The 576,716-nt window shown below is 41.8% G+C and overlaps 1 protein-coding gene, 2 non-coding genes and 1 pseudogene across 9 annotated transcripts; 3 read left to right on the forward strand and 1 right to left on the reverse strand.

Annotated features, from left to right (window-relative positions):
* Positions 1-24,394: 24,394 nt before the first annotated feature.
* LOC148773230 (protein cornichon homolog 1 pseudogene) lies at positions 24,395-164,102 on the reverse strand (annotated as a pseudogene).
* On the forward strand, positions 76,379-76,486 carry LOC129535298 (U6 spliceosomal RNA). The gene has a single exon (XR_008681574.1). It is a non-coding gene; the product is annotated as a U6 spliceosomal RNA (small nuclear RNA).
* LOC129535293 (U6 spliceosomal RNA) lies at positions 116,014-116,121 on the forward strand. Its single transcript, XR_008681571.1, has one exon. It is a non-coding gene; the product is annotated as a U6 spliceosomal RNA (small nuclear RNA).
* A 433-nt stretch (positions 164,103-164,535) lies between the features above and the next one.
* REPS2 (RALBP1 associated Eps domain containing 2) lies at positions 164,536-421,589 on the forward strand. 7 transcript variants are annotated; one of them, XM_055393986.1, is made up of 18 exons: positions 164,536-164,909; positions 232,069-232,192; positions 250,931-251,079; positions 253,604-253,730; positions 262,368-262,465; positions 278,454-278,592; positions 287,184-287,247; positions 289,226-289,368; positions 306,394-306,488; positions 314,323-314,392; positions 316,167-316,220; positions 321,157-321,202; positions 324,371-324,507; positions 359,076-359,137; positions 392,418-392,501; positions 393,533-393,678; positions 404,256-404,361; positions 416,090-421,589. In XM_055393986.1, the coding sequence occupies exons 1-18, from the start codon at positions 164,673-164,675 to the stop codon at positions 416,156-416,158; spliced, it is 1,950 nt and encodes a 649-aa protein (XP_055249961.1). In that variant the 5' UTR covers positions 164,536-164,672; the 3' UTR covers positions 416,159-421,589. The 7 variants fall into 7 exon arrangements, with proteins under 7 accessions (XP_055249961.1, XP_088690358.1, XP_055249962.1 ...); XM_088834232.1 differs by having other exon boundaries at positions 314,326-314,392; XM_055393987.1 differs by having other exon boundaries at positions 253,607-253,730.
* Positions 421,590-576,716: the final 155,127 nt, after the last annotated feature.

Genomic DNA, 576,716 nt, shown 5'->3' on the forward strand with positions numbered 1-576,716 from the left:
GGAGGGCATGACAACCCACTTCAGTATTCTTGCCTGGAGAATCCCCATGGACAAGAGGAGCCTGGCGGGCTACAGTCCATGGGGTCGCAAAGAGTTGGACACAACTGAATAACTAAACACAGCATACCTGTTAAACAGTAGAAAAATAACCCCCTAGAAGATAACATAGGTTATCTAGGTGACTTTGGATTTTGTGATGACTTCTGGGGCTTCCCTCATAGCTCAGCTGGTAAAGAATCCACCTGCAATGCAGGAGACCCCAGTTCAATTCCTGGGTTGGGAAGATCCCCTGGAGAAGGGATAGGCTACCCACTCCAGTATTCTTGGGCTTCCCTTATGGCTCAGCTGGTAAAGAATCCGCTGCAATGTGGGAGACCTGGGTTCGATCCCTGGGTTGGGAAGATCCCATGGAGAAGGGAAAGGCTGCCCACTCCAGTATTCTGGCCTGGAGAATTCCATGGACTGTATAGTCCATGGGGTCACAAAGAGTCGGACATGACTGAGCGACGTTCACTTTCACTTTCTTAGATATAGCACCAAAAGCAGGATAAGTTGGACTTCATTAAGATTTAAAACTTCTGGATTCCCTGGCAGTGGTTAAGAATCCGAGCTTCCAATGCAGGTTGATCCCTGGTTGGTTAATTAGTATGCCACACGCCTCGAGGCACAGCCAAAAAAAAAAAATTTAAAATAATAAATAAATTTTTTAAAAATTAAAAACTTTTGCTTTGAATTAGGATTCCTGCCATGTCCTTCCTGCTGTCTGCCGTACACTGTGAGGTGTCACTCCAGGACCTTATACTGAGATCTTCAACACCCTCAGAGGCACAATCATGTACAGAACTATCTCAGGGCGCAAAAAGGGACACATCCCAAGACTACTGACGTCCTTGTGCTCTGTAAAACAAGCAAGCAAACAAACAAACAAAAAAACTACTTCTGTTAAGAAAATTAAAAGACAAGCCACAGACTAGAAGAAAATAAAGAACTCTTAAAATGCAACAATAAGAAAATGACCCAATTTAAAAGTGGGCAAATGTTCTGAATAGACATCTCACCAAAAAGATATACCAATGACAAATAAGCACATGGAAATATGCTCAATATCATATGTCATTACAGAATTGCGAGTTAAAATAACAATGAGATACTACTACACACTTATTAGAATGGCTAAAATCTATGGAGACAGTAAAAAGTGTGCCAAGGGGTCAAGAGGTAGGAGAAAGGGATGAATAGATTTTTAGGGCAGTGAAACTATTTTGTATGATTCCATAGTGGTGGATACTTGTTATTATGTGTTTGTCAAAGCCATAAAATGTAGAACCCAAAGAGTGAACCCTGATGTAAACTATGAGCTTTAATGACAGTAATATACCTATATTGGCTCATAAATTGTAACGAACGTACCACACGATGTACAATTAACATGTGTAAAATTAAATTAATAAAGATTAACATGTCTGAATGAACATGGGAAATGGGATTGGTGGGATGAGGAGCTATATGGGAACTCTCTGTACTTTCTAGTCAATTGTTCTGTCAACCTAAAGCTGCTCAAAAAAAGTCTATTAATTAAAGAAAATCTTATCTTCTCCAAGCCTCTGTTTCCTCATCTTGGAAATGAAGAGGTCGACTAGATGTCAGAATGAAATTCTGTCCTTAGAGGTGAATGTTTACCCCTTACATTTCACCAGATGTTTACTTTGCGATTTGTATCTACCTCTGCCACATGGCTTTTAATGATTGCATTGATAGATCAGCTGAGCTGACATCACTTGGCTGTGGGTATTCTGGCAAAGAACAGACTCACACAGAAGATTCAAAAGTTTTTTCATCAAGTCTTCTTGGTGATCTTTTAAAGAAAACTTTAGGAAAAACGGTTTCCATGTCTCTCAAATGTTTCCTGTCCGTGCTATTTTGAAAGCCATTTTGTGCATTCACCTACAGTTTTGACTTCAGTTCAGTCTCTCAGTCGTGTCTGACTCTGTGACCCCATGAACCACAGCACGCCAGGCCTCCCTGTCCATCACCAACTCCCGGAGTTTACCCAAACTCATGTGCATTGAGTCGGTGATGCCATCTAACCATCTCATCCTCTGTCATCCACTTCTCCTCCTGCCTTCAATCTTTCCCAACATCAGGGTCTTTACAGATGAGTCAGCTCTTTGCATCAGGTGGCCAAAATATTGGAGTTTCATTTTCAACATCAGTCCTTCCAATGAACACCCAGGGCTGATCTCCTTTAGGATGGACTGGTTGGATCTCCTTGCAGTCCAAGGGACTCTCAAGAGTCTTCTACAACACCACAGTTCAAAAGCATCAATTCTTCAGCACTCAGCTTTCTTTATAGTCCAACTCTCACATCCATACATGACTACTAGAAAAACCATAGCCTTGACTAGATGGACCTTTGTTGACAAAGTAGTGTCTCTGCTTTTTAATATGCTGTCTAGGTTGGTCATAACTTTCCTTCCAAGGAGTAAGCGTCTTTTAATTTCATGGCTGCACTCACCGTCTGCAGTGATTTTGGAGCCCCCCAAAATAAAGTCAGCCACAGTTTCCACTCTTTCCCTACCACTTCACTCCCATTATAAAAAGGAATGTTTTATATATGTTTATATATATATAATATATAAAGGGATGATATATAAAGGAATGTTTTATATGTATGTATGTGTGTGTGTATATGTATATATATATATTGCTTAAAGCAATGGCTTTAAATTTTTTCTTGGCTGCAATCCACAGCAACATCTACATTTTACATTATCTATCATCTTTCAATCTATCATCTATCTTTCTATGATACTGAAACAAAATTCTTACAAAGTAGTACCTCTCCTCACTGTGTGTAATATACTCTGATCTGGTCTATTTTGTTCTCTTTCATTTTTAAAAATGTTAATCATGATCCTTTAAGTTGGTTTCACGTATGGGCCAAGACCTGTATTTTATAAACTGTAGCTTGGAGAGCTCCAGATGAAATTTGTAGTCAATAGACCAGAGTATCCCATGTGATGATAAAAATGCCTTAAAAGAAGGCTTTTGTCACTTCACTTCTGAATACATATAAAAATTTTAAATTGACATACCATAGACTGTATTTCTGGAGAGTGAGATTGAGGAAGGCTTTTAATTTTACTTTTTCAAACTGTTTGAAAGACTAATGTTTAAAATTTGTTTTTTAATTGAAGGATAATTGATTTACAGAATTTTATTGTTTTCTGTCAAACCTCAGCATGAATCAGCCATAGGTATACATTTATCCCATCCCTTTTGAAACTCCCTCCCATCTCCCTCCCCATCCCACCCCTCTAGGTTGATACAGAGCCCCTGTTTGAGTTCCCTGAGTCATACAGCAAATTCCCATTGGCTATCTATTTTACATATGGTAATGTCAGTTTCCATGTTACTCTCTCCATACATCTCACCCTCTCCTCCCCTCTCCCCATGTCCATAAGTCTGTTCTCCATGTCTGTTTCTCCATTGCTGCCCTGCAAATAAATTCTTTGGTACCATCTTTCTAGATTCCATATATATGCATCAGTATACAATATTTATCTTTCTCTTTCTGACTTACTTCACTCTGTATAATAGGTTTTAGGTTCATCCACCTCATTAGAACTGACCCAAATGTGTTCCTTTTTATGACTGAGTAATATTCCATTGTATATGTGTACCACAGCTTCTTTATCCATTCATCTGTCAGTGGACATCTAGGTTGTTTCCATGTTCTTGCTGTTGTAAGTAGTGCTGCAATGAACATTGGGGTACATCTGTCTTTTTCAATTTTGGTTTCCTCAGGGTATATGCCTAGAAGTGGGATTGCTGGGTCATATGGTGGTTTTATTTCTAGTTTTTTTTAAAGAAATCTCCATACCATCTTCCATAGTTGCTATATCAATTTACATTCCCAACAACAGTGCAAGGGCATTCCCTTTTCTCCACACCTTTTCCAGCATTTATTGTTTGTAGACTTTTTGATGAGGGCCATTCTGACCGGTGTGAGGTGATACTTCATTGTAGTTTTGATTTGCATTTCTCTAATAATGAGCGATGTTGAGCATCTTTTCATGTCTTTCTTAGCCATCTGTATGTCTTCTTTGGAGAAATGTCTGTTTAGGTCTTTCCCCCACTTTTTGATTGGGATGTTTGTTTTTCTTGTATTGACTTGTATGAGCTGCTTGTATATTTTGAAAATTAATCCTTTGTCAGTTGTTTTATTTGCTATTATTTTTTCCCATTCTGAGGGTTGCCTTAGAAAGACGAATTTTAACATGTGTAACTTTTATAGTGAAAAAGAAATCTAGCATGATGTTAGCTACTTACCCTAAGGAGCCAATGTCATATCATACTTTTAAAAGTGATGTTTTAAGAAAAAATAAAATAAAAAATAAAAGTTATGGTTTTGCAGCACTGAAGAGATTATAGAAAGTAAATAAGCTAGATCAGACCTGTTTTATGTAGTAATTTTATAGTTTATTTTAATTATTTCAGTTGTAAAATATTGTTATACTGTTAATTAGTTCTGATTGTTCATATTAAACTATTGTAATGCAAAAAAATAAATAAATAAATAAAATTAAAAAAAAAATAAAATAAAAAAAAAAGAAAAAAAAAAGAAAAAATAAAAGTTATGTTTTATAAAACATAGTGGAAGAACTTCTCTGGTGGTCCAGTGGTTTAGACTCCACACTCCCAATGCAGGGGGCATGGGTTCAATCCCTGGTCGAGGAACTAAGATATCCCATGCAGCATGTGTGTGCGTGCTGAGTTGCTTTGTGGTGTCTGACTCTTTGCAGCCTCATGGACTATAGCCCCCCAGGCTTCTTTGTCCGTGGGATTTTCCAATCAAAAATACTGGAGTGGGTTGCCATGCCCTCCACCAGGGGATCTTCCACAACCAGGGACCGAGCCCATGTCTCTTACCTCTCCTGCATTGGCAGGTGGGTTCTTTACACACGCAGCACAGCATAGCAATAAATAAATAATATAACATGTATGTGTATGCTCAGTCATGTCTGGCTCTTTACAGCCCCATGGACTGTAGCCCACCATAGTCCTCTGTCCATGGAATTCTCTAGGCAAGAATGCTGGAGTGGATCACCATTTCCTACTCCAAGGAATCTTCCCAACTCAGGGATTGAACCCAAGTCTCTTGTGTCTCCTGCATTGGCAGGTAGATTCTTTACCACTAGCACCACCTGGGAAGCCCAAAGTAACATAATATAAAATAAAAGTACTACTGAAAAGAAAAAAAATAGTGGAAAATTAGGCACCACAGGAATGTGCGATTACAGAGTCTTAGTTCCATAACTTGTAGATCATCTGTGCAGTGTACTACACAGCCATTAACAATGATGATTTAAGTTCTAGCTCAGTGGTTCTCAATCAGGGGTGATTTTGCCTCTCAGGGGATATTTGGCAATGCCAGAGACATTTTAGGTTGTCACACTGGGGGAGGGGAGTGCTCTTTGTGTCTAGTGGGTAGAGCCCAAGGATGCTGCTAAACATCCCATGGTGCACAGTACAGCCTCCACAGCAAAGAATGATCCCCAAATAGCAATAGTGTTAAGGGTAAGAAACCCTAGTTTTAGGTAAATGTCTATATCTTCATGGAAGCTTTACCTTTTTCCTCATATCTGTAAATAATCTTTTTCTTTTGGGTAGCATTTAATCTAGCTCTTTCTCATACTTGGAATACAGTTATTTATTATTGTTGTTGTTTAGTCACTAAGTTGTGTCCAACTCTTTTGCGACCCCATGGACTGTAGCCCACCAGGCTCCCTTGTCCATGGGATGTCCCAGGCAAGAATACTGGAGTGGGTTGCCATTTCCTTCTCCAGGGGATCTTCCCGACCCAGGATAAAACCCATGTCTCCTGCATTGGCAGGTGGATTCTTTACCACTGAGCTACCAGGGAAGCCCAGTTATTTTTGTTCATGTCTTATTTCCCTCCCTAGGTAGAAAGCTCCTTTTTCAGAAAAGATATGTGCCTGATTCATCTTGATATAACCATCAACCAGACCACTTTGTGTCTTTGTTTAATAAGTGTCTATTGAGTTATTACATAAGAATAAAAAATCATGGCACTGGAAGTATTGAAATGGAAAGATGTCCACAGTATACTTAATTGGAGTAAAAAAGCAGGTTACAAAACAGTGTGAGTGATCTATAGATTCAGTGCAATCCTTATCATAATCCTAGCTAACTTTTCAGAAATTGATAAGCTGGCCCTCAAGTGCATATGGAAGATCAGGGGGCCTAGAAAAGCCAAAATAGTTTTGAACAAACTTGAAGGACTCATACTGTAGAACTCTCAGAAGAAAAGATAAGAGTTAATCTTTGAGAGGGCTTTCCTGGTGGCTCAGTGGTAAAGAATCCACCTACCAATGCAGAAGACATGGGTTTGATCTCTGAATTGGGAAAATCCCCTGGAGAAGGGCATGGTGACCCACTCCAATATTCTTGCCTTGGAAATCCCATGGGCAGGGGAGCCTGGTGGGCTTCAGTCCATGGGGTTACAAAAGATTCAGACAGGATTTAGTGACTAAACAACAACAATCTTGAGACCATGAGTTAGGCAATGATTTCTGAAATATAACATCAAAAGAACAAATGACTCCCCCCAAGAAAAGATAAACTGGATTTCATCAAAATTTAAAACTTCTATGCTGCTAATCAAATTGCCAACATCCATTGGATCATCGAAAAAGCAAGAGAGTTTCAGGAAAACATCTATTTCTGCTTTATTGACTATGCCAAAGCCTTTGACTGTGTGTATCACAATGAACTGGAAAATTCTGAAAGAGATGGGAATACCAGACCACCTGACCTGCCTCTTGAGAAACCTGTAAGCAGGTCAGGAAGCAACAGTTAGAACTGGACATGGAACAACAGACTGGTTCCAAATAGGAAAAGGAGTACCTCAAGGCTATATATTGTCACCCTGCTTATTTAACTTATATGCAGAGTACATCATGAGACATGCTGGGCTGGATGAAGCACAAGCTGGAATCAAGATTGCCAGGAGAAATATCAATAACCTCAGATATGCAGATGACACCACCCTTATGGCAGAAAGTGAAGAGGAACTAAAGAGCCTCTTGATGAAAGTGAAAGAGGAGAGTGAAAAAGTTGGCTTAAAGCTCAACATTCAGAAAACTAAGATCATGGCATCTGGTCCCATCACTTCATGGGAAATAGATGGGGCAACAGTGGAAACAATGGCTGACTTTATTTTTCTGGGCTCCAAAATCACTGCAGGTGGTGATTGTAGCCATGAAATTAAAAGACGCTTACTCCTTGGAAGGAAAGTTATGACCAACCTAGACAGCATATTAAAAAGCAGAGACATTACTTTGTCAACCAAGGTCCGTCTAGTCAAGGCTATGGTTTTTCCAGTGGTCATGTATAGATGTGAGACTTGGATTATAAAGAAAGCTGAGTGCCAACGAATTGATGCTTTTGAACTGTGGTGTTGTAGAAGACTCTTGAGAGTCCCTTGGACTGCAAGGAGATCCAACCAGTCCATCCTAAAGGAGATCAGCCCTGGGTGTTCATTGGAAGGACTGATGTTGAAAATGAAACTCCAATATTTTGGCCACCTGATGCAAAGAGCTGACTCATCTGTAAAGACCCTGATTTGGGAAAGATTGAAGGCAGGAGGAGAAGTGGATGACAGAGGATGAGATGGTTGGATGGCATCACCGACTCAATGGACATGAGTTTGGGTAAACTCCGGGTGTTGGTGATGGACAGGGAGGCCTGGCATGCTGTGGTTCATGGGATCACAAAGAGTCAGACACGACTGAGCAACTGAACCAAACTGAACTGATGGTGCTAATAATACATCAAGAAAGTAAAAAGACAACCCATAGAATGGGAGAAAAATTTTGGAACCCATGTATCTGGTAAGAGAATGTATCCAAAATGCATAAAGAACTCTTACAACTCAATAATAAAAGATAGCCCAGTTTTAAAATGGGCAAAGAATCTGAATAGATATTTTTTCCAATGAAGATGTACAAATAGCCAAGATAGAGGAGGGGAGAGAAAGAGAAATTTTCTTCTACCCTTCCAAGTTCTCAGCTGGGGCCCCTATAACAAAAGATGGATTAACAAGAAAAAAGCTTACAAATTTATTTAATACAAGTTTTATGTGACACAGGAGCTTTCATAGGGAAATGAAGAGCTGAAGAAGTGGTTAAATATGAATGTGTTTATGCTAAGTTTGATGAAGAGCAGAGATTTGTGGGAAAATGTAATAAGAAGGATATGAGCTAAGAATAATAAACTGGGGTAGTGCATGTCCTAAACTCTGTCACCAATAAGCACTCATAGATATGTACCCAAGAGAAATGTAAACACAGATGTACACAAAAAGTTGTACATGGATGTTCATCACAGCATTATTCATAGTAGTCAAAAAGTAGAAACAACCCAAATGTCCATCAACTGATGAATGACTATATAAAATGTGATATATCTATTAAAATGGAATATTATTTGGCAGTAAAAAGAAATGAAGTACAGATATATCCTACACCATGGATAGGCATTGAAAATATAGTAAGTGAAAGAAACCAGGCATAAAATGCCATATGTTGTATGAGTCCGTTTAAATGAAATGTATGAATAGAGACACAAGGTAGGTTAGTGATTGCTTAGGGCTGGGAGGTTTGGGGGGAAATGGGGAGTGACTGCTAATGAATTCAGGTTTCTTTTAGGGAGAATGAAAATGTTTTAAAATTAGATTGTGGCAATAGTTGCACAAATCTATAAATGCACTAAAACCTAGTCATTTGTATGCCTCAAATGGGTGAATTTTACAGTGTGTGAATTATATCTTAATAAAGATATATATATTTTAAATAAAAGCAACACTATATGTATTTGCTCCCTTGAATGTAGTTTACTAAGATAAATGTGGAATGTTAGTGGGTCAGCTTGTACCTGCTTTTCAAAAGCATGCATTGTGAAACCCCTGATTGATGAGTTGCAGCTGCACTAGGAGGGATTGATTTGGCACTTAATCTCAGAGACAAAGCACCCAGCATACTGTACACATAGGTGTTAAACTGAAAGGGTTGTTGCCCGGAGTTGTACTCAGCACTGGGTTCAATCCAGTGGTTGCAACTGAGCATGCTCCGTGTGGTGGAGGGACCCAGAAACTATGCCTGATCCCCTGGAGGCAGCTGCTTTTTGGCCATGTACATTGCTTATTTCATGTCGTTTAAAGCTGTGTAAACTACTGTGGGAAGGAGCATTACCACAATGTGTAGTGTAGTGCAATCTTCTAGTTAGCTCTATTAGCTAGTGATTCTCTTTGGGTGACAAAATTCTGGGTAATCTTTATTTTCTTTATACTTATCTATATTTTCTAATTTTTTAATCTGCAAGATTTTATTTATTTTTTAATAAAATAATGTGAAAAACAGAAGTCTTTGCATTCACGCACTAAATCCTTTTTGGTCATGGTGAATGATTCTGTTAACCTACCATTGAATTGTTTGCTATTATTCTATTTATGGCTTCCCTGGTGGCTCAGAGGTTAAAGCGTCTGCCTCCAGTGCGGGAGACCCAGGTTCGATCCCTGGGTTGGGAAGATCCCTGGAGAAGGAAATGGCAACCCACTCCAGTACTCTTACCTGGAGAATCCCACGGACGGAGGAACCTGGTAGGCAACAGTCCACGGGGTCCCAAAGAGTTGGACACGACTGAGAGACTTCACTTTCACTTTCTTTTCACTTTCATTCTAGTTATAGATTTTCAGCTAGTGCTTTGGTCTTCTGTTTGGGTTTTTCTTCCCCCAAACTATAAACATACCTCATTTTATTGACAGAGAAGGCAATGGCACTCCACTCCAGTGGAAAATCCCATGGACGGAGGAGCCTGGTGGGCTGCAGTCCATGGGGTCGCTAAGAGTCAGACACAACCGAGCGACTTCACTTTCACTTTCCACTTTTCACACATTGGAGAAGGGACTGGCAACCCACTCCGGTGTTCTTGCCTGGAGAATCCCAGGGACAGAGGAGCCTGGTGGGCTGCCGTCTATGGGGTCACACAGAGTTGGACACGACTGAAGCGATTTCTCTGCAGCAGCAGCAGCATTTTATTGAACTTCACTTTATTGTGCTTCACAGGTGTCGCCTTTTTTTTTTTTTTTTTTAACAAATGGAAGGCTTTGGGCAACCTTGCCTCAAGTAAATCTATTGACATCATTTTTCCAACAACATTCGCTCACTTTGTGTGTCACATTTTGGTAATTCTGACAATATTTTAAACCTTTTTGTTATTATATTTGTTATGGTGATCTGTGATTAGTGGTTTTTGATGTTACTATTACAAAAAGTTTATGAGTCAGTGAAGGCTTAGATAATGGTTAGCATTTTTTTTTTTTGGTTAGCATTTTTTATCAATAACTTTTTTTTTGATTGCACCATGCAGCTTGGGGGACTTTAATTCCCCGACCAAGGATTGAACCCAGCCTCTGGCAATAGAAGCACCGAGTCCTAACCACTGGACTGCCAGTTCAGTTCAATTCAGTTACTCAGTCGTGTCTGACTCTTTGCAACCCCATGAACTGCAGCACGCCAGGCCTCCCTGTCCATCACCAACTCCCGGAGTCCACCGAAACCTATGTCCACCCATGAGTCGGTGATGCCATCCAACCATCTCATCCTCTGTTGTCCCCTTCTCCTCCTGCCTTCAATCTTTCCCAGCATCAGGGTCTTTTCAAATGAGTTAGCTCTTCAAATCAGGTGGCCAAAGTATTGGCGTTTCAGCTTCAGCATCAGTCCTTCCAATGAATATTCAGTACTGATTTCCTTTAGGATGGACTGGTTGGATCTCCGGACTGCCAGGGAATTCCCAATAACAAATTTTTAAATTAAGGTATGTACTTTTTTTAAAAGACCTCATGCCATTGCACACTTAACAGACTACAGTATAGTGTAAACATAACTTTTATATGCACTAGGAAACCAAAAAGTCACCTGACTCTCTTCACTGTGATATTCCCTTTATTGTGGTTTGGAACTGAACCCACAATATCTCCGAGATATGCCTGTAAACTTTTCAAGATTTGATTTCAGGGTTATAATGTCTTCATAAAATGAATTAGAGTGTGCATGCTTTTGGAACTTGGTTGAGTAGTATAGGGATAATCTGTTATAGAGTGCTGATGTATTATAAAGGGATCTAACTCACAAACAGCCAGATGGAAGAGATGCAGAGGGCAAAGTATGGGAGGGGCACAGAGCTTCCATGCCCTCTCCAGGTGCCACTGTCTCAGCACCTCCACCCAGAAGCTCTCTGATTTCTTGTTTTTGTTGGGAATTACATATTAATGCTGTCTTAAGAAAAAAATAAAGCTTTACAAAGACTTTAGCTTTTTCATTTTTTCCATACCAGGAGTGTCAGTGGTAAGGCTGGACTCCGGGCAGAAGATTCAGTAGTTGCCCGGATGCCCCCATTCTGTGTGCAGTTAGTGGAGAGTGAGCTTGGTTTAGGGCTGCTAAATTATGGCACCAACTGCAGCAGGAGAAGCTTCAACCTTCCACTCCTGATCTCTGTTTTTATTGCACAGGCACATTGAACAGCCTGCCATAGCAAGTGGAAAGCTGGAGAAAAAATTCTGGGGATCAGACACCAAGGAAGCTGTTTAGGTGCCAGCTGTGTAGGGGAATGTTAGGAAGTGCCACGTGCCTGGCACGCAGAAACAGGAATCCCCTTCATCCAGTGGAAAGCTGGGTCTCAGTTTAGCCTCCCCACCCCCGAGACCACACTGGAGGAGCCACGGGTTCCAGCTTCTTTGTTGCCAGCTACCACTGAGAGAATTCCTGGGATCATTCATCGAATAATCCTGGCTGTCTCTCCTCATTTTTAAGCAGTTATATAATATATATAGTTTAAACAGGGAGTTCTATCTCACAAGCTGAGGCTCAGACCTTCTCAAATGTAGATTTTCCTTAGTCTCTAGTGAATTCAAAATGTATATACCGTTTTATGTAACATTTCTTGCTAGTGCTCAGATTACTAGAGACTTCTTTATATTTTTTAAAAAATTATAGTTGATTTAAAATATTGTGTTGTGCTCAGATTGACTCTTTGCGGCCCCATGGACTGTATGTAGTCAGCCAGGCTTCTTTGCCCATGGAGTTTTCCAGGCAAGAATGTCAGAATGGGGTGTTATATTCTCCTCCAAAGGATCTTCCTGAGCCAATGATCAAACCCGAGTCTCCCGTGTCTCCTGCATTGCCAGGTGAAGTCTTTATCACTGGCACCACCTGGGAAGCCCCAGTATTGTGTTAGAGATTACTAAAGATTTCCAAACTATCGCTTTTATAAATATGCAGCTTCACCTCAGTTACAGCAGACTAGCTTCCATCTCAAGCCACTCCAGTACTCTTGCCTAGAAAATCCCATGGATGGAGCCGCCTGGTAGGCTGCAGTCCGTGGGGTCGCTAAGGGTCGGACACGACTGAGCGACTTCACTTTCACACATTGGAGAAGGAAATGGCAACCCACTCCAGTGTTCTTGCCTGGAGAATCCCAGGGATGGGGGAGCCTGGTGGGCTTCCGTCTATGGGGTCACACAGAGTCGGACACGACTGAAGTGACTTAGCAGCAGCAGCAGCAGCAGCAGCTTCCATCTCTAGCCACAGGAGGGCGCACAAATACATTAATCAAGTTAAGTTTGGTAAAACGTTTTGGGAAGAGCCTTACTTGGGTTGAGAAAAAAAAAAAGCTCTCAAACCAAAAAAACATGAACAATATAGTACTCTTGTTATGAGTGTAGACCATCACTGTCCCATAGAATTTTCTCCTGTGATGTTAGTGTCCCGTGGCTGTGGTGTCCAGTGGATCAGCCACTAGCCCCCTGTGGATATTGAACACTTCAAATGTGGCTACTGTGACTGAGGAAATGAATTTTTAATTTTACTTTATTTAGTTTAATTATAAATTTAAATAACCACATGTGGCTAGTGGCTGCCATGTTGGACCATACAAGTCTAGAAGACTAGACTCTATAGGAATATTGGTTTTTCTGAATGGCTTTATTATGTTGGCATTTAAACAACTTTGAATCTAAGAATAATAAGAGGTAAAGGACACTAACAGTGATGTTCCTGCCATTGACCAACTACTGTGCCCGGCATTTTCTGATTTATCTGAGGATGATTCATACATTTTTGCACATCATGTTCCTAGAGTTGGAAGACTAAACCTTAGTGTTGTCTCTGATGTATGAAATTATCACTGCGAGCTTTGATCTAGGCAGGAGGTAACTGGATTCCATTTCCAATTTTGTCAGTAACTAAGCCTGGTGGGCTGCCGTCTGTGGGGTTGCACAGAGTTGGTCACGACTGAAGCGACTTAGCAGCAGCAGCAGCAAGCCTATGACCTTACGTAGATGGTTTTCCCTTCCAGAGCTAGAATGTCTTCATTTCTGTTATTATTTATTTATTAAGTTGAAGTATAGTTGATTTACAATATTGTGTTAATTTCTGCTGTACAGCAAAATGACTCATATATGTATATACACATCTTCTTTTTTATATTCTTTTCCATTATTGGTTTATCTTAGGATATTTAATGTAGTTCCCTGTGCTGTACAGTAGGGCCTTATTTAAATTTCCTCATTTCTTAAACAATGCTTTTAGCCTAGAAAATCTCCAATGGCTATTTCATATTTCATGGATTCTGAGACTCACACTTATTCACATTTTAACAATTGACTGACAGTGGCACTTCACAGTTGGCAGCATTCTTCCTTAGTTATACATATAAAATGTCTTAAATTCATGATACTTTAAACTAGATGAAATATAGTCTGTGTAATTTTAGACTATCAGTGAAAATATTTATCTTTATATTTATTTTAATATACACTTTGAAATCCCCCCAGAAGTAAAAGCAACGACCTTCTATGTGATTCTAAATCCAGTTTAAAATATTAAATAGCATTTGTCATAATCAGTGCTTGGCTGAGACATAACTGAGGCATGCAACACACAAACTCAAAAATCTCCACTTTAGTGAACCCCAACCCTTCTCCCACAGAACTGAAGATCAGCAGAGTTAAGCAAGGTTTAAGGTGGATGGGTAGGTACAGTTTTGTTTGTCTTGAGAGAGTTTCCCATCCTTTTCCTTTATTACTCTTCATCTAATCTGTATCTCAGCTACACTGAGAGTAGATTCATTATGGTCATATTTTTCATGAGGATTTATGGCCAAGAAATCACTTGATACCAGCAGTATAAGTTTTAAAATCGGGTTCCTGGGGGTGGGGATAGAGGAAGGCCTGCTTTGTAGCATTTGCCAATTTGTGTAGTTAGGTCCATGAATCAAGGCAAATTGGAAGTGGTCAAAGAGGAGATGGCAAGAGTGAACATAGACATTCTAGGAATCAGTGAACTAAAATGGACTGGAATGGGTGGATTTAACTCAGATGACCATTATATCTACTACTGTGGGCAGGAATCCCTTAGAAGAAATGGAGTAGCCATCATGGTCAACAAAAGAGTCTAAAATGCAGTACTTGGATACAATCTCTAAAACAACAGAATGGTCTCTGTTCATTTCCAAGGCAAACCATTCAATATGACAGTAATCCAAGCCTATGCCCCATCCAGTAATGCTGAAGAAGCCGAAGTTGAACGGTTCTATGAATACCTACAAGACCTTTTAGAACTAACACCCAAAAAAAGATGTCCTTTTCATTATAGGGGACTGGAATGCAAAAGTAGGAAGTCAAGAAACACCTGGAGTAACAGGCAAATTTGGCCTTGGAGCACGAAATGAAGCAGGGCAAAGGCTAATAGAGTTTTGCCAAGAGAACGCACTGGTCATAGCAAACACCCTCTTCCAACAACACAAGAGAAGACTCTACACATGGACATCACCAGATGGTCAACACCGAAATCAGATTGATTATATTCTTTGCAGCCAAAGATGGAGACGCTCTATACAGTTAGCAAAAACAAGACCAGGAGCTGACTGGGTCAGATCATGAACTCCTTATTGCTAAATTCAGACTTAAATTGAAGAAAGTAGGGAAAACCACTAGACCATTCAGGTATGACCTAAATCAAATCCCTTATGATTATACAGTGGAAGTGAGAAATAGATTTAAGGGACTAGATCTGATAGATAGAGTGCCTGATGAACTCTGGACGGAGGTTTGTGACATTGTACAGGAGACAGGGACCAAGATCATCCTCATGGAAAAGAAATGCAAAAAAGCAAAATGGCTGTCTGAGGAGGCCTTACAAATAGCTGTGAAAAGAAGAGAAGCAAAAAGCAAAGGAGAAAAGGAAAGATATAAGCATCTGAATGCAGAGTTCCAAAGAATAGCAAGGAGAGATAAGAAAGCATTCCTCAGTGATCAATGCAAAGAAATAGAGGAAAACACCAGAATAGGAAAAACAAGAGATCTTTTCAAGAAAATTAGAGATTCCAAGGGAACATTTCATGCAAAGATGGGCTCGATAAAGGACAGAAATGGTATGGACCTAACAGAAGCAGAAGATATTAAGAAGAGGTGGCAAGAATACACAGAAGAACTGTACAAAAAAGATCTTCATGACCAAGATAGTCACGATAACGTGATCACTGACCTAGAACCAGACATCTTGGAATGTGACGTCAAGTGGGCCTTAGAGAGCATCACTACGAACAAAGCTAGTGGAGGTGATGGAATTCCAGTTGAGCTACTTCAAATCTTGAAAGATGATGCTGTGAAAGTGCTGCACTCAATATGCCAGCAAATGTGGAAAACTCAGCAGTGGCCACAGGACTGGAAAAGGTCAGTCTTCATTCCAATCCCAAAGAAAGGCAATGCCAAAGAATGCTCAAACTACCGCACAATTGCACTCATCTCACACGCTGGTAAAGTCATGCTCAAAATTCTCCAAGCCAGGCTTCAGCAATATGTGAACCGTGAACTCCCAGATGTTCAAGCAGGTTTTAGAAAAGGCAGAGGCACCAGAGATCAAATTGCCAACATCCGCTGGATCATGGAGAAAGCAAGAGAGTTCCAGAAGAGCATCTATTTCTGCTTCATTGACTATGCCAAAGCCTTTGATTGTGTGGATCCCAATAAACTGTGGAACATTCTAAAAGAGATGGGAATACCAGACCACCTGACCTGCCTGTTGAGAAACCTGTATGCAGGTCAGGAAGCAACAGTCAGAACTGGACATGGAACAACAGACTGGTTCCAAATAGGAAAAGGAGTACGTCAAGGTTGTATATTGTCACCTTGCTTATTTAACTTATATGCAGAGTCCATCATGAGGAACGCTGGGCTGGAAGAAGCACAAGCTGGAATCAAGATTGCTGGGAGAAATATCAATAACCTCAGATATGCAGATGACACCACCCTTATGGCAGAAAGTGAAGAGGAACTCAGAAGCCTCTTGATGAAAGTGAAAGAGGAGAGTGAAAAGGTTGGCTTGAAGCTCAACATTCAGAAAACAAAGACCATGGCAGCTGGTCCCATCACTTCATGGGAAATAGATGGAAAAACAGTGAAAACAGTGTCAGACTATTTTTTGGGGGCTCCAAAATCACTGCAGATGCTGATTGCAGCCATCAAATTAAAAGACGCTTACTCCTTGGAAGGAAGGTTATGACCAATCTAGATAGTATATTAAAAAGCAGAGCCATTACTTTGCCAACCAAGGTCCGTCTAGTCAAGGCTATGGTTTTTCCAGTGGTCATGTATGGATGTGAGAGTTGGACTGTGAAGAAGGCTGACCGCCGAAGAATTGATGCTTTTGAATTGTGGTGCTGGAGAAGACTCTTGAGAGTCCCTTGGACTGCAAGAAGGTCCAACCAGTCCATTCTAAAGGAGATCCAACCAGTCCATTCTAAGGGAGATCAATCCTGGGTGTTCATTGGAAGGACTGATGCTGAAGCTGAAATTCCAATACTTTGGCCACCTCATGCGACGAGTTGACTCACTGGAAAAGACTCTGATGCTGGGAAAGGTTGGGGGTGGGAGGATAAGGGGACGACAGAGAATGAGATGGCTGGATGGCATCACCGACTCTATGGACGTGAGTTTGAGTGAACTCCGGGAGTTGGTGATGGACAGGGAGGCCTGGCGTGCTCTGATTCATGGGGTCGCAGAGAGTTGGACACGACTGAGCGACTGAAGTGAACTGAAATACTACCACAGTGGATGATTTTAAGCTGCCATTATGATTTCAACCACTTTGTGAAATTTCTGAAAATTTAAGTTCGCTCTCACAAGCCAATGTGACCCTGCTCCAAGTGCACCACCACTTGGTACAGGTCTGATTATTGGTACAGGTCCTCTACCACAGTCCTGTGATGGTTCCTGATTGTTTCAGGATAAAAGCCAATTTCATCAGCTTCATATTTAGAAGCAGGGGATGGTCCAGGTCTCATGGGTCCTGAAGCCTGTGCAGTTTGGAGTCCCGCTTTAAGAACAACAGAACAAACTTTTCTTTTTACTGAAGTATAGTTGATTTACATTGTCATGTTAGTTTCAGGTGTGCGGCAAAGTGATTCAGTTATACATATATATATATATACATACATACACACACACATATATATACACACACATTCTTTTTATAAGCATTTTCCATTATGGTTTATCATAGGATACTGAATATAGTTCTTTGTGCTATAGTGTAGAACCTGGTTGTTTATCCATTCCGTATATAATAGCTTACATGTGCTAACCCTAGCCTCTCAGTCTATCCATCCCCAAACTCCTTCCTCCTTGGTAACCACAGTCTGTTTTCTATATCTGTGAGTCTGTTTCTGTTTCATAAGTAAGTTCATTTGTGTCATATTTTAGATTCCAAGTATAAATGATGTCATATGGTATTTGTCTTTGTCTTTCTGACTTAGTATGATACTCACTAGTTGCATCTGTGTTGCTGCAAATGGCATTATTTCATTCTTTTTTATGGCTGAGTAGTATTCCATTGTATATATATATACACCATGTCTTCTTTATCTGTTCTTCTGTCAATGGATATTTAGGTTGTTTCCATATCTTGGCTACTGTGAATAGTTCTGCTATGAATATAGGTGAGCATATATTAGGTTGATGAAAAGGTAATTGAGGTTTTGGACCATGAATTTTAAATCATTATAACTAGGCTCAAACACATCTTTATGAATCAAAATAAGAACCATTGCAATCAACAAATTTTTGCAAGTGAGAAATAAGTTTGTTTATTCCTATAGTGTAAAAATCTGTGCCTTGGGATTCAAGGAACTCTTGGAAAGCCGTTTTATGCCTCCTACTGATTGTGGAAGCACTTTCCCTGCAAAAAAATTGTTGAGATGCTTGAAGAAATGGTAGTCGTTTGGTGAAAGGTCAGGTGAATATGGTGGATGAGACAAAACTTTGTACCCCAATTCGTTCAATTTTTGAAGTGTAGATTGTGCCATGTGTGGTTAGGTGGTGTTGTGGAGAAGAATTGGGCCCATTCTGTTGACCAGTGCTAGCTGCAGGCATTGCAGTTTTCAGTGCGTCTCTTTGATTTGCTGAATATTCTTTTCAGATGTAATGGTTTCTCCTGGATTCAGAAGGCTGTAGTTGATCAGATGGGCAGCAGACTACCAAACAATGACCATGATCTTTTTTGGTGCAAGTTTGGCCTTGGAAAGTGCTTTGGAGCTTCTTCTTGGTCCAACCACTGAGCTGGTCATCGCCAGTTGTTGTATATAGTCCACTTTTCGTTGCACGTCACAATCCGATCGAGAAATGGTTCTTTGTTGTTGCAAAGAATAAGAGAAGATGACACTTCAAAACAATGACTTTTTTTTATTTGTGTCAGCTCATGAGGCACCCACTTATGGAGCTTTTTCACCTTTCCAATTTGCTTCAAATGCCGAATGACCATAGAATGGTTGACTTTGAGTTCTTTGGCAACTTCTTGTGTGTTAATAATTATAAGAGGATCAGATTTGATAGTCCTCTCAATTGGTCGTTGTCAACTTCCAATGGCCAGCCATGGTGCTCTTCATCTTCAAGGCTCTTGTTTCCTTCGCAAAACTTCTTGAACCACCGCTGCACTGTATGTTCATTAGCAGTTCCTGGGTCAAATGCTTTGTTGATGTTGCAAGTTGTCTCTGCTGCTTTACGACCCATTTTGAACTTGGCTAAGAAAATTGCTTGAATTTGCATTTTGTCTATAAATATAGAATAAACAGCAAATAAAATGTCATTGGGCTTACCTGGTGGCTCAGTGGTAAAGAATCCGTCTGCCAATGCAGGAAACACAGGTTCAATCCCTGGGTCAGGAAGATCCCTAGGAGAAGGAAATGGCAACCCACTCCAGTATTCTTGCCTGGAAAAATCCTATGAACTGAGGAGCCTGGCGAGCTACAGTCCATGGGGTTGCAAAGAGTTGGACATGACTGAGCAACTAAAAAAACAACAATAAGTCATTAGCAAAAACATAGAGTGAGAAATGTGCATTAAAATAATATATAACTAACCATATTTATTTGAGAATGCATTCCAATATCAAACAGCAAAGCTCCACAATGGAAAACCGCAATTAGTTTGAAGTGAAGTGAAGTGAAGTCGCTCAGTAGTGTCCGACTCTTTGCGACCCCATGGACTGTAGCCTACAGTTCCTCGGTCCATGGGATTTTCCAGGCAAGAGTACTGGAGTGGGTTGCCATTTCCTTCTCCAGTGGATCTTTCCAACCCAGGGATTGAACCCAGGTCTCCTGCATTGCAGGCAGACGCTTTTACCTTCTGAGCTACCAGGGAAGCCCCGCAATTAGTTTGCACCAACCTAATATCTTTTTGTATTATAGTTTTGTCTGGATATATGCCCAAGAATGGTATTGCTGGATTATATGGTAATTCTATTTTTAGTTTTCTTAGGAACCTCCACAATATTTTCCACAGTGGCTGTACCAACCTACATTCCTACCAGTGGTGAAAGGTTCCCTTTTCTCCATATCCTCTCCAACATTTGTTATTTGTAGAGTTTTTAAAAATTTTTATTTATTTATTTTAATTTTTATTTAATAAATGGTACAAAGAACAATGCCAATTTATTTTTAATTGAAGGATACACAACCTAAAAGGGTAGGAAAGGGTGAGAAGTGGGAGTGAGGTTCAAAAAGGTGGGGACATATGATATCCCAGGTAAGAATACTGGAGTGGGTTGCTATTTCTTTCTCCAGGGGATCTTCCCAACCCGGGATCAGACTCAGGTCTCCTGCATTGCAGGCAGATTCTTTACCATCTGAGCCACCAGGGAAGCATTGACATATGTACATCTATGGCTAATTCATGTTGATGTTATTTGTAGAATTTTTAATGATGACCATTCAGAACAGTGTGAGGTGGTACCTCATTGTAGTTTTGATTTGCATTTCTCTAATAATTTGTGATGTTGACATCTTTTCATGTGTCTATTGGCCATTTGTATTTATTTAGAGAAATATCTATTTAGGTCTTCTTCCCATTTTTCATTACGTTGTTTGTTTGTTCTGTTATTGAGTTATATGAACTATTTGTATATTTTGAAAATTAAGCCCTTGTCTGTCATATCATTTGCAAATATTTTCTCCCATTCTGCAGGTTGTATTTTCGTTTTTAAATGGTTTTTTTTGCTGTGCAAAAGCTTGTAAGTTTGATTAGGTTCCATGTGTTTATTTTTGTTTTTATTTCTATTGCCTTAGGAGGCTGACCTAAGAAAACATTGGTATGATTTATATTAGAGAATGCTTTACCTATGATCTATTCTAGGAGTTTTATGGTGTCTTATGTTTAAGTCTTTAACTTAACCATTTGTGTTTCTTTTTGTGTATAGTGAGAGGATGTGTCCTAATTTCTTCAATTTATTGGGTTAGCCAAAAAGTTCATTTGGGTTTTTCCATAAAACTTGAACAAATTTTTTTTGGCTAATCCAATACATGCAACTGTAATACAAACTTAATTATACAACATTGGGTACAAAAGTGAACAATTCTGTGGAATGAGAAAAGAAATGATAACAAAGTAAGATTGTTAAAAAGCTCACAAATGCCAGAAATATCACAAAATCTGAAAAAAAATTGCATAATATGAGTGAAAGAATTTTCCACAGATTTGCTTCTGGCTTTATACATTTAAAACCTCATTTCTTGTCCACAGCCCACATACTTCTGATGCCAGGTGCCCTAAGACATGATCATATTGCCATATGCCTTCTGGCAACAGACAATCGGTGTGTTTCAACCATTCAAGGAAGTGATTGTAAACCATTGTGAGTATAATTCTCTGAATCCCAGTGAAATATGTGCCCAACTCAATTTTCCTTTAGCTGGCCCCCACTGGAGTTCCTTTGACCACTCCAGTGTTACTGAGCCCCATGGGAAGTGTAATAGTCAGGGGTCATCAAAGAAGCAGAACTGCCATGAGTGACATAGAGTGAGGGATTCATAACAGGGTCTGATTATCGTGTGGACTGCTGTCCCTGTGTCTGCTGTTGAGCCCGAAGTTGCCGTAGGTCAGTGGTACTGGCCATGTGGAAGAAGGTTTAGTGGCAGAGTGTTACCTAGTGCCATCTAAGTGGAGATCTGATCAGTGACTTGAGTGCAAGCTGTCACAGTGCCTGGCACCCTGAACTAACCTTTGGAACTTCAAAAATCTGATTTCTGGTTCATATCTGCCTCCCACAAAATCTCTCTATGCCTAACCTGGAAGCATATGGGGAAGAGAATGTGGTTCCAGCTTAGCTAAGCTGATGCAAGACAAAACCACTACAGAAAGTGTGAGAGTGGGGGTGCCACAGTGGAGAGAGATGCTATTTTGAACTAACTGAAGTTTAAGCATTTACTTTTACAAATTTAAGCATATGGCTGTGTAAATGTGTTAGGACTTTTCCTTAAGCTTTATTAGCTTCACGATAAACCCATCCTATTAGAGGCAAGAGCATCAGTTCCAACTTACCTCTCAATGTTATCTGTGGACCTTTCCCTTTCTTTGTTTCTCTGTTCCTATCTCTGACACACACACAGACACACTCACACACACACAGACACACTCACACATTTGGTGAGCTCTTATGTACTAGGCATGTTCCAGACACTGGGGATCCAGAAGTGAGCAAAACTCACAAAAATGCCTATCCTGCCTAAACTCTCTATTCCAGCAGTGGTGAAATAGATAAAATAAAGAAACATGTTTGCAAGTATGTGGTCCTAACTTCTCTGAAGAAATGTGAAGCAGAGCAGGGAGGTAGGGAGTAGGGGTGAGTGGGCAGTAACGTTGGTGGTTCTCAGAGAAGGCCTCACTGACCAGGTTGAGCAGAAATCTGCAGGAGGCATATGGAGATCTGGAACATAATGTCCTGTGCCAGGAAACTAGCACAAAGTCCTGAGGCCAGATGACTTTGTTCTAGCAGAGCTGCTGAGCTGTGGCGGGAGGTGGGAGATGAGGTCAGAGGGATGAGTGGGGGCAGCTCCTACCCAGCCTGCTGAGCAATTAACCTTTCACTCCCAGAGCAGAGGATCCACATGATGGTCCTTGAAATTTTGAAGGCACAACAGGTATTTGTGTTAGGATGGACTCAAGGGTCCAGCCCGGGGACAGGTGCAGTAAACGGGATCCTTGTGCTCTGCTCCTAGCACCAGTGATTTTTCTCAACTTTCTGTTTCCCACTTGCTTTGCTTTTGCTGTTTTAACCCCTATTCACCTGGATTCCTTTTCTCATTGAGAGTAAATTTGATGGCAGAATTTTTTTTCAGTTTTATTTTTCAAATTTGATATCATAACTTAAGTTTGCAGAGTTGCCTCCTGAACCCCCCAAGAGATGGCAGAGGAATTGCTTATGTAACAAGGTATTTTTTAAAAGGGACAGTCAGGAAATTCCCTGTCAATCTAGTGCTTAGGACTCCCTGCTTTCACTGCAGAAAAGGGATAATAGATCTTCCTGTCAGGGACTAGACCTGCACTTGCACTCCCTCTTGAGATTGAGTTTCTCAACATTTTGTGCTCTAAGTGCCTTGCTCACCTCATCTTAATACCTGCCCTGTAGGTCTTTCAAAATGACATTGCAAGGGGGAAATTAGTAATTTGACAGTGGACGAAACTGGCAGACACCAAGTGATCAAAGTTAGCCTCACCAGTGATGAAATAAGCCGACTTCATGATGCTCTTTCTGTGGTACCCTGAGGGTGATACAGGAGCTCTTATTTGGTATCCTCCTCTAAAACTTTGGAACTCAGGGAGTTTTCTAATGATCTGGTAGTTAGGATTCTGGGCTTTCACTGCATGACCTGAATTCAACCCCTGGTCCAGGAACTGAGATCCCACAAGCCAAGCACCATGGCCAACACACAAGCAAACAAACAAAAGCACAAGACTCAATCTAATCCTGAGAAAACTGGACACAAACCCAGACTGAGGGACCTTCTATAATACAAGTGGCCTATACTCTTCACAACTGTCAATGGCAAGAAAAGGAAAGAAGGCTATGGAACTATTTCAGATGAAAGGAGATGGGAGAACATGAAACTAAAGGTCATGCATAATACTCTTGAATTGGGTCCTGGATCAGAAAAGGGTGCTAGAAGGGACATTATTGTCCCTTTGTTTACAGAACTTACACAAGACCAGGGAAACAGACTCTTGGAGGGCACAAACAAAACCTTGTGCACACCAGGACCCAGGAGAAAGGAGCAGTGACCCGACAAGAGACTGACCCAGACTTGCCTGTGAGTGTCCAGGAGTCTCCAGTGGAGGCGTGGGTTGGCAGTGTATTGCTGCAGGGTCAGGGCACCGAGTGCAGCAGTGCATGCATGCAAAGGACATTTTGAAGGAGGTCACCACTATCTTCATTACCTCCACCATAGTTTGGTCTCAGGTCAGACAAAAAGGAGGGAACACAGCCCCGCCCATCAACAGAAAATTGGATTCAAGATTTGCAAGGCCCCTCTATTTCTTTGCATTGATCACTCAGGAAGGCTTTCTTTTTTTTTTTTTTTTTCTTAATTTCAGAGTTTTATTGTATTGCACTAAAGGAACAGCAGGATGGTTATACAATGTTCTCTCTCATTCGGTTTTGAAAACCTAAAGTACTTGCAAATTCTTAAGAATACCTTTACCACCAGATTAGAACATTTAGTAACTAATTTCTTAATAAGTAAAGTCTCACAAATTAAAACACATTTAAAATAGCTTTAAATGCATTCTTCACAAGTAAGTCAGTGTATATTTTTGTATCATGTTCACTTATGCTTAAGAATTAAAGCAAGTATATTACTCTGGTGGAAATACGGGGAAATCTCTCATTCATGCAATATACAGGGATAGTATTTCAAGTCCAAGGGGAAAAAAATCCCACTCTTATTTTTTTAATGCATCCATATATAATCACCTACATGATAGATAAGGAAACCCATGAAGTTTCCCACAGGTCAGATACATATTTTCAGTTCATCAGAAGCACCTGATATCTACAGCTAATTTATAATTAAATGGCATTTCAATAAAACCAAAATGAGCCCTACAAGTTCCTATAAACGAAAGCTTCCAATGGACTAAGGACAGTCAATAATTAATGCAATCATTCAAGGGATTATGGCTGTTCCTTAAGGAGTGCAAGTTCAAACCTGTCAACACCAGAGGTATCATTTTATATTAATTTATACGTAATTCCATTTAAATTCTTAATCCGAGTATAACATATGAAAACAGTCTTTCCACAAGCAAAAAATGTGGAAACATTTAAAAAATAAGGAGTCATTTTTAAAGTAACTGATCAGATTCCATAGGCTACTCTTGGAAACAGGATCTTGCTGGATAGAATCCCTTCGTTGGTGGCTTTTTGCATGCATGTAATTGGACCAATTCTTCTAAGCGTTGTTCTAAGAGCTCACCAAAACATAGATCATGCCATATAGGTAGTAAAAAAATGCTAGAAGATAAAAAGCTAATTTGCACCATCCTTCTTTCTGACAATATGCTAGAATATCTGCATTCATGATGGTTGTAGGATCATAGAGTCCTGGTCCACTCATCACTGGTCTACTCATATACCTCCAAATATGATATGCCAAGAGGGGCATATTGAGACCCAGTGTAAGCCACTCTGCTGCACAAAGAAACATGACACAGAAGAAAGCATGGATGAGGTACTCTGGAAGGACAAGAGGATTCAGGGTATTACACTGGTCTATAGGATTCTTGTAATCAGTCTTCAGCTCATCGAATGCTATAATGTGCCAAATGGCAAAGAAGATGAGCGTGGTGGTGAGCAGCAGCGCCAACATATAGCAGAAGGCCGCAAACGTGAACAGGAAGGCTTTCTTATCTCTCCTTGCTATTCTTTGGAATTCTGCATTCAATTCTGCATTCTGGGTGTATCTTTCTTTTTCTCCTTTGCTTTTCACGTCTTTTCTTTTTTCAGCTATTTGTAAGGCCTCCTCAGACAACCATTTTGCCTTTTTGCATTTCTTTTTCTTGGGGATGGTCTTGATCACTGACTCCTGTAAAATGTCATGAACCTCCATCCATAGTTCTTCAGGCTCTCTTTCTATCAGATCTAATCCCTTGAATCTATTTGTCACTTCCACTGTATAATCGTAAGGGATTTGACTTAGGTCATTCCTGAATGGTCTAGTGGTTTTCCCTACTTTCTTCAATTTAAGTCCGAATTTGACAATAAGGAGTTCATGATCTAAGCCACAGTCAGCTCCCGGTCTTGTTTTTGCTTACTGTATAGAGCTTCTCCAAATGAGGTTGGAAAAAATATAATCAGTATGATTTTGGTATTGACCATCTGGTGATGTCCACGTGTAGAGGGGTCTCTTGTGTTGTTGGAAGAGGGTGTTTGCTATGACCAGTGCATTCTCTTGGCAAAACTCTGTTAGCCTTGATCTGATTCATTTTGTACTCCAAGGCCAAATTTGCCTGTTACTCGAGGTGTTTCTTGACTCGAGGTGTTTCTTGACTTGACTTTTGCATTCCAGTCCCTACACGCTAGTAAAGTCATGCTCAAAATTCACCAAGCCAGGCTTCAGCAATATGTGAACCGTGAACTTCCAGATGTTCAGGCAGGTTTTAGAAAAGGCAGAGGAACCAGAGATCAAATTGCCAACATCTGCTGGATCATGGAGAAAGCAAGAGAGTTCCAGAAAAGCATCTATTTCTGCTTCATTGACTATGCCAAAGCTTTTGACTGTGTGGATCACAATAAACTGTGGAAAATTCTGAAAGAGATGGGAATACCAGACCACCTGACCTGCCTCTTGAGAAACCTGTATGCAGGTCAGGAAGAAACAGTTAGAACTGGACATGGAACAGACTGGTTCCAAATAGGAAAAGGAGTACGTCAAGGCTGTATATTGTCACCTTGCTTATTTAACTTATATGCAGAGTACATCATGAGGAACGCTGGGCTGGAAGAAGCACAAGCTGGAATCAAGATTGCCGGGAGAAATATCAATAACCTCAGATATGCAGATGACACCACCCTTATGGCAGAAAGTGAAGAGGAACTCAAAAGCCTCTTGATGAAAGTGAAAGAGGAGAGTGAAAAGGTTGGCTTGAAGCTCAACGTTCAGAAAACTAAGATCATGGCATCTGGTCCCATCACTTCATGGGAAATAGATGGGGAAACAGTGGAAGCAGTGTCAGACTTTATTTTTTTGGGCTCCAAAATCACTGCAGATGCTGATTGCAGCCATGAAATTAAAAGACACTTACTCCTTGGAAGGAAAGTTATGACCAACCTAGATAGCATATTAAAAAGCAGAGACATTACTTTGCCAACAACGGTCCATCTAGTCAAAGCTATGGTTTTTCCAGTAATTATGTAGAGATGTGAGAGTTGGACCATAAAGGAAGCTGAGCGTTGAAGAATTGATGCTTTTGGACTGTGATGTTGGCAAAGACTCTTGAGAGTCCCTTGGACAGCAAGGAGATCCAACCAGTCCATCCTAAAGGAAATCAGTCCTGAATATTCATTGGAAGGACTGATGCTGAAACTCCAATACTTTGGCCACGTGATGCGAAGAACTGATTCATTGGAGAAGACCCTGATGCTGGGAAAGACTGAAGGCAGGAGGAGAAGGAGATGACAGAGAGTGAGATGGTTGGATGGCATCACCAACTCGGTGGACATGAGTTTGAACTAGCTCAGGGAGGTGGTGATAGATAGGGAAGCCTGGCATGCTGCAGTCCTTGGGGTGGAAATAGTTAGACACAACTGAGCTACTGAACTGAGGGACATTATTGAGACAGTGGGGAAATTTTGATTATAAACTCTAGATTCCCTGATTCTTGTGACTGATCTGTGGTTTGTAAGAGAATGTTTTTATTCTAAGGAGAATTACACTCTAAATATTCAGGGGATTAAGGAACATGATAATGTTATGCTTACTCTTGTAAGCATAAAATCTATCCATCTATATCTCTGTACATATCTATCTATTAACTATCCATCCATCGTATGATAAAGCCAAGGTGGTAGAATGTTAACAATTGATGAAATTGCATGAAGGGCATATATGAGGGGTTTCTTTATACTGTTTTTGCAACTTTTGGGTAAGTTTAAAATTATTTCACAATAAAAAATTTTAAAGGCAATTGCAGACATAAAAAATAATGAAATATTACCATTTGCAGCACCATGAATGGAACTAAATATTATCAAACTAAGGGAAAGACAGACATTACTTGATACCTCTTATATGGGGAATCTAAAAAAAAAATGATACAAAGGATCTTATTTACAAAACAGAAGAAGACTCAGACATAGAAAACAAACTTATGGTTACCAAAGGGGGAGGGGGAGGGATAAAGTAGGAGTTTGGGATTCACAGATATACATTATATAGAATATATACTCTATATAGAATAAATAACAAGGACCTACTGTATAGCACAGGAAACCTTATTTAATATCCTATAATATCATATAATGGAAAATTATATGAAAAAATATAACTGAATTACTTTGCTGTACATTTGAAAGTAACACAATATTGTAAGTCAACTATACTTCAATTTTAAAAGAAGGCAGCTACAATTCTAGACTTCTAGATTAAGTCTAGAATGGAAATTGGGGTCACTCTTTACAGTAGGCATCTCCTTTGCTTCCAGAATAAACATGAGGGTTATCAAATACTCATCTTTCTGCAACAACAGAGAGGAGGATGAATCATTAACTTTTTCATGACTTTGAACTTGCAATTCTGATTTGCATCTTAAGTTCACTAGTTTTGTTAGAGTGGGCAATTAATACGGTACAATTAGTTATGAGTTCAAATGGCTAACCCCTTTATCTTTAATTGCTTGAATGGACACATATGTATAAGGCAAATGACTTGACGTAAGAACAGCATGTTGTAAAAAAGTGAAATGCTTCCATATACATACATATATTTAATGGATTTTATAGTACTGCATAGAATTTGGCATAGAGTTTTGAATACAGTAGTCATTTGGCAATTTTCAACCTTCACTGCATGTTGGAATTCTCTGGGGAATTTTTTAAAAAAGCTGATACTTGAGTCTCTCCTCCCAAATTTGGACATGATTGGTCTGTGGTGCAGCCTGAGATCTTTAAAAGTACCCCCAGATGATTCTAACGTGTGGCCAAGAAGAACTGATTTAGAGTTCCTTCTTTTTGTTTTTAGATAGTCATAGTAACATATTAAGAGAAGCCACAGAGCAATACCCTAGGAAGGCAAGAGGATCAGTAGAAATCATCTCTTCCATAGAATTTTCCTTTCATACCACTTAATATTTTTACCTCAAGTTATAGTTATTTATATTTGTACTTTCTGCTTGTTAGACTGTAGACTCCTAGAATTCATGGGAAAATTACTGTGTCACGTTAAGATATCTTAACCGTCAAGTTAAGAGAACAGGACCACTACATTGAGCTCTCAGAAGGCCAGAGATTGCTTTTAGCTCTTTCCCTACTGCTCACTAGTAATGTCAGTGTTCACACTTGTGCTGAAGAAATGCTGAGGTATTTGGAATCTAGTACATTCTTATCCGATAAAACTATATGCATAGAAATAAGGCCAGAAGGAAACAAACCAAAATGTCAACAGAGGTTCATACAGTTATGAATGACTCTGACACACACATACATGCATATAGAGGCAAATGATTGGGATGACTTTTTTCTTCTGTATTTTACATGAATAGGTATCAATTTGAAAATATTAAGAATAGAAGCTAAACATATCAGATATTCATCAGTCAATAAGCTCATTACAATTACTTGAAAAAAAACTGACAAAACTTCATTGGTCATCTTTGGTAAATGTTAGAAAATCAAATAATATTTTTTAAGGCTGGTAAATAAAGGGAAAGAACCAATCATTTATCCAGCTTTCTTCAGTGACCTGTACCCCAGAAGACTGCATTTTGTCTCTCCATTCATCAGTTGGTGGATGTTTTCAGTTCAGTTTAGTTGTTCAGTTGTGTCTGACTATTTGCCACCCCATGGACTGCAGCACGCCCCACTTCCCTGTCCATCACCAACTCCTGTAACTTGCTCAAACTCATGTACATCAAGGCAGTGATACCATACAACCATCTCATCCTCTGTCGTCCCCTTCTCCTCCTGCCTTCAATCTTTCCCAGCATCAGGGTCTTCTCCAAAAGTCAGTTCTTCGCATCAGGTGGCCAAAGTATTGGAGTTTCAGCTTCAGCATCAGTCCTTCCAATGAATATTTGGGACTGATTTCCTTTAGGATGGACTGGTTTGATCTCCTTGCTGTCCAAGGGACTCTCAAGAGTCTTCGCCAACACCACAGTACAAAAGCATCAATTCTTCAACGCTCAGCTTCCTTTATGGTCCAACTCTCACATCCCTACATGACTACTGCAAAAACCATAGCTTTAACTATACCAATATTTGTCGGCAAAGTAATGCCTCTGCTTTTTAATACACTGTCTAGGTTGGCTATAGTTTTTCTTCCAAGGGGCAAGTGTCTTTTAATTTCATAGCTGCAGTCACTATCTGCAGTGATTTTGGAGCCCAAGGAAATAAAGTCTCTCACTGTTTCCCTTGCCATATCTATTTGCCAGAAGTGATGAGACCAGATGCCATGATCTTAGTTTTTTGAATGTTGTTTTAAGCTAGCTTTTTCACTCTCCTGTTTCACCTTCAGCAAGAGGCTCTTTCAGTTCAGTTCAGTTCAGTCGCTCAGTCGTGTCCGACTCTGCGACCCCATGAATCACAGCACGCCAGGCCTCCCTGTCCATCACCAACTCCCGGAGTTCACTCAAACTCATGTCCATCGAGTCGGTGATGCCATTCAACCATCTCATTCTCTGTCGTCCCCGTCTCCTCCCACCCCCAATCCCTCCTAGCATCAGAGTTTTCCAGTGAGTCAACTCTTTGCATGAGGTGGCCAAAGTATTGTAGTTTCAGCTTTAGCAGCTCTTTAGTTCTTCGGTTTCTGTCATTAGGGCAGTGTCATTTGCATATCTTAGCTTGTTGATATTTTTCCTGGCAATCTTGATCCCAGCTTGTGCTTCATCCAGCCTGGCATTTCTCATGATGTACTCTGCATTCAAGTTAAATTAGCAGGGAAACAATAAATAGCTTTGACGTACTCCTTTCCCAATTTGAAACTAGTCCATTGTTTCATGTCAAGTTCTAACTGTTGTTTCTTGACCTGCATACAGGTTTCTCAGCAGGCAAGTAAGGTGGTCTGGTATTCCCATCGCTCTAATAATTTTCCACAGTTTGTTGTGATCCACACAGTCAAAGGCTTTAGTGTAGTCAATGAATCATAAGTAGATGTTTTTCTGAAATTCCCTTGCTTTTTCTATGATCCAGTGGATGTTGGCAATTTGATATCTGATTCCTCTGCCTTTTCTAAACCCAGCTTGTACATCTGGAAGTTCTCAGTTCACATACTGTTGAATCCTAGCTTGAAGAATTTTGTTCTTTGCTAGCATGTGAAATGAGTCCAATTGTGCAGTAGTTTGAACATTCTTTGGCAGGCATTGCCCTTCTTTGGAACTGGAATTAAAACTGAGCTTTTCCATTCCTGTGGCCACTGCTGAGTTTTCCAAATTTGCTAGCATATTGAGTGCAGCACATTAACAGCATCATCCCTCAGGATTTGAAATAACTCAGCTGGAATTCCATCACCTCCATTAGCTTTGTTCGTAGTGATGCTTCCTAAGGCCCACTTGACTTCACACGCTAGGATATCTGGCTCTAGGTGAGTGATCACACCATTGTGTTTATTTGGATCATTAAGACCTTTTTTTGTACAGTTGTTCTGTGTATTGTCGCCACCTCTTCTTAATCTCTTTTACTTCTGTTAGGTTCACGCTGTTTCTGTCCTTTATTGTGCCTATCTTTGCATGAAATATTTACTTGGTATCTCTAATCTTCTTGAAGTGATCTTTAGTCTTTCCCATTCTGTTGTTTTCCTCTATTTTTTTTTTTTTGCATTGTTCACTTAAGAAGGCTTTCTTATATCTCCTTGCTATTATTCCTGGTGGCTCAGATGGTGAAGAATCTGCCTGCAATGTGGGAGACCCAGGTTCGACCCCTGGGTTGGGGAGATCCCCTGGAGAAGGAAATGGCAACCCACTACAGTACTCTTGCCTGAAGAATCCCATGGCCAGAGGAACCTAACGTGCTACAGTCCGTAGGGTCGCGAAGAGGCAGACACTGCTAAGCGACTAACGCTTTCTGCATTTAGATGGGTATATCTTTCCTTTTCTCCTTTGCCTTTCGCTTTTCTTCTTTTCTCAGCTATTTGTAAGTCCTCCTCAGACAACCATTTTGCCTTCTTGCATTTCTTTTTCTTGGGGATGATTTTGGTCACTGTCTCCTGAACAAGGTAATGAACCTCTGTCCATAGTTCTTCAGGCACCTTGTCTATCAGATCTGATCCCTTCACTGTATTTGTCACTTCCATTGTATAATCGTAAGGGATTTAGGCCATACCTGAATGGCCTAGTGGTTTTCCATATGTTCTTCAGTTTCAGTCTGAATTCCCTAATGATGTTTAGTATCTTTTCATGTGCCTATTGGCCATTCATTTATCTCCTTTGGTGAGGTCTATTCAGATCTTCTGCCCATTTTAAATTGGTTTATTTGGCTTCTTATTATTGAGCTGTGTTATTTATGTGTTCTAGATACAAATTCCTTATCTGATATCTGATTTGCAAATGTCTTCTTCTGGTCTTGGGGCCTGTTCCTGACTGAATCTTGCATGTATAGGCTGTGCTCCATGAGAATATAGTATTAAATGAATGGTTTAGTTATTAGACCTGCTTCTCTTTGCTGATCCGTTCTGTGGCTGCAGGCTATGTCTCTAACCATTTTGTTTCTAAGTTTACTAAAATATTATTTAGGATTTAATATCTGTGATTCATAAGTGACATTGACTGGTAATATTTATCTTTCAGTCTTGTATCAACTGGGGGCAGTTAGGAGACAAAAAGCCACAGTAGTTATTAAAACATAAGAGAGATATTTCATGATTTCAATCATATGTGGGATGTGGAATAGTCAAAAACATAGAAGCAAAGAGTAAAATGGTGGTTACCAGGGGCAAAGGGAGGGGAAAATGGGAAGTGTTGGTCGAAGGATACAAAGTTGTTATGCAAAATAAATAAGTTCTGGAGGGAAAAGAAAAGTTCACCTGGAAGACGGCTCTCTCTGTGTATGAAATCCAAATTGAGTTGTATGATATCAATTGAAGAAATCTCTAGTCTTTCTTCTAGGCAAAGGACAGTTTGTATACAAAGAATATTCTTGAAAAATTGTAATTATTTCTTTAGCTTTAAACAAGCCTAGGAAAGTCACTGTTAAAAGGACATCCTGTAACTCTGTATTCACTGCAAAAATAAAAGGTTATAATAGATTATGAGTTTTTAAAAGAATGTCGTATAAAGAATTGTTAACTATGAAAGGATAAAAAGAGAACTCTGAGGTGATGTGGCTGAACAAAATAAAGAGGTTAAAATTACTTAAACTTAGAAACTGAGAGGAGGGAACTGGGACCCAGACCTCAGGAAAGAGGGGCATCTCCAACTGAGGCTGCCGTTTCGGGGGTTGAGATGCAGTGACGATGAAACTGGTTCTTCTGCAGATGGAAAAACTGCCAGCTGGGTTCAGATGCTGCAGTGTAAAGGAGCTGCTGCTACCAAGGTGTAGAGAACAGATAGGGAGAGGGAGTTTCTTCCTCCTTGTTCATTTACAGTGTCGCTAGCTCCCCCTACTGGTAGAGAAGTGGTTTGCAGAGTTGCAATTCTCTGACATCATCAGCCAGAATACGTATAGGTCAGGTTTGGAGCTGGGGAAAAATACTCTCTGACATAAGGTCATAGAATGATAAGGTCGTCTTCTCCTATCTTTATCATACGTTACTACAATTTATACCATAATAACTCCTACCCTTATTAGCTGTATAGTTTGGATGAGTTAAGTTTCCATTCCTTTTGTTTACCCATCTATAAGAGTGCAGTAATCGTGTACCTACATCATAGTGCCATGAGTTGCAAGTTTTAGATAAATAAAATCTCTAAGAAACACAGCCATCCTGGATGCTTTAATTTTTGCAAAGTCTTATACAAATTTCCCTTTGTTATTAATTTGTTGTGTCAGTTTAAGACACATTTGTCTTCATCAAGACCATTTTGGGTTTACCTTATCCAGAGTCAAGAAGACTAAGCCCATCTCCAACTTAACATGTCCAGAACTGACCTTTTCACCCTTTTGTACAACTCTACCTCATACCTTGTTCACTTGTCCTTATCTCATTCAAAGCCAATACCAACTTTCCTGGCAGTCCAGTGGTTAAGACTTCACCTTCCAATGTAGGGAGTGTAGGTTCGATCCCTGGTCACAGAGCTAAGATTCCACATACCCGTGGCAAAAAAAAATCCCCCCAAAAGCATAAAATTGAAGCAATATTGTAAGAAATTCAATTAAGGCTTTAAAAATGGTCTGAATCAAAAACAAAAACAAAACACTCTTGATATGGGTCATGGAGGGAGTATTTACACCAGGGAGATTGATAAATACTACAAATCAGAGCTTGTTCTATTGATGTTCAGACTTTAGAAAATGATGAACAATATGTTAATAAAGCAGATTATATTAAAAAAAAAAAAAACTAAAGAAACAGTCAATGCCAACCAACTGATTGTTCAACCAGAAACTTTGGCACCATTCTTGATTCTACCTTCTCCATCCACTCCATCAGCAATTTCTTTTTCAAAATGTTTTTAAATGATTAAGTAATTTGTGACTCATCAGTCATCCACTTTTAAGTGCCAGAATATAACTTGTTTTTTCTATTTCAGGTGAATTAAAACGACGTTTTCCAAATCTGGTGGCACTTATACATACACAGGTTCAAATGTTTTTTAAATATCATATTTCATCTAAGTACCTTCAGAAAAAAATCACAAATGGCAAATATAACTTTTCTTTCTAAAAGGTGCATGCTTAGTTGCTCAGTCATGTCCAACTCTTTGTGACACTTTGAACTGTCGCTCGTCAGCCTCCTCTGTCCATGGGGTTTTTAGTCAAGAATACTGCAGTGGGTTGCCATTTCCTTCTCCAGGGGATCTTCCTGACCCAGGGATCGAACCCACGTCTCCTGTGTCTCCTGCATTGCAGGTGGATTCTTTATCTGTCTAGAATACTCTCACTTGTTTATTTTTCGCTGTACTGGACTTTGGTTTCTTTGCACAGGCTTTCTCTAGTTGCTGTGAGCAGAGACTACTTTTCATTGCCGTGCACAGACTTCTCATTGCCGTGGCTTCACTTGTTGTGGAGCACAGACTCTAGGCATGTGGGCTTCAGTAGTAGCAGCATACAAGCTCAATAGTTGTGACTTGAGGGCTCTAAAACAAGGGCTCAGTAGTTGTGTTGCATGGACTTAGTTGCTCTGAGGCATGTGGCATGAGGCATGTCTTCCCTGATCAGGGATCAGACCCATGTCCCCTGCACTGGCAGGCAGTTTCTTATCCACTGCACCACCAGGAAGTCCTAGAATGCTCTATTTTTATTTTTAAAAGCTTTATTTTATATTGGAGTAGAGCTGGTTAACAATGTTGTGAGTTTCAGGTGAACAATGAAGGGACTCAGCCATACATATACATACATGTATCCATTCTCCCCCAAACTCCCCTCCCATTCAGGCTGCTGCATAACATTGAGCAGAGTTCCCTGTGATAGACAGTAGGTCCCTGTTGATTGTCATTTTAAATATAGCAGTGTGTACATGTCCATCCCAAGGTCCCTAACTGTCTCTTACCCACCCGCAACCATAAGTTCATTGTCTAAGTCTGTAAGTCTCTTTCTGTTTTTTTAAAATCCTAGAATACTCTTTGTTTATATATATATTGCCATTTGTATCTAAGAATATTTAATTTTTATTAACAAAATAAATGAGTCTATTGCTATTTGAAAAAAGTGGATTTTTTAAAACAGCAATTTTATTTGATTCTTCCTCCACATTATATCTTTGGATCTCTCTAGTTCTTTGCTTCTTCACTGCCACTAGCCCAGTCCCAGCCAGCATTCTCTCTCACCTGACCAGAGCCACAGCCTCCTACCTGGTCTTCCACTGTTACCCTTAACCATTCAAATCCATTTCCCACAAACTATTAAGAAATATTTGATTATTTCTCTTCCCTACTTAACTCTTCAGTACCTTCCCATTATATTAATACCTGGAATAAAATCCAGACTCCTTACCATAGTCTGTAAAGTGTGTTAGTCACTCAGTCGTGTCTGACTCTTTGAAACCCCATGGACTGCAGACTCCTTTGTCCATGGAATTTTCCAGGCAGGAATACTGGAGTGGGTTACCATTCCCTTCTCCAGGGAATCTTCCCAACCCAGGGATCGAACCCACATCTCTTGCATTGCAGGCGGATTCTTTACAGTCTGAGCCACCTGGGAAGCCACCTCATTGTCTCTAAGGCCTTATCTAATTGGACTCAGGATTATCTCTCAAGCAATTTCATGCTCACTGTGCAGCAAGACCATTCTGGCCTTTTTCAGTTTACTGAACTTGCCAATTGTTTGTTCAGTCTCAGAGCCTTTGAACTTATTGTTCTCTTTCTGCCTCTTTACACCCCCAACCTCACCTTCCTTTCGGTCTTATTTTAAATGTCATTTTCCCAGAGAGACTTTTGCCAACCACTAATCTAAGTTGGCTCCCTCCCTACTGTTCTCTAATCTAATAACCCACGTTCTTCCTAGTGCTTATCAGGCTGGTGAACTTTCTTGTCAGTATCCCTGCTTAGAATGTAAGCTCCAAAATACTGGGACCATGTGTCTAGTTCACTATCCTGTCCCTGGGAAATAGCATGGCACCTCTTCCGTAGCAGATTCTCAAGATGGGATGAAAACTGAAATAAAGGTTTTTTTCTCCTCCAAGTGGCAGACTCGGAATTGAACAAGGAGAGTGAAGAAGACTATCTAAGGTGGCTGAGACAATGTCAGGCTGCCTTGCCCATCCAGGCATAGGCAAGACCCAGAGTCTACAGGAGGGAAACAGGTCAGCTCGGGTACTTTCAGTTCTTTCCCTTGTGTGCTGGGGGGTGGGGGGGGCAGTGGACCTGGACTAAAGGGTTATGAGAGGAGGCTGACCAAAATTATTTTCTTGTCTACCAAATGAATCAAAGGAGCATGAAGACTGCTAAAATATTTGGGAGACCTGTGGAACATGGACCGTGGAGGAGCTTGGGTGAGGTCGAGGGACTGTGGTCTTTGTGCTGAGTTGCACTGTGGTTTGGACTAGGATGGCAGTGGTAGAGATGTGAGAAGTGGTTATATCTGAGATTTACAAGAAAGCTCCTGTAATGACTAATGACGTAGTATCCTTCTTGCTACTTCTTTTGATTTTTATTCCGTGAACTGAGGAACCCCATTCACTGGGCCCTGATATTTCTGTTTTCAGTCTCTGACATTTGTATATCCATGAGACTCTGGAGCAAGTTACTTAAAATCTCCAAGGCTCTGAATAATTATCTTTGAATTGGAACAATATTATGTGAATTCCTGTTGATGGTGGTGAGCATTCTTTGCTTGACCAAACTGATGTCAAGCTCCTGAACCTTCTCCTAGGCCCATCTGTGTACTTCCTGGAAAATCCAGTTTTAGCAGAAACCCTGCTTTGTTAATTTAACCAGAACCCTACAGCCTCTGGGCTTCCTTCATGGCTTAGATGGTTAAGAATCTGCCTGCAATGCGGGACACTGGGGTTCGATCCCTGGGTGGGGAAGATCCCCTAGAGAAGGGAATGGTAACCCACTCCAGTGTTCTTGCCTGGAGAATTCCATGGACAGAGGATCCTTGTGGCTACAGTCCATGGGATCACAAAGAGCTGGACATGACTGATTGACTAACACTTCACTTTCCTCATCCTCCATATCTGGTCCACTTTGATGTCTGACTGGTTCTGCATCCTCTTCTGTCCCTCAGGTAATGTCTGATTACCCAGGCTTGCCTTCAGCAAAGAAGCCTGTTAGGTGAGTTTAGCTACAGTTTCCCTAACCCCCCTGCTGTTTGCTTTTAGTCATTTTCTATCGACTGGCCCCCAGAATGCTCCTTGGCTATAGATTCCCATTTGCCCATACTGTATTCAGAATTAACCTCATTCTATACTGAGGTCTCTTTTCTCTATTGTAGTAGCCTTGAATAAAATCCTTTTCCTTTTTTCTTTTTCTTCTCTTCCTCCTTCTTCTTTTTAATCTCTTTACTGTCCAGCTCTGGTTTTTCTTTGATAATCCTAAAGAGTAGTTTGGGGGATGTTTAGGCCTCCAGCCAGCAATCTTCATGTGAACAGACAAATTCTTTGTTGTTGTTTAGTCACTAAGTCCTGCGCACTCTATGTGACCCCACAGACTGCAGCATGCCAGGCTTCCCTGTCCTTTACTCTCTTCCGGAGTTTACTCAAATTCATGTCCATTGAGTCAATGAAGCACAAGCTGGAATCAAGATTGCTGGGAGAAATATCAGTAACCTCAGATATGCAGATGACACCACCCTCATGGCAGAAAGTGAAGAAGCACTAAAGAGCCCGTTGATGAAAGTGAAAGAGGAGAATGAAAAAGTTCGCTTAAAGCTCAACATTCAGAAAACAAAGATCATGGCATCTGGTCCCATCACTTCATGGGAAATAGATGGATAAATAGTGGAAACAGTGGCAGACTTTATTTTTCTGGGCTCCAAAATCACTGCAGATGGTGACTGCAGCCATGAAATTAAAAGACACTTACTCCTTAGAAGAAAAGTTATGACCAACCTAGACAGCATATTAAAAAGCAGAGACATTACTCTGCCAACAAAGGTCCATCTAGTCAAGGCTATGGTTTTTCCAGTAGTAATGTGTGGATGTGAGAATTGGACTATAAAGAAAGTTGAGCGCCAAAGAATTGATGCTTTTGAACTGTGGTGTTGGAGAAGACTCTTGAGAGTCCCTTGGACTGCAAGGAGATCCAACCAGTCCATTCTAAAGGAGATCAATGCTGGGTGTTCATTGGAAGGACTGATGGTAAAGCTGAAACTCCAATACTTTGGCCACCTCATGTGACGAGTTGACTCACTGGAAAAGACTCTGATTCTGGGAGGGATTGGGGGGCGGGAGGAGATGGGGACTACAGAGAATGAGATGGCTGGATGGCATCACTGACTTGATGGACATGAATTTGAGTGAACTCCGGGAGTTGGTGCTGGACAGGGAGGCCTGGCGTGCTGTGATTCGTGCGGTCTCAAAGAGTCGGACACGACTGAGCGACTGAACTGAACTGAACTAGTTTGGTCTCAGGTCAAACAACAGGGCAGGAAGACAGCCCCGCCCATCAACAGAAAATTGATTAAACATTTACTGAGCATAGTCCCGCCCATCAGAACAAGACCCAGTTTCCCCACAGTCAGTCTCTCCCAGCAGGAAGCTTCCATAAGCCTCTTATCCTTATCTCTCAGAGGGTGGACAGAATGAAAACCAGTGTCACAGAAAGCTTATCAAACTGATCACATGGACCCCAGCCTTGTCTAACTCAATGAAACCATGAGCCATGCTGTGTTCAGTTCAGTTCAGTCCAGTTGCTGAGTCGTGTCTGACTTTTTGCGACCCCATGGACTGTAGCACGCCAGGGTCCCTGTTCATCACCAACTCCTGGAACTTGCTCGGAGTCATATACATCGAGGCGGTGATGCCATCCAACCTTCTCATTCTGTGCTGTCCCCTTCTCCTCAAGCCTTCAATCTTTCCCAGCATCAGGGTCTTCTCCACTGAGTCAGTTCTTGGATCAGGTGGCCAAAGCAGGTAGGCAAATGTTGAGTTTTAAGCCAATATTTTGGCTCTCCTCTTTGACTTTCATCAGGAGGCTCTTTCGTTCTTTGCTTTCTGCCATAAGGGTGGTGTCATCTGCATATCTGAGGTTATTGATGTTTCTCCCGGTCATCTTGATCGCAGCCTGTGCTTCTTCCAGCATGGCATTTCGCATGACGTACTCTGCATAAAAGTTAAACGAGCAGGGTGACAATATGCAGCCTTGACGTTCTCCTTTCCCGCTTTGGAACCAGTCTGTTGTTCCATGTCCAGTTCTAACCATTGATTCTTGACCTGCATACAGATTTCTCTGGGGGTGGGTCAGGTTGATTGGTCAGTAAGATTTTTGGTCTTTGGTCAGTAAGGTTCTCATAATCGTGAATAGATTTTCCAGGAGATGTTTCTGTTGCCGCGAAAGATCCAGGACAGGAGGAGAAAGGGACTACTTTGGGTAAGATGATTAGATAGCATCACCGTCTTGGTAGACATGAGTTTGAGCATGACCCGGGAGTCAGTGACGGATAGGAAAGCCGGTCAGACAGAACAGAGCAAATGAACTGGACAATTTTCCAGACTCGGGGTAGGAACCAGGCCCACCTATTTTGGCAGTCAGTTTTTTTTTCTTTTTTTTTTTTTGTAAACAGTGATTAGAGTCACCCCAATGGCCTAGACTGTAAAGAGTCCGTTTACAAAGCGGGAAACCCAGGTTCGATCCTGGGGAAGCATCTCCTGGAGAAGGGAAAGGCTACCCACTGCAGTATTCTTCCCTGGAGAATTCCATGGACAGAGGTGCCTAGAGGGCTGTAGTCCACGCGGTCGCAAATAGTCTGAGCACGACTGAGTAGGTTTGGTGCTCTATTTCATTCGACATGATAGTGAACCCTCTCTGTGTCAAATGCAGCGCCCATACGTCATTATCTTAAGCCGTCAAGAAAAATCTTATTCAAAAGAAATCAGACCCAGAGTGTCGAGGAGGAGAAAACTTGGAGCCAGGGTCCTGGGAAAACAGACTGGAATCGGGCTTCGCGGGAGCCGGTGCGGGGAGAGGCGAGAATCTCGGGGGCGGGGACTCAGTGTTCATTTGCATAACCAGCATGCACTGCACGCAGTGTGTTCAACGTATTATTTGAATTTATCGTAGATTTCTTTTAAACATAGGATTTCGAAGAATGAGACTTCGTCCACTAACGTGAAAAGATCTGCCACATCCTTTTCACCGTGTCTTACTGATGTTTTAATTCTCATCCTCAGTGTGTTAGGAGTGCGCTTCCTCCCCACGGTCCGTGCCCCCCCACGGTCCGGTATCCTTATTCCCCAGCTTGCTTCTGCTTGATCTTAGCCTCGGGTGTTTCCGTGCAGGCTAAGTCAACCAGAACCGAGAATAAGAACTTCACCAAAATTTTTGGAGGTCTTGTGAGTCTGAACAAGACCAATAACTTTGTGTTGAAAAATAGAACTTGGGAAATAACTGATTTTGAGTGATTTTTTTTAGGCTTTTGAAGCTTTCTGTGTTTACCATATCAGATTTCGAGTTTAGTCTTTGGTAGGTTGAAAGCGAAAGTCAGTTAGTCGTGCCTGACTTTTTGCGCCCCCATGTACTATGCAGTCCATGGAGTTTTCCAGGCCAGAATACTGGAGTTGGTTAGCTTTCTTTTTTGCTTGGATTTTCCCAACCCAGGGATGGAAGCTAGGTCTCCCCCATTGTAGGCGAATTGTTTTCCAGCTGCGACACAAGGGAAGTCCAATATCGGTAACCACAGTGGGTTTTTTCAAGCGAAGACAGGATGGCCGATTGGACGCTTTGAGCAAATAAACCAGCCAGATTTTCGCTCCCCACGATGGAACCCAGGCCTCGGATATCGGCAGACGGGTTTTTTTTTTCTTTTGCTGATTAGAATTACCCTGATGACATAGAGAGCAAGCTTTCAATGTGGCAGACCCAGGCTCAGTTCCTGGGGAAGGGTCTCCTGGAGAAGGGAATGGTTACCCACTGCAGTATTCTTGCCTGGGGAATCCCATGGACAGAGGAGCCAGCCAGGCTCTGGTCAGACACGACTGAGCGACTTTCAGAGAGAGACCACCTGGGAAAAGGAGAACTCTTTTTTAGTGATCCCACGTTTCTGTCTTGGGTGTAATTGTCTTTTGGGCTGTGCTTTGTTTTCTTAGTATCAGTCTCTCAGTCCCCTGGAACAGTTAGCCACCCTATGGACTGTGGAACCTGCCAGGCTCGTCTATCCGTGAAATTCTCCAGGCCAGAATACTGGAGTGAGTTTCCATTCCCTTCTCCAGGGACTCTTCCCGACCCAGAGGTCAAACCCGAGTCTGCTGCATTGCAGGCGAATTGAGCCTGCAATTTACCATGTGAGCCACCTTTTTTGTCTAATCCACAGTTATTACTACTGGATGTAGTGGTAGTCCACTTTCATAGTTGCATTGTTCATATAGGTTCGTTTTCTTGGTTCATAAACTTATGGAGGTAGTTAGTAAACCTATGTAGGCAGATGTGTTCCTTCTGTTCTCCCCCTTCCCACCCCAGGATGTGATATTTGTAAAAATCCATAGAAGGTCTCATGCTTCCCTGGTAGCTCAGCTGGTAAAGATTCCACCTTCCATGCAGGAGACCTGGGTTCGATTCCTGGGTCACGAAGATCCCCTGGAGAAGAGAACAGCTACCTACTCCAGTATTCTGGCCTGGAGAATTCCATGCAGTGTATAGTTCATGGGATCATTTTAGACTCCCTATGAGAATTGCTGATCAACGTGTATATTTAACTTTTCATATATGTGACGCCAATTTTTGCTTTCTCTCCAAAGACTGTACCAGTGCACACTCAACAGCACTATATCAACATTTCGCGGTTTCACATGCCCAGCACTCTTGTTGTTTTCAAGCTTTCAGAATTTTTGACCGTCTGGGACGTGTGCAATGCATCATTTAAAGTATTTGCATACAATTTCACTGTTGGAAGGAGCCATCACTAGTTCAAATCAAAATTCTAGTGTAGGGAGTGTAGTTTCCAATTTTTCTGTTTTATTCTCAAAGCAGGGGTTGTCCAATTACTTCCTCAACACAAATTCCAAGAGTGAAAATGCTGGATTAAATGTTCCACACATTGAGATTTTTGATCCGTATTACCCACCTTTCACACGGAAAGATTTTACGATTTTACATTCTTATCGACAGTATTTCCATACCTTTACTCCAAACGCGTTTCAAAAGCAAGTTTAAAAGAAGAATCGATGTTTTGTATATACTTAATATTTTCATTTGTTTTTGTTTTAAAAAAAATAAATCTGTTTTAAGAATTTATGTTTTAATTGAAGGATAATTGTTTACAGAATTTAATTTTAAAGGCCAATTGACACAAGGCTCTCAGAAGAGCAAAACCCAGCAATGCTTTTTCCCATCCCACTTCACACTTCCCACTTCCCGGAAACAACCATTTTAAATCCTTAGCAGTTTCATCCGTTTGCTTCTATAACTCATACTATGCTTACACGGCTCTTTCTTTGTTTTGTGCTGAACTGTAGCAGACAGGCTAGATGCCCACTCTGATATCAATTTTTCTTCAGCTTTCAGAGATAGCTTAGAATTTCTGAGCCTTTCCAGCGTTCTGAAGCATTAAAGTGTCCTTGTCCCTACTTGGCTTGCTGTACCTACCTGTTCTCCTGTTTTGTCAATAAGAACATACCTTTTCTTTTTATGTTGAATGTTGAGTTTTAAGCCAGCTTTTTCACTCTCCTCTTTCACCTTCATCAGGAGGCTCTTTAGTTCCCCTTCACTCTGCCATTAGAGTGGTGTCATCTGCATATCTGAGGTTGTTGCTGTTTCTCCTGGCAATCTTGACCCATTCTTAGATTTGGACAGCCGACATCTCAGTATTTGTAAATTGCTGTGCGAACACAGATTAAAACAGATAACTACTTCTAGATACTTTCCTATATAGAATTTGGAAGCAGCTATTGTGTGTATTATTTGAAGAAAGTTACTTTAAGAAATCATCTAGCCCTGGGATTTCCCTAGTGGTCCAGTGGCTAGAACTCTGCACTCCCAATGCAAGGGGTCTGGGTTCAACCCTTGGGCAGGGAACTAAGATCTCACAAGCCATGCAGAACCCCCCCCCCCGCCAAAAGTTGATAATATGTATTGAGCAAGATATTCTTGCTCTTTAATCCAATTTTTTTTTTAAGATGGAAAATCAGGAGATAGTGTTGCTGGCCAAAATCTTGGCTTTCTCTGCCCACTTAGCTGAATAAAAAAATATGGAGACAGAGTTTGGAAGAAACAGAAAGTTGGCTTTAATTCTCAGCCAGTGGATAGGGGAACACTGTACGGTCATGCCTCAAGAACTGTGACCTCCTCCTCAAGGAGTCTAGGGGCTTATTTAAGATGAAGGCTCACAGTCAGGAGTTGGTGATGAGAAACAAAGGTGTTAGGATCTTGATTTCTTCCTCTTGCATTATTTCAAAGACAGTCTTAGGCTGGCATCAGTAACTCAGTAATCAAGTCTGGTAAGTTCACTGGACTTTTTAACATCTTTCAAGACAACGAGGTGTACTGTCTTAGAGAAGGCCACCCCACGAATAGAACTGAACAGTCCCTCTTCTGGAACCTGTTTCCCTTTTTGTAGACTCTTAAGATACTCAAATATGGAGACTATGTCTTTCTTTTCTATTTTTTTTTTTTTTTGTATTGGGGTATGAAAGTGAAGTCACCCAGTCGTGTCCAACTCTTTGTGACCCCATGGACTGTAGCCTACCAGGCTCCTCTGTCCATGGAATTCTCCAGGCAAGAGTATTGGAGTGGGTTGCCATTTCCTTCCCCAGAGGATCTTCCTGACCCAGGGATCGAACTCAGGTCTCCTGCATTGCAGGCAGACACTTTACCATCTGAGCCACCGTATAGTTGATTTATAATGTTGGGTTAGTTTCACGTATACAGCATGGTGATTCAGTTATACATATAATGTTTGTGTGTGTTTATATATATGTATATATGTTTTCTGTATGTGAAGAATCTGAGAAAGTATATATATATATATATATATATATATATATATATATATATAACTCTTATAGATTAGTACAAAATATTGAGTACAGTTCCCTGTGCTATACAGTAGCTCCTTGTTGGTTATCTATTTATAGAGACTGTATCTTTCTTTTTTTAAAATTTAATTAGAGGCTAATTACTTTACAATATTGTAGTGGGTTTTCCCATACATTGACATGAATCAGCCATGATTCATGGGTGTACATGTGTTCCCCATCCTGAACCCCCCTCCCACCTCGCTCCACATCCCATCCCTCAGGGTCCTCCAAGTGCACCAGCCCTGAGCACCCTGTCTCATCCATTGAACCTGGGCTGGCGATCTATTTCACATATGATAACATACATGTTTCAGTGCTATTCTCTCAAATCATCCCACCCTCGCCTTCTCCCACAGAGTCCAAAAGTCTGTTCTTTACATCTGAGTCTCTTTTGCTGTCTCACATATAGGGTCATCATTACCATCTTTCTAAATTCCATATATATGCTTTAGTATACTGTATTGGTGTTTTTCTTTCTGACTTACTTCACTCTGTACAATAGGTTCCAGTTTCATCCACCTCATTAGAATTGATTCAAATGCATTCTTTTTAATAGCTGAGTAATATTCCATTGTGTATATGTACCACTGCTTTCTTATCCATTCATCTGCCAGTGGACATCTAGGTTGCTTCCATGTCCTGGCTATTGTCAATAGTGCTGCGATGAACATTGGGGTACATGCATCTATTTCAATTCTGGTTTCCTCGGTGTGTACGCCCAGCAGTGGGATTGCTGGGTCATATGGCAGTTCTATTTCCAGTCTTTTAAGGAATCTCCACCCTGTTCTCCATAGTGGCTGTACTACTTTGCATTCCCACCAACAGTGTAAGAAGGTTCCTTTTTCTCCGCACCCTCTCCAGCATTTATTGTTTGTAGACTTTTTGATGGCAGCCATTCTGACTGGCGTGAGATGGTACCTCATTGTGGTTTTGAGTTGCATTTCTCTGATAATGAGTGATGTTGAGCATCTTTTCATGTGTTTGTTAGCCATCTGTATGTCTTCTTTGGAGAAATGTCTGTTTAGTTCTTTGGCCCATTTTTTGATTGGGTCGCTTATTTTTCCGGAATTGAGCTGCAGGAGTTGCTTGTATATTTTTTAGATTAATTCTTTGTCAGTTGCTTCATTTGCTATTATTTTCTCCCATTCTGAAGGCTGTCTTTTCACCTTGCTTATAGTTTCCCTCGTTGTGCAAAAGCTTTTAAGTTTTATTAGGTCCCATTTGTTTAGTTTTACTGTATCTTTCTTATGTTTATCTCTAGTCTCTTAGCTGACAGTTATTGGATGGTGAATGTTTAAATTATTTTAATGTACATTTTTTAGAAGACATATAGGTAGATGGAAAGGTGCCCAGCATCATTAATCTTCAGGGTAATGCAAACCAAAACCACCATGAGATGTCACCTCGCATCTGTCAGAATGGTTATCAAAAAAAAAAAAAAAAAGAAACAAAACCCAAGAGAACAAGTGCTGGTGAAGATGTGAAGAAAAGGGAATCCTCATACACTGTAAATGGGAATGTAAATAGGTGCAACTGCTATGGAAAACAATATGGTGGTTCCTCATGAGATTTAAAATAGGCACTTCTCAGTGGTTAAATCTCTGAGCTTCCAATGTATGGGGCCCAGCATCAGCACCTGATTGAGGAGCTAGATCCCACATACCACAACTAAGAGTCCACATACTGCAACTAAAGATCTGTTGGGCCACAAATAAGACCAAACACAGCCAAATCAATAAATATTTTTAAAAAAAGAAATAAAAAGTAGAACTACCATTTGTTCCAGCAATCCCACTCCTGGGTGTATATCCAAAGAAACTGAATACAAGTCATCAAAGAGATATCTACACTCCCATGTTCATTACCGCATTTTTCACAGTAGCCAAGATACGGATACAACCTAAATTTCTGACAATGAGTGAACGAATAAAGAAGACGTGGTATGTATACACAATGGAATAGTATTCAGTCATGAGAAAGAAGAAATTCTGTTATTCGTGACTAAATGGATGAATATTGAGAGTGCTATGTTAATGAAATAAGCAGGACATGGATACACAAATACTGCACAGCATTACTGTGGATCTAAAAAAAAGTCAAACTCATAGAAACAGAGAGTAGACAAGTGGTTGTCAGGGGCAAGAGGGTGGGAGAAATAGAGGTTGGTAAAAAGGTGCAAAAGAAAAAAAATTAATATCTCCTAAAATCGGGCCTTTTTTACATATATATTTACTACTTGCCCATTTTTCTCATGTAATGATTAATTACTAGTAAAATTTAGCATTTTTCATATATATGTATCTGCATTTTTCTCATGGGATAGAAGTTTTATTTCAGTGAGTTATTTAAAAATTCTGAAAGTTTTATAGCAAACTTTGTGGGGAAAAAATCTGCTATTACTTATATTTAAAGCAGAAATATACATCTTTGTAGCCCTAATAAAATTCAGCTTGGTGTGGCATATTAAATGTAAGAATAATCACTTTGGTGGAAAAATTAAAACTTTGTCAATTTCCTTTAGATTGGGTACCCACTAAGAGTTACAACACTTAAATTCAGAAAATCAATCATCTCAAAAGATTTTAACAGCCTATAATATTTTTTGTATTCGTGTCCCTGAAAGAATGGAAATGAAAATCCCAAGAAACAGGATGATACTATTACTACTTATAATTTTTATTTTTAACATTCTAAATTGCTTTGTTCTCATTTCTTTTTACATTTCAGCTTGCAGTTGGCTTTGTAAGGCTAACATTTTCATTGGTGACAGTCTTTAAAATAAACTAGAAGATTCAGTAACTAACTTCCCTATCCCAAAGAACACTGAAGAACTTTAAAAAAAAAAGTCATTTAAATTGAACTAAGGAGATAAAGTAATGCAATCTTCTGGTAGGAAGTTGTGTTTTGTTATGTTGTTTCTTGGTTTATTTTTAACTTCTAGAACTACCCTAATGTTTTCCATGATCCCACGACACCACAATGAGAAGCCTGCGCACTGCAACCAGAGGGTAACCCCGTTAAAGAAAGCCTGCGCAGGGCACTCTCCGACATAAATCCCAGCAAGATCCTCTATGATCCACCTCCCAGAGTAATGGAAATAAAGACAAAGGTGAACAGATGGGAACCGGCTGAACTTGAAAGCTTTTTGCACAACGAAGGAAACTAAGCAAGTGAGAGGACAGCCCTCAGAATGGGAGGAAATAATAGCAAACGAAACAACTGACATTTACTCTCCAAAATATACAAGCAGTTCATGCAGCTCAATACCAGAACAATGAGCAACCCAATCAAACAGTGGGCAGAAGACCTAAACAGACATTTCTCCAAGGGAAGACCTACAGATGGCTAAAAAACACATGAAAAGATGCTCAACATTGCTCATTATTAGAGAAATGCAAATCAAAACCACCATGAGGTATCATCTCACACCAGTCAGAATGGCCATCATCAAAAAGTCTACTAACAATGAATGCTGGATAGGGTGTGAAGAAGGGGGAACCCTCTTGCACTGTTGGAGGGAATGCAAACCGATACAACCAGTATGGAGAACAGTATGGAGATTCCTTAGAAAGCTAGGAGTAAAACTACCATACAACTCAGGACCAGGTGCCATGATCTTAGTTTTCTGAATGTTGAGCTTTAAGCCAACTTCTTCACTCCTCCTTCACTTTCATCAAGAGGCTTTTTAGTTCCTCTTCACTTTCTCCCATAAGGGTCGTGTGGTCTGCATATCTGAGGTTATTGATATTTCTCCTGGCGATCTTGATTCCAGTTTGTGCTTCTGGTCCCATCACTTCATGGGAAATAGATGGGGAAACAATGGAAACAGTGTCAGACTTTGTTTTTTGGGGCTCCAAAATCATTGCAGATGGTGATTGCAGCCATGAGATTAAAAGGCGCTTGCTCCTGGGAAGGAAAGTTATGACCAACCTAGACAGCATATTGAAAAGCAGAGACATTACTTTGCCAACAAAGGTCCATCTAGTCAAGGCCATGGTTTTTCCAGTGGTCAAGTATGGATGTGAGAGTTGTACTGTGAAGAAAGCTGAGCATTGAAGAATTGATGCTTTTGAGCTGTGGTGTTGGAGAAGACTCTTGAGAATCCCTTGGACTGCAAGGAGATCCGACCAGTCCATTCTAAGGGAGATCGATCCTGGGTGTTCATTGGAAGGACTGATGCTAAAGTTGAAACTGGAATACTTTGGCCACCTCATGAGATGAGTTGACTCACTGGAACAGAGTCTGATGCTGGGGAAGGTCGGGGGCGGGAGGAGAAGGGGACGACCAAGAATGAGATGGCTGGATGGCATCACCGACTCTGTGGACATGAGTTTGAGTGAACTCCGGGAGTTAGTGCTGGACAGGGAAGCCTGTCGTGCTGTGATTCATGGGGTCGAGGAGAGTCGGACACGACTGAGCGACTGAACTGAACTGATACAGTCAAAGGCTTTGGCATAGCCAATGAAGCAGAAATAGATGTTTTTCTGGAACTCTCTTGCTTTCTCCATGATCCAGCAGGTGTTGGCAATTTGATCTCTGGTGCCTCTGCCTTTTCGAAAACCTGCGTGAACGTCTGGAAGTTCATGGTTCACGTATTGCTGAATCCTCCTTGGAGAATTTTGAGCATGACTTTCCTAGCGTGTGTGATGAGTGCAATTGTGTGGTAGTTTCAGCATTTTTTGGCATTCCCTTTCTTTGGGATTGGAATGAAGACTGACCTTTTCCAGTCCTGTGGCCATTGCTGAGTTTTCCAAATTTGCTGGCATCTTGAGTGCAGCACTTTCACAGCATCATCTTTCAGGATTTGAAATAGCTCAATTGGAATTCCATCACTTCCACTAGCTTTGTTCGTAGTGTTGCTCCCTAAGGCCCACTTGACGTCACATTCCAAGATGTCTGGTTCCAGGTGATCGATCATGCCATCGTGATTATCTTGGTCGTGAAGATCTTTTCTGTACAGTTCTTCTGTGTATCCTTGCCACCTCTTCTTAATATCTTCTGCTTCTATTAGGTCCATACCATTTCTGTCCTTCATCGAGCCCTTCTTTGCATGAAATGTTCCCTTGATATCTCTAATTTTCTTGAAAATTACTCTTGTTTTTCCTATATTGTTTTTTTCCTCTATTTCTTTGCACTTATGGCAGAAAGTGAAGAGGAACTCAAAGGCCTTTTGATGAAAGTGAAAGAGGAGAGTGAAAAGTTTGGCTTAAAGCTCAACATTGAGAAAACGAAGATCATGGCATCTGGTCCCATCACTTCATGGGAAATAGATGGGGAAACAGTGGAAACAGTGTCAGACTTTATTTTTTTGGGCTCCAAAATCACTGCAGATGCTGATTGCAGCCATGAAATTAAAACGCTTACAACTTGGAAAGAAAGTTATGACCAACCTAGACAGCATATTAAAAAGCAGAGACATTACTTTGCCAACCAAGGTCTGTCTAGTCATGGCTATGGTTTTTCCCGTGGTCATGTATGGATGTGAGAGTTGGACTGTGAAGAAAGCTGATCGCTGAAGAATTGATGCTTTTGAACTGTGGTGCTGGAGAAGACTCTTGAGAGTCCCTTGGACTGCAAGGAGATCCAACCAGTCCATTCTAAAGGAGATCAATGCTGGGTGTTCATTGGAAGGACTGATGCTAAAGTGGAAACTCCAATACTTTGGCCACTTCATGCGACAAGTTGACCTACTGAAAAAGACTCTGATGCTGGGAGGGATTGGGGGCGGAAGGAGATGGGGACGACAGAGAATGAGATGGCTGGATCACATCACCGACTCGATGGACATGAGTTTGAGGGAACTCCGGGAGTGGTGCTGGACAGGGAGGCCTGGCGTGCTGTGATTCGTGCGGTCGCAAAGAGTCGGACACGACTGAGCGACTGAACTAGTTTGGTCTCAGGTCAAACAACAGGGCGGGAAGACAGCCCCGCCCATCAACAGAAAATTGATTAAACATTTACTGAGCATGGTCCCGCCCATCAGAACAAGACCCAGTTTCCCCACAGTCAGTCTCTCCCAACAGGAAGCTTCCATAAGTCTCTTATCCTTATCTCTCAGAAGGCGGACAGAATGAAAACCAGTGTCACAGAAAGCTTGTCAAACTGATCACATGGACCCCAGCCTTGTCTAACTCAATGAAACCATGAGCCATGCTGTGTTCAGTTCAGTTCAGTCCAGTTGCTGAGTCGTGTCTGACTTTTTGCGACCCCATGGACTGTAGCACGCCAGGGTCCCTGTTCATCACCAACTCCTGGAACTTGCTCGGAGTCATGTACATCGAGGCGGTGATGCCATCAAACGTTCTCGTTCTCTGCTGTTGCCTTCTCCTCAAGCCTTCAATCTTTCCCAGCATCAGGGTCTTCTCCACTGAGTCAGTTCTTGGCATCAGGTGGCCAAAGCAGGTAGGCAAATGTTGAGTTTTAAGCCAATATTTTGGCTCTCCTCTTTGACTTTCATCAGGAGGCTCTCTCGTTCTTTGCTTTCTGCCACAAGGGTGGTGTCGTCTGCATATCTGAGGTTATTGATGTTTCTCCTGGTCATCTTGATCGCAGCCTGTGCTTCTTCCAGCATGGCATTTCGCATGACGTACTCTGCATAAAAGTTAAACGAGCAGGGTGACAATATGCAGCCTTGACGTTACCCTTTCCCGCTTTGGAACCAGTCTGTTGTTCCATGTCCAGTTCTAACCATTGATTCTTGACCTGCATACAGATTTCTCTGGGGGTGGGTCAGGTTGATTGGTCAGTAAGATTTTTGGTCTTTGGTCAGTAAGGTTCTCATAATCGTGAATAGATTTTCCAGGAGATGTTTCTGTTGCCGCGAAAGATCCAGGACAGGAGGAGAAAGGGACTACTTTGGGTAAGATGATTAGATAGCATCACCGTCTTGGTAGACATGAGTTTGAGCATGCCCCGGGAGTCAGTGACGGATAGGAAAGCCGGTCAGACAGAACAGAGCAAATGAACTGGACAATTTTCCAGACTCAGGGTAGGAACCAGGCCCACCTATTTTGGCAGTCAGTTTTTTTTTTTTTTTTGTAAACAGTGATTAGAGTCACCCCAATGGCCTAGACTGTAAAGAGTCCGTTTACAAAGCGGGAGACCCAGGTTCGATCCTGGGGAAGCATCTCCTGGAGAAGGGAATGGCTACCCACTGCAGTATTCCTCCCTGGAGAATTCCATGGACAGAGGTGCCTAGAGGGCTGTAGTCCACGGAGTCGCAAATGGTCTGAGCACGACTGAGTAGGTTTGGTGCTCTATTTCATTCGACATGATAGTGAACCCTCTCTGTGTCAAATGCAGCACCCATACGTCATTATCTTAAGCCGTCAAGAAAAATCTTATTCAAAAGAAATCAGACCCAGAGTGTCGAGGAGGAGAAAACATGGAGCCAGGGTCCTGGGAAAACAGACTGGAATCGGGCTTCGCGGGAGCCGGTGCGGGGAGAGGCGAGAATCTCGGGGGCGGGAACTCAGTGTTCATTTGCATAACCAGCATGCACTGCGCGCAGTGTGTTCAACGTATTATTTGAATTTATCGTAGATTTCTTTTAAACATAGCATTTCGAAGAATGAGACTTTGTCCACTAACGTGAAAAGATCTGCCACATCCTTTTCACCGTGTCTTACTGATGTTTTAATTCTCATCCTCAGTGTGTTAGGAGTGCGCTTCCTCCCCACGGTCCGTGCCCCCCCACGGTCCGGTATCCTTGTTCCCCAGCTTGCTTCTGCTTGATCTTAGCCTCGGGTGTTTCCGTGCAGGCTAAGTCAACCAGAACCGAGAATAAGAACTTCACCAAAATTTTTGGAGGTCTTGTGAGTCTGAACAAGACCAATAACTTTGTGTTGAAAAATAGAACTTGGGAAATAACTGATATTGAGTGATTTTTTTTAGGCTTTTGAAGCTTTCTGTGTTCACCATATCAGATTTCGAGTTTAGTCTTTGGTAGGTTGAAAGCGAAAGTCAGTTAGTCGTGTCTGACTTTTTGCGCCCCCATGTACTATGCAGTCCATGGAGATTTCCAGGCCAGAATACTGGAGTTGGTTAGCATTCTTTTTTGCTTGGATTTTCCCAACCCAGGGATGGAAGCTAGGTCTCCCCCATTGTAGGCGAATTGTTTTCCAGCTGCGACACAAGGGAAGTCCAATATCGGTAACCACAGTGGGTTTTTTCAAGCGAAGACAGGATGGCCGATTGGACGCTTTGAGCAAATAAACCAGCCAGATTTTTCGCTCCCCACGACGGAACCCAGGCCTCGGATATCAGCTGACAGGGTTTTTTTTTTTTTCTTTTGCTGATTAGAATTACCCTGATGACATAGAGAGCAAGCTTTCAATGTGGCAGACCCAGGCTCAGTGCCTGGGGAAGGGTCTCCTGGAGAAGGGAATGGTTACCCACTGCAGTATTCTTGCCTGGGGAATCCCATGGACAGAGGAGCCAGACAGGCTCTGGTCAGACACGACTGAGCGACTTTCAGAGAGAGACCACCTGGGAAAAGGAGAACTCTTTTTTAGTGATCCCACGTTTCTGTCGCGGGTGAAATTGTCTTTGGGCTGTGCTTTGTTTTCTGTAGCATCAGTCACTCAGTCCCCTGGAACGGTTAGCCACCCTATGGACTGTGGAACCTGCCAGGCTCGTCTATCCGTGAAATTCTCCAGGCCAGAATACTGGAGTGAGTTTCCATTCCCTTCTCCAGGGACTCTTCCCGACCCAGAGGTCAAACCCGAGTCTGCTGCATTGCAGGCGAATTGAGCCTGCAATTTACCATGTGAGCCACCTTTTTTGTCTAATCCACAGTCATTACTATTGGATGTAGTGGTAGTCCACTTTCATAGTTGCATTGTTCATATAGGTTCGTTTTCTTGGTTCATAAACTTATGGAGGTAGTTAGTAAACCTATGTAGGTAGATGTGTTCCTTCTGTTCTCCCCCTTCCCACCCCAGGATGTGATATTTGTAAAAATCCATAGAAGGTCTCAGGCTTCCCTGGTAGCTCAGCTGGTAAAGATTCCACCTTCCACGCAGGAGACCTGGGTTCGATTCCTGGGTCGCGAAGATCCCCTGGAGAAGAGAACAGCTACCTACTCCAGTATTCTGGCCTGGAGAATTCCATGCAGTGTATAGTTCATGGGATCATTTTAGACTCCGTATAACAGTTGCTGATCAACATGTATATTTAACTTTTCATATATGTGACGCCAATTTTTGCTTTCTCTCCAAAGACTGTACCAGTGCACACTCAACAGCACTATATCAACATTTCGCGGTTTCACATGCCCAGCACTCTTGTTGTTTTCAAGCTTTTAGAATTTTTGACCGTCTGGGATGTGTGCAATGCATCATTTAAAGTATTAGAATACAATTTCACTGTTGGAAGGAGCCATCACTAGTTCAAATCAAAATTCTAGTGTAGGGAGTGTAGTTTCCAATTTTTCTGTTTTATTCTCAAAGCAGGGGTTGTCCAATTACTTCCTCAACACAAATTCCAAGAGTGAAAATGCTGGATTAAATGTTCCACACATTGAGATTTTTGATCCGTATTACCCACCTTTCACACGGAAAGATTTTACGATTTTACATTCTTATCGACAGTATTTCCATACCTTTACTCCAAACGCGTTTCAAAAGGAAGTTTAAAAAAAGAATCGATGTTTTGTATATACTTAATGTTTTCATTTGTTTTTGTTTTAAAAAAATAAATCTGTTTTAAGAATTTATGTTTTAATTGAAGGATAATTGTTTACAGAATTTAATTTGAAAGGCCAAGTGACACAAGGCTCTCAGAAGAGCAAAACCCAGCAATGCTTTTTCCCATCCCACTTCACACTTCCCACTTCCCGGAAACAACCATTTTAAATCCTTAGCAGTTTCATCCGTTTGCTTCTATAACTCATACTATGCTTACACGGCTCTTTCTTTGTTTTGTGCTAAACTGTAGCAGACAGGCTAGATGCCCACTCTGATATCAATTTTTCTTCAGCTTTCAGAGATAGCTTAGAATTTCTGAGCCTTTCCAGGGTTCTGAAGCATTAAAGTGTCCTTGTGCCTACTTGGCTTGCTGTTACCTGTTCTCCTGCTTTTTCCATAAGAACATGCCTTTTCTTTTTATTCTTTTACTGCCATTTAGGAGGGGCGAAATGTTATTTGAAATCAAATCCCATAATGACCAGTGACCCTTGGAGGGCTCAAACAAAACCTTGTGCACACCAGGGCTCAGAGACCCCACAGTGACTGAACCAGAACTGTGTTTCTGTGTATCCTGTGGAGGGACTGGGTTCAGCAGTTGCCTGCCCAGGGGCAGGGACTCTGGGTGTGGAACCCCTGGTCACGCACCCTGTGGCAGAAGCCCTCTTGGAGGAGGTTGCCATTAACCCCAACTGTAGAGCTCTGAGCAGACGAACCACAAACTGCAGAACAATCATACCAAAGAAATTCTCACACTGGACCCATAACAGATTTACCAACCTGTGGATCTGGCAAGGGAAATGAGAGCCCCCAAGGAATTTGACTGTGGAGGCCAGTGGGATTTGATTACAGAACTTACACAGGACTGGGGAAACAGACTCTTGGAGGGCACAAACAAAACCTTTGTGCACCAGGACCCGGGAGAAAGGAGCAGGGACCCCACAAGGGACTGATCCAGACTTGCCTGTGAGTGTCCAGGAGTCCCTGGCAGAGGCGTGTGTTGGCAGTGTACTGCTGCAGGGTCGAGGGCACTGAGTGCAGCAGTGCCTGCCTGGGACCTTTGGAAGGAGGTGGCCATTATCTTCATTACCTCCACCTTAGTTTGGTCTCAGGTCAAACAACAGGGAGGTAAAACAGCCCCACCCATCAACAGAAAATTGATTAAACATTTACTGATCATGGTCCCGCCCATCAGAACAAGACCCAGTTTCCCCACAGTCAGTCTCTCCCAACAGGAAGTTTCCATAAGCCTCTTATCCTTATCTCTCAGAGGGCAGACAGAATGAAAACCAGTGTCACAGAAAGCTTGTCAAACTGATCACATGGACCCCAGCCTTGTCTAACTCAATGAAACTATGAGCCATGCCGTGTTCAGTTCAGTTCAGTCACTAAGTCGTGTCCGACTCTCTGCGACCCCATGGACTGCAGCACGCCAGGGTCCCTGTTCAACACCATGTCCTGGAACTTGCTCAGAGTCATGTACATCAAGGTGGTGATGCCATCCAACCATCTCATTCTCTGCTGTCCCCTTCTCCTCAAGCCTTCAATCTTTCCCAGTACCAGGGTCTTTTCCAATGAGTCAGTTCTTTGCATCACGTGTCCAAAATATTGGATTTACAGCTTCAGCATCGGTTCTTCCAATGGATATGTAGGACTGATTTCTTTTAGGATTGACTGATTGGATCTCCTTGCAGTCCAAGGGACTCTCAGGAGTCTTTTTCAACACCACAGTTCAAAAGCATTAATTCTTTGGCTCTCAGGTTTCTTTACAGTCCAAGTCTCACATCCATACATGACTACTGGAAAGACCGTAGCTTTGACTAGATGGGCCTTTGCTGGCAAAGTAATGTCTCTGCTTTTTAGTATGCTGTCTAGGTTGGTCAAAGCTTTTTTTCCACGGACCAAGGGTCTTTTAATTTCATGGCTGCAATCAGCATCTGCAGTAATTTTGGAGCCCCAAAATATAAAGTCAGCCACTGTTTCCGCTGTTTCCCCATTACTTCCCATGAGGTGATGGGACCGGATGCCATGATCTTAGTTTTGTGAATGTTGAGCTTTAAACCAACTTTTTCACTCTCTTCTTTTACTTTCATGAAGAGGCGCTTTAGTTCTTCTTCACTTTCTGCCATAAGTGTGGTGTCATCTGCATATCTTAGGTTATTGATATTTTCACGGCAGTCTTGATCCCAGCTTGTGCTTCATTCAGCCTGGCATTTTGCATGATGTACTCTGCTTTCAAGTTAAATAAGCAGGGTAACTATATACAGCCTTGCCGTACTCCTTTCCCTATTTGGAACCAGTCCATTGTTCATGTCCGGTTCTAACTGTTGCTTCTTGACCTGCATATAGGTTCCTCAGGTGGAAGGCAAGGTGGTCTGGTATTCTCATCTCTTTAAGAATTTTCCACTGTTTGCCGTGATCGACACAGTCAAAGACTTTGGTGTAGTAAATAAATCAGAAGTAGATGTTTTTCTGGAACTCTCTTGCTTTTTCAGTGATCCAATGAAGGTTGATAATTTGATCTCTGGTTCCTCTGCCTTTTCTAAATCCAGCTTGAACATCTGGAAGTTCACAGTTCGTGTTCTATTGAAGCCTGGCTTGGAGAATTTCGAGCATTACTTTAGTAGTGTGTGAGATGAGTGCAATTGTGCAGTAGTCTGAGCATTCTTTGGCATTGCCTTTCTTTGGGATTGGAATGAAAGCTGATTTCCAGTCCTGTGGCCACTGCTGAGTTTTCCAGATTTGCTGGCATATTGAGTGCAGCACTTTCACAGCATCATCTTTCAGGATTTGAAATAGCTCAACTGGAATTCCATCACCTCCACTAGCTTTGTTTGTAGTGATGTTTCCTAAGGCCCACTTTGCATTCCAGGACGTCTGGCTCTAGGTGAGTGACCACACCCTTGTGATTGTCTGGGTTGTGAAGATCTTTTTTGTATAGTTCTTCTGTGTATTCTTGCCACCTCTTCTTAATATCTTGTGCTTCTGTTAGGTCCATATGGTTTCTGTCCTTTATTGTGCCCATCTTTTCATGAAATATTCCCCTGGTATATCTAATTTTCTTGAAGAGATCTCTAGTTTTTCCCATTTATTTTTTCCTCTGTTTGTTTGCATTGATCATTGAGGTAGTCTTTCTTGTCTCTCTTTGCTATTTTTTGGAATTCTGCATTCAAATGGGTATATCTTTCCTTTTCTCTTTGACTTTCGCTTCTCTTGTTTTCTCAGCTATTGTAAGGCCTCCTGAGACAACCATTTTCCCTTTTTACGTTTCTTTTGCTTGGGGATGGTCTCGATCACTGCCTGTTGTAAAATGTCATGAACCTCCATCTATAGTTCTTTAGGTAGTCTATCAGATCTAGTTCCTGAATCTACTTGTCACTTCCACTGTATAATCGTAAGGGATGTGATTTACATAATTCCTGAATGGTCTAGTGGGTTTCCCTCAGTTCAGTTCTGTCGCTCAGTCATGTCTGACTCTTTGCGACCCCATGAATCACAGCACGCCAGGCCTCCCTGTCCATCACCAAATCCCAGAGTTCACTCAAACTCATGTCCATCGAGTCGGTGATGCCATCTAGCCATCTCATTCTCTGTCATCCCCTTCTCCTCCCGCCCCCAATCCTTCCCAGCATCAGAGTCTTTTCCAGTGATTCAGCTCGTCGCATGAAGTGGCCAAAGTATTGGAGTTTCAGCTTTCGCATCAGTCCTTCCAATGAACACCCAGGATTGATCTCCTTTAGAATAGACTGGTTGGATCTCCTTGCAGTCCAAGGGACTCTCAAGCGTCTTCTCCAGCACCACAGTTCAAAAGCATCAATTCTTCGGCGATCAGCTTTCTTCACAGTCTAACTCTCACATCCATACATGACCACTTGAAAAACCATAGCCTTGACTAGATGGACCTTGGTTGGCAAAGCAATGTCTCTGCTTTTTAATATACTATCTAGGTTGGTCATAACTTTCCTTCCAAGGAGTAAGCGTCTTTTAATTTCATGGCTGCAATCAGCATCTGCAGTGATTTTGGAGTCCAAAAAAAATAAAGTCTGACACTGTTTCCACTGTTTCCCCATCTATTTCCCATGAAGTGATGGGACCAGATGCCATGATCTTTGTTTTCTGAATGTTGAGCTTCAAGCCAACTTTTTCACTCTCCTCTTTCACTTTCATCAAGAGGCTTTTGAGTTCCTCTTCACTTTCTGCCATAAGGGTGGTGTCATCTGCATATCTGAGGTTATTGATATTTCTCCAAGCAATCTTGATTCCAGCTCGTGCTTCTTCTAGCCCAGCGTTCCTCATGATGTACTCTGCATGGAAGTTAAATAAGCAGGGTGACAATATACAACCTTGACGTACTCCTTTTCCTATTTGGAACCAGTGTGTTGTTCCATGTACAGTACTGACTGTTGCTTCCTGACCTGCATACAGGTTTCTCAAGAGGCAGGTCAGGTGGTCTGATATTCCCATTTCTTTCAGAATTTTCCATTTTATTGCGATCCACACAGTCAAAGGCTTTGGCATAGTCAATGAAGCAGAAACTTTCTTCAATTTAAGTCTGAATTTTGCAATAAGGAGTTCATGATCTGAGCCACAGTCAACTCCCCGTCTTGTTTTTGATGACTGTATATAGCTTCTCCATCTTTTGCTGCAAAGAATATAATCATTCTATTTTCGGTATTGACCATCTGGTGATGTCCTTGTGTAGTGTCTTCTCTTGTGATTTTGGAAGAGGATGTTGTTTGCCGTGAGCAGTGTGTCCTCTTGGTAAAAGTCCGTTAGCCTTTTCCTTGCTTCATTTTGTACTCCAAGGCCAAATTTGCCTGTTGCTCCAGGTATCTTTTGACTTCTTCCTTTTGCATTCCAGTCGCCTATGATGAAAAGGGCATCTTTCTTGAGTGTTAGTTCTAGAAGGTCTTGTAGTCTTCATTGAACCATTCGGCTTCTTCAGCATTACTGGCTGGGGCATAGTCTTGAATTACTGTGAAACTGAATGGTTTGCCTTGGAAACAAACAGGCATCATTCTATTGTTTCTGAGATTGCACCATGTACTGCATTTTGGACTCTTTTGTTGACTGTAAGGAATACTCCATTTCTTCTAAGGGATTCTTGCCAAAAATAGTAGATATAATGGTCATCTGAATTAAATTTGCCCATTCCAATCCGTTTTAGTTCACTAATTCCTAAAATGTTGATGTTTACTTTTGCCATCTCCTGTTTGACCACTTCCAATTTACTGTGATTCATGGACCTAACAATCCAGGTTCCTATGCAAGATTCTTCTTACATTACAGCATCGGACTTTACTTCCATCACCAGTCACATCCACAACTGGGCGTTGTTTTCACTTTGGCTCCATCTCTTCATTCTTTTTGGAGTTATTTCTCCGCTCCTCTCCAGTAGCATATTGGACACCTACCGACCTGGGGAGTTCACCTTTCAGTGTCCCAATTTTTTGCCTCTTCATATTGTTCATGTGGTTCTCAAGGCAACTATTCTGAAGTGATTTGCCATTCCCTTCTCTAGTGGACCACGTTTTGTCAGAACTCTCCACCCTGACCGATCGGTCTTGGGTGGCCCTACAGGGCATGTTACATAGTTTCATTGAGTTAGACAAGGCTGTGGTCCATGAGATCAGTTTGATTAGTTTTCTGTGATTGTGGTTTTCATTCTGTCTTCCCTCTGAGGGATAAGGATAAGAGGCTTATAGATGTTTCCTGATGGGAGAGACTGACTGTGGGGGAAAGGCTCTTATTCTGATGGCTGGAGCCTTGCTCAGTAACTTTTTAATCCGATTTCCTGTTGATGGGTGGGCCTGTGTTCCCTCCCTGTTGTTTGACCTGAGACCAAACTATGGTGGAGTTACTGAAGATAATGGAGACCTCCTTCATAAGGTTTTCTATTGTCTCTCTGACAATAGAGATCAAATTTGCATAAGAAAAGTCTAGTGGGAGTCTTCTAGGAAATCTGATGGAGAGGGACACAGAGGGGGATGAAGGGCTAGGGAGGCAACAGAAGGACACATGCAGCATGAGCCCCTCAAATCCAGATTCTGACTGAGGGCCATGAAGGAGTGAACGTAAGGAAACTCTGAGTCCTTTCCTTGCCTCTGGCAAAAGTTAGTGTGACATTCAGAGGCCTTTTATTAGGGAGGTCCCTCAGTTTGTATTGGGACCAGGCCTTTTTCAGGGTCAAATGTTTCCATTTCCTGAGAATGTAGCCAGGGGGTGAATCTGAGAGGGGCTCCCAGGACATACCAGAACTTTCTCTTAGCCTACATGCTGTAGAATGGGGGTTCTGAGAGTCACCAGCCAACAGAAAGGCAACCCTTTTGTCCTAGTGATCTCTCCATGCGGTTAATGGCACAAAATGGTCAACCATCCCAACAGTTGCATCCAAAGTGAGAGGTGACCCCTGAGAACCAGGCAGCTAATGCACCATGTGACCCGGGCAGAGAAAGATAGAGATTCCCAGGAGAAACAGGGTGGCTCAGAGTCTGGGGCCACAATCCATGCCAACACAGTGATGCTTCATGTCCTTCTGGCTTGAAGGCATCTGTCTGGCAGAAACCAAAGCACATCTGTACTTCTAGCTTCAGATGAATCTAGAAAATGTAATTTTTAGCTTTCCAGTTTCTACAGACCATTCTAATTCTACAGAATCCTAAAAGAATGTTGTAATAGTTCATAGGATTTTTTTTTTCTTTAAGACCCCAGGCATGGTGTCAAAATCTTTCTCAACCCAGCATTGTGTTGCCAATGGCACTAACTTGGATAGCTCTACAGTTGTCATCCATGTACCATATCATGTTACTCCCAGACCTCTAATGCAAAGCTCTTACTTTTATTAAGAAAAAAATATGCAAAACTTTGGAATAGGCAAAACAATGGCTGCATTCCCTTTTAATATATTGGAACACTGTTTATAGCATGATTTCCTATAATGGATAACATAACTGTGTCCCAGAAAAGCAAACCACAAACTTGCAACAAACCCTGCTTAAACTCAAATTGTTTTAACATCAGCCCATTCAGATCCATGTGTTCCAAGGTTCAGCAACTTGTGTGGTTTACAAATTCTGACACATGTTCATTCCCTGCCTAGACCAGCCTTAGACCCATCTGAGCCCAGCCCCAAAGCTCTACACTGTATATGTTTGTAGCTTCTCTAACTTCCTTCATTTAAGTCACTACTGAGATTTTGTGAACTTAGGGCTCTTGCTTACTCATCAAGTTTGATAAACCTGCTTTATCTGATCAAGGGGTGGCTCTAGCAGTCTTTGTGGGAGCTTTGACAAATTCTATACACGTCATATTCCTGTACAGTGTCAGTGACAAAAATAATGACAAGTTTGATGTCCTTTATTTAAGGGAAAACAACCCATGGATTGGGGGAGTACAGCACCTCCTAAGCAGTGGAGCACACTTCCCAAGGGATTTGGGCAGGAGCAAATTTTCAATAGCAGCAGAGGCAGCAATGCGGGCTTCCCTGGTGGCTCAGACGGTAAAGCATCTGCAATGCTGGAGACCAGGGTTCGATCCCTGGGTCAGGAAGATCCCCTGGAGAAGGAAATGGCAACTCACTCCAGTACTCTTGCCTGGAAAATCTCATGGACAGAGGAGCCTGGTAGGCTACCATGGGGTCGCAAAAAGTCGGGCATGACTGAGCAACTTTACTTTACTTTACTTTAGAGGCAGCAATGCAGAAACAGGGCATGGTTGGCTAGGCACTCAGGGATTTCCTAGTAAGGTTACCACATCCTGCTTTCTAAGGTAACATGAACTAACTAAATCTAAGCTGGAGGATTGTGATTAGTGTATATTAGGTTTCCTAGGCAGTGAAGTGCTTTCCTCAAGTGCAGGCTGACTTAGGTTGAGATTTGTGATGTGAGTTGGGCCATTGGAGCAGCCTCCATTGAGGGAGGAAAGGAACAGGCCAAGCTGACTCCATCTTGAAAAAGAAGGAAACTCCATCTTGCACTTTCAGTGAGCTTTGGACTATGTGCCTGGTAGCCATGGGGATGACATACATACGGCCGAACTGGCCTCCCGGACTGATAAACACCAGATTCCATACCCAGATTTCCTGTCACCAAAAAGAATGTAATAATCCCCTATGTAGTCAATCACCTTTGTAATCTTTATGGCACCCATTGGTATAGGCTACAGTGTATAACCAGCTGACCTTCTGATTATGAATCATGGCTATAACCTGGTTGTATCTCCCTTTAACACTTTCCAGGCTAGGTTCAAGGAATCTGGGGATGTGGGCTTGAGCAGTACACTTAAGGTATATAAGGTTTTCACAAAAGTTGTTCGGGGTCCTTGGCTAAGAGGAGACTCTGCCTTGGGCCCGCCGGTATAATAAACTGCACTCCACTATCTGCATTGTCCTTCTGAGTGAGTTTGTTTCCCGGAACGCATGGCTACAACACAATTACGTGGGTCCCAATTCAAATTTCCTTTATCAATAGAAAGCGAAGAGTGGGAGAAAAAGACAAAACAAGAACATCCCTCAAATACAGCTTGAAGGTTCCAATTAGCATAGACTTTGTGAAAATTAAGCAGAAACCTCAGTTAAATGGAGTCAGGAGGCCAGAAGAGGGAACTCTCATGCACGTATCAGTCAATATCAATACAGATCCCAACAGGAAGAGACATATTTTGCATCTCCAGCAAGAAATGACAGTCCTACCAAGTGCAGGGGGAAGAAAGATTTTCTTCTTGCCTGGCAACATCTCAGCCAAAGAGAGACTGTCACAGCTCAGCCAATGAAAATCCAGTATGCTTCAAACTCTCAGTTTCCTTTATTGGACTTTTACTATTATTTTTTTAATAACAGCTCCTCCCAATTTCCCCTTCTCCTTATAAAAGAGTTTTTTCTCCTTTGCTTTACCAGACTTGCATGTGGTTTACCATGTTTATATATCCCAGACAGCAGTTCTTTCCTGTTCCCCAATAAACCTATCTTGCTAGTAAAATAACTGGCTGTTTTATTGTTTTAAGTTAACAACTTCTTGCATTTAGTAATAAATCAACAGGAGTAGCCACCGTCCTTAATTTGAGAATAGTCATCTGCTTACATTGGCAGTAGATCCAAATCATGGTTGATTGGTAGAAACTGATACAGAAGGAAAACACTGGGCAAGTATTGAAGGAAGTTTCTCTCCAAACAAACTACCCTGTACCTGCCAGAAAGCATGGGATGAGTTTTCTGGTCCTATTTCTCTGCAATATTTGACAGGGTTGATCATGTCCTCCTTAAAATTCCTCTGTAGACTTCCATGACTCTCTGCTTTCCTGATCATCTTTCATCCTTTCTGATAATTCTTTCTCATTTCTAGAGGAGCAGGAAGATCAAGCAAGATAAAGACTAAGAAGTGACCACTGAGTAGTGTAAGGTATAGTTCGGGCAAGGCAGAAAAAGGAAAGATGACCTCAACAGAAGTAGGTTACCTTTATTCAGGCAAGGAGGGGACTACAGTCAGCCTAACGACCAGGCTGAGCGCTGAGAGGGATCAGGGAAGCTCTATATTTATAGGGAGGTTTGTGGAAGTGATAAGGAAAACATTAATCAGGCGGGAAGGTTTGGGTATTCTTTAGTTGAGATGGCATTTGTAGTTGGGCAGCAGATGATAAGTTTTTTGGGCAGGTGTAGGGAGTGGAAAGTTTTTGGGCAGGGAGTGATAAGTCTTCAGGGCAGGTGTAGGGGATGGAAGGTTTCTGGACAGGGAGTGATAAGTCCCAGATAGATGCAACCGGCCTGGAGCATCAGGACGGGACCTAAAGTTCTGTTTTGTTTTCTCCGAAGTTAGGTGATTCAGCAAGGGCCTTTGAGACTGTTGTTTACTTTTCTAGGCCCAAAAGACTCCTTCAAGTAGTAGTTATTATGTCATCCAAAATTTTAGGAAAAGCAGTGGAGTGGAGGAGACAGGACAGATAGCCAAGAGCAAAGGAAACAGATTCTGGGCCTCTGTTTCAAAAAGGGTGAAAGTTTACTGCCTTTGTTTGCTTGCTTGCTTTTTCCTCTTCCTTGTCTACTTTATTAATGCAGTTCTCCAAGCAGTTGGTATACATTTGCCGTAAGTGAAGTCACTCAGTCATATCCAAATATTTGCGACCCCATGGACAGTAGCCTGCACCAGGCTCCTCCATCCATGGGATTTTCTAGGCAAGAGCACTGGAGTGCGTTGCCATTTCCTTCTCCAGGGAATCTTCTTGACCCAGGGATTGAACCCAGGTCTCCCTCATTGTCGACAGATGCTTTGCCATCTGAGCCACCAGGGAAGTATACATTTGCCACGCACAGGTGCTATTCCCAGAGCTGCTGAAATGCAGTGATGTCAAGAACCCTCCCAGTCGGCTAGGAGGAGGCATCTAAGATGAAATGCCAAGCACAGTGGGATTCACAGAAACTGTTGAATGCCCCAGGCATCCCCAGGTTACCTGGAGAGATTTGTTTATAAAATTGCAGAGACTTGAACATATTTATGTAGGAAGACAAAAGCTAGAGATATGTACTTTCAAGCTGGTACTTTATAAAATTGAACCTTACCACATTAAGCCAGAGGCATCTATTGTCTCAGTTCAGTGCAGTTCAGTCGCTCAGTCGTGTCCGACTCTTTGTGACCCCATGAATCACAGCACACCAGGCCTCCCTGTCCATCACCAACTCCCGGAGTTCACTCAAACTCATGTCCATGGAGTCGGTGATGCCATCCAGCCACCTCATTCTCTGTCGTCCCCATCTCCTCCCACCCCCAATCCCTCCCAGCATCAGAGTCTTTTCCAGTGAGTCAACTCGTCGCATGAGGTGGCCAAAGTATTGGAGTTTCAGCTTTAGCATCAGTCCTTCCAATGAACACCCAGGATGGATCTCCTCAAGAATGGACTGGTTGGATCTCCTTGCAGTCCAAGGGACTCTCAAGAGTCTTCTCCAGCACCACAGTTCAAAAGCATCAATTCTTCGGTGATCAGCTTTCTTCACAGTCCAACTCTCACATCCATACATGACCATGGGAAAAACCATAGCCTTGACTAGACGGACCTTGGTTGGCAAAGTAACGTCTCTGCTTTTTAATATACTATCTAGGTTGGTCATAACTTTCCTTCCAAGGAGTAAGCGTCTTTTAATTTCATGGCTGCAATCAGCATCCGCACTGATTTTTGAGCCCCCCAAAATAAAGTCTGACACTGTTTCCACTGTTTCCCCATCTATTTCCCATGAAGTGATGGGACCAGATGCCATGATCTTTGTTTTCTGAATGTTGAGCTTCAAGCCAACCTTTTCACTCTCCTCTTTCACCTTCATCAAGAGGCTTTTGAGTTTCTCTTCACTTTCTGCCATAAGGGTGGTGTCATCTGCATATCTGAGGTTATTGATATTTCTCCCGGCAATCTTGATTCCAGCTTGTGCTTCTTCCAGCCCAGCGTTCCTCTTGACGTACTCTGCATATAAGTTAAATAAGTAAAATAAGTTACATATAAGTTGATGTACTCCTTTTCCTATTTGGAACCAGTTGGTTGTTCCATGTACAGTTCTGACTGTTCCTTCCTGACCTGCATACAGGTTTCTCAAGAGGCAGGTCAAGTGGTCTGGTATTCCCATCTCTTTCAGAAGTTTCCACAGTTTACTGTGATTCACACAGTCAAAGGCTTTGGTATAGTCAATGAAGCAGAAATAGATGCTTTTCTGGAACTCTCTTGCTTTCTCCATGATCCAGCGGATGTTGGCAATTTGATCTCTGGTGCCTCTGCCTTTTCTAAAACCTGCTTGAACATCTGGGAGTTCACGGTTCACATATTGCTGAAGCCTGGCTTGGAGAATTTTGAGCATGACTTTCCTAGCATGTGAGATAAGTGCAATTGTGCGGTAGTTTGAGCATTCTTTGGCATTGCCTTTCTTTGGGATTGGAATGAAGACTGACCTTTTCCAGTCCTGTGGCCACTGCTGAGTTTTCCACATTTGCTGGCATATTGAGTGCAGCACTTTCACAGCATCATCTTTCAAGATTTGAAATAGCTCAACTGGAATTCCATCACCTCCACTAGCTTTGTTCGTAGTGATGCTTTCTAAGGCCCACTTGACTTCACATTCCAAGATGTCTGGCTCTAGGTCAGTGATCACGTTATCATGATTATCTTGGTCATGAAGATCTTTTTTGTACAGTTCTTCTGTGTATTCTTGCCACCTCTTCTTAATATCTTCTGCTTCTATTAGGTCCATACCATTTCTGTCCTTTATCAAGCCCATCTTTGCATGAAATGTTCCCTTGGAATCTCTAATTTTCTTGAAGTGATCTCTTGTTTTTCCTATTCTGTTGTTTTCCTCTATTTCTTTTCATTGATCTCTGAGGAATGCTTTCTTATCTCTCCTTGCTATTCTTTGGAACTCTGCATTCAGATACTTATATGTTTCCTTTTCTCCTTTGCTTTTCGCTTCTCTTCTTTTCACAGCTATTTGTAAGGCCTCCTCAGACAGCCATTTTGCTTTTTTGCATTTCTTTTCCATGGGAATGGTCTTGGTCCCTGTCTCCTGTACAATGTCACGAACCTCCATCCAGAGTTCATCAGGCACTCTATCTATCAGCTCTAGTCCCTTAAATCTAATTTTCACTTCCACTGTATAATCATAAGGGATTTGATTTAGGTCATATCTGAATGGTCTAGTGGTTTTCCCTACTTTCTTCAATTTAAGTCTGAATTTGGCAATAAGGAGTTCATGATCTGAGCCACAGTCAGCTCCTGGTCTTGTTTTCGCTAACTGTATACAGCTTCTCCATCTTTGGCTGCAAAGAATATAATCAATCTTATTTCGGTGTTGACCATCTAGTGATGTCCTGATTTTGGTGTTGACCATCTAGTGATGTCCATGTGTAGAGTCTTCTCCTATTCAGTTTACTACCTATATTAACATGCCTTTACTATTCGGATGTCTTTATCAGAATGACTTAACTCTCCCAGGAACTCTTGCCTAGAAAGATAAAAATGTAAATACCTTTATTGTTCTGTTCAGTCAGACTAACCAACATGTGGATAGATAGCATCAAACAACTCTTTGTTTTCTAAGACTTGATTGAAACGCTTCATTGTGTCCATCTAGCCTAAACTACACTTACCATATCACAACAAGTTCTGATCCTTAATCCTCATCAAGCCCCCAGAACAAAAGACCAGCCTTAAACCAGAACTGTCAAAACATCTCATAAATATCCCCAATTTCTCTATGCCCTGTTGACTTAAAAAAATAGAAGAGAGTTGTGAGTTAAGTTTTGAGGTAAAATGAGGACTGCGAGTTAAGTTTTATTTGAGGCAGCGCAGGAGACAGCACCTTAAGTTTTTGTTCAGTTGCTCTGTTGTGTCCTGACTCTTTGCAAGCCAATAGACTACAGCACATCAGGCTTTCCTGTCCTTCACTGTCTCCTGGAGTTTGCTCAAACCCATGTCCACTCGACTAAACATATAGTCACAACCTAAAATAGACTTATTTTATTTGGTGGGAATGTTTAGCACTCTCAGCCCAGGAGACAGCATCTCAGTAGCTCTGAGAAAACTGCTTTAAGGAGGCAGGCTATTATACAAGTTAGCAACAAGGGGAGCAAGCAGTCTGAACGTCAAAGGTCAGGTATCAAGTTAAAGAACTTAGCATTGTGTGTATGGGAAGATGCAAGCCTCTGGGCTCACTGAATTCATTCCTTTCATATGCACCTCAGCTATCGGGGCCAATCCTGTTTCCTTGTTCACCTTGCTTCTTGCATTCTCCCAGCTCCTCAGCAAGCACTATGGGAAGTGGCAGCATCCACTGGATCGATGGATGGCTGTTTTGGGAGCCCTCATTCACATTGGGATGCCAGAAATTGCTGATGGCTGTGACATTTCTTGTTTGTTAATATGGCAGGAGATATTTTCATTTCACACAATGATGCCATCCAACCATCTCATCCTCTGTTGTCCCCTTCTCCTCATGCCCTCAATCTTTTCTGTCATGGTCTGTGCGCAGGTTGCAAAAGAGTTTCCAGACATGAGGCAGCATGAGGGGAGAATAAAGTTTATTACAGTGGGAGACACTATTAGAACAGTGGGCTGGCCCAAGAGAGAACCGATGTTGGACAGGGATCCTTGGTCCATTTTTATACTCCGGGTACATGGAGCAGGATGTACCCGGGTCTTGTGGGTCTTGTGGGTCATTTGCTGATTGGATGAGGCACATATACTGGGTGGGGGAAGAGTAAGGCAAATACCTCCTCCCTATGGGGTAAGAGGAGAGACAGGTTATACTGCTCAGGAAGACCTGAAATCCATTAATAGCTCCAACATGGAGGGGGAGCGGGAAGGACAAGGGTCTGGTTTTTAACGTTCCTGCATTTCAAGGCCCTCCTTGGTTTTTTGCTTTTCCCCTATTCTTTCATCCCTGGGACACCACATTCCTCCCTCTATTTTTTAGGGCTGTTGGGAAGATCCCCTGGAGAAGGTAAAGGATACCCACTCCAGTATTCTGGCCTGGAGAATTCCATGGGACTGTATACTCCATGGGGTTGCAAAGAGTTGGACACGACTGAGCAACTTTCACTTTCACTGTTCTTTGGCCCTTTTTGATACCCTGCTCAAGTCTGACTATCTACCTATTTCCCTTCTCAGGTACTTGGGAACCCAGTCTCAAGGGAAAAGGGGCAATGACCGATCTGACTTCTTCAGGCTGTACGGGGGCATTGCTGGACTCTGGGTTTCTTTTGTCTGCTGTCTGTCAGGGTGCATTTATGGAGGAAGATAAGAGTCCATGGAATGATAAGGCAGCTTGTTTCAGCATTCTCTGGCTGTTGGCCAGGGGATATTCTTATCATACTACCACTTGGAGATTTGTTGTATTCTAGAAAAAGCAAACTTAACAAGAAAGTTAAAGGTACACAGCCCAAAGATTAATAGTAGAAAAGCTGCTGAGGGGCTAGGAGAATCAGGACCAGACATTAGTTCATGATGTTAGTGTTTCTCTAAGGATGAGAAGATGTAAGAATTTGGGCTCATAAAAATCTTTACCTGAAAACATCTGACTATCTGAATGCCTGTTCTTCTGGGATTTTCCCAGAGCACAGCGTACCTTATTTCTGATCTCCACCCTTGAACTCCTTTCAGGGGATGTTGAAGTTCAGCAGCTCTCAGTGGTCATTATTTAATCTTTGTAAAGGCAGCTGACAAATGCCAATTTCCACTTGGCAGGGCCCCTTCTTAGCCACATATTTGACCATACTTTGGGAGCATTTCATGGCCATTGTGACCTGCGGTGCTGGGAAGGCTTATTCCCACATCTAGCAAAGATTCCATTGATCAGCCGCTCAATGTGCTGTTACTAGACCAGGCCTTGCGAGTAGCAAAAGTCTCTGGACCATACCTGTCTTACTAGCCTCTTGCTCCAGGAAAATATTCCCTCTTGTTGCTTCTTCCCGTATCTAGAGTTACATTATTACAATCATTGATCTCATATGGAATTGCATATCAGCATTTTATCACAGGCTCAGTCACACATTTGGTAACATAAGAAATAATCTTCTGAAACAAGTGACATAGAAAACAATATAGCTGCCAATTATTAGTAAAATCATAAGTAAGAATTTAAGTTAAGGACTCTCATTAGGTATAGCCCTGTATACCCCAGGTCATCTGACTTACTTAACCAATTATCAGTTCAGTTCAGTTCAGTCGTTCAGTCGAGTCTGATACTTTGCGACCCCATGGACTGCAACAGGCCAGGCATCCCTGTCCATCACCAATTCCCAGAGTCTACTCAGACACATGTCTACTGAGTCAGTGATGCCACCCAATCATCTCATCCTCTGTCATCCCCATCTCCTCCCACCTTCGATCTGTCCCAGCATCAGGGTTTTTTCAAATGAGTCAGTTCTTTTTCAGGTGGTCAAAGCATTGGCACTTCACTTTCAGCATCAGTCCTTCCAATGAATATTCAGGACCCTTTTCCTTTAGGATGGACTGGTTGGACCTCCTTGCTGTCCAAGAGACTCTCAAGAGTCTTCTCCAGCACCACAGTTCAAAAGCATCAATTCTTCGGCGATCAGCTTTCTTTATAGTCCAACTCTCACATCCATACATGACTACTGGAAAAACCGTAGCTTTGACTAGATGGACCTTTGTTGGCAAAGTAATATCTCTGCGTTTTAATATGTGCCTTGGTTGGTCATAGCTTTTCTTCCAAGGAGCAAGTGTCTTTTAATTTCATGGCTGAAGTCACCATCCTCAGTGATTTTGGAGTCCAAGAAAGTAAAGTCTGTCACTGTTTCCATTGTTTCCTGATCTATTTGCCATGAAGTGATGGGACTGAATGCAATGATCTTTGTTTTCCAAATTTTGAGTTTTAAGCCAACTTTTCAAGCTAGTTTTAAGAAAAGACAAAGGAACCAGAGATCAAACTGCCAACGTCCGGTGGATCATCGAGAAAGCAAGAGAGTTCCAGAAAAGCATCTATTTCTGCTTTATTGACTATGCCAAAGCCTTTGACTGTGTGGACCACAATAAACTGGAAAATGCTGAAAGAGATGGGAATACCAGACCACCTGACCTGCCTCTTGAGAAGTCTGTATGCAGGTCAGGAAGCACCAGTTAGAACCAGACATAGAACAACAGACTGGCTCCAAATAGGAAAAGGAGTACCTCAAAGCTGTATATTGTCCCCATGCTTATTTAACTTATATGCAGAGTACATCATGAGAAACACTGGACTGGATGAAGCACAAGCTGGAATCAAGATTGCCAGGAGAAATATCAATAACCTCAGATATGCAGATGACACCACCCTCATGCAGAAAGTGAAGAAGAACTACAGAGCCTCTTGATGAAAATGAAAGAGGAGAGTGAAAAAGCTGGCTTAAAGTGCTGCTACTGCTAAGTTACTTCAGTCGTGTCCGACTCTGTGCAACCCCATAGACGCCAGCCCGCCAGGCTCCCCCGTACCTGGGATTCTCCAAGCAAGAACACTGGAGTGGGTTGCCATTTCCTTCTGCAATGTGTGAAAGTGAAGTTGCTCAGTCATGTCTGACTTGTAGCGACCCCATGGACTGCAGCCTACCAGGCTCCTCTGTCCATGGGATTTTCTAGGCAAGAGTACTGGACTGGCTTGCCATTGCCTTCTCCGTGCAACATTCAGAAAATAAAGATCATGGCATCCAGTCTATAAAAATTATAGTCTATAGTCCTCTGGCAGATAAAGTCAAGGAGAATTAGGTGTTTAGGTTTGTAGTTTGGGATATTCTCCTGCAAAGAAGCCAGGCTTCCTCAGCTAGAATCACTTGGGTTGTATTCGATGAAACCACTGACACCATTATCAGGAGACTTCCACTTGTGGGTCTGTAATTGCTGATTACTCAGAGGTGGTGTCTGGCTACTTTAGAGGCGATCCTGTTGAAAGGAAAATTTTTAAGAATTTAGAGTTTGCTGTAGGGAAACAAATGTTAAATGTTTTCAAGTGGTTAAAAATCCTAGATATAAGCAGCTCAGAATATGACAGTAGTTGGCTCTTAGTATACGCACTAAAATTCTTATTGACGAATGTTGAATAAACATAAAAAAAGAAAGGTTTCGAGAAAGTTAAAAACTGGGGCTTCCGTGGTGGCTCAATGGTAAAGACTCCACCTGCCAATGCAGGAGATGGGTTCGATCCCTGAGCCCGGAAAACCCCACATGCTCCAGACCAACTAAGCCCCTGTGCCAGAGCTACTGAGCCCATGTCCTAGACCATGCTCTGCAGCAAGAGGAGACACCACAATGAGAAGCCTGCGCACTGCAACCAGAGGGTAACCCCGCTCATCGCACTTAAAGAAAGCCTGCGCAGGGCACTCTCCAACATAAATCCCAGCAAGATCCTCTATGATCCACCTCCCAGAGTAATGGAAATAAAGACAAAGGTGAACAGATGGGAACCGGCTGAACTTGAAAGCTTTTTGCACAACGAAGGAAACTAAGCAAGTGAGAGGACAGCCCTCAGAATGGGAGGAAATAATAGCAAACGAAACAACTGACATTTACTCTCCAAAATATACAAGCAGTTCATGCAGCTCAATACCAGAACAATGAGCAACCCAATCAAACAGTGGGCAGAAGACCTAAACAGACATTTCTCCAAGAGAAGACCTACAGATGGCTAAAAAACACATGAAAAGATGCTCAACATTGCTCATTATTAGAGAAATGCAAATCAAAACCACCATGAGGTATCATCTCACACCAGTCAGAATGGCCATCATCAAAAAGTCTACTAACAATGAGTGCTGGATAGGGTGTGAAGAAGGGGGAACCCTCTTGCACTGTTGGAGGGAATGCAAACCGATACAACCAGTATGGAGAACAGTATGGAGATTCCTTAGAAAGCTAGGAGTAAAACTACCATACAACTCAGGACCAGGTGCCATGATCTTAGTTTTCTGAATGTTGAGCTTTAAGCCAACTTCTTCACTCCTCCTTCACTTTCATCAAGAGGCTTTTTAGTTCCTCTTCACTTTCTCCCATAAGGGTCGTGTGGTCTGCATATCTGAAGTTATTGATATTTCTCCTGGCAATCTTGATTCCAGCTTATGCTTCAGGTCCCATCACTTCATGGGAAATAGATGGGGAAACAGTGGAAACAGTGTCAGACTTTGTTTTCTGGGGCTCCAAAATCACTGCAGATGGTGATTGCAGCCATGAGATTAAAAGACGCTTGCTCCTGGGAAGGAAAGTTATGACCAACCTAGACAGCATATTGAAAAGCAGAGACATTACTTTGCCAACAAAGGTCCATCTAGTCAAGGCTATGGTTTTTCCAGTGGTCATGTATGGATGTGAGAGTTGTACTGTGAAGAAAGCTGAGCATTGAAGAATTGATGCTTTTGAGCTGTGGTGTTGGAGAAGACTCTTGAGAGTCCCTTGGACTGCAAGGAGATCCAACCAGTCCACCCTAAAGGAGATCAGTCCTGGGTGTTCATTAGAAGGACTGATGTTGAAGCTGAAACTCCAATACTTTGGCCACCTCATGCGAAGAGCTGACTCATTGAAATAGGCCCTGATGCTGCTCCCAGCATCAGGGAGAAGGGGCTGACAGAGGATGAGATGGCTGGATGGCATCACCAACTCGATGGACATGAGTCTGAGTAAACTCCGGGAGTTGGTGATGAACAGGGAGGCCTGGCATGCTGTGATTCATGGGGTTGCAAAGAGTCGGACATGACTGAGCAACTGAACTGAACTGAACTGATGGACTCTAGAAAGATGGTACCTACGATCCTATGTGCAGGGCAGCAAAGGAGCACGCACGCTAAGTAGCTTCAGTCGTATCCGACTCTGTGTGACCCTAGGGACTGTAGCTTACCAGGCTTCTCTGTCCATGGGACTCTCCAGGCAAGAATACTGTAGTGGATTGCCATTCCCTCCTCCAGGGGAGCTTCCTGACCCAGAGATCATACCTGTATCTCTTATGTCTCCTGCCTTGGCAGGCACATTCTTTACCACTAGCGCCACCTGGATCCTATGTACAGGGCAGCAAACGAGGCACAGAAGTCAAGAACAGACTTTTGGACTCAGTGGGAGGAGAGGGTGGAATGACTTGAAAGATCAGCTCTGAGGCAGATACATTACCATATGTAAAATAGATAGCCTGTGGGAGTCAGATGTATGAAGAAGGACATCCAAAGCAGGTGCTCTGGGACAACCTAGAGGGATAGGGTAGGGATGGGGTAGGAAGGGGGGTTAGGGATGGGGTAGGGAGGATGGGGGGGACACATGTATACCTATGGCCCATTTATGTTCATGTATGGCAGAAACCATCACAATATTGTAGAGTAATTATCCTACAATTAAATAAATTTTAAAAAAACTGTGCAGGAACAAAGATCCAGTGCCGTCATAAAAAAATAGATAAATCATATCTTAAAAACTTAAAAACCTAAAATGAAAATAGAAATGTTGCAGTTGTTGCTATTAGTTTTACATGAGAGTCTTCATGCTTAATTGTATGTTACATGCTAAAATCAAAGGATAAAATAAGATTTTATACACAGCATATAAGTACCCTAACCAATTGCACCACTGGAGCTCCTATACACAGCATAAAAATACAGATAGGCTACAGTTTTATGGATCCATTCGTGGGTGAAATGTTCTGCTTTTGTAAACTACACAGGTAACTGAAGTGCTATTCCTTTTTTTTTTCTTTTCTCTTTTTGGCTGCACTGTGGGGCTTGCAGGATCTCACTTCCCTGACCAGCGACTGAACTTGGGGCCACAGCAGTGAAAGCCCAGAATCGTAACCACTAGGTCATCAGGGAATTCCCTGAAGTTTTTTTCTTTGAAAGGGCAAAATAAGTTTAACCTGTTTGATGGAAAATTTTTCAGTATTTATTATATGCTTGGGGGTCAGCCGACAAGTGATACTGTGCATCAACATACATGAGCTTCACGAAAGGGAGCTTCATAAAAGGAAACAGAATTAAGGGGTTGGATATGCAGGGTCTCAGCCCCCACCCCCAGACCTGCTGGCTCAGGGTCTTGCATGGTACCGAGACCCCCGGGATTTAGAATGGACCTCACGAGCTGAGAGAAGGAACTGGCAACCCACTCCAGTGTTCTTGCCTAGGAAATCGCAGGGACAGAGGAGCCTGGTGGGCTACAGTCCATGGGGTCGCAGAGTCGGACACGACTGAGCGAGCACGCGGGGGTTGACGGCGCTGCACCAATGCACCGATGCGCTCAGGGCAACAGAACTTTCTGGTGCCTTTTACTCTTCCTGTAGCATCCTCAGCTGACACTGACTCTCTAGTTGCAAGTGCCTCTGGTTGTCACCCGTTGCCCACTCCCCTTTCCACAGGCCCAAATTAAGAGGAACCAAGTTCCCAGGGGGACAATGAATAATCCTGCTAAATCAGGTATTCTCACAGCACTTTTCAGAAGGTGCGCTCCACCAAGCACAGAGGGAAGACCTTCTGAGAACCACATTACAAGTTCACGAGCTTTCTCTGAGGTCCTCCGGTGGCATCTAAGGGCTGATGTGCCCACCCTGAAGGCTGTGAGGGCTGGGTGGATGAAGATGTGTTTATGCACATAAACCTAGATAAAAATAATTTATGAAGAGTACATCATGAGGAACGCTGGGCTGGAAGAAGCACAAGCTGGAATCAAGATTGCTGGGAGAAATATCAATAACCTCAGATATGCAGATGACACCACCCTTATGGCAGAAAGAGGAACTCAAAAGCCTCTTGATGAAAGTCAAAGAGGAGAGTGAAAAGGTTGGCTTGAAGCTCAACATTCAGCAAAAGATCATGGCATCTGGTCCCATCACTTCATGGGAAATAGATGGAAAAACAGTGGAAACAGTTTCAGACTATTTTTTTGGGCTCCAAAATCACTGCGGATGCTGATTGCAGCCATGAAATTAAAAGACGCTTACTCCTTGGAAGGAAAGTTATGACCAACCTAGACAGCATATTAAAAAGCAGAGACGTTACTTTGCCAACCAAGGTCCATCTAGTGAAGGCAATGGTTTTTCCTGTGGTCATGTATGGATGTGAGAGTTGGACTGTAAAGAAAGCTGATCGCCGAAGAATCGATGCTTTTGAACTGTGGTGCTGGAGAAGACTCTTGAGAGTCCCTTGGACTGCAAGGAGATCCAACCAGCCTATTCTAAAGGAGATCGATCCTGGGTGTTCATTGGAAGGACTGATGCTAAAGCTGAAACTCCAATACTTTGGCCACCTCATGCGACGAGTTGACTCACTGGAAAAGACTCTGATGCTGCGAAGGATTGAGTGCGGGAGGAGAAGGGGACGACAGAGAATGAGATGGCTGGATGGCATCACCGACTCTATGGACATGGGTTTGAGTGAGCTCCAGCAGTTGGTGATGGACAGGGAGGCCTGGCGTGCTGTGATTCATGGGGTCGCAAAGAGTCGGACACGACTGAGCGACTGAACTGAAAAGGTAAATAGAGCATCGAACCATACTAAATCTTTAAAGCCTATTTTAGGTGCATGGAGTCAATATTACCCCAAAATTAACAATATCCATCTAGTTTGCGTTTCAGCAGTTGATGGCAAGTAAGTCAAATCCTCAGCTGACCTTGCCAGTCTCAGGAGATTGTGTGCCGCTACCATGCACTCGTCACAGTGGCAGAATCTCCTATACGCAGAAGTGCTAACTTACACAAAGTGACAAGCCTCAATGTGTCATATCTGAAAATTAAAAAATCTTATCTTTTAGGAGATAAAGCAGGTATTTGTACTCATTGTGCATTCAGATGCCCCATTATAACCAAGATGGTTTTGCACAATCAAAATAATGTTACAGTGCTAGAAGCTTCAATAGCACATAGACTAAAACTCGAATGATACAGAGATTAGCACGGCCCCTGTGCAAGGATGACACACAAATTCAGAGAAGCATTCCATATTTTAAAAAATTTTGAGCATTAAAAAAATAACAATATTATGAATAGGATTCACGGAATATTTTTAAAGTTTACCAAGTAAAACAAGATTACATCCAACTTGCAATTTTTTATTTGCCTTCTTGACTGCTTTAGGTATTAAAAACTATGTCTCTGCATGTGCTTCTATACTGTGAATTATTTGGTAGGTTGCTCTTTCTGGTAGACTTTCCTACCATTTCAAAGTAAAGGTACACAGCTTTCAACCCTGAAATCAGGTGGATTCAATTTTAACAAATTATTTTTGAGTTTTAAAAAGTATGTGGTAGAAATTTGGATATAGTTATATAATCAATTATTTTCATTTGAAGAAGGCAATCTTAATGAATGATTAGTTCATGAAAGTATCCAACTATGTTGATAAGAAGAAAATAAAATTACAAAATGCATGCTACAGTGCCCCTAAAGATGCCTGGAAGACTAGTAAGTCGTGGCAGAGGACATGTATATTCATGAAGCTTTAACTTCATGCAGTTATGCATTTCTCACAAATCACTTTGGTTATGTGATCTTCACGCTGAGGGATTTGTTTAGATAAAGCCATTTATGATTTCAGTTGTGAAACTACAATATTTTATAGCATTTATTCAGTGCATCCTGATTTCTTTAAGGTTTAAATGTCACCGTTTTTCCTGAAAACTAAAAATTCTCTCCTGGTATAGAGTACCTCTCAGCTCCTGTTGTTAGAATTGAAACGGCCCTGAGATAGTCTTGAGTTTTAAGAACACATTTTACTTTCACCGTAGACTTCTCAAATTCAGTAACCTGTCCTTCATTATAAAAGATCACCTTAAACCATTCACCATCTTTTTGGGGGGTCGGGGGTGCTTCACTCAGCTTGTAGGATCTTAGTTCCCCCAACAGGGACTGAACCCGCTCTCTTGGCAATGAAAGCAGGAACCCTAACCACCAGAGAATTCCCACCACACGGTCCTTTACTCTAAATGTGTTGTAGGATTTTCCCCTCCTCCAGTCGTGATGATATATATTGTCCCATCTTGTTCTTTTCTGATAACCATGATGAGCAATGACTATATTTTTGCAGGCTAAAGCTAAAACTCAGCAAGACTAAGCAGTCCATCTAAGAATTAAGCCTGTTCTCAATAACGTTTTGCGGGGGAAGGGGTGGGTGGGGGGCGCTATATAGTTCATCTGTGTGTGCTCAGTCGTGTCTGACTCCTTGCGACCCCATATAGACATTGGATCAATTCATAATAATGGAGGGTTTTGGTGACTACGACTCAAGTATCCACGTTATAATCACAATAATAGCCATTCAGTTCAGTTCACTTCAGTTCAGTCGCTCAGTCGTGTCCGACTCTTTGTGACCCCATGAATCACAGCACGCCAGGCCTCCCTGTCCATCACCAACTCCCGGAGTTCACTCAAACTCAGGTCCATCGAGTCGGTGATGCCATCCAGCCATCTCATTCTCTGTCGTCCCCTTCTCCTCCTGCCCCCAATCCCTCCCAGCATCAGAGTCTTTTCCAGTGAGTCAACTCTTTGCATGTGGTGGCCAAAGTATTGGAGTTTCAGCTTTAGCATCAGTCCTTCCAGTGAACACCCAGGACTGATCTCCTTTAGAATGGACTGGTTGGATCTCCTTGCAGTCCAAGGGACTCTCAAGAGTCTTCTCCAACACCACAGTTCAAAAGCATCAATTCTTCGGCGATCAGCAAGACCAGAATATTCTCCACCATTACTGCACTCCAGCAATGCAAAAATCCAGATACAGGAAATGGCCACATCACTGGACAGTGTTCACTCTGTTATGGAGACTTCCGGCAGAGTATAAATGTGATGTGAGGACTGAGCTAAATCCTATGCCTCTGCCAAATGCGTGTGGCACGAAAATACTATGTTAATGCCGCTGTGTGCTTCATTACTCACGTTAACAGAAGACATGCTTATGAAATTAAAGCATGAAAATAGACACTCTCCAGAATCAGGACAACGCACAAAAGTAACCGCATAACAAGAACACGGGATGGATTCCGGTCCAAATATTGCCATGCTGTTATAAACGGGCTAAACCAGTGAGCTGCTTAGCCGAGAACAGTGACTCTGCACTCGAGACCCACTGAAGAGCTTTAAAAATGCTGATGCCCAATCCCCACACACAGAGAGAAAAATTTAATTGGCCCAGGGTGGGGTTCTGGGCATAGGATTTTTAGACTCTCCCCGACTCCTTTGGTGGACCGCCACGATTGTGAAGCACAGGGCCCTGAACAAAGAGGCCCCAGGGAAAGTCAGACTTCTTTGGGCAAGATATTCCAGTAGGTAGCGCTCAGCTGAATCCAGGTTTCTTAACGTCCATCCGTGTTCCAAGCGTTAACCGATTTTCAGGGAGGCCTTTCTAACATAGATACTACTCTAATTGTTTTCAAAGTTTTTAAAAATTGTCTAAAAGTAACGGGAATTCCTTGACGGTCCAGTGGTTGGGACTCCACTGCAGGGGCAGAGGCTCAATGCCTGAATGGGGAACTAAGGTCTCCCAAACCCTATAGTGTGGCCAAAAAATAAAAATTATAATGATAATAAAATCTTACAGTATCTTCGGAATTCAGGTTGAATATGGCAGATTAAATATATCCATTTATCTCTACTCTGTCCACACAACCCCACTAAACGACAGGAAAGGAATCAAAAGACAAGCTATGTTCTTATTGACAAAGCAGGAGAGCAGGTAACGGCAGCCAAGTGGGGACAAGGACATTTTAATGCTTCAGGACCCTGGAAAGCTCAGGAATTCTAAGTCGTCTCTGAAGGTTGAGGAAAAATGGATATCAGAGAGGGCATCTAGCCTCTCTGCTACAGTTTAAAACAAAACGAAGAAAGAGCAGTATAAGCATCTTATGAGTTATAGAAGCAAACAGATGAAACTGCTAATGATTTAAAATGGTTGTTTCTGGGAAGTGGGAACCGGGATCGGAAAAAGCATTTCTGGGTTTTGGTCTTCTGAGGGCCTTGTGTCATTTGGCCTTGAAAATTAAATTCTGAAGGCAATTATCCTTCAATTAAAAAATAAATTAAAGCAAACAAAGAAAGAAAATATTAGCTATATACAAAACTTAGAATTTTTTTAAAAGGTTGCTTTTGAAACGCGTTTGGGAGTAAAGGTATGCAAATACTGTCAATAAGAATGTAAAATCGTAAAATCTTTCCATGTGAAAGGTGGGTAATATGGATCAAAAATTTCAATGTGTGGAACATTTATTCCATCATTTTCACTCCTGGAATTTGTCTTGAGGAAGTAATTGGAAAACCCCTGCTTTGAGAATAAAATAGAAAAATTGAAAACTATCTACACTCCCTACACTAGAATTTTGATTTGAACAAGTGATGCCTCTTCCAAACAGTGAAACTGTATGCAAATACTTTAAATGATGGATTGCACACGTCCCAGACGGTCAAAAATTCTAAAAGCTTAAAAACAACAAGAGTGCTGGGCATGTGAAACAGCGAAATGTTGATATAGTGCTGTTGAGTGTGCACTGGTACAGTCTTTGGAGAGAAAGCAAAAATTGGCATCACATATATGAAAAGTTAAATATACACGTTGATCAGCAACTCTCATAGGGAGTCTAAAATGATCCCATGAACTATACACTGCATGGAATTCTCCAGGCCAGAATACTGGAGTAGGTAGCTGTTCTCTTCTCCAGGGGATCTTCGCGACCCAGGAATCAAACCCAGGTCTCCTGCATGGAAGGTGGAATCTTTACCAGCTGAGCTACCAGGGAAGCATGAGACCTTCTATGGATTTTTACAAATATCACATCCTGGGGTGGGAAGGGGGAGAACAGAAGGAACACATCTACCTACATAGGTTTACTAACTACCTCCATAAGTTTATGAACCAAGAAAACGAACCTATATGAACAATGCAACTATGAAAGTGGACTACCACTACATCCAGTAGTAATGACTGTGGATTAGACAAAAAAGGTGGCTCACATGGTAAACAATTCGCCTGCAATGCAGGAGACTCGGGTTTGACCTCTGGGTCGGGAAGAGTCCCTGGAGAAGGGAATGGAAACTCACTCCAGTATTCTGGCCTGGAGAATTTCACGGATAGACGAGCCTGGCAGGTTCCACAGTCCATAGGGTGGCTAACCGTTCCAGGGGACTGAGTGACTGATGCTACAAAGCACAGCCCAAAAGACAATTTCACCCGCGACAGAAATGTGGGATCACTAAAAAAGAGTTCTCCTTTTCCCAGATGGCTCTCTCTCTGAAAGTCGCTCAGTCGTGTCTGACCAGAGCCTGGCTGGCTCCTCTGTCCATGGGATTCCCCAGGCAAGAATACTGCAGTGGGTAACCATTCCCTTCTCCAGGAGACCCTTCCCCAGGCACTGAGCCTGGGTCTGCCACATTGAAAGCAGGTTCTCTAAGTCATCAGTTCAGTCGCTTAGTCGTGTCTGACCCCATGGACCACAGCATGCCAGGCCTCCCTGTCCATCACCAACTCATGTGTATCGAGTCTGTGATGTCATCCAGCCGTCTCATCCTCTGTCATACCCTTTTCCTCCTGCCTCCATCCCTCCCAGCATAAGAAGGAAAAAAAAAAACTCCTGTCTGCCAATATCCGAGACCCGGGTTCCGTCACAGGGAGCGAAAATTCTGGCTGATTTATTTGTTCAGCCGTGTCCAATCGGCCAACCTGTCTTCGCTTGGAAAACCCTACTGTGATTTTATGAATATTGGGCTTCCCTTGTATCTCAGCGGGAAAAGAATTCGCCTACAATGCGTGAAATCTGCGTCTGATCCTTGGGTGGGGAAGATTCTAGCAAAACGGGAATGCTAACCAATCAAGAATTATGGTTTGGGAAACCCCGTGGACTGCATAGTACATGGGGTCGGAAAGAGTCAGACTCGACTGACTTTCACTAACAACTCACCAAAGACCAAACCCGAAATCTGATATGGTAAACACAGAAAGCTTCAGAAATTAAAATAAAAAAAATCACCTGAAGTCAGTCATTTTCCACGTTCTACTTTTCAACACAAAATTACTGGTCTTGTTTAGTCTCACAAGACCTCCAAAAATTAGTGGGTTAAGTCTTTTGTTGGTTCTGTTTGACTCAGCCTGCACGGAAATACCGGAGACTAAGGTCCAGCAGAACCAAGCTGGAGAGCAAGGAGGCCTGACGATAGCTGGGCACAGACCGTTAAGAGGACGGGCACTCCTAATACACTGAGGACGAGAGAAAAAAAAAACAGTAAGACACGGTGAAAAGGTTGTGGCCGATCTTTTCACATCAGTGGACAAAGTCTCATTCATCGAAATACTATGTTTAAAGGAAATCTACGATAAATTCAAATAATACATTGAACACACTGCCCGCAGTGCATGCTGGTTATGCAAATGAACGCTGAGTCCCCGCCCCTGAGATTCTCGCCTCTCCCCACCCCGGCTCCCGCAAAGCCCGCTTCCAGTCTGTTGTCCCCAGGACCCTGGCTCCATGTTTTCTCCCCCTCGACACTCTGGGTCTGATTTCTTTTGAATAAGGCTTTTCTTGACGCCTTAAGATAATGATGTATGGGCTATGCATTTGACACTGAGAAGGTTCACTATAATGTCAAGTGAAATACAGTGCCGAACCTATGCAGTGTTGCCCAGACTATTTGTGACCCCATGGTCTGTAGCCCTCCAGGCTCCTCTGTCCATGGAATTCTCCAGGCAAGAATACTGCAGTGGGTAGACATTCCCTTCTCCAGGAGAAGCTTCCCCAAGATTGAACCTGGGTCTCCTTCATTGTAAGCAGACTGGATGGCTTTATCTAAAAAAAAAAAAACAACTGTATGTCAATATAGGAAGACTTGTTTCCACCCATGGGTTGTGATAATTGTGCAGATCATTTGCTGAGTCTCATCCGACCAGCCTTCCTGTCACCGACACCCGTGCTTGCTCATTCTCACGTCCATTCAGTTGGTGATGCCATCTAATTGCTTTTTCAATGTCGTCCCTTTGTCCCCCTGCTTTCAATCTTTCCAGCACCAAAAAAAAAAAAAACCTTGGAAAAATCCCATTCAGTGTTATGGGAAGCTGACCAAAGATTCCCATACAAGATGATGGAGTAGAAGGACATGCCCTCATTTTCTCCTGGGAGAAGTCCAAAATTACAACTCAGTGCAGAACAACCAAGGAGAATGTTAGATCCCACCACAAAAAGATACCCCACGTCCAAGGGCAAAGGAGAAGCCCCAGCAAGATGGTAGGAGGGGCGAAATTTCGTTTCAAATCAAATCCCATACCCGCCCATGACACTTGGAGGGCTCAAACAAAACCTTGTGCACACCAGGGCTCAGAGATCCCACAGAGACTGATCCTGAACTGTGTTTCTGTGTCTCCTGTGGAGGGACGGTGGGTCAGCTGTGGCCTGCCGCAGGGGCAGGGGCTCTGGGTGCAGGAGCCCTAGTCACACACCTGTGGCATAAGCCATCTTGGAGGAGGTCGCCATTAACCCCAACCATAGAGCTCTGAGCAGACGACCCACAAACTGCAGAATAATCATACCAAAGAAATTCTCCCACTGTTAAGGAAGTTCTGGGACCCACAACGGATTTACCAACCTGGGGATCTGGCAAGGGAACTGAGAACCCCCAAGGAATTTGACTGTGGAGGCCAGTGGGATTTGATTACAGAACTTACACAGGACTGGGGAAACAGACTCTTGGAGGGCACAAACAAAACCGTGTGTGCACCAGGACCCAGGAGAAAGGAGCAGGGACCCCACAAGGGACTGACCCAGACTTGCCCGTGAGTGTCCAGGAGTCCCTGGCAGAGGCGTGTGTTGGCAGTGTACTGCTGCAGGGTCGGGGGCACTGAGTGCAGCAGTGCCTGCCTGGGACCTTTGAAGGAGGTGGCCATTATCTTCATTACCTCCAGCTTAGTTTGGTCTCTGCATATCTGAGGTTATTGATATTTCTCCCGGCAATCTTGATTCTAGCCTGTGCTTCTTCCAGCGCAGCGTTCCTCATGATGTACTCTGCATAGAAGTTAAATAAGCAGGGTGACATATACAACCTTGACGTACACCTTTTCCTCTTTGGAACCCTCTGTTGTTCCATGTCCAGTTCTAACTGTTGCTTCCTGACCTGCATACAGGTTTCTCAACAGGAAGGTCAGGTGGTCTGGTATTCCCATCTCTTTCAGAATGTTCCACAGTTTATTGTGATCTACACAGTCAAAGGCTTTGGCATAGTCAATGAAGCAGAAATAGATGTTTTTCTGGAACTCTCTTGCTTTCTCCATGATCCAGCGGATGTTGGCAATTTGATCTCTGGTGCCTCTGCCTTTTCGAAAACCTGCTTGAACATCTGGAAGTTCACGGTTCACATATTGCTGAAGCCTGGCTTGGAGAATTTTGAGCATGACTTTCCTAGCGTGTGTGATGAGTGCAATTGTGTGGTAGTTTCAGCATTTTTTGGCATTGCCTTTCTTTGGGATTGGAATGAAGACTGACCTTTTCCAGTCCTGTGGCCATTGCTGAGTTTTCCAAATTTGCTGACATATTGAGTGCAGCACTTTCACAGCATCATCTTTCAGGATTTGAAATAGCTCAATTGGAATTCCATCACTTCCACTAGCTTTGTTCATAGTGATGCTCTCTAAGGCCCACTTGACTTCACATTCCAAGATGTCTGGTTCCAGGTGAGTGATCATGCCATCGTGATTATCTTGGTTGTGAAGATCTTTTCTGTACAGTTCTTCTGTGTATCCTTGCCACCTCTTCTTATATCTTCTGCTTCTGTTAGGTCCATGCCATTTCTGTTCTTTATCGAGCCCATCTTTGCATGAAATGTTCCCTTGATATCTCTAATTTTCTTGAAAAGATCTCTTGTTTTTCCTATATTGTTTTCCTCTATTTATTTGCACTTATGGCAGAAAGTGAAGAGGAACACAAAGGCCTCTTGATGAAAGTGAAAGAGGAGAGTGAAAAGGTTGGATTGAAGCTCAACATTCAGAAAACGAAGATCATGGCATCTGGTCCCATCACTTCATGGGAAATAGGTGGGGAAACAGTGGAAACAGTGTCAGACTTTATTTTTTTGGGCTCCAAAATCACTGCAGATGCTGATTGCAGCCATGAAATTAAAAGACGCTTACTCCTTGGAAGGAAAGTTATGACAAACTTAGACAGCATATTAAAAAGCAGAGATATTACTTTGCCAACCAAGGTCCGTCTAGTCATGGCTATGGTTTTTCCCGTGGTCATGTATGGATGTGAGAGTTGGACTGTGAAGAAAGCTGATCACCGAAGAATTGATGCTTTTGAACTGTGGTGTTGGAGAAGACTCTTGAGAGTCCCTTGGACTGCAAGGAGATCCAACCAGTCCATTCTAAAGGAGATCAATGATGGGTGTTCATTGGAAGGACTGATGCTAAAGCTGAAACTCCAATACTTTGGCCACCTCATGCGATGAGTTGACTCACTGGAAAAGACTCTGATGCTGGGAGGGATTGGGGGCGGGAGGAGAAGGGGACGACAGAGAATGAGATGGCTGGATGGCATCACTGACTTGATGGACATGAATTTGAGTGAACTCCGGGAGTTGGTGCTGGACAGGGAGGCCTGGCGTGCTGTGATTCGTGCAGTCGCAAAGAGTCGGACACGACTGAGCGACTGAACTGAACTGAACAAGTTTGGTCTCAGGTCAAACAACAGGGCGGGAAGACAGCCCTGCCCATCAACAGAAAATTGATTAAACATTTACTGAGCATGGTCCCGCCCATCAGAACAAGACCCAGTTTCCCCACAGTCAGTCTCTCCCAGCAGGAAGCTTCCATAAGTCTCTTATCCTTATCTCTCAGAGGGCGGACAGAATGAAAACCAGTGTCACAGAAAGCTTGTCAAACTGATCACATGGACCCCAGCCTTGTCTAACTCAATGAAACCATGAGCCATGCTGTGTTCAGTTCAGTTCAGTCCAGTTGCTGAGTCGTGTCTGACTTTTTGCGACCCCATGGACTGTAGCACGCCAGGGTCCCTGTTCATCACCAACTCCTGGAACTTGCTTGAAGTCACGTACATCGAGGCGGTGATGCCATCCAACCTTCTCGTTCTCTGCTGTTGCCTTCTCCTCAAGCCTTCAATCTTTCCCAGCATCAGGGTCTTCTCCACTGAGTCAGTTCTTGGCATCAGGTGGCCAAAGCAGGTAGGCAAATGTTGAGTTTTAAGCCAATATTTTGGCTCTCCTCTTTGACTTTCATCAGGAGGCTCTTTCGTTCTTTGCTTTCTGCCATAAGGGTGGTGTCATCTGCATATCTGAGGTTATTGATGTTTCTCCCGGTCATCTTGATCGCAGCCTGTGCTTCTTCCAGCATGGCATTTCGCATGACGTACTCTGCATAAAAGTTAAACGAGCAGGGTGACAATATGCAGCCTTGACGTTCTCCTTTTTCCGCTTTGGAACCAGTCTGTTGTTCCATGTCCAGTTCTAACCATTGATTCTTGACCTGCATACAGATTTCTCTGGGGGTGGGTCAGGTTGATTGGTCAGTAAGATTTTTGGTCTTTGGTCAGTAAGGTTCTCATAATCGTGAATAGATTTTCCAGGAGATGTTTCTGTTGCCGCGAAAGATCCAGGACAGGAGGAGAAAGGGACTACTTTGGGTAAGATGATTAGATAGCATCACCGTCTTGGTAGACATGAGTTTGAGCATGCCCCGGGAGTCAGTGACGGATAGGAAAGCCGGTCAGACAGAACAGAGCAAATGAACTGGACAATTTTCCAGACTCGGGGTAGGAACCAGGCCCACCTATTTTGGCAGTCAGTATTTTTTTCTTTTTTTTTTTTTTTGTAAACAGTGATTAGAGTCACCCCAATGGCCTAGACTGTAAAGAGTCCGTTTACAAAGCGGGAGACCCAGGTTCGATCCTGGGGAAGCATCTCCTGGAGAAGGGAAAGGCTACCCACTGCAGTATTCTTCCCTGGAGAATTCCATGGACAGAGGTGCCTAGAGGGCTGTAGTCCACGCGGTCGCAAATAGTCTGAGCACGACTGAGTAGGTTTGGTGCTCTATTTCATTCGACATGATAGTGAACCCTCTCTGTGTCAAATGCAGCGCCCATACGTCATTATCTTAAGTCGTCAAGAAAAATCTTATTCAAAAGAAATCAGACCCAGAGTGTCGAGGAGGAGAAAACATGGAGCCAGGGTCCTGGGAAAACAGACTGGAATCGGGCTTCGCGGGAGCGGGTGCGGGGAGAGGCGAGAATCTCGGGGGCGGGAACTCAGTGTTCATTTGCATAACCAGCATGCACTGCGCGCAGTGTGTTCAACGTATTATTTGAATTTATCGTAGATTTCTTTTAAACATAGCATTTCGAAGAATGAGACTTCGTCCGCTAACGTGAAAAGATCTGCCACATCCTTTTCACCGTGTCTTACTGATGTTTTAATTCTCATCCTCAGTGTGTTAGGAGTGCGCTTCCTCCCCACGGTCCGTGCCCCCCCACGGTCCGGTATCCTTGTTCCCCAGCTTGCTTCTGCTTGATCTTAGCCTCAGGGTGTTTCCGTGCAGGCTAAGTCAACCAGAACCGAGAATAAGAACTTCACCAAAATTTTTGGAGGTCTTGTGAGTCTGGACAAGACCAATAACTTTGTGTTGAAAAATAGAACTTGGGAAATAACTGATTTTGAGTGATTTTTTTTAGACTTTTGAAGCTTTCTGTGTTTACCATATCAGATTTCGAGTTTAGTCTTTGGTAGGTTGAAAGCGAAAGTCAGTTAGTCGTGTCTGACTTTTTGCGCCCCCATGTACTATGCAGTCCATGGAGATTTCCAGGCCAGAATACTGGAGTTGGTTAGCATTCTTTTTTGCTTGGATTTTCCCAACCCAGGGATGGAAGCTAGGTCTCCCCCATTGTAGGCGAATTGTTTTCCAGCTGTGACACAAGGGAAGTCCAATATCGGTAACCACAGTGGGTTTTTTCAAGCGAAGACAGGATGGCCGATTGGACGCTTTGAGCAAATAAACCAGCCAGATTTTTCGCTCCCCACGGACGGAATCCAGGCCTTGGATATCGGCAGACGGATTTTTTTTTTTTTTTCTTTTGCTGATTAGAATTACCCTGATGACATAGAGAGCAAGCTTTCACTGTGGCAAACCCAGGCTCAGTTCCTGGGGAAGGGTCTCCTGGAGAAGGGAATGGTTACCCACTGCAGTATTCTTGCCTGGGGAATCCCATGGACAGAGGAGCCAGCCAGGCTCTGGTCAGACACGACTGAGCGACTTTCAGAGAGAGAGCCACCTGGGAAAAGAACTCTTTTTTAGTGATCCCACGTTTCTGTCGCGGGTGAAATTGTCTTTTGGGCTGTGCTTTGTTTTCTGTAGTATCAGTCACTCAGTCCCCTGGAACGGTTAGCCACCCTATGGACTGTGGAACCTGCCAGGCTCGTCTATCCGTGAAATTCTCCAGGCCAGAATACTGGAGTGAGTTTCCATTCCCTTCTCCAGGGATTCTTCCCGACCCAGAGGTCAAACCCGAGTCTCCTGCATTGCAGGCGAATTGTTTACCATGTGAGCCACCTTTTTTGTCTAATCCACAGTCATTACTACTGGATGTAGTGGTAGTCCACTTTCATAGTTGCATTGTTCATATAGGTTCGTTTTCTTGGTTCATAAACTTATGGAGGTAGTTAGTAAACCTATATAGGTAGATGTGTTCCTTCTGTTCTCCCCCCTCCCACCCCAGGATGTGATATTTCTAAAAATCCATAGAAGGTCTCATGCTTCCCTGCTAACTCAGCTGGTAAAGATTCCACCTTCCATGCAGGAGACCTGGGTTTGATTCCTGGGTCACGAAGATCCCCTGGAGAAGAGAACAGCTACCTACTCCAGTATTCTGGCCTGGAGAATTCCATGCAGTGTATAGTTCATGGGATCATTTTAGACTCCGTATGACAGTTGCTGATCAACGTGTATATTTAACTTTTCATATATGTGACGCCAATTTTTGCTTTCTCTCCAAAGACTGTACCAGTGCACACTCAACAGCACTATATCAACATTTTGCTGTTTCACATGCCCAGCACTCTTGTTGTTTTCAAGCTTTTAGAATTTTTGACCGTCTGGGACGTGTGCAATGCATCATTTAAAGTATTAGAATACAATTTCACTGTTGGAAGGAGCCATCACTAGTTCAAATCAAAATTCTAGTGTAGGAAGTGTAGTTTCCAATTTTTCTGTTTTAGTCTCAAAGCAGTGGTTGTCCAATTACTTCCTCAACACAAATTCCAAGAGTGAAAATGCTGGGTTAAATGTTCCACACAATGAGATTTTGATCCATATTACCCACCTTTCACACGGAAAGATTTTACGATTTTACATTCTTATCGACAGTATTTCCATACCTTTACTCCAAACGCGTTTCAAAAGGAAGTTTAAAAAAAGAATTGATGTTTTGTATATACTTAATGTTTTCATTTGTTTTTGTTTTAAAAAAATAAATCTGTTTTAAGAATTTATGTTTTAATTGAAGGCTAATTGTTTACAGAATTTAATTTGAAAGGCCAAGTGACACAAGGCTCTCAGAAGAGCAAAACCCAGCAATGCTTTTTCCCATCCCACTTCACACTTCCCACTTCCCGGAAACAACCATTTTAAATCCTTAGCAGTTTCATCCGTTTGCTTCTATAACTCATACTATGCTTACACGGCTCTTTCTTTGTTTTGTGCTAAACTGTAGCAGACAGGCTAGATGCCCACTCTGATATCAATTTTTCTTCAGCTTTCAGAGATAGCTTAGAATTTCTGAGCCTTTCCAGGGTTCTGAAGCATTAAAGTGTCCTTGTGCCTACTTGGCTTGCTTTTACCTGTTCTCCTGCTTTTTCCATAAGAACATGCCTTTTCTTTTTATTCTTTTACTGCCATTTAGGAGGGGCGAAATGTTATTTGAAATCAAATCCCATAATGACCAGTGACCCTTGGAGGGCTCAAACAAAACCTTGTGCACACCAGGGCTCAGAGACCCCACAGTGACTGAACCAGAACTGTGTTTCTGTGTATCCTGTGGAGGGACTGGGTTCAGCAGTTGCCTGCCACAGGGGCAGGGACTCTGGGTGTGGAACCCCTGGTCACGCACCCTGTGGCAGAAGCCCTCTTGGAGGAGGTTGCCATTAACCCCAACTGTAGAGCTCTGAGCAGACGAACCACAAACTGCAGAACAATCATACCAAAGAAATTCTCACACTGGACCCATAACAGATTTACCAACCTGTGGATCTGGCAAGGGAAATGAGAGCCCCCAAGGAATTTGACTGTGGAGGCCAGTGGGATTTGATTACAGAACTTACACAGGACTGGGGAAACAGACTCTTGGAGGGCACAAACAAAACCTTTGTGCACCAGGACCCGGGAGAAAGGAGCAGGGACCCCACAAGGGACTGATCCAGACTTGCCTGTGAGTGTCCAGGAGTCCCTGGCAGAGGCATGTGTCGGCAGTGTACTGCTGCAGGGTCGAGGGCACTGAGTGCAGCAGTGCCTGCCTGGGACCTTTGGAAGGAGGTGGCCATTATCTTCATTACCTCCACCTTAGTTTGGTCTCAGGTCAAACAACAGGGAGGTAAAACAGCCCCACCCATCAACAGAAAATTGATTAAACATTTACTGATCATGGTCCCGCCCATCAGAACAAGACCCAGTTTCCCCACAGTCAGTCTCTCCCAACAGGAAGTTTCCATAAGCCTCTTATCCTTATCTCTCAGAGGGCAGACAGAATGAAAACCAGTGTCACAGAAAGCTTGTCAAACTGATCACATGGACCCCAGCCTTGTCTAAATCAATGAAACTATGAGCCATGCCGTGTTCAGTTCAGTTCAGTCACTAAGTCGTGTCCGACTCTCTGCGACCCCATGGACTGCAGCACGCCAGGGTCCCTGTTCAACACCATGTCCTGGAACTTGCTCAGAGTCATGTACATCAAGGTGGTGATGCCATCCAACCATCTCATTCTCTGCTGTCCCCTTCTCCTCAAGCCTTCAATCTTTCCCAGTACCAGGGTCTTTTCCAATGAGTCAGTTCTTTGCATCACGTGTCCAAAATATTGGATTTACAGCTTCAGCATCGGTTCTTCCAATGGATATGTAGGACTGATTTCTTTTAGGATTGACTGATTGGATCTCCTTGCAGTCCAAGGGACTCTCAGGAGTCTTTTTCAACACCACAGTTCAAAAGCATTAATTCTTTGGCTCTCAGGTTTCTTTACAGTCCAAGTCTCACATCCATACATGACTACTGGAAAGACCGTAGCTTTGACTAGATGGGCCTTTGCTGGCAAAGTAATGTCTCTGCTTTTTAGTATGCTGTCTAGGTTGGTCAAAGCTTTTTTTCCACGGACCAAGGGTCTTTTAATTTCATGGCTGCAATCAGCATCTGCAGTAATTTTGGAGCCCCAAAATATAAAGTCAGCCACTGTTTCCGCTGTTTCCCCATTACTTCCTATGAGGTGATGGGACCGGATGCCATGATCTTAGTTTTGTGAATGTTGAGCTTTAAACCAACTTTTTCACTCTCTTCTTTTACTTTCATGAAGAGGCGCTTTAGTTCTTCTTCACTTTCTGCCATAAGTGTGGTGTCATCTGCATATCTTAGGTTATTGATATTTTCACGGCAGTCTTGATCCCAGCTTGTGCTTCATTCAGCCTGGCATTTTGCATGATGTACTCTGCTTTCAAGTTAAATAAGCAGGGTAACTATATACAGCCTTGCCGTACTCCTTTCCCTATTTGGAACCAGTCCATTGTTCATGTCCGGTTCTAACTGTTGCTTCTTGACCTGCATATAGGTTCCTCAGGTGGAAGGCAAGGTCGTCTGGTATTCTCATCTCTTTAAGAATTTTCCACTGTTTGCCGTGATCGACACAGTCAAAGACTTTGGTGTAGTAAATAAATCAGAAGTAGATGTTTTTCTGGAACTCTCTTGCTTTTTCAGTGATCCAATGAAGGTTGATAATTTGATCTCTGGTTCCTCTGCCTTTTCTAAATCCAGCTTGAACATCTGGAAGTTCACAGTTCGTGTTCTATTGAAGCCTGGCTTGGAGAATTTCAAGCATTACTTTAGTAGTGTGTGAGATGAGTGCAATTGTGCAATAGTCTGAGCATTCTTTGGCATTGCCTTTCTTTGGGATTGGAATGAAAGCTGATTTCCAGTCCTGTGGCCACTGCTGAGTTTTCCAGATTTGCTGGCATATTGAGTGCAGCACTTTCACAGCATCATCTTTCAGGATTTGAAATAGCTCAACTGGAATTCCATCACCTCCACTAGCTTTGTTTGTAGTGATGTTTCCTAAGGCCCACTTTGCATTCCAGGACATCTGGCTCTAGGTGAGTGACCACACCCTTGTGATTGTCTGGGTTGTGAAGATCTTTTTTGTATAGTTCTTCTGTGTATTCTTGCCACCTCTTCTTAATATCTTGTGCTTCTGTTAGGTCCATATGGTTTCTGTCCTTTATTGTGCCCATCTTTTCATGAAATATTCCCCTGGTATATCTAATTTTCTTGAAGAGATCTCTAGTTTTTCCCATTTATTTTTTCCTCTGTTTGTTTGCATTGATCATTGAGGTAGTCTTTCTTGTCTCTCTTTGCTATTTTTTGGAATTCTGCATTCAAATGGGTATATCTTTCCTTTTCTCTTTGACTTTCGCTTCTCTTGTTTTCTCAGCTATTGTAAGGCCTCCTGAGACAACCATTTTCCCTTTTTGCGTTTCTTTTGCTTGGGGATGGTCTCGATCACTGCCTGTTGTAAAATGTCATGAACCTCCATCTATAGTTCTTTAGGTAGTCTATCAGATCTAGTTCCTGAATCTACTTGTCACTTCCACTGTATAATCGTAAGGGATGTGATTTACATAATTCCTGAATGGTCTAGTGGGTTTCCCTCAGTTCAGTTCTGTCGCTCAGTCATGTCTGACTCTTTGCGACCCCATGAATCACAGCACGCCAGGCCTCCCTGTCCATCACCAAATCCCAGAGTTCACTCAAACTCATGTCCATCGAGTCAGTGATGCCATCTAGCCATCTCATTCTCTGTCATCCCCTTCTCCTCCCGCCCCCAATCCTTCCCAGCATCAGAGTCTTTTCCAGTGATTCAGCTCGTCGCATGAAGTGGCCAAAGTATTGGAGTTTCAGCTTTCGCATCAGTCCTTCCAATGAACACCCAGGATTGATCTCCTTTAGAATAGACTGGTTGGATCTCCTTGCAGTCCAAGGGACTCTCAAGCGTCTTCTCCAGCACCACAGTTCAAAAGCATCAATTCTTCGGCGATCAGCTTTCTTCACAGTCCAACTCTCACATCCATACATGACCACTTGAAAAACCATAGCCTTGACTAGATGGACCTTGGTTGGCAAAGCAATGTCTCTGCTTTTTAATATACTATCTAGGTTGGTCATAACTTTCCTTCCAAGGAGTAAGCGTCTTTTAATTTCATGGCTGCAATCAGCATCTGCAGTGATTTTGGAGTCCAAAAAAATAAAGTCTGACACTGTTTCCACTGTTTCCCCATCTATTTCCCATGAAGTGATGGGACCAGATGCCATGATCTTTGTTTTCTGAATGTTGAGCTTCAAGCCAACTTTTTCACTCTCCTCTTTCACTTTCATCAAGAGGCTTTTGAGTTCCTCTTCACTTTCTGCCATAAGGGTGGTGTCATCTGCATATCTGAGGTTATTGATATTTCTCCAAGCAATCTTGATTCCAGCTCGTGCTTCTTCTCGCCCAGCGTTCCTCATGATGTACTCTGCATGGAAGTTAAATAAGCAGGGTGACAATATACAACCTTGACGTACTCCTTTTCCTATTTGGAACCAGTGTGTTGTTCCATGTACAGTACTGACTGTTGCTTCCTGACCTGCATACAGGTTTCTCAAGAGGCAGGTCAGGTGGTCTGATATTCCCATTTCTTTCAGAATTTTCCATTTTATTGTGATCCACACAGTCAAAGGCTTTGGCATAGTCAATGAAGCAGAAACTTTCTTCAATTTAAGTCTGAATTTTGCAATAAGGAGTTCATGATCTGAGCCACAGTCAGCTCCCCGTCTTGTTTTTGATGACTGTATATAGCTTCTCCATCTTTTGCTGCAAAGAATATAATCAATCTATTTTCGGTATTGACCATCTGGTGATGTCCTTGTGTAGTGTCTTCTCTTGTGTTTTTGGAAGAGGATGTTGTTTGCCGTGACCAGTGTGTCCTCTTGGTAAAACTCTGTTAGCCTTTTCCTTGCTTCATTTTGTACTCCAAGGCCAAATTTGCCTGTTGCTCCAGGTATCTTTTGACTTCCTCCTTTTGCATTCCAGTCGCCTATGATGAAAAGGGCATCTTTCTCGAGTGTTAGTTCTAGAAGGTCTTGTAGTCTTCATTGAACCATTCGGCTTCTTCAGCGTTACTGGCTGGGGCATAGTCTTGAATTACTGTGAAACTGAATGGTTTGCCTTGGAAACAAACAGGCATCATTCTATTGTTTCTGAGATTGCACCATGTACTGCATTTTGGACTCTTTTGTTGACTGTAAGGAATACTCCATTTCTTCTAAGGGATTCTTGCCAAAAATAGTAGATATAATGGTCATCTGAATTAAATTTGCCCATTCCAATCCGTTTTAGTTCACTAATTCCTAAAATGTTGATGTTTACTTTTGCCATCTCCTGTTTGACCACTTCCAATTTACTGTGATTCATGGACCTAACAATCCAGGTTCCTATGCAAGATTCTTCTTACATTACAGCATCGGACTTTACTTCCATTACCAGTCACATCCACAACTGGGCGTTGTTTTCACTTTGGCTCCATCTCTTCATTCTTTTTGGAGTTATTTCTCCGCTCCTCTCCAGTAGCATATTGGACACCTACCGACCTGGGGAGTTCACCTTTCAGTGTCCCAATTTTTTGCCTCTTCATATTGTTCATGTGGTTCTCAAGGCAACTATTCTGAAGTGATTTGCCATTCCCTTCTCTAGTGAACCACGTTTTGTCAGAACTCTCCACCCTGACCCATCGGTCTTGGGTGGCCCTACAGGGCATGTTACATAGTTTCATTGAGTTAGACAAGGCTGTGGTCCATGAGATCAGTTTGATTAGTTTTCTGTGATTGTGGTTTTCATTCTGTCTTCCCTCTGAGGGATAAGGATAAGAGGCTTATAGATGTTTCCTGATGGGAGAGACTGACTGTGGGGGAAAGGCTCTTATTCTGATGGCTGGAGCCTTGCTCAGTAACTTTTTAATCCGATTTCCTGTTGATGGGTGGGCCTGTGTTCCCTCCCTGTTGTTTGACCTGAGACCAAACTATGGTGGAGTTACTGAAGATAATGGAGACCTCCTTCATAAGGTTTTCTATTGTCTCTCTGACAATAGAGATCAAATTTGCATAAGAAAAGTCTAGTGGGAGTCTTCTAGGAAATCTGATGGAGAGGGACACAGAGGGGGATGAAGGGCTAGGGAGGCAACAGAAGGACACATGCAGCATGAGCCCCTCAAATCCAGATTCTGACTGAGGGCCATGAAGGAGTGAACGTAAGGAAACTCTGAGTCCTTTCCTTGCCTCTGGCAAAAGTTAGTGTGCCATTCAGAGGCCTTTTATTAGGGAGGTCCCTCAGTTTGTATTGGGACCAGGCCTTTTTCAGGGTCAAATGTTTCCATTTCCTGAGAATGTAGCCAGGGGGTGAATCTGAGAGGGGCTCCCAGGACATACCAGAACTTTCTCTTAGCCTACATGCTGTAGAATGGGGGTTCTGAGAGTCACCAGCCAACAGAAAGGCAACCCTTTTGTCCTAGTGATCTCTCCATGCGGTTAATGGCACAAAATGGTCAACCATCCCAACAGTTGCATCCAAAGTGAGAGGTGACCCCTGAGAACCAGGCAGCTAATGCACCATGTGACCCGGGCAGAGAAAGATAGAGATTCCCAGGAGAAACAGGGTGGCTCACCCTTTAGTAACTCCCTGTAATGTGAAAGGCACTCTTGGGATGGCTCAGAGGAGTAAGATTAGGCTCCTGTAAATCAATCTGGACCAAAAGTGAAAGAAGTGAAAGTGACAGGGAAGATAGTTTGAGGAATCCTCCTTACAGTCCTATCAGGGAGGCGGTGGCCAGGGGACAGTGGACTCTATGTTTTGCTTCAACCATTATGTGCCTGACACGATGCATGAATGTTGTCTTGCTGGGGGCAGATGTCCTTGTGGCCTGATCCATTCCATGTTCCCCTAATCCTCACATGGGAATCTTCATGTGACAGGCTCCCTAATGGCTTTTAAACGCCTGGCCTATGCCCTCAGAATATTTGTTGACCTAGTCCTCAGTTGGAAAGAAGAAAAAGGAGAGACCCCCTACCTGTTCTGGTGGCAGCTACTGGGTGAGCACTGAGGAGTGGGGCCTTTGGAACACACCAGAGGGTAACCTTGGCCAGAGTTCCTCAGTTGCTTCCACAGCACTTGCCTGTTTGTAGAGGGTCCTGAGGAGAAAGGAGAAGCAAGAAGGTGGGGGAAGAAAGACCAACTCCCCATACGGGCCACCAAAAATATCATGGTCCATGCACGGTTTAGAAAAGAATTTCCAGACATGAGGCAGTATGAGAGGAGAATAAAATTTATTAGAGTGGGAGACGCTGTTAGAACAGCGGGCTGGCTCAAGGGAGAACCAGTATTGAGTAGGTGTCCTTCATCCATTTTTTACCCAGGGTACACGATGCAGGATAGGGATCTTGTGGGTCATTTGCTGATTGGATGAGGCACGACTGGGTTGGGGGAGAGAAAGGCAAATACTTTCTCCCTATGGGGTAGGAGGAGAGACAGGTTATACTGCTCAGGAAGACTTGAAATTCATTAATAGTTACAGCATGGGGGAGGGAAGGACAATAAGGGTCTTGTATTTTCCATTCCTACTTCCAAGGCCTTCCTTGGGTTTTTTTTATTTTCCTGTTCTTTTGTCCTTGCAGGTCAGGAAGCGACAGTCAGAACTGTACATGGAACAACAGACTGGTTCCAAATAGGAAAAGGAGTATGTCAAGGCTGTATATTGTCACCCTGCTTATTTAACTTATATGCAGAGTACATCATGAGGAACGCTGGGCTGGAAGAAGCACAAGCTGGAATCAAGATTTCTGGGAGAAATATCAATAACCTCAGATATGCAGATGACACCACCCTTATGGCAGAAAGTTAAGAGGAACTCAAAAGCCTCTTGATGAAAGTGAAAGAGGAGAGTGAAAAGTTTGGCTTGAAGCTCAACATTCAGAAAACAAAGATCATGGCATCTGGTCCCATCACTTCATGGGAAATAGATGGAAAAACAGTGGAAACAGTGTCAGACTTTATTTTTCTGGGCTCCAAAATCACTGCAGATGCTGATTGCAGCCAGGAAATTAAAAGACGCTTACTCCTTGGAAGGAAAGTTATAACCAACCTTGATAGTATATTAAAAAGCAGAGACATTACTTTGCCAACCAAGGTCCGTCTAGTCAAGGCTATGGTTTTTCCCGTGGTCATGTAAGGATGTGAGAGTTGGACTGTGAAGAAAGCTGATCGCCGAAGAATTGATGCTTTTGAACTGTGGTGTTGGAAAAAACTCTTGAGAGTCCCGTAGACTGCAAGATGATCCAACCAGTCGATTCTAAAGGAGATCGATCCTGGGTGTTCATTGGAAGGACTGATGCTAAAGCTGAAACTGCAATACTTTGGCCACCTCATGCGACGAGTTGACACCCTGGAAAAGACTCTGATGCTAGGAAAGGTTGGGGGCGGGAGGAGAAGGGGACAACTGAGAATGAGATGGCTGGATGGCATCACCGACTCTGTGGACATGAGTTTGAGTGCACTCCGGGAGTTGGTGATGGACAGGGAGGCCTGGCGTGCTGTGATTCATGGGGTCGCGGAGAGTCGGACACGACTGAGTGACTGAACTGCACTGAACTGTCCTTGGGACACCACATTTCCCAACATCAGAATCTTTTCCAATGAGTCTGCTCTTCACATCAGGTGCCCAAAGTATTGGAGCTTCAGCATCAGCATCAGTCCTTCCAATGAATACTCAGCATTAATTTAAGAGACTGCTCCAAAAAGCAGGGCAAAAGGTCACTATATATGTGATTATGGTGAAAGTGGAATACATGTAGTTAAGTACATATTTTTCCAGAAGGTTTCTTCTAATCTCATGAAGCTTTCTGTTAGTCTTGAGAAACAGTCATCACCATGAAGGATTTTAGTGCTTTTCTAGATATGAGGGTGTCAACTTAAAAAAATACACAATGTGAGAGTTGTGAGTTAAGTTTTATTTTGGGCAATATGAGGACTGTAGCCTGGGAGACAGCACCTAAGATAGCTCTGAGAATTTGTTTGAAAGAGGCAATGGGAAGGACAGTATATACGTGGTTTTTACTGAAGTGGGAATCAAGGACGTGTTTTTCCAGAAGGTTTCTACTAGTCTTGTGAAGCCTTTGCTCATCACAAGGAACAGTGCCACCATGAAGGATTTTAGTGCTTTTCTAGATATCAGTTCAGTTCAGTCACTCAGTCGTGTCTGACTCTTTGCGACCCCATGAATCACAGCATGCCTAGCCTCCCTGTCCATCACCAACTCCCGGAGTTCACCCAAACTCATATGCATCGAGTTGGTGATACCATCCAGCCATCTCATTCTCTGTCGTCCCCTTCTCCTCCTGCCCCCAATCCCTCCCAGCATCAGGGTCTTTTCTAGTGAGTCAACTCGTCGCATGAGGTGGCCAAAGTATTGCAGTTTCAGCTTTAGCATCAGTCCTTCCAATGAACACCCAGGATTGATCTCCTTTAGGATGGACTGGTTGGATCATCTTGCAGTCCAAGGGACTCTCAAGAGTCTTCTCCAACACCACAGTTCAAAAGCATCAATTCTTCGGCGATCAGCTTTCTTCACAGTCCAACTCTCACATCCATACATGACCACAGGAAAAACCATAGCCTTGACTAGACGGACCTTGGTTGGCAAAGTAATGTCTCTGCTTTTTAATATGCTGTCTAGGTTGCTCATAACTTTCCTTCCAAGGAGTAAGCGTCTTTTAATTTCCTGGCTGCAATCACCATCTGCAGTGACTTTGGAGCCCCCAAAAATAAAGTCTGACACTGTTTCCACTTTTTCCCCATCTATTTCCCATGAAGTGATGGGACCAGATGCCATGATCTTTGTTTACTGAATGTTGAGCTTCAAGCCAACTTTTTCACTCTCCTCTTTCACTTTCATCAAGAGGCCTTTGAGTTCCTCTTCACTTTCTGCCATAAGGGTGGTGTCATCTGCATATCTGAGGTTATTGATATTTCTCCAAGCAATCTTGATTCCAGCTCGTGCTTCTTCTCGCCCAGCGTTCCTCATGATGTACTCTGCATGGAAGTTAAATAAGCAGGGTGACAATATACAACCTTGACGTACTCCTTTTCCTATTTGGAACCAGTGTGTTGTTCCATGTACAGTACTGACTGTTGCTTCCTGACCTGCATACAGGTTTCTCAAGAGGCAGGTCAGGTGGTCTGATATTCCCATTTCTTTCAGAATTTTCCATTTTATTGTGATCCACACAGTCAAAGGCTTTGGCATAGTCAATGAAGCAGAAACTTTCTTCAATTTAAGTCTGAATTTTGCAATAAGGAGTTCATGATCTGAGCCACAGTCAGCTCCCCGTCTTGTTTTTGATGACTGTATATAGCTTCTCCATCTTTTGCTGCAAAGAATATAATCAATCTATTTTCGGTATTGACCATCTGGTGATGTCCTTGTGTAGTGTCTTCTCTTGTGTTTTTGGAAGAGGATGTTGTTTGCCGTGACCAGTGTGTCCTCTTGGTAAAACTCTGTTAGCCTTTTCCTTGCTTCATTTTGTACTCCAAGGCCAAATTTGCCTGTTGCTCCAGGTATCTTTTGACTTCCTCCTTTTGCATTCCAGTCGCCTATGATGAAAAGGGCATCTTTCTCGAGTGTTAGTTCTAGAAGGTCTTGTAGTCTTCATTGAACCATTCGGCTTCTTCAGCGTTACTGGCTGGGGCATAGTCTTGAATTACTGTGAAACTGAATGGTTTGCCTTGGAAACAAACAGGCATCATTCTATTGTTTCTGAGATTGCACCATGTACTGCATTTTGGACTCTTTTGTTGACTGTAAGGAATACTCCATTTCTTCTAAGGGATTCTTGCCAAAAATAGTAGATATAATGGTCATCTGAATTAAATTTGCCCATTCCAATCCGTTTTAGTTCACTAATTCCTAAAATGTTGATATTTACTTTTGCCATCTCCTGTTTGACCACTTCCAATTTACTGTGATTCATGGACCTAACAATCCAGGTTCCTATGCAAGATTCTTCTTACATTACAGCATCGGACTTTACTTCCATTACCAGTCACATCCACAACTGGGCGTTGTTTTCACTTTGGCTCCATCTCTTCATTCTTTTTGGAGTTATTTCTCCGCTCCTCTCCAGTAGCATATTGGACACCTACCGACCTGGGGAGTTCACCTTTCAGTGTCCCAATTTTTTGCCTCTTCATATTGTTCATGTGGTTCTCAAGGCAACTATTCTGAAGTGATTTGCCATTCCCTTCTCTAGTGAACCACGTTTTGTCAGAACTCTCCACCCTGACCCATCGGTCTTGGGTGGCCCTACAGGGCATGTTACATAGTTTCATTGAGTTAGACAAGGCTGTGGTCCATGAGATCAGTTTGATTAGTTTTCTGTGATTGTGGTTTTCATTCTGTCTTCCCTCTGAGGGATAAGGATAAGAGGCTTATAGATGTTTCCTGATGGGAGAGACTGACTGTGGGGGAAAGGCTCTTATTCTGATGGCTGGAGCCTTGCTCAGTAACTTTTTAATCCGATTTCCTGTTGATGGGTGGGCCTGTGTTCCCTCCCTGTTGTTTGACCTGAGACCAAACTATGGTGGAGTTACTGAAGATAATGGAGACCTCCTTCATAAGGTTTTCTATTGTCTCTCTGACAATAGAGATCAAATTTGCATAAGAAAAGTCTAGTGGGAGTCTTCTAGGAAATCTGATGGAGAGGGACACAGAGGGGGATGAAGGGCTAGGGAGGCAACAGAAGGACACATGCAGCATGAGCCCCTCAAATCCAGATTCTGACTGAGGGCCATGAAGGAGTGAACGTAAGGAAACTCTGAGTCCTTTCCTTGCCTCTGGCAAAAGTTAGTGTGCCATTCAGAGGCCTTTTATTAGGGAGGTCCCTCAGTTTGTATTGGGACCAGGCCTTTTTCAGGGTCAAATGTTTCCATTTCCTGAGAATGTAGCCAGGGGGTGAATCTGAGAGGGGCTCCCAGGACATACCAGAACTTTCTCTTAGCCTACATGCTGTAGAATGGGGGTTCTGAGAGTCACCAGCCAACAGAAAGGCAACCCTTTTGTCCTAGTGATCTCTCCATGCGGTTAATGGCACAAAATGGTCAACCATCCCAACAGTTGCATCCAAAGTGAGAGGTGACCCCTGAGAACCAGGCAGCTAATGCACCATGTGACCCGGGCAGAGAAAGATAGAGATTCCCAGGAGAAACAGGGTGGCTCAGAGTCTGGGGCCACAATCCATGCCAACACAGTGATGCTTCATGTCCTTCTGGCTTGAAGGCATCTGTCTGGCAGAAACCAAAGCACATCTGTACTTCTAGCTTCAGATGAATCTAGAAAATGTAATTTTTAGCTTTCCAGTTTCTACAGACCATTCTAATTCTACAGAATCCTAAAAGAATGTTGTAATAGTTCATAGGATTTTTTTTTTTCTTTAAGACCCCAGGCATGGTGTCAAAATCTTTCTCAACCCAGCATTGTGTTGCCAATGGCACTAACTTGGATAGCTCTACAGTTGTCATCCATGTACCATATCATGTTACTCCCAGACCTCTAATGCAAAGCTCTTACTTTTATTAAGAAAAAAATATGCAAAACTTTGGAATAGGCAAAACAATGGCTGCATTCCCTTTTAATATATTGGAACACTGTTTATAGCATGATTTCCTATAATGGATAACATAACTGTGTTCCAGAAAAGCAAACCACAAACTTGCAACAAACCCTGCTTAAACTCAAATTGTTTTAACATCAGCCCATTCAGATCCATGTGTTCCAAGGTTCAGCAACTTGTGTGGTTTACAAATTCTGACACATGTTCATTCCCTGCCTACACCAGCCTTAGACCCATCTGAGCCCAGCCCCAAAGCTCTACACTGTATATGTTTGTAGCTTCTCTAACTTCCTTCATTTAAGTCACTACTGAGATTTTGTGAACTTAGGACTCTTGCTTACTCATCAAGTTTGATAAACCTGCTTTATCTGATCAAGGGGTGGCTCTAGCAGTCTTTGTGGGAGCTTTGACAAATTCTATACACGTCATATTCCTGTACAGTGTCAGTGACAAAAATAATGACAAGTTTGATGTCCTTTATTTAAGGGAAAACAACCCATGGATTGGGGGAGTACAGCACCTCCTAAGCAGTGGAGCACACTTCCCAAGGGATTTGGGCAGGAGCAAATTTTCAATAGCAGCAGAGGCAGCAATGCGGGCTTCCCTGGTGGCTCAGACGGTAAAGCATCTGCAATGCTGGAGACCAGGGTTCGATCCCTGGGTCAGGAAGATCCCCTGGAGAAGGAAATGGCAACTCACTCCAGTACTCTTGCCTGGAAAATCTCATGGACAGAGGAGCCTGGTAGGCTACCATGGGGTCACAAAAAGTCGGGCATGACTGAGCAACTTTACTTTACTTTACTTTAGAGGCAGCAATGCAGAAACAGGGCATGGTTGGCTAGGCACTCAGGGATTTCCTAGTAAGGTTACCACATCCTGCTTTCTAAGGTAACATGAACTAACTAAATCTAAGCTGGAGGATTGTGATTAGTGTATATTAGGTTTCCTAGGCAGTGAAGTGCTTTCCTCAAGTGCAGGCTGACTTAGGTTGAGATTTGTGATGTGAGTTGGGCCATTGGAGCAGCCTCCATTGAGGGAGGAAAGGAACAGGCCAAGCTGACTCCATCTTGAAAAAGAAGGAAACTCCATCTTGCACTTTCAGTGAGCTTTGGACTATGTGCCTGGTAGCCATGGGGATGACATACATACGGCCGAACTGGCCTCCCGGACTGATAAACACCAGATTCCATACCCAGATTTCCTGTCACCAAAAAGAATGTAATAATCCCCTATGTAGTCAATCACCTTTGTAATCTTTATGGCACCCATTGGTATAGGCTACAGTGTATAACCAGCTGACCTTCTGATTATGAATCATGGCTATAACCTGGTTGTATCTCCCTTTAACACTTTCCAGGCTAGGTTCAAGGAATCTGGGGATGTGGGCTTGAGCAGTACACTTAAGGTATATAAGGTTTTCACAAAAGTTGTTCGGGGTCCTTGGCTAAGAGGAGACTCTGCCTTGGGCCCGCCAGTATAATAAACTGCACTCCACTATCTGCATTGTCCTTCTGAGTGAGTTTGTTTCCCGGAACGCATGGCTACAACACAATTACGTGGGTCCCAATTCAAATTTCCTTTATCAATAGAAAGCGAAGAGTGGGAGAAAAAGACAAAACAAGAACATCCCTCAAATACAGCTTGAAGGTTCCAATTAGCATAGACTTTGTGAAAATTAAGCAGAAACCTCAGTTAAATGGAGTCAGGAGGCCAGAAGAGGGAACTCTCATGCACGTATCAGTCAATATCAATACAGATCCCAACAGGAAGAGACATATTTTGCATCTCCAGCAAGAAATGACAGTCCTACCAAGTGCAGGGGGAAGAAAGATTTTCTTCTTGCCTGGCAACATCTCAGCCAAAGAGAGACTGTCACAGCTCAGCCAATGAAAATCCAGTATGCTTCAAACTCTCAGTTTCCTTTATTGGACTTTTACTATTATTTTTTTAATAACAGCTCCTCCCAATTTCCCCTTCTCCTTATAAAAGAGTTTTTTCTCCTTTGCTTTACCAGACTTGCATGTGGTTTACCATGTTTATATATCCCAGACAGCAGTTCTTTCCTGTTCCCCAATAAACCTATCTTGCTAGTAAAATAACTGGCTGTTTTATTGTTTTAAGTTAACAACTTCTTGCATTTAGTAATAAATCAACAGGAGTAGCCACCGTCCTTAATTTGAGAATAGTCATCTGCTTACATTGGCAGTAGATCCAAATCGTGGTTGATTGGTAGAAACTGATACAGAAGGAAAACACTGGGCAAGTATTGAAGGAAGTTTCTCTCCAAACAAACTACCCTGTACCTGCCAGAAAGCATGGGATGAGTTTTCTGGTCCTATTTCTCTGCAATATTTGACAGGGTTGATCATGTCCTCCTTAAAATTCCTCTGTAGACTTCCATGACTCTCTGCTTTCCTGATCATCTTTCATCCTTTCTGATAATTCTTTCTCATTTCTAGAGGAGCAGGAAGATCAAGCAAGATAAAGACTAAGAAGTGACCACTGAGTAGTGTAAGGTATAGTTCGGGCAAGGCAGAAAAAGGAAAGATGACCTCAACAGAAGTAGGTTACCTTTATTCAGGCAAGGAGGGGACTACAGTCAGCCTAACGACCAGGCTGAGCGCTGAGAGGGATCAGGGAAGCTCTATATTTATAGGGAGGTTTGTGGAAGTGATAAGGAAAACATTAATCAGGCGGGAAGGTTTGGGTATTCTTTAGTTGAGATGGCATTTGTAGTTGGGCAGCGGATGATAAGTTTTTTGGGCAGGTGTAGGGAGTGGAAAGTTTTTGGGCAGGGAGTGATAAGTCTTCAGGGCAGGTGTAGGGGATGGAAGGTTTCTGGACAGGGAGTGATAAGTCCCAGATAGATGCAACCGGCCTGGAGCATCAGGACGGGATCTAAAGTTCTGTTTTGTTTTCTCCGAAGTTAGGTGATTCAGCAAGGGCCTTTGAGACTGTTGTTTACTTTTCTAGGCCCAAAAGACTCCTTCAAGTAGTAGTTATTATGTCATCCAAAATTTTAGGAAAAGCAGTGGAGTGGAGGAGACAGGACAGATAGCCAAGAGCAAAGGAAACAGATTCTGGGCCTCTGTTTCAAAAAGGGTGAAAGTTTACTGCCTTTGTTTGCTTGCTTGCTTTTTCCTCTTCCTTGTCTACTTTATTAATGCAGTTCTCCAAGCAGTTGGTATACATTTGCCGTAAGTGAAGTCACTCAGTCATATCCAAATATTTGCGACCCCATGGACAGTAGCCTGCACCAGGCTCCTCCATCCATGGGATTTTCTAGGCAAGAGCACTGGAGTGCGTTGCCATTTCCTTCTCCAGGGAATCTTCTTGACCCAGGGATTGAACCCAGGTCTCCCTCATTGTCGACAGATGCTTTGCCATCTGAGCCACCAGGGAAGTATACATTTGCCACGCACAGGTGCTATTCCCAGAGCTGCTGAAATGCAGTGATGTCAAGAACCCTCCCAGTCGGCTAGGAGGAGGCATCTAAGATGAAATGCCAAGCACAGTGGGATTCACAGAAACTGTTGAATGCCCCAGGCATCCCCAGGTTACCTGGAGAGATTTGTTTATAAAATTGCAGAGACTTGAACATATTTATGTAGGAAGACAAAAGCTAGAGATATGTACTTTCAAGCTGGTACTTTATAAAACTGAACCTTACCACATTAAGCCAGAGGCATCTATTGTCTCAGTTCAGTGCAGTTCAGTCGCTCAGTCGTGTCCGACTCTTTGTGACCCCATGAATCACAGCACACCAGGCCTCCCTGTCCATCACCAACTCCCGGAGTTCACTCAAACTCATGTCCATGGAGTCGGTGATGCCATCCAGCCACCTCATTCTCTGTCGTCCCCATCTCCTCCCACCCCCAATCCCTCCCAGCATCAGAGTCTTTTCCAGTGAGTCAACTCGTCGCATGAGGTGGCCAAAGTATTGGAGTTTCAGCTTTAGCATCAGTCCTTCCAATGAACACCCAGGATGGATCTCCTCAAGAATGGACTGGTTGGATCTCCTTGCAGTCCAAGGGACTCTCAAGAGTCTTCTCCAGCACCACAGTTCAAAAGCATCAATTCTTCGGCGATCAGCTTTCTTCACAGTCCAACTCTCACATCCATACATGACCATGGGAAAAACCATAGCCTTGACTAGACGGACCTTGGTTGGCAAAGTAACGTCTCTGCTTTTTAATATACTATCTAGGTTGGTCATAACTTTCCTTCCAAGGAGTAAGCGTCTTTTAATTTCATGGCTGCAATCAGCATCCGCACTGATTTTTGAGCCCCCCAAAATAAAGTCTGACACTGTTTCCACTGTTTCCCCATCTATTTCCCATGAAGTGATGGGACCAGATGCCATGATCTTTGTTTTCTGAATGTTGAGCTTCAAGCCAACCTTTTCACTCTCCTCTTTCACCTTCATCAAGAGGCTTTTGAGTTTCTCTTCACTTTCTGCCATAAGGGTGGTGTCATCTGCATATCTGAGGTTATTGATATTTCTCCCGGCAATCTTGATTCCAGCTTGTGCTTCTTCCAGCCCAGCGTTCCTCTTGACGTACTCTGCATATAAGTTAAATAAGTAAAATAAGTTACATATAAGTTGATGTACTCCTTTTCCTATTTGGAACCAGTTGGTTGTTCCATGTACAGTTCTGACTGTTGCTTCCTGACCTGCATACAGGTTTCTCAAGAGGCAGGTCAAGTGGTCTGGTATTCCCATCTCTTTCAGAAGTTTCCACAGTTTACTGTGATTCACACAGTCAAAGGCTTTGGTATAGTCAATGAAGCAGAAATAGATGCTTTTCTGGAACTCTCTTGCTTTCTCCATGATCCAGCGGATGTTGGCAATTTGATCTCTGGTGCCTCTGCCTTTTCTAAAACCTGCTTGAACATCTGGGAGTTCACGGTTCACATATTGCTGAAGCCTGGCTTGGAGAATTTTGAGCATGACTTTCCTAGCATGTGAGATAAGTGCAATTGTGCGGTAGTTTGAGCATTCTTTGGCATTGCCTTTCTTTGGGATTGGAATGAAGACTGACCTTTTCCAGTCCTGTGGCCACTGCTGAGTTTTCCACATTTGCTGGCATATTGAGTGCAGCACTTTCACAGCATCATCTTTCAAGATTTGAAATAGCTCAACTGGAATTCCATCACCTCCACTAGCTTTGTTCGTAGTGATGCTTTCTAAGGCCCACTTGACTTCACATTCCAAGATGTCTGGCTCTAGGTCAGTGATCACGTTATCATGATTATCTTGGTCATGAAGATCTTTTTTGTACAGTTCTTCTGTGTATTCTTGCCACCTCTTCTTAATATCTTCTGCTTCTATTAGGTCCATACCATTTCTGTCCTTTATCAAGCCCATCTTTGCATGAAATGTTCCCTTGGAATCTCTAATTTTCTTGAAGTGATCTCTTGTTTTTCCTATTCTGTTGTTTTCCTCTATTTCTTTTCATTGATCTCTGAGGAATGCTTTCTTATCTCTCCTTGCTATTCTTTGGAACTCTGCATTCAGATACTTATATGTTTCCTTTTCTCCTTTGCTTTTCGCTTCTCTTCTTTTCACAGCTATTTGTAAGGCCTCCTCAGACAGCCATTTTGCTTTTTTGCATTTCTTTTCCATGGGAATGGTCTTGGTCCCTGTCTCCTGTACAATGTCACGAACCTCCATCCAGAGTTCATCAGGCACTCTATCTATCAGCTCTAGTCCCTTAAATCTAATTTTCACTTCCACTGTATAATCATAAGGGATTTGATTTAGGTCATATCTGAATGGTCTAGTGGTTTTCCCTACTTTCTTCAATTTAAGTCTGAATTTGGCAATAAGGAGTTCATGATCTGAGCCACAGTCAGCTCCTGGTCTTGTTTTCGCTAACTGTATACAGCTTCTCCATCTTTGGCTGCAAAGAATATAATCAATCTTATTTCGGTGTTGACCATCTAGTGATGTCCTGATTTCGGTGTTGACCATCTAGTGATGTCCATGTGTAGAGTCTTCTCCTATTCAGTTTACTACCTATATTAACATGCCTTTACTATTCGGATGTCTTTATCAGAATGACTTAACTCTCCCAGGAACTCTTGCCTAGAAAGATAAAAATGTAAATACCTTTATTGTTCTGTTCAGTCAGACTAACCAACATGTGGATAGATAGCATCAAACAACTCTTTGTTTTCTAAGACTTGATTGAAACGCTTCATTGTGTCCATCTAGCCTAAACTACACTTACCATATCACAACAAGTTCTGATCCTTAATCCTCATCAAGCCCCCAGAACAAAAGACCAGCCTTAAACCAGAACTGTCAAAACATCTCATAAATATCCCCAATTTCTCTATGCCCTGTTGACTTAAAAAAATAGAAGAGAGTTGTGAGTTAAGTTTTGAGGTAAAATGAGGACTGCGAGTTAAGTTTTATTTGAGGCAGCGCAGGAGACAGCACCTTAAGTTTTTGTTCAGTTGCTCTGTTGTGTCCTGACTCTTTGCAAGCCAATAGACTACAGCACATCAGGCTTTCCTGTCCTTCACTGTCTCCTGGAGTTTGCTCAAACCCATGTCCACTCGACTAAACATATAGTCACAACCTAAAATAGACTTATTTTATTTGGTGGGAATGTTTAGCACTCTCAGCCCAGGAGACAGCATCTCAGTAGCTCTGAGAAAACTGCTTTAAGGAGGCAGGCTATTATACAAGTTAGCAACAAGGGGAGCAAGCAGTCTGAACGTCAAAGGTCAGGTATCAAGTTAAAGAACTTAGCATTGTGTGTATGGGAAGATGCAAGCCTCTGGGCTCACTGAATTCATTCCTTTCATATGCACCTCAGCTATCGGGGCCAATCCTGTTTCCTTGTTCACCTTGCTTCTTGCATTCTCCCAGCTCCTCAGCAAGCACTATGGGAAGTGGCAGCATCCACTGGATCGATGGATGGCTGTTTTGGGAGCCCTCATTCACATTGGGATGCCAGAAATTGCTGATGGCTGTGACATTTCTTGTTTGTTAATATGGCAGGAGATATTTTCATTTCACACAATGATGCCATCCAACCATCTCATCCTCTGTTGTCCCCTTCTCCTCATGCCCTCAATCTTTTCTGTCATGGTCTGTGCGCAGGTTGCAAAAGAGTTTCCAGACATGAGGCAGCATGAGGGGAGAATAAAGTTTATTACAGTGGGAGACACTATTAGAACAGTGGGCTGGCCCAAGAGAGAACCGATGTTGGACAGGGATCCTTGGTCCATTTTTATACTCCGGGTACATGGAGCAGGATGTACCCGGGTCTTGTGGGTCTTGTGGGTCATTTGCTGATTGGATGAGGCACATATACTGGGTGGGGGAAGAGTAAGGCAAATACCTCCTCCCTATGGGGTAAGAGGAGAGACAGGTTATACTGCTCAGGAAGACCTGAAATCCATTAATAGCTCCAACATGGAGGGGGAGCGGGAAGGACAAGGGTCTGGTTTTTAACGTTCCTGCATTTCAAGGCCCTCCTTGGTTTTTTGCTTTTCCCCTATTCTTTCATCCCTGGGACACCACATTCCTCCCTCTATTTTTTAGGGCTGTTGGGAAGATCCCCTGGAGAAGGTAAAGGATACCCACTCCAGTATTCTGGCCTGGAGAATTCCATGGGACTGTATACTCCATGGGGTTGCAAAGAGTTGGACACGACTGAGCAACTTTCACTTTCACTGTTCTTTGGCCCTTTTTGATACCCTGCTCATGTCTGACTATCTACCTATTTCCCTTCTCAGGTACTTGGGAACCCAGTCTCAAGGGAAAAGGGGCGATGACCGATCTGACTTCTTCAGGCTGTACGGGGGCATTGCTGGACTCTGGGTTTCTTTTGTCTGCTGTCTGTCAGGGTGCATTTATGGAGGAAGATAAGAGTCCATGGAATGATAAGGCAGCTTGTTTCAGCATTCTCTGGCTGTTGGCCAGGGGATATTCTTATCATACTACCACTTGGAGATTTGTTGTATTCTAGAAAAAGCAAACTTAACAAGAAAGTTAAAGGTACACAGCCCAAAGATTAATAGTAGAAAAGCTGCTGAGGGGCTAGGAGAATCAGGACCAGACATTAGTTCATGATGTTAGTGTTTCTCTAAGGATGAGAAGATGTAAGAATTTGGGCTCATAAAAATCTTTACCTGAAAACATCTGACTATCTGAATGCCTGTTCTTCTGGGATTTTCCCAGAGCACAGCGTACCTTATTTCTGATCTCCACCCTTGAACTCCTTTCAGGGGATGTTGAAGTTCAGCAGCTCTCAGTGGTCATTATTTAATCTTTGTAAAGGCAGCTGACAAATGCCAATTTCCACTTGGCAGGGCCCCTTCTTAGCCACATATTTGACCATACTTTGGGAGCATTTCATGGCCATTGTGACCTGCGGTGCTGGGAAGGCTTATTCCCACATCTAGCAAAGATTCCATTGATCAGCCGCTCAATGTGCTGTTACTAGACCAGGCCTTGCGAGTAGCAAAAGTCTCTGGACCATACCTGTCTTACTAGCCTCTTGCTCCAGGAAAATATTCCCTCTTGTTGCTTCTTCCCGTATCTAGAGTTACATTATTACAATCATTGATCTCATATGGAATTGCATATCAGCATTTTATCACAGGCTCAGTCACACATTTGGTAACATAAGAAATAATCTTCTGAAACAAGTGACATAGAAAACAATATAGCTGGCAATTATTAGTAAAATCATAAGTAAGAATTTAAGTTAAGGACTCTCATTAGGTATAGCCCTGTATACCCCAGGTCATCTGACTTACTTAACCAATTATCAGTTCAGTTCAGTTCAGTCGTTCAGTCGAGTCTGATACTTTGCGACCCCATGGACTGCAACAGGCCAGGCATCCCTGTCCATCACCAATTCCCAGAGTCTACTCAGACACATGTCTACTGAGTCAGTGATGCCACCCAATCATCTCATCCTCTGTCATCCCCATCTCCTCCCACCTTCGATCTGTCCCAGCATCAGGGTTTTTTCAAATGAGTCAGTTCTTTTTCAGGTGGTCAAAGCATTGGCACTTCACTTTCAGCATCAGTCCTTCCAATGAATATTCAGGACCCTTTTCCTTTAGGATGGACTGGTTGGACCTCCTTGCTGTCCAAGGGACTCTCAAGAGTCTTCTCCAGCACCACAGTTCAAAAGCATCAATTCTTCGGCGATCAGCTTTCTTTATAGTCCAACTCTCACATCCATACACGACTACTGGAAAAACCGTAGCTTTGACTAGATGGACCTTTGTTGGCAAAGTAATATCTCTGCGTTTTAATATGTGCCTTGGTTGGTCATAGCTTTTCTTCCAAGGAGCAAGTGTCTTTTAATTTCATGGCTGAAGTCACCATCCTCAGTGATTTTGGAGTCCAAGAAAGTAAAGTCTGTCACTGTTTCCATTGTTTCCTGATCTATTTGCCATGAAGTGATGGGACTGAATGCAATGATCTTTGTTTTCCAAATTTTGAGTTTTAAGCCAACTTTTCAAGCTAGTTTTAAGAAAAGACAAAGGAACCAGAGATCAAACTGCCAACGTCTGGTGGATCATCGAGAAAGCAAGAGAGTTCCAGAAAAGCATCTATTTCTGCTTTATTGACTATGCCAAAGCCTTTGACTGTGTGGACCACAATAAACTGGAAAATGCTGAAAGAGATGGGAATACCAGACCACCTGACCTGCCTCTTGAGAAGTCTGTATGCAGGTCAGGAAGCACCAGTTAGAACCATACATAGAACAACAGACTGGCTCCAAATAGGAAAAGGAGTACCTCAAAGCTGTATATTGTCCCCATGCTTATTTAACTTATATGCAGAGTACATCATGAGAAACACTGGACTGGATGAAGCACAAGCTGGAATCAAGATTGCCAGGAGAAATATCAATAACCTCAGATATGCAGATGACACCACCCTCATGCAGAAAGTGAAGAAGAACTACAGAGCCTCTTGATGAAAATGAAAGAGGAGAGTGAAAAAGCTGGCTTAAAGTGCTGCTACTGCTAAGTTACTTCAGTCGTGTCCGACTCTGTGCAACCCCATAGACGCCAGCCCGCCAGGCTCCCCCGTACCTGGGATTCTCCAAGCAAGAACACTGGAGTGGGTTGCCATTTCCTTCTCCAATGTGTGAAAGTGAAGTTGCTCAGTCATGTCTGACTTGTAGCGACCCCATGGACTGCAGCCTACCAGGCTCCTCTGTCCATGGGATTTTCTAGGCAAGAGTACTGGACTGGCTTGCCATTGCCTTCTCCGTGCAACATTCAGAAAATAAAGATCATGGCATCCAGTCTATAAAAATTATAGTCTATAGTCCTCTGGCAGATAAAGTCAAGGAGAATTAGGTGTTTAGGTTTGTAGTTTGGGATATTCTCCTGCAAAGAAGCCAGGCTTCCTCAGCTAGAATCACTTGGGTTGTATTCGATGAAACCACTGACACCATTATCAGGAGACTTCCACTTGTGGGTCTGTAATTGCTGATTACTCAGAGGTGGTGTCTGGCTACTTTAGAGGCGATCCTGTTGAAAGGAAAATTTTTAAGAATTTAGAGTTTGCTGTAGGGAAACAAATGTTAAATGTTTTCAAGTGGTTAAAAATCCTAGATATAAGCAGCTCAGAATATGACAGTAGTTGGCTCTTAGTATACGCACTAAAATTCTTATTGACGAATGTTGAATAAACATAAAATAAGAAAGGTTTCGAGAAAGTTAAAAACTGGGGCTTCCGTAGTGGCTCAATGGTAAAGACTCCACCTGCCAATGCAGGAGATGGGTTCGATCCCTGAGCCCGGAAAACCCCACATGCTCCAGACCAACTAAGCCCCTGTGCCAGAGCTACTGAGCCCATGTCCTAGACCATGCTCTGCAGCAAGAGGAGACACCACAATGAGAAGCCTGCGCACTGCAACCAGAGGGTAACCCCGCTCATCGCACTTAAAGAAAGCCTGCGCAGGGCACTCTCCAACATAAATCCCAGCAAGATCCTCTATGATCCACCTCCCAGAGTAATGGAAATAAAGACAAAGGTGAACAGATGGGAACCGGCTGAACTTGAAAGCTTTTTGCACAACGAAGGAAACTAAGCAAGTGAGAGGGCAGCCCTCAGAATGGGAGGAAATAATAGCAAACGAAACAACTGACATTTACTCTCCAAAATATACAAGCAGTTCATGCAGCTCAATACCAGAACAATGAGCAACCCAATCAAACAGTGGGCAGAAGACCTAAACAGACATTTCTCCAAGAGAAGACCTACAGATGGCTAAAAAACACATGAAAAGATGCTCAACATTGCTCATTATTAGAGAAATGCAAATCAAAACCACCATGAGGTATCATCTCACACCAGTCAGAATGGCCATCATCAAAAAGTCTACTAACAATGAATGCTGGATAGGGTGTGAAGAAGGGGGAACCCTCTTGCACTGTTGGAGGGAATGCAAACCGATACAACCAGTATGGAGAACAGTATGGAGATTCCTTAGAAAGCTAGGAGTAAAACTACCATACAACTCAGGACCAGATGCCATGATCTTAGTTTTCTGAATGTTGAGCTTTAAGCCAACTTCTTCACTCCTCCTTCACTTTCATCAAGAGGCTTTTTAGTTCCTCTTCACTTTCTCCCATAAGGGTCGTGTGGTCTGCATATCTGAAGTTATTGATATTTCTCCTGGCAATCTTGATTCCAGCTTATGCTTCAGGTCCCATCACTTCATGGGAAATAGATGGGGAAACAGTGGAAACAGTGTCAGACTTTGTTTTCTGGGGCTCCAAAATCACTGCAGATGGTGATTGCAGCCATGAGATTAAAAGACGCTTGCTCCTGGGAAGGAAAGTTATGACCAACCTAGACAGCATATTAAAAAGCAGAGACATTACTTTGCCAACAAAGGTCCATCTAGTCAAGGCTATGGTTTTTCCAGTGGTCATGTATGGATGTGAGAGTTGGACTGTGAAGAAAGCTGAGCATTGAAGAATTGATGCTTTTGAGCTGTGGTGTTGGAGAAGACTCTTGAGAGTCCCTTGGACTGCAAGGAGATCCAACCAGTCCATCCTAAAGGAGATCAGTCCTGGGTGTTCATTAGAAGGACTGATGTTGAAGCTGAAACTCCAATACTTTGGCCACCTCATGCGAAGAGCTGACTCATTGAAATAGGCCCTGATGCTGCTCCCAGCATCAGGGAGAAGGGGCTGACAGAGGATGAGATGGCTGGATGGCATCACCAACTCGATGGACATGAGTCTGAGTAAACTCCGGGAGTTGGTGATGAACAGGGAGGCCTGGCATGCTGTGATTCATGGGGTTGCAAAGAGTCGGACATGACTGAGCAACTGAACTGAACTGAACTGATGGACTCTAGAAAGATGGTACCTACGATCCTATGTGCAGGGCAGCAAAGGAGCACGCACGCTAAGTAGCTTCAGTCGTATCCGACTCTGTGTGACCCTAGGGACTGTAGCTTACCAGGCTTCTCTGTCCATGGGACTCTCCAGGCAAGAATACTGTAGTGGATTGCCATTCCCTCCTCCAGGGGAGCTTCCTGACCCAGGGATCATACCTGTATCTCTTATGTCTCCTGCCTTGGCAGGCACATTCTTTACCACTAGCGCCACCTGGATCCTATGTACAGGGCAGCAAACGAGGCACAGAAGTCAAGAACAGACTTTTGGACTCAGTGGGAGGAGAGGGTGGAATGACTTGAAAGATCAGCTCTGAGGCAGATACATTACCATATGTAAAATAGATAGCCTGTGGGAGTCAGATGTATGAAGAAGGACATCCAAAGCAGGTGCTCTGGGACAACCTAGAGGGATAGGGTAGGGATGGGGTAGGGATGGGGTAGGGAGGATGGGGGGGACACATGTATACCTATGGCCCATTTATGTTCATGTATGGCAGAAACCATCACAATATTGTAGAGTAATTATCCTACAATAAAATAAATTAAAAAAAAAACTGTGCAGGAACAAAGATCCAGTGCCGTCATAAAAAAATAGATAAATCATATCTTAAAAACTTAAAAACCTAAAATGAAAATAGAAATGTTGCAGTTGTTGCTATTAGTTTTACATGAGAGTCTTCATGCTTAATTGTATGTTACATGCTAAAATCAAAGGATAAAATAAGATTTTATACACAGCGTATAAGTACCCTAACCGATTGCACCACTGGAGCTCCTATACACAGCATAAAAATACAGATAGGCTACAGTTTTATGGATCCATCCGTGGGTGAAATGTTCTGCCTTTGTAAACTACACAGGTAACTGAAGTGCTATTCCTTTTTTTTTCTTTTCTCTTTTTGGCTGCACTGTGGGGCTTGCAGGATCTCACTTCCCTGACCAGCGATTGAACTTGGGGCCACAGCAGTGAAAGCCCAGAATCGTAACCACTAGGTCATCAGGGAATTCCCTGAAGTTTTTTTCTTTGAAAGGGCAAAATAAGTTTAACCTGTTTGATGGAAAATTTTTCAGTATTTATTATATGCTTGGGGGTCAGCCGACAAGTGATACTGTGCATCAACATACATGAGCTTCACGAAAGGGAGCTTCATAAAAGGAAACAGAATTAAGGGGTTGGATATGCAGGGTCTCAGCCCCCACCCCCAGACCTGCTGGCTCAGGGTCTTGCATGGTACCGAGACCCCCGGGATTTAGAATGGACCTCACGAGCTGAGAGAAGGAACTGGCAACCCACTCCAGTGTTCTTGCCTAGGAAATCGCAGGGACAGAGGAGCCTGGTGGGCTACAGTCCATGGGGTCGCAGAGTCGGACACGACTGAGCGAGCACGCGGGGGTTGACGGCGCTGCACCAATGCACCGATGCGCTCAGGGCAACAGAACTTTCTGGTGCCTTTTACTCTTCCTGTAGCATCCTCAGCTGACACTGACTCTCTAGTTGCAAGTGCCTCTGGTTGTCACCCGTTGCCCACTCCCCTTTCCACAGGCCCAAATTAAGAGGATCCAAGTTCCCAGGGGGACAATGAATAATCCTGCTAAATCAGGTATTCTCACAGCACTTTTCAGAATGTGCGCTCCACCAAGCACAGAGGGAAGGCCTTCTGAGAACCACGTTACATGTTCACGAGCTTTCTCTGAGGTTCTCCGGCGGCATCTAAGGGCTGATGTGCCCACCCTGAAGGCTGTGAGGGCTGGGTGGATGAAGATGTGTTTATGCACATAAACCTAAATAAAAATAATTTAAAAGGTAAATAGAGCATCGAACCATACTAAATCTTTAAAGCCTATTTTAGCTGCATGGAGTCAATATTACACCAAAATTAACAATATCCATCTAGTTTGCGTTACAGCAGTTGATGGCAATAAGTCAATCCTCAGCTACCTTGCCAGTCTCAGGAGGTTGTGTGCCGCTACCATGCACTCGTCACAGTGGCAGAGTCTCCTACACGCAGAAGTGCTAACTTACACAAAGTGACAAGCCTCAATGTGTCATATCTGAAAATTAAAAAAGCTTATCTTTTAGGAAATAAGGCAGGTATTTGTACTCATTGTGCATTCAGATGCCCCATTATAACCAAGTTGGTTTTGCACAATCAAAATAATGTTACAGTGCTAGAAGCTTCAATAGCACGTAGACTAAAACTCGAATGATACAGAGATTAGCACGGCCCCTGCACAAGGATGACACACAAATTCAGAGAGGTGTTCCGTATTTTTTACAATTTTGAGAATTAAAAAATAACAATATTATGAGTAGGATTCACGGAATATTTTTAAAGTTTACCAGAAAAAACAAGATTACATCCAACTTGCAATTTTTTATTTGCCTTCTTGACTGCTTTAGGTATTAAAAAATAGGTCTCTGCATGTGCTTCTATACTGTGAATTATTTGGTAGGTTGCTCTTTCTGGTAGATTTTCCTACCATTTCAAAGTAAAGGTACACAGCTTTCAACCCTGAAATCAGGTGGATTCAATTTTAACAAATTATTTTTGAGTTTTAAAAAGTATGTGGTAGAAATTTGGATATAGTTATATAATCAATTATTTTCATTTGAAGAAGACAATCTTAATGAATGATTAGTTCATGAAAGTATCCAACTATGTTGATAAGAAGATAATAAAATTACAAAATGCATGCTACAGTGCCCCCAAAGATGCCTGGAAGACTAGTAAGTCGTGGCAGAGGACATGTATATTCATGAAGCTTTAACTTCATGCAGTTATGCATTTCTCACAAATCACTTTGATTATGTGATCTTCACACTGAGGGATTTGTTTAGATAAAGCCATTTATGATTTCAGTTGTGAAACTACAATATTTTATAGCATTTATTCAGTGCATCCTGATTTCTTTAAGGTTTAAATGTTACCATTTTTCCTGAAAACTAAAAATTCTCTTCTGGTATAGAGGACCTCTCAGCTCCTGTTGTTAGAATTGAAACGGCCCTGAGATAGTCTTGAGTTTTAAGAACACATCTTACTTTCACTGTCGATTTCTCAAATTCAGTAACCTGCCCTTCATTATAAAAGATCACCTTAAACCATTCACCACCATTTTGGCGGGTCGGGGGGTGCTTCACTCAGCTTGTAGGATCTTAGTTCCCCCAGCAGGGCTTGAACCCACTCTCTCAGCAGTGAAAGCACAGAACCCTAACCACCAGAGAAGTCCCTCCACACTGTCTTTTACTCTAAATATGTTGTAGGATTTTCCCCTCCTCCAGTCGTGATGATATATATTGTCCCATCTTGTTCTTTTCTGATAACCATGATGAGCAATGACTATGTTTTTGAAGGCTAAAGCTAAAACTCAGCAAGACTAAGCAGCCCATGTAAGAATTAAGCCTGTTCTCAATACCGCTTTGAGGGGGAAGGTGTGGGTGGGGGGCGCTATATAGTGCATCCGTGTGTGCTCAGTTGTGTCCGACTCCTTGCCACCCCATATAGACATTGGACCAATTCATAATAATGGAGGGCCTTGGTGACTACGACTCAAATATCCACGTTATAATCACAATAATAGTCATTCAGTTCAGTTCACTTCAGTTCAGTCGCTCAGTCGTGTCCGACTCTTTGCGACCCCATGAATCACAGCACGCCAGGCCTCCCTGTCCATCACCAACTCCCGGAGTTCACTCAAACTCACATCCATTGAGTCGGTGATGCCATCCAGCCATCTCATTCTCTGTCGTCCCCTTCTCCTCCTGCCCTCAATCCCTCCCAGCATCAGAGTCTTTTCCAGTGAGTCAACTCGTCGCATGAGGTGGCCAAAGTATTGGAGCTTCAACTTTAGCATCAGTCTTTCCAATGAACACCCAGGACTGAGCTCCTTTAGAATAGACTGGTTGGATCTCCTTGCAGTCCAAGGGACTCTCAAGAGTCTTCTCCAACACCACAGTTCAAAAGCATCAATTCTTTGGCGATCAGGAAAACCAGAATATTCTCCACCATTACTGCACTCCAGCAATGCAAAAATCCAGATACAGCAAAATGGCCAGTTTTGCTGGACAGTTTTCACTCTGTCATGGCGACTTCCTGCAGAGTATAAATGTGATGTGAGGACTGAGCTAAATCCTATGCCTCTGCCAAATGAATGTGCCACGAAAATACTATGTTAATGCCGCTGTGTGCTTCTTTACTCACATTAACAGAAGACATGCTTATGAAATTAAAGCATGAAAATAGACACTCTCCAGAATCAGGACAACGCACAAAAGTAACTGCATAACAAGAACACGGGATGGATTCCGGTCCAAATATTGCCATGCTGTTATAAACGGGCTAAACCAGTGAGCTGCTTAGCCGAGAACGGTGACTCTGCACTCGAGACCCACTGAAGAGCTTTAAAAATGCTGATGCCCAATCCCCACACACAGAGAGAAAAATTTAATTGGCCCAGGGTGGGGTCCTGGGCATAGGATTTTTAGACTCTCCCCGACTCCTTTGGTGGACCGCCACGATTGTGAAGCACTGGGCCCTGAACAAAGAGGCCCCAGGGAAAGTCAGACTTCTTTGGGCAAGATATTCCAGTAGGGGGCGCTCAGCTGAGTCCAGGTTTCTTAACGTCCATCCGTGTCCCATGCGTTAACCGATTTTCAGAGAGGCCTTTCTAACATAGATACTACTCTAATTGTTTTCAAAGTTTTTAAAAATTGTCTAAAAGTAACAGGAATTCCCTGACGGTCCAGTGGTTGGGACTCCACTGCAGGGGCAGAGGCTCAGTCCCTGAATGGGGAACTAAGGTCTCCCAAACCCTATAGTGTGGCCAAAAAATAAAAATTATAATGATAATAAAATCTTACAGTATCTTCGGATTTCAGGTTGAATATGGCAGATTAAATATATCCACTTATCTCTACTCTATCCACAAAACCCCACTAAATGACAGGAAAGGAATCAAAAGACAAGCTATGTTCTTATTGACAAAGCAGGAGAGCAGGTAACGGCAGCCAAGTGGGGACAAGGACATTTTAATGCTTCAGGACCCTGGAAAGCTCAGGAGTTCTAAGCTGTCTCTGAAGGTTGAGGAAAAATGGATATCAGAGAGGGCATGTAGCCTCTCTGCTACAGTTTAAAACAAAACGAAGAAAGCAGTATAAGCATCTTATGAGTTATAGAAGCAAACAGATGAAACTGCTAACGATTTAAAATGGTTGTTTCTGGGAAGTGGGAACTGGGATCAGAAAAAGCATTTCTGGGTTTTGGTCTTCTGAGGGCCTTGTGTCCTTTGGCCTTGAAAATTAAATTCTGAAAGCAATTATCCTTCAATTAAAAAATAAATTTAAAAAAACAAAGAAAATATTAACTATATACAAATAGAATTTTTTTAAAAAGTTGCTTTTGAAACGTGTTTGTGAGTAAAGGTATGTAAATACTGTAGATAAGAATGAAAAATCGTAAAATCTTTCCGTGTGAAAGGTGGGTAATATGGATCAAAAATTTCAATGTGTGGAACATTGAGTCCATCATTTTCACTCCTGGAATTTGTCTTGAGGAAGTAATTGGGCAACCCCTGCTTTGAGAATAAAATAGAAAAATTGAAAACTATCTACACTCCCTACACTAGAATTTTGATTTGAACTAGTGATGCCTCTTCCAAACAGTGAAACTGTATGCAAATATTTTAAATGATGGATTGCACACGTCCCAGACGGTCAAAAATTCTAAAAGCTTGAAAACAACAAGAGTGCTGGGCATGTGAAACAGCGAAATGTTGATATAGTGCTGTTGAGTGTGCACTGGTACAGTCTTTGGAGAGAAAGCAAAAATTGGCATCACATATATGAAAAGTTAAATATACACGTTGATCAGCAATTCTCATAGGGAGTCTAAAATGATCCCATGAAGTATACACTGTATGGAATTCTCCAGGCCAGAATTCTGGAGTAGGTAGCTGTTCTCTTCTCCAGGGGATCTTCGCGACCCAGGAATCGAACCCAGGTCTCCTGCATGGAAGGTGGAATCTTTACCAGCTGAGCTACCAGGGAAGCATGAGACCTTCTATGGATTTTTACAAATATCACATCCTGGGGTGGGAAGGGGGAGAACAGAAGGAACACATCTACCTACATAGGTTTACTAACTACCTCCATAAGTTTATGAACCAAGAAAACGAACCTATATGAACAATGCAACTATGAAAGTGGACTACCACTACATCCAGTAGTAATGACTGTGGATTAGACAAAAAAGGTGGCTCACATGGTAAACAATTCGCCTGCAATGCAGGAGACTCGGGTTTGACCTCTGGGTCGGGAAGAGTCCCTGGAGAAGGGAATGGAAACTCACTCCAGTATTCTGGCCTGGAGAATTTCACGGATAGACGAGCCTGGCGGGTTACACAGTCCATAGGATGGCTAACCGTTCCAGGGGACTGAGTGACTGATATTACAAAGCACAGCCCAAAAGACAATTACACCCGCGACAGAAACGTGGGATCACCCAAAAAGAGTTCTTTTCCCAGGTGGCTCTCTCTGAAAGTCACTCAGTCGTGTCTGACCAGAGTCTGTCTGGCTCCTCTGTCCATGGGATTCCCCAGGCAAGAATACTGCAGTGGGTAACCATTCCCTTCTCCAGGAGACCCTTGCCCAGGCACTGAGCCTGGGTCTGCCACATTGAAAGCAGGTTCTCTGTGTCATCAGTTCAGTCGCTTAGTCGTGTCCGACCCCATGGACCACAGCATGCCAGGCCTCCCTGTCCATCACCAACTCATGTGTGTCGAGTCTGTGATGTCATCCAGCCGTCTCATCCTCTGTCATACCCTTTTCCTCCTGCCTCCATCCCTCCCAGCATAAGGAGGGAAAAAAAAATTCCTGTCTGCCAATATCCGAGACCCGGGTTCCGTCACAGGGAGTGAAAATTCTGGCTGATTTGTTTGTTCAGCCGTGTCCAATCGGCCAACCTGTCTTCGCTTGGAAAACCCCACTGTGATTTTATGAATATTGGGCTTCCCTTGTGTCTCAGCGGGAAAAGAATTCGCCTATAATGCGTGAAATCTGCGTCTGATCCTTGGGTGGGGAAGATTCTAGCAAAACGGGAATGCTAACCAATCCAGTATTCTGGTCTGGAAAACCCCGTGGACTGCATAGTACATGGGGTCTGAAAGAGTCAGACTCGACTGACTTTCACTAACAACTCACCAAAGACCAAACTCGAAATCTGATGGGGTAAACACAGAAAGCTTCAGAAATTTAAAAAAAAAAGATCACATGAAGTCAGTCATTTTCCAAGTTCTACTTTTCAACACAAAATTATTGGCCTTGTTTAGCTCCACAAGACCTCCAAAAATTAGTGGGTTAAGTCTTTTGTTGGTTCTGGTTGACTCAGCCTGCACGGAAATACCGGAGACTAAGGTCCAGCAGAACCAAGCTGGAGAGCAAGGAGGCCTGACGATAGCTGGGCACAGACCGTTAAGAGGACGGGCACTCCTAATACACTGAGGATGAGAGAAAAAAAAAAACAGTAAGACACGGTGAAAAGGTTGTGGCCGATCTTTTCACATCAGTGGACAAAGTCTCATTCATCGAAATGCTATGTTTAAAGGAAATCTACGATAAATTCAAATAATACATTGAACACACTGCCCGCAGTGCATGCTGGTTATGCAAATGAACGCTGAGTCCCCGCCCCTGAGATTCTCGCCTCTCCCCACCCCGGCTCCCGCAAAGCCCGCTTCCAGTCTGTTGTCCCCAGGACCCTGGCTCCATGTTTTCTCCCCCTCGACACTCTGGGTCTGATTTCTTTTGAATAAGGCTTTTCTTGACGCCTTAAGATAATGATGTATGGGCTATGCATTTGACACTGAGAAGGTTCACTATAATGTCAAGTGAAATACAGTGCCGAACCTATGCAGTGTTGCCCAGACTATTTGTGACCCCATGGATTGTAGCCCTCCAGGCTCCACTGTCCATGGAATTCTCCAGGCAAGAATACTGCAGTGGGTAGACATTCCCTTCTCAAGCTTACCCAGGGTTGAAACTGAGTCTCCCTCATTGTAAGCACACTGGATTCCCTTATCAGTAAAAAAAAAAAAAAAAAGAAAAAAGCTGTATGCCAATATAGGAAGACTTTTTTCCACCCATGGGTTGTGATAATTGTGCAGATCATTTGCTGAGTCTTATCCGACCCACCATCCTGTCACCGAAACCTGTGCTTGCTCAAACTCACGTCCGTTCAGTTGGTGATGCCATCTAATTGCTTTTTCAATGTCGTCCCTTTGTCCCCCTGCTTTCAATCTTTCCAGCACCAAAAAAAAAAAAAAAAACAACCCAAAAAAAACCCTTGGAAAAATCCCATTCAGTGTTATGGGAAGCTGACCAAAGATTCCCATACAAGATGGTGGAGTAGAAGAACATGCCCTCATTTTCTCCTGGGAGAAGTCCAAAATTACAACTCAGTGCGGAACAACCAAGGAGAATGTTAGATCCCACCACAAAAAGATACCCCACGTCCAAGGGCAAAGGAGAAGCCCCAGAAAGATGGTAGGAGGGGCGAAATTTCTTTTCAAGTCAAATCCCATACCCGCCCATGACGCTTGGAGGGCTCAAAGAAAACCTGTGCACACCAGGGCTCAGAGATCCCACAGAGACTGATCCAGAACTGTGTTTCAGTGTCTCCTGTGGAGGGACGGTGGGTCAGCAGTGGCCTGCCACAGGAGCAGGGGCTCTGGGTGTGGGAGCCCTAGTCACACACCCTGTGGCATAAGCCATCTTGGAGGAGGTCACTATTAACCCCAACCGTAGAGCTCTGAGCAGACGACCCACAAATTGCAGAATGATCATACCAAAGAAATTCTCCCACTGTTAAGGAAGTTCTGGGACCCGCAACAGATTTACCAACCTGGGAATCTGGCAAGGGAACTGAGAACCCCCAAGGAATTTGACTGTGGAGGCCAGTGGGATTTGATTACAGAACTTACACAGGACTGGGGAAACAGACTCTTGGAGGGCACAAACAAAACCTTGTGTGCACCAGGATCCGGGAGAAAGGAGCAGGGACTCCACAGGTGACTGACCCAGACTTGCCTGTGAGTGTCCAGGAGTCCCTGGCAGAGGCGTGTGTTGGCAGTGTACTGCTGCAGGGTCGGGGGCACTGAGTGCAGCAGTGCCTGCCTGGGACCTTTGAAGGAGGTGGCCATTATCTTCATTACCTCCACCTCCACCTTAGTTTGGTCTCAGGTCAAACAACAGGGAGGGAAGACAGCCCCGCCCATCAACAGAAAATTGGTTTAAACATTTTTGAGCATGATCCCGCCCATCAAAACAAGACCCAGTTTCCCCACAGTCTCTCCCAACAGGATGCTTCCATAAGCTTCTTATCCTTATCTGTCAGAGGGCAGTTCAGTTCAGTCGCTCATTCGTGTCCGACTCTCCGCGACCCCAAGAATCACAGCATGCCAGGCCTCCCTGTCCATCACCAACTCCTGGAGTTCACTGAAACTCATGTCCATTGAGTCGGTGATGCCATCCAGCCATCTCATTCTCCGTTGTCCCCTTCTCCTCCCGCCCCCAACCCTTTGCAGCATCAGAGTCTTTTCCAGTGAGTCAACTCGTCGCATGAGGTGGCCAAAGTATTGCAGTTTCAGCTTTAGCATCAGTCCTTCCAATGAACACCCAGGATCGATCTCCCTTAGAATGGACTGGTTGGATCTCCTGCGGTACAAGGGACTCTCAAGAGTCTTCTCCAACACCACAGTTCAAAAGCATCAATTTTTCGGCGATCAGCTTTCTTCACAGTCCAACTCTCACATCCATACATGACCACGGGAAAAACCATAGCCTTGACTAGACGGACCTTTGTTGGCAAAGTAATGTCTCTGCTTTTTAATATATTATCAAGATTGAGCATAACTTTCCTTCCGAGGAGTAAGCGTCTTTTAATTTCCTGGCTGCAATCAGCATCTGCAGTGATTTTGGAGCCCCAAAAAATAAAGTCTGACACTGTTTCCACTGTTTTTCCATCTATTTCCCATGAAGTGATGGGACCAGATGCCATGATCTTTGTTTTCTGAATGTTGAGCTTCAAGCCAACCTTTTCACTCTCCTCTTTTACTTTCATCAAGAGGCTTTTGAGTTCCTCTTCACTTTCTGCCATAAGGGTAGTGTCATCTGCATATCTGAGGTTATTGATATTTCTCCCAGCAATCTTGATTCCAGCTTGTGCTTCTTCCAGCCCAGCGTTCCTCATGATGTACTCTGCATGTAAGTTAAATAAGCAAGGTGACAATATACAGTCTTGACGCACTCCCTTTCCTATTTGGAACCAGTCTGTTGTTCCATGTACAGTTCTGACTGTTGCTTCCTGACCTGCATACAGGTTTATCAAGAGGCAGGTCAGGTGGTCTGGTATTCCCATCTCTTTCAGAATTTTCCACAGTTTATTGTGATCCACAGTCAAAGACTTTGACTCAGATGACCATTATATCTACTACTGTGGGCAGGAATCCCTTAGAAGAAATTGAGTACCCATCATGGTCAACAAAAGAGTCTGAAATGCAGTACTTGGATGCAATCTTAAAAATGACAGAGTGATTTCTGTTCGTTTCCAAGGCAAACCATTCAATATTAGAGTAATCCAAGTCTATGCCCCAACCAGTAACGCTGAAGAAGCCGATGTTGAACAGTTCTATGAAGACCTACAAGACCTTTTAGAACTAACATCCAAAAAAGATGTCCTTTTCATTATAGGGGACTGGAATGCAAAAGTAGGAAGTCAAGAGACACCTGAAGTAACAGGCAAATTTGGCTTTGGAGCACGGAATGAAGCAGGGCAAAGGCTAATAGAGTTTTGCCAGGAGAACACACTGGTCATAGCAAACACCCTCTTCCAACAACACACAAGAAGACTCTATACATGGACATCACCAGATGGTCAACACCGAAATCAGACTGATTATATTCTTTGCAGCCAAAGATGGAGAAGCTGTATACAGTTAGCAAAAATGAGACCAGTAGCTAACTGTGGCTCAGATCATGAACTCTTTATTGCCAAATTCAGACTTAAATTGAAGAAAGTAGGGAAAACCACTAGACCATTCAGGTATGACCTAAATCAAATCCCTTATGATTATGCAGTAGAAGTGAGAAATAGATTTAAGGGACTAATCTGATAGAGTGCCTGATGAACTCTGGACGGAGGTTCGTGACATTGTACAGGAGACAGGGACCAAGACCATCCCTGTGGAAAGGAAATGCAAAAGAGCAAAATGGCTGTCTGAAGAGGCCTTACAAATAGCTGTGAAAAGAAGAGAAGTGAAAAGCAAAGGAGAAAAGGAAAGATATAAGCATCTGAATGCAGAGTTCTAATGAATAGCAAGAAGAGATAATAAAACCTTCCTCAGCGATCAATGCAAAGAAATAGAGGAAAACAACAGAATAGGAAAAACAAGAGATCTCTTAGACATACGAAGGGAACATTTCATGCAAAGATGGGCTCGATGCAGGACAGAAATGGTATGGACCTAACAGAAGCAGAAGATATTAAGAAGAGGTGGCAAGAATACACAGAAGAACTGTACAAAAAAGATCTTCACGACCAAGATAATCACGATGACATGATCACTCACCTGAAGCCAGACATCTTGGAATGTGAAGTCAAGTGGGCCTTAGAAAGCATCACTATGAACAAAGCTCATGGAGGTGATGGAACGCCAGGTGAGTTATTTCAAATCCTGAAAGATGATGCTGTGAAAGTGCTGCACTCAATATGCTAGCAAATTTGGAAAACTCAGCAGTGGACACAGGACTGGAAAAGGTCAGTTTTCATTCCAATTCCAAAGAAAGGCAATGCCAAAGAATGCTCAAACTACCGCACAATTGCACTCATTTCACACGCTAGTAAAGTCATGCTCAAAATTCTCCAAGGCATGCTTCAGCAATATGTGAACCGTAAACTTCTAGAGGTTCAAGCTGGTTTTAGAAAAGGCAGAGGAATCAGAGATCAAATTGCCAACATCTGCTGGATCACGGGAAAAGCAAGAGAGTTCCAGAAAAACATCCATTTCTGCTTCATTGACTATGCCAAAGCCTTTGACTGTGTGGATCACAATAAACTGTGGAACATTCTGAAAGAAATGGGAATACCAGACCACCTGACCTGCCTCCTGAGAAACTTGTATGAGGGTCAGGAAGCAACAGTTAGAACTGGACATGGAACAACCGACTGGTTCCAAATAGGAAAAGGAGTACGTCAAGGTTGTATATTGTCACCCTACTTATTTAACTTATATGCAGAGTACATCATGAGGAACGCTGGGCTGGATAAAACACAAGCTGGAATCAAGATTGCCGGGAGAAATATCAATAACCTCAGATATGCAGATGACACCACCCTTATGGCAGAAAGTGAAGAGGAACTCAAAAGCCTCTTGATGAAAGTGAAAGAGGAGAGTGAAAAGGTTGGCTTGAAGCTCAACATTGAAAAAAAAAAAAGATCATGGCATCTGGTCCCATCACTTCATGGGAAATAGATGGGGAAAAAGTGGAAACAGTGTCAGATTTTATTTTTTTGGGCTCAAAAGTCACTGCAGATGGTGATTGCAGCCAGGAAATTAAAAGACGCTTACTCCTTGGAAGGAAAGTTATGAGCAACCTAGACAGCATATTAAAAAGCAGAGACATTACTTTGCCAACTAAGGTCTGTCTAGTCAAGACTATGGTTTTTTCCGTGGTCATGTATGGATGTGAGAGTTGGACTGTGAAGAAAGCTGATCGCCGAAGAATTGATGCTTTTGAACTGTGGTGCTGGAGAAGACTCTTGAGAGTCCCTTGGCCTGCAAGATGATCCAACCAGTCCATTCTAAAGGAGATCAATCCTGGGTGTTCATTGGAAGGATTGATGCTAAAGCTGAAACTGCAATACTTTGGCCACCTCATGCGACGAGTTGACTCACTGGAAAACTCTGATGCTGGGAGGGATTGGGGGCTGGAGGAGAAGGGGACGACAGAGAATGAGATGGCTGGATGGCATCATCGACTCGATGGACATGAGTTTGAGTGAACTCCGGGACTTTGCGTTTGGACAGGGAGGCCTGGTATACTGTGATTCATGGGGTTGCAAAGAGTCAGACACGACTGAACGGCTGAACTGAAGTGAAGTGAACTGAGATAGCATATTAAGAAGTAGAGACATTACTTTGGCAACATAGGTACGTCTAGTCAAGGATACGGTTTTTCCAGTGGTCCTGTGTGGATGTGAGAGTTGGACTGTGAAGAAACCTGATCACCGAAGAATTGATGCTTTTGAACTCTGGTGTTGGAGAAGACTCTTGAGAGTCCCTTGGACTGCAAGGAGATCCAACCAGTCCATCCTAAAGGAGATCAGTCCTGGGTGTTCATTGGAAGGACTGATGCTAAAGCTGAAACTCCAATACTTTGGCCACCTCATGCGAAGAGTTGACTCACTGGAAAAGACTCTGATGCTGGGAGAGATTGGGGGCAGGAGGAGAAGGGGACGACAGAGAATGAGATGGCTGGATGGCATCACCGACTAGAAGGACCACAGCCTTGTCTAACTCAATGAAACTATGAGCCATGCCGTGTTCAGTTCAGTTCAGTTCAGTCCAGTTGCTGAGTCGTGTCTGACTTTTTGCAACCCCATGGTCTGCAGCACGCCTGGGTCCCTGTTCATCACCAACTCCTGGAACTTGCTCAGAGTCATGTACATCGAGGCGGTGATCAGGGTCTTCTCCACTGAGTCAGTTCTTGGCATTAGGTGGCCAAAGTAGGTAGGCAAATGTTGAGTTTTAACCCAATTTTTGGCTCTCCTCTTTCACTTTCATCAGGAGTCTCTTTCGTTCTTTGCTTTCTGCCATAAGGGTGGTGTCATCTGCATATCTGAGGTTATTGATGTTTCTCCCGGTCATCTTGATCACAGCCTGTGCTTCATCCAGCATGGCATTTTGCATGTCGTACTCTGCATAAAAGTTAAACAAGCAGGGTGACAATATGCATCCTTGACGTTCTCCTTTCCTGCTTTGGAACCAGTCTGTTGTTCCATACCCGGTTCTAACCATTGATTCTTGACCTTCATACAGATTTCTCTGGGGGTGGGTCAGGTTGATTGGTCAGTAAGATTTTTGGTCTTTGGTCAGTAAGGGTCTCATAATCGTGAATAGATTTTCCAGGAGATGTTTCTGTTGCCGCGAAATCCAAGACAGGAGGAGAAAGGGACTACTTTGGGTAAGATGATTAGATAGCATCACCATCTTGGTAGGCATGAGTTTGAGCATGCCCCGGGAGTTAGTGATGGACAGGAAAGCCGGTCAGACAGAACAGAGCAAATGAACTGGACAATTTTCCAGACTCGGGGTAGGAACCAGGCCCACCTATTTTGGCAGTCAGTTTTTTTTTCTTTTTTTTTTTTTTTAAACAGTGATTAGAGTCACTCCAATGGCCTAGACAGTAAAGAGTCCATTTACAAAGCGGGAGACCCAGGTTCAATCCTGGGGAAGCATCTCCTGGAGAAAGGAATGGCTACCCACTGCGGTATTCTTGCCTGGAGAATTCCATGGATAGAGGAGCCTGGAGGGCTGTAGTCTCAGCATGACTGAGTGGGTTCGGCACTCTGTTTCATGTGACATTATAGTGAACCTTCTCTGTGTCAAATGAAGCACTCCTATATAATTTTCTTAAGCCATCAAGAAAATCCTTTATTCGAAATAAATCAGACGCAGACTGTCGAGAAGACCTGGAGTCAGGGGCCTGGGATCAAAGAACTGGAAGCGGGCTTGGCAGGAGCTGGGACGGGCAAGGTGCGAATCTTGGGGGCAAGGACTCAGCGTTCATTTGCATAACCAGAATGCACTGCGTGCAGTTTGTTCAATATATTATTTGAATTTATCATAGATTTCCTTTAAACATAGTATTTCGAAGAATCAGACTTCGTCCACTAACATTATAAGATCTGCCACAACCTTTTCACCGTGTCTTACTGTTTTTTTAAATTCTCATCCTCAGTGTGTTAGGAGTGCGCTTCCTCCCAACGGTCCGTGCCCCCCCACGGTCCGGTACCCATGCTCCTTAGCTTGGTTCTGTTTGATCTTAGCCTCCGGTGTTTCCGTGCAGGCTAAGTCAACCAGAACCGAGAAGAGACTCCACCGACTAATTTTTGGAGGTCTTGTGAGGCTGAACAAGACCAATAACTTTGTGTTGAAAAGTAGAACTTGGAAAATAACTGATTTTGAGTGATTTTTTTTAGACTTTTGAAGCTTTCTGTGTTTACCATATCAGATTTCGAGTTTAGTCTCTGGTAGGTTGAAAGTGAAAGTCAGTTAGTCGTGTCTGACTTTTTGCGCCCCCATGTACTATGCAGTCCATGGAGTTTTCCAGACCAGAATACTGGAGTTGGTTAGCTTTCTTTCTGCTGGGATTTTCCCAACCCAGGGATGGAAGCTAGGTCTCCCCCATTGTAGGCGAATTGTTTTCCAGCTGCGACACAAGGGAAGTCCAATATCGGTAACCACAGTGGGTTTTTTCAAGCGAAGACAGGATGGCTGATTGGACGCTTTGAGCAAATAAACCAGCCAGATTTTTCGCTCCCCGCGGACGGAACCTGCAAGGCTCGTCTATCCATGAAATTCTCCAGGCCAGAATAGTGGAGTGAGTTTCCATTCCCTTCTCCAGGGACTCTTTCCGACCTAGAGGTCAAACCCGAGCCTTCTGCATTGCAGGCGAAATGTTTACCATGTGAGCCACCTTTTTTGTCTAATCCACAGTCATTACTACTGGATTTAGTGGTAGTCCACTTTCATAGTTGCATTGTTCATATAGGTTCGTTTTCCTGATTCATAAACTTATGGAGGTAGTTAGTACACCCATGTAGGTAGATGTGTTCCTTCTGTTCTCTCCCTTCCCACCCCAGGATATAATATTTGTAAAAATCCATAGAAGGTCTCATGCTTCCCTGGTAGCTCAGCTGGTAAAGATTCCACCTTCCATGCAGGAGACCTGGGTTCGATTCCTGGGTCACGAAGATCCCCTGGAGAAGAGAACAGCTACCTACTCCAGTATTCTGGCCTGGAGAATTCCATGCAGTGTATAGTTCATGGGATCATTTTAGACTCCGTATGACAGTTGCTGATCAACGTGTATATTTAACTTTTCATATATGTGATGCCAATTTTTGCTTTTTCTCCAAAGACTGTACCAGTGCACACTCAACAGCACTATATCAACATTTCGCTGTTTCACATGCCCAGCACTCTTGTTGTTTTCAAGCTTTTAGAATTTTTGACCGTCTGGGACATCTGCAATCTATCATTTAAAGTATTTGCATACAATTTCACTGTTTGGAGGAGCCATCACTTGTTCAAATCAAAATTCTAGTGTAGGGAGTGTAGTTTCCAATTTTTCTGTTTTAGTCTCAAAGCAGTGGTTGTCCAATTACTTCCTCAACACAAATTCCAAGAGTGAAAATTTTGGATTAAATGTTCCACATATTGAGATTTTTGATCGATATTACCCACCTTTCACCTGGAAAGATTTTACGATTTTACATTCTTATCTACAGTATTTGCATACCTCTACTCCCAAACTCGTTTCAAAAGCAAGTTTAAAAAAAGAATAGATGTTTTGTATATACTTAATATTTTCATTTGTTTTTGTTTAAAAAATAGAAATTTATTTTAAGAATTTATCTTTTAATTGAAGGATAATTGTTTACAGAATTTAATTTTAAAGGCCAAGTGACAAAGGCTCTCAGAAGAGCAAAACCCAGCAATGCTTTTTCCCATCCCACTTCTCACACCCCGGAAACAACCATTTTAAATCCTTAGCAGTTTCATCTGTTTCCTTCTATAACTCATACTATGCTTACACGGTTCTTTCTTTGTTTTGTGCTAAACTGTAGCAGATAGGCTAGATGCCCACTCTGATATCAATTTTTCTTCAACTTTCAGAGATAGCTTAGAATTTCTGAGCCTTTCCAGGGTTCTGAAGCATTAAAGTGTCCTTGTCCCTACTTGCATCCAAGTACTGCATTTTGGACTCTTTTGTTGACCATGATGGCTACTCCATTTCTTCTAAGGGATTCCTGCCCACAGTAGTAGATATTATGGTCATCTGAGTTAAATTCACCCATTCCAGTCCATTTTAATTCACTGATTCCTAGAATGTCTACGTTCACTCTTGCCATCTCCTGTTTGACCACTTCCAATTTGCCTTGATTCATGGACCTAACATTCCAGGTTCCTATGCAATACTGCTCTTTACAGCACCGGACCTTGCTTCTATCATCGGTCACATCCACAACTGGGTATTGGTTTTGCTTTTGCTTTTGCTCCATCCCTTTATTCCTTCTAGAGTTACTTCTCCACTGATCTCCAGTAGCATACTGGGCACCTACCGACCTGGGGAATTCCTCATTCAGTATCCTATCATTTTGCCCTTTGTTACTGTTCATGGGGTTCTCAAGGCAAGTATACTGAAGTGGTTTGCCATTCCCTTCTCCAGTGGACCACGTTTGGCTGTGGTCCATGTGATCAGATCAACTAGTTTCCTGTGATTATGATTTCAGTGTGTCTGCCCTCTGATGCCCCCTCGCAATACCTACCATCTTATTTGGATTTCTCTTACCTTGGTGGTGGAATATCTCTTCACAGCCGCTCCAGCAAAGTGCAGCCGCTGTACCTTACCTTGGATGAGGGGTATCTCCTCGAGGCCAAGGCAAACCATTCAATATTACAGTAATCCAGGCCTATGCACCAACCAGTAACGCTGAAGAAGCCGAAGTTGAACGGTTCTATGAAGACCTACAAGACCTTCTAGAACTAACACCCCAAAAAGATGTCCTTTTCATTATAGGGGACTGGAATGCAAAAGTAGGAAGTCAAGAAACACCTGGAGTAACAGGCAAATTTGGCCTTGGAGCACGGAATGAAGCAGGGCAAAGGCTAATAGAGTTTTGTCAAGAGAACGCACTGGTCATAGCAAACACCCTCTTCCAACAACACAAGAGAAGACTCTACACATGGACATCACCAGATGGTCAACACTGAAATCAGATTGATTATATTCTTTGCAGCCAAAGATGGAGAAGCTGTATACAGTTAGCAAAAACAAGACCAGGAGCTGACTGTGGCTTGATCATGAACTCCTTATTGCCAAATTCAAACTTAAATTGAAGAAAGTAGGGAAAACCACTAGACCATTCAGGTATGACCTAAATCAAATCCCTTATGATTATACAGTGGAAGTGAGAAATAGATTTAAGGGACTAGATCTGATTGATAGAGTGCCTGATGAACTCTGGACGGAGGTTCGTGACATTGTACAGGAGACAGGAACCAAGACCATTCCCATGGTAAAGAAATGCAAAAAAGCAAAATGGCTGTCTGAGGAGGCCTTACAAATAGCTGTGAAAAGAAGAGAAGCGAAAAGCAAAGGAGAAAAGGAAAGATATAAGCATCTGAATGCAGAGTTCCAAAGAATAGCAAGGAGAGATAAGAAAGCCTTCCTCAGTGATCAATGCAAAGAAATAGAGGAAAACAACAGAATAGGAAAAACAAGAGATCTCTTCAAGAAAATTAGAGATTCCAAGGGAACATTTCATGCAAAGATGGGCTCGATAAAGACAGAAATGGTATGGACCTAACAGAAGCAGAAGATATTAAGAAGAGGTGGCAAGAATACACAGAAGAACTGTACAAAAAAGATCTTCACGACCAAGATAGTCACGATAACGTGATCACTGACCTAGAACCAGACATCTTGGATTGTGAAGTCAAGTGGGCCTTAGAAAGCATCACTACGAACAAAGCTAGTGGTGATGATGGAATTCCAGTTGAGCTGTTTCAAATCTTGAAAGATGATGCTGTGAAAGTGCTGCACTCAATATGCCAGCAAATGTGGAAAACTCAGCAGTGGCCACAGGACTGGAAAAGGTCAGTCTTCATTCCAATCCCAAAGAAAGGCAATGCCAAAGAATGCTCAAACTACCGCACAATTGCACTCATCTCACATGCTAGTAAAGTCATGCTCAAAATGCTCCAAGCCAGGCTTCAGCAATATGTGAACCATGAACTCCCAGATGTTCAAGCAGGTTTTAGAAAAGGCAGAGGCACCAGAGATCAAATTGCCAACATCCGCTGGATCATGGAGAAAGCAAGAGAGTTCCAGAAAAACATCTATTTCTGCTTCATTGACTATGCCAAAGCTTTTGACCGTGTGGATCACAATAAACTGTGGAAAATTCTGAAAGAGATGGGAATACCAGACCACCTGACCTGCCTCTTGAGAAAGCTGTATGCAGGTCAGGAAGCAACAGTCAGAACTGTACATGGAACAACAGACTGGTTCCAAATAGGAAAAGGAGTGTGTCAAGGCTGTATATTGTCACCTTGCTTATTTCTTATATGCAGAGTACATCATGAGGAATGCTGGGCTGGAAGAAGCACAAGCTTGAATCAAGATTGCTGGGAGAAATATCAATAATCTCAGATATGCAGATGACACTACCCTTATGGCAGAAAGTGAAGAGGAACTCAAAAGCCTCTTGATGAAAGTAAAAGAGAAGAGTGAAAAGGTTGGCTTGAAGCTCAACATTCAGAAAACAAAGATCATGGCATCTGGTCCCATCACTTCATGGGAAATAAATGGAAAAACAGTGGAAACAGTGTCAGACTTTATTTTTTTGGGCTCCAAAATCACTGCAGATGCTGATTGCAGCCATGAACTGTACCTACTTGGCTTGCTGTTACCTGTTCTCCTGTTTTGTCAATAAGAACATAGCTTTTCTTTTTATTCCTTTACTGTCATTTCAGTTCGGTTCAGTTCAGTCGCTCAGTCATGTCCGACTCTCCGCGACCCCATAATCACAGCACGCAAGGCCTCCCTGTCCATCACCAACTCCCAGAGTTCACTCAAACTCATGTCCGCAGAGTTGGTGATGCCATCCAGCCATCTCATTCTTTGTCGTCCCTTTCTCCTCCCAACCCCAACCTTTCCCAGCATCAGTCTTTTCCAGTGAGTCAACTCGTCGCATGAGGTGGCCAAAGTATTGCAGTTTCAGTTTTAGCATCAGTCCTTCCAATGAACATCCAGGATTGATCTCCTTTAGAATGGACTGGTTGGATCTCCTGCAGTCCAAGGGACTCTCAGGAGTCTTTTTCAACACCACAGTTCAAAAGCATCAATTCTTCGGCTCCCAGGTTTCTTTACAGTCCAACTCTCACATCCATACATGACTACTGGAAAGACCGTAGCTTTGACTAGATGGGCCTTTGCTGGCAAAGTAATGTCTCTGCTTTTTAGTATGCTGTCTAAGTTGGTCAAAGCTTTTTTTCCACGGAACAAGGGTCTCTTAATTTCATGGCTGCAATCAGCATCTGCAGTAATTTTGGAGCCCCAAAATATAAAGTCAGCCACTGTTTCCGCTGTTTCCCCATTACTTCCCATGAGGTGATGGGACTGGATGCCATGATCTTAGTTTTGTGAATGTTGAGCTTTAAGCCAACTTTTTCACTCTCCTCTTTCACTTTCATGAAGAGGCGCTTTAGTTCTTCTTCACTTTCTGCCATAAGTGTGGTGTCATCTGCATATCTTAGGTTATTGATATTTTCCCGGCAATCTTGATCCCAGCTGTGCTTCATTCAACCTGGCATTTTGCATGATGTACTCTGCTTTCAAGTTAAATAAGCAGGGTAACTATATACAGCCTTGCCGTACTCCTTTCCCTATTTGGAACCAGTCCATTGTTCATGTCCGGTTCTAACTGTTGCTTCTTGACCTGCATATAGGTTCCTCAGGTGGAAGGCAAGGTCGTCTGGTATTCTCATCTCTTTAAGAATTTTCCACTGTTTGCCGTGATTGACACAGTCAAAGACTTTGGTGTAGTAAATAAATCAGAAGTAGATGTTTTTCTGGAACTCTCTTGCTTTTTCAGTGATCCAATGAAGGTTGATAATTTGATCTCTGGTTCCTCTGCCTTTTCTAAATCCAGCTTGAACATCTGGAAGTTCACAGTTCGTGTTCTGTTGAAGCCTGGCTTGGAGAATTTCGAGCATTACTTTAGTAGTGTGTGAGATGAGTGCAATTGTGCAATAGTCTGAGCATTCTTTGGCATTGCCTTTCTTTGGGATTGGAATGAAAGCTGATTTTCCAGTCCTGTGGCCACTGCTGAGTTTTCCAGATTTGCTGGCATATTGAGTGCAGCACTTTCACAGCATCATCTTTCAGGATTTGAAATAGCTCAACTGGAATTCCATCACCTCCACTAGCTTTGTTTGTAGTGATGTTTCCTAAGGCCCACTTTGCATTCCAGGACGTCTGGCTCTAGGTGAGTGACCACACCCTTGTGATTGTCTGGGTTGTGAAGATCTTTTTTGTATTGTTCTTCTGTGTATTCTTGCCACCTCTTCTTAATATCTTGTGCTTCTGTTAGGTCCATATGGTTTCTGTCCTTTATTGTGCCCATCTTTTCATGAAATATTCCCCTGGTATATCTAATTTTCTTGAAGAGATCTCTAGTTTTTCCCATTTATTTTTTCCTCTGTTTGTTTGCATTGATCATTGAGGTAGTCTTCCTTGTCTCTCTTTGCTATTCTTTGGAATTCTGCATTCAAATGGGTATATCTTTCCTTTTCTCCTTTGACTTTCGCTTCTCTTCTTTTCTCAGCTATTGTAAGGCCTCCTGAGACAACCATTTCCCCTTTTGCATTTCTTTTTCTTGGGGATGGTCTTGATCACTGCCTGTTGTAAAATGTCATGAACCCCCATCTATAGTTCTTTAGGTACTCTATCAGATCTAGTTCCTGAATCTACTTGTCACTTCCACTGTATTATCGTAAGGGATATGATTTACATCATTCCTGAATGGTCTAGTGGGTTTCCCTACTTTCTTCAATTTAAGTCTGAATTTTGCAATAAGGAGTTTGTGATCTGAGCCACAGTCAGCTCCCCGTCTTGTTTTTGATGACTGTATATAGCTTCTCCATCTTTTGCTGCAAAGAATATAATCAATCTATTTTTGGTATTGACCATCTGGTGATGTCCTTGTGTAGTGTCTTCTCTTGTGATTTTGGAAGAGGATGTTGTTTGCCGTGAGCAGTGTGTCCTCTTGGTAAAACTCTGTTAGCCTTTTCCTTGCTTCATTTTGTACTCCAAGGCCAAATTTGCCTGTTGCTCCAGGTATCTTTTGACTTCCTCCTTTTGCATTCCAGTCGCCTATGATGAAAAGGGCATCTTTCTCGAGTGTTAGTTCTAGAAGGTCTTGTAGTCTTCATTGAACCATTCGGCTTCTTCAGCGTTACTGGCTGGGGCATAGTCTTGAATTACTGTGAAACTGAATGGTTTGCCTTGGAAACAAACAGGCATCATTCTATTGTTTCTGAGATTGCACCATGTACTGCATTTTGGACTCTTTTGTTGACTGTAAGGAATACTCCATTTCTTCTAAGGGATTCTTGCCAAAAATAGTAGATATAATGGTCATCTGAATTAAATTTGCCCATTCCAATCCGTTTTAGTTCACTAATTCCTAAAATGTTGATGTTTACTTTTGCCATCTCCTGTTTGACCACTTCCAATTTACTGTGATTCATGGACCTAACAATCCAGGTTCCTATGCAAGATTCTTCTTACATTACAGCATCGGACTTTACTTCCATCACCAGTCACATCCACAACTGGGCGTTGTTTTCACTTTGGCTCCATCTCTTCATTCTTTTTGGAGTTATTTCTCCGCTCCTCTCCAGTAGCATATTGGACACCTACCGACCTGGGGAGTTCACCTTTCAGTGTCCCAATTTTTTGCCTCTTCATATTGTTCATGTGGTTCTCAAGGCAACTATTCTGAAGTGATTTGCCATTCCCTTCTCTAGTGGACCACGTTTTGTCAGAACTCTCCACCCTGACCCATCGGTCTTGGGTGGCCCTACAGGGCATGTTACATAGTTTCATTGAGTTAGACAAGGCTGTGGTCCATGAGATCAGTTTGATTAGTTTTCTGTGATTGTGGTTTTCATTCTGTCTTCCCTCTGAGGGATAAGGATAAGAGGCTTATAGATGTTTCCTGATGGGAGAGACTGACTGTGGGGGAAAGGCTCTTATTCTGATGGCTGGAGCCTTGCTCAGTAACTTTTTAATCCGATTTCCTGTTGATGGGTGGGCCTGTGTTCCCTCCCTGTTGTTTGACCTGAGACCAAACTATGGTGGAGTTACTGAAGATAATGGAGACCGCCTTCATAAGGTTTTCTATTGTCTCTCTGACAATAGAGATCAAATTTGCATAAGAAAAGTCTAGTGGGAGTCTTCTAGGAAATCTGATGGAGAGGGACACAGAGGGGGATGAAGGGCTAGGGAGGCAACAGAAGGACACATGCAGCATGAGCCCCTCAAATCCAGATTCTGACTGAGGGCCATGAAGGAGTGAACGTAAGGAAACTCTGAGTCCTTTCCTTGCCTCTGGCAAAAGTTAGTGTGCCATTCAGAGGCCTTTTATTAGGGAGGTCCCTCAGTTTGTATTGGGACCAGGCCTTTTTCAGGGTCAAATGTTTCCATTTCCTGAGAATGTAGCCAGGGGGTGAATCTGAGAGGGGCTCCCAGGACATACCAGAACTTTCTCTTAGCCTACATGCTGTAGAATGGGGGTTCTGAGAGTCACCAGCCAACAGAAAGGCAACCCTTTTGTCCTAGTGATCTCTCCATGCGGTTAATGGCACAAAATGGTCAACCATCCCAACAGTTGCATCCAAAGTGAGAGGTGACCCCTGAGAACCAGGCAACTAATGCACCATGTGACCCGGGCAGAGAAAGATAGAGATTCCCAGGAGAAACAGGGTGGCTCACCCTTTAGTAACTCCCTGTAATGTGAAAGGCACTCTTGGGATGGCTCAGAGGAGTAAGATTAGGCTCCTGTAAATCAATCTGGACCAAAAGTGAAAGAAGTGAAAGTGACAGGGAAGATAGTTTGAGGAATCCTCCTTACAGTCCTATCAGGGAGGCGGTGGCCAGGGGACAGTGGACTCTATGTTTTGCTTCAACCATTATGTGCCTGACACGATGCATGAATGTTGTCTTGCTGGGGGCAGATGTCCTTGTGGCCTGATCCATTCCATGTTCCCCTAATCCTCACATGGGAATCTTCATGTGACAGGCTCCCTAATGGCTTTTAAACGCCTGGCCCATGCCCTCAGAATATTTGTTGACCTAGTCCTCAGTTGGAAAGAAGAAAAAGGAGAGACCCCCTACCTGTTCTGGTGGCAGCTACTGGGTGAGCACTGAGGAGTGGGGCCTTTGGAACACACCAGAGGGTAACCTTGGACAGAGTTCCTCAGTTGCTTCCACAGCACTTGCCTGTTTGTAGAGGGTCCTGAGGAGAAAGGAGAAGCAAGAAGGTGGGGGAAGAAAGACCAACTCCCCATACGGGCCACCAAAAATATCATGGTCCATGCACGGTTTAGAAAAGAATTTCCAGACATGAGGCAGTATGAGAGGAGAATAAAATTTATTAGAGTGGGAGACGCTGTTAGAACAGCGGGCTGGCTCAAGGGAGAACCAGTATTGAGTAGGTGTCCTTCATCCATTTTTTACCCAGGGTACACGATGCAGGATAGGGATCTTGTGGGTCATTTGCTGATTGGATGAGGCACGACTGGGTTGGGGGAGAGAAAGGCAAATACTTTCTCCCTATGGGGTAGGAGGAGAGACAGGTTATACTGCTCAGGAAGACTTGAAATTCATTAATAGTTACAGCATGGGGGAGGGAAGGACAATAAGGGTCTTGTATTTTCCATTCCTACTTCCAAGGCCTTCCTTGGGTTTTTTTTATTTTCCTGTTCTTTTGTCCTTGCAGGTCAGGAAGCGACAGTCAGAACTGTACATGGAACAACAGACTGGTTCCAAATAGGAAAAGGAGTATGTCAAGGCTGTATATTGTCACCCTGCTTATTTAACTTATATGCAGAATACATCATGAGGAACGCTGGGCTGGAAGAAGCACAAGCTGGAATCAAGATTTCTGGGAGAAATATCAATAACCTCAGATATGCAGATGACACCACCCTTATGGCAGAAAGTGAAGAGGAACTCAAAAGCCTCTTGATGAAAGTGAAAGAGGAGAGTGAAAAGTTTGGCTTGAAGCTCAACATTCAGAAAACAAAGATCATGGCATCTGGTCCCATCACTTCATGGGAAATAGATGGAAAAACAGTGGAAACAGTGTCAGACTTTATTTTTCTGGGCTCCAAAATCACTGCAGATGCTGATTGCAGCCAGGAAATTAAAAGACGCTTACTCCTTGGAAGGAAAGTTATAACCAACCTTGATAGTATATTAAAAAGCAGAGACATTACTTTGCCAACCAAGGTCCGTCTAGTCAAGGCTATGGTTTTTCCCGTGGTCATGTAAGGATGTGAGAGTTGGACTGTGAAGAAAGCTGATCGCTGAAGAATTGATGCTTTTGAACTGTGGTGTTGGAAAAAACTCTTGAGAGTCCCGTAGACTGCAAGATGATCCAACCAGTCGATTCTAAAGGAGATCGATCCTGGGTGTTCATTGGAAGGACTGATGCTAAAGCTGAAACTGCAATACTTTGGCCACCTCATGCGACGAGTTGACACCCTGGAAAAGACTCTGATGCTAGGAAAGGTTAGGGGCGGGAGGAGAAGGGGACAACTGAGAATGAGATGGCTGGATGGCATCACCGACTCTGTGGACATGAGTTTGAGTGCACTCCGGGAGTTGGTGATGGACAGGGAGGCCTGGCGTGCTGTGATTCATGGGGTCGCGGAGAGTCGGACACGACTGAGTGACTGAACTGCACTGAACTGTCCTTGGGACACCACATTTCCCAACATCAGAATCTTTTCCAATGAGTCTGCTCTTCACATCAGGTGCCCAAAGTATTGGAGCTTCAGCATTAGCATCAGTCCTTCCAATGAATACTCAGCATTAATTTAAGAGACTGCTCCAAAAAGCAGGGCAAAAGGTCACTATATATGTGATTATGGTGAAAGTGGAATACATGTAGTTAAGTACATATTTTTCCAGAAGGTTTCTTCTAATCTCATGAAGCTTTCTGTTAGTCTTGAGAAACAGTCATCACCATGAAGGATTTTAGTGCTTTTCTAGATATGAGGGTGTCAACTTAAAAAAATACATAATGTGAGAGTTGTGAGTTAAGTTTTATTTTGGGCAATATGAGGACTGTAGCCTGGGAGACAGCACCTAAGATAGCTCTGAGAATTTGTTTGAAAGAGGCAATGGGAAGGACAGTATATACGTGGTTTTTACTGAAGTGGGAATCAAGGACGTGTTTTTCCAGAAGGTTTCTACTAGTCTTGTGAAGCCTTTGCTCATCACAAGGAACAGTGCCACCATGAAGGATTTTAGTGCTTTTCTAGATATCAGTTCAGTTCAGTCACTCAGTCGTGTCTGACTCTTTGCGACCCCATGAATCACAGCATGCCTAGCCTCCCTGTCCATCACCAACTCCCGGAGTTCACCCAAACTCATATGCATCGAGTTGGTGATACCATCCAGCCATCTCATTCTCTGTCGTCCCCTTCTCCTCCTGCCCCCAATCCCTCCCAGCATCAGGGTCTTTTCTAGTGAGTCAACTCGTCGCATGAGGTGGCCAAAGTATTGCAGTTTCAGCTTTAGCATCAGTCCTTCCAATGAACACCCAGGATTGATCTCCTTTAGGATGGACTGGTTGGATCATCTTGCAGTCCAAGGGACTCTCAAGAGTCTTCTCCAACACCACAGTTCAAAAGCATCAATTCTTCGGCGATCAGCTTTCTTCACAGTCCAACTCTCACATCCATACATGACCACGGGAAAAACCATAGCCTTGACTAGACGGACCTTGGTTGGCAAAGTAATGTCTCTGCTTTTTAATATGCTGTCTAGGTTGCTCATAACTTTCCTTCCAAGGAGTAAGCGTCTTTTAATTTCCTGGCTGCAATCAGCATCTGCAGTGATTTTGGAGCCCAGAAAAATAAAGTCTGACACTGTTTCCACTTTTTCCCCATCTATTTCCCATGAAGTGATGGGACCAGATGCCATGATCTTTGTTTACTGAATGTTGAGCTTCAAGCCAACTTTTTCACTCTCCTCTTTCACTTTCATCAAGAGGCCTTTGAGTTCCTCTTCACTTTCTGTCATAAGGGTGGTGTCATCTGCATATCTGAGGTTGTTGATATTTCTCCCAGAAATCTTGATTCCAGCTTGTGCTTCTTCCAGCCCAGCGTTCCTCATGATGTACTCTGCATATAAGTTAAATAAGTAGGGTGACAATATACAGCCTTAGTGTACTCCTTTTCCTATTTGGAACCAGTCTGTTGTTCCATGTCCAGTTCTAACTGTTGCTTCCTGACCTGCATACAGGTTTCTCAAGAGGGAGGTCAGGTGGTCTGATATTCCCATCTGTTTCAAAATGTTCCACAGTTTATTGTGATCCACACAGTCAAAGGCTTTGGCATAGTCAATGAAGCAGGAATAGATGTTTTTCTGGAACTCTTTTGTTTTCTCCATGATCCAGCAGATGTTGGCAATTTGATCTCTGGTGCCTCTGCCTTTTCTAAAACCTGCTTGAACATCTGGAAGTTCCCCGTTCACATATTGCTGAAGCCTGGCTTGGAGAATTTTGAGCATGACTTTATTCGCGTGTGAGATGAGTGCAATTGTGCGGTAGTTTGAGCATTCTTTGGCATTGCCTTTCTTTGGGATTGGAATGAAGACTGACCTTTTCCAGTCCTATGGCCACTGTTAAGTTTTCCACATTTGCTGGCATATTGAGTGCAGCACTTTCACAGCATCATCTTTCAGGATTTGAGATAGCTCAATTGGAATTCCATCACCTCCACTAGCTTTGTTTGTAGTGATGCTCTCTAAGGCCCACTTGACTTCACATTAGATATTAAATGTTTCCCAGTTCATGCAAAATTGAAATTCAATTAGCTTAATTAGCTTAATTTCAATTAGCTAAGTGCTTTGGAAGCACTTAGCTTTCTCTGCTTCATTGTTGAAACTGGTTGGTTGGTGTTTCAGGCGGCTCTGAAGAGCTCCTGGTTTTTTACATCTCAGCACAGAAAGAATTCAGCGAGAGGCAAAGTGATAGTTGCATGAGTGTGTGCTCATTCACTCAGTTGCTCACTGGTGTTTGACTCTTGTGACCACATGGACTGTAGCCATCCAGGCTACTCTGTTATGAGATTTTCCAGGCAAGAATACGGAAGTGGGTTGCCATTTCCTCCTCCAGGTGATCTTACCGACCCAGGAATCAAACCTGAGTCTCCTGTATCTCTTGCATTGGCATGTGGATTCTTTACCACTGTGCCACCTGGGAAGCCCTCAAAAGTGATAGATAAGTGATTTATTAGAGTACAGTGCTTGTGAGGCTTACAAGTGGGCAGGAAAGGGGGTGCTGTGCCCCCAAAACTTACAGTTTTATAATCGAAGTAGTAGAGAGAGGGAGAAGACCGTCTTTCTTGAGTAGACGTCATGCTTCCATCATGAGCTCTTCCTCCAGGTTGCGCAGAGTTTTCTTATCGCTACATGGTTAAGCTAGGTCCACAAATTGATTTTTATGTGTGCAGAGAGCTCAATTCATTGAGCTCATTGGGCTGGATGTGGGTCTCATGTCATCATTGTTTTATTGTTTTGGGACATATCTTGGGCTTCTGTTACATGGTTTTGTTGTTAAGCAAGCTTACCCGGTTTTGTGGTTAAACAAACCTGCTTTCTTGAGTAATCATTAACTTACAGGGATCTCCTGTATTTTTTTCTACTTTACAATCTCCTTGTGAGATTAACTATTTAATCACCTAACTTGTCCCTTTATTCTGTCCCTATCATTATGTCATATGCCACTTGGCCACCCACTTTCTAGCTCTCAAAATTTTGTTGTCATATCTTGTCTGCTGTCAAATTCTATAGGGCTATCTGTTTCTTTTCGAGTTTGTGCCTTCAAAAATTTCCTTTCATTGTTTCTGGAGGGGTTTCAAGAGAGACCCGAGATATATGTATGAGGTCAATTTGCCTTGTTTAACTGGAAATGTATGTGATTCTTTTTATTTATTTATTTTTGGCTGTGCTGGGTGCTCCTTGCTGTGTGCAGGCTTTCTCTAGTTGCAGCAGGTGGGGGCTACTCTGTATCGTTGTGTGTGGGCTTCTCGTTTCAGTGGCTTCTCTTGTTGTAGAGTAGGGGTTCTAGGCATGCAGGCTCAGTAGTTGTGGTGCTCAGACTTAGTTGCTCCTCGGTATGTGGAATCTTCCCAGGCCAGGGATTGAACCTGTGTCCTCTACATTGGCAGGCAGGTTCTTAACCACCGGACCACCAGGGAAGTCCCGTGCGATTCTAAAATATACTCCAAAATACAGCAATGATTTCTCCATCAAATGAAGAAACTCATCAAAGTTGGAGAGGGGGGAAAGTCCTGGTGATTCAGCTATTTGTTTCTTAGTCTGATCTTTAAAAAGTCCAGTATTTTATGCTGCACGTTAGAAATCACAGTGGTTTGGATCTTGAGTGATAAGTTCAGACTATTGACTGTATTAAATGCATCAGTGAATTGTGCTTTGGAAAGCAGCAAGCACTGGGATATGCAGAAATGTTATTTACTGACATTATCCATTTCATGCTTATATGAGCATCTTTTTCTGGTTAGTTAATGCATCCCTGTATGGAAAAGTCATCTCATACATGCCATTTATCACTTTTCAGAGCACACTGAAAAAACAGTTTAATCAGATTACTTCCACACTGAGTCAAGAGGCACATTGCTGATATCTGACTGTCCTGAGTGAATAAAGGGGCATGAAAAAACAGTCATTTTATTCACACACTATAATTGGCGTGTATTATTACCTCCCTCCCCATCATCTATTCAACTTTTTTGTGGTATAATTCCCTGATTTTCCTTTGGAAGACCAGCCTTTCTGGATCTCAGACTCTGTGCTTTGGAGCCTAATTCATCCCTAGTTCCAGGGATGGATAGTCATTCATTGTGGCCAATACAAGCATTGCATTCCCTTGGCCAAAGAAACTGGTTCATGGATGGGACTGTAACTCAGACTTAGTGAAATTCAAGTTGATGTTAGTTGGGGCTATTGGCAGAGTAACGACTTGAAACACTCTGTGGAGTCTGAGAATAAAGCTAACAGAGCAGAGTGAAGAGATGGAGACGAAACAGCTTGTGACGATACCACTTTAGTGCCTGAATTAAGTTATGTGAGCCATTAAATGCTCTCTGGCCTAAGGCCCCCTTTTCTTTTTTCCCCATTTTTGGCTGTGTCACATAGCTTGTGGGATCTTAGTTCCTGACCAGGGATGGAACCTGCACTCTTGGCAGTGAAAGCACTGAGTCCCAACCACTGGACTGCCAGGAATTCCCTTCAGGCACTTTCAATTATTTTTCTGTCCCTTGCCACCAATCTGACACACCTAGCAAAGCCCTGCATTGCTGATTGCTTTCTGGTGCTACCCTAGCACTAGCTCTCACAGTAAATTTTACCTAAATGAAAAATAGCTTTTGTAACATGGACATTCAGAGATAAACAAAAGAAAACACTGAGCACTTTTCACTCTTCTATATTAGACAGGCCAAGAGAAAGTTTATTGCAGCTGTAATGAGAAATATCTATTCACATAAACATCATCATAAGTGCTTGTTGATACAGAATGCCATTGATATTAGGGGATACACAACACCATCATTTGAAGAGAGAATTTTGCCAACAGGCCATTCCTTTTTGCTTCCTAGCATAACATTTCCATTAATATTGTTGAGTGGTTTTACAAACTTATTGGCAGTAATACAACTTGAACCTTTAGCATCCTGGAAAGCACAATTTTTAGCTTATTCTGGAAAATCTCAGTTAGTTTACCAGAGAGGTCATTGTGCACTGTTTATTAAAAATATTCAAGGCTCCTCTGCCACTATTTGACAGTTTTAAAACAGGTAAAGTACAGGGATCTAGAAACAAAACCTAATTTTCATGTAATTGTTCTATTTCTCACTCCTGTTCTTCTTTTTATGCTCATAACATTTACAAATACTCTTACCCCAGCAATACAGAGTCAGCTCTATATTGACAATTTCTTATGTACTATTTGCATTTACTAAGTGATTCTGCACTTCAGTATTTAGATAACTTTTTCTTAACTGCTTTTATGTTTCAGTGGATTGCTGGTCCATTTTTCCAAATTGGGAATAAGGTGAGGCACTACCATTACAAGGAGACGTGCAAATTGGACAAATAAAAGTAAGAATATGCAAGTGACATAAAAATCATGACAAAAATCAGATGCACCCTTAGCAAATGGATGTTAGCTGATCGATATCAGTTGCATGAATTTTAGGATTGTAATGATAATTGAAACTTCTTTGAAAATCATATTTTACTTAAATTCAGATTTATTAAATGTATGTAAACAGAATTGTTTTATTTTTCCTCTGACTCTTGAACTGTGTGTAGATCTCTTTTGTGGACTCCAGGCACCACCAGTGATGTGAGACTCTGCTCAACCGACACTTCTCAGAGGATGCTTGTTAGAGGGTGACCAAAGAGGTTGTTGGGGACAAGAATGCCTTGGAAATAGGAGGGAAAACTATTAGTATCAACAGTATGATTTACCAAACCATCAGCAGTCCACTGGTTGGGACTTTTAAGATGTACTCTCTTAGCAACTTCCAAATATACAATACAGTATTGGGTTTTTGTTTGTTTGTTTTTTGTTTGTTTTGGTGTTTTTTTTTTTTTTTTGTTTGGCTGTACCATGTGGCAAGTAGGATCTTAGTTCCCCAATCAGGGATTGAACTAGTACCTCCTGCATTGGGAGAGAAAAGTCTTAACCACTGGACAACCAGGGAAGTACCCTTTTTTGTGTTTTATTGTTTTGCTCTTTTCATATCTCTGTGTAACATTTTGGTAATTCTGGAAATATTTAAAATTTTTTCATTATTATTATTATATTTTTTATGGTGATTTGTGATGAGTGATCTTTGATGTTACTATGACTCAATGAAGGCTCAGATGATGGTTAACATTTTTTAGCAATACAGTTTTGTTTTTGTTTTTTGGTCACAAAGCTTGCAGGATCCCAGCTTCCTGATCAGGGATCAAGCCCAGGGCCATGGCAGTGAAAGCACCAAGTCCCAACCACTGGACAACCAGGGAACTGCCAGCAATGCAGTTTCTAAAATTAAGGTATGTACAGTTATTACACAATTAATAGACTATAGTATAGTTTAAACATAACATTTGTATGTACTAAAAAACCAAATAATTCATGTGACTTGCTTTTGCAATATTTTTTTGTAACATTTGCTTTATTATGGTGGCCTGGAACCAAATTTACAATATCTTGATAGTATGCCTGTACTATTTTTAAAAATTTAGTTATTATTTTAAATATTTAAACTATCTCATTCTTATATAAATTAATCTGAGAAAGAATTTTTATTTAGTTAAAACAACAAAAAACACAAAACCCACCTTACGAAGTACGTTTTGGATGTGTGGTTTTGAAAGTTGACAACATGAAAGTTTTAAATTGTTTACTACTTAACATATGTACTTAGCCATTTTCTGGGTTCAGGAAGCTCTTCTCTAATGAATTAGAGCTATAAAAAATCACTTATGTATAAATGTGTCTATAACACAGAAGCTTTATGTCTCCTGCACTTTAAATAAACTGGATATATGAAAATCAAGGATGACTCAACAAAGAAATAGAGGTAATTTACTGAGACTACTCATAATAAGATTTATTTATTTGTTTGGCCATGCTGCGTGGCATGACAGACTTCATGGCATGAGGAACTGCTCCCACCAGGGATTGAACCTGTGCTCCCTGTTTGGAAGCGTGGAGTTTCAACCACTGGACTTCCAGGGAAGTCCAATAAGAGTTATTTTAAAGCCTGTTCTAAATTTGTTCAAATTTCACTTATCCTTATGAAAATCTGGTCTGTATAGTTTTAGAAACATATCCAAAACATACCCACTGTGTCACGTGACACATGACTGAGTTATTAAACTGCTTTTCTCCACTGAAGACTTCTATTGGGGACTCTAAGCCAGGGTAAGAGGCAGGGGTCCGTCTAGTCAAGGCTATGGTTTTTCCAGTGGTCATCTATGGATGTGAGAGTTGGACTGTGAAGAAAGCTGATCGCCGAAGAATTGATGCTTTTGAACTGTGGTGCTGGAGAAGACTCTTGAGAGTCCCTTGGACTGCAAGATGATCCAACCAGTACATTCTAAAGGAGATCAATGCTGGGTGTTCATTGGAAGGACTGATGCTAAAGCTGAAACTCCAATACTTTGGCCACCTCATGCGACGAGTTGACTCACTGGAAAAGACTCTGATGCTAGGAAAGGTTGGGGGCGGGAGGAGAAGGGGATGACAGAGAATGAGATGGCTGGATGGCATCACCGACTCTGTGGACATGAGTTTGAGTGAACTCCGGGAGTTGGTGATGGACAGGGAGGCCTGGCATGCTGTGATTCATGGGGTCGCAGAGAGTCGTACACGACTGAGCGACTGAACTGAACTGAACTGAAGAGGCAGGGAGAGGCAAGATTTAGAAAGGGCACCATTTGAGACAGTTCAATTCCACTGTTTTCACTGCTGATTCTGTATGTTTGCTTTTAATCAACATAGTCCACAATGATCCTGGCATTTATACAATGTAATGAAGTGGTGGAAAAGTGGCAACACCCAGTGTAAAGTGTCGCCTGTTTGGGTCAGCATGGATGGGAAGAGGCTGGGGGTTACATTCCAAGCATGACTTGTTCAGAGGCGAGGATACTTTGTTATCTTACCCGCTACACACTGTTCTTCATTTGCCTCTGCAAGGAAATAATAGGCAGGTGGAAGTAACATGCTATGTACTTAAATACATAGCATGCTTCTTTTTATTGAGACATAATTCATATGCCATAGAACTCACCCTTTTAAAGTGTATAATTCAGTGGTTTTAACTACATTCACAAGGTTGTGCAGACATCACCACTAATTCCAGAACATTTTTATCACCTCAAAAAGGAGCCTGTAGTCACTCCCCATTTCTCTTCAGTTTCTCCCTACCTAGCCCTAGGCAACCACTCCTGTCTCTCCAGATTTGCTATTCTAGACATTTTATGTAAATAGAATCATATAGCATGTGGCTTTTGTGTCTGGCTTCTACCCTGGTGTCTCAGACAGTAAAGAATCTGCTTGCAATACTGGAGACCTGGGTTTGACCCCTGAGTCGGGAAGATCCCCTGGAGAATGGAATGGCTGCCTACTCCAGTATTCTTGCCTGGAGAATTCTGTGGACAGAGGAGCCTGGTGGGCTACAGTCCGTGGAGTCTCAAATAGTCCAACACAACTGAGCGACTAACGCTTTCACTTTTTTTTTCATTTAGCATAATGCTTTCCAGGTTCATCCATGTTGTAGCGTGTGTCAGTACACTTTGTGTCTTCGTTTCTGCATGCATCAGTTGGTAAATATTTGGGCTGTTTCTACTTTATGGATTGAATGAATCATGCTCTTATGAACATTTGTGTACAAGTTTGATATGGATGTGTGTCTTTCTTTCTGTTGGGTCTGTACCCAGGAGTAGAATTTCTGGGTCATTTCCTGACTCTAAGTTTAATTTTTTTGAGGAACTGCCAGACTGCTTTCAAAACTTGCTGCCTTATTTTACATTCCCACCAGCAATGTATGAGGAGTGTTCCAATTTCTTTGCACCCTCACCAACACTTGCTCTTGTCTCTCTTTTTGATTATAGCCACCCTAGTGGGTCATGCTATGTCTTTGATGAACTCTCATACACATATATTTTAAGCCAATTGATAAGAATAATCCTTAGGGTTGTAACAAAAGTGAAAAGTGAAAGTGTTAGTCACTCAGTCATGTTCAGCTGTTTATGACCCCATGGACCCATGGACCCACCAGGCTCCTCTGTCCATGAAATTCTTCAGGCAAGAATACTGGAGTAGGTAGCCATTTCCTTCTCCAGGGTTGTAATAGTGCTTTCCTGAAAGTGCTGCACTCAATATGCCAGCAAATTTGGAAAACTCAGCAGTGGCCACAGGACTGGAAAAGGTCAGCTTTCATCCCAATCCCAAAGAAAGGCAATGCCAAAGAATGCTCAAACTACTACACAATTGCACTCATCTCACACACTAGTAAAGTCATGCTCAAAATTCTCCAAGCCAGGCTTCAGCAATACGTGAACCATGAACTTCCAGATGTTCAAGCTGGTTTTAGAAAAGACAGAGGAACCAGATATCAAATTGCCAGCATCGGCTGGATCACAGAAAAAGCAAGAGAGTTTCAGAGAAACATCTACTTCTGCTTTATTGACTATGCCAAAGCCTTTGACTGTGTGGATCACAATAAACTGTGGAACATTCTGAAAGAGATGGGAATACCAGACCACCTGACCTTCCTGTTGAGAAACCTGTATGCAGGTCAGGAAGCAACAGTTAGAACCAGACATGGACCAACAGACTGGTTCCAAATTGGGAAAGGAGTACATCAAGGCTGTATATTGTCACCCTGCTTATTTAACTTATATGCAGAGTACATCATGAGGAACGCTGGGCTGGATAAAACACAAGCTGGAATCAAGATTGCCAGGAGAAATATCAATAACCTCAGATATGCAGATGACACCACCCTTATGGCAGAAAGTGAAGAAGAACTAAAAATCCTCTTGATGAAAGTGAAAAAGGAGAGTGAAAAAGTTGGCTTGAAGCTCAACATTCAGAAAACGAAGATCATGGCATCTGGTCCCATCACTTCATGGGAAATAGATGGGGAAACAGTGGAAACAGTGTCAGACTTTATTTTTTTGGGCTCCAAAATCACTGCAGATGGTGACTGCAGCCATGAAATTAAAAGATGCTTACTCCTTGGAAGGAAAGTTATGACCAACCTAGACAGCATATTAAAAAGCAGAGACATTATTTTGCCAACAAACGTCTGTCTAGTAAAGGCTATGGTTTTTCCCGTGGTCATGTATGGATGTGAGAGTTGGACTGTGAAGAAAGCTGAATGCCGAAGAACTGATATTTTTGAGCTGTGGTGTTGGAGAAGACTCTTGAGAGTCCCTTGGACTGCAAGGAGATCCAACCAGTGCATTCTAAAGGAGATCAGTCCTGGGTGTTCATTGGAAGGACTGATGCTAAAGCTGAAACTGCAATACTTTGGCCACTTCATGTGACGAGTTGACTCACTGGAAAAGACTCTGGTGCTGGGAGGGATTGGGGGTGGGAGGAAAAGGGGATGACAGAGAATGAGATGGCTGGATGGCATCACCGACTTGATGGACATAAGTTTGAGTGAACTCCGGGAATTGGTGATGGACAGGGAGGCCTGGCATGCTGTGATTCATGGGGTCGCAAAGAGTAGGACACGACTGAGCGACTGAACTGAACTGAACTGAACTAAAAGAATCACACGTCTGTTGAGGCTTTGCTGGGGAAGATCTGGCTCCAGAAAGAATAGCTTTGTTGTTGTTATTGTTGTTGTCTTATTTTGTTTTATTAAATCCATTGGCAGGTCTTTCCTGGTGGTCCAGTGGTTAAGACTCTGTGCTTTCAATGCAGGGGGCATAGGTTCAATTCCTGGTCAGGGAATTAAAATCCCACATGCTGCACGGCATGGCCAAAAAATTAAATAAAAATTTAAAAAATCCATTGGCTTAAGATGAAACAGCTGGTTCAGGTCAAAATTGAGAATGAGTTTCATGAACTCAAAAAAAGTTTCCAATTTTTCTTCTGCACAAGGCTTCAGATGAAAGCATCATCGTGCATTAAAGCCTTTTTCTATCAATGCAAGGACAGTACTCTGGTTCCATAATGGAAATTATTACAGAGGTGATAAACACTTCTAGCTGCTTTAACTCATTCTTGTTATTTTCTTCGTTACTGAGTTGGCATGTGTAATAATATGGAAACTGTTTGCAAACACATATTCCCCCAAGAGGTTCTGAAGCTAAAAAAGAAAAAAATCCAGTTTATTAATGGGTGCTCCTGTTCCTGGCTCCCATTTCAGTGAAAGGGTAGAATCTTGTGAAGATAATATACCACATTTGGAATAAACATCGATTTCAAAATCAACATACCCTTTTATTTCTTTCAGTGCAAAAGGAAGGCAGGTATTGTTGGCCATATGTGCTGAACTGTCTCATGCAGTCACATTCTAAAATAAACAACAAAAACAATCTGAGCAGTTACCAGATATTTCACAATTTTCATAGAGAAATCCATTTGCTAATATTATTATTTTGTTTACATGTCTTCGATGTTAAGATTCAAAACCACTTAAATACAGGAGTCCAGGTGAGAGCTTACATATTGGAATGAAAGCTGGGACTGCTAAGGGGTACCGATAAGGGTTAATATATTTTTTAAAAATATTTTATTTTGGAACATTTCAAACGTAAAAAAATAGAGAGATTGGGGACTTCCCTGGCAGTTCAGTGGTTAGGACTCTGGGTTTCCACTGCAGGGGGCACGGGTTCCATCCCTGGTCAGGGAACTTAAGATCCCACATGCTCTGAGGCATGGCCAAAAAACAAATTAGATTGATATAATCTCCCCAGCTCCCCCACCCATCACTCAGCTTAAACAGTTGCCAAGAATCCCCCTAGAGCATTTAAAATTACAGGACTTCCCAGGTGGTTTCTAGAACTTTCCAGGTAATTCTGATTCCTCTCTTGATTTAAATTGGGCACAAGATGATTAAGTTGTATTCCTAGTTTTCAAAACACCACTTTGAAACATCCTTGACTGTGAAAAAGGGTGTTTCAGGTTCACTGTCCTTATTTAATTCTCTTGTTCCTATGGCTCTATATTTGAGAAGCAGTTTTGTTTTGTTTTTTAAATTTACTTATCTTCAGAGAGCACTTGTGCACCTGGAACATGGTTCACAGATGAGATATCACTATGGACATAAATCAGTTAACTGTAATCATGATTTATGTGCCTGCATTCTCCTGTGGGCTGTGATACCTCCAAATATGTGATAAACACATTTGTGTCCTTGCAAAACTGAGACTCAGATCCTAGATGCCCCAGTGGCCACATCGACTTGGTTAAAGTAGAAAGGGCAGGAAACAAAAATGAAGAATGAGGCCACAATCAATATTTACCATAAAAAGATTCTGTTTGTAGTGCCGGGCAAGCAGTCTTTGTTTATTGAGAATGTTATTGTTGTTTAGTCACTAAGTCATGTCTGACTCTTTTGTGACCCCATGGATTGTAGCCCGCCAGGCTCCTCTGTCCATGGAATTCTCCAGGCAAGAATACTTGAGTGTGTTGCCATTTCCTTCTCCAGTGGATCTTCCTGACCTAGGGATTGAATCAGTGTCTTCTGCTTGGCAGGCAGATTGTTTGCCACTGAACCACCTGGGAAGCTGTTATGGAGTATAGGACTATGTATACTCTACTGATAGCACCTAGATAGTTACAGATGTACTTGCACATGCTTTTTCTATGAGATGTGGGTAGTATTTTGAGATAGAAATGGCAACCCATTCCAGTATTCTTGCCTTGAGAATCCCACGGACAGAGGAGCCTGGTGGGCTATGATCCATGGAGTCGCAAAGAGTTGGACATGACTGAAGCAACTTAGGATGGACGGATGTGAGTAGTATTACTCTCTGATGTAAAATTCTGACTCAGGTTGGGTTCTCTGGGAACAGAGACTGAGATGAGGATTCTTGTATAAATGCTTCACAGAGGCAGAAGGGAAGGAAGGTATCAAAATAGGGCTAGAGAAGACACTAAGCAAGAAAGCAATCTCAGTTGGAGACTTACCTGATCCCACAGGGCTCTTTGGAGTATGATTTGTACCACCAAGTTGGTCTCCCCCTGAGGCAAGGGGCTGACCTTTTCTACTTCCTGTCAGTCAGCCATTGGTGGTGGGCTGCTCGGTAAGGGGTGTGTAGGTGTAACTGCCCTGAAGCATCTCTAGGTTGGTTGAGGACAAGTCTCCAAAGAAGGGAGCAGCTGTGAGCCATCAGAAGACAACATTCACTGGTGCACTGCCTGGTGGGAGGAATCTTAGCAGTAAAGCAACTGTTTCTACAATAGATCTGAAATTTTTACATGATTGAGTCTGCCTAAATGTTATCCAAACCCTTTCATCTTCCTAGGTACACTGCTTGACTACATTTCCCAGACTCCCTTGCAGCTTAGCATAGCCATGTGACTTAGCTCTAACCAGTAGAAAGCAGGGAGAAGGGATTTGTGCCACCTCTGGCCCTGGCCTTTAAAGCCCCCTTGACAAGCAGCCTTCCATGTTCTCTCTCTTGCTCCAGCTCTGCTGAGCCCCTCTTCTCTTTCTTTTTATTTCTCCCAGATGCAGAGCATCTAGTGACCGACTTTGAGGTCCCAGGGGATGGAGGAGTTACTGATAGTGTCCCTGATGAACATGAAGAGAATCACCTCGCCTTCACTGACTCTTGTTGGACTGTGACATGAGCAAGAAACAAAACGTGATTATGTTAACCCACTGAGATTTTCCAGGTTGTTTCAGTAGTTAGCCTACCCTGACTCATTTAGTGAACCCTCCATTTTTAAGAAACACAAATAGCTTCTCAAAATTTGATTTCCAGAATTCGATCAATTTATTATCAATAAGAACCCTTGCTCAAATCTGTGATGACTGAAGTACTGAATAACTGAAGTAAGATTTTTTTCTTATTCCTTTAAACATAGAAAAAAGCTACAACAGTCTATTTGTGTATTATGGGTGATTTTAAAAAACACCATGAAAATATATGGCTAGGATAATTATCCAAAATCCTGTTCAGGAGAACAAAGCAGCAAGCTGCTTTCCCAAGGTTAGACAGCTTGCTATTGTTAATGAGGAGTGCTAACTGTTGGGTCCAGTTTGTGTGACAAAGCTGTTGGACTTTACCAGTGCACAGTTTTGTTTTGTTTTGTTTTTGTTTTTGTTTTTTTTTAGCATTTCTGCTCAGCTACTCGGCCATTCCCAGGGCTCCCAAAAGCTTCATCCATCGAGAGAGGTGAACTGTTTGACACCTTACATGAGAAGCTAGCATGGCTGCTGAGAACAATCTGTTGGTTGCTTGAGAAGAGCCACCTTGTCAGTGTGTCAAGTTTTTCTTTCACAGGATGGAGTTGATATAGGAAGAAAGAGGGCACAGTACTCATATACACACACATGTACACACGCACACACACAGATGAGTGCATGCAGGATATTTCACCGATATTCAAAACTGGTTTTATGGGATATAGTAACTTGTAAGATTTCATCATCATTAGTGCTTTGTAGGGCATATAGGGGTCCAAGTACTCCAACCCTGTCTTTTTCTGGGAGTGTAGAAAGGATTAGCTGAGGTCCACATGGCCCACATCAGCTTCATTGTTGTGAGTTGGATTGGAGATTCAGATTGTGTTTGTGGCCACAATCAGGCTTCTTCTTCCTCTCCCTACCTGCTTCCTTCCCTACCGCAGAGTGTCTATAAAACAGACCCTCACCTGGCAAGCTGCAAGGAAACTGCTATCTTTTCCCATCAAGTCTTACTTTCTTTTTTAAATGGAAGTATAGTTGACTTACAATGTTGTGTTAATTTCTGCTGTACAGAAAAGTGACTCAGTTACACACACACACACATATATATATATACACATTATTTTTCATATTCTTTTCCATTATGGTTTATCATGGGATATTGAATATAGTTTCCTGTGCTGTACAGTAGGACCTAGTTGTTTATCTCCCATCAAATCTTTCAAGTGAGAACAGCAGGTGGCTCCAAACTAGGTGTGCTTGCCATGTGGAATCAGGGTAGAGTGGCATCTGCTCCAAGGGCAGCACTGTTAAGAGGTGGTGGTGGTGGAGAGAGCTTGAGCCAGAGTGACAGCAGTAGCAAGAAAGAGAGAGAGAGAGATACACACAGAGACAGAAAAAGACAGAAATGGGCACACTGTTGGAACTGGGAATGATCCATTTCTTCTCCCTTCTACCACTTCTTTCTTGGTAAAAGTAAATGAGAGGAGGTGGAAGAAGCACCAATGTTACTTCATCAATATTCCATCCTGGGGAGTAAGTAGAGAGGAAATTTTCTCATGATAAAATGTGGCCAGGGGAATAGGATTCTCTCTCACACTGTTAAAGATATACCTTTCTTTACTTCTAGAAAAAAAGAAGTTAAACAAATCAGCCAAACAAGTGACTACTTAGTGTTTACATCGGTCAATCCCCCAGTAAGTATTTATTAAAGTTCATCCATCTTTGAGATATAATCTAAAGTATCTCAATATAACTCAAGAAGAGTCTGAAGCTCAGAGAAGCCAAATAGGATATTCCCTACCACCTCTTCCCAGGTGACCCGTAAATTGACTGTGCTTGTGTGCTAAGTCACTTCAGTCATGTTCAACTCTTTGCAACCCCACGGACTGTAGCCCACCAGGCTCTTCTGTCCATGGGATTCTCCAGACAAGAATACCTTCCTCCAGGGGATCTTACCAACCGAGGGACTCAACCCACGTCTCTTATGTCTCCTGCATTGGCAGGCAGGTTCTTTACCACTTGTGCCACCTGTGAAAGTGAAAGTCGCTCAATTGTGTCTGACTCTCTGTGACCCCATGGTCTATACAGTCCATGGAATTCTCCAGGCCAGAATACTAGAGTGGGTAGGCTTTCCCTTCTCCAGGGGATCTTCCCAACCCAGGGATTGAACCCAGGTGTCCCACATTGCAGGCAGATTCTTTACCAGCTGAGCCACAAAGGAAGCGCGTCACCTGTCCAGTTCAGTTCAGTTTAGTTGCTCAGTCATGTCCCACTCTTTGAGACCCCATGAATCACAGCATGCCAGGCCTCCCTGTCCATCACCAATTCCTGGAGTCCACTCAAACTCACGTCCATCGAGTCGGTGATGCCATCTAGCTGTCTCATCCTCTGTCATCCCCTTCTCCTTGCCTTAAATCCCTCCCAGCAACAGGGTCTTTTCCAATGAGTCAACTCTTCGCATGAGGTGGCCAAAGCATTGGAGTTTCAGCTTTAGTATCAGTCCTTCCAATGAACACCCAGGACAGATCTCTTTAGAATGGACTGGTTGGACCTCCTTGCAGTCAAAGGGACCCTCAAGAGTCTTCTCCAACACCACAGTTCAAAAGCATCAATTCTTCGGCACTCAGCTTTCTTCACAGTCCAACTCTCACATCCATACATGACCACGGGAAAAACCATAGCCATGACTAGACGGACCTTGGTTGGCAAAGTAATGTCTCTGCTTTTTAATATGCTGTCTAGGTTGGTCATAACTTTCCTTCCAAGGAGTAAGTGTCTTTTAATTTCATGGCTGCAATCAGCATCTGCAGTGATTTTGGAGCCCAAAAAAATAAAGTCTGACACTGTTTCCATTGTTTCCCCATCTATTTCCCATGAAGTGATGGGACCAGATGCCCTGATCTTAGTTTTCTGAATGTTGAGCTTTAAGTCAACTTTTCACTCTCCTCTTTCGCTTTCATCAAGAAGCTTTTTAGTTCCTCTTCACTTTCTGCCATAAGGTGGTGTCAACTTCATATCTGAGGTTATTGATATTTCTCCCAGCAATCTTGATTCCAGCTTGTGCTTCTTCCAGCCCAGCGTTCCTCATGATGTACTCTGCATATAAGTTAAATAAGCAGGGTGACAATATACAGCCTTGACATACTCCTTTCCCAATTTGGAACCAGTCTGTTGTTCCATGTCCAGTTCTCACTGTTGCTTCCTGACCTGCATATAGGTTTCTCAAGAGGCAGGTCAGGTGGTCTGGGATTCCCATCTCTTTCAGAATTTTCCACAGTTTATCGTGATCCACACAGTCAAAGGCTTTGGCATAGTCAATGAAGCAGAAATAGATGTTTTTCTGGAACTCTCTTGCTTTTCCCATGATCCAGTGGATGTTGGCAATTTGATCTCTGGTTCCTCTGCCTTTTCTAAAACCAGCTTGAACATCTGGAAGTTCATGGTTCACGTACTGTTGAAGCCTGGCTTGGAGAATTTTGAGCATGACTTTACTAGCGTGTGAGATGAGTGCAATTGTGCAGTAGCCTGAGCATTCTTTGGCATTGCTTTTCTTTGGGATTGGGATGAAAACTGACCTTTTCCAGTCCTATGGCCACTGCTGAGTTTTCCAGATTTGCTGGCATATTGAGTGCAACACTTTCACAGCATCATCTTTCAGGATTTGAAATAGCTCAATTGGAATTCCATCACCTCCACTAGCTTTGTTTGTAGTGATGCTTTCTAAGGCCACTTGACTTCACATTCCAGGATGTCTGGCTCTAGCTGAGTGATCACACCATTGTGATTATGTGGGTCATGAAGATCTTTTTTGTACAGTTCTGTGTATTCTTGCCACCTCTTCTTAATATCTTGTGCTTCTGTTAGGCCCATATGGTTTCTGTCCTTTATCGAGCCCATCTTTGCATGAAAGTTTCCCTTGGTATCTCTAATTTTCTTGAAGAGATCTCCAGTCTTTCCCATTCTATTGTTTTCCTCTATTTCTTTGCATTGTTCACTGAGGAAGGCTTTCTTATCTCTCCTTGCTAGTCTTTGGAACTCTACATTGTAGGTATAAGTAAATATTGATCTTCCATTGTGGCTCAGCAGTATAGTATCTGCCTTCAATGCAGGAGATACAGGTTCGATCCTTGGGTTGAGAAGTTCTCCTGAAGAAGGAAATGGCAACCCACTCTATTATTCTTTGTGTGTGTGTGTGTGTCCTGTCACTCCAGTATTCTTGCCTGGGAAATCTCATGGACAGAGGACTTGGTGGACTATAGTCCATGGGGTCGCAAAGAGTCGGATACGACTGAACAACTATAGCAACAACAACAGGGACTAAACAACAACAGTAAGTAAATATTAGGTCTTCATAAACTTAATAGAAGTCAGCAAATGTTTTTCTGTAAAGGGCCAGAGAGTAAATATTTTAGGTGACACCACAACTCTGCCATTGTAGTGCAAAAACAATCAGTTCAGTTCAGTTCAGTTCAGTCGCTCAGTCGTGTCCGACTCTCCGCGACCCCATGAATCACAGCACGCCAGGCCTCCCTGTGCATCACCAACTCCCGGAGTACACTCAAACTCATGTCCACAGAGTCGGTGATGCCATCCAGCCATCTCATTCTCCGTCGTCCCCTTCTCCTCCCGCCCCCAACCTTTCCCAGCATCAGAGTCTTTTCCAGTGAGTCAACTCGTCTCATGAGGTGGCCAAAGTATTGGAGTTTCAGCTTTAGCATCAGTCCCTCCAATGAACATCCAGGATTGATCTCCTTTAGAATGGACTGGCTGGATCTCCTTGCAGTATAAGGGACTCTCAAGAGTCTTCTCCAACACCACAGTTCAAAAGCATCGATTCTTCGGCGATCAGCTTTCTTCACAGTCCAACTCTCACATCCATACATGACCACGGGAAAAACCATTGCCTTGACTAGACGGACCTTGGTCGGCAAAGTAATGTCTCTGCTTTTTAATATACTATCAAGGTTGGTCATAACTTTCCTGCCAAGGAGCAAGCGTCTTTTAATTTCATGGCTGCAATCAGCATCTGCAGTGATTTTGGAGCCCAAAAAAAACAAAGTCTGACACTGTTTCCACTGTTTTTCCATCTATTTCCCATGAAGTGATGGGACCAGATGCCATGATCTTTGTTTTCTGAATGTTGAGCTTCAAGCCAACCTTTTCACTCATAAACACAAAAATGAATGGGCATAGCTGTGTTCCAATCAAACTTTCCTTACAGACACTAAAATGTGGATTTCATATAATTTTCATGTCCTGAAATGTTAGTCAGTGCCCAGAAAGCACTGATTTTTTTCAAGCATCAAAACAAAAGTAAAATCCATTTTTAGCTTATGAGCCATACCAAACCAGGTAACTGGTTCTACCTTTCCAACTCCTGCTTTAGAAAACCCTTCCTTAGAAAACCCTTTCCCTTGTGGCTCAGCTGGGAAACAATCTGCCTGCAATGCAGGAGATCTGGGTTCGATCCCTAGGTTGGGAAGATCCCTTGGAGAAGGGAAAGGCTCCCTAATCCAGTATTCTGGCCTAGAGAATTCCATGGACTATATAGTCCATGGGGTCGCAAAGGGGACATGATTGAGTAACTTTAGCTTTTCACACTTTCCCTGTAGGTAACCAGAGCGTTGTTCTGAGTTTAAGCTGTCATCTTCATGCAAGGCACTGATGCTGGAATGAAAGGAAAAGAAAACATAACTTAAAGACTATCTCTTGGCTATTCACGAATAGATTATCATTCTGACTTTTCTGGCCATTGATGGAGCCAAAACCAGTGTGTAAGTTTAGAACTTCCAAAAGGATAAAGAAGTTCTCTTCTAAAATATTCTTGTTTACCATCAGCCTTACAGGGATATGAGTTTCTAGTTTCTACATTGTCTGTGTTCATTTGAAGTTTGGTAACTATTTCTTCTATTCAAAAAACTGTTGTAGAAATAAAGAACAGTACTTGGCATTCCTTAGATATTAAAACATTTTTAAAAATGCCATTTTTTTCTTCCTCTGTGCTGGGTTAAAACGTTGCTGCTGTTAGGTCACTTGTGGCTATGCCTCTCATCCTTCATGGAGTCTGGTTGCAGCGAATAAGAGGCTGCCCATACCTCCTGCCCCAGGCTATGTCCCTCACTGCTCACTTCCTTGGCACCAGTCTCTAGGGCTCCTCCCTCTCTTGTGATCCTCCCTCCCAGTCCTGACCTTTCACCTACCCAGCCCCATCCATTAATCAACAACCATCCCAAGCCCCCTTCTCAAGACTTCCTGGCTGAGCTCTGGTTCATAGATGTTTCTGTCTTGTCTAAACTCCCGCAGCACTTAGCACAAGGGTACACAGTTTAGCAAAAGATATTAAGAAGAGGTGGCAAGAATACATAGAACTATACAAAAAAGATCTTCATGACCCAGATAACCATGATGGTGTGATCACTTGCCTAGAACCAGACATCCTGGAATGCGAAGTCAAGTGGGTCTTAGGAAGCATCACTACGAACAAAGCTAGTGGAGGTGATGGAATTCCAGTTGAGCTATTTTAAATCCTGAAAGATGATGCCGTGAAAGTGCTGCACTCAATATGCCAGCAAATCTGGAAAACCCAGCAATGGCCACAGGACTGGACAAAGTCAGTTTTCATTCCAATCCCTAAGAAAGGCAAAGCCAAAGAATGCTCAAACTACCACACACATCTCACATGCTAGCAGAGTAATGCTCAAAATTCTCCAAGGCAGGCTTCAGCAATATGTGAACCATGAACTTCCAGAGGTTCAAGCTGGTTTTAGAAAAGGCAGAGGAACCAGAGATCAAATTGCCAACATCTGCTGGATCATGGAAAAAGCAAGAGAGTTCCAGCAAACATCTATTTCTGCTTTATTGACTATGCCAAAGCCTTTGACTGTGTGGATCACAATAAACTGGAAAATTCTGAAAGAGATGGGAATCCCAGACCACCTGACCTGCCTCTTGAGAAACCTGTATGCAGGTCAGGAAGCAACAGTGAGAACTAGGCATGGAACAACAGACGGTTCCAAATTGGGAAAGGAGTACGTCACGGCTGTATATTGTCACCCTGCTTATTTAACTTATATGCAGAATATATCATGAGAAATGCTGGACTGGATGAAGCACAAGCTGGAATCAAGATTGCTGGGAGAAATATCAATAACCTCAGATATGAAGATGACACCACTCTTATGGCAGAAAGCAAAGAAAAGAAAGTGAAGAACTAAAGAGCTTCTCGATGAAAGTGAAAGAGGAGAGTGAAAATGTTGGCTTAAAGCTCAACATTCAGAAAACTAAGATCATGGCATCTGGTCCCATCACTTCATAGCAAATAGATGCAGAAACAATGAAAACAGTGACAGACTTTATTTTTCTTGCTTAAAAAAATCACTACAGATGATAAGTGCACCCATGAAATTAAAAGACTCTTGCTGCATGGAAGAAAAGTTATGACCAACCTGCTGCTAAGCTGCTAAGTCACTTCAGTCGTGTCCGACTCTGTGTGACCCCATAGACAGCAGCCCACCAGGCTCCCCCGTCCCTGGGATTCTCCAGGCAAGAGTACTGGACTGGCTTGCCATTGCCTTCTCCGGATGATACCGCAGATACGTTCAATTATCGGTGTGACCAACCTAGAATGCCTATTAAAAAGCAGAGACGTTACTTTGCCAACAAAGGTCCGTCTAATCAAAGCTATGGTTTTTCCAGTAGTCATGTATGTATGTGAGAGTGGACTCTAAAGAAAGCTGAGCTCCAAAGAATTGATGCTTTGAACTGTGGTGCTGGAGAAGACTCTTGAGAATCCCTTGGACAGCAAGGAGATCCAACCAGTCAATCGTAAAGGGAATCAGTCCTGAATATTCATTGGAAGGACTGATGCTGAAGCTGAAACTCCAATATTTTGGCCACCTGATGTGAAGACTGACTCATTGGAAAATACCCTGATGGTGGGAAAGATTGAAGGCGGGAAAAGGGGACGACAGGGAGTTGATGATGGACAGGCAAGCCTGGTGTGCTGCAGTTCATGGGGGTCGCAGAGTTGGACATGACTGAGCAACTGAACTGAAATGAACAGAGTTTAGAACTTAATTATATATTGTCTTTTATTGTTTGTTTTTATTTGTTGTGTTAGTTTTATCTTTTTCAGTGAGGCGGCAGACTCCTTGAAAGCAACAGGTCTTGTATATCTTTTGTAAATCTCTCAAAGTACTCTAGTTGGAACACAGTCAATACTTCTTATTCTACCCATAAGTGTTGATTGATTGATTGATAGGTACAGATATGAGATCTCCTCCCCATCTCTGCAGTGCTTAATAGTTTAGTCTGTCAGTTCAGTCGCTCAGTTGTGTCCAACTCTTTGCGACCCCATGGACTGCAGCCTGCCAGGCTACCATGTCCTTCACCATCTCCCATAACTTGCTCAAACTCATGTCCATTGAGTCAGTGATGCCATCCAACCATCTCATACTCTGGTGTCCCCTTCTCCTCCCGCCTTCATTCTTTCCCAGCATCACGGTCTTTTCCAGTGAGTCAGTTTTTCACATCAGGTGGCCACAGTTTTGGAGCTTCAGCTTCAGCATCGAGCCGTCCAGTGAATATTCAGAACTGATTTCCTTTAGGATTTACTGGTTTGATCTCCTTGCAGCCCAAGGGACTCTCAAGAGTCTTCTCCAATACCACAGTTCAAAAGCATCAATTCTCCCATTCTCCAAAGAGATCTTTGAACCTCCATCAAATGGAAGCTTCAAAGCTTCCATTAAACTTTCTTTCTTTTTTTTTAATGGTCCAAATCTCACATCCATACGTGACTACTGGAAAAAACCATAGCAGTGCTTAATAAATATCTGTCAAATTTATTAAACTGAGTTGAGTAACAAAGATCAGCTGGAAATCTAGTATTCAGTTGGGCAAATCATACCATCTCTGCATCCATTTTCTCATCTGGAAAATGGGGATAAAAATGGGAAAGCAGTCTACCTCAGAGAGGTACTTTCAGGCTTAAATAGATAATGTCGCTTGAGGTATATTAATGTTGCTGCTGCTGCTGCTGCTGCTAAGTCACTTCAGTCGTGTCCGACTCTGTGCGACCCCATGGACGGCAGCCCACCAGGCTCCGCCATCCCTGGGATTCTCCAGGCAAGAACACTGGAGTGGGTTGCCATTTCCTTCTCCAACGTGTGAAAGTGAAAAGTGAAAGTGAAGTTGCTCAGTCTTGTCCGACTAGTAGCGACCCCATGGACTGTAGCCCACCAGGCTCCTCTGTCCATGGGATTTTCTAGGCAAGAGTACTGGAGTGGCTTGCCATTGCCTTCTCCGATATTAATGTTAGGGATTATTATATCTCACATTTATTTTTGCAGGAGTTACAGGGAAAAGTGGGGTTTGATGTTTATCATGGAGAATACATCCCTTTCTCACCTTTGTTAGAATGGTGGGCCATTCTCAGGGAAGCCTGAGCATAAAGGGAAAAATGAGAAAAGAATAAACATGATCTCTTGGCTTCCAGTTTTCTTGAGAAGGTTTTACAGTTGTGGAAAATACAATGGTGGTGAGGTTTTTGAAGAGAAAATTCCTGAAGTCAGTCTTTGTTGCTCCTAAATTACCTAGCCTTTTGGTACTCTTTTCTCCAAACCTACCTCTGTCTTAACTCAGTCCTGGCAAGCCTGAAGCAAAAGATGGTATAAGGAAATCTGAGTAATTTGGGGGATCCTCATTTCTATTTCATTTTTTTTCAGGTTCCAAAAAGGAAATATTACTCTGGGAATCATTTATGAATTAACATAATTGTTTTTTCTTCTTGTGTTTCTCTTTTCATCTTTCCCCTTTCCCCTGACTTTACATTTTTTTCTTTTCCTCTCTTCCTGTGCTTGGTCGTTATTTAAGTTGAATAAACTACCAAAGTTTTTTTTTTTTTTTAATTTGGCTATGCTGGGTCTTAGTTGTGGCATGTGAGATCCAGTTCTCAGACCAGGGATGAAACCCAGGTCTTTGACCCACTGCATTGAGAGCTTGGAATCTTTTTTTTTTTTTTTTTGAGAGCTTGCAATCTTAACCACTGGACCACCAGGGAAGTCCCCGTTTTGTTTTTAATATTTTTTTTTAAAAGCACTATTTGGGGTGGCAGGTATATATGTAAACCATGGACTGATTTTTTTCCTTTGGGTTAGTGTTTCCCCGGAGAAGGCAATGGCAAGCCACTCTAGTACTCTTGCCTAGAAAATCCCATGGATGGAGGAGCCTGGTAGGCTGCAGTCCGTGGGGTCGCTAAGGGTCGGACACGACTGAGCGACTTCACTTTCACTTTTCACTTTCCACTTTCACACATTGGAGAAGGAAATGGCAACCCACTCCAGTGTTCTTGCCTGGAGAATCCCAGGGACGGGGGAGCCTGGTGGGCTTCCGTCTATGGGGTCACACAGAGTCGGACACGACTGAAGTGACTTAGCAGCAGCAGCAGCAGCAGTGTTTCCCAGCCAGGCTTAATGCATATACATGTGCAAATTCTTCCCAGGGCCTTTTTCACTCCTATTACTCTAGCATTTAACACTAACAGATTTTATTCCTTTTTAAGGCTCAACCCCAGGTTTGAGCCTTGCCTGAGAAAGTGACTTAACCCTGTCGCCACCTTGAACAACACCTTGAACTTTACAGGAGTCACTGGGACCCTGTTCCTATGGAGATCTCTCCCTTCCAGCTTTTCAGGACTGACATGGAAAAAGCGAAGCCTAATTACCCATGCCTCGTCCATATCCCGTGCCTAGTCCATTTCTGGGAAGGGCACAGCGTGATGTGAGCACTACACTTGCTCCAGCGTCCTAGGGAGAAATCACCACAACCTTTTCCACCCCCTGAAAAGCGCCATTCTCCAGGTGGGTCTAGATGTTTCCCTTCCTAGGTAGGAGAAGAACCAAAGATGCCTCTCTCGCGGAGTGGACGCGGAATGACTGTGGCTCTGGCCCTTTGGATTCTGCAGCGCGGGCGGAGCAGGTGACCATTCGCGGAACAGGCTGCGCGCCGAGTTAGTTACCTGGCCCAGCGCGGTGAGGCGGGGGCGGGGCCATGGTGCGATCCTAGGCCGCGATTGGTTCGTGCCGCGCCTGTCTCCATGTGCCGTGCGGCGGAGGCACAACATTCAAGTCCGGGGGCGGGGCTGGCGCGCGCCGGGAGGAAGCGGTCGCGCGGCAGCTGCGGGGCGTGGGGGCGGTGGTGGCGGCGGCCAAGGCCGAGGCCGGAGCCGCGAAGGCTGCGGTGAAGGCGGCGGCGCCTTAGCCGGGGACGGTTCTCCGCCTGGCCTCTTTTCAGGCTCCATGGAGGCGGCGGCGGGCGGGCTCTGCGGCTCTGGACCGCCGCTGCTGCTGAGCGAGGGCGAGCAGCAGTGCTACTCTGAGCTCTTCGCGCGCTGCGCCGGCGCCTCAGGCGGGGGCCCGGGTCCCGGGCCCCCGCCTGAGGCCGCCAGGGCTGCCCCCGGCGCGGCCACCGCAGCCGCCGGCCCGGTCGCCGACCTGTTCCGGGCGTCGCAGCTGCCCGCCGAGACGCTGCACCAGGTAGGTCCCCGCACCCCTGCCCTTGTGAGTCAGTGGGGACCATTTCTGCAGGGACAAGGGGGCGGGGTGGGGCGACGGGGCCGCCGACAGGCACCCGGAGGCCTCGGCCAGGTCGCGGAGAGTGGCTTCGCAGCCTGGAATGGCGGCGACGCCCTTGTTCCCCAGGGGCCACCAGCCTCCTCCACAGCTCAGCGGTGCTGGGTGCGCTCCCATCTTCCTCCGCTGAGACAGACGGACCCTCCCTCCTCTCCCCGGCCGTTTCTGGGGTCTCTGCAGCCTCCCAGACCCAAAGTTTGCCTTGTTCTGTAACTAGTGTTTGTTTTGGCTGGTGTCTGGAGTAACCTCTGCTTGCCGCTCCTGCCCTTCCCTCTCCTGGGTGAGTGGGCGCTTGGGTGCCTTGCAGGATTTGAACTTGAAGGGTGTGTGCGTGTGTGTGTGTGTGGCCGGCGGCCGACGACTGAATGTTGTCCGCTTTATATACTACTTGTAATATACACGAATTTACCGTACATTTACATACTAACGTATTTCTGCATATTAGCGTTAAACTGAACAGCTTAATGACAAATTGCAGAACCGGAACACAAGGCTGCAAGAGGACATCTGTCAAGGCAGAGCTAAGCTTCCTATTTAGGACTCGACGTGGTTCCCAGACATTCACGGTTCGGGACAGTTGTAGTTTCCCATCTTACCATTATTTGGACTTGAAATCGAATTGCCAAGTAATGTGTGTCATAGCTACCTCTTTTTGGCTGCTCCATACCTGGAAAAGGAGGAGGGGGATGATACACAGTAGATGCAGTTTTCCTTTTGTGCTTTCCATGGAGCGATAAGCATCTTTGTCTGTGTTTTGCTGTTACTAGCACTTCGTTGTGATAAGATTGTTAATACCAGGCCCCAGATCTGAAATGAAGTTTTTCTTAAAAACTAGAGTCAGGTTTGACAGAAAACAACAAAATTCTGTAAAGCAATTATCCTTCAATAAAAATATAAATTAAAAAGAAAATAAAAAAGCTGGAGGCAGTTTGAAAGTTAACATCAGTTGTATATTTAGAGTGGGGAGTGATATTTTAAAATCCAGTTCCAAAGGAGTACTGAGGGTTTTATGGTTCACTTGCAACATCATTGTTTGTAGATTAAAAAAAAAATCATTTAAGACTGCATTTTATACTGCTGGAGCATGTGTATGTCTGTCTGTTTTAGCATAATTTTAGCCACTCCGTAAACTCTCACTTTTCAGATTTCAAGATTTCTGAAAATATAATTAGTATCCACAGACCTTAACATGGCTGTTTGTCTCTTAAGTCTTTGCTTTGGAGACAGTTTGGCTTCTGCTCTTGAGCAGTTGAACTTGACCAGGTAGAGGAAAAGTCAATATTTTAAAACATGAACCATGGCTGTTACATGAGGCCCTCAGAATACTCCCAAGCATAATTTATTAAATGCTGTTTCTACTTCTCAACTGAAAGAGGAATAAGTGACAGGCCACACGGCAAGTGACAGTTGGGCATCTGTTAAAAGGCTTATTTTGTTGTCAGTAATGCATAGAGTGTGATAAGAGATGGTAGGCATATTAAATCTGAATTATGTTGATTGACTTCTTCTAAGGAGTTGGGGAGGGATCTTTCCTGGTGTTAGAACCCAGGGTGTTTAAGATTTAAAAAGAACTCAAGGCACAGTGCCTTTGTATGAATGAGATTATATTTTTGATGTCTAGTTGAAACCTTCTTGCAAAAGATGCTGGCAAGAGGGGACATCCCTAGAAAACTGCTTGTAATAAATCTCTATGAGCTTTAGAGCTCCCTTATGCAGCCCAGAAAAACAGAAGACTTCCATTAACCTGTGTGCTCAGTCGTGTCTGACTCTTTGTGACCCCATAGACTGTAGCCCGCCAGGCTCCTCTGTCTCCAGTGTCTCCAGTATTGGCAGGCAGGTTCTTTACCACTGAGCCATCTGGGAAGCCCAACCTAACACAATGCAGTAATCCAGTATTCTTTGTACAGGTGAAAATGAACATCAAAGGCATCCTGGACAGAGTAATGTAATCAGAAGAGATTCAAACAAAGCCAGCAGCCATCTAATTTTTACTAACCACGTTGGTTGTGTGTGGTGTGGTGTATCTGGGTGTGTATGTGCATGAGCACTCAATTTATTTTGACTTTCACTACCCCATAAGTGTATCAGTCTTTAAAACAGATGTAGATGTTTTTAGCCTTTCCCTGTTAAACAGGAACTTGTAAGTTTAATTAAGTGGTCCAACAGGTATAACTGCCCCATTTGTGGAGGCACTAACCAGCCCTGGTAGTTTCTATGGTAACGGATTTTTTTTCTTTTTAATAGGCATACAACTAAGATTACCATAATGTTCCAGGAAGATTGAAAATCTTACCTGAAGTACATGTTCTATAAAAATACCTTATTTTGTCTCCTTTTTGATATAAAAATAAATCACTGCACCTGTTACTTTGTTATGTACGTGAGTTATCTCAGGGATTTTTTTCCAGTTGAAATACGTGTGTGTGTGTATATATATATTTTAACAGACTTTATCTTTTCAGAACAGTTTCACAGGTTCACAGCAAAATTGAGGTTAAGGTACACAGAGTTCCCATATAGACTCTGGCTCCACACATACCCAGCCCCCCCATTATCAATACCCTCACCAGAGGGATACATTTTTTATAATTGATGAACCTGCATTGGCATATCATGATCACCCAGAGTCTGTAGTTTACATTATGTTTCATTCTTGGTGATGTACATTCTTTGGTTTCAGACAAATGTGTAATGACACGTATCCACCATTGTAGTATCATACTGAGTAGTATGAGTAGTATCATACTGAGTAGTTTCACTGCCCTAAAAATCCTTTGTGCCCTACTTATTCATCCCTTGCTATTACACCCAACCCATGGCAATGACTGATCTTCTTACTGTCTCCGTAGTTTTGCCTTTTTCCAGAATGTCATGCAGTTCGAATCACACAGTATGTAATCTTTTCAGATTGGCTTGTTTCACTTAGTAATATGCATTTAAGATTCCTCTGTGTCTTTTCATAGCTTGTTGGCTCATTTCTTATTTGTGTTGAATAATATTCTGTTGTTTGGATGTACCTCAGTTTATCCATTCACATACTGGAGGACATCTTGGTTACTTTCAAGCTTTGGCAGTTATAGATAAAGCATCTGTGTGCACTTAAGTTTTCAACCCCTTAGGGTAAATACCAACGAGCGTGATTGTTGGCTCATATGGTAGGAGTGTTAGTTTTGTGAGAGACTGTCCAACTCTCTTCCAAAGTGGCTGTACCATTTGCAGTTCTGCCAGGAATGAATGAGAGGTCCTCTTGCTCTACATCATCAGCATGTGGTGAGTTTCACCATTCTAGAAGGTATTTAGTGGTATCTTGTTGATGTAATTTCCAATTCCCTAATGGCTGGATGGCATCACCGACTTGATGGACATGAGTTTGAGTGAACTCCGGGAGTTGGTGATGGACAGGGAGGCCTGGCGTGGGGTTGCAAAGAGTCAGACATGACTGAGCGACTGAACTGAACTGAACTGAATGACATATGATGCTTAGTATCTTTCCATATGTTCATTTTCCATCTTGAATTGTATTTTAATGCGTCATGATGTTATTGTTCAGTTGCTAAGTTGTGTCCGACTCTTTGTGACTCCGTGGACTGCACCACACCAGGCCTCCCTGTTCCTCACCATCTCCCAGAGTTTGCCCAAGTTCATGTCTATTGCATTAGTGATGCCATCTAACCATTTCATCCTCTGCCACCCTCTTCTCCTTTTGCCTTCAGTCTTTCCCAGCATCAGGGTCTTTTCCAATGAGTCAGTTGTTTGAGTCAGGTGGCCAAAATATTTGAGCTTCAGCATCAGTCCTTCCATTGAGTATTCAGGGTTGATTTGCCTTAGGATTGACTAGTTTGATCTCCTTCCTGTCCAAGGGACTCTCTAGAGTCTTCTCCAGCACCACAATTTGAAAGCATCAGTTCTCTGGTGTTCAGCTTTCTTTATGGTCCACCTCTCACATCTGTACATGACTACTTGAAAAGACCATAGCTTTGACTATATGAACCTTTGTCGGCAAAGTGAAGAACAGAAAAACTCATTTTCTGTTTTGAATTATATTTTAATGTGTCATATTAGCCCACTTTAAAAGGCCTTTTGGTCTTTTTATAAGAGGTGCTGATTTAGTTTAAAACAGGTTTCTAGTGCGGGGTAAAAAAATGTTAGAATAAAATTTTTAAATTACAAAAAGTAAGTATGAATGAGAAACAGGTAAATAGTTTTAAATATTTCAGGACAAAGAACTACAAGTGTTAGAGTGATTGGTTTTTCAGGTTATGAAGTATTTCATTTGTATTGAAAGGCCAGCATTTTACTAGAATGCATATAGACTTGGATTGGATGTGTATTTGAGGTATTTTAGTTTCTTTTGAACATCAGGCACTATTCAGGGTGCTGAGGTTTCAGCTGTGAATCAAACACAAACCCCTGTCCTCATGGAGCTTACATTCCAATGCAGGTGGTTTATATTATTTATTTTGGCCAAGAGGCTTGTGGGATATTAGTTCCCTGGGCCCTTGGCAGTGAAAGCCTGGAGTCCTAACCAGTGGACCATCAGGGAATCCCTGCAGTGCAAATGTTTTTAGTTTTCAGAATTTGAGTAAGAAAATATAACAGCTGGAACATAAGTATCCACCTGAAACTGGCAAGTTTTCTGTTTGATGTAATGAATTAACAAACTGTATACATATATTCTGAGAGCAGAAGGAGAAGAGGGTGTCAGAGGATGAGTTGGCTGGATGGCATCACTGATTCACTGGACATAAACTTGGGCAGACTTTGGGAGATGAGGGGCGTGGAAGAGAGGCCTGGTGTGCTGCAGTCCATGGGGTCGCAAAGAGTCAGACACGTCTGGGCGACTGGACAACAACATAGACTCCTTTATAATATTTATCCTTTAGGATGATGTTTTAGTCTTTAGGAATGTTGTGCATATTTCAGGTAGTCATCATAATGAGTTTTCATTTTTATGATGGTTAATTCCTTGCTTTGAGAGAATGTATTTTTTATTGAGATATAATTGAAATATGATATACTAGTTTCAGGTATATAAGATAATGATTCAATATTTGTATGTTTTATTGAATGATCACTGATATCCATCAGCGCACAGTTACAAAAATTTTTTTCTTATGATGAGAACTTTTGTAATTTATACTCAACACCTTTCAAATATACTATACATTATCAAATATAGTCACCGTGCTGTACCTGACATCCCCAGGACTTACTTATTATATAACTGGAAGTTTGTGCCTTTTGACCACCTTTACCCATTTCACCCACTGCCATCTCTGGCAACCACCAAACTGTTCTCTTTATCTATGAGTTCCAGTTTTTTGTTTTTATATTCCACATAAATTTGAGATCATGGATATGGTATTTGTCTTTTATTGACTTACCAGTTAACTCTTAGGCTTTAAAGGAAATAGTTATAAAATACAATTGATTCTGTATTATCAGGGGAAATCATTGAATGGGAAAAAAGCTTGTAAGTAATGTCTGATTGTTTGAGTGGCTTTGATTGAAGTAAAGAAGTAAAAGAAAACTATGAGAAATAGAGGATATTTTAAAAATTCCTGTACATAGACTCACCTTTGGGAAGAAGTCATATTTAAAGGTTTTCTTGAAATTCTTTGAAGCAACTGTTTAATCATTAAAAAAAATAGGCAAAAAACAAAATTCCTGTGAACTTTTTCCAGTTGCTAGATTATTAGTTAGAGCTATTTTTTAATGCAAATAAAACAATTTTCCATTTTTACATCTTTATATCCCTTTGTAACATAAGCTTTAGGGAGATAGAGGCCAGCAAGCTAAAACAGTAATCTAGAATATGTTCTGTTTCAGATAAAGTGTTCTTTTTTTGTAAAAGAGAATGAATGCCCGCAGGTTAAGGAAGTTTCAGAGCCAAACCGTTGTTTGGTTAAAAGGAGGATATTTGCGTAATAATAACTTGTTAACTCTTATAAAAAACTTTCCAGGTGTGTAAAACTGAGCATTACCCAGCAATAACTGTGTATCCCCTACTCAGCATAAAATGTAAAACAGCCTAATTAATGTGAAAGTTTCCTGTGACCCCTTCTCTGGTCCCATTCTCCTTCCTCCTCACCCCAGAGGTTACTACTGTCCTGAATATGGTGTGCATGATTAGAAAAGTTTTTGTACTTTTATTACATGTTTATGTGTGTATATATATATATAATGTGTACATACATACATGTGTGTGTATACACACACATACATATATACACATACGTGTCACTAAAATGATAAATTGTTTTGTATGGCTTTTTAACTTAAAAGGAATATAGTACTCTGTGTAACCTTCCAAAACTTGCTTTTCCTCTCATTGTTGTTTCTGAGGTTTGTCCTTGTTGACGCATGTAGCTGCAGTTCATTTATGCTTCCTTTTAAAAAATCTTCATTTCTTTCTCGTACAATGACTCATTATTTTATGAGGCCTTTATGCCAATGGAAAGTAGGTGGCATTTTTATTTGTTTATATAGAGTGTCTCATGATTAGGGGACTGTTCTAAACATGTACAAACATTAAAATGCCTTCATAGATATCAAAAAGCACACTTATATTCTTGAGAGTGTTAGAGGACCTTTGAGTTAATGGATTAGAGTTTCATAGGCTTGCTTTTCTCTCATTTTTTAAAAAATAGAAACTCTCAGGCAAACAGACTAATACATTAAACTCCTCTGCACTTGCCACCCCTGCTCAGCAACCATCAATACATGGTCAATTCCATTCCATCTGCATTCCTACTTTTGTTCTTTGCCCCCTCTTTTAACCTGAAGCACGTCTCAGATATATGATTCATAGGATTTATCTTTGAGGGCACCTGGGAGTAGTCAGAGAATAAGGAAACATATATGGCTTTAATACTGATGACTATGGTTAAATGGCAAGAGTGAATGATGGTTTCATATCATCAAGCTAGTCTTTAACATAATTTGAGGAAACCAATAAGGAGATTGAAGAAAACAAAGTGAAGGCTAGAAATACAAGATGGGTTTGAACATTGTCCTACTGTCACACTCATAACAGCCTTACTTTAAGAATATAGAAAATTGGTTTTGAGGAAGTCTTGAATCTTTTATTTTTTAGGCTGTGCCATTTGGCTTTAGGGATCTTAGTTAACCAACTAAGGATCAAACCTGGGCCCCTGGCAGTGGAAGCTTTGAGGCCTAACCACTGGATAACCAGGGAATTCCCTATAGTTGTTTTGGCAATTATTGGTAACTTTTTAAAGAGGGTTTGGTTCCTTTGCAGGTGTTTTCAAACTTTCTGTTTCCTGAAGGCAAAGTGTGTAGTATTTTATATCATTCTTTGCTTTGGTACATGTCTGGGGCCTTTGAAAAGTGCTTAGGCCATCATGAATGGGATTAGGGCTGTATAAAAAAGGCTCCAGAGAGATCCCTAACCTTTCCCACCGTGTGAGGACACACACAAGAAGGGGACCCTAACCATAAGGTAGTCATGCTGGGTTGCTCAGAACTGAGCTGTTTCCTAGGGTGTGGGAGTTCCCTCTTAGATATGCTTTTGCTGTGTCCCATAAGTTTTGAACTGTTGTGCTTTCATTTTCATTTGTCTCTAGGAATTTTTTGAATTGTCTCTTTGATAGAAATAGAATTTTTAAAATCATATTATAATTGTTTCAGGTATTTTAGTGATGATAAGCAATCAGCTGGCTGATCTTATCATTGTGTTAAAAAACACATGTACTTCCACCACAAACTTGGTTTTTTAATATTTTGGTAGCTGTAGTTCAGTGTATTTTGTCTATAATCCTGTGTATTTTGTTTTGGCCACGCCCCTCAGCTTGTGGGGTCTTAATTCCTCAACCAAAGATCAAATCCAGGCCCTGTTAGTGAGAGTGCCAAGTCCTAATCACTGAACTATCAGGGGTTTCCCAATGATCATGTGTATTTTAAGTGTTTACTTTTATGCATTTAAGTTTATTCTGAGAAGAGTCCATGCAGGCTGCCCACAGGGGTCGAAGCACAAAAACTGTTAAGAAGCCCTGTGCAAAAGAATTATGAGGTGTCTAGAAATTCCAGTTCTTCATTGCTCATTGTTTCCAAAGTCAGAATGGTAGCAACACTGCTGCCATTTCTAGGTCAGGAATGAGATTCCATCAGGCTCTTGTGGTCCACCCTCACCTCTAGTGCGCCATCTGTCCTGCTTCCTCGGGGACCTCACTCTCAAGTCACTGCTTCAGTCCCGGCTTTGAACCTTCTCTGCTCTTGACCTGTCTATCTGGTCCTCTCAGTCTTCCTTCACTCCAGAGAACCCCTCTGGAGCATGGCTGTTTGGCCTGTTTTATTTACCACTTATTATGTTTAATTCAGAGGCTGGCTGGAACATGGACTTGTAGAAAAAAGTGATTTTTACAGACTGGAGAAACTCAACTATCCTAATAATCTAATTCAGGACCAAGAGAGGCCATTAATATTAGGCTAGTAGTAAATGTTTGCTTTGACTTAATTCACTTGTAACACTTTGCCCTTGGTTTACAGAAAAATATCTTTGTTCAGCCTCCTGGGGATAATTAAGTGTTTTACCTGTGTTAATTTCCTGACTAATTGAAGTAAATCCCATAAATGCCAGCAATTAAGAATTGTTTTTGTTTTTTTAAAAGCAGGTTTTCTTAAACGTGTAATGTTTGCCCCTGATGCTTTCGAAAGAACAAATTTAATACAGTGATCTCTTTGTTTCTTGCTTAGTTCAGGATCAGCCTTGTGAAAAACAGATGATTATACATGAACAGCTTTTTGCCCCTGAAGATGTTTGGTGTACTAGCCTTTTGAGTTTGTTTTTTCTTTAGGATCTCTTTAAAATTATTTTAAATTGTTTGGACTTCTATCCTTTGCATACACTCTGCAGTCTGGTAATTTTATCATCCTGTTACTGAGAGATGGCAGTGGAAGTGAAGTGAATGAAATTTAGCACATGGATTTTTAGCTTCTTTTAATTTATTGTTTGTTCTAAATCAGAGTTTCTCCATCTCAGCACCACTGATGGGGCCAGGTCATCCTTTGCAGTGACACTGTCCTATGTATTGTAGGATGTCTAGCAGCATTCCTGGGTTCTGCTCACTAGATGCTAGTATCTATCCCTTCCCCAGTTGTTACAACCAAAAATGTTTGCAGACATTGCCAGGGGGCAGAATCTACTCTGGTTGTAGATACATGGTGTCTGCATATATACAATCATGGTAGCAACTCCCATTTATTGACTGATCACCATGTATTTTACCTTGTCCTATAACTTGTAGAGGACTTCCCAGGTGACACAGTAGTAAAGAATCCTCCTGCCAATGCAGGAGACGTGGGTTCTATCCCTGGGTCAGGAAGATCTCCTGGGGAAGGAAATGGCAACCCACTCTAGTATTCTTGCCTCGGAAGTCCTGTGGACAGAGAAGCCTGGTGGGCTACAGTCCATGGGGTCACAAAGAGTTGGACACGACTGAGCACACACACACATAACTTGTAGAGGCTCCTGTCATTTAACTCCAAACCATAAGATTGATATTACCATCCCCAGTTTAAAGAAAACAAAACAGAGGTGCAGAGGTTTAGTAACTTGCCCAAGGTCATGCAAATAAATGACTTCTTATTAATTTATTTGAGTTGGAATTCAGTCTTTGTTTTATTTATTTATTTATTTGCCATGCTGTGCATCTTGTGGAATCTTAGTTCCTTGACCAGGGATTGAACCCAGGCCTTTGGCAGTGAGATCATGAAGTCCTGACCACTGGACCACCAGGGAATTACCAGTCTTTGTTTTTATTTTTAAATGATTAAAACATTTTATTTTATTGAAATATAGTTGATTTACAGTGTCATGTTATGGAATTGTTTTTGTTAGAGACAAACTAAAAAGGAAAGGGTGTTTCCTGATGACCTCTCAGTGGCTATTGTTTCCATGACAGTTCTGTGTAAGTGTGGGAGTTATTGCTTGAAGAGGTGATTCTCTGGGTGCATGTCTGAGGATGGTTTGGACCATTTCTGAGGTATTTCTGTGGTAGGGTGAAGCAGAACATGGGACTGTCTAAGGGCCAAGCCAGTTCAACTTTGAGGCCAAGGAAGCTGTCAGAAATTGGGGTCATCAGCAGCCTTCAGGCACGGCATGCCCAGAGGGTTTACTGAGAGCAGGAACGCTGAGGCATGGAGCAGCCGCCGTGGCAGTTGGCCTCTGTTGCTGCTGGAGCTGTGAAGAGTGCTTTGCCTACATTAATAGTAGTCTGGAAGGCCATGAATGTCCTTGGCAGTGAGGGGGTGGGCGCTGATGGATAAATGTGGCTGGCTCTGTCCCCTGCTGGCTGCTGTTCTGGAGGCTGGAAGCATGGGAACCTGCATGTAGAAGCTCACAGAGGCCCGCCTCTTGGATAGAGTGTGGGCCAATGGGCTGGGGGTGACTCTGGGTGACAGATGGAGGGCCAGCTCAGGGTGCAATCTGGGCTGGAACCCAGCACTCTGGATCCTTAGAAGAAAGGGACATGGCTGGTTTGAGGTGAGAGAGGCCGCCTGTGTTCGTTGGGCCTGTGGTCCTGCAGCCCTGCCCTCTAGGAGGGCTGAGAGGGCCTCTTGCCACTTTTCACGGGAGGCCTTGAGGCTATAGGGGGTGTGCATATGGGAGCTTTTTGATCGGAGTGGGGCAGTCATTTCCACGGATTGCAGTGTTTTTTCTTGTTCAGGGCACTGGGAAACATAGCCATGGAGTGACCCTCTGGGAGTTTCTGTGAGCACTGGCTGTACATGGTGGGAAAGGGCACCCTGGGATTGGAGTTGAGTTAATTCAGGGGAGTAGAAAGTGTATTATAACGTTTAGGCATATGACCTTATGTTACATTAGCTTTTTTCTCTTTTCTAAAGGATAGGATTCCTGTAGGGATTCTTCTTCATCCCCAAATAGCTCTGTGTGTGTGTGTGTGTGTACATTGCTCAAACTTAACAAGGCCCTGTTGAGCAAACCAGGGCTCATAAAAACCTAGAATCCTCCTCATACTGCATGAAAGAAAGTGAAAGTGAAGTCGCTCAGTCGTGTCCGACTCTTTGCGACCCCATGGGCTGTAGCCCACCAGGCTCCTCCGTCCATGGGATTCTCCGGGCAAGAGTACTGGAGTGGGTTGCCATTGCCTTCTCCACATATACTGTATAGTAAACTCAAATGCAAAGAAATAGCTTCATTCTCATTTGCATTCTTTGTGGGCTAGCATATCTTCTGGAAAACTTGTTGCCATGGCAATGGGATATTATCTATCTCAGTAGTGTACTACATTAAAATAGCCCTTTGTGTTCAAGGGTGATGTTGGTGACAGGTGGCTTGGTGAATGTTTAGCAGGGTGCTTTGTCAGTGTTCCATTGTTTACGATTGTGAAATAGAAATGAGCGTTGATTTGTTTTACTGTCTCAAAATGTGATTTTATCTGTAAAGGGCAGGTGGTGGTGCTCTGTTTAATTGTGAGTTATAAGTCTTCCCTTGCAGGTCAGATAAATATGATGATTGAAGCCACCTCTCATGGTGATAAGGAAGTGGCTTCTCTTTCTGTTGGTGCTAGAGGGTGTGCAACACAGGAATGAGTCTGGAGCAAGTAGTATAATTCTCTCATTCTTTAACAAATGGTTCTTCCTAAGTGCCATGTTCTTATAACCCCAGAAGTAGCAAGTGGTCAGGTGGGCTAGATGAGCTCTGAGCTGTTGATCAAAAACTCATTTCTTGCAGGTTTGTAAATGGAACAGATTTTTGATGAACATGAGTTTCCCCTGCTCATTTTAGCATTGATCTCATGTGTAGCCAAGGAAGAATTCTTGACCCTACATTGGATTTTTATTTTAAAAAATATCCTTTGGGCAATTTAGTAGAGTGGTAACTCTCAAACATTTGTCATCCTCTCACCTTATTTCTAGAAATTTGTCTTGCATGTCAATAGCAGGTTTCTATTGCTGAAGAATTGATGCTTTTGAACTGTGGTGCTGGAGAAGACTCTTGAGAGTCCCTTGTACTGCAAGGAGATCCAACCAGTCCTTTCTAAAGGAGCTCAATCCTGGGTGTTCATTGGAAGGACTGATGCTAAAGCTGAAACTCCAATACTTTGACCACCTTACACGATGAGTTGACTCACTGGAAAAGACTCTGATGCTGGGAAGGTTTGGGGGCGGGAGGAGAAGGGGACGACAGAGAATGAGATGTCTGGATGGCATCACCGACTCTATGGACATGAGTTTGAGTGAACTCCAGGAGTTGGTGATGGACAGGGAGGCCTGGTGTGCTGTGATTCATGGGGTCGCAAAGAGTCAGACGCGACTGAGCGACTGAACTGAACTGAGTGCTGAAATAAACTTTACTCTAGTTTTGAAAATTTTAGACTCTCTTAAGAAATACTGTGGCTTGGAGTTTTACACTTGAAAGTTAATGCTAAAATTCTGATATACATTGTACTACTGCAGAAATGGAATCATTATCCCCTTGTGTTGAATATTTTCTCTTGGAGTCAGTATGAATATCTTTTTGCTGATAATATCAGAAATAGTTGTTAAGTGGCTTGCTGGGTACCCAGTACTACTCTTAGAACTTTTTTGTGTGTGTTAACTCACTTAATTCCCATAAACATTCTGAAAGGTTTTTGTCACTGTTTTCTAGATGCAGCATACTTATTAGTATGCTTTTTGGTTTCTGGTGAGTATGTACTTGCCATGCAAGACTTAATTGCTCCTTGTTGCTTACCAGTGTGTGTTGATATGTTTCTGATAACTGAAAGCATTTTTCTGCTAGGGGATGGCCAAACAGCCTGTGGGCCAAATCCGTCCTATCACCTATATTTTTTTTTGTATGACTTATGAGCTAAGAATGGTTTGTAACTTTTTAAAGGGTTGGGGAAAAGTAAAAAAGAATATTTCATGACACTTGCAAATTGTATGAAGATCAAATTTCAGTTTCTGTAAACAGAGTTTCCTTAGCACACAGCCACACTTCAATGTTTACGTATTGTCCATGGCTTATCTACGCTAGACTGGAGGGCTGAGTAAGTTGTAACAGAGACTGTATAGCCCATAGGGCCTAGGGTATTTACTGAAGTTTGCAACACCTATTGTATATTCTTCTATATCTAGAATGGGAGATTGTACTGAATACTAAAAGCAGATTGGATTTATGTATAGGTTCTCTTTTGGCATGTATTATACGTTCTTCTCTTACACTTTTTACTGTTTTTACAAGCTGACTTTCATGTGCTATGGCACATCTCAAATATACTCAGTTTCAGCTCTCTTTCTATACCCATATTGGTTTTTATCATAACAGATATTCATAACCCTTCCCAAATCTGGGAGCCTCATGAATTTTATCGTTTTATTAGTTACTATGTTTTCCTCATTAGGTCAGTAATTGTAACTCCCCCTGCTCTATTTACTTCCAACTATTTTGCTTTCTAATTTTGGGCTTTCAGACAACATATAAACATTTGATACTTTAATAATCTTAAGTAAATCACCTGTGCTAATTGTGCTATTTTAGTTTAGTAAATCCTCTATATGATCAAGATTACATCTTCTACATTCATCCTGTTGAATTTAATATACTCAACATAATCAACTTTGGAACATTTGTGCAATTATTTAAAAACTGTGTTTTCTCCTTTTTCTGTTGTTTCCCCACTTTTTAAATAACAGCTTTCAGTCAGTCAGTCAGTTCAGTGGCTCAGTCGTGTCTGACTCTTTGCGACCCCATGAATCACAGCACGCCAGGCCTCCCTGTCCATCACCAACTCCCGGAGTTCACTCAAACTCATGTCCATCGAGTCGGTGATGCCATCCAGCCATCTCATTCTCTGCCGTCCCTGTCTCCTCCTGCCCCCAATCCCTCCCAGCATCAGACTCTTCTCCAGTGAGTCAACTCAATCGCATGAGGTGGCCAAAGTATTGGAGTTTCAGCTTTAGCATCAGTCCTTCCAATGAACACCCAGGATTGATCTCCTTTAGAATGGACTGGTTGGAACTCCTTGCAGTCCAAGGGACTCTCAAGAGTCTTCTCCAGCACCACAGTTCAAAAGCATCAATTCTTCGGTGATCAGCTTTCTTCACAGTCCAACTCTCACATCCCTACATGACCACGGGAAAAACCATAGCCTTGACTAGGCGGACCTTGGTTGGCAAAGTAATGTCTCTGCTTTTTAATATGCTGTCTAGGTTGCTCATAACTTTCCTTCCAAGGAGTAAGCGTCTTTTAATTTCCTGGCTGCAATCAGCATCTGCAGTGATTTTGGAGCCCCAAAAAATAAAGTCTGACACTGTTTCCACTGTTTCCCCATCTATTTCCCATGAAGTGATGGGACCAGATGCCATGATCTTTGTTTTCTGAATGTTGAGCTTCAAGCCAACCTTTTCACTCTCCTCTTTCACTTTCATCGAGAGGCTTTTGAGTTCCTCTTCACTTTCTGCCATAAGGGTGGTGTCATCTGCATGTCTGAGATTATTGATATTTCTCCTGGAAATCTTGATTCCAGCTTGTGCTTCTTCCAGCCCAGCGTTCCTCATGATGGACTCTGCATATAAGTTAAATAAGTAGGGTGACAATATACAACCTTGACGTACTCCTTTTCCTATTTGGAACCAGTCTGTTCCATGTCCAGTTCTAACTGTTGCTTCCTGACCTGCATACAGGTTTCTCAAGAGGCAGGTCAGGTGGTCTGGTATTCCCATCTGTTTCAGAATGTTCCACAGTTTATTGTGATCCACACAGTCAAAAGCTTTGGCATAGTCAATGAAGCAGATGTTTTTCGGGAACTCTTTTGCTTTCTCCACGATCCAGTGGATGTTGGCAATTTGATCTCTGGTGCCTCTGCCTTTTCTAAAACCTGCTTGAACCTCTGGAAGTTCACGGTTCACATATTGCTGAAGCCACAGCTTTACTGAGATATAATTCGCATACCATACAACTTACCCATTTAAAGTATACAATTCAATTTTTAGTATATTCACTATCTAGTTCGAGAATTTTTTCTTTGTTTCTGAAGAATAGTTGATTTGAAATATTGTGTTTCAGGTATATAGCAAATTAATTCAGTTATTATATATATATATGTGTGTGTGTGTACCTGTGTGTATATATATGTACTTTTTCAAATTTTTTTCCGTTATAGGTTATTACATGTTTCTGAATATAGTTTCCTGTGTTATACAGTAAATACTTATTATTTATCTATGTATTTTATATTTTTGGTCTCACTGCACGGCTTGTGGGATCTTAGTTCCTCAACCAGAGATTAAACCCATGCCCTCAACAGTGAAGCATGGAGTCCTAACCACTGGACTGCCAAGGAATTCCCTATCTATTTTATATATAGTAGTGTATATCTGTTAACTCCTAAGTTCTTATTTATCTTTCCCTATCCCCTTTCCCCTTTGGTAGCCATAAGTTTGTTTTCTATGTCTTTGAGCCTGCTTCTATTTTGTAAATAAGTTCATATGTATTATTTTTTTAGATTCCACTATAAGTGATGTCATGTGATATTTGTCTGACGTCATTTAGTATGACAATCTCTAGGTCCATCCACGTTGCTGCAAATGCCATTATTTCATTCTTTTTATGACTAATACTCCATTGTATATATGTACCACATCTTCTTTATTCATTCCTCTTTCGATAGACATTTAATTTGCTTTCTTGTGTTGGCTATTGTAAATAGTGCTGCAGTGAGCATTGGGGTGCATGTATCTTTTCAAATAAAGTTTTCACCTTTTCTGGATGAATGCATAGGAGTAGGTTTGTTGGATCATATGGTAACTCTGTTTTTAGTTTTTCAAGGAGACCTCCATACTGTTCTCCATAGTGGCTACACCAATTTACATTCCCACCAACAGTGTAGGAGGGTTCCCTTTTCTTCACACTCTGTTTCCAAAATATTTTTACCACCCCCAAAAGAAACCCTGTAACCACTAGCAGTCACCCCCAGCCCCAGTATACCTAGGCCACCACTGTTTTCAGTGTTCATCCATGTTGTAGTATGTACTAGTACTTTTTATGGCCCAGTAATATTCTTTTGTATGGACATGCCACATTTTATTTATCCATTCATCAGTTGATGGACATTTAGGTTATTTCTACTGTTTGACTATTATGAATAATACTGTTATGAGCATTTTGGTACACGTTTTTGTGTAGATCTATGTTTTCATTTCTCTCGGTTAATTACCTAGGATGGGAATTGCTAGGTCACACAGTAACTGTGTTCAATCTTTTGAGAAACTGCTAAACTCTTTCCCAAAGTGCTATGCCATTTTACATTCCCACCAGCAATATATGAGGATTTCAGTTTCTCTACATTCTTGCTAATCTTTGTTATTGTCTGCCTTTTTTATTATAACCATCCTAGTAGATAAGAAATGGGATTTTGTTGTAGTTTTAATTTGTATTCTGCTAATGACTGATGATGTTGATGATATCATGAGCTTATTGGCCATCTATATATCTTCTTTAGAGAAATGTCTATTTAAGTCCTTTTCCCATTTTTAAATTGGATCATTTGTTTTTATAAGATACTGAGTTCTTTATATATTCTAGATACAAGTCTCCTATCAGGTAGGAGACTTCCTAAACATTTCTCACATTCTGTGGGTTGTCTTTTTACTTTCTTGATGTTATTCTTTGAGGCATACGATTTAAAATTTTTGATGAGTTTATTTACTTTTTGCTTTTGTGACTTCTGTTTTTGGTATTTTAGTTAAGAAACCATTGCCCAAACCAAGGTCATAAAGATTTATCTCTATGTTTTATTCTAAAAACTTTGAAGTTTTAACTCTTTTATTTAGATCTTTGATCCCTTTTGAGTTAATTTATATATATATAGTGAGGTAGAGGTTCAGTGCCACTGTTTCGTATATGGCTCTCCAGTTGTCCTAGTATCATTTGTTGTAAAGTTGTCCTTGGATCATTCTTTTCCCATGGAATGGTTTTGGAATCCTTGTCCAGAATCGATTGACCATAAAGATAAGCACTTTTGTTTGGATTGTCCATTCTATTCCATTGATCTGTATTTCTGTCATTATACCAGTAGCACACTTTGTTGATTTGTTTTATTTATTTTTGAGGCACATGTTCCCCTTTCCCCCATCAGTTAAACTTAGGACATTTCACAGTTGGTGGCATCTTAAATTGCATCAAAGCTTGCAGACTGGGCATTAGTGGCTTGGGAAAGGATACTGGAGTCCGGAGTGGAGCACTCTTAACTCTTAGGAACTGAATGGTTAGGAGCTAGTGATGAGGATGGTGAGAAAGGTGCTAAGTTGGCTGCTTCCTTAGTGTTTAGCAGCAAACTTGAAGCAGGAGTGAAAAATAGTCTCACTTTACATAATTTCAGAGCTGAGTACTAATGGTTCCAGTTTCTTTTTCTGGATTCTTTTAAGAAATACTGCATCATTGAGTGCTATTGAAAGCACAGAGGACAGCACTGTGGAAAAATAGGACATTGACCATTCTTAGTCAGAAAGATTGACAGAAGTCCTATTCTGAATGCGAGGAAGTTTTAGGGAAACCTTGAACAAATATAATTTTGCTTATTTTTTCTTTTTATGAATATGTGAGTGATAAATAAAAAATCTAAATCTAAAAGAGCTCCTTTAATAAGTCTAAGATAAATGCTAAGTGGTAAAGTTTTATATCTTATTTGGCTGTGTTTTATTAGTCCTACCTGAAATATTGGCGTCTTAGGTTGGAAATAGTGTTATATTCTGCTTTGAGCTCTACCACCTCAGAGGGAGTTGGGTCCTTTCCCAGAGTTTGTTCCATGAATTGACCTTTTTGGTTTCCACTTCCTGCAGTCGCTGTATGTCCATCTGTTTTCTAGCCACTATGATTTTATTCTTCTTTCCCTTTCTCTTGGGCTTGTAAGTTTAATCCTTTTTTATTTTTACAGACGCCTTTTATTATTATTGTAGTGGCATTTTGAGTGAGAGTAGAGGTTAACATGTATGTTCAATCCGGTAGGAATATTCAGTCACCCAAGAGATGTGTTTACAGAAAATGACTTTTAGAAAAGTTGCAAAAAATAGTACAGAGTTCTGTTTATCTCCCTGCTTGTTTAACGTTAACATTTTATATAACCATAGTACATTATCAAGAGAAGGAAATTAACATTGCTACAGTATTATTAACCAAACTACAGACCTTAATTCAAATTCCATCAGTTTTTCCACTGGTGATCTGTTTCTATTCCAGGATACTATCCAGGGTCCCATGTTGAATTTACTTGTTATTTCTCCTTAGTCTCATCTAGTCTGTAACAGTTTCTTATTATTAACTTTCATGACACTTTTGAAGAGTACTGATCAGTTTTTTGCAGAATGTCCTTTTATCTTTTTGAATAAGATCATACATTTCTGGCAGGGTTACTAAAAAAATGATAATGCATCCTTTCCATGATGATGCATTGTATCATGAATTTCCTAATGTTAATATGTCTTATTACATGTGGCTCAGATCATGAACTCCTTATTGCAAAATTCAGACTTATATTGAAGTTGGGAAAACCACTAGGGCATTCAGGTATGACCTAAATCAAATCCCCTATGTTTATACAGTGGAGGTGACAAAAAGATTCAAAGGATTAGATCTGGTAGACAGAGTACCTAAAGAACTATGGATGGAGGTTCACAACATTTTGTAGGAGGCGGTGACCAAAACCATCCCCAAGAAAAAGAAATGCAATAAGACAAGATGGTTATCTGAGGAGGAATTACATATATTGAGAAAAGAAGAGATGCAAAAGGCAAAGGAAGAAGGGAAAGATAAACGCAATTGAATGCAGAGTTCTGGAGAACAGCGAGGAGAGATAAGTTAATCATATTTAGGAAATTTAATTCTGATACAGTACTGTGTCTCAAGCCTATATTCCAGTTTCATCACTTGTCCCCAAAATGTTATTTGTAGGAATCTTTTTGTTCTTTCCTGATACAGAATCCAACCCAGGATCACAAATTGAATTTATCATGGCTCCTTAGTCTTCTTTGATCTGAAATAGTTCCTGTAAGCTTTGTCTTTTGTGACATTGACATTCTGAGCAATGACATTTCATGACTCTGTCTTGTAGAATGTACCACATTTGGGTTTGGTTGGTGGCTTCTCTTGTTTAGATGAAGATTGTGCATTTTTGTCTACTTACTGGGTCAGTGACATGCTCTTCTCAGGTAATGAATGCATGGGGGCATAAGATGTCTCATTGCCCTTCATTGGTGATTTAAATTTTAATCATTTAAGTATCATCTTAAGTCTGAAGTGTTTTTAGGTATAAAGTATTAGAGTGATCAATACAATGAAGCCTCTTACAGTGGCTAAATCCAGTGTTTAGATTGAAAAATTATGATAGAAAAGGCTTTCAAAATCAATCAGATTGACACAAGTGTGCATGCATGCTCAGTTGCTTCAGTCACGTCTGACTCTTTGTGACACTATGGACTGTAGCCTGCCAGGCTCATCTGCCCTCCAAACTGTTTTAACTTTTTTGCTTGCGTCATTTTCTACCTTTGAAATGTAATTTAACCATTCACAACTGTTGAAGTTCCTCATGCAAGCATTTTTTCCCTTAAAATTTTTGTATGGCAGTAAAGTATACACAAAATATATTGTTTTAACCATTTTAAGCGTACATGAAGTACATTTTCAAAGTTGTGTATCTGTCACCTCTGTCCATTTCCAGAACTTTTTCTTCATCCCAAATAGAAACTGAGTACTCACTAAGCAATAACTCTCCATTGCCCCTCTACCCCCAGCTCCTGGTAACCTCATTTTATATGCCATAATAATGGTGTTTTAGAATAAACACCAACTTCCTGTGTTATCTGGGAGAAGATCACTTGACTTTTGCTCCTGTGTCAGAGCTATGATAAAAATTTACTTGCCATATAATGTAGGGCAATTTCTGAATTTTGCCCTGAGTTGCTATAAGCTGAAACTGCAATACTTTGGCCACCTCATGCGACGAGTTGACTCACTGGAAAAGACTCTGATGCTGGGAAAGGTTGGGGGCGGGAGGAGAAGGGGACGACCAAATGAGATGGCTGGATGGCATCACCGACTCTGTGGACATGAGTTTGAGTGAACTCCGGGAGTTGGTGATGGACAGGGAGGCCTGGCGTGCTGTGATTCATGGGGTCACGGAGAGTCGGACACGACTGAGCGACTGAACTGAACTGAACTGAACTGAGCTCTAAAACCTGGTAAGGGAAGCAATTCTGTTGTGAAAGTTAACAGAAATAGTCATTAGTTTGGTAATCTGTACCTCTGGGGTTGGGTATTTTAGATGGGGTAAAGGCACGATGAGGTGAAATTACTCCTCTAAGGTGGTAGACCAGAGTTTATATTTTCTCCTTTGTTTTCCATCTTGGCTATTTACCAGTTGAATGTAGTCCTTCTCATCATCCATGCTTTTGTACATGCCTTGATAGATATTTCAATTTGAATATAAATTCTAACAGTGTTAGAGACCCAGGGTTCATAAAAACTTTTTACCACTGTGGTCTTTGTGTGTCCCTATTCCCTTGTCTGTAAAGTGAACATAACAAAATTAGCTTCTTTCCACAAGGTCTTTGGAGACAAAACTGTGAAACACTTTGCAGAGTAGAAAGGACCCCTCATTTTTAGTAGGGAGTCATCAGTGTTTTTTGAGGGTTCACCCACTCCCAATCATTCTTCTAACCTTATTAGGAATATTTATAGAACCACTTTTAATAGCAGCATAGGATATAGGTAGAACAGCCAAATGGCCTGGCTTGCTGGAGCTGACAAGAGTATAGATTTGAAAATATTCAAACAATAAAATTGCCCAGGTGAGCCACCTAGTCCTTTGCTGTATGGTGTTGGGTGTCTGTTTCATTTCTTTGGCAAATTTGACAACAACTTGAGACTTAGCAGATTCCTTACTTCAGTTGGGCTGTAGATGGACAAGAGACTCCAGGGCTAGCCTATGAGTGTCCTGCTCTTGAGAGATTGGCAACTTGATAGGCTGCATAACCCATAATTAGTTAGGTGCCTTTCAAACCATGGATAGGATTTCTCTGGAGGTTCATACACAGAAGATTCCTAGAGGTGAGAGGTCATTCATCTGAAGAGTCAGCAGTTACTCTAGGGTGCTACTCCAGGTTTCCTGCTCCTGAGAGACCTTCACTTAAATGGGGTTGTTCCTCACTGTTGAGGTGAATTGGCCAGAAGTCAGGTGACCCATTTCCTGCTGAAATGAACTTTTGCCTAAGGGTTGAAGGTAAGTGACTCTGGGCTCCCGAGCCAGCTACAAGGACTCTTGTTCACTTTCTACTAATCTGGAAGAATGGTCAGGTAACGTCACTGTTAGTTCTCTGAAGGTACCAGAACTCATGCAAGAAATAAAGAGTGTCTGTTTTGGTTCTGTATTGCCACCTAAAATCCCACCCCAGGACTTCATGGTTTGTAGTGATAACCATTCTCACAGTTTTGTTGGTGGTTGGGGATTTTGGAAGGTGTCAGCTGGCCAGATCATTTCTGATCTTAAATTGTATTGGTTGGGCAGTTGGAACTGGAAGGTCTGCTCTCAAAATGGCCTCTTTACTCTTCAGTTCAGTTCAGTCGCTCAGTTGTGTCCGACTCTTTGCGACCCCATGAACTGCAGCACGCCAGGCTTCCCTGTCCATCACCAGCTCCCGGAGTTTACCCAAACTCATGTCCATTGAGTCGGTGATGCCATCCAACCATCTCATCCTCTGTCGTCCCCTTCTCCTCCTGCCTTCAGTCTTTCCTAACATCAGGGTCTTTTCAAATGAGTCAGCTCTTCGCATCAGGTGGCCAAAATATTGGAGTTTCAGCTTCAACATCAGTCCTTCCAATGAACACCCAGGACTTATTTCCTTTAGGATGGACTGGTTGGATCTCCTTGCAGTCCAAGAGACTCTCAAGAGTCTTCTCCAACACCACAGTTCAAAAGCATCAATTCTTCTGCGCTCAGCTTTCTTTATAGTCCAACTCTCACATCCATACATGACCACGGGAAAAACCATAGCCTTGACTAGACGAAACTTTGTTGACAAAGTAATGTCTCTGCTTTTTAATATGCTGTCTAGGTTGGTTGGTCATAGCTTTGCTTCCAAGGAGTAAGTGTCTTTTAATTTCATGGCTGCAATCAACATCTACAGTGATTTTGAAGCCCTCAAAATAAAGTCAGCCACTGTTTCCCCATCTATTTGCCATGAAGTGATGGGACCGGATGCCATGATCTTAGTTTTCTGAATGTTGAGCTTTAAGTCAACTTTTTCACTCTCCTCTTTCACTTTTATCAAGAGGCTCTTTAGTTCTTTTTCACTTTCTGCCATAAGGGTGGTGTCATCTGCATATCTGAGATTATTTATATTTCTCCTGGCAATCTTGATTCCAGCTTGTGCTTCCTCTGGCCCAGTGTTTCTCATGATGTACTCTGCATATAAGTTAAATAAGCAGGGTGACAATATACAGCCTTGACGTACTCCTTTCCCTATTTGGAACCAGTCTGTTGTTCCATGTCCAGTTCTAACTGTTGCTTCCTGACCTGCATATAGGTTTCTCAAGAGGCAGGTCAGGTGGTCTGGGATTCCCATCTCTTTCAGAATTTTCCACAGTTTATTGTGATCCACACAGTCAAAGGCTTTGGCATAATCAATGAAGCAGAAATAGATGCTTTTCTGGAACTCTCTTGCTTTTTCCATGATCCAGCCGATGTTGGCAATTTGATCTCTGGTTCCTCTGCCTTTTCTAAATCCAGCTTGAACATCTGGAAGTTCATGGTTCACATACTGTTGAAGCCTGTCTTGGGGAATTTTGAGCATTACATTACTAGCGTGTGAGATGAGTGCAATTGTGCAGTAGCCTGAGCATTCTTTGGCATTGCCTTTCTTTGGGATTGGAATGAAAACTGACCTTTTCCAGTCCTGTGGCCACTGCTGAGTTTTCCAAATTTGCTGGCATATTGAGTGCAGCACTTTCACAGCATCATCTTTCAGGATTTGAAATAGCTCAACTGGAATTCCATCACCTCCACCAGCTTTGTTTGTAGTGATGCTTTCTAAGGCCCACTTGACGTCACATTCCAGGATGTCTGGCTCTAGATGAGTGATCACAACATCGTGATTATCTGGGTTGTGAAGATCTCTTTTGTATAGTTCTTCTGTGTATTCTTGCCACCTCTTCTTAATATCTTCTGCTTTTTACTCTTAGGAATGTCTTATTGGTGTCTGTGCCCTATCTCTTTTGCTGTGGTATTTCATTATCTGAGGATGAAATACAACATGACTTAGGCACATCATAGTGGACCCTGGATACTTTTGTTTCTTTTCTTTGAGGATTTATGTATCCATTTATTTATTTATTTATGTCTGCACTGGATCTTTGTTGCTGCACGTGGGCTTTCTCTATTTGCAACGCATAGACTTCTCATTGTGATGGCTTCTCTTATGCAGCACGAGCTCTAGGGTGCATAGGCTCAGTAGTTGTGGCACATGGGTTTAGTTGCCCCGTGACATGTGGAATCTTCTCAGACCAGGAATTGATCCCATTGATAGGTGGATTCTTAAGCAGTCAACCACCAGGGAAGACCTACTTGTGCCTCTTATAGGTGTTGATTAAATGAAAGCCTTGATTTTTCAATTCAGTTAAATATTGGCAAACAGATTTGGTACTGGGGTTGTGATGGTTATCCTTTTATTTTGTCAGAACGCAATCAGGGTAGAAACCTGAAGGAAAGAAGAAACGCTTCATTGCCTCTGCTCTTTCCATGGATGATGGGTTACCCAAATAGGAGATTCTGCTTTTGGCTTGTTTTGGATTACTGAGCACTGTCCTTGAGAAAAAATTTCCTGATGTTCTCCTGGCCATCTGGCATGAGCACAGAACCTTTTACTCAATAAAAGTAAGCTGATAATAATGACAAGTTGAACCATCTTGATAATAAATATATTTGTATAGCTTTTCTAATCCCAGGTTATTGAAACTCTGTCAGCCTTGGCTGGTATCCATGCTCTCTCTGTGCCCTCGTGCTTCCTTTTTTCCTTGAGTCACTCCTGCTGAGTGAGCACTGGAGCATGAGCAGAAGGAGCAGCAACACCGCTGGGGCACACGGTGGGTGAGGATAAGGCCTGGGCTCAGTCGCGGTTATCTCAGTTTGGGGGCAGACATGGCCACTGCATCCTCACCACCATTTTACACATAAAGAAGATGAGGTATATCTATAAAAAAAAGATGAGGTGTATAAAAAGATAAAGTGCCTTTTCTTACTGGCTGCGTCTGATTTTCTACCCTCTTCACACTAGTACCGATTGATAACACAAAACAGATGTGCCTTAGACAAGAGAAAAATAGGCGAACTGGATTTTTTTATGATGCTGTGTTTATTATTTGTAGCCCTGGATCTTTAAAGCAGGAAAAGCAGTGTTGATGCTAACTAGAAATTTTGTACCATTTAATAAGTAACATGTGAGGCAAAATTATGAGGAAAGGTGAGAAAGCCAGGGGGCTCCCAGTTTCTGACTTCTTACTTTCTATGGCATAAATTAATACATGGTCCTTTTATAATGCAGTGAAAAGGAAATTGTTGATAAGCTTCAGAGTGCTGTTTATATTGCAGACAAAATGCTAAATTTACCAAGTGTTGCAAGCACATCATAGTCAGGGTTTTGAGTGTCCATAAGCCATTCTCTAGAATTATTTTGGATGCACCGATTACAGGTTTCCCCCCCATATCATATATGTACTTAGCACTGCCAGACTCTTTATAGGGTGTCAAATATGTGGGAGGATTTAAATGAATTCTCTTAAATGCTCCATGGGATAAGATGATCCAATGGGAACTGAATGTTTTCAATTAGGACGTTTCCATGGATACTATTAAGACTGCCAAAATTCATAGCCACAGGAGATTTTACTTGTTTCAATATTGATTAAGAAATCTGAGAACAATCTCAGGGAGTGTAGAAGGTAGGTGGAGGATAAATTCTGGGGGTAGTATAAAATTTGCCTTTTCTCCTATGGTTAAGCATTAGTCCAGATAAAATTCTAGGCAGTCAGCCAAGTCTAACAATAGGATATATGTTAAGAGAATGTCCAGAATAAAAGTGAACTTGGCTAGCTTCTTTTATCCCAGATGATACTATTTATTTATTTATTAATGTTCACTTTCTTGTGTGCTGGGTACAAGGCATTGGCAGTATTTAAAAAAAAAGACAAAAACCACAACCTGTGTTTCTGTGTCTTTTATAAGGAAAACATTCTAAATGATGTTTGCAGACATCTTAAAATTTGCACCTGTATGGGAAGAATTCACATCTTAGGTTATTAGGCTCATTTTAAAGCATGCATTCTTTGTGCAGGTTCTCAGATCTCAAGGAATCTGCAGGTAGAATTCAAGGGGACACTGACCTTGAATGGATAAAAAAGTAACTTTTCATTTTGATTAACAATGGATATTTAGTATTTTAATTAATTAATTAATGCAGGCAACAAATTACCTGTGACTTTGTACAGGTACAAATTACCTGTAACTTTGTACAAATTACCTGTACCTGACCACCTGTAACTTTGTCATCAATAAATCAGTTTCATATTGCATTATAGTTGTTGCAGATACCTTGAAATATCATTATTGCTGGTCATGACTTCAAAATTTTGGCAGGTTTTAGAGTTTTCAGTATTTCATGATACTTAATGCCATAATAAAAGAGTATATATATATTACTATATTACTCATTTCTATAGTATTTTAATAAATATCTTAATATAATTGGCTTCCATTGTAATCCTGTGTTTTATTTTTGTATTTGCATCACTTCTAAAATAGATCCATAAAGTTTCACCAGCCTGCCAAAGGGTCCATGGCACAAAAATTGAAGAACTTATTTTCTAATAGAGTGCAGATTACTGGAGTTATCATATTTATCTTCTGACCAAAATTTAAGAAAGCCACTTCTTAAGTGCTTTACATCAAACATCTTTTCAAACAAATGAAAGGTTAAAAGGGAATTGTTTTCTGTTGGCTCATGTGCAGGCCCTGCAAAGTTTTGCAGTCACCTTTGACTTCCATTTGAGAATTTGTCTTCAGGGAATAAGTTATTATCTTGGACAGAAGTTTAAGAAGAAAAGGTTTTCTGGTCTTTGATGGGCTGCATTACAGTAGAACACTGTTAAATCCATGGGAGGGGAGAAAAGTTTACAGTTCAGTTTCTTGTGGATTTTGTGACAGGGACTGCTTTATAAAAGAAAAAAAATTTTGTGAGTGAAATTTCAAATTCATTTTTATTCTCCATCAGGTTTGTGAATCTGAGTTGTCCACCATTTGTTTCCAGATTACATTTTCTCCTTCTCCCTGCGGGGAAGCAGGTTTTCAAAGTGTGGCCAAGCCCTGTACCTGGGAACTATGATTATCTCCATCTGTTGGCAAAAATTGTAATCATGTTTATTTTATAGGGATCTGGAGAAAAGAGATAACAACAATGAAAACAAAGCAAAAAGTCAAACATATTCTATTCTGGCAAACTTTTAAATGAAGTTCATAGTCTGATTAACTCTTAAAATTTTTATTTATTTTTTATTTTTGGCTGCACTGGGTCTTTGTTGATGCTTGCAGGCTTTCTCTAGTTGTGGTGAACAGGGGCTACTCTCTAGTTGCAGTGTGCAGGCTTCTCTTTGTGTCATCTGTATATCTGAGGTTGTTGATATTTCTCCTGGCAATCTTGATTCCAGCCTGTGATTCATTCAGCCTGGCATTGTGGTGGCTTCTCTTGTTGTGGAGCACAGGCTCCAGACGCAAGAGCTTCAGTAGTTGTGGCACGGGAGCTTAGTTGCCTCTCAGCATGTGGAATCTTGCTGGACCAGAAATCGAATCCGTGTCCCCTGCATTGGCAGGCAGACTCTCAACCACTGGACCACTAGGGAAGTCCTCTGGCAGACTTTTTTTGGGTAATAATTTTATTACATATGAGTCACATACCATACACTAATTTGAAGTGTACACTTCAGTGGTTTTTACTGTATGCACAGGATTGTGCTACCCGGACCACAATAAAATTTAGATCATTTTCATTACTCTCAGTTAAAAACCCCATCCCTTCTAGCAGTCTTCCATCCTAGCCCTGGGCACCCGGTAATCTACTTTCTGTCCCTATAGATTTGTCCACTGTAGACATTTCATATAAATGGGATCATACAATATGTGGTTTTTTGTGTCTGGCTTCTTTGACTTCACTGAATGTTTTTAAGGTTCATTCACTGAATGTTTTTAAGGCTACAGCATGTATCAGTATTTCATTCATTGTTTGGCGAAATAATATTCCACCTTATTGATATATACCACATTTTGTTCTATTGAATATTTGAATTGTTTCCACTTTTTGGCTTTTATGTATAATGCTGCTATGAACATTCATGTATAGGTTTTTATATGGGCATTTGTTTTAAATTCTCTTGGTTATATACTTAGAAGTAGTATCAAATATATTTTTAAAAAATAAAAAATGAATTAAGTGTTACAGAATATCTGAAGCACTTTTAGAAATTGTTCACTTCTATAGAGCACAGTTTGAAAACCAGTGTCAAAGTGGAGAGAATGTTGATTTTTTTTTGTGCATGTTGGGTAGATTTGGGTTGACTCTTGGTAGACTGTGGTGAGTTTTGTCAAGTTAGCTGTGAATACCTTTCTTCTTGTATAAGATGTTAGTACCTCAGGTTGTTTTAGGGATTGATAGACTGCATAATTGCTTACAGATGTTCAGTGTCCCTTTCTTTATATCATCTTTTGCCATGGGTTTGCTTTGGCCAGTAGCCTGTGAAGGGCTGTTGGATCATAGAAAAAGCAAGAGAGTTCCAGGAAAACATCTACTTCTGCTTCATTGACTACGCTGAAGCCTTTGATGGTGTTCAGTTCAGTTCAGTCGCTCAGTCGTGTCCGACTCTTTGCGACCCCATGAATCACAGCACGCCAGGCCTCCCTGTCTATCACCAACTCCCGGAGTTCACTAAAACTCATGTCCATCGAGTCGGTGATGCCATCCAGCCATCTCATTCTCTGTCGTCCCCTTCTCCTCCCGCCCCCAATCCCTCCCAGCATCAGAGTCTTTTCCAGTGAGTCAGCTCGTCGCATGAGGTGGCCAAAGTATTGGAGTTTCAGCTTTAGCATCAGTCCTTCCAATGAACACCCATTACAACAAACTGTGGAAAATTCTTCAAGAGATGGGAATACCAGATCCCTTTACTTGCCTCCTGAGAAATCTGTATGCAGGTCAAGAAGCAAGTTAGAACTGGAAATGGAACAACAGCCTGGTTCCAAATCAGGAAAGAAGTACATCAAGGTTGTATATTGTCACCCTGCTTATTTAACTTATATGCAGAGTACATCATGCAAAATGCCAGACTGGATGAAGCACAAGCTGGAATCAAGATTGCTGGGAGAAATAGCAATAACCTCAGATACACAGATGACACCACCCTTACGGCAGAAGGTGAAGAAGAACTAAAGATCCTCTTGATGAAAGTGAAAGAAGAGAGTGAAAAATTTGGCTTAAAACTCAACATTCAGAAAACTAAGATCATGGCATCTGGTCCCATCACGTCACGGCAAATAGATGGGGAAACAATGGAAACAGTGACAGACTTTATTTTTTTTTTGGCTCCAAAGTCACTGTAGATGGTGACTGGAGCCATGTAATTAAAGACACTTGCTCCTTGGAAGAAAAGCTATGACCAACCTAGATAGTGTATTAAAAAGCAGAGACATTACTTTGCCAACAAAGGTTGGTATAGTAAGAGCTATGGTTTTTCCAGTAGTCATGTATGGATGTGAGAGTTGGACTATAAAGAAAGCTGAGCACCGAAGAATGAATGCTTTTGAACTGTGGTGCTGGAGAAGACTCTGAGAGTCCCCTGGGCAGCAAGGAGATCCAACCAGTCCGTTCTAATGGAAATCAATTCTGAATATTCATTGAAAGGACTGATGCTGAAAGTGAAACTCCAATACTTTGGCCACCTGATGCAAAGAGCTTATGCATTGGAAAAGCCCCTGATGCTGGGAAAGATTAAAGGCAGGAGGAGAAGGGGATGACAGAGGATGAGATGGTTGGATGGCATCACCGAGTCGATAGACATGAATTTGTGCAAACTCTGGGAGATAGTAAAGGACAAGGAAGCCTGGTATGCTGCAGTCCATGGGGTCACAAAGAGTCAGACACGACTTAGCGACTGAACAACAACTATGAGGGGCGGTGATGTGTGCCTTTTTCCAGGCAGAAGCATGTAGTTTGCCATGTCTCTTTTACCTTCTGCCATGATAACTGGCGCGGTTCTATACAAACACAAGATGACAGTACTGTTGGGCAGAGAGAGCCCCGGTACTGAATAGACTTTGTAGCATGAGCAAGGAAAAAAAAAGTCAGTTTAAACCTTTAAGATTTGGTGATTATTTGATACTTTAGCACACTGGTCCTCAGATAAGATGTGTTTTTATACTCCCCACACTGAGACATGTGGCAGTGTCTGCAGACAGTGGTTTGTTGTCACAACTGGGGAAGGTGCTACTGGCATGTAGTGGGTAGATGCTGCTGCTGCTGCTGCTAAGTCGCTTCAGTCGTGTCTGACTCTGTGCGACCCCATAGACGGCAGCCCACAGGCTCCCCCTTCTCTGGGTTTCTCCAGGCAAGAACACTGGAGTGGGTTGCCATTGCCTTCTCCCCAAGATGCTGCTGCTGCTGCTGCTAAGTCACTTCAGTTGTGTCCGACTCTGTGCGACCCCATAGACGGAAGCCCATGAGGCTTCCCCGTCCCTGGGATTCTCCAGACAAGAACACTGGAGTGGGTTGCCATTTCCTTCTCCAATGTGTGAAAGTAAAAAGTGAAAGTGAAGTTGCTCAGTCGTGTCTGACTTGAAGCGGCCCCATGAACTGCAGCCTACCAGACCCCTCCATCCATGGGACTTTCCAGGCAGCCCACTAGACATCCTTGAATGCACAGGATAGCTCCCACAACAAAGAATGATCTGGTCCCATTATGTCAGTGGTGCTGAAGTTGAGAAACCCTGCTTTTGTGTAACCTAGTTTACCTGGATTAATGCAGGGGTGTTGAGAAAATATTAAATGTATTAAATTCTATAGAACACGTAGCAGATAGGGTGGCCCCCTTGTTTTTGCAATTATGTGGCAGGCCCTGGGGATGGCTTTAAAGTCTTGCCTTGCATCCATGGGAAAGGGAGTCTTTTTCCAACTTTCCTAGGGTTCAGTAGTTCAATTTAATTGGTTTTGTTCATCAGTTGTCTCAGTTTTAGTAGAATCATTTGCCCCTTAAAATAGCAAGGGAACTAGCATTAAATGCTTGTTTTGTCCATGCTTTTTATATAGACAGTTGACCCTTGAATAACATTGGTGTTCAGGGTGTTGACCCTCTACATCATGGATAATCACATATGAAATCCTCCAATCTGTAGTTCCTTTGTATTAATATACACAGTTCCACATCCACGGATTTAACCAGCCATGGATCATGCAGTACTTTAGTATTTAATATTGAACAAAAGTCCATGCATAAATGGACCTGCACAGTTGAAACCCATGTTGTTAAAGGAGCAACTGTATTTAGATTTTTTACAAATAATCTGTGAAGTTGATATACTCATCTCTTTGCTTTAGATGAAGAAATTGAGGCACTGGAATTATGTAATTTGATGAAGAATATACAGGGTTGTAGGTGCTGGGGCTAGGATTTGACCCAAATATGTTTGCCTATAGAATCCTGTTCTTTCTACACTACCATACTACCTATTTAGCCTTGATTTAAACATAAAGAAAGGCAAGGGAAACCTAAGTGATAACAGTTATGTGTTGTATTAGTTATCTATTGCTGTGTAACAAGTTGTCTCAAATCTTAGTCCTTTGAAACAGCAGACATTTATTATCTCATACAGTTTCTGATAATAAGTAATCCAAGAGAAGCTAAGCTGAGTGGTTCTTGTTCAGGATCTCTCTTGAGGTTTTAGTCAAGTTGTCATCCAGGGCTGCTGTCATCTGAAGGCTTGATTAGATGGAGCATCTGCTTCTATGATGATTCACTCACATGGCTGTTGGCACGAGGCCTCATTTCCTCATCACATGGCCTCTCCTTAGGGCTGCTTGAGGGTCTTCAGGACATGTCAGCTAGCCTCCCCCAGTGTGAGGAATCTGAGAGAGACAGCAAGAGAGAAGTTACTGTATCTTTTATGTCCTTGTCTCAGAAGTCACATATCATCACTTCACTTGGTCACACAGACAACTCCGATACAATGTGGAAAAAGGTGTTACAAGGGCATTATGACTACCAGTAGGTGGAGATCATTGATACCATCTTGGAGGCTGATTGCCACATAGGATCCTTATATCCCATAGTTGCAAAATTATAAATTGTATTTCCTTTTCATATTCCAAATGTCCAAATCAGAGTTTCATATTTTAAAATAACCAAACCATTCACAATGTAAATGAAAATATAAATTTGCTTTTATAAACATTTGTGAATGGACAAAATCAAATACTTAATATAAAAGCTGTGTTGCAAATATTTCATTTGCGGGACTTGTATTTTAGTAGGCTGAAATAGCAGAGGTCTCGAGTCCTGAGAAGTTTGGACTGCTAGTGCTTTCTTTTCTTTCCTGGAAAATCACCCTTTACTAAACTGGTAATTCTTCATCTTCCAAAGCCCTTCTAACATCCTGATGTTCTTATTGCTGATTTGATGTGCTGAAATTGACAGCCCAAGTATAAGATAAATGATAGATACAAAGACTGGGTGGTTTCATGAAGTTTTCTTAGAGGAGCCCTTCCTTTCTTCATCCAGCTACTCCTGGGAAGCATCCCCTTCCAGTTAATATATATATGCGACTGAGTAGTCACTTCAGACCTGGCCGACTCTTTGTGACTCCATGGACTGTGGCCCACCAGGCTCCTCTGTCCATGGGATTCTCCAGGCAAGAATACTAAAATGGGTAGCCATTCCCTTCTCCAGGGGAATCTTCCCGACCCAGGGATCCCTCAGTTAATACATGGTGCCCATCAATTCAGGTGGCTCCTGGAAAGAAGATTTGTTTAAACAGACTCAGAACTGAGTTTTTCTAGATGTCTTAAAGGTTAAAATATGTTTCCCTGAAACTTGAGGATGTTAATGGGTACTCTTCCTGAACCAGTTATCTGTACTTTTATTATACTTGGTTTGAGCTTTGAAAATTAAGAAAGGGCCTTGCTGGGTACAGAGCTACATGGATTTACTGTATTTAATTGTATGACCATGAAATCAAAAACATTTCCACCTCAGGAATCAACCCATTACTTTTAACCACTGTTAATTGCATTGGCTTAGAGCTTCTTGCTTCCTTTAAGTGTTTTCCTTTTTCTTTCAAAATTGAGTTCAGTTGAATGTGACCAATTCTACATGGAGGCTGGCTCCCTTACTTTAGTTCTTGACTCCTGCTGTCCCAATATCATGCTTCATTTATACAGGTATAGCTTTTCTTTACTTTATCTGTTGATACCCTATGCAATATAGGAGCATTGAAAAAAAAGATCTGTATTTGAAGAACACTTGAAAAAGTGAAGAGTGTTGTGAGAAGCAGCTTTAATTTTAATTTTCACTGTAGCCAGAACAGGTGGCCACCTGATGGGCATACCTGCGTTTTCATTGCACACTGCTCAGTGTGGGTACCCAGGTCAGTCAAGGTTAGACTGGTCCCTGATAACTCTACTGGCTCTAAGTGTAGTTCTGGGAACCTTACCATAATTATTAGAGGTTATAAGAAAAAAAATTATCTCCTTAAGTGGTAGCAGAGGAGTGAAGTAGTCTAATATATGAAAGTTGGAAAGCTGGAAGTTTCAATAATTTTAAGATATTCCTTATTAATTTTAAGAATTTTCTGATCGTTATAAATGCATGGCAGATGCTATTTTCTGATCCTGAGGTTTTGTGGGGAGTCATTTTGAAAAGGGGTCAGAATGAGAGTAAAAATTAATTATGAAAATCTATTTGAAAAACTGATTATGCTGTGATTCATTATAAATATTTTATGTAGCTTATATGTTATGTTTTTACCTTTGGGACTAGCATTCCTGTGAGCTGATTTTTACTTTAGACTTTCTAGTGTGTGTCAGCTATGTCATCTCATGAGCATGTTTTCTTCTGTGCATCATGTTATATTGGGATTTGGATGGAATGTAAATCTTTTATTGGCCTAAATCTGAGTCTAATCCTCTGCATGGCTTTGGTAGAAAATCAATTTCCTCTGCTCTGTCAAGATTTTTCAGGTCAGTGCTTTTTGGAAGTTTCCCAGTTCTCTTAGATTAAAATAGATTTTTGTTTCTGTACTACATATTGGTATCCTTTAGAAGGATGGTGGTATTAAGAACGTGAGAAGACAGAGCTTGAGAAGATATCCACGAGTTCTTCTCTTTCAGTTAACTTTTTGACACACTGCACCTTTAAGGAGCCAAGGAGTTTGTGTTCTCTCAGGCATCATTTGGGAAGCAATTGTGACACCGGTAGGGGAGGTGGTATGTACTTGGTTACCTGCTCACTAGGATGCTAGAAGTGAATGGAAAAGAGAAGGACTGGTTCTGCCATGCTCAGTCCATTTCACTTGTGTGGACCATTGGAGCTGGAAGTAGGGTTACCAAATTGGACTTTCAGTTTTAGCACTGAAAATCCTACATCCTGGGAACCCCTCAGTTCAGTCCAGTCACTCAGTCGTGTCTGACTCTTTGCGACCCCATGAATTGCAGCACGCCAGGCCTCCCTGTCGATCACCAACTCTCAGAGTCCACCCAAACCCATGTCCATTGAGTCGGTGATGCCATCCAACCATCTCATCCTCTGTCATCCCCTTCTCCTCCTGCCTTCAATCATTCTCAGCATCAGGGTCTTTTCAGATGAGTCAGCTCTTCACATCAGGTGGCCATAGTTTGGGAGTTTTAGCTTCAGCATCAGTCCTTCCAATGAATATTCAGGACTGATTTCCTTTAGGAAGAACTGGTTGGATCTCCTTGCAGTCCAAGGGACCTTCAAGAGTCTTCTCCAGCACCACAGTTCAAAAGCATCAATTCTTCTGTGCTCAGCTTTCTTTATAGTCCAACTCTCACATCCATACATGACTTTTGGAAAAACCATGACTAGATGGCTTTGACTAGATGAACTTTGTTGGCAAAATAACTCTTCTTTTTAATATGTTGTCTAGGTCGGCCGTTGCTTTTCTTCCAGGGAGCAAGTGTCTTTTAATTTCATGGCTGCACTTACTATCTGCAGTGATTTGGAGCCCAAGAAAATAAAGTCTGTCACTGTTTCCATTGTTTCCCCATCTACTTGCCATGGAGTGATGGGACTGGATGCCATGATCTTAGGTTTTTTAAATGTTGAGCTTTAAGCCACCTTTTTCACTCTCCTCTTTCACTTTTATCAAGAGGCTCTTTAGTTCCTCTTCACTTTCTGCCATAAGGGTGGTGTCATCTCTGTATCTGAGATTATTGATATTTCTCCCCGCACTCTTGATTCCAGCTTGTGATTCATCCAGCCTGGCATTTCATATGGTGTATTCTGCATATAAGTTAAATAAGTAGGGTGACACTATACAGCTTTGATGTACTCCTTTCCCAATTTGGAACCCCTCAGTCTCAGGCAAACCAGGATGGTTGGTCTAGTCATCCTAGCAGTGAATATCATGGGGATGGATGGTTAGACACTAGTGAATCCCCCTTGTGGATATTTTAAAGAGGGATTTATTACAGACACATAATATCTTGCTATTCAGTGATGTTAGCAAGTAGGTGATTCTGCTTTAATTTTCCTGAAAAACAATAAAATGAGACTCCATGGAGGTTTTTCTACCTTTTGAACCTAAGAGGATGTGTTTGTGTGCTCAGTTGCTCAGTTGTTTCTGACTCTTTGCAACCCTTGGACTGTAGCCTGCCAAGCTCCTCTTGCCATAGGATTTTCCAGGCAAAAATACTAGAGTGGGTTGCCATTTTCTCCTCCAGGGGATCTTCCTGACCCAGGGATCAAACCCACATCTCTTGCATTGCAGGTAGATTCTTTATCATTGAGCAGTGGAGAAAGCCCCCTAAGAGGATGTGTTTACGGGATGTTATTAATATTGTCTTTATCTTCTTCCTGGACAATTCAAGGCTCTTTAACTCCACTTATCCTATCTCCCAACTTATTTTTACCTTATATTTTAGTATTATATGTGCTGTGCTGTGCTTATTTGCTCAGTCGTGTCCAACTCTTTGTGACTGCATGCACTGTAGCCCACCAGGGTCCTCTGTCCATGGGGATTCTCCAGGCAATAATACTGGAGTGGGTTACCATACCAGGGGATACCTTACCCTCCTCCAGGGGATCTTCCCAACCCAGGGATCGAACCCAAGTCTCTCGCATTGCTGGAGGATTCTTTACCATCTGAGCCACCAGGGAAGTCCAAGAATACTGGAGTGGGTAGCCTATCCCTTCTCCAGGGGATCTTCCCAACTCTGGAATAGAACCGGGTTCTCCTGCATTGCAGGTGAATTCTTTACCAGCTGAGCTACCATATGTATATTAAAATTTTTTAAATTTATTTAGTTTTGCTTGTGCTGGGTCTTGGTTGCTGCACACAGGTTTTCTCTAGTTGCAGTGAGTGGGAACTACTTTCTAGTTGTGGTGTGAAGGCTTCTTATTCCTGTGGCTTCTCTTGTTGCAGAGCACAGGCTCTAGGGGCATGGGCTCCAGTAGTTAGGGCGCATGGGCTCAGTAGTTGCGGATGTCTCAGGCTCAGTCATTGTGGTGCACAGGCGTAGTTGCTCTGTGAGGCATGTGGGATCTTCCTGGAACAGGGATTGAACCCATGTCTCCTGCATTGCAAGTAAAAGTCACTCAGTCGTGTCCAACTGTTTGTGACCCCATGGACTATACAGTCCATGGAATTCTCCAGGCCAGAATACTGAAGTGGGTAGCCTTTCTCTTCTTCAGGGGATCTTCCCAACCCAGGGATTGAACCCAGGTCTCCTGCATTGCAGGAGATTCCTTACCAGCTGAGCCACAAGGGAAGCCCACCCCCCCCCCCGGATTCTTAACCACTGGATCACCAGGGAAGCGCTATATATATGTGTATGTATATGTATATATATATTTATTTATTTAAATGGAGATAACTGTGGTTTGTAACATAAAAGGTTCATGTGTACAGTATTATATTTCTAATGATATACACACTATAGCACTGCTCACACCAAAAGCTTAGTTACCATCCATCACGATATAGTTGATCCCTTTTACTCATTTAATCCCCCCTTCGCCTCTGATAACCACTACTCTGTTCTCTGTATTTGTGTATTTATTTTTATTTGGTTTGTTCATTTATGTATTTCTTTATTAAAATCTATTTTCACATGTGAGTGAAATCATCTGGTATTTGTCTTTCTCATCTGACTTATTTCACTTGGCATAATACTCTCAATGTCTGTCCATGTTATTGCAAATGGCAAGATGTCATCATTTTTTATGGCTGAGTAGTATTCTATTTGCATATATATATATATACACACACACACGCACACACGCACACCACATGTTTATCTCTTCATCTATTGATGAACACTTAGGTTGTTTCCATATCCTGGCTAGTGTAAATAATGCTGTTTTGACCACATAGGGGTGCATATATTTATATATATTGAATATTAACCCCTTATCTGATATGATATATCTTCTCCCATTCAGTAACTTGTCTTTTCATTTTGTGGATGATTTCCTTTGCTGTGCAGAAGCTTTTTAGTTTTATGTACCCGTTTGTCTATTTTTGCTTTTGTTTCTGTTGCCTGAGGAGACATATCCAGAAAGATATTGCTAATACTCAAGTCACAGAGCGTACTGCCTATGTTTTATTCTAGGAGTTTTATGGTTTCAGGTCTTACATTCTTTAGTGTTATATATTAAACTCTACAAGGGATTATTTTATGGAGGCATTGTTTATTTAGATCACAGTTCAGCAATTTTTTTTTCTGTAGAGAGTCAGATGGCAATATTTTAGCCTCTGTGGGCCATATAGTCTGTTAAAAGTACTCAACCCCACTGTTGTAGTGCCAAAGCAGTCATAGGTAATGTGTAAATGATTGTGCACGTCTGTGTTCCAATAAAATTTATTTACAAAAGCAGAGTTGACCAGATTTGGCTTCTAGATCTTTGTTTGCCAGCTACTAATTTAGATGCATCTGTATATTTACTAGTTTATTTTTCTTCATTTTTTGTTATATCTCTGAGGTTATTTTGGGTACATTTTCAAAACAAGGATGTCTCTTCCCATCTCTGTTTTTCAACATTGCCCTAGAAGTTTTAGTCAGTGCAATTAGGCAAGAGAAAGAAATAAAAAGCATATGATCAGAAAGGAAGAAATAAAACTGCCCCTAATTGAAGATGATGTTATTGTCTATGTATAAGTCCGAAGGAATCTACAAAATAAATTCTAGACCTAGTAAGTGGATTCAGCAAGGTTCCACAATAAACATATAAAAATCAATTATATTTCTATATACTAGCATTAAAATTACAATAACAGTTACAGTTAAAAAAAAGTGTAAATCTAATAAAGCATACACAGAACTTGTATCCTGAAAAATAAACAGTACTGATGATAGAAATCAGAGATCTAGATAAATGGAGAGACATGCCATGTTCATGGATTAGAAGACTCAATATAATAAAGATGTCAGTTCTCCCCAAATTGATTTATATAATTCCTATAAAAATCCCACCAGGTTTTTTGTAGCTATAGATATAGGTATTCTAAAATGTACATGGAATGGCAAAGGAGCTAGGATAGCTAAAACAATTTTGAAAAAGAAGAATAAAGTAGAAAGAATCAGTCTGCCTGATTTCAAGACTTATATAACCATAGTAATCAAGACTGTGTGGTGTTGGTGGTGAGATAGATACATAGATCAGTGAACAGAATAAAGAACCTAAAAATAGACCCACATGAATATGCCCACTTGACTTTATTTACGTTTGGATGTGCTAGGTCTTCATTGCTGCGTGGGCTTTTCTCTAGTCATGGCAAGCAGGGGCTACTTTCTAGTTGTGGTATGTGGGCTTTTCATTGCTGTGACTTCCCTTGTTGTGGAGCAGGGGCTGTAGGCCCTGGGGCTTCAGTAGTTGCAGCATGTGGGCTCAATAGTTGTGGCTCCATGGGTTCCAGAGCACAGGCTCAGTAGTTGTGGCACATGGAGTTAGTTGCTCTGTGGCATGTGGGATCTCCCCAGATCAGGGATTGAACCTTTGTCTCCTGCATTGGCAGGCAGATTCTATATCACTGAACCACCAGGGAAGCCCTGGCCAATTGATTTTTGACAAAAAGTGTGAAAGCAAATGGTGCTGGATCAGTTGAACATAAATAGGCAAAACCGAAAACCAGAAACAAAAATACCATGATCTAAATATCATACCTTATACAAAAATCAAATTGACCACAAAGTTAAATGTAGAATTTAAAGCTATAATTTTTTCAGAATACTAGAAAATCTTCAGGACCTAGGAGTAGGCAAAGAATTCTTAGACTTGACACTGACAGTATGATTCATAAAAGGGAAAAAAATGATAACATTGTTGCATTTCATTAAAATGAATTTCACACATCAAATTCATTTTACATTGATAAAGATCTTGTTAAGAGACAGGCTGCACAATGGGATAAAATATTTACAAAGCACGTATATATCAAAAGACTATCTGCAATATATAAAAAATTCTCAAAACTCAACATTAAAAGAACCAAACAATCCAACTGAAAATGGGAAAAAAATGGGCAAAAGACATAAAGAGATATTTCATTGGATAGGATATATAACATGATAGATAAGCACAGGAAAATATGTTCAATGTTATGAACCACTGGAAAAATGCAAATTAAAGCCAAATGGGATATTACCTCTACATACCTGAGTAGATAGAATACAAAATGGTGACATCACCAAATGCTGCAGAGAAATGGGGTCACTCATACCTTGCTGATGGGAGTGTACAATGATATAGCCCCTCTGGAAAATAGTTTGATAGTTTCTTAAAAACACTAAATATGCAACTACTATATGTAACCCAATAATTATACTCCTGGGCATTTATCCCAGATAAATGAAGATTTATGTTCAGACAAAAACATGTACACAAATGTTTATAGCAGATTTATTTCTAATAGCTCTTAACTGGAAATGATACAGATTCCCTTCATTGGGTGAATGGCTAAACAAACTGATACATTCATACTGTGGAATACTACTCAGCAGTATAAAGGAATGAATTACTGATGTACACAAATCTCAGATGGATCTCCAGAGACTTAGCCTAAGTGAACAAAGCCAGTCCTTAATGGTACATACTGTGTGATTCCATTTCTATAACTTATTTTAAATGACAAAATTATAGACACGAACAACAGATTAGTGGTTCTCAGGGATCGAGGGGGCAGGAGTGCGAAGGAAATGATTGGCTGTAAAAGAGTAGCATGAAGGTCTTCATGATGATGGTAATGTTCTCTATCTTGCTTGTGTCAAAATCAGTATCCTGGCCGTGTTCTTTCACTATAGTTTTGTAAGACGTTACTATTGTGGGGAACTAGGTACAACTGCATGTGAATCTATAATTACCTCAAAATACAAAGTTTAATTTTAAAAAAAGCAAGGAAAAAAAGAATCAGAGTCATATAGCCAATGGCAAGTTGCTGTATAACACAGGGAGCTCAATGTAGTACTCTGTGACAACCGAGTGGAGTGAGATAGGATGGGGGGAGGTTCAAGAGGGAGGGGACATATGTATACTTACGGTGGATACATGTTGTATGGTAGAAGCCAACACAACATTGTAAAGCAATTATCCTCCAAAATATGCCAGCAAATTTGGAAAACTCAGCAGTGGCCACAGGACTGGAAAAGGTCAGTCTTCATTCCAATCCCAAAGAAAGGCAATGCCAGAGAATGCTCAAACTACCGCACAATTGCATTCATCTCACATGCTAGTAAAATAATGCTCAAAATTCTCCAAGCCAGGCTTCGGCATTATGTGAACCGTGAACTTCCAGATGTTCAAGCTGGTTTTAGAAAAGGCAGAGGAATCAGGTATCAAATTGCCAACATCCGCTGGATCATGGAGAAAGCAAGAGAGTTCCAGAAGAGCATCTATATCTGCTTCATTGATTATGCCAAAGCCTTTGAATGTGTGGATCACAATAAACTGTGGAAAATTCTGAAAGAGATGGGAATACCAGACCACCTGACCTGCCTCTGAGAAACCTGTATACAGGTCCGGAAGCAACAGTGAGAACTGGACATGGAACAACAGACTGGTTCCAAATAGGAAAAGGAGTACATCAAGGCTGTATATTGTCACCCTGCTTATTTAACTTATATGCAGAGTACATCATGAGGAATGCTGGGCTGGAAGAAGCACAAGCTGGAATCAAGATTGCTCGGAGAAATATCAACAACCTCAGATATGCATATGACACCACCCTTAGGGCAGAAAGTGAAGAGGAACTCAAAAGCCTCTTGATGAAAGTGAAAGAGGAGAGTGAAAAGTTGGCTTGAAGCTCAACATTCAGAGAACTAAGATCATAGCATCTGGTCCCATCACTTCATGGGAAATAGATGGGGAAACAGTGGAAACAGTGTCAGACTTTATTTTTTTGGGCTCCAAAATCACTGCAGATGCTGATTGCAGCCATGAAATTAAAAGACGCTTACTCCTTGGAAGGAAAGTTATGACCAACCTAGATAGCATATTAAAAAGCAGAGACATTAGTTTGCCAACCAAGGTCCGTCTAGTCAAGGCTATAGTTTTTCCCGTGGTCATGTATGGATGTGAGAGTTGGACTGTGAAGAAAGCTGATTGCCGAAGAATTGATACTTTTGAACTGTGGTGCTGGAGAAGACTCTTGAGAGTCCCTTGGACTGCAAGGAGATCCAACCAGTCCATTCTAGGGGAGATCAAACCTGGGTGTTCATTGGAAGGACTGATGCTAAAGCTGAAACGCCAATACTTTGGTCATCTCATGCGAAGAGTTGACTCATTGGAAAAGACTCTGATGCTGGGAGGGATTGGGGGCAGGAGGAGAAGGGGACGACAGAAGATGAGATGGCTAGATGGCATCACCGACTTGATGCATATGAGTTTGGGTGAACTCCGGGATTTGGTGATGGACAGGGAGGCCTGGCATGCTGTGATTCATGGGGTCGCAAAGAGTTGGACACGACTGAGCGACTGAACTGAACTGAAAGTGAAAGTCGCTCAGTCGTGTCCGACTCTTTGCGACCCCATGGATGAATTCTTGAGGCCAGAATACTGAAATGGGTAGCCTTTCCCTTCTCCAGGGGATCTTCCCAACCCAGGGATCGAATCCAGGTCCCCTGCATTGCAGGCGGATTCTTTACCAGCTCAGCCATAAGGGAAGTCCAAGAATACTGGAGTGGGTAGCCTATCCCTTCTCCAGCAGATCTTCCTGCCCCAGGAATCGAACTTGGGGTCTCTTGCACTGCAGGCGGATTTTTTTACCAACTGAGCTATTAGGGAAGCCTCCAATTAAAAATAAATTTTAAAAAAGTATGTCAGAAGAATCATAATACTAAATAATGTATTAATAGTACCTTTATATTTGGTGGTGTTCTAAGGCCCTGGTCTAGTTTTGTTCTGAAGTGGAGCAATGGAGAGATCCATATGAGTCTCTGTACATAGGTCTATGGTTGACTTTTTTCCTCAAGTGCTACTAATTTGAAATTCTATTCAGTGTTTGCCCTTTGAGTGCCTTTTGCCTCTGGTTTTCTGTTTGACACAAACTAGTTTTTTCATTTCAGTTCCAAGGTCATTTCCAAGCACCATTAAGTTTTATGATCTTGTTCCTGCAGTAGGTTCTCACCTAAGAACCAGAGTGTCTAGGCACTGACTTGTTTTCCTGAGTGATTTTTCTCTTTGCGTATGTGATAGAGATTTCTTATTGTTCCCTGATTCCTATCTTTTTCTCTTTTTTAGTAGAAACTCCATTTTTGAGCTGGGCACATGGCTGCCCAGAGTAAAGGTTGCACTGCTCATATTTCATTGTAGCTAAGTGTGGCTATGTGACCAAGTACAAACCTTCTGTTTTGATTAAGCTATACATTAAATGGAGCTCTCAGTTTGCCTTAACAAACAGTGAATAGATAAAATAAAACATATAAGAGCTGTGTTTTATGGGATGAAATGTATCCCCATAAAAAGATATGTTGAAGTCCTAACCTCCGGTACCTTGGCATGTGTGTGACCTTATTTGGAAGTAGCTCTTTGCAGATGCAATCAAATTAAGATGAGATTTTCCTGGAGAAGGGTGGACTCCTGACTCATCCAGGAAAAATGCCATGTGAAGATGAAGATTGGAGTCATGTTTACAAACCAAGGAACTCCTGGAGTTGCAGAGGTTAGAAGAGAGGCATGGAACAGATATTTCCTCAGAACCCTTGGAAGAAATGAACCCTGCTAATGCCTTGATTTTGTACTTACAGGCTCCAGAACTGTAAGGGAATATGTTTCTGTTGTTTTAAGCCTCCTGGTTTGTGGTACTTTGTCATAGCAACAGTAGGGAAACCAGACACTATTGTTTCTAAGCTTCTTTTGGGATATTTAAAAATGGGACTCATTTGAAAAGACCCTGATTCTGGGAAGATTGAAGGTGGGAGGAGAAGGGGACGACAGAGAATGAGATGGTTGGATGGCATCACTGACTCAATGGACATGAGTTTGAGTAAACTCTGGGAGATTACTGGCGTGCTACAGGGAGGCCTGGCATGCTGCAGTCCATGGGATCACAAAGAGTTGAACATGACTGAGCAACTGAACTGAACTGAAAAATGGATTGGGGACTTCCCTGGTGGTCCAGTGGTTAGGACTCTGTGCTTTCACTGCTGAGGGCTCAGGTTTGATTCCTGGTTGGGGAGATAAGATCCTGCAAGCTCTGTGGTCAGTCAGTCAGTCAGTTCAGTCAGTCAGTCAGTTCAGTCGCTCAGTCGTGTCCGACTCTCCGCGACCCCATGAACCACAGCACGCCAGGCCTCCCTGTCCATCACCAACTCCCGGAGTTCATTCAAACTCATGTCCACAGAGTCAGTGATGCCATCCAGCCATCTCATTCTCGGTCGTCCCCTTCTCCTCCCGCCCCCAACCTTTCCCAGCATCAGAGTCTTTTCCAGTGAGTCAACTCGTCGCATGAGGTGGCCAAAGTATTGCAGTTTCAGCTTTAGCATCAGTCCCTCCAATGAACACCCAGGATCGATCTCCCTTAGAATGGACTGGTTGGATCTCCTTGCGGTACAAGGGACTCTCAAGAGTCTTCTCCAACACCACAGTTCAAAAGCATCAATTCTTCGGCAGTCAGCTTTCTTCACAGTCCAACTCTCACATCCATACATAACCACGGGAAATACCATAGCCTTGACTAGACGGACCTTTGTTGGCAAAGTAATGTCTCTGCTTTTTAATAAATTATCAAGGTTGGTCATAACTTTCTTTTGTGAGGAACGCTGGGCTGGAAGAAGCACAAGCTGGAATCCAGATTGCTGGGAGAAATATCAATAACCTCAGATATGCAGATGACACCACCCTTATGGCGGAAAGTGAAGAGGAACTCAAAAGCCTCTTGATGAAAGTGAAAGAGGAGAGTGAAAAGGTTGGCTTGAAGCTCAACATTCAGAAAACAAAGATCATGGCATCTGGTCCCATCACTTCATGGGAAATAGATGGAAAAACAGTGGAAACAGTGTCAGACTTTATTTTTTTGGGCTTCAAAATCACTACAGATGCTGATTGCAGCCATGAAGTTAAAAGATGCTTACTCCTTGGAAAGAAAGCTCTGTGGTATGGCCAAAAAAAAGCGGCGGGGCGGGGGATTGGGTATGCATAGTCTTCTTAATCTGAGTCCTGAGATGTTTGGACTGATTATGCCTTCTTTTTTCTTGGATAATCTCACTGTACCAAGCATTGATATTTTTTATTACTCCAAAGCCCTTCCATCTTCCTTACATATTTATTGCTGATTTGATGTGCTTGAATGCCAAGCCAAAGTCTAAGGTAAATGGTAGATGCAAGGACTGGGTGGTTTCCGTGGAAACTTCTTGCAGGAGCCCTCTCTTTCTCATTTCAGCAATTGTCAGGGAAATATCTAATTTCAGTTTGTGGGGTCTGCCAATTTGAGTGACTCTTGGAAGAGGATATAGTTAAATCCCTTCAAGATCCTAATAAATTCAGAGCAGAGCTTTTTGAGATTCTCTGCAAGTTATGATAAGTTTTTCTGTAAGTTAGGCATATTAACTAGCCCTCTGCCTGAAGTGCTCAAACTCCCCATTTGTCCATGTGCAGAAAATGTTGATGTTGAGTTTTGCCTAAGAGGAAGGCTGAAGTTAAAAAAAATGCCCAGAGCCAGAGATCTGGTTGTCTGATGCCACATTCAGTTCAGTTAAGTTCAGTTCAGTCGCTCAGTCGTGTCCGACTCTCCGCGACCCCATGAATCACAGCACGCCAGGCCTCCCTGTCCATCACCAACTCCCGGAGTTCACTCAAACTCATGTCCACAGAGTCGGTGATGCCATCCAGCCATCTCATTCTCCGTCGTCCCCTTCTCCTCCCTCCCCCAATCTTTCCCAGCATCAGAGTCTTTTCCAGTGAGTCAACTCGTCGCATGAGGTGGCCAAAGTATTGCAGTTTCATTATTCAGTCTATAATCTTCGGCATGCCCTGTAGTAAAAGAGATCCAAGGGGCCTGCCCTGTACAAAACTGTTCACAGGCTGCATAGTTGGCAGGCTCAGCACTGTGTGTTTATTGCTTCTAGTTAGGTGTTGTTGAATCAGTGGCTGACATTGGTGGTGGTTAAAGGAGATAGTTGTGGGCACAGATTCTAGATATAAGCAGTTCTCATAAATAGGAATCCCTAGGGTTATCTGTACTGTGACAGCTTCCCCATGGTGCTGTTCTTGAAACAGGTATGGTAGATTGCAAAATTCCCCCCATACTTAGCAACTGTGTAGCTAAGTACAGGATGTGGAGCCTATGTCTCCATCCTTAGGGTCTTGGCCAGTTTTGTGACCCAACCTTGATAGTATATTAAAAAGCAGAGACATTACTTTGCCGACCAAGGTCCGTCTAGTCAAGGCAATGGTTTTTCCCGTGGTCATGTATGGATGTGAGAGTTGGACTGTGAAGAAAGCTGATCGCCGAAGAATCGATGCTTTTGAACTGTGGTGTTGGAGAAGACTCTTGAGAGTCCCTTATACTGCAAGGAGATCCAACCAGTCCATTCTAAAGGAGATCAATCCTGGATGTTCATTGGAGGGACTGATGCTAAAGCTGAAACTCCAATACTTTGGCCACCTCATGCGACGAGTTGACTCACTGGAAAAGACTCTGATGCTGGGAAAGGTTGGGGGCAGGAGGAGAAGGGGACGACGGAGAATGAGATGGCTGGATGGCATCACCGACTCTGTGGACATGAGTTTGAGTGTACTCCGGGAGTTGGTGATGGACAGGGAGGCCTGGCGTGCTGTGATTCATGGGGTCGCGGAGAGTCGGACACGACTGAGCGACTGAACTGAACTGAACTGAACTGAACTTGACCATCATATGCAGTGGAAGAGACTTGGGTAGGTTTTGAACCTAGAACTGAAGAAGCATTTCAGCTTCAAGGCTTGCTCCTTTGGGAATTCTGTCATCATGTAAAAAGGCCCAGGCTCACCTGCTGGAGGATGAGAGGCTCTATGGAGGAGAATGAAGGTGCCCAGTCAACCCAAGGCTGACTGTGGAAGCATAAGTGAGTACCCCCCTGAGTTCAGCAGAGTCTGGCCTAGATCAGTAGTATTATTGCTCAGCTTAGCTCAGCCCACATTGCTGACTCACACAATTATGAACTAAATAAATATTGTTTTAAGGCACTAAAGTTTTGGGTAGTTTGTTATGCAGCAGTAAATCATTGATATAGTCAATGCTCTGGACCAATCAAAGCTTGCCTTTGTCCTGTCCTCTGTAACACCCAGGATTCTTAGTAACACTATCCCATTAGTAACAGAAATTGGTGGTTTAGTCACAAGTCATGTCTGACTCTTGCAACCTCATGGACTGTAGCCCATCAGACCCTTCTGTCCATGGGATTTCCCAACCAAGCATACTGGAGTGGGATGTAATTTCCTTCTCAAGGGGATCTTCCTGACCAAGGAATTGAACCTTCACCTCCTGCATTGCAGGTGGACTCTTTACCTACTGAACTATCAGGGGATAATTTAGACAGAAAAGGAGTTTATTGGCAGGATGTTGGATAACTCAGTCTTCCTTCTTGAAAAGCTGGATAAAAGTCTTAATGCACAGCTAAGGGGCAACACTGCCAGAACTAGAGGCGTATCTCAGCATAGAATTGGTCTGGTTAGGGTGCTGGAACCGTAGCTACTAAATATTGCATGCCTCCAGCAATAAAACACATTGCCTGCACACGTTGGGTGTGGTGCTAGGCACCTTGATGCCATTGGGGTCACTGGGGTTACTATTGCTTCCAGAAAACAATGATCTACTCTTCCTGCTACTTCACATCACTCATTACTGGTTAAAATGCCTGTGTGTTGTGTCTGGCCAAGCTTAGGTGCTATGCCCATACCCTGATTGAGAAGAAATCATGAAAATGGATATCTGACATTTTTAGCCTGTTTGACTGAAGACAGGTGAAAAGTTTCATAAACACTGGTAAGGGTTTCTGATGCCGGGCAGCCAAAAGAGAAGTGGCAAATGTTGATCAGTTTCTGTTCTATACTCTGGTTGTCTCAGCTGGTTACAACATAGTTAGGATGGAGCCAGTTTGTAGTTTGTTTCTTGGGTCTATTGAGAGAATATACTCAGTTTTGAGGCTGAACACTTTATACTTGCTCCTTCTCTTAAAAATGTGTGTCCATTATTAATTGCAAGGCCAGGGGATTGTGGGGCCCAATTTGTATTATCTGTGGCTGCCAAGGTACAGATAGTGTGTATCTTTGAGTTGGTGTGCCCAAAGAGATGCCATTCACTGCCATGTAGTGCCGCCTAAGAGGACTGAATGGGTGGTATCTTAGTGAACATAGTTCAGTTCAGTTCAGTTCAGTCGCTCAGTCGTGTCCGACTCTCCGCGACCCCATGAATCACAGCACGCCAGGCCTCCCTGTCCATCACCAACTCCCGGAGTTCACTCAAACTCATGTCCACAGAATCGGTGATGCCATCCAGCCATCTCATTCTCCATCGTCCCCTTCTCCTCCCGCCCCCAACCTTTCCCAGCATCAGAGTCTTTTCCAGTGAGTCAACTCGTCGCATGAGGTGGCCAAAGTATTGCAGTTTCAGCTTTAGCATCAGTCCCTCCAATGAACATCCAGGATTGATCTCCTCTAGAATGGACTGGTTGGATCTCCTTGCAATATAAGGGACTCTCAAGAGTCTTCTCCAACACCACAGTTCAAAAGCATTGATTCTTCGGCGGTCAGCCTTCTTCACAGTCCAACTCTCACATCCATACATGACCACGGGAAAAACCATTGCCTTGACTAGACAGACCTTGGTTGGCAAAGTAATGTCTCTGCTTTTTAATATACTATCAGGGTTGGTCATAACTTTCCTTCCAAGGAGCAAGCGTCTTTTAATTTCCTGGCTGCAGTCAGCATCTGCAGTGATTTTGGAGCCCCAAAAAACAAAGTCTGACACTGTTTCCACTGTTTTTCCATCTATTTCCCATGAAGTGATGGGACCAGATGCCATGATCTTTGTTTTCTGAATGTTGAGCTTCAAGCCAACCTTTTCACTCTCCTCTTTCACTTTCATCAAGAGGCTTTTGAGTTCCTCTTCACTTTCTGCCATAAGGGTAGTGTCATCTGCATATCTGAGGTTATTGATATTTCTCCCAGCAATCTTGATTCCAGCTTGTGCTTCTTCCAGCCCAGCGTTCCTCATGATGTACTCTGCATATAAGTTAAATAAGCAAGGTGACAATATACAACCTTGACGTACACCTTTTCCTATTTGGAACCAGTCTGTTGTTCCATGTCCAGTTCTAACAGTTGCTTCCTGACCTGCATACAGGTTTCTCAAGAGGCAGGTCAGGTGGTCTGGGATTCCCATCTCTTTCAGAATGTTCCACAGTTTATTGTGATCGACACAGTCAAAGGCTTTGGCATAGTCAATGAAGCAGAAATAGATGTTTTTCTGAAACTCTCTTGCTTTCTCCATGATCCAGCGGATGTTGGCAATTTGGTCTCTGGTGCCTCTGCCTTTTCTAAAACCTGCTTGAACATCTGGGAGTTCACGGTTTATATACTGCTGAAGCCTGGCTTGGAGAATTTTGAGCATGACTTTACTAGCGTGTGAGATGAGTGCAATTGTGCGGTAGTTTGAGCATTCTTTGGCATTGCCTTTCTTTGGGATTGGAATGAAGACTGACCTCTTCCAGTCCTGTGGCCACTGCTGAGTTTTCCAAATCTGCTGGCATATTGAGTGCAGCACTTTCACAGCATCATCTTTCAAGACTTGAAATAGCTCAACTGGAATTCCATCACCTCCACTAGCTTTGTTCATAGTGATGCTTTCTAAGGCCCACTTGACTTCACATTCCAAGATGTCTGGCTCTAGGTCAGTGATCACGTTATCGTGACTATCTTGGTCATGAAGATCTTTTTTGTACAGTTCTTCTGTGTATTCCTGCCACCTCTTCTTAATATCTTCTGCTTCTGTTAGGTCCATACCATTTCTGTCCTTTATCGAGCCCATCTTTGCATGAAATGTTCCCTTGGAATCTCTAATTTTCTTGAAGAGCTCTCTTGTTTTTCCTATTCTGTTGTTTTCCTCTATTTCTTTGCATTGATCACTAAGGGATTAACTATTTGCTCAATGAATTTCGTTCATGTGACATCTGTAATAGAAATTGTTGAGAGGCAAGATCTTTTAATTCAGATGGTTTCTTATTTTCCAGAATTTCTCTAATAACGTTTCTAAACTCTGAAGTATCTATCTGCAAAACCATTCATGTAGGATTAGTTTCAGTGTTAGAAGTGAAACATAAAAGAGAAAAGGATTCTGCCTGGAAGGTGGGTAGTAGCTGTTTGAGAAATGTTCATCCTTTTTCCTCAAACTTCTTGGATACACCTGAATCACTTTATGTCTTAGCTCAGGCTGCTGTAACAAAATAACACAAAATGAGTGGCTTATAAACAACAGAAATTTACTTCTCACATTTCTAAGGGCTGGAAGTCTGAGATCAGGGTGCTAACGTGACTGTGTTCTGGTGATGGCCCTCTTCTGGGTTGCAGACTGCCAACTTCTGTCTGTGTCTTCACATCGTGGAGGAAGCAAGCTCTCTTCTGATTGTATAAGAGTACAGATTCCATTCATGAGAGCTTTACCTTCTGAACCTCCTCACATTCTAATCACCTTTCAAAGGCCCCATCTCCTAATACTATCACACTGGGAAGGTAGGGTTTTAGCATGAACTTGAGGGGATCACAGACATTCAATCTATAACAGATCATAAACCCTTTGAGGGCAGGGACTCTTCTTTCTGTGTCGAGTATCTCTAAGTTGTTAAATCTCTAAGCATGGCTTGTGATGGATAGAATGTCTTGGGAGAAATAAGTACCTAGGTCTCAGCTCTTCCATTGTAGTGGGGGCGTCAGTTAAGTGGGGATGGGTGGATGTATCAGGTCAGGCAATGCAGAGTGTATCTGGGCTGATGCATTAGTGTCTATAGGTGATTCAGGGGAGGAGCTGGGATATCCACCTGGGTCCTAGGGATGTCCTTTCAGGCAAACACAGCTCAGTGGCAGGTGATCTAAGAGCAAGGAAGGTTTAGGAACCAGGGAAGTGTCAGCGGGCATCTGGGGATGAGTTGCAGGACGAAGACAGGTGAAAGCAAGGCCGAGCTTTCAGTGATGGATGTCTGTCAAGCTAGAGAGGGAAGAGAATGGATGTGTGTAGCTGAGGCATAGAAAGGGGATTTATTTGGTTATGAAAGGAGGTGAGTTTGGCCAATAGAATGTAGCCACTAGGTTATAATAGGAACAGTAGCACGATGGGCTTGGAGCTAGGTTACCCCTAATTGGGCTGAAGCCCCTTAAGGCCACCTGCACTTTCCATGATGTTGCAGGGGACTGAGTGTGCTGGTTGTCCCAAGGCTCTGCTTGGGGGAAGAGAACTGACTTGAACAGGGAGGGGCTGTCTCCAGCTTCAGTGCCCTGCACTAGCCTGCTTTGGTTGGGGGGTCAGCCTCCTCAGAGGGAGGCTACCAGTGTGGCAGGGGAGGTGAGCGGGTCATTTGCTCTTTTAACAGCTGGATAGGGTCTTCACTAGGAACTTGACACCGAAACCCAGTTAATGAAGTCAGGTTGCCTACCCTACCAAAAGCTGCTGTTCCTGGTATGTTTCACTCTGCTGGAGGGTTCCAGTTCATCCAGGTTCATCCTGGAGACTGAAAACTCTGGTGTGATCTGAGATGGAACTTGCATTCATTCATTCTCTGAAGCATTTCAAGGATCTGTGTATAAAGAACAGATGCTCCACTTAGAAGAGATGTCCTGGTATGCTCTGTTCTCTAGCTGCTGTGCTGCTGCTAAGTTGCTTCAGTCGTGTCCGACTCTCTGCGACCCCAGAGACGGCAGCCCACCAGGCTCCCCCATCCCTGGGATTCTCCAGGCAAGAACACTGGAGTGCATTGCCATTTCCTTCTCCAGTGCAAGAAAGTGAAAAGTGAAAGTGAAGTCGCTCAGTCATGTCTGACTCTTTGTGACCCCATGGACTGCAGCCTACCAGGCTCCTCCATCCATGGGATTCTCCAGGCAAGAGTACTGGAGTGGGGTGCCGTTGCCTTCTCCAGTTCCTCTAGCTAAGGCATTAGTTTCTTCCTTTGTCTCTCTCTTTCTCTTTGGCACTGCTGCTGCTGCTGCTGCTGCTAAGTCACTTCAGTCGTGTCCGACCCTGTGCGACTCCACAGACGGCAGCCCACCAGGCTTCCCCATCCATGGGATTCTCCAGGCAAGAGTACTGGAGTGGGGTGCCATTGCCTTCTCCAGTTCCTCTAGCTAAGGTACTAGTTTCTTCCTTTGTCTCTCTCTCTCTTTGGCACTAGTTTCTTTAAAAAAAGCAATGTGTGTGTATGTGCACAAGTGTGTGTAAAATGAAAGATATAAAATATAGAATGGACTGAAATCAGCAAACTTATAAAAATACCAAATAAGCTCAACCTGTAACTTTATTTATGAAAAGCACTAAAAATGTCAATAAACAAGTTGAAAAGTGAATCCTTTGGCTTCTGAGGTGAGTCTGAGTTGCCAGAACCAGTAAAAGCTTTGTATAATCCTGGCAGCACATGAGTTCACCTGAGATTTTGCTGCTTCCAGCTGTATGAAATATTGTGATATACAGAGCCTAGAAACCTGGGCCAGAATCCTCAGACAAATTTTCTTTTATAATCTGACCTGTAATTGCCTTTTAATTCAGTTCTAGTGTTAAGACTGCTTTTGTGTATGTGTAAGTTCATCATGAGGAACGCTGGGCTGGAAGAAGCAAAAGCTGGAATCAAGATTGCCGGGAGAAATATCAATAACCTCAGATATGCAGATGATACTACCCTTATGGAGAAAGTGAAGAGGAACTCAAAAGCCTCTTGATGAAAGTGAAAGAGGAGAGTGAAAAGGTTGGCTTGAAGCTCAACATTCAGAAAACAAAGATCATGGCATCTGGTCCCATCACTTCATGGGAAATAGATGGAAAAACAGTGGAAACAGTGTCAGACTTTATTTTTTTGGGCTCCAAAATCATTGCAGATGCTGATTGCAGCCATGAAGTTAAAAGACGCTTACTCCTTGGAAGGAAAGTTATGACCAACCTTGATAGTATATTAAAAAGCAGAGCCATTACTTTGCCAAACAAGGTCCGTCTAGTCAAGGCTATGGTTTTTCCCGTGGTCATGTACGGATGTGAGAGTTGGACTGTGAAGAAAGTTGATCACCGAAGAATTGATGCTTTTGAACTGTGGTGTTGGAGAAGACTCTTGAGAGTCCCTTGGACTACAAGGAGATCCAACCAGTCCATTCTAAAGGAGATCAATCCTGGGTATTCATTGGAAGGACTGATGCTAAAGCTGAAACTCCAATACTTTGGCCACCTCATGCGATGAGTTGACTCACTGGAAAAGACTCTGATGCTAGGAAAGGTTGGGGGCAGGAGGAGAAGGGGACGACAGAGAATGAGATGGCTGGATGGCATCACCGACTCTGTGGATATGAGTTTGAGTGAACTCCAGGAGTTGGTGATGGACAGGGAGGCCTGGCGTGCTGTGATTCATGGGGTCGCAGAGAGTCGGACACGACTGAGCAACTGAACTGAACTGAAGTTTCCTTCATCTCATCAATTCCTGGCATTTGAGAGAGTGCCTGGCACACAGTCAACCATCAGTGAATTTAGTTCTTATTGGAGATTGTCCTTTTCTCCTCCATCACAGTGACTGTCTTCTTGTGGTCGGGGGAATGCTGCTTCTGTACCTTGGTGGTTCACCCCTGGCACACTGTTCCCCTCTCCTCTGCCTTGAGGTGTTAGATCCTGGTTTTCTTCCTGGGCAGGTGCCAACCTCCAGAAACTCCTGACTCTGAAGTGCGTGCCTGCATGTGTGCAGCTGGCTTGGGCAGCTTCTAGAGCTGTGGCACTGGCTTGCCAAAGAAGGCTTAGAGAATAAAAGTCATAGTAAGAGGTCATTATCATCAAATGCCATCACTACCTATAATCCTTCTCATTTTAAAAGATAATCTAGATGCATGATAAAAAATATCTGTAGAATTACTCTGTCAAACCTGTATATGTCAATCCATTGTTCAAAAACCAAAGTAACTAGTCCAAGATTTGAATTTATTTGAATTATTGTCTTTAAGAACCATATTAATATTATATTTGACTCCTTAGCATATTTTTGTCTTTTAATACAAAAATATTCCTTCTCCTGCCACCCCAACCCCTGCCAAAGGGAGTAAATTCAAAGTTCTGGGAGGATATGTTGTGTAGTTCATCCTTGAAAAGCACGGGGGTTTAGGGGTGCTGATCCTCCAGAGTTGAAAATTCATGTGTAACTTGGAGTCTGCCCTCCATATATACGATTCCTCCACATCTGCAGATTCAGCCAATTGCAGCTCATGTACTATTTGCTATTGAAAAAAAAATCTGCATTATAAGTGGACCTGTGCAGTTAAAAACAGTGTTTAAGGGTCAACTGTATTTCTCTTTGCCTTTGCTTGCTTGAAATTAGCTGATTATAAAATGACTTATCTGAGCTCACCTCAGGTTCTTGCTATCCTTTAAAATGTAAAAACAAAACAAACTTTCTTTGGGGAATAGGTTGATATATTCACATATGTCACAATTCAGAGATGCAAAGCAACATGCATAGTGGTTCTATTAGTGAGTGAAGAGTTAAGTCAAAGTCGGTATACTTAATTCATTCCATGAATCTTCCTGATGTGAAAGCGATGGGATGTGTGCTTTGGGGAATGCAGGGATTGTTTTTAAAATCCAGGACTTGCCCTCAAGAGATTTACAGCCTTGTTTTAGGGAGATGTAGCAGGTATACTCGGAGAAGGCAATGGCAAGCCACTCCAGTACTCTTGCCTAGAAAATTGCATGGACAGAGGAGCCTGGTGGGCTGCAGTCCATGGGGTCGCTACTAGTCGGACACGACTGAGCGACTTCACTTCCACTTTTCACTTTCACACATTGGAGAAGGAAATGGCAACCCACTCCAGTGTTCTTCCCTGGAGAATTCCAGGGACGGTGGAGCCTGGTTGGCTGCCATCTATGGGGTCGCACAGAGTCGGACACGACTGACGTGACTTAGCAGCAGCAGCAGGTATACTGAGAACCATAATATAAGTAGAAGTGGTAAGTGCCAGAGGGGGAGGTTCAAACCATAGTTTTAGCTTTTACCCATACAATTCCTTTTCATAGAATTTTTGGATCTAGCAAAAGGTTTGTGATCTGTGTAGTCTTGACTCCTTCATTCCAATAGATGAAACTAAAGAGGTCAGGTGCCTTCTGCATGGTCTCCCAGCTAGATAGTCACTACCTTTGACAAAGATAGCTCGTTCTTATAAAGCAAGTTGCTATTAAAAAATACCTTGACACAAATGACAATGAAAACACAACTGTACAAAATCTGTGGGATACAGCAAAAGCAGTCCTGTGGGGAACTTCATAACTATATAGATCTTCCTCAAAAAAAGCAAGAAAAATCTCAAACAATCTAACCTTACCACTGAAAAGAATTAGAAAAGGAAGAGGAGGCAAAACCTGAAGTCAGAAGGAAGGGAATAATAAAGATCAGAGAGGAAATAACAGAGATCGAAAAAATGATAAAGCGAGCTGCTGTCTTGTTCTGTGCTTGGCAACTTAGAGGAAAGAGCACTTTGTGTGTGTGAAATCTGGACTTGGCGAGAAAGGACTGTTGCAGCTTTGTTCAGCTGGGCACTTTGTTTTGAAATTGCCCTTAGAGCAGGTGGCAAGGGAATGGTTTTGGGGGTACATCTATAATAGTTCTTGCTGACATGGGGTTAGGCTTTGTCTCTTACTCTTTACAACTTTTCTAAATTCATTTTTAAAAAGTAGACCATACTTTCACATGATTCAAAATTCAAAAGGTATAAAATGAAATCCAATTAACTCTTCCCTACCCCTGTGCCTTAGCTGACCATTCCCTTCTCTGGAAACAGCTGCAGCTAAACTTGTTAGCTTCCATTTCCAGAATAGCATATGAATATAGAAGTCGATGCATCTAGATTCAACCCCTTTAAAAAAAATGGTACTTGCTATGCCCTTTTGTACGTCTTGGTTTTTTCTTTTCAGCAGTTTAACCTGATGATCTTTCCATGTCATTACACATAGAGCTTCCTCATTCTTTTTAGTTGGTGGTTTTTGTGGCTAACAACTGAATCCACTCTAGATGATTAAGCCAAAAAGGGATTAGAATTTTTAGGTAACTCATGGAATTGTTTGGAGGATTACAAGGCAGGGGGCATCTAACTTCCCAGAAACAACAACCACGCCATATATAGTTCTAGTATTAGGTGGGAGCCACCTGTGCTCCTGCCTGTATTGAGTAGCAAGTACAGGATCTGACTGAACTGCAGTTGCTTCCACCGTCATCCTGAGCCAAGAAGGCAGCTTCCTCTGCAAAAGTAGAAGCTCTGAGCAGAGTCTCTTCCCTTACATTTCTCACTTCTCAAGCAAAGTCTTGTGTGGATATTTCCATCATTTGAGACCTGGTCACACATTCGCAGTTTAGCTGCAACGGACGCAGCAATTTGATTCTCAGCTTTCAAGCTGGGGGATGAGATTTGTAATATGAGAAAGTTCTCAGTAGAGAAAGGCTTTCTGAGAGATTATGGGGTAATCGCAGATATGACAGATGTCTACCAGAGCTGCCTAGAATTTCACTGTGTGGATGAACCGTGATTGATTAAGCTAATCTTTCAAATGATGGACCTCTGGGTGTTTTCAAATCTGTGTCTTAGATGATACATATTTAATGACCTTGTACATACGTCATTTTGCTTGTGTAAAGTGCAGTGTGAACTCCTAAAATTCCTAGAGGTAGAATTGCTATATCCAAGGTTTGATTATAATTTTTTAATTGTAATTTTTATGGATGTTGCTAAATGGTCTCTGGATATTACACTGTTTTCTTCCATTGACAGTATACAGGTTCCTGTTTTTTTGCCTAGTCTTCCCTGTTCACATCCCATCTGAGTCAGGGTCACAGGTTGGGTTTTCCCCACTACTGGGGTGAGTTTTGGCCTTGGGCCAAGAATGCTGACAAACCAGATCTGGGGTCATAACCTCTGTCATTCATTCATTCATCTATCAATTAATTATCTTGACTGGATTTGGTCTATAATTTATTGTAGGCTCTTTGGTCCTAAATTAAATGACATCTTGGGGGATCTAAAAGATAATCTAACTTCCAAAAATGATTTGCAACTTGGGAGTAGCTTATATGTTGGGAGATCTTAGATCATTATGTGCTCACAAATGCATAAGGATGTTTTCAAAGAATGGTTATGAAGATTTATAACACCTTTTCTTTTTAAAACTAAAACGCAAATAAGTGAAATAAGACAGATAAATACTGCATGATATCACTTATATATGGAATCTGAAAACAGAAGAAAAATGTTGAACTTATAGAAACAGAAAATGGAATGATGGTTGCCAAGGATGGTAGGGTGGGGGAAATAGTGGGATTTGTTATTGAAAGGGTATAAACTTTCAGCTCTAAGATGAATGAGATCTGAGGATCTGCTGTATAGTATATAATATGGTGAAAAGTGAAAATCACTCAGTCATGTCCAGCTCTTTGTGACCCCATGTACTACACAGTCCGTGGAATTCTCTAGGCCAGAATACTGGAGTGGGTAGCTTTTCCCTTCTCCAGGGGATCTTCCCAACCCAGGGATCGAACCCAGGTCTCACGCATTGCAGGCGGATTCTTTACCAGCTGAGCCACAAGGGGAAGCCCAGGAATACTGGAGTGGGAACCCTATCCCATCTCCAGGGGATCTTCCCAACCCAGGAATTGAACTGGAGTGTCCTGCATTGCAGGCAGATTCTTTACCAACTGCGCTATCAGGGAAGCCCTATAATATGGTGACTGTAGTTGATAATGGTATTGTATAATTGAAACTTGTTTAGAGAGTAGAACTTAAGTGTTCTCACACATACACAAAAGGTAAATATGAGAGGTGATGAATGTATAAATTAACTCGATAGTGGAAATCCTTTCACAGTCTATATGTACATCAAATCATCACATTGGTCATTTTACGTATATGACAATTTTATTTGTCAATTATACTATCTCAGTAAGGCAGGCAAAAGCAAAATCCTATTTTTAGTATGTGAATTATTGCATAGATTTTGCTTGTATCTAAAATATGGCTCCAGTTGGTTGCTGTGGAAGTTTATAGTAATGTAGGAAGCCCTAGTTCAAAAGCTCCTGAAAATTTTGAACAAATGTATATAAATGGGTGGGAAATGGGGGGATACAGGTGTGTTCTTTTCCTCTAGTGGAAGTGTTCACTCTTTAAGTTGGTATTTACTTAGTGCAGATAATTATTTTAGGAAAATACCTTTCTGCATGTCTTTGAGTGTATCCACAGGATGTCATGTATAACTCCAGGAGGCAGTGTCTCATCAGGGACTGGTAACCCTTTCTCTGAAGGGCCTGGTGGTAAATATTAGGCTTTGAGAGTCAAGAGACAAAATTGAGGATACTGTATAGGTACTCATATAACAAGAGAGAAAACAAATTTCCTCAGAGCTTTTATTGACAAAATTCAAACTATAATAATTGAATACAGGTTTTTTTTTTTCCAGGAGAGTAATACAGATCTACTAGTAAGAAGCATGGAATTCTTATTTTGGAGATAACATTTTATCTCATAGGATTCAAAGTTAGTGTTCCCTACCATCAAATTGACTGCAAGTGTTCATCTGTAAAAACCATATAAGACTAGGCAGTGGGCCAGATTTGGCCTATGAACATCAATTTTCCAGCCCCTGATGTAATGGAAAAGCCTTTACATTTGGACCTAGGCACATAGAGGTTTGCGTGCTGGCTCTGAACTTGTGACCCTGAACACTTCAGTTAACTTTCTGAGTTGTGGCATTTATTTGTGCATAAACTGGAGGTAATGACAGCCATGGAATAAATATCATCCTATCTTTGTTATGGCTTTTGTGTTAAGATTCCAGTTCTGTAGATGCTGATGTCATTTAGCTAGACTTACTTGGAATTAATATTGAGCAGAGTCAAAAGTCAGTTTGTCAGGGAATAGAATTTTCAAAAGTTCTCAATGTATTATGTGAAAATATGTTTTTGCGGTGGAGAGAGCTAGCAGTCACCATCTTAACCAAGTGGCCAAGCTAAGCAATTAGTGGTGGGATGTTCTGAAATTATGTACCCCTCACTGATGTGTACCTCTTACTATACCATGACGTCACTGTGTGATGTCCTTGCCAGAAATGTTTGACTTGAATGTTATCCCAAGGAGGCAGAAACTCAAAATGTGGGACATTCTGCAGGATAACTGGCCTGAACTCTTGAAAAGATTCAGTGTCATCAAGAACAGAGGTGAGATTGTTCTCGATCGGGGAAAGACCATGGAAACATAAGAAACAGATGTAATGCATGAACATTAAGTCCTGGATGGGAGAAAGGAAATTCAGTTCTGTGGACCATTTTTAAGACAGTTGAGAACATGAGAGTATGGACCATATGTTGTGTGATAATACTGTTGACTTCCTCAGATGGTGATGGTATAGGAGATAGTCCTGTTTTGGGAGGTGGCTCAGTGGTAAAGAATCCGCCTGCCAACACAGGAGACACAGGAGACATGGGTTCAATCCCTGGGTTGGGAAGATCCCCTGGAGGAGGAAATGGCAACCCACTCCAGTTTTCTTGCCTGGAAAGTCCCATGGACAGAGGAGCCTGGCAGGCTACAGTTCATGAGATCTCAAAGAGTTGGACATGACTTAGTGACTAAGCACGCAATAAACTATTTAGAGGTCTGAGAGGGAGGAAAAGGAGGAAGGGAGGAAAAGTAAGTTGGGGGAGTATAAGAGAGAGAAAAGAGTAAGTTGTTTTGTTCAGCGCAGCTCACTTCCTGACTTGGCTTTGAGTGCAGCGTTTTCAGTGGGACAGCGCCCAGGACACTTTAATAAGTACTTTTAGGTATTAGTAGGCTTCTGTGTCGGAGAAGGCAATGGCACCCCACTCCAGTACTCTTGCCTGGAAAATCCCATGGACGGAGGAGGCTGGTAGGCTGCAGTCCATGGGGTCGCAAAGAGTCAGACACGACTGAGCACCTTCACTTTCACGCATTGGAGAAGGAAATGGCAACCCACTCCAGTGTTCTGGCCTGGAGAATCCCAGGGACGGGGGAGCCTGGTGGGCTTCTATCTCTGGGGTCGCACAGAGTCGGACACGACTGAAGCAATGCAGCAGCAGCAGCAGCAGGCTTCCGTGTTTGAAGTCACACCTGAACATTGAATGTCTGTCCTCTCTTTAATGGGGTGAGGGTTTGGCTTAGGCATGTGCTGTGGCACCTCATGTTGGGTGATCAGACATGGGGATTCATATTTTCTTGGGTGGCTCACCCAGGTCCCTCTGGATTGAAAGTCCCTTTTGATATTTAGAACATATACATGAGTAGGAAAGGAAAATCCAGGATAGTGAACCTGACTCTTCAGCTATTTCCTGAGAGGCTGAGGTACAACTTACAAGCTTGTGCTTTCAATTCTCTTTATGTCTGTTTTTGAGGGTGCCAGTGTGTGGGCTGTCATCTTCTGGAGGTATGGTAAGCAGAAGGAGGCTTGAGGTAGAAGCTGACAGTGTATCTTGAGGGCTCTGAATGGCTGGAGCACCGCTGAGGTGTTCTTGGCTGTGAGATTGAGGACAAGGGGTAGAAATCAAAGACCAGGGCAGAGTGCAGTGCAGGCCACTTCTCACGCTCTGATCCTGACCAGTCTGTTCTAGCTGTGCAGGAAGGGACCGAGCAGCTAATATGCTGTTATATTCCTGCAGGAGCTCTTCAGGCTCTCTAATGTGAGATGACTAAAGCTCATTTAGCAGCCACTTGTACAAGTAATTACACGATGAGAGAAAGCAGAGCATTCTGCTGCTATGTGCTACGAGAACTAATTAATTCAACAAACATTTGTTGAGCAGCTGAATATGTAGTAGGAACCCTAAAGTATGAGTCCTGGGTGATACCTGTGATAAAGGATATACTTTTTACCTTGTGCTGGCCACTTGTGCGGTATGGGAAAGAGATGGAGAAAAGTAGTGAGGACAGTGATAATGCAGAAAACATGCCATATGGAATTGAGTATGGTTTCAAAGATAAGGTTGGTCTTGAGATGATTTGAAGAAAGAGTCTGGTGGGTAAAGAAGTGGGGAGGCATCCAGCTTCCAGGTGGGAGACATGGCAGGTGCCCAGAGGCCTGCATGGCTGTCCTGTGTTGAGAGACCTGTTGGCATCTGGGGTGGCTGAAGTTTTGGATGCAGAGTGGGGAGGAAACAGACATGGGTGGGCTTGTTGGAAAGGTAGTTTGGGCCAGATGGTTGGGCCTCAAAACTGTGCTCTGGGTTTTATAGGAAAGGGCATGAGGAGCCCCGGAAGCCTGCTTGAGTTGGGAGTAGTCTTGTTTCCATAAGATATCATGGAGGGAATGTGGAGGATGGTATGTGAGGTTGCAGAAGTCTGGGGTCATGACTTGAAGTAGTAGCTGTGTGAGCAGAGACCCTGAACTTGGCCAGCTGCGGTGGAGAGAGAATAGAAAATAGGGGTCCACTAGTGTTCTTGGAGCATTCTTTCAACCCCTCCCACCAGGACTTTGGATTTTTAAATCTCTCTAAGGAAGTCTTTAAAAATACTTGAAAGACATGGAGGGAGGATATGGGGAAGAGGGAGGTGGGAGGGGGGTTCAAGAAAGAGAACCCATGTACACCCCGGGCGGATTCATGTCAGTGTATGGCAAAACCAACCAATATATTAATGTAAGGTAATTTGCCTCCAATAAAATAAATTAAAAAAAAACAAAAAAAAAAAAGGAAAAAAAATAAAATGGGAGAAAATATTTGCTAAAAAATAAAAAAAAATAATAGTTCACCTTCCAATGCAGGGAGCATGGGTTCGATCCCTAGTGAGGGAGCTAAGATCCCACCTGCCTCATGTCCAAAAATCCAGAACATAAACAACAGCAGCAATATTGTAACAAATTCAACAAAGACTTTTAAAATGGTCCACATAAAAAATGTAAAAAAATAAATAAATAAAAATACTTGAAAGAGAGAAGCTTATTCAAACCTTTGAACAGTTTTGAAAACTTATTACATTTCAGCTTGGAAAGAAAGTATTATTTCAGGCAAACTGGTGTGGACTGATTACTCAGCATAGCCACTTAATCTTTCAGAATTGAGTAGGAGGGAAGCTATTTTAGTGGCCTTCCATCTTCTTCCAGAACTTTGTCCAGGTTCCTCCCAAATGGTCGATGAGTTTTTCTGATGCGTATCCAGCACTCCAACAGTTGAATGTGCATAAGTATGCTGTGAGGAAGTTGATTTCATCCATTTCTTTTTTTTTTTCATCTCTTGCCTTCCACCTGAGAAAACAAACATGAGTCCATAGATTCTTGTTCTGCATTAGAAATGTCCTCAATGTGTAACTTAAGATGGGTCCAGCTGAGAGGGTTGCAGTTTTGCAATTTAAACTAAAGAAGGGGAGTGGAATCTTTCCATTTTTTCTTTATTTTGAGAAAATTTTGGCAACTTGGACTGTTTGAGGGAACAGTTATATAAAATATTCCCTGTTGATTGAGTATCTGGGGTAAGGTACCGCCATTTTTTTCCTTAAATTACATTAAAACATTTCTACCCACAATTTAGAGCTTTTCCGTGGAGAATTTAGAATTAGAACATTTTGAACCTCAATAAAGAAAAAAGAACTTACAGAATTAACCTACTTTTTGGAATGAGAAATCTCAGGTTTATGAGGCTCCATATGTAAGTTCCAAAGGCAGAGTAAAATTTATCTTCTTTGCTGCTTGAATATTTCAGAAAGTTCTTGGCATGTCTCTTAGACAAAGAGAAGGAAAGGTGACCTATGGGCTTACCTCACTTATGTGTGTATCTTCTACGATGGCTACAAAGTAGTGCTTCTACTGGTATATGGCAGCAAAGGACAGATTCCAAGGTAAATGAGGCAGTTTACTAATATGAGATTTGGGTGTTAGTCTGAAAGTACCATAGTGAATGTTTTAGCAGAAATTTCAATTACCTTTAGTTAAGAACTTTTCTAGTTCCATGTGGTAGATATGGTAAAGGAGTAACTGCAGGTTACCTTGATGATACTGACTGAACTATGGTTGTTAAATTGTTTCCATAGCAAGGATCATAATTTATTAATATTAGGAATTATTTTACAAGACAACTGTATTGATGATGTTCGTTTTTTCCATGTATAGGCAAGCTTGTATCTGAAGATGTGTAATTTACTTATTCACAATAAGGAATGTATTGTAAAACTCAGTTACATTTTATTTGTGAGCATTGCTTCATTCACTTGATTGAGAAGTTTTGGACTGTATCCTGGGTGTCTATCCTTGTACTAGAAGGTTGATAGAAGTTACCCTCTTGCCCTCGGAGAGAAAAATTTTAATGGGAGGCAAAGATAAACAGATAATTATAATATGTGATAAGTGTTGAAATAGACATTAAAAAGCTTGAAAATGGAGAATTTCAAATGTATACAAAATATGCCATAGGAGTGACTTCCCTGGTGATCCAGTGGTTAAGAATCCACCTGCCAATGCAGGGGGCACAGGTTAAATCCCTGGTCTGGGAAGATCCCGTGCCACACAACTACTGAGCTCACGTGCCAAAACTACTGGGCTCATGTGCTTCAGCTACTGAAGCCCACACTCCTAGAGCCTGAGCTCTGCAACAAGAAAAGCCATCTCAATAAGAAACCCATGTACCACAACTGGAGAGTAGCCCCCATTCACTGCAACTATAGAAAGCCCGTGTGCATCAGTGAAGATCAAGCACAGCCAAAAATAATAAAATAAGTAAACTTAAAAAAATACACAGTAGGAGAATGAATCTTCACCAACCTATCAGCCAACTTCAGTCATTTGCAGCTCTTGATAATGCTTGTTTCACCCATAGTCTTCACTTACTCCTTTCCCCCCTTCTGTTTTGGAACATATCCAAGATAATATATCATGTAATAGACATTTATAGATATTTGAATAATCGGAGTGTACACTGGGAAAATAGACTATACCTGGGGACTTGGGAAGAAGCTATAGAGCCTGTAACATTTGAGTTTAATCTAGTAGGGAGGGAGAACGTTCCAGGTCCAGGTGAACAGGATGGAACTCAACAATTATTGAACACTGCTAAGGATTGGGGGCGGGAGGAGAAGGGGACGACAGAGAATGAGATGGCTGGATGGCATCACTGACTCGATGGACATGGGTTTGAGTGAACTGCGGGAGTTGGTGATGGACAGGGAGGCCTGGCATGCTGTGTTTCATGGGGTCGCAAAGAGTCGGACACGACTGAGCGACTGAACTGAACTGAACTGAAGCATTATATTGGGCTTCCCCAGTGGCTCAGTGGTAAAGAACCCACCTGCCATTCAAGAGAGGTGGGTTTGATCCTTGGTTTGGGAAGATCCCCTGGAGAAGCAAATGGCAACCCACTCCAATATTCTTGCCTGGGAAATCCCATGGATTGAGGAGCCTGGTGGGCTGCAGTCTATGGGATCCCAAGAGAGTTGGACATGACCTAGCGACTAAACAACAATGAAGCATTATAGCAGGTTCATTTAGTACAGTATTTATTTTTTTCCCTCATACTCTATGGGAGTGACAATCTATTTTATATTTGAAGAAACTAGATTTCAGCCTGACCAACCTTGACTTCAAGGCTATTTAGTTTCCCATCTTGTGCGGCGTGTGCACTAGGCACAGAAATGTAAAAGGGCAAGATGTTTTTGGGAAAGCAAGAGAAGATGAATGCAGCTATTGAATTGTGACCACGTGTGTGTGTGTCAAGAGGTGAAACTAGAGAAGCTGCTCAGGGTCAGGTTGTGAAGGAACTTTAATGCTATGCTACGAAGATTGAATTTTATCCTGAGGGTGGTGAGGATCCAGGCTGAGATGTCTTTCAGCCTGAGAACAGTATTGTCAGCTTTTAAAAGGCAGCTATGTAGGCACTATGGAGGATGAACTGGAATTGAAAAATCTGCTGAGGGGAGACTGCGTCAAGCAAACTGTTCAACCACTGTTTATTAAGCATAAAGAATGCGGTGGGCAAAGAAACGAATGAGCAAGACACGTCTCCCTATTTCATAGAGCTTAGCCTAGTAGAGAAGTTAATCACATGCAGATAGATGGCTTATTGTGATGTTGTGATTTATTTTTTTACTTTTTATAAATATTTTTTGGCTGCACCACTTGGCCTGTGGGATCCTAGTGCCTGACCTTTTTGTTGAGAGGAGAACACCAACAATTGGAATAAAGTTAAAGAAAAAAGAAAAAAAAAGTTAAAGAAACCTGTCCCTGCTTTATGCTAATTTGTGTGAATTTTACTAAAAAATAAAATCTGTCATAATGGCCAAGTGAGATATTAGGAAGGGATTAAGGTGTTACAAATGAGAAGATAGGCTTGATTTGGTAGATGGTTCTGTGATAGAATCAACTGGATGTGATTAGCATTGAAAATAAGTTTCTGATTCGAGGTATGGTATGGTTGATGCCAATAGCTGAGGCGAGAGTTGCTGGAAGATCAGCAGGTTCAAAGATATGTGAGGAGGGGCAAATGAGTAGGGCTTATTTATATTATGTCTGAGATGGCTTAGGGTATCCACATAGAGATGTCCAGTAGGGTTTTGGAAAACTGCATGAAGTATCTGAGTTGTTAGGTTTGGAGAGCGTGATTTGGTGATCACTCCAGTGTTCTTGCCTGGAGAATCCCAGGGACGGGGGGGCCTGGTGGGCTGCCGTCTATGAGGTCGCACAGAGTCGGACACGACTGAAGTGACTTAGCAGCAGCAGCAGCAGCATTTATGTATGGTCATTGAAGCCTGGGAAAGAATGAGATTACCAAAGAGCAGTGATTCTCAGCTTTGGCTGCACTTTAGAATTACCTTGAGAGCGTTACAAAGATACCCATGCCTGGGCTTCACTACTGATTAATTAAAGCAGAATCTTTGGGAGTGCAGACTAGGTCTCTTTATATTTTCAAAATCTACTTAGGTTATTCTAATATGCAGCTAGAATGGCAACAAACAAGTGGACCAAAAATTAGACGATCGCATGTTTATTGAATGGACACTATTGTTGGCACTGTTTCTTTAACTTACATGAGGTTAAGTACCTGTTTATACTTAAGGGGAGACTGAGGCACAAAAGGTAAGTAACTTGCCTTAGGTTATACAGGCAGCCGATTGATGCTAAGGCAGGGATTCACACCTAAGTCATTTACTCCAAGAACTGTTCTTTATACCATAATGTTCTATTGCTTCTCCACTCAAGAATCAATCTGGGAGGGTTGAGAGTTTTGGAATGGCAGTGTGAAAAACTCAGCAGATCTTCTTCCCAGTGAAATAACCTCTTAACTGTAAAAATTATAACGGACAATCATTTAAAGTCTCTGGAAAGTGGCCTGAAGACATACAGCAAACGTAGAAACATTTATTCAAGAAAATCTACTAAATCTTAGTAAGAATAGTGAGCCAGCAGCCTTTGGGCCATGACCTCATCCTCTCCCCACCCCCATCAGTTCCATGCAATGGAGGACTCTTCTTGGTGAGTGTAGCTGAGAAGATAGGACTTACCCCCCTAACTGTAGCTCCTAGTCTAGGACTAGGAGCAGTAGACAGTAGACTGCTGGAAGTACCAGAAGGAGAAAGAGAGAGGGACAGAAAAATGTTTGAGGAAGTAATGGCCACAAGATAACCCAGTTTGATGACAAACAGTAGTCTTCACAACCAAGAAGCCCAGCTCTGTCCTTTCAGTGGCTGCCAGTCTTACTATGACTGCAGGCTAGGGATGTCTGCAATACAGTGAAAATAGCCAGAGTAGGAGTGAAAGAGAATGGAAGTAAGGCCAGTTAAAATGCCACAAAACTCACCATTCTTCCTCAGATTAGGCTGTTTTTCTTGAATAATACCAATGTGCCCTCCCCCAATTGCTGCAAACTTTTGGTCAATTTCCAGAGTTCTGTCCATTTTAGTTAGTTTCTCATTGTTCTGAGGAGGAGAGCGTTTTTGGTGACCCTTATGCTGCTATTTTTTGCTTACATCCTAGTTGAATTTTTTTTGTAATTTTCTTAAGATTACTTAGTGGCTGCTTATAGTTTCTTCTGGAAGCATTTGTGGTATTTTGGAAAGTATTGGAATAATTATTTTTCCAATAATTATTGGAAATCTAAATCTAAAAGTGATTATTGGAAATCTAAAATTCCATCCATAAGGAACCAACTAATAATAATAATAATCAATTCATAGTATATCTATATAGCAGAATATTATGCAGTTGTTAAAGCAACGTGGTAATTTTAATTGTGCTGATAGAGAAGAATAGTCAAGGGATAATGCTAAATGAAAAACAAGTCCCAAAATAGTATGTGATAGTCTATTTGTATAAAGTTTGAATAAACAACAGGAAAAACACAGGTGTGTACTACATATATGCAGAGAACATTTCTAGAAGAAATATGTAATATTTTCCTCTGGGACATAGGAAGTGAGGGTGCTTCTTAGTTCTTCACCCCCACTTAGTATTATTTGAACTTTTGAGTATCTATTACTTAGAAATAACTTTAAGGAAGTCATTGTATATTTAATTTGTTATTTTAAACTACCAATAGGACATATCATGTTAGTTTAAGGTCTACAAGTGATAAAGATTGCAATATTTTGATAATAATATTTGTATATATAGTACTTCTTTTTTGTTTCCTTGAAATGTGCACTCAAAATGTAATTTTGATGCTTAGGAAATCATTTTGCTTGAGAACTTTAAAAAAATAATGAACTCATGTTTAATTTCGATCAACTGGGATAATCCACAAATAATGGTGATGACTAAACTGTTCTCTTTTCACCTTCGTGACTTTCTAGACTTTGTACATTACAGTCCACCCCCTGAAAAAGTCACTCTTTTGTAAGAAGATTAACAGCCATCCTCTGTCACCTTTATTTTTATCTTTGAAAGAGGAGGAATAATCACCCAGTTCTGAAACATGATGCGTGGTTAGAATTGAATTACCCAAATTGAAAACCTCCCTGCAAACTAGAAGATAAAGAATCCCACCAGTGTGTACACATAGGCTCTCCAGGGACTTTTTGATTATTTACCCCGTGAAATCCTTGAGATGTCATAATCTATCTTGTCTCATTTTCCCATTATGAAGTGGAATTTTCAGCATCCCTTCTCTTGTCTGTTTTCAGATCACAGAATTGTGTGGTGCCAAGCGGGTTGGTTATTTTGGTCCGACACAGTTTTACATTGCCCTGAAATTAATTGCTGCGGCACAGTCTGGCCTCCCTGTGCGGATAGAGAGTATTAAATGTGGTAAGTATCTCCCATTTATACATTCTGTTATCCATGACAGTTTTTTTTTTTTTTAAATGAGAACCATTTTTGTCATAAAAAAGAGACCTGGGTTTAAGGCCTGTTCTGTAAGCATTTGTGGAATTTTTTGTTTCTTCTTCCAACTCTTCTATAAAATAGGACTTACCAGGTGTCTTAGTTTGTTTTTCTTTTTTTTAATGAGAAAAAATTCAGAGAGTGACCTAAGGTTAGTTTCTTTTATCTGACTTGCCGTTAAAATTAGATTTTGTTCTTTAGCTGAGAAAGATTGGGACAAGGATTCTAGAACCTGTGGCAAAATAGTAAGACTCAGTTTAATTTTCCACTTGAGGAATCTATGTTGTTTAAGGTTTTATGAGGGACAAGGAACTGAGTAACAGGGAGAGTTTGAGTGCAGCTGCCCCTTCTCTCTCTCCTGTTCTTGCCAGGCATGTCAAGTATGATTATCTTTTAATCTCTCAATTCCCAAAGCCCTATTAAGTACTTGGGTGCTGCTAAATATTTTTTGTAATGAATTTATCTTCTCAGAGTTTTGATTTATCATTTTCTTATCTTGCTACTCCTGCCCCAAACCCACCACATACTTGAGCACTTTTCACGACTTAAACCAAAGGCAAAGCCCCAAACTCTTAGCATCATTTGCCCTGCTTCAGTACTGGTTTTACCAAGCTGTTTAAAGAATGTGATTATTCAGTGGATGTGCTGAGGTCTTTTGTTAGTTCACTGTGATATGAATTACTTTCCTGTGTCTACATAGCTATGCAGGAACTTTGCCTTTTTCCTCATTTTGAGATAAAAATCACCCAACTGTTCCTACCTGTTCTGTGAAGTCCCTGGTGGATCTTTATGTGGGCTCAGGATTTATGGTGAGTCCATGGTAACCTTGTAGCTCCAAATAGCAGAGAAGATTCTGATAGATTGACTATAGAAAATGAAGCTTTTTTACACTAACCATCAGGAAGCTGCAATCATCCTGCTAATCTTTATTAAAGGCTTAGTGTGTGCCAGACACTATATCATTTAGTCCTCATGACATTTACCTAAACTAGATAATTGTGTCGATTTGCATTGCCTAGAATAAGCTGTGATAACAGGTACCACTGAAATGTCAGTGCCTTAATGGAACAAAGACTTGCTTACTGCTTTGCTTTGGATCAGGGTGACCCTCCAGGGCAGCTGCCCTCCATGTGTTGGCTCTGTGATCCTGGCAGCTTTATCCTGTGACATCTCCAACACAGCACCTGTTCCTATAATTGCCACAACAGAGAAATAGTTTCTCAGCCTAGCAGTTAAATGCTTTGGCCTGGATGTAACTCAGGTTATTGCTGCTCACAGTGCATTGGCCAGAACTTGGCACATGGATCTACTGACATGCCGAGTGGGCTTTGGGGGATGTAGTTCTCTCATGTGCCTGCAAGTAGAGGAGACTGGATGTAGGTGAACTCTGAAAGTCTCTATCCTGGTGCTGTTATTATCCCCATTTTACAGATGTGAAAATGGAAGTTTAGGGTAATTAAGCAACTTGCCTAAGGATGTTAGGTTCTAACCAGCTCCAACCAGGATCTTAGCCTCAATTTCCCAGGCTTTTTATTGTTATGCAGAGTAGCTTCTTCTGGATGATTTTTTCTGTTTAGTAAGGTCCTGATTCTAATCTGTAAATCTGGAATGTTTCCTGAACAGGAAAAAAGAACAACTGACCCCCAAAGCATCCCTCGGTATTATATAATTTGGTTCCTTGAAATAGGTTTCTTGATAGAGTGTAATTTCAGTGGCTGGTTTGGTGTCTGTTGGTCAGTGTTTGCTGTGATTTTTTCAGAGTTATAGCTCACTGAATTTCAATTTGTGGTAGGCACTGAAAGTTTCCATTCCATTGTAAATGATCGTTAATCTTTATTATAGTATCTCCCATCTTCATCTTCTGGAAGAGTTCAGAGCTTCTTTGTTATATAAAAGAATAAACTTCTGACACCTTTGTTGCTTATATTTGGTTAGACTGAAATCTTTTACCTGATCTGTGCTCAGATCTATAGCTTAATTTCCTGGGGATGGGGGAGGAGGTGGAAGGGGTGGATTGTCTAAGTTATCACTTGTATAAGGGCTTAACCCATTTTCCAGATATGAGGCTTTCTCCATTTTATAAATCCTGATGCTGCCTTTTACCACTGAGGGTTTAAGTATTACTCAGAGTTAATTCTGAGTAATTAACTCATTTAAAGGTTTTTTAAATAAGTTACTTGCAGTCAGCATATGTTGAGTAAGGATGAGTACAAGACTGAGCCAAACTTTGAGCTGCTACTTAGCATTTTCCAATTTTTTGCTTGAAATCCATTAGCTTAATGTTTGATGACACAAACCTTGAAGGTGAAAGAGAATGCTCTCTGAAGCCTAATCCGAAAGACCTGTCACACAGGGAGTTGTGAGTCCTTTCAGTCCTTCTTCTATAAGAGTCATACCCTTACTTCATGAGTGACATGCACCTGTGTGTATGTGTGTGTTAACCTTTAACCCCTAGTCTTTCCCATTTTGCTAAATACCCCTACCATATGCAATTGCTTAAGCTAGGAACTTAGAAAACATTCTTGATTTCCTCCTTTCCCTCCCTCATGATATAATCTATCAGAAGTCCTGCCAATATGGGTTAATTCTATGAAAAATTTAGAGAAGAGCTAACACCTATCCTATTCAAACTCTTCCAGAAAATTGCAGAGGAAGGCAAACTCCCAAACTCATTCTATGAGGAGACCATCACCCTGATACCAAAACCAGACAAAGGTGCCACAAAAAAAGAAAACTACAGGCCAATATCACTGATGAACATAGATGCAAAAATCCTCAACAAAATTCTAGCAAACAGAATCCGACAACATATTAAAAGGATCATACATCATGACGAAGTGGGCTTTATTCCAGGGATGCAAGGATTCTTCAGTATTCACAAATCAATCAATGTGATACACCATATTAACAAATTGAAAGATAAAAACCATATGATTATCTCATTAGATACAGAGAAAGCCTTTGACAAAATTCAACACCCGTTTATGATAATAACTCTGCAGAAAGCAGGCATAGAAGGAACATACCTCAACATAAGAAAAGCCATATCTGACAAACACATAGCAAACATTATCCTTAATAGCGAAAAATTGAAAGTATTTCCACTAAAATCAGGAATAAGACAAGGGTTGCCTACTCACCACGACTATTCAACATAGTTTTGGAAGTCCTAGCCACAGCAATCAGAGAAGAAAAAGAAATAAAAGGAATGCATATTAAAACTCTCACTGTAGATGACATGATCTTCTATATAGACAACCCTAAAGATACCACCAGAAAATTACTAGAGCTAATCAATGAATATAGTAAAGTTTCAGGATAAAAAATTAATACACCGAAATCCCTTGCATTCCTATACACTAACAATGAAGAAACAGAAAGAGAAATTAAGGAAACAATCCCATTCACCATTGCAGCGAAAAGAATAAAATACTTATAAATAAATTTACCTAAAGAAACAAAAGACCTAATATATAGAAAACTATAAAACACTGATGAAAGAAATCAAAGATGACACAAATAGATGGAGAAATATACCATATTTGTGGATTGGAAGAATCAATAAAGTGAAAATGAGTATACTACCCAAAGCAATCTGTAGATTCGTTGCAAACCCTATCAAGCTACCAATGGTATTCTTCACAGAACTAGAACAAATAATTTCACAGTTTGTATGGAAACACAAAAAACCTCGAATAGCCAAATCAAGCTTGAGACAGAAGAATGGAATTGGAGGAATCAACCTTCCTGACTTCAGACTATACTACAAAGCTACAGTCATCAAGACAGTATGGTACTGTCACAAAGACAGAAATGTAGATCAATGAAAGAAAATAGAAAGCCCAGAGATAAATCCACGCACCTATGGACACCTTATCTTTGACAAAGAAGGCAAAAATATACAATGGAGAAAAGACGTCTCTGTAACAAGTAGTGCCGGGGAAAACTGGTTAGCCACGTGTAAAAGAATGAAACTAGAACATTTTCTAACACCATACACAAAAATAAACTCAAAATGGATTACAGATCTAAATGTAAGAGCAGAAACTATAAAGCTCTTAGAGGAAAACTTAGGCAGAATACTCTCTGACATAAATCAAAGCAAGATCCTCTATGACCCACCTCCCAGAGTAATGGAAGTAAAAACAAACAAATGGGACCTAATTAAGCTTAAAAGCTTTTGCACAACTATAAGCAAGGTGAAAAGACAGCCTTCAGAATGGGAGAAAATAATAGTAGACAAAACAACTGACAAAGAATTAATCTCTAAAATATATAAGTAGCTCATGTAGCTCAATACCAAAAAACCCCAAACAACCCAATCAAAAATGGGCCAAAGAACTAAACAGACATTTCTCCAAAGAAGACATACAGATGGCTAATAAATACATGAAAAGATGCTCAACATCATTCATTATTAGAGAAATGCAAATCAAAACTACAATAAGGTATCTTCTCATACTGGTCAGAATGGCCGTCATCAAAAAGTCTACAAACAATAAATGCTGGAGAGGGTGTGGAGAAAAGGGAACCCTTTTACACTGTTGGTGGGAATGCAAACTGGCACAGCCACTATGGAGAACAGCGTGGAGATTCCTTAAAAACTGGAAATAGAACTGCCATACAACCTAGCAATCCCACTGCTGGACATACACCCTGAGGAAACCAGAACTGAAAGAGACACATGTACCGCAGTGTTCATTGTGGCACTATTTACAATAGCTAGGACATGGAAGCAACCTAAATGTCCAGTGGGAGACAAATGGATCAGGAAGTTGTGGTACATATACACAGTGGAATGTTACTCATCTATAAAAAGGAGTGCATTTGAGTCAGTTCTAATGATGTGGATGGAACTGGAGATTATTATACAGAGTGAAATAAGTCAGAAAGAGAAATACAAATACTGTATATTAATGCATATAAATGGAATTTAGAAAGATGGTAATGGTGATCTTATATGGAAGGCAGCAGAAGAGACACAGAAGTAAAGAACAGACTTTTGGACTATGTGGGAGAAGGCGAGGGTGGGATGATTGAGAGAATAGCACTGAAACGTGTATTACCATATGTAAAATAGGTGACCAGTGCAAGTTTGATGAGTGAAGCAGGACATCCAAAGCCTGTGCTCTGGGACAACCTGGAGGGATGTAGTGGGGAGGGAGGTGGGAGGAGGGTTCAGGATGGGGGCACACATGTGCACCTGTGGTTGTTTCATGTCAATGTATGGCAAAAACCATCACAATATGTAAAGTAATTATCCTCCAATTAAAATAATTTAAAAAGTTCTGCCAATATTGCTCTAGTCTCACTGCTTGCTTCCTGCATCTTTCTACCTTTGCTAAATGAAGCCACCTGCAGCCACTTTCCTGAGTGCCACAATGGTTTTGTCATTAGTTTCTTGGCCTTCTCTCTTTGTACTCCAGTCTCTTTCCCCACATAGCACTAAGAGTAGCTTTTTCAAAATAGATTATTTTATATAGCTCCTTGAAACTCTCCCTGTGGTTGCTTATTGTACATAGCGCAAAGTTCAAAGTCCATACAGTTATCTGTAAGGCCTTGCATAATCTAGTCTCTGCCTACTACCCCTACTCATTCAAATCTCTTTTCTTTCTTGTAATCTGTCCCCCAGCCTTACTGGCTGTGTATCCATTTCTGGGCCACCTCTTTCCTACTGTAGGAAAGAGCATGTTATGTCAAGATCTTGGGTTGTTAGTGGTCTGTTCTCCCTCCTCTCCTTCTAGTGCTGGCGTCTCCTCCTCATCCTTTAGGTTTCCAAGGCTGTCCTTGACATCCTATCTAAAGTATGTCCTGTCAAATTAATTCATTAACAAAGGAACCAGCATATAGTAGAGCTGGTTCAAGAAAGTGTAGGAAAGTCAGAAGTATTTATAGTCATGGTAAGAAAGAATGCTGGAATAAGATTGCTAAATTACGTATAAAATTGATTAATGCCCTACAGGACAATAAAACTGTAACTGGGTTATTATATTCTTTTGTAAGATAAAATTCATTTGCACTGCTATCAGAAAAGAAGTGTTTGTTATCTAACAGATTTTCCACAAGTTAATATCTACCCTTTCAGAATTGTAAAATGCTTCATCAAGAGTAAATAGTAACTTAAAAGCAAAAAGCATTGCATCCCTAGGGAATTAGGTAATCCTTGGATGGGCCTGTTAGTGCTAGATAATGTGACAGTCTCCTCCTTACTTAATTCTCTCACTGCCTGCTCCTTCATAGCTCTTTTGTTAGGGTTTGTAAGTACTCCTTTACAGGTTTGAGTAATTTTTTGTCTGTATTCCTCAGCAGTCTGCATATCTAAGGGGAAGGGAGGAGCATCTGGTAACCCCTGTACCGAGGGGCCTTGTGGGTACTCAGGGCATGTTTGTTGAATGAATACACGAAGACACAAATGCCTGGGCATGGGTAGTGAGTCTTAATCATCTGTCACTCTTTTTAACACAAACATTTGGAATTCACGTTCAGCAGGAACTTCTGAGGGATGCTTACAGAAGTCATCTCTCTTAGGCATTGGTTCCCAACCTTGTGTGCACTTGAGAATCATCTGGATAACTTTAAATGAAAAATAAAACTACAGGAACCTGGGGCTACCTGCAGACATGTGGCTTTAGCACAGGGTTTTTCAGAGCACCCCAGGTGATTCTTCTGTGGAGCCAGGGTTGAGAGTGACTTCTAAAGACAGTCAAGTGGAGTATTTTCAAGAGCTTTGCTTAAGCTCTGAGTACAGATTTGGTCACATTAGGGCCCAAACTAGAGGGAGGCAAGAGGCACCCGGGATGTATAACAGTAGGGGACGTATAACTGTAGGGGATGCTAGCTCCCTGGACCCTGCAAGTGCTGACTCTGAAAGTCAGAGGGCCCTGAGAGGGAGTACCTCAAGTGCTAGCCCTAGGCTTTTCTCTGGCCTCACCCTAGTGGGAGCTGGGGTAATGCTGTTGGGAAAGCTAACACAGGAGGGCAGAAGGTGGTGTTGGGGTGAAATTCAGGGTTGGCAGAGAGTTCTTGCAGAGGAAACCATGTGTGAACATTTGTCCTGGGAACGAGCCTTCCTGCTTTCCAAAGACAGGCCAAGAGGAAGTGTGAGGACTGAGGGAAGGTGTAGCAGGGTCTAGAGTAGAATTTTGAAACTTTATCATGCCATGGCCCCTTTGACAGTGTGAAACCTGTGAACCCCTTCTTGGAGCAATTTAAAAAAATTATTGGAATATAGTTGCTTTATAATGTTGTGTTAGTTTTTGCTGTGCAGCAAAGTGAATTAGCATATGTATACGTATATCCTGGTGGCTCAGATGGTGAAGAATCTGCCTGCAATGCGGGAGACCTGGCTTTGATCTCTGGTTTGGGACAATCCCCTGGAGAAGGGAATGGCAACCCACTCCGGTATTTGTGCCTGGAGAATCCCCATGAACAGAGAAGCTTGGCGGACTGCAGTCCATGGGTCGCAAAGAGTTGGATACAACGAGCAACTAAGCACACATACATATATCCAGTTATTTAGATTTCCTTTCCATTTAGGTCACTACAGAACACTGAGGAGAGTTCCCTGTGCTATACAGTAGGCTCTCAGTTATCTATTTTAACATAGTCAGTTCAGTTCGGTTGAGTTCAGTCGCTCGGTTGTGTCTGACTCTGTGACCCCATGGACTGCAGCACGCCAGGCCTCCCTGTCCATCACCAACTCCCAGAGTTTACTTAAACTCATGTCCATTGAGTCGGTGATGCCATCCAACCATCTCAACCTCTGTCGTCCCCTTCTCCTCCTGCTTTCGATCTTTCCCAGCATCAGGGTCTTTTCCAGTGGGTCAGCTATTTGCATCAGGTGCCCGAAGTATTGGAGTTTCAGCTTCAGCATCAGTCCTTCCAATGAATATTCAGGACTGATTTCCTTTAGGATGGACTGGTTGGATCTCCTTGCAGTCCAAGGGACTCTCAAATCTTCTCCAACACCACAGTTCAAAAGCATCAATTCTTCAGTGCTCAGCTTTCCTTATAATCCAACTCTCCCATCCATACATGATTACTGGAAAAACCATAGCTTTGACTAGATGGACCTTTGTTGGCAAAGTAATATTATCATATGTGAAATGAATCACCAGTCCAGGTTCGATGCATGATACAGGATGCTTGGGGCTGGTGCACGGGGATGACCTGGAGGGAGGATATGGGGAAGAGGGAGGTGGGAGGGAGGTTCAAGAAAGGGAACACATGTACACCGGGGGCGGATTCATGTCAATGTATGGCAAAACCAACCAATATATTAATGTAAGGTAATTTGCCTCCAATAAAATTTTAAAAAGTAATATTTCTGCTTTTTAATATGCTGTCTAGGTTAGTCATAACTTTTCGTCCAAGGAGCAAGCGTCTTTTAATTTCATGGCTGCAGTCACCATCTGCAGTGATTTTGGAACCCCCCCATAAAAGTCTGTCACTGTTTCCATTGTTTCCCCATCTATTTACCATGAAGTTATGGGACCAGATGCCATGATCTTAGTTTTCTTAATGTTGAATTTTAAGCCAAATTTTTCATTCTTCTGTTTCACTTTCATCAAGAGGTTCTTTAGTTCTTTGCTTTCTGCCATAAGGGTGGTGTCATCTGCATATCTGAGGTTATTGATATTTCTCCCAGCAATCTTGATTCCAGCTTGTGCTTCATCCAGTCCAGCGTTCCTCATGATGTACTCTGCATATAAGTTAAATAAGCAGGGTGACAGTATACAGCCTTGATGTACTCCTTTCCCTATTTGGAGCCAGTCTGTTGTTCCATGTCCAGTTCTAACTGTTGCTTCCTGACCTGTGTACAGATTTCACAAGAGGCAGGTCAGGTGGTCTGGTATTCCCATCTCTTTCAGAATTTTCCACAGGTTATTGTGATCTACACAGTCAAAGGCTTTGGCATAGTCAATAAAGCAGAAGTAGATGTTTTTCTGGAACTGTCTTGCTTTTTTTGATGATCCAGCAGATATTGGCAATTTGATCTCTGGTTCCTCTGCCTTTTCTAAATCCAGCTTGAACATCTGGAAGTTCATGGTCACGTTAAAGCCTGGCTTGGAGAATTTTGAGCATTACTTTACTAGTGTGTGAGATGAGTGCAGTTATGCAGTAGTTTGTGCATTTTTGGCATTGCCTTTTTTGGGCATTGGAATGAAGACTGACCTTTTCCAGTCCTGTGGCCACTGCTGAGTTTTCCAAATTTGCTGGCATATTGAGTGCAGCACTTTCACAGCATCATCTTTCAAGATTTGAAATAGCTCAACTGGAATTCCATCACCTCCACTAGGTTTGTTTGTAGTGATGCTTCCTAAGGCCCACTTCACTTCGCATTCCAGGATGTCTGGCTCTAGGTTGGTGATTACACTATCGTGATTATCTGGGTCATGAAGATCTTTTTTGTACAGTTCTTCTGTGTATTCTTGCCACCTCTTAATGTCTTATGCTTCTTTTAGGTCCATATCATTGTTGTTCTTTATCGAGCCCATCTTTCCATGAAATGTTCCCTTGGAATCTCTAATTTTCTTGAAGAGATATCTTGTCTTTCCTATTCTATTGTTTTCCTCTATTTCTTTGCATTGATCACTGAGGAAGGCTTTCTTATCTCTCCTTGCTATTCTTTGGAACTCTGCATTCAAATGGGTATATCTTTCCTTTTCTCCTTTGCCTTTGGCTGCTCTTCTGTTCACAGCTCTTTGTAAGGCCTCCTCAAACAACCATTTTGCCTTTTTGCATTTCTTTTCCTTGGGGATGATCTTGGTCCCTGCCTCTTGTACAGTGTCACAGATCTCCATCCATAGTTCTTCAGGTACTCTATCAGATCTAATCCCTTGAATCTATATGTCACTTCCATTATATAATCATAAGAGATTTGATTTAGGTCATACCTGAATGGTCTAGTGGTTTTCCCTACTTTCTTCAATTTAAGTCTGAATTTGGCGATAAGGAGATCCAACCAGTCCATTCTAAAGGAGATCAATCCTGGGTGTTCATTGGAAGGACTGATGCTAAAGCTGAAACTGCAATACTTTGGCCACCTCATGCGACGAGTTGACTCACTGGAAAAGACTCTGATGCTGGGAAAGGCTGGGGGCGGGAGGAGAAGGGGACGACAGAGAATGAGATGGCTGGATGGCATCACCGACTCTGTGGACATGAGTTTGAGTGAACTCCGGGAGTTGGTGATGGACAGGGAGGCCTGGCATGCTGTGATTCATGGGGTCGCGGAGAGTCGGACACGACTGAGCAACTGAACTGAACTGAGTTCATGGTCTGTGCCACAGTCAGCTCCTGGTCTTGTTTTTGCTGACTGTATAGAGTTTCTCCATCTTTGGCTGCAAAGAATATAATCAATCTGATATTTGCTGTTTACCATCTGGTGATGTCCATGTGTAGGGCCTTCTCTTTTGCTGTTGAAAGAGGGCATTTGCTATGACCAGTGTGCAAAACTCTATTAGCCTTTGCCCTGCTTCATTCTGTACTCCAAAGCCAAATTTGCCTGTTACTCCAGGTATTTTTTGACTTCCTACTCTTGCATTCCAGTCCCCTATAATGAAAAGGACATCTTTTTTGAGTGTTAGTTCTAGAAGGTCTTGTAGGTCTTCATAGAACTGTTCAACTTAGCTTCTTCATCATTACTGGTCGGGGCACATACATTATACATAGTAGGATATGTATGTCAATACCAATCTCCCATTTTATCCCATCCTCTTTTCCCCCTTGGTATCCATATGTTTGTTCTGTAAATCTGTGTCTCTACTTTGGAGTAATGTTTTAAATGTGTACAAAGATGTAGGATTATAAAGGATAACAATTACAACTGACCCTTGAAATACTCGAGAGTTTGTTCAGTCACTAGAGCACGGCAGGCTCCCCTGTCCTTCATTATCTCCTGTAGTTTGCTCAAATTCATGTCCATTGAGTCAGTGATGCTATCTAACCATCTCATCCTCTGCTGCCCACTTGTCCTCCTGCCCTCAGTGTTTCCCAGCATCAAAGTCTTTTTCCAGTGAGTTGGCTCTTTGCATCAGGTGACCAAAGTATTGGAGCTCCAGCTTCAGCCTCAGTCCTTCCAGCGAATATTCAGGGTTGATTTCCTTTAGGACAGACTAGTTTGATCTCCTTGCAGTACAAGGGACTCTCGAGAATCTTCTCTAACACCACAATTCGAAAGCATCAGTTCTTTGATGCTCAGCCTTCTTTATGGTCCAATTCTCACATCCATACATGGCTATTGGAAAAACCATAACTTTGACTATACGAACCTTTGTCAGCAAAGTTATGTCTCTGCTTTTTAATACACTTTCTATATTTTTCATACTGGAGCAGGTGTCCAGTAGTAGCTGGTTTGTAGTGTTTTTGTGAGCATAAAATTGGGTAATCCTTTGGCCAGGCATTTAAACTGTGCTATCTCATATGGTAGTCACTAGTCCTGTGAAACTGGCTATAGAGCATTTAAAATGTGTCTAGTGCCAGTGAGAAATTGAATTTTAATTAAATCAACAATCTAAATTACTTAAAATTTAAATTAAAAGCTCACGTAACATAAACTATTTTTCCATTAAATGAAACTTTATTGGTTTAGTAAGACTGTGTTTTACTTTAAGCACTGTATTGTATAGGATAGGCGTCAGCAAACTTTTCCTATAAAGGGCTAGGTATTGGATATTTTAGGCTTTGTGAGCTCTATGGCTTTTATTGCAAATATCCAACTCTGTTCTTAAACTGGGAAAGCAGAATGTGTAAACAAAAGAACATGGCTGTGTTCCAGTAAAACTTTATTTATGGATATTGAAATTTGTGTTTCATAATTTTCATATCATGAATTATTTTTCTTTTGATGTTTTCCAAGCATTCAAAAATGTAAAACCTATTGTTTTTTAATGAAAATACTATTTTTTAAAACTGAAGTATACTTTGATGTATAGTATTATATAAGTTACAGGTGTATGATATAGTGATTCACACACAGGTTTTAAAGATTATACTCCATTTATACTTACAAAATATTGGCTATGTTCCCTGTGTTGTATAATACATGCTTGTAGCTTATTTTGTACATAATAGTTTATACTTATACTACTACTATATAGTACTCATGAGCTATATGGAAATAGACAGCAGGTTGAATGTGGCTCATAGATATATCCCAAAATTGATGAATTCATGTCTGTCAAAAGTAATTTATGAGACTGTGCACAGCAGCTATATTCATAATGACTCCAAATTGAAAACAACCCAAATGTTCATCACAGAGACTGGATTTAAAAAATTTTAGTATATTCATAAAATTGGATTACTCCATAGTAGTGAAAAAGAATGAAATGTCTTTAGATGATTATGTTGTACATTGGATGATTATCAAAAAGTGTTATCAGAAAAGCTAGTCACAAAGATTAATATTGTATGATTCCATTATGTGAAGTTCTATAGTGGCAAAGGCAATCTGTGGATTTAGAAATTAGAATATATTGCTCAGTGGGACAAGGGGAGGTGATTAACTAGAAAGGGATATGAAAGCAATTTGGGTATTTGTTATGAGGTTATATATACATTTGTTAAAAGTCTTCAAATGAGGCTTCCTGGTAGCTCAGTGGTAAAGAATCTGCCTGCCAACGCAGGAGACACAGAATTGATCCCTGGTCTGGGAAGATCCCACATGCTGTGGAGCAGCTAAGCCTGTGCACCACAACTACTGAGCCTGTGCTCTAGAGTCTGTGAGCCGCAACAGCTGAAGCCTGTGCCCCTAGAATCTGTGCTCTGCCACATGAGAATCCACTGCAGTGAGAAACCCTGCCTCAACTAGAGAAAAGCCTGCAGCAATGAAGATCCAGCACGGCCAAAAATAAATAAATTTTTATAAATTTATTTTTAGACATTTTATTTTATTTTTTCATTATTGTATTGGTTTTGCCATACATTGACATGAATCTGCCCTGGGTGTACATGTGTCCCCCATCTTGAACCTCCCTCCCCATGCCATCCGTCTGATTCATCCCAGTACACCAGCCCCGAGCATCTTGTATCATGCATCAAACCTGGACTGGCAATTTGTTTCACATATGATAATATACATGTTTCAATGCCATTCTCCCAAATAGTTCCACCTTCGCCCTCTCCCACAGAGTCCAAAAGACTGTCCTATACATCTGTGTCTCTTTTGCTATCTCGTATACAGGGTTATTGTCATCATCTTTCTAAATTCCATATATATGCGTTAGTATACTGTATTGATATTTTTCTTTCTGGCTTACTTCACTCTGTGTAATAGGCTCCAGTTTCATCCACCCCATTAGAACTGATTCAAATGTATTCTTTTTCATTGCTGAGTAATACTCCATTGTGTATATGTACCACAGCTTTCTTATCCATTTGTCTGCAGATGGACATCTAGGTTGCTTCCATGTCCTGGCTATTATAAACAGTGCTGCGATGAACATTGGAGTACATGTGTCTCTTTCAATTCTGGTTTCCTCGGTGTGTATGCCCAGGAGTGGGATTGCTGGGTTGTATGGCAGTTATATTTGCAGTTTTTTAAGGAATTTCCACACTGTTCTAATTTTTAAAAGTCTTCAAATACTTAAGCTCTGTGTCCATCATCATCATCCCTCCATACAAAATACTCCTTACATAATTTAAGAAGAAATCAATTATTTGTTGACTTTTAACATTATAGTATTTCTTAGTAAAATCTAGATCTCTGGCCATAGTGGTCCATATTACTTCCTAGCAACCATCAGCCAAACTGTGCTTTTCCAGTAGGGCAGCCAGTAGCCATACTATGCAGCTCCTGAGTGCCTGAAACGTGGTGTATCTGAATTGAGGTCTATGGTACAGATAAGCGCACATGAGGTTTAAAGCATTAGTCTGAAAAGAGAATGTAAACTGTTATATTAATTTTTATCTTGTTTACATGCTGTCATTGATAATATTGGGTTCAGTTCAGTTCAGTCGCTCAGCCGTGTCTGACTCTTTGCGACCCCATGAATCACAGCACGCCAGGCCTCCCTGTCCATCACCAACTCCCGGACTTCACTCAAACTCATGTCCATCGAGTCAGTGATGCCATCCAGCCATCTCATTCTCTGTCGTCCCCATCTCCTCCCACCCCCAATCCCTCCCAGCATCAGAGTCTTTTCCAATGAGTCAACTCGTCGCATGAGGTGGCCAAAGTATTGCAGTTTCAGCTTTAGCATCAGTCCTTCCAATGAACACCCAGGACTGATCTCCTTTAGAATGGACTGGTTGGATCTCCTTGCAGTCCAAGGGACTCTCAAGAGTCTTCTCCAGCACCACAGTTCAAAAGCATCAATTCTTCGGTGATCAGCTTTCTTCACAGTCCAACTCTCACATCCCTACATGACCACGGGAAAAACCATAGCCTTGGCTAGACGGACCTTTGTTGGCAAAGTAATGTCTCTGCTTTTTAATATGCTGTCTAGGTTGGTCATAACTTTCCTTCCAAGGAGTAAGCGTCTTTTAATTTCATGGCTGCAGTCAGCATCCGCAGTGATTTTAGAGCCCCAAAAAATAAAGTCTGACACTGTTTCCACTGTTTTCCCATCTCCAGATGCCATGATCTTTGTTTTCTGAATGTTGAGCTTCAAGCCAACCTTTTCACTCTCCTCTTTCACTTTCATCAAGAGGCTTTTCAGTTCCTCTTCACTTTCTGCCATAAGGGTGGTGTCATCTGCATATCTGAGGTTATTGATATTTCTCCCGGCAATCTTGATTCCAGCTTGTGCTTCTTCCAGCCCAGCATTCCTCATGATGTACTCTGCATGTAAGTTAAATAAGCAAGGTGACAATATACAGCCTTGACGTACTCCTTTTCCTATTTGGAACCAGTCTGTTGTTCCATGTACAGTTCTGACTGTTGCTTCCTGACCTGCATACAGGTTTCTCAAGAGGCAGGTCAGGTGGTCTGGGATTCCCATCTCTTTCAGAATGTTCCACAGTTTATTGTGATCCGCACAGTCAAAGGCTTTGGCATAGTCAATGAAGCAGAAATAGATGTTTTTCTGGAACTCTCTTGCTTTCTCCATGATCCAGCGGATGTTGGCAATTTGATCTCTGGTGCCTCTGCCTTTTCTAAAACCTGCTTGAACATCTGGAAGTTCACGGTTCACATGTTGCTGAAGCCTGGCTTGGAGAATTTTGAGCATGACTTTACTAGCGTGTGAGATGAGTGCAATTGTGCAGTAGTTTGAGCATTCTTTGGTATTGCTTTTCTTTGGGATTGGAATGAAGACTGACCTTTTCCAGTCCTGTGGCCACTGCTGAGTTTTCCAAATTTGCTGGCATAAAATTTACTAAATTAATTTCACCTCTGTTTTTTTAAATTTTTTTAAGTTGAAACATTTTAGTTGTGACAAAATATACGTAATATAAAATCATCTTAACCATTTTTAAGTATACAGTTCAGTAGTGTTAAGTGTATCCACATTGTTGTGCAACCAATCTGCCTACATTGCAAGGTGGAAACTTCATCCCCATTAAACAACTCCCCAGTCCCCTTCCCTCTAGCCTCTGGCATCCACCATTCTACCTTCTGTTTCCATGAGTTTGACGATTGATCCATCATGTAAGTGAAACCATGCAGTATTTGTATTTTTTCACTGGCTTCTTCACTTAACATTTTTTTTTTGTTAATGTAGCTACTATACAATTTACAATGATACACATGGCTGTGATTATATTTCTCAGTTCAGTTCAGTTGCTCAGTCGTGTCCAACTCTGCGACCCCATGGACTGCAGCACGCCAGGCCTCCTTCTCCATCACCAACTCCCGGAGTTCACTCAAACTCATGTCCATTGAGTCGGTGATGCCATCCAGCCATCTCAACCTCTGTCGTCCCCTTCTCCTCCCGCCCCCAATCTTTCCCAGCATCAGGGTCTTTTGAGGACAGTGCACAGCAGCTGCCTCTTTGTAATTAATCTTTTATTACTGCATTTATGCTGCTTATGTTTTTTCTAATGAATTGAGATTGATGTATTTTTAGTATTCATGACTCCATCAAACATGGAAAAACATGCATTGAACCTGGACTGGTGATTCATTTCACATGTGATACAGGATGCTTGGGGCTGGTGCACTGGGATGAACCAGAGGGATGGGATAGGGAGCGAGGTGTGAGGGGGGTTCAAGATGGGGAACACATGTACACCCGGGGAAGATTCATGTCAATGTATGGCAAAACCAATACAATAATGTAAAGTAATTAGCCTCCAATTAAATAAATATTAAAAAAAAGAAATAAACTTAATATGACATCAAAAAAAAACATGGAGAAACAAAGGATTTTTCCCTTAGAAGGTCACATGTTTAAAAAAGCAGAGACATAATTTTCTTTGTGGAAGGGAAAATAATCATTTCTATTTAATATATAAAGCATTTCTGTGTTCAAAGAATACAACCTAAGATACCATTATGAGACAAATGATTGCTGTGCTCATTGTGTCCTTGGCCTCTGTCAGTATTTTATTTGAACTCTTAATTTGCTTCTTGTGTGCTAATTTAATTCAGTTTAGGAGAAAAGATTCTAAACAATTACTGCAGATAGATCTTCTCCTGTGATTACTTGACATATATCACTGGATAGTAGGTACTTTCTTGATTAATTTTCTAATAAAGTTTTGCTATTAAATTTGCTGTACGTATGACTATGAAACAACATTTAGAGTGAATGTTGACAAACTATAGTTTTGCTTTTCACTTTTAAAAAGCTCGTAGCATAAGAAAAAGCTTGCACCACCTTAAGAAAAATAGCACCTTCATTAGTTTTCAATAAAATTCTGTTAAGTAAAAGTTGTTTAAAGCCTTGTAAACAAAGAAAGTATGAGAGAAATTCAGCTGTATTTTGTCTTTTGCTATCTGAGGGAGGGAGATTTTTTTCCCAGGTGAACAATTCTGGAGAAATGCCATAGCCAGGGAAGGAGAATTTGTGATATGACAGTGTCCTAAAGGACAGCTGGCGGCCCTAGTGTAATAGTTGATATTCACCAACCAGGTTTGTGTTCCATTGTTCCTGGAGTTATCTGTTAAATACCAGTGAAACACTGGTCAGGGAGCTTACAAATGCTGAACATTTCCTTTCTTTTTCTTCTCTTTTCAGATAGGGCTTGTAAGTAGCGTCATCCTCTTGTGGGCAGATTAGAGTACAAGTTATTTTATGTGATCTTGTTCAATTTTTTAAGATCCTTTTTGCAGACTGAGCTGTAATAAATACCTTTCTGAGAAGAGAACCATAGGATTAGCTCATATTTGATTTACTGAGAATCTAGACTTTCTTTTCTCTTGCCTTCTTTCTTTTGAAGTCCAGTCCTGCCTTGAGTGCTGAAGAGCTGCCAGGTTTAGGAAATAATAAAATATTAAAAATGGTGACCATTCTCTCTTTAGGGGAAAGTCATGGTTTAATTTTCCAGATTGGTTATTCTATTCATGTCTCTTGGGCTCTTGGCTGATTGATCACGCAGGGATTTGTCATATTTCTACTTCTTTGAATTGAATGTGGACATAGCAACTAAAAATAAACATGATGTGGATATTAGAGAACCAGGGGCCTTCTTTGCCTGGGGAACTGAGATACTGCTTGCTGTTGCTAAGATGTTTTCTGGCTGTAACACAGCAGCAATCATTGGAAGTGCAGCTGTGTTTTTGGAAGAGCAAGCTAAGGGAAGGCAAAGGCACACTGATGAATATTATCCTAAACAATGAATCCAGATGCAAACCATTATGCCTAATCCAGAATATTATACCCATTTTTGGTGTTCTTTGTGCTGTGTTATTGTGTGTGATTTGCTGTGCTGAGAACTTGAAGTGTGCCAAAGTGTCATTTCTGTTTTCAGAATAGTTTTGTCAGAAATTTGAAAGGTAAGTAAATACACCAGACTGTTGCATTTAAGCTCTTTGTGGTATTGAGTATGGCTAATGGTTTTGACAGTAGAATTTGACTGAACGTTGGATTGATTGCTCTAACTTGATGCCATTTTCCTTATTCCGTTACAAAAAGACAGCTGGAGATTGTGTGTGAAAATTCCTTGAGCAATAACATAGGATGAGAATGTATTGTATCCAGTAAGTTTGCCTTGGGAATGAGGGGCCTTTCTATAGGGCAGCAGCACTGACTTGTGAAGAGCCAGCTCTGCTACAGATACACTGTGTCATCTTAGCTCCTTCTGGTCTGTTTCCACATCTGTAAAAGAAGGGTAGTGATCATCTTACTGTAGTGAGTTGTGAGGATTAGATGAGTTAATATTTGCAGATCTCAATATAATATCTGGCATATAATAAACACAATATAAGTTTTGCCTGCTACTGTTGTCGTTTGATACTGATTTCTACAATGTCACATCCCATTTCTTGGTGCCAAACTAAAGGCTAAAATAAATGGGAGATCTGTCCAAAACCTGAATTTGTTCTAGAATGATTGGACAGCATTTAAAAATGTTGAGCCAAGATACCTTGCTAAACTGTAGCATTTTTCTATCATGACATTATTATAGGAGTCTTTATTGTGTTGAAATCAGATTTAATCTATATTTAGTGCTTTGGAATTTTTCCTTAAAAGTGACTCATCTTTTGGTCATTGAGTTCCTCTTTTTGCAGTTTTCAAATAAAGTCTCACTTGAGCTTCTTTGATTCTGCTCCTAAAGAACTGCCGCTGCCTCGCTTTATGATGTCAAAGACTGATGCTGAAATCCGGTTTGGGAACACGGCTGAGCTGCATGGAACTAAAGTTCAGATTCCATATGTAATCACAGAAAAAAATACCTTCAAAAGAATCGACGATGAGGATAAACAGGTATATAGTCTGCTCAGGCATGTCTGTTTGCTTCTGACCATGAACCCTCACAGAGCAGTGCCTCATAGCTGCTGTCAAACTTCCAGTTCCTTGAATTGCACCATCTGGGATACAATTATAGGCTTGGAGTGTGCCTATAAAGTTTCCTTGTAGCAAGAAGAAGAGGCTGATGCATAGCAATTACCATGAGCCATCTATGGGCCATTTAGAGCCTACTTTAATGTAGAATTGTGTCTCAAGTAAGGCTACTGCTTTAACACACTTATTTGATTTATCTAACCACCATTTCCGAATGGGTTCTTTGAAATGTAACTTCTAGGAGTTTTTAATAAGTGCTTTCTTCCAAAAAATCTGATTTCTCTGGTTAAATGTGGTTGGAGAACGCGTTTCATGCCTTATTCTTGGGGGAAAGGCTAAATACTCGGTCTTAGACATTCATGGTGCACATTAGCACAATAAAGGCTCTGACAAGTCCTGCAATAAAGAGAGCTGAAGATTGGCATGTTCTAAACTTCTTTCACCTGGGAATCCCTTCTTGGGGAGCATGTTTGGAGGGCCATCTTGGGAAATGCTGCCTTTACATATACAACTCAGGAACAAGAATATGGTGAACAGGCTTTTAAAATTAGACCACTAATTGCAATAGTCAGATAGTGATGAGTAGAAAGAAAAGTGTAAAATTCCAGATGAGTGAGTCTATCAATAAGAGGTAAAATATACTTACACGTTAATAAGCACTCAGGGCATCAAGGTACTGGCAATGAAGATACTGAATTATACAGAAAAGTCAAATCGTATTCAACGTAGTACCTTCTATATGGAAAAGAAATTTGTCATGTTTTAGAAAGACCAATAAAAATGTTTTTCAAATGCAATGACTATTAAAGGATTAAGTTGGAAAACTAATGTATATGGTTCACCCTAATAATGCTGGATATTTGAAGTATTGTTGCAGAAATTTCGTATTTAAGTGACATGTAGCATGTTCTGTTGTATAATGTCCTAATTCTCATACATTTTAAACTAATTCTTCAGGGATTTATATAAAAAGGAGTATAGGCATACCTTGGAGACAGTGCAGGTTCAGTTTCAGACCACTGCAGTAGTCACACGAGTTTTTGGTTTTCTTTCTAGTGCTTACAAAAGTTAGATTTATACTATACTGTAGTCTATTAAGTATGCAATAGCATTGTGGCTAAAAAGCCATAATGTATATATCTTATTTTAAAAAATGCTTTATTGCTAAAAACTGATAGCTTACCATCTTAGCAAGTACTAGTAACATCAAACCTCACTGGTTACATATTGCCATAAAAAATGATAATAATGAAAGTGTTTGAAATATTGTTAAGAATTGTCAAAATGTGACACAGAGACATGAAGTGAGCAAATGCTATTGGAAAAGCGGTGCTGGTAGACTTGCTTGATGCAGAGTTGCCATAAATTTTGTTTTTTAAAGAAGTAATAGCTGTGAAGTACAATGAAATGAGGTATGCCTGTATCAGAATCTTCAGCCAGTACTCTTTGGCATGTTTTCCCACCAGTGTTTGGAGAGGAATGAGGGCCCACTATCCCAGGATGATTGATGCTCAGGGAACTTTTCAGGCCCATCCCCTGACTGTGTCACTGAGGACACATCCTTTCACTTCAGTCTGGATTTATGCTAGGCCCACCCAGTCTGTGGTTGTGAACTTATAATTCAAAGCAAATATTCTTCTTTTACTTGAAAAAGAGTACTTGATTGGTATCGCAGATTAAATTACTATTATTATTTTTGACTAAGAACACCTATATAGTCTCTATGCTGATAAAAAGTATGGTTTCCTTGTTACCAGTCTATTAGTAGCATTAAAAAAAAGAGGAAACCCAGTAGCCGAGTAATAGTAAAAAACCAAGTAATAATAGCTTGTCTCGCCTACGGTCCTACATAAAGTTCACATTTGAATTGATATTTGTACTTTATTAAGGTGCCATCCTACTGTTTAGGAGTAGGCTAGTTGGAGTTTACCCATAATGAATTGTTTTGGAGTTTCTCAGTATAGAAAAAGTTGACATTTTACTTTGGCTAGTCAGCTCCAAGAATATTTAGCATTTCCATTTAAAATATTTTAAAAATATCCACATTGTTGGAAGACTTGATAAATGTAGATCCAGGAAATAAGAGCCTTTATTAATGAATGAAAATTGAATTTATTCACAAAGAGATCAAAATTATGGAGTATGAATGTTATTTCATGTGATCAGTTGTTTTTTGTTTTCCCAAGGAAAATATTATTGGGGTAACTGGAAGTGTGTCAGGCTTGTTTTAGTAATTTAGGTAACTGAGTTCTGGCGAGACTGTTCTCTGGGAGACTTTTGAATCCTCAGACAGTGCTTTTTAACCAAGCTGCGTTTTTGAGAAAACATCTTCATTTGTTAAAGCAGTTGACTTACTGGCAGTAGAGTTGCATTACTTCATAACTGCAGCTCAGAGCACCAGGCTCCTTGAGTGATTCCCTCTGAACTCTGCTCTGGTTCTTTGAAGCAGGAAACACAGTCTCCCTCGATGTCACCTCTTGCCTCCCCTCCTTCTTCCCCGCCTCATTACCAGAGGGTGCCCTTGAGCCATGGCTACAGCAAACTGCGGAGCAGCACAGAGCAGATGCATTCAGGTAAGAGGCCAGATGTCCCAGGCAGTATCTTAGAGACACTTTCCTCTATCAGTCAGCAATGCGACCAGTTTCTGAGTCTCCTGACTTATCTCTGGCTCTGTAAACTGGACTCAATTTAATTTTATACTCTCAAGCAAGGTTTAAAAAAATATGAAATCTATATTAGTAATGCCTTGTTTTCTGTCCTACAAACTAGTTCATCTTTAGACTTGTAGATAATGATTTAGATGATTTAATCTTTCATTTACAAATTTCATTACACAAAAACATCACACATGAAGAATTTGTATTGTTTTGGAATTCTTATTCCTTTCTGCAAACATACCAAACATATTTATATGATACCTGCTCTCATGAAACTACTTAAAAAATAGAATTCTGCAGAAGAGTTGATTCAGCCTTTCAAGACTGAGCACATAAGTGAAAATATTTAGCTCTTGTGCTTGAGAATAAAAATAATAAGAGAAATGCCAGGGGAAGCATTGTGTTGAGGTGTGTGAAGTACCCAATTGTGGCCTTGCTTGCTTGCTCACATTTGTATTACGTTGGCTATGTTAGTGGTAAAATACGTTAGTTGGTTCTGAGAATGACTTGTACAGTTGGCTGCCTAGGCTGCAGTGCTTAAAGCTCCACAAATTCACAGCAGCATCTTGTCCTTGTGGAGTTCAGGCTCTTAGCTGAAGATATGACCTTTATAGGTATTCTAGAATTGGATATCTGTAACCCCCACCCTTTTTATTCTGTGAGCTGTAACTGAGAATGACCCAATTTCTGCAGGTTTTTGCTGCATTGAAAATAGTGATGACTTCTAGAGGGACACAGATAAAAGTGTGCTAAACTGAACTAAAGAGAGGCTATAATCTTGCTGAAAGAAGCAGGTATGGCATGATGGGAAAATCTTTTTTTCTTTCATTTTTCTTTATTTATTTTTGGCTGTGCTGGGTCTTTGTTGCTTTGCACAGACTTTCTCTAGTTGCAGCAAGCGGAGACTACTCTTTGTTGTGGTACCGGGCTTCGCATTGTGGTGGCTTCTCTTGTTGTAGAGTACAGGGTCTAGGCACATGAGCTTCAGTAGTTGCAGCTCTCAGGCTCAGTAGTTGTGGCTCATGGGCTTAGTTGCCCTGTGGCATGTGGAATCTTCCTGGACCAGGGATCAAACACATATCCCTTGCATTAGCAGGCAGATTCCTATCCACTGCATCACCAGGGAAGTCCTGGGAAAATCTTTTGATTGGAATCAGAAGATGAGGGTTTATGTGACTAGTTATGTGACTTTGGGCAAGCTACTTATTACTCTGAACCATGATTTTCCTCTCTTCTTTTGTAACAGAGTAATAGTATCCTATAGGGCTGTGTGAGGATAAGCAAGAACATGAGCGTAAGGGAATGGGAATGAAAAATCACTCCCCTGGAACTTGAGTGTGCCATTGGTGTCTGAAATGAAATGGGATTGAGAATTCTTCATTTTCCTCTTATAGTCTCTCCTGCCGCATTTCCCTGTTTTTAGAAGTGGATTTTTTTCTTAATTTCATCTAGTTTTGGAAGTTGGAGTCCAGTGCCTAGCATGGTGCCTAGTTTTTGCTTTTTAATTCAAAGGTGAGTCATTTTTGTTCTACTGAGTCACCAGGTTCTACCCTGTCTTTTTTTGGTTGTTATTCCTTAAAAAACCTGTCTGTACCAGCTTTCTCTCCTTCATACTCCATTTTCTCCTCATTCCATTCAAATTGGGCTTTCATTCCCCTAGTGTCAAGGAAACAACCTGCTTCTCTTCTTTGTTGTTTGTTGACTTTTAGCAGCTTGTGTCAAAGTTGTCCATGCTTTCATTCTTTCTTAGCCTTTTTAAAAATACTGAGGTAAAATTTATATGTGATAAAATGCACACATTTAAAATCTTCAGTTTGAGTTTTAACAAATGGATATACCCATGTATCTATCACTTTTATCATGGATAAAATATTTTCTTACCATGTGATCCAGCAGTTCTACTGCTGGAAAAAATAAAGACACACATTTTTAAAACTGCATGCACCCCAGTGTACTGAGCAGTATTATTTACAATAGCCAACATACAGAAGCAACCTAAGTGTCTATCAACAGATGAATGAAGAAAGAAGATACACGTACATACATATACACAATGGAATATTGAGTCATAAAAAAGAATGAAATTTTACCATTTGTAACAACGTGGATGGATCTAAAGGGTATTATCCTTAGTGAAATAAGGCCGAGAAAGAGAAATGCTATCACTTATATGTAAAATCCAAAAAATAAAATAGGTGAATAAATTTAATAAAGCAGAAACCTACTCACAGATACAGAAAACAAACCTAGTGGCTGAAAGTGGAGGGAGTAGGCGATTAATAGGTACAAACTACTTGGATTTCCCTGGTGGCACAGTAGATAAGAATCTACTGCCAATGCAGGGAACGTGAGTTTGATCCTTGGTCCAGGAAGATTCCATATGCCATGGAGGAACTAAACCCAGGTACCACAATTACTGAGCCTGAGCACTGCAATGAAGAGAGTAGCCCATGCAAAAGCAATGAAGACCCAGTTCAGCCAAAAGAAAAAATGGTTCATTTAAGAGGTACAAACTACTATGTATAAAATACATAAGCTGCAAGGATACATTAGGCAGCACAGGGAGATATAGTAATTATTTTAAAATAACTTTAAATGGAATATAATCTATAAAAATAGTGTAATCACTATGCTAGAAGTATATTGTAAATCAACTGTATACTTCAATAAAAAGTCTGCCTGACATTAAAACCAATATTTCTGCCACCTCAGAGATGCCCCTTTCCAGTCACTTTCTCTCTGCTCCCTGCCTCCCCCATGCAAACATAGTGCTGATTTTTATCACTGTAGATTAGTTTTGCTTCTTCTAGAAACTCATATAAATGGAATCATAGTGAATGACCGTACTCTCGGGTGTCTTTTCCTCAGCACAGTGGTTGAGATTCTTCATGTTATGTGTCTCAGCAGTTTGTTCCTGTTAATATATTACTCATTGTTGTTCCACTGTATGAATTTATCATGAAGTGATGATCCATTCTTCTGTTGATGAATATTTAGGTTATTTCCAGCATTTGGCTGTTATGAATAAGGATGCTGTGAACACTTGTTTATGAGTCTTTTTGTGATATATGTCATTTCTCTGGCACCTGGGAGTGGAACTGATGCATCTTAGGGTAGGTATAAGAAACTGCTGAAGAGTTTCACCAAGTGACTGCATACTCCCATAGGCAGTGTGTAAGAGTTCAGTGTTCCTTGCCAGCAGTTGGTACTCTGGTTTCTTTCTTCAGTGTTTTTAATCTTAGCTATTCTGTTACATGTGAAGTGACATTTTCTTGTGGGCACTCTTTTATTCTTGAAACATTGTTTTCTAAGTTTCTGTTACCCCTTCCTGGTTTTTCTCCTACATCATGATCCCTAAACTTGAATTTATGCATTTTCAGAAATGAGTTTTGCTGCTCGGACAATTTTCTAGGAATACATTTTTCTAGGGTTGTTTTTCTGACCAAGATTCTGCCATGATTTCTGGCTAATTGGGCATATGTGTACATTTTGAATCAGTCTCAGCATCTTTGGACAGTCTGTGATTCAGAGCCCTTCTTCTGCCTCTCTCCTGGTTGCCTGCTCATCTCCTTTGCTGGATGTAGTAGATATAGCTGATGCTCACTGGATAAGACTTAAGTGCCATGCATTGTTCTGAGTTCTTTGTGTGCACTGTTTTCTACTTACCACAACCCTCAGAGGCAGAAGTTGCTATCTATATTTTTAAAAATAATGTTTGCTGCTGCTACTGCTAAGTCACTTCAGTTGTGTCCAACTCTGTGTGACCCCTTAGATGGAAGCCCACCAGGCTCCCCCGTCCCTGGGATTCTCCAGGCAAGAACACTGGAGTGGGTTGCCATTTCCTTCTCCAATGTGTGAAAGTGAAGTCGCTCAGTCATGTCCGATCCTTAGCAATCCCACAGACTGCAGCCTACCAGGCTCCTCCATCCATGGGATTTTCTAGGCAAGAGTACTGGAGTGGCTTGCCATTGCCTTCTCCGAATATCCACCCTGGTATTATTTTATTACCTTTTTAACCCTGGTGGCCAGGTCCTGAACAAAGAGCTTCCACAGGTTGTGTAAAGTCTGAAGTTCCTTTGCCACTGTCTCTTCAGTAATACTTCTCCTTCCCACTCAACCTGTTTCTGGTTTCTAGAGGCAACTACCTTTCTTTCTTTCTTTTTTTAATTTAATTTTTAAAGTACAGTTGATTTTCAATGTTTCAGTGTTCAGCAAAGTGATACGTATATATGTGTGTGTGTGTGTCCTTTTTCAGATTCTTTTCCATTATAGGTTATCACAAGATATTGAATATAGTTCCCTGTGCTATACAGTAGGTCCTTGTTTATCTATTTTGTATTTAGTAGTATGTATATGTTATTGTTTCATTCGTTGTATAAAAACTTCTGAGTTTAATTAGGTCCCATTTTAAAAAATAAGGCCTTTAAAAAAAATTGTTTCTTGTCTTGATTGGGTCTTAATTGCAGCATGCATGTGGAACCTAGTTCCGTGACCAGGGATTGAACCTGGCTCCCCTGCACTGGGAGCACAGAGTCCTAGCCACTGGACCTCCAGGGAAGTCCCAGGTCTTATTTAAAAATTTTTCTTTTTGTTTCCACTACTGTAGGAGATGGATCCAAAAAAATATTGTTGTGATTTATGTCAGAGTGTCCTGCCTATATTTTCCCCTGAAAGTTTTACAGTATCTGGTCTTAAATTTTGGCCTGGAATCCATTTTGAGTTCTTTTGTATATGGTATTAGAGAATATTGTAATTTCATTCTTTTACATGTAGCTGTCTACTTTCCCCAGGATCGCTTATTGAAGAGACGGTCTTTTCTTCATTGTATACTCTTGCCTCCTTTGTTGTAGATTAATTGACCATAAGTGCATGGGTTTATTTCTGAGTTTTCTATCCTGTTCCATTGATCTGTGTGTCTGTCTTTGTGCCAGTACCATACTGTTTTGATGACTGTAGCTTTGTAGTATAGTCTGAAGTGAGGAAGTGTGATTCTACCAGCTCCATTCTAATTTTCTCATTATTGTTTTTGGCTGTTTGGGATCTTTTTTTGTTTTTATACAAATTTAATTTTTTTGTTCTGGTTCTGTGAAAAATCCATTGGTAATTTGATAGGGATTGCATTCAATTTCTAGATTGCCTTGGGTAGTATGGTCATTTTAACAGCATTGATTTTTCCAGTATAAGAACATGGTATATATTTCCATTTGTATCATCTTCAGTTTCTTTCATTAGTGTCTTATAATTTTCTGAGTACAGGTCTTTTGCTTCCATATAGCTAGGTTTATTCCTAGGTATTTTATTGTTTTCTGATGTGATGGCGAGTGGGGTTGTTTCCTTAATTTCTCTTTCTGATACTTCATTGTTAGTGTATAGACATACAGCAGATTTCTGCATATTAGTGTTGAATCCTGCTACTTTACCAAATTAATTGATGTGTTCTAATAGTTTTCTGGTGCCATCTTTAGAATTTTCTGTGTGTAGTAGCACATCATCTGCAAACAGTGGCAGTTCTTCTTCCTTTCCAATTTGGATTCTTTTTATTTCTTTTTATTACCTGATTGCTATGGCCAGGACTTCCAAAAGTACATTGAATGAAAGTGGTGAGAGTGGACATCCTTGTCTTGTTCCTGATGTTAGAGGAAATGCTTCCAACTTTTTACCATTAAGTTTGATGTTAGCTGTGTGTTTGTCATATATGGGCTTTGCTATGCTGAGGTATATTTTTTCTATGCAGAGGTAACTACTTTTGACTCTTTAAACCTGCTTCTTCTGCTGTCTAAAGTCTTATTTTAAAATCACTGTCTGTTCTACTTTTTCTTATGCATCTTATTCTTATGTATCAGTTCTAGGTATCTTCTCACTTAAGAGCATGGGCTATGATGTCAGTCTCCTGGGCCTAAAGGTAGACTTGGTAGGCCTACATTTATCATTTCTTTCCATTTCCAGCCTGTATGACTATGGGTATTTTGCTTTTCTGAGCCTCAATTTCCCTTATCTGTGAAATGAAATAAAGTCTGCCTTAGAATTTTGCTCTGTGGATGAAATGAGTAATATTATATAAACGTCTATTCCTAGCACAATTCCTGGCACATTGTAGGTTCTAAGATGTTCCCTTGTATTTTCTTTTGTGTTTCTAGAATATGTTACTCATTATGTTTTTGAAGCACAAGTATTCTTGAAAGTCACCTTCTAGATATCATTCATTGGGTGACTGCAGATGGAGAGTCTTTATTGGGCAGTTAGTTGTGATCTCTGTTCAAGTTTGACACTGAATCTCAGAGTGATGAAATCTTTTAAGGTTCATTTTATAATCTTCCCCTTGGAGAAAGATGGTGCTTCTAGTTCCTTGTTCAGCCTCTTATAAGGGGATCTAAGAATTATTTGTTTTGTATTGAGTTGCATGTTTCAGGTTTTATTTGGGAGGGAAAGAGTAGAGACAATGAGTAGTACCTATCTTTTACCTCCTGAGTTCAGTTTCAGTTGAGGAATGAGATAGGAGTCAGACCGATAGTGACCTGAATATCAGCCCTGGTACCAACTGATAGGAGCATGTGTCTAAGATTTGTGATCAGAAGGCTTTAGACACTCATCTTTCCAGTCACAGGCAGCTGTGACCAACCCATGCTTCCCACAGGAGTATGAAGAGAAAATCTGCCATTTAGGCCAGGCCTCTCAAAAAATGACCCACCATGTGGCTCAGTGTTCATTTAAGCCTTATTGATAAGATACATCTGTCTCTTTAAAGGGAAGGAAGGCCATTGTTGGTGAGGGATTGGAGCCCTGGGGCCAGCCAGCCTCCCCCTACATGTGTTCTTCCTGAGCAGTAGAAGTTCCCTCCCTCTAAGGGGGGGCAGAGACATATGGTATCAGCTTCCCAGGGAAAGCTTATGACCATTGGTATCCCAGCCATGGTACAGTTTGCTGTGGTTCAGACCTTTCAGTAGGAGTTAAATTTGATGATCCTTCAAAATGGAATAATCTTAAAAATCCTTTGAGGACAACACCTGCCTACCATCTGAGACTTACTTTTTAAGATTTGGACTATGAGTTCTATATGTATGTTTCTTTTGCAGGTTTTATGTTTTTCATCTATTCTTAGCAGCATCAGAAAATCCACTTCATGTTTTTCCAGGCAGTGATTTTGATGTTTTAATGTAATTTAATGTTATAATATTGTGTTAATAATAATTGTATAATAATGTATTCCATTTCCTTGGAGGAAATACAAAGAGCAGATGTGAGCTCAAGAGTGGCTTGTTGTTCTTGATGTGCTGTTGTTATACCTTCTTTATTTTAAAAAGTTCAAACTCTGCTAAAGGTGATGCCACAACAGGCTGCTCTTCTGTCTCTACCTAATTTGATGTATAAGGAAGCTATAGAAAGAAAGCCTTTTACTTATTTATATACTTCCAAAAACCTGAACTGTTAACCTACAGAGATCAGAAATGGTTTCATCTTGAGTGATAATTTCCCTTTCTGTTGGAGCCAAATACTGCCTAGTTACGTTTAACTGTTTTTGTATCATATTGGCAAGGTTGTTATTAAGTGTTCTGGAAATAAAAGGAATGAAAAATATGCATTCATTTTTGTGACTTAAAAACTTTTCTTAAAGGTAGCAAAATTATTTTTAGTTTGGTTATTGAATGATAAAGTAATACATATAAAATACATTTATTCCTTTTTGTATTTTTCTCTATTTGGTTTTACATTCTTTCCATAAGGAAAAGAAGATAGTGGCATTTATTTTTCAAAAGTAAGCAAAATGATAATGTGGATTCTTAATGTTCAAAATTCATACTCACTTTCTTGCTTCTTGGGAGTGTGGATGGTGAGTGGAAGCATTCTAAATAGCAGGGTATATATAGAATTTACCTTATATTTAGAAGTTGAACACTTAAAACATGGCACTTTTCTAACTACTCTCATTATTTTCTATCCCAGTTTAGGTTTACACCATTCCACCTTTCCAATTTATTGCTAATCTTAACTTGATGTAAATATCTCCCTGCTTTATTATGACTTGGTTGACTGTCTTTAGATGGTTCAGTTAAATTGTACCCAGGGGCACCAAGGTTTGTTGTCTTAAGTGAAAGAAAGTAAAAGTGAAAGTCACTCAGTTGTGTCTGACTCTTTGCGACCCCATGGACTCAGTCCATGGAATTCTCCAGGCCAGAATACTGGAGTGGGTAGCCTTTCCCTTCTCCAGGGGATTTTCCCAACCCAGGGATCGAACCCCGGTCTCCCACATTGCAGGCGGATTCTTTACCAGCTGAGTCACGAGGGAAGTCCACGAATACTGGAGTGGGTAGCCTATCCCTTCTCCTGCAGATCTTCCTGACCCAGAAATTGAACCAGGGTCTCCTGCATTGCAGGCAGATTCTTTACTTACTGAGCTATGAGGGAAGCCCTTGTTTGTCTTAGGTGACCCTTTGTGTATAAACTGATTACTAATTCTTCCCCAAAGAGCAGACAGTATAGTAGTTTGAATGTGAATTCATCAGTTTTGGGTGGAATCTTTGTGAACCATGCTGACTTTCCCTCCTGCCGTTTCAGCTCCTTATGAAGCTAGACAGCCCCTTGTCCAGCCTGAGGGACCCTCATCAGGAGGCCCAGGAGCCAAACCCCCTCGGCATCAGGCTTCCCTTATCCGGGTAAGTGATGCCTCTGTCAGATTATGCCAGTGGGAGACTTCGGGGGTATGACTTTTTGAAGCCCCCCCCGCCCCGCTTTTAAGGAGGATATAAAGCTAATCCCTAATGCAGATATTGTATTTCTTGTTCTGTTGCTTGTATATTTTCTAAATCTTTATACTCTGTCTGTTTCTTCACTTTTCTGTGTCTCTAGACTACTCTGGCCTGGTTTTTGATTTTTGGTCTAAAATGCCCTTCCACCTTCATCTGCTTAATCATTAGGCACCTCCTTCAGGAGGCCTTTACTTTGTCTAAAACACACTATTTTTATCTCTGCCTTATTCTTTATTATTACATATTCAGTGCTTACTTTGCTATTGCCCATTTGTTTTGTGTCTCCAGTTAAATTACCAGCTTTGGAAGGGGGAAGTGATTCTCCTGTATTTTCTGTCAGTGCCTAGTCCACTGCTATTTGGAGAACAGTTACTTGGCAGCAACTACAGTTTCCTATTTGTAGTTGATACAAAAGAAATATGGTAGAAGCACAAGTGATACCTGTTTCTCCTTGTTAACAACTTAGAAAATTTTACTTTCCTTTTCTCCATTGTTTCCTTTGGATAAAGAGCTGTTTCTTCACCCCATGTCTGCAACTGTCATGTTGTGTAGTACCTCTGAGTTCTATGCTGGTGGAGTCATATTCCCAAAAAAGGGTGAGTGCATCAGTGTGAGAGAAACCGTGGGAAAACTGAGTTGGCTGTTTGACTCTAAAGACAGGAAGAAATAGGGTGGTTTGTATAACATTTCAATCGTCCAGCTGAGGAAGAAACATCATTTATGCACAGGGAGATCTCCTCACAAAAGAGGGTGATCTTAGATGGTCCCATAATGAAGTGGGCTGGTATTCTAGAAGAGAATAAACAAGGCTAAGGGAGGTTGAGGTGTCCACTTTATAGCCTCTGGAGATCGGTAGGCATTATATGGTAGGCATGATATAGAATTTCTGAGGTAGAACTCTTGTGCACAAAGAATTTTCTTAAAGATGGTAGATAATTCATCTTTATGCTGTGTATTTGTGTGTAATGCTTCCTCCAACTATCATATCCAACTGCAGATGAGGTAACTGACTGAGAGAGGTCAGGTCATGGGTCTAAAGTTTCATTTATAACTAGTAAGTGGCAGAGCCAGAATTTGAACCAGGCTTGCTGCCGAAGAATTGATGCTTTTGAACTGTGGTGTTGGAGAAGACTCTTGAGAGTCCCTTGTACCGCAAGGAGATCCAACCAGTCCATTCTAAAGGAGATCAATCCTGGGTGTTCATTGGAAGGACTGATGATAAAGCTGAAACTGCAATACTTTGGCCACCTCATGCGACGAGTTGACTCACTGGAAAAGACCCTGATGCTGGGAAAGGTTGGGGGCGGGAGGAGAAGGGGACGACAGAGAATGAGATGGCTGGATGGCATCACCGACTCAATGGACATGAGTTTGAGTGAACTCCGGGAGTTGGTGACGGACAGGGAGGCCTGGCGTGCTGTGATTCATGGGGTCGCGGAGAGTCGGACACGACTGAGCAACTGAACTGAACTGCCCAGTGTCAAAACCTGTTCTTTGAAATATTTCACTATATTCGTTAGAGTGCCGTGTTACAAGGAGACTAGGTTCTAGAGTTGCTGTATAAATAAACATTGGGTGTAGTAAAAAATATCCCTGAAAATCCCTTATTGGTACCACATTGGGGAGCCAAGGTGCCATTCTCTCCTAAGTCCAGTAGAGCTAGTTTTACCCCTAAGTTGGAACAGACAGTTGTTTCTTCAGCTGAGCGCCCAGATGGAGTAGTTGGCTGCATTTGGAGGTCCTGTGGTACAGAAATAAGTGTTTTTAAACATGAGGATCACACCCACTGTGGAGTGATAGTTACATTAAGAAAGGTATCAGAAGGACTGGGATTCATCTAAAAAAATCTGCAAGGTGTGGTTGTCCTTGTTTCTGCAGTCTAGTGCTGATTCTAGTGCTGTGGAGACCACATCCTGAACTGTTAGAATGATGCGACCTTATAAACTGCAGCATGCCAGACTTCCCTGTCCTTCACTGTCTCCCAGAGTTTGCTCAGACTCATGTCCATTGAGTCAGTGATACCATCCAACCATCTTATCCTCTGTCGCCCCCTTCTCCTCCTGCCCTCAATCTTTCCGAGCATCAGAGTTGTTTCCAGTGAGTTGGCCCTATGCATCAGGTGGCCAAAGTATTTGACTTTCAGCACCAGTCCTTCCAGTGAATATTCAGGACTGATTTCCTTTAGGATTGACTGGTTTGATCTCCTTGCTCTCCAAGGGACTCTCAAGAGTCTTCTCCAGCACCACAGTTAGAAAGCATCAGTTCTTCTGTGCTTAGCCTTCTTTATGGTCCAACTCTTGCATCCATACATGATTACTGGAAAAACCATAGCTTTGACTATACGGACCTTTGTCAGCAAAGTGATATCTCTGCTTTTTAATACACTGTGTAGGTTTGTCATAGATTTCCTTCTAAGCGTCTTTTAATTTCATGGCTGCAGTCACTGTCTGCAGTGATTTTGGAGCCCAGGAAAATAAAATCTGCCACTGTTTCCATTGTTTCCCCATCTATTTGCCATGAAGTGATGAGACTGGATGCCATGATCTTCGTTTTTTGAATGTTGCGTTTTAAGCCAGCTTTTTCACTTTCCTCTTTCACCTTCATCAAGAGGCTCTTTAGTTCCTCTTCGCTCTCTGTCATTAGGGTGGTATCATCTGCATATGGTATGGTATATAATGATGGTATCATCATTGAGGTTGTTCATATTTCTCCCAGCAATCTTGATTCCAGCTTGTGACTCATCCAGACTAGCATTTCCTATGATGTACTCTACATATACATTAAATAAGTAGGGTGATAATATACGGCCTTGATGTACTCCTTTAACAATTTGGAACCAGTCTGTTGTTCCATGTCCAGTTCTAACTGTTGCTTCTTGACCTGCATACAGATCTCTCAGGAGGCAGGTCAGGTGGTCTGGCATTCCCATCTCTTTAAGAATTTTCCAGTTTGTTGTGATCCACATAGTCAAAGGCTTTAGCATAGTCAATGAAGCAGAAGTAGATGTTTTTCTGAAATTCTCTTGCTTTTTCTATCTCCATTGTATGTTGGCACTTTGATCTTTGATCAAAGATCAATCTGCCTTTTCTAAACCCAGCTTTTACATCTGGAAGTCTTTGGTTCATATACTGTTAAAGCCTAGTTTGAAGGATTTTGAACATTACCTTGCTAGCATGTGAGATGAGTGCAATTGTATGGTAGTTTTAACATTCTTTGCCATTGCCCTTCTTTGGGATTGGAATGAAAACTGACGTTTTCCAGTCCTGTGGCCACTGCGCAGTTTTCCAAATTAGATGACATACTGAATGCAGCACTTTCACAGCATCATCTTTTAGGATTTGAAATAGCTCAGCTGGAATTCCATCACCTCCACTAACTTTGTTCGTAGTGTTGCTTCCTAAGGCCCACTTGACTTCGCATTCCCAGATGTCTGGCTCTAGGTGAGTGATCACACCATCGTGGTTATCTGGATCATTAAGACCTTTTTTGTACAGTTCTTCTGTGTATTCTTGCCACCTATTCTTAATCTCTTGTGCTTCTGTTAGGTCCTTGCCCTTTCTTTCGCATCTTTGCATGAAATATTCCCTTGATATGTCTGATTTTCTTGAAGAGATCTCTAGTCTTTCCCATTCTATTATTTTCCTCTATTTCTTGAGCACTTTAAGCAACTAATGTTTACTAAACACCTGTTAAGTGCCAGGTACCATGTTGAGAGTACAAAAATGAAATATAGCACTCCCATTCCCTGCCCTCCTAGAGCTTATAGACTATTGGAGGAAGTGGCTATTGATCAGACCATCACAAAGCAAATATATAATTATGATATGTGGTGAGCAGAAATTAGATTGTGCTTTGAGGATGAAAAATGGAGGTGGGACATTAGGACCCAGCCTTAGCAGGCAGGGGTTGATCAAGGAAGTCTTCCAGTGGGAAATCACATTTGAGTTGAAAGGGGAAGGGCTGATCCTTATTGTCCAGGTGAGGGAGTGGGGCTAAGGGAGAGCAGGCAAGAGGAGAGAGGGAGCTGCACAGAGACGTTTACTATGAGCTTTGCATTTTATTCACCTCTCTTGCTGTGCTTTCGTTCGTTCGTTCTGTCGCTCAGTCGTGTCCGACTCTTTGTGACCCCGTGGACTGTAGCCTACCAGGCTTCTCCATCCATGGGATTCTCCAGGCAAGAATACTGGAGTGGGTTACCGTTTCCTTCTCCAGGGGATCTTCCCGACCCAGGGATCGAACCCGGGTCTCCCACATTGGAGGCAGAAGCTTTAACCTCTGAGCCACCAGGGAACTATCTTATAAGGTAATTTCCATCATTATCCCATTTTTCAGATGACAGAACCTGAGGTATAAAGACTTCATTTAGCTTGCTTAAGGTCAAAGCTAGGAAGCAGTTGGGCTAGAGTTCAAACACTGGACACCACTCTCTGGTCTTTGTCTCAGGAAGCGGATGGATGGTGATGTTATCTGTTAAGCTGAGAAGCCCTAAATGAAAAACCAGTGCTGGAAGTATGGAGGCAAGTTCATGAGATCAGTGTTGAGATTTGAGCTTTTGAGACAGCCCAAAGGCAGTGTCAAGGAGATTGTAGGATATATGTGGCCAGAGCCTGGGGACATTCGGGACTGAATAGAAGTATTTGGCAGCCATTGGCCATTAAGAGGACTTACGGGATCATGCACAAAAGTCAGACAGGTTCTCGCCCAGGTTGAGCCATATGCTGCATGACCTTAGGCAAGTTCCTTCTGTTTTCTGTAACATGAATTAGTTGGAATGGATTTAATAGTCCATTGTAATTCTCTGCAACTGTCTGATTCCCTTAATGTTTGTTTGGTGTCAGTGGAGGTCCCTCCTCCTGTTTGGAGCATTGTTTTCGGTTTAAGATGAGAACAAGGGGCATTTTTTAGGACAGCAGTCTGTGGTTTTCATGGCTGATGTGTTTTTCTTCAGTTCTTAGGTTTCCTTCTTATGCCTGTCAACTTGGTTTGGCTGGACTGCACTTCACAGAAAGCAGATGCCAACCAGAATTAGCCATGTAGATGAGAGGATGTGACGTGAAGGATTTTGGTGGTAGGCGATTAATAGGGATTGGTCATGGTGCTAGACTGTGCCTGAGTCACTCATTCCCCACGTTGCTATGCCCATGACAGCCTCACTCTCTTGTAACTTCCTCTGTGGCCTTGTATTTAAGTCCTTCCTGTCTTTGTTGGAGCGGACATGGCCTCTGGGAACTGGGGAAGGCTTTCAGGGACTCTGGGTCAGCACTGTTGCAGTTTGTGGGCTTGGCATTTCAGAGGCGCTTATGTGGATTCAGTGCCCAGACATTTTTATTTTTTCATTCAGATGTTGGATATTTTTCCCCTTGAAATTTCAGATACTGGAGCACACAACCTATGTTGGTGAATAGTTGACAGTGTTTGTAAAGAAATGATAAATCTTATTTCCTCCTTCTCTGTTGTAGTGTGTTGATAGATAATTTTGTGGTTTTTTAATTTTATTTTTTTTTGGCCATGTGGCATGCGGGATCCCATTTCCCCAACCAGGGATCAAACCCACTCTCTCTGCATTGGAAGTATAGAATCTTCACTACTGGATCACCAGGGAAGCCCCTTTGTGATTTACTTTTCACAAGTGATCTTAACCATCTAGATTGCATAGTCATTTCTGATTTTGCTGGTTTAGGGTTTGGAATTGACCTTCCTGCCTCCACCATACACCACTGCTTCTGTCTTTGCCATGGTTGCCAGAAACTACCTTGTGTTAAGTCCGTGTCTCATTGACCCCTTGGCAGCATTTAACAATGACCACCTTCTTAAAATGCCCTCTTCAGCCTCACTATTGCCCTCTTGGTTTTCTCCTTTGTCTCAATTTATCTATGCTTTTTTTTTTTCCTATTGATAGCATGAAGTGTGAGAACTTTCTAATGTTTCTTGTACATGTGGGGTTCCCATTTTTTTTCATTCTTAAAAAGTAGTTCATTGCTTGTTCACTCATTTATCTGTGAGCCTCACCTGGAGGAATGGGCATCCTGTATTTCTTGGTTTTCCATCCCTGAGGTAGCCAAGATAGTCCTTTTGTTTTGTATCATTTTGGGAATGTTTTATGTATATATAAACACATACAGCTATTCTTTTTTTAAATTTTTATTGGAGGCTAATTATTTTACAATATTATATTGGTTGGTTTTGCCATACATTGACATGAATCCGCCCCGGGTATACATGAGTTCCCCTTCCTGAACCCCCCTCCCACCTCCCTCCTCCCCTTATCCTCCCTCTGGGTCATCCCCGCACACCAGCCCCGAGCATCCTGTAACATGCATCGACCCTGAACTGGCGATTCGTTTCACATATGATAATATACATGTTTCAATGCCATTCTCCCAAATCATCCCACAGCTATTCTTATATATCTAATCTATGCAGTATACCTTAACCTGGCTTTAGGGAGACTGGTCTGAGAAATAAAATATCCTTCCAACTAGATCCCACTAAAAATATCTTTTACTCAATTTTTAAACCATAAACATATGTGTTGTGATATTTTTTTTCCTTTCTGAAGCGATGAACTTAATAGTCTTCTAGGGGCAGATTCTCAAAACTCACTGTATATATGTAGGATCAGTTCTTAGAAATGGAATAATTGGGTGAAATGGGTACACATTTTTAGTTTTTGGTAGAGATTTTCAGATTAGAGACTGTGCCCATTTACATACTTACTAACAATGTATGAGAGTGTGTCTTTTCTCATATCCATGCAAATGCGGTGTGCTAAGAAACTTAGGAATCTTGGTCAGTATGATAAGTGAAAGACGAAATCTTGGTGTATTTTTTTTAGCATTTCTCTTGTATGGTTGAGAGGAGGTCCTGGGCCCCCGATGCACTTGGAGGAGTTTAGGAACTCTACTTCTTTTTGGTTCTGGAGCACCCCAGGCCTGCTGGCACTGATTTCTTGTTTCTACCTTCTTGACAGCAAAGTTGAAATAGTTTATGGGTAGAGATCGAAAATGAAAGTGTTTGTCACTTAGTCATTTCTGACTCTTTGCAACCCTATGGACTGTAGCCCGCTCAGGCTCCTCTGTCCATGGGATTCTCCAGGCGAGAATACTGGAGTGGGTTGCCATTTCCTTCTCCAGGGGATCTTCCCAATCCAGGGATTGAACCCAGGTCTCCCTCATTGCAGGCAGATTCCTTATGGGTGAGATTAGGGCTGGGAAAATCTGTTTTAGGGATGGTAAATGTCAATACAAGGGTGTGTGTGTGTGTGTGTAAGTTGTGTGTGTGTGTCTAAGTGTGTGTGTGTCTAGTGTGTGTGTATGTGTCTAAGTTGTGTGTGTGTGTGTGTCTAGTGTGTGTGTGTGTGTCTCAGTTGCCCAAACAGCTAAATTCTCTTCCTCTGACTAAATGGAAGGAAGAGGGGAAAGGAGGAGGAGGGAGAGAGGGAAAGAAGGGAAGGAGGGGTGGCAGGCATGGAGGGAGTGGTTATGTGTTTGTTTGCCTTTGTGTGTAACTGGAAAAACTAGTTTGATAAATTTTATTGGAATGCATGTGATTTGTTCTTAGTTTGACATCTTGTTTTACCACATTCATTCCCCATTTGATTTCAAACCCTAGCTGGAGTTTGGTCATCTTCTAAGGGGTAGAAGGTTGATGTGTGTGTTCTTACTTCCCTGACTCTACCTAGAACCCACAGATACCCCAGTGGTCACTGTTATTACCACAAAGAGGTCCTATATTTCACAGCATCCAGCCTTCTTTTCCTACTTATTTCCTTCATCTACTTATAATTCTTTTTGAAATTTGCTGTCCCTTATTTTTAAAACATTTTACTGAATGATACTGAAATTTACTTTTCTCAGCCTACATCTTTTGTAGCTGTCTCTTATGGTATTCCTCGGGTGCTCTCAATGTACCCACACTTCTTAATGATTCAAGTGATTGTAGTCCCCTAATTTCTTCACTGAGAGACACTTCTACATGAAAGGCAAACATGTGTATTACAGGATGAGAATATTAAGGAGATACTGGATCACTGAAAGAAAGGTGGCTCCAGGACATAAGAAGAGGGTGCTTGGGATAGAGATTGAAGGATGTTTATGGGACAAAAATGTTGATTCAGTAAATAGCATGACTAATTGGGTTGCCACCTTAAGGTATTTCAGAATCCATACTTAGAGGCAGTGAGAAATGTCAGAACGGTAAGCTGGTACATATGAGGATCCAGCATCCATGTGGTTAGACAGGTTGGTTACATGAAAGCAAATGAGCACATTTTACCTGTGGGGTCAGTGTTGCTTTTCCATCCCATCTCTGTGAGCATTTCATTAAAGGTTTATGGTGTTCAGAAGTTTCGTGGTAGTAGCTGGGGCCCCCACTGATTGATAGTTAGGGTGCCTCTGAATTAGCCTCTTAGATGTAGCTGAAGACACCCAATTGAACTCCTGGTGTCAGAGTGTACTTTGTAAAGCTGGAAAGAAGTGTGGTATTTGATTCCTAGGCCCCTTTGGTCTTAGTAGATAGTGTGGTGTGAACAGGAAAGGCTCCTTACCGCAGCATCATTTCACCCTGAAGTGCATCAGTATCCCCAGGCTTCAGCGGGGCAGGCGGTGTCATGGCCCCATCACCTATCCCAACAGGAGGTGCTACTGACCGAGTGCTTCTCTGGCCCCCTTACTCTTCTGAACTCTTCACTAGCCTGCACCCTTTCAGTCCTCCCAGCAGTCTTGCTTGCGGGGTAGATTGCCTGTAACATTTTGTCCTTGACTCATCCACTGGGAAATAGTAAGTAACCTTTAAGGGTTAGCTACCATGCCAGCGTGCCCTGAGGATGACAGACATGGTCATTTTCTCCTGATATGAAAACATACCAGATGCTTATAAGCAAAAGTTATGTGAGAAATAAGATGGTGCTCTGTATAATTTAATAGTTCGCTGGCCAGAATCTGCAACTAAACTAGATAATGGGGAGGGAGGTGTAAGTATAGGATATTCACATCCTCAACTGAGATCTTCAATCTGCAGAATTAATAGCAATAATATAGGCATTGCAGTTAGGTTAATTCTTCAAAGGAAATGGTACATCGTTAAAGGATGGATGGATGGATGTTTAAGATAGGAAGAACCCCAGAGCTTGCTGAGTGAGAGTACATGTTCTGGACTCTGTTCATATTCTGACTTTCCCATTTACTAGGTGTGTGGTCTTGGTATGTCACTTCCCTTCCCTAATCCTCAGTTTCCTGTTCTCTAAAATGAAGCTAATGGGGCCTACTTTGCAGGGGTGTTGTGAAGATGAAAACAGATCCTGTGTATTAGGTGCTCACAGTGTCTGACTCTTAGCAAAATCATGAATGTGTTATGTAACATTTTTCGATGTCTGTGGTGATCATTAAAAAAATTTTAGTTTATCTTAATAAGCAGCAGCTGTGCGTTGCTCATTAAACTCAAGAGATTCCTATAGTTTGGCCTTCGGGCTTCTAAGCTGTTGAGATTAGATCCCTAAGTAAGTTTGGTAGTATGTGATTAAAGGCATCTTTGTAGATTTATTTCCATGAAGAAACTGATAAAGTTAAATTGCTCTGTTAGGATTTAATTGTGACTAACTTCACTGTAGGCAAAAACAGAAGTTATTTATTGCAACTTCCAGTGAATCTATAATTATTTCAAACTAAAAAGTAAAAAAAAAAAAAGTTTTTTACCCTCTCTGGTTTCATAGGTGAGTCCAGCCTTTACACTGCTGAGTGAGGACTCACCTCCAGTCATTATAGGAGAACTCAGCTTAACTGTTCTGGCTGTGAGTTAGTATTGACAGTTTTTCTGGTCATTTGCCAGACATCTTTTGAGTGTTTACTGCTTGATAGGCACTTTTCTAGGCTCTGGGGATATAACTATTATCAGAATAGAAAAAATTTCCTGTCATCATGGGCTTTATGTTAGAATGAGAGTGAGGTGGGAAACAGGACAAGACTATACAGAGTATGATACAGAACGGTTGGATGTAAAAGACAAAATCACTGAGCTCTGTCTATTCCTCTAGCTCCTTTCTTCATTTAACAGTTTTTCTCAGTTTTACCATAGCCCTTTTTTTTTCTTTACTCTGTGCTAACTCCCTGAGAGTCTCCTGCAGACTCATGAAAAGTAGTCATATTAACCAAGCACAGAAAGATGGCTGTAAAGATGTATCTGCATGCTGTGCCTATAGATAGTCTGCATGAACAATCAAATTAGAAAGCTGTTATTAGGTGGTCATATTACAAAAAGAAGATGGCTTCATGCTTCATCTTTGGTGCAGGAGTGGCTGTGCCATTGATACGAGGTCTGCCTTTCCTTTGGGCCTTGCTTGAAGAGTAGGTAATAGCTAAATGCCCTGCATGTTAATGACTTCCCACAATAGATGTGTTTCTCACTCATCTCACAGGTCGGCAGACAGCTTTCCTCCACATAGTGATTCAGGCGCCAGGGCTCCTTGTGTCCTGTGGCCTTGATATCCCCTTCTCAGTGGGCCAATGGGGGAAAGCACAGAGGAGAACCATGGGGTGCTAGCCCTGCTGGGCAGTGGTGCAGGTCACTTGCACTCCTTCTGCATTGGCTTGAACTCAGTCGCGTGTCTCTTCCTAACTGCAAGAAGGGCTGGAAAATGTCATTCCTGACTGGGCAGCCACTCAGTGAGACCCGTACACCAGGCAGGTAGGGCGTGAATGATCAAAGGACAGCCAGAATAATCCCACATAGAAGCACAGCTATCATTTGCTTCTCTGACTCTTCTTTTTTCTCTGCCCCATGATGGATCAGTTCCTATGATCTTTCTTTAGGCAGTTTAATGGTCATGTAGGCTATAGTCTAGTCTTACAACCTATGAGCCAGTCTTTCCCTTTAGGGTGGTTGAGTCCTCTCACACCTTTGTTCATGAGATCATGCTTTAATCTGTGGTTGTTCTGTGGCATTCTTATTTCCAAAAGATTGTTAACAGGGGAGGTGTCCTCACGTAGACACTCTGGGCTTGCTAGAGTTTTTGCTCCCCCAGATGGTTTGTTGTTTGCTAAGCACCAAAAGGACTTTGTTCTACGATCATCATTGCACCCTCAGGTGAAATGGCTGGACTCTAAGGCAGCATTTATAGGAGGCCTCCAGGGTAGAATTACATGCTAAACAGAAATGTTCTGTAGTTGAAAAAATATATACTCCCTTCCCTTCTTAAGTTCTCCCCAACATGCCTTCTTACAATTCATATTTTTCAGCTATGTTTGATTTTAAGATACTTTAGGGGTAGATGTTGCCTTTTGAGATTTTATTAATAGTATTACTTTTTTTAATGAGTCTTTTGAAGTCTCTTTCATTATAAACAGCCTGTTTTCCCCAGAGATAACAACTTGCAGTGTGAGATATTTGGATTTCACTTGAAACAAAATCAAGAGTTTGAATGTTTTAAATATAAGCAAATCTAATTCTCCTGTGTCTAGAGAAACTGTATAATGAACCATATGTATGTGGCTTAAGCACACAGATGTGGAAGATTCTCTCTTTTTATATTTTCTTGAGAACACTGCCAGAGCTCAAAATTGGCACCAAGTACCAAAGATCTCCACCCAGCCAACCAAACCACTAGAGATGGGGTGAAACTGGGGGTGCTTCTTGGGCACATGTGGAGGTGGAGCTCCTCCTGGTTCTGGCTTCTCTTCAGAGGCCCAAGGCTCACTGCTCCCCCATCTCCATTTCTCAGTGCCTCTAGTCTTTGCAAATAGACATTCTCTCTTAGGCGACTGACTTTTCAGATCTTTGATTATTATGGTTGCTTTTTGGTTTCAATGAGGTTGGCTCAGATGGTAAAGAATCTGCCTGCAATGCAGGAGAACCCAGGTTTGCCATCTCACCACAAGGACCAGATACAGGGATCCATCTCCTCCAAATGAACCCAAAGTGAAGTGTTAGTCGCTCAGTCATGTCTGACTCTTTGTAACCCCATGGACTGTAGCGCAGCAGGCTCCTCTGTCCATGGGATTCTTCAGGCAAGTGTACTGGAGTGGGTAGCCATTCCCTTTTCCAGGGGATCTTCCCGACCCAGGGATCAAACCCGGGTCTCCCACATTGCAGGCAGACTCTTTGCTGCCTGAGCCACCAGGGAATAGATCAGCTTTGTTTTAGAATATTTTGGCTTCAGGTATGTGGAATGTGATCTGCCCCTTCCATATGCCTTTACCTGTCTCTGAAATCGCTCACTTAATGGATGAGGAACTTGAGACCTCTCCATAAACATTAGACCATGAGACTGACAGGGATGTCTGTTGATAGATCTGTTAAAAGATGAAATGGACTTACAGGCTTTCTTTCATTAAGCACAGCTTAGAGTAGTGTTTCTGCATCTTTTTCAATATCAGATATAACCCTGAAGTTATTAGAGCCTGTCAATAAGTGGCCCTTCACCTGACTTTGTAGTGTCTGTGCTGTGCCTGCTAGGGGCTGTGTGTGGAATGAAGGCTTAGATGATACAACTCTTGCCCTCCAGATTGAAACCTGAATGAAGATATTTAACAACGCTTTAAATGTTCAAAAACTGTATGATAGTTAGGATTCACATTGTAAGATGCTCAAATCACTTGGTTTGTCAAATCGGTTAAAAACATGCAGTGAGAAGCGAAGGGAAAGAGATTGGGGTCAATGAATGTGTTTTGTGCGAGCTGGTAGAAGGGCCACACCATATACAGGTTGCCCAGTGTTCACATGTCCTCCCTTGTTGCTGGAGGGCACTTTTGGTTTTAAGGAGTGGGAACTCTTCCTGTCAGCTTAAGTTTTCTTGAGGAGACAGGGGTTGGGGTTCTCATGGGAGTCAAAAAATGAGAGACAAGGAGTGGCCCAGTGGTCCCCAGGAATGGGAGCTCTTGGTTATTCATATTTATTCCTCTATTAACAGGCTTTGCCCTAGTTGAGTTGACTTTAGTGTCCATTTACCTTTTGGCTCCCAACAACCACCTTTACCCCAGACTTTTTCTAGTACTTCTGTACCTCGCAGGTTCTGCTTGTGCTTGGTTCTGGCTCTCTCATGACTTTAAGTCCCAGCTGGCCCCAGCTTGACACCGCAGCTCTGCTGTACATCTGCTCAGGGTCTGCTTTCTCTGCTGGTTGATCTTTCCACTTTTATCTATATCCCCAAGAATGAGCATCTGGCCCAGCTTGTTCTCTCTAGAGAAGAGCTTTCTACACCAGAGCATCCTGTGCGCCCACCCACCCTTACTCGGACTGAGGCAGAGGAGATCAGGCGTGAGGTGGGCCATGTGGTGCACATGTGGTACCAGACCCATCTTTGTAGCAGAGCTGGGAGGGCTGGGGAGCAGGAAACACCTCTGCAGTGCCTGTGGGCCTGGCAGGTACATCAGAGCCCTTCAGGGCCATCAAGCTTGAGAATAGGTAGGATTTGTGCACACTGGGATCAGAGAAAGAGTGTTTTGGGGAGAAAACACAGATCTGACCCATGAGGAGAGAGCATATGGGGTATTAGAACCCTGCTATGTGACCAAGTGGAGAAGGCAATGGCAAGCCACTCCAGTACTATTGCCTAGAAAATCCCATGGATGGAGGAGCCTGGTAGGCTGCAGTCCGTGGTGTCGCTAAGGGTCGGACACGACTGAGCGACTTCACTTTCACTTTTCACTTTCACACATTGGAGAAGGAAATGGCAACCCACTCCAGTGTTCTTGCCTGGAGAATCCCAGGGTCGGGGGAGCCTGGTGGGCTTCCGTCTATGGGGTCACACAGAGTCGGACACGACTGAAGTGACTCAGCAGCAGCAGCAGCAGCATGTGACCAAGGAAGAGGCTGGATTATAAGGGTCATAAAAGCAAGGTGGAGGAGGTGAATTTGTTTTATTGAGTAACAGGTCATACTGTTTCTCCTTTTTATTCCTGATTTCTACTGTCAGATTAGACTTCCCTGGTAGCTGAGCTGGTAAAGAATCCGCCTGCCATGCAGGAGACCCCGGTTCGATTCCTGGGTCAGGAAGATGCCCTGGAGAAGGGAGAGGCTACCCACTCCAGTATTCTTGGGCTTCCCTGGTGGCTCAGACAGTAAAGAATCCGCCTGCAATGTGGGAGACCTAGGTTCAATCCCTGGGTTGGGAAGATCCTTGGAGGAGGGGCATGGCAATCTACTCCAGTATTCTCGCCTGGAGAATCCCCAGGGACAGAGGAGCCTGATGGGCTACAGTGCATGGGATCACAAAGAGTCGGACACAACTGAGCGACTAAGAACAAGGGACTACTGATGCCACTCAGAAGTCAGGTATTATGAGAGAGGAAATAGAGTGAGCAGATGGTCATGGGATTGGGAAAAGAACAAGCATAGGTTGATGCTAACAACGATTGGGTATGGCAACTTTGGTTCCAATCATGAAGGGGAGTGTAGTCTAGGGGAGTAGAAGCTTCCATGTTAGTACCAAGGAATGTAGCAGCCAATACCTAGCATGGAAATTTTGGCAACAGATTAAAAAAAACTGCATTTATCTGCTGACTCCAGGAGTTCCGTGAAGTCTATAGGCATGTCCCTTAAACTCTCTGAGCCTCAATTTTCATCTGGGAAAATGATACTTCTAACTCCTGTGGCTACTTCTCAAAAGTTTGAGGTACTCAGGTGAGATATACGATGAAATACTTTGTGAGTTTCAAAACACTCCTTGAATTTAAGGCATTAACTAATGGATAATGACTTCCAGGGCATATAAAAATGGTTTGATTTACATTTAGTGGAAACGCATCTAGTATGAAAACTTCAAAGATGGCATCTCAAGGTTATATTACAACTCAGTATAGACTTGTTTCTTCTCTGAATGGCATTAGAGGAAAGTCAAGTGTTCCTGGGAAGAATTACTTCCAAAATGGGGTCTGTGTGTGTTGGGGAATTTGGGGCAGGGGACAGAGATGATCTGTTCTTTTCTGGTGCTAGTGACTAGAATACCTTCTTAATGATTAGTTTCTTGATAGTGCGTTCAAGAAGCAGGCAGCTTGATGGCTCATTAGTAGTAATACTTCTCCTTTTCTAGTCTCCTTTTGTCTAAAAGGCTTACCCTTCTTGTTCCATGAAGGTGGCATTCGCAAGAAGCACCTTAACCTCAGAGTAGACGGGAGGGATGGAACAAAGCTCTGGGCTGCTCTTTCCAGAATCACCATTTTTGCTTCTTTTCTGGTTCCCTTGCAGAGCTTGTTCTCCTGCACTACTACACTGGTTCTGTATCCTTAAATTCTCAAATTTGGCTTGCATGCCCCCTAGTGGCAGGTCAGATGCACCCCTTGTTACCCTGTTTGTTGCAGTACCATGACAGCCCTTCTCTGCACTCCACTCTGTTACTAAGTAGAACCCTCAGTTCACAAATGTGGAATGAGAGGTTTGGTGATTCTGACTTGCCACTTAAGTGGGACCTGGGGACATGGGACTTGATTCTGAGCATTTGATTCCCAGATTTATACACTGGGAATGCCTCAGAAAAAAAGATGATGTAGTTATAACTGTTCTAGATTTTTTTAAATGACTTAAAAAGAATCTAGATTATTTTACTATCTGCCGAGCTAATTTGAATGGATCAAAATGTGGTGAATATTTGAAGAAAAGAATGATCGTACTTTCCTCCCTTCATCACATTGGTAAATCTTGTCACTCACCTGAGTGTTCAGTATTTCATTTCATGCTTAGTCCTGTTAACAACTTTGGGGAACACACACAAGAAAGTATAAAGCATCATGTCAGCCCTTCAGAAGTTTATGTTCACATTAAATTCTAGTCACGAGGTGTTCACATTTATTCCCTTGAGAAAAAAATAGGTATAATCCTCAGTAACTTTTATTGGGGTTTAATATTTCTACTTAATTTCACAAAAGACAGATTCTGTGAGCATTTGCTTATTGATTTCTTTTTAAAGTCCTTTTCAGTGGAGAGAGAACTGCAGGATAACAGCACTAGTTACCCAGATGAACCCTGGAGGATAACGGAAGAGCAGCGCGAGTACTATGTCAACCAGTTCCGGTCCCTTCAGCCTGATCCAAGTTCCTTCATTTCCGGTAATGAAGTTTGGTGGGTGAGAACACAGGTCCCAGCTTGCTGTCTCACATAAATAACAGTGCCCATCTTGAGAAATAGTCTATTCAAAATGAGTACAAGAACCTTCTATGATTTCAGTTTGTTTTTCTCTGAGGTTGAATTTCCTACCAACTATAATCCATGTAGAAAAATACTTGGCAATGGTATTTGGAAGTTTGTGTTTCTGTTTCAAAGGAGTTAAATGGGAATATGAAGCATCCTGGTCCAGATCCTGTGACTTATTAGCTGGAGCAGTTCCTGAAATGAGTGTTACACCAAGGTGACACCTTTAATTGCTTACTCATTATGTTGGTATTAGAGCAAGGACATAGTGTAGCCTCCCAATGAGTTGCTGTCACAGTTCTCCTTATGTTTTATACACCTTAGAGTTCAAGTTCATGCTCATTTTGACTCCAGTCTTTCTCTGGTTTTTCTGAGAGAAAAAAATTGGAGGAAAATTGGCCAGCATTTTTATGTCCACATATTAGTTCTTCTGGAGTATCTTCAGAAATATATATTCCTGTTGAGTTCTCATGCAAAATTGAAGCTGAGAGGAATTGATTTAGTTCCTGCGTGCCTATATTTCACCTGACTGAAGACTAAACAAGCTGAAATACTAGAGTCTGGAAGAAAAATTCATAAAACTTTCTTTTTATACTTCAATTGTGAAGAATGACAATATTTCCTTGATAGTTGTTACCTGACACATCGCAGTGTGGACTAAAATTAATTTTCTCTCCTGACATATGGTGTGTAGTTGGAATATACCTGTATAAACACGGATATCATTGTCTGATTGGTAGTAATGGCTTTATTTGAAGGCAGAATGTTGTACATACAACAAATTAATGTTGACAAAATGATTTTAAAAAATCCCCAGAAACCCAGATTTCATGTATTGACCACATGTTCATGTTATACACTGCTTAAACGAGTTTCTTCACAGTGTATACAGATATTTAGCCAAATGAAAATAGGTACTTATTAGGAATGTTTTTATTTTCTTTTAAACCTTTATATCTCACTGAGTTTCAAATACAAACACAACTCTAGTGGCTAGTATAACAAACCTCTATATACTTATCACTCAGCTCTGAGCCTTGACGGTTTTGAAGCAATTTCCAGACCAGTTCATTTGAAAATATTTCAGGATGTATCTGTAAGAATAAGACTGCTATTAAAAACATAACCACAACTCATTGGCACATTTAAAAAAGAAAACACAAAATAACCCACAAATTGCTTAATATCACGTCTTGCTCAGATTTCCCTGATTGTCTCACAACTGCCTTTTCAAAATTTTAGTTTGATCAAGGGAAGGAGAGGTTCATACATTGCAATCAATTAATGGCCCCTTTTAAAAAGCATTTTAATTTAGATATAGTCTACATACTGTAAGATTCACCCATTTAAAGTGTACTATTCAATGTTTTTAGTATAGTCACAATCTAGATGTAGAACTCTGGGAGACAGTGGAGGATAGAGGAGCCTGACATGCTGCAGTCCATGGGGTAGTAAAGAATCAGATATGACTTAACAACTGAAGAACAACAGATTTAGAACACTTCCCCCCAAACCACCTACTTGTATTTATTTCCCATTCCTGCTTTCCCTACCACCCTTCCCTTAGCCTTAGGTTACCATTTTAAACTCCTTTCTCTGTCTATAGAGTTACCAGTTCTGGGCTGTTCATATTAATGAAATTGTGTAATATGTGTTTTATGGTGTGTGACCTCTTTTATGTAGCATAATGTTTTTAAGGTTCATCCATGTTGTAGTATATACCAGAACTTCACTCCTTTTTATGACAATATCATTCCATTGTATGGATAGACCACATTTTATTTATCTTTTCATCATTTGATTGACTTTTGGGTTGTTTTCTCTTTTTGGCTATTAGGAATCATGCTGCTCTGAACATTTGTGTACATGTTTTTGTGTAGATGTATGTTTTCGTCCAGAGAAGGCAATGGCAAGCCACTCCAGTACTCTTGCTTGGAAAATCCCATGGATGGAGGAGCCTGGTGGGCTGCAGTCCATGGGGTCGCTAAGGGTTGGACACGACTGAGCGACTTCACTTTCAATTTTCACTTTCACACATTGGAGAAGGAAATGGGAACCCACTCCAGTGTTCTTGCCTGGAGAATCCCAGGGATGGGGGAGCCTGGTGGGCTTCCATCTATGGGGTCACACAGAGTCGGACACGACTGAAGTGACTTAGCAGCAGCAGCATGTTTTTGTCTCTCTTGGATATATACCTAAGAGTAGAATATCTGGCTTATATGATAACTCTATATTTAACCTTTTGAGAACCACACTATTTTCCAAAGTGACTGCACCACTTTACATTGCCACCAGCAGTGTCTAAGGGTTCTAATACTCCATATCCTTGGCAACACTTGTTACTATCTTTTGGTTGTATCCACCTTAGTGAATGTGAAGTGATGTCTCTTTGTAAATGAAGAATGACATTTAGCATCTTTTTATGCTCTTATTGGCCATTTGTATATCTTCTTTGGAGAAATGCCTATGCAAATCCTTTTCTGTATTTGAAATTTTTCTTAGTTTTTGGCCATACCTCACAGCATATGGTGTCTTCATTCCCCAGCCAGGGGACAAATCCATGTTCCCCACTGTGGAAGCATAGTCTCTTAACCACTGAACCACCAGGGAAGTCCCTCCTTTGCCATTTAAAAAAATTGTTGAGTGGTAAGAGTTCTTTATGTATTCTAGATACAAATTCTCTAGACATATGATTTAAATATTTTTCCCTAGTCTGTGGCTTGTCCTTTTATTTTTCTGATGGTGTCTTGCAAAGCAAAAAAGTTTAATTTTGATGTCCAGATTATTTTTTCTTTTGTTGCTTGCACAACAATCATATCTAAAAAAATCAGTTCTTAATTCAAGGTCATGAAAATGTATGTGTTTATTTGCCTCTAAACAGGAATATATATGAAATATATATTACAATTTTATTATTATTATTACTGGCTTGTGGGATCTTAGTTCCCAAAACAGAGGTTGAACTTGGGCCCCCAGCAGTGAAAGCACAGAATCTTAACCACTGGACTGCCAGAAAATTCCTTATATCATGTTTCCTTCCTTCCATCTTCTCTCCCTCCCTCCTTTTCTCTCTCCCTTTTTCTCTTTCTTTCATGTGGGATCTTAATTCTGGGAAATGAAATGAAATGAAATGTTAGTCGCTCAGTTGTGTCCGACTCTTTGTGACCCCATGAACTGTAGCCCACCAGGCTCCTCTGTTCATGGAATTTTCCAGGCAAGAACACTGGAGTGGGTTGCTGTTCCCTCCTCCAAGGGATCTTCCCAACCCAGGGATCCAACCTGGGTCTCCTGCGTGTCCTGCATTGGCAAGCGGGTTCTTTACTGTTGAACCACCTGTGAAGCTTATAATGGGTTACTGGTCTTTATTTATTTTTTTAATCTCTCTGTATATTGGGTGTGTTAAAATTTGGTCACTGATGGATCAGTGCTGTGTGTCAGTTCAGTTCAGTCGCTCGAGTCATGTCCAACTCTTTGTGACCCCATGGACTGCAGCATGCCAGGCTTCCCTGTCCATAACCAACTCCTGGAGCTTACTCAAACTCATGTCCATTGAGTCAGTAATGCTGTCCAACCATCTCTGTCATTCCCTTCTCCTCCCACCTTCAATCTTTCCCAGCATCAGGGTCTTTTCAAATGAGTCAGCTCTTCGCATCAGGTGCCCAAAGTATTGCAGTTTCAGCTTTAGCATCAGTCCTTCCAATGAATATTCAGGACTGATTTCCCTTAGGATTGACTGGTTGGATCTCCTTGCTGTCCAAGGGTCTCTCAAGAGTCTTCTCCGATACCACAGTTCAAAAGCATCAATTCTTCGGTGCTCAGCTTTCTTTATAGTCCAACTCTCACATCCATACATGACTACTGGAAAAACCATAGCTTTGAGTAGACGGACCTTTGTTGGCAAAGTAATATCTCTGCTTTTTAATACGCTGACTTGGTTGGTCATAGCTTTTCTTCCAAGGAGCAAGTGTCTTTTAATTTCATGGCTGCAGTCACCATCTACAGTGATTTTGGAGCCCCCCAAAATAAAGTCAGACACTGTTTCCGCTGTTTCCCCATTTATTTGCCATGAAGTGATGGGACTGGATGCCATGATCTTAGTTTTTTGAATGTTGAGTTTTAAGCTAACTTTTTAATTCTCTTCTCTCACTTTCATCAGGAGGCTCTTTAGTTCTTCTTTGCTTTCTGCCATAAGGGTGGTGTCATCTGCATATCTGAGGTTATTGATATTTCTCCTGGCAATCTTGATTACAGCTTGTGCTTCATCCAGCCCAGCATTTCACATGATGTACGCTGCATATAAGTTACATAAGCAGGATGACAGTATGCAGCCTTGACGTACTCCTTTCCTGATTTGGAAGCAGTCTGTTGTTCCATCTCCAGGTCTGTTGCTTCTTGACCTGCATACAGATTTCTCAGGAGGCAGATCAGGTGGTCTGGTATTCCCATCTCTTGAAGAATTTTCCACAGTTTGTTGTGATCCACACAGTCAGAGTCTTTGGTGTAGTCAATAAAGCAGAAGTAGATGTTTTTCTGGAACTCTCTTGCTTTTTCAATGATCCAGCGGATGTTGGCAATTTGATCTCTGATTCCTCTGCTTTTTCTAAATCCAGCTTGAACATCTGGAAGTACACTGTTCATGTACTGTTGAAGCCTGACTTGGAGGATTTTGAGCATTACTTTGCTAACATGTGAGTGCAATTGCGTGGTAGTTTGAACATTCTTTGGCATTGCCTTTCTTTGGGATTGGAATGAAAACTGACCTTTTCGAGTCCTGTGGCCACTGCTGAGTTTTTCAAATTTGCTGGCACATTGAGTGCAGCACTTTCACAGCATCATCTTTCAGGATTTGAAATAGCTCAACTGGAATTTCATCGCCTCTACTAGCTTTGTTTGTAGTGATGCTTCCTAAGGCCCACTTGACTTCTCACTCCAGGATGTCTGCCTCTAGGTGAGTGATCACACCACCATGTTTATCTGGGTCAGGAAGATCTTTTTTGTATAGTTCTTCTGTGTTTTCTTGCCACCTCTTCTTAATATCTTCTCCTTCTGTTAGGTCCATACCATTTCTGTCCTTTATTGAGCCCATCTTTGCATGAAATGTTCCCTTGGTATCTGTAATTTTCTTGAAGCGATCTCTAGTCTTTCCCGTTCTAATGTTTTCCTCTCTTTCTTTGCATTGATCACTGAGAAAGGCTTTGTTATCTCTCCTTGCTATTCTTTGGAACTCTGCATTCAAATGGGTATATCTTTCCTTTTCTCCTTTGCCTTTAGCTTCTCTTTTCTCAGCTATTTGTAAGGCTTCCTCAGACAACCATTTTGCCTTTTTGCTTTTCTTTTTCTTGGGGATGGTCTTGAACACTGCCTCCTGCCTTCAATGTCATGAACCTCCATCCATAGTTCTTCAGGAACTGTATCAGATCTAATCCCTTGAATCTATTTGTCACTTCCACTGTATAATCGTAAAGGATTTGATTTAGGTCATACCTGAATGGTCTAGTGGTTTTCCTACTTTCTTCAATTTAAGTCTGAATTTTGCAATAAGGAGTTCATGATCTGAGCCACAGTCAGCACCCGGTCTTGTTTTTGCTGACTGTGTAGAGTTTCTCCATCTTCGGCTGCAAAGAATATAATCAGTCTGATTTTGCTGTTTACCATCTGGTGATGTCCATGTGTAGAGTCTTCTCTTTTGTTGTTGAAAGAGGGCATTTTCTATGACCAGTGTGCTCTCTTGGTAAAACTCTGTTAGCCTTTGACCTGCTTAGTGGTGTACTCCAAGGCTAAATTTGCCTGTTGCTCCAGGTGTCTCTTGACTTCCTACTTTTGCATTCCAGTCCCCTGTATTGAAAAGGACATCTTTTTTAGGTGTTAGTTCTAAAAGGTCTTGTAGGTCTTCCTAGAACCATTCAACTACAGCTTCTTGAGCATTACTGGTTGGGGCATAGACTTGGATTACTGTGATATTGAGTGGTTTGCCTTGGCAACAGAGATTATTCTGTTGTTTTTGAGATTACATCCAAGTACTGCGTTTTGGACTCTTTTTTTTTTTTTTTTTTTACTATGAGGGCTACTCCATTTCTTCTAAGGGAAATGCTGTGTGTAGCTGTAGTTTACTGGGCTGAGAGATCCTCTTATAAGAAAAAGTCTGGATTCATGGTTTTAATATTTGAATGCCAGCAGCTTTTAAGTCTCCCTTCTACCTCTTCTCTCTCATGTTGGTCTCAAATAGATATGAAAATGACTGGAGAGAAGATGAAAAGGAGGCTGGTTTGGGGTTTCTTCATTGCTTGGGAGGAGGCTGGGGTGTGGGTTCCATCTCAAGATTTGAGCATCTGTCCACACCAAAGGAGGGAGCACTTGGGCTTTCTCACGTGTCCTCTCTCTGAGCTTGTTAGCTGTCAGCTTCCTTGTGGGTGGGATGACCACTACTCTCTCTACTGTGTGAAGGCCAAGCCAGGCCAGATCTCCAGCTATGTGTTTAAGTATATTGTGCTTTGAAGAAAGGTAATCAGTGAGGAAAAAGAAGAGTGAAATGAGAGAATGCCTTTATATCTATAAAATAGCTGACAAGGAGAAGACTCTTGAGAGTCCCTTGGACTGCAAGGAGATCCAACCAGTCCATTCTAGAGGAGATCAATCCTGGGTGTTCATTGGAAGGACTGATGCTAAAGCTGAAACTCCAATACTTTGGCCACCTCATGTGACGAGTTGACTCACTGGAAAAGACTCTGATGCTGGGAGGGATTGGGGGTGGGAGGAGAAGGGGACGACAGAGAATGAGATGGCTGGATGGCATCACTGACTCGATGGACATGAGTTTGAGTGAACTCCGGGAGTTGGTGATGGACAGGGAGGCCTGGCGTGCTGTGATTCATGGGGTTGCAAAGAGTCGGACATGACTGAATGACTGAACTGAACTGAACTGATGCTTTCAACACAGTTTTTAAAAAAATATTTATTTATGGCTATGCTGGGTTTTTGTTGCTCTTTGTGGGCTTTCTCTAGTTCGCAGTGAGCAAGGATTCTCATTGTGATCGTTTCTCTTGTTGTAGAACACAAGCTCTAGGGTGTGTGGGCTTCAGTAGTTGCAGCATTTGGGCTCAGTAGTTGTGGCTCATGGACTCTAGAGCGAGCATTTAGTAGTTGTGGCACAAGGGCTTAGTTCCTCTGTAGCATATGGAATCTTCCCAGACCAGAGATTGAACCCATGATGTGGATTCTTACCCACTGTACCATGAGGGATTTCCCTCAAGACATTTCAGACAGATGTTTGACAAGGTGGGTATATGGATGGCCAACAATCCTATGTCACCACTATTTCCAGGGTGCTCTGGGGGAGGAAGCTCATTCGTTTATAGGGTAGTTGTCTTTGATCCTTTATATATCAATGGAAAATAAGTCTGCTTTAGTGTCCATTATGCGGAGAAGGCAATGGCAAGCCACTCCAGTACTCTTGCCTAGAAAATCCCATGGATGGAGGAGCCTGGTAGGCTGCAGTCCATGGGGTCGCTAATGGTCGGACACGACTGAGTGACTTCACTTTCATTTTTCACTTTCACACATTGGAGAAGGAAATGGCAACCCACTCCAGTGTTCTTGCCTGGAGAATCCCAGGGATGGGGGACCCTGGTGGGCTTCTGTTTATGGGGTCACACAGAGTCGGACACGACTGAAGTGACGCAGCAGCAGCAGCAGTGTCCATTATAATCTTTTGTTTTAAGGACAATTAGAAGACTTATAATCACTAAGGAAAGACATTTGACTTTATCAGTTAAGAACAGCATTTAGGGCTTTGACTTGACTAATTTTTGTGTTATACTTGTGAAACTGTTCTGAGAGCAGAAAGCATAAAAATTTCAATCTCAGTAAGGATTGAGGCTAAACATTTTAAGTGCAGTTGAAGCTTGCAGCTACGTAAGATGCAGAATGGAATCATTTCATGATTTCCATTGATACTGGTGAATTTCCATTGAATAGGTTCCTGGATACAATTCTTGAAGAGCCACCAAGAGATCTAAAATCTCACTGAAACACTTTCCCACGATGCCTGTCTTGTCTGTAGTATGATGAAGTTAATGGTGTTCATTTTTTTCTTTTTGCTTTGTTTCCTACCATGATCATGTATTACTTTCACACACCCTTTCATTTAAAATGCTGGACAGATTTTTACTTCGAAAATTTTGATATTTTTATCTTTTAAATTTTTAGTAAATTTTGCAGATTTTCAGAAAAATGAAGAAGGAACTTGAACATAATATACTTTTCGTGTGATAATAAGTATTATGTCACTACTTCTTTTGCCCTATTCTGATTTACATATTCCTTTAAAAGCTGTTTGTATGTTGCTTTTAGCCACATGATCTGTAGTTGTTTTGATGAATACTTGTTATGTTTGTGGTTGTTATATGGTAGGGATGGCTGAATGAAAAAAATGGCAGTTCATCTATACATAAATGAAAAAGCTGCTCTAGGTAAGTAATTAATGATTTATTTAAACAATGGCTCTTGACAGGTTCTGTTGCCAAAAACTTCTTCACCAAATCAAAACTTTCCATTCCAGAGCTCTCCTATATATGGTAAGTACAATTAATGCCTTGTAGTTTCATACTGTTATCCATAGCCATCCCTTAGCTCCTACATTTGCATTTTAAAGCAATAATGTTTTGAATTTTTAAAAAACAACCTAAGAGTATGAATAGAACTTAAATTATTATTGCTGTGAAGATTAAGTTATTATATGAAAAGCACAATGAATAGTGTCTGGAATATATTATTCACTATTTTGCTCGTTTAAAAAGTAATTTCCTGATTAGTATCCTCACCTAGATGCCTTTTCAGTATAAGCAGTTGTGTGAGCATATGAGAATTTCCATCTTGTGTATTTTTAGATTTTTCTACTTCATGTGCTGCACATAACTAGAAAACCTTGAAAAGCTATTCTTTATGAGGCCAGGTGAACAAAAGGTCCACAGATATTTTGGAATTAAGCTAAATTTGACTATTCTTGCTGCCTCTGAGTTTCGTAAATTTGGCTTGTGTTTATCAGCTGGACCCTGGCTCAGACTTGCAGCTATGGTGCGCTCTGTACCTTGCTGCCATGCCAGCTGCATCCCTGGCTCCAGAAGGGCTTCACAGGCTGGTCCAGATGGCTCTGTTTGCTTTTATGAAAGCGTTTGGTGCCTCTATAAGCTCCTGGCTGCGTGTGGGCTATTCTTCCTTGAGACTTAGTGGGAGGCCATGCTGCTATAAATATATAATTAAAGTATTGGAATATTTATGTAAAACTTTTTAAATGAGGATTTACAAAAAATTATAGTAGGATTTAAAATTGCTTGTCATGTTTTGTGCATCATATTGAAAAACTATTCCACTGACACTTGTAAATGCTACTGTATCTGGGATCCTGAGCTGGCTTTCGGTTCTTCAGCAATATATTCTAACATTAAAGAAAAATGGCAAACCTTATTAGGCTTTAAAGTTTGGGAAAAAAGAAGTTACCATTTTGTAAAGAATACAGTCTGTTTTGGCAGAATTCCCAGTCTTAACATTATTGGCATGAGGGTTCCTATCTTTTTGTTGAGACGTATCCACAGAAGCTTTGTGGGCTTCTCTCCACCCATCATTTAAAAAAGTTCCCTGGTTCCTTACCCTAGGGGGCTGGTATTTTCTGAATATTCCAGGGGGAGGTGGGTGTGAGGTTCCAAAGGAAAGTTCCAGAGCTTACCTTCCATGTTTTTTCTTTCAAGTAGAAAAAAGATGCCTTCTCTCTCTGCTTGTCCTAACACAGGCATATTTGTCTCTGTATGCCTAAGAGACTGGTTGAGCTTATGGAGTCTTAGTTGTTTTGGCAAATAGGTCTCTGCTTTTCAGTGGAAAACAACGACTGAAGCAAAGATAAGCCTTTTCAAGCCTCTCCCTTTTGTACTTTCATCTCATCTGGTTCCAGCCTTCCCTAGTTGCTATTTTTATCTGAAAACATAATTCAACAAGTATTTACTGAGCTTATTTGTGTTTTTCCAGGAGAGAATTTTCAAGCAAATTTTGATACAACATTTGTGTGACTTGAACAGTTCAAGGTTTTTCCTTAAAGCTGAAAAATGAAGTGCTTGTATCTGAGTTTGGATAATTGAGTAATGGCGAGGACACTGGTGAAAGGGCAGGGCCAGGTGAAAGGGCAGGGTCAGCCCTTCCTCCAACTATTTCAGGTGCCGGGCTTGGGCACTTCACACCAGGCATTTATTGAATGAGTGTCAACTAACTGAAATTGTGGGCATCCTGTTCCTTTTCATCCCATAGTTTTTTGATTGTGCATTCTCTTAGAAAAACAGATCTACTGGAGAACTTGAAGACCTTAAATTTTTATTTATAAAGTGCTACTCATGCTAGTGGTATTGATTTTTCTTCCTCTGTGTGGCCTCCTGAGATTTTATATGAGTTTGGGGAATCCTGCAGGGACACCACCAGGGATCCTAGGAGTTGTGTTTGCATGTTTAAGGCTGAGCAACTTTCCCTCTGAGCCCCATGTTAGGCGCTCATGATATCTGCTATATTTAGGGAACTGAGTGATGCCGACTGCGATGGAGCCCTGACCCTGCCAGAGTTCTGTGCTGCATTTCATCTCATTGTGGCCCGAAAGAACGGCTACCCACTGCCTGAGGGCCTGCCTCCAACTCTGCAGCCAGAGTACCTGCAAGCAGGTAAGGCCTGGTCATAAATCCCAAACCTTAGGTGTTTCACATCCTGACCTTATAAGAAGCTTGTTTTTTAAGATGATGTCCACATACTTTGTTCTTTGTATCTATAGTTACTGTCTTTAACTGGTATTAGATTCACAACTTATCATGTGAGTCATAGGGATGATCTGGGTAAGTGTGAGTAGTGTTTGGATGGATTTAAGCCAAGGTCATTTCAGTTCAGTCGCTCAGTTGTGTCCGACTCTTTGCGACCCCATGAGCTGCAGCACGCCAGGCCTCCCTGTCCAACACCAACTCCCGGAGCCCACCCAAACTCATATCCATTGAGTCGGTGGTGCCATCCAACCATCTCATCCTCTGTCGTCCCCTTCTCCTCCTGCCCTCAATCTTTCCCAGCATCTGGGTTTTTTCAAATGAGTCAGCTCTTCGCATCTTTCATAAAAATTGTGGACCAGGCAACTCCTGAACCCCCAGCTGATAAAAACATGAAGAGGAAGATCTTCCTTTAGAGCCAGTGCTGACTTGGCATCTTCAGGCCAATTCTGGTGTCCCCAAGTGACCTTGGGCAGTGGAATGGACTAGGATTCTAGTACCTAATGAAAAAATTTAAAAATTCCACGCAGTGAAATGTATGAAAGGCTGTAATCTTAAAGGTACACTTAATTTATTTCATATGTGTCCACCCATATAACTGCAATCAGATGAAAGATACAGAACATTCTAGCATGCCAGAAAGTTGGAATAGAATTCTCTTTGTCTTTTTCATTAATTAACAGTAACACCCAATTCTCTGGAGAGGAAAGAGTTATGGTGAGTCCAACATTTGTATTAACTTCTTTGGAAGACTGAAAAAATTAGTAGTATCTTTTGACCATTCAAAGGCAGTGGGCTGATTTCTGACGTGAATTCTATTACTCACAGAAGTATAGCTTCCTTTGAAAGAAACAACTCTCCAGAAACAGCTGGTGGTTTCAATAGCAATTCTCACTTTTTAGGGAGGATCTCTAAAACATGATAGCTTAGTCATTGATGATTATTGGCAAGAGGGAACCAGTGTCTAAAGAAAATGTGATTAGTCATTAATAGAGCATAAATTTTGTGGTTAGATCTGGAAGAGCTCTTAGATTATCTTGTCTTGGCCCCTCCTCCTAAAGGCACGAGATTCAAAGTGACCAGTTACTTATCTAAGTCAGTCTTGAGATCACTGACTCTTAAATATTAATAAATATTATTAATAAAAGGTCTGTCATTCTGTGGTAGGTACTAATGAGTGGAGGCTCAACCAAAGGGAAGACTGTCTGGTACCAGGGAGAGGTAGAAAAATTGGGGGAAGCATGACCCATAGGATAATGCCCAGAATTTCCTCAGAAAACGTATGAAGGGGAGGGTTCACAGAGCAAATGCAACTACATATTTCACAACTTGGACTTTGCTTATAGCAGCTGCTTTCTTACACCAGTGGACTGTAACTCCAGCCTGCTCCCTTTCCTTTCAGGCTTAGGGAGACTGTCAGGAGTCCCTAGGAACTAGTTTGCAAGTGGGCAGCATGATACACTGCTGTATTTCCTCTTCAGTGTCTCTCTCCCTGTCCCTTTCTTTGTCGCACTCTCCCCTCTTGCATTCCATTTTGGGTTTTTTTTCCCTTTATTTTATTTAGAGGCTAATTACTTTACAATATTGTGGTGGTTTTTGCCATACATTCACATGAATCAGCCATGGGTGTACATGTGTTCCCCATCCTGACCCTCCCTCCCACCTCCCTCCCTATCCCATCCCTCAGGGTCATCCCAGTGCACCAGCCCTGAGCACCCTGTCTCATGCATCAATCTATTTCACATATGATAATATACATGTTTCAATGCTATTCTCTCAAATCATCTTACCCTCGCCTTCTCCCACAGAGTCCAAAAGTCTGTTCTTTACATCTGTGTCTCTTTTGCTGTCTCGCATATAGGGTCATCGTTACCATCTTTCTAAATTCGATATATATGTGTTAATACACTGTATTGGTGTTTTTCTTTCTGACTTACTTCGCTCTGTGTAATAGGCACCAGTTTCATCCACCTCATTAGAACTAATTCAAATTCATTCTTTTTAATGGCTGAGTAATACTCCATCGTGTATATGTACCACAGCTTTCTTATCCATTCATCTGCCACTGTACATCTAGGTTGCTTCCATGTCCAGACTATTGTGAACAGTGCTGTGATGAACATTGGGGTATACATGTCTCTTTCAATTCTGGTTTCCTTGGTGTGTATGCCCAGCAGTGGGATTTCTGGGTCTTATGGCAGTTCAATTTCCAGTTTTTTAAGGAATCTCCACCCTGTTCTCCATAGTGACTGTACTAGTTTGCATTCCCACCAACAGTGTAAGAGGGTTCCTTTTTCTCTGCACCCTCTCCAGCATTTATTGTTTGTAGACTTTTTGATAGCAGCCATTCTGACTAGTGTGAGATGGTACCTCACTGTGGTTTTGATTTGCATTTCTCTGATAATAAGTGGTGTTGAGCATCTTTTCATGTGTTTGTTGGCCATCTGTATGTCTTCTTTGACGAAATTTCTGTTTAGTTCTTTGGCCCATTTTTTGATTGGGTCACTTATTTTTCCGGAATTGAGCTACAGGAGTTGCTTGTATATTTTTGAGATTAATTCTTTGTCAGTTGCTTCATTTCTATTATTTTCTCCCATTCTGAAGGCTGTCTTTTCACCTTGCTTATAGTTTCCTTCGTTGTGCAAAAGCTTTTAAGTTTAATTAGGTCCTATTTGTTTATTTTTGTTTTTGTTTCCATTAGTCTGGGAGGTGGGTCATAGAGGATCCTGCTGTGATTTATATCAGAGAATGTTTTGCCTGTGTTTTCCTCTAGGAGTTTTATAGTTTCTGGTCTTACATTTAGATCTTTAATTCGTTTTATTTTTGTGTATGGTGTTAGAAAGTGTTCTAGTTTCATTCTTTTACAAGTGGATGACCAGTTTTCCTAGTACCACTTGTTAAAGAGATTGTCTTTTCTCCATTATATATTCTTGCCTCCTTTGTCAAAGATAAGGTATCCATAGGTGCGTGGATTTATTTCTGGGCTTTCTATTTTGTTCCATTGATCTACATTTCTGTCTTTGTGCCAGTACCACACTGTCTTGATGACTGTTGCTTTTTAGTATAGCCTAAAGTCTCTTGAGAGTCCCTTGTACTGCAAGGAGATCCAACCAGTCCATTCTAAAGGAGATCAATCCCGGGTGTTCATTGGAAGGACTGATGCTAAAGCTGAAACTGCAATACTTTGGCCACCTTATGCGATGAGTTGACTCACTGAAAAAGACTCTGATGCTGGTAAAGGTTGGGGGCGGGAGGAGAAGGGGACGACAGAGAATGAGATGGCTGGATGGCATCACCGACTCTGTGGACATGAGTTTGAGTGAACTCCGGGAGTTGGTGATGGACAGGGAGGCCTGGCGTGCTGTGATTCATGGAGTCGTGGAGAGTCGGACACGACTTAGCAACTGAACTGAACTGAAGTTGGGCAGGTTGATTCCTTCAGTTCCATTCTTCTTTCTCAAGATTGCTTTGGCTATTCGAGGTTTTTTGTATTTCCATACAAATTGTGAAATTATTTGTTCTAGTTCTCTGAAAAAAAAAAAAACAGTTGGTAGCTTGATAGGGATTGCATTGAATCTATAGATTGCTTTGGATAGTATACTCATTTTCACTATATTGATTCTTCCGATCCATGAACATGGTATATTTCTCCATCTATTTGTGTCATCTTCGATTTCTTTCATCAGTGTTTTATAGTTTTCTATGTATAGGTGTTTTGTTTCTTTAGGTAGATTTATTCCTAAATATTTTATTCTTTTTATTGTAATCGTGAATGGAATTGTTTCCTTAATTTCTCTTTCTGTTTTCTCATTGTTGGTGTATAGGAATGCAAGGGATTTCTGTGTGTTAATTTTATATCCTGCAACTTTACTATATTCATTGATCAGCTCTAGTAATTTTCTGGTTGAATCTTTAGGGTTTTCTATGTAGAGGATTGTGTCATCTGCAAATAGTGAGAGTTTTACTTCTTCTTTTCCTATCTGGATTCCTTTTATTTCTTTTTCTTCTCTGATTGCTGTGGCTAAAACTTCTAAAACTGTTGAATAGTATTGGTGAGAGTGGGCATCCTTGTCTTGTTCCTGACTTTAGGGGAAGTGCTTTCAGTTTTTCACCATTGGGGATAATGTTTGCTGTGGATTTGTCATATATGGCTTTTATTATGTTGAGGTATGTTCCTTCTATGCCTGCTTTCTGGAGAGTTTTATCATAAATGGACGTTGAATTTTGTCAAAGGCTTTCTCTGCATCTATTGAGATAATCATATGGTTTTTATATTTCAATTTGTTAATGTGGTGTATCACATTGACTGATTTGTGTGAATATTGAAGAATCCTTGCGTTCCTGGGATAAAGCCCACTTTATTTATTCATTTTTTGGTCATGATGTATGATCTTTTTAATATGCTGCTGGATTCTGTTTGCTAGTATTTTGTTAAGGATTTTTGCATCTATGTTCATCAGGGTTATTGGCCTGTAATTTTCTTTTTTTGTGGCACCTTTGTCTGGTTTTTATAAAGAAAGCTGAGTGCCGAAGAATTGATGCTTTTGAACTGTGGTGTTGGAGAAGACTCTTGAGAGTCCCTTGGACTGCAAGGAAATCCAACCAGTCCATCCTAAAGGAGATCAGTCCTGGGTGTTCATTGGAAGGACTGATGTTGAGGCTGAAACTCCAATACTTTGGCCACCTGATGTGAAGAGCCTACTCATTGGAAAAGACCCTGATGCTGGGAAAGATTGAGGGCAGGAGGAGAAGGGGATGACAGAGGATGAGATGGTTGGATGACATCATCGACTCAATGGACATGGGTTTGAGTGGACTCCGGTAGTTGGTGATGGACAGGGAGGCCTGGCATGCTGTGGTTTATGGGTTTGCAAAGAGTTGGACATGACTGAATGACTGAACTGAAGTGAACTGTCTGGTTTTGGTATTAGGGTGATGGTGGCCTCATAGAGTGAGTTTGAAAGTTTACCTTCCTCTGCAATTTTCTGGAAGAGTTTGAGTAGGATAGGTGTTAACTCTTCTCTAAATTTTTGATAGAATTCAGCTGTGAAGCCGTCTGGTCCTGGGCTTTTGTGTTTTGGAAGATTTCTGATTAGAGTTTCGATTTCTCTGCTTGTGATAGATCTGTTAAGATTTTCTATTTCTTCCTGGTTCAGTTTTGGAAAGTTATACTTTTCTAAGAATTTGTCCATTTCTTCCAAGTTGTCCATTTTATTGGCATATAGTCTCTTATGATCCTTTGTATTTATGTGTTGTCTATTGTAATTTCTCCATTTTCATTTCTAATTTTGTTGATTTGATTCTTCTCCTTTTTTTTCTTGATGAGTCTGGCTAATGGTTTGTTTATGTTATTTATCTTCTCAAAGAACCAGCTTTAAGCTTTCTTCATTTTGGCTATGGTTTCCTTTGTTTCTTTTGCATTTATTTCTGCCCTAATTTTTATGATTTCTTTCCTTCTACTAACCCTGGGGTGCTTCATTTCTTCTTTTTCTAGTTGTGTTAGGTGTAGAGTTAGGTTATCTATTTGATTTTTCTCCTGTTTCTTGAGGTAGGCTTGTATCGGTATGAACCTTGCCCTGCTTTTACTGAATTCCATAGGTTTTACTGCTTTTACTGAATTCCATAGGTTTTGGGTTGTTGTGTTTTCATTTTCATTTGTTTGTATGCATATTTTGATTTCTTTTTTGATTTCTTCTGTGATTTGTTGGTTATACAGAAGTGTGTTTTTTAGCCTCCATATGTTTGTATTTTTAATAGTTTTTTTTCCTGTAGTTGACATCTAATCTTACCGCATTGTGATCAGAAAAGATGGTTGAGATGATTTCAATTTTTTGAATTTACCAAGGCTAGATTTATGGCCCAGGATGTGATCTATCCTGGAGAAGTTTCCGTGTGCACTTGAGAAAAAAGTGAAATTCATTGTTTTGGGGTGAAATGTCCTGTAGATCTCAATTAGGTCTAAATGTTCTATTGTATAATTTAAAGTTTGTGTTTCCTTGTTAATTTTCTGTTGATCTATCCATAGATGTGAGTGGGGTATTAAAGTTTCCCACTATTATCGTGTTACTGTTAATTTCCCCTTTCATCAGTTCAGTTCAGTTCAGTCGCTCAGTCGTGTCCAACTCTTAGCGACCCCATGAACCACAACACGAAAGGCCTCCCTGTCCATCACCAACTCCCGGAGTTCACTCAAACTCATGTCCATTGAGTCGGTGATGCCATCCACCCACCTCATTCTCTGTCGTCCCTGTCTCCTCCTACCCGCAATCGCTCCCAGCATCAGACTCTTTTCAAGTGAGTACAACTCGTCGCATGAGGTGGCCAAAGTATTGGAGTTTCAGCTTTAGGATCAGTCCTTCCAATGAACACGCAGGATTGATCTCCTCTAGAATGGACTGGTTGGATCTCCTTGCAGTCCAAGGTACTCTCAAGAGTCTTCTCCAGCACCACAGTTCAAAAGCATCAATTCTTCGGCGATCAGCTTTCTTCACAGTCCAACTCTCACATCCATACATAACCACGGGGAATACCATAGCCTTGACTAGATGGACCTTGGTTGGCAAAGTAATGTCTCTGCTTTTTAATATGCTATCTAGGCTGGTCATAACTTCCCTTCCAAGGAGTAAGCGTCTTTTAATTTCATGGCTGCAATCAGCATCTGCAGTGATTTTGGAGCCCAAAAAAATAAAGTCTGACATGGTTTCTGCTGTTTCCCCATCTATTTCCCATGAAGTGATGGGACCAGATGCCATGATCTTCGTTTTCTGAATGTTGAGCTTCAAGCCAACCTTTTCACTCTCCTCTTTTACTTTCATCAAGAGGCCTTTGAGTTCCTCTTGACTTTCTGCCATAAGGGTGGTGTCATCTGCATATCTGAGGTTATTGATATTTCTCCCGGCAATCTTGATTCCAGCTTGTGCTTCTTCCAGCCCAGCGTTCCTCATGATGTACTCTGCATATAAGTTAAATAAGCCGGGTGACAATATACAACCTTGACATACTCCTTTTCCTATTTGGAACCAGTCTGTTGTTCCATGTCCAGTTCTAACTGTTGCTTCCTGACCTGCATACAGGTTTCTCAAGAGGCAGGTCAGGTGGTCTGGTATTCCCATCTCTTTCAGAATTTTCCACAGTTTATTGTGATCCACACAGTCAAAGGCTATGGCATAGTCAATGAAGCAGAAATAGATGTTTTTCTGGAACTCTCTTGCTTTCTCCATGATCCAGCGGATGTTGGCAATTTGATCTCTGGTGCCTCTGCCTTTTCTAAAACCTGCTTGAACATCTGGGAGTTCATGGTTCACATATTGCTGAAGCCTAGCTTAGAGAATTTTGAGCATGACTTTACTAGCGTATGAGATGAGTGCAATTGTGCGGTAGTTTGAGCATTCTTTGGCATTGCCTTTCTTTGGGATTGGAATGAAGACTGACCTTTTCCAGTCCTGTGGCCACTGCTGAGTTTTCCAAATTTGCTGGCATATTGAGTGCAGCACTTTCACAGCATCATCTTTCAGGATTTGAAATAGCTCAATTGGAATTCCGTCACCTCCACTAGCTTTGTTCGTAGTGATGCTAAGGCCCACTTGACTTCATATTCCAAGATGTCTGGTTCCAGGTGAGTGATCACGCCATCGTGATTATCTTCATCGTGAAGATCTTTTTTGTACAGTTCTTCTGTGTATTCTTGCCACCTCTTCTTAATATCTTCTGCTTCTGTTAAGTCCATACCATTTCTGTCCTTTATCGAGCCCATCTTTGCATGAAATGTTCCCTTGGAATCTCTAATTTTCTTGAAGAGATCTCTTGTTTTTCCTATTCTGTTGTTTTCCTCTATTTCTTTGCATTGATCGCTGAGGAAGACTTTCTCATCTCTCCTTGCTATTCCTTGGAACTCTGCATTCAGATGCTTATATCTTTCCATTCCTCCTTTACTTTTCGCTTCTCTTCTTTTCACAGTTATTTGTAAGGCCTCCTCAGACAGCCATTTTGCTTTTTTGCATTTCTTTTCCATGGGGATGACCTTGGTCCCTGTCTCCTGTACAATGTCACGAACCTCCGTCCAGCGTTCATCAGGCACTCTATCTATCAGATCTAGAGCCTTAAATCTATTTCTTACTTCCACCTTATAATCATAAGGGATTTGATTTAGGTGATATCTGAATGGTCTAGTAGTTTTCCCTACTTTCTTCAATTTAAGTCTGAATTTGGCAATAAGGAGTTCATGATCCGAGCCACAGTCAGCTCCTGGTCTTGTTTTTGCTAACTGTATAGAGCTTCTTCGTCATTGGCTGCAAAGAATATAATCAATCTGATTTCGGTGTTGACCATCTGGTGATGTCCATGTGTAGAGTCTTCTCTTGTGTTGTTGGAAGAGGGTGTTTGCTATGACCAGTGCGTTCTCTTGGCAGAACTCTATTAGCCTTTGCCCTGCTTCATTTCATGCTCCAAGGCCAAATTTGCCTGTTACTCCAGGTGTTTCTTGACTTCCTACTTTTGCATTCCAGTCCCCTATAATGAAAAGGACATCTTTTTTGGGTGTTAGTTCTAAAAGGTCCTGTAGGTCTTCATAGAACTGTTCAACTTCAGCTTCTTCAGCATTACTCGTTGGGGCATAGACTTGGACCACTGTGATATTGAATGGCTTGCCTTGGAAATGAACAGAAATCATTCTGTCGTTTTTAAGATTGCATCCAAGTACTGCATTTCGGACTCTTTTGTTGACCATGATGGCTACTCCATTTCTTCTAAGGGATTCCTGCCCACAGTAGTAGATATAATGGTCATCTGAGTTAAATTCACCCATTCCAGGCCATTTTAGTTCACTGATTCCTAGAATGTCTATGTTCACTCTTGCCATCTCCTGTTTGACCACTTCCAATTTGCCTTGATTCATGGACCTAACATTCCAGGTTCCTATGCAGTATTGCTCTTTACAGCATCGGACCTTGCTTCTAGCATCAGTCACATCCACAACTGGGTATTTGTTTTGCTTTGGCTCCATCCCTTCTTTCTTTCTGGAGTTATTTCTCCACTGATCTCCAGTAGCATACTGGGCACCTACTGACCTAGGGAATTCCTCATTCAGTATCCTATCATTTTGCCTTTTGATACTGTTCATGGGGTTCTCAAGGCAAGTATACTGAAGTGGTTAGCATTTGCCTTACATATTGAGGTGCTCCTATGTTGGGTGCATATATATTTATAATTGTTATATCTTCTTCTTGGATTAATCATTTGATCATTCTTTGTCTCTTTTCATGGCCTTTATATCAAAATCTGTTTTATTTGATATGAGTATTGCTACTCCTGCTTTCTTTTGGTCTCAATTTGTGTGAAATATCTTTTTCCAGCCCTTCACTTTCAGCCTGTATGTGTCCCTTGGTTTGAGGTGGGTGGAGACAGCATATATAGGAGTCTTGTTTTTGTATCCATACAGCCAGTCTTTGTCTTTTGGTTGAGGCCTTCAACCCATTTACCTTTAAGGTAATTATTGATAAGTATGCTCCCTTTGCCATTTACTTTGTTGTTTTGGGTTTGGGTTTATAAACCTTTTCTGTGTTTCCTATCTAGAGAAGATCCTTTAGCATTTGTTGAAGAGCTGATTTGGTGGTGCTGAATTCTCTGAGCTTTTGCTTATCTGTATTGTAAAGCTTTTTATTTCTCCTTCATATTTGAATGAGATCCTTGCTGGGTACAATAATCTTTGTTGTAGGTTTTTCTTTTTTATAACTTTAAGTATGCCCTGCCATTCCCTCCTGGCCTGAAGAGTTTCTGTTGAAAGATCAGCTGTTATCCTTATGGGGATACCACTGTGAGTTATTTGTTGTTTTTCCATTGCTGCTTTTAATATTCATTCTTTGTGTTTGATCTTCATTAATTTGATTAATATGTATCTTGGGGTGTTTCACCCTGGGTTTATCCTGTTTGGGACTCTCTAGATTTCTTGGACTTGGGTGGCTATTTCCTTCCCCATTTTAGAGAAGTTTTCAACTATTATCTCAAGTATTTTCTCATTGCCTTTCTTTTTGTCTTCTTCTTCTGGGACTCCTATGATTTGAATGTTGGGGCATTTATCATTGTCCCAGAGGTCTCTGAGGTTGATTCTTTTTTCTTCTCTGCTTCGTTTATTTCCATCATTCTATCTTCCACCTCACTTAGTCTATCTTCTGCCTCAGTTATTCTACTGTTGGTTCCCTCCAGGGTGCTTTTGATCTCAGTTATTACATTATTCATTATCGATTGACTCTTTTTATTATTTCTAGGTCCTTGTTAAACTTTTCTTGCATCTTCTAAATCCTTGTCTCCAGACTATTTATCTGTAACCCCATTTTGTTTTCAAGTTTTGGGATCATTTTTGCTATCATTATTCTGAATTATTTTTCAGGTAGACTCCCTATCTCCCCCTCTTTTGTTTGGTTTGGTGGGCTTTATCATGTTCCTTAACCTGGTGAATTTTTCTCTGCCTTTTCATCTTGTTTAGGCTGCTGTGTTTGGGGTGGCCTTTCTATATGCTGGAAGTTTGTGGTTCCTCTTTATTGTTGAGGTTCCTCCCTGTGGGTGGGGTTGGACGAGTGGCTTGTCAAGGTTTCCTGGTTAGGGAAGCTTGCCTCAGTGTTCTGGTGGGTGGAGCGGGTCTCTTCTCTCTGGAGTGCAATGAAGTGTCCAGTAGTGAGTTTTGAGGTGTCTGTGGGTTTGGTGTGACTTTTGGCCGCCTGTATTTTTGTGCTCAGGGTTATGTTCCTGTGTTGTTGGAGAATTCTCTTGGTATGTCTTGCTCTGAAACTTGTTAGCTCTTGGGTAGAGCTTGGTTTCAGTGTAGGTATGGAGGCTTTTGGATGAGCTCTTGTCAATTAATGTTCCCTTGAGTCAGTAGTTTTCTGTTGTTCTCAAGTTTTGGAATTAAGCCTCCTGCCTCTGGCTGTCAGTCTTATTCTTACAGTAGCCTCAAGACTTCTCCATCCATACAGCACCGATGATAAAACATCTAGGTTAATGGTGAAAAGATTCTCAACGGTGAGGGACACCCAGAGAAGTTCACAGAGTTACATGGAGAAGAGAAGAGGGAGGAGGGAAATAGCGGTGACCAGGAGGAGAAGAGGGGGAATCAAAAGGGGAGAGAGCAATCTAGCCAGTAATCAGTTCCCTATGTGCTCTCCACAGTCTGGAACACTCAGAGAGGTTCATGGAGTTCCATAGAGGAAAAAGGGAGGAAGGAGATAGAGGTGACCAGGGGGAGTCAAAAGGAGAGAGACCAATCTAGCCTGTGATCAGTTCCCTAAGTGTTTTCCACAGCCTGGAACACCCAGAGAGATTCACAGAGTTGGGTAGAGAAGAGAAGGGGGATGGAGGAGATAGAGGTGACCTGGGGGAGAAAGAGGAGAGTCAAAAGGGGAGAGAGCAATCAAGCCAGTAATCACACTCCTGAGTAAAAATGGGTACTGACGATTGGATTCTTAAAGGTACAGAATTGATAACAAATACCAGAAAGCAAAGATTAAAAATCTAGAGTAGAGGTTAGACTCTCAAAAATATAGTATTAAAAAGAACAAAATTGCAAAAGTTATTTTAAAAAATGAAATTTGCTTTAAAAATAGGGTCTTTTTTTGCAAGGTAATAGTAGGTTTTAAAAATGAAAATTAAAGGAATAATAAAGAACTTAAAACTAAAAAAATTTTTTTAAATTTAAAAATGATAATAGTAAAGTATATCTAAGAATTTCTCTGGAGCTGTTGAGGGCAGTGTGGGGTCAGTTCAGTTTCAGATAGTTCCTTGTTCCAGCTTATACTTCTTCTCAAGGTCTATAGATCCCTTCCAATGTAGCCAATGCTAACTACACGGTTTTAATCTGTTGCACCTGTCACTTCCAAAGCAGTTCCCTCTTTCTTTTTTTTTTTGGCTTCCTCTTTTACAAGTCTCTTCAGTATCTCGCTTCTGCCCTGACACAAGGGGGCGAAGGTGGTCATTTATTTAGGCTCACTTGTTCAGTTGTGCTGTGGGGAGGGAGGAACAGTGCAAACAAATATCACTAGTGTGTGTGGGGAATGCTCACAGTGTCTGGGCCACACTGGCTTTGCCCCTGCTCACGGCATGTGTGCTTTCCTGGTCTACACTGCTGAGGCTTCAGGTTGCTCTGCAGGCAAACTATCTAAGGCGGGCCCTAGGTTGTGTGCCCTTCAGGTCTAAGCCACTCAGGTTCAGGTTCTCGGGTACTCCACAAAGGCATAGACTCGATTGGGCCTGCGTTTTGTGCCCTTCCCAGGTCTGAGGAGCTCAGGTGACCAGGTGCTTGGCAAGCGTACTTTCCCCAGGTAGGGCGGTGCATCTTATCAGCTCCCCGGTCCTGGCCACTCAGTTTCCCAGTGTGCAGCGGGAGTGCTGTCTCAGGTGTGCCGTTTGTCTCCTCTGGGGAGCTGATCTCTGGCTGCGACCCTCCTGGCGGATGTCAGCCGTCCAGGATCCCAGGAAGACTTGGTTAGCAACTGGGAGCCTGCTTGCAGTTTGGTAGAGGATGCTGTCTTGACTTAGCAGCAGCAGCAGCAGCTGTCTCTGGGGCCGAGTTTGCCCCTTTCCTTCCGGCTCTGGCTGGCACCCGCCTGCCTCCCTGCCTCTGGTAGGGGATGGGCCAGTCTGCTGCTGGCTAGCTCTCCTCTGGTATTTGCTCAGTCCTTTGTTTTGTGAGCGGGCCCAGCAGTGCCTTAGGTTAGAGCTTTTCGTGGGAAAGTTCTCTCTCTCTCTCTCTTTCCTCTTTTTTTCTCTCTCTCTGGCTATCCCACAGTTTGGGTTGCTGTCTCATGTTAGCTCCCTCAGATTGCCCTCAGGGCATTCAGGCCTAGTCCTTACCTAAGCATTGCAGCCCGTGGCTGCCTGTTCAGCCCCCACTTGCTGGTGGCAGACGCGAGTGTCTGGACTACTTCTCCACTGGGAGTTGCAGTTAGGCATGTAATCTGTGGGTTTTATTTATTTTTTTCCTCCCAGTTATGTTGCCCTCTGAGATTCTAAAACTCCCACAGACCCGCTGGTGAGAGGGTTTCCTGGTGTTTGGAAACTTCTCTTTTACGACTCCCTCCCCAGGATGGATCAATGTCCCTAACGTTTTTGTCTCTCTTTTTGTCTTTTATATTTTGTCCTACCTCCTTTTGAAGACAATGGGCTGCCTTTCTGGGTGCCTGGTGTCCTCTGCCAGTGTTCAGAAGTTGTTTTGTGGAATTTGCTCAGTGTTCAAATGATCTTTTGATGAATTTGTGGGGGAGAAAGTGGTCTCCCCATCCTGTTCCTCCGCCATCTTCCATTTTTGGGTTTTGATGAATGTGGTTTCCTTGTTTTTATGTGATGTGGCCATGGAACCTAGGCCAAGTGTCATGACTCCTTGTTTGAACCCCCCACTCCCCACACACCAGTTTGTTCGTGACCTTTTATGGAGCATGCATTTATATAGAAAATACAGAAGAATCTATCACATACCCTTCAATTAAATAAAAATTGCCCATCATTTCCAGTTTGTAGTATTAATGTTAAATAATAATTATATAGTTCTAGCAAAAATCATGAGAGACCTCATAAAATCCCATCAAACATAGTGATAGTAAATATATTTTAGGTAAATCCTAAGGGTTTAGTAGTTAACTTTTAAATGGTTTATCACCCTTGTTTATTTTTGGATTTGATTCAAGAAAATGGCCAGAACTATTGAGGTCTTCTCTATGCTTTTAGACTTTGAAAAATATGACTGGTCCTATTCATTTTGAGGGTTCATTTTTATGAGACCAAATTTAAATTTTTTAAAAACTTAGCTCTTGTTTCAAAAATTTTCAAATTGATCTCTATTTGGTCTTTAAAACAAATTAATCCAGTCTTCAATAACATTGGTGAAGAGTGTAAATTTGGTTGATACCATTGTGCATTCATAAATATATAAGCTTGTTTTCAATAAAGTAATGAAATAAGAATTGTTGTATCTCATTTCCCCCACCTGCCAACAGTGAAAATTAAAAGGCAAAATTGGAAGGAGACTTTGGATTATTTGGTGGCTTACTCATGGGCTTTTGGATATTTTTATGTCTAGGTGACTGAGTGGATTTTGGTATAGATTTTTACCCTATAATTTGTTAAAAGTACTTACTGGTTATGTCCTATGTGCTAGGCACTGTGTTATTCTCTGTGGTCAGTGTGCTATATAAAAGAGAGTTCTTATCATCATAGGACTTAGAGACAGTTGGAGAATGGATGATTTTAGGGAGGACTTCCTAAAATGTTTGCACTTAAACGTGAAGGGTGAGCTAAGGGCACTGCAGGTGAAGAAGGGGAAGAGTGGGCTCTGGGCAGAGGGGACAGCAGGTATGCTGCAGTGTCCCTCTCTGATAGGGAGTTTGGAGCAGGGGAGGCATGTGAACTTCAGGTCATGGTGGCTGGAGTACAGAGAGCCAGGCCCTGAGGATACGGCTATAGAGGAAGCTGGGGAACAGATCATGGGCAATGATGATGTGTTTGAAGCAGGGAAGGGACACAATCAGATTTGCTGTTTGAAACAGTCATGCTGGTTGCTGAACTGAGAGCAGGTTTTGAGGATGAAGGGTAGAAACTGAAGAGCAGATCATGCAGAGTGGATCACAGCCATGGGAGGCTGGCACTGGGAAGTGACAGTGGAGGAGGAGAAATGGGGACTTGCAGGAGAGAGATTTTTGAAAGTGTTATCTTTCTACGCAGCTTGACTCCTTCTTGATAAGGCATCACTGTATAATTGTAGCCAGGTCACTGATGGGTCAGCTAGAAAGAGAAATCTTATCTTGGTTAATACTCTTCTTGGGGCTGGAATGAGGGATGGTGCAAACTTGGAAACATGTTTTGCTGAGATTTTCCTTTTTTTTTTTTTACCAAGGAAATGGTGAGATGACTTGGTGTAGTCAGAAAAATCACTGGGGCTCAAGGTTTGTCCCACCTGCTATCAGTGAAACGCAGAGGAAGCAGAGGAACGATCTAAGGTGCTTGTGCTCAGCTGCATGTGGCAGCTGTTTCTTGGTGGTCACTGCTTTACCAAGAGGGAAGTTGGCATTTCAAACCCTGGTGGTGATGGGAGCGTGAGAAAGGATTCAAAACACCACCAGTCCATGTTTTAACATTTGATTAACAATATTTTTAAAAACATGCCATTAAAATTTTGATTTCTTAATAGCTGGTCTTGACAAACTTGATTTGTAGCTTCTGTTTACTTTTCCTCTTTGGAATATTGACAATTTCCTTAGCTGTTGAGACATTTCTCTTTTACTTACTTTGTGACAAAAGTGGTGAAACAGAATCTGCTTCTAAGAAATAGTGTGAGTGTTCAGTGTTAGCTTACCAGGTAGTATGATTTTTCTTATGCTGATCCACTCATCTACCCAGCCAACAACTGCTGTCTCTGCACTTAACTATGTTGGAATACACCCATAATGTGATTCTTATTTCATTGTTATAAATCAGTAAGAACTTGTGCTCTTACTTTTGTTATTCCTGCTAATCAAAAGAAATGAGTATTTCATAAAATTTTCTTCAGCACATAGCATTGTAAGATCTTGTCTATTTACTTCCAAGTTTAATAATAGCTAAAATGGAGTATTTCCTCAGTTAATGTTTATGGTATGCAAACTATCACCATAGTTCAGTTCAGTTCAGTCAGTTCAGTCGCTCAGTCATGTCCGACTCTTTGCGACCCCATGAATTGCAGCACGCCAGGCCTCCCTGTCCATCACCAACTCCCAGAGTTTACCCAGACTTATGTCCATCAAGTCAGTGATGCCATCCAGCCATCTCATCCTCTGTCGTCCCCTTCTCCTCCTGCCCCCAATCCCTCCCAGCCTCAGGGCCTTTTCCAATGAGTTAACTCTTTGCATGAGGTGGCCAAAGAATTGGAGTTTCAGCTTCAGCATCAGTCCTTCCAATGAACACCCAGGACTGATCTCCTTTAGGATGGACTGGTTGGATCTCCTTGCAGGCCAAGGGACTCTCAGGAGTTTTCTCCAACACCACAGTTCAAAAGCATCAATTCTTCGGCAATCAGCCCTCTTCACAGTCCAACTCTCACATCCATACATGACCATGGGAAAAACCATAGCCTTGACTAGACGGACCTTGGTTGGCAAAGTAATGTCTCTGCTTTTTAATATGCTATCTAGGTTGGTCATAACTTTCCTGCCAAGGAGTAAGTGTCTTTTAATTTCATGTCTGCAATCACCATCAGCAGTGATTTTGGAGCCCAAAGATAAAGTCTGTCACTGTTTCTACTGTTTCTCCATCTATTTCCCATGAAGTGATGGGACCAGATGCCATGATCTTAGTTTTGTGAATGTTGAGCTTTAAGCCAACTTATTCACTCTCCTCTTTCACTTTCATCAAGAGGCTTTTTAGTTCCTCTTCACTTTCTGTCATAAGGGTGGTGTCATCTACATATCTGAGATTATTGATATTTCTCCCAGCAATCTTGATTCCAGCTTGTGCTTCTTCCAGTCCAGCGTTTCTCATGATGTACTCTGCATACAGTTACCACCACTTAAAAATGTTGCCTGTATCATAGTTAAAACGGAAGTATTGTGATACTGATGGTTAAGGTGGAAAATGACTTCTGTGTTCTTAATATAACAAGAAATGCTGACAGCATGGACTCTCCGGCAGGACTGCTGGCAGTTCAAGTTCCTGTTCTTCATTTACTGGCTCTTCGACATTGACTAAGGTGCTTCACTTCACTGTTCCTTAGTTTTATTGTGTGTAGAGTAGGCATGATAGAAGTACCAGCTTGTATATGTAAAAACATGAAATACTACCTCAGCGTGATGAGTGGCATCTCTAGTATAGAAACTGGCTGATTTTGTTGTTCTATTTATGAAGCACAGAAAAGCTGCAAGGAAACAATGATCACTGTGACTAAAGTATATATTCTTATGTATTCTTTTTGTTTCTTTTTAGCCTTTCCTAAGCCCAAGTGGGAGTGTGCGTTATTTGATTCTTATTCTGAGTCAATACCATCAAACCAGCAACCCTGTGACTTGAATCGGATGGAGGTAAAAAATCATCATATGTTAGTAAGTAAGGATGTGTGTACACTTAAATCCATTAGCTGATGTTCTTTACAAACTCTGGAAAATCTGCTTCCATAACGTTTTCTCTTCATCCTTAGTATTTTGAAGCTCAGCATTTCAGATTTAGACACCAGATAGATCTGTAATTATCTTTTTTTTTCTTTTCTCCCTAAAACTAGATTTGAAGAAAAAAGCAAAGTAGACTCTTGACCTTTCAGAAGTGAAATTTAGATATTGCAAAACTAAGTTAAAAAAAAGGAAAACAGGTTATTTACTTTAACCAAGCTTTACTTCTGAAGTAAACATTGTAAAGCTATATTTTTAGCATCTGAGTAGGGTATAATGAATCAGAACAGTTTTGAGAGGAAGCTTGAGAACTGTATATGAGGGTCCCAAATCACATTCAAAGCTGCCTAATTTGGATGATCCTCAAGAGAAACCTGAAGAATTCCTTTAACGATGGGCCACTGATGGGCTTAGACGTGTCCTTATGGTTATTGTTAATATCATCACTATCATCACCATCACCACCATGATAATTGCCATGATGACAACTTATGATATCTGTTGTTCCCACCCTGAGAAAAGTCTGGAAGTATTTCATAAATGGAGATTTGTTCATAGTGTTCTCTTACTGTGCTACTGTGCTCTGACATTGCAAGATGATAGAAATCAAAGGCAAGATACAGGGCCATTTACAAAATTTCTTGTGATGGTGTGTGATTATTTATTCTTCCCCCATGAGGCTCTGGTGCCTGTAGTGTGTGTTGTGGATGCCATCTTCTCTGAGCCAGTCCAGGCCGCTTCTGCATCATTCTCTCTGATAACATCTCTCTCAGCCTCTCTGCTACTCTTTTTTTGAGTTGTAGCCTCTGTGCTCCTTTGCTTAGCAGGTTTCTCCTCTGGGGAAAGAGATAAAGTGATTTCAGGTGGACTGATAGATGTGCATTCAAAGACTTTTGGCTTTTTCAATTTCTTTTTCTGTAGAATGTGTATGGTGGTGAAGCAGACATGATTGTCAGCCACTTTTCATAGCCCCCAGGGTATTCTGGGTTGCTGACAGTGTCCGTAGACGTTTGTCTGTCAGGCCAGGATGCTGCAACTCTTATGCAGTTGCCCTGGTTTTTGTTTTCTTGTTTTATTTTTAAATTAAAAAAATTTTTTTTCCTATGGGTAGTCCTGCTTGTGTAAAATTATGTTGTTGTTAGGTGGTTCATTAAAAAAAAAGTCTTAATTCATATTCTTTCTGGTTAAACACTTTGTTCCATCTTGCCGTGGTATCAGATAGTCTTCGCCTTTCCAACAGAGACAAATAATGCTGGGTTTTTTTTTTTTGAGAAATTAATTACTGATTCCTGTTGCTTTTTCCCATGTACTCACTTCAGTTAAATTCAGTCACTCAGTCGTGTCCGACTGTTTGCAACCCCATGGACTACAGCACGCCAGGCCTCTCTGTCCATCACCAACTCCCGGAGTTTACCCAAACTCATGTCTGTTGACTCAGTGATGCCATCCAACCATCTCATCGTCTGTCGTCCCCTTCTCCTCCTGCCCTCAATCTTTCCCAGCATCAGGGTCTTTTCAAATGAGTCAGCTCTTCTTATCAGGTGGCCAAAGTATTGGAGTCTCAGCTTCAACATCAATCCTTCCAATGAACACCCAGGACTGATCTCCTTTAGGATGGACTGGTTGGATCTCCTTGCAGTACAGGGGACTCTCAAGAGTCTTCTCCAACACCACAGTTCAAAAGCATCAGTTCTTTGGTGCTCAGCTTTCTTTATAGTCCAACTCTCACATCTATACATGACTACTGGTGTACTCACTTATCTGTCTAAAAAGAAAGGACCAAATATACAGATGGCTGTCAAATCTGGAAATGGAGATATTTTAAACATAGGAATGCATGCTTGAAGTTTAGTTTATTTTTGGCTGTGCTGCATGTCTTGTGGGATCTTAGTTCCCTGACTAGGGATTGAACCCAGGCCCCTGTCAGTGAAAGCTTGGAGTCATAACCACTGGAACACAAGGGAAGTCCTCATGCTTGGAGTTTAACTAGAACTTGGTACCAGCAGCGGGACCTAACAGAAGCAGAAGATGTTAAGAAGAGGTGGCAAGAATACACAGAAGAACTGTACAAAAAAGATCTTCACAACCAAGATAGTCACGATAACGTCATCACTGACCTAGAGCCTGACATCTTGGAATGTGAAGTCAAGTGGGCCTTAGAAAGCATCACTACGAACAAAGCTAGTGGTGGTGATGGAATTCCAGTTGAGCTATTTCAAATCTTGAAAGATGATGCTGTGAAAGTGCTGCACTCAATATGCCAGCAAATTCAGAAAACTCAGCAATGGCCACAGGACTGGAAAAGGTCAGTCTTCATTCCAATCCCAAAGAAAGGCAATGCCAAAGAATGCTCAAACTACCACACAATTGCACTCATCTCACACGCTAGTAAAGTCACGCTCAAAATTCTCCAAGCTAGGCTTCAGCAATATGTGAACCGTGAACTCCCAGATGTTCAAGCAGGCTTTAGAAAAGGCAGAGGCACCAGAGATCAAATTGCCAACATCCGCTGGATCATGGAGAAAGCAAGAGAGTTCCAGAAAAACATCTATTTCTGCTTCATTGACTATGCCAAGGCCTTTGACTGTGTGGATCACAATAAACTGTGGAAACTTCTGAAAGAGATGGGAATATCAGACCACCTGACCTGCCTCTTGAGAAACCTGTATGCAAGTCAGGAAGCAACAGTCAGAACTGGACATGGAACAACCGACTGGTTCCAAATAGGAAAAGGAGTGCATCAAGGCTGTATATTGTCACCCTGCTTATTTAACTTATATGCAGAGTCCATCATGAGGAACACTGGGCTGGAAGAAGCACAAGCTGGAATCAAGATTGCTGGGAGAAATATCAATAATCTCAGATATGCAGATGACACTACCCTTATGGCAGAAAGTGAAGAGGAACTCAAAAGCCTCTTGATGAAAGTGAAAGAGGAGAGTGAAAAGGTTGGCTTGAAGCTCAACATTCAGAAAACGAAGATCATGGCATCTGGTCCCATCACTTCATGGGAAATAGATGGGGAAACAGTGGAAACAGTGTCAGACTTTATTTTTTTGGGCTCCGAAATCACTGCAGATGCTGATTGCAGCCGTGAAATTAAAAGACACTTACTCCTTGGAAGGAAAGTTATGACCAACCTTGATAGTATATTAAAAAGCAGAGACATTACTTTGCCAGCCAAGGTCCGTCTAGTCAAGGCTATGGTTTTTCCCGTGGTCATGTATGGATGTGAGAGTTGGACTGTGAAGAAGGCTGATCGCCGAAGAATTGATGCTTTTGAACTGTGGTGCTGGAGAAGACTCTTGAGAGTCCCTTGTACCGCAAGGAGATCCAACCAGTCCATTCTAAGGGAGATCGATCCTGGGTGTTCATTGGAAGGACTGATGCTAAAGCTGAAACTGCAATACTTTGGCCACCTCATGCGACGAGTTGACTCACTGGAAAAGACTCTGATGCTGGGAAAGGTTGGGGGCGGGAGGAGAAGGGGACGACGGAGAATGAGATGGCTGGATGGCATCACCGACTCTGTGGACATGAGTTTGAGTGAACTCCGGGAGTTGGTGATGGACAGGGAGGCATGGCGTGCTGTGGTTCATGGGGTCGCGGAGAGTCAGACACGAATGAGCGACTGAACTGAACCAGCAGCCCTGTGAGGGATGACTCCATGCAGGTGTTTGTTGTGAATGGAGCTATAGCTGGTTCTGGTCTTGAGAAGTTTGCTCAGCAGTACATCTTTTTTAGAAGACAGCAGAGCTGTACCATGTACTTATTTCCATCAAGAATTAAAGATTACAATTTCAAGTATATGTGTCTTTAGCCATGCTTCTTAGGTTACTGAATTGCTTCCTTTTTAAACAGGCTTATTGAGATATAATTCACATACCACATTCAGCTAAGGTATACAATTCAATGGTTTTGAGTATATTGACAGTTGTGCAACTGTCACTATAGTTTAATTTTAGAACATCTTCATCACTCCAGAAAGAAAACCTGTACCCATTAGTAGTCATCTACTGTTCTCCTCTTGCCCCAGCCTCTAGTAATCACTAAGCTATTTTCTGTCTCTGGAAATTGCCTATTCTGGACATTTCATGTAAATAGAAACATATAACATGTGGTCTTTTGTGACAGGCTTCTTTCATTTAGTATAATGTTTGTTTTTTGATCTTCCAGTTTTATTGAGATATAGTTGATGTATTTGTTGTTGTTGTTGTTGTTCAGTTTCTAAGTCATGTCCAACTCTTTGTGACCCCATGGACTGCAGCATGCCAGGCTCTTCTGTCCTCCACTGTCTCCCAGAGTTTGCGCAGATTCACGTCCATTGAGTCGGTGATGCTATCTAACTATCTCATCCTCTGTCATCCCCTTCTCCTCCCGCCTTCAATCTTTCCCAGCATCAGGGTCTTTTCAAATGAGTCAGCTCTTTGCATCAGGTAGCCAAAGTATTGGAGCTTCAGCATCAGTCCTTCCAATGAATATTCAGGGTTGATTTCCTTTAGGAGTGACTGGTTGGGTATCCTTGCTGTCCAAGGGACTCTCAAGTGTCTTCTCCAGCACCACAATTTGAAAGCATCAATTCTTTAGTGCTCAGCCATTTTTATGGTCCAACTCTCATATCCATCCATGGCTACTGGAAAAAGCATAGCTTTGACTATTTGGACCTTTGTCAGCAAAGTGATGTCTCTGGTTTTTAATATGCTCTCTAGGTTTCTCATGGCTTCCCTTCCAAGGAACACACATCTTTGAATTTCATTGCTGTAGTCCCCATCTGCAGTGATTTTGGAGCCCAAGAAAATAAAATCTGTCACTGCTTCCATAGTTGATGTATACAACTGGATAAGTTTAAGGTGTATAGCCAAATGATTTGACTTATGCACATTTTGAAATGATTACCACGTAACTTTAGTGAACATCCATCATCTCACATAGAGACACCATTAAAGAATTAGGAAAAAATATTTTTTTTCTTGTGATGAGATCATTTTGTATAATATTTTAAAGTTCATTCACAGTGTAGCATGTATCAGTGCTTTATTCCTTTTCATTGCTGAATAACATTCCATTGTATGGATAGAACACATTTTGTTTATCCATTTTTCAGCTGATAGAAATTTGGGTTGCTTCCACTTTTGGCTGTTAGAAAAAATGCTGCTATGAATATCCATGTACAAGTTTTTGTATGTACACATGTGTTCACTTTTCTTGGGTATAAACTGAGGAGTGAATTGATTGGATCACATTATACCTTGTGTTATACTTTTTGAGGAACTAGCAAACTACTTTCCAAAGCAACTATACCATTTTACATTCCTCTACCAGCAATGTATGAGGGGTCCAATTTCCCCATATCCTTGTTAACTTTGGTTACTATCTCTCTTTGATTTTAGCCATCCTAGTAGGAGTAAAATAGTATCTCACTGTGGTTTTTATTTGAATTTCCTAATGGCTATTGATATTAAGCATCTTTTTGTGTGTTTATTAGCTATTTGTGTGTCTTCTTTGGCGAAATATCTATTCCTATCTCTTGTCCATTTATAAAATGGGTTATTTATTATTGAGTTTTAAGTGTTCTTTCTATATTCTGGATGTAAGTTTCTTATTAGATACATAATTTGTAAGTATTTTCCTTTGTTTTTCTCCTCTTTCTTGATAGTATCCTTTGTAGCACAAATGTTTTTTATTTTGATGAAGTAGAATTTATCTAATTTTTTTCTTATTTTACTTGTGCTTTTGATATCATGTCTAAGAAACCATTGCCTAATACAAAATCATGAAGATTTATTCCTATCTTTTCTTCTAAGGGTTTTATAGTTTTAGGTCTTACCTTTAGGTTTGTGATCCATTTTAAGTTAATTTTTATATAGATTGTGAAGAAGAGGTTCAACTTCATTCTTTTGTATATGGATATCAAGTTGTCTCCGCATCATTTATTGAATAGACAATTTCCCCCCTACTCAGTTGTTTTGCACCCTTGTTGAAAATCAATTGACCACAAATGTAAGTGTGTATTTATGGGTTCTCAATTCAGTTCCATTGATCTATATGTCTATCATTATGTGAGTACTATACTGTCTTGAGGAGAAGGCAATGGCACCCCACTCCAGTACTCTTGCCTGGAAAATCCCATGGATGGAGGAGCCTGGTAGGCTGCAATCCACTGGGTCGCTAAGAGTCGGACACGACTGAGCGACTTCACTTTCACTTTTCACTTTCATGCATTGGAGGAGGAAATGGCAACCCACTCCAGTGTTCTTGCCTGGAGAATCCCAGGGACGGGGGAGCCTGGTGGGCTTCTATGGGGTTGCACAGAGTCGGACACAACTGAAGCGACTTAGCAGCAATAGCATACTGTCTTGAGACCTGTGAGTTTTTGCTAAGTTGTTCTTTTTCAAGAATACTTTTGCTATTTTGGGTCCCTTCTTGCATTTTTATATGAAATTTAAGGCCAACTGGTCAAATTCTGCAAAAAAAAAAAAAACGATTGCTTCAATTTTGTAGATGAGTTTAGTATTAAGTCTTTTGACCCGTGAACACAGAACGTCTTTCCATTTATTTAGATTTTTAAAATTTCTTTAAGTGGTATTCTTTTGGATTTCTTTTTATCTGTTTTTTTTCTACTTCTAAATTATTTTATTTTGTTAAGGATCTGGTTTATAATCCAGTTGGGACAAGAAAATAAAAGAAGGGCATGGTTGAGATACATTTGGTTGAGATACATTCTGTGTTCTAAATTAGGTCTGGAGGCTTCATTGTGATGCCAAGAATGACTTGTCTGAGCATTCTTAAACCCTAGATCAGATTACCACCAGGCAGTATTGTAACTCTGTTCTTTGAAACAGTTTGAAAACAGAAGTATTGCTTATCTCTCTTGGGCTGTTCTGATTCTGAGAGGTAAACCAATTAACCTTTGGGAGCACCAGATAACTCCAGGAATTTACCCTACTTTAAGTTTTAAAATTTATCTTTATTTGAGTCTTTGAATATATTTAAGATAAAAAGAATACCAAAAGGCTTATAGTGACAAGTCTTCCTCCTATCCCTATCCCCATCTACCCAATCACCCTTCAGTTTTTATATATCTTTCTAGAATTTGTTTCTATATATACCAAATATGAATATATTATCCTTTAGTCTTATCCATGCTAATTGAGAGTTTATAAGAAATTATAATAAGTAGGTTTTACACAGAAGTTTAAACTGATCAGCACATGATCAATTTGGGTATTGATCTTAGTATAAGTGAAAACGTCTCCCTTAAATGAGTTAGCAGAAAGTTTTCTTCTGCACACCAATAAAATTCTCTTATTTCATGACAGGGAGGCTATTAGAATCAGGGTTGAGCGCCCTCTGCATAAGAGATTCTGGCAAATACCCACATGATGGGACTACTGTCAGAACCTCTTGCTGCTTGTGAGAAAATAGCTAGAACATAGGTTTGTTCTTGGCTGAAGTCATGGGCTCTACAACTCTGGCTGAATCCCACACCAGATTCAGATACAATGTATGTTCTATACATAGACCTCAGCCTAAATCATTATGTTTTTCCTCTGTATATATAAAATTTTTCAATGCAAATTAACTTATACCTCACTAGAAACCGAAAAAAAAAAACAATATTAAATGTCAAGGTTTATGGAAGACAGAAATATGGGCAAAATATACAGGCTTTAAAAACATTTTCATCATATATGAACATCACTTCATTTTCATTCCAACCCATATTATTAATTTACTTTTCTTTTCCAAGAAGCTGTCTATTAAAGACATGGCCGACTTTCCTGTCCCTACCCTAGATGTGACTGGTGATGACAAACAAGGTATGAAAAGAATGAGTTTTCTCCCTTTAGGAACATTTTCTATGTATTTTTTTATCTACTTCTCTTGGAATGGCTGGTTTCTAGAGTGTATGAGGACTGTTTTCAGTATATGAACACATTTGGATGGATTAAGTTGTTCAGTTGTTGTCACTGAACTATAGTTCATAAAGCAGTAATGAGCTTGAGTGTCCAAAGCCCTTCAGTTACGACCCTGTACTCACAGCTGATCCTCAGGCTACTCTGACACCTTATATTGGAGTCTGGCTGTACTAATTAGGAAATGACTGGAAGCTGAATGGTTTGAGAACATAACATCTTGTGTTGGCAGGTGTGATCCCAGAATATTAATATAAATGTGCATTTGCCCACAGATCTAACCGTTGATGAAGTTACCTTCTGGAGAGAGAGTTTCTGTTCCTGGGCTTTTATTCTCTGTGACTTTGTGGGTGTTGGGCTGTGACGTGGAGCCCAGCAACAATTTCCTTATCTTACTGGGTGGTTGAGAGCATTGCAGCACAGTGTTGCTTGTTATAGCTAGCATCAAGCACAGTGATGACTTGGCTTAGCACTGTCTAGAAGAGAAGGAAGAACACCCTACTTCCTCCTATGCTTCTATTATAATGCTTTATAATCAATTGAGTCCTTCCTCATGCACTGCATTATTCAGTCCTCACAAAATTGAATGGAGGCTGGTATATTTTATCGCCTAAAATAAATAGATGAGTAAACTCAAGTTCAGGCAGTATGAATCATTTACTCAGTAAGAAGAAGAGCAGCAGTAAGAACCAACATTTTCTAATTCCCAAGCCAGTATCCCTTCTGTTGGACTCTAGCCCACCAGGCTCCTCTGTCCATGGGATTTCCTAGGCAAGAATACTGGAATGAGTTGCCATTTCCTTCTCCAGGGGATCTTCCCAACCCAGGGATCAAATCCAGGTCTCCTGCATTGTAGGTGGATTCTTCACTGACTGAGACAATAGGGAAACAATTACAATAATTGCATGCTGTCTATTTCAGTGTTTGATCAGGAGGGGCAGGCAGACCTGGATATTGTCTGTAGCAGCAAGTACTTTGATAACTCTCTTTACTAGTGGATCTTAGCCTTAAATGCCCATTGGAATAACTTGGCGAGCTCTAAAAATCCTGAAGCCTGGCTCTCACTCCCAGAGAGATCCTGATGTCTTTGCTTGGGAAAAAATGGGGAATTTTGATATTTCCTGGTAATACTCTCCTAAGCCACTGGTGGCACCCTCTCTGGAACATTGAAAATATGTCTTTATTCTCTGTAGGAGTAGAGCCCATTATCATACCCTAGGAGGCTTTTATTGTTTTAGTAAGTGCTATCGCAACTTATCAGAGAAGGCAATGGCACCCCACTCCAGTACTCTTGCCTGGAAAATCCCAATGGATGGAAGAGCCTGGAAGGATGCAGTCCATTGGGTTGCTGAGGGTCGGACACGACTGACCGACTTCACTTTCCCTTTTTACTTTCATGCATTGGAGAAGGGAATGGCAGCCCACTCCAGTGTTCTTGCCTGGAGAATCCCAGGACAGGGAAGCCTGGTGGGCTGCCGTCTGTGGGGTCACACAGAGTCGGACATGACTGAAGTAACTTAGCAGCAGCAGCAGCATAGCAACATATAGGTATATAGAACACTATTTTCATAAGTGATAACTTGGAATTCTTTGTTTTAATTTAACGTGCTTTAGATATAATTTTTTTTCTTTTCTCTTCTTTTCTCTCTCTTGTTCTTTAAAAACAAAACACTACTAGCTTTGAAGAGTGCTACTGATGAAGCCTTACCAAAGGACATGTCTGAGGATTCAGGTAGGAGAAAACCAATTTAATATATTTTAAATGTAATTATTTCTTAAAAAAAACACCCCTGTAGTTTCAGTGAGAAGACTGGCACATTTGTGATTTTATATATATACACATATATATATGTGTGTGTATATATATTTCTTTCCAAATATTTGTTGTGCGTTTTATTCTAAGGAAACCTTTTGGTTTCTTTTTTTACTCCTTCACTCTTCTCAAGTATGAGAAGAGGGTGATTTCTTTGTAAGTTCTAAGTATAGTTTTCACTGAAAGGATCTCTCAGTTTGAATTGAGGGTCTCATTGTCACTAAGTTAAAAGTTGAGAAGGCTTTAATTTGGGAAGATTTCAATAAGCCATTGTGGTTTCTCTGTAGAGTAAGGAGCTGATGGAGTGGATCAACAGGAGACTCATAGGTGAAACTTTCCATTTCCAAAATAAAAATCTCAAATATTTTCATTATACTTCACCACCAGGAAAGCAGGTAAATGTGCTTATACACAGAGTAGATTCCATGGAGAAAAATATAAGTTGTGTTTGCTCAGGTTTTTGGAGAGTCAGGACTGTGTCTGTGTACCATGGAGATGACTGGGCCTATGTCCTCAGCTTTCTCAATGGAGCTGTCATTGAACCAAGATGAACCTAGTTTAGAACATACTGGCTAGGGATGTTTGTAGCTCTGGTTATAGGGACATGAAAGAAGTTGCTCCTTTCTTGTCTATTGTTTTCTCTTTTAATATTTAATAATCAAATCATGTTTGTTTCAGTTAGCTAGCTATCATCCAGGCTTTGTTAAAGTTAGAACAAAGGAATCAATATTTATCGAGGCTTAGTAGTGTATTTCCCAAACACCAAGTTCATTTAAGGTTTAAAAGAGAGAGGGATAGAAATAGAGAAAGGAATGGGGAGCAAGGGAGAGAGGAAGAGGGAGATGGAGGAAGAGAGAATAAATATGAAGGAGAATATATGATTGATTACAGTGATGGGGCCTAAGAATCTGCTTTTCAGACAAACCTCGCCCCAGGGGATTCTAATGTTCAGCCTATTTGGGGAACCACTACCTCTCAAAAGCAATGTTAAGAAATAGGAAATTAAGATTGTAAATTAACTGTGACTCCAAAAATGGTAGGAATTTTCAAGCTGTGTTTTGGTTTTTGGAACTGATTCAAGTTCCTTCATCATGAGGGAAATGCTCTATTTGTGTAGGACAATCACCTGACATAGGTTCCTTCCAACTCTTTAATTTTTGGAAATGAAGTGGATACATCCCAGTTTTTGTAAATTTCGTGTTATGGTATTAATAAAAGCTATTTAAATTCGGAGAGTTAAATTGTGCTTCTCCAACAACCTTTTTGGCTTATAACTCTTCCTGTTTATTTCCATGAGCATTCCGTGTTCTCTGGGGCAGGAGTTTTAGATGTCATTTTCAACATTTCTTCATCGAATGACATCCATCACCAGTCAGAGCCTATCAGGGTATATGTACCACAGTATGTAAAGTATATCTGAATTTGTTTCACATTCTGCCTGGGAGCATGCTGTGTGGTTTCTGATTTGTTCTTTGCTGCCCTTTCTGAAGTGGATATGAGGGAATACCTCATCTGAAAGCTTACTTAATACCGGGGAACGTTTGGATTCTTAGTGAAAGACAGGAGTTTCAAGGTGGTGGTTTCTAATTCTGGAGGCTTTCCATACCATGTTAGCAGTTCACCTTGGTTGAGTTGCTGTCTTCTGGAGAGTTAAACTTTAGGCTTGCCTTCCTGTCCTGTTTCTGTTTCCTGGTAAGGTGACGTGCCTGGAGTGTTCTAGGAAATTCTCATTCTTCTCTCTGCCCAGCTCAGTGAGAAGCTATGATTTGCCCATGGTCTACTGCTTGGATTCTGACACAACCTGCCCTCACCATTTTTGCAGGTGTTCACAGGCTCCAAATGCTGAGTCCGACTTTCAGGGGCTTGGAAGCTGATGGAAGACTTAACTAGAATCGTGTTCTCCAGCTTTTTCTGATCTGGAACCTGTTGGGACTCCCCAGCCCTGCCTGGGATCTCATTTCCCACTTCTGCCCTTCCTTCCGCAGAGGGTGGTGATAACCATGATAAAAGTAATGGCAGTGAAGAGAATGTTGTGGCATATAGATGGGATGGTATTGTATCATCAGGGAGTGGGGTATTCCTTGGTACATAATTTTTCTCATAGGCTCTTACCCTTTTAATTGCTGAGTGTGTGTATAGTAGTAGAATCTGATGGATTTCTTAGCTAATGTGACATTCCAGCCTAATTCACCAGGCCACTATGCACCATGGCCATCTTTTCTATGTGTCTCCACATCATGCCAAGGATGTTGGACCTGCTTGTCCTCATACTGTAGCCTTCAGCCTGCTGTTGGTATGTCTCGCAGTTGCCACCGTGATGGTCTTAAGCAGCAGAGCACTTATCTCCTTCCATTTCCTGCACCCACCTGTACCTCCTTTGCTGTCTTAGAAGAAACTAAATTTTGAAACCAAATTTCTAAGCTTAAAAAATTAAGGACATATACAAGAGTAATATTTTGCAATTCTAGAACACATTTAGTTTTTAAAGTGCTTTCACCTTCTTATCTCTCTGTGTTAGAAAGGAAACTCTTTTTTATTCTCTTCATTCTGTAGGTGAGGAGACTTGAGGTTCAGAGAAATCACAGCTAGTGAATGTCGCAGCTAGGAGGAGTTGACCTAGACTCTAACCCTCAGCCACCCCCCTCACCCCATCTGTCTGCCTATCACCAGCAGGATTTCTGTTCCTTCCACACCCATCCACACCCCAGTATAAAGACAGATAGTGGCAGTGGACAAAGGAATTAACAAGATACCCTGGTCTGGTCTGGGTAATAGTCTTTTAACATGACCTAGACTTTTCTGCGGAGAAGGCAATGGCAAGCCACTCCAGTACTATTGCCTAGAAAATCCCATGGATGGAGGAGCCTGGTTGGCTGTAGTCTGTGGGGTCGCTAAGGGTCAGACACGACTGAGCGACTTCACTTTCACTTTTCACTTTCACACATTGGAGAAGGAAATGGCAACCCACTCCAGTGTTCTTGCCTGGAGAATCCCAGGGATGGGGGAGCCTGGTGGGCTTCTGTCTATGGGGTTGCACAGAGTCGGACACGACTGAAGTGACTTAGCAGTAGCAGCAGCAGACTTTTCTGACGGAGAGACAATGGCACCCCACTCCAGTACTCTTGCCTGAAAAATCCCATGGACGGAGGAGCCTGGTGAGCTGCAGTCCATGGGGTTGCTAAGAGTCAGATATGACTGAGCGACTTCACTTTCACTTTTCACTTTCATGAGTTGGAGAAGGAAATAGCAACCCACTCCAGTGTTCTTACCTAGAGAATCCCAGGGACGGGGCAGCCTGATGGCCTGCCATCTGTGGGGTTGCACAGAGTTGGACACGACTGAAGTGACTTAGCAGTAGTAGCAGCAACAGACTTCTCTGACTCACACATTTCTGGGAAGCAGTGGGGCCTGAGAGAAGCGATCAGAGCCAGCCATGGTGAATGGGGTCCCACTGTCTGCCCAGCTCCTGGACAGCTTGCTGGGCTGGAGGAGAGTTTCTTTTGGGCCACTATTCTTTGCCACCCAGGGGCCTGGAGGAGGGGGGGTGGTTGTCTGTCCTCAGGCAGGTGCCACTGTGGGTGCATGAGACCCAGCAAGGCAGGTTCACACTGCTCAGCCTTCCACACTTGTTGGGGCTCTGGCAGCCTTCCGGTGGTTTATAGTCAAAAGGTGGCTATATCCTCACTTCAAGAAGCCAGGGTGCTTTGGTTGGGAGAAATGCATGTCTTCTGCAGCTGACCATACTGAAGGGAATGTGTGTTCCTAGTTTACTTTGTACCTTGGTAGCATCTCAGTTCCCCATTTCTGCCCTGCTTATCTAACCTAAGGAGTTTAAAGGCTCCCTGGTAGCTCACTGGTAAAGAATCTGCCTGCAGTGCAATTGACATGGGTTCAATATCTGGATTGGGAAGATCTCCTGGAGAAGGAAATGGCTACCCACTCCAGTATTCTTGCCTGGAGAATCCCAAGACAGAGGAGCCTGGTGGGTGGGCTATGGTCCATGGGGTCAGACATGACTGAGCGACTAACACTTTCACTTAATGATCGTCAGAAATCCAGCATGCTTCCCACCAAGGAAGGTTTTTATCTTTGGAGTAATGTAAAAGAAGATGACATCATGCAATGAAACATTTTCTTTCTCATTATTCCCAACAGCTTACGGTGGGAAAGTAGGCTTCATGTGTGTTGGTAGTGAGCAAGCTAGTTTATGATTTAAATTGGTGAAGGAAAAGTCTGGTTGACAAAATATATCTCATAATACTCTCTGTATAATTTGGGACACAAGAATATTTTCTTATGGGAAAAACTGCATAGTTCATTTCAGCTTAATTGTGGGAGCTTTGATTTCTTGTGGTCATGCTGTCCTGGTGGTGTATTTTAAGAAAACCTTAAAAATATGTAGCCTGATAGATTTCTTCCTAGCCTTCAGGGAAGACTGGTTCAAAATCTGTTATTATTTAATACTTGACTATCATGATAGACCAAGAAACCCTCAAGTCTGAACCCATTATTGTATAAATAGATAACCTCTTGAGGGATTTGTCTTTTTTGGGGGGGGGATTTGTCTTTTTAGACTGGAATTTCTTCATTAGCCAGCTTTGATTTAAGATGGCTTTGTGGCTAGTGCTGTGATGAAAGGGAAAATATGTTGCTTTTTCTTTGCTGTTAATTGTGCCTTTAGCTTTAGAAATAAAATTATGGAGTCACAAAAATGTGGAAGAGGTCAAGTTTTCCATGGGATGTCTGTGCCTCACGTTTACTGTTGATGTGTTCTGTACTAGCCCAGGTGCTGCTAAAAAACCTGTTTAACTGCAGACATGAAACCCAAGCAAACAGCAAATAATCTTTGTTTCAGCCACTCCTAAGGATTCCAACAGTCTCAAAGCAAGACCAAGATCCAGGTAGTGTTTGTTTAAATTTCTGCTTTAATGCCCTTTGTGCCCTCTTCCTGACTAGAAGTAAATCTCCCAACCAAAAACCTAACCCACGATCCCCCTTTCCCTTCAGTTGGACACTTAGGCTGTAGGTGAGTTCACTTGTCTCTCGGGGCCTGACTGGAGCCTGCAATGCTGCTGGGGAGGCTCTTAGTTTCTGCGTTTACTGGTGCTGGAAGAGGGGCTTCAGCTCTTTGGCAAGCTGTCACGAAGAAGGGGGCTGTGTGACATGACCCAGTTGCTGCAGGATGATACCGAATAGTGGGAAAGTACCTTTGGAAAGAGGGAAATATGGTTAAAAGGTAACTAACACTGAAATTTCCTGTCATGACAAGGTGAACACCAAAAAATAAGAAGTCTGGGTATAAAATCTAGAGTAGGGAATGAAAATGCTCTGGCGATTTCAGTGAGGCTCAAAACTGTAGGTAAGCAGCGTTTATGGACTGTTTCATCCTGTTAGAGTCTCTTCTCAGCTTCATAATCGCTGAGTCAGGAGAGGCTAGGAGCAAAGGGAGAGCCATCAGATAGTAGATAGGAGGAGTGAGGAGGAATACAGAGATGCTGATAGAATTCCTAGAACCTTAAGGAGGGGACATGGTGTTGAGATTATTGTTTACCAGTAGACTGCAGTGGGAGATGGGATGCTGCTTGTATGTTTTCCAAGTTTTGCTTTGGCTCTCAATGACTTTTTCCCCTCCTTTGGCTACTAGATGTGTTCCTGAGAAGGTGAATTTAAATATGATCATATTTTATATGCTTGAAATATTGCCATTTAAGGAACTCTGGTCTCCTTGTAAGTCAAAGAATTACACCTTAGTTTATCTTTTATATCTGGATTTTCCAAGTTAGAGTTTTATTTCTTTGTTTATAGAAGGTCCAGTTACCTATGTTCATATTTGTTAAAGCAAATATGTACAAGTAATAGATACATTTAACAAATATGAACGAACGTTCATATTTGTTAAAACAACAGGTGCAGTAATTTTTGGTAGAAAAAAAGGTATAGTCCCTATTTCTCTCTATGGCCACCACATTTACTCATCCTGTTTTTAAAGGATGAATGGATCTTTTACAGATTACTCTGTACTGGCTCTAGGATGTAGGAGTAGTAACATTTGTCTGCCTTCATAGTAGACAAATACTTCTCTGAATGTCAGAAATCAACCCTCATAGTTTTTTTTATTCTGCCAGCTTCCTGTCTCTCAAAGCAAGTAAAATGACAAAATCTCAATCACACATTCTATTATTAATATTTCTGCATAAATTTTATATATGATTCTTTTAGGGATTGTCCTTTTGGTTTAATTTGGATGTTGTTATTTTCACTACACCCAATTGGGTCTTTACTGAGACTGTGAGAATCAAATTATTTGAATCCTCCTGTTTAGAATAACAAAACTTTTTAGAAATGTAAGGGGAAGGGAAATCACCCTTCTGATATTACTACATTCATTATTTTGTTGAGTCCCTGCACATTTATATTTTAATTGGCTGCATGATAGTTTTATAGCTTCACTTATTGAATATTCATTTACCTTTCTATATAAAAATATAAATACATAGGTTATATATGGAAGTAAAATGAAATAAGATATGTAGTATGAGATTGTGTGCTCAAGTATGTGTATATGTGCGTATATATACCTGCACACGATTTATACATACCACATTATATTTTCTTTCTTGAGTGAAAAATGTCACTAGAGTTATATCTGGCATAGAAAGTTCTTTCTAGCTAGGGTCCCTAATTTCCTTTTTTAATCAGGAGTTCCCATTTGAAAACTTTGTTGCCCTTTTCTGTGGATTCTTTTATTTTGGTTGAAAGGATCAGAGCACTCTTCCTGTTCTTGCTTGCCTTTGCCTTGCGTGTCTTGCAAGTTTTGTTACAAGGATCACTGCAAGAGCATACACATGTCATGATGGTGGCTTTATTAATGATTGCAACCTTGCATGATGAGCAAAACTCTGGACTACCACATAGAAACCTTGAGGAAATTCAGGAAAATAAGAACTTGCTATGTCAAAACTAGCTTTACCAAGAACTGAAGTTGCTTAAAAGTAATGAATAGATTCTAATTTCCTGAGTGCTACTGTAATAGCTAAATATCAAGGCAATTTTCTGAGGCTAATTTGTCTCTAGGACACATCTCTGACTCAAAGGTCATTTTCTTCTTTGGCATGAAGTTAGCTCAGAAGCTGAAGAGAACAGACATAAAATGTATATATGCACTTCTTAGAAAACCATATTGGGAACTCATCAACATAGTCTTCAGCAATAGACTAATGTACTTAGTTGAATTAATTTAGAAAATAAAAAGGACTCTAATAAATAGTATACCTGCTCCTGTCCAAAGGTTTATTCCTTGGCTCATAGATAGTGTCAAAGCATTTTAAAAATGTAATTTAGAAACTGAGATTGAAGTTTGAATGAAATGTATGTAAGTTGCTAACTTACCCAGTTCCTTTTTCATTAAATGCCATTAATTGGAATTATAACCTCAGAAATTGCCTAGTTAGCTCCTGCCTTGTTACAGATTGAGTGAGAGAGAAGGTGAAGAGGATGCTTTTGCTTTGAAATTTTCCCCAAACCTGTGTTTCTCATGATAGGACACCCAAGGCCCCTCAATCTGATTGATGTATGTTTTCCTTTTCTGAATTTCATTTGTGGCATATTCCGTTGAATATTTGATTCTTCTTCTCAGCTTATCTGTCCCAGTTCCATATGTGCCTGTTATCACACTTACATGTAAACAGGAGTCAAGTTCTGTGGTCAGTTAATACCATGAAGCCCTTCTATTAAAATTTGGATGTACCTAACCAGATGCATTGACATGTTATTGTTATTAACAATTCCAATCAAAATGGATTTGAATTTACAGAAAGTGTTTCCTCTTGGGTAAGTTTAGGTCTAAGGTGTAATAAAAGAAAAGAGGTTAAAGAAGGTTGTGACTCGGGCGGGGGTTGGGTGCTTGTTGCAGCTGGTGTGGCATTGAGTGAGCAGCAGGGACATGGCCTCTCTGGGAGCTCCACAGGCCTTGGCAGTCACTTAGACTTTTGTGGGTATTTTCCGTTTCAGCCCAACTTCAGGTTGAAGCTTTGCTGTCTCCCTTCTGACATTCCCTTATTTTGCTGCAGATCTTACTCTAGCACCTCCATAGAAGAGGCCATGAAAAGGGGCGAGGACCCTCCCACCCCACCACCGCGGCCACAGAAAACCCATTCCAGAGCCTCCTCCTTGGATCTGAATAAAGTCTTCCAGCCCAGTGTGCCAGGTGAAGTGCCCTTCTGAATGCCAGCCCTTCCCTTTCCTGTTGGAGTCAGTGGATGGGTGTTGCCACAGAGGTCTCTATGGGTCCAGAGAATGAGCAGACCAGGCCCAGCTGGCCTTCACGTGGCTGGGGTGTCCTTAGGTAGGAAGGCCCTTCTAGACACACAGATACTGTGTGTCTGGAGCCTTGCTCACATTCATGATGGACGAAGAATTACAGAATTCTGTACCCAGAGGATGAAAATACTTCATCCCCAGACAGCCCACTGAATGTTTGGCCAGGGTCTTGTTCTTTGCATCATGGTAATTTGTGTCCAGGATTGCCATCTGTTGTTTCCTCAGATGCTTATGCTGTTCTGTGAAAGGTCTAGGTGATTATTGCCTGGCCAGAATTTCCTCATTTTATCCTTTTGGTGAAGATCCTGTGTCCTCCAAGTGTTAATGCTAAGGGGGGCTCTGCTTTCTAAGTGACCGATGGTTAGGTGTTTGGTGTAGGGGTCTAAGGCAAAGGCTCCTTCAGGTGGGCTGCTCTGGAGCTTCTGGGGGTGGGACTTGCTCAAGTCAGCTGCTGTACAGCTGGGACAAGGGAGTTGGGGTCGTGTTCGCTCCCCTGGCACCCTATGAAAAGGGGCTGTCCTCCTGGGGAGACTGTGGAAGTGCAAACGGGGGCCATACCTTCAAGGGAGCGAAGGTGCTAGCAGACAGCGCTATCCAGAGTGTTATTTTGGGAGCTACAAGGGCCTTTCCATTGACTACTGCAGGCAAGCTATAAATGCAATAATTTCCTGGAACTTTTTTCTATATCTGTGTGCATTTTAAATCAACCTCAGATGCTAGTGATTTGCAGGTGGTTATCCATTCGACTAAAGCAAGAAAAGACTCTCCTTGGCTCATACATTAGCATGATCCCTGTGTCCCGACAGAGCTCAGCATGTTTTATTTGTTCTAATAAAGTACTCTCCTCACAGAAAAGTTACAGATTGTTTTTTAATATACTAAAATCTGGAACTCTCTGTGAAATTTGATTCTCTGCCATGAGTTCATCAGATAAAAATTTGTCTTGAATTTTCCCCCATACTTTGATCCAAATTCTGGCATAATTTCATAGTAACTGGTATTTGGGATGGGAGTAGGCACAGATGATGATGCTATAAAAATTTCACATGGCTCTGGTGGATGAAGACCTAGAAGATTTTTCTATGGATGCAGGATTATTAAAACAATCTGGGGAACTATCTCCATACATTTTCCTTGAGAGGAGAGAGTCTGGAAACATGCCCCCTCCCTCAGGCTTTGTCTTTCCCCATGAGGAATGCCAGCTGTGCTGGAGAATGGACGGGCCATGGCCTTTATGAAGTGGCACCCTAGAGTGGGAGAGAGAACACTGAATTTGGAGTCTAGCCCAGCTACTTATCAACTATTTGATTTTTAGCAAATGGCTTAATCTTTTCTGTATCTCAGATATCTAATCTGGGAAACAGGGCTAACCCTCCAGAGAATTAATGGGATGTTGATGAGATAATAGACGTCATCCAAGTAGTTCCGTGTTCAGGCCCTAGACTCTTGCTCCTACCAAAGACCAATGGGGAGAGAGGGTCTGAGGAAGGTCCCTGACTCCCTTCCCCTGGTGGGACAGTTGTGTGACTCATTCTCCACAGTGCCTGGGATGGCTCGCAGAAGGACCAAGCCTCAGTGGCCGGTGGCAGTCACCTGTTCATTAACAGCTTCTCTGGGCCCACTGCCCTGCTTCCCTGTTGTGCTTGCCCCGTGCCTACATCAAATGCCTGCTCCTGAGAATTTACACAGCTTCTCTTTACATCTCTGATGTTGATACAACTTCAAGGGAAAACCATTGTGGTTTGATAAATGCCAAAGAATAGTTAGATGGATGACATCTGTATTCGTAAATTAATTCCATTATCTTTCTAGTACAGGTTTACACAAATGAAATTTTAATGGGCAGTTTAAATTGATCACGTGAGGAACAGAGCATTTCTGTAGTATGACAAGCAGGGGACACCATTGCACCTACTTAATTTGTTTGCATGTGTGTTAATTCTCACCAGAAAGAACAAAGGTCTGTCTCAACTCTGTGGAATTTTAGTGTATTCCCTATTGCTAGAAATTACTTACTAAAATTTCTGACAGTCTGGGAAAACACAGGATAGAGTCTAAACCAGTTACCATAGCACCTTTAGTGGGAACCGCGGTTCCCTTACAGTCACCCTCTGCTGCATTTGTCTTCATGTGTCACTCTAGCTAAGCTTGGTCACACAGTGTTTGCTGTCACGTATCTTGAGCTTCCTCATCAACCCTCTTTCAACCTTTGTTTCTTTGTACCTGTGTGATGCAGATGTATGGTGGTGGCAGTGGATTGCACCCCATGGGGTTTCTCTCTCCCTGTCTGCCCCATCCCCTGCCTCCTCCTTATCTCTTCCTCACACCCCCCTCGTGTGTACTCTCCTCACTTCTTTCTCATGGGGTCCTTTGTGAGCCTCTCCCTTTGGCCTCAGTGTTTACTCCTGCTCCCCTTTTAGCTTCTCTCCTCCCCTCACCCCTTCAAAGGTGTGGGCCTCTCTTTCCCAGGCTCCCCCCATCCTCTCTCTACCCTCATGTCATAAACAAGGCAGAGGTTACTAATGACTTGGTAGCTATATCTTTGTTTCCTTGTGTACTTATTTTTTTTTGGCTGAAGTCGGAGATGCTGACTCAAAGGCCATATACCTTTGAAGTGTAAATACACATTGCCAAACCGTGCTGTCAGAAACTGGTACCTATCAACTTACCCCACCTGTAACATTGTCTGAGAGGGTGTCCTCACACCCTTGCTAACACTGGCTATTGTTCATCTTTTTAATCGTGACCTATTTAACGGTCAAATGTCTGCATTACCTTGATTCCTAGTGAAACTAAACATCTTTTCATATCATTATCAGGCATTAATATTTATTCTTTTGTGAATTACTATGTGGAGGCACACTTAGCTTCTGGTGTTCCTGCTTTGTACCTAATCACAGTGACCACTTGTCTCCTCTTCATTTTTCCTATGAGATTCTGGGCCTGTCTTATCTCAGACACTTGGGAATGTAAAGATGACCCTGGGGAAGCTAAGCTAATTTGCTCCTTTGTGGGGTCCATGTCCTCCCATCCCCAGTTCCCCATCTTTTGGCTAACTTTATCACTTAAGACAGACTCTACCTAGGTCATGCTATTTATAACAATAGAAGAATAAGAAAAAGAAAATAGGGAGAGATAGTGTACCTCTTGAGAAATCTGTTTTCAGGTCAGGAAGCAACAGTTAGAACTGGACATGGAAAACAGACTGGTTCCAAATAGGGAAAGGAGTATGTCAAGGCTGTATATTGTCACCCTGCTTATTTAACTTATATGCAGAGTACATCATGAGAAACGGCAGGCTGGATGAAGCACAAGCTGGAATCAAGGTTGCCAGGAGAAATATCATTAACCTCAGATATGCAGATGACACCATCCTCATGGCAGAAAGTGAAGAAGTAAAGAGCCTCCTGATGAAAGTGAGAGAGGAGAGTGAAAAAGTTGGCTTGAAGCTCAACATTCAGAAAACTAAGGTCATGGCATCTGGTCCCATCACTTCATGGCAAACAGATGGGGAAACAGTGACAGATTTTATTTTGGGGGGCTCCAAAATCACTGCAGATGGTGACTGCAGCCATGAAATTAAAAGGCGCTTGCTCCTTGGAAGAAAAGTTATGACCAACCTAGACAACATATTAAAAAGCAGAGACATTACTTTGCCAACCAAGGTCCGTCTAGTCAAGTCTATGGTTTTTCCAGTGGTCATGTATGGATGTGAGAGTTGGACTATAAAGAAAGCTGAGCACTGAAGAACTGGTGCTTTTGAACTGTTGTGTTGGAGAAGACTCTTGAGAGTCCCTTGGGTTGCACAGAGATCCAACCAGTCCATCCTAAAGGAAATCAGTCCTGGATATTCATTGGAAGGACTGATGCTGAGGCTGACACTCCAGTACTTTGGGTACCTGATGTGAATAACTGACTATTGGAAAAGACCCTGATGCTGGGGAAGATTGAAGGAGGGAGGAGAAGGGGATGACGGAGGATGAGATGGCTGGATGGCATCACCGATTCAATGGACATGAGTTTGAGTAAACTCTGGGAGTTGGCAATGGACAGGGAGGCCTGGCGTGCTGCAGTCCATGGGGTCACAAAGAGTTGGACACGACTGAACGACTGAACTGAACTGAACTGAGTGTGCAATGAAATAAGATGTAAACTTGAGTTGAAAGGGACAGATAAAATGAAGCCAGTGTTTTTAAAAATGAGAATCACAGGACTGTGAAAAACACAGTGAATAAGTTTCTGAGTCAGAGTAGCCTAGAGTGTAGTGATAGTATGGAGAAGAAAGAGGATGGAGAGGAGATGCAAAGAAGCAAGAATGAGAGCAGGAAATGAAGGAAAAGGTGAGATGGTTGTATAGGAGTGATGATGTTTATACAGAGGGTGAAGCAAATAGGATAAGAGCCTGTAGAGACCAAGGGGAGGAGAGTCTGCAGACTCGGTTTAGGATTCTTGGGAAGGAAGGAATAACTCGGAAGTGGGTGGTATTAATGCCTTCAACTTTATGATGATCAGATAGGTAACATGAACTGAACTGAACATGATATAGAGAATAATGAAGGACTGATTTAGATTGTGAGTTTATAGAAATGAATGAGCTCAATTCTGGCTTCAGGTGACAGCTGGCTTTAATTTGGTGTCTATGAAGAGGATGTGAGCATGTGATTTATAGGATTCTGGACTATCATGGAGCTCCAGATAGATAGGTGCTGGCATTATACCTAAAACCTGTGTTTTCATAGGAAGAAGTTGACATAATAGGGTCACTGCGTGGAAAAGGGAACTCACCTTTGTCACAGCTGCTCCAGGCCTTGGATCCATCCTTTTGCTGTCCCATGCAGCTGCTCTGTTAGGAAAAAAATGTACAAGACGATCTAAGGAAGTGATGATGCAAGTGTACAAAATCTAGAGGCAGTCAAACCCTAGGCGTCCTCAGTGAAGTTTAGGTATTATAGCTCTATACTTAGAGCCATGAAACATATGTCATTGTTCAGTTGCTCAGTTGTGTCCGACTTTGCAACCCCATAGACTGCAGAATGCCAGACTTCCCTGTCCTTCACCATCTCTAAGAGGTTGCTCAAACTCATGTCCATTGAGTCGGTGATGCCATCCAACCATCTCATCCTCTGTTGTCCCCTTCTCCTCTTGCCTTCAATCTTTCCCAGCATTAGGGTCTTTTCTAATGAGTCTGCTCTTTGCATCAGATCCCCAAAATATTGGAGCGTCAGCCTCAGCATCAATCCTTCCAATGAACATTTAGGACTGATCTCCTCTAGGATTGACTGGTTGGATCTCCATGTAGTCCAAGGGACTCTCAAGAGTCTACTCCAACACCACAGTTCAAAAGCATCAATTCTTTGGTGCTCAGCCTTCTTTACGGTCCAGCTCTCACATCCGTACATGACTACTGGAAAAACCGTAGCTTTGAGTATACCAACCTTTGTCAGCAAAGTAATGTCTCTGCTTTTTAAATATGCTGTCTAGTTTGGTCATAGCTTTTCTTCCAAGGAGCAAGCGTCTTTTAATTTCTTGGCTGCAACCACCATCTGCAGTGATTTTTGGAGCCCAAGAAAATAAAGCCTCTCCCTGTTTCCAATGTTTTCCCATCTATTTGCATGAAGTGATGGGACTAGATGCCATAAACTTAGTTTCTTGAATGTTGAATTTTAAGCCAGTTTTTTCACTCTCCTGTTTCACCTTCATCAAGAGGCTCTTTAGTTCCTCTTCACTTTCTGCCATATAACATATAATATTACTGAAATTCCTATAAGAAAATCAACACAGTGAAGATAATACTTTCTAGACTTTAATTTCCTTTTCCTCACTGAAACAGTTGTTTTTGTAAGGTTTTTACCCCCCTCATGAAAGGGTTTCTTTTGTGACTGTGAGGGGTGAAAAGGCCCCTCCTCCCACTCTTGACACTGCCCTACCTCCTCCAAAGTCTTGAGTTTGCAGCTGAGGTTGCCATAGTGACAGCCAGCTGCTTCAGTGCCACATATAGCACTGTTTCAGCCACTGAACCTCCACTGACAGGAGCAGCAGAAATTGTGGGGGGAGATGTAGCTATTTTAGAGCTTCAAACCAGGAGCCTTCATCACGTCCACACAAATCTAAGTGGAAAACAGTCCCTTGGATAGTGTTAGCTGCCAGGCAGTGCAAAATGAAGTCCCTGGCAGGGCCATAACTTCCCAGTGCCACGCTGCTTACTTTAAGAGAGGAGAGCAGGTGTTGGTGGACAGCTCTTTCCACCACATCCTGTATGGCCGAGGACATTGAGAGCCACATGTTAAAACCATTACCTTGGCCATCAAAAACCAATGTTGGTATCTGCCCATGGGTAGCTAATGTCCTCTCTCTGCTTTAGACATACTGATAATAAAAGTTCATTCCATTGTTAAGAAATTACCATGGATTATACAGTCCATGGAATTCTCCAGGCCAGAATACTGGAGTGGGTAGCCTTTCCCTTCTCCAGGGGATCTTCCCAACCCAGGGATTTAACCCAGATCTCCTGCATTGCAGGTGGATTGTTTACCAGCTGAGCCACAAGGGAAGCCCAAGAATACTGGAGTGGGTAGCCTATCCCTTCTCCAGCGGATCTTCCTGACCCAGGAATCGAACTGGGGTCTCCTGCATTTCAGGCCGATTCTTTACCAACTGAGCTATCAGAGAAACCCCAAGGTTACATATATTTCTGGTATATATTACAATCATGGGCTTCCCTGGTGACTCAGATGGTAAAGAATTGCTTACAATGCAGGAGCCCTGGGTTCGATTTCCGGGTCAGGAAGATCCCATGGAGAAGGGAATGGCAACCCACTCCAGTATTATTGCCTGGAGAATCCCATGGACAGAGGAGCCTGGTGGGCTATAACCCATGGGATCACAAAGAATTGGACACAACTGAGTGACTAACACTTTCACTTTCATATAATTATTTTTTAAGTAGATAAATCGAGATTTTTAGTTGGAGTTTAGTATCAAACTCTCAACAATTAATAGAATGAATATACAGACAAGTAGAAGGATATGTTGTTCAGTCACTAAGTCGTGTCCGACTGACTCTTTGTGACCCTATGGATGCATGCCAGGCTTCCCTGTCCTTCACTATCTCCTGGAGTTTGCTCAAACTCATGTCCATTGAGTCAGTGACGCCATAGTAGACCCGAAAAGCACTATGAACCAATTGAACATAATTAAGATGTATATAGTTATCACACAACAGGATACAAATTCAAGTTCCCATAGACTATAAACTGGAAGACACTGGAGCGTGTCCAGGGACATGAAATAAGGTGCAAAAATTTCATGGTCTAAAAGTATTGAATTCTTGTGGAATCTGTTCTCTTATCACTTGAAATTAAGCTCAAAATCAACGTTAAAAGATACATGAAAATAACCCACATATTTTCAAGTGCAGTTTGACATTTACCAAGAGAAATCTTTGACTTAGCCATAGAAAGCCTCAGGAAAGTTAAAAGATTGCAAAAACGCAGAGAGTTATTATAGAGAAGAAAGCATTTAAATGAGAAATTAATGTCAAAATGAGACATTAATATCAAATATACTTTTAAAAATCCCATATATTTGGAAATTACATGTCCATTTTTTAATATATCCAAGAAGATAGATGTTTCTGATGGGTGTGTCTAAGAAGCCATAATAAGGAAAATTAGGAAGTACTTATAAAGAATAAAAATGAAAAGAGAATTCACCAGAGTTTGTTGCATGCAGCTGAACCTGCTCAATGCAGTTAAATACAATGTGGAGTCTTGGAATAGGGTGTGAAAACAAGTAATGGACACTAGCATAAAGTTTTGTGAATTCGAACTTTACTTAATAATACTGTATCACATGTTAATTTCCTGGGTTTTTTTTTTACAACAGTATTTCTTTATATCCGTGGAATTGGATTAGAAGTTTCAAAGCTCATTAAATTTTTTTTTGAGATAAATTTTCTAGATGTTTAGCAGTAATACTAGATGCCAGAATACCTGAAACTATGTCAAAATTTTGAGTGAATATAAATTAGAAACCTAGCATTCCATTCATAGTAAATAAAAATGTCATAAATTTTTTAGCTAGACAAAAATTCGTAAAATTTCTAAAGTATATATATTATACATACTGTTTGTATGTATTCAAAAGCTTTTCTACCATGCTTGATAAAGGCTTGAGATAGAACAACAACAGCAACAAAAAGATATGGAGAAATTGGAAAACAAACTAAATGAAGTGGGAACACTGAGTATGAAATAGAAAAAATGAAACAAGTTAGATAAAAGTAACAGATCATCATATAGTCCAGTTGTTTTTAAACATGACTGCTCATTGGAAACACATCTAGAGCTTTGGAGAAAAAAGCAATACCTGGCATTTGTATTTTTCAAAAAATTCCAAGTTAATTCTGATATGCATCTGAATTTTAAAAAGTGATTACAAATTTTTCTATTAAATGGTAGTTTTAGTGATACAGAATTGTATTATTTTCTGTTGATCATTCATGATATAATGGTATTAAGCAGATAAAAGTTACATAATCACTATAGTAAAAGATGTTTATCAATTTTCACAATCAATAACCAGATTAAAAAAGATAAGTTTAACTGCAAGCTGTAATGGAAACACGATTAACCTAACTATATAAAATAATTATATATAATTTGGAGAGTTAAGTAGAGTGATGTGGTAAGTGGAAATGCATACATGCACATTTTTTCGTCCGCCCAGTCAGTCTATGTCTTTTGGTTGGTGCATTTAATCTGTTTACATTTAGGGTAATTATTGATATGTATGATTCTATTACCATTTTCTTAATTGTTTTGGGTTTACTTTGTAAAGATCTTTTCCTTCTCTTGTGTATCCTTCCTAAAGAAGTTCATTTAGCATGTGTTGAAAAGCTGGTTTGGTGGTGCTGAATTCTCTTACCTTTTGCTTGTCTGGAAAGCTTTTGGTTTCTCCATCAAACCTGAAGGAGAGTCTTGCTGGGTAGTGTATTCTTGGTTGTAGGTTCTTCCCTTTCATCACTTTAAATATATCATGCTATTGCCTTCTGGCTTGTAGAATTTCTGTTGAGCAATCAGCTGATAACCTTATGGGAGTTCCCTTATATGTTATTAATACTTGTTGTATTTCCTTTATTGCTTTTATTATTTTTCTTTGTTTTTAATTTTTGTCATTTTGATTACTATGTGTCTCGATGTGTTCCTCCGTGGATTTATCCTGCCTGGGACTCTGTGCTTCCGGGACTTGGTTGATTATTTCCTTTTCCATGTTAGGGAAGTTTTCAGCTATTTTTCACATATTTTCTTGGGTCCATTCTCTCTCTTTCTATTCTCCTCTGGGACCCCTATAATATGAATGTTCATGTATTTAATGTTGTTCCAGTCTCTTAGGCTGACTTCATTTCTTTCCATTCTTTTTTTCTATATTCTGTTCTGTGGCAGTAATTTCCACCATTCTGTCTTCCAGCTCACCTATCTATTCTTTTGCTTTAGTTATTCTATCGATTCCTTTTAGTGTACTGTTCATCTTTGTTTGTTCTTTAGTTCTTATGCTGCTGCTGCTGCTAAGTCGCTTCAGTCGTGTCCGACTCTGTGCAACCCCATAGACGACAGCCGACCAGGCTCTGCCATCCCTGGGATTCTCCAGGCAAGAACACTGGAGTGGGTTGCCATTTCCTTCTCCAGTGTGTGAAAGTGAAAAGTGAAAGTGAAGTCCCTCAGTCGTGTCCAACTAGTAGCGACCCCATGGACTGCAGCCCACCAGGCTCCTCTGTCCATGCGATTTTCTAGGCAAGAGTACTGTAGATCTTTAGTAAACATTTCTTGCATCTTCTCCATTCTTTTCCCAAGATCCTGGATCATCTTCGCTATCATTATTCTGAATTCTTTTTCTGGAAGGTTGGCTGTCTTCAGAGCTTCCTTGATGGCTCAGATGGTAAAGAATCCACCTGCAATGTAGAAGGCCCGGGTTCATTCACAGGCTTAGGAAGATCTCTTGGAGAAACTAATGACTGCCAACTCCAGTATTCTTGCCTGGAGAATTCCATGGACAGAGGAGCCTGCCAGGCTACAGTCCATAGCGTTGCAAAGAGTTGGACATGACTGAAGCGACTTAGCACACATGCATGCCTATCTCCACTTCCTTTAATTGTTTTTCTGAGGTTTTATCTTGTTCCTTCATCTGGGACATAACCTTCTTCTTTTTCATTCTGATTAATTTTTGCGTTGGGGTTTTTGTTTCAGCCACTGTGGTTCTTCTTGCTTCTGTCTGTCCTCTGGTGGATGTCCTCTAAGAGACTTGTGTAAGCTTCCTAATGAGAGGGACTGGGAAAAACTGGGTCTTGCTCTGGTGGGCAGGGCAATTATCTGCTGATGGGTCTGGTTGCACTCCCTGTTAGTTGTTTGGCCTGAGGTGACCCAGCCCTGGGCTATGTGGCTGCTATTGTAGGGTTAATGGCGACTTCTAAGAGGACTTAAGCCAAGGGCTACCTTACCAGACTGCCACTGCCAGTACCCCAGTTCCCGCAGCAAGCCACTGCCAACCCACACCTCTGGTTCAGTCTCCTTTGAGGTCACTGCTCCTTTTCTCTGGTTCTTGGTGTGTACACGATTTTGTTTGTGCCCTCCAAGAGTGGAGTCTCTGTTTTCCCCAGTCCTCTGTAATCAGATCCTGCTGGCCTTCAAAGTGAGAACCCCAGGGATTCCCAGTCCCTTTGCTGGATTCCCAGGCTGGGAAGCCTAATGTGAGGCTCAGAACCTTCACAACAGTGGGAAAACTTTTTTGGTATTATTGTTCTTCAGTTTGTGGGTCACCCACATGGCAGGTATGGGGTTTGATTTTATCGGTTTGCACCTCTTCTACCGTCTCATTGTGGCTTCTTTGTCTTTGGATGTGGGGTATCTTTTTTTTTGGTGTATTCCAGTGTCCTCCTCTTGATGGTTGTTCAACAGCTAGTTGGGATTTTGGTGTTCTGTCAGGAGCAGATGAGTTCGTGTCCTTCCATTCTGCCATCTTGAACTGGAAGAACTACTAGTTACTTTTTATTTTTTTTATTTATTTTTTTTTCATCTGAGTTTTGTAGTTTTCCTTTTATAGATCTTGTATGCACTTGTGAAACGGAGCAGCACCCTATTGTCCCCCCACCCCATGTCCTCTGCTTGCCTTTTGTCTGTGGAAAACTTTAGTCAAAGGATAATTTAATCAGAGAAGTGAGAAATGGGAAAACAGTCAAAGGAGACTAAATAATAATAATGTAGTCCTTAAGCACAGTCAAGAATCTGTAGTTCTTTCTCAAGGGCTAAAGATAATATTCTGAGCCATATCCTGTGAGCTGTCTGACAGACACCAGAACACCAGGTGGAGAAATTAACAATGTGATGACCAAACTTTTTAAAATCTAGTAGAATTGTGGGATTCCTGCCCCACGCTCAGACTTTTTGGTCCTCAGTACATAGCCAGTCAAGGGTTCAGTTTGGTAGTCTGGACAGTTTCTTTTTTTAAAATAGCTTTATTGAGATACAGTCCACATTCTATAGAATTGACCCTTTGAATTTGTACAATTCAGTGGCTTTTTAGTATATTCATAGCGTTGTACAGCCACAGGGCATTTTCACCACCCCCAGTGAAACCCCATACCTATTAGCAATCATTCTCCACCCACCTCTTCTCTCCCCCTGGCCGTGGGGAAGCACTATCTACTTTCTCTGTCTATGAATTTGCCTGTTCTGGACATTTCATATTAATGGAATCATGCAATATATGGTCTTTTGTGACTAGCTTCTTTCTCTTAGCATCATGTTTACAAGGTTTATCCATGTAATAGAATGAATCAGTGCTTTAATAATTTTATGGATGAATAATATTACATTGTTTTATGGGTATGGCACATTTTATTTATCCATTTATCAGTTAATAGACATTTCAGTTTTTTCTACTTTTTGTCTATTATGAATAATATAGGTATAAGCATTCATGTACAAGTTTTTGTATAAACATATGTTTTTCTTTTTCTTGGGCATCTATATGAGTAGAATTTCTGAGTTCTATGTTAATTCTTTGTTGAACATTTTGAGAAACTACTGAGCTATTTTCCAAAGCCGCTGTACCATTTTACCATCCCATAAGCTATGTATGAGGATTATAGATTATAATTCCTTCATATCCTTGAAACTTTTCGTATTGTCTGTCCTTTATTTTTTAACCATCCTGGTAGGTATGAAGTGATATCTTTTTATGGTTTTCATTTACATTTTCTAATGACTAATGATGTCAAACATCTTTTCATGTGCTTTTTGGCTACATTTATATCATCTCTGGAGAAATGTCTATTCAGAATCGTTGTCATTTTTTAAATTGGGTTGTCTTTTGTTGTTGAGTTGTAACGGTTTTTTATATATTCTGGATGTAAGTCCCTTTTCAGATACATGATTTACGAATATTTTCCCTCATTTTGTGGGTTGTCCTTTCTCCCTTTTTGATGATGTTCTTTGAAGTACAAAAGTTCTTAATTTTGATGAAGTCCACTTTATCTATTTTTCTTTTCTCATTTGTGCTTTTGGTGTCATATCTAAGAAACAAAATAAGAAAAAATTTACTCCTGTTTTCTTTTAAGATTTTTATGTTTTTAGCTCGTGCATTAGGTCTGTGATCCATTTGAGGTGGTTTTTGTATATAGGGATCCAAATTCATTTTTTTACATATGACTATTCAGTTGTCCCAGCACCATTTGTTGACAGAATGATTAACTCCTTGGTTAGTTTTCCTGGTATCTTTTTGAAAATCAATGACCATAATATAAGGGTTTATTTCTTGACTCTTAATTCTGTTCCATTGATCTGTATGTCTTTCCTTATGTCAGTACCATACTATATTGATTATTCCAGAATTGTAATGTTTTGAATTTGGAAAGTGTGTAACTGCCTACTTTATTCTTCTTTTTCAAGATTGTTCTGGTTATTCTGGGTCCCTTGGATTTTCATATGAAATTTAGAATCAGCTTGTCAATTTCTGTTAGCAAAAAGAAAAAGTCAGCTGGAATTTTGTTGGGAATTGTATTGAATCTGTAGGTAAGTTTGGTTGGTATTACTATCTTCATATTGCCCCCCCAACTTTATTGAGGTTAATTGACAAATAAAATTTGTTTAAATATATATTTTAAAACATATATATAGTGCAACTTGATATTTTTCATTCTAACAGTGTTAAGTCTTCTAGTTGTAATGGATGTATTTCCATTTATATGAGTATTTAGTTTCATTCAACAATGTTTTGTGATTTTCAGCATGCAAATTTCACTTCTTCAAATTCTTAACCCTCTGTATCCTCAGTTTGTGCATCTACTGATTCAACCAATTGTGGACTGAAAGTATTAGAGAAAAAAGTTCTATACAACAAAGTTTGACATATCATTTACATTGTAGTAGATATTATAAGTAATCTAGAGTTGATTTAAAGTATATGTGAGGATGTGCATAGGTTATATGCAAGTTCTACATCATTTTAAGTAGGGAACTTGAGCATCCTTGGATTTTTGTATCCACAGGGGGTTGTGGATTCAGTCCCACAGGGATACTGAGGAATGACTGTATTTAATTTATTTTAAGATTTTATCCTAAAGGAAATTATTTTAATTTCATTTTTGCAATATTCATTGCTGGTGTATAGAAATATAATTTTTTTGGTATACTCATCTTTTATATTGAAACTTTGTTCAGCTTGTCTATTAGTTGTCTGGGCATGTACTATCCTTAATTTAGATTAATGAGGTAGGGAACATACTCATTATTGGACTTCTAACTGCTTATCTAATCTTGCATCTGTCCACAAATCGAAGAGGAAATCCCTTTGAATGTTTCGGAAACACCAGCTTCACTGGTGGCTCAGCGGTAAAGTATTGCTATCTAAATAGCAATGCTAATGCAGGTGATCCGGGTTCGATTCCTGGGTCGAGAAGATCTTCTGGGAAAGGAAATGGCAACCCATTCCAATATTCTTCTCTGGGAAGCCCCACGGACAGAGGAGCCTGGCAAGCTACAGTCCGTGGGGTTACAAGAGGGTCAGACCCAATTGAGTGACAGCAACAACTTTGAAAGAATCATTATTGAAAGTATCCAGTCTTCTCTCATATGTGAAACCAATTGATTTAGTCCCGTTTGTTGAATAGTATATTCTTTACCCACCAGTATGCTGTATCCATTCTGTCCTAAGCAAGATTTCCTTATTTGCAACAGTTTTTTTTTTGGGGGGGGGCCCTCTCTACTCCATTAACACTTAAGTCCATTAGTACTAGATAGCAGAATGAGAATGGCTGTTAAGAATTTGAGGGTTACTTTGTACAAAGGATACATTTAAAGCACTTTATATGCATTATCTCTTATTCTCACAACAATCCTAATGAGGTAGATGCTATTTGATCCTTATTTTAGAGATGCAGAAACTGAGGTGCAGAAGTTAATTTGGCCAAGGTTGGGGAGATAGTTTATGGTGGAGCTAGGCTTAAACTTGTGCAGTCCAATGCTGGAGCCTAAACTCTGTTGCCTCAAGAAGGGGCAAGTATTTCTCTTCTCTCTACCCTACTTGCCTCTCCCAAGTTGTCTACTTAACCAGATGTTTACTAGGCATCTCTCTCTCTCTCTCTCTCTCTCTCTCTCCAGCTGCCTCTGCCGCAGATTGAGTAGAGAGGGTAGAAGGCAGAGTGCTATTATTTCTGCTGGTCACAGGCCTCACCCTGCTTCACTAACCAGCTGAGGACCGGAACTCATCTCCAGTCCTGGGCAATTGGCTGCCGCAATGGCAAGCCACTCTAGTACTCTTGCCTAGAAAATCCCATGGATGGAGGAGCCTGGTAGGCTGCAGTCCGTGGGGTCGCTAAGGGTCAGACACGACTGAGCGACTTTACTTTCACTTTTCACTTTCACACATTGGAGAAGGAAATGGCAACCCACTCCAGTGTTCTTGCTTGGAGAATCCCAGGGACGGGGGAGCCTGGTGGGCTTCCGTCTATGGGGTCACACAGAGTTGGACATGACTGAAGTGACTTAGCAGCAGTAGCAGCAGCAGTCATTTATCTTTGAAGGGCCAGGGAATGCCTTCCAGTTTCCTTGACCTCAGTCCTTGCTTTCAGGCCTGCTCTTGTTTGTGGAGGGGTCTATCGTGAGAAGTAACACACTCACAACTCATAGTGATAGAACATTAAGATTTCCCATTGGACTTCTCAGTAGTTGATAGATGAAAGGTGTTGGCTGCAGTATAGTGTCACTTTATCGTGAGCTTCCCTGGTGGCTCAGCTGGTAAAGAATCCGCCTGAAATATGGGAGACCTGGGTTCAATCCCTGGGTTGGGAATATCCTCTGGAGAAGGAAAAGGCTACCCACTCCAGTATTCTGGCCCAGAGAATACCATGGACTGTATAGTTCATGGGGTCGCAAAGAGTCGGACACGACTGAGTGACTTTCAGTTCACTTTATGAAGTCTAGAAGTTCATTTAAACAGAGAAATAGATGCAAATGGGCTGTTGGGCTTGATGAATATTTTTGAAGGTTAAAACACAGTTCAGGTGATTCAAGTTTATTTGTGCCAGTGTTCGGTGTGTTCATCCAGACTCATGCCAACTTCAGCTTTTCGAAGCTGTGGTTGCAGTGTACTGTCTTTGGCTTTTTTTTTTTTTTTTTGCCTTTTCCTGCTTCCTTTCTCCATTTGTAGGGCTTTCTTCTTTTCCAGTAAGCCATGTGAAAGTTTCTGTAGTACCAGTGTATGATTTGTGTCTGTAGAAGACAAAAAGCTGGAGGTTTACAAAGGCTTGCCAAGGTGAAGGTGCAGCTGGTCCTGCCATTGGGCAGGGTACTTTCTCTTTTAGATCCACTGTCCAGTTTTACAGGCATCCCTGCTGGCTGAGTGCTTTAATGAGGGGAGGAACGGGACTGGAGTCTCTGAAAGATGTGGTGGGAAATGTTAGTATAACCTTTGGTTTTAAAATGCTTATAAAATGTGTTTAAGTAATAGAAAAATACTTTTTTGTATGTAAAATTCACACATTACTGATGTGCCCCTTAATTTCATCCCCACCAAACCTAGTGTCCTCCCCTGCGAATGTATTTCTCTGACATTTTCTGGTGCATTTATTAATGTACATGTGTACCCATGACATCATTTTCATGTTTTTTGTATTTAAAATAATTGACATCACATTGTGCACGTTTCCGCCATGCTTTCGCATACTGTGTTATTTCTTGAAGATGCATCCATGGTAGTACCGATAATTTTGTCATTCTTTTATACATGTTCTGTACTCTGGCTACTCTGTTAAAAACTGTATTATGGAAAAATTTTAAATGTTTGTAAAAGTAGAGAACCCCTGCTGCTGCTGCTAAGTCACTTCAGTCGTGTCCGACTCTGTGTGACCCCATAGACAGAAGCCCACCAGGCTCCCCCCGTCCCTGGGATTCTCCAGGCAAGAACACTGGAGTGGGTTGCCATTTCCTTCTCCAAGAGAACCCCTACCCCCGGGTTATTTTGAAGCAAATCTCAGGTGGTATAATAGTTTCATACATCAGTTCAGTTCAGTCACTCAGTCGTGTCCGACTCTTTGTGACCCCATGGACTGCAGCACACCAGGCTTCTGTGTCCATCACCAACTCCCAGAGCTGTATTTCTAACAGATAAGGCATTTAAACCAATGGCTAAGCTTTTATCAGATGTAGCAAAATTAGTAATAATTCCTTAATATCATCTACTATCTAGCCAGTGTTCAGATTCCCTGAATTGTTTCAAGTATGTCCTTTTATAGCAGCTTGTTCCAGTCATGATCCAAGCAAGGGCAGCATGCACATTATACTTGGTTTGCATCTGTTAAGTCTCTTTTATTAATAGTCTTTCTTCAGCCCCTCCCTGGCTATTCATTAGAAAATCATCCATTCTGTAGACATTTTCACATTCTGTATTTGGCTTGTTCTCTCTTTTTCTGTCTCCTGTATATCCTATAAACAAATGGATAGGTCTAGACTTCATTAGAATCAGATTCTGTTTTTGGCAAGAAGACTTCTTAGTGATGCTGTGTACTTCCTACTGCATCACATTCAGTTCAGTTCAGTTCAGTCACTCGGTCGTGTCCGACTCTCCGCGACCCCATGAATCACAGCACGCCAGGCCTCCCTGTCCATCACCAACTCCCGGAGTACACTCAAACTCATGTCCACAGAGTCGGTGATGCCATCCAGCCATCTCATTCTCCGTCGTCCCCTTCTCCTCCCGCCCCCAACCTTTCCCAGCATCAGAGTCTTTTCCAGTGAGTCAACTCGTCGCATGAGGTGGCCAAAGTATTGGAGTTTCAGCTTTAGCATCAGTCCCTCCAATGAACATCCAGGATTGATCTCCCTTAGAATGGACTGGTTGGATGTCTGATGCCTCTGTTTTTGTCATGTTTGATTGATCAGTGGGTTCATGTAGTATTAGCCTGATTCATACATTATGATAAAGATCCCCAACAACCTTTCAAACAATGGTTTTTCTTAATCAAGTATTGATCACCATCATGTATATCTAGTGGTATGATAATGAATATTTAACAACTAGCCATTGTTAATTTTCATGGTGTTAACATTCCTGCTATGGCCAATTTCAGTCTTACTGATGTGTCACTGAGTGTGGGGTTGGGACAGATCTGCTCAGTTGGTTCTCCCAAGCTAGTATGAGCTGTTTCTAGCAAACCACTGCTTAGATCCTTGACTTAATTAGTAGTTTCAAAATGGTGATACTCTCTTTTATTTCTTTTACCTCTGTTAACTTGGCCCACGGCTTGTTTGGTTGCTTACTTATTTATTGACCACGCTGTGTGGGATGTGGGAATCTTAGTTCCCCAACCAGGGATCGAACCTGTGCCCCCTGCAGTGGAAGCAGAGTCTTAACCACTGGACTGCCAAGGAAGTCCCAACCATGGCTTATTTAACCATTTCCCAATTGTTGAACATTTTGCTTATCACCTTTATAAAGCTTTAAGCTGAAGAGTATTGTACAACAATTTAATTCTCAGTGCATCACTACATTCCTTATATGAATTTTGAGTTTATAGAAGTATATGAAAACTGAATAGACTTCATTCGTGGTGACCAGGAAAAGTATCTTATTCATTTAACCAGTACTTACTTAGCATTTAACTATGCAGATGCTGATTGCAGCCATGAAATTAAAAGATGCTTGCTCCTTGGAAGGAAAGTTATGACCAACCTTGATAGTATATTAAAAAGCAGAGACATTACTTTGCCAACCAAGGTCCGTCTAGTCAAGGCTATGGTTTTTCCCGTGGTCATGTATGGATGTGAGAGTTTGACTGTGAAGAAAGCTGATCGCCGAAGAATTGATGCTTTTGAACTGTGGTGTTGGAGAAGACTCTTGAGAGTCCCTTATACTGCAAGGAGATCCAACCAGTCCGTTCTAGAGGAAACCAGTCCTGGATGTTCATTGGAGGGACTGATGCTAAAGCTGAAGCTGCAATACTTTGGCCACCTCATGCGACGAGTTGACTCACTGGAAAAGACTCTGATGCTGGGAAAGGTTGGGGGCGGGAGGAGAAGGGGACGACGGAGAATGAGATGGCTGGATGGCATCACCGACTCTGTGGACATGAGTTTGAGTGTACTCCGGGAGTTGGTGATGGACAGGGAGGCCTGGCGTGCTGTGATTCATGGGGTCGCGGAGAGTCGGACACGACTGAGCGACTGAACTGAACTGATGTGGTTGGTACCATAGAGACTCCCAAGAGGAATATGGATAAGGCCCCACATCTGCCAAGTAGTTTATTACAGTTACATGTGAGAATGGTGCTGAGTCTGGGTGGTTTCTAACTGGAATGATCTGTGGATGTGTTGTTGGGGGGGTGGGGTGTACCAACCATACAATTGAGCTAACCATTGAAGGGTGGATCTAATTTTTTTCTTTGACTCCAATTTGTTGATCCTTTTTTGATATCTGCCTTGGTTCAGTTTTTATTGCCAGTTGCCTGGGAGTCTTCTAAAGAAATCTCCAGTCTGATTTGCTTGTTTCATTCTTTACTTCATAGAACAATAGGATTAATTGTTTTGAGCCCAACTATGATGTCACCTCCCTCCCCAAAATCCTTCAGGACCTTCTATGTAAAAACTAAGGGACACAGTACCATGGCCTGGCATGCCCAAGGAGAAGTATATTTCAGAATAAAGTGGAGACTGGAAGACTGACGTCTGCTGACTGACCAAAGAAAATGGAGACTAGTGGAGAGAGACTTTGTAAACTGTTTCCCCTGGAAGTCTTAGAGCCTTCCATTGGCATGGTAGGGTTAACACAGATTGCAAATGGTTGTGGAGTGATTAGGAAACTTTGATGTGAAGTAGTTGTTATCATCTTGAAATGTTTAAGAGTAAAATTTGGTTTGACTATAAAGTCTTATTTTAAAAATTCTTGATGGAAAAGAGTTCTGATGGAATCTTTTTCTAGGCTGCATGCCTACCTTCCTGCCTACTTTCCTTCCTTCCAACACACATGCCCACTCAGGCATGCACACAACTGGTGATTTAAGGAGTTTAATAGTAAAAGGATTAGGAAAAGTGCACTTACATAAATTCTCGTACGAGAAATGAAACTTGACTTTCACTGAAGTTAAATCTTAGGTGCATTTGTCATTTAACTCCATCTGTGTCTCCATTTGAGGCTTAATTAAGCCTTGTCACACACATATCCTGGGGTGAAGGAAGAAGGAGTTATTGGTAAATACTGTCAAATAAATTCTAGAATGTTAGAACATTTGTGTGTGCTAAAGGAGAAGAGAACTTGAGTTCTTTTGTCATTTTGGCCAACTCTCACATGTTCCATGTGAGGAGACAGAGATCCAGAGAATGGAACTGCTTGTTGTCCATCAGAATCCTTTGAAGATAGGACTTCCCTAGTGGTTTGTGTACTCCCAATGCAGGGAGCACAGGTCTGATCCCTGGTTGGGGACCCAGGATCCTGCATGCTGCTCACGGACTCGCCTAATTTAAAAAAAAAAATGAATAGAGGTTAAAATTTCTTTAATAAAATACTAAGAAAATTTTAGAAAAGAATCCTTTGAAGATGGGAAATCTTTGTTCAGATCTTTGCTGCGGCAAATTTGGTATTAGAGAAAGCAGTTTTATGTGAATTTAATTTGGGAGGCATACTTTGCTATTTTTCTATAGGTAATAACACTAATATCTAAAGTTTAAAAGTATACTAGAGAATAAACTTGGTGCCCTTTATATGCAAGAAACTAAATAGTATCATTTTCTTGTGTTTCCTTCCACATGAGAGGAAAGGAAGTTTTGCCTTCATAAATACTTGGAGATGTTAGGAATATATCTATTTTTTAATTATTAAAAATAGGTTATTATAAAAAGCCATATATATGTGAGAAAAGATATGGAATACCGAACCTGTAGCTTCAACAATTATTAACTATGGCCCATCGTGTTTCCCCTGTATTCCCATATGATTAATTTTACCTTTTCCCCATGGGTAGCTTTAAAAAAATACTGAATAAACAGCACGATCCTACTGTATAGTACAGGGAACTATATTTAATATCTTGTAAGAATATATATATATATAACCAAATCACTGCTGTACACCAGAAACTAACACAACCTTATAAATCAGCTTTACTTCAATTTAAAGAAAGCAACTATTGAAGTATGATTTCTAGACCATAAAGTTCATCCATTTTAAGTGAACTGCTCAATGATTTCTAGTAAATTTATGAAATTTTGCTACTGTCACCATAATCCAGTTTTAGAACATTTTCAATATCCCAATAATATCCTTTAATGCCTTAGAGTTAATCCCAGTGCCCAGCCCCCGACAATTACTAATCTACTTTCTGTTTCTATAGATTTTCCATTTCTGGACATTTCATAATAAATAGAATCATACAATGTGGGATCTTTTGTGTCTGGCTTCCTTTACTTTGTATAATGTTTTTGAGGTTCATACATGTTGTAGCATGTATCTGTGTTTAATTTCTTTTTATTGCTGGATAGCAGTCCATTGTATGGCTGAACCACATCTTGTCTATCCATTCTTCAGTTCAGTGGACATCTGAGTTGGTTTTTCTTTTTGCCTGTTATGAGTAATGATGTCAGGATCTGAATGTATGAAAATCTTTGTGTGATGATATGTTTTCATTTCTCTTGTCAAGATACCTAGGAGTGGAATTGCTGATGTAACTTTTTTTTTACTGCGCTGAATGGCATGTGGGATCCTAATTCTCAGAACAGGGTTTGAAACCACACCCCCTACATTGGAAGTGCAGAGTCTTAACCACTGGACCACTAGGGAAGTCCCTTTATTTAACTTTTAAAGACATTGCCAACTGGTTTCTAAAGTACATGTACCATCTTACATTCCCATCAGCAGTGCTTACTATTTCTTAATATATTCACCAGCACTTACTATTTTTTGTTACAGCTGTGGTACAATGTGGTATTTCTTTGTGATTTTTATTTGCATTTCCCTGATGACTAATAATATTGAGTGTCTTTTCATGTGCTTATTAGTGATACCTATATCTTCTTTGGTGAAATATCTACTCAAATCATTTGCTCACTTTTAAATTGGGTGTTTATTGTTGAATTGTATATTCTGGAGTTCATTGTATTTTCAGATACGTGGTTTTCAAACATTTTCCCCTAATCTGTGCCTTGTCCTTTCATTTTCTTAATGGTGTCTTTTAAAGCAGAGAAGTTTTAAATTTAGATGAAGTGCAGTTTATGAATTCTTTCCTGATTGGATTGTGCTTTTGGTGTCAAAGCTAAGAAATCTTTGCCCAACTCAAGGTCTTGAAGTCTTCTCCTGTTTGCTTCTAAAGTTGTTATAATTTAAGCTCTTACAGTCACGTCTCTAATCCATTTTGATTTAATTTTTGTATATAGTATGAGGTAAGAGTCTAAGTTCTTCTTTTTATATGTGGATATCCACTTGTCCCAGTACTGTTTGTTGAAAAAATACTCTCCTTTCCCTATTGAATTGCCTTGGCATCTTGGTTGAAAATCATTTGTCTGTAAATATAAGGGTTTATTTCTGGACCCTCTATTCTGTTTCATTGATCTGTATGTCAGTACTACACTGAATATTTTCCAAAGCAGAGGAATTATATGTAGGCTTGTGAAGAGGTGTTCACATGACTAAGAAGGCTGAATATTTGCTACAATGACACATTTTTAGGTAGCGTTTAGCATCTCACTTAAGTGAGTTTGTGGTGCATAGCATATACAGAAACATCCTTTAGTTCCAGTAGTCTTTCTCTGCAGCCTTCTGACATACTTTTTCTCTGGATGGAGAATAACCCCTTTGGAACTGATTATTTCCCATATCAGTGCCCTCTTTTGCTCTTTACCACTCCATGTCCTATAGGTTCAAAATATGATACTGATTGCTGCATCATAGTAGCCTTGTGACCTTGATGATGTCATTTTACTGTCCCAGGCTTAAAATTTCTCATCTGTAAAGTGAAAGAATGGAATTTGATCTAATTACTTTTCCAAATACAGTCATTAATATTTTCTTGAATAGTTCCAAAGCATGGGTAAGTCCATTTATTTTAACTGGTGAAAAAAATTATTCTACTTAACAGAGAATTTAATGCCCTTTTATTTTTTAACCTGAGTCAGGCATTATCAGGGGATCAGGGCACAAGTATTGCTGGAAAGGTACTCTTGGCACATACTTTATTATATATATATAGGTATATATGACATGAATCCATCACTGTGTATAACTGGGTAATCAGGGGGCAGACAGAGGCTTACACATGCTTTCGTGATTAGAAAGGAGAGAAAGAAAGAACATTTTTTTTTTACAAAGAAATAGCCATTTTTATGAACTTGCCAAGAAGAGGAATGGTCCTCACTGATGAAATCCTTGAAGCTTTGCATATGGCCAACTCTATTTGATTGATACTTAAAAGTGTAGGTCCCACTGGCAGGCTTCTTTCAACATTTTCCATCCTTTAAGGTTTTTTTTTTCCCTTTGGCATTTGAAAGCTTTTATTTTCTTCATAAAATATTCCTAGTCTAGGGGGATGGGAGCCCTTTTCCACAGCTGAGGTTATTCCAAGTTTTATTCCCCTGAAGAATTGGCTTTCTGTTCCTTGAAGCTTTCAATTGCTACATCTGCTGCTTTATTTCCACTCAGTAAGCTGGAACATGTTTTCATTTAGTCATTGATTTGGGGCTTTGTAAAAATCTGAAGGAAATTAGTAAATAGACAGTAATAAATATGAATAATATTGAGTTGGGAAATTTCTAAGCATAATGAAGTAAGAGGATAAAAAATTTTAGAGGTTAGTGTTTTAGAATCTCAGTTCTAAGAAACTGAGATTCAGCAGGTCAGTGTCAGAAAATGCACATCTTTCAATAAATTTAATGAACACTGGAAATTATTACTGTGTTTTCTGAATTTGTGATTAAATGGTAGGTTCTTTTATGAATTTTTTAATTTATTTTTCAAGATGTGAGTATTTATTAGTTTTTCCCTGATTACACTTATAGAAAATGTTAAATTCAAGTATAGTTGATTTACAATGTTATATTACTTTCAGGTGTACAACACAGTGATTTGATATTTTTGCAGGTTATACTCCACTTAAAGTTATCAAGAATATTGGTTATTTTCCTTGTGCTGTATATTACATCCTTGTGTCATTTATTTGATACCTAGTAGTCTGTATCTCTTAATTGCCTACCCCTATCATGCCCTTCCGTCTAGCCCTCTCTCCACTGGTAACCAGTAATTTGTTCTCTGTATCTATGATTCTGTTTCTGTTTTGTTACATCTATTCATGTGTTTCATTTTCTTAGATTCCATATACAAGTGAAAACATACAGTACTTGCCTTTTTCTGACTTCACTAAGCATAGTACCTTCACAGTTGGTTCATGTTGCTGCAAATGACATTATTTCATTCTTTTTTATGGCCGAGTACTATTCTATTGTGTGTGTGTGTGTGTGTGTGTGTGTGTGTGTGTGTACCACTTCTTCTTTATTCTTTCATCTGTCAATGGACACTTATTTGACAAAACCTTACTGATATCTGATGCCCCACCTTATTAACTATGAGACTTTAAGAATAAACCTGTAATTGATTCATAGGTATGATAGCCTTTAATGTATGTAGAAAATGTCTTCTCCTTCCCTGTCTTCTCCCCTTCTCTTCCCTTCTGGGAAAGCAGGTGGTACTATTAACAGGTACGTTGTCATCTTTTGCATGTGTACAAGAGATTATTCAGCCAAAGTATGTTTTCAGTTTCAATTTGCATGAAGGTGTACTTTTTTTAAAAATTGATTGGAGCATGCTGGATAAAATATTTGAATCTAATTTGAGGTCTTTTAATTTTGTGATTAAATTAAAAGTGTCTTCTTCCAAGATACTTACTCCTTGGAAGAAAAACTATGACAAACCTAAACAGTGTATTAAAAAGCAGAGACATCATTTTGCTGACAGAAGTCCATATAGTAAAAGCTATGATTTTTCCAGTAGTCATGTATGAATGTGAGAGCTAGACCATACAAAAGGCTGAATGCCAAAGAATTGAAGCTTTTAAATGGTGGTTCTAGAGAAGACTCTTGAGATTCCTTTAGACAGGTTATCTATCAAACTAATCAATCCTAAAGGAAATCAACCCTGACTATTCATTGGAAGGACTGATGCTGAAGCTGAAACTCCAATACTTAGGCCACCTGATGCGAGAGCCAACTCATTGGAAAAGACCCTGATGCTGGGAAAGATTGAAGTCATGAGGAGAAGGAGGCTACAGAGGATGAGATGGTTGGATGGCATCATTAACTCAATGGACATGAGTTTGAGCTAGCTCCAGGAGATGGTGAAGGACAGGGAAGCCTGGCGTGCTGCAGTTCATGGGGTTGCAAAGAGTTGGGCATGACTAAGCAACTGAACAACAACAACAATTTAAGGTCGTGAATGGACTGAAGATATTATAAGAAAGATTTTTCACTAAATTAAATTCCAATTATTCACCCACCGTGTACTTACTAAACACAAGATAGTATGCTTAGGTGCTTTGGAAGACCAACAGATGAATTAGACATAAAACTGGTAGAATGAAGCTAGATTTGTATCTCCTGCCATTGAAGGAAATGAACACAGAATCATAAACAGGAAGAAATGCCATTTGGGGGGAAAGAATAGCATCTAAGGGGAAAGCTGAGGCTTAGGGAACACTCAGCTCTGCCTGCCTCCTTCAAGGAGCCATGTGTGTGAGTAGGTAAATCTTGAGATTTCTTTCTGATGCTCCAAATCTGAAGCCAAGTAGAATAAGTGGGAATTCTTAGTTTTCCCTTCTCTTGATTGAGGGTCAGGACATAACTTTTGGAAAGAGAGTGGAAAACCTGGAAAAGGGAATAATCAATCACAGCTGATATCCTGATATGATGGAAGGGAAGGCCAGGGCTTCATTCTGAACTGAGGGGACGTAGTGAGATCTGGGAAGTTCCTCTGAGGTCATTGATTTACCTCAAGATTTGGGAGAAGGCACTCTGCTACAGAGTTTTAATGTTAATTATTTTGGTATTTCCTTCATATTTCGAAATAAAATACTGTATAACCTCTAATTGACTTCTCAATTTTAGTCATCATCTACTGTCTTCTCTCTACTATCACCTTTCCCCTCTTCTACCCTCCCAGTATACTTTTATTATCATTTTGATTAGATTAATATTGTGTTTATGTTATTTTTGTGGCTATATGAGTCATAAAGTTTTCACTTTTCCTGCTGCACAGGTTTTTGTTTGCTTTGTAGTGAATACTCATCTTGTTTCTAGTGTACTTTCCCGTGAATCAACTGTAGACTCTCAGTTTTCTAAGGTTACTCTTATTCTGAAATATCAGTTATCCTTTTCATCTTAGTGAAGAAATCTTAAATGATTGTATTCTATGCCTGGTATTTAGTTTTCATCATGGTATCTTCCTGTACTGTCATCCAAGGATTCCCTTCCTATTTCTCCCATGTTGGATCTCCTTTATCCTGTTATGTCTTCGTCTTTCTTGGTTTATTCTCTTGTTTTATTAGAGGCTTCCCAGGTGGTGCTAGTGGTAAAGAACCCACTTCCGAATGCAGGAGATGTAAGAGATGTAGGTTTGATCCCTGGGTTGGGAAGATTCCCTGAAGGAGGGCATGGCAACCCACTCCGGTATTCTTGCCTGGAGAATCCCATGGACGTAGGAGCCTGGTGGGCTACAGTCCATGAGATTGCAAAGAGTTGGACACAACTGAAGTGACTTAGTACACAAGCATGCATCATTGAGTAACTTTCTTGGAAAGGGTACGTGGTGCTCAATTTGAGACACTGAAAGTCTAAAAATATCTCTAATTGAACCATCATGCAGGCTGCTAGTTTGGGTAAATAATCGTTGATTAGAAATCAGATTTCTTCAGAATTTTGATGGTAGTGATCCAATGAATTCTAGGTTCCAGTGGTATAATAAGAAATCAAAAACCATTCGGACACCTGATCCTTTGTATATAGCCTGCCCTCCTTTTCTGCTCTGTGCTTGGAAATTGTAGAATCCTCTAACTCCAGTTTTTTTGAAATTTCATGTTGATGTACCTTGCCATAGGTCTGTTTTCTTCCACCATCCCTGAATACTCATTGGATTTTTTTTTAATTTAGAAACTCATCTTCTTCATTTCTGGCAAATTTTCTTGAACTAGTTAATTAATTTATTACTATTTTCTCCATTTCTTTTTGTGGAACTTTTATTTGGATATTAATCTGCTTTCTTTAAGATTTCCTTAGATTATCTTTGAATATTTCTGTTAAGCTTTTTTTCTTTCTGCTGTCATGTGTTTAATTTCAAGTGCTGTTTTTAATTTTTTTAATATTCTATTTTCAGTAGCATCCCATTATTTTATCTTAACAAATAGCATTTTTATCTCTTTTGGATGCTTTCCTTGATTACTATATTAAAAATTTGATCCCTCACTCTTACATCATTATCTGTCTTCTCAGTAGTATATAAGCTTCATGAAGATAGAGCTTTTTTTCTGTGTTTTTTTCTACTGATGTATTTCCAGCACCTTAAACAGTGCCTGGAACACAGTAAATGTTTCAATATTTCTGGAATAAACTGAATGATCATTCTGATGATGTTAATAACAATTTTTTTCTCATATAGAGCTAATCTGTTTTGTTGAGGTCAGTTGTTTTCTATTTTTATTGTTCTAACTTAGGTTAGAAAATTTTGGGCAGATATCTGGCAGTACTTCATCATTTGCTTATATTTAAGAATGGGGTCTAAAAAGCTGATGGAATACATGAGTAAATGGTTGAGACTTGCCGTGTGTGGGCTTCATGGTAGGATGATTCTGGCTGGACCATCTTGTTGGTTTCTCTTGATGTTGACACCTAGATCTTCCATCCTGGCTGGTCCAATTCCCTAGAGCATGATCTTCTAGTCTCTGGGTACAATAGTCTGGAAGCAAACAGGGAGAGGGCTGGAAGTGTCTCAACATCCAGAGTATTACATTTACTGTTGTCATATGGCCCCTGGGCCTTGTGTCCTCCCTGGAGAAGAAAATACTTCTAGCCTTTTTCTGGAGTGAGAGACAGGATGAAACTGTGCAGAATGTATGAGAAAAATCTCAGGATCTAACTGCTCCTAAACTTTGTCAGTTTTTTAAAAATATGGGAATGGAACATAATTGTATAGTTCTTTCTAATGTTAGTTCAAGCAAATATTTGTATTCTGAGTTATCCAGGTGAATTAAAGGCAGAACATGACCACTAACAGGCAGAAGGGACCACAGGAGCATGGATCCTGAAGCCCAAAGCGGCATGAGGTGTAGCTGGAACTAGATCATCAAGGGTCTTGTTGAGATACACCTTTCTTCTGAAGGGTGGGAAATAGGATCCACTATCAGTTAACTTTGTTTACTTTTTACTACTTTCCTCATTTTACCCCTACTTCTTGAAGAGTTTGGCACCACTAGCTCTTGAGAACTGGGGGCTTCTATGGTCCAGTTTGGTTACTGTCTGCCTTCTCTACTGCTCATTCAGCTATCAGTCATCTATCCTTTTTCCCAATTACAAATTTAAACAATTTAAACAAAAAGTGTAAGCAGTTCTTGTCACTATTCTGTTGATGAGGTAAGAGTGAGATTAATTGCAAATATTTAAACTACTAAGTTTACTCAAAGGTCATATTTATAGGACATTGAACACAATATTAGGACAGCAGAGGAATCCTACACATTATCAAGCCAAGATTTCAGTCCAAAGTGGCCCAAGTTTATAGTGCCTTTAGGTTTCTAGCAGGAGTAATAGAGGAGGAACCTATTTTCCTCTCAGGCCCTGAAGTATTCCTATAGGTAATTTTCCAAGGAATATGTATTCAGAGTTAAAGGTTGCCAAGCACTCAAAGAAATGGAACACAATGAGGAGAGAGCCAGCAGAAACAATGAAACAGTGGAAAATACCAATCCCTTAGGTTTTGGAATTATCAGACATAGACTAAGTAATATTTAGTATATTTAAAGAAAAAGAAATGAAGAAAATGAGTAAGTAGCCAACCAATTATAAGAATGAAAAAGGCATTTTGAAAGAAGAGACCAAATAGAACTCCTAGAAATGAAAAATTTAGTAATTTAAATAAAATCAAAGGCTGGCTTATTTGATCACTAAGTACAATTGAAGAGTTGAAGAGGGAAGTGATTAACTGGACAGCAAGTTTTAGAAAATTATCCAGAATACCACACAGTTAGACAAAGAGCTTCAGAAAGAGAGTTGAAAGAAAGTAGTGCAAAGACTGAAAAGTCATTTTACATTTCCCAAAGTTACTGGGATGCCACATAGTTCAGAAATTCTGACATTACTTAGCAGCTTATGAAAGAAAGATGAAGAAATACATGTGCAGGTATGTTTGGTACTGCGGAATACCAAAAACAGTAGATCTTAAAAGCAACCAGACAGAAGACAGCCTACCTACTGAAAAACAGTGATTCCATTGACATCTGACTTCTCAACAGCAATAATGGAGGCCAGAAGACAGGGAAATGTTACTTTCAATGTTGTGGGGGGAAAATAGCTGTTGATCTAGAAATCTGTACTCAGTGAAAAAATCTTTCAAGAATGAGGGCAAAATAGTTTTTAGTTAAGTTGACTAAGCTTCCTACTAATAGACACTCAATAAAGGAAATTCTAAAGGATGAACTTCAGAAAGAAGTTACTATTATAAAAGAAATTGTAATGGAAATTGGGGAAATTTAAAAACTGAATGGTATCACATATCAAAACCTGTGGGAGTATATTAAAGAGATACTTGGAAGAAAGTTGTAATGCTAGATGCTTATGTTAGAAGAAAAGCTGAAAAATAATGAGCCAAGCAACCAGTTTAAGCTAGAAAAAGAACAATAGGATAAGCCCAAAGAAAGTAAATGGAAGGAGATGAGCAGACACAAATTGAACAGAAAGCAAGCATATAATCCAGAGACACAAAAAGTTCAAAGTTGGCTTTTTGAAAAGAGAATTAAACTTGACAAATGTCAGGTGAGATTGATGAAGGAAAACCACAGTGATGACACAAACAGTATATAGGAATGGAAAAAGATTTCCTTTGCAGAGATTAAGATGATAAGAGGGGGGTTGAACACCTTTATGGCAATAAATGTGAAAAATTATTAGGCCAAATGAATAACTGTCTAAAAATATTATATATCAAACATGACTTTAAGAATTAGAAAGTCTGAATAATCCTATAACATTTAAAGAAGTAAAATCATTAAAAATCTTGTTTCAAGAAAAACTGAGGCCCAGATGGTTCTGATGTCATGTTTTAACTGATATTCAACGACAGCAACAATTTTTGATCTCATACACCTTATTCCAGAGTATAGACAAAGGGATCACTCTCCAGCCAAATCAAACACACCAGAGGACCATATGAGAAAGGAAATTCACTTGTTAGTCTAACTCATGAATATAGTTACAAAAATCCTAAACAAGTATTAGCCAACTCAGTCTAGCAGATAGAAAAACCTGACCAAGATGGGATTATTCCTGGGGTGTATGAGTGTCTTAAGACATTCATAATGTAATTTATCATTATTAACAAATCATAAGGAAAAATCATAGCATCATCTCAACAGATGGAGATGTGGATTTTGTTCAATATTCAGTAATGAATTATCATAAAAAGTCTCAAAATAGACAGGAATTTTTGTAATCTATTAAGGGAGTGCAAAAAAGCAAAATGGCTGTCTGAGGAGGCCTTACAAATAGCTGTGCAAAGAAAGGAAATGAAAAGCAAAGGAGAAAAGGAAAGATATACCCATTTGAACGCAGAGTTCCAAAGAATGGCAGGGAGAGATAAGAATGCCTTTCTCAATGATCAGTGCAAAGAAATAGAGGAAATAGAATGGGAAAGACTAGAGATCTCTTCAAGAAAATTAGACATACCAAGGGAATATTTCATGCAAAGATGGGCTCTATAAAGGACAGAAGTGGTAGGGACCTAACAGAAGCAGAAGATATTAAGAAGAAGTGGCAAGAATATACAGAAGAACTGTACAAAAAAGATCTTCACGATGAAGATAATCACGATGGTGTGATCACTCACCTAGAGCCAGACATCCTGGAATGCCAAGTCAAGTGGGCCTTAGAGTGCATCACTACGAACAAAGCTAGTGGAGGTGATGGAATTCCAGTTGAGCTATTTCAAATCCTGAAAGATGATGCTGTGAAAGTCCTGCACTCAATATGCCAGCAAATTTGGAAAACTCAGCAGTGGCCACAGGACTGGAAAGGGTCAGTTTTCATTCCAATCCCAAAGAAAGGCAATGCCAAAGAATGTTCAAACTACCGCACAATTGCACTCATCTCACACACTACTAAAGTGATGCTTAAAATTCTCCAAGCCAGGCTTCAGCAATATGTGAACTGTGAACTTCTAGATGTTCAAGCTGATTTTAGAAAAGGCAGAGGAACGAGAGATCAAATTGCCAAAATCCGCTGGATCATTGAAAAAGCAAGAGAGTCCCAGAAAAACATCTACTTCTGCTTTACTGACTATGCCAAAGCCTTTGACTGGGTGGATCACCACAAACTGGAAAACTCTGAAAGAGATGGGAATACCAGACCATCTGACCTGCCTCTTGAGAAACCTGTATGCAGGTCAGGAAGCAACAGTTAGAACTGGACATGGAACAACAGACTGATTCCAAATAGGAAAAGGAGTACGTCAAGGTTGTATATTGTCACCCTGCTTATTTAACTTATATGCAGAGTACATCACGAGAAATACTGGGCTGTAGGAAGCACCAGCTGGAATCAAGATTGCCGGGAGAAATATCACTAACCTCAGACATGCAGATGACACCACCCTTATGGCAGAAAATGAAGAAGAACTAAAGAAGCTCTTGATGAAAGTGAAAGAAGAGAGTGAAAAAGTTGGCTTGAAGCTCAACATTCAGAAAACTAAGATCATGGCATCTGGTCCCATCACTTCATGGCAAATAGATGGGGAAACAGTGGACACAGTGACGGACTTTATTTTTCTGGGCTCCAAAATCACTGCAGATGGTGACTCAGCCATGAAGTTAAAAGATGCTTACTCCTTGAAAGGAAAGTTATGACCAACCTAGATAGCATATTAGAAAGCAGAGACATTACTTTGCCAACAAAGGTCCGTCTAGTCAAGGCTGTGGTTTTTCCAGTGGTCATGTATGGATGTGAGAGTTGGACCATAAAGAAGGCTGAACACTGAAGAATTGATGCTTTTGAACTGTGGTGTTGGAGAAGACTCTTGAGAGTCCCTTGGACTGCAAGGAGATCCAACCAGATCCTTTCCTTTCTAAAGGAAATCAGTCCTGGGTGTTCATTGGAAGGACTGATGCTGAAGCTGAAACTCCAATACTTTGGCCACCTGATGTGAAGAGCTGACTCATTTGAAAAGACCCTGATGCTGGGAAAGATTGAGGGCAGGACGAGAAGGGGATGACAGAGGATAGGATTGCTGGATGGCATCACCGAATCAATGGACATGGGTTTGGGTAGACTCTGGGAGTTGGTGATGGACAGGGAGGCCTGGCGTGCTCTGGTTCATGGGGTCACAAAGAGTCAGACACGACTGAGCGACTGAACTGAACTGAAAACAAACATACAGCAAATGCCATGCTTCATAGTGAAATAGTGTATACGTTACCCTTGAGATCAAGTTGCTATTGTTGTCACTAAATCATGTATGACTGTTTGCAACCCTATGGACTGCAGCACTCCAGACTCCCTGTCCTTCACTGTCTCCCCAAGTTTGCTCAAGCTCATGTCCTAGTTGGTGATGTTTTCTAGCTATCTCATCCTCTGCCGTCCCCTTCTCTTTTTGCTTTCAGTCTTTCCCAGCATCAGGGTTTTTTCCAAAGAGTCAGCTTTTTGCAACAGGTGGCCAAAGTATTGCAGCTTCGGCTTCAGCATCAGTCCTTCCAATAAATATTCAGGGTTGATTTCCTTTAGGATTGACTGGTTTGATCTGCTTCTTGTGCAAGAACACTTAAGAGTCTTCTTCAGAACCACAGTTTGAAAGCATCAGTTCTTTGGAGCTCATCCTTCTTTATGGTCCAGCTCTCATATCCCTGCGTGACTATTGGAAAAACCATAGCTTTGACTATAGGGACCCTTGTTTATATTTGTTAATATTTATGATATAATTTTATCCAAATGTATATTCAGAAGCACACCTTAACATCATTTATAAAAATAGGGCATTTGTTTTTGAAAAATTAAATAATAATAAAAATGAAATCAATCAGACATGAATCTGGAGGCAGGTTCTTTTTTCTAGTAACTTGCAGGGCTGTCAGCAGGGACAGTGAGTCACATGACTCACCTGGTTTGTTTCCTGTCTCTCAGGAATCACTGTCTTTTGTTGCCTGATTTCCTAGTGTCAGAGAAACTGTTTATTTTATCTAAAAAACATCTATATATTTGTTTTTGGCTTTTTCAAAAAGAAGGGTAAATTTGACTTCTGTTACTCCATCTTGGCTGGAATCAGAACTCATTTAATTAAGTGTCTTATCATTTCTTAGTCCTGTTTTGTTAATGAAGGGTTGCTTTAACATTGACTTCATTCTGGTGAAAGGCCTTTCATTTAAAGGCAAGCATATCTTTTGCATTTATTTTTGTTTTTTCGTTTTATTTTTTAAAATAACTGGTAATTTAAAGGCCCAATCTCTGAGGACCCATAGAGTGAGGGCCCTGAGGTAGATAATTCCTGAGACCTTTGTCATTTTCTCTTGTACATGTTTTGTTACTGAAGGCTCTTCATGGTCTCACCATTTTTGGAGTTTTGACTTACTGATGTGTTTAATAAATTTTAATGGAAGACAGATTGAGAGAAATCACTGATGGGCCCACATAGTTGTACGGTATTCATGCACTGGCTCAGGCGGAAAATCTCTATGAAATTACTCTGAGTTACCTTTGTGGAAAGCCCTGAACTCCATCTTCTAGCTTGTGTGATCTAGCTTGATCAAATCAAAAGTGATTTGCAAAAACTTTTATGTTCTTGGCACATTGCTGTGATTTATTTTTAAGGCATAGAAAGTTGTCCAAATATTAGCACACATATTACAGATTTGGAAGTAAACTGCCTATAGTTATATAGAGCACAGTATGCTTTTCAAAGAAGTTTATAAAGAATGTGGTTTTACTTGACCAGTGTGTGATAATAAACTCATTTCTTGCATGTGATCATGAGCCTTGTTTATAATTCAATAGCAGATGTTTGTTTTCATTGTTAAGTTACAACTCAGACATTCTTGGCTTAACTCCAGTTTTCTCTATATCTCATAAATTTTTTTTAAAAGTTAGAATGAAACTTTCTTTCAGAAGATACTTCAAATGGGGCCAGATTATTTTAGAAACAGGTTTAATTATCAGAAATTGAGATTTTTGAAGAATCCCTAAATATCATTTTAGTCCGTCATTTTCAGCCTCCCCTACTGCTGTCAGACCCACTGACTTACAGGGCAGCAGCGCTGCCTTATTAGGGTTCTGGCTTCCAGCTCAAGCTAATGAGCAGTGTAATGGCTGAGAGCTTGTGAGAAATAGGCGAGGAGCCAAAGGGCCTAGAGTATTTGAAACTAAATAATTAATATTGGAATAATGAGGTATTGACTGTCCATCCTGTTCTGCATCCCAGTCTTTTTTATCAAAGGGTGTCATTTCCTTATTGTTTTACACTATCTTAATTACAACAGCCTATATAAATATTTGGACTTTGAATAGGATGGAAGTGAAAAGGGATTGGAATAGCATGTAGTCTTTTTTTTTTTTAATTTAGCACAGAGATTTTAAAAATTTAAACAAGTTAAATGCAACAGCTCTTCTTGTTTTATGAGTGGAAGAGGGCTTCCACCCACCACCCCACCCCCCATTGGTCCTTAACAGTGTGTGTTTTTCTTTTCAGCTTCAAAGTCAGGATTGTTACCTCCACCACCTGCGCTCCCTCCAAGACCTTGTCCATCACAGGTAGGAGACAACATTGATTTTTCTATACTGTCTTTCCATAGGGAGTTGTCCTCCCACTGTGCTTCCTTAGCACGGGTTGATTGCCACCGAACTGGCCAATCAGGTTTCCAGCATGATGTCTGGATTGGACTGGGAGAGCAGAGCATGACTGAATTTCTTCCTATCCAGCCAGCCCCCAGCCTCAGATGGAAGAGACAGTCTCCTTAAGCAAATGCGTGAAACAGTTCAGTCTTGGCTGTGGAGGGTTGCATGTGGTTTTTCACACAAAGAGGAGCAGAAGGGGTGCCTCTCTGACTGTGGCTAGAGAACATGTATATTCTGTGAAGTATGTGTACATTGCGCACTTATATTTTCCTTGGTGTTTTAGGAGCGGTATTCTGCATAAACTAAAAACAAATGACCATCAGCATGGGTTTAGTGCTGTGGTTTGGGTTCACAGTGCTTTTTTTTAGGATGGTATTTTCCTTTGGGACAGTAAGCTAATCTAGCAGGAGTGGGAGAGTGTGTCACCTGAATCTGTTTCACTTGTGAATGAATTCTGCCTTTTTGACATGTGCTACTATGTCTTTATTCATCACTTTTTGTAGAGTTGAAAATGAGAAGCAAGTAGCAAATCCATAGAGTGTGGTAAAGGGTGCTACAGACCCTTCCTTTCATTAATTGCTGCTGAAGAAACTATCTTTAAGGACCCTCTAACAACTTTTGGCAGAAAATGTTGACAAATGTCTGTGTACACAGTCTCATTTTCTACCTCATTGCTCTGGATAGTTCAGAGCATACCTTTCCATATGGTGCATCTCAGGACTTGCTGAGTGACTGAAACCACTTTTAACATTGATTTGTCCTTCTCTTAGAGAATCAGATGGTCTTTAGTGTCCACTCAACCTCAAGATGCAAATGCCATGAGACATTGGCTTCTTCCTTCTGCCTTTAGGGTAATTAAAAGCCCTATTTCTCCTGACTCACATATAAACAAGTGAGAACTTATTTTTCCAATAGTCCAGCATTTGAACCTGCAATACTTTGGCCACCTCATGCGATGAGTTGACTCACTGGAAAAGACTCTGATGCTGGGAAAGGTTGGGGGCGGGAGGAGAAGGGGACTACGGAGAATGAGATGGCTGGATGGCATCACCGACTCTGTGGACATGAGTTTGAGTGAACTCCGGGAGTTGGTGATGGACAGGGAGGCCTGGCGTGCTGTGATTCATGGGGTCGCGGAGAGTCGGACACGACTGAGCGACTGAACTGAACTGAACTGAACTGAGCTTTACGAGAAATTGGTTAACCAACAAGTGTTTATTGAATTTCTACTATTTATCTCCTGCTAAACTTTAGTTCAGGGGCTTCCCAGGTGGCACAGTGGTAAAGAGTCTGCCTGCCAATGCAGGAGACACAAGAGACGCCAGTTTCACCCCTAGGTTGTGAAGATCCCCTGGAGTAGGAAATGGCAACCCACTCACGTATTCTTGTCTGGAAAATCCCACAGACAGAGGAGCCTGATGGGCTATAGTCCACAGGGTCACAAAGAGTTGGACATGACTGAGCATGTGTGCATTACTACCAAAACCTTTTGTTCCATCCTCATCCTTCTTTGGCTATGATTTATACTTATTTAAATTATTTAGTTTAGTCACTCAGTCATGTCTGACTCTTTGCAACCCCATGGACTGCAGCATGCCAGGCTTCCCTGTCTATCACCAAATCTCGGAACTTGCTCAAACTCATGTCCATTGAGTCGGTGATACCATCCAACCATCTCATCCTCTGTTGTCCTCTTCTCCTCCTGCCTTCAATTTTTCCCAACATCAGTGTCTTTTCAAATGAATCAGTTCTTTGCATCAGGTGGCCAAAGTATTAGAGTTTCAGCATCAGTCCTTCCAGTGAATTTTCAGGATTGATTTCCTTTGAAATCGACTGGTTGGATCTCCTTGCAGTCCAAGGGACTCTCAAGAGTCTTCTCCAACACCACAGTTCAAAAGCATCAATTCTTCAGTGCTCAGCTTTCTTTATAGTCCAACCCTCATATCCATACGAGACTACTGGACAAATCATAGTTTTGATTAGACAGACCTTTGTTGGCAAAGTAATGTCTCTGCTTTTCAATATGCTGTCTAGGTTGGTTATAGCTTTTCTTCCAAGGAGCATCTTTTAATTTCATGGCTGCAGTCACCATCTGCAGTGATTTTGGAGCCCAAGAAAATAAAGTCTGTTACTGTTTCCCCATCTGTTTGCCATGAAGTGATGGGACTGGATGCCATGATCTTAGTTTTTTTAATGTTGAGTTTTAAGCTAACTTTTTCACTCTCCTCTTTCACTTTCATCAAGAAGCTCTTTAGTTCCTCTTCACTTTCTGCCATAAGGGTGGCGTTATCTGCATATCTGAGATTATTAATATTTCTCCGGGCAATCCTGATTCCAACTTGTGCTTCATCTAGACCAGCGTTCCTCATGATGTACTCTGCATATAAGTTAAATAAGCAGGGTGACAATATATAGCCTCAACGTACTCCTTTCCCTATTTGGAGCCAGTCTGTTGTTCCATGTCTGTTTCTAACTGTTGCTTCCTGACCTGGGTACAGATTTCTCAGGAGGCAGGTCAGGTGGTCTGGTATTCCCATCTCTTTCAGAGTTTTCCACTGTTTGTGGTGATCCACACAGTCAAAGGCTTTGGCATAGTCAGTAAAGCAGAAATAGATGTTTTTTTGGAACTCTCTTGCTTTTTCGTGATCTAGCAGATGTTGGCAATTTGATCTCTCACTCCTCTGCCTTTTCTAAAATCGGCTTGAACATCTGGAAGTTCACAGTTCATGTATTGCTGAAGCCTGGTTTGGAGAATTTTAAGCATCGCTTTAGTAGCGTGTGAGATGAGTGCAATTGTGCGGTAGTTTGAACATTTTTTGGCATTGCCTTTCTTTGGGATTGGAATGAAAACTGACCTTTTCTAGTCCTGTGGCCACTGCTGAGTTTTCCAAATTTACTGCCATAATGAGTGCAGCACTTTCACAGCATCATCTTTCAGAATTTGAAATAACTCAACTGGAATTCCATCACCTCCACTAGCTTTGTTCATAGTGATACTTCCTAAGGCCCACTTGACTTCACATTCCAGAATGTCTGCCTCTAGGTGAGTGATCACACCATCATGGTTATCTGGGTCATGAATACCTTTTTTGTATAGTTCTTCTGTGTATTCTTGCTACCTCTTCTTAATATCTTCTGCTTCTGTTAGGTCCATACCATTTCTGTCCTTTATTGTGCCTATCTTTGCATGAAATGTTCCCTTGGTGTCTTTAATTTTCTTGAAGAGCTCGCTAGTCTTTCCCATTCTATTTATTGTTTTCCTGTCTTTCTTTGCATTGATCACCGAGGAAGGGTTTTTTACCTCTCCTTGCTCTTCTTTGGACTCGACTTCCCAGCAAACTTGACTTCCCAGCAGGAAGTTGGGCTTGACTTCCCAGCAGGAGCACAGTCCTGGGCTGCTGGAGCACGGGATTTAAATAGCTGTGTTTATTGAGGATCTGCAATACAGCACGAATTTGTGCTAAGTTCTTTCTTGGTTTTCTTTGTTTATTTTTTGACCATGGTGTGCAGCATGTGGGATCTTGTTTCTCCAACCATGGATCGAGCCCAAGCCCCCTGCATTGGAAGCACAGAGTCTTAACCACTGGACCTCCAGGGAAGCCCCTTAAGTGCTTTCAGTGTATTAGTTAATCTTCACAAAAATCCTATTATATATGTACAGATATTTTGTTGTTTTTGTTCAGTTGCAAAGTCGTGTCTGACTCTTTGTAATCCCGTGGACTGCAGTGTGCCAGCTTCTCCTGTCCTTCACTATCTTCTGGAATTTGCTCAGATTCTTGTCCATTGAGTTGGTTATGCCGTCAATCCATCTCATCCTCTGCTGCCCCCTTCTATTAACCTTTTAGAAAAGCAGATGAGGAAATTGAACCATACAGGGGTTAAGCAAGTCACCCATGGTGACATAGTTGGTAAACAGTAGCGCCAAGGTCCATTTCCTGAAGGTCTCTCCCCGTTCCTGTAGTTGCAGTCAAAGTATCTGTGTACATGGGAAGACAGGGATCCATAGCACTGGCAATTGAGGCTTTCACCACATACCCTTAGAAGGACCTAGATGAGTTGACTCCTGATTTGCAACAACAGTAAAACTGTCACAACACAATTAGTGGACATTCCGGAGGTGCTTATCTACCAGCTCCTAGTTTCCGAGTGGGGCTTGGGAGTCACCTGGATGAATGCATGGAAGACTTGTCTGAAAAGGCTTTTGTGACCAACCTCCTTACGTTTCTCCTGCTGCGCAAGTGACAGTAGTTACTTTCTGGTTGTGAACTGTGCTGCTGTTGTCAGCAGTTCTTATCTGAGCTACTCAGTGTGGGTTTCCTGCTTGCTCTGGGGCTTGGTGACTGAGGAGCTGATGGGTGCCTGCTGCTGCTACTGCTGCTGCTACTAAATCACTTCAGTCGTGTCCGACTCTGTGTGACCCCATAGACGGCAGCCCACAGGCTCCCCCTTCTCTGGGTTCTCCAGGCAAGAACACTGGAGTGGGTTGCCATTTCCTTCTCCAGTGTGTGAAAGTGAAGTCGCTCAGTCGTGTCCGACCCTTAGCAACCCCATGGACTGCAGCCTACCAGGCTCCTCCGTCCATGGGATTTTCCAGGCAAGAGTACTGGAGTGGCTTGCCATTGCCTTCTCCAATGGGTGCCTGGGAATGCTCAAATCACTGTTAATGAAGGAGACTGCTTCTTTGTCTACCAGATTTCCCATCACATTGTTAACAGTGAGCTCTACGCTCAGCCCAAGCCTCCAGCTCAGCTGCCTAAGTATGGAGATTTCAGACTCCAGAAACAGGTATGTAAGAAAAGCAGGCAGAGAAACCCTTCACCTCTTCCCTCCCCCATGCTCCCCTCACTCACTGTATGTGGGACACTAGAGGAAGTCTTGGGTGATTAGTACATGATGGTGCGTTGTCTTTGTGCCATGTCAAATTCCTAATATTGGCCCCAGGAGTAAATCACCTAACCACCTGTATGGGGCACCTATATGTTTCAATCTTTCCCAAACTACTTTTGATAAAGTAGCCTCCTGGAAGATAGTAATAGAGCTCTGTGGTAAGATGAATTTGCTGCCTCTGTACCTGCTCTGGGAGATTCATAGTGCGCACAAGCCCATTAAAGGCTTTGAAGTTCTGCAGTAAAGAAACCTGGTCAATTTTGTTAAAGCTGGCAGTTTTCTAGCTTGTGTGACCATTCATCCCTTTATTTATGAAATACCTGTTAATATCCTAAGGACTTAGTGGTTAGGACACATTATTATACACCAGCCTTAAGGTGTTTGTAAGAACATTTCCAGACATCTTTAATCTGTCACCTCATCTCTGTATTATGTGATTAAAGTTAAATTTTTATATCTTATGCCAATAGCTTTCCTTGGAAGAGATGAGAATGAAAAGAAGAGTTTATCACACATTAGCTTGGGATTATAGTGTTTTTTTGTTTGCTGTGTTTTCTTCATTGCTCCTTCTTCTCTCATGAGGTTATTTTTACCACTCCACAACAAATTTCATTACAGAGAACTTATATGTTTGGAGTTATTCTTTTTCTCTGGTAAAAAAAATTAATGTTCCTTGGTGTGTATGGACAATCAAGCTGACTTTGGGGAGAAAAAATATATATATATATACTTAACCACAGAGACTTCTTCTATGGGGCTTAAAACTAGTCCTTGGGGGAGAAACCAAGAAGCCTGGTATAATTAAAATAATTATATTTATTAGTAGATTTGAAAAGACATTAAGTTAAAAAGTTTTTGAATTATTTTTGGATTTAACATTTTCATATTATTTAACTTGATAAATGGCCAAGACTAGACTATAATAAATGAGAAAACATTTTATTTCTCCAAAAAATACACTGTTTAAAAAATGATTTGGCCAATCAGTGATGCACTATCAGGTTTTAAGTATGTAAGAGAGTTTGTATATTGCAGATATTTGCACAAAGATATATATAGATAGATAGATAAGGCCTTAGATAGATAGATCATTCCTCAGTTCAGTTCAGTTCAGTCGCTCAGTCGTGTCCGACTCTCCGCGACCCCATGAATCACAGCACACCAGGCCTCCCTGTCCATCACCAACTCCCGGAGTTCACTCAAACTCATGTCCACAGAGTCGGTGATGCCATCCAGCCATCTCATTCTCCATCGTCCCCTTCTCCTCCCGCCCCCAACCTTTCCCAGCATCAGAGTCTTTTCCAGTGAGTCCACTCGTCGCATGAGGTAGCCAAAGTATTGCAGCTTCAGCTTTAGCATCAGTCCCTCCAATGAACATCCAGGATTGATCTCCTCTCGAATGGACTGGTTGGATCTCCTTGCAGTATAAGGGACTCTCAAGAGTCTTCTCCAACACCACAGTTCAAAAGCATCGATTCTTCGGCGATCAGCTTTCTTCACAGTCCAACTCTCACATCCATACATGACCACGGGAAAAACCATTGCCTTGACTAGACAGACCTTGGTTGGCAAAGTAATGTCTCTGCTTTTTAATACACTATCAAGGTTGGTCATAACTTTCCTTCCAAGGAGCAAGCGTCTTTTAATTTCATGGCTGCAATCAGCATCTGCAGTGATTTTGGAGCCCAAAAAAATACAGTCTGACACTGTTTCCACTGTTTTTCCATCTATTTCCCATGAAGCGATGGGACCAGATGCCATGATCTTTGTTTTCTGAATGTTGAGCTTCAAGCCAACCTTTTCACTCTCCTCTTTCACTTTCATCAAGAGGCTTTTGAGTTCCTCTTCACTTTCTGCCATAAGGGTAGTGTCATCTGCATATCTGAGGTTATTGATATTTCTCCCAGCAATCTTGATTCCAGCTTGTGCTTCTTCCAGTCCCAAAGAAAGGCAATACCAAAGAATGCTCAAACTACTGCACAATTGCACTCATCTCACACGCTAGTAAAGTCATGCTCAAAATTCTCCAAGCCAGGCTTCAGCAGTATGTAAACTGTGAACTCCCAGATGTTCAAGCAGGTTTTAGAAAAGGCAGAGGCACCAGAGATCAAATTGCCAACATCTGCTGGGTCATGGAGAAAGCAAGAGAGTTTCAGAAAAACATCTATTTCTGCTTCATTGACTATGCCAAAGCCTTTGACTGTGTGGATCACAATAAACTGTGGAACATTCTGAAAGAGATGGGAATCCCAGACCACCTGACCTGCCTCTTGAGAAACCTGTATGCAGGTCAGGAGGCAACAGTTAGAACTGGCCATGGAACAACAGACTGGTTCCAAATAGGAAAAGGTGTACGTCAAGGTTGTATATTGTCACCTTGCTTATTTAACTTATATGCAGATCATTCCTATGTATACCAAAAGTCCATCTCTACTTTGATCAAGTGAGAGATATGAGGTGTAGGTTTTCAGCATAAAATGCAGTCTAGCTGACCCATGTTTAGACCAGACATCACCATGATATGAACATCTGGATTAAGTTATCCAGATGGGGTCCTGGAGTTAGGAGAATGAATAAATTCAAAGAAACCAATCTTATTTTTCATACTATATGAAAAAGTGAAAGTGAAGTCACTAAGTCGGGTCCGACTCTTTGTGACCCCATGGACTATAGCCTACCATGCTTCTCCGTCCATGGGATTTTCCAGGCAAGAGTACTGGAGTGGATTGCCATTTTATTCTCCAGAGGATCTTCCCCACTCAGGGATCAAACCCGTGTCTCCCACATTGTAGGCAGATGCTTTACTGTCTGAGCCACCATAGGTAAGATCAAGAAGGGCCAAGTAGTATATAAAGAATCAAATGTTTTGGTTCCATGTTTTCCTGTGGACAGGCCAGAGAGCAGGGTGTGGGTATTTTGGCTCAGGCTGGAGGCCAGAGGTGACACTTAAAAAAAAAAGACTGATTCATAGTGTAAATGGTAAAAAAGCAATCAGAAGTTTTATATGGAGCAGTGTTAAAATGAGAGTTAGTTAAATTTATTAGTTCATTGTATGCATACAAAGTGAGTAAAATGCCATCAACAGGGTTGGTACTTGTCTTGTAGGCCTGTTTTCTGTTCAGGCCCTGTATGGTACTTCAATAGCCAAATCTCTTTAATAGTGTTGATCTCATGCCAGATTTCTTATGGTAATTGTGATAGAACCACAGCTTCAGTGTAATTATGTTTAATAAAGAGAAGATTGTTTTTTTGGTCCAAAGGATAATCTTTTCAGTTTTATATTAGCACCACATTTGATGAATTGGGGCTCCATCTAGACTCATGTGCTCTGAATTTTCCTACTTATATCACTGATTTCTTACCTTTTAATGGCAAGTGCTCTTTGCAAGCAATACAGTGAGCACTACAGTAGCACTGTGGGATGAATCACTATGGAAGAAGCCTTTTAGCTTAGCCTTCTAAGCTCTGAGAAACCAGGAGGGCTTCATGGAAGTGCTGAGGTTACCAGTTAAATTGAGTTTTACAGAAACAGGAGAACTTTTCTTTTCAATGGCTGAAGAATTCAGAGCATTACTATAGAGAAAAAGTAAATGCAAAGAAACAGGCTTAAGAGAAGTCCCTGTGTGTTGGTGGAAAGTGAAAGTGAAGTTGCTCAATTGTGTCCGACTCTTTGCAACCCCATGGATTATAGCTTACCAGGTTCCTCCATCTATAGGATTTTCCAGGCAAGAGTACTGGAGTGGGTTGCCATTTCCTCCTCCAGGGGATCTTCCCGACCCAGGGATTGAACCCGGCTCTCCTGCATTGTAGGCAGACACTTTACCATCTGAGCCACCAGGGAGTGTTGGTGGAACTGCCCACAATTTGGAAAGCCTAGTAGATTTTAGGTGAGAGATTTCGTGTTTGAATGTGGCAGTAAAGAGCAGCTGGCCTGCTCAATTGAGACCTGGTGGTGCCAGAGCTGTGAGAGAGGGACCTCCTGACCCTAGAGTTCTGTCTGGGGAGCAGCCCCTGAGGGCACAGCACAGGGTATAACACAGCCCAGCGGAGCTTATCTTTGCAGGCATCGCCATCATCTGAGACGGGGGAGGAGTTCAACCTACTGAGGCCTGGGCCCCATCCTCAGAACCTATGGTGTGGGCTGAGGCCTGAGCACTGGGAGTTTGTAGAAGTTCCCCAGGAGATTCTGAAAGTGCAGTCAGGATTGAGAAGCACTGAACTAAGGTGAGAGGAAGGAATGTTCAAAGAAGAAGTTGAGAATATAGGGGATTTGTCAATGCTGTGCCCTGACTTCTTAAAGGGCATGGTGGGAGGCTTTCTCAAGTTGGGGGGACTGGACGCATGAAGTCCATCTAGGATACATCCAGACCCTGTGAGTACAGGAATGCCAATCACAGTGAACGGCCTAGGGGTCTCGGGCTTCTACTGATGATTGATTTTAGCAGGGTCAGAGGGTGTGATGGGAAGGTCTTGCTGGAAGAACTAGTTGCTGTGTGCCTCTGGTCGTGTACTGCTGTGAAGAAGTAGCGTTGAACACAGATGGCCTTGAAAAGAAATCATAGTCCATTCAGCTAACTTGTCATCTAACTTTGTCATCTGGCTAGGATCAGGTCTCTAAGGCAATACTGAACCCACTGGGGATATGCTGGGCACGATGCTTTACTTCAAAGCCAAATTTCTTAGATACAATTTGATATAAAATACTCTCTTCATTTCATTTGGAAGGAAAGAGTTTAAGTGGAGTTCACTTAAACTCAAATGGCAGTTTGTAGGCCCTGAAGTTCTGAAATATTTGACACTCCATGCTTTTTTAAAAAAATAAATACATTGTTTTTACAAATTAATATCTTATCATTTCAAATATGCTTTTCACAAGTTAATATATAGCTGATAATACAAAATAGTGAGTTCTCCTGGGAGAAGTTAAGAGTTTTAGATCTCTCTCTCTTTTTTGACATTACTACTGATTATGTAAATGTCTTAAAGTATTATGTAATATGTTTTTAGAATGTAAAATTGATTAAAGTATAGCATTCATACTGAATCCATTTAAAATGCATGTTAAATACATTTTTAGGAGAGTAAAATGAAATATCTCATTGGTAGCTTTCAAATATCTATAGGAAAACAGCAAGAAACATTGTGTGTAAACAATATAGAAATGTCACAGCTTCTAAAATTTTGTGCCTTTATTCTTTATCAAATTAAAACTCAGAAGGCATATATCACATATCATGAGATCTTTTATAATATATTCAGATGATCTAATGTAATGTGCATTAGTTACCACATCACCTCAATATATTGGTTATGTAGATGAATCATGTTTGTAAGCTTTCCAAGGTATATACAACATCCTGATTTTTATTCATCAAAGTATAAATTTAGTGTATGCCAAGAGGTAGTCTTCTATGTATTTATGTATTGGAAACGCAGTAATTATTTGAAGAGAATTTGCAGACATTTTTCTTCCAGATTATTACTCTGTTCTGTGCTACAGTGCATGCTGAAGATTAGCTGAAAATCACAGTATGTTAGTGAGTGTTTTAGTGATTACAGAAAGAAAATCTAGGCCCAGGATTTATCTTTATTTACAATGATGAAAGAACATAATGAAAGTTATACAACATTTTACAAATGTGTCTGTCTGTGGTCTTATCCTTAGCCCTGCTATTGTGTAGCTCTATGGCTTTGTGGGAAGTAAGCAAATTCGACTGACAGACATACTATCTCTTCTAGGAAATGAGAAGATTAGTCTAGATAGATCCTCTTAGTTCTTAAGGTGTCAGATTATATGTTGTATTCCTCTCTCCAAAGAAAATTTTGTTGAAAATATAGATGAAACGTCAAAAAACATAACTGAGTACAAGATGGCTTGAACTAATCTTTCCCTGCTTCCCTCCCACTTCCCTTTAAGTACAACTAAAAGCTCTAGGCATAATATGGCAGAAAGAGGATTTTTAAAAATGTAAAGAGGAAAGCAGGCCGGCTAGGGCCTCGGGACTTGAGGAACAGCATAGTAGTGAGTTCCTTGAGTTTTAAAAAAAATCTTTCACGTATCCTGAACTGGGCACAGGAAAAGCCTGCAACCCAGAAGCACTGACAGATGGAAACAAAGAAAATGTACTATCTAGTCGGAGGACTGGGAAAGAGGTAGATAAGCTGGTTATAAACTTTTTTTGACAATACTTAACCCCAATCAAACACCATGGTTGCTCCTCCCTCCAGTGTCAGCAGAGACCTACTGGGGAGGCTGGTATCTTTCCCCTTATGCGGTGGCAGTAGACATCCCAGAGTGGTGCTTTCTTAACCAGCAGAGATGGCTTCAGCAGAGACTAAAGGGGGAATCTAATCTCTTAACTGTGACTGATGGCAGAAGGTAGCCTGGGGAGGCATGTTATATCCTCCCAGATAGTGTCACTGGAGACTGAAATATTCCCAGGTAAGAAAACCCAAAGAGTCTGTCACTAGTAGACTTGCCCTATAAAAAATGCTAAAGAATGTTCTCCAGGCTGAAATGAAAGGATATTAAACAGTACCTTGAGGCTATAAAAAGAAATTAAGAAAGGTAAAGGTAGTTACGTAGGTAAATACAAAAGCCAGTAAATAATTTAAAATGTGTTAATGGGCACACATGTATAAAAAATGTTTGTTGTGAGAATAGTAATACAGGGTGGCAGCAGAGCTATACAGGACCAGAGGTATGTGTACTATTGATACTAAGTTGGTATTAATTCAAACTTGTTATAAAGTTAATATGTTAACTGTAATTCTGAGGATAACTACTAAGGAAAAACCTGAAAAATGGTACACTACCAAAAAAAATCAGTTAATCACTAAAAAAGACAGTAATGGAAGGTTGAGAACAAAACAGGTATAAGAGATAGAAAACAAGCAGCAAATGAAAGAAGTAAATATTTCCTTTTAGTAATTGCTTTAAATTATATAGATTGAAATCTCCAATTAAAAGGTAGAGACAGAATTGATTAAAAAATTATCCAAATATGTGCTGTCTACAATAGACTTCAATTTAGATCCAGTGATACAAACAGACTGAAAGTAAAAGGATAGAAAAAGATATAACATACAAATAGTAACCAAAAGAGAGCTGGGATATATATGCTAATACCAGACCAAAATAAACTTAAAGACAAAAATTGTTACAGGAGGCATAGAATGACATTATGTATTGATAAAAGAGTCAGTGCATTAATATGATAAAAATTATAAACCTATACACACCTAACAACAGAGCCTCAAAATATATGAAGCAGAACCAACAGAATTGAAGGGAATAATAACCAATTCTACAATAATAGAAACTTTAATACATCACTTTCATCAATGGATTGACAACTAGGCAGAAGACCAATGAGGACAAAAGAAGAAAGGAACTAAAAAGTCTAAAAAAACACCCCAAACAGTTAACAAAATAACAGTGAGAACAATTACCTTAAATGTAAATGGACTAAATGCTCTAATGGAAAGACATAAGATACCTGACTAGATATAAAAACAAGACTTATCTATATACTTTCTACAGGACACTCACTGTAGAGCTAAAGACACACACACACACACACACACACACACACACACAGAAAGTGAGAGGATGGAACAAGATATTTCATGTAAATGAAAATGACAAGAAAACAGGAGCATTTACACTCATATCAGACAAAATAGACTTTAAAACAAAGGCTATAACAGAAACCAAAGAAAGGCATTATATGACAAAGGAATCAGTACAAGAAAGGATATTACACTTGTTAATATATATGTACATAGTACTGCTGCTGCTGCTGCTGCTGCTGCTGCTAAGTCACTTCAGTCATGTCCGACTCTGCGTGACCCCATAGACGGAAGCCCACCAGGCTCCCCCGTCCCTGGGATTCTCCAGGCAAGAACACTGGAGTGGGTTGCCATTTCCTTCTCCAATGTGTGAAAGTGAAAAGTGAAAGCGAAGTCGCTCAGTCGTGTCCGACCCTTAGCGACCCCACGGACTGCAGCCTACCAGGCTCCTCCATCCATGGGATTTTCCAGGCAAGAGTACTGGAGTGGCTTGCCATTGCCTTCTCCGGTACACAATACAGGAGCACCTAAATATATAAAGGAAATATTACCAGATATAAACAGAGAAATTGACAATAATACAATAATAGTATGAGACCTTACACCCCCACATACATCAATGGATAGATCATGCAAAAAATTAGTAAGACAACAGTGGTCTTAAATGACACAGTAGACCAATGGACTTAATAGATATTAAGGACATTTCATCTAAAAAGAGCAGAATATACATTCTTTTCAAGTGCACATGGAACATTCTCCAGGATAGACCACAAGCTAGGCCACAAAGGAAGTCTCAATAATTTTAAGAGGATAGAAATTATGTGAAGCATTTTTTCCAACCACAATGGTATGAAAGGGAAATCAATTACAGAAAAAAAACAAGACAAGCAAAAACACATGGAGAGTAAACAACATGCTAGTAAAAAAACCAATAGGTCAATGACGAGATCAAAGAGTAAAAGAGAAAATACCTCAAGACAAGTAAAAATAGAAACACAACTTTCTAAAATCTGTGGGATGCAGCAAAAGCAGTTCTATAAGGAAAGTTATAGGTATACATGCCTTCCTTAAGACCTAAACAATCTAAAGGAATTAGAAAAAGAACAAACATATTCCAAAGTTAGTATAAGGAAGGAAATCATAAAGATCAGAGAGGAAATAAATAGACCAAAAAAATAACATACCCCACATTAGAAAATAGGAAACCAGGAGTTGTTCTTTGAAAAGATAAACAAAATTATAAGCCTTTATCTAGGCTCATCAAGAAGAAAAGAGAGAGAACCCAAATGAACAACATAAGATATGAAAGAGGAGAAATAGAAAGCAATTTCACAGAGATACAAAAAATAATAAGAGAATGCTACAGATAGTTATATGCCAACAAATTGGGCATCCTAGAAGAAATGGACAAGTTTCTAGAAACATGAAACTTGCCAAAACTGAATCAGGAAGAAACAGACAATTTGAACAGGCCTATCACTAATAGTGAAAATGAATTTGTAATTAAAAAACAAAAGCTCCCAGCAAACAAAAGTCCTGGATCAGCAGCTTCAAAGGCAAATTCTTCCGAATGTAAGAGGAGCTACTAGTTATCTTCAAACTATTCCAAAAGTTTTAAGAGGACAGAACACTCCTAAATTCATTCTATGAGGCCACCATTACCCTGTTACCAAACCAGAGAAAGACATTGCCAAAAAAAGCCATAGAGCAACATCTTTGATGAATGTAGATGCAAAAATTTCAATAAAATATTACTAAACTCAATCCAACAATATATAAAAAGAATCATACACCATGATTGGATGCAAAGATGTTTTAGTATTCACAAATCAATGTGATATACACCATCTTAACAAAAGGAAGGATCATGATCACATAATCATCTCAATAGATGCACAAAAAGCCTTTGACGAAATTCAGTATCAATTCATGATTAAAAAAACTGTCATCAAAGTTGGTGTAGAGGGACTATATCTCAAGGTAATAAAGGCTCTTTATGACAAACCCACAGCTAGCATCATCCTTAGTGGTGGAAAGCTAAAAGGATTTTCTCTAAAGATAAGGAACTGGACAAGGAAGCCCACTCTTGTCACTTCTGTTTAACATAGTATTGGAAGTCCTGACAACAGCAATCAGAGAAGAAAAAGAAATAAAAAGCATCCAAATTGGAAGGGAAGAAGTAAAATTCACTATCAGATGACCTGATAGTGTACATAGAAAACCCTAAAGTCTCCACCTCAAAACTATTAGAACTAATTAATGAATTCAGTAAACTTGTAGGATACAAGATTAATATACAGAAATCTATTTGTTTTCTATACACTAATAATGAACTATTGGAAAGTGAAAGTAAAAAAAATTGCATCAAAAAGAACAAAATACCTAGGAATAAACTTAAGGTGAAAGATTATACTCTGAAAACTATAAGACATTGATGAAAGAAATTGAAGATGATACAATGAATTGGAAAGATATCCCATGTTCTTATATTGTTAGAATTAATATTGTTAAAATATCTATACTACCCAAAGCAATCTACAGATTTAATGCAATTCCTATCAGAATTCCCATGATATTTTTCATAGAACTAGAATAAATAATCCTGAAATTCACATGGAACCACAGAAGACCTTGAATTGTTAAAGCAATCTTGAGGGAAAAAAGAATAAAAAAAGAATAAAGTTGGAGGTTTTGCTCATATAAACTCATGCACCCTGAGTGCAAAGCCACAGTAATCAGAATAGCATGGTACTGCCACAGAAACAGACACATAGATCAATAGAACAGAGAACCCAGAACGTATGCATGTATGGTCAGTTAGTCTATGACAAACGAGGCAAGAATATACAATGGAGAAAAGATAATCCCTTCAGTAAATAATGTTGTAAAAATGGGATAGCTGCATGTAAAAGAATGAAATTAAAACATTTTCTCACACCATATACAAAAATAAGCTTAAAACGGTTTAGTGATCTACCTATAAGAACTGAAACCATGAAACTAGAATAGCCCTTGACATAAGTAAGAGCAATATATTTTTGAATCTGTTTCCTAAGACAAATAAAAGCAAAAATATACAAAAGGGACCAAGTTAAAGTTAAAAGCTTTTGCATAGCAAAGGAAATGATCATCAAAACAAAAAGACAACCTAGTTAATGGGAAAAAATAATTTGCAAATTATATGACCAACAAGGGACTGATATCCAGGATAAATAAATACTCATACAACTTGATATTTTAATAAAAGCAACCTTATTAGAAGATGGGTAGAAAACTTGAATAGACATTTTTCCAAAGAAGATAGGCAGATGGTCAACAGGCACATGAAGAGATGGTCAGTGTTGCTAATTATTGGAGAAATGCAATCAAAACCATGATGAAACATCACCTCACACCTGTCAGAATGACTGTCATCAAAATGACCACAAATAGCAAATGTTGACGAGGATGTGGAGGAAAGGCAATTCTTGTACATTGTCAATAGAAGTGTAAATTGGTGCAGTTACTTTGAAAAATAGTATGGAGGTTTTTTTCTCAAAAAAGTAAAAATAGAACTATTCTATGATCCAGCAATTCCACTTTTGAGTATACATTTAAAAAAAAAATGAAAAAAACTAATTCAAAAAAAGATACATGCACTCCAATGTTCACAGCAGCATTATTTATAAGATACAAAAGCAACCTAAGTATCCATCAATGGAGTAATGGTTAAAGAAGCGGTGTGTGTGTGTGTATACATACATACATATACATACACACATATGTACATACATACATACACACAGGAATATTACTAAGCCATAAAAAATGAAATTCTACCATTTATAGCAATGTGAGTGGACCCTGGTGGCTCAGAGGTTAAAGCTTCTGCCTCCAATGTGGGAGACCCGTGTTCGATCCCTGGGTCGGGAAGATCCCCTGGAGAAGGAAACGGTAACCCACTCCAGTATTCTTGCCTGGAGAATCCCATGGTTGGAGAAGCCTGGTAGGCTACAGTCCATGGGGTCGCATAGAGTCGGACACGACTGAGCGACGGAACAGAACAGAACATGCTTAGTGAAGTAAGTCAGACAAATACTGTGTTATCACTTATGTGTGGGATCTGCAAAGCAAACAAATGTATATAGTAATACAGAAATAGACTCACGGTTAAAGAAAACTAGTGGATACCACAGGGAGAGGGAAGTAGAGAGGTACAAGATAGGCATATGGGATTAATAGGTATAAACTACTATGTATAACGGAGTAGGCAATGGCAAGCCACTCCAGTACTCTTGCCTGGAAAATCCCATGGACGGAGGAGCCTGGTAGGCTTCAGTCCATGGGGTCGCTACAAGTCAGACATGACTGAATGACTTCACTTTCACTTTTCACTTTCACACATTGGAGAAGGAAATGGCAACCCACTCCAGTGTTCTTGCCTGGAGAATCCCAGGGACAGGGGAGCCTGGTGGGCTGCCATCTATGGGGTCACACAGAGTCGGACATGACTGAAGTGACTTAGCAGTAGCAGCAGCAACTATGTATAAAATATATTAGCAACAAGGGTTAGGATTTGATACAATACAGGCAATTATAGCCATTATTTTGTAATAATCTTAAATGGAGTATAGTTTATAAAAATGCTGAATCACTATGCTGTACACCTTAAACTAATATTGTAAATCAACTATACTTCAGTTAAAAAAAGAAGGAAAACTAGCTGAACCCGAAGCTAGCAGAAGGAAAGACATAATAAAGAGTGGAGATAAATAGAGAATAGGAAAACAAGTGAGAAATCATTGAAATCATAAGCTGGGTTTCTGAGAAGATCAGAAAAATGGACAAACCTTTAGCTTTACTGACCAAGAATGTAATTAATCTTGTGTTGTCCTCTAGTTAAAATAAAAGGCTGTATTTTAAATTAAAATAGATTATGATGAATGTATCTCTCATTATAGATGACACTGTTTTGAATTTATCAAGGCTGAAGATTCAAGTAGATTATTCTGCTTTGTGTAAGACCTTTTTTCTTGTATTGACTTTGCCAGTACATTTTACTCTGATACCTAGTTGGAGAGTTGTTTCATAGTTTACTCAGAAAGTTAATTGTAATCCTAGGTTGGTATACCATGAAGAAGCAGTTGTGGTTTAGATAGAATTTTGAGAGTTCTGAAAGTCCTCTTATAAGGATTTATTAAAGAAATTTGAAAAGTAGTATTTTCAAACAGTTGACTCTGCATGAGAAATTAAAAAAGCAAAGGAAATGGCTATAGTGAGAAGTTCAAGGAGAAGAGGGAGTGACAAAATATTGAGATTGAAATAGAGGAGGAAAGATTAATTATAATTCCTCCTTTTAAAAGGACCACTCAAAGTGTGCCATCTTTCAACAAATGCCATTAGAATTTTCCCCAAGAACTAGTTCAAAAGAAAGAAAAAATTCTATATGACATTTATTTTAGTATTAAATAGAAATTAAAACAGTACAGACAACACAGATGTTCGAGAAGAAGGGTCTGGTTAAGAGTATTGTATGTATATCCACCTAATAGAATATTAGACAGCCATTAGAGTGACTACATGGAGAATAGTAGAAAATATCTGAATACAGAAAATTGATTGTACCACATAAAAGTATTTAGTAGACTTTTGATAATAAGGTGTTCTCTGAAGGTGATCCTGAAGGTGTTGGCCATTATGCTGTGGTCAGAGTTTGAATTCCTTTCCCATTGTTGCTGGCCAGTGTTGTCTTCTCATTGGTCCATTGAAGTTAATTCCTCAGTGAATTTCCACTAACTCTTTTTATTAGTCTAAAAGGGTCACTTAAGTAATTTATAATTTAGCTATCTTATGATAACTTGTTTATATAAGTGCATTCTCTATTTTGAGGAGACTGTGTGAGTAGTAGGTATATGAATTTGAGTATCCTTGAATGTCTGTATGTTTCAATTATAAATGTCACGTGTTTACTGTTTACCATTTGGAAGTAGACTCCTAAGTAATTGGTAGGAGTTTAAACAGCTGTTTTGGTGGGGAAATTAGGCAGTTTTTCTTACAAAGATTTGCTCTTTCTACTAAAGATTGATCGAGAGAAAGGAAAAAAGTGATATGAGAAGCAAAATAAAGTCAAAGCTCTATCAGAATAAAATGGCCTTTGGAAGCTACTTTTAAGAGACCATGCTCTCAGAACTTGTGATAAAGCATTTAATATTGCACAATCATAAAGTTATGATAACTCCAGCAATTTTGAGGCTCAAAGAAACCCTTTACTGAAATACATCATCTAATAGTTTTTAAAATCCATCTATGTTCTCTGAATAGTAAACTCTTATTGCCCTTTCTCTTAAGTGGTTATTTTGCTGCATGTAGAATTCTAGGTTGAAGGTTATTTTCCCTCAGCATTTTGAATGTATTACCTTCTTCTTGTCTGGTGTTTACTTTTGTTGTTGAGCATTCTGTGAACCTATGTTGTGTTCCTTTGGAGTGACTATCTTTTCTCTTTGGTGGCTTTTAAAATTTTATTTTCAGTGTTCTGTTGCAACTTCACTGTGATGTGTCTCGGTATAGATTTAAACTTATTTATTCTAGATGATGATTGGTGTGCACTTTCCATCTGGAAAATCGTGTCTTTAATTTTAGAGCACTCTCAGTCATGTCTCTACAGGTTCTTATTCCTTAATTATTTCTTCTATTTTCTTCTGAAACTCATTAGGTATGTTTCTATGTCTGTCAACACATCTTTTATTTCTAGTCGTGGCTCTTCATCTTTTTATGTCATGATCTCTCTGGGTTGGCTGTGGATGAAATCTTTGACTTCCCAACTTATAACTCTTTTTGAGTAACTGTATATGATTCCAGGTTTTATAGTCCATTCTTTTTTATGTCAGTCTGTTCTTGTTTTGCTTTTCCCAATTTCTGTTTCAATTTTCTGTTCCTTTTTGGGATGTATTCCCTACTTTTAACTTTGTGGGTTCTAAATAAAATTATTTTAAAGTTACTTATTTTCAACTTGTTCTGTCTTCATTTTTGTCAGAAGTAAATTGCTAGAGCTGTGTTTTTTCCTTTTGTATTTTTTTTGAAATTTGCTTAACAGTTTTATTTGAAATTGGAGTTTAAATTTCATTCTCATTTCTCCGAGCTCCTCCATTTTTAGCAGTTCAGTGGTGTCTCTGCCAACCATACCCCACAGCCCTGCTGTGAGCCCATGGGCCTCTAGTCTAGGGCTGGTTCTTCTTGAGGTTCAGCACTTCCAGTACAGATGTCAGGGATCGTGCAGATGATACCAGATGGTGGCTGATCCCAAGACTGGGCTACGATGTTGTATCTGCTTCTGCTTCCTTTCCTAAGTAGACAGCCCTGAACACCTTCACAGACTTCTTCCTGGCTTTGTAGGTCTACAGGTAGTGAAGTGTCACCTTAGTCTCTGGCTTCAGGGAATGATCTTATTATGGGCCCCCTGCCTCATGTGGGACATTTAAATCCCTTACTCTGCTGTATTTGAGCACTCAGCTCCTTCCACCTACTTCTGAGCCCTTAGCCTTGCCTACCAGTTTGTGATTTGGCCCCACAAGGATCTTTATCTTGCTGCTGAGTGTGTCAGTCTTTATTTTAACACTTTTTTGCTTGTGCGGTCATCTATCGTTGCATAGCATTTTATGGAACAGAAAGTTGAAGTTCAGAAAGCAGAAGTGAGGTACTTAGAGCCTCATAGCTAGTAAGTGACAGTGCTAGCTTTTGTAGAAGAGGAAAACTGGGAAAGGTTTCTGGGGAGGTGCTTGAAATTTAATGATAAACCTTTAGAGAAGAGAAAGAAAAAATTATTCATTGCACATCATAAAAAGTAACTATAGATCTGCTAAGCACAAGTTAATAGGGATTTTCAGCCTCTGTGCCCATTTTCTAAATATGAAATATTTCCTAACATTAAGCTAAAATGTTTATTTTTAAAGTGCCTTCCCCAGTGCAGACTTATGTTCATCTTTGCCAAAAGAGCTTTCACATTTTGGTCACTGGGCCATATTTGGTATAGCAGAAAGCCAAGTGTACTTCATATCCTGCTTTCAAAGAGGGGAAAAAAGAGGCAGAAGTTTTACATCATAAATAATTATTGTTTATGCATTTCAAAATTGATTTTAAAAGTATACAAACCATTGAGGCTTTGTGATTATTTACTTTATTAATTTATCAAGTACTTATGTATAGTGCTTATGTGCCAGATGCTCTTCTAAGTGCTTTATAAATATTAACTCATTTAATCCTAGCAACTATGTATAGTAGGTTCTGTTGCTGTCCTCAATTTGCAGATAAGCAAACTAAGACACAAAGAACTTCAGAAATTTGCTCAGAGCAAGTAAGGCCTGAAGCTGCCATTCTGACCCAGACTATCTAGACTCTGAGTGCCAGCTCCTTCTCCTATGCTCTACTCTGCAACTGTGTCTCAGAGTTATTTTCTTAACCTCTCTCTTCTTAACAACAGAGTCGACACATTCTCACAGATACATTTTATACTCTGAAACATCTTAATAAATTAGCTTCATCCCACCGGGAGTAGCTTGTTTTCCTTCTCCTTATTTTTTTGCTTGTGATGTTACTGTGTAAAGCTTACTATGCTAGCATCACTCCTCTGGAAGATTCCTTAAGTTCATCTACTCAGTTCATCAGGTGTTAATGAAAGGCGATTATGAGAGGCCCACACTTGGCTGAGAACTATAGGAACGCAAAGGTTGTGATGTGGTCCTTCTCCTTCAGCTCCTTCATTCTCACCCATCGTCTGAAAGCAGTTATGCCTAATGCCCTCCAGCCTATGGTCTCCCATGATGCATCTATATAACTGTGTCATTTTTTGTGTGTCTCATCTAAACCCATTTCCTCATGCTCTGTGGTCAAGGGTTGTAGGTGATAGTTGGACACCATGTTTTGTATAACTAACAAGATAGCCCAGTGTTTGCCCTGAGAGGCAGCTATGCCTGATCTCTAGGTTCCTAAACAATGGAATTCTTATTTCTGTTCTCTGACCCCTATCCCCCACCACACAGTGACAGGAACCAGGAAACACCCCTAAGTGTCAGGGGAGAAGCAAGTGCAGAAGCAGAGCAGGATGGGAGGGTGCCCCTTGTGCTGTGGTGTCATTAGGAGTGGACGGTGAAAAACACCCAGAAGGCAGGTCTAGGGAGGAAGCCTGACAGGATAGTTAAGAACATGGACTCTGGGTTCAAATCCTCTCTGTGCCTCTTACTGGCTGTGTGTCTTTGGACAAGTTTACTTAGCCTCTCTGTGTCTCAGTTTCACTATCTGTGAAATGAGTATAGCAGTAATGTCTACTCTCATAAGGTTGTGATGGTCAAGATCTCTAAAGCACTTAAGATAGTGCCTGGCATATGGTCAGCTCTCACAACAATGAGCCGTTATAATTATCAGCACAGGCCCAGCAAAGCAGAGGTGGAGTCTAGCTGGCAAACAGAATTACAGACTCAGGATAGCCAGAACTTTGTGATCACGAGCCCAGAATGAGTACCAGACTGAGTTGTATTAGAATCACTTTCTTTCCCACATCTGTGATTTTTCATGGCTGGCCTACATCAGGGGTCAACAAACTACAATCTGTAGGTGAAATCCACATTTTCACCTGTTACCTTAAATAGTGGAAATGATAAGGAAAAGAATCAGCATAAAGACAATCCCCCATAAGCTTTTAACCCATCATCTCCTAACATGAGGATTGCGATGCCTATGTCTATAGTTTGCGGCTTTACCTGGAGGACCTTTATCTGACCAAGATACTCTTTCAGACTTCACTAGCAGAACCTTGAGCAAATATCCTTTATTCACCTGACAGCTTCAAAGGCTTGCTGTGAGCGGACCTTCCCAACTCTGTGTTTCTCAAGCATAATTAGAAGAAATTGACTAAGGCCCTGCCTTCAAGGTGAGGAAGAGGGAAAGAAGCCTGTCCTGGGAAAATAGGATAAACGAGTTCTTTCTTCCTGTCTCCTGAATACCTTGCTCTGCTCAGCACGATCTGTAGGTATCCCTTACTGGTGTGCTGGTAAATCTCTCCGATGAAAGAAAAAACTACTATTTGTAGCCATTGCCGACATCCGTGTTGTAAATATTTCCACCGTGGCTGATTGCAGACACAGTTTGGAAGGGCTGTATGTCATCACTGGCTCATTGGTACCAGCCTGCTCTGTTGTAGACAGCTTTACTTTACCACTGAATCTTTGTGTCAGGATTCTCTGTGCCAGGGGATAGGGTTTTTGTTTTTTGTGGAGTTTGTTTGTTTGTTTTTAAATCTAGGGACTGTTCTAGCCCGGTCCCAAAATGTTAGAAACGAGGCCATGTTTTTGATTAGAAATGAATCTTCCTCCTTGTTTTCATTTAACTTGTGCCACTAGGTGGCACTTTAAGGACATTACAGGAAATTGGCTTTACTGGATTTATTTTTTAACTTCTTATTCAAGTATAATATGTATCATCAGTAGGTACACATTGAGTGTGTATCTCAGTGAATTTTCACAAGCTCAACACATGTGTTATTGGCACTTATATCAAGGAGCAGAATATTACTGGCACCCAGAAAGTCCCTCTTAGGCTGTTTTTCAGTTCCAATTCTTATTATTGGGGTTCCTGCTGTTCTGACTCCTAACAGCATAGATGAGTTTTACTTGTTTCCTGCCTTATATAAGTGGAACCATGAAGTATATACTCTTGTGTCTGGCCTCTCCTTACATGCTGTTTGTGTGATCCATCCAGATTGTTGTATGCAGTTGTAGATCAATGCTGTATAGTATTTCATTGTGTGTGCAAATATATCACTGTTTTCTACTGTTGATGGATATTTGGGTGGTTTTCAAGTTTTGGCAGTTATAAATAATGCTGCTATGTATGTTCATGTACGAGTTTCTGAGTGGATGTGTGTTTTCATTTCTCTTGGGTCTATCCCTAGGAGTAGAATTTCTGGGTCATGCGGTAAGCATATGTTTGGCTTTAGTGGATGCTGCCAAATGGTTTTATAAAGTGTACTGATTTATACTCCATCAACAGTATTCTCATTTCACTTCTACATCCTCATCAATAGTGAGTTTATTTTATAGCTGATTCCTAACTCTTACATAATTTTTATAGCTACCTCTCTATCCAGCTATTTCTAATTGAATTTTTTTCTGAAGTCACCTTTCTCTGATGCACCCGGCTCACGCAGGAAGGGCCATGTCAGCCCCAAAGGGGACATTTATCACAGTCTACGTATGAGCTATCAGCAGTTAGAAAAAGGGTTATTGAAACCCTCCATCATTAATACAGAGCAATGGAAATGGGAAAGGAATTGAACTCACTTGTAAGTGTGGTAAAACATCAAGTGAAAGTAGGACTTTGAGGTGCACTCTCCCGCTCAAGGTTTTCATCTTTTGGCAAGAGGGGGAAAGTTTCTTATGTTAACTTCTACTTACAGAAGTAGATCCTGTGCCTGGGAAACCAGTTGGAATTTTCTTCCTAATCAGGATAGCAGCTGCCATTAGTGAATAGCTACTCTGTTCTTGTGCTGTTCTTGTTGTTCAGTTGCTCAGTTGTGTCCGACTCTTTGCGACCTCATGGACTGCAGTACGCCAGGCCCTCCCTGTCCTTCAAAGACAGTTGTTTCACTTAATCTTGACAACACTGGAAGTTAGTTGGATTCTCCCTTTTGCAGATGATGAAGCTGTGGCTCAGAGAGGTTAAGCCGATGTCCAGGTTATGTACCAAGCAAATACCAAGCCTGGATTTGACTCTGCAGTCTGTGCCCTGTACCTGCTCTGCTCTGTGGCACCAGTTAGCATGGGATGACGGTTTTGACTTGTGCACTGGAATCTGAAATAGTGTTGGATTCATTACTAGCTCATTGCACACCTTGATCAGAGGACCTGCTGTTCGCTGACCTTCAGCTTCAGTACCAGGGAAGCAAGAGTGAAACAAGATGCAGCTCCTGCCCTCCAGGTGCTTATACTTCAGCTCCATTTCTATCTCTCATAAGTGACTTGGATCATGGATTTTGGAAATTGTTCTTACAGAGAAGTCAGTCCTTTGGATTCCCTCTCTGAGACTGACTGAAATGATGGAATTTGTTGTGGCCACTGTGCTGCTGGCCGTTGGTTCTGCAACTTCTATGCCTGGGTTTGACCACATGGTTTTCTGGTGTGTCCTTACCCAGCAGAGATGGGAGTCAGGTTGAATGACACGGAGGATATCAATAAGATGCTGGAGATCCCTGAGAGGCTGTAGCAGGATTGTTTGCTCATCTGTCTAGAAATTAGCCTCAGCCTTTGTGATTCCGTCTTGGGATCTGCCTGGATTCTTGGGAGGTAAATGAAACTTGAGTTTCTTTTTCTAATCTGTCAGTTGCATGAATATTACAACTTTTAAAAAGTCATCAGTTATTCACATGGTAGCAGTTGGTTTTGCAACTAGACTACTTATTTTTTTTAATGAGATTTAATTCTTTTTTGGTTGCAAATCTGACTTTTAAACAAAGGTCTTATTGCTAAAAATTTTTCCCAACTTCAAATATATATTTATTTGTGAAACCATATTGCATATACCACCTATTCCCTCCATGGTAAATGGAGAAGAAAACAATTAAGAAACCCAGTTAGTTTTTACTGGTGCACCTGTGGCCTTTTCCAGACTAGGACCTTGGAGACTTGGGTTTCTCATTTTTTAACTGAAGAGTTTGGGCCATCAGTGGTCCCTAGTTGGTCTGGGCAGGCTACATAAAAATCACCCAGGGAGCTTATTAAAATAGAAGTTTTAATGCTCCAGACTAGAAGATCCTAATTAGAGAAGTCTGGGATAGTATCTAAAAGTCTGTAATTTATAAAAATTCCCCAGATAATTCTCCTGTGCAGCTCTATTTGGGAACCACTGGGCTAGAAAGTCTAGAACAGAATGGAGTTGAGAAGAAACTTCTGATATGTTTGAAGATTTAGGTAATAGTTATGTGCCTGGAGTGGGTTCCAGATGGGCAAACTAGTGCAGTTATGATGCGGAGGAAGATTGGAGCCAGACACTGGAAGAGCTTTAACCGGCTGAAGGAGTGTGTTGTGTGCCCAGGCCTTAGGGACCCATCGAGGGGCTTTGAAAAAATATGTTTTGATGAGAAGGTGCTTTGCAAGATGAGTTCCTCAGTGGTATGCAGGATGAATTGGACCAGGGAAAAAACCAAAGGCTTGGTAAAGACCCACTGAAGTTTCTGCAGTGGCCCAGTTGAGGGGATGTGATGAGCAACTGGTCTCAGACTGGCACCATGGGGCCTTTGTGAGCTCATCTGCAAGTTGAACCTGAGTTATTTTGTTTTAAGCTACTTTAAGAAAAAAAAATCCATAATTTATCTGTGTTCTGTTAATCTGTTTTAACTACCATAAGGAATGATTTTTATTGTGTTTGTAGCCAGGAGGTTTTAAAGGAGCCCAGTAAATAAATTCATGCAGAGAAGTAGTTGGCACCAGCAATAACAGCTGCTACTGCAGAGAAAGATGGAGGCAGGAAGGGAGCCCTTTCTTGCCCTGCAGCAGTGTCCTCACCCTGCCTCACCCTCTTGGCCAGGGTGAGAAGGGGATGGATGTATGTTTGTCTTGAATGGTGTTTGCCTTTCAAATCAGGTGTAATGGTTTTCCTTTGTTCCTCTAAAACCCAGTCTGTAGGTCAGTGTTTCCCCAAGTGTATTACACAGGACATTAGTTTTGCTGGGTGGTAATGTGAATTATATGAGAATAAGGAGTTGAAGCCAAATAAGTCTGGGGAACTGCTGGGTTAAACAAAGGCAGTGGCTTCCTTTACCTCACAGGAGTACAAAGCATATGGTGTGCTGTGCGTTCTCTGGATTTCTAAGAGGGAGAGAGACTGTGCGGTGTTTCCTGACTTTATGTGTAGTGTCTTTTCCCCTCCAGGTCAGGGACTGGCAAACTGTGACCCACACACCAAATCTAACCTGCCACCTGTTCTGTAAATAAAGTTTATTGGGACACAGTCACACCCGTTCCTTGTATTTTCTATACCTGGTTATGCACTCAGCAGCAGAGTTGCAGGTTGGCAGCAGAGACCTGGAGACCCAGAGACCAAATGACCTGGGCAACTGAAAATATTTACTATTGGCTCTTTACAGAAAAAATTTGCTGATCTCTCCTCTAAGAAATTCATGGAACTGGTGTTACCTTGGAACCCGGATTGGATGGGTGGTTCTAGCAGTGCTTTGTGATGAGTCTGCTTAGTTTTTTCAGCTATTATGTGGCCATGTTTCTTTGCTGTTGCTTTAAACTGTTTCTTCCCTCAACCATTTGCGCATTGTCTAAGATGGAAGCCAGGATTCCATGTGTCACTGTTCTTTCCTTTCACTTCCCACACTCCACCAATCTCCAAGGAGGTATCCTGTCTCCAGTGCAAATAGCTCTCAAAGCTGTCTATCTCCACTCTCACCAGACTGGTTTGAATGACCATTGTCTTTTGTCCTGTTTTCTTCTTTAGCCTTCTAATTGAGTTCCCTCCCCCAAGTATGGGTCTCTTCCAATCTGTTTCACTCAGCAGATTCAGAATAATCCTTCTAAAACACCAAATCTTGTCAGATTACTTCCCTACCTAAAATCCCTTGTTGACCTCTGTGACCCCCAGGATAAGTTATAAATCCTCAACATGGATGTACCAACCAAGGTGTGGTCAGGAAAACAGAAACCACTCTAGGTATTTCACACTGGAAGAGATTTCATGCACAGAATTAGGTACTTACAAAAAGAATTAGATGTGCTAGAGAAGTGAAGGTGGGTGAAGGCCAATGCTATCAGGTTTACGACAATTTTCAGGAAGCGTAGCTATCTTAAGAACTGAAGGAAACAGCTGGAAATGCTCAGGCTGTCTGCAGCACCAGAGTCATGATTTGCAGGGAAATGCCTGAGTCCATGTCAAGATACTCTGACTCCTGAAGCCTGTGCTTTTCTGCCCACTGCTGTCAGAGGAGCAGTAATATGGCTTGTTTTTTCTTATTTCTTTGATTTCATGTGAGTGACTCTCAGTGGCATCAAGGAACTGTGTTGAAAGGAGATTTTATAAATGTAGTTCCCAGGCTCCAATCCCCTTCAGTGCAGGGAAGAGCTTAGTCATGGGGAATGGCACTGAGTAGCTGATAAAACAAGCCAGGATGACAATCCGTAAGACCACGTGTGGTCTACTCCACTATCCTCTCCAGCTTCAACTTTCCCATTTTTCTCCACTGTTGACACTTGTTCCACTCTACTAGACCCCAAGTCCCAGATATCCTGGAGTATTTTTTAAGAGACCTAAAATAATGAACATTTATATCTCAAAGATTCTATGAGTTAAAGATTCAGGAGAAACTAATCTGAGTGATTCTGGTGCAGGGTCCCTCATTAGGCCATAGTCAAGATGTCAGCTGTGACAGAAGTCATCTGGAAGGCTTGACGGGGCCTGAAGGATTCACTTCTAAGATGGCACACTCACATGGCTGTTGGCAAGAGGCCTCACTTCCTTCTTATGTGGGCCTCTCCACAAGGCTGTCTGAGTGCTTCAAGACGTGGCAGCTGGCTTCTTCCAGAAAAGTTTATTCAAGAAAGAGCCCAAGGAGAAACATACTAGAATGCTTTAACTCCCCTCTTTCAGGAGCACATTGCCTTGTGTCTCAGGTCAGGTTGCCTAAAAGCATAGCTCGAGATGAGGATTCTTGGAAAGTGACACATCAGATGTATAAAATAATTATTTGTCTAATTGAATAAGTGAATGATTCCTTCTTCTGGTGGAGAATCCAAATGCTTAGCCTCCCTGGGCCTATGTCCCTTTCTGGGGAGCCAGCTGAGCAGAGCCCATGTTGTCCCATCAAAGCTCCTCAGTAGTTCTCAACATCCTAAGTGGCAGCACCTTCCAAGTCCATGTGACCTGTCCAAGTTTTTTTGTTGCAAAAGCCGAATGAAAATAAATTTTTATTTTTTTCTTAATATATAAATTTTATTGAAGTATAGTTGATTTACAGTGTTTCAGATGCACAGCAAGGTGATTCAGTATACATAAACACATATATTATCTTTGAGATTATATTCTGTTATAGGTTATTATAAGATATTGACTATAGTTCCCATTATACAGTAAGCCTTTGTTGATTGTTGAATATCTATTATTTTAAATTAGAAATCTAGCATTCTAGTCATACCGTCAAACAAGTAGAATCAGAATGTCATAAAATTTTTAGTTGGGCAAAAATTCACGTTTTCTAAAGCTTTTCTACTACACTTGATAAAGGCTTGAGAAAGAACTTCAAAAAAAGAAGAGATGGAGAAATTGGAAAACAAACTGAATGAAATGGGAGCACTGAATATGAAATAGAAAAAGTGAAACAAACTAGATAAAAGTGAAAGATCATCATATAGTCCAGTTGTTTTTAAACATAGCTGCTGATTTGAAACATCTGGAGCTTTGGAGAAAAAAAGCTATACCTGGGTATTTGTATTTTCCAAAAAGTTCCAAGATAATTCCTATATACATCTGACTTTTAAAAAGTGATTACAGGTTTTTCTATTAAATGGTAGTTTTGGTGATATAGAATTCTTTTATTTTTTCTGTTGACCAATCATGGTATAATGGTATTAAGTCAGTAATAGCTACATAATCACAACAGTAAAAAATGTTTATCAGTTTTCACAATTAATAGCCAGATAAAAAATAAAAGATAATTATAATTGCAAGCTATAATGGGAGCATGGTTAACCTAAACAATATAAAATAATTACACACAATTTTGGGAGTCCAACGGAGTGATGCGGTAAGTGAAAGTACATGCATGTACATGTTTTCATCCACCCAGCCAGTCTATGTCTTTTGGTTGGTGCATTTAATCCATTTACATATAAGGTAATTATGACTATATGATCCTATTATCATTTTCTTAATTGTTTTGGGTTTATTTTGTGTAGGTCTTTTCCTTGTCTTGTGTGTCCTGCCTAGAGATGTTCATTTAGCATTTGTTGTAAACTGGTTTGATAGTGCTGAATTCTCTTAACTTTGGCTTGTCTGGAAAGCTTTTGATTTCTCCATCAAATCTGAAGGAAAGTCTTGCTGAGTAGTGTTTTCTTGGTTGTAGGTTCTTCCCTTTCATCACTTTAAATATATCATGCCATTCTCTGCTTTCTTGTACAATTTCTGTTGAGCAATCAGCTGATAACTTTATGGGAGTTCCCCTGTATGTTATTAATATTTGTCAGTTTTCCCTTGTTGCTTTTAATATTTTATCTTTATCTTTAATTTTCATCATTTTGATTACTGTCTCAGTGTGTTCCTCCTTGGGTTTATCCTGCCTGGGACTCTCTGTGCTTCCTGGACTTGGTTGAATTTTCCCATGTTAGGAAAGTTTTCAGCTATCATGTCTTCAAATATTTTCTCATGTCCTCTCTTTCTCTTCTCCTTCTAGGACCCCTATTATGTGAATGTTGCTGTGTTTAATGTTGTCCCAGAGGTCTCTTAGGCTGTCTTCATTTCTTTGCATCCTTTTTCCATATTCTGTTCTGTGGCAGTGATTTCCACCATTCTGTTTTCCAGCTCACTTATCTGTTCTTCTGCCTCAGTTATTCTGCTATTGATTCCTTCCAGTGTATTGTCCATCTCTGTTTGTTCTTTAGTTCTTATAGGTCTTGGTGAACATTTCTTGCATCTTCTCTTCTGTTTCTGAGATCCTGGATCATCTTTACTATCATTATTCTGAATTCTTTTTCTGAAAGGTTGCTTATCTCCACTTCATTTAGTTGTTTTTCTGGGGTTTTATATTATCCCTTCATCTGGGACATAACTCTCTGCTTTTTCATCTTGATTAACTTTCTGTAATGTGGTTTTGGTTTTAGCTGCTGTGGGATTGTGGTTCTTCTTGCTTTTTCTGTCTGCCCTCTGGTGGATGAACCTAAGAGCCTTCTGTAAGCTTCTTGATGGGAGGGATCAGTGCAGTTCACTCATTCAGTCTTATCCGACTCTTTGCAACCCCACGGACTGCATCACTCCAGGCTTCCCTGTCCATCACCAACTCCTGGAGCTTACTCAAACTCATGTCCATCAAGCTGGTGATGCCATCCAACCATCTCATCCTCTGTCGTCCCCTTCTTCTGTCTTCAATCTTTCCCAGAATCAGGGTGTTTTCCAATGAATCAGTTCTTTGCATCGGGTAGCCAAAGTATTGGAGCTTCAGCATCAGTCCTTCAAATGAATATTCAGGACTGATTTCCTTTAGGATTGACTGGTTTAATATCCTTGTAGTTCAAAGGACTCTCAGGAGTCTTCTCCAATACCACAGTTCAAAAGCATCAATTCTTTGGCGCTCAGGTTTCTTTATGGTCCAACTCTCACATCCATACATGACTGCTGGAAAAACCATGGTTTTGACTAGATGGACCTTTGTTGGCAAAGTAATGTCTCTGCTTTTTAATATGCTGTCTAGGTTGGTCATAGTTTTCTTCCAAGGAGCAAGCGTCTTTTAATTTCATGGCTGCACTCACCATCTGAAGTGATTTTGGAGCCCAAGAAAATAAAAGTCTGTCACTGTTTCCATTGTTTCCCCATCTGTTTGCCATGAAGTGATGGGACCAGATGGCATGATTTTAGTATTTTGAATGTTGAGTTTTAAGCCAGCTTTTTCACTCTCCTCTTTCACTTTCATCAGGAGGCTCTGTTCAGGGCCATCCTAGTTGGCCACATCTGGCCGTTCACCCAGCTTGCAGCTGGGATGTCACCTTTGCCTGAGTCTTGGTAACCCACAAGGCTAGCTGTTCCTATAGGCTCCACATGTCCTTGGTAGAGTCCTTATTCCCCTGAAGCCTGTTTGCCCACTCATTTCTCTGCCTTTCCGCTAGACTTCAAGCTCCTCATCAGCAAGGTCTGGGGCTTATTCATCCTTGAACACTGGTTCTAATACATGCCCTGCCTGTCATGGCTGTTGGATAAATATTTTTTGAGTGAATAACACTCAGGCCCAAGAGTGCCGGAAGCTATATAGCATAGTGGTCACAGACCAGCTTTGGGACCTGAAGCCTGGTTTCACACTCTGCTATTTGTATGATCTTGGGTGAATTCCTTGCCTTCTAGATCCTTAATTTCCCTTCTGCTTCCTATGGCTGTGATGATGAATGCAATGATCCATGCAAAACACCTAGAGCAACATGTGACACATAGCATGGTTTTGGTGGTTCATAGTAGACATCTATTAATAACAGTAACAGCAATGGTACTAATACAGTTAGCCTTAATGGAAAGGAGAATGCTGTAAGAAAAACTTGGAACTAGAAATCAGGCATGTTGAGTGCCTGCATCATAGGTTTTGAAGAGGCAGGGAGTGGGAGTGCGTTGGGCACCAAGGATCCAGGGCAGGCAGTGGAAGTGTAGGCGCAGATGGGCTTACTCTGGGAAGGAGTGAACAGGGAGGGAAAAGTGGAGCAGGAGAACCCCAAACCCCACATCTGAGGGATAAGAGGAGCCATAACAGGAAGAGAGAATGATTCCAAGTAGGACACTGTGGCTCATCAGATGCTAGGGACAGGAGCTTTACAAATGGAGACAAGAGTGCCAAGCTGGACATTGGTCTCTGAAGACTAGAGGCAGCTGGGACGTGCTGAGGGCAGTTAGCAGGAGAGGTGGAGAGGAGTAGGGTCAGAGGACGGAAGAAGCGGGGCTCTACTAGAGCTTGGAGAGGGCACAGTTAGCGATGAAATGGGTGCGCTCAGGCCACAGCTTGTGTGCTGCAATGTGTTTCTGTGATGCAGATTAGCTTGTGAGTCTATAGAGGACTAATAACGTGGAGGTCATATTGGTTCACATGTTAACATTTTGCATCACTGGCTAATAGCTGCTGAAAACCAAGAACTCTAGCAGCACCAAATATAGCAAGCCTGGGAGATAAGGAGCTGCATGGGGTGTCCCTGCTCCCTGGGCTCTGCCACTGGGCTGTGTGGCCCCAGTGTCTTTTCTGGCCTTTGGGGCCATTCCTCCCCAGTCTTTGTGTTTTCATTCTTCCTCCATCATGCTTACCCCTCTCCTTTTTTATAAAAGGTAAACAGTCATATATACTAGTGTTTCTTTATCAGAAATTGAACAGAAAAAATTCAGTGCTTTTTATTATTGTTTTTCTTAGTGCTTGAGTTGAAATTTTAATTTCTTTCCCCTACTTTTCCACTAGGTCTTGTTATTTTTAGTTTGCACTTTCAGAGCATTAGTTTTTAGCAATCAGTTCAGTTCAGTCACTCAGTCGTGTCCGACTCTCCGTGACCCCATGAATCACAGCACGCCAGGCCTCCCTGTCCATCACCAACTCCCGGAGTTCACTCAAACTCATGTCCACAGAGTCGGTGATGCCATCCAGCCATCTCATTCTCCGTCGTCCCCTTCTCCTCCCGCCCCCAACCTTTCCCAGCATCAGAGTCTTTTCCAGTGAGTCAACTCGTCGCATGAGGTGGCCAAAGTATTGCAGTTTCAGCTTCAGCATCAGTCCTTCCAATGAAAACCCAGGATTGATCTCCTACATACATCCAATTATAGAAGACACTCCTCTTACTCCTTTTCCTAAGATTGAACAGTGGTGGGAGGAGAGATGGGAGGGAAAGCAGGGTCTAGAGAAAGTTTTCTCAAGGATTGGCAGACCTGACCATCCTTGGCTGTCTCGCCTTAGTAACTATTTTCCTAAGCTCTCTTTACTACATATTTAGGTGGTTATGTTTTTGCTTTTTTTTTTCCTCTCTGTGATCTTTTGCTACAGTCTGAACAAGCATCTGAGGCCGAGGTGCATCCCCAGTTGAACAGGGCCCCCTCTCAAGCTGCAGAGAGTAGTCCAACAAAGAAGGTAAGGCAAGCATGAGGGCATGACTGTGATGGCCTCGTGACCCCTCCCCTAGGCTGCTTGCCTCTATTAGCCGATAGACTGTTTTAAAGTTTTCATGCCCTGACGTGAATGTTTATGATCCAGATTTACTTGAATCTGGGTTCTTTGTGAAGATTAGGGTCCTGATGATTCCTGGGCTCCACCCTGATGTCTCTAATAGTTTGTACTTCAGTCTTCAACCTCTAATCTAAATATGGAGGCCTTGCTTTTGGCAAGACCCAGAGGAGCAATGGGGAAGGCCCTTAGCAGAGCCCTGCATCCTACTAAACCTCGAGGAGTGCCTAGGGGGCCTGGGTGGTCTCCCCTTCCTAGTCTTTGTGCCACAGTTTATGCTTGCCCACTGTGTCACCGAGTCCCAGTGCATTTGCTCACTCACTCAGTGTGCTCTCCGTTCGTCTTCTCCCCCTCCTCTCTTCTGCCCCATTTTCTCAGGCCCTCTTCCCATCACAGAGCATGTGCCTATGCTTGGGAGCACAGATGGGGTAGGGCCTCCAAGAAAGCAGGCCAGCTGCCTCCTTCCAGAAGACACAGTGGCTCACCAGCTTGGCTTGATGTTGGATCTGGGGGTAGGAGAATGAGGAGTTTATGATGAAGACCTCTACAAACTTTAAAACTTAGAACTTATTTACAACATATTCCCCAAAGCCCCAAAGTAAGGCAAGAGAGAGTTTGTCTTTAGTAAGGAAAGGCCTCGTGATGTGAGATGCACACAGCATTTCAAAAAGAAAGGAGAGGAGGTAAAGAGGGCACCTGATTCCTGTGTCCTTCTAGGTAACAAAAAGGTATTAGGCTGCACACATGGAAAAAAAAAAGAAGGAAAGACCCCTGGTCCCTCCAGGTCTTGCCAAGCCACAAATCAGCCACGTGTTCTTGGATGTGGAGTTTGAATAGAGTGCATGACTGACCTTGGGGATAGGCCAGGAGGAACATAAAGGCATTGACAAGATGAGTGGCATTTACTTGTTTAACTTTTTTTTTTTTCTAATCCACAGGAGATATCATATTCTCAGCCCCCATCGAAGCCCATCCGTAGGAAATTCCGACCTGAAAATCAAGCTACAGAAAATCAAGAGCCTTCTACCACTGTAGGCGGGCCAGCTTCTGTAGCAACCATGAAGCCCCATCCAGCAGTCCAAAAGTAAGTAGAACAGATAAATGAGCACATAGTCAGAACTTTTATTTTAAATCTGCATATACATGTATAAATGTAAACTTATGTTTCCACTCAACCCCTTGGACTGGTGTGATTTTAATGGTTATAGTCTTGCCTCACTCATTTCTGTGATAGTATTGCAGTCTCCCAGTCATGTAGAAAGAGGATTTCTAAGTGATAAGACTTAACCTGACCCAAGGGGCGAGTGAGTCACAGGCTGGGGTATATTTCAGATTGGTTTGATTTCCTTCCCCTCCTCTCTCCTCTTCCTTTCCTTCCCACCCGTCTTGCTTGTTCTGGCCTGTGTTTTCCTGGGAAGAAGACAGTACTATAAATGACAGTTCCCCTCTTTACCTGTCTTATCTCATGTCCCCCTGATGCATGTGAGCAGCTTCAAGACCCTCAGACCTGACTTTGAGTAGATGCAGTATGGGATTCCTTTTCATGCCCATGAAGAGATTCTGTTACTGAGCATCTCAGCACAGAATGGTCACATGCAGAACCTCTAAGATATCTTTCTGTAGCTGAATAGAGGGTAGGGACACCTGTGGACATGGCCAGGGACCAAAAAAACCATTGTCTGGACAAGCCATCCTTCTCCAGAAGACTTTGACTTTAAGAAGAACCATCACTTGCCCCAGTGAAATTGAGTGAGGTGTGTGTCCAGGGCAGAAACCTGCTGCTATGTGTGACTTCAAGTGAGCCTGACTAGTCACTAACACAGATGCTTGGGATGTGTCATAATACCGCTCCTTACAGGTCTCAGGGTCTGCTGCAGAGTTTCTCCTGCTTATGCTGTTATAGGAAGAAAAGTAACAGGTTCTGTGGGTGTAGCTTGCTGATGAAGTCAATCCCCATTCTGAATCTGTGCAGCAGTCTTCTTTAGGTGATAGCTTTTGTTTTTTTCCAGATGGACAGTTCCCTAGTGGTATTAGTGCATCAAGGAAGTATATTTTGTCCTTAATTTTGTCCCTGAGAGCTTTGGTCATCTTCCAGCCACCCTCCAGTCTAGAGGATGGATCTTAGAGATACAAACGTGTAAACTTTCTTTGATGTTCTCTCCAGTTTTTCACTGTAATCTGTACTTCACATCAGTGCTGGTTATGTGACAACTGAGTGGTGGCTATGACATCCTCTAAAGTAGATGGGGGAGCCACTGGTGGAATTCAAGCAGAGATCTTTGCCTTTTTTTCATCGTTTTAAAAAAAGCAACCTTATTTAGATGCGTTTCATGTAGTATCCAATTCACTCTTTTAAAGTGTACACTTCAGAGGTTTTTAGTATATTTACATAGTTGTACACTCATCATAACAGTCTAATTGTAGAACATTTTCATTGCCCCCCAAAAAGAGATTCTGTGCCCATTAGCAGTTACTTTCCACTCCCACATCCCAGGCAACCATTGTCTGTCAATACTTTCTGTCTTTATAGATTTGCCTGTTCTGGCTATTTCATTTAAATGGAATCTTATAACATATGGCCTTTTGTGACTGTCTTCTTTTACTTTGTATCATGTTTTTAACGTTTATCCATGTTGTATAATAAGTCAGAACTTAATTTTTTTAAATTGCTGATTAATGTTCCATTACATGGATATACCACATTTTATTCACCCATTCATCAGCTGATGGACATTTGGGTTGTTTCCACTTTACAGCTAATAAGAATAATGATGCTGTGAATATTTATGTGCAGATTTTTGTGTGGACTGATATTTCCATTTGTTTTGAGTATTTATACCTAGGAATCAAATTTCTGGGTCATATGGTAACTTTGGGCTTCCCTGGTAGCTCAGACAGTAAAGAATTTGCCTGCAATACAGGAGCCCTGGGTTTGATCCCTGGGTCGGGAAGATCCTCTGGAGAAGAAAATGCCAACCTACTCCAGTATTCTTGCCTGGAGAATCCCATGGACAGAGGAGCCTGGTGGGCTGCAGTCCCTGAGGTTGCAAAGAGTCAGGCATAACTGAGCAACTCATACTGGACTGGACTGATGGTAACTTTATATTTAACAGCTTGAGGACCTTCTGTACTGTTTTCCAGAGTGGCAGTGTCTATTGCATTTTACAATCCTACAAGTAAAGTATGAGGGTTTCAGATTTTCCTCTTCCATACCAATACTTGTTATTTGATTTTTAGGGTTTTTATCATAGCCATTTTAGTGGGTATGAAATGGTGTCTCATGGTTTTGATTTTTATTTTCTTAATGAACAGTGACGTTGAGCACATCTTTACGTGTGCTTATTGGCCATGAGTATAACTTCTTTGGAAAAATGTCTATTCATATTTTTGCCCATTTTTCCTTGGATTATTTATCTTTTTATTTTTGAGTTATGAGTTATTTATATACTCTGGATATATATCCCTTGTCATATATATTATTTGCAAATATTTTATCCCATTCTGTGCATTGTCTTTTTCCTTTCATAATGATGCTATTTGAAGCACAATATTTTTAAGTTTGATCAAGTTTATCTAATGTTTTTCTTTTGTCCCTTGTGCTTTTGCTTTCATATCTAAGAAACCATTGCCCATATCAAGTTCATGAAGATTAGTTCCTGTGTTTGCATCTACAAGCTTTATAGTTTTAGCTCTTACATTGAGCCCTATAGCCTATTTTGAATTCATTTTTCTGTACAGTGTGATGAAGGGGTCCAGCTTCATTCTTTTGCATATGGATTTCCAGTTGTCCCAGCAGCATTTGTTGAAAAGAGGCATTTGTTTTATCTGCTTGTTCAGTCACCATCCCTGACCATGATATTCTTTCACTAGTTAGGTGAGCTCATGGGGTCAGGGTGAGAGAGGCTAGCACCCACTAGTAACACAAATAGTGCTGTAAATGTCAGGCATCTAAACTTTGCCATCAGGGAACTACATACAACTTATTTCAGGTCCCAGACCAGTTCATTTTAGAGTGATAAAGAGCAATTTAACACTCATAATTTTTTAAGACCTGGAGAGAGGACGGCCAGACACACGATGGTTAGTCTGTTTAGCCCTTTACTGGTTAGGGTTCTGGGAGAGAATCAAGCTCTGATGCCCTTAAACATCTATGCTATGTAGTAAGTTAATCTCTCTCCAGTGCATTTAGAGTGGTTGTTATTGTATACCATCTTTGGGAAAATTGAGGAAAGAGTCACAAAGCAAGTTTCAAAATGGTCATCAGCTTTTAGGGAAATTAACTTTAGAACCTGACCTATTAATAAGAAATAAATTCTGCTTCAGATACCATCATTGTCTACTCCATATAGGAGAGAGGAACTAATAAAATATTCTCTCCAAGTGAGCTGCTGAGTCCAGGTTATAAGTAATAAACAGCTCTTAGATTGTGTTATCATTAATGAGCTGCCTATAAGAACAGAAGTGAGGTTTTCTTAGAAATAATTTGCCTTGTTTTTTTCCTGTATCTTATGTATCTGCTAAGGATGGATTTTGGGAAAGTAGAATTGAACAGTTTAGAACTAGAGGGTGTTGTGTGGCAATACGGTGACCGAACCTATGCCAGCTTCTGTGGCCTAAGCTCTTCTCTGGAACCCTAGGAGGTGTCCTGTGGCGCCCCAGGGCATTCCAGGGAGCTTGCATGGCAGGGTCTGCTTGCCTGCGTGAAGTTCTCAGTATGGTTGGGATTCTGTTTCCCTTCTCTTCTTGTGTTTGTCAGCAGTGGAATGAATATCTGTGGGATTGATGATTGGCATCTCTAATGGAAACCTACCATTTCCAAGAAGAGAAAAGGCAATAAAACTCACTTCTTAGAAGCTGTACTCAGAACTCCATGGGAGAAAGCAGGGTCCAGGGTGAAGGCTAAGAAGATTTTTCTTATCTAGAGATCCTAGTTTATATTCCTTCAAACAGTGGTTTGAAAGAAAATGAGGTAACAGTCACTCAAATAACAAAGAAACTGACTTCTTTCTTATGTAGAATTCTGAGTTGATGAGTGGTCCAGAAGCATACTGTCCAGAACCCGGGTCCCTTCTGTCATCTTGTTTCAGATCCTATGAGGGTTGCCTTTATCTGTAGGGTTTGGAGGTGGCTCACCTTTAACATGTTCATGTTCCAGGTCCCAGAAAGGGGAAAGGAACAAATGGAGAGAAAATAAGTTACTTTTAAGGACATAATTCAGAAGTGGCATACATCATTTCTTTTGGATACCTTTCACCTAGACTTAGCCATATGGCTTCAGTTCAGTTCAGTCGCTCAGTCGTGTCCGACTCTCCGTGACCCCATGAATCACAGCACGCCAGGCCTCCCTGTCCATCACCAACTCCCGGAGTACACTCAAACTCATGTCCACAGAGTCGGTGATGCCACCCAGCCATCTCATTCTCTGTCGTCCCCTTCTCCTCCCGCCCCCAACCTTTCCCAGCATCAGAGTCTTTTCCAGTGAGTCCACTCGTCGCATGAGGTGGCCAAAGTATTGCAGTTTCAGCTTCAGCATCAGTCCTTCCAATGAACACCCAGGATTGATCTCCTTTAGAATGGACTGGTTGGATCTCCTTGCAGTATAAGGGACTCTCAAGAGTCTTCTCCAACACCACAGTTCAAAAGCATCGATTCTTCGGCGATCAGCTTTCTTCACAGTCCAACTCTCACATCCATACATGACCACGGGAAAAACCATTGCCTTGACTAGACAGACCTTGGTTGGCAAAGTAATGTCTCTGCTTTTTAATATACTATCAAGGTTGGTCATAACTTTCCTTCCAAGGAGCAAGCGTCTTTTAATTTCATGGCTGCAATCAGCATCTGTAGTGATTTTGGAGCCCCCAAAATAAAGTCTGACACTGTTTCCACTGTTTTTCCATCTATTTCCCATGAAGTGATGGGACCAGATGCCATGATCTTTGTTTTCTGAATGTTGAGCTTCAAGCCAACCTTTTCACTCTCCTCTTTCACTTTCATCAAGAGGCTTTTGAGTTCCTGTTCACTTTCTGCCATAAGGGTAGTGTCACCTGCGTATCTGAGGTTATTGATATTTCTCCCGGCAATCTTGATTCCAGCTTGTGCTTCTTCCAGCCCAGCGTTCCTTATGATGTACTCTGCATATAAGTTAAATAAGCAAGGTGACAATATACAACCTTGACATACACCTTTTCCTATTTGGAACCAGTCTGTTGTTCCATGTACAGTTCTGACTGTTGCTTCCTGACCTGCATACAGGTTTCTCAAGAGGCAGGTCAGGTAGTCTGGGATTCCCATCTCTTTCAGAATTTTCCACAGTTTATTGTGATTGACACAGTCAAAGGCTTTGGCATAGTCAATGAAGCAGAAATAGATGTTTTTCTGAAACTCTCTTGCTTTCTCCATGATCCAGCGGATGTTGGAAATTTGATCTCTGGTGCCTCTGCCTTTTCTAAAACCTGCTTGAACATCTGGGAGTTCACGGTTCACATACTGCTGAAGCCTGGCTTGGAGAATTTTGAGCATGACTTTACTAGCGTGTGAGATGAGTGCAATTGTGCAGTAGTTTGAGCATTCTTTGGCATTGCCTTTCTTTGGGATTGGAATGAAGACTGACCTCTTCCAGTCCTGTGGCCACTGCTGAGTTTTCCAAATTTGCTGGCATATCAAGTGCAGCACTTTCACAGCATCATCTTTCAAGACTTGAAATAGCTCAACTGGAATTCCATCACCTCCACTAGCTTTGTTCGTAGTGATGCTTTCTAAGGCCCACTTGACTTCACATTCCAAGATGTCTGGCTCTAGGTCAGTGATCACGTTATCGTGACTATCTTGGTCGTGAAGATCTTTTTTGTACAGTTCTTCTGTGTATTCTTGCCACCTCTTCTTAATATCTTCTGCTTCTGTTAGGTCCATACCATTTCTGTTCTTTATCGAGCCCATCTTTGCATGAAATGTTCCCTTCAGTTCAGTTCAGTTCAGTCGCTCAGTCGTGTCCGACTCTCCGCGACCCCATGAATCACAGCACGCCAGGCCTCCCTGTCCATCACCAACTCCCGGAGTACACTCAAACTCATGTCCACAGAGTCGGCGATGCCATCCAGCCATCTCATTCTCGGTCGTCCCCTTCTCCTCCCGCCCCCAACCTTTCCCAGCATCAGAGTCTTTTCCAGTGAGTCAACTCGTCGCATGAGGTGGCCAAAGTATTGCAGTTCCCTTGGAATCTCTAATTTTCTTGAAGAGGTCTCTTGTTTTTCCTTTTCTGTTGTTTTCCTCTATTTCTTTGCATTGATCACTGAGGAAGGCTTTCTCATCTCTCCTTGCTATTCTTTGGAACTCTGCATTCAGATGCTTATATGGCTTCACCTACTTGCAAAGAAGACACAGAAATGCGGCTACTTTCTAATTGTATGGCCATGTGCCTAGCTCAAACTGAGGAGGAGATGCTACTGAAAACAGGAAAGCACAAGAATATGATTGGAGGACAGTCTGCCACATAACCTTCAATGTACAAGCCTCACAGTGTACAGTTCTAAACTGAGGGATTGCCTGATGCACAACAGCAGCAGGGAAAAGAAACACCTCATTGTTACTCCCTTATTTTCCTCCTTGGAAACCAGTTAGAGCGAGTTAGAGCCCAGCCTGGAACAGTGAGTAACAAGGTTAGGAGAACCTAGACAGACTCTAGAAGCAGGTCTTGAGAGGTGAGGCAAGTTGGACACCTTTGCTGAACTCTTTGAGAGGTTTTTGAGGCTGGATCCTGTCTTTGCATTATGCAGGGCTCATTTGGTGGCAAAACATAAAGAGCAACTTGAGCTAGCAAAACTGTGTTCATTATTATAAGAATACAGGGGTGACTCATTGAACCCAGGGACATGGATGGATTGGAGGAGAGGACCATATTTCTGTTGGCTTTCCTTCTGATTCGTCTCTATTTTCTGACATTTTTATCTGTGAAATCTTCTCAACCACCTTCGGCTCCAGATATTACATTCTCACTGTGCAGGGCCCAGGCTAAACCAAACTCTTAACTGGAACCCACATCCCTGGGAGAGAGAATCTGGCAAGCTTAGCACAGGCTAGCATCTGTTCAAGTGTGAAAACAGAGCTGACTGTTTCATAGAACAAATAGGACTGTCTGCCTCGGGCCTATTCCTATAGAGGAGGGAAAGGGGATGGAGACAGTTCCCAGGGAAGGGAAAACTGTTATAAGCTGGCACACTTAGCGTGGTAGTTGTTTAAGTAGAGACATCCAGCTCTGATCAAGATGTATTTTCATAAAACTTTTTATTTTATAATAATTATAGATTCATAGAAGATTAAAAACTGGTACAAAGAAGTCTTGTGTATCTTTCATGTAGCTTCTCTCAGTGGTTACATTTTACCTAACTTATAGTAAAATATCAAAAACAGGAAATTGACTTTGGGACAGTATATATGTATAGTTCTATGCCGTTTTATCACATTTGTATGTCTTGTAACCACCACTGTAATCAAGATACAGGAGTCACCCCTACCTCACCCCTTTTCTACTCTTTACCTGTGGTAACCACTCATCAGTTTCCTGTCTCTATAATTTTGTCATTTTCAGAATGTTATACACACAGAATCACATGGCATGTGACCTTTTGAGCTTTGCTTGTTTTCGCTCAGCATAATACCCTTGACATCTGTCTAAGTTGTGTAAATCAATACTGCTAAGAAGTGTTCTATGCTATGTATGTACCACAGTCTGTTTAGCCATTCACCTATTCAGAGACATTTTGTTTGTGTCTGGTTATCGAGTATTACAAATAAAGCTGTTGTGAGCATCTGTGTACAGGTTCTTGCGTATACATATGTTTTCATTTCTCTGTAATAAATGTCTAGGAGTGTGATTGTTGGGTTGTATGCTAAATGTATATTTAGTTTTTAAAGAAACCGCCAAGTTGTTTCCCAAAATGACTGTACCATTTTATCTTCCCACCACCAGTGTGCGAGATTCAGTGTCTCCGCATCCTCACTAGCATTTGATACTGTCACTAGTTTTTAAATTTAGCTGTTCTAATAGGTGTGTAGCGCTATCCCACGGTGGTGTTAATTTGCATTTCCCTAATAGCTAGAGCATCTTTTCATCTATTTGCCATCACGTGTCCTCTTTGGTTACATGTCTCTTCATCACGTTTGCCCATTTTCTAATTGAATTGTTTTTTAGCATTGAGTTTTGAGAGTTCTTCATATATTCTAAATACAGATCAGTTGTTAACATCTGTGGTTTGCAAATGTTTTCTCTCAGTCTTTGGGTTATCTTTTCATTCTCTCAAAAGAATCTTTTGCAGAGCAAAAGTTTAAAATTTTTGATGAAGTCCCAACTTACTGATTTCTTTTTCCTTTTATGGATTGTGCTTTTCTTGTCACCTCTAAAATCTCTTCACCAAGCTCTAGGTCCTGATGATTTTCTCTTACATTTTCTTCTAAAAATTTTATAATTTTACACTTTACATTTAGGTTGGTAATCCATTTTGTGTTAATTTTTATATAAAGTTTGAGATTTGGGTCAAGATTCTTTTGGCCTATTGGATATTGAATTCAATATCACTTTTATTGAAAAGGCTGTTGTTTTTCTAGTGACTTGCTTTTGCTCGTCTGTCAAAAATAAATAATCTGTGCTAGTGTGAATCTCTTTCTGGATTCTTTATTCTGTTCCAATGATCTGTGTGTCTTTCCCTCTGCCAAAACCACACAGTCTTGATTGCTATCTTTATTACTTTACCACTTGATACTATAGCTATATAATAAGTCTTCTGTTTTTCCCACTTCGTATTTTTCAAAATATTAGCTATTCCAATTCCTTTGACTTTCCATTTAATTTTAGAATACTTTTGTCTTGAGCTTCAAAGATCTTGCTGGGATTTCCATGGGAATTATGTTAAACCTTTATGTCAATCTGGGAAGAGTTGACATCTTTACTCTGTTGAGTTTTTCAATCCATGAACATATATTTCTCCATTTACTTAGATCCTATTTGTTTCTTTCATTTGTGTTGTATATTTTCAGCATGTAAGTTCTCTATATGTTGTGGTATATCTAAGAATTTTAATGAGTCTTTATAAATTTATAAAAATCTACATTAGTTTATCTGATCATGTGATTCTCTTTTTCACCTGTTAAAGTAATGAATTATATTGATTGTTTTTTGAATATTGAATCAGTCTTGCATCCCTGGAATAAACTCCTCTTGGTCATGATTTATAATTCTTTTTTATATTGCTGAATTCTATTTGTTAATATTTTATTAAAGATTTTACATCTGTATTCAGGAGGAATATTGCATCTAATTTCTGTCTTGCTGGGTTGCCCCTTTCCCAGTCGTTTGGCTAGAGAGAGCAGAATTTTGGGGAGGCTTTTTATTGTCTGCTCTCATTGGCATTTATGGGATACATATGAAGTGAAAAAGAAAACCCAGGTAGTTCATGGCTATTCTTTCCTTGGGTACCAATTTCCCTAGCTGGTTTGCCTTCTTCACTGTATTTCGCAGAGTCATTTTATATTATTCTGTATATTATGTCCAGTGTTTTACTGTATTTAATGGGAGGAATAGAGAGAAATGTATCTACTCTGTCTTGTCCTGAAACCAGAAATCCAATCTGTATCTTGTAAAAAGTATATTTTGGAGCTTCTTCCCTGCCTATTTATGGGTAAAAAACTAATGTTTAAGCTTGTTGGAGAGGGAGTATGCCTTATACAGGTGAGTAGAGTGGCTAGTATAGTATGCATTCTCAGTGCAGTCACCAGATCTCTCCAGTGGTCACAATGCTTTCTAGTTTAGTCACTCTGGCTCCCAGGGATCACAAACATGTTTGTTTTTCTAGGGGAACTTAGAATGTCCTTTTGCTCTGAGGATTCAGTATTTCTTGCTGTGGAATATAAGGCTGTAGGTTCGATAACCACATTGACGGTTTTGAGGGGGAAAGTAGTTGCTAAGAAAAATTAGGGCCAGTCAGGCAGTGTAAGCAAAGACTGTAATGGGCCAGGTGGGACGTGTGTGGTCACCTTAGTTATACCTGTTCTGTGAATTTACTGTTGACCTACTTTGGAAAGACTGGTGTTAAAAACAATTTTGTGTTTTTCTCAAGTGCCACAGATGTATGTTGGTGTTTGCACTTGCAAACACACACTCATACACAAAAATACTTAGGCATTCATGCCTAATAATAAAGAAATAAAAGAGAGGTATGTAGATTGACTAAGTTAATGTAGGATTTTTACTGAAGAGAATGTTTTTCTATTCTTTGCCTTCAGACTTGCCCACAGGGCTGACCTGCAGGTCTTTGAAATGCAATTAATGATTGCACAAAAAGGGTATTCCAGTTAATGTCTTTTGTCAGGAAGAAATGCTTATTAAATGCCTTTGAATAAATGGAACAAAACGTGTTTGAAAAGGCCCAATTCACAGCTTTTCTTCAAGTTGTAAAATGGAAAGTGCTTCAAGTGTAAATAATTCATCCCAAGAAACTTATTTCCTTTGGTATGTGCCTGCCTGCCTGTGAATATCTGATTTTATTTTTGGAGCTCTGTGATGTTAGCCCCTTGTTAGTTTAGCACTTCTCATGAATCAGAGTTCTGACCCACAGGGATCTGGACCTCTAAGTTCTGTGTCACTGAACTGTTTGTACTTTTTTGTAGGCAGTCTTCCAAACAGAAGAAGGCTATTCAAACTGCTATCCGCAAAAATAAAGAGGCAAATGCAGTGCTGGCCCGTCTGAACAGTGAGCTCCAGCAGCAGCTCAAGGTAAGGAGCTTCCTGAATTTGGATAACCAGGCTTTGTGTCTGGTTGTTGTGTTTTGTTTTGACAAACACTGGCTGAGCATCTGGTTCTATTCCTGTTGGTAAGACTTGCTCTTTGTTCTCAGACTCCTTTTGGAAGGCAGAGAGTTGCTGTATATGTTTCACGGGTTCTTGTTAGAGGAAGACTCGAAGCTTTAATATGGAAGCTACATATTGTGTGCTAGTTAAAAAGACAGAGAAGCTATTACAAAGTTCTTTGAAGCATTCTTTATTGTCCAAAGCTTCTGGGTAAACCCCTAACTTGTTGAGGTCCTCCATGAATGATGTTATACTTATTTCAATGGAAGAGGGTGGCCCTGATCCTCTCAAAGGTTATCCCGTCCTCTGCTATCTTGGAAATGGCTGCACATCACCTCAAGGACATCTCCTCTGTCCTTATCTCCTGTTTCTATTCACCATTATTCTCCCCTGTATTATTAGTTTCCCAGGGCTGTCCTAACAAAGTGCTACAAACTTAGTGGCCTAAAAGAACAACAACTTACTCTCTGCCAGCTATGGCAGCTAGACTTCTGAATCACAGTGTCTGCAGAGCTATACTCTCTCTGAAGGCTCTAGGGGAGAATTCTTCCTGTCTTCCTCCCAGTTTCTGGTGGTGGCTGGCGGTCCTTGGCATTCCTTGGCTGATAGATGCATCACTTCAATTTCTGCCTCCACTGTCTGTCATAAAGTTTTTTTCTGGTCTCTGTGTATCTGTGTCCAACTCCTCTTTATATCCTTCCGTTTTCTTATAGGGATATACTGGTCATTGGGTTGGGGCCCACCCTAATCTAGCACAGTCTCCTGTTTTAACTAGATTATATCTGCAGATACCTAATTCAAGTTGACATTTACAAGGACTGGGAGTTGAGTTAAATACCTCTTTTCAGGGCACCCCTGACACCCCGTGATTTTCTACTGGATCATTGCCACCCACGCAGAAACATGCCCTAGTGTTGTCCTGCTTCAGCTGCTGCCCTGTCTCAGTCTCCTCCCTAGCCAAGTTTCCTAAGAGTTGTTCTTTACTGTCTCTGCTTCCTCACCAACAGTGTTCTCTCCCTTGACCTTGCTGTGGCTTCTACTCTCCTTTACTCACACCCCTCTTAGAGCCACATTCAGTGGGCCTGTTTTAATACTATTTGGATTTTCAGAACCTGTGCCATAGACAATTGACAATTCCTTCCTCTGAAATGTCTTTTCTAACTGGTTTTCAGGATGTCATACTTTCTGTGTCCTTCTCCTTCACTGATGATTCTTTCTTATCAGTCTGTACTGTCTCTTCATTTTTGATTTTCTCTTTCATTACTCTCTGCCTTTGCCCTATTTTTTTTTGGCTGTACCACACAGCTTGTGGGATATCAGTTCTACAACCAGGGATTGAACTACCCCTCTTGTCTTTTAATATCTACTTGCATGGAATGTGGAATATCTTTTTCATCCCTTCATTTTTTTCTACGTGTGACCATAAACTAAAGTGAGTCTCTTATGGGCAGCATGTAGTTTGGTCCCTTCTTTTTTTTTAATCCATTGATCTGCTCTATGTCTTTGGATTGGAGAACTTAATTCATTTACATTTGAAGTAAATATTAATAAGTAAGGATTTACTAATACCCTGTTAACTGTTTTCTCACTGTTTTATGGTTTTCCTGTTCATTTCTTCCTTTCCTACTGCCTGCCTTTGTGAATTGATGATTTTCCGCTATAGTATGCTTTGATTGTCTTCTCTTTATCTTTTGTGAATCTATTGTAGGTTTTTGTATTTGCTTTTTTGTCATGAGGCTTACATAAACATCTTGTAGGTATAACAGTCTATTATATGCTGATAACTTTGATTGCATGTAACAACTCTACCCTTTTACTCCCCCTTTTGTTTTTGAACGAAAGCAAAAAAAGCAAGAACAAAAAAAGGGCTTCCCTTGTGGCTCAGCTGGTAAAGAATCCAACAGCAATGCGGGAGACCTGGGTTTGGTCCCTGGGTTGGGAAGATCCCCTGGAGAAGGGAAAGGCTACCCACTCCAGTATGCTGGCCTGGAGAATTCCATGGACTATACAGTCCACAAAGAGTCAGACATGACTGAGTGACTTTCATTTTGAAATCATAATTTACTTTTCATATTTTATATTCATTAGTTATTTTAGCTATGGTTATTTTTAATACTCTTTTCCTTTAGCATTTATATTAAAGTGGTTAACACACTGCCATATTACAGTATTAGAGTATTCTGAATTTGACTATATACTTACGTTTACCCCAGTATATTGGATGTTTTCATATTACCAATTAGAATCCTTTCATTTCAGCTTGAAGAACTTCTGTCTACATTTCTTGTGAGGCAGATCTGGTGGTGATCAACTCCCTTGACTTTTGTTTGTGTGGGGAAATCTTTTATCCCTCCTTCATTTCTGAAGGATAACTTTGTTGAATAGAGTATTCTTGTTTGGCAAATTTTTTTTTTCTATGAGCACTTTGTATTATCATCTCACTCTCTCAAAGGGAGCTAAGAAACCCACTGATAGCCTTATAAGAAGTCCCTTTTAAGTTATAAGCTTCTTTTCTCTTGCTTCTTTTAAGATTTTTCTCTTTGAGTTTTGACAAGTTTATTATAACGAATCTTAAAGAGGAACTCTTCAGTGGAGTTTGTTTGATGACCTTTGAGCTTCATGAACTTGGATATCCATATCTCTCTCCATATTCAGAAAGTTCTCAGCCATTATTTCTTCAAATAAGCTTTCTGTCCTCCTCTCTCTCTCTCTCTTAACTTCAGGAACTCTAACAATTCACAAATTATTTCTTTTGATGACATCGCATAGATCATGTACCTTTCTTCATTCTTTTAAATTTCTTTTTTCTTTGTTCTCCTCTGGATAGTTTCAAAACCCTTGAAACTGTCTATCTTAGATTCTTTATTCTGCTTGATCCATTCTGATGTTGATGTTCTCTATTATATTTGTAATTCATTCATTTTATTATTCAGCTCCGGAATTTCTTGTGGCTCTATTTTATGAGTTCTATCACTTTGTTAAACTTCTTGTTTTATTCATGTAGTATAGTTTTCCTGATTTAATTGACTTGTCTTTCTGTGTTTTCTTGCAGCACGTTGAGTTTCCTTAAAATAGCCGTTTAAATTCTTTATTGTAAATCCCATATCTCCATGTCTTTGGTATGGGTTACTGGAAGATTATTGTAATTCTTTGGTGGCGTCATGTTTCCTTGAAGTTTTGTGTTGTTATCTTCACATTTGAAGTAGTAGTTACCTCCCTCCAACCTACTTTCAATCAGCCCTGTTAGAGATTCTGACAATTCCTCAGACCTTCTATGGATGCACTTGCTCAGCACTTATTGTTTCTTCTTATGACACAATGCTTAATCTTGTATGCCTTGTTCTCATCCTGCAAAACACAAGGCCAAGTGCTGACAGCCTCCCTTTTACTTTCCCAAAGATGGCACTGCAGCTCAAATTTGTGGTCTCTCATGGCCTACAGATTTGGGCCAGCAAGTCTTTTTGCATGTGTTCACTCACCATCAGGAATGTGACCAAGGAACTGGCCACAGGTTGATGGTGTGTGTAAGGCCCATGGAGTGCTGAAATGCCTCATGGGTAGTTGGAGGATGCCCAACTTATGGGCAGGCTTATGGGTGAGCTTCTTGATGGCGCCACATGAGACATTTAGTAGTATCCATGTTCCTTTAATCCCTCTTGAGAGTCCTGTCTGCCACTCTCCCAGCCTCTTCCCCCTCCTCACCTCCAGTCATGCAGTTCACAATTTAGTACTCTACCTGGGGAACCTGGTTGCTCAGGTATGCACTTTCCTGGGAGAAATCATGGGCCAGGATCTTTTCTAGTCATAAATTGTGCTGCCCTGGGGTAAGGTGATGTGAGTAGTCAGACTGTTCTTCTTACCTTCCCAGTGCATCCAGACTTGTGTTATTTTTCTCTAGCATTCTGCTTGAAACTTGAACTTCCACAAAAGTTCTTGCACCTCTGGGTGATTGTCTAAAACAGTGTTTCCCAGAGTTTCCTGCACTGTAGCTGAGAGGGCCTAGAGCTGTTTCTTGGACCCTGCTGGGTCCAGAGCCAGAACTGAGATCTGTGTGCCTATTATCAGATACATGGCTAGATGAGACACCTGGGTCCTTTCATAGATGGTGCTGGATCCCATAACTCCCACAAAGGCACTTTTGAATGGATGCCAAATTTTCATTGACAGGGGGACATGGACAAGGGATGTCTTGTTCAGCCATGCTACTGACATCACTTCTGGTAGTTTTAAGTTTTTAAATAACTTCCATAGTGTTTTCCATAGTTACTTCGCCAGTATCTATGATCCATTTTGAATTAAGTTTTATGTATGCTGTAAGATTAGGGTCAAGGTTCATTTTTTCCCATATCAGTATTTCATTAATCTAGTATCATTTGTAGAAAAGTTTATTTTCCTTCTTGGATTACTCTGATGCTATTCTCAAAAATCTAATAACCATGTAAGTGTGATTTATTTATGGTTTCTTACTCCATTCTGTTAAACTGTTTGTTGATCTTACAAGGTCTTGATTTCTGTAACTCTTGAAATCAAGTAGTATAAATTTTTCACTGTTCTCTCTCTAATTGTTGAGATTTTAGAAAACCTCTCAGTGGTTCTGAATGTGTATTTGCAAATTGTTTCTTAAAATTTCATTTCCTAATTGAGTTTATGAAAGTCACAGAATATAAGGTCACACAGAAAGCAATCATACTTCTATATACAGGTAATAAACAAACAGCTTGTCACAGAAATTTGAAAAATGATAGTATCCACAATAGCTTGTTCCCTCTCCTAAATGAACTACTTAAGTATAAATTCATCTGTGTACTGAAATGTGCAAAATGCTGCTAAAAAAAATCTAAGACCTAAATAAAGGGGAAAACATACATAGCTTGTGGATTGGAAGACTCAGCATAGTAGTAATACTATTTTCCTCTATAGGATGATCTATAGAATCCTTGCAGCCAATCAAAACCCCAGTAGGAAGTTTTATAGACATAGACCAGTGAATCCTATAATTTATATATAAAGGCCAAGGAACTGGAATAGCTAAAACAAATTTGAAAAAGAAGAACAAAGATGGAGGGATCACTTTCAGTATCAAGCTTCAGTAATCAAGACAGTATGGGATTAATGATGAATCAGTGGAGCAGGATCAGAAGTCATGAAGTAGACCATGTGAATATAAGCATTTGATCTTTGACAAATGTACAAAATCAGTTTATTGAGGAAAGGATAGTCTTTTGAACATATTGTTTTGTAACGATTGGTCATCCATCTGTAAAAACATGAACCTGACCAAAAATCTCACTTCTGATACAAAGATTAACTTGAAATGGGTCATAGAAGTAAATGTAAAACATAAAGGTATAAAACCTACAGAAAAAAACATAGGAAAAAGTTTTTGTGACCCAAGGTTAGAAACGATGCCAGAAGCACAAACACAGAAAGAGTCAATAAATTGGACTTTATCAAAATTAAAAACTTTTACTCTGTCAAAAACACTGTCAAGAGAATTAAGAGACAAGCTATAGACTGGAAGAAAATATTTGTAACCCATGTATTTTGACAAAGGACTTGTGTCCAAATTATATAAAGAACTCTCAAAACTCAGGAATAAGAATTCTCAAAGCTCAACCAACCCAATTTAAAAATGGGCCAAGGATTTGAACAGATATTTCACCAAAGAGGATATAAGGATGGCAAATAAACATGTGCAAAGATATTCAGCATTGTTAGCCATTCAGTTCAGTTCAGTTCGTGTCCGACTCTTTGCGACCCCATGAATCATAGCACGCCAGGCCTCCCTGTTCAAATGCAAACTGAAACCATGATCACAGACCACCACACACAGTGATAGAATTGCTAAAACAAAATAGTGACATCAAGTGCTGTCACCTGGAACCCTCATGAATTGGTGGTGAGAATGCCAAATGGTACCCCACTCTGAAAAATCATTTGTCAATTTCTTATGAAGTTATTTATACACTTAACCCTGTGACCCAGCAGTACATAAACGTTAATAGCAATTTTACATGATAGCTGAAACTTGGAAACAACACCGATATCCTTCAAAGGATGAATGGATAAACTGAGTAAAATGAAATAGTATTCAGTGAGCAAAAGGAGTGATAGACACAGTAATTTGAGTGAAACTCAAAGGCATTATGTTGAATGAGACAAGCCAGTGTCAAAAGGTTAGGTACTACACCATTCCTTTTATTTGACATTCTTGAAAAGGCAAAAGTATAGTGCTGGAAAACAGACCACTGGTTGTCAAGGTTATTATGCATGTGGTAAAGGTTTATATATCAGTTAATAGTACCAGGGAGCTTTTTGGTTACTGGAACTGTAATGTACCCTCTTTGTAGTGGCAGTTACACAAATCTATATGTGATAACATTTGTAGAACTAAACACTAAAAGGAAAAAAAGTCAGTTTTATCATATGATAAATAAAATTTTGAAAAATGTCAAACATCATTTTGTTTTATGAATCTTTGTATATGACCTTGTTTTTGTTTTGCATTTTGCTTTTGCTTCCCCTCTACGCCCGCCTCTTGTTTTGGCATAGGTCACTATTATCCACTGGTCTCTATACTTCGTAGTTCTTTTTAATTTGGAAACCCATATTCTTCAGTTCTGGGAGTTTTCTTTTTATTGACCCCCTCATTTTCCCTGTTCTCTCTTCCTGATATTTTTCTGACACTGAACTTCTTAGTTTGGTTTTCTAATTTTTCTCTTCTAGTTTCTTTTTTTTTTGGTCTATATGTGGAGACTTACTTATTTTTAAGCTCTAAATCTCCTATGCTTAATAACCAAGAGTTCATTTTTTTCGTTCTCTGCTTGTTTCTTTTTGATGGCATCCTGCTGCTGCTAAGTCACTTCAGTCGTGTCCGACTCTGTGCGACCCCATAGACGGAAGCCCACCAGGCTCCCCCGTCCCTGGGATTCTCCAGGCAAGAACACTGGAGTGGGTTGCCATTTCCTTCTCCAATGTGTGAAAGTGAAAAGTGAAAGTGAAGTCGCTCAGTCGTGTCCGACCCTTAGCGACCCCATGGACTGCAGCCTACCAGGCTCCTCCATCCGTGGGATTTTCTAGGCAAGAGTACTGGAGTGGCTTGCCATTGCCTTCTTTGATGGCATCCTATTCTTGTTTAATGGTTGTAATATCTTCTCTTAACTGTAGTTTTTCTTCTTCCTCAATACTTTTTTATTTTGTTGTATATACTTCTCATTACATACTTTCCTTCAATAGCTGATACTTTCCTTCAATAGCTGATGGTCCTTCTGTGTTTATATTTAGGAGGAGGATGAGAATGCAGATTGAAGGTCCATAGCCTGTTGTGGGACTTGTCATCTTTGAACTTCATTCTCCCTAAATTTGACTGAGCTGTAGAGTTAGGGAACTCCCAGAGACAGTGTCGTTGGCTTTTTCTTCTTGGTCTGACTGGAGTCCTCAAGGAAGAGACTCTTCTGGTCTCTTGCATGTAAGGAAGACGTGGTCCAGTGAAGCAGAGGACTCTGGTTCTCAGCATTCAGGGTATTCATTTAACCCCCCTATTTCCAGTCTAGTTTTTTGTCCTTAACTGTATCTTTGTGTTGGTATTCCAGAGGTCATCTGTTTTGCCTTTCAAAGGCATAAATCTTCAGTGTTCTACCCTAGTGACAAGAAGAGTTTGGGAATCTGATTACTTCTGAATCAGACTTTCAAGGAACACTTCTTTAAGACAGTCCTCTTTCCTTCTTTCACTTTCACTTTCATAGATATCTGAGACTTCCAGTTTGAGTCTTTTAGGGATTCTTCTATGTAAAATCAGACTGGTTATTGTTTTGTCTCCATCCTTATCTTGCAGGGCACTTTTATTTACTTGATCAGAGGAAGTGAAAAAGTTCAAGGTCTAGCTAACAGAAATCTGAAGAAACATCAAGTAGAGCTCTAGTCATGGCCTCTCAGTCAGTTCCCAGACTGAGTTTACACATACAGAAGCCTTGAATAAAGGGGCATCTTAGTTACCTGAAAGAAGGACCCCACTCTGCAGCCGAAAGTTTATATTGTTAGTCTTTCTCTCAGACTTTCCCAAAGAGCCTTGTGCCCGTTTACCAGTGTGACTGTGCACTTGGGAGAAGGGACTCATCAGAATTGGGGAGGATTACTGAACACAGGCTCTAAACTGATTCATTCCTGAAGACCCAAAATATCCCTATGTTTCATCAGTGAGAGTAAGAGCTTCTGGAGATCATGTGATCAGTAGACCTGAAGCTCAGGTACATCTCACAGTGGGTCCAGTTTATCCCCAAATCCACCCTATGGTTATTCTGTCCAGTTCCATCAGGCATCATTGGAAGAGACGTATTCAGCAACTGGGAGAATCCCCACACTTGTTTTTCTTGAATTAGCTAATTCATTCAGCATTCATTAGTTTGTCTTCCAGCTTACCAGTTTTATTGCTATCACTTCTTCCCTATTGCCTTCCCTGTCCTTGTGTGTCTATGACCCCCACCCCACCCCTAATTTTAAAAATTGTTTTACAGAGTTCCAGTAGGGAATGAGTTTGGTACATAGGTTCAGTTCCAGCTTTACTTGGAACCACCATCTTTATTATTTTGCTGGGTGATGCCACCTAATCCTATGGCTTTGAAGGCCATCCAGTCTCACAAATTTATGTCTAAAGCCCCTCTTCTCTTTCTTCTAAGCTCTAGACATGCATTTACAACTGCTTATTCTGCTTTTCTCCTAATATACACATCTCAGATGCTTCATTCCCAATTGTCTCCTTGAAATGTCCATTTCTCATCCAATCTTCTTGTTCTCAATTAATCCCACACTACCAGCCACCCTCTTGCTCAATTCCAAATCCTCTTCCTTCTTTCCTACATCAGCTTTATCAACATGTCCTGTTAGTTCTAGATTTAAAGTATGTCCAGAATCCACCTCCTCCTCTCTGTGGCTACTACCTTGATCTAAGCCATTTTCTTTTCTTACCTGGTTTCATACAGTAACCTCCCAAATGCTCTCTGCTCTGACTCTGGTCCTGCTACAATCTATTGTCTACACAAAAGACAGGGTGAGAATTCTGAATTTGAAATTAGGCCACATGCCTTTCCTGATTCAAAGCTCTCATTGCTGTGCCCCTTCACTTTGAATGGCATCCACACTCCTTACTCTGTCTGCCAGGTCCCTGCCTAACTCTGACTTTAGTTCCTGCCAAGGTCTTCATTGTCCCCTCTGCTTTTGGTCACACAGGCCTTGTGGTTCATCAAACGCACCAAGCTTGTTCCCTACTTTGCAGCCTTAGTTGTTGCCATTTTGTCTCATTGAATATCCTTCACCTGTATCTTCACGTGGCTCACCTCTCACTTCATTCAAGTCTCTTCTCGGTAGCATCAACTCTGAGGAGCCTTCCCTGACCATGCTCTCCACCTTTCTCCCAGATCCACCACTACTCTCTATTACAGCATCTTATTTCCTTCTGAAAGCCTTCTGAAAGTATCTGGTTTTTTGTTTTTTTTTTTAACTTTCTTCTGTTTCTCCAGCCATTTGAGTATAAGTCCTCTGAGGGCATTGGTTTGAACTGTTTTGTTCCTTGGTGGTATCATACCCAGAGAAGAATGGGGCCCTTCAGTTCAGTCACTCATTTGTGTCCAACTCTTTGTGATCCCATGAACCACAGCACGCCAGACCTCCCTGTCCATCGCCAACTCCCAGAGTTTACCCAAACCCATGTCCATTGAGTTGGTGATGCCATCCAATCATCTTATCCTCTGTCATCCCCTTCTCCTCCTGCCCTCAATCTTTCCCAGCCTCAGGGTCTTTTTCAATGAGTCAGCTCTTCGCATCAGGTGGCCAAAGTATTGGAGTTTCAGCTTCAACATCAGTCCTTCCAATGAACACTGAGGACTGATCTCCTTCAGGATGAACTGGTTGGATCTCCTTGCAGTCCAAGGGACTCTCAAGAGTCTTCTCCAACACAACAGTTCAAAAGCATCAATTCTTCGGTGCTCAACTTTCTTTATAGTCCAACTCTCACATCCATACATGACCACTGGAAAAACCATAGCCTTGACCAGACAGACTTTTGTTGACAAAGTAATGTCTCTGCTTTTTAATATGCTATCTAGGTTGGTCATAACTTTCCTTCCAAGGAGTAAGTGTCTTTTAATTTCATGGCTGCACTCACCATCTGCAGTGATTTTGGAGCCCAGAAAAATAATGTCTGTCACTGTTTCCACTGTTTCCCCATCTATTTCCCATGAAGTGATGGGACCAGGTGCCATGATCTTAGTTTTCTGAATGTTGAGCTTTAAGTCAACTTTGTCACTCTCCTGTTTCACTTTCATCAAGAGGCTTTTTAGTTCTTCTTCACTTTCTGCCATAAGGGTGGTGTCATCTGCATATCTGAGGTTATATCTCCTGGCAATCTTGATTCTAGCTTGTGCTTCCTCCAGCCCAGTGTTTCTCATGATGTACTCTGCATAGAAGTTAAATAAGCAGGGTGACAATATACAGCCTTGGCATACTCTTTTTCCTATTTGGAACCAGTCTGTTCTTCCATGTCCAGTTCTCACTGATGCTTCCTGACCTGCCAACAGGTTTCTCACGAGGCAGGTCAGGTGGTCTGGTATGCCCATCTCTTTCAGAATTTTCCACAGTTTATTGTGATCCACATAGTCAAAGGCTTTGGCATAGTCAATGAAGCAGAATTAGATGTTTTTCAGGAACTCTCTTGGTTTTTCGATGATCCATCAGATGTTGGCAATTTGATATCTGGTTCCTCTGCCTTTTCTAAAATCAGCTTGAACATCTGTAAGTTCACGGTTCACGAATTGCTGAAGCCTGGTTTGGAGAATTTTAAGCATCACTTTACTAGCATGTGAGAACTGGGCCCTTAATAGATAGATATTCAGAGACTGTTGGATGGTAGGAAGGAGGGTAGATAAATAAACTCTTATTGAGTTCCGTAATGATTTTCATCATGTTTGTTCTTCTGGGATGTCTCAGAATTGAGCCTTTAAATAGACTTCTTTCCCACCTTGACTGATTCTACTTCAGAATGCCTTTATGTGTCCCCCTCTCTCCTTGTCATTAGGTCTGTTTTAGGGCTCAGAGTTTAAGTTCCCAAATAGCAGACTGCAGATCCTCTTTTCTACCTTTAGCTGAGAAGACACACCTTCAGCCACAGATGCAGGATCCTGGATGACACTTTAATGTAAGGACAGCCAGTGTCCTTTCTTATCCTTTGGTCCTGATCTAGTATGGTGCTGGATTAGAAACAAGAGATTGAAACTAGAAATGTAGTCCTGATGACCCACCTCTCAGTATTAGGAGTCTGCTTTTGCTTTTCTGCTCCCTTTCAGTCAGTCTTTTTATTTTTAACATCCTTCTGTGCCAGCCACTGATCCTTTTAAAAACTGTGTGAGATATAGGTGTGGGGAGGAGGGAGGGTTGATCAATTAGTTTCATTTCATCATCAAGAAAGGAACTGAGAGACTATTATGAAGCCTCCTGTGTCCCGTCACCAGCTTTGAATACAATGCCTCCCAGTCTACTCCTCCTTTAGTTATATGGCACCTGAATGCTGTGGGTCCAGTCATAAGTTTCTTTTTAATATCAGATGAAGTGGGTATGAACCCAAGAAATGACCCCTCTCTTCTCTTTCTTTTGTGCAACTCAGGAGGTTCATCAAGAACGGATTGCATTGGAAAACCAATTGGAACAACTTCGTCCAGTCACTGTATTGTGACGCTCCCCCCCAAGATTCAAGTAACAGTGGGTGACCTTTTCTGCCAAGATCTTTCCTTTGAATGTTTCAACGCAACTGCTTGTCATAGATGTCTGAGACCGTGTCAAAAGCTTTGAGCAGTGGAATGTAATCAGTATCACCTTTTTTCTTGTGCTTCACGCGTACGTTTTTACTGTGGTGGAAAAAATACAACTGATTGTCACACTTAAAATTGTAATTATCAGTGGAATTTATCTCCCATTCTTAAGTATTTCCTCAAGGTGTTAGATGTTGCTCCTTATTGAAAATAGAAAATAAAAACAATTTAGAGGATTATTTATTTAAAGAGTTTATGATTTGTACAAGACCTTGTAACCCAGTACCTTCAGGATGCTTGTTTTATTTTCATATGTATATCAAAAATAGTAGGTCGGTTTCCTGAATAATTGTGATTCCAATTGGATAGTCTTTGGCATGATGATGATAAAAACAAAAACTAGAAGTAAACAAAATCACTAGCTTTAGACTGGCACTGTACCCTCCACCACTATATATATGCCAAAAATTGCTTCTCTAGTGCCATCTTGATATTATATCTAGCTATGAATAATACATGACTGTTGTTTTCTATGGAATAGCAAAGACTTATTCAGTCTTACACCTCTGTGAAGTAGTAGTTTTGTCCATGATCTGTTTAACTTGGCCCAGCTAGGCTGTCAACACAGATAACTCAGCCCTTTCACGCAGGTTTTTGAACAAGAGCAATCTGCCCTAACTGCCTTGCCCAGTGAAATAACTAGTTGCCAGATCTCTGCTTCTATCCTGCATGGGTTAATATATCTGTAAATGCATGAATTTGGAAACCACTCATCAAATGTGAAAGGCTGATGAGACTGTTTGGACTGATGAATATTTGTTGTTTGAACCCAGGTATTCAAACTAAGGACGAACGGGCAGTGGTTATTACCAGTAATCCAACAGTCTTTGGCAGTTATTTTTGTCTTTGTTATTTTAACCCAGATCACAAGTGTATTGAGTTTGAAGAAATAATGAAAGAAAGCCGATCCTTACACTTGATATATGATTATTTTGTTCTCTGTGAAGTGACCCTTGAGGAGAAATTGGTTTATGTGCAGTTCAGAGGCGCCCAACCGACTCCAGTGTAAGAGATGTAAAACAGTAAGCTCAAATCACAGAAGCCAGTATTCTGTAGAAATTTACATAGCTACTTCTTGTCCTGCAAGCTCAAGTTGACAGTGGGAATTGACTGACCCTCCCAGGTATCTGGGCTCTCTAGCTTTAATAGCACTTCACGATACTGATGGCAAATTTGCCATCTCTTGTGCATTTTGCTAGTTTACCAGTTCTTAAGATATTGTGTGAAGTGTACTAGGGTCATTTCTGAAGTGGTTTAGCAGAGATCTGCAGTTTGCAGGACTAAACCTTTAATTTCTATAGAGTTGACTGCTCTGAGGAGAAGTAGACATTTATTTAATGCTTCCTTACTCCATTGGCAAGCTTTATCAATAGTTTAATGGCAGAAGAGAAATGCTCAAACAGATGATTTTTTCCAAAGAAAAACAAAATTGTTGATTCTGTTCTGTATATATTAAAGGATTCAGAATTGCTTGGATTTTGAAAATCCTAAGACTTGAACTCTTTCTCTAGTTCCCTTTCCTTCCCTTTTGGCTGCCTTTTTTGTCCCTGTGGGAGGATTTCAGAGTCAGTTTAAACCTTTTCTAAAATATGAATGGGTGAGTGAACATTTTTTAGGTAACCTCTTTTCACATGTTCTGAGAACTGGGGCTGCAACACATTTTATCAACAGTATCCACATCACAGACATTTCACATCATATTTGCCTTTTGTTCCACTCAATCCAGGAAAGTCTAGCATATTCACTTTATCTCATAATCTTCCAGGACATACGCACACACTCCAGATAGCACTTTGTATTCGTTAAGCAGATATATAAACTAAAGAATGTTAGTCTGTGTTCTACATTTTTAAAATATTAACATGTTTTTCCCTCATCAAGCCAAAACCAGAGTGAGCCAAATTAGGAGTTTGGGGTTTTGTTGAGTTGGCTTGCTTTTCATTAAAGGAAAAAACTTGCACTGGAGAAAGGCTCATGTGTTGCATAGTATCACCAATATTTTAAGATAGGCATTACATTAAAGCCCACAACAATATTATCTACACCCCATCTTCCTGACTGGACTTAACAGTGACCACAGTTTCTTAGTTGCCTAGAAGTGGATTAAAAAAAAAAAACAATTAAATACACATACAACATCATTATTACCTAACTAGTGCTTATCCTTTGTTACTCTATTTTCTTAAGATATGTATTTTTAATTTAGGATTATAACTCCTGATAATGTTTCTGTGAGCCTTTCATATGATTTATAGGAAGACTGGGTTATTGCTATCAGCATTATACCTCTTTTGTAAAACTACTCAAGAATGAGACCTGCTTGTTGGGCAGAAATCTGTGGGCAGAATGTTGATGTTGCTCCCATCCATGAGAGTTTAATAACTTTATTGTTAATCAGTCTTCCTCCATAGGAGTCTCATAGTTCCAAGGATAAATGCACAGTATATTACCGATTTACCGGGTACCTCAGCATCTCTGGGTTATGGCTTATTGCTTTGGCTACCTCCCTATCCAGCAGCCATGAAGCAAACCCAAAAGGTAGATTTCTAGAATGGAGGAGTGTGTCGTAATCAAGGCAGACATTTGCCTTAGTTGGAGGTATCTGACTGCTTTATAAATATTAGAGAAATACTTTGGATCTGGTTAGGAGAGGAGGCTGCTTAGCTGGGAGCTGTGCCCATTTTCTTCTCATTGCACAGTAGGATGTCGGAGATGAGAGGACCTGTTCCCATATCCTACAGCTGCTTTGGGGAAACCAAGGCCCTAAGAAACCACAGTTCCTAGTCCAAGAATCCATAGAAGGAGGAGCTATTGACAGAGTTGGATTTTATGGATTGTAAGTTGAGTCCTCTGGCCACTAGCAGTACTAAAAATAGATTAGAAGGGTTTCTTCTATTTACCATGTTTTATTTACTTAATTAATCAGTTTTAAAATATGGAAACATGTTTTAGTGAGTTTGAGATCTAGATATTTCTCTTGAATTGAAGCAAAAAATAAAATCTGAAAGAATAGGATTGAACTATTTGTTCTTCTGAACACCTCACCTTTCATGATGTAGTAAATTACCCTGGGTTTCTTGGCAGAACTTTTGACAGCTGTTGCTTTGCATGAATTCCATTCCTGTATTCCTTATGGGAGTTTGTTTTTAAAATAGACTACTGTGATTGAAATGAACTCAATATGTAGTAAGTTAGTTATAGTTTTCTTCAATATAGCATGGGTTACTTGGGTTGCAAATATTCCATTTCAGCATAGTTTAGGGTGAGTAATCAGAAACATGAATTTTTCTTTGATTCCCTAGTAATGTCTGAACTATCATTAAAGCATTCCTCTTCATATGTGATTTAATTCTAGTCTGTTTCTAAATGATATTTGTCCATTTCTTAGATGAGCTTATAACCATGGTAACGATAGATCTGTGCTTATTAATAGAAGATAAATAAGAAAATAATCTGGAATGGATATTTTTCTTGCAATTAAGACAGACATTTGCAAATGTAGTAGTTGGAAAGATCTCAATTTTAGTATAACACCTTAGAGGTAAAAACATTTGTTCAGCACAAGCTAAAATCACACCTCCTGACAAGATATCATTAAGGGAATTTGATTTTTAAAATGTTAAGAAAATAATTACAAATATCTTAGCAACCAAATCTTCCCATATTACTGACAAGTAGAACTCAGTAGGTTGTGGTTTGAACAGTGTGAATGTGAACAAAATGAAATCTCAGTTGAGAAGTCTTTTTCTCCTCTAGTTAAAGAGAACATTCTAGTAACTTTGGTTTCTCTTTCCAAGTTGTTGACTCTGTTTCAGGTGTACTCTTTGAAACTGATTTCAAAGGATCACTTGAATTTACACTTTAGTTATGGGTGCTTTGTTATAGTATTTTGCATCATGACTTGGTATGGTTCAGATTCCTAGTAAGAAGTGGGGGTGGTGGTGCAGGCTTTTGGAATCCTGAGTCTTTTGGAGGCATATCTTGCTTCCCTTTCAGCCCAGGCTAAGGAAGGCTGCCCACCAATACCTGCAGATCAGTCATCAACAGCAGTTTATGAGTCTTACTCTATGAGCCTCCCCGCTTTGTTGTTTGCAGTGAGAGATGCAGCTAGTGTTGTGACCCTCCCAGGAGCAGCTGTAAGAGTAGCAGACTAAGAGGGCCAGACATGCAAAGCAGTGTAAGCCAAATCTGCGCGCTGCTTCCTTCTCCAAAATAGACTTTCAGAGATTGCTTTACCAAGCATTTCCTGAAACAGCCAGACTGAATATGGGCGAGACATCCTAGGTGCACAGTCACTTTTAGGCTTGTCTCATTGTTTTCTGTGTTAATTAACATACATTATGGTAGAGGGACCTTTTATGAAAAGCATTTCAGGTTTTCGACAGGACTTGTTCTAGTGATGGAAGCGGTGCTCTACTCTCAGTACTTGAGGAATGTTTGGTTTTTGTGTTTTGTGGGTTCTCCTGTCTTGCTCTAAGCCACGTTCATGACTATGGGAGATTGGACAAAGTGGCTTATGATTCTGAAGACTAGAGGACACTGGAACTTAGTCGGTTGGAACTGGAATTTGAGGGTGGCAGTAGGGAAACTTCTAGTCCCAATTTGGTCATAAAGCACTATGTTGGACGTCAGGAGTGGATCTTAAAGCTCCTTCAGAGAGCCCTGCCTTGAGAAGCGAACAGGTGATGCAGGTGCCGCTTCGTATGGAGATTAGGTCAACTGAGTTGAATTGATTTTTGAGTCAACTTGTGTGAGGACTTTGGCAGTAACCTCCCTGGGAGCTGGTTATACCCTTTCCTTTAGCACTGCCATTTTTTTTGTCTTCAGCACAAATCCAGTGTTCAAGTGAGCCAGAGGTGGGAAGAGCCATTTTAGTCTTTGTAGCTGTGGGCCCGGAGAGATAATTAGCTGATGGTCTATTTTAACCTCAAAAGTAAAAATGTATATTTTTTCACTACAGGTACATTGAACAGTAAAATGAGGAACAGCAAAGTTATATATTTGATGCCTTCTGTCTTTTCATGATAATGTGCTAACAAGTTGTGTTCATCTTTTACTCAACCAGAGTCTCATTCATGTGCTAAACATTGGAAACTCTATGTATATTAATCTTAAACATAAATAAATACAGGGTGTCCTATATTTGGATTGTGATTTGTCAACTCAAGCTAACCTTACTGCCTCTCTTTCACACTTGTTGGAAAGTCTGTGGAAACATAGTAGGTTAAGAATCTCCAACTTTGTAAAATGTACATGCTGTGAAACTGGGGTGCTATGTGACAATAAATGTCAGATAACGACGTTGACTCTGGTGTAGTCTTGGTGTCAGTCAGTATATTGTGTGTATTTGGTCTTGTGCATTTAATGCAAGTGACGTGCAAAGGAGTTGGCAGTCTTCCCTATTCAGTCAAAGTCTGAGATCTGGTTATTTTCACCTCCTGATATGAGCTGGGTCCTTAAGCTCAATAAACACTCTGCATTTCTGGGGTATTGTGGCTAACTCACAGTGCATTTTAAAGATCCACCAAACTGATAATGTGGCTTAATGTGCGGTCAGGTTGTTTGCTCCATCTTGTTGGTGTTCTTTGTGTTCAGAAATGTCTGCAACATAATGTCCTTACCTAGATTGCGAGTGAAGGGGAGGAATCAGGAAGGGCTGGCCTGAAATCCCAACCAAGTAATCTGGCACCCTAGTTGCAGTTTCTTCTCTTTAAAACTTGAATAATTTTAGGAGGCACCAGTCTCCTATCAAGTGGGGGTTGTATTCTGTATTGTGAATGCAAATTGGCCTCACATAGGATATTTCCAGTCTAGCAGTTCCAAATGCCAAACTAACTCTGGAAAAATCATCCATGACTTGGCTGATAAGCTTGGGCACTGGAGACTACCAGGCCCTGACTATTCCCAGGGATCTCATGTCATCTAGGCAAGTGGTTCCCAAGTCTGGTCTGCAGACCAGCAGTATCAGCATCATTGGGGAACTTACTTGAAATGCAAAATCTTGGGACCCACCCCAGACCAATTGAATTAGGAACCCTGGGAGTGGGCTTGGCAATTTTCCTGTTAACAGGCCCTCCTGGGGATAGTGATTGCTCACTAAACTAGTGATCTCACTAACTACATTTTACGATCAAGGACACTGGTGCAGAGAGGCAAAACTGACTCAACTGACTCAACTAATTCTGCTGCTGCTGCTGCTAAGTCGCTTCAGTCGTGTCTGACTCTGTGCAGCCCCATAGACGGCAGCCCACCAGGCTCCCCTGTCCCTGGGAGTCTACAGGCAAGAACACTGGAATGGGTTGCCAATTCTGAGCAAAGGATAAAATTGTTTCCAGGGCTGACTTGCTGCTGTGCTACAGTGTCCATTCATGAATTAGTTCCCTCTCCTCACCTTCCTTCCACAGGTATTTATTCTGGCCCTGCTGTGTATCAAACACTATGTTAGGAGCTTGAGATGAGACCTATGGGACAGAATCCCTTCCCTCAAGGAGCTCACAGAGACCAGATGACTTGCACAGCAGCGTGAGGTAGGTGATATGATGTACAGCAAGTCCCCTACATATGAACCTTCAAGTTGAAAACTTTCAAAGATGCAAACGTGCCCAGGAAAGGATGAAGAGAGACAAGAGGAAGAAGAAGTAGCTGAAGAACTGAAGAGATTCACAACTAGGAAACGGCAGGAGATTTTCTTTATTTGAGGAGCCACTGTTAGTTTTTGAGGCATAGGACCCATACCTAGAGCAGTCCATGAAGGTTGTAGCAGCAGTTCAGAATGCAATCCAGTGCTACCATGTCATCTATGACGAGAAGAAAAGAGCTACTACTCAGATGTCACTGGATCATTTTTTTAAGAGGGTAGATAGAATTGAATCCAACAAAGAACAAGAACCTGTGCTGACAATGTAGGTGTGAGTGACATTGCACCCTGCCCTCCGTCTCCTATCACTGACAATCCCTCAGCTCTGCCATCTCCCACCTCCTCTCCCTCCTCCAGTCAGTAATTCTTCTTTCCCGTTCACTTGATGCCAGCCCCTGTGTACCAGCTGTTGTACTGTAGTGTACTGCTGTGCTTTTCAAGGTACTGTACTGTGAGATTTAAACTGTTTTCTTATTTTTCGTGTTTTCTCTGTCTTATGTACATGAAAAGTATTATAAAGCTATTACAGTAGAGTGCTATATAGCTGATTGTGTTAGTTGGGTACCTACACTAACTTTGTTGGATTTATGAACAAATTCAACTTTAAATGTGCTCTTGGAATGGAACTCCTTCGTATGTAGGGGACTTACTATATTAGGGATGGGTCACTGCTGTCTATAACAAAGAACCCTGAGAGTTCAGTGACTTGACACAATGAAACTTTATTTTTCACTCAATGTGTAGTTCATAGTTGTGTTATTTTCTTTGTTGTTCAGTAGGTACCCAGATCCCTTCTATATGTGCTTCCCCCTTCCTCTTGGGCTTGAGAGTTTTGTTTTTAGGAGTGTGTGGAAGAAAGAGAGAACTGTAGGGAGGATACAATTTCTCTTCACACATCACTTATATGCATATTTCATTTCCTGGAACTTGGTTATATGGCAAGACTTAACTGCAAGGGTGAGTGGGACATGTTGTATAGCTGTGAGCACAGGAGGAAAAAGTTGTGGTGAGCACAGCATCTGTCAGATGGCATGAAGCCAGGTGGCTCTGAGAACGTACAGGCGTGCATGCTCAGTTGCTAAGTCCTGTCCAACTCTTTGTGACCCCATGGACTGTTGCCCACCAGGCTCCTCTGTCCATGGGGTTTCCCAGGCAAGAATACTAGAGTGGGTTGCCATTTCCTTTTCCAGAGGATCTTCCCAACCCAAGGATCAAACCCTTGTCTCTTGCATCTTCTGCATTAGCAGGCAGATTCTGAACCATCTGGGAAGCTAGAACATACATGAGCATTTAATTCAGACTGGTGATCCATGAAGGCATCATGGAAGAGTCTTAAAAGAGGGACAGGTGTTAACCACGAAGAAGAGGGTGTTCCAGGCAGAGGGAGCTGTGTGTACTAAGGCAAGGCAGGAAAAGAGCAGGCTGTCTTCTGGGAATTGTGAAAAGGTTCTCCCCTGGATGGAGTGAGTGGAGGGGAGGAAGTGGGCACAAGGCTGGAAGAGAAGGCCTTGTATGTCCTGAGAAGACATAAAACAGAACCCTGCGATTGCAGCCCCTTTTGAGATCTAAGTCACTTCACTGGTATTCGAGGAGTGGTTTATATTCTCCCAAATTTTTTTCCCTACCTCCTGGAAAGGAAATGCCTCACTGGAAGATTGTAAACAAGTGTTTCTGGCATGAACCAAGCCTGCTAGTTTAATTTGTTACACTTTGGGCATCTGCTTGGACAAAGAACCAAAGCTCAGAACACAAGGGTCTAAACCCTGGTAGGCAGGAGTCCTACCTGATCACGTGAAGCTTTATCTAGTCTCAACTCTTTCTTTTGGAGGGGCGATATCAGGGGCCCAAGGTGACAGAGACACGCCCCCTTTTCTTTAGCAAGAAGGCTAAAAAAAATGAAGAGTTTAAATGAAGCTGAAATAGCCAGTTCCTTTTGAAGAAGAGTTCTCAGTTGAGTTTATTTAACAATTCTGAAAAATCCCTGAGTCTGGGAGAGACGTGCTCCAAGTATAGCATCTTCATGGCAAACTGCAACTTCAGAGAGCCCTGCCATAATGTTTTATAAATACGAGGTGTTCTGTAAGTGCCAGCATAAGTGTTTGCAGGTATTGGAGTAGATTTTCCCTCACTGCATTTTCTTTGAAATGGTGAATAAAAAGTATCTTTGAGAATAAGATTGTAACCCAGGTATACCTTCATTTATTTGCCCTGAAATCCTCTTAATAGATTTGACAGAAAAAAAGGAATTGGCACAGACACTGTGTAATATTTCCAAGATTCACCTGTGAGTATCCTGTAGCATCATAAGCAAAAGCTACATCAGCAGAGGACATAAATATATGTTTGTGTGTATGTGTAAAATATGTTATCTGCTGATCTTGCTTATGCTTATTTGTAAACATATACATATTAAAAATAATCACAGTAACCATTTAGAACATAAGCCAAGAGAATTTGGGGTGGGAGGAGGGGTATTTTCTTATAGACAAATGTCTGAACAATTTTGGAGTGCTGGTGCATGCTGATAATAAAAGCAGACTGACTTTTAGTCAATTGTATTAATGTTTTGAAATTTTCTAACGAGAATGCACCGTTTAATTTTGTACCTATGTGAACCACTCCTGTCCTTGGTATCTCACTGCAGAATAGGGCACAGGTCTCCTCCACCTCTGCATTAGACTTCATCAAAGCTATGAGGCTGAAGGAAAGCCAAGGGGAAGAAAGATAATGCTTGGGGAATGAAATAAAGGGAAAGCAAAGCAAATGAAAGACAGATACAGAGACTTGTGATGCAGGACCTTTGAAATGCAAATAAAATTGGCTTGAACCTCCATCCATGTGTGGTGAGAGTCTGCATCTTGATCTTTCTGGAGATTCTGAGAACCAGAGGTAATGGTGGAGGAATTGATGTTTTATCCTAGTCACTCCTGGCTTTAATATCAGTTCAGTTCAGTCGCTCATTTGTGTCCGATTCCTTGCAACCCCATGAATCACAGCACGCCAGGCCTCCCTGTCCATCACCAACTCCCAGAGTTCACTCAAACTCATGTCCACAGAGTCGGTGATGCCATCCAGCCCTCTCATCCTCTGTCGTCCACGTCTCCTCCTGCCCCCAGTCCCTCCCGGCATCAGAGTCTTTTCCAGTGAGTCAACTCGTCGCATGAGGTGGCCAAAGTATTGGAGTTTCAGTTTTAGCATCAGTCCTTCCAATGAACACCCAATATACTTCCTAGGAATTAGTTTGATGGAAGAACCATCTAGTTCCTCCCTTCAGCCCCCCTTCCTACAAACACGAGGCATTTGTGTGTGTGTGAAGGATGGGGTAGAATGGGAAAAGGACAAAATTTATAGACTATGTAGAAGGATGAGAGCTTTGAAATAGTTTATATCTAGGGCCACACATCATACAACACTAGAGGGCATCATTCTTGTAGTTTATGCAGAAGATGCCTCTTGGAGTTTGTGAAGCTGCTGTCCTGCTCACAGCTTCCTGCAGCACTGTCTACTCTTGCTCTGTCAGAGTCTTCCTCTCCCTTTTTGGAGAGCTCTTGCTCTGCTGGCTGAGGGAAAGTTAATAGGTGGAAACTGTGGGGGTCCTGCCCATGTTCCTAACTCAGGTCCTCTATCCCCTACACATCTCTCTTCCTACCTCCTGTTTCAGTTTTGGTTCTAGGCCAGCACTTCTCATCTGGGTGCAATTCTGCCTTTGTCCACAGGGAACAGTTGGCAATGTCTGGAAACACATTTGGTTGTTGCAGCTTGGAGGAGCATCTAGTAGGATCCAGGGATGTGTCCAGGACAGCCCCCATCACTAAGAATGATCTGGCCCCAAGTGTCAGCAGTGCCCATAACGAGAACCCTGCTCTAGAGTGCCCCCTCCCTCATTGCTCCAGAGCTGCAGCCTTATCACCACTGCCAGGAACACTTCTTCACATGGTCAGAGCTAGTTCAGCTCAACTAGTCTGTTTGTTCCCTTACGTCCAGGGTCCAAGCAGCAAGGTAAATGAATGAAGCGAGCCCAGAGTAAGAGGAGAGAGCGCGGGCCTATCTGCCTTAGTGGGTGGGGCTTGTGGCGGATCGGAGCTTGCACGCTGTATCTCGAAAGGCAGCTCCAGACTATTGCCACCATACAGGCTCCTGATTTCTGAGTCCTTGAGAGAGGTTCAATAGCTCATCTCCCTTAACCCCCAGAAAGTCCCTTTTTCTTATTTTAAATTGAGGGTTAGCATCAATACATACAGACATGTACCAATTTGAAGTGTCCATCCCAGTGAATAACCAAGATAATCTTGAAGCAGAGCGGATTGGAAGACTTACACTGCTAGATTTCAAGACTTACTTGCAAGTCACAGTAATTGAGAATGTGGCGTTGTTGCAAATATTAGATGAATAGATCAACGGTACCAAATAGAGAGGCCAGAAACATCCACACATCCACGATCCCTTGCTTTACAATAAAGACACTATCATAATCCAGGGGGGAGAGCGTTGGGGAAATAACCTTTTCAATAAATGGCACTGGAGCAATTGGATATCCACATGGCAAAAAAAAAATGAACCTGGATCGCTACCATGTCCCCAAATTATTTCAATATGGGTCCTAGATCTAAATGTGAAAGGTAAAACAATAAAGCTGCTAGAAGAGAGCATAGGATAATAACTTCATGAATTTCATAAAAAGTGTTTTTTAACAGGGTACAAAGCAGTCACCATAAAGGAAAAGATTGATACATTGGATTTCATTGAAATTAAGAACTTCTGTTTATCAAAATTCATAAGAGAGTTTTGGCATGCTGCGGAATAGTAGAAGTTATTTACAATACATCTGTCAATGGATTCCTGCCTATTTTTGAAAATATCTTGGCCACTGTTTCCAATTTAAAGCATTGAGGGGAAAAAAATCCCACTGTGCAGTCTAACATTCTGCAGGCCAAACAAAACATGTCTGTGAGCCAACTCAGACCCCAGCATGGCCAGTTTGCAACCTCACCTTTAGCAGCATAGAAGAGTGAGACAAGCGTTCACATTTCTACATTTTCTCATTCTTTCCTTGCCAGCCTCTGTAAGGGAAAGAAACAATGTAGAGATATTCTGCATTAATAAGAATTTTTTCCTTCATTGGCAGAATGGCTGATAATGAATTAAGCTTCTAACTAACACTTGCCTCTCTCTGATAGACACAATAATTTTAAAAATATTTAAAATATGACTTGATCAAGCTTTTGAAAATTGAAATATAGTTGGCTTACAATGTGTGTTTCTGATATACAGCAAAGTGATTCAAATATATAGATGTGTGTGTATATATATATATGTACACACACACATATATATGTATTCTGTTTCAGATTCTTTTCCATGATAGGTGATTACAAGATATTGAGCTTAGTTCCCTGTGCTATACAGTAGGTCCTTGGTGTTTATTTTATATACAGTAACGTGTATCTGTTATTCTCAAACTTCTACTTTATCCCTCCCTCCCCTTCCCCTTTGGTAATCATAAGTGTGAGCAAGAATTTTTAATTGACTTCCACTTTGTGTTCAGCCTGCTCGGCTCTGTGAAATCCACAGCTGATCCATTTTTCTGTCTGCTCTCTGACTCTGAAATTTCTCAGCATTCCTGGAAGTCAGCTTCAAGCTGCAATGGCGCAGAAGATATGAAGAAACAGAGCTTAAACTTACAACATTTTGAGCTCATTAAAATCCAACTTCCTTACTTTTAGCTTTCTTCTCTAACTCTGGTTTCAGCCTCCTCCTTTTGTTCTTCTCCCTGGCACCATTCTTTCTTACTTCTCTGATGGTCCAGTTGGAGGCAGTAGAATTGGGTAGGAGCATAATTTTCTCTTGTCACCTCTTCTGACCACACTGTTAGAATGAATAAGAAAAGGATACCTGAAGGATTGCACTCTGGCCGCATAGCATAGTGATTTAAAGCATGAGATCTGGAGTTCAACTTCCTGGATTCAAATCCTGGCTCCATCTCTCTCTTTTATTAACATTCTTTTCTTAAAAAAATTCCATTATGGTTTATCATAGAATATTGAATATAGCTGTCTATGCATACAGTAGGACCTTATTGTTTATCTCTTCCATATATAAAAGTTTACATCTGGTAATCCCAGCCTCCCAGTCCATCCGTCCCCCAAGCCCCTCCCCCTTGGCAACCACCAGTCAGTTCTCTATATCCATGAGTCTGTTTCACAGATTGGTTCACTTGTGTCATAGTTTAGCTTCCACATATAAGTGACATCATATAATATTTTCCTTTGTCTTCTGACTTACTTCACTTAATATGATTATCTCTAGGTTCATCCATGTTACTGCAAATGGCATTATTTCATTCTTTTTATGGCTCAGTAGTTTTCCATTGTATATATGTACCACATCTTCTTTATCCATTCCTCTGTTGATGGACATTTAGGTTGTTTTTATGTCTTGGCTATTGTGAATAGTGCTGCTATGAATATAGGAATGTATGTATCTTTTGGAATTATAGATTTGTCTAGATATATGCCCAGGAGTAGGATTGCTAGATCAGATTGTTACTCTGTTTTTAGTTTTCTGAGGAACCTCCATACTCTTTCCACAATGGCTACACCAACTTACATTCCCATCACAGTGTATGCAGAAGGGCTCCCTTTTCTCCATACCCACTCCAACATTTGTTATTTATAGAATTTTTATTGGTGGCCATTCTGACTGGTGTGAGGTGATAACTCATTGTAGGTTTGATTTGCATTTCTCCAAAAATGAGCAATGTTGAACATTTTTTCATGTCTGGTTCTGTCTCTTAATACCTGTGTGATCTTAGGCAAGTTACTTGTTTCTCTGTGGCTCACTTCCTCATCCATAAGTTACCAATAATCGTGCCTATATGTTAATATAAATATAAAGTACATAGAATACTGCCTAGTAAGCATTAGACATGTGTTTGTTAAATTAAAAATTGACAGTTGGTAGTTGTCAGGCCTTGGCATTGTGTCCAGTGTTGGGAAGTAGAAGACACAGCAGCCCCTATCTCAGAGATCATCTCAGAGTCCAAAAACCCACCCCTGGTTTCAAGTCAGGCAAACAGGTTGGCCAAACTGCTCCCCTTCTTCCTTAAACAGGCCAAAATGTGACAACTGTGTCATTTGATGACATTCTTCTTGTGAAGCCTGGTAATGGCTGAAATCCAAAGCCAATAGAAAGATGATTAAAGTCATTCTGTGGAGTATTCTCTCTCCTAAAATTTAAAACTAGAATTATTATGCAGACAAAGTTTTTAACCCTGGGAAGTGAAGTGACTTACCTAGGACATGACAACATGATAGAGAAAAGCCTAGCTTTCCTTGACCAGACTGTTAGTTCAGTTCAGTTCAGTCACTCAGTTGTGTTCAACTCTTTGCGACCCCATGGACTGCAGCACACCAGGCCTCCCTGTTCATCACTGACTCTTGGACCTTACTCAAACTCATGTCCATCGGGTCAGTGATGCCATCCAACCTTCTCATCCTCTGTCATCCCTTTCTCCTCCCACCTTCAATCTTTCCCAGCATCAGGTCTTTTCAAATGAGTCAGTTCTTTGCATCAGGTGGCAAAAGTATTGGAGTTTCAGCTTCAGCATCAGCCCTTCCAATGAATAGTCAGGACTGATTTCCTTTAGGATTGACTGGTTTGATCTTATGGTCCCAAGAGACTCTCAAGAGTCTTTTCCAACACCACAGTTCACAGACTGTTAGTAGAAATATGGATATTAAAGGCTTCTGGTGGGGACTCTAAATCACTTTAGAGAAAGCCTAAATACCATAAAGAAGCTTAGAAGGAATCTGGACTTGGAGGCCGTTTGGAAAGGGATGCATGTAGAATAGATGCAAGTCATGGGGGCCACCAGAGAGTAGATTGCAATAAGCAGAATTTTGGACCACAGGGTCTTAGTCATCTGATATTAATCTTGGTAGTTATTTTACATTGCAAAAGGGACTTTGCACATGTAATTACGCTTGCTAATCAACTGACTTTTAAATAGAGGGATAATCCAACAGGCCTAATATGGTCACATAAACCCTTAAGTGCAAAAGAGGAAGACAGAAAGACATGGAGCACGAGAACTTGCGGGTGGAAAGGGCAGTGCGATAAGGAATACAAGTGGCCAAAGAAGTTGAAAGAGGCTTGTGGCTGATAACCAACAAGGAAATGAGGACATCAGCCCTGTAGTCACAAGGAACTGATTCTGCAAACACCTTTAATGTACATGGAAGTAAATTCATCCCCAGAGCCTCCAGAAAGGAATACAGCCCTGCCAACACTTTGATTTTGCTTTTGTGAAACTCTAAGCAGAAGACTCACTTGAGCCTTGCTGTACACAGAATCTGACCTCCAAAAGTGTAATGTTATAAATTTGTGTTGTTTCAAAACACTAAATTTGTGGTAAATTGTTACAGCAGTGATAGGAAACTAATTCAAAGTCCTTATTCTACCAAGAATTTTTGAGTTTGGGGCAAGAAGGGATGGGGGAGAGGCCAAGAGATAAAAAGCTGTTTCTGACCTGTCTCAACACACATGGTTTATATGAGGCTATCTTGAAAAGTTTTAAAAAAGTAATAGACGTACAATGGGTTCTTCTAGTGGGTTTCTAGAGGAGATTCCGTTCTTATCTGCATCAGTCCTGCAAGGTTATTATTTACTCCATAGTTCATGAGCCTGGCCATGAAAGCAGCATTTCTTAGCACAGTTATAAATAGATACTGTAACAATGACTTTAGAAAAGCAAGCATCAGATAGCCTGCACCATGGGGGTGGGAGTTAGGAGTCCCTGGAGACTCAGAAGTTTTTCAGAGAAGAACTCTAGGGCCAAGTACTGACTTCTGGGCCTAGATGTCCAAAATAGAGAACAGAAAGAGAAAAGGCAAGAGGTCTGTGATCAGAAAGCCTGGCTGGAAGTTTGAGGATCACTTTAAGGCAGTGACTGTGTGGTATTCACTTCTCCTGGCTTCCTATCTTAAAATGAAGATGAGAAGACCCACCTTGAGGAACTGCTGTTGTTGATTAGCTGCTAAGTCGTCTCCAGCTCTTTTGTGACCTCATGGACTGGAGCCCGCCAGGTTCCTGTGTCCTTGGGATTTCCCAAGCAAGAATACTGGAGTGGGCTGCCATTTCCTCCTCTAGGGAATCTTCCCAACTCAGGGATTGAACCTGTATCTCCCACATCTCCTTCATTAGCAGGCGGATTCTTTTCCACGGAGCACTGTAGCCCCAATTAAATAACATGATACACGTAGAAGCTTTTTGTCAGCTATACAACATCACATAGGTCACCTTGGGATTTGTGACAACTGTGATACATAGAACTCAAGTCAATAGGCATCAGTTGAGTTCTTCATATAAAAATGTCTTGGAGAATACAAAGGAGACTGTGCTGTGACTCCTGTTGATGGCAGATGTGGCTACTGACATGGGACACCCCCCGCCCCGGCAACAATCTTAGCTCCAGTATCCTGGAGGATTGCTACCTTTCGTGGAGTCAGTGTAGGGCAGGGGCAGGAAGTGACAAGCTGCCTCCCTATGTCTTTTATACTTCCACCTAAAGTGGTTTTCTTATGAGGGCTGGGAGAAGGTGAGGTAGAACTACACTGAGAGAGTTGTGGCATTGTGATTTCTGAGTGATTTTTCAGGTAAAAGGTGTTTGTCCAGGAGTATGGTTTCAGGTGCTGTGAATGTGTGCATGTGTATATGTATCTAGTGGTGAGACTGGGAAGGGGCATCCATACATATATGGAAACACTGAAATTAATTGACGTGAGGTTGGGACTAGAAAGAGGGATCTCTTCTGTTGAAGGTCAGGTTTCTGCTGACTGGGGAATCTCAAGTGCCAACGGACTGCAGATAGGATCTGGATGTGATGCACCTGTGTGCTGTCCTACCTTGGCCTCTGATTCTTAAAAAAAAAAAAAAAGGGCTGGAATAGTCAGATTCTGTAAGTGGTTAGGTTCACAGGCTTGACTTTTATAACAACAGCAATGGCACATGTCTAGTTTCTGCAGGTAAATAGAAGTGTTTTTAAAGGCTGAAGTGCCTGAAAATGATTATGGGGGTATCTGGAAATCATTCAGGGAAATTTACAGAAGCCTGCCAGCTTCCAGGCAGCAAATATAAATGGGAAAAAAATAAAAACATTTGGTGAACATCCCATCCCTAGGATGTCTTAATAGGGGAATCTATTATCTTACAAAATAAAAAGTCCTGAGCAAGAGTGGTTTTATGGCATATCAACTGTGTCTTGACATCTCATCCAGAACCCAGGTTCCTTCCATCTTTTTGCTCTGCCATCTCTAGAAGGTTGTTATTCCTCAGACTTGTTTCTTCCTGACCACAGGGTGGCTTTAGCAGTCCCAATCACTTTATTCTTAACAACAAGGTGGGAAAAGCTACTTTCTGTCATGTGTCTAATTTTTTTTAGATTAAAAAAACTGAAATAAAGTTCACATAATATAAAATTCACCATTTTAAAGTGAAGAATTCAGTGGCAGTACACTCACAGTGTTGTATAACCACCACCTTTATCTAGTTACAGAACATTTTCATCACACTGAAAGGAAACCCCATACATTAAATGGGGTCTAATTGAGTAGTCATGACCCATCCTCCCACCCCAATCCCAAGCAACCACTTAGCTGCTTTCTGTCTCTGTGGCTTTGCCTGTCCTCGACATTTCAGGTAAATCGAATCATACAGTATATGACCAAAGGGGTTTATTTTTTTGCCTTGCAATATCTAATAGAAAATCTCTTGAGCAGTAAATGACTGGTCAGCACGATATTGTATTGCCGGTTTCACATCATCTGCATAAACAGTAGCGTTCTTAGCATTACCTGAATGAAACTTTGCATCATCTAGAATCATGATTATGTATCAGAAGGCAAACTCCAACATCTGATTTATAACTCTTGGCTCATATCTATAATCCCTGTATCCTTTAGGACTTGTGCCATCATCTGAGTATGTTTTGGCATGTTCTTGGGAGAAGCCATCATATCACTCCATGGTATCCAGTGATCAGACATCTTGAGGTGATCATTAAATCACCCATGTTAATGTATTTCAGTTCTGTTATTGGTGGAAGCTTTTTGCCTGGTGAAGTTGTTCTAGTCCTTCGTGTACCAGTGAACAGGATGTTCGGAAGCAACCCAGTCCTCACTGCACTGGCTCAGGATGCCTCTGCACATGCACCCTACATGCAACAGGGAGATGCCAACCAAATTTTGGCTCTTGAAGTTCTTGGTAGCTTTTCTATTCAAGAGAAGTATGTTCCTAAGCTACTTTTTCTGAGATGCTCATTATTCACTAAAAGTATCCGTTAAATATTTGTCTTAGTTTGGTTTCCCCCAGAAGCCAGCCCTGAGACAAGGATTCAAGTGCAAGTAGTTTATTTGGAGGTAAAGGAAACACCAATAGGGAAGTGAGGAAATGAAGTAATTATGGGATGGCAACCAATAAAGGATACATTATCAAGTCAGGTACTTCTATAGGCAACTGAAGAGCATAATCTTGTGGAACTCTGCAAAATGGTGTGGAACACTTATTTCAGTTACTGTACCCAGAGGATGAGGAAGCTGGGTTATTTATACACCAATCAGTTCCCTGCAGAGATGGGTTGAGCCAACTGGTTGAAGGAAGTTCCTCTGGGGCCATTAATTTGCTGGCACTTCTGGCCAGACATATGAGCAGGCAAACTAGGTTTCAGTAGCCAGAGAGATCCATCAGGCAAATGCAGGTGCTAGCTGTTGGAAGCTGGAAGTGGTCAAGGTGAGGGCATAAGGGATACCTGAATTATAGGCATTAGAACAGTTCCTCTGCCTATGGAAGGTTGCCTTCTCTACTTGAGTCAAGCAACAAATTGACTTTTCATTGGAGGATAAAATACATTGGATTAATACATTTTCCAGTGGTATTAAGGTATAATTGCCATGTAAGAAACTGTAGATATGTAAAGTGTATAATTTGATGACATGGACATATGTGTACATATCTATGAATTTTGCCTGCAGCAGTTATTGCTGTGGTGTTCTAAGGGTGTGGTGTTCCCTCATCCCTTCTACATAGGTTAGTTGAAATTCTTCTGTAAGGAATATTTAATTTTTTCATCCTCATTAATTATTCAGTCATTTATGTTTTGGAAACAAAATAATCCTCCACAGCTAGATATATATGATGAAGCAACAACAGCCATCTTTTCTTTCACATCTTTAGCTATATCATCTCACTCCTGCCCAAGATTGTAGGCACCCTTTAAAAGTGAACTCCCTGAGAATAATGTCATTGGGGTGTTGAGCAAGAACATCCAAAAATTCTCTCCTCCATAAAAGCAATAAGAACACTGGCCTAGTGATCAAGATCAACTTTTTCAGAACTGTGGAATTACCCAGAAGCTTACAGCAATCCAGGGAGCTATATAGTAGCAAAGTTTTTGTACACCAGTGAGATTCCTGCTGCTGCTAAGTCGCTTCAGTCGTGTCTGACTCTGTGCAACCCCATAGATGGCAGCCGACCAGGCTCCGCCATCCCTGGGATTCTCCAGGCAAGAACACTGGAGTGGGTTGTCATTTCCTTCTCCAATGTGTGAAAGTGAAAAGTGAAAGTGAAGTCGCTCAGTCATGTCCAACTAGTAGCAACCCCATGGGCTGCAGCCTACCAGGCTCCTCTGTCCATGCGATTTTCCAGGCAAGAGTACTGGAGTGGCTTGCCATTGCCTTCTCCAACCAGTGAGATTAAGTTGGTATTAATCCAAACTAGACTGTTATAAGTTAAGGTGTTAATTATAATCCCCAGGGCAATCACTAAGAAAATAGCTCAAAAATATAATGAAATAAAAAGATAATTAAAATAGTATAATAAACATATCTATTTAACACAAGAGAAGGCCATAATGGAGGAATATGTGAACAAAAAACCCCCATAATTAATATAGAAAACAAATAGCAAAATGGTAGACGTAGGTCCTGTATTATTAGATATAAATGGATTAAACAATAAAAAAGCCGAGATTGGCAGAATGGATATTTGAAAAATAATCCATGATAGTCCGTCTACAACAAGCATACTTTATCTTTTTGAAATAGTTATTTTCATTAAACAGTATTATTAGTATACCTAATAATAATTTTACTGCTTCTACAATTACTATCCCTGCTTTTCCAAATTTTAGTAACTTGTGCAAGCTAATTGGTGGAGACAACAGGACTTTGAATAGAGCAGAATATATTTGTGTGTGTGTCACGTTTATCTGAATTAACTTTCAATTGATTAACAGCTGGTATTGCCATTTATCACCTTATCACTGTTCAAAGCTTGGTTTTCCTTTTCACATAAATATTTTTTTTCTTTTTTATTGAGGTATAGTTTGTTTATAGTATTATTTAAGTCTCAGGTATACAATGTGGTTCACAATTTTTAGAGAATAAATTTTATTTATAAGTTATTATAAAATATTGGTCTATTCCCTGTGCTGTACAATATACCCTTGTAGCTTGTCTTATACATAGTAGTTTAAACCTCCTACTCTCCTGTCCCTATCTTGTCCATACCCACTTCCCTCTCCCCACTGGTAACCATTAGTTTATTCGCTATGTCTATGAGTCTGCCTCTGTTTTGTTAAATTTACTAGTTTGTTTTGTTTTTTAGATTCCATATATAAGTGATAGTACATAGTATTTGTCTTTCTCTGTTTGACTGATTTCACTTAGCATAATGCCCTCCAAGTCTCCATGTTGTTCCAAATGGCAAAGTTTCATTCTTTTTTATTGCTGAGTAGTACTCCATTAAATATATATAGATAGACAGATAGATAGACCACATCATCTTTTTTCATTCATCTCTTGTTGGACACTTAGGTTGGTTCTATATCTTGGCTATTGTAAATAATGCTGCTGTAAACATTGGGGTGCATGTATCTTTTCAAATTAGTGTTTTTGTTTTGGGGGGGTTAAATACTCAGGACTGGAACTGCTGGATCACATGATATTTCTATTTTTAGTTTTTTGAGAAATCTCTACTGTTTTCTAGTGTGGATGCACTAATTTACATTCCCACCAACAGTGTGCACAGGTTGTCTTCTCCACATCCTTGCCAACATTTATAATTTGTGGTCTTTTTGTTAATAGCCATCTGACAGATGTGATATTTTATTGTAGTTTTAATTTGCATTTCTCTTCTGATTAATAATGATGAGCGTCTTTTCAAGTGCCTGTTAGCCATCTGTATGTCTTCTGGAAAATGTCTATTCAAGTCTTCTTCCCATGCTTTAATCGCGTTTTTTGTTTGTTTAACATTGGGTTGTATGAGCTGCTTATATATTTTAGGTATTAACCCCTTATAGATCAAATGCTTTGCAAATATTTTCTCCCATCCAGTAGGTTGTCTTTTTGTTTTGTTTATGGTTTCCTTTACTCCACAAAAGCTTTTAAGTTTAATTAGGTCTCATTTGTTTATTTTGCTTTTATTTCAAGAGACACACTTTAAATTCAAAGATACAAATTGGTTAAAAGTTAAAAAAAAATAACATGAACATGTAACCAAAAAGAACTAGAGTGTCCATACTAATAGACAAAATACACTTTAAGACAGTCATTGGTACTGGAGACAAGGTAGGATATTTTATAATGACCAAAGGGTCAATTTATCAGGAAGATAGAACAATTATAAATATATGTGCATGTAACACCAGACTCCCAAAATAGATAAAAGGTGTAATGGAAGAAATAGGTAAAACTGGGATGCAGCTCAAGCAGTGCTTACAGAGCAATTTATAGGTATAAATGCCTATATTTTTTTAAAAAATGATCTCTAAAATATAACCTAACTTTCTACCTTAAGAAATTAGGAAAAGAAGAGCTAGCTAAACACAAAGTAAGCAGAAGGGAGGAAGTAACAAAAGATTAGAGTGAAATTTAATGAAACAGAAAAACAATAGAGAAATGAAACCAAAAGCTAGGTCTTTGCAATAATCAACAAAATTGACCAATTGTTATCTAGACTGAGGAAAAAAAAAAGAGAAGACTCAAATTACTAAAGTGAGTAATAAATATGGGCACATTACTACTGACCTTATGAAAATAACAAGGATTAAAAGGGAGTAACATGAACAATTATATGGCAACAAATTAGATAACCTAGGTGACATGGGTAAATTTCCAGAAAGAAACAACTACTGAAACTGTCTCAAGCAGAAATAGAAAATCTAAATACAAGTAAAGACATTGAATCAGTAATCAAAAAACTTCCCACAAAGTAAATTCCATGACCAGATGACTTTCCTTGTGAATTCTGTTGTGTTTAGGGAAGAATTAACACCAACCCATCACAAACTCTTCCAAAAAATAGAGAGGAGAAAATATTTATCAACTCATTGCATGTGGCCAGTATTACCCTCATACCAAAACCAGACAAAGATATTATAAGAAAACTATAGACCAATATTCATTATGATTATAGATGCATAAACACCCACCAAAACACTGGGAAACCAAATCCAAATATTAAAAGGATTTAACACTATGATCAAGTGGTATTTATCCCATGTATGCAAGATTATTTAAATATATGAAAATCAATCAATGTAATATTTCATATTAATAAAGAACAAGAACCCTATGATAACTTCAATAGACAAAGAGAAAGCCTTTGGTAGAACTCAAGATCTTTTCATGATAAAAGTACTCAACAAAGTAGGAATAGAAGGGAATTTTCTTAAATTGATACAGGGTATCTATGCAAATCCCACAGCTAACATCATACTTGTGACTGAAAGTTTCTCCCTAAGAACAGAAATAAGATGAGCATGTCCACTTCTTGCTACTTCTATTCAGTATTTAACTGGATGTTATTGTTAGAGCAGTCTGGCAAGTATAAGAAAAGGTATCCAGGTTGGAAAGGAAGAAGTAAAACTATCTTTCTTTGCAGATGACTTGATCTTGTATATAGAAAATCCTGAGGAATTCACACACACACACACACACACACACACAATTAGGGCTAACCAACAGGTCAGAAAAGTTGCAGGACACAAAATCGGTATTAAAAAATCAATTGTATTTCTATGCACTAGCAATGAGGAATCCAAAAATAGAATAAAATAATTCCATTTATAAAATAAATAGAATAAAATGTTAGGAATAAACTGAACAAAAGATGTGTAAGACTTGTCCTCCAGAAACTACAAAACATCATTGAAAGAAGTTAAAGAAGACTTAAATAAATGGAAGGACATCTCATGTTCATGGATTGAAAGACTTAATGTTGTTATGATTACAATATTGATATATAGATTCAGCACAACCCCTATAAAAATCTTAGCTGCTTTTTTTGTTTGCTAAAATTGACCAGCTTTTCCTAAATTCACATGGAAACTCAAGTCCAGAACAGCTAAAACAATGTTGAGAAAGAAAAAGTTGGAGGACTCACACTTTCCAATTTCAAACTGACTTCTAAGCAACAGTAATCAAGATGGTGTTGTACTGGCATGAGAGTAGACACATGGAACAATGGAGTAGAACTGAGATTCCAAAAACAAATGCTTACATTTATGAGCCATTGGTTTTCTACAGGGATGCCAAGATAATTTGCTAAGATATGAATAGTCTTTCCAATAAATGGTGATGGGGCTACTAGATACACATATGAAAAAGAATGAAACTGGGCCACTGCCTCATATCATATGCAAAATTTAACCTAGAAATGGTCCAGAAACCTAAATGCAAAAGCTAAAACTCTTAGAAGAAAGTATATATATTGAACTTCATATCTTTGAATGAGTCAACAGTTTCCTAACAATAATAGCAAAAAAAGAGAAAAAAATAGATTTTATCAAACTAAAAACTTTTGTACTTCAATGGACACTATCAAGAAAGTGAAAAGACAACTCACAAAATTGGATAAAATATCTACAAATCATTTATTTGATAATGGGCCAGTATCCAGAATATGTAAAGAGCTCTTACAACTCAAATCAAATAACCCCAAAATTTTAAATGGGTGAAGTTTTTGAACAGATTTTTCTCTAAATAAGATATACAAACGGCCAACAAATGAGACAAAATGTTTGACACTATTAGTTCTTAGGGAAATACAAGTCAAAACCATAATGAGATACTGCTTCATACATGCTAAGTTGGTAATAGAAAAAACAGGAAATAAGTTTTACAGTAATATGGAGAAATTGGAACCCTCATACAATGCTGTTAACATTGTATAATGGTGCAGCTCCTTTGGAAAACAATTGGGCATTTCCTCGAAAGTTAAACAGAGTAACTAAGTGACCTAGAAATTCCATTTCTATACATATAACCAAGAGAACTGAAAATATATGTTCGTGCAAAAACTTGTACAAAAATGTTCATAGCAGCGTTATTTATATTAGCCAAAAAAGTGGAACCATCCAAAATATCCATCAATGGAAGAACAGACAAAATATTGTGTGTCCATACATATTCATAGAAAGGATGAAGTATTGACAAATAGGCTACAACATGGATAAACCTTGCAACATTATGCTAAGTGAAAGAAGTCAGACACAAAATGCCACTTTTTAAAATTGAAGTATAGCTTATTTACATTGTTGTGTTAGTTTCTGGTTTACAGCAGAGTGATTGAGTTATATATGTGAAATATGTATTCTTTTTCATAGTCTTTTCCATTATGGTTTATTTTGTGTGTGCTTAGTCGCTCAGTCATGTCTGACTGTCTGTGACGCCATGGACTGTAGCCCACCAGGCACCTCTGTCCGTGGGGATTCTCGAAGCAAGGACACTGGAGTAGGTTGCCATGCCCTCCTTCAGTGGATCTTCCCAATCCAGGGGTTAAACCCAGGTCTCCCACATTGTAGGTAGATTCTTTACCATCTGAGCCACCAGGGAAGCCTCTATGGTTTATTATAGGATGTTGAATATAGTTCCCCATTCTATACAGTAAGACCTTATTGTTTATCCATCCTAAACATAATAGTTTACATCTGCTAATACCAGACTTCCAGTCTTTCCCTTTCCCTTCCCCATCCACCTTGGCAACCACAAGTCTGTTCTCTATGTATGTGAATCTGTTTCTATTTCATAGGTAAGTTCATTTCTGTCTTATTTTAGATTCGACGTATAAGTAATATAATATGGTATTTGTCTTTGTCTGACTTACTTAGTATGATAAGTGATATATGACACATATTGCATGAGTCTCTTTATATGAAAGGTATACAGTAAGTAAATCTATAGAAGCAGAATGTAGAGTAGCAGTTGGAAGGAGAGGTAAATAGGGAGTGACTGTTAATGGGTATGGAGTTTCTCTGTGGGGTGATAAAATATTCTGGAATTAGATAGTGATGGTTGTAGAACTTTGTGAAATAGTAAAAATCACTAAACTGTCCACTTTAAAAGGGTGAAATTTATGTTATGTGAGTTATATCTCAATAAAGGTTAAATAATAGAAATAATATGCCTTCTCTTCTCCACTTTAAACCTTCTCTTGGTCTCCATTCTGTTGGCTTGATTGTGGATACCTTATTTTGAATGACCACCAAGATGGACAGTTTGACAGATGCGACAAATCAGCCCACTCCCATTCCAGCCCTCTATAGCACACCTTACTACATGGTAGGGATTTGAAAGCTTAAGTCATTTCCCAGTTTCTCTTACAGCTTGGATTCCATATGTGTCCCAGGTTTTGCCTCAAAGATACCTTCCCGAGAGATTTGCTAAATGGAAATGAGGTGGATGCCATGCTTCTTATAGCATACACACAATTGTAGAGTTTTGTTCCTCTGAAGCGGCATTTACAGTGGTCCCTGTTTGAAGCTCTCCTTTAATGAGTGTTGAGAGACAGATCATGGGGCTTTTGTTTGGTTGAGGCTCTATGGTACTTGAACAGGAGTCAACAAACTTTTTCTATAGAAGCCTGGTTTGGCTTTGAGGCCCATGTCGTCTCTGTTGCAACTACTCAACTCTGCCATTGTAGCATGAGAAACTGGCATATTCGGTACATAAATGAATGAGCGTGGCTGTTTTCTAATAAAATCTTATTTACAAATTTGGCTCATGGGCCATAGTTTGCTGACCCTGTGTCCTGGAGCAATAATTGTGCTGATGGTGGTTTTATGATTGTTTGTTAGCTTTTTTGTTGCAGTATGCATGCATGCTAAGTCGCTTCAGTCGTGTCCGACTCTTTGTGACTGTATAGACTGTAGCCCACCAGGCTCCTCTGTGCATGGTATTCTCTAGGCAAGAATACTAGAGTGGGTTGCCATTTCCTCCCAGGGATCGAACCCATGTCTCTTATGCCTCTTGCATTACCAGACGGGTTCTTTACTACTAGTGCCACCTGGGTTCCACTCTGAGACTTAGGAAACTCCAAGAAAAAAGGCTAGCTCTCTTCCTGAAAGCAGACAACTGATAAACCCATCCCACACATAAAGAACTATGAAGTTGGCTTTTTAGTACCTTAATAAGAATTCTTAATAAGAATGGATGACCTTTCCAACTTTCTGAGAAAGCCTTCAGAATGGAAGACACAATCCAAAACAAATGAATACAACAGGAAGTTCAGTTCAGTTCAGTCGCTCAGTCATGTCCCACTCTTTGCGACTCCATGGACTGCAGCATGCCAGGCCTCCCTGTCCATTGCCAACTCCTGGAGTTTACTCAAACTCATGTCCATTGAGTTGGTGATGCCATCCAACCATCTCAACCTCTGTCGTCCCCTTCTCCTCCTGCCTCCATCTTTCCCAGCATCAGAGTCTTTTCAAATGAGTCAATTCTTCACATCGGGTGGCCAAAGTATTGGAGTTGCAGCTTCAGCATCAGTCCTTCCAATGAATATTCAGGACTGACTTCCTTTAGGATGGACTGGTTGGATCTCCTTGCAGTCCAAGGGACTCTCAAGAGTCTTCTCCAACACCACAGCTCAAAAGCATCAATTCTTCAGCACTCAGCTTTCTTTATAGTCCAACTCTCACATCCATACATGACTACTAGTAAAACCATAGCCTTGACTAGACAGACCTTTGTTGGCAAAGTAATGTCTCTGCTTTTTAATATGCTGTCTAGGTTGTTCATAACTTTTCTTCCCAGGAGCACGCATCTTTTAATTTCATGGCTATAGTCATCATCTGCAGTGATTTTGGAGCCCAAGAAAATAAAGTCTGTCACTGTTTTCACTGTTTGCCATGAAGTGCATGACACTTCATCTATTCGCCATTAAGTGCAAATAATGCAGGAAATAGTAAAGACATGAGAAAAAAAAAACATAATCATCCTCATGAAAATGAAACAAGATATCTTAGAAATTAAAAGATACAGCTAAAGAAATTCAACAGAAGAACTAGATGAATAGGAAAAGGAAAATTACAATACAACTTAGGGAAGATTTTTAAAATTAGAGGATTTTTTGCAGTAGACATAGGATTTCCTTCATCAGTCATGTGGTATGTATGTTCTAAACAGTAGACTATCTTTTAGTAGTTGCTTTAGGGATTACAAAATGCATAATTTCCATAGTTCATTTAGAATCAGTGTTTTCCTATTTCAGTGAAATTGTAGCAACCTTACTACTATATGGATCCATTTCTCCTCTTCTCTTTATGTTATAGTTTTATGTATTACATTTACATATGTTGAGATCCCCACCAGTGTTATGTATTTTGCTTTCAACCTTCACATATGCTTTAAGGAACAATGATTTACCTATATTTTTACCCTTTCTGTCTCTAGTTAACTTTTTCTCTTTCCTCTAGCTTCTAGAATATATGTTATACAGTTATAATAACTGTTTTAATGATTGTATCTAATGATTCAATCATTGTGTCATTCTCGGTCAGTTTCAATTGATTGATTTTCCTGCTTCTTTGCTTTCCTGGTATTTTTAAAATTTGGATTTGGGAGAATGGCACTGAAGCATGTATATTATCATATGTGAAACGAATCACCAGCCCAGGTTCAACGCATGATACAGGATGCTCGGGGCTGGTGCACGGGGATGACCTGGAGGGAGGATATGGGGAGGAGGGAGGTGGGAGGGGGGTTCAAGAGGGGGAACACATGTACACCCGGGGTGGATTCATGTCAATGTATGGCAAAACCAACCAATATATTATTGTAAAGTAATTAGCCTCCAATTAAAAAAATAAAAAATAAATAAAAGAACAGACTTTCAATCAAAAAAAAAATAAAATTTGGATTCCAGACATTGTGAATTTTCTTATTGAGTGTTGAATATTTTTTTGAGTTCCTCTAAATTGCTTTCCCTTTTTCTGGTGTGTGGTTAAATTACTTAGAAACAGTTTGATTCTGGTCTTGCTTTTAAGATTTGCTAGGCAGGAGTGGGCAGCATTTACTTTAAGGCTCATTATTTCCCACTGTTGAGTCAAAAGGCTTCTGAGTACTCTACTTGATGCCCCATGAATTCTGAGGCTTTTCACTCCACTTGGTGGGAATGGACGCTGTATCTTGCTTGGTGTGTGCTCCGGGTCGTCTTGTTTCTGATTTTTCCCTCCAGCTGCTCTTCACTCTCTTGAAAATGTCCTCAACTCTATGACCTCTTTGTCCTATAATTGCACTCGCCTGACAAAACCCCACTCTGAGTCAGTCTGGAGCTCAGGCTCATTCAGTCTGTACCTGTGCCCATGGAAAAAAATAAAACAATGGCACATACAAAGTTAGATTGCCCAAGTTAACTGGGGCCTCAAAACTGATATGCAGTCATTTTCTATGTCCTTAGATCCTTCTCCCAATTTCTGTCAGAGTTATTTTCAGCCTTCTCCATTTTCTTCAACACTGCCCTCCACCAACACACACACGCGCACACACACACAGACCTGCACTGATTTTGGAGGAGATGAATTTGTCATCATTTTCATAGAGAAAATAGAAGGCATCAGATGGAGCTTCAGCTTCTGACCACCACACTTACTAAACAGCCCTGCTTTACTCCACCTGAGGATAGATCCGGTGAGTCAGTCAGACTGGGAGAGAAGCCTTTGGCAATGACTTCTAAGAACAATCTCTCCACATTTAAGTGAGGGATGGACAAACCAGTTGGGAGAAACTAAGGGAACATGGACCTTTGCCCACTGCCACCAACGGAGCCAGATTGGATCCTGGCTGCCTCGCTTGGGATGGGCTCAGAGATGAAGTACCTACTTGTTGGCTGGGAATCTTGTTCTCTTCTTGGGCGTTTAAAGTGAACCCAACATTTTCATGTGGCTTTACCTCCCCAATTCTGTTTCAAGGGATGTCACTCTCTCTTACCCTCATCTGTGGGGATTCTGGTTGTGACCCAGTCTGCACCCTTGTGAATTGCCTGAGAGAAGAGTGGAATGTGTTTTCAGACTATCCTTTGGAAAGTTCCTTAGAGTCTGCCATTAGTAATGCCCTGGCCTCATGTTGAAACGTGATCCTAGGGAGACGGTTACTCATTACTCATTGACCGCCATGCTTGTGGGGGGTGGTATGGAGGGAGGTGAGCTTGGGTCACGGAAGGAAAGAGGGCAAACTGGAAAGCAAACTTATTCTCCATGGAGATAGGATATGCCCTGTCCTTATTCTCAAAGAGAAACGATGTGTTGCTGTATGCAAGTAACCTGATCCCTTCTTACAAAAGTGTGTTTAGACACTGAGGTGTATATGAGCAAAAGAGATGTTCTTTTCCCCCCTGTATGCTTCATTCTTTTTTTTTAATTTAAAACTTTTTATTTTTAAAAAATATTTATTGAGCTATAGTTAATTTACGATATTGTTTGTTTCTGCTGTACAGCGAAGTGAACCAGTTATGCATATACATATATCCACTCCAAAAGAGATGTTCTTGCATTTACTGAAAGACAGCAAGCGAGCAAGCTGTAACTTCATCTAATGTTCTAGTTCTGAAATTCCTTTAAGCCTTCCTGATTGTTACACATATTGTTTTCTAATCCTGTACCAGCTTCCAGCACAGGAGGAAGGTTAAATGATTCCCAAACTCTATGTTGCGGCTCTGCTTCTCACCCCTGGCATGGGCGATAATGGCCGTGGAGGACTTGGAAGTGGCTGATGGGAAGAAAGGTGGGGGAGGTGTTAACTTTCTTTGTCACCCACAGAGGGTCCATGAATGGATTTCTCCTCTGCTGATGAGGGTTTGTGTTGCCAGAGGAGAGAGGATCACAGTGGCTGAGACACGGAGAGCTTGGTTTTCCCTGTGACTCCAGTGACCATGGGCTACTCCTCAGGAATTGCTTTTGTTTCCACAGCCTGCTGTTCTGGGGGAAAATAAGAAATGAACCCAGAATGTTCTGTTGGGTTTTAGCTCATTGACTCAGAAGGCTAAGGTATAATTTCCCTGAGATTTTTATAGGCTTGACCATCTGCTTAGAGGAGCCTGCAACATCTGGAGGAGCCCTTTTAGTCATTCTTTGCAAAGCACCATAAAGTTTATAGAAAAATGAAGCCACCCAGACATAGAGGGGACCTAACCAAGCCACCTTCTTGGCTGAGAAGCTGGTTATTTTGTCTTGGGGCACAGGCAGCAGAACTCTGGGAGCCCATCCCCAAACACATGAGGAAGAAGACAGAGTCTCCGCATACCCCAGTCACATGTCCCTCCAGCCTTGCTTCAGCCTTGGGGGCCCCTGCTGCATGCAGGGAGATTTCTCAAGTATGCTGTCGCCTTTTAACCTCTCACAGTGACTCTGCTGGCAGCGATGCTCTCTCTCCAGACCAATGTTTGCATATGGAGAAGGACAATTTTAAGAGCACATACTGATTTGGGAAATCTGAAGCCCCAAACACAAGTTTCTTATCTGTACTTATAGTTGTGTGGGGAGGAAGACGAGGTAAATAGAGGCAGTGATGTGAAGAAAGAGCGCTGGGTTAGGAATGGGGGACCTCTATTCTGGGATCAATTCTAGGGCCTTCCTCTGTCCCTTGACTTCTTTGGGCCACCTGTTTCTCATTTATATAGTGAAGCAGTTGGGCTCATTTTTCTGTGTCTCTTCTGGCTCTTATGCTAAATAAACCAGAAGTGATTCAGTCATGTAGCATAAATGTGTAGGAGGAAGGCGAGAAGGAATTATGTCAAAATGTTTTCAGTGGATACCTTTGAGTGTAGAATTATGAAGGAGTGCTAGCTCTATTCCTTGTTCTTTTTGGCTCTTCTATAATGAGCATGTATTATTTTTATGGTCAGAAGGACATTGTAAAGATATGAAACCTTTCGGTGAAGATGGTGCCTCCTTTTATTGCATCATCTCCTTCTTCAGCTCCGCCTTCATTGTGACCTGCAGACCAATAAACCCCCTCCATTGAGTCTTCTCTGCATAACCATCATTCCCCTAGATTATTTCTATGGCACTACCTTAGACATGCTTACTTTTAGATTTTATGGTGTGTGTGTGGTTTATATACCCAATTTAAAATTTTTCAAGATTGGGGACAGCGGGTCTTCAGTGGGTTGGTTTTTGTTTTTTACACCCCCTCTGGCACTGCATATGGCAGGTACCCGCAGTTACTTGTTGAAGGAGTGTTTGAGTGAAAAATGACAATGTCTTGGATCTAGGAGTTTCTTCCCTTCCTCAGCCAACAATACCAATAGGGCTTTGTGCTAGGGGCCAACATAGTCTACAAAGTTCTGTCCAATGTGGCCTCTGTCCTCTGGGAGCTTGTAGTCTAGCAAGGGAGATTATACACATATATGAATGTCTGAAATTAGAAATAGTGTGTAATTGGTGCTATAGAATGATGACAGCATAGGATCCCTGAGAAGGGAGCATTCCCCTCCAAGCAGACATCAGAGAAATCATACCTAACTTCTTTGGTACCTCGCCAAACATTCCCTGGTCTCTGATTGCAGACACAGCTGTAATGGATCATTCTAGGCAAGCTCAGGGTCCCAGCTGACAGCTTCCCACTTTAAGCCTACACAAATATCTTTCTGCCTCCGGTCTTTCATGCTGTGGAGTTGACTTGGTCCACATGCAAGAGCAGCCTGAAAGTGCAGGGAAGATACTGCTCCCTGGGGTCACCTTCCACCAATAAAAATGAGAACTGGTGAATAAAGGCTCCACCTCCACTTCTCTGAAGGGTGGACAGTTCTGAGAGGCATTCTGTAGCTGAGCAGATCCCTATGGAAACAGCTCTTATGCCCGTAGCGGTGATCTCAGCAAAGCATCCTTATATTGACTTTTCCTGCATTTCTCTTCTACTGCCCACACTTCTTCACTCAATATTTGCACACAAACCCTTGTCTCAGACTCTGTTTTGGGGAGAACCTAAACTCAGGCAGAAGTCACTATGAAATAAGAGGCATTTGAGCTGGAGTGGTCCACAGGCAAAGACAAAGAGTAGGGGGAGGTTTTAGGTAGATGGCACATGGACACTATCACATGTATCTGGTGGAGTCACTTTGAAGCTCCTTCTATCAAGAGGTAGAATCTATTCTCTACTCTTTGGATCTGTACTCTGATTCTGGCTTTTCAAGTAAAGTGCTGCAGAAATGAGTGAATTGGGATCATGGGCCTTGGGTGGCTCTGCCCAGTCTTCTCTCATTCTTCCAAGCCCACTGTGTCTACAAGCCTGGACTAGGCTGCTGGAGGATGCGAGACCACAGGAAGCAAAGGCAGGACAGCTCAGCTGAGGAACCCTTTAAACCCAAAGCCCTAGCCAACCTGGCAACTGACCACAGATACATGAGTAAGCATTGCTGAACCAGAAGAATCTCAGCTGAGCTCAACTGAAATGGCCAATATGAGGAACTGTGAACTAAATAAATGGTGGTTGTTTTAAGCCACTAAGGTTTAAATGGTTTGCTTTGCAACAAAAGCTAACCAATGTGTTTGGGGGAAAACTTGGTTATCCTGATTGGCTAAAAGATGGTCTTCATGACTAAAATTGGGGCTAAATTGAATGCTACCCTAAAGAGTTTGAAAGTAATTCATTGGGCAGAGAGATACTGCGGAATAGATGGTTGACTTATGACCAAACATTTGGGTCCCCTGTTGCACAGTATTGAGTTGCAACAGGCAGGGAACAGACTGCCAAGCCAGGGACTGTGTTTCCCCAGCTCTCTTTTCACATGACCAGTTCTCTCCCATGGGATGTGAGCAGTAGGGGTGTGTGTTACAGGTTGAGATACCTAGGTATTAAGTATGGGATCCTCCATACTCTCTCTCTGTCCTGTCTGGTAGCTGGTGAAATCAGGTCAGATTTGAACACACAGGATGATAGAACCTCAAGATGGATACAACCTGGATTCCTGAGTCCCCCGGTAGAGGAGAATCATTCAGCAGAGTGGGCTTTGCATGAGCAAGAAATAGACTTTTATAATCTTCTATTTTACTTTATCATGTTAAGCTTTTAGATCATTGAGATTTAGGGGTTGTTTCGTACAGCATCTGGCATTACTCACCCAGACTAATGTAGGCACCACTGCAAGCTTTTGAGTGGAGGTATTGGAAGCCTCAAAGCAGTGATGTGGGTGTTGCTGGGTTTAGCAGCCAAATGCAGGGTAAAAAGGCTTCTGTAGTGCTCTAGGTCTAAGGAGACTATGACCTGGGTGTGGCCTTGGCCATGAGAGCAGAAAGGATAGCGCTGAAGTAGACAGTCCTTTGATGTTAGACACTTTCCTTCTGGGGAGGAAACTTGTTAAACTGTGGACATTCCCACATACACAGGAAATAATATATATCTAAATTGTTTTCCACCTTGGTATTTCAGGATTAGAATCTGTAAAGTCAAGTTTTTCAAAAATAAATACATCAGAAGGTTTTTTTTTTTTTTTTTTACAGGATGATGATGGTGATGGTGATGAAGCTTGGCCCACCAGAGAGGTTCTATTTCTCCTTTGAGTCTGAGGATATGTGGCACCTTCCTCCTCATTGTGACCGAGCCTCCGATCTAAACAAGATGGAATGTACCATTCTGCTGCTTAGTTCTTTGTGAGAGTGGGAACAGGTCCTCCCGAGGAAACATGAGGATCCTTCAGGAGTTTTCTTGAGGAAGATTTAGATGGATTTAATTTTATACCCTGTTCATCCTGGAGTAGTTCCATGCCTGTCCCTGGAAGTGTTCTGGAGCCACATGCTTCTGAGGGAGATCCATCCCTTAAAATTGCTCCTTGGGGCCACAGGCCATCCTGAGCATGTCACAGCTGTGGCGCTGCTTCCAGTAGCTCAGCTCACTTGCCCTGTCAGTGCTTGGCCTAGCCTCTGCCCACCCCTCTCTGCCAGACTCCCAAGGCCAGGTCTGTCCCAGGCAATGAAAACTTGGTAGGACATCCCTGACTCCATCTGCCTGTCTGGCTAGCCATTTGCCTGTTGCCTGTGGCCACACAACTAGATACCTGACCTGTAGATCCCCTGATGTTGGCTTCTCCCCTGCTTCAGTCTGTTTGACAAGTCTCCTTGGCCTGGCCTGCCCCAACCAAGCCCAGATTTTGACATTATCCCAAGGGCAGCTGTAGCTCTTCAGCTGTGCTTCATGGTGGCCTTGGAATGCTTCCACCTCCCACCCAGTGCCCAGAGGCCCCTGGAATGTTGAGAGAGAGCTTTGACCTAGAGCTGGCTCACCTCACACCATAGCTAAGCAGTTTAGTGTAGTATACAACCAACCTCAAACCAGCTTGACTCAGATTCTTAAAGGGTCAGTTCCAACCACCTCATGTCACCCAGCAGAGCATAATGGTAATTATATATAAAAACCTCTTTCTACCATTGAAATGGGCAAAATATGCCTTCAGGAACTTACAGAAACCTATAGAATCCACTTTAGGTCTTTCAAGGGATGTGATATTCCTTTTAATATCTGTATTAATATGCTATCATTATAATTCCATATTTTTTTTTTGCATCTGTCTTGAAAACTGAACCTAAGAACAACACAAGGACTGAAATATACTGCTACCCCTACAATGGCTGGTTGGTTAATAATAATGATGATGATGATGATGGTAAACACTAACACTGATTAAACACCTATTGTATACTAGGCTCATTTAAAAATAAATTATATACACTGTCTTATAGAATCTCCATGATATCCTTACTTTATGAGGTTGATATTATTATTCTCCCATTTTATAGATTAGGCTAAATAATTTGCCCAACTTCATAACATACAACAATTGGGTAGTCTAGCTTGGAATCCAAGTCACATGGCACTAGAATTTGTGCTGAAAGCTCTAGGTTATTCTGTATGTCTACGCATGACAGACAGACTCTGTGGCTAGTTTCCCTCTGTTAATTCAATCTGGGAGCAATGATGCAATTTTTTTTTCAATAATTCAAAAAATAATTGGGAGTTATTTTGTTTAATTGCATCAAGAAGTGTTACCTTTTCAAAGCAGAAAAATTATAATAGCTTTCTTGAATTCTAGAACATAGAATTCAACCACCATTTTACCACCCTGACATAACCACTGTTAACACTTGAATATAGAATTCAGTGTTTTTATTTTCAATGTTTTCTAGTGTTACATTAGTAATGCAAGTAATTTTATAAGAAACAGAATTGTAAAGAAGGAAATAAAAGTCCCCAAGTTCTACTGTATTCACTCTCCAAATTCTATATGTTTTTTGGGGGGTGTGTTGGATCATATTGCTTTATAATTTAGTAAAATTTTGTAAATGTTTTTCATGTAAGAGAATATTCTTCCATGACACCTCTATTACTTTCTATTTCAGTGTAACAAATTATTACATACAGAGTGGCTTATTTATTATCTCACAGTTTCCATGGGTCAAGAGTCCAGGCCTGGTTTAGCTTGAGCCTCTGCTTGGGGTCTCACAAGGTTACATACATGGTATAGGCCAGGCTGCATGCTCATCTAGAGGCCTGATAAGGGAAGAATCCACATCCGAACTCATTCAAGCTGGTGGCAGAATTCACTCTCTTGGGGCTGTGTGTCTGAGGGCGTAGCTTCTTCCTGGCTCTTGGCTAGGGGCTGCCCTTAGGACTTAGAGGCCAACCATAGTTCCCCATCACATGGCTCTCTCCTTTGGCAGCTCATAGTATGATGGCTGTTTCTTCCAGGCCAGCAAGAGCATCTCTCTGGTATGTACTGGCAAGATCAGTGTTCTACCTATGTCTGTATCCACATCTACATCTCTATCACTAGTATAATCTAACCATACACCTTTGCCCTATTCTATTGGTTAGAAGTTGCAGGTCCTACCCACACTCAAGAGGAGGGGGTTATGCAGGGTATGAACATGAAACCACCCTAGAAATCTGTTTGCTACACACTTTGTATTTTATTCTAAATTTATTTTCAAATTTTATTTTATTTATCCTTGTTAACGATTTTATTTAAGTAATTAATCAGTGAGGGAACCAGGAAGATGGTATAACCAGTTCAAAAGAAAATCCAAAGAACAGACATTTATAGATCAAGAATATTGGCATGAATGTGTGAATGGAGGCAAAATCAGCCTCTTCCCCAGTGGGGGAGGTCAGTCATTTGAACCTCTGTGGGACAGGACAGGGCAGGATTTGCATCTCTAAGCAAGAGGTGTTTCACATTGCTATCAGTTATAATATTTCAAGAGTTGTAAAATAGCTCCCATGGAATCAGAGTGAGATAACATGAAAAGGTGTGCCATACACCATTTAAAACTGAGTCATGCTAGTTCAGTTTTTTGATGTGTTATCATTTATTTAACAAATCCCTTATATTCAAACATTAGCATTTCCATTTTGTCATTATAAGAACTACAGTGATCACCCTTGTGTTAAATTTTTTCAAAGACATCTTTAATTATTTCCTTTGCAAGACTTATGGGACTTGGCTTGGTCAAAAAGTTCACACATTTTAAAGGCGATTGCTGGGGCTGCTAAACTGTTCCCCAGAGCCATTCCCTGCAGGGGTGTAAGAAGGTACAGGGGGCTATTTTAGTGAACTGAGCTGAGTTCATATTCTTGAAGTGCTAGAGTAGTGCTGGGTACAGTAGAGGGCCATATGTAGATATAAAGTAAAACGAAGAAAGAAAATTGAGTTGTTTCATCCTCACAACAACCCTGTGAGGTAGTGTATTAATGATATTATCATTTTATAGAAGAGGAAGATGACTGAATTAAATACCCAAAGACCAGGGTTGTACAAAAAAGATCTTCACGACCCAGATAATCAGGATGGTGTGATCACTCACCTAGAGCCAGACATCCTGGAATGTGAAGTCAAGTGGGCCTTAGGAAACATCACTACGAACAAAGCTAGTGGAGGTGATGGAATTCCAGTTGAGCTATTTCAAATCCTGAAAGACGATACTGTGAAAGTGTTGCACTCAATATGCCAGCAAATTTGGAAAATTCGGCAGTGGCCACAGGACTGGAAAAGGTCAGTTTTCATTCCAGTCCAAAGAAAGGCAATGCCAAAGAATGCTCAAACTACTGCACAATTGCACTCATCTCACACGCTAGTAATGTAATGCTCAAAATTCCCAAGCCAGGCTTCAGCAATACGTGAACTTCCAGATGTTCAAGCAGGTTTTAGAAAAGGCAGAGGCACCAGAGATCAAATTGCCAACATCTGCTGGATCATCGAAAAAGCAAGAGAGTTCCAGAAAAACATCTATTTCTGCTTCATTGACTATGCCAAAGCCTTTGACTGTGTGGATCACAATAAAGTGTGGAAAATTCTGAAAGAGATGGGCATACAAGACCACCTGACCTGCCTCTTGAGAAACCTGTATGCAGGTCAGGAAGCAACAGTGAGAACTGGACATGGAACAACAGACTGGTTCCAAATAGGAAAAGGAGTATGTTAAGGCTGTATATTATCACCCTGCTTATTTAACTTCTATTCAGAGTACATCATGAGAAACGCTGGGCTGGAGGAAGCACAAGCTAGAATCAAGATTGCCGGGAGAAATATCAATAACCTCAGATATGCAGATGACACCACCCTTATGGCAGAAAGTGAAGAAGAACTAAAGAGCCTCTTGATGAAAGTGAAAGAGGAGAGTGAAAAAGTTGGCTTAAAGCTCAACATTCAGAAAACTAAGATCATAGCATCCGGTCCCATCACTTCATGGCAAATAGATGGGGAAACAGTGGCTGACTTTATTTTTCTGGGCTCCAAAATCACTGCAGATGGTGACTGCAGCCATGAAATTAAAAGACACTTACTCCTTGGAAGGAAAGTTATGACCAACCTAGACAGCATATTAAAAAGCAGAGACATTACTTTGCTAACAAAGGTCCATCTAGTCAAGGCTATGGATTTTCCAGTGGTCACGTATGGATGTGAGAGTTGGACTATAAAGAAAGCTGATCACTGAAGAATTGATGCTTTTGAACTGTGGTGTTGGAGAAGACTCTTCAGAGTCCCTTGGACTGCAAGGATATCCAACCAGTCCATCCTAAAGGAGATCAGTCCTGGGTGTTCATTGGAAGGACTGATGTTGAAGCTGAAACTCCAATGCTTTGGCCACCTGATCCAAAGAGCTGACTCATTTGAAAAGACCCTAATGCTGGGAAAGATTGAGGGCAGGAGGAGAAGGGACGACAGAGGATGAGATGGTTGGATGGCATCACTGACTCGATGGACATGGGTTTGGGTGGACTCTGGGAGTTGGTGATGGATAGGGAAGCCTGGCATGCTGCGGTTCATGGGGTCGTGAAGAATTGGACACAACTGAGCGACTGAACTGAACTGAACCGGGTTGTATGCCAGCTCCTTTGTTTACCAAGCACATGACTCTAAGCAAATGATTTATCCTGTGGGGCCATCATCAAGGGAACTAATGCCTGGATGAGAACTAGGAGGCTGTAGCCCGGTGATTCTTGCCCTTGGCTGCAAAGTGGAATCACCTGGAGACCTTTAAAGTCCACCTCCCCCAATTCCACCCCATGATGCCTGGGTCCCAGCCCCGGAAATACTGATGTCATTGGCCTGGGTCGTGGTCTGAGCAGCAGGCGTTTTAAAAACTCCCAGGTGATTCCACTCTGCAGCCAGGGCTGAGACCCACAACTAGAGCCACCCCCACTCTCAAGGGATTGTTTGTGTCTGTAGCCAAAGAAGCAACAGTCAGCTCCTGCTCTCTGCTCCAAGCTGTCAGGAAATAGCTTGTAAGGATCAGCCCGGAATCAAACCTCTGTCTTAAACTTCAGAGTCAACTCAGTCGGCTAAGTTAGTTTGGAAAGCCATCAATTACCTGCTGTTTCACCCTCCGGTGTGGGTCCCCGGGCAGCGGGGCATCAGCATCAGACGTGCTGGCAGGGCTGCTTTCCAGTGGAGCCTGCTGCTGCTGCTGTTTTTCTAGAAGCCAGAGCAGATCTTCAGCTCTCTGCTGCCTGTCAGTCACAGCTGCACAACTGAGGCCGAGGGACCAGACGCCTGGCTGCCCGCCACTGGAGCTGGGTAGCAGATTTGCTGAGGTGTCCTTGGGGCCAGGCCAGCCTTCCAACTCTCTGTGAGGGCTGGGGATGAATTTCTCTGAGCTGCCAAACAACGCTCGAAATGAACGTGATCCATCAGTGGAATGAAAGCCTTGGTCCAGTTGCTCTAGCATGACACAGCAGGCCAGCACCAGGTCCTGTCTTTCTCCTGCACCTGATAACTTGCAAGAGGTATGTGTTTCAGCGATTTCACTGAGGTCAGACACCACCAGTGACTATGGGGGAAAATGGTAGTGTGGAGAAGTTTCCAGAGAAAGACAAGAGAATGAAAAACTCCTATTTAAGGGGGACACTGGGTGGACACTAGATATATCATCTCCTTGATGACATATCTCAGCATTACAAGAACCACGGAAATGAGATGTGGTTCTCTGTAGCTTACAGGTGAGAAAGCTGTGCCTTAGAGGTGAAGTGTCCTTGCAAGGTCACACAACTAGCCAGTGACCAAACTAGGTCACATGTTGGCTTGTCAGCCTGCATAGCACTTGGGCTTTGTTCACGGCTTCTCAGACTGGCAAGGAGACTTTTGGATCCAAGTAGCTAGTTTTTTTGTTGCTTTGTTTGCTTCTCAAGATTATTGTCTGGGGGGCCTGTCCTTGGCCCAATGGTGAAATATCAAATGTTGCTTTCATCATGGTTCAACTTCCGTGGTGAATTAACTGAGGTAACATCAGCTGCTAAAACAGAGAAACCTGTTAATGTCAAGCACGTAACAGTTGACCTTGGTTTCTGGCTCACACAAAGCCAGATGGCGGTATGGGGATGGAGGGTCAGCTCCACATGGTCATGCAGGGACCCAGATTCTGTCTGCCGGCATCTCTGCCCTCCTAAGGGCTTCGCTGTTGCTGGCTAGATCTTCTGTCTCTGGAAGGCAGGCAGGGGAGGGGAGCACGGGGGCTCCCAGAGCAGGTTCTGGGGCTCAGGTTAGGACAAGTAGACTACAGTTCTGTCAGTGCCTAACATTCTTGCCTGGAGAATTCCATGGACAGAGGAGCCTGGCGGGCTACAATCCATGGGATTGCAAAGAGTCGGACATGACTAAGCAACACACAAACACAAAGCAAGGGAGTCTGGGAAGTGGATCTCGCTGTGTGCCAGTGAAGACAGGAGAGGGAGTTAGTGAGCACATGGCAGACCTGGCCATAACCCTACATGCCCCTGGAGTCTCTTCCTCCCTGAGTCCTCTCCCTGTTGACTCTCCACACCCTCTCCAGAATCCCATCTTGTGATTCAAGTCTGCTTTTCTCTGGTTAACAAGGACCTTCTACCGAGTTTCTACCTAGGATGCATAGATCAAGGCAGGAGCCCCAGGGGTTCCTGGCCATGGCTTTGCTAAGTCTTCAGGAGGCACCAGGGCCACAGTCCATGGGCTTCTCACCAGCTACTGGCCTGCCTCCCACCCGCCCTCCAAGGAGGGAGCCAGTAATGGAGGTTGCTGACCCTTGGCTTAACTCTTCATTTGCCTAATGATGATGAATGTTGGCGTCTCTGAATCTGAAAGCTCTGGCTGGTTTTCCTGCAGGGTCTCCTCCTTGCCTTGTTTTCTTTTTCCTCAGCTCTGCTGGCTTCAGACCCCAGGGGGAAGATGAGTTTTGCAGTGATGGACGGTAGGGATTTTTCACACCTGCCAGTTCTGACATCCCGAGTCAGCAGGATCTGTTCTGCCAAGAAACATGATTTAGAGGCACTCCATTCAGACTAGAAATGTTCCCTTAGTGCGTTCATAATCCTCTGTGGTCAAGGACGCCTCTTAACAGAATTTCCTTCAGAACAAGCAAAGGCTCCATGTGGATTGAGAATTCTTTGGTTGTCTCCCCTGCCCCGGAGAAGCGCTCCCACAGGATGAGTGATCAGGACTCAAACCTTTGTGCCATCTCCTTGTCACTTTGCAGAACCACTGGGGTTCGCCCGTGCAAACTTGACTGAGGAACCTCCTTCCAATGGCTTCTAGGAAACCTATTAACATTTGAGCTGAGAAGACCTTGGCTCAGGAAGTTTGGTGAGCTTACCGTACTTTGTCAAGATTGGGGAGAAACAGAGTCGTTGGTGAAGGGAGCTGGGCCCTAGGCACCGGGTAGTGGGAACAAAGGCCAGAGGCTTTAAGCAGTCAGCTCCCCCTCCTCCTCCCCAAAATCAAGCCAGTGAGAACAGCAGCCACCCCTAGTCATACTCACCTTTTGTCTTAGGATGGGTTCCTTGAAAGCAAACTCTGGCCTGAGGCTTCATGGGACAGCATTGTATTTAAAGACCAGGAGGGGAGTGGGAGGTCGAGTTGGGGAGGGGCAGGAGCCCAGCGAGGGCAAGGCAGCTGGCAAAGCCCACGGGGGCACCTGACTCAAGCCTGCAATGATGCTCTGGAGTTTGTGTCTGAATTAAGGAACAAGAAGTGTTTACACCTTATACCCATAAGTATGTCACCAACCCACTGTCCCTGGGAAGCTCATGGTCGATGATCAGAGCAACCCACCAAATGAGACACAGGTGCTGGTGGTTGGGTGGGAAAGCCCATCAGGCACCATGTGCCAAAATGGGGAATGGGTCTGTGGGGATGACTGATGTCACTGACTTTGGGCCCATGTGGTGGCTGCTTTTCCCTTGTGGAAAGCAGCTTTGTCCTAAGAGCACAGAGTGAGTTTGGCCTGGGTCAGGGAGGTGCTTTGTGGTAGGTGTGGGGGCTCCCCAGCCCCTCTCTATATAGGACAGTGGTTGCCACTAGATAAATTAAATGCAGACCAGGGTGATGGCCTGGCATGTGGTGCTAGGCCATTAGAAATTTAGAAGCATTTTCAAAGGAAACTTCAACATAAGTCACATTCCTTTCACTGTGGGAAAGGGACTGGAATCTCAGATCTGACACTTCACAATCTGTTTTAAGCTGAGCTGGCACTCTAGGGGTGGGAATCTGTGTGTGTGTGTGTGCGCATACGCATCAGTAATCCACGTTGACGATGTCTAAGCTGGCACTCGTCTCCATTCAACCCCATCTGCAGAGCCACTGGCCTTTTGGATCCAAACCCTATAGTGTCCCTCCTCAGAACTCCCATAATGCCTTGCAAGCATTTCTGTCGTTGTGTGAACCACATCATTTTACAATGATTTGTTTATGTGCCTGTGTTTTTTTTAAATTGTGGTTGATTTACACTGTTGTGTTAATTTCTGCTCTACAAAGTGATCCGGTTATACACACAGACACACATATATACATTTTTAAAAATATTGTTTTCCATCACGGTTGATCACAGGATAGTGAATATAGTTCCCTATGCTATACTAGAAGACCTTGTTGTTTACTCATCCTCTGTATAATAGTTTGCATTTGCTAACCCCAAGTCCCCAGTCTATCCTTCCCCAACCTCCTCCTCCCTCTTGGTTGCCACAAGTCTTTTCTCTGTCTGTGAGTCTGTTTGTGTTTCATAGGTAGGTAGGCTCATTTATGTCATATTTTAGATTCCACATATAAGTGATATCATATTTGTCTTTCTCTGTCTGACTTACCTTATGTAGTATGATCATCACTAGTTCCATCCATGTTCCTTCAAATGGCCTTATTCTGTTCATTTTTATGGTTGAGTAGTATTCTGTTGTATATATATATGTACTACATCTTCTTTGTTCATTCATCTGTTGGTGGACATTTAGGTTTTTTCCATGTCTTGGCTGTTGTGAATAGTGCTCCTATGAACATATGGGTGTATGTATCTTTTTGAATTATAGTTTTGTCTAGGTATATACCCAGAAGTGGGATTGCTGGATTATATGGCAACCCTTACATGTTTGTTTTAATCAGCCTGAGCTTCTTGAGGGCAGAGCCCACGTCTTAAATTTATCCAAGCTGTGGCCCCCAACTCAATGTCTGGATGCAGGGTAAGTGCTGAATGAACAAACTGTGAGAAAACTGAAGAGTTAACCAAGGAAAAAGCTAAGGTCATGAAGCTGGAACCCTGACTGAAAAGGAAACAAAAGGATTGTAGGAACTGGAATCAATAAATCCATGACACAAGGATGTGGGACAATAGGAAGCCTCACCTACTGTTTGCTGGAGAATGGCTGAATTTAGACTTTAGTGTTACCAAGTAGACCTGCCCATATGTACACTCTACAAAGCAGCAGTTCTGTTCCACAGGGTATGCCCTAGAGAAACTCTTGCACACATATATTAGGAGGTGTGTGCAAGAATGTCTTGTGGACGCATAATAGCTCCAAGCAGCGAGAAAAAAAAACAAACCCATGTCTGTCAACAACAGAATGGATGTTGTGATAGTGTAGTACACATAATGGCATACTCTACAACAGTGAAAATGAGGGAACCACAACTATCTACATCAATATGGTTCAATCTCAAAAATTAGATGTTGCTAGGGAAAAGTACGTTAGAACGATTCTATTTTCATGAAATCCCACAAAGGGGAAATGAAAAAATTGTTTAAGAATAACTGTGCATATGATAAAGTAGAAAGCAAAGCAAGAAGGAGATTCATACACAATTAAAAGTAACTTACCTCTGGTGGGGGTGGAGAGGATAGTTCAATTATAGGTGGACATAGGGGTGCAGGGGTTTCTGTTGGATGATAAAGTTGAGATTCTTAGGCCGTGTGATGGCACCTTGGTACATTGCTATTCTGTGGACTCTACATATGTTTTATAATTCTTTTGTACATATACATTTTACTGATACTTTTATTTTTTAAAAAAGTAAATAAAAGAGAGTTCTGAAGCATCTCTCCTCTCAAAAATTTCACACAAAAAGAAACTTCCAAACTGCGAATGGCTCCATGGAAAACAAGGGATGTTCTACAAGAGGTCTCAGCTGCTAAGAAGTCAAGCTGTTCATTTCTCTAAGAGTTATTGGGAATTTCTCCCCTTTGAGAAGCTCAATGTGGAAGCATGGGTGGGAGGGGAGATTGGTATAAAACGGTATTGTTTCCATGAATGCATTCACCTTACCTTTTGGTAAACCATGGTTTGGCAAATTATGGCTTGCAGGCCATATCCTGCCGGCCATCTGTTCTTGTAAATAAAGCTGTATTGAAACACAGCCCTGCTCACTCATTTACACCTGGTTTGGGCTCCAAAATCACTGCAGATGGTGACTGCAACCATGAAATTAAAAGACGCTTACTCCTTGGAAGGAAAGTTATGACCAACTTAGCGTATTAAAAAGCAGAGACATCACTTTGCCAACAAAGATCCATCTAGTCAAAGCTATAGTTTTTTCAGTAGTCATGTATGGATGTGAGAGTTGGACTATAAAGAAAGCTGAGAGCCAAAAATTGATGCTTTTGAACTATGGTGTTAGAGAAGACTCTTGAGAGTCCCTTAGACTGCAAGGAGATCCAACGAGTCCATGCTAAAGGAAATCAGTCCTGAATATTCATTGGAAGGACTGATGTTGAAGCTGAAACTCCATTGCTTTGGCCACCTGATGTGAAGAGCTGACTCATTTGAAAAGACCTTGATTCTGGATGAGCTGGGTGAGATGGCTGGATGGCATCACCAACTCAATGGACATGAGTTTGAGTAAACTCCGGGAGTTGGTGATGGACAGGGAGGCCTGGTGTGCTGCAGTCCATGGGGTCACAAAGAGTCAGACACGACTGAACGACTGAACTGAACTGATGGCTGCTTTCACTCCATACTGAGAGTACTCAGTAGTTACCACACAGACCATACCTGACCCACAAAGCTGAAAGTATTTACCGTTAGGCCATTTAGGAAGAAGTTTGCACACCTTGCTGGGATTCCCTTGTGGCTCAGCTGGTAAAGAATCCGCCTGCAATGAGGGAGACCTGGGTTCCATCCCTGGGTTGGAAGATCTCCTGGAGAAGGGAAAGGGCTACCCACTGAAGTATTCTGGCCTGGAGAATTCCATGGACAGTATAGTCCATGGGGGTCGCAAAGAGTCGGACACGACTCAGCAACTTTCATTTGCACACCTTGCAGGCAGCGGGTCCGAGCGCGCGTGCGCCGTGTGCTGGGGGTGCAAGCATTACTGTGGATAGGAATCACCTGGGGGCGGGGCGGGGCGGCGCGGCACTGCTGCAGTTCCGACAAGCTCCAGGTGGTGCTGATGAGCTGCTTCCGGGACACGCCTCCTGGCTCTCTCGTTCATTCTGGAAACTTTTGTTGAGTGTCTGCAAGGTACAAGGCCCTGGAGATGCAGCACCTGAAGTGGGGTAAGTTTCCTCTAACAGTGGAGGCAGAACCCCTCCAAAGTGGCTTAATAATTCTGTATTAGCAGCCAGGGCAGAATGTAGCATGCGGGAGGGAAGCATCTTCCTGGTGTTGCTTCCTTGATGAGGTGGAATTTGAGTGGGATTGAAGGAGAAACCATGCACTTGAAAAACAGTTGAAGTGAAAGAAAAAGCAGGTGAGTCCATGGTCATGGGGTTCAGAACCGTTATAGCATGTTCTGAGAATGTCGAGTTCGGTTGAATTGGGTGAGCCACTGGAACCCGCCAAGCATCTCTGAACGTTGTGGTAACTTCAGCAATGTTCCTCACCTTCCCTCCACCAAGCCTTTTCTGAGAGCTGCCACAGGAGGCTGGCTACCTGTAGTTTGCCCTCTCTCGGATGACAGAGACACTAATGAGCCCTGAAAAGTGCAAAGTCCCTGATGAAGGACGAGCTCGAGGGCCCAGGCCTGAGGCTCCAGTGGGGAAGTGGGGGCCTTCAGCTCTGCCCCAGAAGCAAGGGTGAGGGGCTGGCCTGAGGGCTGCCTCCAGCCTGCAGAGAGGCAGTGCAGTCCACCGCTCCAATTCTCCTCAGCTCTGGTGGCCTCCTGCTATGTCAGTATACAGTCACAGAATGTTAACATTAGGAAGTAACACGGAAGATCATTCGGCTCACCCTCCTCCTGATGCCCATGATAGAATTAAACACCCGCACAGAAGGTGTGCCAAAAGTTATTGTTTGATCGTCAGTGAGTCTGCTAGGGCCCCACTTGCTTGTTGGTGGGCAGACAGTAAATGAAATGTCCATTCTGGTTTTAGCACCATCAGTTGTGATAATATAAATGGGCCTTGAAGGAGATGTTCAGACTTTGATTTGATGAAAACTTTGTCTCTCAGGGCACTTTCCCACCTCTAGGAGAAGAGAGACTTAGGCAGGTTCCTCAGCCTCTTCTGGACATGAGACAGATGTCTTTTTTGCTGGTGCAACTTGGGTTCAGACAATTCTTTGGGTGTAGTCAAGGCCTGTGGCCCTCCCAGGATGACCAGGCATCCCTGGAGTACCTACTGAGGCCTCTATGCAGCCCCCTGCAAGGTGAATTTGTCCTGCCAAGGTGGGCCCTCTGGCTCTAAACCTAGGTGTCGTACCCTTCAGGGACTGAAGGCAGCTAGGGAAGATCAGAGACCCCTCTTCTCGATGCCATTACCTCCCAGTTGACTTTGAGGTGACTGAGGTTTGGGAATTCCCCAGTGGTCCAGTGGTTAAGACTCCACACTTGCATTGCCAAGGGTGTGGGTTCCATCCTTGGTTGTATTAGCCGTGCAGTATGGCCAGAAAAAAAAAAAAAAGTGACTGAGGTTTGTCTTAGTTTGGAAAGGTGCGCTCAGGAGTCACTCCTATGACTGTTCCCTCACCTCAAAGTCTCCTGCTGCTGCTGCTAAGTCACTTCAGTCGTGTCCGACTCTGTGTGACCCCATGGACGGCAGCCCACCAGGCTCCGCCATCCCTGGGATTCTCCAGGCAAGAACACTGGAGTGGGTTGCCATTTCCTTCTCCAACGTGTGAAAGTGAAAAGTGAAAGTGAAGTTGCTCAGTCTTGTCCGACTAGTAGCTTTTCACAAATTCTTGCTCTGGGAAAAGGGTGGGCTTTTGTTTCCCATCTGTCGTATTTCCTTCTTCCTATCTTCAGCTATGCCTTCGTGGGAGACAAAGGTCTCCCCTTTTCCACCAAGAAAATACCCAGGAGTGGAGTCACTGAAGTTCATTTGCTTGAGTGACTCAAGAGGAGACAAAGGATTCTGGAAAATCCTTTCTGAAGATCATCTCTTGGCGTGCAAGCCCCTTGACTGCTGCATATTTCAGCTTTGATGCCAAAAGCCAAATATTACTTTCGTCTTTCTTGCCACATTCACTCTATAGGAAAATCTCAATCTCTTACCCGGCTCCACCCCATCTCCTGAGAGACAGAGGCCTTGGACTGACCAGGCCGAGGTCATGTCCTTGAGAAGGTACAGGAAAAATGTACCCTAAAATTGTGCAAAACAAATGTCCTGGTGGTCTATGCGTGAGGCAGCTGAAGATCATCAAGTTTGACTGCTTTGCCCAAGGTTATTGGTAGGACTCCTGTTTCCCAGCCACTGGGAGTTTTGGTTGATAACTCATAGCTTCTCTTGTCTCTGCAAGCTCTGCCCCTCCCTTACTTAAATCTCTACCCCAAACCCCCACAACCTGATCAGTCATGGACTGGCATGGGGGTAGAAAAGCCTTGTGGAAATTTGACCTACTTGGTGCTGCTGTTTATGATCCAGAGCTCCTCATGGGATCAGGCTGAAGCTGGTCTGCAGTAGAAACCACATCCTTAGTTAGCTTCCCTCCTCTCCTGCTCCTTCCCATCAAAATCACTTGCACAAAAATCCTCCACTCAGGTTCCACTTCTGGGGAACATGACCTAAGACCAATTTTCTCTTGCTGCCTTAAAAATGACCACAAACTTGGTGACTTGAACAAGACAATTTTGGTATCTTACAGTTCTATAGGTCAGAAGTCTGACATAAGTCTCCTGGGCTAAAATCATTGTGTTGGCAGGGCTGCATTCCTTTCTGAACGCTCTAGGAAGAAATCAATTTCTTCAATTTTTAAAAAAAATTTTTAGCTTCTAGAGGGTACAACATTCCTTGGCTTCTGGACCTCTTCTATCACTTTCAGCATCACATCTCTCTAATCATTCTTCCATCCTCACATATCTGTCTGTCCACAATTGGAAAAGATTTTCTACTTTTAAGGACTCATGATGCTATCGGGCTCACTTGGGTAACCCAGGATAATCTTCCCATCTCAAAGTCCCTTGGGTAACCTTAATCACATCTGCCGAGTTCCTTTTGCCATAATGTAACGTATTCATGGGTTCCAGGGATTAGTACATAGACATCTGATGTGTGTTGAATTATGTCTCCCCCAAAGATGTGGAAGTCCTCACCCCAGTACCTGTGAATATGACCTTATTTGGAGATGATCAAATTAGGATAAGGTCGTTATGGTGGGTGCTATTTTTATATGACTGGGTCCTTACAAAAAGGGGAAATTTGGACACAGACACATGCACACACACAGGGAGAACAACCATATGAACCCAAAATAGAAAATCAGGGTAATGCATCTACCAGCCAAGAAACATCAAAGATTGCAAGAAAATATTTTCTCCCATTCAGTAGGTTGTCTTTTCATCTCGTTGATGGTTTCCTTTGCTATGCAAAAGGTTATAAATTTAATTTGGCCCCAATTGTTTGTTTCTGCTGTTATTTCCTTTGCTTTAGGAAATGGATCAAAAAAAAATATTGCTGCTATTTATGTCAGAGTGTTCAGCCTGTATTTTTCTCTAGGCGTTTGTAGTATCTCGTCTAACATTTAGATTGTAAGTCCATTTTTAGTTTATTTTTGTATATGGTGTGAGAAAATGTTCTGATTTCACTCTTCTACATGAAGCTGTCCACTTTTCCCAGCACAGCTTATTGAAGAGACTGTCTTTTCTCCATTATATATTCTTGCCTCCTTTGTTGTAGATTAACTGACCACAGTGCACGGATTTATTTCTAGGCTCTATATTTCTGTTTTTGTGATGATTGTAACTTTGTAGTATCATCTGAAAAGTCAGGGACAGGAACTGTGATTTCTTCCTTCTCAAGATTGTTTTGGTTGTTTGGGATCTTTTGTATTTCCATACATATTTTAAAATTATTTGTTATAGTCTATGAAAGATGTCATTGGTAGTTTGGTAGGGATTGCATTGACTCTGTAGATTGCCTTGGGTAGTATAGTTGTTTTGACAATACTGATTCTTTCAAGAACATGGTGTATCTTTCCATCTGTATGTGTCATCTTCAATTTCTTTCATCTGTGTCTTAGTTTTCTGAGTATAGCTCCTTTGCCTCCTTTGGTAGGCTTATTCCTAGGTATTTGATTTTTTTCATGCAATGGTAAATGGAATTACTTCTTTAATTTCTCTTTCGCTAGTTCACTTTCTGTGTATACAGATGCAATGTATTTCTGTGTATTAATTTTATATCCTGCAACTTTACCAAATTCATTGATGATCTCTAGTAATTTTCTGGTAGCATCTTTAGGATTTTCTATGTATAGTATCATGTCATCCAGTGACAATTTTACTTCTTTTCCAATTAGGATTTTATTTTTTCTTTAAAAAAAATTTTAGTTGAAGTATAGTTGATTTACAATGTGTTAATTTCCACTGTATAACAAAGTGACTTAGTTATACACATATATGCATTCTTTTTTATATTCTTTTCCACTATGATTTATCCCAGGATATTGGATATAACTCCCTGTGATATACAGTAGGACCTTGTTGTTTATTCATTCTATATGTAATAGTTTGCATCTACTACCCGCAAACTCCTTGTCCATTCCTCCCCCTCCCCCTTGGCAACGAGAAGTCTGTTCTCTATGTCTGTGAGTCTGTTTCTGGTTCTTAGGTTCATTTGTACCATATTTTAGATTCCACATGTAAGTGATGTCATATGGTATTTGTCTTTCTCACTTAATGTGATAATCTCTAGTTGCATCCATGATGTTATTTTGTTCTTTTTTATGTCTGAGTAGTATTCCATTGTGTGTGTGTGTATATATGTATATACACTATATCTTCTTTGTCCATTTGTCTGCCAGTGCATATTTGGCTTGCTTCCATGTCTTGGCAATTGTGAATAGTGCTGCTATGCACATTGGGGGTGCATGTATCTTTTTGAATTATAGTTTTATCTGGATATGTACCCGGGAGTGGGAGTGCTGGATCATATAGGAATTCTATTTTTAGCTTTTTGAGAAACCTCCAAACTGCTTCCATAGTAGCTACACTAAATTGTATTCCCACCAATAGTGTAGGACAGTTTCTCTTTCTACACACCCTCTCCAGCATTTGTTTTATGTACACAAAAACACACACACAATGAAATATTAGAGGAGGAAATGTCAACCCATTCCAGTATTGCCTGGAGAATCCCATGGACAGGGGAGCCTGGCAGGCTACAATCCATGGGGTCGCAAAGAGTCAGACATGACTGAAGCGACCTAGCACAATGAAATATTAATCAATCATAGAAGAGATGGAAATTTTACCATCTGCAGCAACATACATGGACTGGGAAGGTATTATGCCAAGCGCAATAAGTTCAGTTCAGTCGCTCAGTCGTATCTAACTCTTTGCGACCCCATGAATCACAGCACGCCAGGCCTCCCTGTCTATCACCAACTCCAGGAGTTCACTCAAACTCATGTCCATCGAGTCAGTGATGCCATCCAGCCATCTCATTCTCTGTCATCCCTGTCTCCTCCCGCCCCCAATCCCTCCCAGCATCAGACTCTTTTCCAGTGAGTCAACTCTTCACATGAGGTAGCCAAAGTATTAGCGTTTCAGCTTTAGCATCAGTCCTTCCAATGAACACCCAGGATTGATCTCCTTTAGAATGGACTGGTTGGATCTCCTTGCAGTCCAAGGGACTCTCAAGAGTCTTCTCCAGCACCACAGTTCAAAAGCATCAATTCTTTGGTGATCAGCTTTCTTCACAGTCCAACTCTCACATCCATACATGACAACAGGAAAAACCATAGCCTTGACTAGACGGACCTTTGTTGGCAAAGTAATGTCTCTGCTTTTTAAAATACTATCTAGGTTGGTCATAACTTTCCTTCCAAGGAATAAGCGTCTTTTAATTTCATAGCTGCAGTCAGCATCTGCAGTGATTTTGGAGCCCCCAAAATAAAGTCTGACACTGTTTCCACTGTTTCCCCATCTATTTCCCATGAAGTGATGGGACCAGATGCCATGATCTTCGTTTTCTGAATGTTGAGCTTCAAGCCAACCTTTTCACTCTCCTCTTTCACTTTCATCAAGAGGCTTTTTTAGTTCCTCTTCACTTTCTGCCATAAGGGTGGTGTCATCTGCATATCTGAGGTTATTGATATTTCTCCCGGCAATTTTGATTCCAGCTTGTGCTTCTTCCAGCCCAGCGTTCCTCATGATGGACTCTGCATATAAGTTAAATAAGCAGGGTGACAATATACAGCCTTGACGTACTCCTTTTCCTATTTGGAACCAGTCTGTTGTTCCATGTCCAGTTCTGACTGTTGCTTCCTGACCTGCATACAGGTTTCTCAAGAGGCAGGTCAGGTGGTCTGGTATTCCCATCTCTTTCAGAATGTTCCACACTTTATTGTGATCCACATAGTCAAAGGCCTTGGAATAGTCAATGAAGCAGAAATAGATGTTTTTCTGGAACTCTCTTGCTTTTTCCATGATCCAGCAGATGTTGGCAATTTGATCTCTGGTGCCTCTGCCTTTTCTAAAACCTGCTTGAACATCTGGAAGTTCACGGTTCACATATTGCTGAAGCCTGGCTTGGAGAATTTTGAGCATGACTTTACTAGTGTGTGAGATGACTGCAATTGTGTGGTAGTTTGAGCATTCTTTGGCATTGCCTTTCTTTGGGATTGGAGTGAAGACTGACCTTTTCCAGTCCTGTGGCCACTGCTGAGTTTTCCAAATTTGCTGGCATATCAAGTGCAGCACTTTCACAGCATCATCTTTCAGGATTTGAAATAGCTTAACTGGAATTCCATCACCTCCACTCGCTTTGTTCGTAGCTTTGTTTGCAATAAGTTAGAGAAGGACAAATACTATATGCTATCACTTACGTGTGGAATCTAAGAAATACAATGAGCTGGTGAATATAACAAAAGAGAAACAGACTCACAGATTTAGATAACAAACTAGTGGTTATCAGTGGGGAGAGTTGGGGAGGAGCATTATGGAAGTGGGGGAGTCGTGGGTACAAACTATTGGGTGTGCGGGAATGTAGTCAATATTTTGTTACAACTGTAAATGGAAAGCAACCTTTAACATAGTATAATTTTTTTTTATTAAAAAAGAAAAAGATTGGTGAATGCCTTAGAGGCTAAGAGAGAGTCCTGTAACAGTTTCTTCCTCACAGTGCTAACAACCTAATATATTATGGGGTTGCTAATATTCTGTCTGTGCTACCAGGCCCACGAATTTGGGAAACAACTAGAAGGCATCCTAGAATCAAGTAGTGTCCTATTTATAGCTCACAAGACTCTGAAAGGATATCAGGAGTAGGGGAGATGTTGCCATAAACCTTGGCCAAGAATGTGTCTGCTGTCAGAATCTGGTCTAAGTTCCACAAGCCTAATCCTCCTGAGAGAAGGAGGAACTGAAATTTGGGACTCCATTATGGGGTTAGCATCCAAGCTGTCGGGGGGTGGGGTAGGAGAATGAAAGGTGCGGGTGGGGATTGTTATTTGAGACAAATCGTTCATAGCGTAGTTAAATGCTTACCCCCAAATAGATGAAGGCTGTGGCTTGTGGTTGGGGTAAATAAATGAGGCATCTGTTAATCAGTGGAAGAAATAAAGGACAATTTTTAAAGATAATTTAATATTCTGAAATGCACTCTTGGCCTCACTCTGCACAAGAACACACTTACCTCTTGGGCTTTGACCATGTAACCATGTCCATTTGTTGGCTAAGTAGCTTTCCTGCTCCAGCTGATCTTTTGTTCCTTTCATCTCCTGGTTTGAACTGCTCCACTCTGTCCAAACAAAAATGTAAAAAAGAAACAAAAAGCAGAACTGAGTTCTTTTAGTTTTTTGCTTATGGTAGTATGAATGTGTTGAGGCTGAATGAAAACTCCCTTCTGGGGCAAGTGGTAAATGATGAATGGGAGCAGCTGTGCTAGACTGACATCCTCTGGATGGGGCTTGGTTGCCAAGACCATTCAGAAGTCCCTGTTTGTCCTTAGCTACCTTGTCCATAACCGTGTTATGCTATAGGCTGAAAGGGGCTTTTTAAGTCATTGGATAATCCTGGTAGGTTATTTCCATAAGGTTAGTTCGCACTTGGCTCCAGTGTTCAGTTTTTCCTTGACTTGATTGCATATCCCAAATTCAACCATGCAAATATCACTAAAACACATCACATTATGAAATGAAAAACAGACCAAGATTTGAGTCTTAGTTCCATTACTTATTAACAATGTGATCTTTGGTAGGATTATATTTTCAAAAGATGGGATGGCTGCAACAGTATCTTCCAGCCCACATTCTCTTCCAAAACCTTGCCCTCCCCATCAGAAGATCAGAAGGTAGAGTCTAATTCCCCTCCACTTTGATCTGGGTGGACTTGTGACTGTTTCTACAAATGGAATGTGGTATAAGTGATACTGCATGACTTTAGAGTCAGACACGACTGAGCGACTGAACTGAACTGAATGTAATTTCTGCCTAGTTCTTTTGAGACACTCATGCTTATAAGCCAGCCACCATAGGCCCAAGCAGCCTATGGAGTGATGGCCCAAGTGGAAAGGAGTTAAGGCCCCCGATCCACAGTCCTGACTGAGTTCCTAATCAATGGCTGACAACTGCTTACTAACCCTGTGAATGAGCCATCTTGAAAGTGGATCTTCCATCTCCCAGTTGAACTGACCCAGCTAATCCCACTGAGAACAGAGGCAGTCCATCCCTACTGATTCCTTCCTGAGTTGAAGATGGTTTGAAGCCAAAAGGTAATTATTATTTTTTTTAAGCCACTAAATTTTGGTATGGCTTGCTGTACAGTAATAAATAACTGCAACATTTGAGACCCCAAAAAACCTACATTTCAAAATATGTTCTATACATACACAATCATTGTAGATGATATAAGTAGATCTATAAAGATTTATTTGTGTCTAGGCTATAGGGGGAAAAAAGCCTAGAAGCAGCCAGAACACCAGTCAACAGAAAAATGGTTGCATGAATTGTGTATCCTGTTGACAGTGTGTAGGCTGTGCAGTTCTTACAAAGAATTAATTAGATCTCTATTAATTACCTTAGAAGGATATTTGTGATTTATTGTTTTTTTAATTGTATTAAACTATAGTTGATTTACAATGTTTTATTAGTTTCAGATGTACAGCAGTTATATGTGTACATATATCCACTCTTTTTTAGTCTTTTCCCATATAGGTCATTACAAAATGTTGAGTAGAGTTCTGTGCTCTACAGTAGGTTCTTATGAGTTAGCTACTTTATATATAGTGGTGTGTATATGTCAATCTCAGTCTCCCAATTTATCTATCCCCACTCAACTGCTGGTAACCATAAGTTTGTTTTCTACATCTGTGACTATTTCTGTTTTGTTAATAAGTACCTTTTTCTTTTGAGATTCCACATATAAGTGATATAATATTTGTTTCTCTCTATCTGACTTCACTCAGTATGATAATCTCTAGGTTCATCCATGTTGCTGCAAATAACATTATTTAGTTTTTTTATGGCTGAGTAATATTCCATATTGGGCTTCCCTGGTGGCTCAGAGGTTAAAGCGTCTGCTTCCAATGCGGGAGACCTGGGTTCGATCCCTGGGTTGGGAAGATCCCCTGGAGAAGGAAACGGTAACCCACTCCAGTATTCTTGCCTGGAGAATCCCATGGACAGAGAAGCCTGGTAGGCTACAGTCCACAGGGTCGCAAAGAGTCGGACATGACTGAGCGACAGAACGGAACGGAACGGAATATTCCATATGGCAGAAAGTGAAGAAGAACTAAAGAGCCTCTTGATGAAAGTGAAAGAGGAGAGTGAAAAAGTTGGTTTAAAGCTCAACATTCAGAAAACTAAGATCATGACATCCGGTCCCATCACTTGATGGCAAATAAATGGGGAAACAGTGGAAACAGTGGCTGACTTTATTTTGGGGGGCTCCAAAATCACTGCAGATGGTGACTGCAGCCATGAAATTAAAAGACACTTACTCCTTGGAAGGAAAGTTATGAACAGCCTAGACAGCATATTAAAAAGCAGAGACATTACTTTGTCAACAAAGGTTTGTCTGGTCAAGGCTATGGTTTTTCCAGTGGTCATGTATGGATGTGAGAGTTGGACTATAAAGAAAGCTGAGCACAGAAGAATTGATGCTTTTGAACTGTGGTGTTGGAGAAGGCTCTTGAGAGTCCCTTGGACTTCAAGGAGATCCAACCAGTCCATCCTAAAGGAGATCAGTCCTGGGTGTTCATTGGAAGGACTGATGCTAAAGCTGAAACTTCAATACTTTGGCCACCTGATGTGAAGAACTGACTCATTTGAAAAGACCCTGATGCTGGGAAAGATTGTGGGCAGGAGGAGAAGGGGACGACAGAGGATAAGATGGTTGGATGGCATCACTGACTCAATGGACATGGGTTTGGGTAAACTCTGGGAGTTGGTGATGGACAGGGAGGTCTGGCGTGCTGGGGTTCATGGGGTCACAGAGAGTCAGACACGACTGAGCGACTGAACTGAATATTCCATAGTATTTATCTAGCACATCTTCTTCATTTGCTCTGTCAGTGGACATTTAGGTTGCTTCCATGTGTTAGCTATTGTAAATAATGCTGCAGTGAACATTGGGGTCCATGTATCTTTTTGAATTACAGTTTCCTCTGGATATATGCCCAGGAGTGGTGTTGCTAGATCATCTGGAGGTTCGGTTTTTAGTTTTTTTGGAAACTCCATAATGTTCTCCATAATGGTTGTACTGATTTACATTCCCACTATCAGGGTAGGAAGATTCCCTTTCCTTCACACCCTATCCAGCATTTATTGTTTGTATATTTTTTATGATGGCCATTCTGACTGGTGTGAGTTGATACCTCTTTGTACTTTTGATTTACATTTCTCTAAGTAATTAATGATATCGAGCATCTTTTCATATGCTTTCTGACCATCCATAAAGAATCTTCCTGCAGTGCAGGAGACCCAGGTTCCATCCTGGGTCGGGAAGATCCCCTGGGGAAGGTAATGGTTACCCGCTCCACCACTCTTGCCTGGTGAATTCCATGAACAGAGGAGCCTGGCAGGCTACAGTCCATGGGTCACAGAGTTGGACACAACTGAGCATCTGAGGACATGTCTTCTTTGGAAAATGTCTATTTATGTCCTCTACCCATTTTTTGATTGGGTTGTTTGTTTTTTAATATTGAGCTGCATGAGCTATTTGTAAGTTTTGAAGATTAATCCTTTGTCAGCCGTATCATTTGCAAATGTTTTCTCCCATTCTATAGGTTGTCTTTTCATTTTATTCATGATTTCTTTTGCTATGTAAAATCTTTTAAGTTTAATTAGGTCCGATTTGTTTATTTTTTAAAATTTTCATTATCTAGGAGTTGGAGCAAAAAAGATTTTGCTATGATTTATGTCAAAGAGTGGTCTGTATTTTTTTCTAAGAGTTATAACTTCCAACCTTACATTTAGGTCTTTAACCTATTTTGAGTATTTTTTTGTGTGTGTATATGGTGTTAATGTTCTGATTTATTCTTTTGCATGTAGCTGTTCAGTTTTTCCAGCACCAGTTATTGAAGAGACTGTCTTTTCTCCATGTATATACTTGCCTCCTTTGTTGTAGATTAGTTGACCACAGGTGTGTGGTTGTATCTCTGGACTTTCTAGAATGTTCTATTTATCTATGTTTCTGTCTTTGTGCCAGTACCATATGATTTTGATTACTGCAGCTTTGTAGTATAGTCTTAAGTCATGGAGCCTGACTTTTCCAACTCCTTTTTTCTTTCTCAAGATTGCTTTGTGCTGTATTGTGAAGAGAAGCCATTTGCAGATTAATGTATCATACAATTGAAGTTTTGTAAAAGTTAGTAAAAACAGTTAATGCCCTCTATACATGCGTCCATATGTTTATAGGAGTAGAGAAATGTGGAGAAAGATATCATGTTGATAACATTGATTACTTCAGCACAGTGGGGTGGGGCAGCCAGGGCCCATTGTCATGATGGGTGATACTGAGGAGAAGAGGGTCTTAGGGTGAAAATAGTTATACTACATCTTTGGATTACAGTGAACTCATATTGTCTTTGAGATAAAAGTGATGCAATAAAGGGGGAAAAGCCTACTATTAAATTTAAGAAAGGAAGGAAGGGCATGGAACTTGAACTTTGACAGATCTAGTGTTGACTCCTGGATCTGCCACCTACAAAGTAACCTAGAGCCATCTAGCTGACCTCCCTGGGCTTCTGTTTCCTAGGCTATAAAGGAAGAATAACACCTACCTTACAGAGTGATTGTGAGGAAGAAATGAGAACATCATTTTCTGTGAGTAATCCCAGTGGAAGCCCAGCTCTACATCTCTAGTCTTGGCTGACATCCCACTTGAAGAAACACAGTCTGGCAGGCACAAAAGAAATGAATACTTCAGGCTTTTGTTGTTTTTCTCCAAGATATGTCAAAAGGGAATTGGGGGCAAGTGAAATTTTACAAAACTTCATCAAAATCCTGTGTCCTATAACTTCCCCTCTGAAACCTCCACACAGATCATGGTGACCGTAATGATTCATTGACCCTTGATGATGTGCTGGGAACAAGTGTTTTACATGCATTATCACATCCTGATTGTTATCCATGTAGTCTGGCTGCAGAACCGTTCTTAACCATATTGTCTGTCAGTAACACACCAAAATTCACTCTTTCTCTACCTTTCATGTCCTTGTTACTGCTGTGTTTCCCCCTCACTCTTCTCTTACTCATAATTTTTCTTTGTGTCAAAATATGCTGCTGTCATTCCAGGCTAGAGGTGACCCCTGGATGTCTCTTTGTGTCTGTGGACCACATGGGGCTGCCTTAGTGTGCCGGGCTGTTCTGGAGACGTTCTTGGTCCTCCCAGGCTCTCCTCAGGTAAAGCATAAGGAGTCTCAGCATGGTGCTTCTCTTACCATGTCCCACTTCTGTGAGAGATGATTGTGGGTCTGGTGAGCAAAATTTGACTTCTCAGGCTGCAGTAAAGCTGCAGAAAATGACCACAAATTTTTCCCTTCCCTTCTGCAACATTTGTAGAACTTGTCTGATCATGTGACTTAGTTGGGGCCAGAGGATGATAGCAATCAGGACATAAGAAGACACTTCAAAAGTGCCTGCACAATGGGACTTGCTTCCATCATATAACCAGAGACCAGGTTGGGGAGAATCAAGGTATCCAGACTGACAGTTGGCCAGCCCCAGCTGATCTGGCAGCTGGCTGCACCAGCCAGCCCAGCTCTCTGGCCTGCTGAATCTTCTGCAGATTGCCTTCATGAAGAATCGTTATTGATCCACAGTCAGCTTTGTGTGAATTATCCAGGGCATAATATGTGTGTGTATATGCTCATTCGCCAAATTGTGCCCGACTCTTTGTGATCCCATGGGAGCCCACCAGGCTCCTCTGTCCATGGGATTTCCCAGGGAAGAATACTGGAGTGGGTTGCCATTTCCTTCTCTGGGGGATCTTCCCAACCCAGGGATCGAACCCATGTCTCCAGCACTGGCAGGTGAATTCTTTACCAGTGAGCCACCAGGGAAGCCCCAGTAGGTACTCATAATAGGTGCTCAATAAATACAACTTTATTCCTTCTCTTTCTCTTAACCTGATGGAAGCAGGGCCATTCGTGTAAAGCTACAAATTAAGACAGCTCAAGTGGACTTGTGACTTTCTGTTCCTGGTGGATATCATCTCCTGGGCCAGCACAGGTCATGCTTCAATTGACTGGCTCTTGTCATCTGTGCCAGAGCATATTTCCCCCAAATGGCCATAATAGTTCCAGTCCCACATGTTTTCCCAGAACCTTCTCAGTCCCTCATCCAAAGGTGGAGTCTGTGTTGCTTCTCGAACATCCAGTGGACCTGTCTGACAGCCTCAACTAATAGACTACAATATTAGTTGTGACTAGCCTGTGACTTCTAAAGCTGGGTCATAACAGGCAATACAGCATCTGCCTGGCACATGTGTGCTCTCTCAGGTTCTCTCTCCCTGCCCCTGCCTCCCCTGCCCTCTTCCCCTCTCCAGGCACTGTTGGCATCCTGAGCTACCATATAAGAAATCTGGGTGCCCTGTGGCCACCATTTTGGAGAAGCCACAGGGAGAGACCACATAGGGAGAGAGATGCCTGAGGAGTCCCAGCTGGTCAGGTCCTCCCAGCCCAGGAGCTCAAAATTTGACTGAGTAAGTCTATAAGATGACCTCAATCCCAGTCGGTCTCTAAGTGCAGCCTCAGGACTAGCTTTCTGGCCACCTCTTTTGAAGAGGCAGCTTTTCCACAGCCATGCCATGTCTGGCATAGTCATCATGCGGTGTGCTATTGATGTGGTTGTCCTTACCTATGCAATCCACAATTGAGAACTCAAGGCTGGTGCTGGCCAAGTGGACAGTGAGAGAACCAGGTATGAGATGACCACATGTAGTCAGAATTCATAGAGAAAATTAGGAAGGGAATACTGGATTAGGGAAAAACCTGAAATACGATTTTCTGGGGGGTAATTTTTAAATGAAATTCAGTTCTCCACCTTTCAAATAGTCACACCAGCAGAGACATATAGCCCAGTGATTGGCATCCTAAAGTCCCCTACTGTGTACCAGAGCCTATTCTAAGCACTTTCTGTGTGTGAGATAACGTAAATAATTTAATAATCACAACACCACCATTTGGGGAATACTGTTATTACCTTATTTTGAAAAACTTGCCAAAGATCACTTAAGTAATAAATTGCAGAGTTAGAATTTGGACCCAGCAGACTGGCTCCAGCGTCCTTGATTTTAATCACTGAACTCTGTTTATCAATAATTGTCAAACATATGTTTCCAAATTAATTTCTACGAAAACTAACATTTTAAGGAAATGATTTATAAGCGAACATTTATCTTGGGAGACGATATTGGGGATACTGGTTTAAAATATTCAAAATGATTTCTGAATAGAAAAAATGTAATTCTGTTCACAAAATTGTGAATATAAGAATTAGGAACAAATACTCCATTCTGTTAATATATACAACCAGATGTTGGATTTATGTTTCATCCACTTTTAAGTATAGGGAAAACCTCATGCACCTATTAATAATTAACAATAAAAGCTGGTGTAAAATCCAAGTAAATTTAGTACTTATTAAAAACTTCTGAATAAAATTTGTGGAATAAGCATATGGAGAGTAAAAGCAATACCAATGACCTAAACTTTATTAGACATACGGCTCAAATAACAAACTTTGGTTTCAAGCCAGCATATGGGCTATAAGAATGCTTTCCCTCCAAAATAGTTACAGAATCTGACTCCTTCCCCTGACTGCCACTGATAATTATCTAGTCTAAGCCAGCATCTTTGCTCACCTGGAATTTGCAGTAGCCTTCCACTCTTGGCACCTTATGAGCCATCCTCCACACCCACACTGTGGCCGGAGTGACCTTTCAAAGATGGGACTCAGATGGCATCTGTCTTCTGTTAAAACCCTCCCATGGCTTTTTGCTGTTCTTTGCTGACTTATTTGACTCCCCCGGCCCTGTTTTCATTCTCTCTCTAGACTTCAGCCATACTGGCCTTGGTTCTTTTTCTTGAAAACACACCTTCAAGGCTGTGCTGGCAGCTTCCTCTGCCCTCAGCTTTTTTTGTGTGTGGAATTTTTGTACATTAAAAAAAATAGAAGTATGGTTGATTTATAATGTAGTGATAATTACTACTGTGCAGTACAGTTATTCAGTTATATATTGTTATTGTTGCTCAGTCACTAAGTTGTGTCCAACTTTTTGCAACCAAATGGACTGCAGCATTCCAGACTTCTCTGTCCTTCACTGTCTCCCAGAGGTTGCTCAAACTCATGTCCATTGAGTTGATGATGCCCTCCAACCATCTCATCCTTTGTCACCCACTTCTCCTCCTTCCCTCAGTCTTTCCCAGTATCAAGGTCTTTTCCAGTAAGTCGGCTCTTTGCATCAGCTGGCCAAGCTATTGGAGCTTCAGCATCAGTCTTTCCAATGAATATTCAGGGTTGATTTCCTTTAGGGTTGACTGGTTTGATCTCCTTGCTGTCCAAGGGACTCTCAAGAGTCTTCTCTAGCACAATTCCAAAGCATCAATTCTTCGGCACTCAGCCTTCTTTATGGTCCAACTCACATCTGTACATGACTACTGGAGAAACCATAGCTTTGACTACACGGACTTTGTCAGCAAAGTGACATCTCTGCTCTTTAATATGCGATCTAGGTTTGTCATAGCTTTTCTTCCAAGGAGCAAGCGCCTTTTAATTTCATGGCTACAGTCACCATCTGTAGTGATTTTGGAATCCCAGAAAATAATGTCTGTCACTGTTCCCACTTTTTCCCCATCTATTTGCCATGAAGTGATGGGACCAGATGCTGTATTCTTAGTTTTTTGAATGTTGAGTTTTAAGCCAAAGCCAGCTATTTCACTCTCCTCTTTTACGTTCATCAAGAGCCTCTTTAGTTCCTCTTTGCTTTCTGCCATTAGAGTGGTATCATCTGCATATCTGGGGTTGTTGATATGTCTCCCGACCATCTTTATTCCAGCTTGTCATTCATCCAACCCAGCATTTCACACAATGTACTCTGCATAGAAGTTAAATAAGTAGGGTGACAATATACAGCCTTGACGTACTCTTTCCCAGCTTGGAACCAGTCTGTTGTTCCATGTCCAGTTCTAACTGTTGCTTCTTGACCTGCATACAGGTTTCTCAGGAGACGGGTAAGGTAGTCTGGTACTCCCATCTCTAAGAATTTTCCACAGTTTGTTATGATACACACAGTCAAAGGCTTTAGTATAGTCAATGAAGCAGGAGATGTTTTTCTGGAATTCCTTTGCTTTTTCTATGATCCAACAGATGTTGACAATTTGATCTTTGGTTCTTCTGCCTTTTCTAAATTCAGCTTGTACCTCTGGAAGTATGTATATATGTATGTGTGTGTATGTGTATGTATGTATATATATATATAAAATTTTTTATTTTCCATTATGATTTATCACAGTATTTTTTTTTAAATTTAATTGAAGTATAGCTGATTTACAATGTTGCTTTTTAGAGTTTTTTTTCCTGTATTGGCCATTACAGTATTGAGTAGAGTTTCCTATGCCATATAGTAGGTCCTTATTAGTTATCTGTTTTATATGGTTTGTGTGTATCAGTCCCAATCTTCTAATTTATCCCTTGCCCTTTTACCCACTGGTAACCATATGTTTGTTTTCTACATCTGTAATTCTATTTCTGTCTTATAGATAAATTCATTTGTATCTTTTTTAGATTCCACATATAAGCAATGTCATATAATATTGTCTTTCTCTGTCTGACTTACTTCACTAAGTATGATAATCTCTGAGTCCACCCATGTTCCTGCAAATGGCATTATTTCATTATTTTTTATGCCTGAGTAATATTTCATTGTATATATGTACCACATCTTCTTTATCCATTCCTCTGTTGATGGATGTTTATTTTAAGTTGCTTCTGTGTCTTAGCTATTGTAAACCGTGCTGCAATGAACACTGAGATGCATGTATCTGTTCAAATTATGGTTTTTTCCATATATATGCCCAGGGGTGGGACTGCTAGATCATATGGTAGCTCTATTTTTAGTTTTTTAAGGAACCTTCATATTGTTCTCCATAGTGGCTGTACCAGTTATTGTAGGATATTGAATATAGTTCTCCATGCTGTATAGTAGGACCTTGTTATTTATCCATTCTACATATAAAAGCTTACATCTGCTAGCTCCAGCCTTCTATTCCATCCCTCTCCCAACCTCTTCCCCTTTGGCAACCACCCGTCTCCTGTGTCCGTGATTCTGTTTTGGTTTCATAGATAAATTCACTTGTGTTATATTTTAGATTCTCCATATAAATGATATCATATGATATTTGTCTTTCTCTTTCTGACTTGACTTAGTATGATAATCTCTAGTTGCATCCATGTTGCTGCAAGTGGCACTATTTCACTCTTTTTTATGGCTGAGTAGTATTTCATTGTTTATATGTACCACATGTTCTTTTTCCAGTCATTTGTCAATGGGCATTTAGGTTGTTTCCATGTCTTGGCTATTGTAAATAGTGCTGCTATGAATATATGAATGCGTGTAAGTTTTTGAATTATAGTTTTGTCTGGATATATACACAGGAGTGGGATTGCTGGATTAAATAGTAACTCTGTTTTTAGTTTTCTGGGGACATCCATACTGTTCTCCATAGCGGCTGTACCAACTTACATTCCCACCCACAGAGTAGGAGTGTTTCCTTTTCTCCACATGCTCTCCAACATTTGTTATTTGTAGACTTTTTGATGATGGCCATTCTGATAGTGTGAGATGGCACCTCATTGTACTTTCGATTTGCATTTCTCTAGTAATTAGTGATGTTGAGCATCTTTTCATGTGCCTGTTGGTCATCTGTAGGTCTTCTTTGAAGGAATGTCTATTTAGGTCTTCTGTCCATTTTTGGATAGGGTTGTTTTTTTGTTGAGTGGTATGAGCTGTTTGTGTATTTTGGAAATTAAGCCCTTGCCAGTTGCATCATTTGCGGGTATTTTCTCCCATCCTGTAGATTGTCTTTTCATTTTGTTTATGGTTTCCTTTACTGTGCAAAAGCTTGTAATTTTGATTAGTTCCCATTTGTTTCCTTTTGTGCCCTTAAGTCTTCACCTTGCTTGCTCTGTCCTGTCATTTGGGTCTCAGGAAAAATGTTACCTCTTTAGAGATGCCTTCCCTTGACTGCAGTTTCCAAATTTGTCACACATAGTCCTCCATTACATGACCCTGTTTGCTTCCTTTATTCTTCATGTCACAATTTGTATTATCTTGGTCTTTAAAAATTTTTTTTTCTTCCTGGCTTTCTGTCCCCCGCTTTAGCTGTTTTTTTTTTTAAATTTATGTATTTTTTATTGGAGGCAAATTATTTTACAATATTATATTGGTTGGTTTTGCCATACATTGACATGAATTCGCCCCGGGTGTACATGAGTTCTCCCTCCTGAACCTCCCTCCCACCTCCCTCTTCCCTTTATCCTCCCTCTGGGTCATCCCCGCACGCCAGCCCCGAGCATCCTGTAACATGTTATGAAACAATCTACCCCAAAACTCAGTGATATAAATCATCACTTATTTAATTGCTCAAAACTTACTAGGCTGCCAATCTTGTCTAAGCTCAGCTGGATCATTCTTCTGCTTGGGCCAGACTTGTTTGATCTAGGCCAGGCCTCTCATGCTTCCATTGTCAGCTGCTGGGTCAGCAGGGCCTGGCTGGTTTATAAGAGCCTTCAGTGGGAAGGAGGGCACTGGGCCTTTGTCTCCAAGTGCTATCTTGTCCTCCAGCAGATTAGCACAGGCTTGTGCACATGATGGTTGGAGTGTTCCAGGAGCTTTAGAGTGGGAGTTTCAAGGCTTCTCCACATATCAGCTGGGCATCAGCACAGTGTTAACTTCTATTGTATTCCATTGATGAAACAAGTCACAAGTCCAGCCCAAATTCAAGGGGTGCAAGAAGGGACCACCTCTTGATCAAGGGAGCTGCCAAGTATGTTGGCATTTATTCCATGTGACCAACCACCCCCACCCCACTGCTACCAGATTGCAATTCACTGTAACTGGGGCTGACCCTGCTCCACAGTGTTTGGAAAGTACTACTCAAAAGCCCAGGATTGTGCTAGCTACTGGTCAATCTCATATTCAGTCCTCCCTTTGGTTTAAGTTATTCAAGATGTGGCCATTCTGCCTTTCACATTAACCCTCTCCGGAATGCAACCACCAACTGAGAAACTGGCACTTTAGAGAAAAATTACCCAAGCCAGAATGGCAAGAGGAGAGGGGGTAATATGAGAAATTTCAAATGAAAGAGTGAAGCCGAAAATCTGTCAAGTTCTGTAAGATAAAAATCTTCTTGAAAGGGCACCTCTGCCAAGATTGCACTTTCACAGGCAGACTTGCTGGGAAACGAGGTCAGAGGAGTGAGTGTCCTCTCTGGCAGCCAGGCTCGGGGAAGAGGGGAGGGACTTTGATGAGAACTCAGTTGCATTCTCCAAGGCCCCTGCTCAGTAGCCATATCAGAAAATAAAGAAAAGAAACCTGCTGAGTTGGCCAGCAAGGGCAGCCTCATCCCTGCTGAGGACTTGGAATTAGGCTCCATGGAGTTTCCTCTCCTCTCACCTGGAAGATTTAAGAGTAGATGCCACTGGGGACTTGCCGGTAAGTCCAGTGGTTGGGACTCCACACTTGCACTACTGAGGGCCTGGGTTCAATCCCTGCTGTGGGAACTAAGATCCTGCAAGCTATTCAGGTGGCCAAAAAACAGTTGGTGCCACTGAAGTACACCCCAAGTTTCAGAAGTAAGTCATTGAATAAGTCAGCCCACCTGTAAGTATTTAGAGCTGACCTTGTATACTTGCTGTGCTGCACGTCCTGTGGACACCCAGAAGCAGAAGCTTCTGCCTTCAGGGAACTTACTAGGGACTCCCAGGCCCCAAAGGCAATGACAGTGCCCAGCCTGCTGGCTGTATTCCTCATAGTTGGGGCCATGAGGTTGTCTTTGAGAGAGGATTTTGGGTGCATGGCTCCATGTCTATCACAACCATAATTTACTGAGTAATTCAAATGTGCAGGCATTCTTCCGAGTGCTTTGTGAGATCACACAGTTGAATTTTGACAACTGGCCTCTCTTGAAGGGGGTACTGTTAGTATCACCATTTTATCGGTAGAAATTGCAGTCCAAAGTTCTACCACAAAGTAGTGGTAGCTAAGCCATGATGTCAGCCCATGTTTGTCTAAATCCAAGCTGGGAACACCATTTGGGCTGTCCCTATCTCAGCTTTTCAATGGTAAACATAAATAGTAATATTCATTCTGACCGTGTGCTAGGCTTTACATGTATTATTTCACTTAATCCTCACCATATTATGTCTGTGTCACAGATGGGGAAACTGAGGCACAGAGAGACACAGCTCTTGCCCAAGGTCACAGGGCAGGTCAGGGTGGCCCTGAGTTTCCTCATAATTTCATGAGCTGATGGTGACCCCGCCCCCCGCCCCCGGTACCTTCTTGTTCTGGGTGCTGATCTGGTTCAGTGATAGGAGAGCTGCCACCCACCCACCCACCCACAAGTACCTTTAAGAACCTTCAAATGGGAATCTTCCAAGAAACTTTCCCATTGACCCTGGTCCCAGTCAGAGTGGGCCTGTTAAGAATTCCATTCCTCTTGCTGCCCTCAATCCCCTCCTAGCTGGAATCCTTACAAGGCTTCCCTTCTGCTCCTTTCTTGTTGGAGGATGGCTCTGGAAAGCTCTTCCTTCCCTCTTCCCCTTCCGTCATGGTCTGTCCTCCGAGGCTGGCTGCAGGGCCAAGGTGCACAGCTGATGAGGGGAAGGAGACTTGAGAGGTCAGGCTGCCACCCAGGCCCTCTTTGCAAGTTTCTGAGGGGCTCCCGTGGAGGAGTGGCCCTGGGTCTGGCTGCCTCTTGTCAGCTTTATTGCAGGTAACAAAAAAGGACTGCAGAAGAAGGGGGCCGAAGATGGCCAGCCCAGCACATTTCTGGATGTAACATCCAGCTTCTACCTAGAGGACTCCTGCTGGAGAGGCTCCAGAAATGACCACAGCAACCCTCTCATTCTATGTAGGATGGGGCCAACACTCAGAGAGGTCATAGCTAGCACAAGGTCCCAGAGCTCTTTAGTGGCAGAGCCAGGCCTAGCACACTGCTTCTGAAGTCATTGTTCTCAACACTCACCTCATAGGGTTTCCAGCCTGCAGCCCTTTCAGGATCATCTTCACAATTTTTGCCACGTCTGTGTGCCATCTGTACCATTGATTGCTTAAGGTTTTCTTGAAATTGCCTACTGTTTTTAACAAATAAAATGGATTGAAAAGGGAAGCTTCAAAGCTCGAGTTTGTTCCGGATTTACATTCTGCTAATCAGTGTATCAAGCATGAAATCATTTGGCATGCTGCTGGCAGTGTGCCTTCATATCTTGGAAAACAGGGTGTTAGAGGTAACTGTGAGAAGGATCTCTGAGTTCAAGCTTCTCCTCTGTTACTTACCAGCTGCCATGTCATGGGCAAATCTCTTCACCTTTCTGAGTCTGTGTTTCATTGTGAAGTGAGAGTGACTGCAGTCCTGACAGAATTGTTCTGAGAGTCAAACATAGGAATACACTCGAAAGAGCTTTACAAATGAGCTAAACCATGAAAATTTTCATTGTCATTCTACTTATGAGATTTATTAGTTTCCTGTTTACACTAGAAATAGTTCTTTAGTTGCTCATCTTCAGGGAGTTGCTCATCTTCAGGCTGTGTCCTTTTCCTGAAAGAGTGTCTTGGGCCAGATCTGTTGCTGTCCTGTGGGGCTCTGCTCCTGCATGGTACCCACAGTAGCCCAAGGCAGGTGATAAAGGAAGGTTTATTTCCACACAGCTTGGTGGAAGGACTTTTCTGGACAGAGACTAGGTCTCTGCAGTCAGAGAGAAAAATCTAGAGAAGGCTGAGGTGGTCTAGCTCTAGACAGGGAAGGGAGAATACTGACTTAGAGCTGAGCAGTCTGGTCTGAGTTGCTGGTTTTGAGTGGGAGGAAGAGCCCTGCTCGGTGCTTCCTGGTCAGTGGGGGCAGGGAATGTGGGACTTCATCAGTTTGCAACCCTTGCTCATTGGAACCCGGGGTAAATTTCACTGCTGCTGCTGCTGCTAAGTCACTTCAGTCGTGTCCGACTCTGTGTGACCCCATAGACGGAAGCCCACCAGGCTCCCCCGTCCCTGGGATTCTCCAGGCAAGAACACTGGAGTGGGTTGCCATTTCCTTCTCCAATGTGTGAAAGTGGAAAGTGAAAAGTGAAAGTGAAGTTGCTCAGTCGTGTCCGACCCTTAGCGACCCCACGGACTGCAGCCTACCAGGCTCCTCCATCCATGGGATTTTCTAGGCAATAGTACTGGAGTGGCTTGCCATTGCCTTCTCCGAAATTTCACTACAGATAAGAAAAAATAGGTGATTAGTTATCTAGTGTCTACATTAAAAAATCTCATGGATTTAAAATTGGTGAAAGATGTGTGTGTGTGTGTGTGTGTGTGTGCATGTGAACACAGTTACCATTTGTAGTGCTTATGTACCAGACAATAGAGTTTTACAGATATAACCTCATTTAATCCTCTCAACACCCTATGAATCAAGCACTGTTAGTTGCCTCATTTTATGGATGCGGAAACTGAGGCACAGAGATTAAAGTGACTTATCCAAAGGAGGCTTCCCTGGTGGCCCAGCTGGTAAAGAATCTGCCTGCAATGCAGGAGACCCTGATTCTATTCCTAGGTCAGGAAGTTCCCCTGGAGAAGGAGTAGGCTACCCACTCCAGTATTCTGCCCTGGAGAATTCCATGGGTACAGTCCATGGGGTCACAAAGACTTGGACACAACCGAGCGACTTTCACTTTCATGAAGTGTAAACATATTGAACATCTGATCTGTAACATCTTTCAAGGCTTAGTTTTAAAGATTCCTGTTGCCTAGAACCTCACCTGGAGTCTCTCCTGAGCTCATACAAGAGAAACCTTGTCTTAACTCCGTGTGCGTGTCCTCTATGCTTGTCTAAAGGGGCATACCACTTTCTGTATTGCATTAGAATGATTTTTATGTGTTATCTGTGTGCGTGTGTGTGAGTGTCTGTTTATGCCTCAGTAGTCATTAGTGCTCTTCACCAAATACTTCTGACTCTCCACTTCCAGTTATGTGGTAGAATAGCATTTTCTAGCCCACTTCTGGTGCAGTGGCGTCATGTGTCTTGTTCTGGTCAATGCTTTGTGAGTGGAATGCATGTGATACTTCTGGACTGACCAACGACTCTTCTGTGAAAAAATTTCTGGAATTCTCCTTTACTTTGGCATAGTCACAGGTAACATTTAAGACAGTGGCTGGTCTGTCTGCCTGGGCTCCTGAGAGGCCATGGAGGGTATAGTACTCCTGTCAACCAAGAATGGATATATACTATGAGCAAGATTGTACAAATTTTTGTTGTAAGAGATGTTTGTGGTTGAGGTATCAGGGCTATTTGTTACTACAGCAAAACCTAGCCTATTCAGACTACTATACTTTAGTGGTCCCCAGCTTTAGTTATTAGTGTGGATTATATGAGAGAGGCAACATCTTAAGAACTGCAAAGTTTGGCTTTTGGAAGGGAAATATTTTAACCAGTCGTGGGATTGACCTTAAAATGCATATGTAAAATGCCTCTAAATTGGAAAGGAAAAAAATAAACTTGTTTTTGTTTACAAAAGATAGCATTGTCTATATAGAAAAGTCCCAGAGAATCTACCAAAAATCTCCTAGAGCTAATAAGTAAGTTTAGCAAGGTCACAGGATACAAGGCAAATATACAATAATTGTTTGTATTAACAATAAACAGTTGGAATTCAGAATTTAAGAACAGTGCTATTTACAACAGCAACAAAAATTTAGAACATTTAAGTGTAAGTATAACAAAGTACACATAGGATCTGAATGCTGAAAGCTATAATGCACTGAAGAAGGAAGTCAAAGGATGTCTAAATAAATGGGAAGATATAGCATGTTCATGGTGGGAAATTCAATGGAATTTAGATGTCAATCCTCCATAAATTGATCTATTGATTCAATGCAGTTCTAATAAAAATCCCAGGAGATTTTGGGGGTAGATGTTGTTAAACTGATTCTAAAATTTACATGGAAGATCACATGGACTGGGTTAACCAAAGCAATTTTGAAAAAGAACAAAGTCAGTGGAGTCGCTCTATAATTTCAAGGCTTACTGTAGAGCTGCATTAATTAAGACAGTGTGGTATTGGTGAAAGGGTAGAAACATAGAACAGTGGAATGAAACAGTCTATAAATTAATTAACTCAAATATAGTCAGTTGATTTTCATCCAGGTTGCCGAGGCAAGTCAATAGAGAAAAGATAGTTTTTTCAATAAATGGTACTAGAACAATTGGACATCTATATGTGAAAAGGTGAACCTCAATCTAACTTCAGAATTTATACCAAAATTAACTCAAAATGGATCATATATACAATTTTTTAAAATGTAAAAATAAAGCTGTTTCTAGGAAAACTTAAGAGGAAAGCTTTGTGACCCAAGGAGTTCTTAGATAATATATGAAAATATTAATCCATAAAAGAAAAAAAATTGATAAATTAAACATTACAAAAATTTAAAACTTCTGCTCTTTGAAAGGTACTCTTAAGAGAATGGATGGACTGGTTGGAGATCCAACCAGTCCATCCTAAAGGAAATCAGTCCTGAATATTCATTGGAAGGACTGATGCTGAAGTTGAAACTCCAATACTTTGGCCACCTGGTGCGAAGAATTGACTCATTGGAAAAGACCCTGATGCTGGGAAAGATTAAAGGTGGGAGGAGAAGGGGATGACAGAGGATGAGATAGTTGGATGGCATCACTGACTCAATGGACATGAGTTTGAGTCAACTCTGAGAGTTGGTGGTGGACAGGGAGGCCTGGTGTGCTATAGTCCATGGGGTCGCAAAGAGTCTGAGCGACTGAACTGAACTGAAGAGAATGAAAAGACGAGCTATAGACTGGGAGAAAAAAATTGCAAATCATACTTCTGACCAAGCCCTGGTATCCAGAATACAGAGAGAATTCCCTACATGCATCATTATTGCAAAAAAGCATCTCCTTTAAAAAACGGGCAAACGAGTTGAACAGACCCATTATCAAAGAAGGTAAGGTGAAAGGGTTAGTTGGAAGCCCTTCAAAGAAGATATGTGGACAGCAAATAAGCACATGGAAAAATGCTTACCTTCATTTGTTATTAGGGAAATGCAAGTTAAAACCGCAGTGTGCTACTATATATTTGTTACAGTGCCTGAAATTTTTTGAAAGTGAAAATATTAAATGTTGGTGAGGATGTAGAACAAGTGGAACTCTCATGCATTGCAAGTTAGAAAGCAGTACACGCACTTTGGAAAACTGTTGGTGTCTTATCAAGTCAAACCTACACTTATCAGTAATCCCACTTCTAGGTATTTGCCTAAGAATCTAAAACATGTGTTCACCCAAAAACCTATATATGAATGTTTGTAGCAGCTTTATTTCATAATTACCAAAAACTAAGAATAACCCATATATCTTTAGTGGGTGGTTAGAGTGTGTTCCTTTTATACCTAGGAATAATATTCAGCAGTAAAACGTAATGAACTATTGATCCACACAGCAACATGGCTGATTCTCAAAGGCCGTATGCTGAGTGAAAGAAGTCAAACCCAAAGGACTCCATACTGTATGATTCCATTATGTGATGTTGCTGGAAAGGTAAAACTCGGGACCATAGGGCTGGAGAAGGGATGAGCATTGTTGGTGTTGAGTGGAACAAGTGGTTGATTACAAAGGGGCACCTCGAGGAAATTTTTGGTGTCAGAGAACCATTCTGTGTCTTAATAGTAGTGGTGGTTAAACAGCCGTAAGCATTTGTTCAAACTTATACAACTATGTACTATGAAGTGTAAATTTTACTGCATGTCAGTTAAATAAATAAAAACAATAAATGCATACATTGTATGAGGTTGACACGCCCTGCTGATTTTTCTTAAATCACTATCTCTCATTTTGAGTATTTAAATCCTTCTGTAATCAGTGCCTGTCAGAAGTAGATCCCTCGGTGTGTGTGTGTCCCCAACTCAAGTTTCCAAGGGAGCGGAAATCATCCGTGCTCAAATAATTCCTCCACCTCCGCCTCAGTGTGAGTCACCCTTTTGTTCACGGGAGACAGGAAAAGTCTCTAGAGGCATTTTAGCGTGAAGTGCTTATCCTGCCTCCAACTGCTGTGCCAATCTTTCATCTGCTCTCCCACTAATTATGCCTAATATTGTATCAATTTGGCTTCCCCAAATAATCCATTGGGTGGAGCAGTCAGCTGGCTCTGTCACACATCCCAGTGTCCACCAGATCCAAAGATGAGGTGGAAGAAGGCAGGAAAGAAGGGTAGCCTGGTCCAGTCTCCCCTGAAGTGAATGGGGAGCAACTCTCCCTTGCATTTTTTAACTTCTAAAATTTTGGCGATATTGTTTATATAGTGAAAGGCATAAAGTGCACAAATCTTGTCTTTTGCTTGATGAATTTTTACCAAAGTGTATACTCAAGCAACCACCCCCTAGGTCAAGATGAGGCACCCTAGATGGCTTCTCATGCTCCTTTACAGTTAGTTACCATCTCCTATTCCCTCTGGAAGTAACCATTTTTCCGACTTCTGTTGCCATAGTGAATTTTGCCTGTTCTTGAACTTCATGTAAATGGTATCACACAGTATGTAGTCTTGAGTTCAGCCTCTGTAAAGTTCATCCAGGTTGTAAATATCAGTAATTGTTTTCTGCCTTTTAGTTTTCTATTGCACAAATATTCAGTACTTATTTATCCATTGTCCCATTGCTGGACATCTGGCTATTATGAATAAGTCTGCTGTGAACATTCTCGTACATGTCTTTTGGTGGACATGAGCATTCATTTCACTTGATTTATGCCTAGGAGTCAATTACTAGGTTCTAAAAGATGCATATTGTAGTTTTAGTGAAAGCGAAAGTCACTCAGTCATGTCCGACTCTTTGTGACCCCATAGACTATACAGTCTATGGAATTCTCCAGGCCAGAATACTGGAGTGGGTAGCCTTTCCCTTCTCCAGGGGATCTTCCCAACCCAGGGATCAAACCCAGGTCTCCCACATTGCAGGTGGATTCTTTACCAGCTGAGCCACAAGGGAGGCTTTTGGTAGACATTGCCGAACAGTTTTTCAAAGCAGTTGTCCTGTTTTGTGTTCCTATCAGCAGTGTTTGAGAAGCTCCTGGTTGCTTACCCCTTGCCAGCACTTGGTATTGCCAGTGTTTTTAGTTTTAACCATTCTGGTGAATGTCTGGTCCTCTCTTACTGTGTTTTTCACATCCCCGCTTTAAACGTACACATGCCCCTGACTGTTGTTGCAATTTCTGATTGGAATTATTCCCGTAATTTCAGAACTTCTGATTGTTTTCAGGGGTATGTAGTGGGCATGGCAATTGTATGCGATCGGCTGATGGGAGAAGCACTTTACATAGGAGAGGGGATTAAGGAACTGCCCCAGTACTGAAGTCCAAAAGGGGTAACACCCATGTGCCTTTTTTCCCAAAGGCTGTTCCATCAGAGAGCTGACTTATTATTGACATGCATACTCATGCCTCTAGGAGACTTGTTTGAGTTATGACAGGCACAGTGTGTCCCTCCCCTGGGCAGATGGACTGCTCTGAAGCTTTTTCTGGAACTACCTGAGCTGGCATGGCATTTCCAGTCATTTGTTTTCAGAATGACAGTGTGTTAGCTTAACTACCTCTCCCCTGATACCTTTGTCAATTGACAGAGAAAGTGGGAAAAGAGCACAATAAACAGTTGATTCTTGATCAAGATGGGGGAAACCAAATCTCACCTTCTTCTTGTTTGTTGATGACCCTCTGAGCACAGACAGGCTGCTCTAAAACAGAAATCCATTGAGCAGGTGAGATACCAGGCATTTCACTGCCCAGTTCCCCAGGCCTGTTCTGATTTATGGTGGGAAAATAATGAAGAAACCTGGGGTTGCATAAATAGACCTAAGTGCTGTCACTCTGAGCTCATTATGGGCAGCCCTGGCCCCGATACCCAAGCTAGCCCAAGGGAAGAACCAACAAATCAACTGGCAAATAGCACTCATGTGCTTGGCACTTACAGACCTGATTATGAATTCTGATGATGTCACTTAGCATTAGTGTGACCTTGGCATCTTAATTGGCATAATGGAGCCTCAGTTTCTTAATATATATTATAAAGGCAGATACCAATATTTATTTCACAAGGTTTTGGGGGAGTAAAGGTTAGTTGGGACAACACATATGAAACTACCTAACATATGTAGTTCAGTTCAGTGGCTCAGTCGTGTCCAACTCTTTGTGACCCCATGGGCTGCAGCACGCAAACCCTCCCTGTCCATCACCAACTCCCGGAGTTCACTCAAACTCATGTCCATTGAGTTGGTGATGCCACCCAACCAGCTCATCCTCTGTCATCCCCTTCTCCTCCCTCCTTTAGTCATTCCCAGCATCAGGATCTTTTCAGTAGGTGCTCAATAAATATTACTAATCTAACAGTCCCATACTGGAAACAGTTCAGATGTCCTTCACCAGGTAAATGGTTAAACAAACTATGCTACATCTATCCCATGGAAAACCACATGGCACTGGAGGAAGAAACTACTGATACACTCAAAACTTAGAGAAATCTGTGGAGTATTATTCCAAGAGAGAAAAACCATAAAAGGTTATATAATGTATGATTCCATTTATATAGCATTGTGGAAATGACAGCATTTTAGAAATGGAGAACAGATTAGAAGTAGCCAGGGCTTCAGGATGGGGTTGGGAGGTGAGAGAGATGTGCGTGTAGTTATAAAAGGGTACCAGGAAGAAATTTTGTGGTCTTTTTTTTAATGAAGTATAGTTGTTTTATAATATTATCTTAGTTTCAGGTGTTCAACAAAGTGCTTCAGTTGTGTGTGTGTGTGTGTGTGTGTGTATATATGTATACACACATATTTGTATATACACATGCATACATGTATACATATTCTTTTTCAGATTCTCATCCATTATAGATTATTACAAGATAGTGAATATAGTTCTCCATGCTATACAGCAAATCTTTTTTGTTTATTTTTTATATAGTAGGATGTATTTGTTAATTTCATGTTCCTAATTTATCCCTCCCTCCCTTCCCCTTTGGTAACTATAAGTTTATTCTCTATGACAGTCTGTTTCTGTTTTGTAAATAAGTTCATTTGCATTATTTTTTAGAGTTCACGTATAAGTGATATTGTATAATACTTGTCTTTCTCTGTCTGACTTACTTCACTTAATATGATCATCGCTAGGTCTGTCCATGTTGTTGCAAGTGCCATTAATTCATTCTTTTTTATGACTAATATTTCAGTGTATATATGTACCACATCTTCTTTATCCATTCATCTGTTGATGGACATTTAGGTTGCTTCCATGTCTTGGCTACTGTAAACAGTGCTGGAATGAACATTGGGGTGCATGTTTCTTTTCGAATTAGTGTTTTAATCTCTTCTAGATATATGCCCAGGCGTGGAATTGCTGGATCATATAGTAACTCTATTTTTAGTTTTTTAAGGAACCTTCATACTGTTCTCCATACTGGATGCACCAACAGTGTAGGAGGGATCTCTTTTCTCCATGCCCTCTCCAGCATTTATTGCTTGTCGAGTTTTTGATTATGGCCATTCTGACTGGTGTGAGGTGGTACCTCATTGTAGTTTTGATTTGCATTTCTCTAATGATGAGTGATGTTGAGCATCTTCTCTTGTGTCTGTTGGCCATATGGTGTGTCTTCTTTGGAGACATGGCTATTTAGGTCTCTGCCCCATTTTTATTGGATTGTTTGTTTGATATTGAGTTGTATGAGCTGTTTGTATATTGTGGTATCTTGACTGTGGTGGTGAATTCATGAACCTACAAATGTGATTACGTTGCATAGAATTAAGCAGACACACAGAAGTACTAGTAAACTGGGGGAATCCAATTAAGATTTGTGGATTGTATCAGTGTTAATGTCCTGGTTGTGATATTATACTATAGCTTTATACAGTGTGACCATTGGTGGAAACTGGATAAAGTGTTCACAGGGTATCTTTGCATTATCTCTTATGACTTCATGTAAATCTATAATTATCTCAATTAAAATTTCAGTTAAAATACTACTGATGTCTAAGTATTACATGCCATGGATTATAAGTATTATTTAATATCAAGTTCAATTTAATAACTTAATAAAAAAGAAGAAATACACTGCCTCATTAAATCTATGTATAGATTGCAGGATAAGTCCTGAGGAGAAATTATTAAAATATGTGAGAGAGGGAGAGATGATAACTTAAGGGAATATAATAGTTTCTAGCAGCTTCTCTACTCTCCCCCAACTTCCGTTTTCTATTTCTCTTTCTTCTTTGTGGTCTCTATTCAGATACCCAAGGTTCTCATTGAGCCTAATTCTCAAAGGGAGGAAAACCGCTGGCAAAATAGTCACATTAAGGTATTGGTGACTTAATTGATCAATTTGTTTGTTGCTTCTTTCTCATCTCTGCCCACCCTCCATCCCAACTCCTCTTTGCGCCCTAGGCCACCTCTTGTGACGAGTTGACTCACTGGAAAAGACTCTGATGCTGGGAGGGATTGGGGGCAGGAGGAGAAGGGGATGACAGAGAATGAGATGGCTGGATGGCATCACCGACTCAATGGACATGAGTTTGAATAAACTCCAGGAATTGGTGATGGACAGGGAGACCTGGTGTCCTAAGGTCCATGGGGTCACAAAGAGTCAGACACGACTGAGCGACTGAACTGAACTGAAAGCTCATAAGAAAATTGTAAAAGATAATTTCTGATTTGGGTAATTCTGAAGTTAGAGGAATACCTCTCTAATGGTGAAATGTCAGCACCTTGGCACCTGGTTGGGGAAGATAGTCAGGGATGGAGACCTTCCCTGGTTCTGTTCAAATAGCCCAACAGAGCCTCCTGTTCACTTTAGTCTCACCCACACACAAAACTCCTCTTTTCTGAAATATATATTTTCAGGTTAAGAAAAAATTTAGCCTAGAAGTCTAACAGCATGTACATGTTGGAAATAGATTGTCATTAACCCATATGTGACTTCTGGTGGGTGTTCGAGGCCTGAGATGATGATTGATGATGAGAAAAAATTTAGCCTAGAAGTCTAACAGCCTGTACATGTTGGAAATAGATTGTCATTAACCCATATGTGACTTCTGGTGGGTGTTCGAGGCCTGAGATGATGATTGATGTTGTGTTCTAAATTAATCATCTCACTGCTTCTGTCCTGAGAAGATAATTTTCAAATGTTATACCTGGCATATTTGAGGTGATATTTAAAGATTTCTCCCTCTGGCTTCAAAATTCCCCCATAGATAATGACAATTAAATTTGGAATTATACAAAATGTGATAAAAATAGGTTAGTATTTTAATTATTGGCAAACCAATTTTCATTTTTTAGAGTAGATATAATGTAAAATAGAAGCCAATATGCCTCGACTTCTTGTGATGTTACTTTTCCACTTAGCTTATTAATAGATAGTAGGAGAATATTTTAAAATACTATAAAAATGTGTTTTCTATGTTTGTAGGTATGTTTTATTTAAAAAAGAGAGAGAGAAAAAAGAATCACTTTCTGTTCTTCTGTCATGAAGATCATGCCAGGAGATGAAGGCTTAGTGTCCTGGGAAGAAGTGGGTATGGCAGAGGACACATGAATCATTGCTTAGCTTGGCATTTCATCTAGACTTTTAAAAACCCTTCCTGGAACAATAATCTTGAAAGGCAGACTTACAAGGGAAAGCAAAGGCTTTTCTCAGGATTCCCATAGTTGGGCTCTCATAAAATAGAAACCAAAGCTTAGAGGGTTGACCGTGGTAAAGTCATAGTGTAGGAAGGATGAAGACCCAATGTAAGGAAGGGGGGCCCCTACACATGAGAGAGGGAACACCGTTCCAGTTCAGGGAGGTGAAGCTAGAAGAAGCAAGTCCCCACCCTTCCCACCCTCCAGATCAGACATGGGGGCCAAAGAAAGGCATGGTAGAAGCACCCAGTTGGGCTTGGGAGAACCTGAAAGCATCGGGGTAAGTGACCACCTCACCAGGCACATCCTGAATTACTATGAGTATCTCAGGAACCTGTGACAACATTAGCTTTCATCTTCTGGACATAGAAGAAGTAAGGTGACGTCAGCCTCACAGACTTGTATTCTCTGGAAGGCAGGGGGCAGGTCCTGGGTGCCTGACTCGGGCATGGAAGCACTGGGAGGCCAGAGGTACTTGTGAAGGCCTGCGGGGGCCCTGAAGAATTGGGGGACCTTCCAGCAGAGGCAGTGGCAGGAGCTGCCATCAGCAGCAGGGGTTGCCAGCACAATATCTAAAACACTAGCCACCCCTCAGTGGAGACCAGGGCAGGATGCCAAGTAATCAGGTAAGCCAAGCCACCTTCCACCTCGAGAACAGCAGGAGGACCAGGCTACCTTCTCCCAGCCATAAAAATGCACCTAGTCACCATATTAGAAAACAAGAGGAGGAATCTTTGATAAGGAGGCAGAATTCTGAAAAACTAAATAACTATCCCCCCAAACCAATGAAAACTAGAAGAAACTGAGATGTCTATAATTAGCACCATCAATGGAGGTAGGTGCTCAAGAACAAAAAGTGAAGTTGTTTCTGTACATCTCAGTTTGTAAGTTTTCAGTGTTCAATATGGTACACTTTTTTTCTGTGGCTATGCCACGCAGCATGTGGGATCTTAGTTCCCTGGCCAGGGATTGAACCCACACCCCCTGTAGTGAAAGTGCAGAATTTTAACCACTGGTCCTTCAGGCAAGTCCCAAAACTGGTACTTTTCTTTTTTAATAAGCGTAATTTATTCAAAGAAGCATGGGTATCAGAGTTGTGGCAAATGCATGGGAATGAAGAAGAGTGTTTCAGTTTAAGAGCTACTCCTCAATTTCCTGGCTGGTTAGTGCTGCTAAAACAAGAAATAAGGAGGAAAAATGCAGATCGGCAGAAGGAGAAGGTGTGGCCGTGAGTCTGCAACAAAGGTTAGAGATGCTGCTGGAGTAATGAGTCGGAGACTCTGAGGAGTCAGGGCCCTTCTTGCACTCTGCCTGACTGATGCAGCCACCCACTGTTTCTGGAGTGTGAGCTGGGCTCAGGAATGGTCACACACTGAACCTATTGTCCCTACACATTTGTGCTTCACATTCCCCAGGTAGGCTTCGCTCCACTGAAAGCTTTTCATTTCTCCCTAAAAGACACCAGCTCAGTTTTCCCCAGATCTCTTTAGGAAGGCTTTCCTACTCCCCAGCCTGGTTGTTATAGTCATCTATTGCTGTGTAATAAATTACCCCAAACTCAGTGACATGAAACAACCACATATTATGCTCATGCATTCTATGGGTTCTGTGGGTCAGGAATTTGGACAGGGTATTGCAGGATTGGTTGATCTCTGTTATATGGTGAAACCTCAGAGGGTGATGATGACCTGACAGCCAGGTTTTAGAATCCTCTGTAGACTTGTTTACTAATGTGTCTGGGACCTTCCCTGAGGTTATTAGCCAGAACATCTTCACATGACTTCTCTGCGTAGCTTGGGCTTCCTCACAATATGGTGGTTCAGTCTCAAGGATGACTATCCCAAGAAAGAGAGAAATGGCTAGAAGATACGTTGACTTTTTTAATCCAGTCTCAGAGATCACACATCACTTCTACTGCATTCTATTTGTTGAGGCAGTTACAAAATCCAAACCAGTTTCAAGAGGAAGAAAAATAGAGTCCACCTCTGGATGGGGGAGTGGCAAGTTTCTAGAAAAGCAGATGGAAATATTGTTAAGGCCATTTGTTGGAAAATATCATCTGCCTCACATGTCTATTCCCTTTCTCAGTACAAGAATAGAAAATATTAGACAACCTTCAACCCATTTCTTTTTCATCCCCTCATTTTACTGTGGTCTTATTCCACATTCTTTGCCTTTCCATCTTCTTCCAAAACGAGTGTTCCTCTGTATCATCAGGGATTTGATCCCTTGGTTGGGAAGATCCCCTGGAAATGGCAACCCACTCCAGTATTCTTGCCTGGAGAATCCCATGGGCAGAGGGGCCTCACGGGCTCCAGTCCATGGGATCACATAGAGTCGGACACAATTGGATGACTAAAACAACAACTATATCTTCAGGGCCCACTCCCCCATACATTCCCTTGATCCATCACTCCCCACCCCAGCCTGCCCCTGTTACTCTCCTATAATGAAACCTGCCTGTGTATACAGGTGTCACCTGGTCCTCTTCATATGCCACTGTGAGACTTGAAGCTTGGGAAACTGATGGGAAAATGCTGATAATCTGGCTACTATTAATGCTGTAAGAAACCATCCCATCTCTGACCGGGAATTTGTGTCTTCTACCAGTATCCATAAAACCATGGCAGGCTAGCTTAGTAGTTTGCAAGCAGGCTGGACTCTTAGGCCCTTTACAGTTCTTGACACTTGCTTTGTGCCAGGTGCTCTCCATGCAATATGGCTAGTCTTCACAGTAACTCTGTGGTCTAGGTGTAAATTGCCCCCGTTTTCTGGATAAGGAAACCGATTCTAAGAGGTTTAGAAACTTGCTCAAGTAAGTAGCAGTGTCTAGAGTTGAACTCAGGACAGTCTGTTTGCAAAGCTGCATTTCCCACAGTCCTGGAGCATTTCTGCTTCCATAACTTCTTTTTGCTTCAGGGAGACAATGAATCTTGGTTGCTTAATCACTGGCCAATGTCCCAAAGATTATTCACCTACTGTAGAGGGGAACAAAGCCATTTCAAGATTGTCTTCTACTTGACTTGTGAAGTCTTTGGAAATTCAGGGCTATTTGAAACAAAAATATGAGTCTTCACTTTATTTCATTTCTTTGTGGCTTTTAACATGTATTTTCTCTCTTACTACAAAGGTCTATGTGGAATTTGAGAACCTGGTAGTTGGTAATTTTTCTCAAGGAAGAGAAACATTGAGACATTTGTTGTTGAAAAAATAAATCCATGTATGCACATGTATACCCACACATATATACAATGGAGCAATCTATTCAGGATCCATTTTTATATAGAGGACTGCTGTTATGCAAATACATGCAGACCCACTGTATGCCTTAAAGGCATTTGGTGAACCAGGAATGGCAGGAAGGAGAAGGAGATGGAAAGAAAGAGGGTTGCAGAGATACACAGAACAAATCTGTCTTCTCTGGGCTCTTAGATGTCCTTGGAATAAATACTGTATGGTGATTCGAAAGCATATTGAATATTTTAACTCTCCCTTTAGAAGTGGCTTCCCTGGTGGCTCATACAGTAAAGAATCCACCTGCAATGCAGGAGACCTGAGTTTGATCCCTGGGTCAGAAAGATCCCTTGGAGAAGGGAATGGCTACCCACTCCAGTATTCTTGCCTGGAGAATTCGATGGACAGAGGAACCTGGCGGGGCTACTGTCTGTGGGGTCGCAAAAAGTGGGACACAACTGAATGACTAACACTTTCACTTCACTTCAGAAGTCGAGCTCCACAGGCTGGGGAATGGGTGCCGTGGCTTCCTCAGGCCCACATGCCCATAATTCCCCAGTAGCATCCATGCCCCTTTGTTGAAGAAATTGAGTTGAGGGACTTCCGTGGAGGTCCAATGGTTAAGACCCCACACTCCCAATGCAGGGGTTGCAGGTTGGGTCCGTCTCTGGGGAGCCAAGATCCCACATACTGTGTGGCACATGTGGCCGCATGTGCCAAAAAATAAAAAAGAAACTGAGTGAAAATAGCAACAACATTTGAAGTACTCTAGATCCCAAATCCAGCTTTAATGCCCTTCTAGAAGGATCCCCCCACCCCCATCATTGGTGATGACAAATCAGGTTAATGGCGATGGCATATCTTGCTGTTTGCTACTCCACATTCTGGGTGGACTCTGAGTGGCTTCCATGACCCAGGTGTCAGGAAAATAAACATTGTAAATTTCAGTTTTTTAAGATAATTTTGAAAAAAAAAAAAGGGAGGGCGGGGGCAAATTGGCCTCATACCTAAGCTTTGAATGCAAAAACAACTAATACTGTCTCCATGTGCTTTTCCATCCCCCTTCAGCCTGCTGACTTGGGTCTGACATCACCGGGTTCACCGGAGCCCCCAGGTTTAATTGGCATAACTGTGGCTGTGAGAGCACACGGCAAAGATTAGGATTTCCATGACCTCACTGATTCTGGAGAACACTGATATTTTGGAAAATAAATATATTTTTTCCTTCTGGGATTAAGAACAAATCTAATAACACAGGATGCCTCCTCTGAACCTTCTCTTACCGTCTCCCCAGCCCTCAAGTACAGATCCTCTCATTTCCTTATCTGCAGTCGCGTTTAAGAATGTGTTTAAATGAAGTCAGGGTTGAGAGGCACAGACATGGGCCGCTTATCAACACTCTACCCAGTAGGTGTGGTCCTTTGTCTCCTGCACCCCCCATTTTGGAAATGACTGTACGAGGCCTAGCCTGTAATGTACAGGACATATAGCCCCTTTCTCTCCCCACCAACCGCATTTGGACAGGTAGGTCCTTTCCTCCCCCATTTAATTCCCCTCTTGGTGAGCGGCTGTCATGGAATCAGAAAAGCTTGCCTCTTAGCAGACTCTGTGGATTCCCTGTCCATAACCCTTGAACTCTGCCATGTTACAGTGTTCCCATTGGTTTACATTTGGCAGCATCTACATCTCTTTGCCACGTGGCTTTTTCTGCAACAGTGGGGGTCACCATGCTCTTACGTGTGGCAGGCTTGAAGTACCAAGGAATTAACACCCCTGAGAGCAGCCTTCAAACAGTGAATCTTGGTTGTTGTGTTAGAAGTACCTCAGCAACCTTTCTCCTCATGTGGAATAAATTTGAAACTTGTGTTTTATACCATTTCCCAGGCTTCTTCATGGGATTCATTGCCAATTACCTATTGTGGATAGAAGACTTAATCATGTACTCCTTATTGGATGCCTTCTCTTTTCTGAATCACTTATCCACTCTCCTCTTTGTTTTCACTAAACCTCCCAAATGGACTATGTGTACTGAATTCTTGGGGGGAGCACAAACTAAGACACCCTTTAAATATTAAATAAGACCATTAAAGAAGCTTCCATTAACCCTTTAGCTGTAAGGGTAAGGAAGCATGGGCTCATGATCCCAGTAGCCTTAGAGGCTTCAGCAGAGGGGAGAGTCTTTGGCTAAGAAGTTCCATGTGAGCAAATGCATTGGTCTGTTATCAAGCAGCTCCAGTTGAGTATTTTCAAATACTTGCTCGTTGGTCAGTTTTCTTTACCCACTTTCATCTCTCCCAGTGGTAAAGTCAAGATTACTTCCGCGATAAGAATAGTCCACTGCCTTTATAGGTTGGGGATCTGGGTTGCAATCCCATCTCTCCCATTTGTGGTGTAATTGGGCATGTTTTAAAATTCTTTTGAACTTATTTCTAAATTCAGGGCAAAAATACCTATTAGATAATTCACTCAACAAATATTTTTGTGTTAGCTCCCTGAGGATATGGTCATGAATAGTTATAGTTTCTTCTCTCATGACACTCACTGCATAGATGTAGGTTCTGGAGTCAGGCAGCTTGCCTTCAAATTCAACTTCCAACTAGCTCCTTGACCTCACAAAACCTGTTTTTCTTTGGGGCCAATTTTCTCACAAAAGTGTGAAAAGTAATATCTATAATCAAGGTAAAAGACATAGTACATTATTCCCAGTATGCATAAAATGTTTTATTAGTTGGTAAGTCATAAGTTTACAGTAATGAATATTTATTGAGTGTATACTACATGCCTGTTGTTGTTCAGTCACTAAGTCATGTCTGACTCTTTGTGACCCCATGAACTGCAGCATGCTAGGCTTCCCTGTCCTTCACTGTCTCTTGGAGTTTGCTAAGATTCATGACCATTGAGTCAGTGATGCTTTCTAATCATCTCATCCTCTGCCACTCCATTCTGCTTCTGCCTTTGGTCTTTCCCAGCATCAAGGTCTTTTCCAATGAGTCAGCTCTTTATATCAGGTGGTCAAAGTGTTGGAGCTTCAACTTCAGCATCGGTCTTTCCAGTGAATATTCAAGGTTGATTTCCTTTAGGATTGCCTGGATTGAACTCCTTGCAGTCCAAGGGACTCTCAAGAGTCTTCTCCAGCACCACAGTTTGAAAGCATTGATTCTTCTGCACCCAGCCTTCTCTGTGGTCAAACTCACATCTGTACTTGACTACTGGACCTTTGTCAGCAAAGTGATGTCTCTGCTTTTTGATACCTTGTCTAGGTTTGTCGTGGCTTTTCTTCCAAGGAGCAAGCATCTTTTAATTTAATGGCTGCAGTCACCATCCGCAGTGATTTTGGAGCCCAAGAAAATAAGATCTTATCTGTCACTGTTTCCACTTTTTCCTCATCTATTTGCCATGAAGTGATGGGACTAGGTTCCATGATCTTAGTTTTTTTTTGAATGTTGAGCTTTAAGCCAACTTTTTCTCTCTCCTCTTTCACCCTCATCAAGAGGCTCAATGGCAAGCCACTCCAGTACTATTGCCTAGAAAATCCCATGGATGGAGGAGCCTGGTAGGCTGCAGTCCGTGGGGTCGCTAAGGGTCGAACACGAGTGAGCGACTTCACTTTCACTTTTCACTTTCCACTTTCACACATTGGAGAAGGAAATGGCAACCCACTCCAGTGTTCTTGCCTGGAGAATCCCAGGGATGGGAGAGCCTGGTGGGCTTCCGTCTATGGGGTCACACAGAGTCGGACACGACTGAAGTGACTTAGCAGTAGCAGTAGCAGTAGCAGTTGCTTTTTGCCAGTAGAGTGGTATCATCTGCATATCTGAGGTTGTTGATATTTCTCTTGGCAATCTTGATTCCAGTTTGCGAGTCACTGATTAAACATTTTAAATACATAAACTGATTTAGGTCACCCAGGAATTCTTGGAGACTATTCTTTGCCATTTTTACCATTCCCATTTTACAAATAAGGAAGTGCAGGAAGGCCAGGTAGCTTGTCAAAAGTCACACTGCTGATATACAGAGCCGGGATTTGAACCCAGCTGGTCTGGATGCAGAACCCACACTTACATCCTTCCACCTTCACTTCTCAGGAGGTGGTTCTTGGAGGAGCATGTTAGAAATGCAGAGTCTTGGACCACCTCAGACCTACTGAATCAGACTCTGCAGTTTAACCAGATGCCCAGGTGATTCACATGCACATTACAACTGGAGTCCTCTGTTCTGTCCCATGCCAACTGGAGTTGATGAGTTGGGGGCTAAAGTCCAGAAGAAAGGCCTGAAATGAAGAAAATTAAGTGAAATACAGTGTGCTTTATCTTAAAGTCTTTGGTATATAGGTGCTCAATAAACACACACATACGCACACGTGCATATACAAACACATCCACAAATGTACTGCTATTGTGAATATGAACATGTAGCAGTGACTGGTGAAGGCTTAGCTTCCTCCTCTACCACAGCTTCCCCCACAGCTGCCTCTGGCCCTAACTCGTTCAGCCACTAGGCATTACTGCGGTGGCCCTATTCTCTCACCTTGCCAGTTCAGGAAGCAATTTGCATAGGCATAATTGGTTTGTTTCCTTCCCTTCTGTGTTGTCATGGTTACTCAGTTCATTTGCAAGCTCCTTTCCTATTAACCTGACAACCACTCAGAGAGTCTCCTTCCAGGGGGAGGGGAATCATACATGAAGGGTGAGGCAGAGTCCTAATTATCAGGGATCTGGGTGATGATTTTAGATGAAGTTATGGCCAAAGTATAAACAGTTTCTAAGATCCAGCCTGAAAGCAGTTCATCTGGAGACCTCTTCTTCTGATTTGGGGTGGAAACTCTGTGTCTTAACCTGTGTGCCGAGTATGTGTTCTGAGGCAGAAAAGAAGTCATCATTGTACTGTGACTCAGCATAGAAACTCTAGGCAAAGACACATTTCCCAAGGCAATTCCATTCTTCCAGTTAGTTGCTCAGGGAAAAAAAAAGTTTAGCTCATTAAGTCTTTGCCCTGGATGATGTGAATCACAAAAGAAACTCAAGGTACCCTAGTCATCCCTCACTTACTTACCCTAGACCCCAGATGACTTTGTGTATCCCTGATTCAGCCATCTGCTATACACACACCAGGGTTCCCAGGTGTCACAGTGGTAAAGAATCCACCTGCCAATGCAGAAGACGTGGGTTCAATCCCTGGGTCAGGACGGTCCCCTGAAGAAGAAAATGGCAACCCACTGTAGTATTCTTTCCTGGAGAATTCCATGGACAGAGGAGCCGGAGGGCTATAGTCCATGGGATTGCAAAGAATTGGACATGACTGAGCATATACCCAAACCACTCAAAAACTGAATGGCTTGAAATTTGTTGTTCAGTTGCTAAGTTGAGTTCAACTCTTTGAGACCTCATGGACTTCACGCCAGACTCCTCTGTCCTCAAATATCTCCTGAAGTTTGCTCAAATTCATGACCATTGAGTAGGTGATGCTATCTAACCAATTCTTCCCATGTTACCCCTTCTCCTTTTGCCTTCAAACTTTCCAAGCTTCAGGGTTTGTCCAGTCAGTCGACTCTTCGTTGCAGGTGGCCAAAGTATTGGATTTTCAGCTTCAGCATCAGTCTTTCCAATGAGTATTGAGGGTTGATTTCCTTTAGGATTGATCTTCTTGCTGTCCAAGGGACTCTGAAGAGTCTTCTTTAGCACCACAGTTCAAAAGCATCAATTCTTTGATGCTCAGCCTTCTTTATAGTCCAACTCTCACATCTGTACATGACTACTGGAAAAAAAACATAGCTTTGAATATACAGACCTTTGTCAGAAAAGTGATGTCTCTGCTTTTGAATACACTGTCTAGGTTTGTCATAGCTTTCCTTCCAAGGAGCAAGTGTCTTTTAATTTCATGGCTGCAGTCACCATCCACAGTGATTTTGGAGCCCAAGAATATAAAACCTGTCACTGCTTCCACTTTTTCCCCTTCTATTCATCATGAAGTGATTGGACTAGGTGCCATGATCTTAGTTTTTTGAATGTTGAATTTTAAGCCAGCTTTTTCACTCTTTTCTTCCACCCTCATCAAGAAGTGCTTTAGTTCCTCTTCAGTTTCTGGTGTTAGAGTGGTATCACGTGCATATCTGAGGTTGTTGATATTTCTCCCAGCAATCTTGATTCCAGCTTGTGATTCATCTAATCCAGCATTTTGTATGACATACTCTGCATAGAAGTTAAATAAGCAGGGTGACAATATGCAGCCTTGTCTTATTCCTTTTCCAATTTTGAACCAGTCAGTTGTTCCATGCCCAGTTCTAAATGTTGCTTCTTGACCTGCATACAGGTTTTGCAGGAGGCAGGTAAGGTGGTCTGGTATTTGCATCTCTTTAAGAATTTTCCACAGTTTGTTATGATCCACACAGTGAAAGTCTTTAGCATAGTCAATGAAGCAGAAGTAGATGTTTTTCTGGAACTCCCGTGCTTCCTCCATGATCCAGTGGATTTTGGCAATTTGATTTCTGGTTCCTCTGACTCTTTGAAACCCAGTTTGTACATCTGGAAGTTCTCAATTCATGTACTACTGAAGACTAGCTTGAAGAATTTTGAGCCTAACCTTGGTAGCATATGAAATGAGCACAATTGTATGGTAGTTTGAACATTATTGACATTGCCTTTCTTTGGGATTAGAATGAAAACTGATCTATTCCAGTCCTGTGGCCACTGGTGAGTTTTCCAAATTTGCTGACATACTGAGTGCAGCACTTTAACAACATCATCTTTTAGGATTTTAAGTAGCTCAGCTGAAATCCTGTCACCTCCACTAGCTTTGTTTGTAGTAATGCTTCCTAAGGCCCACTTGAATTCACACTCCAGGATGTCCGATTCTAGGTCAGTGACCATACTATCATGGTTATCTGGGTCGTTAAGACCTTTTTTGTGTAGTTCTTCTGTGTATTCTTGCCACCTCTTCTTAATCTCTTCTGCTTGTGTTAGATCCTTACTGTTTCTGTCCTTTATCATGCACATCCTTGCATGAAATGTTCCCTTGATATCTCCAATTTTCTTGAAGAGATGTCTAGTCTTTCCCATTCCCCTGTTTTCCTCAAATATCAGTCTCTTATTTAAAAAATTGCACACAATTTAATGGGTTGATTGAGCCAAGCTGGATGGTTCTTCTGTTGCAGGAGAAGGGGGAGCAAGAGAATGGTTGTATTCCAAGTCTCATCCAGGCTGCCAACTGAGAGTTCTTGACTTCACACAGAAAAGAATTCAAGAAGGAGCTAAAGTAGAGTGAAAGTAGATTTATTCAGGGAGATACACACTCCATAGACAGAGGGCAATCAATCTGGGACAGCATGAGAGGCCCCTGGGGTATGGGATGGTTAGTGTTTATGAGCTGGGTAATTTCATAGGTTAACACAAGGGAGGACTATTCTAACTATTTTGGGAATGAGGCAGGGGGTAGGTGGGGTCTCTTGGAATTGGGCCACTGCCCACTTTTTGGCCTTTTACGGCCACCCTTGAACTGTCATGGCACCTGTGGGTGTGTCATTAACATGCTGATACATTATAATGAGCATATGATGAGGCTCAAGGTTTACAAGAAGTCTAATCTTCCACCATCTTGGGCCTAGGAGGTTCTAATCAGTTTTTTCAATTATGTTCACTGTTTTGATTGAGGTATAATTAATTTACAATATTATATTAGTTTCAAGTGTACAGCAAAGTGATTCAGTTATATATATACATGTATATGTGTATATGTATATATACTTTTTCAGATTCTTTTCCATTATAGGTTATTACAAGATATTGAATATAGTTCTCTGTGCTATATTTGTGGAATCTTAAAAAAAATGATACAAGTGAACTTATTGACAAAGCAGGAATAGACTCACAGACATAGAAAACACACTTCTGGTTACCAAATGGAATAGCAGGCTGTATGAGGAGGTAAATAAGGAGTTTGGGACATAACCAGTTTTTGTCATGTCCCATTTTTCTCAGTGGCTATGTCATTCTTTTAACAGTTGTGCCCTTCTCCCTTTCTTCTCGTCTCACTTCTGCTGATGATATTAACTGGGACAGCAGTCATCTGGGTGCTTGACTGGACTAGAATAGCCAACATGACTTTCTCAGGTGGCTGGCAGTTGACACAGGCTTTTGGCAGAAAGCACCAGTGGGTGGTTGACCAGAGTTTCTTGGTTTCCCTCTGTGTATCATCTCCATCTCGCTGGGACTTCTCACAGCACAGTAGCTGAGTCCCAGAGGGTGTAGCCCAAGGAAAGCAGTACCCTTTGGTCAAGTGCCAGCAATTCACAGGGAGAAGAAACAGGCTCTCCACCTCTTGATGAGCATGCTGGGAAGGCTTATTGGAGTTCCTTGGATACTGGCTCACACACCTGGCTTCCTGACCTTTTCTCCACATTTCCCCAACTCCTTAAACTTTTCTACTGTGCCATCTGGAAGTCTTGGTCAGTGATCAGTAAAATTGCTTCTGTCCTAAATCTCTTCTGTGAATATTTCCTTTATCTTCTTGCTCTCCATGAAACCTGACTTTGTCTTCAGAACACAGCTTTTCATGCCATCTTCTCAGTGGTGGCTGTTTTCTCTGCCATGTTCCTCATATCTCTGGACTGGACAGTGGGGTGGGTACCTTTCCTTGCTATTTGTTTCTTGATTCCCAGACCATTTTCTTTTCTTCCTCACTAATGCCACTTCTGTCTCCATCTTTGAATGTACCACCCACCTCTCCTGGTTACAGTCATCTGCCAAGCCTGGGTTACTTCCTTCTTTCCACTACGATTTTACATCCTCCTCACTGTCACTCTTGCTGATGCTACTCTAGTCCTGATTCTTGGGAACTTTCATATCATGTCAGTGACCTTTCTAATAGTCTGCCTGTCTGTACTTTGACTTTCTTCCTGCAGTGATTTTGTTTCTCCCCTCTCTAGCTATACTCTCCCATAGTCATATTCTGGAAGTATGTCCAGTTCCTTCATCTCCTTCATAATCTCTGTTCTTCCAAGGCATCAATACAATCAGTTGTTTGGATTCTATAAAAAATAGAACTGGGACATTACAAAATTATACACAGTACCCTTAATGTGGGATGGTTTTAGCTAGTTTATTTAAGGGCTGCTTCATGGAGGTGAGCCATACTCACCAGTAGCATGTTCAACACTGGAATTAAGAAACTTGATAAATCTGCAAAAAAAAAAAAACAAAAAACAAAAAAAACCAAAAACATGGTATGGGGCACTCATGGGGCATTTAGAGGCACAAGGGCTGGGTTTGAGATCCAGATTTGTGTCTTGGGTAAGGAAGTTCATTGGGTGATTCACTTCATTTCTGTGAGCATCAGTTTCCTTATATAAAATGATGAGTCTACCTCCTAGGATTGTTTTGAAGATTAATTAAAATAGATATGGGATACCGTACATTGTAAATGTGTGGAGAATGGACTGGAGGGGCTAGTAATTAAGGCGAGCAATGCTGAAAGTTTGTGGTAGCTGAAAATAGACATGGAAAGATAGAAGTGAGATATATGAGGGGATTCAACAGGATGGGGTGATGTGTGGCCATGAGGCTTCAGTGGGAGGGAGATGTAAAGGATACCAGGAATACCTGATTGGTTTCAGTCCTATGTCCGTGGATGAGTGACATGCTGCTCACTGAGATAGGAATAGTACACAAGCAAGGCGAATTTGTGGACTCTTAGGAGTACTCTTGCCTAGAAAATCCCATGGATGGAGGAGCCTGGTAGGCTGCAGTCCGTGGGGTCGCTAAGGGTCGGACACGACTGAGCAACCTCACTTTCACTTTTCACTTTCACACATTGGAGAAGGAAATGGCAACCCACTCCAGTGTTCTTGCCTGGAGAATCCCAGGGACGGGGGAGCCTGGTGGGCTTCCGTCTGTGGGGTCACACAGAGTCAGACACGACTGAAGTAACTTAGCAGCAGCAGCAGCAGGAGTTTGATTGGAAGTGCTCGGCTTGGGGTACCCTTGAGCGTCCATGAGAAGGTGTCAAACAGGCCACTGGTAGAGGTCTGGAGTGTAAAAGAAATGTGTGGGCATCATCATACACATGTCTGAGGCATAGGTGGGGATGAGACTTTTTTGGGAGTGTGGGAACAGGAGACAGTCAAGGGCCAAGGATTGAGGAGCTCCAAAATCTAACAGCTTGTTAAGAGGACCAACCTCCCCGGGAGACAGAGAGCCCAGAAAAGAAGGAAGAAGATCAGCAGGGTCTTCATCACTGAAGCCAAGAGAAGTGAAAGTTGTGAAAAGTAGTGAGTGGTCCATAGTGTGAAGTCAAGTCAGAGGAGAACAGAAGAATGCCTCTTGGGTTTAATGACATTATCTAGTAAATTCTTCAGAAGTATGGGATTGCCTCTGCCCATGTATTTTTTTCTTAGTTTTGGAAATAAGAAACTTAATTACACTAGCAGAAAAAGTTGAACCAGGTTGAAATCACAGAAACATGAACTGGGTGGGACCAGTTTCTTGTCTGGAGCTTCAGTGTCCTGGCACCTGTGACCACAGGCTGAGCTCATAGCCCCCTCCTCTTCTTCAGGGTCCAAAGGACTTACAGGAAGTGCAGGACTCTATGCACAGTTGGCACTTAAGAAATGTTTGATTGATTACATACACAACCCAGAAATTTCTTCCTGACATGTATTCATCTTCCCCACAGGAATTGGCAGTTCTTTCCCATTTACTGCCTCAAGGTCCTGAGTCATAATGAAACAAGACTTCTGTCCTACTCATTGAAGTGTGCTTTTTAAAAAACCACAGTGGCTCTTATGTTCTCACATGCCCGAGAGATTATTTTCTTATTGTGTGCTCTTGGTCATTCCCTTCTTATGTGCAAAAATTTTGGGGAACGGTTCTTTGTGTAGACAAGATGAAAAGTTTGTTTGTTTGCTTTAATGGATGAAGAAATTTTCACTGTGGGAGGGACAGGAGGCAGGGCACCAGAAGTTTGTGCTCTCTGCCTGGCTATGAAAAATCGTCGTGAACTAGTTTCCTGCCAATTGCCTTTTATTTTTGAAAAATGGGCTCAGGGTAGTTGCTGCAACTGAAGGCAGCAAAGAGAAATTATGAAAAGAAAATGAAGCTCTGTGATGCGTATATATGTGTGAATAATGTGGTACTTTAAGAATGAAGCAGATCCAACAACATTTTCATTCCTACCCTCAACAGAACTACATGCACATGTGAACGAGGTATGTACTAGAATGTTCATAGCAGCACTACTGCCAGAAGCCCCAAACCGAATGCTTGTTCTGTCAGTTAGCTTCTGCTGTGTAACAAACAATTCCAAAATGTAGCAGTTAAAATAATCACCTATGATTCTGCAGGTCAGCAATTTGGACTGAACCCTCCTGGGTGGTCTTTCTGATCTGGTCTAACTGAGATCAGCTGAGTCTGGCCCAGATCAGAGAACTGTCCAGAAGAACATAAACTAAATACTGGTTGTTGTTATATGTCACTACATTTCAGGTGGTTTGCTGGACAGCAGTGGGTCAGTGATCCAAAGCTACTTCAGTTCATAGTCTAAAAGGGCATAGGAAAGTTTTCTCAAGTTCTTGGAATAAAAGATGTAGTGATGATTCCCCCCACCCCCAACCACCACCAATTTTCCATTCTCCTTTACTTAAACATAGACTCATGTTCTTGGACACAGGGCCAAGATGGTAACTGCTGCAAATTTCCTTAGTGCATTTAGTGATAGGCTGCTCTAAAATCAGATACTTTTCTTAAATATAGCGCCCTGCCAATTTGAACAACCACCTGGAGCTTTATAAACATCTCTAAATCAGAGTTTCTCATCCTCAGAACCACTGGCGCTTTGGACCAGATGATTCTTTGTTGTTTTTTGCAGCGTCCCTGTCTCTACTCACAAGATGCCAGTTGTGCCCCCTCCTCCAGTGTGACCACAGAAAGTCTCCAAACACTATCAAGTGGCCTCTGGTTAAAAACCATTGCTCTAGAAAAACTGTTTAGGGACCAGCAACTGGGGTATTACTCTGCAAACTGAGGAGGGTGATGATGAGTGGGCACCAGTGAAGCAAGTGAAGAGAGAGGGAGAAGAGGAATGCACGTTTATCTAGCCCCCACTGTGTGCCTTTCTTATGTGGTTCATGTCTCACAACGCCTCGGACAGATGAGCTGGAGGCTTGGGGACAGAAGGAACATGTGTCTCTGAAGGCGGATCTTGTCATCCGGTCCAAGGCTGTCCGACTCTAGTACCCATGTGCTTTCCACCAAGAACCCAGGGCTGCCTCCCACTGTGGCCAGGAAAGGGCAGAGATGCTGAGTAGCAGCCACCCAGTGATGGCTGCCAGTCCCACGGAGGGGGCACCAGCTCGTATGAGCTCAAAGCCAGTACCCAAGGTCTTCTGGGAGGACAGGACCAGACAGGGTTACAAAGTAGGATGGTACTGACCATCCCAACTCTGGGTCACGGGGTGTTCTCTAGGCCTAGATGTAGGATGTGGAGGACTGTTACCAGCATAGGAGGAGAAGCATATGGGCATTTGAAACCCAGCAATAATACCCATACCTCATTGACCTCTGTACTGCTCCTTACGAGATTTTTTAATGTTTAAAAACTGAATTTATTATTTAATAGATAAGGCATGCACATAGTACAAAATTTTAAAGATGCCAAAAATAATAAAGAGTAAGTTTCCCTCATATCTTCATCCCTCAGATCCTTATCTCCTATCCCAGAAGGCAATCACATTTTTTATATATCCCTCCAGAGATAGTCTGTGTATAGTCAAGCAAACATATGTATTTTTTTCCATCATGGCAGTACAGTATATACATTATTGAGGACCATAACACACACCCACTCTCTCACTGTCTCTTTCATCTTTTGATCTACCTATCTAGGAGCACCTTTCATATCACCACATGAAAATCTGCCCCATTCTTTTTTTTTTTTTTTCTTTAACTTTTTGGCTGCACCAGGTGGCACATGGGAATCTTAGTTTTCCCTGACCACGGATCGAACCGGTGTCCTCTGCAGTTGAAGTGCGGACTCTTGACTGCTGGACTGCCAGGGAAGTGCCTGCCTTGTTCTTTTTAATGGTTGCCTAGTATTGAATATTGGGAATGTGTCAAAACTTGGTAAGCCAGGCTTTTAGTGATGGCCAACTCTGTTGCTGTTACAGACAGAGCTGCTAGTTCTGTAGACCCTTCACCCCCTGGCCACCACCGCGTATGTAAGTCTGTCTGATCACTTGATTTTGTTTCATAACCTGTCATTTTCCCCTTCTGCCTGCGGTGTCAGTGTACTGAGATCAGTATAACTTTGGAAGCCAGGAAAGGAAATAGAGCATCTGAACAAAATATCAAGTATACAATTAACCATGATTAAATCAAGCCTCAGAACTAAAAATAGAAAAGAGGTTGATCACACGTGGTAAGTTAAATATTACATCAGCTGGCTTCTCAGGCCCCAGATAGCTCATCTAAAAGTGCTCAAGTAGGTTGGGACCATAGATACTTTTTAGTACATGCCTCCCCTCCCCCATGTTTTTCCATATGAGGACATTGGCATCCTGAGATGCTTGTAAATAGTCAGGCTTGGTTAGATTGAAATATAGGCCTTCCGAGTTCCAGTTCTGTGCTCTTTCAAACACACTATGACAATATTTTTGAAACTGAGAAAAAGTATTATTTAAAACCCAAACTGACTGTATCCAGATCTGCCTTCTAAAGTGGTGGCATAATCCACAGCAATAAAGAATGGAATGTCTCCTCCCTTCCATCAGAGAGTCTGCAAAGTGAGGCACAAGTCAAGGGTGGATAGTTCACTGTCTTTGCCAGTGGAGTGTTTGGCCCATTTTATAATAAAACATAGAACAGTGATGTGTGGAAATGACTGTCCATCCAGTGGAGGTGTCAAGAGTTCAGTGACTTTGCATAATACTATGAGAGGAATGTGGCTTTGGGGGGGACCCTAAGATGATGATCCCTAAACTGGGTAAGCAAAGAAATTTAGAAGACAAGCAGCTTGGCTAAGGAACTCAGAGGGTTGGCCAAAATACTTTATAAAGACAAAACTCATAGTCATTTTTATGTTGTTTCACTTTGTTGTGGTGTAGACTCAAAGCTTAACTTAGCTTCACACATAACTGTGTCTGGTGGATGGCTCTAGGATTGTTTCTTCAGCTCTCTCAGGTCAGGGTGCCGGTTTGACATGGTGTGATTCTCTTGATGCTTTTCTCCCTGACGAGAAGGCTGCCCTAGCTCTATTCCAATCAGTGTTTAAAATACCTTAAAATTCAAAGTAGGAAGACTGGGATGGGAGAAATGTGTTCTTGTAAGGGGGAGGAAAATCTTCCCCAGAGACTGCCCCCTCCACCCCCAGAGGCTTTCCCTCTCTTTGACCGGAACTGACTCTCATTGCCATCCTTAGTTTCAAGGTGGGTTGAGAAGTATCCCAGTCTCTCATTTTGTGATTTTCATTCAATCTTGAAAGCCCTGCCACTGAGTCGAAAGCTATTCATTTTTTAAAAAAACAATTCATTAATTTCTGTGAGAAAAATGACAACTTAGTCTGTTTCAATCAAAGATACCCAGATAATTTTCATAGATAAGAAAATATATCGAGTGAAAGTGAAATCAAATTTTCATAAGAAATGAAGAACAATGTGAAAGCAAATAACTGCTGTTTATACACAAAATATAATGTAGAAAAACTAGACTTTTGATAGGAATGGTGGTGGAGAGAGTGTGTGAGTCATTCTTTGGAAGGTGAATTCTTTTGTCTCCACCACTTGTTTCTCCAGCTTTCCAACTTTAGAGAGGGAGTTTTTGGTTATTTTGTTCTTAAGTGCACTTCAGTATGAAGTGACAGCCTAGAAATAATCTTTAGACAAAATGAAAATAAACATGAGGGTGGTTTGAAGCTTGGGAAATTGCACATGCACAAGGACTAAAAGAGATGGAGCTGACACCTCTTCATCCCTTGCGCTTGGTTTCCATATGCAAAACAGAACATTGTGGGCTCATTCAAACATGATGCTCAATCCAAATTCATTCCATATGATATGCTCTGACAAGTACATATATGTCCAGTAAAATTGGTGAGCAGGATTCAGCCTGGACTGCAATGATGTCATATCACGTCTTACAGCATATTTGTTTAGTGTGTTTTGGGGTGGAAAAGTCAATCTGTTGGGGGAAGAAGGGAGTCATTGTTCTCAAAGTGGTGCAACTTTTCAAGAGCCACGATAGCAAAAAGTCTGACTGAAGACTGAGCAGTCGTTATGTGAGGTAAAGCAGTACCTTCAAAGGGGGGATAGAATTATCACAATTGTTTTCCCATTTATCATAGTCACCCTTTAGGCCTGGGCCCATTGCCAACCCAGACCAAATTAGAGTGAATGTCTTCTCACAGAGAAGGATGGCGTGGGGAAAGAGGCATGGAGCAGTGGATGCTGTGGGATAGGCCACTAAGCATGTCTGCCAGTGATGCGTCTGGTCACTTCCACGTTGCTTGAAAAATGTGCACTTTGTGAGCAGTTAACTGAGGTTGGTAATATGACTTGAATATAATCTTAATCCTGGAGTTAATAGTCATTGTGGTTCTTAGAAATACTTCACTAGCAAGGAACTGATGGCCACTTGCTGGTGCGGAGTCCTCGGTATGGTATCATCGAGACAGGCAATAGCAACCCTCCACGCTGCAGAAATGGAGATTGGGCACTTGCACTGAAATCTGAAGACCTATTTGCAGCATTGTCCATTTGGCTCTGCAAAGTGACATGCCCCGTTCTGCTTACCAGGCTTGCTGGCGGCTCCGGCGACCATCTCTTAGCACCGTTCGTTTGTCATGGGTGTGAAGCATACTCCAAATCTCTTTCCAGATGATCGTATTTGGAACTTTGTTTTCCTAGTTGACTTTGAGTTATTGATTCAGTGACCCTTTGCTGAACATCCATTGTGGGTTAGGCACTTTTCTCAGTCCTCTGGAAAATTCAGAGACAAATCAGCCATGACCCTTTTTCTCAGAGAGCTTGCTGTCCAACAAGGTGATAAGACATGAATAATAATTGTAAAAGGTGTAAAGTACTATCTTTACTATAAAAGTGGGACAGATGCTTCTAAGTGCTCTAAAAAATTAGGACTATTTATCATTATCTTTGAATATTGTCACATCTCTTGACCTAGTGATTGAAACATGTTTAACCTAGGGATTCTTGGACCCTCAGGAAATCCACACGTGAGCTTCAGGCAAATTTCTATAAAGTGCATGCGTAAGTGTGGGTCTGTGTTTGAGTACATTATTCTGGGAAGAGGATCCTTAATTTTGTCTAATTCTCAAATAAAAGTGTTGTTTAATTCATAATAATACACTTCTAGAAACCCATCTTAAGAAAATAGACATGTAGACAAAGATTTATTATTAAGGATGTTTATCACAGCATTATATATAATAGTATGAAACTGGAAACTACCCAAATATGGAACAACTGAGATTTAATTACAGTACATATGTACAATAGAATTTATGTTCCTGTTGAAATGAGACATCAAAAAATTAACATGAAAATATGCTCATGATAAAATGTTAGATTAAAAAAACTATACCCATAGTATGCTCTCAATTATGCTTTAAAAAATCATGGAAAAGGCTAAAGTGATAACAGGAAAATATTGACAGTGATTATCTCCTCTTTAATCTTTTCCATATTTCTCAACTCTTCTACAATAAGCATGGATCACTTCACAATTGAGAAAAATTGAAAGTTGTACAAGAACTAGTACAGATGAAGTCTCACGGCAGTTCTTCAGTGAGATGTCTTTTATTTGGGATATCAGAGGGGCCTCTTAGAGGACGTGGCCTTCGAGCATGATAACTTTGAGTCCTGGTCACAGTCTTGACCTTCTGTGGGGCTGGGAGACGGCAATCAAAGGGAGTGGTTAAAGATGTCAAGAGTTGAAGGAGAGAGCTCCATGTCAAAGTTGAGGTGTGGCGGTGACCTAATCCCCCTCCCCAGAAGTCCTGGAGCAGGCAGGGCTGGCCCGCTTTCAGGCAAACAGCAGTTCTGGAGTGCGGGCTGACTCTAAAGGCCTCTCAGAACCCCTGAGATACGGCCTATAACATCCAGGGACCCTTCCCATTCTGAGCTAGAGAGTTCAACACGGGGTTACACTGGATAAATGATGGAAGGATAGGAGTAATCAGAAGTTTGGCAGGTGGACTTTTTGGGAGGGGTTAGATGGCAAGCCACTCCAGTACTATTGCCTAGAAAATCCCATGGATGGAGGAGCCTGGTAGGCTACAGTCCATGGGGTCGCTAAGGGTCGGACATGACTGAGCGACTTCACTTTTCACTTTCACACATTGGAGAAGGAAATGGCAACCCACTCCAGTGTTCTTGCCTGGAGAATCCCAGGGATGGGGGAGCCTGGTGGGCTTCCGTCTATGGGGTCACACAGAGTCGGACACGACTGAAGTGACGCAGCAGCAGCAGCAGCCAAAAGTTGTGAGTGGGATTGTCAGACTCAGGGAAGAATGGTGAGAAAGCTACACACACACACACACACACACGCACATACGCACACACGCACGCACACACGTGCACACACACACACCTTTGTGACTTAAACTGTTTTGAAGCCAGATGTCTTAGTGTGAACCTATACTTTTTAATCCCTTATATACTCAGAGGAAAATAAAAGCTGGTAACAGATTGATTAATGCCATATGGTGTAAGATTATTCTGCGTAATGTTTATTAGTACAGTTTACTATTCTACACTAGCTTTAACAAGACACTATTACAAATAGCTGTGAAAAGAAGAGAGGCGAAAAGCAAAGGAGAAAAGGAAAGATATAAGCATCTGAATGCAGAGTTCCAAAGAATAGCAAGGAGAGATAAGAAAGCCTTCCTCAGTGATCAATGCAAAGAAATAGAGGAAAACAACAGAATAGGAAAAACAAGAGAGCTCTTCAAGAAAATTAGAGATTCCAAGGGAACATTTCATGCAAAGATGGGCTCGATAAAGGACAGAAATGGTATGGACCTAACAGAAGCAGAAGATATTAAGAAGAGGTGGCAGGAATACACAGAAGAACTGTACAAAAAAGATCTTCACGACCAAGATAGTCACGATAATGTGATCACTGACCTAGAGCCAGACATCTTGGAATGTGAAGTCAAGTGGGCCTTAGAAAGCATCACTATGAACAAAGCTAGTGGAGGTGATGGAATTCCAGTTGAGCTATTTCAAGTCTTGAAAGATGATGCTGTGAAAGTGCTGCACTCAATATGCCAGCAGATTTGGAAAACTCAGCAGTGGCCACAGGACTGGAAGAGGTCAGTCTTCATTCCAATCCCAAAGAAAGGCAATGCCAAAGAATGCTCAAACTACCGCACAATTGCACTCATCTCACACGCTAGTAAAGTCATGCTCAAAATTCTCCAAGCCAGGCTTCAGCAGTATATAAACCGTGAACTCCCAGATGTTCAAGCAGGTTTTAGAAAAGGCAGAGGCACCAGAGATCAAATTGCCAACATCCGCTGGATCATGGAGAAAGCAAGAGAGTTTCAGAAAAACATCTATTTCTGCTTTATTGACTATGCCAAAGCCTTTGACTGTGTGGATCACAATAAACTGTGGAACATTCTGAAAGAGATGGGAATCCCAGACCACCTGACCTGCCTCTTGAGAAACCTGTATGCAGGTCAGGAAGCAACAGTTAGAACTGGACATGGAACAACAGACTGGTTCCAAATAGGAAAAGGTGTACGTCAAGGTTGTATATTGTCACCTTGCTTATTTAACTTATATGCAGAGTACATCATGAGGAACGCTGGGCTGGAAGAAGCACAAGCTGGAATCAAGATTGCCGGGAGAAATATCAATAACCTCAGATATGCAGGTGACACTACCCTTATGGCAGAAAGTGAAGAGGAACTCAAAAGCCTCTTGATGAAAGTGAAAGAGGAGAGTGAAAAAGTTGGCTTGAAGCTCAACATTCAGAAAACAAAGATCATAGCATCTGGTCCCATCACTTCATGGGAAATAGATGGAAAAACAGTGGAAACAGTGTCAGACTTTGTTTTTTTGGGCTCCAAAATCACTGCAGATGCTGATTGCAGCCATGAAATTAAAAGACGCTTGCTCCTTGGAAGGAAAGTTATGACCAACCTTGATAGTATATTAAAAAGCAGAGACATTACTTTGCCAACCAAGGTCCGTCTAGTCAAGGCAATGGTTTTTCCCGTGGTCATGTATGGATGTGAGAGTTGGACTGTGAAGAAGGCTGACCGCCGAAGAATCGATGCTTTTGAACTGTGGTGTTGGAGAAGACTCTTGAGAGTCCCTTATACTACAAGGAGATCCAACCAGTCCATTCTAGAGGAGATCAATCCTGGATGTTCATTGGAGGGACTGATGCTAAAGCTGAAACTGCAATACTTTGGCCACCTCATGCGACGAGTTGACTCACTGGAAAAGACTCTGATCCTGGGAAAGGTTGGGGGTGGGAGGAGAAGGGGACGACGGAGAATGAGATGGCTGGATGGCATCACCGACTCTGTGGACATGAGTTTGAGTGAACTCCGGGAGTTGGTGATGGACAGGGAGGCCTGGCGTGCTGTGATTCATGGGGTCGCGGAGAGTCGGACACGACTGAGTGACTGAACTGAACTGAACTGAACTGATATTTTAAGGAACTGATTATGTACTTTGACCTGTTAATTCTTTGGGAGAATGACACTTAAGAAGTTAACTCAAAAAGAGGGAAAGTAGATCTTCGCACAGAGAAGGCAATGGCAAGTCACTCCAGTACTCTTGCCTAGAAAATCCCATGGATGGAGGAGCCTGGTAGGCTGCAGTCCGTGGGGTCACTAAGGGTCGGACACGACTGAGCGACTTCACTTTCACTGTCACACATTGGAGAAGGAAATGGCAACCCACTCCAGTGTTCTTGCCTGGAGAATCCCAGGGACGGGGGAGCCTGGTGGGCTGCCGTCTATGGGGTCACACAGACTCGGACACGACTGAAGTGACTTAGCAGCAGTAGCAGCAGCAGCAGCAGCAGATCTTCGCAACTTTGTATAGCAGTGGAAAGTATTAGAAATCCACTTGTGTAATTACGAACTCCAAGGTGCTTACATAAATTAACTAAAAGAAATATATTGTTACTATGAAAATGATCAATTTATGGGTTTTGAGAGTTATATGGCTACATCAGTAAAGTTGAGTTAGGAAAAAAAGAGCACAAAACTAGTATGTATATAGATTGACTGCATTTTGTTACAATATGTCCATACAATATGGGATCACAGTCTTAAGAATACTGCAGGCAATAAGGTTAAGACTTGGGGGTCTGTGCTAAATGGTTTTATTTTGACAAGTATCCTCATTTCTTTATGTGCTCTCCCCTCTACTGAAGGGGACCAAGACTAGTAGCTACATCTTCTAGAAACCCTTGCCAGCCAGCTTTCATAATAAAGTTCTCCAATGATAGGGATGCTTGCAAGATTTGAAAAGCAGAAGAGAAGCAAAAGTTATTAGAATGGCAACAGAAGTTGTGTGTGCTTTTCGAGACAATAGATGTGAGGTTTTCCAGCAGCTTCTAGACATTTGTTTGTAGATTACCCATTTCAGTGTTGATCTCCATGAATGGGAGCTTTCTACAATTTTTGTCAGTTCCTGATTTCTTGGAAGCTAGGGACAACTTTTCCCTACTATCATTTCTTGAGCCCTTCCAATGGTTTTGTAAACATTTAATTTTATGCATTAAAACTTTTTCTTCTCAGAGTACCTAGAGTGGTTTCTGATTCCTTGACCAAACCCTGACTGATATACGATATGCGTGTGCATGCTTAGCTAAGTCGTGCTTGACTCTCTGACTCTTTTATGACTTCATGGACAGGTTCCTCTGTCCATGGGATTTCCCAGGCAAGTCTACTGGAGTGGGTAGCCATTCTCTTCTCCAGGGGATCTTCCCCACCCAGGGATTGAACTCATGTCTCCTGCATTGGCAGGCGGGTTCTTTACTGCTGAGGCACCAGGTAAGCCCCCTCTTCCACTCAGACAACCATCATTTTTGTCATCTTTGGCATATGCAGCTTACACAAAATAATAGACTGGATCAACATATGTTGTCATAAAAGTAGAAAATCTTATCACTTCTAAATAATTATTACTTAGCTTGAAAATATAATGAGTCTGTGTTTGAGTATGTGTGTATTTTACAGGGATTATATAGATCAGCTTACAGATTGATGTAAAAACTTTCTATCAAATGAATAAGTCAAGGTTGGGAGCATTTATTTATTTGATAGACATTATCAAGACTGCTTTCACATACAAAAAAAGAGGTGCCCAGACTCTGTATTAGCATGTGTCCTTATCAAAAGAACACAGTATGTATGTGTATATACATAATTTCTCTGTGTACATACATACATATAAGATATACATATGTGTGTGATTTTGTTCTTGTAAAGATATGGAAATGTAATTGAAACAATACCCTCTGGCAACTTTAAGCACTTCACATCTTTTCCTTTGTCTCCTCCAAACTGTTTCATTTTACCAGAGGAAAAGCATGAAACATGGAGTCCAACCAAGCCTGTTACACTGCTAGCCAGATGCAAAAGAGTCCTTGCATGGGCTGCTGTCTCAAACAGCAGCAGGGCTCTGGGAGATGATTTGCTAAAGTGGCCACAACAACTCTGTCTTCTCCTACATGCACCCCCCCTCACTTTGCAGTGTGACTCGGCAACAGTTCCTATCCAGGTATGGAGTCTGTTTTTCCACCCCTTGAATCTGGTCTTGACCTTGTGACTTACTTTAAGCAGTGGGGTATTAGAAAATATGGTGGAAGTAGAAACTTGAGAAGTACTTCCTCACTGAGGTTGTCCTCTATTGATGCTCCTGGGAGCCCTGAGAACTCTATCATATGAGTAAGCTGGGGCTGCCTGGCCAAAGATGTATGGATCAATTACCCACATGGTCCCAACTAAGCGCCAGCATCAACCACCAGCCGTGTGAATGAGTCCACCACAGATGACCAGATTCCAGTCAGTCCTTTAGCCAACAGCAGCTGTATTCCTAAGTCTAGATGATACCACCAGAAGAACTGTCCAATGATCTCAGGCCAGATCACTGACTCACAGAACAGTAAATTAATATGTGCTTTTTATTTTGAGCACATATTTCCTTTTAGAGTGGTAAGAATTAGGTCCAGTATAAATTTGTGAGCCTGGGTCAGATCTGGAGACCTCATTTTTTTCCTTCTCTCTACCAAGTGAAATAAAGAATGAAACCAAAAAACCACGGAGAAGGTAGCCAACTGCATCAGTTTATGACCTCTGCCTTAGAGTAAAGCAAACAAGACAAACCATGTTAAAGACTCCTTTCCTTTCTGTGCTAATTAGAGAATTCTGACAAATGAGTAGCTCATCACTGGATTACCATCAAAACTCAATGAAGTGAAAATGATTTTGATTCATGGGGAAATGGAAGGAAATTGAAATGAACCAGAGTCGGCATTCTCTCTTCAGCAAGACCCGCCACACTTTTGCCTGAAAAGAGTCCATCAGTCAGCATTGCCGAGCCTCTTGAGACTTGCTCTCCAACCCCACTTTCTTCACAGTTAGCCCACAGTAGCCCAGGATCATGGTTTTGCTCTGTCTACCAGGTTCTGTTTCTCTGCCAGTGATAAGTAAACTAGAAACAGAAGAGAAAGGGAGCACAGTCTGTGGTGATAGTAATAGTCTTCTCCTCACCTGGGTCCGGAAGACCCCCTAGAGGAGGGCGTGGCAACCCACTCCACTATTCTTGGAGAATCCCATGGACAGAAGAGCCCAGCGGGCTACAGTCCATGGGGTCACAAAGAGTTGGACATGACTAAGCACCACCACAACCTATCATATAGTTTTTTCCCCACCAGCCCATCTTGGGAGTTACATAGCCAAAGATTCAAACAAGCCTCACTTCTATAAGCCAGGAGTCACTTTCTTGGAATAAGCACAGAGGTCTTCCCAAGTGGTGAATTAGTCATCTGTGTCATTCAAAAAGAGAGGGGCATGCCCAATGCCAGTAAGAGGAAGGGGTCAGGGTTATCTCCCCCGCATCCCCAGCCCCGAGGCCTGACTCTGCCCCATTTTCACACGGTCATCAGTGTGAGATCCCCGGTCAAGGTTGATGATCATATTCCACTTTTTCTCTTCTTATAAGACCCACACATTTTCCTGGTCTTCTAGCAGGCAGAAACCTGCCATTTTGTTTTGAATTCTGCAGGGTTGTCTAGTACTGGTCCAGCTCCAGAGGTGACAGCAAAGACACCATTGGGAGTTCCTAAAGGTTGAGAGCTGGTTCAGGAACATAATTCACAGTGGACTGGTTATTTATGATGCCCTCAAAGTAGCAGGTCTCAAAGATGTATTTCTTCTCACCCCATCCCTCCATCAGTAGATTTGGAAATTTACCTACACCCAAAGTTGTCTCTGGAGATACAGGTTAAGGGATGACTGCAGTGTAGACAGGCTTCGGGTAGATTTGCTTCAAGACATTCAGCTCATTAAGGATTCCCCTCACAAAGGAACTTCACAATGTATTAAATAACTGGAGACAAGCTTGGGGCTGAGCTTGGGCAGGGATAAAAGGGGAAAATGGAAATATATTGCCCATGACATTGCTTGTGTTCTTGCCTGGAATTCTGATCTAGTGCTTGTGTAGGTATTTAATTCTTACTGATCCTGTGTTTTTTTTTCCTCATAATGAAATTGTGGCTTCTCTGAGGTAAACAAACTTACTTCTTTCTCCTCTGAATCCTTCATATGACTGAGCACAATGTAAACTAGATAGCAAACTCTGTGAAGACAGGTGATATATCTGTCTTGTTTACAATCATATCTCATATATAGTAGAATATCTGGCACATAGTAGGTACTGCATAAGTGCTGAATGGATGCCTAGGTGTAGCCATCTGATAGCTTATAACAGCTGTTGATCGAAAGAGTAAACTGATGAATACATTTATGAGAATAAATGAAGTCTTGAAATCCGGTGCTGGTCCACTTGGAAAGCCTGGAGGTATGCATGTGATTGCAATACAGCCCCCAGGATGAAGGGCTACTAAAAGCATACGGATGCTTGTATCACTCATGTACAGAAGCCCATGATTTTCATTGCTTTCTGGTTATTAAAAATTGCTTCAATCATTTTTGATTTCAGTCCTCTGCTTAGCTTGTCTGCTTTAGGGTTTCATTTCCCACTAATAGGGCTGGCTGTCTCTTGGCTCGATGTGACACTACTCTGAAGACCTTGGAACAGTTTCCATGGTTACTTCTGGAATTTTCCCTTTGGAAACCTTGTGTTCTTTCCTTACCTTTAACTTCCATCTCAGAAATTTAAATACATACCTTAGGGTTCTTGGGAGTGTTCGTGCTTTCCCTGGAAACATTTCAAACCACAGAACAGAGAATCAGGGCCTGCACACTGCCTTTCTTCCGTTCTGTGTGGAAAGGGGGAAGATGGTTTGATGCCGAAACTCCTCAAAGCCCAGAGATCCAGAAATCTCCCACGAAAAACACACTAAAGACCCCCCAGGTTGCCAAAGCCACTGTCTCCTTATTTCACTTGGATTCGTATCACAAAAATGAGCACTGCCACCATAATCAAAGCCTTTTCTTCTTTTAGCTTTTTAAAATGAGTCTTCTTGCTAAACTGATTTATGGTGTGTCTCACCTTGAAGTGCCTTAAATGCATATTGATGACCAAGAAGAAACTCAGAAAAGAGGAAGGGCTAGTGGAGATGTGGAGACTAAGGTGATTGCTTTTCTTTAAGAGGAACTTCAAAAGCCAGACAGATTTCTGAATGACATTTTATTCTGTGGAATCTTCCACTCTTTCTTCTCCGGGGATTATCATCTGAGATCTAGACAGAAGGAGGCTGCTAGGGACTCTAGTTGTGAATCAGACTCGCTTGGGTGCACCTGGGGTGCACCTGTGGCTCCCAGGGGACTTCAGTGTAAGCGGTATGCAGTCAACAATGCAAAACCACCCCGGGGGAGCAGCATCCTCTTTTATGGCTCCCCTCCCCTCCACGTGTCTCTGCCTGTCTCACCAATATCCTCTCTGTGCTCTCATCCCCCTCCTCACCACCCCTCACTGTTTCTTCAAACAGCTCCCAGCGAAGTCTCTTTCCAGCTTCCAAAGGTCCAGACGTCAAAAATGAGAAGGAACCATTCCTGATTCTTTCCCGTGAAGTTCAGTGCACTGGGCTGTCATACAAGTGTATCCCAGAGGGATGCTTGGCTGTAGCTTGGCTGTGGAGCCCACGGCAGCCAGGCCTTTTTCTCTAACATGGGGGAGGCTCTCCTTGGTCTCTTCGCGGGTGTTCCTAACTTCCCAGATCTTTGCATTGTGACCAGTCCTCCTCTGGGGCCTGTCACAGTACTGTGAGCCTTGCCCCAGGCCACTTAAGTACCCCTAGAGCGGGCGGCCCGGCAGTGGGCGTGGTCTCTGGTAGCACACTGGTAGGTGAGGCAGTGTAGTCGCTGTGGGTGCAGACTCTGCAGCCAGACTCGCATCCTGGCCTCGCCACTTCGCAGCTCTGTGCTCTTGGGCGAGCTGCTTCACGTCTCTTTACATCTGTGCCCTCATCAGTGACATGGGCAGACGGTTACCCTGCTGCCTGGCCGCTCCGAGCACCAAAGGGGGGAGCTGTGTAAAGCGCTTCCTCTGTGTGTGGCACGCGGTAAGCACCCAAAAGTGTCATCTGCTCTTATTATCCACGTCAAGGCTGCTTTTCTTTGTGGGCTAACGACTGCCTCGGTCATGGTCCTGCCACTTTGGGACAGTGTAATTTTAGGGCACCTTCCATGACCTGTGTGAGCCTCAATTTCTCCAGGACACTGGGAGTGCAGGCACCTGAAAATAATCATATGTTTTCCTTCATAGTCTTTATAATCAAGTCTGGGTAACATTTCACATCTTCTTTCGCTCCTGTTGTTTTTTTTTTCCCCATCATTTTTTTTCTTTCCTTTGTTCTTTGATTCCCTTTCTCCATCTCTGACACTCAATTCCTGATGTTCCTTTTTCCTACTTAATCTCTTATAATTCTCATTTTATAAAAGGGGCCTGGATAACCCTTGAAAACCACTTTCTAGCTACCCCCTACCAGACCTTCCTTTGGTGAGAGATAGAGTGGCTGAAGGGAGGAGCCCAGTAGTTTTTCTGGGTTGCAGATCACTCTAGTGAGGCCAGGGGCAGCAAGGACCTAGCATAGGGCTCCTATTTCCCCTCTGCCCACTGGCCTCCCATCCTCCTCAGCCTGCTTGCTGACCACCACTTCTACGGCTGTCACAGACCCTTCCCATGGCCTGGAACATGATTTTACAGCAGGTCTGGTCTTCTTTCCTGCTGTCTCCACCATATATGACCACAAAGGATGTTGGTGCCAGGGAAAAAACAGCCATTGTCTTCCCTCCTGTATCAGTTAGCGTTCACAAAACAAACTATCCCCAAACTTGTGAAAAAAGTGAAACTATAGTTACTCAGTTGTATCCAAATCTTTGCAAACCCATGGACTGTAATCTGCCAGACTCCTCTGTCCATGAGATTCTCCAGGCAAGAATACTAAAGAGGGTTGCTGTTCCCTTCTCCAGAAGATCTTTCCAATCCGGGGATGGAAGCCAGGTTTCCCACAATGCAGGTAGATTTTTTTTTTACCATCTGAGCCACCAGGGATCTTAGTCGCTTACAACAGTAAGCTATTTACTCAGTTTATAGGGTTGGTAGTTTGGGCTGGACTCAGTGGGGTGGTCCTACTGCTGTCTTGACAGGATTCCCTCATGTGCCTGCAGTCAGCTGCCACCCACATGAGTGTTCTTCTTCTGAGGGTTGATTGACTGTGCAGATAATGGAGGTGACTGGATCATATGTTTCTTATCCATCAGGCTAACCCAGGCTTTTTCATATGGAGGTGGTGGCAGGGACTCCAGTAACAGTAAAAAACAGGGAAATCACTAATATTTGAGTATTTTTCATGTCTCTGCTTCTGTCACAATTGCTGTTGTTCCCTTGGCCAAAGCAAGTCGCGTGGCCAAGTTCAGAGTTAGTATGGGAGATGTAAGGGCTAGACTGACATAGAGGCAGATAGAGGGAAAAATTGGGGGCCATTACTCCACTAGTCAGCCATGTCTCCTGGGAGTACAGGGTATGGCAACAGTTCCAACATCTTCTTCACATATTTTCCTCATGAAAATAAGGACATCTGGTGTGACATCTGAGAATTCACAAATTGGATATGAACATTGGTTCCTCAAAATAATACACTAGCCCTCTGTCAGATTGCCTTCAAATGCAAGAGTATGCCTCTGTAAGAAAATCCAGGCTTTGAAAACACCTACATTAGCAGTGGCTCTTAAGTCATGTGTGTGTGTGTGTGTGTATAGGTAGGAGGGCAATTATAAATTCCTTTCAAAATCTAATGAAAGCTTAGTTATCTCCCCAGAGAAATTCACATTTACACATAGAATGTTGCTTCTAATTTCATGGGATTCACGGATTCCCTGAAGCCAAATTCCAATTTAAGGAATCACTCATCACAGGGAGAATATATACTTTTATAATAAAATTCCTCTGAACCCAAAAGGATTTGCCATGGCTTGCTTATTTAAAGGAAGTCTTATTGTTGAAAGTGATTCATAAGCTATCATGACCTCAGGTTTATCCAGAACACTTCCATCTAATTTAGTTCGCTTGCTCTTCAACATAGAAAAAATTCAGTTTCCACATGACTTTTTAGGAGTTGTATTAATTAAAGGCCAGATGGGCTCATTTAGATGTGCTCCTGTGTCTCTTCAGGCTCATTCTTACAGACATTACATGCATAATGACACTATGCTAGAGAATGTGGCCAAGTCCAGTGAAATATATGGGCCATTGAGAACATTTGTGAATTAAAATCATTCTCTCATAAGTACTTTTTAAACAAAGTTCTAAAGCATAAGGACTTTATCATATCATATTAGACTTAAACAATCTGATAGGTTGGCTCTAGGGTTGGTGGAAACAGTGGCTCAACGACACAGTGACCCTAGTTCATTTCTTTCATATTCTGTTGTATTTTCTTCATGGTTCCAAGAGGATTATGGCAATTCTGGATGTTTCATGCCGGTAATAATGTCCAGAAGCAGAAAAAAGATCCCTTATCATGAGCAAGGCCTACCTTGCCCTGGGCATTCCCAGGTCTCCTTGGCCAGCATTGCCTACCCAGTTCAGTTCAGTTCAGTTCAGTCACTCAGTCATGTCCGACTCTCCGCAACCCCATGAATCACAGCACGCCAGGCCTCCCTGTCCATCACCAACTCCCGGAATTCACTCAAACTCATGTCCACAGAGTCGGTGATGCCATCCAGCCATCTCATTCTCCGTCGTCCCCTTCTCCTCCTGCCCCCAACCTTTCCCAGCATCAGAGTCTTTTCCAGTGAGTCAACTCGTCGCATGAGGTGGCCAAAGTATTGGAGTTTCAGCTTTAGCATCAGTCCTTCCAATGAACACCCAGGATCAATCTCCCTTAGAATGGACTGGTTGGATCTCCTTGTGGTACAAGGGACTCTCAAGAGTCTTCTCCAACACCACAGTTCAAAAGCATCAATTCTTCGGTGATCAGTTTTCTTCACAGTCCAACTCTCACATCCATACATGACCACGGGAAAAACCATAGCCTTGACTAGACGGACCTTTGTTGGCAAAGTAATGTCTCTGATTTTTAATATATTATCAAGGTTGGTCATAACTTTCCTTCCAAGGAGTAAGCGTCTTTTAATTTCATGGCTGCAATCAGCATCTGCAGTGATCAGGCAATGTCTAAATCAGTCACTTTCAAGGGAAAGGCTAGCCCCTGCTTATCTTAGACCCAAAAGTACTTCTCCTTTGATCTTGACCTCTGTGAAGAATATGCCTTTCTCTGAAAGTTAAAAAAAAATCAGTATGTTCCTGATAAGAAGAAGGGGGTGGAATAGCCATTGGCCGAGCAATCTGCAGAGTCTGCCTCAGTGCTCTTTTCTTCAATACTCATTTTGCATGGTAACCTGCCCTTTCATGGAGCAAGAGAGAGAGAAATGGTTTTGCTAACGTAAGTCATAGGAGAAGAGACTTCTGAAATAGCACAAAGACCAACTCCTGAACAATTGGAAGTTGATGGTCTCCAGAGAGTGGGAAAACAAAGAGTAATGACAGCAACAGGAGGGAACTGAGGAAAAGATGTTGGGTAGTCATATAGTTTAGGGGAGAGAGGTGAGGGGAGAGGACTGTAGTGCAGAAAAGAGCTGAAGAGTGATGCATCAGTATACAAAATAGATACAAGGACCTGTATAGTACAGGGAGCTCTACTTCATATTCTGTAATGGCCTATATGGGAAAAGAGCCTGAAAAAGAATGGATATATGTTTGTGTATGACTGAGTCACTTTGCGGTACACTTGACACTAACTCCCTCGATGGCATGGGTTTGGGTGGACTCTGGGAGTTGGTGATGGACAGGGAGGCCTGACGTGCTGCGGTTCATGGGGTCGCAAAGGGTCGGACACGACTGAGCGACTGAACTGAACTGACACTAACACAACACTGTACATCAGCTATGTGTGTCTGCTCAGTAAGTCATGTCTGACTCTTTGCGACTCCCTGGGCTATAGCCCACCAGGTTCCTCTGTCCATGGGATTTCCCAGGCACAACTATTTAAAAGAATAATGCATTGGGATTACAGCAGAACATGATGATAGAGAAGAATGACAAGTGCCTCACACATTGTATTCGGCAGAATGGTGGAAGAGTCTTTGATGGGGGATGGGTTGGCACGGCAGCAAGACAGTGAGGCCGACATACCGAGTGGCACAGGCTGGCAGCTGAGAGCGGATGCTGTTAACACCTTGCTCATGGTCCAGGGTGCTGTCAGGGCACTCCGGCCCACTTCCACCTGCCAGCATCCACATCTCCAGGCTGGAGGAGCTCATTCCTGCCCCCTCCAGTCCCCACAGCTATGCACCCAGGGAGTGGTTCTCAATGAATGACTCGCAGTAACTGGTCCACAAATATAGCAGTTCCCTCACTCCTTGTTTAGGGTGATTCTGAGCTGAGGGCCTCATACTTATACTGTTTCTGTAGAATGAGGTTCCCACTGCCCACAGTGGCAGCCAGCTTAGCATTGGAAAGACAGATGTATCAGAAATTAACCAGCAATTGACATGCCCTCCCTGCCCGGCTTTAGTCCTCCTGCTTCCCTGCCTTTCTTGTCTGTGCCTCCTGAATAAGCTAGTGGCACCTGAAGCCTGGGATCCTGGTTTACTTGATGCACATTATTTTGTTCAGTCACTCTAGCAATCCTATGGGTAGTATGTAGTATCAGCTCCCACTGACGAATGAAGTCACAGACTCAGGCTAGTCAAGTGACCTCTTCTCACGTTCCTTCAGCTGATCAATGGCAGAGCTCAGAGTGAAATCTGGGTCTGTCTGGTGAAAGCTCTTTCCCTGATAACTACTTGTATCTTGGTACTGTTGAACAAGAAAATGCAAAGATGGGAGGTCCTGGATAAAACCAAGAACTGTGGGGCTGTGGCACAACCTGCCCTAGGTGGCCACTAGTTGCTTTGGGATTTCCAGCTCTTAGGCCTTGCCAGGTTAAAGCTCAAACAGCTCATGCAGTGTACCTGTTTATGAGCATGAGGACATGAAACATTTCAAAGGCTATAATCATCCACTGTGATCGGGGGGAGGGGGTGGTCCATAGAAGATGTGGACCCTGGCTTCAAATTACAGTCTGACCCAGAACTGATAGGAGAACTCGAGCTCTGCCAACTGTTGCCTGGTTGTGCTGACTACATGGAAGAACTTGATGAGTAATACACTTTATATGTGGTTGAGCTATTGAGACAGTATAGATGGACAGGTTAAAAGATGGACTTTGGAGTGTGACATGCCTGGACCAGAATCTTACTCTACCATGTTCTGTTTCCAGCATGCTGGCAGCTTCCCACCTCAAGAGCCCGAATCTTCATTTCTTTGCTGTGAGCAGTCGCTGACACCACTGAGGTCTGCTCAGTCACAAGTAGGTAAAACCCAGAGCGGTGGATGAGTTAACATTCTTGGGACCCCCTCAACCAATGAGGAATGGGAGTCAGTATAAATGCTGCCACCTCTCTGTCCTCAGCTGGGATGATTCTGATGTGTGTTTCACGAGGTTTATCAAAGGAGCCCCATCAGAGTTGAGGTTCAGTTGCCTAGAGCTGTAACCCATTCATGAATGAGCTCTTTAATTGTTTTTGTCCTTTCCCTGTGTCACTATCACCACATTCCTTAATTTTCTTAAGCCTGTGAAATTAGGAAAACATCTCCATCGTGGGCTTGTTATGAGTATTAAATGAGCTCCTCTATATAGAGTGGTCTGTACATAATACACGTTCAGTAGGATCGTGGTGGTTGTTAAATTATTCATCCCTTCTTTTCAGCCTTTAGGCTCCATCGCTGCAGTTCCAGTTCCTCCACTAGGTGGCAGAATATCAACAGTCATCATCCATGGAAGGCATGCCTCTTAGAAAGAGTAAGTAAAATAAGTACATAAGAGACCCCAAGGGACGATGGTCAGTGTGACTTGAGAAGGGCAAGCCTATGATTAAAACCCAATCTAAAGAAAGAAAGCAGTGCCCTGAAATTCCAGCCTCAGTCAGATTGGTGTCTGATTCAAGGCTTTGAAAGGTAGAGATTGTTGGATGAATTCCCAAAGCAACATGGGGAACCTGTATGAGAGAAGCAGGTAGAGTCTGTTTGCAAGAAATTACTGGGTGCTACTTTCCCAGGCCTGGCATAATCCTAAGTCATGGGAGATGACTAGGAGGTGGAGAGATGGCAAGGAGCCAGGGAAAAAACCAAACAATCACCTGAACAAAGTAGATCTTGATAAGATCCTCCAGTCAGCTTGAGACAGAATCTTTCAGAATTATTTGGAATTCTTTTAGTTAAGATGTTCACAGAATTGGACAAACCATACCAGCTGGGGGTTCATCAACTCTGGTTTGTTGATGGGGAGAATGGGGCATTTATCTGCTGGCTTCAGTCCCTCACTGGTTGTGGGTTTACCCTGTGGCGTCAACTCCACTAGACTTGCAAGGAGTAAAGATGCCGGCAGTTGAAGCTGCTTGCCTGTTGGAAACTGTCTACCATATCTGCTGATGAATTCAGGTGGGCAAATGAGATTTGGCATAAGGTCATTCACAGTGACTGCTACAGCAGTACTTCTCAGATTTTAGTTGCGATACAAATTACCTAGAGTCTTATTAAAATGCAGATTCTGATTCTGTAGGTCTTGGGTGGAGGCTGAGATTCTGTCATCTTAACAAGCTCCCAGATGATGTTGATGCTGCCGATCCATAGATCACATTTTGAGAGGCAAAGGCTATGTTGTTCTTTAAACCAGTCCTGCCATTTCTTTTATCCTCCCACACCATATTGGAGGCACCAGGATCCCTGAGCCTTGCTCTTCACAGCTCTGGACCTCAATGTCTTCATCTTTGAAATGGCGCTCTTGGATGAGATGAGTTTAACTAGGGTGGTGGATGCACAGAGGAGCGGAGGGAGGAGTTTTGAAATAACCTTTCAGTGTTTAGAAAACATTAAAATTGTGGGTTTTTTTAAATAAAACTACCCAAAAAGCAAAGTAGAAACAAATCTGAGCTAGGTAAGATCCACAGAAGCCAGCCAGCTCCATGTTCCTAAAATATTCATATCTTCTGGGGGTGAGGGATATAGTGTTGTAGTTTCCTGAAGGGTAGCCTAGAATTTTGTTTTTATATAAAAAGGGGGTATTGGTTCTGAAAGGCTGACTGGATTTAATAATCTGTGAAACCTCATCCAGGTCTAATATCTTTCAGCTGAATCTTACATTAATCACTTCTGTTATACTATCAAATTGCTAATTTGTGTCTTTCTTCCCTACTGATCTGGAAGCTTCTCTAACCAGGGACTCATTTCCATCAGTCTCACCCATTCTAGTGCCTGGCACCGAGCTAATGCTTAGTAAATCATTGAATGTATGGGTGAAACTGTAGATTCCTTCTAGGTCTAAAAAAATTGTGACAGCATGAGGTTCAACTGCACACTGGCTTTCTGAAAGGGTTTTATTAAGAAATATTTTTGTACCTATATAGATAGGGAAAAAATGGAAACAGTGACAGACTTTATCTTCTTGGGCTCCAGAATCACTTCAGATGGTAACTGCAACCATAAAATTAAAAGACACTTGCTCCTTGGAAGAAAAGTTATGACAAACCTAGACAGCATATTAAAAAGCAGAGACTTTTTTACTTTGCTGACAAAGGTCCATCTAGTCAAAGCTATGGTTCCAATAGTCATATATGGATGTGAGAGCTGGACTATAAAGAAAGCTCAGTGCTTGAACTGTGGTGTTGGAGAAGGCTCTTGAGAGTCCCTTGGACTGCAAAGAGATCCAACCAGTCCATCCTAAAGGAAATCAGTCCTGACTATTCATTGGTAGGACTGATGCTGAAGCTGCAACTCCAATACTTTGGCCACCTGATGTGAAAAACTAACTCATTAGAAAAGACCCTGACGTTGGGAAAGATTGAAGGCAGGAGGAGAAGGGGACAACAGAGGATGAGATGGTTGGATGGCATCACCGACTCAATGGACATGAGTTTGAGCAAGCTGCAGCCCATGGGGTCGCAAAGAGTCAGACACGACAGAGCGACTGAACTGGTGGTACTGTCTCCTTTGAAGCTTTATGTAACAGAATTCTAGCCACATACAACCCCTTGTCCAGTATTTAATAACTCTGTTAATTAATGTGAGCTCCTCCAGAGCAGATACATTTCGTGATATGCCAGTGATGATTCTTTGGCTGGAGAATTGTTGGAAAATGATTCTTTGGAGGAAGAAACATCTGCCCTTGTTTGCCGTGGCAGAGGATTCTGTGCAGTACATTTGGATGGGCTCTGCCTGATTGAGCTTGCCAGGGAGGGGGCGGAGGCACCACTAATTACATATCTTGCATTATGAGTTGGAAATAGATACACAGAGCAAATGTTCTGGCCCACAAAGCCTCAAAAAGCGATGAAAGTAACATAGCCTTCAAGTTCATTTTCAAACTTCCCAACATTGCAGAGCAGAAGCAGACATACAGTTTTTTCTCTTTTTCACGTGGCACTTAAGACACAGAAGAGAGAACCGACAGAGGATCTGGAGATCTACTTGTAAATTCAGAAAAGGAAAAAAACCCACAGCGGCAAAAAGGGTATAGAAAGTGACAGCGCTAACATGGCTTTCACTGGAGGTATTAATTCGTAACTCCCTCGGGCCCTTGATAGCCTTGAAACAGGTCAGCACCCTTGCTTGACTAAGACAAATTTGATTGCACTCAGAAATTGCTCTTCTCTAGGTGGGTCTTAGTTATTTAAAGCTCACAGAGACCTTCCTACAAGGGAGGGGAGTAGTACAAGCAGTGAGCAGAATGAGGAGCCCTGCCCCTAGGTTCAGATGAGGAAATCTAGTATTTACAGGACCGGGAGGCCATCCTAGCAGCAGCCCATTAAGATAAAATCTGGTAGTGTTTGGGCAGCAGCAAGCTGAAGAAAAACCATCAGTGGGATTCAAGTGCCCAGTGGCTTAATATCTGGGGCAGAAATCATTGGGTTCCTTTTCCCAGCCTCCTTTGCAGTTAGGTGTGGCCATGGGACTAAGTCCTAGCTAACAGAATGTGAGATGCTCTGTTTCCTGGCCTATAAATGCTGCCCACATGAAATCCTTTAAGTTCTGCCCCCTTCTAGCTTGATACTGCTAGAAAGGGTGACTTTTGGACTGTAGAGCATGGCAGAGCCACAAGTTGGAAGGAGCATGGGTCGCCAATAGTTGGAGGAGAGAGCTACCTGTCAGTTAGGACTTTATGTGAGTGAGAGATAAACCTTTATTGTATATAAAGGCATTGAGATATGGGGGTTTATCTGTTCCTTAGTTTGATGCCTAATCTTTGTCTTTATTAATAAATGGATTGTAGGAAAAACAAAGGAGGGGTTGCTTTGCTGTTCTTTCCTGGAAAGTGAAGTCGCTCAGTCGTGTCTGACTCTTTGCGACCCCATGGACTATAGCCTACCAGGCTCCTCCGCCCATGGGATTTTCCAGGCAAGAATACTGGAGTGGATTGCCATTTCCTTCTCCAGGAGATCTTCCCGACCCAGGGATTGAACCCGGGTCTCCCACATTGTAGGCAGATGCTTTACTGTCTGAGCCATCAGGGAAGTCATGACCCTGTAAGAGGGATTTTTGTCAAACTGGAACATGTACATAAACGAGAAAGAAGAGTGATAAGCACTGCCCCAAAGTGGAATGGCCTTTCTTACCAAGTAAAGCTTTGTCCATCTTTAGTGGATACTGTTGAGTCACCACTGAGTATCCATTTGCCTTGCTTCCCCAGTTCTTGGACTGCAGAACCCCAGTTTTGTCCAAGTATCGTCTCCATGTGATTAAGGACAAGGAACACTATACCCAGCTCCAGGGACAGATCCCAATTAGTCACAATCGTTTGGTACCTGGTATTCTCTTAGTAGTTCTTACTGGTCCAGAAGTTGGTATACCATAAGCTTGCCCAGTCAGACCTAAAGGAAGGTCTGTATCTCATGGTTGGGGAAGAGATTTTCCCTGTCTCCTGCTGGACATGCGTCAGGACTCATTAGCCTGGGTTGTGAATAATCCTGGGAAGGTTGACTGCCAAACCAGGGATGTGTGTATTGGACAGTTACATGCCTGGAGAATACAATTCTTTTGTGTTAAGCCATTAAACTTTGAGGCTTGTGATAGCAGTTAGTATTGCCCAACTAACGTATCCCCATTGGGCATAGTTTTAGTAGGAGGGAAGTAGCTATCTAAGCCTCCTGCTGATGGTCTGATTATGGAAGGCAAAGGGGACATCTCTTCCTTCTGTCTTACCCCTGGTTCTCTAAGGTTTAAATAGATGGTTAGACACTTGCTCCTGGGACATTGTTGTTCTTCATTTGTTAAGTCGTGTCCGACTCTTTGGGACCGCATGGACTACAGCATGCCAGGATTCCCTGTCTTCACTGTCTCCCAGACAGAGTTTGCTCAAACTCATGTCCATTGAGTTGGTGATGCCATCTAACCATCTCATCCTCAGTCACCCCCTTCTCTTGCCCTTGGTCTTTCCCAGTGTTAGAATCTTTTCCAGTGAGTTGGCTCTTTGCATCAGGTGGCCAAAGTATTGGAGCTTTTGCTTCAGCCTCAGACCTGAGATACTGAATCCTAAACAAGGGCGCAAAGATGCAGGAAAACTTCAGGATCAGGTACATAGCAGTGGTAGCAGAAACAAAGACAGTACTGTGCTGCCTGCACTTGGGCTTCAGCTATAGTTTCTGTTACTTCAGCAGCAGCCTTGGATCCTGCTGCTTGTTCCAAGCCTTCTCCTCCAGCTTCTCACTGATTCTGTTAGCCCTTGATAGCCTGCTAATTAATCCCTTCCTTTTGCTTAAGATAATCTGAGTTTTTTTTCTCTTGCATGAAGTCACATGGAGGATTGTAATTTTTTTCCTGAAAGAGGCCTGTCTCAAACTTATGCATTTTATTTAGTTTTGCCTTTCATAAATGAAGTATTTCTCTTAAAAATTCTGTATTTATCTAGGCATTTGCTTCTGCTTTACTATCTTAGATTCATGAGCTAAAAGCCGTTGATGCTGGCATCCTTCAGTTTCCTCCTTGTGTTGACTGCCTGTCCAGATAATCAAATAGTAGTTACTTATTTTATCCTTTTGTTGATGGTTTGATCTCTATCCTAGCTTTCGCAATTATTTTCCTCTTGTCTCACTAACAAATTGTCCTTACCTTTGTATTTATGTGTCATTTCTACTTGTTAATAATTTCTGGCATTGAACTGTGCCATCCAGTTAGCAATCTGTAATGTTTTTTGATGAGTGGCATAGTTGGTGGAGAAAGCACTGGATTTCTAGTCCCAAGCATTTGTTTCTGTTTCTTATAAGATATGTGACCTTGGATGAATCATTGAACTTGTCTCTCCGTGAGACTTGTTTTGCTCAGTAATGAGAATGGGTGAATACATGAAAATCTCAGGGTCAGTTACAATGACAGCAGTTAATTACAGGCTAAGTGACTAGAGAAATACAGTTGGAGGGAAGGTAGGAAAGTCTGAAGTTAGGAGATCCACAGCCTCTCCTGGGAAGCCAGGCTGTGTGGGCCGCGAGGCAGTGAGGGGCTCTTGGTTAGTGCTTGCAGGCCACCGGCAGCTGATGGGAACCACCCAACTCCTTTTTCTTTTTCAGCCAGTTTTATACTTTTAGTTTGTTTTCAAATACAGTCGTTGAAGAGAATCCAAACAGGGCAGTGGCCCAGCTTCAACATTTTATCCAATCCTCCCTCATCGTGAACAGAGACAGATTTGACACCCTTCAGCGACCGTTTATATAACGCAATGCAATTTCTCCATGAGCAACTCTTCTACACCTCTGATCAGCTGTTTATATTTGTGACTGAACTGCATTAGGAACTTCACTCCACCTCCCAAGGACTGTACTGGGGACCAGACTTGGGGACTTCCAACACTGGGCCTCAGTTTCCTCATCTGTAAAATGGGGTGGCTCAACTGATGCACCAGAGTTGCCCTCCAGTCCCAGCCCACTATGATGCTAGAAGGTAGTCTTGTGACCCCTCCCTCGAGTGTCTACTGAAATCTCTGATAGAGTTAGCTTTCTTTCTCAAAAGCCAAAGAACACATCTGTCTGGAGTTTTTTCTTTTTGAGAACCTCTTCCTCCATGGAGGGGGAGCTTGTTGTCATGGTAACCTGCAGCCAAAGGCTCTGAGGTGTCGACACTGAATCCAGCCAAACGGACTCACACCCGTGCCTTCAAAAGGTCAGAACAAAGTATTTCTCCAAACCTGATGATTCATTAATAGGAAACAAAGTATTTTAGCTGCTCTGATACCTTTTTCACACATTTTTTCCTTTTTTTCTTAGAGGTCACTTGACAGAATAAAAGAGGACTGAGGCCAGTTTGGTTTAATTTGCTTATTTTTTAAAATATTCTTGCAGAGAGATGCGTTTATCTTAGGCCATGTTTGACTTGGAAAAGATTCTCTTCTAAAACATATTGAATGCTTGAACTTGAGCCAAGGAAAGAAAAAGACAGGGAGCACAAAGTTAGATGATCATATTCAGATAATAATAATCAAATCTTATTTGATAACACTGAAATCAATATTCTGTGCAATATTGTCTCCTCACGCACCTACACACACACACACACTCTTATCTGCCTTCCCATATCATGGGATGAAACTTGAAGAAAAGAGTAACGTCTCCCGCAGAGTTTGAAAAGTGCTGGACTAAGTCTGCCTTCTTGATCACTGCACAGAAATTCAAGGCCAAGTAGAGAAGCAGTTGGTTCAGGATGGTGTGGTAACAGAGGGGAAGTGGAGGGTTATTGGAGTGCCTGAGCCAGACAAATTCATTTCACATGGAGCCTCTAAACAAGGCGGCTGAGATTGTAGGCATATCAGCCCTTTAGGTGCCACTAGGAAAGATTAAGAGCAGCCTGAGATCCCAAGATGCAGGCAAGCTCTTCATCTGATGCTTGGAATAAAAGGCGTGTTGCCAGCTGGGACAAAGTGAGAAGGATCCACGCACACAAGAGATGGTGGCTGGGTTGTCAGGCTGTATTTGCATCTGCCTGAGCTGTTCTGAAAAGATCTTCCATTTCTGAATTGCTGAGACCCCCACAGACAATAGAGGGATGGAGTAGCGACGCGCCCTGTGCTAAGCAACAGATTGGCGATGTGGGCGTGGAGCCTTTCATCTCAGTTCTGTTCCCAGTAACTACCCCTGAGCCCAACCCTAATGGCCTTGGCTTCCTCGGCTCCTGGCGTGGGAGTATGAAGAGCCTGGGCCATCCCATCAAAGATGGTCTGAGAGTAAATCAGCACTGCAGCTCCCCCTGTTCCAGGCCTCCTCTGGGTGTCTCCCTGGCCATCTCTCAGGGGCTCTCAGTGCCTGCCTCCCAGGAGCTGACTGTTCACCCTCTCTCAAACCAGAGCAGGCCTCTCAAAATCAAGTGAAACTGAGTTACCTTCTTCTCAAAGCCCTCTGATGGCTTCCCATTATTTTCATCTGACCTACCAGGCCCTGTACAGTCTGCCCCCGACTTCTGTCACCTCTGCAGCCTCCTCTCCTGTGACTTTCCCTCTTGGACTTTGTTCTAGAGACACCGGCCTCCTTGAACGTGCTCTTTCTGTTTCCACCTCTGAGCTTCCATTGCACGTGCTGTTTCTTTGGCCTGGAACCATCTTTCACTGGTTCCTGGCATTATTTGTTGCTTCACCTCATTCAGATCTTTTCTCAGATGCCATCTCCCCAGCGAGGGCTCCCCTGATCACCTTATTTGAAACTGTGATTCCTCTGTGCTGTCGGCTCTTACCAGAATTAGGAAGCACCCCTAAACTCAGTGGCTTACAGCAAGCACTTATTTCCATACTCCTGGGTTGGACTGAGCCTTGGTTGCTCTAGGATGGGCTTGTCAGCTATGCTGTGGGGGTGAGGGTGGGGTTCAGGTCTGCTGTTTGTGTGCTTGTGTTGAGGCCCAGAAGGAAGGGGCAGTGGTTCCCCAAGGGCATGCTCTCCTCCTGATCTATCACCAGGGTCCAAGAGCCAATGCATGATCTTAGCTTGTTTCACACTCCAGGAATATTCTATTGGTCAAAGGAAGTCGCATGACCAAGTCCATCATTAAGGAGTTAGGGAAGTAGGCTCTGCCCACAGTGGGAGTGGGAAGAGAGGAGAATTTGCTGAACAATCATCCAGACTTTCACACTCTCTCTCTCACACACACCCCAGCCCTGCTTGCCCTCCTCACCCTCCAGTCTTGTGCTTTTTCTTTCAGGACTTATTGTCACCCTACACATGACATTTTATTTATCTTTTTAGTTTACTGTCTGTCTTGTTGGCCGAAATGCAGACTCTTTGAGAGCACAGAGTTTCACTGGCTTTGTTTACTGCTGTATCACCAGCAGCTTGAACAGAGCCCAGAACAGAGTGGATGCTGAATGAATACTTTTTGAATCACAGAATAAGTCCACTGATCATTGGCAAGACTCAGTAAGGAAGTCCAGAAATGAATTCCAGGATCTCACAGCCTTTGGAACAGAGACATATTCTCTGCAAGAGACTAGCTGTGTCCCTATATTTTACCACATCACCATGCTGCCATTGTTAAGTGACTGCCTTCACTACCACCACCATCATCATTGTTACCATCACTGTCCTAATCTCCGTCAGCATCACCACCATCGTCATCAGCACTGCTGTCATCTGTACTATTAAATAGCATTACCATCACCGCTCTTGCCACATCAGCATCACCAGTGTCTCTACCACACTGTCACTGTCACTCTTCCAGCATCATCTCCTCTACTCTCCCATCATTGTCACTACCATCACCACCCCCGTTTCCACCACCATCCCATGCCTACCACCATCACCCTCATCACTGTCATCTCCAGCATCAGCGTCACCGTCGCTGCCACCATCCTCTCCATTAGACGAGGATGATTGGTGGGGATACTCATTGCACAGGGGTTGCAATAAACCAACTTGCAGTACAGGAAGGAGAAAGAAGAATCACTTTGTCCTGGTGGGCTAGCTGCCATGACAAAACCTCCATCTGAGAAAAGTATCCCAGTTCAGAGGCCCAGAGTAAATCTAAAGCAGTTATATGGTCAGTGTTATGGTGGCTTCAAAAGGGCTACCCACTCTTTTGGATCTTCAGAAATGATCAAACCTCAAATCTTACCTCCTAAAAAGTCCTGAAATGGTCTCTAGCTCTTCTTCCTCTTTTCTTCTTAGACGGAAAAAAGGTTTGTTTACTAAGTCATTTCTTTCACCACTTATAAGCCCATTGCTTCTTGTTGCATAATAATACACTCCCTGACTTCTTGATTACTTGTTGCCATCCTGAAACCAAATATTTTTTTCTGAATTGCTGTTGCTTCTCTAGTTCTTTGCAAACATTGCCTGATAAAAATGTTTGGGTGCCATAAGGTGCCCAGATGCCAGGGGTAAGATTAAAGTCCATCAAACCTCCACTCCAGATTGATTCTCCCTGCTTGTGGAGCAAGACAGGACATAGTCTCTTCCACCTCTACTTGGTTTTTTTTTTAATTCCTCTTTTAGGCCAGATTTCACCTTAATTTTTACCTGGTCTGTGACTCTAAAATGATTTGCTAAAGCCTCCACTTTATTTCTTTTTGCTGAAGGCATCAAATACATTGATTTAAAACATGGAAATATTCAAGATATTCTGCAAAATGATCTTCCTCAAATAATGTACCATGGGTTGGGGAAGGGTCTGTTGAAGATGGTATAAGGAAGGAGAATTTTGTTTAATTCTTGAAAGCAGTTTTTATTTGAAAGGGAAAAATTGCCACTGTTTGGCTTTAGTCCCAAACCTGCTATTATGATGAAACACCAAGAGTACAGTTTATGATATCCTGATGTCAAAGCATCTGATTTTGATTCTATCAAATACAAAGGAAAAATTGTATTGCTTGAGAAGGGGATGGTTTAAAAAGGAATGGTAGTGTCTCCTGAGAAGGCTTGCTTTTTCAGTGGGCATGAGAGCGTGTTCCACAGACAGAGGGGGAAATAGATGAAAAGGCCTACATGACTAATAGAGACATTTGCACAGTGATACCCAGCCGTTTGCATGACTGGTGTTGGGTGTTTACTGCTGCATCTGAGGTGACAAGCTAGCAGACAGGTCAGGGTAGAAGTGGAGGGACTTAGCTGGCCTAGCTATGAACTGAAAACCAGTCAGGTCATGCCCGTGCCTGATAGTTCCCATCAGCTTAGTCCTCTCAGTGATTCTCATCTCTGGTGGGCTCGGGGCTAGACTGGCTGAGCTCTGACCAGGGGCAGTGGGGGCCATCTCCTTCACAGCAATCGCAAAGCCATCCCCAGCTGAGATGAGTGCCAAGTGGTGGAAAACCCGAGCAGCAGCTGGTCTGTGCCAGGGGCGCCTCTGCCGAGCTGAGGGTTTTGCTGTGTGAGTCTGGGATTAGAGCTTGGGGTGTCTCAGCTGTGAAAAGATATTGGAAGCAGGCGTTTCCTGTAGAGGGATTCGGTTTTAACTACACAGTGTTCAGTTTACAGTTACTTTGGCCCAAAGAGGGAATTTTCGTCTATTTGGATTGTGATTTTAACAGGGTGTCTGAGTAGGGATGTGAAGACATTTCACAGGAGTGGCACTGGGGAACAGAGGGGTGTCTTGTGAGTGAGATGGTGGCCCTGTCTCCTTATGCTCTGGTGTCTTTAGTGAAGACTCAGCTCAGATGTAGATCTGGTCTTCGACAGGCATCCATGTTGTATGGCTTGGGTCTGAGAAGCGCACATCTCTATCAGCAGTTGGAAAGCATTGTCTGGCCTGCGCCCCAGGAAGTAGACTCTGATGGAGAGATCAGTCTGCTGAGTGTATTAGGGACGCTCTTAGGATTAACACCTGGGAGAGAAGAGAAAGCAGTGGAATGAGGCCAGGGAGAATTTGAGCTTCAGTGCTGTGGCCACATAGGCCTCTGTTGATGCTGGGGCGGGGAGGACCTTTGCAGAGTTGTCTGGGGGTGAGGACCAGGGCCTAAGTCTTCATCTCTCTACATGGACCCTCAGGAAGGGGTCCAGCGTTGTTGAGGCAGCTCTCTTCCCTTAAATGTGGAATGCTGGGTGCCCAACACTCCAGTCAGGGAGCTGGGGGTGGAATGAGCGCTCCAGTCCTGAAGGGAGGACTGGAGAGGCACAGCATGGCCTCTACTGCATTGACCTAGAAACAAAGGCAAAGAATTTTCTCTAGAAGGAAGCCAGCGACAGGTGGACATACTAATTTGAGTGTTCACTGAGGTCTAGTCACTGTGGACATGCAAATGAATAAGACAAGATTCTTGCCTTTGAGAGACCCATGGTTTGGTGGAAAGACAGATGTATCAGAAATTAACCAGCAATTGACATGATGATAGAGGCATTGAACAGGTAAAATGGGGTGCAGAGGAGGCTGTCAGCTTAATGAATCTGTGATCATCTAAGTTTTGTGCAGTACTATCCTACTGAGCGCATAGGACCAGATAAAGACATTATAATTTAGAAAACAGCCATTTCATGAAGTTTTCTTTGTCCCATTAATTATGGAGGAGAGATTTTCTCCTACTGAGTGGCAGGGCAGTTGTTGATAATGTCAGAGAAGCCAAATTATTTCCGGAAACATTTAGACTTCCTTTTGGATAAATGTTTGTTGACTGAAGTCTTTAAGAAAGGAAGGAAAACAGGAGATGGATGACAAGAGGAGGAAAAAAAACAGAACATGTCATAGCCACTGTATGGAAATGGGGCTAAAACTCACATTTTCTCTCTTTTGTTCAGCATTCGTTTCCCCCCTTTTCCAGCACTGAATATAATTTCCCCCACAATAGCTTTCCTTACATTAACTGATACTCTTTTTTGCTGGAGTACCTTCTGTATGCTTGGTTAGACAAAGCCTCCTGATGATCATGGACTTGATCCCCTCTGAGAGTCACCAGCCTTCCTCTGTTTTCTGGCTGCAAAGTGGCATTCTTGTTGAGATGGGCTACTGGACCCACTGCAGAGCGAGATGAAAAAGGGCAAACAGATCAGCACAAACAGATTAACAAGACTCAGGTGGAAATTAAAAATATTTATCAGTTGTGCAGCACCGCAGCCAGCCATTCAAGCTGAGAACAACCAGTCCAGCCAAAGCTATTGCAAACAGGCTGAATACTAGCCTGTTCAGAATTACTTAGAAATTGCAAATGCTTATCTTTTAAGATTAATTTCTGTTTATAAACATCGCTATTGTTGTTCCCATGTAACCACTTGTTCTTCTAATTTGCTGAGCCACTGAATTATAGCACTGACCAGAAATTGATTAAGGGTGAATCCCTAGAGCAAGGATTAAAGTGTTTCAGCTGTTAACAAGAGGTCTGGAGAAGATGCCAAAATTAACAAGAGGTCTGGAGAAGATGCCAAAATTATTGATGGGACTTCCAGTGAGCCTTTAATAGCTGCAAATCTGAAGCCCGTGTTTCTTTATTTCTTTGTCTCTATAAAATGAAACTAACAATGTTTCTTGATTGTATCTTACATTCGTCAAATGATGCTCCTATGGACTGGCAAATAAGCTTGTTTTTATTCTTTGAAAATGTTATAAATTTAAAGAAATAGAGACAAACTTGAAGATAATGTAACAAATACCTGTGGTCTCACCTTCCAGAATTACACATCCTAACATTTAGTAATTTTTCATTCAGTTTTTAAGTAAAGTTGGTTTTATTCTGCTGATTCTGTGCTTTTCCCTCCCCCAGCAGTGGCAGCCAACACTGATTTCTTTAGTCTTCTTCAGGCCCAGTGGTTCTTAACCCTGGATACACATTCAGGATCACCTGATAATCTTTTAGAAACTCCTTGTGCTTGGATCTTAGACCAGACAGATAAAATCAAAAAGAGGGGAGGGAAAGAAGGGAAGAACTCAAGCATCAGTTTTTTTCCAAGTCAGAGTGATTTTTATTTGCTACTTCAGTATGATTTTCCAGACTCCTAAGCATGTTTTTGTGTGTATTTTGAAACCCCTATTTAGTGCAGATGTGAATAGGTCTTAGTTTTCTTTCTTGAAACTAGGGAGTGCTAGGTGGCCAAAGAAAGGACTGTAGTATACTTTCTTCTAAGATAGCCTGCATCAGTAGCTTTTAAAGCTCTTGAGTTGATTCCACTGTGCAGCCAACACTGAGAACCAAAGCACTGTCTAGCTCAGGTTTGTATGTTTTTTGGTACATATGTATCTATCTATGAATAGTGTTTTCCATTGCTTATGTGTGTGTATGCTAAGTCACTTCAGTTGTGTCCAATTCTTTGCAACCCCACAGACTGTGGCCTGATGTCCATGGAATCCTTCAGGCAAGAATACTGGAGTGGGTTGCCGTGCCCTCTTCCAGGGGATCTTCCCAACCCATGGATTGAACCTGCGTCTGTTGTGTCTCCTGAGTTGGCAGGTGGGCTCTTTACCACTGGCACCACCTGGGCAGTGTGTGTGTATTTTAGAAGAATATATAAACAAACTCATAGTGTAACGTTCTGAACGCTTTTTAATTCAACATTGGCTCTTTTAAAACTTTCATTGAAATCATTTTAGATTTACAGAGAAATTGCAAACCTGGTGTGATAAAATACTATGAATTGAGAGAATGCCATTAATTAGTCTATAGGATGTATTGAGACTTTGCCGGCTTTCCCACCGATGTCTTTTTCCAGCCTGGGATCCAGTCCAAGGTCCTACTTTACGCTTAGTTATCTTGTGTCTCTTTAGTCTCCTGCAGTTTGTGATAGTTCCTCAGTTTTCACTTGTCTTTCATAACTTTTGTGCTTTTGAAGAGTTCCAGTCAATTATTTTGTACAGTGCCCTTCAATTTGAATTTGTCTAATATTTTTTCATTTGTTAAAAATTGAGGTTTGCATTTTAGGCAAGAATTCAACAGAAATGATGTTGTGTCTGTTGTCTCAGGGATTCATGATGTCAGTGTCTCATTACTAGTGATGTTAACCTTGATCACTTAGTTAAGGTGGGATCTACAGGGTCCTCCAATGTAAAGTTACCATTTTAACCCTTGTAGTTAAAAAGGGTCTTGTGAGGAAAGACATTGAGATGATGTAAATATCTTCTCCTGATAACTTGTACACACTAATTTTAATCATCCATATTAGTCTGCTAGGGCTACCATTGGAGAAGGAAACGGCAGACCACTCCGGTGTTCTTGCCTGGAGAATCCCAGGGATGGGGGAGTCTGGTGGGCTGCCGTCTATGGGGTCACACAGAGTAGGACACGACTGAAGTGACTTAGCAGCAGCAGCAGCAGCAGCAGCAGCAGGGCTACCATAACAAGATACCATAGACCGAGTGGCTTAAACAACAGAAATTTATTTTCTCATAGTCCTTGAGGTTGGAAGTTCAAGATCAAGGTGTTGGCAAGATTGGTTTCTCTTGAGGCCTCCCTCTTTGGCTTGTAGATGGCTGCCTTCTCACTGTGTCCTCACATGGCCTTTTCTCTGTCTGTGTGCATCCCCCATGCCTCTTTCTCTTCTTGTAAGGTTGTCAGTTTTACTGGATAGGTTGCCATTCTTATGCCTTCATTTAACCTCAATTATCTCCTTAAAGGCCCGTTCTCCAAATACAGACACATCAGAGTTAGGGCTTCAACGTGTGAATTTTGAGGGAACACAGTCTGTAATAGCACCCATCAATGATTCTTACCTGCAACAAGAGTAACTGTGGTCTTTGCCAAGTAGTGTTTCTCAGCTTCCAACATTTCTTCTACATTTTATTGATTGGAGTTCTACTGCAAGGAGGAGCTGATATTTTACTTATTTATATATTTACTTATAAATACATAAAAAATATCAGTATATATATTTTTCCTGTGGGTTATAATCTATTGCTGTGATTATTTCATTGCTCAGATTGTCCCAGATTTGACCCTTGGAAGCTCCTTCAAGTTGGTTCCATGTTCTTTCAGCATGCCTCATCATTTTCTGAGCACTTCCTTACTTTCTGGCACCATAAGATATGCCAGGTTTAACTTATATTTTCCCTATCCTAGCTCTGAAATAACCATTTTTCTAGGGAACTCTGGTTCTTTTATTGAAGAATGGTATTTAGAAACCAAAATGTTGGGATAGGTGTGCTTCTTGCTACTGGGGTGTCCTTACTTCCCCATGCCCTCAGTAAGTGGGAGTAGGGAACATATGCCTGTATGCGAACACCTATAACACATACCTGTGTTTATTTCTCATCTCGTTATGTACATGTGTTGAAACAACCATGTGTTCCTGTTGATATTTCCTCCCCATCATTACAGAGTTCATCCTAGCTTTCCTCCTTTTCTTGTTTGTAATTCCTTTCCCCAACAGTGAGAAATCTGTTGCTCATTATCCATGATAAATTTATGTACTTGCTTCATCCTAATACACACATAAAGTAGTTTTGGAAGTGCTAAACTAAACCTGCATAAAAAACAATTCACTAACTAGAGAATAATATACAGTTCTTTATGTCTTTAACCGTAAGGTATATAATCAAACTTCTATTTAAAATTTTCCTTCGGTTAGTTATTTTCCCTTCAGTGTGGTTATATTGTTCACTTGTAACAACTTACACTTATTTGTTGCCAATTACGTACCATCTTGAGCTCTTTTCACATCCTGGTTTTAATCATTTTTTTATGGTAATCAAAGCATTAACAAAGTTCTAAAAGCCAGAACTAAACAAAGATGTATACTCATTAAAATGTCACTTCCCTCTCATCTCTACTACCCTGTTCCCACCCCCATTTTCCCCACCGTGTTCCCCTATAGTTACCCAGTATCCTCAGTTTCTAGTTTATCTTTTCTCCATTTCTTCTGCATAATTGAACAGATACAGGTGTATTTTCTTTTTAAAAAAATTATCCCATGTTTTCTAGTTTAAGTTTGTAATTAATTATTCTTTGACCATGCAGCGTGAGGGCTCCTAGTTCCCCGACCAGGGACCAAACCCATACCCCTGCATTGGAAGCACGAAGTCCCAACCACTGGACCACCGAGGAAGTCCCCGTGTGTATCTTCTTCTTCCTGTTCTTTCTCACACAGAGGGGAGCTTACTATGGGTACTATTTTGTGCTGTGCTTTTTTCTTTTCACTTACCATTACATCTTGCAATTCATTGCAAATCAGTTCATAGATATCTTCCTCATTATTTTGTTTTGCATCTGCATATAGTACTCCATTGTGTCAATGCCTCATTTATTTATTCAACCAGTCTCCCATGCATCAACATTAAGGTAGTTTCCAATATTTTGTAATTACAAATAATCTTATACATATGCATTCTTGTATTTTGGGATGTTTTTCACAGAAGAGAGATTGTTGGATCAAAAGCAAACTTGCATATGTAATTCTGTGCATATTGCTAAACTTTCCTGCAGAAGGGCTGTACCAGTTTGTGTTCCCACCAATAATGTAGGAGAATGCCACTTTTCTCACAGCCTTGTCAACATAATACACTTTTACCAATCTGATAGTTTAGAAAACACTTCTTTATATTGCTGTATTTGTATTTCTCTAATTATGAATGAGTTTCAACATTTTTCTTACATTTAAGGGCCATTTGTGAACTACCTGTCCAAATATTTTTCCGATTTTTCCATTAGGGTTTTTTTGTCCTTTGTCCTTCATTTTTTTTTTTCAGTGATTAAGAAAATGTTGAGAGTGACTATATATGTGTGTGTGTACAGTATATATAGGAGCTTCCTAGGTGACTCAGTGGTAAAGAACCTACCTGTCAGTGCAGGGGAAGCAGGAGACATGGGTTTGATCCCTGGGTCGGGAAGATCCCCTGGATGAGGAAATGGCAACCCACCCCAGTATTCTTGCCTGGGAGATCCCATGGACAGAGGAGCCTGGTGGGCTACAGTCCATGGTGTTGCAGAGTCAGACACGACTGAGCGCATGCACGTGCATAGTATATATAGACATACATATATATGGCCGCAACACTTGCATTTTATCCATTTTAAGTGTTCATTTCATTGGTATTAACTACATGCATACTGTTGTGCAACTATCCCCAATGTCTATTTCCAGAATTTTTCCATCATCCCAAATAGAAACTCTGTAACCATTAAGCACAAACTCCTCAACACATCCTTCCCCCAGCCCTTTGTCCCCCCTGCCATTTTCAAGAGTTATTTGTATGCTTTTGAACTGTGGTACTGGAGAAGACTCTTGAGAGTCCCTTGGACTGCAAGGAGATCCAACCAGTCCATTCTAAAGGAGATCAATCCTGGGTGTTCACTGGAAGGACTGATGCTAAAGCTGAAACTCCAATACTTTGGCCACCTCATGTGACAAGTTCACTCACTGGAAAATACTCTGATGCTGGGAGGGATTGGGGGCGGGAGGAGAAGGGGATGACAGAGAATGAGATGGCTGGATGGCATCACCGACTTGATGGACATGAGTTTGAGTGAACTCCAGGAGTTGGTGATGGACACGGAGGTCTGGCGTGCTGTGATTCATGGGGTCGCAAAGAGTCGGACACGACTGAACGACTGAACTGAACTGAACGTTTTTTTCTATGATTTGTTTAAGAATTTTTATCTCTATTTGTCAGTTGTGCTTTGACTTTGTTTATAGTGTTTGGGGGCATGCAAAATTTTGTTTTTAAGTCATCAAACCTGTCAAACTTTTCTTTTACTGCCTCTAGATTTTGAGGCATAGTTAAGAAACCTTTCCCTACACCCAGATTGTAGAGGATTCACTTACATTTTCTTCCAGTATGAGTGTGGCTTTTTTTTTTTTAACATTTAGATCCCTGATCCATTTGGAATTTGTGCTTGTAAGATAGAATGAGATATATATAAAAAGTTCAAATGAGCCACTCTCGTACTGGAAAAAAATATAAGTGAATTCCTCTACAATCAAGGTGTAGGGAAAGGTTTCTTGTGTGTGTGTGTGTGTGTGTGTGTTTTCCTGGTATCTCGGTGGTAAAGAATCCACCTGCAATGCAGGAGACACAGATGTGGATTCGATCCCTGGGGTTGGGATGATCCCCTCGGGAATAAGATGGCAACCCACTCCAGTATTCTTGCCTCGGAAATCCCATGGAGAGAGGAGACTGGTGGGCTACCATCCATGGGGTCACAAAGAGCTGGACACGACTGAGTGACTAAACCACCACCACCAACACTGTATTTAGAGGCACCAATCGGCTTAGAGGTTAAAGCGTCTGCCTCCAATGCGGGAGACCCGGGTTCGATCCCTGGGTCGGGAAGATCCCCTGGAGAAGGAAATGGTAACCCACTCCAGTATTCTTGCCTGGAGAATCCCATGGACGGAGAAGCCTGGTAGGCTACAGTCCACGGGGTCGCAAAGAGTCAGACACGACTGAGCAACGGAACGGAACGGAATCCATGATAGACTTTAGATCTTGTTGAACTCAGCCCCGTTCATGGCTGCATATAATCCTGAAAAGCAGTGATTTGCTCCTCCAGCGCTTCTGTTCCAAGCTTATTGTCTTCAACTACACACTGTATTGGAAGTTTTAAAATTCCATAGCCCACTGAAACTAGTCTAGAAGAGCCCCAGAACAAGCCATCTGCTTGCATGCTTCTGACGCACCCCTCTAGTTTTGCCGTTGTCTGTCTCATCATCCCAAGGTTTCACATCTAATAAGATGGAAGACTTGGCAACAAGTGCTGGTCTTTTGGCTTCTTTGACTCATACTGTGTGAGGTGTTCTTCTCTTAGCTTTTTGGCTTCTTCACTTTCCTCCTCATCAGATCCCAAGAGATGAGTGTCATCAATCTTCACTCTCTGTAGCCCCACTTCCTGTGGTGTCTTCCATACTAGCAGGGCCATACTTGCCCAAAGCTTTCTCTACTCCTCCACCAAGTAGTTGTTTAACACCTGGAGGCTGGTGGTGCTTTTTGAGTCTCTAAAACCCATGGTGACAGCTGATCTGGAAACTAACTAGGTGGAAACAGGAAAGAAAGAGGAGCGCAGGCGGACGAGCTGAGTGCTAAGAGGAAAAAAGGGCCAATACTATTTATTAAGAATGTCTGCTTTCTCTCCTGATTTATAATACCACCTCATTCACATCACAGGATTCTATAAATGCTGAATTGTGACTAAAATTGCATTGATTTTATATACATATTACCAATTTACAAAGTTATTGAAAAGAAGCAAATAGTTTTCTAGACTCGAAGAAATTTTTTTTAATTGAAAAGGGCTCCAGAAGTCACCTTGGTAGCTCAGCTGGTAAAGAATCTGCAGTGCAGGAGACCCTGGTTTGATTCCTGGGTTGCAAGGATCCCCTGGAGAAGGGATAGGCTACCCACTCCAGTATACTTGGGCTTCCCTAATGGCTCAGCTGGTAAAGAATTCTCCTGCAACACGAAAGACCTGAGTTCGATCCCTGGGGAAGATCTCCTGGAAAAGGGAATGGCTACCCACTCCAGTATTCTGGCCTGGAAAATTCCATAGTCCAAGGGGCCACAAAGAGGTGGATACAACTGAGTGACTTTCACTTCAGATGCCACCTAGGTCAGCCTTTAGTGGCTCCTCATCATTATCAAGATCACCTCTCTCCTTAGCCCAAGAATTCCTCCTGATCTGATCTGCACCTGCCTTTCTAGCTCTGAATGCCATTCCTTCTCCTTCTCTGAGTGTCTTAGCATTCACATCTCATGACACTGTCTTTAGGAAGCCTTCCCCAACCTTTCTATCTGAGTCAGAGCCTCTTCTCCTGCACTCTTGCAGTCTCCAGGGACACTCGAGTCATGGCCTCATTGTACCGTATTGTAGTCACGGGCCATACTTTCCTTGTCCCACTAGACTGTGATTCCATTGAGACAAGGGACAGTGTCTTAATCTTGGATTTTTTTTTATTTCTAGATACAAAGAGAACTTGATAAATTTACAGCAGTGCATCTAGCCTTGACTTGAAGTCTTCAAAGAATAGTTTGCTGCCCCAAAAGGCAAACTGTTCCATTGTTACATTATTTGAAAATTGTTGTTTACAGCACACTAAACTTCCTGCCTGTAATTTCTACCCACTTGTCCTTGTTGTGTCCTTAGGAACCAAGTCTCTTATTAAAGAGCAGTGATCTGCTCCCAGAGCTGGACCTTGGCTAAGGAGGCAGCTGTGACTGGTGCCTCTTCTTGCAATAATTCAGTGCTGCTGTTTGGGGTATGAATTCTTCCCTGAAGATTTGATTTAAGGTAAGAAAAATCTGAGTTTCCCAGAAAGTGCTGCTGTTATGCTATTTTAATGTGTTCCCACAAGCGGTTTCCCTGAAAGGCTTCTGCGTACTCACATTCAGCGTGTTATTTATCACCTCAGTGATGACATTTGCCCTTTCTCTCCATCTTTCCAGGGGACTCGATGGGTTTAATCAGAGTCTTTGTTCTCTGTTCTTCTGGGTCTTCTGTGGTGCTGACTTGCTAGCAGTTATGGGCACCATTATGGTGCTACTTGTTGCCCCCAGCCTTTGGCTTCAAAGGCCTGGCATCCATCTGCCCATGAGTCCCAGGACCACATCCACAATATTCTAAGAAAACCCTACCCCTGCTACAGACTCAGTTCAGTTCAGTTCAGTCGCTCAGTCATGTCCGACTCTTTGCGACCCCATGAACCACAGCACGCCAGGCCTCCCTGTCCATCACCAACTCCTGGAGTTCACTCAAACTCATGTCCATCGAGTCGGTGATGCCATCCAGCCATCTCATTCTCTGTCGTCCCCATCTCCTCCCACCCCAATCCCTCCCAGCATCAGAGTCTTTTCCAGTGAGTGAACTCGTCACATGAGGTGGCCAAAGTATTGGAGTTTCAGCTTTAGCATCAGTCCTTCCAATGAACACCCAGGATTGATCTCCTTTAGAATGGACTGGTTGGATCTCCTTGCAGTCCAAGGGACTCTCAAGAGTCTTCTCCAGCACCACAGTTCAAAAGCATCAATTCTTCGGTGATCAGCTTTCTTCACAGTCCAGCTCTCACATCCATACATGACCACGGGAAAAACCATAGCCTTGACTAGACGGACCTTGGTTGGCAAAGTAATGTCTCTTCTTTTTAATTTGCTATCTAGGCTGGTCATAACTTTCCTTCCAAGGAGTAAGTGTCTTAATTTCCTGGCTGCAATCAGCGTTTCTCAAAGGACAACATGAATTAGAACCTCCCAGTGAATTTGTTAAGGGTGCAGATTTCCCGAATCCGTACTCCTGATGCTCCAGATCAAAATCTCTGAGGATCAGGCCTTATGGTGTGTTTTTTAAACTAAAGCCTGTCTGGATGATTCTCATTCAGGCTAACATGAAGAATTGCTGCCCTAGATGTTGGCAAAAGAATCACTGTATACACCATCATTCATCTGTCCTGGATATTCATGGAGAACTAAGCAGACTCACACCTTAACCAGTGGCCCATGTACTGCTTCTCCTTTTCCCATTAGCTATAAGCTTGGGGAGGGGAGGAGTTCTCCTGGCTTTTATTTTCATTGCATTGCCAGGGCTCAGCACAATACTGGCACATGGTAGGTGCTCAGTGAGTAACTGTTGAACGAAACCAAAGGGAGTGAACGTTTCATTCTCCCTTCCACTGCCCTCATCCTTGAAATGTGGAGAGAGGCTGTGGTGTAAGTGAAGGGAGAGGCATTAGAAGCAGGGAGAGGGCTGAAATGCACAGGAGTGAGCCCCTTGTGTCAGAGGCGGAGCTCTGAAGAAAGCTGTGCTTGCAGTTAGTTCCCTCACACGTGAGAAGTTCTGTAGGTGCAGGGTTATTAGGCCATTCTCTCTGATGATGACAGACGGGGAAGCTAGCATCTGAAGAGACAGGGACATCAGTATGAATTTCTCCCTTCACGCAGACCTCAAAGTCTATGAAGTTTTGGGAATGAGGGAAGAGCAAGAAACGGTAAAGGCTTGTATTATTGCATCTCTACGCAGTAACTCATTAATGAGGACCTCAAGGACTCTTAATAAGATTGACTGTGACAAGTACCTCGGGTAGCTAGTATGTGGAGTTGCTGTGAATCAGACAGCCTAGTTTCATATTCAGATTTGCATTACCTTATTTTCTCTTTACTCAGTTTCTTTATTGGTAAATGGGGATAATTTAAATATATATTCCCTGTGCTAACTACCATAACGGAGACCTTCCCATACTTCACTGGCTTTACACAACTTAAGTTTATTAGTTGATTGTGTGAAGTCCAAATGGGTATGATATTTTCATATGGTGGGTGGCTGTCCTTCATGTGGTGGTTCAGGAACCCAGGTTCTTTCCATATTGTGGCTCCACATCCCCTAAGGTGTTGGTGCCCTTTGCTGGAGCCCGTGCATCCATTCAGTTGACAAAGGAAGAAGAAGCAAGAAGGCACACCAGCTCCTCAACTGCTTTGGCATGAAAGTGACACATGCCACTTTCTTCTCACATTTCATTGGGGTAAACTAGTCACATGACCAATCTAGGAGCAAAGGAGCATGGGAAATATTGTCTAATTGTGTACTCAAGAAGAAAATGGCTTGTATTACAAGTCATCACAAAAGCACAGTGGTTGAAAACCACCATCCTTTATTTAGCTCATAATTCTGTAGGGCAGCAATGTGTCCTCGGATCCGCTAGGCAGGTCTGCTGATTTCAGTCAGGCTTGCCTGCTCAGCTGACTCATATGCATGAGGTCAGCTGCTGTGTTGGCTTGGGGCTAGTTGGGCTAGGATGACTCTAGCTGGGAAAGCATGGCTTTGCGCCATTTGTCCCTCACTCTCCAGTAGACCAAGCCAGGCCTGTTTACACAGCAGCTGGGCTGAGTCCCAAGAGCAGCAGCAGAAAGCTGCACCATCTCTCGGGTCTCAGGCTCAGAACTATATGACACAGTATAGTTTCTGTCATGTTATATTAGCCAATACCTGAAATCCAAAAGTTGAGATACAGAAGCTGGGCTAGTTTTGTAACCTGTCACCAAAAGGAAATACATTTGGTTAAACAGGTTGTCTGTTAACATGCTTAACAGAATACCTGACATCATAGGAAGTGTCCAGGAAACATCATTATGAATATCATTTGTTGAATACCTACTAGGGGGCAGACTCTGTACTGTACTAGGCAATTCACATGCATTGTCTCATCATCACAACTATCCCACTTTATAGATGAGAGGACTGAGGCTCAGAGAGATGAAAAAAGCTACTGAAGGTCATTTACCTAGTTAGTGGTGGTGCCCAAGCTTATTCTCCGTACTGCCTTGGGTCTTAGCTTTCCACCCCAAATGTTGAAGGAGAAACTAAGCTTGCATCTGGGATGCTATTAAACCTGTAGGAAAGTCTAGGAGATGATATGAAAAGAAAGACCCTGGCCAGATGACCTGAAGTATGAGAGGCAGTTTGGGCAGATGACCCTCAAGTTGATCACAGCTTATCTCAAGGACAAAACAGTGATGACTGTTGTCACTCACCTGCTGTCATCTGCTGCCTGGTTCTTTCCCCTGTCAACCAAGGTTGGGAGATTCCTTCCTGACCAATAGAAACCATGTAAGTGTAAGAAGAATGAGGTTTGAGGGAAGTGGGTGGGGGAGAGAGAGACATTCAGCCTCAGAATAGAAAGTTCCAGAACAGAAGAGGAGTTTGAAATGCCCTTGGCCAGATGTTCACAAAGACAGTGATAAGGTAGCACTTCATTGATCCTAGAGACAAAGTTTGGTGAGTGTATGACTTAATATCAGACATTTTTCAGGAACCTCACAGGCTCCCAGGAGTCTGCAGCCCAAATGCTGGGAACCAGTAGTCTAGTTCAGAAAAGTGGACAGGTTTCATTTTGAGAGTCAGTTCTGTTAATCTGGTAGTGGTCACTGGAAGTGCTGCGTTGAGAGGGACTCAGAGAATACGTCTATATGTTGCTGGAAAGATCACGCTGACTGATGATTGATGTATCTCGGTGGCCTGGGCAGAGCTGTTGGTGTCACGTGTGCTGTTTCTGCCATCTGTGACCCACTTACATCCTCATGGAAGGAAACTGGAGCCCAGAAAGATGATGTGATTTTCTCCATCTTACATAGTCCCTTAATAGCAGAAGCAGGTCTATATCCTTCGTCTCTCAATTAGTGCCTCAGGCATGGTGTATTTTTTTTAGTTTTCTTTCCATATTTACCCATTTTTTTTGTCCTGGAAGCCTGCTTCCATGCCAGATATGGTATAGTTCGCTTCCTTCATTTATGAAAACTAAACAGATCTTTTTTGGGGGATTTGCCTGCTGAAATCAATTGTCTGTTGAGACAAGGGTTTCAGTTCTGGTCTACCTCCTCATCTGTTCTCCTTTTCAAACACATTTGTGCCCAAGCATGAGATGTTTGAAATCAGAGGGCTAGTTTATTGTTGACCTGAAATCTGGTGCAATTCACGATGACCTAGTGAACGCATCCCGCCTCCTGTTCTCTTCTTCAGCCTCCAAGGTCTCTCACTCCCTTTCTATTTTCATACTTTTCCAGCATCTGAGATTAATTAATTTCTACTTACTCATCTGCTCACCCACACACACAGCCCCATGAAACTCCTGGGTCTCCTAAAACCTCATTTCACCAGAGCTAGAAGGGCCTTAGGCTTCACCTGGGCTATTTTCTGAGAAGACCGACACTCAGAGAAGAGCTGGAAGTTTTCAGAGTGGCAAAGTTGAAAGCCGGTTTCCCAGAATCCAGCAGGCCACATTGCCAACTTGCTGAGTGGCCTCCTCCCACTAAAGGCTTGCTCTGTGAACTCTATTTTTTTTCCCTTATTTATTTTTGGCTATGCCGGGTCTTTGTTGCTGCACTAGCTCTTCTCTAGTGGCTAGCAAGGGCTGCTCTCAAGTGCAGTGTGCGGGCTTCTCATTGCGGTGGCTTCTCTTGCTGAGCACAGGCTGTAGTGCAGGAGATTCAGGAGTTGCAGCTCGAGGACTCAATGATTATGGTGCATGGGCTTAGTTGCTCCTCCTTGGCATGTGGGATCTTACCAGATCAGGGGTTGAACTCATGTGTCCTGCATTGGCAGGCAGGCAGATTCTTTACTACCGAGTCACCAGGGAAGCCAAGTTCTTTTGTTTAGTTCTTATTTTGTCTCCACGTTCAGGAATATTCCATCTGCTTCACCCTATCTCCCTCCTCCTGTAGCTGTGTGAGCCTGGGGAGAAGCGAGAGAGAGGGGTGGGAAGAGCAGGAGAAGACTGGAGTAAAATGGGAATAATTTTATTAGCGTTGTTGTTGTTGTTCAGTCGCTAAGTCATGTCTGACTGTGACCCCACGGACTGCAGCACACCGGGCCTCCCTGTCCATCACCAACTCCCGGAGTTTGCTCAAACCCATGTCCATTGAGTCAGTGATGCCATCCAACAAGCTCATTCTCTGTCTCCCTCTCCTCCTGCCTTCAGTCTTTCCCAGTGTCAAGGTCTTTTCCAATGAGTCATTTATTAGTGCATCCTCTATTAATTATATAAAAAGACTATGTATTCAGGATGTATTTTTGAATAAGGCTCTATTAATGAAAGATATTAATAAGGAACATTTTTTATTTAAAAAAATTAATTTATTTTAATTGGAGGCTAATTACTTTACAATAGTGATTTTTGCCATATATTGACATGAATCAGCCATGGGTGTACATGTGTCCCCCTTAAGGAGCATATTTTTATGACTACTTTCCTCTCATGAGTCAGGGTAGGAATAGGTTTTCCCCAAGTGTCTTAATCTTCTATTTCTCTGTCCTTCACTCCTAGTGGCATTTCTTCATCTTCCTTCACCCTCCAAATAGAGTCCTTTCCTGCCACAGCCTTTGCACTTGCTGTCCTCTGTGTCTTGACCACTCTGCCCCCTTCTAGCATCCCCATATTGCATCTTTTAAGACTCAGTTAAATGGGCCCTTCTCGTGAGGCTTTACCTGACCACCTAATCTAATTGTGCTCCTTTAGGCCAAGTGTCAGTTAGCCTTTGCCATGTGACCATCCGCAACCAAATGAGTGGCTTAAAGCAACCATTCATTTAACTCAAATCCTCAGACATATGAGAGGGCCAAGCAGAGATCAGTTGAGCTGACCCAGATAGAAATTTCCTTGTCAATCTACAGAATTGTGAGCTAAACAAAATATTTATTGTTTTGAGCCATCTTGGTTTGGGGTGGTTTGTTACACAGCAAAAGCTAACCAGTATAGGGGCTTGGATTAAGACCCCAGACTCAATCAGGAAACAATATCAGCCCTCTATGGTTGGATCTTATAGCAGACAGTTATAATGCCCCACCCTTAGCCCTTGTGAAGTTGCTCAATCATGTCCGACTCTTTGGGATCGCATGGGCTGTAGCCTACCAGGCTCCTCCATCCATGGGATTTTCCAGGCAAGAATACTGGAGTGGATTGCCATTTCCTTCTCCAGGAGATCTTCCCGGTCCGGGGATTGAACCTGGGTCTCCCGCATTGTAGGCAGATGCTTTACCATGTGAGCCACCAGGGAAGTCTAAGCCCTTGATGTCTTATCATTTCTGTCCATATTGATCTGAATTGCAGCTGCCAACTTATGCCTTTCTTTGCTTGAAGGCTTTCTCTGTCTGCCAGATCCCACTCTGCCTACCCACACAGTAGAACAGAGTTTCTGGATAATTAATACCACCGTGATCAGCCTTCAACCAGTGACCCATGGGAGTTGGCATATAAATGCCCCAGCTTCCTCATAATTTGGGTGGGATCATCCCATCTTCTCTTCCAGAGTTCCCCAGTGGGATGGAGCTCTGAAAAAAAAATGTGAAAGTTACTCAGTCCTGTTGGATTCTGCAGCCCCATGAACTGTAGCCCACCAGGCTCCTCTTGTTCATGAAATTGTCCAGGCAAGAATACTCGAGTGGGTAGCCATTTCCTTCTCCAGGGGAACTCTAAGAGTTGGTAAAGAGCTTCCATCATCTCCCTGCTCTTGTATTTTTCATTCATAGCCTGACCTGGAAGCATGCAACCCAAGGTTGAGCCTAGGATGCTCATTTCAGTGTGTTTCAGGTGAAGCTGTACATTTGCACCCAGCAGATTTGGCATGGTGGTTTTGATGGATGGGGAAGAGCTTTTGCTACAGTTATCGGAGATGGAATGGAGGTGAAGGCTAGAGGAAGCCAAGAGATATAAGTAAAGAATGAGTTTGGGAAAAATCTGCTTTGTAACATCATGTGGCAAGAAACAAAAGCTACAAGTTTAATGTATCCATTTCCTTTGTAATAATCTTTTCTTTTCTAATGCCTTGTGTGTGTGTGTATGTACTCAGTGTGTGTGTTTGAGGTTTAATTTACATAAAAATACACAATTCTTCACTGTACTATTCAGTGAGCTTTGCCAAATGTATACAGGCAACCCTAACCTCACAAATCAAGATATAGTGCATTCCACTCACCCTGGAATGTTCCTTTGTGCCCCTTTTCAGTCAGCCCCACCCCCCAACAGAGGCAATCTCTGCTGGGATTTCTCTCATATATTTGTCTTACTTCTAGAACTTCACACAAATGAAGTCATACGGTACATACTCTTTTGTGTCTTGCTTTTTTTTCACTCACTATAATGCTTTTGAGATCATCCATGTTGTATATATCAGCAGTTCATTCCTTTTTTAAAAGTAGATGTAAAAAAGCATTTCTTTCTCAACACATTTTGTGGAGGTCAGAAATTGAGGAGCTAGTGGTTTGAACTCAGGGTGTCTTGTGAGTGTCTCTCATGAGGATTTGCTTCCAAGCTTACTCACGCGACACTTGGTAGGAGAATTCAGTTCTTTGATATTTGGTACTCTTCTTTAGGCCGCTCATAGCACAGCTTCTCCCCAGTCAAGTGACAGTCCTACTGGAAGTCATAGGTTTTTATCACCTAATCTCAGAAGTGACATACCATCATTCGTGTAATATTCTGTTGTATGCACAGAACAACTCCAGTCTGGTACAGCAGGAGGGAACTATGGTGTAATACCAGGCAGCAGGTTCATTGAGAGCCATCTTGAAAACTGACTACCATATTTGTCTTACTTTGTTCCATGCCATCTTGTAATAGCTGGCCTTTGGAACAGTGATATGGCCAGTTCATTCCTTTTTATTACTGGATCATATTCCTTTGTGTGACTATACTGTAATTTATTTACCAGTTCCCATCATATTGGATATTTGCATTATTTCCTGTTTTCATCTACAATGAATAAGCAGCCATGAATATTCATGTACAAGGGTTCTTACAGGCATATATTGTCATTTATCTTGAATAAATATCTAGGAGTGAAATTGTTGGCTGGTAGGGTAGGTGTGAGGAGAAGTCAATGGCACCCCTCTCCAGTACTCTTGCCTGGAAAATCCCATGGATGGAGGAGCCTGGAAGGCTGTAGTCCATGGGGTCGCTAAGAGTCGGACACGACTGAGCGACTTTACTTTCGCTTTTCACTTTCATGCATTGGAGAAGGAAATGGCAACCCACTCCAGTGTTCTTGCCTGGAGAACCTCAGGGATGGGGGAGCCTGGCAGGCTGCCGTCTGTGGGGTCGCACAGAGTTGGACACGACTGAAGCGACTTAGCAGCAGCAGCAGCAGCAGGGTAGGTGTGAAGCCTTTGCTCTGGCCGCCTCTATGGCTGGCTTCATTTCCCCAGCCCTGCATCTGGCCTGCCTTCAGATGGTGGATCTGGTGGCTGAAGCTGCAGCACACATTCTGTCGAGGGGCCTCATGTACTTCCTTCCAAGTTTCAGAGCAGGGATTAGAGCAGGAGGGATCATAGGGCTAGGGGTTGAGTACAAGTGGTTGACAGACCAGGATCCATTCTTGGTTCTTCATTAATAAGTTCCAGGAAAGTAACTTTCGAACTTTGGTCTTCTTGTTTGTTGCTCTTCAGGATTCCTTCCAGGTGGTTCTATCTCGTGAGTACTTAGTAGCTGCTTCATTCGAACTTGTTTTCCTAGGCAGAACAGAGACAAATATTAAATTATTTCTATTCCTCCTGACTTCAAAAACATGAAAATTGTTTCTGTTTCCCTGATTTTCCTGCCTCGTAATAAGGTGATATTAAGGAAGGATGGTCTTTTGTTTACTGTGACCTGGATATACTGTAGGAATACAAATGGGGAAGGGGATACAAGAGATCGGAGACTAGAAGAAGAGGGAGGCTGCAGAAGAAGAGAAAGAGTAGAGGGGGGAGACAAACCCAAGAGGAGAAGGAGGAGGGGTGTGTGTGTGTGTGTGTGTGTGTGTGTGTGTGTGTGTACGTAGCATAAGAGCAAGAGAAAGAATGAGATACACACACACACAGAAGATGATAGTTGCCAGGGAGTAAACTTTGAGGAGGAAAGAAGTTGTTCTGAAGCAGTTTGGCTGAGTCATGTGCAAGGTCAGTACGTCCTGTGCACATACACTGCCCTCTAAGCTGATGCTAAAGCTGAAACTGCAATACTTTGGCCACCTCATGCGACGAGTTGACTCACTGGAAAAGACTCTGATGCTGGGAAAGGTTGGGGGCGGGAGGAGACGGGGACGACAGAGAATGAGATGGCTGGATGGCATCACCGACTTGATGGACATGAGTTTGAGTGAACTCCGGGAGTTGGTGATGGATAGGGAGGCCTGGCGTGCTGTGATTCATGGGGTCACAGAGAGTCGTACACGACTGAGCAACTGAACTGAACTGAAAGCCCCCGTGAAAATTTCAGGGAAAACAGCCATCATTCTACAGTCTTTTCAGAGTTCTATATATATTTTGATTTTTTTATTCATTAGTATTTCACTTTGGCCTCATGGTGACCTTAAGACCAGAGGAGAATCTCCCATAGGGGCCCTACAACATTGAGGTTGAATGAATGAAAGTATTAGTTAAGGCAAAAGGCTAAGTTGCTGTCACAAAGAGACGTAACAGTGCAGTAGTCCACAGAGCCAAGAGGTTTATTTGTCTTTCAGGTAGCAATTCAGAGGGGCCTGGTTCAGATAGTGAAGCAGCTCTGCTCACCAGTCAGTCAGAAACCCGAATTCCTTCTACTATGTAGCTCTGGGATCCCCTGGGGATGTTGTTGTTAGCTGTTTGGTTGAAGCTAGGTTTTGGTGGCTTCCAGGTGGTGGGAGGGAGAAAGATAACATGGAGGAGACATGTCTGCTGTCTTAAATCCCAGTTCTGGAAGTGGCATTGCTTCCTTTCACATCCTACTGGCCAGAATTCAGTCTACATGATCAAGCCTTATGGCAAAGGAGACAGAAATGTAGTCAAGCTCTGTGCCCAGGAAGAAGGGGACAGTTGTATTGTAATGGGCATCTGGCAGCCTTCATCCCAAAGAGCAAGCCCTGAAACTCCTGGTGGGCTACTTGGGAAACTGCTGCACCCATGCTTTGAGGGAAGAACGATGTTCTTTAGGTCTCAATGAGAATTTTCTCTACTCTGGCCTGCCCTGCCCCTGCCCTGTGGGCACGCTCACACGTGGGCTTTGCACAAGAGGGTTATTTGCTAGTTCTTGACCAGTCGGCTGATCCCTAGTTAAACTATGATTCAGGAGCTGAGTAAAAGCAGGAGAGGAGTGAGCTGAAGGGCCCTGTTCCTTCCCCCGCATGTTTATCTCACAGCGGGGAGCTGAGACTCCACTCAAATCTCTCTCTCTTTCCCTGGAAAATCCTCCCAAGCCAGATGTGCCCTTCCCCACCTCTGTTCCCCAACAGTCTTTTCTCTGCCCTCCTCCCTCGCAGACCCCAACAGTGTTGGCTGCCTGTGACAGTATGTAATTGAACACAGCGTCTTCCCTGTGATTAGTCAAACTTAACCCCAGATGCAGTTGAATCAACCCTTAAAAAGATGCAGCTAAGGTCTCCGGGCTACAAATTCCTCCTGAAGTGCCAAGTGCTGTGTGCCTGGGTGTCGCTCCAGGGTGACACCAGAGCCAATTTGATTAACTGAGAGCATCCTCTCTTCTCACTTTCTTCCTCCCTCTCCCCCTCTCCTCTTGCAGGACTTGGACACTGCTGTTTTTCTTTCTTTCAGGCCCACCATGACCTGCGAGCCAAATCCACCCTGTCAGCAGGTTCCTTGGCATGTCGTCCTGGATTTGGCTTGAAATCGGACTCTGGGGGGAGTCCCCATAGCAGTCAGTAGCTGCTTAGTCAATAGCTGATTAGGGCAACAGAGAATTTTCTCTTCAAGAGAAAGAGCTAGAGTTTATCTCAGGGCAAAATGGCTCATCTCAAAATAAATGATATTCTCTAGCTGCTAGAACAGCTGTTGAGCAAAACACATTCTCCAGCAAGTGAGAAGAGTGACAACCTGCAGATCTTAAATGAGAAGAAAATTAAAAACAAAACAAAAACAAACAGATGGGGTAGAGTATATGAATGCTAGCCCCCAATACTTCCCCTGCCCCTGGCATAGCAGCTCTTTGCATCCTGAGGTGGAATCTATTTCTTCTTCCCTTTAGTCTAGTCTGGTTATGTGACCCGCTCTGACCAATGGGAAATTAGCAAACATGAAGTAAGCCGAGGGTATAAGCATGCTTGTGTTCTGGGGCTTGCTCTCTTGTGGCTCCTGGGACCCTGAGACCCAAGATGGCCTGCCCAATGGTGAGAGACTTGTGGTTTCCCCCGTTGCCCTAGCCAATAACTTCCCAATTCTAGACACATGCATGTGGCCGTCCTAGATCACCCAGCCTCCAGGTTAGCCAGCTGGCTTCAGGCAAGTGAGAAAACTCAACCCAGACCAAAAGAACTGCCTGGACAAACCTCAGAATCATTGTATAAATGGTGGTTGTTTTAAGCCATTGATTTTTAGGGTGATTTGTTCTGTAGCAAAGGCTAACTGATACAACCAAGTCACTGGTACATGTGTGTGTGTGCCTGTGTGTGTCTTACATTGTTCTCCCACGGGGTTGCCATTTCCTCTCCACAAGCTCCCTAGAAGTGTTCTTATACATCAGACGTGAATATTGGTTACTAAAACCACAGATGTGGCTTTTGTGGGGGAGTCTTCTTTGGTTAAACAAAGCCTTCATGAGATTCTGTCTTTCATATTAGTTTTATGTATTTGAAGAGGCATAGTTTGGCTTCATTACTCCTTGTCTTGTATCAAATATGTTGGTTTTATTTTGGAAGAGACTGTAGTAAACCTAGTTCTCATGGCTCTAAAAGAAAGTGAAATGGTTAGTCACTCAGTCGTGTCCAGCTCTTTGTGGCCCTATGGACTGTATGTAGCCCACCAGGCTCCTCTGTTCATGGGATTCTCCAGGCAAGAACACTGGAGTGGGTAGCCATTCCCTTCCCCAGGAGATCTTCCTGACCCAGGAATTGAACCCAGGTCTCCCCCATTGCTGGCAGATTCTTTACATATGAGCCACTAGGGAAGTGACTGGCAATAGGAATCCTTTACTTTGTGATTTTCCTGTTGTACTTATTTCTGTGTTTTTCTTTCCTACACTTGTTTCAGCTATGAAAATCAGTTTTCATATTTATTGAGGCATAATTTGTATACCATAAAAGTTACCTGTTTAAAATGAAGGCTTTGATGTTTGGGAAATATAGAGAGACTTACAGCCATTGCTATGATCCAGTTTTAGGATATTTCTATTACCCCATATATTTCTGTCACTTTGGGCCCATTGCAGTCAGTCCCCATTCCCTCCCTCAGTCCAAGGCAATCACTAATCTACTTTCTGTCTCAGTAGATTTGCCTGTTCTGAACATGTCATATACATAGAATCATAAAATATATGTTAGCACTGTTTTTGATCAAGACTTAGAATAGTTGTTTTCTACAGACATAAGAATATTCACAAAAACTAGTCTTCCTTTGAAAAATTGATCCATGAATAGGAAGAAGATGCCCTATATTGATTGGGGTTCCATTAAAGCACATGCCAAAGCAGCGAAACAGGGCAGGTATTTTAGTTGGGAGATGATCACAGGAAGCAGAACTGAGGGAGCAGGGAGAATGAGACACAGGAAAAAATAACAAAATAGTTAAAAGCATGCGGTGAGTTTCCTTTGCTGTGCAGAAGCTTTTGATTTTAATTAGGTCCCATTTGTTTATTTTTGCTTTTATTTCCAATATTCTGGGAGGTGGGTCTTGGAGGATCCTGCTGTGATTTATGTCAGAGAGTGTTTTGCCTATGTTCTCCTCTAGGAGTTTTATAGTATCTGGTCTTACATTTAGCTCTCTAATCCATTTTGAGTTTATTTTGGTGTATGGTGTTAGGAACTGTTCTAGTTTCGTTCTTTTACAAGTGGCTGACCAGTTTTCCCAGCACCACTTGTTAAAGAGACTGTCTTTTGTCCATTTTATATTCTTGCCTCCTTTGTCGAAGATAAGGTGTCCATAGGTGTGTGGATTTATCTCTGGGCTTTTTATTTTGTTCCATTGATCTATATTTCTGTCTTTATGTCAGTACCATACTGTCTTGATGACTGTGGCTTTGTAGTAGAGCCTGAAGTCTGGCAGGTTAATTACTCCAGTTCCACTCTTCTTCTTCGAGATTGCTTTGGCTATTCGAGGTTTTTTTGTATTTCCATACAAATTGTGAGATTATTTGTTCTAGTTCTGTGAAAAATATCGTTGGTAGCTTGATAGGGATTGCATTGAATGTATAAATTACTTTGGGTAGTATACTCATTTTCACAATATTTATTCTTCTAATCCACGAACACGGTATATTTCTCCATCTATTAGTGTCCTCTTTGATTACTTTCTAAGCAAGGTGAAAAGACAGCCTTCAGAATGGGAAAAAATAATAGCAAATGAAGCAACTGATAAAGGATTAATCTCCAAAATATACAAGCAGCTCCTGCAGCTCAATTCCAGAAAACTAACTGACCAAATCAAGAAATGGGCCAAAGGACTAAACAGACATTTCTCCAAAGAAGACATAAAGATGGCTAACAAACACATGAAAAAATGCTCAACATCCCTCATAATCAGAGAAATGCAAATCAAAACCACAATGAGATACCATTTCACACCAGTCAGAATGGCTGCTATCCAAAAGTCTACATGCAATAAATGCTGGAGAGGGTGTGGAGAGAAGGGAACTCTCTTACACTGTTGGTGGGAATGCAAACTAGTACAGCCACTATGGAGAACAGTGTGGAGATTCCTCAAAAAACTGGAAATAGAACTACCATATGATCCAGCAATGGCACTCCTGGGCATACACACCGAGGAAACCAGAATTGAAAGAGACACATGTACTCCAGTGTTCATTGCAGCACTGTTTATAATAGCCAGGACATGGAAGCAACCTAGATGTCCATCTGCAGATGAATGGATAAGAAAGCTTTGGTGCATATACACAATGGAGTATTTTTCAGCCATCAAAAAGAATGCATTTGAATCAGTTCTAATGAGGTGGATGAAATTGGAGCCAATTATACAGAGTGAAGTAAGCCAGAAAGAAAAACATCAATACAGTATACTAACGCATATATATGGAATTTAGAAAGATGGTAACCTGAACCCTGTATACGAGACTGCAAAAGAGACATAGGCATATAGAACAGTCTTTGGGACTCTGTGGGAGAGGGTGAAGGTGGGATGACTGGGGAGAACGGCATTGTAGCATGTATATTATCATAAGTGACCAGTCCAGGTTCGACGCATGATACAGGATGCTTGGGGCTGGTGCACGGGGATGACATGGAGGGAGGATATGGGGAAGAGGGAGGTGGGAGGGGGGTTCAAGAAAGGGAACACATGTACACCCAGGGCGGATTCACGTCAATGTATGGCAAAACCAACCAATATATTAATGTAAGGTAATTTGCCTCCAATAAAATAAATTAAAAAAAAACAAAAAAAATAAAAATAAAAACATGAGACACACTTGAAAAAAAAAAATAAAAGCATGCAGTGAGAAGGTTAGCACTGTGAGCAACCAGGGCTCAGTCCCCTGAGGACTGCCTGCGGAGCCACGCGGACTGTGCTTGTGCAAAGCTGGGATATTCATCCACTGTATTAGTTCCCTAACGCTGTGTCACTGCTGCTGCTGCTGCTAAGTCACTTCAGTCGTGTCCGACTCTGTGTGACCCCATAGACTAGTTACCCTAAACCTAGCAGTCCGGGGCAACAACGGACGTTTATGATCTCTTACAGTTTTATGGGTCCGGAATTTGAGGTTGGCTTAGCTGGGTGGTCTGGCATGGGGTCTTTCATAAGATATCGGATGCAGTTACCTGAAGGCTTAATTGGGGCTGAGGATCCACTTCCACCGTGGCTCGGTAACCTAACTGATAACCAGTGCTGGCTATTGGCCGGAGGCTTCAGGTCCTCACCATGTGGCCTTCTCCGTAAGGCTACGTGAGTGTCCTCATGACATGGCTGCCAGCTTCCCCCAGAGAGATCCAGATGGAAGCAAAAATGCCTTTTATGATTTAGCTTTAGAAGTCACGCATCATCACTTCTGCTGTATTACATTGCTCACCCTGGTTAGCCATACTCATTGTGGGAGGTAACTACACAAGGGCATGAATACCTGGAGGAAAGGTTCATTGGGGCCATCTAGGAGCCTGGCTACCACATCCATTGCCTTCTGTCCCACTGTGGTTAAGGGTTGCCTTTTGTGGGTTGAGCAAACTTGAGGAGGGGTAGGTGAAGACTCAGGCAGAGGGTTTATAAAAAACTCTGATGCTGGGAGGGATTGGGGGTGGGAGGAGAAGGGGACAACAGAGAATGAGGTGGCTGGATGGCATCACCGACTCGATGGACATGAGTTTGAGTGAACTCCGGGAGTTAGTGATGGACAGGGAGGCCCGGCGTGCTGTGATTCATGGGGTCACAAGGAATTGGACACGACTGAGCGACTGAACTGAACTGAACTGAACCAGCCCTCTGGGAAGTATTTGTGTGGCTGTAGGTGAACTCAGAGGTGGGCCTTGGGACTGTGGGACCGAGCATCACTAGCATCTGCTACGTGCCCCAAGGTTGGCATTAATGGTATGGTTTTGCAAAAGTGAAAGTCACTCAGTCGTGTCCGACTCTTATGTGACCCCATGGACTATACAGTCCATGGAATTCTCCAGGCCAGAATACTGGAGTGGGTAGCCATTCCCTTCTCCAGGGGATCTTCCCAACCCAGGGATTGATCCCAGGTCTCCTGCATTGCAGGCAGATTGTCTACTGTCTGAGTCACCAGGGAAGCCCAAGAATACTGGAGTGGTTAGCCTATCTCTTCTCCAGTGGATCTTTCCGACCCAGGAATCGAATCAGGGTCTCCTGCACTGCAGGAGATTCTTTACCAGCCAAGCTACTAGGGAAGACCCTGGTTTTGCAGGTCCAGCCTTAATAATGAAGAGAGGTATCTTCCACAGGTCAGGCTTACGGGTGCAACAAAATGATAGCTTGTTGGTGAGGTATTTATGCTTTGGTACACGCTCTAGGTGACTGCCAGATCAATGAGCTTTGGGCTTTTAGGACCCCCATCATCCCTGAAGAAGAAGCTTCCAGAACAACAAAGCCAGCCTGCTCCTTGTATTGCTAAAGAGTAAAATCACAGGGCAGCCCTGGGCAGAGCCAGCCACATTGTTGAAATATGGGGAGGGAGCTGGAATCAAAGGCAGGAGTCAGGATTTAGAGTCTCCGTGTGGTGAAGGTTCTTTTCAAGGTAACCTGGAGTAGGAGGAGGTGATGACAGCTCAGTGCCTGGCAGTGCTGCCGAGTGTGGGATTTAAAGCACTGGCATCAGTGGACTCCATCACTCAGACCACCTCACTCTGCTCCGCTGTAAAGGAGCAACAGCAGGATGACAATGGGGGTGAGTAGGAACAGAGTCACAAAGCGAGGGAAGGAGGGAGCCTGTCAGCTGAGGTCCCTGGCTGCATGGCCAAAGCTTAGCGGACCCATATGACCCGGCTGGCCCTAGCTTCTCCTGCTGTTCTGGAGTAGTTATGTATAGCACCTCCTCTTACTCTCAAAAGCATCCAGATTCAGATGGCAATTACACAGTCATCCTACCCATAGCACACTATACTGCCTCTCACATAACCTTCCTCACACAGAATCAATTGTAAATGTTGAATGTCTGTCTTGTCTACTGACCTATAATTTCGGGGAGGATGGGAACCATGTGTGACTTTTCGCATTGCTGCAGCTGAAGCATTGGCATTTGTGAGGTGCTCAGTATAGACTGACGTATGGAGTGAGTGAGTGAGTGAGTGACTGTGTGGGTGAATGAACGCACTAGGTCTGTTTGAAAAGGTGTGGTGTGGTTGGAATGACCGAAGGGGAAAGAAAGGGGACGTCTTTAAATCTCTAATTCCTGAGGAAGTCTTAGGAGGCGAGTTTTCAACCCCCACGTCAAAGCTCTGTTCAAGTAGATTTCCTTCAGTTAGTTGCAGGGCTCTGGGGCCAGATGGTGTATGCTCACAAGCAGAGCCACCACCGCTGCTGTGAGTATGGGGCTGTCAGACACTCAGAAAAGCCCTGAGTGTGAATCAACAGGCTTGGCATCTCTCCTCTCCCCGGCTCTGCTCTGTCAGCAGTGGTCTGTAGGCCAGGAAATTGTCCTCTCGGCAGCACGGCGACCGTAATGCACATTTTCTTCAGTATTTCCTTTTTAGGCAGAGGGAGCCAAGTATTTTGCCACCAGACAAGGACCATTTATGGACGACTCGGTCACATTTGCTGAGAGCCGCTGGGACTGCCACGTGATCCTAAGCATAAACCTTAGCCCATCTCCCCGAGCCAAGAGCACAGGCTCAGTGCTCGATAGAGCAGAAAAAATGAAACCAAAAACCTGAAGCCAGAGTTCTGCACAGACTGTTATATGGTGGCTCATTTAAAAGGGAGACTTCACATCTCCAGTGGTAGGGCTTGATTTATCATCCCCAGCTTAGCCAAGGCTACTAAAAACGCCTTTGCACCTGGGTCTTAAATTCCTTAACAGAAGATTCACTTGTTGTTGTTTTAGATCTTAGAAATTGAGTGAGGGCACTTCTTAAGGAATGAGACATTGAGTCATAGTACCTGGCTTCTTCTTGTTACTCTGCCATGAGGTCATTTGGTGTGGCTTTTTCTTCTAGGATGGGAATTACTAGGCTGCCCACATCATTATAAGACTGAGGCCCTGTAGTCTATTATTAGGAATATTTACATTCTCCCATTCCACTGCTTTCCAAGCATGATTCCAAAACATACACTTTTAAAAAATCCCCCCTGAAGTAGAACACTTCTTAGCCAATGGTTCAATATTTATCTAGCACTTACTGTGCTTAGTTGCTCAGTTGTGTCCAACTCTGCAACTCCATGGACTATAGCCTGCCAGGCTCCTCTATCCATGGAATTCTCCAGGCAAGAATACTGGAGTGGGTTGCCATGCCCTTCTCCAGGGGGTCTTCCCAACCCAGGGATCAAACTCATGTCTCCTGTGTTGCAGATAGATTCTTTACCATCTGAGCCACCAGGGGGAATACGTGTAATTTTAGTGCAGTAACAGCAGGCTAAGACAGTAGTAATATTGTAGCTGAAAGATAGAAGATGGACAGAATTTAAATAGGGGAGCAGGAGAGGGGGCCTTCCGGGAAGAGAAGCACCATTGGCAAAGTCACAGACCAGAGATTGGCAACAAGCAGCTGTTGGGCCAAACCTGGACTGCTGCATTTTTGTAAATAAAGTTTTACTGGAACACAGCCACGCTCATTCACTTACGTGTTGTCTATGGCTGTGTTCATGCTATGACAGTAGAGTTGAGAAATTGTGAACAGAGACTGTACCGCCCCCCAAAGACTGATATATATTTATTACCTACACCTTTGTAACAAAAGTTTGCTGAATGTTGGCATGGTGAACTGGGGGTCATTTTTCCTTCCTGGATGGGGTATTCAGAAAAATGTAAGATTGAATGGGAAGAATAGAGCTTCAAAACCATTTGGTAGGAAATAGGGAACAGGCTCAGCCCCAGATCCAGACACTGAGAATCAGGGAAAATGAAAACTGCCTAAATGTATCAAATACACCTATCTATCTACCCATCCATTCATCATCTTATGGAGCATAAATTTATTAATTTTTACAGAATCATACTATTACTTAGGGCTTCCCTGGTGGCTCAGATGGTAAAGAATCCACCTGCAATGCAGGAGACCTGGGTTCAATCCCTCAGTTGGGAAGATCCCCTGGAGGAGGGCATGGCAACCCACTGCAGTATTCTTGCCTGGAGAATCCCATGGACAGAGGAGCCTGGTGGGCTGCAGTCCATGGGGTTGCAAAGACTTGGACATGACTGGGCGACTAAACATAGCATAGCACAGCATTTTTGCTCAAATATAACATGGCTATTGTAGGGGAAAAGATTTTTTTAAATATAGAAGACCCCCCCTGCCAAAGGAGAAAAGCCAACCATAATCCCACAACCTTTAAATAACCATGGTTACATTTTGTATGTGTACTTCTTATTTTTTCTTCCTATACAGAAAAGGAAGTCTTTACTGAGTGCCTACTACATGCCAGGCAGTATGCTAAGTGCTGAGGATATGAAATGCTGGAAGCTCGGTCTTGATCTCACAGTTGGAGAGCAGTGACCCAAAGCTCAGTCATCCGGTATGGGGTGAGAAGTGCAGTAAGTGCCCTAAAGATATGAGAAAAGCAGGGCTGAAGGAGGGAGTGCCTCTTCCTGGCCTGTTATATTCAAGGCAAGCCTTAGAAGATGCCTGGGGATCTGCCATGGAGCAAGAATATTCCAGACAGTGGGGAAAATAACTGATGTTTCCCACGTGCCTATGAGGTACCTAGGAGTTTTATAGAGAATATCTCATGTAATCATTACAGCAACTCTGGGAAGTAGATATGATCATTCCCATTTTACAGATGAGGAAAATTGACACTCTGAGAGGTCAAGGCATTTGCCAAAGCCCACACAGATAACTCTAGGTGGAGGCATGACTTGTCTATTGCCCATAGTTTTTTTTTTTTTCCTACTTGATCATGCAGTCTCCCCAGGATAACCAAGTGGCCACCTTCATTGATTTTATTTAACATATATTTCTTAAGCATCCAGTGTATGCCAGATAAAGAATATTTGAGGATCATGTCCTCAAAAGGGCCTATAATATCTCTCATCATGTGTGTGTATGTGAATGTGTGTGTTGGAGGAGTCTGTGTTGGAAGACATAGACCAATCACATTGCATTGTTTGCATAATTGGCCATACCAATTATGTGATTTGAATACATCAAAGATGGAGCTTGCCAATCATTTGGTAGATCAGTCAACCGATTTGCAGGGCTTTGATGGAGTTGGGCTAGATATGGAGGAGAGGAGGAAGCAGTAGAGTAACACCCTTCCCTCGTTGCTACTCAAGAGGAATGGTTGTCTCGTGGCCAACAGAAGACAGAGGCTTGACAGTCAGCACAGTAGGAGTTCTCGGGGAGGCGCCTCTCAGTGCGCAGAATGAATTAGAGGTGTCTTCCTGGAGCAGCTGCATCTCCTGCATTTCTTCTCTTGACTAACTGGGTAGCAAGTAGCCTCATAGGAGCACAAAGAGAGGATAACCTCTCCTTTCAAAACCCTGGAGGCGCTTTCACTTACAAATTCCACTGGGAGGAGTATGTGTGGGTTGGAGGGTGGGATACAGCTCAGTCTCCCTTTTGCCAGAACACACAGAGAGCCACCCACTGTGTTAGGGAGTTGCAGCATGAAATATGGCACGGCCATAAATGAGATTATAAAGAAGTCACTTCCAAAGGCTTCACCTTGAAACCTTACCTTCGGCGTTGCTTGCACCATTTACTGCTGCGGCTGCTGGGAAAGGAAGGAAGCTGTTAGTGTAGTACAGAGGAGAGGAGCCAGTCTCGGGAGCAGAAAATGACAAGATTTATTGTGGGAATAAAACCCCAGGCAAAGTGCCTCTTGTTAAATATGTGTGTAGGGCCCAATGTCAAAGCAGTTCATGCCAGGCAAACACAGTGGTCTCACTGGAAGATTCTCTTAACTGCTCTGTGCCTCTGTTCCTCTCTTTGTGGGATGGCATATTACATGGTTGTTATGACAGGATCGGTGAGTATACAGAGACTTGATTCTCTTTTAGGTTCCTTCGTCCAACCATCCCTTCACCACTGTGCTCATGACCATGTCACCCAGTGACCCCCAAAATGGTGACGCTGATCACCTCACAGCTTCTCCCCAGCCCCCACCTGCTGATGATCTGTGACAGCGCCCCAAGGTTGCTGCTCATCACTATTCACTAGAGCTCTCAAGGGCCTCCTGTGGGCCAGGTCCTGGGCTGCGGACATGGTGATGAACAAGAGAGACCCAACCTTTCCCTCCAGAGGTCTCCCTGAGCTTGACTTCAGGTGGTGGTGGTAGTTTAGTCGCAGCACAGTCATGTACAACTCTCACGACCCCATGGACCACAGCCCACCAGGCTCCTCTGTCCATGGGATTCTCCAGGCGTGGGGTTGCCATTTCCTTCTCCAGGGGAGAAGGACCTCAGGATCTTCTTGTATCTAGGAGGTTGTGCAACCAGCCAACTTAATCTTGGCTTTCACCAGCTTGAGGGGCCATCAGAAATTCCTTCCTTCCTTTCATTTTTGGGGAAATTTTGCACTAGCCACAGCTGGGTCCTGAGCACTTGAAGTGTGACCAGTCTGAACTGGAGTGTGCTGTAAGTGGAAATTTTCAAAGCTATAGTATCTAAAATGCAAACTATCTCAGTAATCACTTTTATGTTAATTATGTTAAAACTCTAATAGTTTGAGCATACTGGGTTGAATAAAGTATGCTATTAAAGTCAATTTCACCTGTTCATTTTACTTTTGAAACGTGCTACTAACATTTAAAAAATTACATAGGTGGCTTGCATTACGTTTTTATTGGACAGTGCTGTTCTAAACCTTTATTTCCTTAGCTGGAAAATGAGGGGAATAGTCTAGAGATCAGTAAGGTGTACTCATCTCCAGGATGCTATGATTTCCCCCCACACCTGACTACCCAGCAGTGTGAACTATGGTCAGGGTTAACGTGGCAGGTTCTCCCAGGGCCCCACTCACATCCCCTCAGCAGTTACCATTCTGAAGCCACCCTACTTCAAGCTTCACACCTACCTCATAGCTCTTCCTCTGAAGGTTCTCTGTGCTACTTCCATGGGGAGGCCAATGATGCCTCCAGCAGTAGCCCTCAGCAAATGACAGATTGGAGTTGAGGGTAAATACCCCAGTTTTCATGCCCCTCAGGTGACACACTCCAAGATGTGTTCTGCAGTTTCCCAGAGTTCCCCAGCAGGACTGAGCTTAAGCACCCACAGTGGTGCCCTGCTCAATAATCCTCCCTCGATTGGCTTTCTTCCCTTCCCTGTCTTACTTCCCCATTAGTCTACAGGTACTTTTCCAGGATCACTTCCTATGTAAACTACCACACTTATGTCCTTTTAGGAGTCTGCGCCTGGATACATGCAACCTAAAATAGTCAGTTACTGGAGTTAGAAGAGAATGATATTTAAGGGCACTGCCCAGGTTTCAGTGGCTTCAGTTTTATCAGCTCATCAGAATCTCTGGCCAATTAACCAACAAGTAGAAGCTTAATGTTGTTCTCGAGTTTGTCCTGTCCACAGAACTACAGGCACAATGACTTGGCATTCTTTGCTTGCCCTCCCAAACATGTTCAGTTCAGTTCAGTTCAGTCGCTCAGTCGTGTCCGACTCTCCGCGACCCCATGAATCACAGCACGCCAGGCCTCCCTGTCCATCACCAACTCCCAGAGTTCACTCAAACTCATGTCCACAGAGTTGGTGATGCCATCCAGCCATCTAATTCTTGGTCATCCCTTTCTCCTCCCGCCCCCAACCCTTCCCAGCATCAGAGTCTTTTCCAGTGAGTCAACTCGTCGCATGGAATCAGCACTTTCAGCTACATTTTAACTACACTAATGATTTCTATTTCGGTACTAGTTTCCAACCTCAGTTTTCATCAGTCTGAGCTCCTGGTTTCATTTTCTCCTAATTGCAGTAAGATGCCCCCAAGACATCTTAGGCATGATGGGTCCTGGGTGGGTGTAAATTGTTTGCTGCTGTTGAAGACACTCTGGGAGGGAACCTTCTGGGATCTGACAGGAAGTTGTTCCAGATGTCAGAAACTCAATGACAAAAAATAAAAATAAGCTCCAGTTACTAAACAGATCAGGGTCTGGCATTTTAGAAATAAGAGCATCTCTAAGATGAGCAAAATCTGAAATCTTTGGAAATGGTCCAGAGATATAGCACATACATGGCTTAGGAGTATTCTGGAAGTTAGAAGATGGATTATGGCCATTTAAGGAATCACTTTCTCATGTCAAATCAGGAATTAGAATCCTTGGAGAGCAGGAAGGGATCTTAGGAATTCTCTTATCCCCTCTCCACCCTCTAATTTTATAAATGAGAAACACCGAGGCCCAGAGAAATGAAATGATGCATCTGTAGACACACAGATAGTAAGTGTCTGGTGCTTTTCCTACAACCCTGGAGCACCACGCCTAGTCTTTGTACAGAAAGAAAAGCCAGTGACCCCAGAGCAACAACCCTTGCTCCTACCTCAGGACTGGAGAGTTAGGACAACGCAGTAAAAGACCAGACCCCTCAGAGCTGTCTCTTAGCTGTACAGCATGAAGGGAACTACTTTGGGTGACTCGCCAAGAGGGATCCCCCAAGGTCTGTCTAGAGGGCTGGCATGTGACATGCACTGCCCTAAAAATTAATCCAACCTGCTGAAGCAGCATGAGAACCAGATGAATATTTTTGGCATACCTCATGACACTGGGCTCTGTGCTAGGGCCCAAGGGATCTGAATCAGTCATAAACTTGGGCTCTGCTATAAAACTGTTTCTAATTGAAACAATGGAGACAAGACAGACAATGAACCATTTCAAAATATAGAAATGTGATTCCTAAGTCTCTCCCACCAAATATCTGGTTGCAGTCTGGCATGTGTCTTGTACCCTCTCCCATCCCTGGAATTCGCCAATAATTCCATGAATATGAATTGTATCTTATTACAATACTCATAAGTTCTTTAGGGAGAGAAATCATGTTTTTATTCATTCATGCACACATGCATTCATGCATTTATTCAACAAATTGATTGAATGCCTACTATGAGTCTCTACTGTTGAATCTCTCCTAGAGATGGGAGAGAATGCTCAGTGAAGTGGAAGGAGGGGCAGAAGATATCCGAGCCCCTCCAGTGCCTTCCCATTTGACTCAGAAGCCAAGCCCAGGTCTTTATAACCATCTATAAAATCTGTCCTGATTCCCCTGTCCTTTCCTACCCCACTGACATCTTGATATCCATAGGCTGGCTGGAAGTAGAGAAAGCTGTTATATGAGGTTAGAAGGGGCAACTAGTTTTCATTCATTTAATTTCAGTGACTTAATTGATTTATTCATGCATTCACTTATTAGTCACACATTTATTATCACCTCCATGTCAGGGCCTCTTCCAAACACTGGGTTATTAGTGGTAGGTGGTGTTTCAGTTCTCATGAACCTTATAGTCTGTAGAGAGGAACTCAAGCAATAAACTGATTGGCAAACATCTAACCAATCCTACCTGGTGATAAGCTCTCTGAAGAAAAAATGAGACAATGGGTCAAGAATAATGGGAGAAACCTGATTTTTATTGAGGGTCAGGAAAGGCATCTCTGGGGGAAGTAACCTTTAAATTGACACATGTGCAAAGAGAAAGAGTAGTCAGGGGTAGAAGCGAGAGAGGTCGTCTTTCAGGCAGAGGTTCTGAAGATTGCTGGAGAGGTTCTGAACTTGGCACCCTAATAGCCCTCTGCTCTGCCCTTGAGCTTTGGATCCCCTCTGCACAAAGCATACTCCAAGGAGCACTCTTGCCTCCATTGTCAGCAGCCCCTCCACCCCAGAGTGGGGCATTTGTTAAAATCAAGAAGCCTACACTGATACATCATTATCACTCAAAATCCATAGTTTATAGTAGGTTTCATTCTTGGTGTTGTACATTCTGTGGGTTTTGAGCATTATAAGCAAATAATAGTAATAATTGTGCTGGGTATTCTTCACCCCCCAACCCCAAGATGCATCCTACACCCTTGTTTGCCTCCCTTTGTGCCCCAGGAGGCAGATTATATCTCCCAGGTTCCCTGGCAGCTGCCTTCTGATTGAGTTCAGCCAAGGAATGGGCCCAGCAAGAGATCAGAAGGCAAGAGGAGAGAGAGACTGAAATATTTTTTCCCTGCTCCTTCCCTGTTTCAGCACCCCATCTCTGGCAAGAATTGCATCCCTCTATGACCACGGATCCTGACCAGTGGCCCCTGTCCATGGTCCCAGCTCTCACTGCAATCCAGTGACACCATTTCCTCCCCTTGTTCCCTCAGCACATGGTAATGGCTCCTTGTCATCGTCTCTGGCCTTTGACATCTCTTGTTGGTTCCCTTAACCTTCCCACAAAGTAGTCCCTTCACTGGAATTTCTTCATCTGAACCATTTGGACTGAGTTCTATTTCTTGTTGGCATTCTCATTCATCTAATCATAACAGCAAACCAGCAGTAACAACTCAAGAACAACTTTATTAAGTGTTCACCATGTGTCAGTTGCTGTGTTAATTCCTTCAAAAATATTGGTGGGATTTAAGGTTAATTTTAAAGGTCCATCTAGTCAAGGTTATAGTTTTTTCAGTGGTCATGTGTGGATGTGAGAGTTGGATTGTGAAGAAAGCTGATCGCCGAAGAACTGATGCTTTTGAACTGTGGTGTTGGAGAAGACTCGAGAGTCCCTTGGACTGCAAGGAGATCCAACCCGTCCATTCTAAAGGAGATCAATCCTGGGTGTTCATTGGAAGGACTGATGCTAAAGCTGAAACTCCAATACTTTGGCCACCTCATGTGACAAGTTGACTCACTGGAAAAGACTCTGATGCTGGGAAGGATTGGGGGCGGGAGGAGAAGGGGACGACAGAGAATGAGATGGCTGGGTGGCATCACCGACTCGATGGACATGAGTTTGAGTGAACTCTGGGAGTTGGTGATGGACAGGGAGGCCTGGCGTGCTGTGATTCAGGCAAAGAGTCGGACACGACTGAGCAACTGAACTAATAAAAGGTTAATTTACAAAAAAGCTTCATCCGTGACTTTCATACAGATATAAAATGAACACATGTTGGTTGACAAAGACTCTCTCCTCAACCTAACTCTAGTCAGGCTCCTCTAAATCCTCAAGGCCCTAGTTCGGGCGCTGTCCTTGGTCTCTTTATTTGAGAATCTCACTGAGTTCAGCCACAATCCTCCATTTGAATCCCACTGCTCTTGTATCTGATCACATTTCTTATCCCCTCACCCTTGATATCTTATCATCCAGACCTGCCTCAGCAAGAATCCTGTCAAGTCAGCTTAGCCAGAATCTCCCTCAGCCCCAAGTTTCCTCTTAATAGTTTTCCATCTACTGACCCCCATTCCCACCCCACCCCACCTTTGGCTGTAAATCTTCACTTGTCCTGGTTTCGGAGATGAGTCTGATCTCTCTCCCTGTACAAAACCTCATTGTTGTAATCCTCCTGGATAAATCTGCCTTACTGTCTTGAAGAAGTGTCATGACATTTTTTCTTTACTATGACAGAAACTCTTTGACCAAACTTGAGACAGGTTCCTCTGAAGTCTCCTTTTAATTAGGCCTCATCTTTGGACCTTGTCTTTGGCCTGCCTAGCCCAGTTTTAGCAAGCTAAATCAGGTTAGAGAGAGTCACCCCATTCCTGACATCTGATCACCCTTGATATCTGATCAAATTCCTCAACTTCTGTCCTTGATATCTCATTACCCTGGCCTACCTTCACCAAGAATCCTTGTATGCTTGATGTTTCCTGTTGGTATTGATCATTTTATACCCATCTGTCTTTGCCAGTATTCCAAGTTGAGCCTGGTTTCTTTGCCCTGTTACGACAGTCTGGACACCTGTTGCAATAGTGATGATACAGTCTTTCATATCAGTTTAACAGGTGTCAGAATAACTTTTTCTTTAACAGTATTAAATATTTTGCTCATTAATGAAGGAATTGGTAGGATGGTACAACCAGTTCAAGAGCAGACACATTTATAGATCAGGAATATTGAAATTAATATGCAAATACTGGCAAATTTGATCTTTTCCACAGGGCTAGAGGCACATCAAATTGAACCTCTAAAGGACAGAATTTGCATGTCTATAGAAAAGAATGATTTTGCAAATACAGAGTTGTAAAATGGCTCAATGGCAGCAAAAAGCTAGAATGGCAAAACCTAGACACCTGTGCTGGAGACTGCTGCCCATGGGCCAAATGCAGCATACTGCCTGCTGTTATAAAGAAAGTTTTATTGGAGTACAGCCTCATGTATTCATTTGCACATTTCCTGTGACAGGCAGGCCTGGGGTCGCAAAGAGTCGGACACGACTGAGCGACTGAACTGAACTGAACTGTGGTTGCTTTCAAGCTCCAATGGCAGAATTGAGTAGTTGCAGCAGTGACCAGGTAGTCCACAAAACTTTAAATATTTACTCTCTAGCCCTTTACAGAAAAGGTTACTTGACCTCCCTGCTATGAGACTGTATTGTTTTCCTTTGAAGCAGAATTTTTCCTACAACTGATAAGAAATATACCAGTATTGGCTCCATTTTACAAGTTAAAAACCCTAAGACCAGTTAAGTGACACAACCTGAACTCTAACCCTGGTCAGCCTGATTCCATCACTAGTGCTAGGATCAGCAAGCAATTTCAGTTCAGTTCAGTCGCTCAGTCGTGTCCGACTCTCCGCGACCCCATGAATCACAGCACGCCAGGCCTCCCTGTCCATCACCAACTCCCGGAGTACACTCAAACCCATGTCCACAGAGTCAGTGATGCCATCCAGCCATCTCATTCTCCGTCGTCCCCTTCTCCTCCCGCCCCCAACCTTTCCCAGCATCAGAGTCTTTTCCAGTGAGTCAACTCGTTGCATGAGGTGGCCAAAGTATTGCAGTTTCAGCTTTAGCATCAGTCCCGCCAATGAACATCCAGGATTGATCTCCTTTAGAATGGACTGGTTGGATCTCCTTGCAGTATAAGGGACTCTCAAGAGTCTTCTCCAACACCACAGTTCAAAAGCATCAATTCTTCGGTGATCAGCTTTCTTCACAGTCCAACTCTCACATCCATACATGACCACGGGAAAAACCATAGCCTTGACTAGACGGACCTTGGTTGGCAAAGTAATGTC

The sequence above is a fragment of the Moschus berezovskii genome, chromosome X (assembly GCF_049115385.1).
Source record: "Moschus berezovskii isolate FMDL1 chromosome X, NW_MosBer_1.0, whole genome shotgun sequence".
Taxonomy (NCBI): domain Eukaryota; kingdom Metazoa; phylum Chordata; class Mammalia; order Artiodactyla; family Moschidae; genus Moschus; species Moschus berezovskii.

Bases quoted from the DNA above. Each gene is read 5' to 3' on its own strand.
- REPS2 (XM_055393986.1), top strand. From the start codon at position 164,673: ATGGAGGCGGCGGCGGGCGGGCTCTGCGGCTCTGGACCGCCGCTGCTG. The intron at 321,203-324,370 runs GTAGTGTTTGTT...ATTTTGCTGCAG, and splicing joins AAAGCAAGACCAAGATCCAG to ATCTTACTCTAGCACCTCCA. The intron at 392,502-393,532 runs GTAAGGCAAGCA...TCTAATCCACAG, and splicing joins AGAGTAGTCCAACAAAGAAG to GAGATATCATATTCTCAGCC.